At 57.5% G+C, this 458156-nt stretch overlaps 10 protein-coding genes and 4 long non-coding RNA genes across 42 annotated transcripts; 6 read left to right on the top strand and 8 right to left on the bottom strand.

Annotated features, from left to right (window-relative positions):
- Positions 1-6098: 6098 nt before the first annotated feature.
- LOC124082779 (uncharacterized) lies at positions 6099-12596 on the bottom strand. Its single transcript, XR_006848471.2, has 2 exons — positions 12550-12596; positions 6099-9214 (listed from the first exon to the last, which is right to left on the bottom strand). It is a non-coding gene; the product is annotated as an uncharacterized LOC124082779 (long non-coding RNA).
- Positions 12597-12734: 138 nt separating this feature from the next.
- Cerk (ceramide kinase) lies at positions 12735-54785 on the top strand. The gene is made up of 14 exons (XM_046429208.2): positions 12735-12882; positions 28156-28269; positions 28620-28742; positions 34878-35003; positions 36141-36204; positions 36965-37110; positions 42742-42816; positions 43787-43939; positions 46947-47052; positions 48243-48313; positions 49885-50090; positions 51021-51229; positions 52579-52677; positions 52771-54785. Exons 1-13 carry the CDS (start codon positions 12750-12752, stop codon positions 52649-52651), a joined length of 1599 nt encoding a protein of 532 aa, XP_046285164.1. The 5' UTR covers positions 12735-12749; the 3' UTR covers positions 52652-52677; positions 52771-54785.
- Positions 54786-55965: 1180 nt separating this feature from the next.
- Gramd4 (GRAM domain containing 4) lies at positions 55966-139776 on the bottom strand. The gene is made up of 19 exons (XM_046429469.2): positions 139646-139776; positions 104233-104443; positions 96895-97015; positions 76336-76456; positions 71885-71952; positions 69609-69741; positions 69053-69078; positions 68527-68618; positions 67273-67364; positions 66772-66820; positions 65769-65840; positions 65288-65331; positions 65104-65213; positions 62301-62455; positions 60786-60930; positions 60027-60120; positions 59230-59314; positions 58573-58641; positions 55966-58241 (listed from the first exon to the last, which is right to left on the bottom strand). Exons 1-19 carry the CDS (start codon positions 139672-139674, stop codon positions 58137-58139), a joined length of 1821 nt encoding a protein of 606 aa, XP_046285425.1. The 5' UTR covers positions 139675-139776; the 3' UTR covers positions 55966-58136.
- A 7497-nt stretch (positions 139777-147273) lies between these two features.
- Positions 147274-163734, top strand: LOC124082932 (uncharacterized). Of its 12 annotated transcripts, XM_046429470.2 has the most exons (5): positions 147284-147580; positions 158774-159028; positions 159554-159616; positions 159829-159977; positions 160513-163734. In XM_046429470.2, exons 2-5 carry the CDS (start codon positions 158802-158804, stop codon positions 160725-160727), a joined length of 654 nt encoding a protein of 217 aa, XP_046285426.1. In that variant the 5' UTR covers positions 147284-147580; positions 158774-158801; the 3' UTR covers positions 160728-163734. The 12 variants fall into 12 exon arrangements, 2 of the variants coding, with proteins under 2 accessions (XP_046285426.1, XP_046285427.1); XR_006848551.2 differs by adding an exon at positions 153259-153580 and having other exon boundaries at positions 147274-147580; positions 153789-159028; positions 159554-163734; XR_006848554.2 differs by adding an exon at positions 153516-153580 and having other exon boundaries at positions 147276-147580; positions 153789-159028; positions 159554-163734.
- A 3017-nt stretch (positions 163735-166751) lies between these two features.
- Positions 166752-168524, bottom strand: LOC124082930 (uncharacterized). Its single transcript, XR_006848549.2, has 2 exons — positions 167628-168524; positions 166752-167246 (listed from the first exon to the last, which is right to left on the bottom strand). It is a non-coding gene; the product is annotated as an uncharacterized LOC124082930 (long non-coding RNA).
- Positions 168525-168778: 254 nt separating this feature from the next.
- Celsr1 (cadherin EGF LAG seven-pass G-type receptor 1) lies at positions 168779-288455 on the top strand. Of its 4 annotated transcripts, none has more exons than XM_046429457.2 (35): positions 168779-172758; positions 213523-214161; positions 231199-231421; positions 233623-233738; positions 235320-235408; positions 250715-250872; positions 251792-251955; positions 252096-252221; positions 253384-253550; positions 257532-257717; positions 258922-259035; positions 259482-259656; positions 260003-260144; positions 262130-262250; positions 263542-263725; positions 263949-264050; positions 264652-264746; positions 265296-265505; positions 266444-266627; positions 267858-268001; positions 268733-268931; positions 269924-270091; positions 272296-272422; positions 274597-274797; positions 279612-279786; positions 282094-282206; positions 282578-282657; positions 283647-283773; positions 284256-284381; positions 284803-284897; positions 285163-285266; positions 285403-285552; positions 285913-286122; positions 286304-286565; positions 286755-288455. In XM_046429457.2, exons 1-35 carry the CDS (start codon positions 169161-169163, stop codon positions 286777-286779), a joined length of 9099 nt encoding a protein of 3032 aa, XP_046285413.1. In that variant the 5' UTR covers positions 168779-169160; the 3' UTR covers positions 286780-288455. The 4 variants fall into 4 exon arrangements, with proteins under 4 accessions (XP_046285413.1, XP_046285415.1, XP_046285414.1 ...); XM_046429459.2 differs by having other exon boundaries at positions 168780-172758; positions 268730-268931; positions 285940-286122; XM_046429458.2 differs by having other exon boundaries at positions 168780-172758; positions 268730-268931; positions 286788-288455.
- A 1241-nt stretch (positions 288456-289696) lies between these two features.
- Trmu (tRNA mitochondrial 2-thiouridylase) lies at positions 289697-307672 on the bottom strand. 5 transcript variants are annotated; one of them, XM_046429465.2, is made up of 11 exons: positions 307529-307672; positions 305032-305197; positions 302055-302161; positions 298154-298276; positions 294920-295092; positions 293462-293515; positions 293320-293386; positions 292036-292136; positions 290681-290825; positions 290336-290418; positions 289697-290129 (listed from the first exon to the last, which is right to left on the bottom strand). In XM_046429465.2, the coding sequence occupies exons 1-11, from the start codon at positions 307608-307610 to the stop codon at positions 289965-289967; spliced, it is 1266 nt and encodes a 421-aa protein (XP_046285421.1). In that variant the 5' UTR covers positions 307611-307672; the 3' UTR covers positions 289697-289964. The 5 variants fall into 5 exon arrangements, with proteins under 5 accessions (XP_046285421.1, XP_046285423.1, XP_046285422.1 ...); XM_046429467.2 differs by lacking the exon at positions 307529-307672 and adding an exon at positions 303685-303832 and having other exon boundaries at positions 294920-295033; positions 305032-305160; XM_046429466.2 differs by lacking the exon at positions 307529-307672 and having other exon boundaries at positions 294920-295033; positions 305032-305166.
- Positions 307673-307725: 53 nt separating this feature from the next.
- On the top strand, positions 307726-313042 carry LOC124082928 (uncharacterized). Of its 2 annotated transcripts, none has more exons than XR_009225404.1 (3): positions 307726-308070; positions 308154-311310; positions 312323-313042. It is a non-coding gene; the product is annotated as an uncharacterized LOC124082928 (long non-coding RNA). The 2 variants fall into 2 exon arrangements; XR_006848540.2 differs by having other exon boundaries at positions 307729-308217; positions 310394-311310.
- Positions 310112-336837, bottom strand: Gtse1 (G2 and S-phase expressed 1). Of its 4 annotated transcripts, none has more exons than XM_046429460.1 (11): positions 336628-336837; positions 329632-329686; positions 328894-329521; positions 326636-326806; positions 325609-325723; positions 324004-324375; positions 315252-315324; positions 312511-312750; positions 311486-311687; positions 310891-311118; positions 310112-310529 (listed from the first exon to the last, which is right to left on the bottom strand). In XM_046429460.1, the coding sequence occupies exons 1-11, from the start codon at positions 336647-336649 to the stop codon at positions 310446-310448; spliced, it is 2190 nt and encodes a 729-aa protein (XP_046285416.1). In that variant the 5' UTR covers positions 336650-336837; the 3' UTR covers positions 310112-310445. The 4 variants fall into 4 exon arrangements, with proteins under 4 accessions (XP_046285416.1, XP_046285417.1, XP_046285419.1 ...); XM_046429461.1 differs by having other exon boundaries at positions 324004-324372; XM_046429463.1 differs by having other exon boundaries at positions 325615-325723.
- A 1453-nt stretch (positions 336838-338290) lies between these two features.
- On the bottom strand, positions 338291-363072 carry Ttc38 (tetratricopeptide repeat domain 38). Of its 2 annotated transcripts, XM_046429454.2 has the most exons (14): positions 362955-363072; positions 361070-361147; positions 359334-359415; positions 357987-358158; positions 357024-357197; positions 353987-354062; positions 351283-351402; positions 348466-348525; positions 346892-346930; positions 345834-345915; positions 343746-343911; positions 342817-342976; positions 342504-342577; positions 338291-340592 (listed from the first exon to the last, which is right to left on the bottom strand). In XM_046429454.2, the coding sequence occupies exons 1-14, from the start codon at positions 362985-362987 to the stop codon at positions 340499-340501; spliced, it is 1410 nt and encodes a 469-aa protein (XP_046285410.1). In that variant the 5' UTR covers positions 362988-363072; the 3' UTR covers positions 338291-340498. The 2 variants fall into 2 exon arrangements, with proteins under 2 accessions (XP_046285410.1, XP_046285411.1); XM_046429455.2 differs by lacking the exon at positions 351283-351402.
- Positions 363073-368585: 5513 nt separating this feature from the next.
- Pkdrej (polycystin family receptor for egg jelly) lies at positions 368586-375227 on the top strand. Its single transcript, XM_046429611.1, has 2 exons — positions 368586-372915; positions 373030-375227. The coding sequence occupies exons 1-2, from the start codon at positions 368586-368588 to the stop codon at positions 375225-375227; spliced, it is 6528 nt and encodes a 2175-aa protein (XP_046285567.1).
- Positions 375228-379994: 4767 nt separating this feature from the next.
- Positions 379995-381803, bottom strand: LOC124082823 (uncharacterized). Its single transcript, XR_006848493.2, has 2 exons — positions 380814-381803; positions 379995-380230 (listed from the first exon to the last, which is right to left on the bottom strand). It is a non-coding gene; the product is annotated as an uncharacterized LOC124082823 (long non-coding RNA).
- Positions 381804-381973: 170 nt separating this feature from the next.
- On the top strand, positions 381974-390040 carry Cdpf1 (cysteine rich DPF motif domain containing 1). Its single transcript, XM_046429282.2, has 4 exons — positions 381974-385471; positions 386721-386833; positions 387736-387847; positions 389072-390040. The coding sequence occupies exons 1-4, from the start codon at positions 385469-385471 to the stop codon at positions 389207-389209; spliced, it is 366 nt and encodes a 121-aa protein (XP_046285238.1). The 5' UTR covers positions 381974-385468; the 3' UTR covers positions 389210-390040.
- A 329-nt stretch (positions 390041-390369) lies between these two features.
- Ppara (peroxisome proliferator activated receptor alpha) lies at positions 390370-450633 on the bottom strand. Of its 6 annotated transcripts, none has more exons than XM_046429276.2 (8): positions 450507-450633; positions 449302-449385; positions 418711-418954; positions 408571-408731; positions 407538-407676; positions 406611-406813; positions 399334-399781; positions 390370-397671 (listed from the first exon to the last, which is right to left on the bottom strand). In XM_046429276.2, exons 3-8 carry the CDS (start codon positions 418916-418918, stop codon positions 397424-397426), a joined length of 1407 nt encoding a protein of 468 aa, XP_046285232.1. In that variant the 5' UTR covers positions 418919-418954; positions 449302-449385; positions 450507-450633; the 3' UTR covers positions 390370-397423. The 6 variants fall into 6 exon arrangements, with proteins under 6 accessions (XP_046285232.1, XP_046285233.1, XP_046285231.1 ...); XM_046429277.2 differs by lacking the exon at positions 450507-450633 and adding an exon at positions 449903-450156; XM_046429275.2 differs by lacking the exons at positions 449302-449385; positions 450507-450633 and adding an exon at positions 443328-444038.
- Positions 450634-458156: the final 7523 nt, after the last annotated feature.

The raw sequence follows: 458156 nt of genomic DNA, 5'->3' as shown, positions 1-458156 counted from the left end.
CCAAGTCTTTAAATGTCAAGCGATGTGTGGGCAGTGTTGGTAAGCAGGGGCAGAAGCCAGGCCAGCTATGCAGGCGGGGGCGGGGGGCTCTGCAGGGTACAGTGACCCTGGCCCTCCCAACCAACAGGAATCTCAAGCTGCCTGCCACGCCCTCATTGCACTGCTCTGAGCCCACATCTTGCACGTGGCTGCAGCAAGCTCAGTCTGCAAGCCAGCTCTTCCTCACTGTCCCCATCGCTCTGGCCCCTGGGATTACCATCAGGTGACAACCTTTCCTCTGTACCTCATCGGGACACCTCCAGACCACTTGGTCAGTAGCAGCAGGTGGCCATTCAGGACATGTTCATCAAATGAACTGGATAGAACCGGGGCCCGCTGTCCCATAGGGTCATGGAGGGTTGAAGATCCTCAGCCCAAAGTCTAGAGTCTTTGCATACCTTCCTGGGCCTCACTCCAGCTCCACTGCAGAGCCCAGCCTGTGACCACAGCGACCTGCGAAGGGCTCAGGGTTCAGATGCCAGGTTTGTTATCAAAGAGAAGGGGCTTGGCTCCCCAGCAGGGCCGGCTGTTTACTCACGTGAATGGCAATTCCAGGAAAGTTGGCTCTACTTGGGAAGACCCAAGACCCAACCTCAGACTATTCCTGGTACAGAATGTGACTTTAGTGGGTACAGGAGAAAGGGAGGGAGAAAGTGGTGGTAGCACCTCTGAGCCCCTCTGTGGGCCTCATCTTTCCCATATGCAAAGTGGGGATGATAGCCATGCCCCTCCCTAACACAGGTCAAGGGAGAAGGGGGGAGCTGGAGGGAGGGCGGAGGAAGGGAAAGGGAGGAGGGTCACTGAAGGTCCTCTGTCATCTTAAGTGTCATTTGAGCAGCTGAAATGGGGCCACCCTCATGGGTTCTGGGTTTCAGGCTCATTCCCAGGGGCTATCAGAACTGAGCTGTGGCCCAGGTCCTAGCAGGGACAGTTCTCAGGCACTGGGCCAAGGCCAGGATTGCATGGTGGACAGAGCACTTATTGGGACTTGGCCCAGTGCACGCCACACCCCCTGCCCTGCCCATTTCCTTGTTTCCTCGTTCACTCCTGTCAACCACTGACCTCAGGTGCCTCTTCATGCCTGCCGGCCTCAGGCACACCTGGCTTTTCAACCGCCAGGTGTCCTGCCCACGGCACAGTGGGGGCTGTGCAAGAAGGAGGGGCCCCTGACTCCCACTGGCCTTCACCAGGGACCTTCCACCACCACTGATGACCACCCTGCTCCAGAAGTGCGTGGCCACCGCACGAGGCTCTACTTAAGAAACGGCAGTGAACCCGTATCTGTGGGAAAGTCTCCGTGCTCCAGCCACAGGCCACTCCAGGTTGGAGGGCTCCTCGGTACTCTCTGCCCCTCCACACACTCGGGGTGCCTCTTCATCTATGGCTGGTGTCCCCCACCTTTCACTTGCAGAGCTCACTGCATGCTGACAGACACCAACCCCCCAAGGCCTCCAGCCTCCCAATCCCAGGGCTTGCTCCCACAGTGCCCCTCCCACTGCCTGCCCCCCCCCCCTCCTGAGCAGGAGTCTGGTATCTTTGGAATCATGGCCTTTGCCCTCTCCTCCCAGGGAGTGTGCGGCTGATTCATCACACCCACTGAGGGCGATGGTGGGCACGGACAAGGGCTGGGAGCATTGGTGACAGAGGGCTGGGAACTTGTGAAAGGGAGACTGGCTGCTGTATTACCCAGCACAGGAAGATGTCTGAACCACAGTGCTTCATGCTGTCCACCCAGGAAGGTGGTGCCAGCCTCCTACAGCCTGCCCCGGGACCTTAGCACCACACCATGCTGGACTGGCTGGACGCCCGGGAAAGCCTTGACCATGCCCTGTGAGGTGCCCCACAGCCCCTCTGCTTTCATCTAGGGGCCCCCTTGAGTCACAGGCATTGGGTCACCTACAGTACACCAGGAAATGGCAGATGCAGACAGAGCTGGCCAGGGGTCAGGCAGCCCCCACTCCATGTGACCCAGGCATGCCGCAGCCCCGCTCTGGGCCGCCCTGTTCTGTCTGTACGATGGGTGGCAGCCACCAGCCTGCACACCGCACATGACCTTCTACAGATCAAATGAGGCAATAAATAGGAACCTGCTGATGGTGCCAGCATCGGGGGCTAGTCCTGGATTAGTGTGAAGTTGGGTGATTCCATGCCTGCCTCTGCTGACTCCTCCTCCAAGTCTCCCCCGAGCACAGAGCGGGTCCTCCACAAGCCCAGTCCCACGTGGCTGCAACCTGCAACAGGTGAGTTTCCCTCCAGCGACAACTTGCAGCTCCTGGAGAGAACTCCTGCCCTAGTGTCAGCTGATCCCACAGCCCCCCTGGAGGCCGCGGGCCAAGAGGACGGTGGCAGCCTGGCAGAGGAGGATCTTTCCTAAGTACCTTCCTATGGTTCTGAATTGACACCGTGAAGCTCGGCCATCCTCACTGCAGGCTGTTTCCTTATCAGGAGAGGAAGAGTGTAAATGAAAGGGTAGATTTCTTTCTCTTTTTCTTTTTTTTTTTTTTTCTGCAAAAGCTTAGGCCTGAGACAAAGGAAGCTCTGTGCACCTCGAGACTTGGCCCTTCCTACATGACGCTCCCAGGGAAGTCGCAAGATTAAAAATTAATAATAAAAACAGCAGACATCACCCAATGACTGGAGGCTGAGGAGGAGTCCAAGGAGCCTAGAGTCAGAGCAGGTGGGCACCTTAGATTCATCCTCCTGCACCCCCACTTTGCAGATGGGCAGGCTGAGGTCTAGAAACCAAGGTTACATATAAGGCAAGCAGCCTTAGGTCCCTGACTCCCAGGCAGAGTTATTCCTTTTAGGCCTCGACGTGTTGTTTTGTCTGTGATGCTGCGCATGGAACCCCGGGGCCTCTTGCATGCTACACATGTGCTGTGCTGTACCCAGGCCCACCCTTCCACTCTTGACAGTGAGCAGACCCCATGATGAGGAGGGACACAGGACAGAGACGGAGGAAAAGGCATGGCAGAGAGGGCAGCTGTCTCAGGGAGAGGGCAGGTGAAGGTACAAAGGAAGGAGGCCTCTCTTGGCTCCCCCTCTTACCCCTGGCTCCAGGGGGGTTTGCAGGAACTTTGCAGAGTCAGAGGGTCAGTTCCAAGACAGGTCAGTCCTCTTCCAGATCCTTCAATAGTTGCCTATGGGAGGAGCAGAGCAGCCTGGGCCCTGACCACAGAGAGCCAGGTCATGTGAGGGGCCTCCAAGAAGCACATTCCAGGCCCTACTGTCAGCAGGTCAGACCCTGAGAGACCATCTGGCTCCCTCAACCCTCAAGTTTGCTTTCAAGGGAAAGGGGACTGAACATGGGGAAGGAAACGGCCAAGCTCATCTGACTAGCCGGCAGAGCACAACCTGGACCACAGAGGTTCCTCAGCTCCCAGCCAGGGCTCTTCCCTTACTGCATCCGTCCCCCTGTGCCAGAGGCCAAAGTTTGGAATGGACAGGGGCAAAGGCTGGCTCACAGAGGCAGCAGTAGCAGCAGCCCTCCCAGATCCGCCAGGCTGTATCCAGGCACTGACCTCTCAGCTGCCCTCTGGGAGGTGGGGGTCATGAGCAAGCAAATGCCCAGGCCTGGGCCTTGGTGCAGAGCAGGTTCAGGGCGTTGTCCTTGGGTGGGACAGAGCAAGGCAAGCCTCTTATTGTGCCTGGCTCTGCAATCTGAGGACCCCCTGTGTCCAGGTCAGCTGGGGAGCACATGAAACATGCAGGTTCTTGTCCCAGCCTTGCCCCCAACCCAGTGAAAAAGCGTATGTCCCCATGGAGGGGGGCCATCCTCACCACTGCACTCACCAGGGAAAGAAGATTGCACGAAGAACTTTCCATGTCCCAGGATGTCAGCAGAGCGGCCATGGCCCATTCGCAGGCTCTGCTAATTGGCACCACTGTTCTGCTTCAGCTTAAGCCTGAAAGAGGTCACCCTCCTGGTGCCACCCACAGGAGTCCAATAAAGAAAGAGCTCCATGGCCCAGGGCCAGCCCGCCTGGCTCCAACCCGGGGAAGGCCCCGAGCCTGGATTCAGGACAACTAGGGTGACCAAGAGCCTGGAACAGAAAGGCTCCCTGAACGTGGGACTTGAAGCACTGAAAGCAGGAGGAGCTGGTCGCCCGAGACAGCCTGGGATACCTGGGTGTGCCTCCTCTGGGGGGGGCTCCTGGAAGTCATGGAAGCCCACCCCGCAGAGCCCCCAAACACTCAGAGCCAGAGCAGGGAGTCCCTGGAGTCGGGCGGGGACCTGCCCCTCAGCATCATCCATTGTTAGCGTGTGTCAGAGCTCTGTTCCTCTTGGTGGCCGGTGGGCGACAGGCCACATCTTGTTTGTCCACTCATCTGTTGATGGACACTCGACGGGTTCTGCCTTTGCCTACTGTGACTGGTGCCACTCTGAACAGTTCACAAGTTGGAGAGTCCCTGCTCGCACTCGATCACCTGCTCACGTGGTCTGCGTCCAGCTATTCAGGAGCCGCCCTGCTCCCCACGGTAGCTGCACGTTTTCCTTCCTTCCAGTGAAGCTCCACAGCTCCGGTCCTCCACATTCCTGCCAACACCTGTCACTTTCCAACTCTGGATACTTGGGCTGTTATTGATTAGACTCCCAAATCTCCACAGCCACCTCTGGTGGAATATCCTTCTGGGAGAACTAATGCACCCCACGTGGACCCCACACTGCCCATGCAGATTTCTAGTGCAGCACTTGAAGACCGAGGTCCATTCATGTCTTTTCTCATCTCTGTGAGATCATCCCTCAAGACAGAAACCTGTCCCATTGGCCATCCCCTGGGACCCAGTAGATGAATCTCTGAGTGCCACGGTGATTAGTGATGTCTACACTGCTGGGGTGACAGCACCACACACAGTGGGGGTCTAGAGAACCAGTGGTGGAGGCTGTGTTGGGTCAGAAAGCTCTACAGCAGTGCTTTTACAAAATAGCAGTAATCATGACAGGGCTGAGACCTGAAATAGGTACCACATAGAGAACCACGTGCATGATGGCAATGCCCACATTTTGCCAAAGAAGATGTATAAATGGCTGTCCAGCACATGGGGAGATGTTCCGTAGCATTAGTCAACAGAGAAAATAGAAATCAAGGCCATTGTGAGGGCTGGGGATGTAGCTCAGAGGTAGAGTGCTTGCCTTGCATGCATGAGGGCCTAGGTTAGATCCCTATTGTCACAAAAACAAACACCCACAGTGAGAAACGTTTCACCTTCAGTAGGCTACTGCCACATGAGGACAGCCAGTTGCACCCTCTGTGAGGTCCGGCACTTCACAAAGACACCCAACCTGCTGTTGCTTCCGTCAGGATTTCCTGGCCTCCAGAACCGTGAGCAATACATGTCTCTTCTCATAAACCCCCTGCCTCAGGTATTTTACCATGGCAGCAGGAATCGACTAAGGCACTGGGTGGAAGAAGCCAGATACAAAGGCCACGTGTTGGGACTGGGGGTGAGGCTCCATGATGTGGCTCACCAGCCTAGCCTGCACAACGCCCTGAGTGGGATGACTCCATTAATATAGAGTGTCTAGAACAGGCAGATCCATAGAGCAGAAAGCAGGTTAGTGTCTGCACAGGGCAGGTGGAGGGCAGAATGGGCACAGGCATCCTTCCCAGGGAGAAGAAAGTGTTCTGAAGTCACCTGTGCTGGTGGTGGCCTGACATCTGTGAATCCACTGATAGCCAAAGGGCTGTGACCTCATGTCTGGCATGTGTGCTACGTCCAACAAAGGTAGGCTGCAGGCTGGGCTCAGGTTTGTGGCCTGGCCACTACTGGCCAGTGACTTTCTCTAGATCCCGGTTACCCTGGCCCTTCCCTTGACCTGGCCTGTCCCCTACCCCACTGCAGCTGGGGCTACAGCTGCCATGTGCTGCCTGCTCCTGTCTCTGGGGTGAGCGCAGCACTCTGGGCTCTGTGCACTAGGGTGCCACCTCCCAGAGCGGCCTGCCGAGCCCACGCCCACCTAGTGTGTGTGTCTGACTTCCTCCTGTGTTTCTAACAGCCTTCCCCCGTGGTTTTGTTTCTTCACTGTTTGGGGCACACACATGCACACGACGCCAAGATGCATTCATCGGTCTCTATTACAAATAACGACCTTACAGTCCAGCTCAACTCTCTGAAGTTTTATGACAAGGCCACAAACGGAGGGCCTCTGAATTCCTCTGGCTTGCCTCTGGGCTTTGTCATCCCACCGTGTTATCCTGAGAAATATTCCCTATTTCAGAATCATATTAATTGCAAGATTTAAAAATCATAAGAGCTCACATAAAAATGCGGGCTTCTGGCTTCTCTTGACAGCTCTGAGACCGGGGACAAGGGTCCACGCTCCCACACGGCAGCCAACGCTGAAGCTGAGCAGCTCTGTCAACTGTGGCATGCAGGAGCTGCCTGGTCGGCCTCCCTCCCCACGGTGTCCTAACGTCTGTCCCCATCAGTGTTTCTGTAAACAACCCCGATTTAAACTCAATGTGGTCTCACAATTGCTTCACTGGAGCCCAGCACCATGGCAGCCACCTGTAGTCCAGTGGATCCGGAGTTCAAAGCCAGCCTCAGCAACTTAGTGAGGCCCTAAGCAACTTCGCAAGACCCCGTCTCAAAGTGAAAAATAAAATGGGCTGAGGATGCGGCTCAGTGGTTAAGCACCCCTGGGTTCAATCCCTGGTACCAAAAAACAAACAAACAAATGATAAACATAAAAAGGGCCGGGGCTGGAGCAGTAGTGTGGTACTCATAAGCACACACCAGGTCCGCGGCTCAACATCCAGGACTAAAGGGGGGAATCGCTCCCCTGGCTTCCTGTGCTTGTATTTTCTTCTACTATTCATTCAACAATCTTTTATTGTGTATCTACCATTCTCCAGGCTCTGAGTTGGCACCAGGGACCCAAAAATGAGAAAGACTAGGCCCCTGGCCCCTTGGGCCTTCTGGTTTGCAACCATCACCTTCCACCCTTCCGTACCTTGTCACAGGCCCACCGGCTGCATGCAGGCCGACCTGTCCCCATGCTTCCCCAGCACATGGCATGTAGCACTTGGAAGGACAAGGTCAGACTCCCAGAAGAGCAGGGACTTGGCACCCAAGGGTGGGGCAGGGGCCAGAGGACCAGAGCTGGGGAGGCCAACCCCAAGGTTGACCCACAGGAGCTGGGAAGGGTTGCAGTACAGAGTGCAGACAGCTCACCACTCACTCTCCCCCTGCTAGACTAAGACCGCCCACTGGGAAAGGCCAACGGGTGGACAGATAGGCACAGAGGCAGGAAGGGGACACCAGGAGGGTTTTCTAGGCCCAGTGACAACGGGGAAGGAAGCATCGAGGGAGATCAGGGAAGAGGTAAGGAGTCTGGTGCCCTGAGCTGCATCTTAGGCTGCAGAAGGTGGTGTGCAGAGCAAGGTCCCCTGGTTTCCAGGGTCAGCACTGTTCTCGGGAGGCTCCCTGTCTGAGGAGGGGAGCTCCCTGCTCCCTCATCTGGGCTCCTCAGGCTCCCCTCCCACTTCCTGGCAAACTGTGAGGTGGGGGTGGGGCACCGTTGGCCCTGGGGTTCTCGGAGCCTTGCACCATCCTTCTCTGCCACCATCACTGCAGGATCACTTTGAGTGTGTTTTTCTTGGGGCCAGGGCATTTTGTCTTCTTTGGTCTTCTTGGGAGCCCATTTCAATACATCTCTAAGATCACCCTGGGATCCATTTTTGAGGTGCTTTTTGCTTTTTTTCCTGATATTTATATATATATATATATTTTTTTTTTTGCTTTTTTGTTGTTTTATTATTTAATTTGTTGTTAGTTTTTGCTTTTATTTTTGGATCCAATACTTACCATTTGCAGTTTGTTGACTGCACACAGGTTGTTTTGTATGCTCTAAGACTGTCCTTCCTTTAGAGGGATTCATCTCCACGTTCCCGAGTTTGTTTGAAGCAGGTTTTCTCATTTCTACACAAGGTGTCTGCCAGTACTTTTGGTCTTTCTTCTCTTCTAACAATGCTGTGTACCATGGACCCATGAAGCTGTCCATCTTTCTTCTAGCTGCAAGGACAGGAAGGAGGTACTTCCCTCCTGCCCTGAGGGGCCCTGAGTTCACCAAGTAGGAACACGCCTCTTTCCTAGTGAGGGGCTGGTGCAGGGCAGACATCCTTCTCTGAGGACAGTAGATTGGTCCAATCCTAGGATGCTTCCCAGGGAGCCAACATGCTGGCAGGTGGTGAAGCAGGCAGGCTTTGAACCTGACAGTTCTGTTCCTTCCCAGTCCTATGCCTGGCCCAGTCACCTAACCTTTAGGGACTATTTCTTTACCTGGAAGTTAGTAAAACCTGAGGATTACATGAGCTAATACTTAGCAGAGTAGCAGGCATCCTGACTGTGCTCAACTGCAGAGGTCACAGAAGCAGATCTGGGGATCTCACAAACCTGAGCCACTGCTGGCCTTTGGAGCCCTGGGTATGGCATTACCCCAGCTCCCCAGGTGCATGAGAAGCCCGATTCCTGGCCCTACCTCACTGGCCCTTCCAGCTCAGATCTGCCCTCAGGCAACTGCCCCAGGAGGAACACCTGCGCTCCACCCTGGACCCAGGCTTTCCCAGATGCACAGGATAAGTCAGGGTGGGCAGAACTATTTCTGTGAAAGCAGCTCAGGTGGAACTGTCCTGCACACCATTGAGGGCTGAAGGGATGTCCCACAGAGTCCCCAGGCAGCAAGGCCTGCCTAGGGCACTGATGGACGGCTGTCACCTTCTGCCCTCTCATGTCAGATAGTCCTGTGGCAGTGTGACCCCTGCCACCTGGGGTAGAGAGCCTGCAGTGCTCACCCATCTAATTCCCTTTTTGTATAACTTGGGCAGGTCAATTCAGTTTTGAAGATCTCAGTTTTTCGGTCTGTAAAAAGGAAAAAAGCTACCCATTTCCAGCGAATTACTCTCCTCCCTTCACCTAACAGCATAGGGACGTGCATTCTGTAACCATCAACTCACTCTCCAAATGTGCGGGCCTCTCAGGGCCCAGGACATTCCTTGCAGGCAGTGGGCTTTGACGGAAGGTGCTTGAAGACTCCTTCTGGAGGCAGAGGCAGAGGGCAGCATGGCTGGCAGCCTTGGGCAGAGGTGAGTCAGGCCCCCACAGAAGTCTTCCAGTTTCTGATGTCCAATGGTCCTGCTGAAGGAGGCCTGGGAGCTCAGCAAGCAGTATCGTTCTAGGACACAAGGGCAGGGCACCAGGATGAGAGGGGAGAAGGAGGTCAGAGGCCACTGAAGGGACAGTGCTGGCTGCTGCTGCTGTTGGCCAGGGAGCCTCTAGTGTGGATGACCCAAAGGGTGGGACACTAGTGAATCTGAAGTGGTGATGTATATCCCTAGAGAGGACCTCAGGGTCCAGGAGGCCCACATGAGAGACCCTGGACACTAGGGACAGAGGGCGCTGGCCAAGGCTGGACACCCCAGTGTCCCCAGTCTCTAGACTGCTCAAGTGATGGAGGCTGGGCAGGGTCTGACTCATCAGGGCTGTGGGCTGCTGGGCTAAAGCCAGGCCACTGGTCTAGCTGCAGCTCAGGGTGCCTCTCACCCATGTAGGCCTAGGCTCCAGCTGCACCCACACCAGGGCAGCAGCAGGCTGGGACACTGGTTGTGCTGCAGGGACACAGGCAAAGGTGACGCCCTGCGGCAGCCGGGCAGAAGCACCCTGGAGCCCACTGCCAGGGGCCTCTGAAGCTGAAGGGGAGATGTGGCTAAGGAAGTGAGCAGGGTCTCCCAGGCAGACGTGTGGGAAGGGCATCATGGCCAGAGCCCAGCATGGGAGACAGACGCCCTCCAGGGAAGCGGTGAGCCAGGTGGCTGGAGGCTTCGGGGGAGCTGGGTGCAGCCTAACGCAGAGGCAGGCCTTCCAGGCATGACACTGTCCACTGGCTGGCTGTTGCTCTGCCGGTTGCCTTCACACCTGGTTCCTGTTGGCCCCAGGGGACCCAACACAGTGGAGGTCTGGCAGCTGCTCTGGGCAAAGCAGCCTCCTTCCCTCCATTCTGGTGCTGTGTTCAGTCATGGCTCACAGCATCTGACCCTGTCCAACACCAGGCCCCACAGAGGACCTGACCCTGTCCAACACCAACCATCTCAACTACGGGAAGTGCCTCCCCTGAAAATACATCCTTCATTAGCTCACCCTCTCCTCCTGAGCAGAAGCAGGGTGCTGCTCTGGAGGCCCCGCTCCACCCAGTCTCTGGATGATGGTGCCCAGGCTGAAAGGCCTCTGCCATCGCCAACTGGGTTCCACAGCACACCTTCAGCCTCAGTGGCTCAAAGGCCGGAGTTTTATGCCTCATGGTTCACAGAGGCTGGAGGTCCGAGACCGAGGAGCTGGCAGGGCTGGTGTCCTAAGGCTTGCAGATGGCCATTCTCTTGTTGCCTCTTAGAAGGATCTTCTTCTGGGTACACCTGTCCTGATGTCTCTGTGTGTGTTGAAATTTTCCCTTCTTATGAGGACACCAGATTGGGCAGGGCCCACTAATGATCTCCAGATGGTCATGCTCTGAGGCACTGGGACTTAAGGGGATGCAGTTTGGCCCAGAGCAGCCACTGAAAGACCCTGGGCCTGGCCAGCGGCTGAGTCCTCTGGGTGAAGAAGGGCAGGGTCTATCCTAGGACCATATCACACTAGGGTGCTGCTTAGAGCTCCACTAGTGTCTGGTGGCTGATGTGGCCATCTCCCTGGACGCAGTTCCTTGAGACCTGGGCTCTGGGCCTCCTGGGCTCTGGGCCTCCCGAGCCGGCTGCAAGACTTTGTGGCCAATGTAGGACACTGAATGAGTAAACGTGAAGAAGCTGAAAGTCCCTGGCCACAGGGAGGAGGAGGAAGAGGCTCCAGAAGGGAGGCTGGCATTCCCAAGCCCCTGCCCACTCTGCCTTGCCTGGAAACCCCTCCACACATAGCAGCCTTGGCACTTGCCCCAGTCAGTCTCACATTGGCATGAGGTTTCCAAAGAGGTTTCATATCCATATTTCCCAAGGCTCAGAGCAGTAGTGTGGGAGGGAGGAAGCAGGGCAGGCCTTGCTGCCATCCACCCACTGCCCTGGGAGATCAGGTCCAGCTTGCCCAAGGGTGTGGTTCAAACTCTGGGCCCATCCCAAGCTGCAGGACTGTCCTAGGGCCTTGGCTGCAACTGGCCTGAGTGGGAGCTGGGCTCCTAGGGAGCAATGATTCATAGCTGTTCCTGCTCTGTAGACAGGCCCAGGGAGCTGGCAGGATCAGACCTGTACATGTAGCCACCCAGTGCCAGGCACGGCATCCAGGCCCCAGCCCTGGCCTGCCCACCTCCATCCACAGCACCAGGGCTGGACACAAAGAGCTCAGGGGGAGGACAGGCTTTCCTGTCAGTCCTGGAGCAAGACTCTGAGGCAAGCCCTGGCTATGCCAAGCCAGAAACCTGGGCTCTTTTTCTCTCCATACTAAGGATTAAACCCAGGGGTGCTTTAGCACTGAACTACTCCTTTAGTGCCCCCAGCCTTTTGAGGCTGGTCTCAAACTTGTGATACTCCATACGCCTGCGTCGCTGAGATCACAGGCAACTGCCACTGTGCCAGCAAGAAACCCTGTACTTTCAGACAAGTTCCTGAATGTCTGAGCCGAAGACCCCTCATTGACAAGTCAGAAATAGATATACCCACTAAAGCAGTATTTGAGTGCTTACTATGTGCTGACCTTGGGGACAGAGATGGACATGAAAGGGGACAGACATGCTTACAGGGCAGGCGGGCGGCAGCGCCTGCCTATGTAGTGCTGGGGGTCCCTTTATCTGGGGTCAAGGACACCTCCCAGGGAAGAGGATGCTGCTCTGGCTGGATAATGAGACAGAAGACTCCAGGGCCCCTGGGGTGATGATTCCACAAAGCTCTCAGGCTCTGTGCTCTCGTCCTTTGGGCCTGCTCAGGAGGGGAGGGGTCAGCTGATGTTGGGTCCCCCTGCACTGTCTCCTTAGTGATGGCAGGCTCCAGAGCTGTCCTCAGGGCCTGCTCCCTCTGCCCCTGGGAAGGAGACCTCCTTCTCCAGCAAGCCTTCCCTGCCAAGCGCCAGGCCCCTCCCGGGCCCACAGGATACCAGGGATCCAAGAGGACCGACGCCCAAGGTCACGCCGCCGCGGGGGCCCCGCAGCCCGGCCGGCGGCCCCGGACGCCCGCGCACCGCTGCCAGCAGCATTTCTGCGCCGCCCCGACCCCGCCCGTCATTACCGCCCTCCGGGCAGACGCTGCTGAGCTCCGCCGGCGTCCAGCTGGGCTGGAGGGTCGCCTGCGCCGCTGCCCCGGCCGCTGCCCTCGCTGCTGCCAGCGCACCTGGCTGCGCTGCGACCCTGCCCAGGCCCACTCTGTCTCCAGGTCCCCTCCTCTGACACCCCGTCCCGCCCAGACCCCTTCCCCTGACCCCCGCCCACGTCCTCCTCCCGCCCCGCGTCCCGCCCCCTCCTGTCCCCCGTGTCCCGCCCCCTCCTGTCCCCCGCGCCCCCTCCCGGCGCGCCCACCCAGGCCGCTCCCCAGCCCGCACCTGGCCCGCGGCGTCCCCTCCCGGCGCCGTCCCGGGTCCCCGCCGCCCGCCGCCTGCGTACGGGGTGACGCAGCGCCGCCTCCCCTCCGCCTGCCCGCGCCGCCGCCCCGGCGACTGCAGGGGCCGCTAACGGTCCCGCGCCCCCCGGCGTCCGCGCGCCCCCCGCCTGGCGACCAGGCCGCGCCGGCCGCGCTGGGGCGATGGGGGCGGCGGAGCCGCTGCGCTCCGTGCTGTGGGTGAAGCGGCGGCGCTGCGCCGTGAGCCTGGAGCCCGCGCGGGCGCTGCTGCGCTGGTGGCCGAGCCCGGGGCCCGGGCCCGACGCGCCCGGCGCGGGTGAGTGTGGCCGCCCGGGGTCCGGCGGGATCCGGAGCCGCGTCCGCCCGGGGCCTGCGCCGCCCGAGCTCCGGCAGGGCCGGCCCTGAGGGTGGAGGCGGACGGCCCGGATGGGGGCACCGGATGGGGAGGGCAGAGGGACCAGGGTGGGGGGACCTGGATGGGGGGCGGGGAACGGGATGGAAAGGGCCAAGGGACTGGGGGTAGAGAGGACTGGGGACGGGGATGGGAAAGGGGATGCCTGGGTGCTTGGCGACAGCTGGCAGGGAACTGTCCCCAGGCAGAGGGCACATACACTCCAGGGACCAGGACTATGATGAGCCTCAAGGAGAGAAAGATGTCAGAGGAAGATGGGAAGGGAGAGCGCTGGTAGCCCCCCACCCTCCCCTGTGGTGGAGACCCCCGTTGGGGGCCCTCTAGCCAGTGGACAGCCGGGATCTGTCCCCTGGTCAGAGCTAAGAGATTGGTCATGGAGGGGTCCCCAGGGGCTGCCAGGCCCCTCCCCCATCTCGGTTAAACCTCAGGACGGATGCTCCTATTTAGCAGGGATCTCAAAAGGAGAGGCACCTCGCAGGGTGGGAACTTGCCCTAGTGAGAAGGGGGCTTTTGACCTGTTGGGATGTGCTCCCTGCTTGGGGGTGGGGTGGTTTGGGGGCAACAGGTTGCCCACCTTGAGGACCTGGGGATTTGGAGAAACCTAATTTAGCTAAACATGAAAAAACACCCCACCCTGGAGGGCCCTGGTGCAGTGGCTGGCGTGAAAGAGGACCCAGGCTGCCCTCCCTGGGACCTTGTGCAGTGTTGTCTGGTGGCCGACAGATTGGCAGAGGCTTATAAAGGAGAGGTCATTTGGCCCCAGGAGGAAGGGGGATTATAGAAGGTGGCCACTGGACAGGGAGAGCAGCGATGAGCAAAGCAGAGGAAACCAGGCCCGAGTGCCGGGTGGTGAGCTTCATCCATTCCCTCTTCTGCCAGTTTTTGTTTTTGTTTTCTTTCTGGTGCTAGGGATGGAACCCGGCCTGGGGCATGCAAAGTGCGGGCCTCACCACTGAGCCATGCGCTTGCCCCTGAGGTTTGCACTGGGTGCCTGTTGAGGATGGGCCAGGCCGGTCCTGTAGGACATGGGCCACTGCTACAGTGGGGCATTTTCCATTAGAGGAGAAACGGGGACAGAGACAGGTGTGTTTGATGGAGCTAGGCCCCCGGGGAGAAGAGCCCCACAGAGACAGCGTCCAGGTTGACCAGGCGGGGTGATTGCTTTCTGGCACAGGGTGGTCCAGTGGTCCTCAAATACATGTCTTCTTTGATGAGACCTGGAGAGATGGGCACTCTGTGTGACAGGGAGGGATCAGTGCAACGAAGCAGAACAACAAGTGGCAAGTGCAAAGGCCCTGAGACACCAAGAGGCCCATGTGACAAGAATGAGGGCCACGTATGTGTGTTGGTGGGGGGGATAAAATAGAGCAAGGTCCCCTGAGGTCTTATGGGCCAAGTGGGGACTGGCCTTTACTGTGAGTGGAATGGGAGTCCCTGGAAGGTTGTATTCAATTTAACTTTTCAAAGGATTCCTGTGGCTCTGCAAGGAGAACAGACAGGAGGGATGAGGCAGGTGACCTGGGAGGCCTTGGGCCCAGTTCAGGTGGAGGGACTGGCAGTCGAGACCTGGGGAGGGCCCTGCTGGCAGATGAGGGTTTTGTTTCTAATCATGGGGGTGACAGTGGTGGTCACGTGCTCTGCTGGCGCTCTGAGTGTGAGGTGCCTTTTTAAAATTCGTTTTGCAGCCCCGGGGTCCAAATCCAGGGCCTCGAGCGGCTAGGCCTGGAGCCGGTGCGCTGAGCTGCAGCCCAGCCCGGTGTCTGTGGTGGGCAGTCAGGGCCATGGGACTGGGAACCCAGGGGAACTGGGTGGGGTCAGTCAAGGGGCAGCCACAACCTGCGCCGATTTCCAGCAGCTGTGGGCTTGGAGAGCCTGTCTGTGGCCGAGTGGCTGAAACTGGTCTGGTTCCCATTCCTCATGTCCCCTCTGGGAGAAGGTGGTGCTCAGACGTCACTCCCGGCCTCCCAACACCACTTTCCAGGGCGCACTTCTCTGTTTTTTTGCCCGTGACACTGATGTCTGGCCTGGGGCCCAAGTGGGTTGCGCTTTCCTGAAAGCCTCTGGCTTCAGCGAGGGTAGGTTTCCCCGAGCGCCCACTGAGTGCACACCGCAGGGCCTCTGTCCTGTCATGCTGGACTCCGTGGCTGCTGTGGGGAGCCACTCCTAGTTTCAGCAGGGAAGAGACTGAGCTCAGGGGCCTGAAGAGTCCGCCCCGGCAGGGTGCCAGGCTCCCGGACCCAGTGCCAGCTACCGCGCTCCTCCCCACTGGCCATCTGGCCTCCCCTGGGCCTGAGCAGCCGTGTGGACGTGTACGGAGCCCCTCCAGGGGCATGTGTGGGTGGGAAGCAGCTGCTTGCTGTTCTGTGTGGCACACGTGGCCAGCCACTAGTGCAGTCTCCGGTCCCCAGATTCTGGATTTGGTGTGGTGGCAGTGTCTGCTTTTAGTCTGCTGGTTTGGTGGACAGTGCTTCCACCGCCAGCTGCCCTTCCTCTCTGCTGAAGAGGTCACTGCTTCATTCCTGCTGAGTATGCAGGGGCGTTTATGTAGGATCACCTGAGCCTCCTGGTGTGACAGCAGTGGCCCTTGCAGAGGGGCCTGGGCTGCCTCATGGGTCAGAAGTGCTGGATGCAGCCACCATCTCTCTTTCTCCCTGCTGATTTTGCAGGCCCGAGTTAGATTGTTCTCCATTTGAGGTCAGTAGGGTCAGTAGGGCAGACTGTGAGCCAACTCACAGGACATTCAATTAATGTTAGTGGGTGGTGCTCCTGGCCCTGCCCCTCCCAGGTGCAGACACACCTGGATTGACTGGGTCGGTGATGGGAGGGGGAGATTGTGCAAAACCAGGTTCCCAGAGGGTGTGAGAGGACATCCAGGGATGGGCTGGGGCACGGCACCAGGCGGGGAGGCTACCCAGGTCTTTCATCTGCTCTTTCATTTTCTCCTATTTCAGATTGAAAACCGGAAGCTAAGAGTCGCTTGCACTTGGTGTGCAGTGGGGAGCAGGCTCTGAACCCAGGCACACACTCTTCCCCAGGCCCCAGCTGGGAAAGTGACAGGGGCCCGCAGCAGAGATAAGGACTAGCAGCGCCGAGGGCGGGGCTCTGCCGGCGGAGGCCTCCATTGAGAAGGCTGAGCCGGCAGTGCTCCCCTGACCGGGCCTGGTCGGAAGTAGGGCAGACTGAAAACAGGAAACCGGGGTGGGGAGGTTCTCAAAGTGGGTGGCTAGTTGAACTTGAAGCCGACTGGCCCCAGCTGCGGCTCCCAAGGAGCTGAGGTGTGCACCATGGTGCCAGGCTAAAACATGATTTTAAAAGAACAACTTTATTGAGGTGTCTGTGCATGCAGTGGCGGGGGGGGGGGTGCCTCTCTGCCAGTGTCTCAGGAGTGCAGCGGTGCTGTCCCTGCTGGTGTCCTGAGTTCCCTCTGTGTCAGCGTCCATTGTTTGATGCTGGTTCCTGGCTCTCGGACCATCTCCACCTGGGGCTGTGCAGTAGGGGTGCCCTGTCCTCTGCTCCCCTTCCCTCCGGGGGTGCGTGGTCAGGTAGGAGGCGGGGCATTCCTAGTCGTGTTGTACAGCGTTTTACATGAACATAACAAACACCTTTTTTTTTTTAATTTGTTTATTTTATGTGGTGCTGAGGATCGAACCCAGTGCCCTACACACGTGGGGCAAGCGCTCTGCCACTGAGCCCCAGCCCCAGCCCCTACAAAGACCTTTTTTACTGTTTAAAGGTAGAAAGTTTCCGGATTCAGAATCAGATGGATTTAAGATTTGCATGTAAAAGTAAATCCTCACAAGAAAATAGAGGACAATTCATAGCCTTGGAATGGAGGGTGGCCTTCCTGACCAAGATGGGATCCAGAAAGGACAGAGAATATGCTGGCTTTTTAACCTGGGGACAGGCGTCTGTAAGTCGATGAGGGGTGGTGTCCACAACTGATGGGGGACGATGTCCTCGTGCAGGGACCCCTCCGTCTCTGGTCGTGCCCTTGGCTGATGCTGACGTGGCCACCCCGCCTCCTTTTGGTCAGTGTCTGCATGGTGTCCCTGTCCTCGTCCTTTACTTTCAACGGCTCTCACCCTGAGGTTCGCAGTGATTTCTCAGCATGAAATTCCGTCTGTCCTGATGGCCTCAGTCCTGTGGATGGGCTCATCCCTGACCAGCTGGGCTTTTCAGAACGTAGGCTGCGGATGCGAGGGGTCAAGCTGCCGTCTGGTTTGTTTTCTGTTTTCTTATTCGTCTCTTTCCTTTTCCCACTGCCCTGGGCACTTCTTAGGTGTTTGTAGAAGTTTATTTTGATCTATCTATGTGCCTTAAACATTTTATACGTGTAATCCATGTGGGAAGATGCCCATTCCTGTTTCCCAGCATCGCTGTGGGCTTTTTGGGTTGCTCGGGTGCCCCTCCTAGGGTCTCTGGGGGGCGAGGTACCTGGGAGTGAAGTGGGGACGGCCTTCAGTGGCTCTCCCTGTGGGACTCTGTGGGCTCCCTGCTTCCTCCGCCCACGTTTAGAGCCACGGGGTGTTGTGAGGCTCCAGCCCTGGCGCACAGCCAAGAGCGCTCCAGGCAGCAGGAAGTGTGGCACTGAGTCTGTCTCCCCTCTGTGCTCACCTTCTTGTCCTTGAGGACCTGTCATTGTCTGGGTGTCCTTCGGAAGGGTAGCTCCCTGTGGTCATCTTCCTGTTGGCTGATGCCGACCCTGCGTCGGCGGGGGGCGCTCCCCGCACTGTCTGTTTGCTCACTGTGTTTAGTTCTGAAATTCCACCAGGCTCTTCCCTGCAGCACCTCTCCCTGGTTGGACCTCCTCCTCTGCGAGGCTGCGCTCTCCTTGTGGGAGTGTGTGGTGGCTGTTCTCAGGTCCTGCCCTGTCGCTGTCTCAGCGATGTCACCTACTGGTCTGTGTTGTTGTTGTTGATGGACCTTTATTTATTTATTAACTTATATGTGGTGCTGAGGATCGAACCCAGTGCCTTACACGTGCTAGGCGAGCGCTCTACCACTGGGCCGCAGCCTCAGCCCTACTGGTCTGTTTTTATTCAGCTGATTTTTGTTTAAAACCCGGACATTTCCAAAGAGCTCCACCCCCGGAGTGCCCTCCTGCGTGGTTCTGCTCTGGCCATCAGGTGACCTGGCTGTTCACGGGCTTACTTTCCAGTCCTCACCGCCCCGCGGTGTCCTGTCTCTCGGGGGCTTCTTTCCGTTCCCTCCCGCATGTGCAAGTTTGCCTGCACAAAGAGAGCGTGGGGACCACAGCCACCTCCATTTATACCTGTGACTCCCACGCCGGTCCTTCAGGCTTGGCATCAGGTGACGGGCTCCCTGGGTGCCGGGCACTTCCTGGCTCTGGGAATGCTGATGAATTTGACTTGAGTCCCCGACACTGTGCTAAGACTCCGCCCTGTTGGAGGTCCTCCCCACTTCCAGCCGTGCCTGGTGGGCACAGACGGCAAGTCCCTCTCAGTGGGGTGGCCACGTCCCGCCAGCCCAGCCTTCCAGGCCTTGCCACTGCTTTTGTCATCAGGTGAGGCTGCACTTGGGTGGCGGGTGGCTAGTAGTGGGCTTCTCTGCGGGCTCTGCACATGGGCAGCCAGGTGAGCCGGGACTTTGTCCTGCCCCCGCTGGCCGAGGTCCCCCACCCTCTGTCCAGGGGCTTGTGCTTTCTGGTTTTCACCGAGTCACCCGCCCTGCTGCTCCACAGCACAGCTGCCCTTGGCCCCGAGCTGGGGCAGGAGAAGGACGCACCTGGAGCTTGTGCACACTGCTGCTGCTTCAGGGCCAGCCTCTCTGGCCGTCGCCTGCTGGACATGGACTTTTAGGGTCCTTGGTTAGTTGCCCTTTCTTCAGTCTTGTCCAGAGTATCCAGTGGTACTCCACGGGGGAGAGAGGACACTGGGCTTACTGCCTGGCGGCCAGACCTGGTCTTCGGTGACCGTTATGGAACCTTCTGGAAGGTGCCGAGTTTTCCAGCCAGAGCGGTGCTCTGCTAGAAGTTCTTGGTTAGGATTTTGGGTTTGGGGACTGAGTTCCTGGGCTCCTGTCCCGCCCACCCTCCCTGACAAGTCCCAGGGCCCTGGGTGGAGTGCACCCCCAGCCACTCCTCCCACTCTCCCTGCAGCTCTGCACCCCATGAGCATCTCCTGGGCCTGCAGGTGGAACCCTCGGGTCCAGATGGGCAGCCCCAGGCCTCTCTTGGAGGTGAAGTGTCCAGGCACTGGGCCTGGCATGACCAGAGGCAGAGCCGTCCTCACTCAGGGGCAGGGGGCTGGGGGCTCAGGTTGTGGTGGTTTAGCCCTCAGGGCTCCCTAGTTCCCCCAACAGGAGGAGCAGTCGGCTCAGGAGCCTCAAGCCTGTGCTTTCAGGCTCCCAACCCAGCTCAACCCCACTGCCTCCCGGCGCCTCAGGGCCTTTGTACTGGCTGTGCCCCTGGGTAAGGCTCCTTCGTTCGCCCCATCCAATCTGCCCTGGTCTCACTTCCTTGTGCAGGTCCCCTGCCCCCATACTGCCAGCCCTGCTTTCCATAGCATGGGCACCGTGGCTAAGCGGGTGGAGTGGTGGACTGGTTCGTATGGCTTGTGACTTCTGGTGACAGTGCTCACTGCCAGAGGGCAGGGTTTCCTGTTGGTGCCTCCTGTCTAGACGACCTCTGCTGCAGGGTAGAGGCTCAGCACACTCAGCCGTGAATGGAGGCTGGGGCCTGTGCTGAGGGCGGCTGTCTGGGCTTTAGGGGTCCCTCTTTGGTCACGGGATCCACTCATGTATCTGAGAGTGACTGCCCCCAGGAGGACAGCACAGCGGGGAACTTCAGGGCAGAGGGTCCAGGACTTGTGCCTGGAAGGATCTGGAAAAGTAGAGCAGGACTGCACGGCTGGCTGGACCTTAGCTGTGCCCAGCTGGCGCCCCCTCCACATGCCTTGCCCTCTGCCCTCCGGGTCCCTCTTTAGCTTAGTCCTGTCCCTGGTCCCCTTCCTGCCCCTTCCCAGGTGGCATTTGTTTCTTCAGAAGGTGAGTGACATGGTGTGAGTCAGTGTGCTGTCAGAGGAGTGGGCAGCAGTGACAGCTGCCACTCATCAGCCCTGACCAGGCCAGACGCCTTCTCAGCTTGCTCCCGGTGACGACCCATCGATGCTTTCGGACCCCCCTTTGCAGAGGAAGTGACAGAAGCACAGAGAAGTGAAGCAAGGGGCCCAGGGTGCACAGCTGGGCGGCACCGGAGCTGGGCTGGACCTCAGGGCCTGACCCCGACTTCATCCGTCCCCCTTAACAAGTAGCATCTTTGGGGCCAGAGACAGAGACGGCTGTGAACGTGACTTTGGTGAGGAAGAGGAGGGAGGTGGGGTGGGGTGGAGACCCACCTTCATCAGACTAGACTGGAGAAATGGCTCGGGGACTGGGTTTGCTGCCACCTCGGGCTCAGAGTACCAGGATCAGCCGCACCAGGGCTGTGCACGGGGCCCCCAGGCTCCAGGGGTAGTGGGTGTGTCTGCCTGGCGGGCTGAGTCTCCCTGTTCCCTTTAGACTTGTAGCCAACATTTTAAAATCAGAAGATTTCACATAAAAATCAAACGGGACACAGCTGGTGCCACTCCCCCCTCGCACAGCAAGCTGGACTGTGAGGGGACGGCCTCGACATCCCCTGGTGGAGGGTGCCTCCAGGCAGCAGGGGCAGTGAGTGCTGGACACCGAGTCCCTGGCAGCAGGGTTTGACTCCAGCAAGGTCCTGGCTTCGTGCTTAGGAGTGGAAAGTTACCTTAAGTGACATTCGCACTCAGGGAAACACGTGTGTGGGCAAGACTCACAATGCCCTTTGTTCTCAGCGGAAGTCGCGGTCTCTTGAGGCCACTTTGGTCTGCCCCGACGTGTGGCCTTCCTCCTGCTCTGAATTCACACTGCGGTTTTGGGTGCTGCCACTCACCTGGCCCTGGCAGGAGGTCCAGCAGCCGTCTGCCCCCGCTCATACCTAGAGCTGGGTCCCAGGGGGTGCTCAGGGTTGCTGGGGACAGCTGGGAGCACCCTCCCAGGTCCCTGGTCAGTCAGGAGCAGAGCTTACCCAGGTCCCCAGCAACGCCTGGCCTGCTGTCAGGAGGCCTTGCAGGGGCCTCCGCTTGCTCTTCTGCTGCCTTCGTGTCCTTCTCTGTCCTGCAGGGTTGCAATTGGGTCTATCCAAAGGGCCATGGAGGTTTGGGACTGGCAGGACCGTAGGTGACCACCTGTGTGTTCTGCCAACAGTCAGAGCAGTGAGCCCACGCTGTGCACTGGGGGGTACTGTGCACCACATGCCCTCCCTCCTGGAGCAGAGCTGTGACGTCCCCTCCATTGTCCCCTCCAGGACCTGTGCCCGTGCTCTGTGGACCCGTGCAAAGCTCCTGCAGTCCCGTCTGGGACTCTGTTTTTGTCTGTTCTGGAATCTGTGGCCATGTGGTGGCCTCTGTGGGTGACGGTGGATTAGACCCTGGGTGTGGAAGGCGCTTGAGGTCACTGTAGTGTCTTCTTGACACTCCTTTCCAAACACAGCAAGCCATCAGCACGCAAGCCCTAGCACGTCAGGGCATCTGCAGAGCTACCCCGGGCCTCAGGCTGACTCACCGGGGGCCAGTCTCAGCGTAAGGAGGATCCACCTGACCGGGACCTTTGGACAGGGCAGGGTTGTGTGACCACTTTTTCCGGGGATTAGGCCCAGGGCCTTGAGCCTGTGAGGCGTGTGCTCTACCCCTGAGCTGCGCACCCGGCCCCGCAGGTGAACCGCGACCTGCAGGTGTTTCTGGGTCCAGCTGCACTGGGCAGTGGCCTTCATAGGCAAATGCTCGTCTGTCATTTCAATGAGGTCAGGTGTTCACATAGCAGAAGCCGTGGTGTGCTGTTGCCAGGAAACGCGACTCTCAGCTGTCCTTCCCCAGGGGAGCCCTTGTTGCTGGTGCCCCTGCCTAGGCTGGTGTGCACAGGGCAAGGGGCCCCCTTCCTCACCTGCTCTCCCACAGCAGAGCTCCCAGCGTGCCCTTGTTCTGTCACGTGTCCCCATGAGAACTGAGGCCCCGGGGGGCCTCCCAGATAGCTGCCAGGAACCCCGCAGAGGAGCGCGTCCTGCCCCCCTGGCCCCCTTCTCCACATGGGTATCTGTGTGCACGTGCACCTGTGTCGCCACAGACCTTGCTGCCCTCGAGGTACCTAGGAAGCCCGCGGAATGCCGTGTGTCCAGGAACTCCTGACGTCAGAGCCAGAAACAGAGAATGGGATGGAAAACACAGATGATGGAACTCGGAGTCCCCTCGCTGGGCCCCGCCAGCGTGGCCAGGTGGCTGCCCGTGCTGCAGTGGACAGGGCAGCTGCAAACTCAACCACTGGCCAGAAGAGGGAGCCAGGCCCCTGGCTTTTCTGGAGTGCCCTGACCGCCCTGCACTGTAGGAGTGCGCACCGAGGCTCAGCCACGCTGGTCCTGAGGGCGCAGGGGAGTCATCTGTTGTCAGAGCTGCAAACTCTCACCAAGGTCTGGTTATGGGGAAGGCCTGCCGCAGGAGGACATTCTAATGCACTCTAGTTCTGGTATTTGAACCAGTACTAACTGCCCGGAGGCGGGTCCTCCCATTGTTGGAGGAAAGACCCGTTCAGAGGGTTCAGAGGTGAGAGAGGGTCAGGTGAGAGAGGGTCAGCTGAGCTTTGCTGTCTGGGCCCGAAAATCAGGGCCTGGCTGCGCTCGGCCAGCTGTTTACAGTGGGGCTTGTAAAATGGGTGCCCGGCTGGCCGCCTGCTCTGGCTGTCCCCCAGCCAGCTCCCGTGCTGCGAGGCGGCTGTTCTGGGGAAGCCTTGGCCAGTGTCCCGTGTGGTGGTGGGAAGGCTCTGGGACGAGGATTGGCCAGATGGGACTCTGCTGAAGGCGAGACCTGGGCAGGTGATCCGGGGCAGGACGCAGGCATCTGAGTAACGGGTCCCTGCGCTCCAGACTGTGAAGGAAAGAACTTCCTGGTAGATTTCCAAAGCTGCCCGTGGTGACTTGGGTGAGTCATCTGCCCTCGCGTTGGTTCCTGGTCTGTGGCACGAGGACCCTGGCATCTACCTTTGGGTGTTGTGGGGAATCTGCCTCTCATACGAATCACACTCAGGGTGGCCCTTGCTCTTGGGACAGGCCTCTGGTAAGCCAGCGGAGTCAGCTTGCTGCCAGCGAGGTCCCGGGCTGACTCGGTGTTGGGGAGGCCCCTGTGGACGCCCCCACAGCTCTTTGTGCAGCGGGCAAGGCCACTGGAACGCTGGCCTTACATGGGCAGCGTGGGCCCCGGGTCAGGGTGAAATGACCCTGGAGCTGTGCTGGGCTGGGGCCGGCCTCCTGCTCTCAGGGCTCCAACACTGAGGTCCTGAGGTCGGGGTGTGCTCCCTGTGTGTTTGGGGCAGGCTGGGCAGGACACAGCGATGCTGGGCGGGGACAGGCAGGGGCTGTGCAAAGGGGTCCAGCTACATCCTGAGGGGGTGGGAGAAGCCGCTGGCAGACCCAGGTACAGCAATGACATCTGTCAGAACTGTCTGGGTGCTCACTGGGCCACCTGAGGAGGAGGTTTCAGGGGCACAGTGGGTGGCTGTGCAGTGACAGGTTCCGTGGGAGCCTCTCGGGGCAGCAGGGTAGGATGTTGGAGGCAGACATGGTGATGGAGATGGAGGAGGAGCCCAGGGGCCCTGGCTTGTGGGCAGCCTGGTACCTGGGTGGCGCACTATTCCCCAGGCTCGGGGTGCCACAGGGACAGCGGTTTCTGGGAGGAGCAGAGGAGCAGCGTGGGTGGCCTTGGATTTAGAAGGTTGGGTCTGAGGCCCTCAGAGGCCACACAGGTGGTCTGCCTTGGCTCTGGATTGTCTGTGGCTCCAGAGTCTGTGGCTCTGGATTGTCTGTGGCTTGTGCCCAAGGCTGGCCTTAGGTCAGCTTGAGCAATGGGGGAAGAGTGTCAGAAGTTCCCCTGCTCCAGGATGCTGGACTGTTTTTGCTGCAGGGGGAACGGCAGTCTGTAACCACCCCGCAGGTGACCTGTGAGGTGCCGGGGAGCCAGCCGGGCAGCGGGAAGCGGTGGGTGTTGCAGATGCAGAGCGCCTGGCAGGGCTACTGCTCCTGAGAAGGAGGCCACTGCAGATGGGGTGGGTCAAGGCTGGGACCAATGAGCAGCAGCTGGGGTCCTGGCCTCCTGTCCCGCCTCCCGCCTCACCTGGTTCACCATGGCCCCTGGGTGACTGTTGTTCACGGAGTTCCCCACAGCGTGTGGCCACACGGCCTTGCCCCAGCTGGTTCGGGCTGGCCTGGGCAGTTCTTCTCCTCCAGGCAGATCCTGCCTCTGACCCCAGGGATGCTCCAACCACGTGCAGTGCAGAGGGCACAGACACAAGCATCGGGAGCCCTGACCCCCAGGCCCCTCACCCGCAACACCTTCCCCAGTGCAAGCCCTTATTTATGATGCTGCCGTTGCACTTGGTGTCGTTCAGCACTGGCTGCTCTCTCCTGTTTCCAGGGCCTTGGTGCCCGCTTCTCCGGCTGCCCCTATGACCCAGCCTCAGTGCACGGTGACTTACGGTGCTGTTAAGGTTTCCTGTGGGGCCAGAGGCAGCCCGGGTTGGGGTGTTGGCCCAGAGTGACCAGCACCGCTGCCCTCCCAGCACCGCAGCTAGCTCCCCCAGGGACTCGCCGTCTGTTATTTGCCTGCTCATCAGAAACGAGACGGTGGAGGAACCTGCCAGGACGGGCAGGTGCCCGGTGACCTGGGACCTAGCGAGCCTGCCACTGGCTTTCTGCTCTGTGGGGTACCGGTGCCAGGTGCAGAGTGGCCCTTGGTTAGCCCAGGGTGCAGGCCTGCGGGAGGCACAGCCCCTCGGCAGCCGCTTTTCTGTGACTTTTCTTTTGTGCTTGAAACTTCCTCATCCTGTATTTTGGGTCCCTGGGGCTGAATCTGATTCTGCCCTGTTCCTGGTGACGATTTGTGGCTCTGCTCCTGCCCACAGCGAGGGGTCCTTGACGGGGATGATGGGCCTTCGTGGCCACATCCCCGGGTCCACGCAGACCTGCTGCCGGGTTCCAGGCCTGGCTGCACCGCGGGGCCTCTGGGTCAGGGAGGGCAGCTCTGCGCCCCCTGACGCTCCCCCCAGGTGAGGGTGATTCTCACCCCTCCGCTGGGTTTCCTTCCCTCTTCGTGTTAGTGCACACGTCACGCGTCAAGGCGACACGCATGGATTCTGTTTTAATCCCACCAGGGGACAGCCACCAGCTGCCGTGGGCCTGGGTGCAGCCAGCAGCCCCTGTCCCTGCCGCTGTGCACCTTCTTCTTTTTTTTTTTAATTTTATTTTTAGTGCCACTGGCGATGGGATCCAGGGCCTCCCACGTGTTTGTCAAGCCCTCCACCACAGAGCACACCCGCGCCCCAGCCCACTTTCAGTGGTCCCTGCCACACCCAGGTCACCACACACCTCTGCTCAAAGCCAGCCCAGCTCCCGTCTCACTCCAGGGAGGCCACCGACTGCTCTGTGGCCTCGCCGGCCTCCCCCCTCTGCCTCTCCATCCCTCCCCTCGGCCCTCGCCGCCTCTGCTCCCCTCTCTGGCCCTGCCTCTTGGGCTCTCCCTCCTTCTGAACTATGTGGCCGACCAGAAGGCCTCCGCTCCACCCCAGGGGAAGACCGCCCTGCAGCCCTGCTTGTGTGTCTCTGTGGCCTCCTCTGTCTCTGTATTTTCTGCTCCTGTCGCAAGGGGCAAAAGGGGCCACATCTGCAGTTGAGGGGGGAGAGAAAGAATGTCCACGTGCTTTTTTTTTTTTAACTTTACTTTATTTATTTATTTATATGTGGTGCTAAGGATGGGACCCAGCACCTCGCACATGCTAGATGAGCGCTCTACCACTGAGCCCCAGCCCCAGCCCCTCTGTAGGTTCTTGATCAAGAAAACGACGATCCTTAATGCAAGGCGCTGCCATAGACATAATCAATTCACAGCACACAGTTCTAGATTAATTAATTCTAAGCACTGCAAACACCCTCAGTCATGACAGGCTCCTGACAGACATTCCTTCTACATGCTAAGTTCAGGTGCTGGGTGTAAAGTCTCAGGCCTTAGGCTCCAAGTCCACAGATGCCCACTCACTCAGATGCCGTGATCAGGTCAGGAACCAAGGCAGACTTCCCCTGGGGTGGAGCCGAGGGCCAGCTGAGGGGATCAGACACCTCCGGACGTCACCTCTGGAGTCTTGGAGAAGCCTGGCCTCGGGGTTTGGCCAGCGTGGCGTGTGACGCGTTTGAAATCTCGTACTTCCTTCTTTGATTTTTCAAGTCTATTGATCTAAATTGCAGGTCCAGGAATTATTCACTTGTGAGAGCTTTTATGTGGGTCATCCTGTGAGTCACTTGAGGCTTCAGTCATTTTGTGGCGTGGTACTGACTCTTGTCTAACTCTCTCCATTTGGATGTGGAGACACTCGCCTGGCTCCCACTCATGCCTCGCAGCCTGTGACCCTCCTGTCATCGTAGTTGTGATGATTACGGAGGAGCGGGAGATGCTGGGGTCACGGCAGACAGTTTGACCACGTCCATGTGTGGCTTACTCTATTCCTGCTCCTGACACCTGCCCCAGCCGGCCCCGAGCTTGCTGCTGAGACACACAGAGACCTCCTGTTAGCTCCTGGTCCCCTGGGAAACAGAAGAGGTCGGGGCAGTCGGGGGGACTGAGTGCAGGGTCATATTGAGGCTGGATTTGGAGGGGCCCCTGAGGACGAGGCCAGCCCTCCAAAAATAGGGACCTGTTGGGAAGGCAATCTCTGGGGATGAGGAGCCATGGTGGAGAGCTGTCTGGGGGTGGGAAACCTGTTGGGTGTGTGGGTGTGGGTTTCGGGACACCTGCCCGGGAGCCTGGGGGGTGGTCCTGTGTGCCACTTACTCACAGAGTGGAGAAGAACGCATAAGAAGCAGGCAGAAATTGCATTTTGGAGACAGTCGTGAGATCGGGACTTCCCGGGTGCCATGAGCAGGCTGCGCTCCCAGCTGGCCTCTGCCTCCTCCTCTCCCCCCCCCCCCCCCCCCCCGAGCCCAAGGGCCCAGCTGTCAGCCTCTCAGAGCTTCAGAGGAGCAGGAGCTCAGCTCAGACTGTCCCTCCCTGGGTCCTTGTGTTTGGCTACCACAGACAATGGCTTTAAAACAGATGCAAGTGACCACAGAGGCCATGTAACCTAGCTGGTGACCTGTCCTGGGCTCACAAAATCTGACTATTCCAATAACTCGAGAGAACGACAAAGCACACAAACACACAGAAGTACCTTTTCAAAATCTAGGACGGCTCTCCGACCTTAAGGGTCCGTGGAAAGAGAGAGAGCCACCAGAATTCTTTATTCTCATATAGGGGACACAGGGGGAGGTTCCAAGGAACATTCTATCCCAAATAGGGCAAAGGGGTAGGATTACAAGTCACAGGTGGGTGTAGTCAACCCCACGGGTAGCGCCTCCTCCTGGAGCCACGCCTTGTTCCAGCTGGGGTGACGCCCTTGTTACTGCCAAGGTGACAACTGTTCAGGACCTGGGGCATCAGGACTTAACACATAAGAGGGATTCATGAGGAAGCTTTGGACTCCAGCCTGCCTGTTCCCAGGGGCCCTGCTTGCCGCCCCATCCCCGTGACCTCCTGGGGGGTCTTTCACGACCTGCCATCCCCACAGCTGAGCTCCCAGCACTTCCTCTGATCTGTGGTTCTGTGACTGCAGCCTGCTGGGGACCTGAGGCGGGCGGGCGGCTTCTGGGCTGGTGTTAGAGAATGTCCCTGCCACGTCTCCCTTCCTCCCTGCTCCTAGGCACCCACAGCCTTTCCAGAGCCCCCAAGCTGGGTCCTGACTCTCACATTTGGTGGCCCTGGTGTCCCGCATCCTATGTGCCCCCTTCTGCCCTCGGGACAGACTGTGGCATTGGAACATGTCTCTTCATATTTCACGCAGCAGCTGGGCAGGGGGTCGGCATCGCGGCTTGAACTGTGGGCGAGTCATGTGAAGAGCAGCAGTGGCGTTTGATGGGTGCTTGGGCCACTGTCGTCTGGTGACCCCTGGTGCCCGCTCTTTCTTCTCCCTGAGCCATAACCCGCGTCCAGACTCCCTCCCAGTTCTCTAACCAGGGCGTCCAGGCAGGTGACCTCAGCATTTCGGAGCGAGCTGACTCCTGTGGCTGACGCACGTCCGTCTTTGCAGATGCCTTCTCGGTGCCCGTGTCTGAGATCATCACCGTGGAAGAAGCAGACACTCACAAGAAGTGCCACGCCAGTGGCCAATGGCAGAAGATGGGACAGCCTTGCGCATTCACAGGTGAGGGCACCTGGGTGTCACCTCCCGGTTCTCCAACCTTCGGCTCTGGGCAGGTGACGCATGGGGAGGGGGCTTTTCCCCAGGCCCACTAGTGCAGTGGTCTGGCTGCTCCTTGTTGACTCTTCATCTCCCCAAGGTCCACTTCTTGTCGTCGTCCACTGTCTGTTTTCTTATTCTCTTTGTTTTTAACGTGGCTTGAAGGACCTGAGAAGTGGCACGTTGTATCTGATTCACACTGTCACTGACTACTAGAGAGTGAGCCCCTGGCTTGCAATCAGGGCGAAGCTGTGGGTGGTGTGTCGCCCGCTGCCTGTCACCCACCCTGACCCGTGCATGCCCGTCTCTTGCAGTTCACTGTGTGAAGCGAGCTCGACATCACCGCTGGAAGTGGGCACAGGTGACTTTCTGGAGCACGGACGAGCAGCTGTGTCACCTGTGGCTGCAGACCCTCCGGGAGCTGCTGGAGAGACTGTGTATGTGTGTGTTCAGACTGGTGAAGGGCAGCTGCGGCAGGCGCAGGGCCAGGATTTGACTGCCCTGGGCACGACGGGTGGTTTCCTGATGCTAGGTGTATAGAGGACAGCCTGCAGTGGTGGAGGTGGGTGGGCTCTGCAGCAGGGCACTGGTGTGAGCCCCAGGTGACTTCGTGGCAGCCAGACCCGAGGCAGGTCACTCAGCCTCCCGGGCCTCAGCTTCTTTCTCCAGAGGTGAGGATGGAACAGGTCGTGGAAGAATCGCCCCTGGCCGGGCGCATCTACAGGGCAGCAGGGGCCCAGTGTGTTAGTGACTCTGTGCTAGTGGCAGGTCTTCCTGTCACCTTGAAAATGGCAGGTGCTGCTCCTGCTGAGCCCGCAGCGCCACCTCATGGTGTTGGTGCAGCCAGCTCACAGGTGCAGCCCAGGGCGGGAGCGGCATGTGCTGGTCAGCCTTGGCCTTTTGGACCACTCTGCATCTGTGTCCAACAGTGAGTCGTCGTGCCTCCGAGGAAGGCTCCCCCCGCCCACTTCACAGGAAGGCCTTCCTTGGGAAGCGTGACTTGTGACTCCCCTGGGGGGGCGGGGACTTGTGTCTCTGCATTGCTGTGCCCTGTGGCCCTCCAAGTCCGTCTGCTGGTCCTTCTCTGAGCGCTGCTCCTGTCCCTGTCCTCCTGTGCAGCTTCTCCTGCCTCCTCTGTCTGACTCCAGGCCCCCCTCTTGCCCCGACTTACCCCCCGCCCCCAGTCTGTTCTCAGGGGACTGCGAGCTGTGGAGTCGAGGCTGGAGGCCTGGGGAGTAGACTCCTCTGGAGTGACGTGGATTTTATTTCCATGGAGTTCTTAGGAAACCCCATATGATTGTGCATTTGGTATGGTCTCCTGGCACCTAAAAATAGCACATGGTCCTGTTATTCCACTATCTAGTTGAACTTCTCCTCTGTGGCTGCTCTAGTGTCTCATTGCAGTAAAACATAGACACACACCCACTGAGCGAGGGACTGGGTGAGCTCTCGCACTGACCCGCTCGCCACGCACCCAGGCCTGGAAGCACAGTGCCCCAGGCCTCAGCCCTATGGCCATTACTCCAGGGCCACTGCTAGCTGCCTTCTAAACAGCCAGATCCCTTGCGCACCCTACGCAGCTGGGTGGTGTGACCTGCACTCTTCTGTGTCTGCATGGGACTGAACTCATGAGTGTGACGTTTGCCACGTGGTGTGTGGTTGCAGGTGGTTCCTCCCCAGCTGTGTGGATTCCCTGAAGGGAATGCACACTGTGTCACCCAGTCATCTGGATGGCCCTCTGTGGGCCACTGTGCACGTCAGCGTCCCCCCATCTTGTGAAGCCTTTTTGTGCATGATCATGCGTATCTGGGGTGATACCCAGCAGTGGACCGGGCAGCCCCACAGTTCCCTGAGGTGGCGGTGGTGCTCGGTACCTTCTGTCTGGGGGTGCGTTCCTGCTGCTCCGGGTCCGACCGCACCTTTGCACCTTAGCCGGTGTGTAAGCTGCCCTGTATGCTGCTGCGCGATGTCCCCAATGGTCGAGAAGCCGGGCAGATGCACATCCTCATGGGGTTTCTGTCGGCCCTTTGCCCACTATCTGTTGGCTTGCTCCTTTCCTCGGTGGTCGGTGGGATCCTGACGTTCTGTGGACCTGACTTTCATCAGTCTGAGAATCACAGTTGGCTCCCCGCCTGTGTCTCGCCCGGGTCCCTTGTTGGTGCCTTCTGATGGACTGGCATTCCTGACCGCGTAGTCGGGTTGTCTGTTTCCTTTTAGCTTCATGGTCAGCCTGGCCACTGGACAGCCTCGCCCACCCTGGGGTCAGGAAGTGCTGTCTTCCCCGAGCCCCGCTGCCTCCTCACGCACGTGGCCCACAGTCCCTTTGGATGGAGGACGTGGCCGAGGCTCATCTTCTTTTTATACTTATGGTTATTTTTGCTGCACTGGGGAGTGAAGGCAGGGCTGCTCTCCACACCCCCAGCCATCTTTATTTTTTATTTTATTTTGCTTTTTTGAGACAGTGTCTCTCCGAGGTGCCCAGGCTGCCTGGGAGTTGCAGTGCTCCTGGGTCAGCTCCTGGGTTGCCGGGACCACAGGTGTGCTGCTGTGCCCGGCAGAGGTCTGCTGCCTCTGGACACACTCGGGGCCCCGCCACCGGGGGAGGACGGCCTTTGCCCTCTGGGCCATGGTGCTGCCACTTAGGCTTCTGCGCTTTGCAGCTGCTGTGGAGCCGTGTGACAGAGCTGTCCTGCCTTGCTTCTGAGACCCGGCCAGCTGGCTCGATACAGCTCAACACGGAGCTTTTGGCTTCCTGTCACGCACGGCGGTGTCCCCTGTGATTGGGGCAGTTCTGTCTCCTCGTTTTCCCTTCTCCTCCTTCTGCCAGGTTTGGGCCGACAGTGCTGGGGGCAACACCTGGGTCCTGACCTTGGGCAAGGTTTTCCACATTCACCCTCAAGACAGTTTCTTAGGATCTGAAGATATTTTAAAAATCAGATTAGGGAAATTCTCTTGCAGCCCCAGTTTTCCGAGAACTTTGGTTTTTAACTCATGCTTGGGAGTTGAGTAGATGCTATTTCTGCATGTTGACATGATGGAGGGCTTTGGAGCTAAGCTGTGGGACACAGAGACTCTACTGATGACCCTGTGCACTGGAGCCGAGCCCCTCGGCTGCTAGGAACACCTGCTGTGCCCATGCTGCGCTGCATCTCTGTATAGGTGACAACAGAACTGCCACTGTGGTGGCACCTGCCTGCTTGCTGTCTAGGTCACGAGCGTCCAGAGGTTTCTCCTGGATGGTGGCACCTGCCTGCTTGCTGTCTAGGTCACAGAGTGCCCGGAGGTTTCTCCTGGATGGTGGCACCTGCCTGCTTGCTGTCTAGGTCACAGAGTGCCCGGAGGTTTCTCCTGGATGGTGGCACCTGCCTGCTTGCTGTCTAGGTCACGAGCGTCCAGAGGTTTCTCCTGGATGGTGGCACCTGCTAGCTTGCTGTCTAGGTCACGAGCGTCCGGAGGTTTCTCCTGGATGGTGGCACCTGCCTGCTTGCTGTCTAGGTCACAGAGTGACGAGCGTCCAGAGGTTTCTCCTGGATGGTGGCACCTGCCTGCTTGCTGTCTAGGTCACGAGCGTCCAGAGGTTTCTCCTGGATGGTGGCACCTGCCTGCTTGCTGTCTAGGTCACAGGGTGTCCGGAGGTTTCTCCTGGATGGTGGCACCTGCCTGCTTGCTGTCTAGGTCACAGGGTGTCCGGAGGTTTCTCCTGGATGGTGGCACCTGCCTGCTTGCTGTCTAGGTCACAGGGTGTCCGGAGGTTTCTCCTGGATGGTGGCACCTGCCTGCTTGCTGTCTAGGTCACAGAGTGTCCGGAGGTTTCTCCTGGATGGTGGCACCTGCCAGCTTGCTGTCTAACAGGGTTGTTCCGGAGGTTTCTTTCCGGGATGGTGTGGGCCACCCTTGCCAAAGCTTGCTCTTGGGGGGTTCTAAGGGTCACCAGAGGGTTGGTCGGAGGTTTTCTCCCTGGATGGGTGGGGTGGCCCACCTTGCCCCAGCCTTTGGCGTCTGGTCACGGGTGGGGGGTTCGGAGGGTTTTCCTTCCTGGGGGATGGTGGCCCACCTGGGCCCTTGCTTTTTTCACCTGCCTGCTTGCTGTCTAGGTCACGAGCGTCGTAGGTTTCTCTTGGATGGTGGCACCTGCCTGCTTGCTGTCTAGGTCATGAGTGTCCGGAGGTTTCTCCTGGATAGTGGCACCTGCCTGCTTTCTGTCTAGGTCATGGGTGTCCGGAGGTTTCTGCTGCATGGTGGCACCTGCCTGCTTGCTTTCTAGGTCATGGGTGTCCGGAGGTTTCTCCTGGATGGTGGCACCTGCCTGCTTGCTGTCTAGGTCACAGAGTGTCCGGAGGTTTCTCCTGGATGGTGGCACCTGCCTGCTTTCTATCTAGGTCATGAGTGTCCGGAGGTTTCACCTGGATGGTGGCACCTGCCAGCTTGCTGTCTAGGTCACAGAGTGTCCGGAGGTTTCTCCTGGATGGTGGCACCTGCCTGCTTTCTATCTAGGTCATGAATGTCCGGAGGTTTCACCTGGATGGTGGCACCTGCTAGCTTGCTGTCTAGGTCATGAGTGTCCAGAGGTTTCTCCTGGATGGTGGCACCTGCCTTCTTGCTGTCTAGGTCATGAGTGTCCAGAGGTTTCTCCTGGGTGGTGGCACCTGCCAGCTTGCTGTCTAGGTCATGAGTGTCCAGAGGTTTCTCCTGGGTGGTGGCACCTGCCAGCTTGCTGTCTAGGTCATGGGTGTCCGGAGGTTTCTCCTGGATGGTGGCACCTGCCAGCTTGCTGTCTAGGTCACAGGGTGTCCGGAGGTTTCTCCTGGGTGGTGGCACCTGCCTGCTTGCTGTCTAGGTCATGGGTGTCGGAGGTCTCCTTATTCTGTGTTCTGGAAGAGTTCATATAACCTCAGACGGGTTGTTTTGAAGTACGTGGTGGAATCTGAAGTGGAAACGTCAAGGCCCGGGTTCCTGTGTGGAGGTTTTATAATGCTCCCCAGTCTTTCCTAGGCATGGGAGTATTCAGATTTAAGTATCTTCTGACATCTTTGGTAAATTGTGCTTTTTGTGGAGATGTGGGTCCACCTCACACACATCTAGAAGTTGCAGCGTGAGTTTCCAGCACCCTCTACTTCCTTTGCGCCATCTGCCTCCTGGAGTGATGTCCCCCCTGCCTCCTGGATGGGTCACTTGTGTTTTCTCCACTCTTCTCTTTTGGATTGATTAGAGATTTATCTCTCTTATGAGTCTTTTCAAGGAACCAGCTTTGGTCTTGGGGTTTTCAGGCATGGTGTCCCCTCGTTTTTTATTAGGAACACTGTGCACATGCGAGACCCCGGGGGACGGCTCTTCACACTTCTGGGTGCCCCACCACGACTGGGCTGTTCGGTAGTGTCCACCCCCGATGCATAGTCATGGTTTTGCTGCATTTCTAAGTAAGTGGCCGTTCAGCACGCTGGACCCTTGGACGCTTTGCAAGCCTGTCACAGTCGAGGCAGCGATGGTTGTAATTCTGGGGTGGAATCCATCGTACCTTGGCGACTTGAGACACACATTGTGTTCACTGGGTCTTGAATCAAGCACTCCTGTGCTCTGTGCTCCGACCTGTGAGATGTCCGTGCCAGCAGGCCCCTCTTCTCGGCTGGTGTGGGCTGGACTTGTCTTGTGCCCGTCCTGTATCGTGGACTGCTGGGTGCGAGCAGCTGTGGGGGTCTCTGCTTGGTCTTGGCGTGTTTCACGTTGGTGGTGTTCTATGGTTCTCTCCCTTTTGTGAGTGAAGAATGCTTTTCTTGTTTGTCCAGCCACCTCCCAGGGACCCGGGTACCCACACTGGCTATCGCGAGGCCTGCAGCAGTAGGCGTTTAGGTCCTGGTTTTGCTGTGGACTTACAAAGTCTTCAACCTTCTTGGGCGCGTTCCTCTTGTTCCTCTTGATTGTTAGTTACACTTGTTTTTCTGAGTTGCAGAGCTGACCAGTTCTTCTGGAACTGACCACAGCACACGCGGGGAAGTTGCCATAAGAAACCCACTGTCTGGGAAACCGGGGCCTCGGCGCTCTGCCGGTCTCCCGTGTGCTGCTCTGCCCTCCCTCTGTTCGTCTCAGCACCAACTTGGTGTCTGTCCGTCTCTCCGCGTGTTCCCTTCTGCACGTCTGTCTCATTCTTTTTATTCTCTGCTGACTTGCCCCCTGCAGCCTCCAGTGCCCAGACCACCTGGGATGGTCAGGGAGAGTCCCCTGGGCAGGATTCCCGAGTCCTGGGCCTTCATTCTGGAGTCCTGGCCCTTCCTTGCCCCCTGCAGAGGCACACGCCCCTCCCGGCTGGTGGACAGACTCTGGCTCGCCCCTTCCCGTAGCGGGAGATGTGTGCCCTTGTTCTTTACGACCTACAAGCTGTGTCCTCCTGCCCATTTGTGTACAAGGAGTTGAGATCATTCTGCTGTCACGTTTGACCCACCAGAACAAATAATTCTAAAAAAGAAAGAAAAAAAGGCCCACACGCACTTCTGTGTCAGACAACCTGAGGCAGAGTCCTGAGTCTGATCTGCGTGTTCCTTAGTCATTGATGGTGGCTCTCGTGTGTGGTTCTGCAGCATCTAGACCCAAGCACCTGCTGGTGTTCATCAACCCACTCGGAGGAAAGGGCCAAGGCAAGCAGATATACGAAAGGAAAGTGGCGCCGCTGTTCACGCTGGCCTCCATCACCACCGAGGTCATCGGTAAGGCCACGGCGGCGGGGAGGAAACTGCACGATTCAGACGTGGTCACTGGAAGAGAGTTTGTCCCATAAGAGCAGTGTACACAAAACAGGGTTCTGTTTGCACACCAGAATGGAAGAGCAGGGAATAAATCGTGTCGTCTCTTCTAGCCAAGTCTTAGCCAATCAGGTGCTCAGGAAGGACCTGAGCAGACAACAGACAAGGGTCACAGACAGGAAGTCCTTGAAGAAGAAGTACAAGGACCAAGGTGGACAATGCAGTCCCAGGTCGCATGCCCAGTTCTTGAGGGGTGCCGGGCGGCAGGACTTGGAGGGTTCTGGGTCACACTTGGCAGGCTGAGGATGAGGCCACGGCAGAGCCCTTGCCGGCAAGCTCAAGGCCCCGGGTTCTACCCCAGGCACTTGACACCACAGGCCCAGGGCCTGAAAAGGGAGGAATTTGGACCCAATAATCTGTCCCTGGAGTCTTTCCAAGGAATGCGATCAGCTATACCCTGAGTGGGGTGTCCAGGTGTCCTTGCCAGACAGCAGCCTGCTGCAAGCCACTTAGATGCCCCCAAACAGAGGACATGATGAGCAACTGTGGCAAGTCCAAGGGAGTATCGAGTAGTTTTTTAAAATAGTTTTATGGCCAGACTGCAGCCACACCTGTCACCTCAGGACCCAGGAGGCAGAGGCAGGAAGATCACAAGTCTGAGGCCAGCCTCAGCAAGTTAGCAAGATCCCGCCTCAAAATAAACTAAAAAGCAGCTCAGTGGCCGACCACCCTGGGTCCATCCCCGGGACTGGGAGGGAAAGGGCATTCACAAAGTAGTCCCAATGATGATAAAGTGATTGTGAGAAAGCAAACACACAAAAGTGTGCACAGACGTGGGTCAGAGACGGTGGACTGACGTTCGTCTCTACGCTTGCGTGTGCTTTGACATTGCACAAGTGGCCTGGACAGTAGGGGAGGCAGATGTGGCTGCTGTTAGGTTCCAAGAGAGTCAGACTGGCCTAGTAGGGGGCCTGCCCACCCAGGCCACCCAGTCCCTTCCTGGGGAATGCTGGGTGGCCCCGCAGGGTTCTGGCCACTGCCCTCGCCGTCCACGTGAGTCACAGCTCACAGGCATGGACATAACCAACCATGTCCCCACAGTGACCGAGCGTGCGAACCAGGCCAAGGAGACCCTGTGTGAGGTCAGCATGGACAAGTATGATGGGTGAGTGAGTGCTGCGCAGCAGCCCTGACCCTGAAGTGAGCTGCTCACAGAACGTCAGGGTGGGCAGGGGGCTGGCCCAGGCACCCCTCAGAGACCACCCTGGCCTGGTGGCTCTGTTTGCCTTTCAGTCTCCCAGAGCACTTCTCGCGTGGTCACGTAGGAGAGCGGTGACCTGGCCAAGGGCACTGTCACGTGGAGTTGAGGTGGTGTTGTTCTGGTTTGGGATCCTGCTTTTCTGTTACTGTTAGCCGTGAAACATTATCGTAATGCCCTCATCGTCTTCTATGGCATAGGTGTGCCGTAACTTAACTAGTCTCTCACTATTTGGGCTCTTTCCAATTTTTGCTCTTTAAGTAAGAGAACATTACTGAATACAAACCTCTCTGCATATTCTGGTTTTGGGGGGTTTTTTCAAGATGAATTTCTAGAAGTGGATATTTTCCTTGGGGTTGGGGGGTTGAACCCAGGGCCTTTTGCACCAGGTCACAAGCTGTACCTCTGGGCTACTTACCCAGCCTGAATTTAGGGTCTCGAGGGGAGCTGGCAGGGGCTGGTCCCGTAGCCACTCTCAGCCAGGCAACCTCTGAAGTCCCAGGCCCAGAGGGAAAGCCAGCCTTGGCCACAGTCCCATTGGACGGGCAGGGAGGCACGGCCTCCTCGTCAGGGACGTTTGGAGGGCCAAGTTCCCGACACCAGCGGAGGGCCTGACCTGCGAGCTGCCGTGGTGGTGCTGGGAGTGCTGACCACCTCTCCTCTGCAGCGTCGTCTGTGTCGGTGGCGACGGCATGTTCAGCGAGGTCCTGCACGGTCTGATCGAGAGGACGCAGAGGAGCGCCGGTGTGGACCAGAACCAGTTCTGCGCCAAGCTGGTGCCCAGCCCCCTCAGGATCGGCATCATCCCCGCAGGTACGGAGCCCGGGCGGCGCCCTGACGTCCCGCCATCTGACTGAACCCGACTCGCTCACACCTGTGTCCTGCCTCAGGCGCTCCCAGGGGAGAATCCTTCTGGGCTTCTCCTCTAGGTTCATTACTCAAACTGATTCTATCCCCAGACGATGACCGCAGTCCCTCTGGGTCTTGTTTGTCTGTTTGGCTTTTTTGGGGGGTGGACCCCAGGGCCTCCCATATGCCAGGCCAGGACTCTACCGCTGAGCCGCATCTCTCGCCCCCAGAGGCCTTCTTTTTTGAAAGATAGTGTGTGTCCAATAAAATGAACACTCAGGCGGGTCTGTAAGGGACCTTGTCTGCTCCCGAATGCCAGCCGTGTGCAGGACCCAGGAGCCAGCAGCAGGGGTCAGGCTCTGCTCCTCAAGAGCCAGGGGTCGGGGCTGAAGCCCTGGAGGGGGGGCGCCTGGTGCCCGGGGCAGGCGAGGCTGTAGAGGTGGTCTTCAGCAGGTGGCTTCTAGCTGACCTGGAGGGTTGTTGGGGTGGGTGGGCAGGAGGAAGGATGTGGGTAGGGAGGGAAAGGGCCAGCCAAGTGGCAGGGCCTCCTCACGGCCTGGCGGAGGGGCTCTGCTCCCGAGGTGTCCATCTGGCTTGGTGTATTCACCATCTTTCTAGGAAGCAGATTGTTCTTAGAAACATCTCAGCTAGACAGTGACCAGCTGGCCCGTGACAGGGCAGTGGGCACAGCTTCCTTCCTCCTCCCCCCCTTCCTGGGTCGGCACAGCCACCGCCCACGCCATGGGTAGCTTCACCCCGACGGCTCCTGAAGTCAGTCGGTGGACACAGGCAGGAGGCACGGGGGGGGGGTTGCCCACTCACCAGGTGGGCTCAGGGGTTGGGAGCTGAGAGTCCTCAGTTGGCATCCGGCCCCAGGAGGGACGCCTTGGTTACTGGGCCAGCCTCTGGCCCCTGAACCCTCTCAGGCAGAGACGTGACCCTTCCACTTAACCTATGATTCCCCATGCTGGGCCGAGGACGTCCCCGTGGGCCGTGGCCTGTGCCTGTTCTCAGGACAAAGCCTCCCTCTGGGCCACATTAGCAGCTCAGCCTGCAAGTCCAAGGTGGCGAGCAGCAGAGATGCTGGGGTTGTCATCTGAGATCCCGCCCATTTGGATGGAGTGGTGACTGACACCTGTGGCGTGATGCGCTTCCTGAGCCGCTCGCCAGACGGTTCTGTCTGATGGGAGCAGCGCAGCAGTGAGACCCCGGCCACCTGGTCTCCAGCTGAGGACAATGAGAGAAAGCCCTCCGGCCCCCATTCCCTATCGGGTCCCTGCAACTGACCTGGCCATCAGCAGACTGTCCTGAGGGATGGCTGCAGGGCCCCTGATGGACTTCCTGTCCCCAGGTCTTGTGGACTTCTCTGTGCATTCAAGGCCTTAGGAGCAGGTGGGAGGGGCAGCCAGGGGCCGCTGGCCAGGCGAGGGGCAGTCAGGAGGGCCCCATGTGGTGTCTGTCTGCCCCACGGTGGGGGGCTCCTCCCAGCACAGGAGGCCCTTGTGGAAGGCCGCGTCACAGCCTGTTTGTGAAGGGTTAGTCCCTGAGCTCGAAGCTGGTGCTTACTCACCCCAGGGTCTGCCCTGGGAGGCCAGAGGTGGCCACTTGTCTTGCTGTCTGGGGCTGTTCAAGGGCAGTTCTAATCCTGAGTGACCCAGACTCTCACCATAAGGCCAGATGCCCCTGAGGAGAGCCCGCCGTCTCTGCCCCTCGCCCGTCCTTCTCTCTGCCATGGCTGCTGCACTCACTAGGGCCCGGGTGCTGTGACAGGTGGCCCACGAGGCTCCAGGCGACGTGGTGGACATCACCTGATGCCTGTCTCCCCGGAGGCCTGTGTCTCCCCAGGCTGGGAGTGGCCGCGCAGTCCCTCGGGGGCTCGGTGGCGGCTGTCTGGTTGCCGTCCTTGTCTGCACTTGTCTCCTTTCCCAGGCCGACCCTGCACCTGTGCGTTCCCTCCCTGCGGCCCTCGTGGCAGGTTAGCAGCTCTGCCGCCGCGTGGCCTTAGGGCTGGAGCTGGGGCGCTGGGGCAGGGGCTCGCCCCTCCTTGTTCTGGGCCTTCCACCCTTGCTGAGGCCGGGCCCTGCTGGGCCTGGAGAGGAGGCAGCTTGAGAGCTGCAGGTGTGGCCAGGAGGGGGCCTGGAGGTGGCCCAAGGGACTTGCCAGTGACTGAGGGAGCCCCGGGGTGACCCGTAACTGGGAGTGGGGTGGAGGGGTCTGATGGGTCCCTGCAGCCCCCGCTTCGGGAAGGCGACGCTCCCCATGCACTGAGACCTGATCTGACGTTGTATGCAACCCAAGTCCTGGACTGGGTGTGGATCAGGGACGGAGCACTTGCCTGGCCAAGGGACGCCCTGGGGAAAGAAGAAAAAGAAAAATCCTTTAATTGTAAGTCTCCTTCCAATCACATGTTAACGTGGCTGTGTTACAGCCTCGGGAGGCTGCCATCCAGGGCACATCAAGCCCTCCCCCCTGCTGCACCTACTGTGTGCCATTGTAACTAAGGCTCAGGAAGAGGCTCGAGGAGGTGATGTGCATAGCAGGAGCCTGTCTGTCCTTCCTGTGCCAGCAGCAGTGTGTGGGCTGGGTTGGCGCATGGGCTGGGTTGGTGGGTGGGCAGGTGCAGGGCCCAAGGCCAGATGTGTGAGGGGTGTGAGGATGGCTGCAGCTGTTCCAGGGGCAAGGCAGGTAGCGTGAGCATCAATCATCCTCTTGAACTTGACCCTCAGGGTGCAGGGTGCAGACTGGCTAGTGGCCTTGGCCCCCCGTCTGAGCCAGTGAAGCAGCAGTGGAGAGGCTGAGGAGCCACATCTGGCCTCCTTCCACAGAGGACGGTCAGGCCAAACAGGGTGCAAACTACCTGTCCTCAGGTTAAAATTAGCAGCGATGGCTTTGTGTGATTTCTCCGGAACCTGCTGGTTCAAAAGTATGTCAGAATTTCTAGGTTGTAGCCAGGCGTGGTGGTGCGAGCCTTTAATTCCAGTGACTCTGGAGACGGAGGCAGGAGGATTGCAAGTTTGAGGCCAGCCTGGGCAATTTAGTGAGATCCTGTCCCGTAAAGGAGAGGCTGGGGTGCAGCTCGTGGTCAGGTGCCCTTGGGTTCCACCCCAGGACCAAAGAAACAAGTTTCTGGGTTGGGGTGTTTCTCTGTGGTGAGGTGCTGACCCTGTCCCGGCCAAACGGCAGCTTCCACGCCCAGTACAGGGGCCAGGCAGCACGAGGGGGGCACAGGCGAGGCTGCAGGGGCTCTGAGGACCGTGCCCTCAGCCTGGAGGCTGGGAGGCCTGCGCGGAGGTTGATGCTAGAGCCAAGTCAGGACCACCAGCACCTGGGAGGTGACTTCTGGTCCCTTGGAGCTCAGGAGTCCGCTCCAAGCTGTGCACAGGCACTGAATCGGGGCAGCGACTGGCCAGCTGTTTCCAAAGCAGAAGCACTGGAGGGCGAAGAAGCAGGTGTGAACTGGAGGAGCGGTCAGCCATCTTGGGGCTCAGGGTCAGACCAGGTCCAGGTTTCTGGGACACGGTGGAGCTGCTGGGAGACTAACGGTGACCTGGGCAGGGAGCCTTCTGTGCCTCGCAGACCTGGCACTTCAGCAGAATGATCTGCAGACCTTCAGGAAATCAGTCCACCATGGTCATGGCCCCTGGGACCAAGGCACGTAGAGCAGGTCCCGTGACGTCCTCTGGGCCCTCCGGAATCCAGGCTCCTTGGGTCCTGTGTGCCTGACACCTGTAGCTCCGTAGAGCCCATACACAGCTACCTCCTGTGAGGGGTGTTGGCACCCCAGACACTGAGCCACGTTCGTCCTGCACCCCTGGGGCTCCCGGGCCGGCCGGCACTGTGGGCCTCACCCCGCCACCTGCCCTCTGCCCAGCACGCTGCTGCGTGGCCTCCTCTAGCAGCACATCACAGGAGGGAGAGACAAGGCCCTTCTGTTAGGAGAGTCTGCCGTGGCCAGGTTGGAAATACTGGCTTCCCCCCAGCACAAGGCCCTCCACGAAGTTCCCTTTCGTTTGGTGACAGAGGGAGGCTCCAGAGGCCTCGGGTCTTGCTCTTCTTTCCGACTGAGAAGGTCGCTGGATTTCTGCCACTAGAAGGCTGTTGGGGACAGAAGCTGCCGCTGACGAAACCCTGGGCGGCTGCGGCTCCCAGGGGTGACCGGTGAGGAGAGCGGCCATGCACCTGGCAGCCTGGCCAGGGCTCGAAGGGGCATGCGAGGCCCCAGGTGCCACGCCCCACCTGGCCTGGCTGAGTCTGCCCACCCACCACCCCTCTGGAGTGTCTCTCAGGGACGTTGACACTTGTTACTCAGGCACCTTAAATTACGAAAATGAGGGGAGAGGGTCTGAAAGCACCTCGTTTTCCTTAGATACTGTTAATTACACTTGGAGAATCAGCCACTCCTGTGATCATAAGTGCTCATTAAGCACATTTTTATTTTTGAAGTAAGATGATACTCAAGTCCTTGAGAGACTCCAAAGAGAGGTACACACCCTTGAATCATGAGTGTGTGTGAGTGTGGGTCTCTGTGTGCGCGTGTGCACCTGTTGACATCAACCATCCGAGGCCTCAGGTGTCCTGGGGTCGCACCGAGGGCCCTGTGTTGCCATCTCCATGCCAACCAGGTCCCATCTTCTCTTTGGACCTGTGCACTCTCCGAAGAGATCAGGGTCACTTATGACAAGACCTGAGCACTGTGCTGGGCCCGGGCTGAGCATCCAGGGTCTTTGGCTCTGGTGGAGTTCTGTGCCTGTCACACTGGTGGCCTCCTAAGGAATGCTTGTGTGCCAGTGGCAAAGCTCTGTGGGCCTAGACACGGCCATGCGCCTTGTCCCAGGGAGACCTAGACTAGGGTGTCCCAGGCGCAGGGCACACCTGTTACATGTTCACGTGGCCCAACCCCACGTTGTGGAGGCTGTGCCCCCGCTAGAGGGAGGCCCGGGCCTAGCTGCTGTGGCATGGGGCCCCTTGCCGTCAGGGCTGCTTTCTGCAGTGGTGACTCCTGAGCAGATTCCCGCGCCCCGCACTCAGAGCCACACTGTGGTCACCCCCAGACAGAGGAGGGCGTGATCCCTGGCCACAGGCAGGCGTGTGCGTGGTCAGGGCCCAGAGCTGTGCAGCCAGGCCCTGTGGTGGGCCCACTGTTTCCCTGGAACTCAGCCCCGCTGCTGAGAGGTGCCTTGGTGTGGACGCTGCCTTCGCAGTGTTCCCGTGACCTTCACGGTTGGCCCTGCTTTCCACGCTCTCTCCCGCGGACGAGGCTCCGTGCAGTCTCTTGCTGCCATTGAGGTGTGGGTCACAAGGTGCCCCTGCCGGCCACGCGGAGGTGGGCGAGCACCAACCCCTCACAGTCTCGCAGAGGAGGGCCTCGCTGCTCCCTGGGGCCTCCGTGAGGCTGGGGCAGCCGCTGGGGCCGCAGGGACCGCAGGGGCAGGCACGGCCGCTGTGAAGAGCTGCTGGGTGCCACTGCAAGGTCCCCTCGCTCTTCCCGGCCTCCTCCGCCCTTCAGCCGAGCTCTGTGCGCCTCTTCTGCTGGCCACGGAGGAGAGGCAGGGCCTCCACCGGGTGCCCGCATCCCACCGTGCCCCTCCCTCTCAGGGTCGACCGACTGCGTGTGCTACTCCACCGTGGGCACCAACGACGCCGAGACGTCCGCCCTGCACATCGTGGTTGGTGAGCTGCCTCCCCGCCACCCCCAGGGCACAGGCCACCAGCGCTGCCATTTCTCAGTGGCCCTGCTTCCTTGTGCCCCGTGGCCTTGCCCACCACCGCAGGAGTCCAGCCTGGCATCCCTTCGCCCCAGCCACACTGCCTCGCCCGCCCCCCTGGGTCTGTCTCCCAGGCCCATCTGGGGCCTTTTGAAAACATGAACCCATCGTGCCAGACCCTTCTCAGCACCCAGGGGCGCAGGCCTGGTGACCGGCCAGGCGCCACCCCACAGCGCCCCTGCTCCGGTGCTTGTCCCTGCTGGGTCCTGGAGCTCCTGCCACGCTCTGCCTCGAGCTGCCACTGCCTCTGGCCTCCACTCAGCTCCGCGCCCACAGCCTTAGCAGCACCCCACGGCCGCCAGCCCCCTGTGCCTCACCTGCGGTTCCATCCCACTGCTTTCATGCATGCTCTCGGGACGCCCCTGGGTGCCCACTCTGCCTGGGGCAGGAGGTGGCCTGGCCTTCCTGGTGCTGTGGTCAGGGGTGGCTGTGGGTGTGGCCCCCTCCCATCTCTTTGCAAAGTATCTGCAAGGCTGCAGGTGATTCACTCCTTCAGGTGGCAGGTGCCCAGCGCCTGCCCAGCCCCTGGCAGGGAGAGGAGGGCCGTGGGACCTCTGAGCTCCCGGTCACAGCACCTGGCTGACCCGGACCCAAGAGACCTCGTGTTTTAAAAGAGCCACTTAGGACTTTGTATTTTTTGCTATCTGCCTTCCCTTCAGTCTCAGACCCTCCCCTTTCAGTTAGTGACATTGGTGAGCTTCATGGGTACAGGCTTATCCTGTCCCCAGGAACAGCTTCCCAGGAAATTTGAGACACGTGTCATTTGAATCAAAAACAGGGAATCAAAAGAGGGACCCTGTGCTGGTCACATTCTTTCTCCTCTGAGATCAGGGTGCTTTGGGAACTGCCCTGACCACACCTGTGCTCTCCTGCAGGGGACTCGCTGTCCATGGACGTGTCCTCGGTGCACCACAACAACATGCTGCTGCGGTACTCAGTGTCCCTGCTGGGCTACGGCTTCTATGGGGACTTGATTGAGGACAGTGAGAAGAAGCGGTGGATGGGGCCTGCCAGATACGACTTTTCAGGTAACTCAGAAGAGTGTGCTGAGCCGAGTGCCGACTGAGTCCAAGGGGTCTGATTTAATCACCAGCCCCCGAGCGAGGCCACCTGTGCAGACGGAGCTCACGGGCCTCAGCCTCCTGTAGCTGGAAGTGTGAGGCCTGGACTTGGCCCTGGATTGTGTGATCCTGTTCCTGGACCCAGCACAGGTGTCTGCACAGGGCGGCCAGCCCGCGGGGATGGCTCGAGTGAAAGTCCTAGGAGGAAAGAGTCCATTCCCATCACTGGAGCCGCAGTGGCAAGACCCGCACTGCGGGGTTTCTGTTCTCGCGACTAAAAGGCTCAGGGGTCACTCCAGTTAAACTGGGCTAACTGGGCTGCACGAAATAACCGCACAAGAGACACAAATACCTTTTTTCTTTGGGGTTGCTGTGACGGCTCCTCTGACCTTAAGGGTCCGCAGAAAGAGAGAGAGAGTGCGAGAGCACGCGCTGACCCCTTTTATTGAGGAGAAGGTATTCAAATGAGGCAAGGGGTCAGGTTTCAGGGGGCTGAGTCTATCTTCATGATGTCCACTGTCAGCAGGTTGACTGACACCTGGGTAGGCCACACCCAAGGGCACAGTAAGAGGAGGGGACACACACAAGGCACTTCCATGGATGATTCTATCCTAAACAGGGCAAGGGGTTAGATTACAAAGGAACAAGTGATGATCATAGCTTCACCCATGGGGCTGTAGCAAGACACACCCATTTCTGTGACTGAGCGCCTCAGCACCCAGCTGGGGAGTGTAACTCAGTCACCGGTAAGGTTGGCCTCCCACACCGCACCGTGGGGGGTTGGCCCTCCCCGCACAGGCGGCAGCCTGCCCTTCAGATCCCCAACAGATGCACTCTGTTGTCCAAGTTCTGGGGTAGGGGCCACATCACTCAGCACTCACTTGTGAGCACCTGCCCGGCCAGGCGGGCTCTCCTGCCCAGGACGCGCCCCTGAGCAGGACAGGTGAGAGCCTGCCTCCGTGAGGCTGCGTCTGCTCCCCAGGCCGGGCGCTCCGGCTCCCCCTGCGCAGGCCTGGCGCGCAGGGGCTTCACTGCCATGTCACAGCTGAGAAAACGGGCACCACAGCTGAGTGACCACCCTCCTGCAGGTCTCGGCTCTCAGACTGGGTGGCCATCAGTGTCCCCTGGCAGCTCGTTAGAACCCAGAGCTTGGGGCCACCCTGAGACCCCCAGGCAGGTGTGGGAACAGCAACTCCACCAGGCTCCCTGGGGACCTTGTCACCTGCTCTCACAGCTGGAATGAACAGGAAACAGAAGTTGGTGCTGCCAGCTTCTGGAGGTGGGTGCAGCCTTCAAATGCAGAAAAGAGGGACTTTGAAAAGATGTGGAATTTAAGGTTGGACTCCTCAAGCATCCGGCTGAGTTCCTTTGCTGTATGTAGTGACTGTCACTTATCTGGTCCCCACTGCATTCAGGTGGATGGGATATCCCAGACCCCAGGGCCTGGCCCTTCCCCCTGAGGGGAAGGAGAGTGACTTGGTGGTTTTGTGCAGCCTAGAGACTGTAGCATGGCGTGAAGGGCTAAAGCTACTCCTCACCCCACTTCCGTTAAGGAAAGGAGTCCTGAATCTCCATGAAGGGCCAACCTGTTCCTGGCTGCCCTTGTGGAGCAGGTGGCTGGCTCAGCAGGCCGCCCCTTCCCCAGCCCCTCAGCACAGTCCCTGCCCTAGTCTCATGTCCCACCCCTGTGGCCCGGCTTTAGCCCTGAGAGTCTGGAGCGAGTGGGTTTGCATTCAGCTGCTGAGAGGTTGAAGTCCTGTCGTCTGGCAGAGCCTGGGGGAGGTGGAGCTGAGTGGGCAGGTGCCATCCTACACCTGGAGGTTTAGTGGGGGCAGAAGTGGGGACACCCAGGCTCAATGAGGCTGCCACAGAGGTGGCTGGTGCCGTGAGGCGGCTGTCCCCAAAGCACCCTGCAGGAGTCTGGCTGCACCCTGTGCCTTAGTGAGGGACACACATGCCAGGCTGCTCACCATGAGGCCTTGGACACTGGACATCTCATGGGGCCTACAGCGGATCGGGGAGAGAAGCCAGGGCCACCATGCAGAATGGCATGAGCCCCTGCAGGGCCACCTGGGAAGCTGTTTCTCACGGAGCAGATGATCCTGGGCATGTTCCCCGAGCCCAGCCCCCGCCAGGTGCGAGCCAAACAGGACGAGCACAAAGGGTGGGTGGCAAGCCGTGGAGCTGCCCAGGCTGGCCCAGGGCTGTGGATGGAACCCTGCCCCAGGGGCCAGGTGCTGGGGTCTGTGGGTGAGGGCTTGTGGAGGTGGCCTGGGCACTGTGTGGAAGTTGGAGGTCAGTGTGTTGGGGATCAGGAGAGGTGGAGCCCCCAGTGGCTCCCGAGGCCAGCATCATACCACAGCAGGTGTGGGCTGGACACTGTGACCATGCAGGCCTGTACTGGGCTCAGCAGCAGAAAAGGAGGTGTGATGTCACCCTTGCAGGATACACCTGTCCCACGTGCCCGGCTCCCCCCAGGCCCTTCGCACCCACTGCCTCTCCCTGCTGGCCTGCTCCGGCTTCCCGGGCCCCTCCAGGGGCTTTGCCCAGTGCTGGAGAGCCAGGACCACAGGCAGCACCGTGGACAGCACCCACAGGACAGCTGCCCTGGCCCTTGCCCTGAGCCTTCCAGGCTGTCACACGTATGGTGGGTGCCTCTGGCAGGGGCCAAACCTGGAGGGGGACACTGCTGACCACTCTGAAGTGGGGAGACAAGGACCCAGGCCACTGGGACCTGCAGGCCACATCATGGAGGCCCTGCAGGGCAGTGACACAAAGACCCTGCCTTGCCAGCATGGAAGGGCCACAGCTCTGACCTCTGTTGTCCCTGCCCAGATGTGCAGGGCCGAGCCCCTGCGGTTCCCTCCGGTGGCCTCCGGGGGCTCCCTTTCCTCTCTGGCTGTCCACAGCTGTGTCGCAGTCGCAGCCAGGCAATGACCTGCGACGTTCTCTCTTGGCCACACTCTGTCCCCAGGTTTGAAGACCTTTCTCTCACATCACTGCTACGAAGGGACAGTGTCTTTCCTCCCAGCCCAGCACACCACGGGATCCCCACGGGATCCGAAGCCCTGCCGGTCAGGGTAAGCACACCTCCACGTCTTTCTGTTGCACCTGAGGTGAAACGGGGCCTGGGCTGGGGCTTGTTCCGTAGGAGCTGGACGCATAGGAAGACGCTGGTTTCTGTGGGCGCGAGCAGGGTGTGGAGGCCTGAGGCTCCGCGGGCCGGCTCCTGCCTCCCCTGGCCCCGTGCGCCTGGAGCACCTGGGATGAGCAGAGCAGGCGGGAAGGGACACGGGCAGCTGTCTCATCCACAGCTGGGCGTGTGCGCTCCGGCACAGGGAGGGACTGCTGGCAAGGCTGGTCTGATGGAACTGTCTCAGCAGCCCTTGTCCCCACCCCTGGCAAGGCCCTGCTCCACTCTGCCAGGCTCCACAATGGGAGCTCTCCCCTGATCAGGAGCCCTGGCCAGTCCCCCGGCCCCTCAGAAGGCAGGGAGCAGCCGGAGCAAGAGCCCAGGTGCCCACCAAGGGGCAGACCAGGAAGCTCTGGGGGAGAAGAGGCCAGGAGGGGGAAGGCCAGGAGCTCCAGCCTCCCTGTGGGCACAGAACCCCAGGAAACCTCGACTGAGCAGCCCCGGCTTATGGCCACCCCAGTGACAGCACAGCATGTGTCTGCGTGGCCACCTGTGCTGCCGGAGGCTAGGAGACGGTGACGCTCTGGAGGACACACAGTCCTTGAATGACCATCCCACGTCCTCACCTGTGAGCAAGGAGTTCGAGGCCATCGAGTCAGAGGGTCTAGCTGCTGCCTTGCCAATGCCACCAGTGTCCACAGCCTCTGGCTGCTGTGTAGCCCAGCAGCACCCAGTGCGCACCTGGGTGGCAACCGCATCTGGGTTGAGGGCTCAGAGCTGCCTGTCTGCTGCTCTTGGCTGGGATGAGTGCCCCTCAGGGATTGGCCTGAGCGCCCAGCTCCAGGCGAGTTCTCCGTGGGACCCCACCGCCGTGGGCGCGGGCGCTGCTGGAGCCGCCCAGCAAGGGAGCCACGGGCGCCGTGCCCCGCGCCCTGTGGGATGTGAGCGCGCCTTGGCGCAGGATGCTGGTGAACTTCAGAAGCAGTCTAACTTGGAGAATTCCAGTTGGCACACTAAAGGAATATGTTCAGTCGGCCTTGAACTGAACTGTGCGTCCCGGGAAGAGAACTGCGCCTGACCGTGGGCGCCAGGCTCTGCCCTCGGGAGAGGGTGACCGGTGACGGCTCTGTCTTTCAGATGCCTGGTGTGCAGGCAGAGCAGGCAGCAGCTGGAGCAGGAGCAAACCCTGCGCGGCCCGCCGGACTCCGGTCAGTCCCCCACCCCGTCCTCCCCGGGTGCCCGGCCCTCCTCTGCCCAGCTCTTCCTTTCCTGCTCCCCGTGCCTCTGTGTCTCTGGCTTTCCTGCAGCGGGCCTGAGGCCTGGGGGACCTCCTCTGTGGACGTCCTCTGTCTCAGCCACGCAGCTTGCCCCGAGCCAAGCTGCCTCACGCCACAGGCAGATACTGCGCTTGCTGCCGCCACGAAGCCTTGCTCACGGACACGGGGATTTCCCGTCGCAACATGTCATTATCCCTATTTTCTTTGTTAAAGAACACTGCCCGCCTACTTCGTCATGCTGGGCAAAGCAGGCCACAGCCGGCGAGCGCTTTCTCCTTGGCGGCTGGGGCTGAGCCCCGGCCCCCTGCACTGCGCACGCGCCCACCCCCAGCCACCTCCTCAGCTCCCCTTCTTTTCTTCGCTGCCGAGGACGCCCTGGCCCTCTCCAGGTTGGGCTTCACTGCCCGCGTTCCATCGCCCGGGCTGTCCTGTCATGAAATGTCCCCCGGAGTCCCTCGAGGACAGAGCCTGGGCCATGTCACTGCCTTGGTCACATCTCCACTTTTCCTCTTTTCTGGTCGATGGCACGTGCAGTCACTAGATGGCAGCAGCGGCGTCCCACAGTGGCCGTCTCTGCCACCTGGACTCCCCGCTTTCTGGGCTGCCCTGCACCCGGGGTGATCACTCTCTTTCATCACCTGCTTCTTAAGGTGCTGTGCTTCCTGCAGAGACAAGGAGGAAACACAAGTCCACTCCCCACTGTCCGTGTGTCCATCTTCCTCCCGCATTCCTAGTGCTCACCGTCCCCAGCTCCCATCTCCTCCTGGGCCTGTTCGGTGGCAGCTTCTGTCAAATCTCTTGCACCTGCTGATCAGACCAACCGTTTCCGTGGTTGAACAACTGGGGGGCCGTTTGGCAGAGACTCGAGCTGATGGAGGAGGGGCACTGCCAGCAATGCTCCTGGCCTGGCAGGAGCCTCTGTCCTTGACCAGGCCGTCATCAGCCTTGAGTCCCAGACAGAGGGGGGCGGACAGTGGCCTCGTCACAGCCAGTTAACCTGTAGCTGAGCTCTGGGTCTCTATTCCGTACCCCAACATGTGTTAGGGCTGGGCTGGTGGCTTGGTGGGAGCGGGCTGGTTTAGCACGGCAGGTCCTGCGTCCATCCCGGAAGGCCGCGGCTGCACGTGCGCTGGGCCGAACCAGCGCCCAGGACTCAGCAACGCCGCCCAGCTCTCCCATCAGGACCCCTGCTATCATCTTCTGCCACTCCTAGCTCCCAGGCCAAAGGCACATGGCCGGCTGGACTAGGTCCAGGTGGTGTTCACTGACCCATGCTCCAGATCACTGCCTACAAGTTGCTGGGGACCCTGGGGTTCAGCGTCAGTGCAGCTTCCTGGGGCAGGTGGCCCTTTCTAGGCGACGTTACTGGTTTGGATGGCAGTCGCATGAGAAACGTGCTGAGCGTCACCAGGGTGAAAGCTCAGGGCACCCAAAGCACAGGCTGTAGCTGCGGCCCTGAGCCCCACTGCACGGCGACATCGGCCCCGTTCTTTCTGCTTCAGAGAAGGTGGAGGAGTGGCATGTCATCTGCGGGAAGTTTCTGGCCATTAATGCCACGAACATGTCCTGTGCTTGTCCCCGGAGCCCTAGAGGCCTGTCCCCAGCCGCCCACCTGGGAGATGGGACTTTCGACCTCATCCTCATCCGGAAGTGCTCCAGGTTCAACTTCCTGAGATTCCTCCTCAGGCACACCAACCAGTACGACCAGGTCAGTGGACAGGTGGACGCGGCAGCGAGGACGAGGAGCTTCCCGAGGGTGGTCCTGGTCCCACATTGCAGGAGTGCGTTGTGTAGTTCCAAGGGAGGCAGCAAGGACAGGTCTTTTGGTTTGCTTTTCTCCAGTTTTAAACTGGGCAGTTGCTCCTTGTGAAGTCCATTTTGAAATGTCACTCTTGGAGCACAGAAACTCAGGGCTGCGGATTTCCCAACTTCTCCCTATGCTGCTCTTCCGGGTCCTCCTTGCAGGCCCTCCAAGTCCGGCTCCAGGAGTGGGCTGTGTTCAGACCCTGCCGCCCCCCCCCCCGCCCCCCGGCACTGGCAATCTGGGGAGGGGAGGCCTGGGTCAGTCGGGGGAGGCCTGGGTCAGTCGGGGGAGGCCTGGGTCAGTCGGGGGAGGCCTGGTCAGTCGGGGGAGGCCTGGGTCAGTCGGGGGAGGCCTGGTCAGTCAGAGGAGGCCTGGGTCAGTTGGGGGAGGCCTGGGTCAGTCGGGGGGCCTGGGTCAGTCGGGGGAGGCCTGGGATTTTTTTATCACAGCCTCTTAATTTTAGTGAAATTTTGGCTTTTTGCTTAAATTGTGTTTTAGATGCTTAGTCCAGTGGTATTTTTATACAGCTTTTGAGAGGACAGAAGAATCTACAAAGCACTGCTAGTTAACCACCAGAGCTGTTTAAGAAGTGGTGGTCCCTGCGAAGGGCTAAGAATTTCAAAGTCTTGGTGTGGCTTGACCAGGGCCCGGGGAGGGCAGTTCTGGGTGGCTGTCTCTAAGTGGTCAGACCAGCTGGAGAGGGTGGCTCAGAGTGGCTGCCTGACAGCTGGACCACGAGCTCGTAGGAACTGGAGGCCCGTGGGCCCGAGGGCAAGGAGCAGGCGTTGCCCACGGTGAGTGAGGACCCTGCTTCCCCTTCCCCCGCCCCGGTAGTTTGACTTCAGTTTTGTTGAAGTCTATCGCGTGAAGAAATTCCAGTTCACCTCCAAGTCCCTGGATGAAGAGGACCACACCCTCAAGGACAGGGGAAAGCAGGGGTTGGGGCAGATCTGCTGTGACAACCCCGCCTCCTGCTGCTCGGCCCCCCGGAGCTCCTGGAACTGCGACGGGGAGATTCTGCACAGCTCTGCCATCGAGGTCAGGTGAGCGGAGGCCCAGCTCCGGGTGTGCCCAGGCTGTGGGTGCCAAGGAGAGCTCCGGTTTGTTGCAGTCCTCCTTGGGTGGTCAGGTGCGGAGCGCAGGAGGGGGGGGGCAGCACTGGCAGAGCCTTCTCCAGGGCTCTGAAGCCCTCTCTTCTCTTCCTCTTCTCTGCGACACCTGACACCCAGCGGGCATGGTCTCTCCTGGGCATTCTTTCTTTTCTGATAAATCATTCAAAAACAAACGAATGAGCTGCCTTCACAGGCACTTCTCAAGTCCTGGGCCCCTGCATCCACGGGCAGTCATCGGGCCTTGCAGGGCCTGCTGAGGGGCCTCATGCTGGTGCACAAGGGGCGGCTGCCCTGGCAGAGGGCAGAGGGGCCTGGGAAGAGCACAAGGCTGGCAGAGAAAGTGGGGGAGGGCACAGAGGGGAATCTCAAGGTGTGAAGCAGCAGCCTCAGGGCTCCCCAGAGACCCTGGGCCCACGGGCTGCTGGGACCTCTGCTCCAGCACCAAGAGCTTCCACCATTCACATCTAAATAAGGCAAGTGGATAGGACGTCTTTAGATGTCCCCAAGCCCTGGGCCCAGGCTCCATTTCCTTCTGGTGCATGTGGCAGTTGGTGGTCAGCCAGCTCCTGCCTGAGCACAAGGGCTGACAAGGTCCCAGGAAGTCACCACAGCAGCCACTGTGCACCGAGGGATTGCTTTCTGCTAGCTTGCCTGACACGTCAGGGAGGTGGAATTAAAGAAATAGAAAGCTTGGGCTGGGGCTGAGCTCAGGGGCAGAGCATTGCCAAGCACCTGTGAGGCCCTGGGTTCAATCCTTAGCACACATAAAAATAGATAGATAAAGGTAAAAAAATTATAATGATCTCAAATTAGGAAGGTCTTCTTGACATATAGCCCATCTACCCTGCACCTTGGCACGTGCCACTTACTCTTGGGGTCTTAGTTGCTAGAATACATCTGTGGTTTTTCTAACAGTGGGGAATGGAGCCAACAGGGCTGTCCTGCATGGGACCCAGGACCTCCACGCTGCTGGTCAGGGGACCTCTAGGACCCCTGGATCTACTCCCCTCTGGGGGGCTCTTGCTGGGGAGAGGCTGTGCGGGAAGGGGAAGCCGCGGCACATGGAATAGAGGCACTTGGGATTGTCCCCCTACTGTGGAGGGGTGTGGGAATTAGACCCAGGTCTGCTGGTGCCCTGGATCTTCCAACTGGCGAAGAGCATCTCTACAGAGAGGCTCTGGAGTGCAGGACGGCCACGTGCCTGTGCCCTGGCAGTCAGCACCTGCCCCGTCCAGGTAGGGGACGCATAGGAGTCACAGTGTGGCCCTTTGTCTCCACAGGGTCCACTGCCAGCTCATTCAGCTCTTTGCAAGAGGAATCGAAGAGACGCCTCAGCAGGAGCCCTGCAGCTGAGGGCCCCACCCGCCCCATGCGCGGAGGTGTGAAGACTATTTGATGACCACAGACCAATTATGTTGATATTTACATTTACATCTAGAAATTTATTTTTGATAGTTGGATCTTGATTTTAGAACAAGATACGTTTTGTCAACAATTCTGCATACATATCTGGCATTTGAGTTCCCTGGGAGCTGAGTGGCGCTGCACACAACTGGTTTCTCAGCATCCAGTGCCGCGGGCGTGGGGCCTGGCCTCGGAGCTCAGCGACGCGGACAGCACAGATCTAAGGTCGGCCCCTAGCGGTTCCAGGGCAATGACTTTAGGGACACAGGAGTATTTTCCAGGAATCAGGCCCACCTTCTGGACGCAGGGGCCTGGGTCACCGATCTGCTTTATAAGATTCTTCTGGAATGGTCTGAGCAGGTTTTGGGAAACAGGTATTTCTTCATTTTACGTCCACCTTCCCTGTGGTCAGGGCGTTGCCATCTGGTGAGGCCTGAGGAGCCCCTGAGGGCAACGTTTGACCTTGCAAACCTCCTTTCCTGCTGCCCTCCCAGCTGTGTTCGTGAGACCGTCCACGGGCAGCTCCGCGGTGGCTATGCAGACGGCTGGAAACGTGCTGGTGAGGGCTCGTTCTCTTTAAAGGCAAAACATGGACATCGTATATGGACACAACGTGGGCTTTCTGGGGAGCAGAAAGCAGCGGGCATTCCACGGGGACATTCGCTTTGACAGGGTGGCCCTGACTCCAGCAGGCTGACCTGGCGCCGGCCTGCAGTCTCCTGTCGTCTCACGCTGACCTCTGTATCGACAGCATTGCCGTCCTCAGTGGGACCAGCACAGTGGTGTCTCCGCCGTCTCCCCAGCCCTGAGCGATGATGGCAGCTTCCTGCTGAGGTCCTGGAGCCAGGGACCGGCCCCCTGCAGGCTTCCCGCCACTGGGCTCCTGACTGCGCCTGTCCTCCTTGTTTTCAGACTGACGTGTGATGAGCCCTGTGGAGTGGCACGTGAGGCAGCCTGACCTCTGGCCTGGAAGAGAAGGCACCACCTGTTAGGAGACCGTGGTTCACTGCTGCCGCTGTGGGTGGCTCCTCCACAGACCCCCAGGTGGCTGCCGCATCCGACAGAGAGCATCTGTTTTGGGGATTCTTTGCGTTGATTTGTATTTTGAGGCAGACACAAAGCCTCCTGTCTTGTCATTCGGTCCCACCCGGGCTTTTCCCGTGGCTTCTGTATTAGTGGACCGGGTTGGCAACGGCAGCCGTGTGGCTGGATGGTTCAGTAAGCCCAGGCTGAGTCACCGGCTGGGTGACAGTGGGCAGACCGGGCCTCTGTATTCAGGTTTGCTCCTGGTTGGGAAGAAACCAGAGAGCCAGAGTGGCAGCTTTTGAGGGGGCAATGACCACTTGTGCTCAGCAGCCGACAGGCAGGGGGCAACCTCAGGCCAGGGTGCTCCTAGGAGGTCCCACCTGGGATGACACCCTGACTCCTGCTTCCCTTGGGCCATTCCAGAAGGGCTCAGGTGGAGGGTCCTGAGGAGGCTGTGGCTGCCCCTGAGAACTGGGCCATCTTACAAGCTTCCCCAAAGATTCGGAGTCCTGACCCTGTTAAATGCTTCCCCGGGCCTGGTCTGCCCAGAACCCCTGCCAACCTCGGAGGATGGCCCAGGCCGAAGACGCTGCGGTGGAACTTACCAGTGGCAGGCTTATTCTACAACCTGGGACTGCACAGGGGGCCGTGGCAGATGCCCCCAAAGCCCCCTGGGACTGCACGCAGGACGGAGGCAGCCTCTGCCATTCCAACGAATGGGCTCTGTCTGCCAGGAGGCCTCACAGCAACCCCAAGCCCTGGACTTGGGGACTTTAACAGAAGGACACCAGAAGTGATGGTAGACAGTGACAACTTGGGACCCCTGAGATGGGATGGTCTCTAAACTTCCTCTGTGGCTTTTTGGTGTGAAACAATCAGGCAGCAGTTCTGCCCCGTGACTGCGGTTCAAATCGAGAAGTGGGGGCGGGCAGTGCGGCTGGGAACGCCGTGGAGAGGGCTTAATTTTCTGCCTAATCTTGCTGGTTTCAAGATTAGTAAATAGTGTATTTGATCTGATATGTTTGAGAAGACAAAAATAAAGTTACTTTGGGCAGAATTTGGCATTTCCTCTTTGTTTTACAAATTTCTTTTCAAAGTAGAGTATTTTTCATGAAAATGAAAAATTTTCATATACAAAGAAGAAGAAATGAGTGAAGATGTGCGCGCTGCACCTGTGCCAGGACACCCAGTGGCACCAGAGCCTTGCCCGGGCGAGCCTCCCCGCCTCCCCACGCAGGGCATGAAGCTGAAACCGCCTGGTGTGACTCGCTGCTCCTCCAAGGCCGACCGTGAGCTGTGGGCCTCGCTGCTTACCTGGGGAACTGGGGGCTGGGCCCAAGCCGTGGCTTTTGCTGGGGCAGCTCATCCCCCACCAGCACGACTGAGCCACGCTGGACTGCACCCACCACTCGGGAGCCTCCAGAGACCCCTGCCTCCCTCAGGCCAGGGTGCTCCCAGGAGGTCCCACCTGGGATGACACCCCTGGCCCACCTGTGCCCTCCTGCTACACCTGCCTTTGGGGCCAGGTGAGGGGCTGTAGTGTCTGAGGGCAAGGTCCAGCTGTGCTGGCCGTGGCAGAGGCGTGCTCTCAGGAGGGGCTGTGGGTGCTGTAGATTGCCCCAGGGAACTTTGTCCCTTCTCTGCTGTCTCCCGGCACCCAGGACAGGCTGCAGTGGACGGGGGAGGGAGGGCAGGGGTGTGGGCATCTGACCCCTAGGGCCACACTCCCGAGGTTTCCACCGACTGACTCCCAGCGGCTCTAGGGGAGCCGGGCGGTCAGCTGGGAGGCCAGGCACTGTCAGTGTCCCACACAGGTCTCCGGTTTTAGAGGCCAGGTGGGTTCCTTGTCTTTCTGTGTCAACATCAGTGTCTCAATCAACCAAGTCACAATGACACCAGGGACCCTTCTGGCCAGGAACCCAGGACCTGGCAGCTGAGTGGGGCCACGGCCTGCACCCAACCCCAAGGCACTGCCTGGCCTTGGCCCTGCCCACCCAGAGCTGGCCTTTGGTGCCCTCCTGACAGCTGTCCCCTGCCATCTGGCCTCCATCTTCTGAGACCTGGGCCTGCCTCCTGATGCCCACAGCCCAGCAGGACTGGCTACCCACCCAGCCCTCCCTGAAGCCTTCCCTCACCCAGGTGCCCCTGCTGCCCAAACCCTGTGGCACAGGGGGCCCTGCAGCCGCTCCAGCAGCCTCCAGGCCGCGCCCCGCCAAGAGAGCTGCGGACCCCAGACCTTAGCACAAAGCATTTTAATTTATTTAAATAAAAATTATAATTTATACAAGACTTTTCTTTAAACAAGGTTTTCTTAAAAAATGTGACAGGGTGTTTTTCATCAGTTCTCCATACAGTACAATCCTTTTGTAGAACAAAAGTGACACCAGTGATGATTATTTACAGATCCAAAATAGACTCGAGCTCCGGACATACAAAAATCGAACATTCATCTAGTTCAGTGATTAGTCACAGAAATTAAACATCTGTCCAGATTCACGCACTTCAGCGAAAACCCTGTTGGTCTCTAACAGGGAGCCCAGACCCTAGCAGGCCCCTGGCCAGGCCCATGGGCTCCAAGGAACACGGCTGGACTGTGGACCCCTGTTCCCCAACAGGCCTCAGGCCTTCCCGGGTGCAGTGTGGTCAGTCTGCATCTCCCTTCCTGTGAAAGGGACTCGAACTAACCTACTCGCTCTGCCAAGAGGCCCCTCCTCTCAGGGACCCTCCCCGCTGTGTGTGGGGATAGCACCCCAGTGTGCCCACAAGGAGGACTTACTGACCCTGGTCCCCAGGACCCAGCCTGGGGCACTGCCAAGGCCCAGAGAGAGGTCTGACACCACCCAGGGGTGTCACCCCACAGCCATCCCTGGGGACACGTCACGGATACCCTGCCTCCCCTTGGGCACCCTGGGGTCCTGAGGCCCCCATCTCGCCCCATGCACTTGAGTGCACCATCCCTGCAGGGGCTGAAGCCCTGGCCCAGGGCGGGTTCTGCCTTCATCGACGGAGGCTGACGAGCAGGGCCATCCGGCAGCTGGCACCCATGGCGCCCGGGGCGGGCAGCCTCCACCCTCTGGGTGGGATGTGTGCTTGACCTGGCTGGTCGGGGTGCTCGGCCCACGCACCAGAGTGTGACCCGGCAGCCCCCACCAGGTCTCACACCCGAGCCAGCAAATGAGGATCAGAGCTAAGGTAAAAATGTCACCTGAAAAACGATACAAAAATAAGAGACAGCTTGCTCTCTGTAAAAATATAATCTCTGTTTCTTCAAAAAACAACTATCTCAGTGACACCCGAAGGACTCAGACAAGCCGGGGAGGTGCAGGGCCACCTGGAAAGCGTGCGGACAGGGAGACCGTCACTCCTTTGGAGGCCCGGCCCTGTCCCAGGACCCCACGTGGCTTCTCACTTCAGACAAAACACAGATGTCCCAGGATACTCTGAGCCTGCGAGACGCTCCCTCGGCCTCCCCCACGGGCCACCGTGTTCCTGGGTAGCACGCGTCTTTCATCCAAGCCAGCAAGGGCTGCGCTGGGGCGGCTGGGCACTGGGAGTGGTCTGGGCCCAGATGAGTGCTTGGTGGGCACACAGGAAGAGAAATACTGCCAGATGTCTGGGGCAGGCCTCGGCCCACGGAGCCTCCCAGCAGCTCACGGGCAGGGCACTGAAGCTTGGCCTCCACGGCCAGGGAGCTCTGGCTGCCCCGACTCCACCCCACTGACCCCCATGGTTGTGGCTGGAGGCCAAGCCTGGCCAGGCTGTGGCTGACCTTTACCTGACCAGCCAAGACTCAGAGCTGGGCAGTGTTCTCCTGGGCTTCTCCGGGGAGCACAGCGTCGAAGGGTGTGCCTTCACTCGCGCCCTGCACCCTCGAGGGTCGCCAGCCAAGGGGCCAAGATGGGCAGGTGGATGCGGCAGCTGGTGAGGGAAGCCCCTGCCCCCCAACCCCCTACTCTGAGGACCAGCATACTGGGGGTGGGGAGGGACCTCGGCACCCATCAGTGACACTTCCTAACCCCAGCAGGAGGGCCACAGACATGCTCAGCTATGGCTTTAGGGGGCGGCCTCTGGCTTTCCGAGACTGGGACTCGGGGGCTGCAGGAGCCCCTGGGGTGGCCGGGGCCAGGTCTCTACTGAGGCTAGGATGGTGGGGATGGCGAGGGTCCTGCATGTCATCCTCTAACAGGCCTTGAGGATCCTCCGCCCACCTGTGTCTACAGGTGTCCACCAAGGGGCCCCACGTGCCTGGCAGGGGCATCTGTGCCGTCCTCGTGAGCTGCAGCCCCTCAGTGAAGGGGTCTGTGGAGCACGGTCAATGCCACAGCGACCACAGGCCGAGGAGCAGCGTGGCAACTCCATCTGCCCCGTGTCGAGGGCCGTGAAGGTCCTGCGGTGGTGGGGGTCAGTACTAGCTGTCGCCACCAGAGGCTGCGGCCGAGGTGATCTTCACGTACTGGCTGAAGATGGTCTCGAAGGCCTCGTCCCTGTGCACCATGGCCCCGAACACCAGCGGCTGGCGGAAGAGGCACCCGGTGAGCAAGGCGCCAGGGATGAGCGCTGCCAGGCTGGGGCCAGGCTAAATCCGGCCAGGCAAGCAGCAGCCACGGGGTGGCAGACGGCCTCCAGCCTTCACAGAGCGGGGGGCAGGGCACCCCACAGGCTCAGGCCCCTCCCTGAATGCCCCGTCGGCGTCCTCTGGGCCACAGCAACAGGTTCCTGCTGTCAAGATGGGGCCCTCTGCCATCACTGAAGCCACAGCTGGTCTGTAGCTTGGAGTGTCCCCTGGGTCCCCAGAGCCAAGCCCCTGCCACACCTCGACCCCACAGCAGCTGCCTGACACTTACTTTCTGAGTCGACGGTGTTGACACGGCAATGCCCATGCCTGAGCCCGGGAGGACGGACAGGACCTTGTACTGAAAGGACAGCAGAGCGTCATTAGGGTTCTCTTGGGCTGGGGCCGCAGCTGGCCCTCCACAGGCCCAGGGAATTCACTAAGCACAGCCGTCCCAGCCACAGGAGGAGGGACCCAGGAGTGCCTTGTACCCTGCGACTGAGAAGCCAGACCTGCATGGCTCATCCGCTTCTCAGAGGGCAGATCCTAAGGACACTGCCTGTGGGGAGGAGCCCAGACCTGACTCCCAGGCCCTGAACCCAGAGGGGCCCCTGTCAGCACTGCCAACCCAGAGGCCAGGCCAAGAGGGCCCTGGCCTGACTGTGCCTCTGGTTACCCAACTGTACACCTTTCCTCTGGAGAGGGGGTGACCACAGCACCCACAGCCTGGGTGGGCCTGACATGCAACGGAGGGAAGGGAGCCCACCCAGCAGACTGCTGGGGTCCCCCCACAGCGGGTCTGTCCAGTTGGGCCTAGGAAGTCTCCAGAGAGCAAACGCCCCAATGTACACAGTAAAACCCACCAGCTTTGTGGCCCTTGAGGATTCTTGTCCCTAAAACTGAAAGGAGATGGTAGAAATGCAGCGGGGCGGGGCGGGGGCACACCCACCTTCTGGATATCTGTGATGTCCATCAGCTTGATGACTTTGTTCCTCTTTGAAGACCCAGATCTGGAGCTTTCAAAGCACAGATAACTAGAGGGGGAAAGCGAGAGGCACAGTCCACACCAGAGCCACGTGGGGCTCCTGCCAAGCGGGAGCTCCCCGGGCTGCTGCTTCACAGCCCAGCCGTACCCCCGCTGCAGCAAACAGCACCTACAGGAAAACCAGAGGCCTGGGCTCCACGCTAAACCGCGGCTTCCCTGCCCACGGGATTCCCCGCAAGGTGCGCTGGAGTCCAGGGGCCCGTTGAGGGCTCTGGGACCAGATCCTTCAGCGGAGCCTTGGCCGCTGCTGCAGGCTGGGGACAAGGTGACGTTGAGGCCCTGTACTCCCTCCTCCCACACCTGGGGCTGAGACAGTCTTGCCCGGCAGAGGAGAGATGAGGCCATCTCCGACTGCTGTGTCCAGACTGCAGCAAGCCTTGGGGCCCTGGCTCAGCGGGGCAGAGCACAGTGCCTTCCTGGGAGATTGTCCTGTGCCCCCTGAACAGCCTCACCCTGGCAAGAGCGTCCCGGTGAGACGGCACACGGGGCCTGGGAGCACACCGCTGCCCTGACGGCTGGGCGTGCAGGTGGTACCTGCCCCCGGGCGCCTGGCAGGGCAGTGCAGCCAGGCTGGCCCGTGGCCTTGGAGGAGACACTTGCTGGGCCAGCCCTGGGACCTGGTCACACTCCGAGGTCCCGCCAAGGCCCTGCAGAGGGACCTCACTAGGTCTAGGAAAAGGTGCAGCTGTGGCCCCACTCACTTTTCGGTCACATACAGAACCCCGTTCCGGATGTAGTCCGTGGGCATCTTCCGGTCTCGGTTTATCAGGCAGCAACGCCAGCCGTTCTCGCACACTAAGGGGGAGAAGAGCACCTGAGACTGCCTCCGCTGCCGCCCTCAGGAGCCATCACCCGGGGCACACGTCCGTGAGTGGCCACCGGAGGTTCAGCATGAGCTCGGGTGCAGCTCCCCGCCCAGCGTGAGAGGCCTGGGTTCCCCCAGCACCCGAGAAAGTCCACAGTGGGAGGAGGGTGCAGGGCCAGGAGGCGGCGGTGCCTGCAGGTCTGGGAGTCGCCCACTCCTCCCAGCGTGCGGCGCAGGCACCCAGGCTGACAGCACGTGAGACAGGAGCACTAGCCCACACTGCTGCTGACCAGCGCTGACCTGCCGGCCCGCAGAGGACAGCGCCAGAGAGACGGCCACACTCGAAGCTCTGTGACTGGGCTGTGTGGCTCAGGAGCTTTGCGGCTTGGCCCTGGCGAACCCCGTGCTGCCACGGGCTCTAGCAGCCAGTGGACAGAGCAAAGCCCCCTTCCTGGGACCTCCCCCCCTGTGGGGAGCGGGTGCCCTGGGAGTTCCCCTGCCAAGCAGACCTGCCCTCCAGGGCACGCCATCCCCGGCCGCCTGAGCCAGCCTGCTAGAGCCGGGCTCTGCACCGCCTCCTCCTGTCCCAGGAGAGGCCACCCCTCTGCTTGGGTTGGGCCTCTGTGCTGGCCTCCATCAGCACCTGTGCACATACCGGCCAGTGGACGCTCGTTTTCAGTCAGGTTGAAGATCTCGTGGAAGTTCCCCTTCTTGGTGCTGTGGCAGCGACCGGCGTCCTCGTCTCTGCCCAGGCCAGCTGGCGCACTGGAGACGCAGCTCCGCGATGAGGCCGTTTGTAGCTGCCAACAGCACACAGGGGCCTGCTCAGGCTCTGGGCAGAGGCAGCGGGCCCTGCTGGTGACTGAGGGGACACAGGGCTTTCCTTGCTCGCACCCAGCTGCAAACCGACCAGCTAAGAGGCTCTATGTGTTCCTGCAAGCTCAAGTCCAAATGTGGGCGCCACAGCCCCCACAGGCCCTGGGCTGCACAGATTCCACTCCTCAGTGGTGGGAGAACTTCTCCTTCCCCGGTGACACCCCACAACCTTCCCTAGCCCCGAGTGCTGGGGCAAAGCCTGGACACAAAGTCCAAGGACACAGGTGCCTGGCACGTGGTCTGTGTGGAGGCAGTTAAACCCCACATTTCAGAGATCAAGTCTGGCCACCAACAGCAACTTAAGAAAACTAGACACCGCAATGGCACAGCACTGGATCACAGAGGTCAGGGGACTTCCACACGGACACCTCACCTCGTCATGCCCTGACAACTGGCCAGAAAGGAGACATAAGCACGTGGAGCAGAGCTGGGCACGAAGGGCCACAGGACACGGGATCTGGCCTCCATCCTGGGAGGCCTCCACCCAGGTTCACTGATCTCTCCTGAGTGGCCAGTCTTGAGCCCAAGGAAGGCCCCGGTCCCAGCCACCCAGCAGCAAAGATGACCCCTCATCCTGTCCCAGGGGCCAGGATCCTGCATCTATGCTCCTCGAGCAACCTTCACCTACAGGACAGCCATCAGCCTGGGGGGGGCCTGTGGCAGGCTGGGCCCCCTGGGGCCGAGCTCAGGGTCCTGCTGAGCTTAGGGTCCCACCAAGCTTTGTTGTTCTGGAACCTGGGAGCACAACCCATGCCCACCCAAAGCCTCCCTCCCCCAGATAGAGCCATCAGTGGGTCACTGGAATAGCCTCCCCTCGAGACTGCTCCAGTGTGGCCTCCTCAGCAAGCCCTCTTGGACCTCGCTGGGAGTCCTGCTGGGCCTGGACCCTCCCCACTCTTCTGAGACCCCAAGGACAGCACCAAGGCTCACTCATCCTCCTGTCCCAGCTCAGGACCCCGTGCCCAACACCCATGAGGCTTGAACTACGGGCTCTGCCCAGGTGCTACTTGACCTTGATACCGAGTCTCACAGTCAGGGACAGTGGTCACTCCCCAAGGCCCTGGCCCCTGGCTGTAGCAGGCATGCCAGTCCTGGCTCCTAGAACATTTTGGAGGGAAAGTCCCCAAGGGCCTGCAGGTTGCTGGCCTCACAGAAGAGACGACAGGGACAGACGGGCCACAGAACAGGGCACAGAGGAAACCTCGAGATGCCCTCGGATGCTGTCCTGTGGGCACAGATTTGGCGAAGATCAGCTGCCCAGCGAACCGAGGCTGTCTGGAGTGGGGGGACTCACCCTCCGTGACATGGTGGCGCTGGCCCGCTCCTTGAGCTGGGGGTCCGTGGGGAGGCTCCGCCAGACGATGTAGGGCGTGTCGTACTTTGCTCGAAGCCTGGGGCAGCGCTTGAAGATGAAATCGATGAGGAAGAACTTGACACCGGCATAGAGCCCTGAGGGAGAGGAGGTCTGCGTTGCCCAGGGCCCTGCAGCCCTGCCTGCCTAATGGGGGACCGCTCAGCACCTGCTGGCTGGAGTCACCAGGTGCTCTGGGGGGCGCTGTGTGGCCAGGTAGGGCACCTGCTCCCAACCCACAGCAGGAGGGGACTGGTGGCCATAGGCTGTGAGGCCCTGGACTGCACAGCCATCACACTCAGTGCCTCTTGCTGCAGCCACCACCTGTCCATCGTGGACAGGGTCTGGTGCCAGGAGGGCCCTGATACCTGCAGTGGACCAGGGCTCGGGGTTTGCCTGGGGGAGGTGAGCTGAGTGGTCCAGGGGCCAGGTCCCTCAGCGCTCTCAGAACCATGATCTCAGGCTGGTGGTGGCCTTCCCACCTTCCCCATCTGAGCAAGGCCATCCCTCTTCCTTCCTGCTCTGTGGAGGTCCTGGGCTGGGGGTTCAACACATCTCCCACCTGGGAACGCAGGGACACCCTCCCTCCCCGCCAGACTCCCCCAAGGCCCTGCCGTCACCCACTGGAGCTGGGCTCTGGGGCTCTGAATGCCCCACACCCAGCACCCTCTACACACATTCCCTGCACAGCTTCCCAATGGCCTCAGTGTGGCTTCCCACGCTGGCCCTCTTCCCTGCAGGCCACCACCAGTGTTCCTCCTGCCTATTCCTACCCCTCCCGCCTATTCCTACCCCTCCCAGACCCAACCTGCTCCCTGAGCCCATCTTAGCTCAGCTCAGGCCAGCTCCCAGACCTGAGAGTCCACCCCCAGCTCAGTCTCAGCCCTCACTGGCCCCAGCCTCACTGTCCTGGAGACTCGTCCACTCTGTGATCAAAACCCCAGGTGGGGCTGTCCTGCATACTCTGACCTATGGCAAGATGGCCATACTCTGCATACCTTCCGACCCCAGGATCAAAGGGCTATTTTGCCCCCTTCCCCAGTGTGTTCTGTGGCAGTGGATGTGGGCACTGTCACCTACCCAACAGGAAAGAGAGTCCTCTGCTCCCAGACTTCCTCCCCAACCTCACCCATCTGCTTGCTAACCCCTGGCTCTGCCTTCCCAATGGGTACTAGTCAGGACCCACGGTCCACTGCCCACTGCCAGTACTAGGGCTACTCCTGCCCAGGCCAGCCCTCTCCCATGACAGGCCATGCCCTCCCACCATAGACCAGACCCGATCACAGCCACACCCTCAAACAGGCCACATTCTTCCACCATGGATCATGCTCCCACCATAGGACACACCCTCCACTACAGGCCACACCTCCCACCATAAGTCATACTCCACCCAGGCCACACCCTCTACCACAGGCCACACCCTCCACCACAAGCCACACCCTCCACAAGCCACACCTTCCATCCCAGGCCACACCCTCCCACCCAGGCCACACCTTCCACCACAAGCCATACCCTCTATCACAGGCCACACCCTCCCACCATAGGCCACACCCCTCACCATAGGCCACACCCTCCACCACAGGCCACACTTTCCAAACCAGGCCACACCTTCTACCACAAGGCACACCCTCCACCACAGGCCACATCCTCCCACCGTAGGCCACACCCCCACCATAGGCCACCCCCATAATAGGCCCTAACCCCCCCTTTTTTGTTTACATATTAAAACTGATTGTGCCCAGCCAGACTGCGGCACCCCCCACCACAGGCCACCTTCCTCCCACCACAGGCCATACCCACTCTTGCCCAGGCTGTAGTCTGGGGAGCTAGCAAATAAGTTAATCAAGTGTCCAAACCATCATAGGTCATGACCAATACTATGAAAGAAATAAGCAAAGTGACAGCATAAGAGCCAGCCACCGGAGGCAGACTATGTCCTACAGAGCTCCCAGGGAGCTACCCAGCTGTTCCTGGTAGGAGAACCAGACCTGCACCTCCATGACAGGCTGCCCTCCCGGTAACCATCCATATAGCAAAGGTCAGTTGTGTGTGAGCGCAGTACGGTCACCTGGCTACTTTTCTAAGTGGCTGCCTGGCTTGACAGCGCTTGGGTGACAACACACAACCTCCCAGCTCAGCGTGAAGCGGACCTCCTCCCACCCAACTCCCTGCTCGTGCCACCACCCAGTGCTGGCTGAGACCCCAGCTGCCCAGGCCCGTGGCTTTCTCCTAAGTGCCGGGGCCTGGCCACATCACACGCCAGTTACTGATAATGAGGGAGAGAAAGGAGGGTGCGAGTGGATCCAGAGGTCACTGCCACAGTGACACCCACCTCCCCGTACCACGGGTCACCCTCAGAACACCAGCATTCCAGGAAGATGTGGCCCCTGGCTTCACGCCATGACACTGATCCCATCAGCCACTATTGGCTCACTGCCCCTCAAACGGGCTCCGGGCCTCCCCCCCTGGTGCCAGGCTGCCAGCACAGCAGCCCCGCCACACAGTCCTCTGACGAGCAGAGGACGAGCCTGACCAAGAGCCACCGCCCTGCCTCGCTCGGGACTTCAGGCGCCTCGCTTCTCCCACATGAAAGCAGCTTCGAGAAGACGCAGAGGAAGGCCAGGACCTCAAGGCCAGCCTGGCTCGTGCAGGCAGGAGACACCCTGCAGAACTGGGATCTGGCGTCCCCCGTTACGCGACGTTCCCAGTAGCCCTGGCGCAGCAGGCCCGCGGCACCCCTCCTTACCCACGGCCAGCCCCACCAGGCGGTAGGGGAAGAAGCAGGAGGCCAGGAAGGCAGCCCACAGCGCAATGTACAGCTTCTGTGTGATCTCGGGCTGGACCCACATGAACAGGCTGGAAGGGAGACAGGGGTCAGGCAGGGCACGCCGGGGTGCCACTGTCACTGTCACCGAGGGGTGGCAACTTACTTCTTGATCTTTTCCAGGATGTCAGCCATCTTGCCAAAGAGATTCTGTGTGAAGAAGAAACAGTGATAACTACAGGCCCCTGTGCCCACCAGTCACACCGAGACGCCTACAGACCCCTGTGTCCACCAGTCACACCGAGACGCGGGGAGGGCCCCAAGACACAGGGTTCCTTGGGCACCAGCCCCCAGGTCCTGCCCAGCCATGCCCAAGTCTGGGGGATCTGGTCTAAGCAAAGGTGAGTGTGCCCGTGGTGGACGTCAGGCCAGCTGAGTCCTGCCTTCCGGGAGCACATGCCCAGCCACCAGGAGGGCTCCCTCCACATGAGGTCAGATCCCTGCGGAGATCGGGAAGAGCCACAGGAGATCGGGCAGGTCGGCGGCAGGTCGGCTGCAGGTCGGTTGCAGGTCGGTTGGCAGGCAGCAGACAAGACAGGCCTGGGTTGGGGTGCTGCCCGCAACACCAGCCCCGCCTGGCGACTCACCTGGGCCTTCTGGGCGACGTCCAGCACCAGCTGGAACTTCTCGGACACGGTCAGGTCTTCCTTCGGAGGTTCCTGCAGGCACAGGGAAAGGAATCTAACCGCTGAGGTCCAACAGTTCAGAACACTCTCACAAGACCCAGTGCCTGCAGGTCACTCTGCTGTGCCCGCATAGCCACAGGGGACGGGATGGGACATGGCTTGGGGCCCTAGCAAGAGGAGGACACCCTGCTGGCTGGCAGTGGCAGCTTCCTTCACACGGTGCAGAGGCCCAGAGTGCAGGGCTGAGCGGTCTCCCTTGCCTGGCTCACCTCAACAGTACCCGCCCGCCCCTGCGCGCTCTGACAGGCAGGACGCTGAGGCCCAGGCAAATGGGGGCCTGACCTCACCCCTGTCGATCTAAGCAAAGGTGAGTGCCCATGGTGACATCAGGCCTGTGGGCTCCTGGGGCCAGGCAGGTATAGGCACGTCGCCTCAAAGACACCTCTGTGACCTTGTGCTCCATGTGCACAGGAGGAGCTCAAATACTGGACAGGCCCCTGGAGATGCCCAGGGGTGTCGCCCAGGGCCCAAGCCTCCCTCTCCAGCAAACTTCTGAGAATGGCTTCTGCTCTCAGACCACACGGGCCTCACAGCTGCTGCACAGCTGGGCAAGAGCAGCCAGGTGTGAAGTGGGTGGGCGTGGCAGTGGACCGGGTGTGAGTTCCACAGCCCTGAGTGGGGACAGGTCTACTTACCTCACTTCCTGTCCACCTCCCCACCCACCACATCCCGGTCAGGAAGAGTCTGGTGGGGTCAGGCTGGGACACGGTGACCTGCTCTTCTGCAGCTAACTTTGCCCCAGCTGGGGTCAGAGTGCGTGGCTTCCCAGGGCTGGGTGCTGGCCGCCTCCACCCCGCCCCTCCTGCCAGGGCAGGACTCATCTGTGGCCCCCCACACAGCGCCTGCAGGTTCCGAGGCTGCCCCAGTGGGAGGGACGGGGGGCACTTTGCCCACCAGCACTCACCACGGCTTCAGACACTTCTGGCACAATGCTCCACTGTATTCTCCAGCCCCTGGCAAACAGAAGCCATCACAATCTAAAATAGTGTCACCTGCAAGTGGCGGGGTCAGGGGACAACCTTAAACTGTCAGCCCCAAGCTCCCAGCTGGGGGAAGGGGTCCTCACCCCTCAATGCTGGCCACCGTGACTGGCTGCCTGGGGGCGGATTTGACAGCAACCAGACTGCTGGGGGGAGCCCCACAACTTTGCCCACCCACCCTGGGGTTGGGGAGAAACTCCTGCAGGACGTGAGCCTGACGGGAGGGTGTGGGGCCCGTGGCGGCCGTGCAGGGAAAGAGCTCTGGAGTCTCCCAGCTCAGCACCCCAGGAGGAAGCTGTCCTGCCGGGGCCTGCAGCCTATCAGAGGACTACGCCCAAATGCCAGTGCCTCAGGTCACAGCTGTGAGGGAGGCACATGGCACATGCGATGGGGACACACAACAACCCCCCGCCCCCCGCACCTACCTGGCGATGAGGTAATTGAGGGACAGCCTCAAGATTGCTAGGAACAGGAACATGGGGATGGCCCAGCCATGCCACACGGCATTCATGTACACCTGCAGGTGGCAGAAGGCGGGAGGGAGGGGTGGGTCAGGTGGCCTTGCAGAGGGGTCAGGACAAGCTGCTTCCCTCTCTTCCTCTGACCAACCAGGTAGGCTCTAGCAGCTTCCAAACTCCTAGGGTCGAGGGCCCGCAGGACGGGCATCCTGGGGAATAGCGGCTTCCTGGTTAAGGGGAACCCACGCAGGCAGGGGTGGGACAGGGCTGCTCGGGCGGAGGCAGGTCCTGAGCCAGCCAGGTGGGGCTGCAAGGTGGGCCTGAATCGAAGGCACAGCTCTTAGTGACAGGATGCAGGTGGAACCAGGACTCCTGGACCCCAGGAGGGGGCCCTGCTGAGCGAGCATTTGTGAAGGTGGCAGGGGAAGGGGCCTCCGAGCACATGGGGGTCCTCCCCATGAGCTTCATCTTGAGAGTGCCAAGTGCTAGTCCCCCAGGGGGACAGTGAGTCCTCCCAGGGACCTGCTCAGAGATCCTACCTACCCAGAGTCACGGTGGCTCTCAGGACCCTTCCTGGCATAGGCCATCCCTGGTGACCGACCCCTCGACAGGACAATGCTACCTCTGAGTACTCTGGAAGGTGCCCTGAGGCCATGGTCCTCCTCAGGCCTAGAGGCAGGTGAGGGGCAGCCTGCACACTGGCCCCCTCTCCAGTCAAGGGCTCCAGTGGAGAACCAAGTGCCCACAGCAGGTGGCGGGTCTTCCTGTGTGTGCTGGGGCAGCCACTGCAGGCTAATTCCAGGCAGGGCACTGGGCCCATTTTCTCCAAAGCCCCCCCTATGTCCTGCCTCCTGGGACAGGTGGCTCAGACATCATCTGGTTCCCTAGGTCACCATGCATACGGCAGGAGCCTCCCTGGCCCCCAGCACCAGGTGCTCGGAGGAGGACAGGCTTCAGATCCCAAGCAGGGCGGATGCTTTGCAGCCACGGCCCCCCAATCAACAGGATCAGCCAAATGGTGAGCCCACCAAGAGGCCCTCTCCTGAGACCATCACGTGAGGGCTACCTCCCATCCAGGGCCCTGCCCCTCTACCCGACCTGGCCACTCTGTGGACCCACTGGGCAGACCAGAGACTGAGACGGAGCACCTACTGGGCCCCAGGAAGGCTGTGACCTGGAAGGCTGTGACCCCCACCCGCCCACCCTGCAGGGGCCACTCACGGTGAAGGCAATGGCAGAGGTGTAGACTGAGTACCAGTCGGATAAGGCAGAGAGATTCTTCACGAAGTTAGTGACAGGCTTGGCCCCGCGCTCTGGGGACGGAACAGATGGCACACGCTCAGGGTCAGGCCCATCTCCCAGCCCAAGTAGTACCCACTCCAAGGCCCAAACTGCCACAGGCTCCTAGGGGCCCAACACTGGCCAGTGGTTTCCTGGGGTCAGTGGTTCTTTGAGGAAACGCCATCTTCCCCAGGGAGGCTGGTGGGCAGAAGAGGCAGGGACAGAGCTGGGAGCACCCCCTTCCCCTCCCCAGGGCCTGGGGAGCACCAGAGGAATGCCACGGCTTCCACCCCGCGCTAGGCTGGCCAGAGCGGGCTCTGCCCTCCACAGGCCCCCAGACCCCTCCACCTGAGCCTCTCCCCAGAAGGCCTGGGAGGGGTCTCGTTCGCTTGCGCCCGTTTTTCTGGAGAGAAGTTCAGCTCCTCTCATGCCCAGAGCAGCGCCCACCCACGGCGCCCACACTTACTCAGCCGCCTCATGTTCTCCGTCAGCCTAGGAGAAGGGGAGAGAGACGGGCCAAGGTTAGTGCCTCGGCCAGCCCCACCCCGCCTGGCCACGCCCTGTTGGCACTCAGGGGTCAGGGGACGCGCGAGTGCCTGGCTGTGGGACACAGGGACTGTCACACGGCGGCAGCCTGGCACCCAGAGCTGCTCCCTAGGTAGGAAGGCAAGACCTCCAGCAGAGTGTCCCTGCATCTGGCTCATACCCCTGGAGAGCAGGGGACCTCTCACGGGTCCCAGGCCACCTGGCAAGGACAGCCAAGGTGCAGTGGCCAGGCTCACAGCCCAACAAGCCCACACTGTGTGAGGAGAGCCCTGGCAGGGGCATGGGACCCTGCCTACAGCGTCCCCACACGTGGTTGTCACAAACCCCAAGGGGACTGGCGTGGATGTGAGATAGCTCAACTCTTGGGCGGGCTCTGCAGGCCCCTGTCAGACACATCCCCCAGAACAAGGACCCAGAGGCCGCGGGGGCTCGCAGCAGCCATGTCGGGCAGTCCCGCAGGCTTGAACAGCGCCCACCTCCTGGCACTGAGGGGCTCCTCCGTCTCCACAGTGCTCTCCTCTGGCTGAAAGCGGAAGTCCTCCACATACTCCCCAAACCTCTCGTAGAACCACTTCTGCAGGCGGGAGGACAGTCCCTGGCCGCGTCGGTCTGAGGAAAGGGCAGAGGTGGTAAGAGGCACCACGGGTCTGGGCAGCCTGTTCTGGGGGTGTCTCCAGATCTCAGGCAGGGAGGGGGCTGCACAGCAGGGGCCAGATGAGTAGGGACCTCCCAGAACGGTAGGGACCTCCCCATGGAGCAGCGGGGGCTAGCAGAGGGGCCGCTGAAGGCTCCGCCATCTGAAGACACGGTGCTGCCCTGAAGTGTGGACCCGCACGGCTCCGGCTGCCAGCGCCACGGCACGGGGTCTGCCCCTCCCACAGGTGCCCAGCACACCTCCTCTCTGTCTCTGGTTTGTCTGGGAGGCGACCAAGTGGGCTCACTGCCTCAGACCCTGCCCCAGACCCGATGGACGCTCATGAATGCTGGCACGGGGGATGTGTCGGGGCCAGACAGCCAGGCAGCTGGCCGGGGCGAGTGCAAGGAGTTAGTGCAGATGGTTTCACTCTTGTCATCAAGAGCTAAGTCCTCAGAAAGCCACCCTGTGGCAGAACGGCAGGCATCCTGCATCCTGCTCAGCAGCAGAGTGGGGTGGACCATGGTCCCCTCAGAAAGTAGGCGTGGGGGTCGCCTGCAGGGAACAGCATGTCCTGCTGTCCTGCCATAAATAAGGAGTGGGAAAGGTGGGCAGGTGATCACTGGACACTTGTGCCATAAACTATGAATATAATATGTCAATTAAAAATTAAAGAAAACAAACCAGGTGTGCTGTAGGCTCAGGGCAGGTGGTCAGTGGTCAGAAACCCCAGGTGCCTCAGACTCAGTGGCTGGGGTTAGTGCCCCTGCGGATATCTGGGCAGGGGAGGAAGCCCAGTCCCCAGGAAGGACGAAGCAGTGGAGGCTCCTGGGGGCTTCCCTGTCCTGCGGGAGCAGGCAGGGCTCTTCGGGAGAGGGCAGGCAACCAGCCTGGGGTGGAGGTGGGTGGGGCTGTGGCCCGAGAGGTTCATGGCCAGGAGATTCCAGATTCGCGTAAGGTCTGCTGGTCAAGAAGCAGCCTTCCTTTGACTGATTCTCACACTTAAGTTCACAAAAGGCTTACAGAGGGGAAAAGCAGCTGGGGGCTGGGGGCAGGTGTATGGAGGCTGAGGCCCAGGCGAGGAGGCCTTCCTGGCCAGGCCCTCAGGACTGGCTCTGGGGAGGCTGAGCCCAGCAGCTTTCTGCCCCAGGCTTCCCACCTGCGCCAGCACCAGTGCTGCTCAGCTCTGGGGGCTCCCCTTCCCCAGCTGCGGTGCAGCAACCGAAGTGTCTGTCCCCCGCCCCTTGGAGGGTGACCACGGCCACCGTGGAGGACCAGTACCTCCTCTCTCCATGCCCACAAAGAGCCCACCCCCCTCGACATGAGCAGTCCAGACAGACCTCAGACAGACAGGAGGACAGGGGTCCCCAGCCCTGTGCAGGACCAGGGAGCTGGGCTTTCCCACCCGGTACCTCTCTGTCCTCTCTACCACCCAGCCCTGGGGGCCTGGGGTCTCTTATTCTGCCTCTGGCTTGATGACCAAGATGCACAGGTCAAGGACTTCAAGTCTTGACCGCTGGCCATGGAGCCAAGTGCCACAGGAGGCCACCACCCAAGGTACAGTAGCTAAGCCAAGACCAGGCTTCCCACCGTGGGTCCAGCCCTGGCAACCCTGAAAAGGGGTGGGCCGCTTCCCCCCGAGAAGCAAGCTAGCTAGCCCCATGCTGGGCTCACGGTGCAGGCAGGGAGGCCCTGTGCATGGGCAGCAGGTGGGACAGACGCCACTCCAGGGCACGGAGGCCAGGGCCCATGTAGCACAGAGCCCGGCTCCGAGGGACACTTAAGAAAGCTAGGGTGGGGCAGGAGAAAGAAAGGTGCTCAGGGCAGGAAGACAAGGGGAAGAGAAAGGGCGCTGACCCGACCAGGGGCTGGGGCACTCCCACCACCAGCCCCACGGCCTGCTTGTGCCCTTGTTTTGAGGACCAGCCTCAGGGAAAGGCCACCTTTAGCAGGGCCAGGCTCAGACAGCACACCACATTTCTATGCGAAAACGCGGCCTCGGTCTGGTCTCACGCCTGCAGTCTGCTGTGAAGACTGGCCAGGTCCCCAGGGAGAGGCACTGACCCAGAGCTGCTGGGAGGAGACCGCGGGATGCCCAGGGAACACTTGTGGGCTTACCTGCTCCGTGGTTGGCCTGGCTCTGCCCTCTGGGCGTCGGCTGAGCCTGCGCCGGCTGCTCCTCGGCTCTTAAAGAGAAGGAAGAAGAGGCCAAACAGCCGTCAGTGCGTTAGTGCAAACACGGTGCGGGGGAGGCGCCCACGCCCAGCATGTGGGCGGCATTGCTGGCTCCGTGGGAACCCCGAGTGCCCGTGGGCAGGTCCCACGGCACTAGGCAGCTGAGCTGCGTTCCTGAAGCGCAGGTGTTCTGCTTTGAAAAACCCAGTAAACGGGACCTTTGGGACCCTAGGTGCCAACTCTGCTCCCTGTTGGCGTTCCCACCCTGATGCTCAGTGTAGACAACTCTGCTCACAGAGGACACGGCCGGCACCACCTACTCACCCGCATGGCGGGGCCAGGCCCCAGCTTGACCACGTCAGCCACCTGCCCGTGCCTGGCTTCCTGTCCCCCAGCCCAGCCTCCTGACTACAGCTGGGCTCTGGTCACACACAGCCCCGCCTCCTGACCACAGCTGTACTCACAGCCCCTTGGGCTCTGTCCACTGTGGATCCCAACTTCCTCTGACCACAAGCTCCAAGGGAGCTGGGTCCTGGGCCGGTCCGTTGGGTGCTGTCTGTCCTGGCTCTCTGGCCTGCCGGGCCCTCTCTGAGCGGCCCTCCGCCCACCTCACCCTGCACTGGTCATGGCTGCAGGTGCACTGAAGCTGCTCCTGTGGCTCGGAGCTCCCAGGCCTTGCAGGAACCTGGGCAGGGGTGGGGGTGCGCAGGGTGTTGTCCCCTCTGGTCACCACTGGTAGAGGGAGGGGTGCTTTCTGCTCTATTCCCATCCCACAGCGACACTCCAACAGCACCATGAACCAGTGTCCCCAGGCTTGTGACGGCCACGGTGACTGTGATTGCCACGGGGATGAGGCAGGTCAGGTAGTGCTGGTGCTGGGTGAGGGCCTCAGGAGCAGCTGGGCAGGCACCAGAGTGGAGGGGGGTCCCCAGGTAGGAGCCACGGTCATGGAGGAGGGGCCAGGCCCACACTTCCCAGAGAGCAGAGGGACTGTCCCTGTCCAGAGGGGCTTCCAAAGGGGCATTCACCGGGAACAGAAGCTCAGCCCAGGGCACACGGTAACTCCAGAACCCCAGCTGGGTGTCCCTCTGGTCCTGGGCAGAGGGACCAGGACACGCCCTGAAGGAGCGAGGGATTCTGGAAGAGCAATTCTCCAGGCAGGTACCTGATCCAAGGCCAGGGGAACAGGGCCTCGCCTCAGCACTGGTGGCCCTGGGGGACTGGTGGCGTCTCTGAGAGGCCAGTGAGGCCTCCCCAGGGGCTGTGGCCAGTACTGTTTCACCTCTAATAACAATGCAGGCCACTGGCCGGGTGACCGTTCCCAACTCAATGACCTGCTAGAGAAAAAGAGGAATTTAGTCACAGACTGCCCTCGGGCCTGAGGCTGGGGTCCAGCAGCAGGGACTCTACCTGCTCCACAGGATGCCAGCCACAGGACCCACCAAGTGCCTGCCAGCAGCGCACACCACACGAGAGGTCAGGAGCAGACTGACCACACGCTGCCGGGCAGCGCCTCTTTTACAGCAGAAGGGAAGCCGGGGGCGGGGTGTGTCAGGGTATCCCAGCAGGCAGGGCCTCGCAGACTCTGAGACGTGGAGGGCACAGGCACTCTCAAAGCCAGCACCCACGGGCCCTGTTAGTGGGAAAGGACTGCTGGCTTGCTAACTGCGATGCTTCACCAGTGGCCTGCACTGACGCTGGATGCGAAACACAAGTCTGGGTGGAACACAACGGACTTCTAAGGCCTGGCTTCCTGAGCCTCCGCGACCTAAGCGAGTTCAAGGTGTGGGAGCCGGGCCTGGAGCTGCCCCACTCCTGCTGACCCAGCCCAGGTGGGCACCAGCTGGGTCACCAGGCCTCACTCCCTCCCTGTACACGCCTGCCCTCCTGCCTTCCGCCTGCCACAGTGAGCCGTCTGGCCCCCACCTTCCCGATTCTGGGCTGTCCAGGGGCAGGGGCCAAGGAGCGAGGGTCCTTCCTGGGGAGATCAGGGCAGGGCCCGGGTGGGCCAGACCACAGGCTAGCCAGAAGCTTCCAGGAGGCTCTGGACCCTGGACAGTCATTGCCTACTAACAAGTCGGCACAGAGGAAGGTGATTTCCTTAGCGACTAAACAGAGGTTTGTGTGAACGTCACTGCCGAGTTTCCACGGCGGCTTGCCTGAGCTGCCCTCCCCCGGATGGCCCAGTGCCACCCACTCCCCCAGAACCTGCTCTTCCCTCCACCCCCTACTTCAGGTTTCCAGAAGGATCTAAACTCTCACCCTCATGTAAAGCAGGGGAGGGGCCCCATAGTGCTTCCGGGACCCTCAATTTTACTTCCTGGGTCATGACCTGAGTGTTCCTGTTTGCCCACCCCAGCTGGCCCTTCGTGCCTCAGAAGCGACCCAGGCCGGGCACAAGCACCACCCAGGGGTGCTGGCAGGTGGGCAAGTGGAGGTGCTGGCGCTGCTATGGGAGCAGGGACACAGGTCAGCTGAGAGCCACCAGGGGGCGCTCGGCCCCCAGGCGAAGCTGGACGGGACGCTCGGCAGCAGGGGACGATGGCACCCTGGCTGGTGGGTGAGAACACAGTCCCATGCCCAGCAAGCGCCTGAGTCTCCGTCCGCCCCTGGGTCTCGCAGCCTGGGTCAGGCCCCTGCCACTCCCCTGCACAGGGCTCAATCCCAAGGACGCTCACTGGACACGGCTGGTGTCTGGTTTGGGGAGGGCGCTGACCTCGCAGCCACGGCAGGCAAGGTTGGGTCACTCCTCCCCAGACAGGCCCCAGTGACCTGTAGGAGGCCCCGGGGAGCCTGGGCTACGGGGGAGTGTGGCCTGATGGGCAGCACCCGGAAAGCACAAAGGTGTCTCCAGGAGTGTGGGGTGGGGAGGCAGCAGAACCAGGGACACTCCTCCCAATGCAGCTCCGCAGAGCTGACACCGCCTGGAGCCCAGAGGGGGAGCGGCATCTGGCACCGCAGATGACCCTTGGTGCTGCCACCCAGGGACAAAATTCTTCCCACAGGAAGCCAGGGTCTGGACAGTGTCCCCAAGGGAGAGGTGTGCCACCACCGCTGGGAGCAGGTCCCTCAGGTGGGGCAGGCTGTGGCAAGGGTGGGGTGGGCAGTGCTGAGGGTGCGGGTGCAGGAGGCGGGACCAGGGCGCCTGGCCTGGGTTCTCCAGCCTCATCCTTCCGGCATTTTGTTTTTTAAATATTTTTAGTTGGTGGATGCAAACCTTTATTTATTTATTTGTACGTGGTGCTGAGGAGCGAGCCCAGTGCCTCCCGGTGCCAGGCCAGCGCTCACCGCTGAGCGCAGCCCAGCCCTGCGGCACCCTGTAGGGAGGACGGGCTGGGGCTGTCGGGACAGGCGCAGGCTGGTTTTGTGACTTGCAGAGCTGCTCTGGGATGACCCGCTTCCTGCTGGCGCCCCGAGGCAGAGGCCATGCTCACGTAGGTGGGCAGAGGTGTGGTGAGCAAGGAGGCCATGAGCCCAGGGGCAGTGCAGTAGTGCCCGGGCCCATGTCCAAGGGCAAAGGTCACTGTGAGTAGCCCACCGGAGCCAGGGCACGGGGTGGGGTGGGGCCCAGCTAGGACACGGTGGACACGGCAGGCAGCTCTGAGGCTGCTGCACCCGGGGGGGCTGGGGAAGCCGAGGTGTCCAGGACCCATCTTGGGGCCACAGAGGCTGGAGAGCGTCGGAGTGGGCAGCAGGGCCTGGAAGGGGCAGCAAGCAGAGGAAACAGGTCCCGGGGGGTCCTGAGAGGCCTGGCCAGCCTCCTGGGGCCAGCCCCACAGGATGGCACGCCTGCTGGCCCAGGCTGGGACGGGGGTGCCGGCGTCCCTGCAGGCCCCACGCCAATGTCTCTTAGTCCTGCCGTGCGCGTCCCTGCCCGTCCCTGCCCGTCAGAGCCTCCTGGTGAAGGTTCTGTGTCCAGGCCTGGGTGGTGACAGACCTCCACTCACAGGGAGAGGGCCACCTCAAGGGTCTGAGCAGGGCTCAGCTCCCGGACCCTGCCCACTGAGGAGAGGCTGCCCACGAGAGTCTGGGTTGGTCTTTCCCACAAGCCCATGTGCTGGACGCTTGGTCCTGGGTAGGGGTGGGGGACAGGTGGGGCCTGGGGGTGCCTCAGGTCTCAGGGGCTGCTCTCAGAAGGGAGTAAGGTCGCTCTCGTGAGAGAGTTGCTACAAAAGAAGCCGGCCTTTCTGACTTCCTGTCTTGTGATGGGACCTCTTTCTGCCTGTACTCCCACCACACAGCGTCACCAAGAGTCCCTCACTGGAGCGAAGCCGATGCCAGCACCATACCCTTCACCTTCCAGAAGGGTGAGCCCGGGGAAGCCTCTTGTCTTTCTGAGTCCTCACCTCGGGTACTTCGCTACAGCAGCGGAAGCAGGCGGAGGCGGGCCTTACCTGGCCTTCAGCGCCTCCTGCAGTCTCTGCTCCACCTCAAGGCGCCGCTGCCGCTCCCGCTCCACCTCCTGCCGCAGCACTTCTGAGTTGGTCTCTTCGCGCAGCTTCCGCAGCTCCTCCTCTGGGGGGAGAGCAGCCAGTGACTGGCATTCACGCCCATGGCGTGTGTCCAGACCCCGTCTGCCCTCACCTGACGGGCCGCGGCCTCCCTCTGGGGTGCTCAAGGGGAAGGAGCCGTTCCCTGGACGCCCCCACTCAGTCCCAGGACTTCTCCACGGTGCCCGGCAGCACGCCCATCAGAACCACAGGTGCAGCCCCCGGGGCACTGCCACCCAGGGCACAGGGCAGGACCAGGGCCTTGGCCGCCCACCCACAGGCCGACACCTCCGTGCAGAGGGCCTGTGCAGCAGAGCAGCTCTGGGCCGCCTTGTGAGGAGAACCCTGACCCACGCGAGGCCACCAGGCGGGTGCTGGGAGGCCTTCCCAAGGGCCGGGACCTGGGCCAGCCCTCAGTGAGGCGGGAAGGGGAGAGAAGCGGGTGACAGACACGGGCACCAGAGAGGAGGCAGCGTCCTGCTGTCCCCAGCACAGAGGGAGGACACTTCACCATGACCCGCTGCGGCTCACGAAGACACAGAGGAGAAGCCCGTAGAACCCAGCACTAAGACAGGCCAGGAGATGGGCAGGGGTGTGGGGTGGGCAGGGGTGTGGGGTGGGCAGGGGTGTGGGGTGGGCAGGAGTGTAAGGTGGGCAGGGGTGTGGGGTAGGCAGGGGTGTGGGGTGGGCAGGGGTGTGGGGTGGGCAGGGGTGTGGGGTGGGCAGGGGTGTAAGGTGGGCAGGGGTGTGGGGTAGACAGGGGTGTGGGGTGGGCAGGGGTGTGGGGTGGGCAGGGGTGTGGGGTGGGCTGGGGTGTGGGGATGGGCAGGGGTGTGGGGTGGGCAGGGGTGTGGGGTAGACAGGGGTGTGGGATGGGCTGGGGTGTGGGGATGGGCAGGGGTGTGGGGTGGGCAGGGGTGTGGACAGGGGTGTGGGGTGGGCAGGGGTGTGGGGATGGGCAGGGGTGTGGGGTAGACAGGGGTGTGAGGTGGGCAGGGGTGTGGGGTAGACAGGGGTGTGGGATGGGCTGGGGTGTGGGGTGGGCAGGGGTGTGGGGTAGACAGGGGTGTGGGGATGGGCAGGGGTGTGGGGTGGGCAGGGGTGTGGACAGGGGTGTGGGGTGGGCAGGGGTGTGGACAGGGGTGTGGGGTAGACAGGGGTGTGGGGTGGGCAGGGGTGTGAGATGGGCAGGGGTGTGGGGTGGGCAGGGGTGTGGACAGGGGTGTGGGGTGGGCAGGGGTGTGGACAGGGGTGTGGGGTGGGCAGGGGTGTGGGCAGGGGTGTGAGGTGGGCAGGGGTGTGGGGTGGGCAGGGGTGTGGGGTGGGCAGGGGTGTGGGGTGGGCAGGGGTGTGGGGTAGACAGGGGTGTGGGGTGGGCAGGGGTGTGGGTGGGCAGGGTGTGGACAGGGGTGTGGGGTGGGCAGGGGTGTGGGGTGGGCAGGGGTGTGGGGTAGACAGGGGTGTGGGGTGGGCAGGGGTGTGGGGTAGACAGGGGTGTGGGATGGGCTGGGGTGTGGGGTGGGCAGGGGTGTGGGGTAGACAGGGGTGTGGGGATGGGCAGGGTGTGGGTGGGCAGGGTGTGGACAGGGTGTGGGTGGGCAGGGGTGTGGACAGGGGTGTGGGGTAGACAGGGGTGTGGGGTGGGCAGGGGTGTGAGATGGCAGGGTGTGGGTGGGCAGGGTGTGGACAGGGTGTGGGTGGGCAGGGTGTGGACAGGGGTGTGGGGTGGGCAGGGGTGTGGACAGGGGTGTGGGGTGGGCTGGGGTGGGCAGGGGTGTGAGGTGGGCAGGGGTGTGGGGTGGGCAGGGGTGTGGGGATGGGCAGGGGTGTGGGGTGGGCAGGGGTGTGGGGTAGACAGGGGTGTGGGGTGGGCAGGGGTGTGGGGTGGGCAGGGGTGTGGACAGGGGTGTGGGGATGGACAGGGGTGTGGGGTGGGCAGGGGTGTGGGGTGGGCAGGGTGTGGGTACAGGGGTGTGGGGGGCTGGGGTGTGGGGATGGGCAGGGGTGTGGAGGTGGGCAGGGGTGTGGGTGGCAGGGTGTGGGATGGGCAGGGGTGTGGGGTGGGCAGGGGTGGGGTGGCAGGGTGTGGGTGACAGGGTGTGGGTGGCAGGGGTGTGGGGATGGGCTTGGTTTGGGATGTGCAGGGGTGGAGATGGGTAGGGGCGTGGGTGACGGACAGAAGGAGGAGGGAGAACAGGTGGATGGATGATGGGGGATGGAGAGCCCCTCCCTCCAATACTGGCCACTGGGGGACGCCACAGACTGCTGAGGCTCAGCCAGGATCACAGCCTTGAGTGACAAGAACTTGTCCCCTACCTTGGGGAACCCCCAAATCCTGGCAGGAAGCAGAAGGAGCAGAAGCCTCCTCTACGAGAAGAGAGGCTGGGGCAGCAGAGGGCCTGAGCAGGACTGCCCGGGAGGGAAGGAGATGGGCAGGTTTCAGTCACAGGGCACCGGGCAGCTCTTAGTCCACCTGAGGGCCCTGGAGTCCGCCCACAGGCAGGGGGAGGGGCGGTCAGCAGCCTGGGCTCCCCGGTCCCACTTAGGCCCTTATAGGGAGAGGACAGGGCAGGAACTGCAGGCCAGGGTGGTGGACTGAGGGTCTCAGCCTAGGCATTCAGCGTGGGTGGCAGAAAAATGCTCGCAGATGGTACCCAGGACCCAGAGCTGGCAGCTGAGGAGCAGGGCGTGGGGTCTGGGGTCTGGCCACAGGTCCATGTGTCTGCTCAGGCTCCTCCCTCCACCTCAGGTCCCCCCCCTTCCTGCTGCCCACCTGCGCCAGGCAGGGACGGGAGACAGGCGTCTCCTCCTCCTCTGCGCCCCCCGCCTCCCCCTCCTGGCACCAAGGCTGCGTGCCCCCCTGCTGCCCTCCTGGCACTGGTGCAGGCGACACTCGAAACATAAGATGGAAGAGCTCAGGGAAGCAGAGATCCGCTGCCTGCAGACACGGGGTCCCTGTTACTTCTCCAAGGCACCTCTGCCCCCACCACAGGGCCAACGGGACGCTCCCTGCCCCCTGGGAGGTGCAGCCTGTGCTTTGGGGACAGGTCCTTTTCCCACACAGCTGTTCAGGTTTCACAGGGCTATTCGAGGAGCCTGCTCTCTCTGAACCCTCTAGCCTGCTGGTCCACATCGGGGTGCCCATGAGCCCCTGAGGTCCAGGAGCCCAGCTGCTGTCCCCTGCCCGGTGCAGGCTGTGTGGCGCACCGAGCACTGCCTGGCACGTGGCCACTGGGCTGGACGATGAGAGCAAGAGGAGCCACCAGCACGGCCAGCTGAGGACAGTGGGGCGGGGAGGAGCCAGGCGGGTGGGGCCCGTGCACAGCCCAAAGCCGAGGGCGTCTCTGAGGAGCGCCTCTGCCCAGCCCCACCGTGCTCTGGTGGGCACGGCGCTGTGCCAGGAGCCTGCGACACTCCTGCGTAGCCACCTAGTGAGCAGTGCCTGGGAACACCTGAGCTGCGCTCCAGGGGCCCCGGGGCAGCCCCAAAGACCAGGGGCGACTTTCTCAGCCAGCAGGGCCCTGGCCAGGGTGGCCGTCCATCCCAGCCCCAAGGCCCCTGCAGCCTCATGGAGCACAGACACCGACACCTCGGTGACCACATTCATCTTGCTGAGCTCACCCAGAGGCCTCGGCCCTGGGCCCTGCCCACGGCCACATTCCCCATACCGTGTGGCCCTGAGGATGGCACAAAGAAGCGCGTCAGCGCCCACTGCTGGCAGCAGAGCTGCGGAAGGACAGCCCTCAGCAGCAGCCACGGCGCTCGGCACACGGGCAGCCTGGCGACCTCCAGCACGGCTCCCTGGATGCCTGGTCCTGAGGCCTTTCCTGAATGACCCCACCCCCCTGAGTCTGGGGAACAGCTGGGGCTGCGCACCAGCCCCCCAGGGCTGTGGGGTACTGGGAGCAGAGACATAAAGAAGGGGGCGTCGGGACGGATGGCTTCAGAATGCCTCGGGCCTCCTTCCTTCTTACAGGACTGAAATAACTTGGTGACTGTCTCAGCTGCGCGGGAAACACAGGTGGCAGGCCCACACCACACTTATGGAGGTGACAGCACCAGAGCCAACAGCGGCCACTAGCAGCAGGCCCCCTGGGCAGAGGCTCCGACCTGGCGAGCTCGAGGACTCAGTGGGAAGAGGCCCAGGTGCAGAGAACACCCAGCCACTGGGGCTGGGGTACAAGGGAGTGGCATCCAGGCCAAAGGGACAGCCCCCTCAAGTCCCGCAGACCCAAGGAACACCATCACCCCTCACAAGGACAACGGCCAACCCAGGAGGAAGACAGTCCTTGAGGTTCCGACAGCACCTGGATTGCAGGGACCCCCCCACCATGCAGTGACGCCTCAGGCTCAGAGCCTGGAGCCACAGCAGAGGAGGGTCACAGGGGGAGAGGCCTCCAGGCAGGGCAGGGCAGGCAGCAGGTGAAGCCAGGACCCCGCCCACAGAAACACAGCGGCAGGCAGGCACCGAGACCCTGACGACACCAAGTGAGGTGGGGTGCCTGGGACAGCCCGAGAGCAGAACACCAGAGGGGGCATCTTCCTGGGGTGACCCGGCCGTCCCGTCTCCAGGGCGTCCTCCTGTGGAGGCCAGGACCAACCTGGTGTCCCAACAGAATCAGCAGGGGCAGGCGTGGGTCCAGGGGACTGGTTAGCCTCTGTTTTGATGGCACAGACCACCCCAGTCCCACCCAGGGACCCCCAGGGCTGAAAGACAAAGCCCTTCCAGAAGGGCAACCCACAGGGGACGGCAGTGGCCTGTGCTGCACAGGATACTCCTCAGACCAAAGCTCCGACCCATCACCTACTCTGTGAGTAGGAACAGAGGGCCCTACGGGGAGGCAGCCGCCCCCTGCTGGTGGTCAAGGTGAGACCCTCGCTAGCCTGGAACCCCTGGGTAGGACATGGAGGGGTTCATGGGAACCGAGCCACTCCCGCTCCTGACCACCTCACCAGAGCTAGAGACACAGCCTCAAGTGGAGACCCTGAAGCTCAGGCCAAGGTCAGCACAACGGCCCAGGCTGCCCTCCGGGAACAGCCGTCCAGGCCAAGCTTGGTCGCAGTGGACCAGGGGAGAGGCCAGAGCTCAGCAAACCTTCTGAAAACATTTAGGCTGGCTGAGTGCTGGCGTCCACTCCCGGGGTGGACATCTGGAGCCAGCAGAGCCCACCGGGCAGCTAGGCAAGCTTGGAGCAGACCCGCCCCAGGTGGCCCGGGGAGCTGGCCAATTCACAGGCAGCTCTGCCTGGCTCTCCTTGGCTGTGGCTCCCTAGGGACTGAGGACCGAGGCCCCCGACCCGCTGCCCTGGCCCCACGGGGCAGGCACACACTGCAGGTGAGGTGAGCCAGGCTGCTCAGGTGTTCACACGGGCCCCTAAGTGTCCGTGAGCCAGCACACGGGCAGGAAGCTGCTGCCACATCCCTGGACACACAGCTGGCACCAGGGTGGGCCTACAAAAGGGAGGCTGCAGCTCCTCCTCGGGGTGCGAGGGGGGATCCCCGAGGCAACCCAGGTCCACAGAGAAGGGGACAGCAAGCATGGGCTCCCGGTGGCATGCTGCGTTTCCCAGTCTGTGTCCACTTGAGCTGAGCCCAAGCCTGGCAGGTTCCTAGGGAGGACTTCTACCCTATCCCTGCTGGCTCTGGCCCTAGGACCCAGCCTGGTTCAAGAAGATGACAGAATGAGGGGAATGGCCAGAGGGCAGGGACAGCTCCACAAGTGCTCACACACACGCCAGAGACAGGGGCACAGGCTGACCCCAGGGACGCTGGGCTGGGCTGGTGCAGAGGACGTCGGTCGGGGTGGGGTCACAGGGGGAACTCGACAAGCTCTAGGCCTGACCATCTGCAGGGCCTCTGCCCTGGCACCTGGCCTGGCTTTAAACCAGAGTTCCTGGGGACACTGGCCCAGAGGGTTCAAGGGCACTCGAGAGTCCTGTGCATGATGTCCCCTGGCACTGTGTGACACCCACTGATGTGTATCTTCACTGGGAAACACTGTGCCCAGCTCTGTGCAGGGACACAGTCAGGGAAGGAGGGGACAACACAGTGCCAGGGCAGATGTCCAAGGGGGAGCTGGAGAACACCATCGGGGGGTGAGTGGCCCCTCTCAGTTAGATCTTACCAGGCCCGCCTGACCCGCCTGGTGGGCGGAGCCATGTCCCTGACAGGAAGGGACCCTGTCACCTTGAGGGCCCTTCCTCTGGGCAAGGCACACAGCAGATGACAGTGAAGAGGGCCTGGGCCTCCTTGCTGCCCACTGAGACAGGCATCCCCCAGGGCCCTCTAAGGCCACCTCCCAGGACCCTGTTCTCAGCCATCAGGCCCCTCCTGCAGTCCGGCATAAAGCAGGGGCTCAACTGAGGCTCACTCGAGCAGCAGGTGGACCAACCAACTGTCCCATCAGCCGCTGCAGAGATCCCTGGGTGGGCGCTTCTCCCAGAGGTGAGCAGGCACCTTGGACGTGGGCACTCAAGGCAGCTGCCTTCCACCGTCAGAGCCTGGCGCGGAGCTGCTCTGTCCCACAGCGCCTCCGCCCCCTCCACCCGGGCCAGAGGACAACACCTCATGGGGCGGGCCTGCTCTGGACAGGGCGGCTGGGCAGGGGAGGGCAGACGCTTCCCATCCCCACATCCCAACCCCAAAGCCCCCCCACCAAGGTCAAGGCCGCCAGACACCGTCTCTCCAGCATGTGCACAGGAGGAGATGATGGCTCCTCCCAGCGCGGGGGAACAGGAAACCACATGTTCCTTACGGGGCCGCCCCTGAGCGCCCCTTCCTGCTGTCACTAAATCATGAAAGGTCATCTCATGACTCACCACGTAATGGAACGTTAGCCAAGGACTGAGCCAGGGTGGCCACACCAGCCCCAGAGACAGAGGTGGACGGGTGTGGGCACGGTGGTGCCCTCCTGAGACGGACGGGATGCCCATGAGTGTGAAAGGGCGCACTGTACCCCAGGGAACTCAGAGAGGAGCCCAGGGTCCTTTCGCCTGCATCTCCCAGCAAATGGGCCTCAGCCCTCGCTGTCACTGAGTGCAGGAAGCTAGCGCCCACTGTCGAAGCTGCCCTCCTCCCACCTCGCCCGAGCCCTGCCCGGGCCAGCGGGCTGGCCAGCCTTGCAGACACGTCTCCTCCCACTGGGCCCGCAGAGCGGAGGCTTCCCACCTTTTCCTGGTGACACAAGAGACAGATAAATGAAGCCAGCCAGCTTTCTGACCACTCGTCTCTCGTGTATGTGGGCTAGCACTCACTCGCTCGCTTGCACGCAGGGGCGGGCGCGCGCTCTCTCTCTCTCTCTCTCCCACTGAGCAAATGGCCCCCTGCAGAGGCCCAGTATCTCCCTCCCAGACTCAAACAATGAGTCGACCCCAGGCCTGGCACTGAGGCCCGCCTGCTGCCACCAGTGACATATTTAGGTCAGATACAGTGCACAGCCCCACCATCCTGCCATAGGACAAAGGCGACACAAATGCTCATTCTTGGTTTTTCTTTTTCCTCTTGAGTAGGAAATAAGATTTCTTGCTAAGTGGAAAGGACTGGGCTGGTCCTGCTACAGGCCCGGGGCTCACCAGCCTCCCGGGACCAGCCCCCCAGGGTTCTATGCGCGGGACACCCCCCAACCATGAGCTGACGGTGGTGCTAATAGTGCCCTGCCCCCGTCTCCGGGAGCCTGGACCCAGGTCCTGCAGATCTGGGGCTGCTGCCGAGGCCCTGGGCTCTGCGGACATCCACAGCTTGGGGCTTCCACATGCCCTCAGCTGCTCATGGACACCAAGGACGCCAGCCAGCCCACCCCACAATGGGCAGCCCCCCACAGACTCAGGCTCCTGCTCCCTCAGTCAGGAGCGAGGTCCCCCAGAGCAGGGTGCAGGGGAGCGAGCCCTCCCTAACCTCCTGGGGCTGCTGTAAAAAATCACCACAAAGAGGCAAAATTGATATTGTCAAATGGCCAAAACTACCCAAATGTGATTCCAATTAAAATCCCTATGTCATTCCTTATAGAAACAGAAAAGGCCATCATGAAATTCATTTGGAAAAATAAGAGACCCAAAATAGCCAAAGCAATCCTTAGCAGAAGAGTGAAGCAAGAGGCATCACAACACCAGACCTTCAACGACACTACAGAGCAGTAGCGACAGAACCTGGCATGGTATTGGCACCAAAATAGGTATGTAGACCAATGGTACAGAACAGAGACTAACCCGCATACATACAGTCGTCTCATACCAGACAAAGATGCCAAAAACATGCACTGGAGAAAAGACAGCGTCTTCAACAAATGGTGCTTGGAAAACTGGAAAACGATATGCAGCAAAATGAAACCAAACCCTCTCTCTCCCCATGCCCAAAACTCAACTAAAAGTGGATCAAGGACTGAGGAATTAAACTAGAGACCTCTCACCTAAAGGAAGAAAAAGTAGGCCTAATTCTCCATCAGGTCAGATTAGGCCCCGACTTCCTTAACAAGACTCCTAAACCGCAAGAAATAAAACCAAGAATCAACAAATGGGATGGATTCAAACGTCAGACAGAGCACGAGTCTCCAGGACACACAAAGAACTCAAAAAACCAAACCACCCAATCAATAAATGGGCTAAGGAGCTGAACAGACACCTCTCAGAAAAAGATATACAACAGACCAACAAATATATGAAAAAAAATGTTCAAAATCTCTAGTAATTAGAGAAATGCAAATCTAACTGGTGTGAGTAGTTTAAAAAACTACTCACACCAGTTAGAATGGCAGTTATCAAGAATACAGACAACAATAAGTGTTGGCGAGGATGTGGGGAAAAGGCGCACTCATACATTGCTGGTGGGACTGCAAATTGGTGCAGCCAATATGGAAAGCAGTATGGAGAGCCCTTAAAACTTGGAATGGATCCACCATTTGACGCAGCTATCCCACTCCATTATCTACACCCAAAGGACTTAAAAACAGCATATTATAGTGACAGAGCCACATCAATGTTTATAGTGGCTCCATTCACAATAGCTAAACTGTGGAAGCAACCTAGATGCCCTTCAATAGATGAATGGGTAAAGAAACTGTGGTATATATACACAGTGGAATATTACTCAGCAATAAAAGATGATAAAATTATGGCATTGGCAGGTAAATGGATGGAGTTGGAAAATATCATGCTTAGCGAAGTAAGCCAATCCTAAAAAAACCAAATGCTGAATGTTCTCTCTGATAAGTGCATGCTGATCCATAATGGGGGGTGGGCATGGGGAAAATGGAGAACTATGACTGGGCAAAGGGGAGGGAAAGGAGGGGGCATGCGGACAGGAAAGATGGTGGAATGAGATGGACATCATTACCCTAGGTACATGTGTGACTGCACATATGGTGTGATGCTACATGGTGTACAACCAGAGAAATGAAGTTGTGCAGCAACTGCGTACAATGAATCAAAATGCATTCTGCTGCCATATATACCTCATTAGAATGAACGAACAAATAAATAAATACATACATAAAATCGCCACGGACTTCGTGGCTTAGACAACACCGCTCTTCCCTTACAGCTCCAGAGACCAGAGGCCCAAAAGGGGTCTGGCTGGGCTCGAGGCGAGTGTGGGGTTGCTCCGCTGCACGACCCCTTTCCTGGTGTTGCCCACTTTAGAGGCACCTACAGCTCAGGACCCTAGCAGCAATGACATCACTGACTTCTGACCCCATGGCTACCTCTCCTCCTCAAACCCTCCCGCCTCCGTTTGAGGACCCCTGGGACGACTGACCCAGGTCGTCTCTGGTGGACAATCCTGGGTCATCTCCCATCTCAGACCAGCATCGTCATCACATCAGCACGCCCCTCTGCTGGGGAGGTCCCATTCATGTTTCGGGCAGCAGCATGCAGACACTCACAGGTCGCTCTCTGCTCCACTCTCTCGAGACACAATGCAGGGTGGAAAGTCCCTGGTAGCCGGGGATGGGGCAGCCCTCTCGGCTCCCCCGGTCCACAGTGGACCTTCTGTCCTGCAGCCCCTGGCATTCTGGGGGTTACAAAGCAAGAAGCCTCCTTTACCAGGCTGACTGTCCCTCCTGGGGTGCACAGACCCCAGCTGTCCCTTTCTCCCCACTGCCAGCTGTGCCCCAGACGCACCTGAAGCAGGACTCACCAGGACCGCACCCGTGGCCCTGGAGAGAAACGCTCATGGTAACCTCTCTGGATCAGCGGGGGCAGAATGTCACCAAGGGGACGCTTGCAGGTGGGCCGTGTGTGACCTTGCAGTGTACTCAAAGACCATGGAGCAGAGACATACGGGAGCTCAGAGTCCAGGCTCCAGCTGCCTGACCCTACTCCCCACACAGGCCACGCTACGCCAGGAAGCTGCAGAGGTGGGCACTGCCCACGCTGGCCAGCAGCTAAGCCACAGGTAGGGACCACGGCCAAGGCCGCCACCCAGCACTTTGGGCTGCGGATGCTGTTATATCACAGGCCGTAGATCACGCGGGGCAGCTCCCAGCCCAGGGGCCTGCTCCTCTCCCAGGGCCTGGTGCTGGCCTTGGGCTCCGCGCACTCAGGTGACCTGGTTACAGACAGCTAAGGACAGTCAGGGAGCCTGCAGGAGGCCAGGGCAGCCAGAACCCCCAACGCCCAAGGATGTGCCCCAAAAAGAAGAGATTAGGCACAGCTCAAGTTGGGCTGCACCGACACCCACCCAGCAAACCAATCCACTCTCCAGGAAGGCAAGATCACCCAGGTGCATGGCCCCAGAGGGAAACCGGGACGGTCCCCAAGGGTACAAGGAGCACAGTCAGGGGACACAGAGTGACTGGTGAGAGGAGGAGGGAAGGAGGCCAAGGGCGGTCTGGGCCCCGAGGCACTCTTGTGTCCACAGGCCTTGCAGCAGTCGACAAGCCAATCAAGTTCTGGTGGCACCTCTGAGGGACACTGAGAAGGGGGACGTCCCAGCCCTGCACACAGGCTCCTGCCTCCAAAGGGTGGAGCAAATGAGGCTCAGAGACCCTGAAGTCGAGAGAGATGCCCAGCAACACTCTGCACACCAAGCTCACTCGCTGGAGGCTACAGGAAGCCCCGGGCAGCTGGCGGCCAGGCTGCCACCCGGCCCACGCTTCAGGCCTCACCCCAGGGTCTGGAGGGAGAAGGGCAGGTGACCCGCTGACTGGCACTCTGGAGCACCCTCCCCACCATATTCTGATCTTAGGGGAGGCAGAGGAGACGCCTTGGCCCATGCCCACCACGGGCCCGGGCAGCGCAATGGCGGCTCTACCCACCACCCTGGGCTCAGCGACACCCAGCCCACAGGGAAGCTGGTGGGAGGAAGGAAAGCAGCTTCGAGGCTATTTTTAAACCTGCAAAAGTAGAACTCTGAAGCAGGAGTCCTCCCGGCACACCACTCCACGGCCAGCCTCAGCCAGAAATAAAAATCAAGTGATAACCCTTAAATAAACTCCTTCCCACCCAGCCCGGAGCGCAAACCCCCAGAAACAGGAGGCTGCTCCCGGCCAGATGGCGCTGCGCACCCCACAGCCGGCTGGGCCCTGCGCCTCCCGGACTCACTGACTCTCCGGCCCCATACTCCTCCCAGCACCATCATGGACCTTTCTAGAAGACAAAGCCAGGCCCCCCCCCACAGGTACAAGGGGACTCCTGAGCTGAGCGCACACCTCCACCTTCAGCCCTGGGAAGAGGCAGCTCCCCTCCGCCGGTGGCCCGGTGATCCACTCTGCCTGAAGGAAAAGGTTCACCCTGGAACTACCTCCCTGCTCTGCCCACGTTCCCTCACATGGCCCCTTGTCCCCGGTCAACTCAGCAGAAGCACGAATAAGCCGTGGATGCTGCACAGACGCCACCAGGCAGCGCCTGGTCCTGGCGTGCACTCCCTGCCCTCCGGGCTGCCGCTCGCATGCCCCCAGTGAGCGCTGCACCGTAGGAAACCATCGTGGGGTTGCGGGGACCGTAGTGCACCGAGACCTTGCCATGTAAAGAACAAGAAATGGGATCCGGGCCGGTGCTTTCACCCACAAGGACGGATTACCAGGAATCGATAATGGCCTTTCAGCGCGAGATGGCGCAGGGCATCTAACACCGGGGCCGGATGCCGGGCTGGGCCCAGCACTGAGCAGGTGCTCCTCCCGCCCGGCTCCCCTCTGGCCAGGCACTCGGTCCCTAGCTGAGCCCTTTGGGCTGGTCCTGTCCCAAAGCAACAGGCTCTTTGCTGAACAGCCACCCACTGCTCAGTGTGGGCGGGGACAGGCAGGGACACCCTGGCTCCATTAGTGAGGTCAGGCACCAGGCTCCGAGTGGATGGGCCAGCAGGGAGCAAAGGGACACAGAGGACACATGTGCCTGGGACAGCATGGGAGCAGAGGGAGGAGTCGGGCCCTGGGAGGCCCCAGTGGGGCCATGAAGGTGTGCAGGGGGGGGTATGCCCCGTGGAGGGAACAGTCCTTCCACCCTCTGCCCACCCTCCTCTCATTGATTCATCCATCCAACCATTCGCACTCCCAACCCACCCCTGGCTCACATGCTCACTGATCCGTCCAGCCAGCCATCGATCCAGTGACCCCCTGCCCATCCTCCACCCCTGCACATGCACACACACACACCCAGATGTGCACCAAGCAGCAGGCGGCCAGGCTCTGTGCCCAAGCTGGCAGAACTCACAGGTAGGGTATCCACACTGCCCGTGAGTCCAGTCCATGGAGGAGACGAGTGGGGATGAACAAGGGTGCCCCCCCAGCTGGAACACTGGACATGCCGGGCCACCCTGGCACTCCCCATGGACACCCTCTCTGTCAGCGTGGCCTCCTCTGTGCAGACGACAGTTTCAACAAGGGACCCCAGGGAGACAGCAGAGGACAGAAGGCCACGGACCCAGGCAACTTCCTGGCCCCTGCCCACACCTCTGCGGTGCCATCTGGAAGCAAGCACCCGTCCCCAGCCCCTCACAGCTGGGAGCTCATGATGAGCTCCGTGGGACCTGACGATCACTCAGAGAAGTCCCAGAGATGGGCGGGGGCTCACCATTCAACTCTCCCCATGGAATTCAATTCTGTCATCAAAAGCACCTGTCCACTGCTGACCCCACCAGCATAAGCCAGCAGGAGAGCGCGGACAGGGCAGCTCCTGGCTCGGCCCCTCGGCGCAGCAGGGGAGCACAGCAGGGAGGCCGGAGCAGGAGGACCAGGCCGCAGGCTGTGGGGCAGGACCGTGGAAGCTCTGGCATGGGGTCACTGGCTCTGAGCACCTCCTGACCAGGGCCACCAGGAATCTCAGGGCTGATCATCCACAAAGAAGAACCGGAGCAGAGCTCACGGTCAGGAGAAGGAGCTGGGAGGGTGGAGGTTCTTCTCACGGGGTGCTGGGGGAGGAACCAGGGCTCACAAATGACAGGCAAGGGCCTCGCACTGAGCCGCGCCCCAGCCCCCGAAATAGGGAGCCCTGGCCCCAGTGGAGCAAGCTTTTAATTTTCTTGGGGCCAATTCCATCTTCCTCCTACACAATTCTGCAGGATCTGATGTCCAGTCCCGTTCTCAGTTGTCAGTCATCTGTGCATCCAGCCTGGTCCCACCTGGCCCTCTGCGTGTCTCCCTGGGGACAGAGCCAGACTTGCCAAGCCTCTGTCCCCGGAGGTTCACCTCTTCAGCTCAACACCACTGAATCGGCAGGAGGAAGAGATGACAGAGACCAAACCTCTGCAAGACATCTGCAGGCTGGGGGGATGGGTGGGTCCAGGTGCAGCTGGACAAGCCCAGCTCCATCAGGCCTCAGGGCTGCTGGCTCCCAAGACCCTTCTGTCTTCAGAACGGCAATGGTGAGGTCTTCCTCACCTCCAACCACCCAGGCTGGCCATGCCGAAACTCGCCCACCCCGCAGGGGCCCTCTCTGACTCTGTGCATCCAAAGGACGGCCCTTCATGTCTGTGGCCACCCACCTGCTCCCAGGTTCCTGGAGGAGTCCTCCTCAGGCTGCAGGGTGGGGGCGGCCACTCTGACCCTCAGAGCAGGGGGAAGCCTCCTCAGAGCAGCATGGGGGCTCAGGAGCAAAAGCACCTCTTTCCAAGTCAGGATCCACCCACTGTGTGGGTGCCAAGGGCCCAGAGACGGGCTCCCTAGAGGAGCCTCTGCCAGGCCACCCAGGGAGGTCCCTGCAGGCCCTCACGTCAATAGGAGGAAAAAACCTGGATCCCCGGGGTCCTCAGCAGAACAGTCCAGCAAGGGGAGCTCCATGCCATGCCACACCACACTGCTCCTGAGTAGGGCTGCGTGTGCACCTGTGAGACGGACAGCCTCCCTCTCCAGAGCCCGTGCCAGCAGGAGGTCAACAGACGCACACTCATGTACAGGCTCAAAAAGCAACCAGCAGCTGGGGTGAGCTTCGGGATGACTGGAAATGAATGATGCTTTTGGTTTATTTATGGACTTCCTTAACACACCCAGGCCTGGGCTAAACGCAGCTCGCCCTCGCCTCTTCAGCCTGGGCCCGGTCTACCAGGAACACTTGTCCTCTTCAATATTTAACCACCCAAGAAGGCCACGTGCAATCGGCCCTTTCCTCTCCTCCGTGAAGGGAGAGAAAGTGCCGCAGATAATTGAATGACCACGTGGAGCTTACGGACAGGGGCACTGCAGTCCTCTCAGGTGACTGTGTTCAACTGTCTGCTGACAAGTGGCAGAGACAAGAACCAGAAGCCAGAGTCCCAATGCCGCACTGAGGGGCAGGGACAGCCAAGCAGCCAGGACATCTTGGTGGACCCCAAGGTCACACACGGCCTGCTCCTGGGGATGGAGCTGGAAGCCAGACCCTGCAGGCTCCACTGTGATGACCTTCCTGCAGCCGACCTGTGCCCCCCACCCCCCGCACTGCTCCCAACCCAGGCACCATGCTCAGGGCAGGGAGATGAGTGCCACCTGTGTCATCAGGGTGCAGAACCTGGTAAGAACCACCTGCGAGCACTGCAGCAGCCCAAGGCCGCAGACCGCGGGACAGGCCACGGTTGGGGAACAGGCGGGCTGACCACACCAGGAACCGCCTCTAGGTGTAGGTGTGGGTGTGCCGATGTTTGCCTAAGGGATAAGATCAGATATCACCTGGCTTCCATTTACAAAGTCATTGGAAGAAATCGCTAAACAAATAACCTAATCAGTAAACAGGCAAAGAACCGGCAGGTACTTCTCAAGAAACAACAATACCTGGAAAGCACCCTCTCCAGCAATCAGGGAAACGCACCCAGAACTGGCTAGACTCTCGGCTCACTCCAGTCACCACAGCGATTCTCAAGAACATACATGATAAATGCCGGCGAGGACGTGGGGGAAAGGGGTGCTCGTCTCCTGTCCGTGGGACTGCCTTTAGTGCCACGCTGGAAAGCAGGGGGGAGACTCCCCCAAACTAGGAATGGATCCACCCATGACCCAGCCAGCCCACTCCTTGGGATTCATCCAAAAGAGCTAAAGTCAGCCTACCATAGTGACAGGGCCACCCCAGTGTCACAGCAGCAAGTTTACACAGCCAGGTCGTGGGGCCACCTGTCAACAGGCGAAGGGATGGAGAAAGTGTGGTATAAAGACAAATGGAGCTTTACTCGGCCACAAGAAGAGGGAGATCACGGCACTCGCTGGAGATGGCAGGTGCGGTGAGCCAGACCCAGGAAGTCAAGGGTCAGGTGTCCCCTCATACGGGGACTGGAGCAAACAGGGGAGGGAGGGAGGAGTGGGGAAGACCGGGCGGAAGGGAGACCAGGGGGCAGAGGGGCAGCGGTGGAGCAGCAGGGGAGGGGAGGGGAGTGGACCTCCAGGATCACGGTGCACGACACATGCGACCCCACAGGGAGCCCCACCTTCAGGAACTAGTGGAAGGACCCATCAAAGCGGATACAAGGAGGGGGAGAGGGGGCCGGGAGAGGGGGAAAGGGGGGGGGAGGCCGGCGGAGGAAAGGGAAGTCCACGCATGTGCAGCCTCGTGGGGACCCAGCTCTGCGTTCTATATGATGCTAAAAGAACAGGAGAAAGGAAAGAGATTCAGCGGAAGGTGCGGGGCCTGGGGGCTTGAGGGGCAAGACGGGGTCCTGAGTTCAAGATCAGCCTCTGCACTTCAACAGGCCCTCAGTGACTTAGCAAAACTCTGCCCTAAAATTAAAGGTAACAAGGGCTGGGAGTGCAGCTCGGGTAGAGTGCCCCTGGGTCAGTGGCATAAATAGAGAGACCACTGGCTATCCACAGGGGAGGGGCGGTGTAGGTGAGGGAGCAGGCAGAGGAACTCTAGCTCTCTGAACACACCCCGACTTGGGATCCATGTAAACAATTTGAAATTAATTCAGTCCTTTTTGAGATGGGCTCTCACTATGCTGCCCAGCTGGCCTTGAACTCCTGGGCTCCAGTGGTCCTCCTGCCTCAGCCTCCCGAGTAGCTGGGACCACAGGTGACACCACAGCAGACTGTTTCAGCAGCTGTAAGAGCTTCATTTTTGAAAAAGCTCTTGACACACATGAGATGGAAGGAGACGGCCTCAGGGGCCACACGTGGCTCGGGGACACTCTGGATGAGATGGCCCAGCCTGCGTCTGTCTCCCCACAAGGCAACAGCACACAAGCACAAACTGAGGACATTCTACAAGTAAGTAACCAGCACTCCTTGAAAACACCAAGTCAGGGAACAGACACAGGCTGACCACTGTCCAGGAGAAGGAGTCCAAAGAGGCAGCAGAAACGCACAGAGCCCACACGGAGCTCGTCCCTGGAGGGCAGTGAGTCTCCCTCCAGCAGCCTGATCCTCACTGCTCACTGACCTTGATGACTGCGGTTAGGTGGAGACTGACCATCACGTCTGCAACTGACCATCAAGCAGGTCACAGAAAGAAAATACACAGGAGAACTGCTAGATGGTGGGTGGGGAAAGGATGTATGGCAAGTGGTGGAGGAACCAACAGATGATGGATGGGTGGGCAAGTGGGTGGAGGGATGCCGGGAGGGAGGGATGCATGGGTGAATGGATGGATGGGGGATGGGCAGGTGGATGGATGGGGATGGATGGGTGGGTGGGTGGGTGGGTGGGTGGATGTGTAGTGAAGGAATAGATGGAAGACGGAGGGATGACGGTTCTCGAGTGGATGGTGGATGGATGGACACAGGCACACACACAGACCGAGGGATAGATGGGTGTGGGGTGGGTGGGCAGGTAAATGAGATAGATAGATGTGTAAAACGTGAATCTTGGATGAACAACTGGATGAAAAGCACAAGGGAATCATTTGTATTCTTTCTGTAACTTTCCTGTAAACCTGAAATCATGTCAGAATTAAAAGAAAACGAAGGCAACCTCTAAAACTCTAAAGTGTAACAATCTAAGGGAGCCAGGCTGCGCTGACTTGGTCCCTCGGCCAGGGTGAGTGACTTCAAACGGAGTGGTTTGCACCCCTCCAGGGGAGCAGCCCCTGGGAGCACAAGGACTAGGACTGGATACCAGCTGGTGGGCAGTCCTACGCCGGCGGGCAGCGCTGGCTTGGATTCTGAAGGGTGTGGATGTTGTCGAGCGACAAAACCAGCCAGCATGCGGTGTCGCCTTCTGAGAACCAGGATTTCTAGCAGAAAGACCCGATGAGAATCTGATGAGGCAAACGGGTCAGTTCCAGGACTGGCGGGCACTTCTCCTGCCACACCAGGAAGACCCACCAGCACTGACCAGGCTCCCACAGGCAGGCAGAGCTGCCTGGGCCCAACAGAGCCGCGACCTGAGGATGAGCCCTCCACCTGCTGGTCTCAGGGGAAGATGCAGCTCATTCTTTCAAATCTGGAAAATGAAGGGGGCGATTCATTTTACAAATGAAGGTTATAAAGCTCAGAATCGGTCGGCTCATGAGTGGAGCGGGAAGGGGCCCGTGCAGCCGGCGCAGGGGCCAGAAAATTACCAAGACCCCGGACATCTGCAGAACTCAAGGAGCAGCTCGTTCTGTCACAGCCTGGACTCAGGGCCTCTGTCTGGAGCACTCTGGGCCACCTACTGGTGACAGGTGGTGGAGGACGCCAGGAGGGCGGGAATCAGCTCCCCGGGAGGTGATGGTGGACGTGGACAAGAGAGCACGGGAAGTGATCTGTTCAGTTCTGGTGCACAATCAAAACCTCTCGTAATGGAGCCAGCCCACAGCTCAGGTGGAACTCTGACTGCCACTGTGAGAGCCACCTAGGAGTCCAACAATTGGCCTCTTAGGCAGCACTGAGGCCAGAACCTGAGTGCCGGAGGCAGCAACGACGTCTGGTAGTAGGCAGCCTTGTTTGCACTTTTCCTCACAGCCCCAATCTGTGTCACAGATCTGGACAGCCCCAAAGAAGCACGCCCATGGGTCTGGCTGTTCCATTCTCCAACTTCATCATGACCTGCCTTGAAGTGAATGTGAGTGCACAGTGTCCTGTGGACCCTCCCAGGACCGCTTCTCCTGGACACCTCTCTGCCCCACCAGGCCCCTGTGGATGCTCCACAGCCCGTCGCCTTTGCTGGGGGCCATGCACTCTGCACGTTCACCCAGCCCCATGAAACTGCCAACATTGGACAGCTCTGGCCCACAAAAAGGCAATGTCATAAGGCTCAGCCGGGAAGAGGCAGCCTCCTGCAGCTGCTGACCTGACCCCAGCTGAGGTCTCCAGCCAGCACAGGATGAGCTCCACATGCCCGTGCAAACCCAGCAGAGCTGGCCAAGGCCACAGGTGGCAGGTCCCCAGGACTGCAACCAGGAGGGCTTACTACCCACAGCTCTCTCCACCCAGGTGGGCTCAAAGGCAACCTCAGACTCAGGAAAACCAAGTCACTCCATAGCGCAGCCACAGAGCCACCAGAACCACTCACACTCTGTCCCTGGGGGCCAGGGCAGACACGCGCTATCACTGTGCACGCGCACACACGAGCACACATAGGCCCAGCCACCACACACGCTGACCACTGCTGGATATTCACGCACAGATACTACTGCCATGGTCAACCACCTGCACACCTACACTACCGCTGCCACGCACGTACGTACACACACACACACCTCCCTACTGCTCTCCAGCCAGGTGAACCCACAGAGCCGTGTGCGACACTGGTCCCTGACCACCAGGTGAGTGTGCAGATTCCCCTGAGCCAGGCCCCAGCCTGCAGGAGAGGCAGGTGGAAGCCACAGGACAGGGCACCCTGGTCATCTAGCCTCACAGCGGGAGCGTGACGCCCAGCACCACATGGCCCACTGGAGGGGAGCCAAGGCAATATCACAAGTGAAAGAACCTGGTCCCCTGGGACATCAGGCTTCGTATGTCTGCATCCTACTGAATCCACGGAGGGCTCCCAGCACAGGCCCTGGGCCGGGAAGAGGAGAGAAATCAGAGACAGAGACCCCGCGAGCAGCCTGCAGCCAGTCAGCACAGGACAGAGGGACAGAGACCAGTCAGGCACCAGCTGCCAGCCAGAGCCTTGAGGAGCCCTAGACGTGCAGGACCCCCAGAAGGGAGGGGCCTGCCTGTCAGCCCTCAGCCCTGCCCTTTGCCCAGGGCAGCTGGCCGAAGTGGGCCTCCCCTGGGCCTTGCTCTGCGCAGGTCACAGTGCCCAGCTCTGGGTGCGCAGGGCTGAAGCTGCCCCTTCCTTCACCTTCCTCCCAAGAGCAGCGCATCAGCCGTCGTACCAGCTGTGAACTTGCCCCACGGCAGGGTCACGGGCATGGGCTCCTGCGTGGGCTCAGGGCTGGTCTGTCTGCTCGAGGCCCTTCCTGGTCAGGGACTCCACCCAGCAGGAGGGCAACTCGAGCTCTCCCTGCCTCCTGCCCTCCCCGTAACACCCAGAGGACACGGAGGAGAGGAGAGAGGATCCAAAGTGAGCCGCCAGGGACTCTTCCCTGCCAGGCCCCCCAGGCCCCTCCAGAACAACCTCTAGTCTCAGAGGCCAGGCCCCAGCAAGTCGGGGCTGTGCGGGAGGCCAAGGACCGGGAACCCACTGCACCCCCTCCCTGACCCGTGACTAACGGAACACAAACCTTTTTTTAAAGAAGTATTTTTTTTTTGTTACAGATGAACATGATACCTCTATTTTATTCATCTATTTTTTAAGTGGTGCTGAGGACGGAACCCAGTGCCTCTCACTGAGCCACAACCCCAGCCCCAGAACACAAAACCCGATTCCTACAAAATACCAGACAAGCTCTGAGTGGTGGGAGACGCCCGTGCCAGACTGACTGGAAGGGTCCAGGTCCTCATGAAACATTCTGGTCCTTCCCCACAGGATCCTCTCTTACCCCTCACACTGAGCAAAGGTGATGAGGACCAGGCCCAGAGAAGCAGCCGGCAAAGACGCAGGCTCAGAGGCAAAGGGCCGTGCGGGGACTTCCAGGCCCCAAAAGCCATGTGGGCCGTGCCTGGCCCAGTCCCATGTCCACGGCAGAGCGCCTGGCCCGCAGCCGCAGGACCATGCCCCAGCTCGGCCCAGCCCAGAGCGGCCTGTGCCCTCCCGGGACGCCTGGTACTCACGGAGGAAGTGCTTTTCCAATAAGGCGATCTCCAGGTGGCCCTTGATCTCGTTCAGCCGGTCAGACTCTGTCCGGTTGCAGTCCTGGGCCCCTGAGGCCATGATGAGGGTCCCCGGACCAGCCTGGAAGAGAGACAGGCAGAGCTCAGAGGCCCTGGACAGAAGCCCTCGCCCCGCCAGTCCACTCCGTGGGCCCAAGGCCTCGGGAGAGCAGCGGCAGCTCTGCGAGGGACGTGAGCGCAGCTTCCTGGGCACAAGGTGGCACGGTGGCCCCTAGGGCCCCACAGCGCCCAGTCCATGAGGCCAGGAGACGGGCCCTGCACCATAAGGTGCTCACCAGCACGCCTCAGCATCCCACCACGCGGACACCCCGGAGCTCACAGGAGCTCAACCTTAAGACAAGACACCAGAATCTAAGCCAAGTGCCCAGTGTCCAGCGTTGCCCTCACAGTGGGCGCTGGGCCCAGGCCATGTCCATACCATGCAGAGCAAGCTGGAGAGAAGGGCTCTCAGGCAGGATCAGGCCTGTGGGGGACAAGGGAGAGCAAAGTCCACACCAGGGCCTCACCCTGCCAGCTCCGTGAGGACTGATGTGACCACTGTCCTGTCCCGGCAGCCGGGGGCAGGCTGCAGCCACGGCCACCGCTGCCCACGGCCACGAGCCCAGAGCCAGCAGCTGCTCTGCACCCTGTGCCTTTCCCAGGGAAAACAAGAGGCCCACCCACTAGCCAGGCCTGTCCACACGGGCACTCACACTGTCACTCCACAGATGCATCCTGCTGCTGACCCGAGTGCCTGGCCAAGGACAGCCGAGCTGCCTTCCCCTCCTGGTCCCCAGACCTCCTCCAGGGCTGGGCAATGGTTAACACAGCATGTGCTGGAAGAGCGTGGCCAGGAGAGCAGGTCCACCCTGCACACATCTGTCACCTGCTGGGAGGCCACAGGCAGGAAGAGGGGGCACACCCCGAAACACTGTCCACAGGACAGACGCTCTCAGGGACAGGGAAAGCCCTGCGCCCCACGACTGTGTGGCTCACCTCGGTCTGTCCCGGGCGGAGCCGCGGGACTCACAAGGCAGGGGTGAGGTCAGCCAGGTGTCCACTCAGAACCCTGGGACGCCCATCCCCAGGTGCTCCACACAGCTAGCCCCAGACAAATCGCAAAGCCTGGACCAGGCATGGAGACCCAGGTGGGCAGCAGCCAAGTGCAGCGCCCACTGTCCCAGGCGAGGATGCTGCCATGGCTGTGCTCGGCCCTCAGTGTTTAGACCAGCTCACCACGCCACAGAGACGGGCAGAGGACCAAATGCCTGGCATTCAATCCAGAATCATCCAGAGGGTGAGGGCAGGCAGTGACCAGGAGACCAGGACCACTGTGCATGAAGGGCACGTGGGGTTCACACACACTCCCCTTGGTTCAAGTGCGCTGGGCGTCTGAGACATTTTTTATTACCAAAAAACCCAAACAAACAAAAAACGCCCTTTTTAATCCCCAAAACAAACGCTGGGCCACATGCGACCTGCTCATCCCAAGGCACCCTGGGCAACTCCAGGCCACCTGACCTGACTCTGGCTGGTCCCCATCTCCCTTTCCCTGAACATCTATGCACCTCCTGGAAGGTCCCCCCCTTCTCTTGGAGTCACACTTCACCACCCTGCCCCTAGTAGGGCACGGCGAGGCCTGTCTCAAGGACAAGGTGGTGATAAATGTTGAACTGAAATGCGATCCAGCAAGCCAGGCTCTGCGGCCAGCCCCAGCCTGCCCAGCTCCCGCCCCGCGGCCTTCTGCTCTGACTGCCCCTCCCCTGGCCGCCCACGTTTTCAATGTTTCACTTGCTCTTTCTGTTGAAGAAACCTGCACGCCACAGGAGTGCGGGCACCCAGAAGGAGTGCGTGCCACGCGGGGCCTGGAAGGTCTGTTCGATGCTCCCCATTGTCTGGAGGCCCCGCAGCAGGTGACCTAGGCAAGCCGTGCCGCGGCTGTCCCAGGAACGGGCAGAGGCACAGAGGGCCCTTCCCGGAAGACTTGTAGATACCGGGGAGTGGTTGTGAACGATCCAGCACAGAGCACCAGATGGAGAACCAAGGACCCCGTGCAGCGATGCACTCAGGACAGGAAACAGCCCACCCACCAAGGGGATGGCTCCCCCGGCGTTTGCTCCAGCAACGCAGAGAAAGAAGGGTCCTTCCTTTTGTGACAAGGCAAGGCTGGAGTCCCAAGAAGCCGTGGCCTGGGCCTGCACCCCATGGGACCCCTGTCCACAGCAAGGATACCAAGCCTGGAGAGGCAGCGGGAGGCAGAGCCACGGGCCAACCTGCTCAAGCCCAGTGGCCCACATGCCCTGCCCATCCAGGGGAGAGGAAGGAGGTGAGGACAGTCAGTGGTAATCAGGGCCAAAGCCAGGATGTACATCCGTGTCCCCGAGTCTAGCCCCTGCCTTACGACTGGGGGCTCCCCAGGAAGGAAGGAGAACAAATCACGCTTGAAGTGACTGTTCCCCCAGAAAACGTCCCAGTCCCCGAATCAGTGCCCACCTGTGACTAGGAGACAGGTGACAGGCCTCAGAGGAAGAGGAGGGCGTGGTCAGAGGGTCTACCAGGCCCAGGAGGGGAGCATCAGAGCCCCCAGCCCCCAGGCCCCACTGAGCCCAGGACAGCCAGGCTCTGCTGTGACAACCACCAGCTTTCTTATCTTTCAAATGGGGGTGACAGCCCCAGAAAGGAGCCGCCCAGAGTGTGGAACGGCAACCCCGGCCCTGCCGACAGCCTGTGCACGAGCACCGTCGCTCCAGCCGCAAGGCCGACGGCAGGAAGACGGGAGGTGCGGCCCCCCTGGCTTCCGCAGGGCCACGGCTGAAGCCATGTTTTCAGGGCAGCTGAGCACACCAGGTTGTGACGCCACCCTGTTCTGAGCACGCCAGCCGGGCAGGGCCAGGCTCAAGTGACTGAGGGGCGAGAAGGAAGCTGGGAGGCGCCCCAAACCCCTGCCCACTTGCCCTGCCAAGCAACGTGCCTCGAAGGGCGTGGGGTGGCCACGTGCCAGGCACAGAGCAGAGGGTAGGCTGGTGTGGGGCAGCTCCACCCGGGGAGCAGGCGGGGCACCCAACCTACCTTTCCCAGCAGCCTCTGCCAAAGCCAGCAGTGTGCCCCGTGGCCGACCGGCAGCACACGAGCATGCCAGTCCACGTCCCTCGGTGGGTATCCCTGGCACCTGGGACCAGGAAGGCCTGCGCCTTGGGTGCTGCCCAGCCCTGTGGACTTTGGCAGCCTTGGTCCAGAAGGGGCAGCAGCTTGGCTGGGCATGAGGGGCACTGAGAAAGGTTTTGTGGGAAATGACCAGCAGGTCAGGGTCCCCAACTGGGTGACAAGACCCCAGGGTGCTACTCTGAAATGCTGGGGCCTGAACCCCTCTGAAAGGCCACCAGCTGCCCCCCTCTCAGACGTCAGAGGAGCAAGCCTGATTGCAGCCAGGAGCCTGGACGTGGCAGGGGACTGGGGCTCCTGGCACAGCCGGGGGTGGCCGCGTCTCCCTTCTTCTGGTTTCCTGGAGCCATTCTTTGAAGGGGAAGCTGCTGTGAGGTCCTGCTCAGAGCTCTCCAGCTGTGTGTGGAGGGAGCCTGGGACCTTGTGGGGACCCTCTTCAGTCTCCCACTGTCCAAGGCATCTGCCCCTGTGCCTCGCGGGCGGGGCCACCCCAGATCCCCCCCAGCTCTAAGGACTTTAGTGCCCACCTTCCCCGCAGGCCTGGCACTGCCACGTGCATGACCCGCCCCCCATCTCCACCCCACCTGGCCTCCCTTGGACAACACCCTGCCCGCTGCACCTTCCCGGCACACCCACCTCTTGGGCCTTCACGCAGGACCCCTGCCCAGCCCACCTCCCTCCCAGCAGGAACACACAGAACACGATGCCCCAGGCGGAAGCGAGGTGAGCCAACCTGCTACGACAGGGAGGGACCCTGGGGACTCCACAGGGGAAAAGTCCAGCACAGAAGGACAGTACTGTGGAGTCTTCATGGATGTCCCTGCCACAGAGAGAAAGGGCCTGGGGAGCCAGACTGGGCAGGGGCAGGAGGGAGTGAATGGGTGGAGTTTTCCACTTGGAGTGAGGAGAGGTTTGGGGACGGAGGCCACTGAACTGCGGACCCATCATTAAAGTGACAGATTTTACGTTACATGTGTTACCACATTTGCCATTTGATTTTATCAGTATAAAATAAGATGAACGGAGCCAAACTGCATGCCGAGATGGCCCACAGCCTCCTAACAGAAGCCACGCGAGGGGAACCCGCTTGGAGCCCCCACTTCTGTCCGGCGGTTAGCAGAGAGAGGCCTGAGGACACCAGTGCTGGGGAGGGCAGGTGGGCCCTGGTGGGCATGAGGACGATCCACACAGCCCACAGGAGGCAGCCCACAGCAGCCCTTGGGAGGAAACGCGGACACCCACGCCCAGCACTCACACTGAGGGCAGCCGGGCTCCAGCCCAGGCTGAAGCACCCAGAAGGCACCTGCGCGTCCATCACCTCCTGGGATGGGCAATGCGAGGTGGCCCCAGGCCTGGCTGAGCAACCACTGCTCGCCCCATGCCAGGCCCTAGGAGTTATGACCTCAGGAACAAGGCCTCCTCGCGGGAGCCCAGGACTGGCCGGTTCTGAATTAATATTTCATGGTCATGAAGAGTTACAACTAGCGCGGGCTGACAGCAGGCGGGTGCCGGCTGCCCGGCTCAGGCTTCTCCTCCCTGTGTTCTCCAAGGCAGACCCAGGCGGAATGCGGTGCTGCCCGGCTAAGATCAAGGGTGCTGCCGGGCCCGGCGCACACCGCAGTCCAGAGGCTGCGGCTGGAGGCTTACAGACCTGAGACGGGCCCGGGCAGCTTGGTGAGACCTATCTCAAATTTAAAAAAAAAGATTGGGGGTACAGCTCAGTGGCAGAGATCCCCTGGGTTCAACCCCCAATACCACAAAAGCCCTGAGGCACTGAGGCCAAACCACCGGCCCTGGTCCCCCTGGGGGCCCCTGGGCCTGCTTCTCCTTTAGGGTTGAATCTAGGGTAGGGATGTCCCTCCCGGCACCTTCTGCTCCAAGGAGGGGACACCAGGCCCACAGTCTGACCTTGCCCAAGCCTCTCCCTCAGCCATGCCCAGGGTGCCAAGCCCCCCCGCAACATGTCACCCAGGACACTTCCTGCCTCACAGACTGGCTGGCACATCGGAGCTGCCCTAGACCACAGCCTGCTTTCCTATGACCAGTCCACCCTCCAACCAGCCCCATGCCCCGGCAGGGTCCCTCTTGCTCTCTTTGCTGCCCCAGGAACCCACATTCTTCAAATAACCAACCTAGAGTGGCCAGTTCCAACACTGACCTTCCCCTGCTGGGACTCCCTGGTCCCAGAACCCCATGGTCCTGCATCCTACTCTCCAACCAGATCTGTACCCCTGGACCAGCCACCATCTGCTGACCCTCCAACCCACCCACCACCACACCCCACGGGGCCACAGCGCACCCCAGGGACAGGCCCTCTCCCTGTCATGGACTTGGCAGGTAACCCCACCTGAAGGCAGGACCTGGAGCCAAGGCCTCAGGGCTCCTGCTCATGAGCCCTCTGGCCTGCTCACTGGGAGTCCCGGAGCCAGACAGTCCAGGCCCCCAACCAGACGTTCCCCACTTGGCCACAGAGACCTGGCACAGCAGGGCACGGCAGTGGCTGGAGCAAGGTCCAGGGGCACCGTTCCCACGCCAGCGCCAGCCAGGCCAGAGCCCACCGTCACCAACACCAAAGCAGCACTGCTAGAGGCCCCCCGCCCTGCACGTGCCCCCAGGCTGGCCCCAACCTCAGAACCTCTGGCGGCACACTGGCCACAGGCACAGACCACCTCTGGAGAGGGCCCTGGGCTGGAGGAGCTGGGCAGACATCACGGGGGTGGCTGCACTGGTCAGGGCACCACGGTCTCCCACGACTGTGCCCGTGGTCTGTCTGCATGGTGCCAGGGGCACAGGTGGTGCCAGCCCACAGCCTCGAGCTGGCTGGTGGCTGAGGGTGGCTGGCCCCAGAGACCCCAGGCCACTGTCTCTTCTGACACACTGCCTCACACTCACCCCAATGGCAGGGCCGGAAGTCCTGGCCTCTGCCTAGGCCACACTTAGGGCAAGGCAGCTGTTGCGGCCCTGGCTGGACAGACAGATGGATGAACTGGCCTAGCTTAAGCCTCCGTGTGGGGTCCCCGACTCCTGCCCCACCAAGCTCAGAAGCACATACTGGGGCGACAGATTCTTGTTTCTGAGATGCTCAAAAGCTACCACTCCAGACTTAGGGCCACGGCCCCACACACCAGCCAGACAAGACTGCTCTGTGTCAGGACGTGCCCTACTGTTCCACATCCCCTGTGCCCGGGACGCACCAAGCCAGGGCCCAGTCCGTCCCCACCCAAAACCCAGAGGACCAATCACGGCCTCCGAAGGCTGGGGCAGAGTCACCCTCCCAGGATGGGCAGCATGAGCGGGCAGCCAGGCTCCCAGGAGATGGTGCCAATAAATTATTAACCCTCTGCAGAGCAAGGCGCCGGCACCACCCTATTATGAAGCATGAATAATACAGGGAGCCGGGAGCGAGGTGATCATGAGCACATCTGGAAGGAAACCCGGACTCAGGGCTGGGAGAAAACGCACCAGACCTGACACACACATGGGGGCGTCCACAGCCGGCAGGAGACGGCTCTGGGCTGACGGGAGGACTGCGGTCAACCTGAGCACCACAGGGACCCAGGAGACAAGGGGCCCGAGCGCTCACCCCGCCCCCATGAAACATAGGCTCCGCAGGGCAGACGACTCAGCACTGTTCCCGCCCAGGCCACAGGCCCAGCTGAGGCGCTCAGAGGCTACCTGCTGCCCGATGACGGGCTCCGCGTATGTGACTGGCAGCACACACGGGGAGGAGGGCCCAGCCAGCAGTGGGGGTTGGTGACACGCCCTGGCATGGCCAGGCAGTCCAGCCAGGCGCCAGCAGCTTCCAGAAGGCCCCTGCCTGGCCCATGTGGCTGCTCCCAGGGGCCAGGTGGAACCTGAGCATCCCCTCAGCACGAGGTGTGTGCCGACCACCCAGAGGAGCCCACAGGGAAGGCAGAGGAACGCAGCATGGGACAAACCTTGGTGACGAACAGAAAACCAGGACCGGGCCCTGCCAGTGCGCCCCGTGGGGGCGGGGGGGGGGCAGCAAGCCGAGATGAGAATCAGGCAGGGCAGGACAGGAATCTGCCTATATCCACCCTTGCTGGGCCACCTGAGGACAGGGACAACCCAGCCCGCACGGAGGAACCACAAGGACACATGGGGTGGTGTACTCACAGGGTCTCTGAGCTCCTCGCTGTCGCGGGGCGAGGTCCGCGGTATCTTCAGGGGGAGCTCGTCTCCACACTCGGTGTCCGAGGCATTTGGAGACTCTGCTAGGTCAAGGAAGTCCTCTCTCTTGTGACCTCTGAACCTGATTTTGTCCAGCCTCCTGAGCATGTTCAGCACCGAGCGCCTCTGTCTCACCTGGACATGACGGGCGGGCTCCCTGGAAGAGAGGGAGGTGCAGTCACACCTGCTCTCAAGAAGCCCCTGCCCTCAGAGTGGACAGTCCAGCCTGCAGACCCCTACCTCGCTCCCACCAGGAAGGGCCAACTGTCACCCACCCCGGCCAGCCCAGCTGGCAGCTGAGAACCTCTGGCCACCTCCACCACAGCAAGGACCCCTGGCCTGAGCAGGGCAGGAGGAAAGCCAGGGACCCTCGTGTCCAGATGAGCCAGGCTGGCCCACACAGCAGCCCCCGACTCAAGGGCAAGGCAAGGAATGGCCCTGAGAGCAGGAGGGCCAACTTCTCCAAGGTCCTAACCAACCATCAGGAAGCGGGTGGACCCCCGGCTGCAGACGCTGGCCCACGTCTCTCCTTGGCCTGAAACCTCCTCCCCTGGGCCTCACCTGCATGGAGACTCGGCGGGGGCCTCCTTAGAGAAGCCCTCCCAGTTTGGCACCTGCTGGGTCAGGCGCCACCTTCACCTCAGATGCTGGCCACCTTAGCTTCCTCCCTGTCCAGCCCGGGCAGCTGGCAGAAGCCCAGTGTGACAGCACATGGGCCTGGTGCCCCGCCACACCTTGTGCTCTGAGCTGCATGAAGGATGTGTGTAAATCCACACGTCTGTGCACAAAGGGATTCGTGTGCCCTGGGGTGCCCACCTGCCACACCTCTGGCCCAAAAGAACCAGGAAGCCACAGCAACTGCAAACTCCGGGGGACAGCAGGTGGCTATTCCCCACGTGCAGCCGGCCTCAGCCCCAGGCCTGCAGCAGGGCTGGCCTAGCAGGGAGGGCTCCCCAGCTCCAACCCCAGCGTCGGTCACAAGGCTGCAGGGCCAGTGTCGCGTCAGGGCCAGCAAACTACTCTGACCCAGTGGCAGCAGAGGCCCGGGTCCCCCTGGAGCGCGGGGCTCAGGTGCACCTGGGTTCCCAGCCTGTCTGCCGCTCGCGCCTCCCTGAGCAGAGGCCTTCCTTCTGGAACAGGAGCGGTCCTGCCAGGCGGAAGTATCCCAGAACTCAGGCCGTTTCCACGCAGGGAGAGCGCCGGGTGGGAGCAGGATGGTCTCCGCCGAGCGCCCAGGTGGGAACAGCTTCCTGTTTGGGCAGTAGCAGGAAGTCCTCACGGGACTGTCACCGTCTGCAGCCCTGACCAGCCCAAGCTCCTCCACGGCCCCTGGCATCATGGCCAGGCCAGGTGGGGACCTGGCATCATGGCCAGGCCAGGGTTAACACAGTGGGGACCCCTGACCCAGCCTGGAGGTACCAGAACCTGCTGAGCCACGGGGCTGTCGAGGCGCATGGTGTCAGGGCAGGGGCTGGGGGTGCTGCCAAGCAGACCAGTCCAGCTCACTGGGCACAACAGGCAGCTTGCCGCTAGCCCTGGTGTGGGACAAAGGAAATAAAATGTGCATGACCACTCCTGACGCCCAGTGTCCCCTGGGAGCCAGGGGAGCCCACCAGTGGGCAGTGCTGTGGGTGGGGCAGTGGCCACAGCTCGGAGGGTGGGGCTCATGCTGGCCACGTGGACAAATATCCCGTACAGGGACAGAGGATCCCAGAGGACCAAGGGACACTTAAGAAGGAGAGAACTCTCCTCAGCAAATCCTAGGGGAGAGACAATGGTCTATTTAAGGACCGAAAAATGAAGTCACAAAGTGGAAAAGTCTAGAGGACAACCTGTCAAATGTGAGAACCTACCTTTACTAAAAAACAACGAAAAAACGCACAGCGAGGGGAGGACGCGAGCCGCTGGCGGGGAGACAGGACGGCGGCCTTGGTGGGCTGCGGGACGACAGGACCTCAGCACCCACCACGGGGAGCCACCCCCGGGGCCGGGCGTCAGACCCCGACCGTGGTCCCCTCCAAGACAGAACCCTGGCCCCGGCCCCGGGTGCAGGGGGCATCTCAGGCGTGGCGATGCCCCTCGGGGACAGTGCGTATGGTAACACTGAGCGTCACCCTCACCACCGCCCAGCGCAACAAGCTGGTCACCAGGCGTGGAGGGGACCCGGGGCCAGGGCCTGCATGGGACGGCGTTCGGGGGGGTCCTCACAGCTCTCTAAGCACCTGCGCAGTTTCCTCCTGCAGAGCCGGGCCAGGCCAGCGCCCCCCACTGTGCCGCAGCCCCTGCGCTCTTCTAAACTGTCCATGACGGTAAACCACAGAACGTAAAGTCCACCAACTCAGCCACTTTGGGGGTTGATTGAGCCCAGGGACGTGGAGTGCATCCAGAACGTGCAGACACTTGGTCTTGAAAACCGAAACCTGAACGCTGCGTCCTGCCCAGGCCCAGGACCACAGACAGGGGTCAAGTGCGGCATCGCCGTTCTGGAAAGGCCGAGATCGCTCGGGCGGGGGCAGCAGCCAAGGGGGCGGAGGTTGCCGGGTGCCGGGGCTGCGCACGCCTGGGCAGAGCGAGAGGCACACCAGCCTCCTGCCTCAGCCTCCTGCTCCCCGAGGGCCCTGCCTGGGAATCTGGACTGGGCTGCCTGCCCCCCCAGTTTGGGCAAGCCAAGGAGGTGGCTGCAGTGGGAGAGGGGACAGAGGCAGCAAGGGGTCACAAGCAAGGTCAAGGGGACAAAGGCATCTGAATCCAACACACGCCTGGGACCCACTCAGCCTCACACCAGCCACCCCACGGGACTGGGCACGTGGGCCCGGGGAGGGCCACTGAAATGCAGCCCCCCAGAGCCAGGCTCCTCCCAGCCCAGACCCGCCCACTTCTCAGAAGGATGGACTCTTCACGCTCCGTCTAGGAGGCCAGAGTCCAGGCCACCAACCAGGCCAGCAGGACAGTCCAGGCTGTGCTTCCCCCCACACCTGGCCTACACATGGCCCCACGCCCCCCCGCCACATCAGCACCCCGTGCCAGGCTCCTCAGTGTCCCACCTGACACCAGCACACCGGTAATGACCCAGTTTCCAAGTGTGGTGCACCCACAGGCTGCAGGTGGCGTGAGTTTGGGAGGAGCTGCTCAAGCCAGAGCACCCAATGCTCAGGAGGAGAAACCCAGGTGGCTTCCTGGGTGCTGATGCTCCCGGGGCGGGATCTCGGATTCCACCTGTGACCCCAGAGCAGGGGCCCCCCCACAGGCCAAGTCCTGCCCGGCTTCAGCCACACCCCCGTGTCCTGCACGGGCCCCTTCCCTGCCCCGCTGCCCCGCCCGTGCCCTAGCGGCCCACCCAGCCTCCCCTCCTCCTGCCCACCACACTCCACTCGGTCACTGAGCCAAACTGCCACCAAGTGGAACCCGCTCCTTCCCCTGCTGGCTCCCCGAGTGCCACTGGGTTCTCAGGTGGCCCCGCCTCCCCCCTCAGAGGCCTCCCTGGGCTGCTCGGGATCTGACCTGGCTCCAGGAGACGCCCCCGGGGCCTGCTGCCCCCAGGGGACAGCAGCTTTCCTCTGAGCAGCCGAACCCACTCAGAGCGAGATGGCGGCCCCCAGCCCACCTCCGGGGCCTTCACCTGGAAGCAGACGTGCCTGGACCCCCTTAGGTGCGGCGACGAGGACCTGCTCCCAGTGACCACATGCCTGACATCCGCCTGAGACCACAGGCCCAGGGACGGGCGCCTGCTCCTGGGCCTCCGCAGCCTGCCCGGGCGGGGGGGGGGGGGACTCAGCTGCCAGGACACCCCAGCTCAGGCGGCAGCCCGCCAGGCTCCCACCCCATTCACAGGAGCACAACAGCATGCTGAGCGGCCGACTCACAAAGGAGGCAGTGTCTGGGTCCTGGGCCTGGAACCACAGGGCTTCGCTTCCCTTCCCGAGCCCAGGACTGAAAAAATAAATCCATCGCCCGTCCCCGGAACCTGCCTGAGCCCGGCCCCTCCACTGCACCGCCCCCCAAGGTGGGCCTGCTCTGGACTCGCAGCCCTGCAGCCACACAAGCCCACACCCGGGTGGCTCGCCCGCTGATCCCAGGGAACCACACCCACAGGCACCAACTCACGCTCCCACCCGTGCCCTCGAGGGCTCAAGATGCCAGCAAGACCCACCTGCCTAGGCTCTTCCAGGTCTCAGTCCTCTGGGGAAAGTGGCCCTAAACGTCAAGGCCTGGGACCCCCAGAAGGCCAGTCAAATGGGGCCGCCAGAGAGGGGGTGAGGACCAAGCAACCAGCAGGGTCTGTGGCCGTGCAAGGTGACCAGAGGACCAGGGAGCAGCAGGACGAGGGCCGGTCCTGCTCGACACCCGGGGTTCCAGCCCACACCTAGGTGCCCCAGCCGCCCAGGACCTGGCACCACGCACACAGCTCAGGCCGGCCAGTCCTGTCTCCCGGGCCGCCTGGCCCCTGCAGCGCTGGGACCTGTGGTATGGCCCTGAGCCCACCCCCAACAGCCCTGGTCACTGGTGGCCACCTCCCCTGCCACATTCGCCACTTGGTCCTGCAGGGAGACCTGGGTGTCATATGCTGTCCACTCTGCACCCTCCTGGCCTCCACCAGCTTCCCACTGCACATCAACATGGCCCATCACCTTCCAAGTCTGGACACCCTGCAAGAGGGATGTGAAGCCCTGATCCGCCCGTCTGCCCTGGCCGGCAGCCTTCACTGTGCGCCAAGCGCCCGCGGAGACCTGAGCAGCCAGGAGACGTGCCCCAGCAGACAGACTGGCGTGACACAGACGCGGGTGTCTCACACCCCGCTTGCTTTTGATCCCACCTAACGTTCACTCTGCCGACTCGGGTGCTCGGTGACGGCCAGCTCAGGAGCTCCTGAGCTCTGCACGCAGCCAGTCCCGGCCGTGGCGGCCACACGTGGAGTGGGACTGCGACGCGCCACCTACCTGACTTCCCGCGGCAGCTCGGGGAGGGCCAGAGGCAGAGCCAGGAGCGAGGTGCAAGGCTCCCAGTGGCCTGCAGGGGAGAGCAGCCCGGGGGGTGGAGGGGCACGACAAGGAACGCAGGGGCCACCCCTGCTCTCACTGCTCCTGTGACCAGGCCAGGTCCCCACGGGCGGTGCCAGGCCTCCCGGCCTTGGGGCGCTGCCTGGCCACTGCCCCGTCCAGGTCACGGTTTTCACCTGTGGTCCCCACCGCCTGCCACCTCAGCCCCACCACCCGGCTGGGGGGACCCACAGCCACCCCACATGTGGCCTCTGCTGTGCAGGGTGGGGGGCGCCTTACCCTGATCGTGCCCCACACCACGCCAGGTGGAGCGACGCCTGTGCCACGGCACTGAGGATCCTCCCCGGGGGGCTCCCGGTGGGGGGCTTCCCCTGTGGCCAGGCGGCCTTGGCTGCATGGCAGGACGGGAGCTTTCTCCACGCCAGGGTCCCCAGGCACAGGGGTAACTGGGCTGCTGAGGCAGGGCACCTGGCGAGAGCCGCCCCCAGAACAGTGACCAGCCTGACCGGCACCGTCACAGAACCACACTGGGCCCTGGGCCGGCACCACCCTGTGACAGCCACGCCCTCCGACCCTGTCCCCGCCAGCTGAGCGGGAGGTTTGCCTCCCTGAGCCGCGTGCCCTGGCTGTGCGCGGGGAGGGCGCCTGGCGCAGCTGAGCCTCTGGTGCCTGGACGCGCTGGGCACCCGGCCTGGGTCCGACCCCACAGCAGGGGTGTCCTGGGGACCCACCACTGTGCCTGCATGTCTCCAGCCTCTGTGCACCCCGGAGCCTCCTCAGGGCCAGACCACCTGCACCAGGGAGGAAGCCTTCTCCCCGCAACTCAGACACCACCTGCATCTCAGTCAGAGCACAGCAAGAAAACCAAGGTCACAATGACAAGGCCACCAGCACCCCACCCACAGGCAAAGCACAGGACCAAAGGGCAAGGGAGACAAACTCCTGCAACTGCCCATCTCCCTACTCCTGGCTCCCTCTGTCCTGGTCACAGTGCTGAGGGGGAAGGGCTGCTGTTAAACCAACTGACAGATGGGGAAACGGAGGCTGGGAGGCGGGGTGAGAGGAGCACGGCAAGGCAGGAAGAAGAAACAGCCTGGCTCTGAAGGCTCCAGGACTTCCCAGGCCAGCCATGCCCTCCTCAGCATATGCCTCTATTAACGCAACCATCACACTTTCTGACAGTCCCAGGCCCCTCTGCCCGTAGGACTGTGTGGCCAGGTGGCACAACTTTAACAAGGCAAAACCAGCAAGAAAACCTAAGTCTCAGGAGCGAAGAGCAGGCAAAAGCCTCTGCTGCATAAGCAAGTCAGCTAAGCCTCAGGAAACCCACAGACTCCCTCCCTGGCACGGGTGCTCTTCCCCGACTCTCCACGCTCCAGGCAACCAGACCCCAGCAGAGGCAGCCAATGAGAGCTGGAGGAGGCAGCTTCCGGACTCCCCGACGCGTCCTTCTCCCTGTGGCTGCCCTTGCCCGTGTTCCTGGGAGCAGGAAGCAGGGGTCAGCTTGCAGCCGCGTGGAGCAGGCCCTTCCCCAGGCCTCGGGGAGCCTGGGCGGCGCAGGCTGAAGGGCGGGAAGCAGCTCCGAGGGGCTCCAGCCTGTGCTGCTGAGGCAGGTGTGAATCCCCAGGGCCTGGGGCACAGCCACGTGCCAGAGACACAGCCACAGAAACAGCTGGCAGCAGGTGGGCCTGGGCCGAGGTCGTGTGACCACGTCCCAGCAATAAACGCCTCCAAGGAAGGAGCTCTGGCCCGGCCCGCGGGGCCCAGGGCCACGTGACCGCGGTTCAGCAGGCCAGGAGGCCCCCGCTCCTGCAGCCCTGGGTCCTGCTCAGCATGGGTCCTGCCACCTGGGGGTGCTCTCAAGGGATGGGCGGGCCAGGCGGGGGCCAGGCAAGGTCAGGACCCCAAGACAGAATAATCTCAGTGAGGGGTCCCCCCCAGGCCATGTGCTGGGCCTTCTCCTCCTGCCCATATGCCACCCGAGGCAGACAGCTAGCAAGGGAGGTGGGACCCCAGAGGACAGCCAGCTCTGGACAGCCACCAGCCCCAGGCACACCTAGTAGCAGCCAGGCGCCCCTCCAGGGTCAGGGAGGTGCCTCTCACTCTCCAACCCCCACCCCTGCCAGGAGCCCAGAGCAGCCAACCGGACCGGCACCAGGACCTCGTCAGGAGCTGGGTCGCACGGGGACCAAGAATGTCTCTGGGATCCACCTGGCGCCAGTGTGTGCTGGGCCCCAGGACAGGACACCCCTGATGGTCCGCCAGGCCCCGGGGCACTGGACCCATGCACCCAGGGGGTGAGCCTGGGGTGTGAAGGGATTCAGGAGGCCTTCGGGTGGCAGCTGGGTACCCCCCGGGCTCCCACTCATCTGGCATCGGCAGATTTCAGAGAAGTTCCCGGTCCTGGGCAGACCCAGCACCTAAGTGACCCTCGGGCTTAATCTGATTCCGGCAACGTCTAGTTTCCTGACTTGGCCCAGGGGCGGCCCAGAGGCTCCCACAGCTGCCAGGACTCTCACAGGCCAAGCCCCGGATACTCTCACGCCAACACAGGCCACCACAAAATGCTCTCAGGGTTTAGCACAGCACATGGCAAGACAAGGCTCCCACCTGGCAGAAGACCACACACAGCCCAGGGCCTGGCCGGCCACTCCACAGCCTGCGTTTATACCTGTGCAAACCGCGAGGTCCCACATACAATGAAAAGCAAGACAAAATCCCTCCAGGTCCACTCGGCACCCAGGCAGCGAAACCAGGTTCCGTGGGGCCGGAGAGCTCAGTCTCCCAACTGCCTGACGGGTGGGGCAGGGCCTGCGAGTGCTCGGACACCTGTCTCTGCCACCTGCTGGGGCTGTGGACTGCCCAGGCTGCACCCCATCCAGGCGGGAAGAGGGGAAAGAGTCGTGGAGCGTGGAGTCACACTCTGGCATGCCGGACGCCAAGAAAAATGACTGGGCCACCTAACAGGGGTTTAATGAGCACCTACTGCAGGCCAGGCACGACTGGGCTCTGGTACCAGGGTGCAGACGGGCGAGCTGATAAACCACAGAGCTTCCTTCTCCGCAGCAAGCGTGGCTCTGAGCGCCACAGCACCTGGGGGCCACGCGTGGAGACGGCCACCCCCAGGCTGACAGCATGAGGGGCCGGGACTGAGGGGACGGCAGCTCTTCTGCCCGAACAAGCCGAAAGCAAGTGGGGAGCAGGGGAAGCCTCACTGGGGAGCCCTGTCCTGCCCAGGTCAGCATGGGCCCCACCAACCCGCAACCTGGACAGGAGAGGGTGGGGCCAGGCTGAAGGTGTCGCCGGTGGGCATCTGGGATTCATCTGGAGGCACAGGACTTGGGGGGGGGGGAGGCAGGCCCCGCTGGCCGACCCTCCCCACCCTCCCCCGGGACTTTGGTAGGAGCGGCCTTCCCAGAGGAGAAGCCCGGCCCTGGCCCCTCCTCACATCTCCAGGCCTGGCTACGCGGAAAACACGGTCACCACAATAGTGTCACTGTGGTCCCCCTTTCTAAGCACATGGGGACACGGAGGCTCGGGGGTGGCAGATGAAGCCACCGCCAGGTGCAGAATGGTGTCCAGGGCTTTACTGCCCCTGTCACCTCCAAGGGCCATCCAGGGACCGAGCGAGGCCCAGCAGAGCTGTGGCGCGTGGCACAGCACTCCTCGGCAGGCTCTGGCCTGGTTCCAGCCCCCCTGGCTGGGGACAAGGTGGGGATAGGCCACAGCCACAAGGGACGGTATGGGGGCCTCAAAAACTCAAAACACAATTCCTCTTGCCTCTGGATCGACCCCTACAGAACCGACACAGGTGCCCCAACAGACACGTGCACCCCCATGTCCCCGGCTGCCCGTCACAGCAGCCCAAAGGGGCAGACGGCCCAGGCGTCCTCCTGCAGGTGAGGAACAGGCACAGTGGGGGGCAGATGGGCAATGAAGGGTCACGGGGCCAGAAAGAGGGGACTCGAGCCCTCTAGGACGCACAGACCAGGAGCACAGGGAGCCAGCAGAGTAGGCCAGCCACCAAGGGTCAGAGAAGGGCGGGAGCTGGCGTCTCACAGGGGCAGTTTCAGGTGGGGAAGATGAAGTTCTGGAAGGGACAGTGGTGACAGCTGAGGGCAATGTGCCTGACGCCTCCGAGTGGCACATTTATAAATGGGTAAGAGGCAAACTTGATGCTGTCTACCACGACTCAGTGGCGGGCCCTGGGTGCCCTCTGAGGCTGGTGGCTAATCTGAATAGTCAACTTGACTGGATTAAGAGAGGCCTAAGAGGCTTTGGTCTCCCTGGGGGCGCTGCAGGCATGACTGGCAGGTGGGACAGCGAACTGAAGGAGAGACCCTCCCCAGGTGTGGGTGGCACTGTCCAATAGGACGGGGGCCTGGACGGTGGCCCTTCGTTGCCCGTCTGGCCCCCGCTGCGCCTGTTCCTCACCAGTTACAGAACAAGGAGGCCCAGACGGCTCGGCTCCTCTGGGCGGGCTCCTGATGGCTGCCTTTCCTGAGGACGCAGACTCCAGCCCCTTCTCGCTTCCACAGCCGACTCTGACCAGCGACTCTCGGGGAGTGTCCGGCCTCCTGTGCTGGGCTGGCTGGCATCCCTGATCCCTCCTGTCCTGAGGCTGCAGCTGCTGGGGCCGCGCAGCCACTGGTTCCTCAGCTCTGCGGCCTGCGACGGTCACTGTGGGTGGACCAGCTGTCTGTCTGTCTATAGCTGCTACGGGTCTGTTCCTCTAGAACCCCCTAATACAAAGGCCATCTGTAAACCCACCACGAGACCCTGAATGAACCACAGGAAGGTTCTAGAGAAAGACAAATGGAAAAAAAATAGGGCAATCTGAAAGGTCAGATGCACAAGGGCTCAGGACAGAGAGCCCTGGGGGGGGCAGAGAGCCCTGGGGGGGGACACAGAGCCCTGGGGGGGGCAGAGAGCCCTGGGCGGGCAGAGAGCCCTGGGGGGGGACAGAGAGCCCTGGGGGGGGCAGAGAGCCCTGGGGGGGGCAGAGAGCCCTGGGGGGGGACAGAGAGCCCTGGGGGGGGGACAGAGAGCCCTGGGGGGGGGACAGAGAGCCCTGGGGGGACAGAGAGCCCTGGGGGGGGGACAGAGAGCCCTGGGGGGACAGAGAGCCCTGGGGGGACAGAGAGCCCTGGGGGGGACAGAGAGCCCTGGGGGGGGACAGAGAGCCCTGGGGGGGGCAGAGAGCCCTGGGGGGGACAGAGAGCCCTGGGGGGGGACAGAGAGCCCGGGGGGGGGGCAGAGAGCCCTGGGGGGACAGAGAGCCCTGGGGGGGGCAGAGAGCCCTGGGGGGGGGCAGAGAGCCCTGGGGGGGACAGAGAGCCCTGGGGGGGGACAGAGAGCCCTGGGGGGGGCAGAGAGCCCTGGGGCGGACAGAGAGCCCTGGGGGGACAGAGAGCCCTGGGGGGGACAGAGAGCCCTGGGGGGGACAGAGAGCCCTGGGGGGGGACAGAGAGCCCTGGGGGGGACAGAGAGCCCTGGGGGGGGCAGAGAGCCCTGGGGGGGGGCAGAGAGCCCTGGGGGGGACAGAGAGCCCGGGGGGGACAGAGAGCCCTGGGGCGGCAGAGAGCCCTGGGGGGGGCAGAGAGCCCTGGGGGGGACAGAGAGCCCTGGGGGGGGACAGAGAGCCCTGGGGGGGGGACAGAGAGCCCTGGGGGGGGGCAGAGAGCCCTGGGGGGGGGGACAGAGAGCCCTGGGGGGGGGACAGAGAGCCCGGGGGGGGGACAGAGAGCCCTGGGGGGGGGACAGAGAGCCCTGGGGGGGGGGACAGAGAGCCCTGGGGGGGGCAGAGAGCCCTGGGGGGGGACAGAGAGCCCTGGGGGGGGCAGAGAGCCCTGGGGGGGGACAGAGAGCCCTGGGGGGGGGGACAGAGAGCCCTGGGGGGGGCAGAGAGCCCTGGGGGGGGCAGAGAGCCCTGGGGGGGGACAGAGAGCCCTGGGGGGGACAGAGAGCCCTGGGGCGGCAGAGAGCCCTGGGGGGGGACAGAGAGCCCTGGGGGGGGCAGAGAGCCCTGGGGGGGACAGAGAGCCCTGGGGGGGGACAGAGAGCCCTGGGGGGGGGCAGAGAGCCCTGGGGGGACAGAGAGCCCTGGGGGGGGCAGAGAGCCCTGGGGGGACAGAGAGCCCTGGGGGGACAGAGAGCCCTGGGGGGGACAGAGAGCCCTGGGGGGGGACAGAGAGCCCTGGGGGGGGCAGAGAGCCCTGGGGGGGACAGAGAGCCCTGGGGGGGGACAGAGAGCCCTGGGGGGGGGCAGAGAGCCCTGGGGGGACAGAGAGCCCTGGGGGGGGCAGAGAGCCCTGGGGGGGGGCAGAGAGCCCGGGGGGGGACAGAGAGCCCTGGGGGGGGACAGAGAGCCCTGGGGGGGGCAGAGAGCCCTGGGGCGGACAGAGAGCCCTGGGGGGACAGAGAGCCCTGGGGGGGACAGAGAGCCCTGGGGGGGACAGAGAGCCCTGGGGGGGGACAGAGAGCCCCGGGGGGGGCAGAGAGCCCTGGGGGGGGCAGAGAGCCCTGGGGGGGGACAGAGAGCCCTGGGGGGGACAGAGAGCCCTGGGGGGACAGAGAGCCCTGGGGCGGCAGAGAGCCCTGGGGGGGGCAGAGAGCCCTGGGGGGGACAGAGAGCCCTGGGGGGGGACAGAGAGCCCTGGGGCGGGCAGAGAGCCCTGGGGGGGGGACAGAGAGCCCTGGGGGGGGGCAGAGAGCCCTGGGGGGGGGACAGAGAGCCCTGGGGGGGGGACAGAGAGCCCTGGGGGGGGGGACAGAGAGCCCTGGGGGGGGGGACAGAGAGCCCTGGGGGGGGGACAGAGAGCCCTGGGGGGGGCAGAGAGCCCTGGGGGGGGACAGAGAGCCCTGGGGGGGGCAGAGAGCCCTGGGGGGGGACAGAGAGCCCTGGGGGGGGGGACAGAGAGCCCTGGGGGGGGCAGAGAGCCCTGGGGGGGCAGAGAGCCCTGGGGGGGGACAGAGAGCCCTGGGGGGGACAGAGAGCCCTGGGGGGGGGGACAGAGAGCCCTGGGGTGGACAGAGAGCCCTGGGGGGGGCAGAGAGCCCTGGGGGGGGCAGAGAGCCCTGGGGGGGGACAGAGAGCCCTGGGGGGGGGGACAGAGAGCCCTGGGGCGGACAGAGAGCCCTGGGGGGGGGGACAGAGAGCCCTGGGGCGGACAGAGAGCCCTGGGGGGACAGAGAGCCCGGGGGGGGGGCAGAGAGCCCTGGGGGGGGGACAGAGAGCCCTGGGGGGGGGACAGAGAGCCCTGGGGCGGGCAGAGAGCCCTGGGGGGGGGGACAGAGAGCCCTGGGGGGGACAGAGAGCCCTGGGGGGACAGAGAGCCCTGGGGGGGGACAGAGAGCCCTGGGGGGGGGGACAGAGAGCCCTGGGGGGGGGGACAGAGAGCCCTGGGGCGGGCAGAGAGCCCTGGGGGGGGGACAGAGAGCCCTGGGGGGGACAGAGAGCCCTGGGGGGGACAGAGAGCCCTGGGGCGGCAGAGAGCCCTGGGGGGACAGAGAGCCCTGGGGGGGGGACAGAGAGCCCTGGGGGGGACAGAGAGCCCTGGGGGGGGGCAGAGAGCCCTGGGGGGGGACAGAGAGCCCTGGGGGGGGGACAGAGAGCCCTGGGGGGGGGGACAGAGAGCCCTGGGGGGGACAGAGAGCCCTGGGGGGGACAGAGAGCCCTGGGGGGGACAGAGAGCCCTGGGGCGGCAGAGAGCCCTGGGGGGGGGGACAGAGAGCCCTGGGGGGGACAGAGAGCCCTGGGGGGGGGCAGAGAGCCCTGGGGGGGACAGAGAGCCCGGGGGGGGGGGACAGAGAGCCCTGGGGGGGACAGAGAGCCCTGGGGGGGACAGAGAGCCCTGGGGGGGGACAGAGAGCCCTGGGGGGGACAGAGAGCCCTGGGGGGGACAGAGAGCCCTGGGGGGGGGGACAGAGAGCCCTGGGGGGGGACAGAGAGCCCTGGGGGGGGGGACAGAGAGCCCTGGGGGGGGGGACAGAGAGCCCTGGGGGGGGACAGAGAGCCCTGGGGGGGGGACAGAGAGCCCTGGGGGGGGACAGAGAGCCCTGGGGGGGGGGACAGAGAGCCCTGGGGGGGGGGACAGAGAGCCCTGGGGCGGGCAGAGAGCCCTGGGGGGGGGGACAGAGAGCCCTGGGGGGACAGAGAGCCCTGGGGGGGACAGAGAGCCCTGGGGGGGACAGAGAGCCCTGGGGGGGACAGAGAGCCCTGGGGCGGGACAGAGAGCCCTGGGGGGGACAGAGAGCCCTGGGGGGGGGACAGAGAGCCCTGGGGGGGGCAGAGAGCCCTGGGGGGGGACAGAGAGCCCTGGGGGGGGGGACAGAGAGCCCTGGGGGGGGGGACAGAGAGCCCTGGGGCGGGCAGAGAGCCCTGGGGGGGGGCAGAGAGCCCTGGGGCGGACAGAGAGCCCTGGGGGGACAGAGAGCCCTGGGGGGGGCAGAGAGCCCTGGGGGGGACAGAGAGCCCTGGGGCGGCAGAGAGCCCTGGGGGGGACAGAGAGCCCTGGGGGGGGGGACAGAGAGCCCTGGGGGGACAGAGAGCCCTGGGGGGGACAGAGAGCCCTGGGGGGGACAGAGAGCCCTGGGGGGGACAGAGAGCCCTGGGGGGACAGAGAGCCCTGGGGGGGGGGACAGAGAGCCCTGGGGGGGACAGAGAGCCCTGGGGGGGACAGAGAGCCCTGGGGGGACAGAGAGCCCTGGGGGGGACAGAGAGCCCTGGGGGGGGGGACAGAGAGCCCTGGGGGGGACAGAGAGCCCTGGGGGGGACAGAGAGCCCTGGGGGGGACAGAGAGCCCTGGGGGGGGGCAGAGAGCCCTGGGGGGGGGCAGAGAGCCCTGGGGCGGGCAGAGAGCCCTGGGGGGGGCAGAGAGCCCTGGGGGGGACAGAGAGCCCTGGGGGGACAGAGAGCCCTGGGGGGGACAGAGAGCCCTGGGGGGGCAGAGAGCCCTGGGGCGGCAGAGAGCCCTGGGGCGGGCAGCGCACACAGGCCAGGCCCAGGCCCAGCTGTGATCAGGACATCTTAAACCAGAAGGGAGGAGGTACATTGCTCGGCAAATGACATGGGGACACTCGAAGCCCTCTGGAAAAGGACAGCCGGCTCCGCACCTCTCACCTTCACAAGGTGAATTCAGATGAACCCAGGACGTGCATGGACAACAGTGGACGCTCCAGAGAGGCAGAGCAGGAGGGGCACGGGATGTGCTGTAACCCTGGGACAGCCCAGGGCTTTCCGGAGAAACAGACGGGGAACTCGGAGAGAGACAGCTCACATGGAAGACAATCTCCTGCCAGGCACAGTGGCCACACCTGCAATCCCAGCAACTGGGGGAGGCTGATGCAGGAGGATCACAAGTTCAAGGCCAGCCTCAACAACGTAGTGAGGTCCTGTCTCAAAATTTAAAAAAGGGCTGGGGATGTACCTTGGTGGTAAAGCACCCCTGGGTTCTAGGTTCAATTCCCAGAACCAAATAATTCAATAAATAAATTGAACTTCTAAATTAAATGTTTGAAAAAAAATAAGGATGTAAATAAAAAACAACACTTCCTCTCTCGCAGAGAGCCTCAGCTATGCGTAAGCCAGCAGTTCTCAAAGTGTGGCCCAGGGGGCACTTCCAGGGGACTCACAAAGTCAGGTCTACCCTAGTAATAACCTAGAATGCTGTTCCCCAGGCTGCCACGGCGTCCCTTGATGAGGGAGCAGACACCTGGAGACTCCGGCAGAACCGGAGCTGGGGACAGATACGGAACGCATGACCCCAGTCTCTCTGTTTCAACAGTAATTCTTTAAATGCTAAAAACAAGCTCCGTATGTTGACGTTCATTCTTCAATAGATGAACATTTTAGTTTCTTTAGTTTAAACTTCTAACATGGTGAATAGAAATGGACACATGCCCACAGGCAGCACTCGAGGGCTTCCAAGAGTCCAAGGCCAGTCCACAAGGCGGTTCCAAGGTCGAGATGGGGACAGGCTCGGAGGCCTGACCCTGGGTCACTCGATCCTCGGTTCACTCCTGGCCAGCCCACTAGTGACCTCTGACCACAACCCAGGCCTCTGGGCTGAAGCTGGGCTCTGGTGGGCAGCTGCGTCCAGGCACGCCCGAGACAGCACGTCAGGCTGGGGCAGGCTGGGGCAGGGCCGGAAGGCAAGGGGACAGCACCTGTGAGAGGCGGCCAGGGGCTCCCCTCCTCCAGACCGCAGTCCCTCATGGCCTGACCCGTCTCTCTGACTTGGGGGGGCGTGTCCACTGCGCCATGGCCTTCGCTCCCCAGGCAGCACCGAGCCGGCAACAGGTCACAGTCCAGGGCTCACAGGGGTGGGTCCACACAAGGCCCACGGCGCACCCTGGCTCACCCTCAGTGGATGTCACATGGAAGGAGGTCAAGTAGGGAGGGCTCAGGGCACCAACTGGGCTTGAGGGTCCACAACACCCACTCCAAGGGCTGAGCCTGGGAGGGACAGGGACCCAAGGGTCGAGGCACCAGCAAGGTGGGCACTGGCCTGAACCCGAATGGCTGTGGTCAATGGGGAAGACGGGGGCCAGGGAAAGGGGGCCAGTGCCAGGCCCCACCTGGCTGAGGACCACACCAGCCGGAGGCCATCGGTGCAAAGGCAGCTGAGGCTGGCAGGACACAGTGGGGTGCCAGGGGGCTCACACCTCTAGGAGGGGAGGTCACCATCACACCCAGCACAAGCAGGGGACAGGCACAGAGCAGCAGGACAGACGGTGAACCCACTCCTGACCAGCGCCCCAGGGACACGGTGCCCTACACAGTGTGCGACCTGAATCTCCACCCTCCTGGGACAGACGCACACCCTCCCTCCACCCACCTCGTCCTCTCACTCGGAGCAGAGGCAGAGCCCCAGAAAGGCCCCAGTGGCCGTCTCCTGGTCAGCATCAGGGTCATGCCATCTTCACACGGGGCAGGACACACCACGGCCCTCCAAGCCCTGCGCATCCCTTGGAAACCCTCAGCCTCCCAGATACACCCCTGGCCTGGAGCCAGCAGCCTCCCCTGCCTCCCCCAGGGCCCTCCTGATCCCTCCTCTCAGCCACCGCTCAGAGCACCTGGGGGTGCACACCTGTGCTCGCCTGGACGCACCGGCCACCGTGCTCTGCAGCCCTCCACAGCTGTCTGCGACCTGGCGCCCAGGGGGTGACCTGTCTGGGCCTCCACACCCAGCACCTCCCTCCTCTTTCAGTAATGACCAGCCCCGCTGCGAGGGCGGCACTGCCCACAGCTCTGCAGGTCAAACCACAGCCTTTGTGGAAAAGGGACCTTGTGACCCCAGAGCCAAGAGCTGCGGCCATCCTGGGGCCCAGCCTGCAGACACAGGAGAAGCAGAAGGGAAACGGGTGGGCAGGAGGCCACCAGAAGGAAGATGAGGGCGCAAGACCCTGGCCTGAGACCCCACACGGCTCCGCACCCAGGCCCAGGGCCAAGCCGGAAAACGTCCCCTCTGCTCAAACAGTGTGACCTCCATACTGGGGCTCTGGGGAGACCCTGGATGATGGCCCAGCATCCTGCCACCGAAAGAGGGTGGCAACTCCAGGTCAAGCTGCTGGTAGCCCCCTCTCAACCAAGGGCATGCGCCCCCAGCCTTGGGAGATCAAGACGAAACCGCTCTCCAACAGGCACCCGGGAGAGTTCTGTGGCCCAAGGGCTTCCCCCTCCACAGGACCCCTGGCCACCATTTGTGAAGAGCAAGCCTTCCTGGTGGCTTCAAGGTAAGGCAGACCTGCAGCCAGCCACCTCCCAGCCACTCAGCAGGAAGAAAGGCCACTGGGCGCCAGGCACAGGATGCTCAACTCAGTAGCAAGAGGCCCATGGGGAGAGGCCCCGATGGCCATCCCACAGAGGCAGCTAAACATCGAAGCACCCGCTGTGTCCAGCCGCAGCGAACGCAGCAGAGTCCATGGGAAGGAGGGGCTGCCGGACCGTGTGGGCTGGTCTTGGCCATGTCTTAACCTCCAGCTTCCACAGGGCACTGAGGGCCTCCCTCGGGGAAAATGCACTCACTGGTCAATGCCGGTCACTGGCTGATTTAGTTCTTCAAAGTGATGATAACACCCCCAAAGCGCCACTGAGAAAACGCTGCCCGAGGGTTGACATCAAGAGCCAGGTCCCACAGGATCAGTGCTGTGCGGCTGCACACCCAGCCTGGGCAGGCCCCGGCAGCTCGCTGTGGACCAGGTCCCGGGGTCACTGCGCTGTGCGAGGGATTCTGGCAAGGTCTACGACGTCCTGGTCTGCTGGCCCTGCAGCTCACGCTCTGCCGCCGTGCGGACACTTTCCCGGGACCCCCATCCTGCCCAGCACCCCGGCCTGCTCCAGAGGGCGGCCAAGCTCTGGTCAGTGACACCGCAGGATGAGGCAGTGGCTCCTGTCCCCAGCATTAACCCCCTGCCCACCCCAGGACATGACTCTCTGGCCCACAGCTCCTCTTCTTTCAGCCCTGCAGGTGACAGAGGCAGTGTCCCCACAAGGCCTCTCCATCCCCTGCCTGCCCCCCGCACGGGCGAGAGCACTTGGTTTCCAGTGGCAGCTCCTGTTCCCGTATCAGTGACCGCCCCCCAAGGAGCACATCCTGCTCAGCGACCCCCTCCCCAGCAGGTCCCCTGCTGCAGCCCTCAGTTGGTGCTGCTGCTGCCTTTACAAGGGGCTCCTGCCGTCAGACTCCCCCTGAGGAGCAATCAAACCAATGACAGGTGGTGAGCGTCTCCAAGAGGAGGAGAGAAAGCAACCCAGAGGCTCCCAGTCAGGACCGCCCTGGACGGGGTCCTCGGCTTCCCGTAACGGGGGTCCCCGGCCTATAAGCCCAGGCATAAGCTGACCACACGTCCCTCCCTCCCTCCAGCAGCCTGACCCCCGACTCCTCTGCAGAGCAGCAAGACCCCCACACGTCTCGCTGGAACTGTCATCGAGGTCTCACCCCAAACACCGCCAAGGTAATGGGTAGAAAAACAGCTCCCGAAGGAGGTGGAAACAAGACCCGGCTCCCGCCCACCCGCCCACCAGCCCGCGCTGCGTCTGTCCTAATTAAGACCATGCCGGGAAGTCACCTGCAAGGCCGCAGGGAGAGCCCTTGAAGCCCCGACTCACCACATCATCTCACTCCCTCGGCTCTCGGGCTCCAGACCTGTTTCTCTTAGGGAAACCCAGCCCCCGGAAGTCGGCCGCAGAACGCTCCTTCAGCACCTGCGCATGGCACCCCGCCAGGGTCTCCCCAGCCCAGCGCCACAGCACCCTGTGAGCTCCAAGCCCAGGCCAGAGCCTCTCCGCAGCCTCCCAGCCAAGGGGCCCGGAGCCCAGGGGCCTGGCGGAGGCCTCCCAGGAAGGCAGGGCTCAACAGGCAGGCGTGGGACCCGGCGTAACCAGATGAGCGGGTTGACAGGGCTGAGAAGGGCGGTGCCAGTGAGACCATCTGGGACATTAAAGTTCCGCCAAGATGGGGGCATCTCCTGACCAGTGGGAAAGCGCCCAGGGAGACACAGGAATTCTGCCCCGGGACATCCTCTCCGAATTCCAGGAGCAAACAAAGTCGGCTCCAGGTCAGAGGAAGACCCAAAGCCCTGGCCAGGTACACACTCCAGGGAGCCGGGAGGCACCAGCCTCCACCCACCAGGAGAGGAGGGGACGGGAGACGCCCAAGTCAGGCTCACGTAGTCCTCTGCCTCATGTCCCAACTGCAGGCAGGGCCAGTGACATCTGTCATCCTGGCCACACACACACCTGTGGAAACTGACAGCCTCATAAGTGCCACTGACCAGACAGGGCTCCAAGCCCTGGGTGGCACCAGCTGGTGGCCAGAGCCCCCTCCCAGAGAGCAGCAGCTGGGCCCGGCTAGTGTGGGTCCTGGTGCTCTGCCAGGAAGAAGCAGCGAAGTCACACCGCAGAGTCAGGTGGCCCTCTGACCTCCCCAGGGCACCAACCTGCAACAAGCAACCCCAACAACGTGGCCACAGAGTGCATTTCAGTAAAGAAAACCCAGTCCAATGTGCCGGGTCAACACTTCAGAGGACAGCCAGGGGCAGGCAGAGTGGGCCCCCCCAGCCAGTGGCTCTGTACACCTCCCTTGACCTAGGCCCCTCCCAGAAGCCCACCTCCTCCGTCTCCCTGGATGGGGGCAGGGCAATGTAGGGAAGGGGCTGGGTGGACAGCCAGGACCTGGAGGACCTGGTTGGCACCGCCACGAGGTCCTGGGCAAAGTGGGCCTCTCTTGCATCCAAGCCAGTGGCTGCCTGGTGGCGGGGCCAGGGTTGGAGATCTCTGCACATTCACCCTCCGGCCCCCAGCAGGTCGCAGGGCGCCCACGGTGGCAGACCTAACCCAAAAGCTGTTTTCCTGGTGGCTGGGAGGAGGGGTCAGGAGTGCCAGGGCAGAAAGAGAGGCCTCCCACGCTGCACCCAGGGCCTCCCCTCGCGACAGCTAAGCGCCTCCACGGGAGCCCGCGTTCCTCAGTCCTGAGTCCTCCCGCCCTGGAACCAGTGCCCTGATGACCGACCCCAAGGCCCAGAAGGCCACCCCACTTTCCGGATGCACAGCCTGCCCAAGGGCTACAAGATGGGGTCCTGTGGGCAGGGCCCGTCCTGGGAGACTGGTGATCCAGGAACCAAGGCAGGAAAAGGCCTCTACCTCCCCAAGCTGCCAAATTAAACACACCTCAATGGCCGGTCCTGCCACCTCCAATGGCCTGAGGCAAGGAGACCAGGGGGCGGGTTCTCGCAGGCCCTGCAGGACACGGGACAAGTCTCTCTGGTTAGTTTTGGAGCCTGCCCTGGTGTCGGAGGAAGTGCCCCTTGTTTATCTCCACGTGCCCAAGTGTCTCTGAGACAGTCTGGGCGCAGTCTGTGGCCGTGTGCTGGGCGGGTATGGAGCCCCGCCTCCCCCACGGCTCTGCCCCGTGGGTGGACCAGGTGGTCTGCCGGCAGTGGGCACAGGAGAGCCCACAGTGAGTTGGCGTTTCACTTGGAGCAGCTAAAGGAGCCTGAAGGTCCCAGGCCCTGGTGGCAGGCACCCAGCAGGTCACAGAGCAAGCCTGCTGCCCGGGAGGAGATGGCGGGCCCCTCCCAGCCAGTGCCCGCCCTGCCCCTCGCACCCCTGCATCTCCAGGCTCCGGACTTCCCCTTCACTGCGGTGACCTGCTGTCTCGCCAGGCCATGGCCAGCCACAGCCTCCACCTCCAGCCCAGACTCCTGTCCCCAGCCAGGGCAAGCACCTCGAGTCCGAGCTCTGCTTGTCCCCTGAGCACCCGCGCCTGACACTTCTCCAGTCACCTGCATACCCAGGGCACCCAGCACTCCCTGCCTACGGCCCTGATGCTCCTGCCTCTGCCCAGTTCTCCTGTGGCCACTGGCCTTCCCCCAGCGCCCTGGAACCCACCCAGCCCCCACCCGTGTGCTTCCATACCTGCCCTGGCCCAGGATGCGCATCGCATGCCACCCACCCACCCCGTCTGCTCAGACCACTGCTACCACAGCTCCGAGCAGGAGGAGGGCATGCGGGGCAGGCAGGGGGCTCCCCGGGCAAGCCTCAGGAGCTAGGACAGTGTAGCACTGGGCCAGAGAAAGGTGCGCCCGGGGAGACAGGGACGTGGGACATGGCAGGTGGGAGGGAGCCCTAGGTGCAGGAGGCGGGAGGACCTCTGGGCGGAGGGTGGGGACCACCAGGGCCGTGCTTATTCTGATGGCAAGCTCTGGGCTGCCCTTTCCCTTAAAATGACTCAATGAACAGACAAGACAGCCATGCTGCACCGACCACAGCAGCACACTGTGACCCAGGGTGCTGACATATCCTGCCCTACGCACCTGAGGCCCAGACCATGACAAGAGGAAGACAGGTCCACCCTGCAAGTCTCTCTTCTGAGAGCCACCCCACGGTCACAGTAGCTCGGGTCCAGCAGGTGCCAGGGAAATACCCACTAAGTGGACAAGAACCACAGTCCCCTTCACACCAAGATGGCCTGCAGCAAAGCACAGGCCAGGTGGGCAAGCCCCCACCCAGCCAGACGGGAGGCTCGAGGGAGAAAGCATGGCAGAAGAGAGCCCCAATTCACCCCGTGTCAGTAAGAGGTGCCCGTGCTGCCGGGAGAGGCCCTGCTGGCCCAGGAGCGTCAACAGGTCTCGGGCTACCTGAGCCGGCACGTTCCCCTCAGGCACCTGCAACAGGGCAGGTACGAGCAATTCCCCCTCCTGTTTTCGTTCAAATGCTTTCTTTTTGGAAACCCACATGGAGAGAGTTGTAATTTAGGTTACGTTGGTGAAGAAAAATGAGCGTGGAGTCTCTGTCTTCTAATTATACAGAATTTAGGACAAAATATTCACGTGATTCTGAAATACTTGATAAATAGGTCATAATAGGCTCGTTCTGTTGCCAAAATTCCTCACACGCAACACGACAGTGGACGCTCCGCGCAGAGCTGGCCACCAACAGGCAGCCCTGGAGTGTGGGACGCGGCGCCCGTCGAGACCTCTGCTCCAGGGCTTTCCAAGCCAACTGCAGGGCTGGTCCCCATCGACCTGGGCCACAGAATTCAAAGCCGTGGGACAGAATCTGGCTTCGGCAGGTGCGGAGGGACACGGTGCCACCTGGCCTGCCGCAGTCTGAATGGCAAGGACACCACAGAGGCTGAAGGAAGCCCGCCCAGCTGCGAAGGAGAGGTCCCCTGACAACACAGATGAGCCATCTCCCCACAGACCAGGGTGGGCAACTCGCCTGACTATCTCTAATCCTCAGTTAAGTCGTCAGTTATTAAAACACAACCGCCTAACCTAGAGGAACAACACTTATTTGTCAATTAAGTCGGCGGCTGGTGGCAGTGAGGCTGGCCCCCTCCCCTGGTGCGTGGGTTCCTGCAGAGGTGGCCCCACCTGGGGCACAGAGCCAGCCAAGCTCGGGAGGTTTGTGAGCCAGCCTGGGGCACAGCATGGGGACGAGTGGCTGGCATCAACAGGCTCTCCTCGGACACACCTTGGAGTCCTCAACATCTGTGCCTGGCCCTCAGCCAAGTGTGGGGACACGGACATGAGGAGGCCCCTGCCCCGTGGAGCCTGAAGCTGAGCGAGGGGGTGGCAGCCACTCCAGTCCTCAGGGTGAGGCAGGCCCAACGTCCCATCAGCGCCACCTGGGACTTTCTCATGGTCCCCAGCTGGCCGCAGGCTTTCCCAAGGGAGCCACCACCACGGTCCAGGCCTCCCTGCTCGGCCGCCATCTATTCAGGGTCTAAAGCAGGAAGCCCGAGTTCCTGACACAGCAGCAGTGATCAGTTTTTTAAGCCCCAATGAGACACTGCAAGATAAAGAGGGACCTCACGGTCCCACACTGGACCCCACTGCTGAGATGGGGGCATGGTGGGGAGGGAACTGGCTCCACCCGCCAGTCCGGGTTCTAGCCCTCTCCAGTTGGTTCTGGGACCCCTCACAGGGAACCCTCGCTGATGCCTGTCCTCACCTGGCCGCTCTCCCTGCACCCCCTTGGTCCCAGCCCTGCCGTTCTCCACTCCCCCCACCAAGCCACCAAAGTGAGTCGAACACCAGGAACCAGAAAACACAGGGCCAGGCACACACAGCAGTGACCCGGGCCTTGGTCACCCCCTCCTGAAGATGTTCTCCTGGTCCACCCAGCCTCAGGTCAGCAGAGGCCTCGCCCACCCTGCACCTTCTGGGCCCTCTGCACAAGACCAGGTCTCTGCTGTCTGGAAGACACAGGAGGCCAGCGTGGAAAGTCACCGTGAGTTCTCCCAATGGCCCAGCCAAAGCCCACCAGGAAGAATCAGGGTCCAGGACCCCTGTATGTGTCCCCAGGGAACACCCCCAGGAAACCCAGCAAGTAGTCATGGGCGTGAAGCACTCGCCCCCCGGGTCTCCAGCCTCCCTACCCAAGGCTGTGCTCAACGCCCACGGCTCAGCGACCCAGGGCAGCACAGGGCTTCGAACCGGCAGCCCCACAGCTCTCTGGCTATGTGGCCTCAGAGAAGGTCCTCATCTCTATGAACCAGCCTCACTAACATCCAGGATTCAAATGAGTTGATGGGGTCTCCCCCCTCAGTACACACCCTGTGTCACATACCGGGGAGTATCTTGGAAGGGTTCTGGGGAGGGAGCAACTTGCGGGATCAGGTGGGGAGTCAACAGCAGGACAGAGGGGTGCTGAATGGGGGTCTCCGAGAGGGCCGACGGAGGTGGGGGCACCCAGGCTCCTGGAGCCATGGTCCAGGAGCTGCGGTGGGACCCTCGGGGGTGCACATGGCACAGGGTGGTCACCAGAAACCTGAGCAGTGGGCCACAAGCAGAGTTGGGATCCACCCGAGGCCCCTGGGGGATAACTGAGAAGACAGCACTGGCCTTAGAAACACATACACCCAAGAGCCCAGGGAGAGGACGGAGCACGGCCCTGCAGAAAGCTGAAGGGGGACCTCAGACGCCCGCTTCCTCATCTGCAAAGTGGGGACAGGGCCCTGTGCCACCCTCTACATTCCTGTCCCTCTGCAGGTGTTCATGGGACACTCTGCTCACTCTCCTGGGGCCAACTTCAGGCAGCCCTCCCAGTGCCCCCTGCCAGCCCAGCCCCCACCACGCCACCTGCCCTTGGACCCCCTGGTGCCTTCAAGGAAGCTCCACGGCAGGCAGCTAGAGGGACAGGACATCTGGACAAGGTCTTCCAGCTCTGGAAGGCTCTCTGCCTGGAGCAACAGGGGTCCTGCTCCACCCAGCAGCCCCCGGGGCTGCCTCTGATCGTCACTGGCTGGGCAGCACCACAGACACAGCCCATGTGGCACAACAGCCCCAAGTGGTCACCATCAGGCTGCCACATCACACAACGACATCTGAGCACCTGTGAGCATGGACCTCGCTCTGCAGGGGAAGGGAGGAGGCTGGGAGAGGCTGGGTCACCAGCCCAGACCCCACAGTGACACGTGACTTGGAGGCAGGAAGGCTCTGGCTCTAGCCCAGCCAGGACCTCGTGGCTCTGCTAGCCCCGTCCAGCACCACGCTCATGTCCACATCCCCAAGCAGGGGCTGCTCCAAGTGAGGTGGGGCTCCAGGGAGCCGGGCTGTGGGACCCCAGGGGTGGGAGAAGGGAGCTACGAGGGGCCTGGGGCAGACTCGGGCAGGAGTCCAGAGGAGAGGGTCGGGCGGCCCGCAGTGGAGGACACCAGCCCCCCAGCCCATCTTAAGAGAGCCCATTCTCCAAATGCAGCCCCCGCCCAAGTGACCGCAGAAGACAGGGGCAGGGCCTTTTAAAAGCCTGGAAGAGGGGCTGGCCAGAGGCCATGTTCCCGTTCTCTTGTCTAACAGCCTGGCCAGCCCTGCCCGGCCCCAAAGACGTCAATAGAAAGAGGGCACTTGCCCCCAGCAGGCGTGTCCCTCACCAGCTGGCACACACTGACCGCCCAGAGGCCGGCATGCCTCTGCCCTCGCCCCCAGGGCCCAGCCCCCAAGCTTCCCCAGCCCCAAGGCTTCAAACCCCAGGCACAACAGATGGAGAAGGGGCAGACGGAGGAGCCGGTAGGGGATCTGAGTCCTGTCACCTGCTGACCTGAGGTTCCTCGGCGTCCAGGGCGGGTGGGGATGCTGGACGGCCACCAGGACTCCCAGGCCTGCCCCTCACTCCTCCCCACCCTGTCTGGCAGCAGGTGGGCTGTGACACAGTCCTAGATGTCCAGCGTAGAGGGGACGGACCAGGGGGAGCCCCACCCGCCTGCCCTGCCTCAGCCCGACTGGACACCACGCTCCTGTCCCACTCCTCCTGTGCCCCACGGCCTCTGCCCCATCCTGTGAGGAGAGTGAGGCTGTCACAGGGTGTGACCCTCAGGCCCTTGTCCCCACCCCCACCCTGCCACTGCCCAAGCTGCTGGCAGTTAGGGTTCACTTCCTCTCACTGCGTGTGTGCACACGTGTGCCCCCCGCCCCCAGGCAGGCCACCAGTAACGTCCTCCTTTGATTCTCCCGCCACCCCTGCACGGTGGCCACCCCCTGCCCTGGGCCATGCCTCCCATCTCTGCCCCCCGACAGCCACGCTCAGCTCAGGACAGGGTGGAACACTGTGAAGGGATCCCCCCTGCGTGCTTGAGCAGCAGCCGTTGAAGAAAACGTCACCTTTCTTCCTGACCCAGGCTGAGGAGCGCCCGCCTATGCTGCTCCAGGCCAGGACGTAGCCCCAGGGCAGGCCGCCGAGGACCTCGTTCCACCCATCTGCCTCAGCCCTGGCGGCCTGGCTGCCCAGTGCAGGGTGACCGTGGGCCTACTCCATTCTCCCTTGTCTGGCCCCTGACCTTGCCCTCAGGTCAAACAGGAGAGTTGATACAGAAGCCAGCCATGAGGCCAGCACAGGGCCTCAGCGGACACGTCCAGAGGGCTTTCAAGGGTGCACACAACACGGGCAGCTCCCAGCCCCAAGCAAGCATCCCTCTGGACACTGGGCTTCCCGCAAGGCCTCCCCACCTCTGCCCCAACACAGGAGCCTCAGCCCCACTTGCTAGATGGACCCGTGTCAACGACCCCACACCGGCTCTCTGCTCTGCCTCTGGCTCAGCTGAGAGGGCAGGCCCTGGCCAGAGCCCTGGCCACCCTGTCAGGGCTGCCCAGAACAGGAGAAACCGGCTCAAAAAGCAAACAGCTCACCGCCAGCAGCTGGTGGCCTTGGTGGCAGCTCCCAGGTGTCAGCTGTCCTTAAGGGGTCAGCTCTTCTAGAAAGGTCTGGGCTTTGTGACACTGAAGGTGTATGTCTTCCTTCAACCAATCAGGTCGCTTCAGAACTATAAATGCCACACTGCCTGCCCAGGGGCCATGGCTGGTTCCTGACCTGTGGATCCCAAGCACCCGTGAGCGGCGGCCTCAGTCCCCTCCCTGGCTGTAGGCAGGAGGATGGAGGCGGCAGGCCTCACCGTCCAGCCACACACACCTGGGCTGCCTTTCCAGGCAGCCATGCAGGAGTGCCCCACTCCACATGCCCTGGGCAGTTACTGGGCGGCAGGCAGCTAGAGGGACAGGACATCTGGACAAGGTCTTCCAGCTCTGGAAGGCTCTCTGCCTGGAGCAACAGGGGTCCTGCTCCACACAGCAGCCCCCGGGGCCGCCTCTGATCGTCACTGGCTGGGCAGCACCACAGACACAGCCCATGTGGCACAACAGCCACCAAGTGGTCACCATCGGGCTGGCACATCACACAACGACATCTCGCGCCTCTGTGAGCACAGACCTCGCTCTGCAGGGGAACGGAGGGTGTGACCCTCAGGCCCTTGCCCCCACTCAGGGAGCCCTCCCTGCCCCACTGAGTCAGAGCCTCCCCATCCCAGAGCCCAGGGCTCTCTCTACTTCCCACCTGACCAGGTCTTCCTGGGCTCTCTGAGGGCAGCAGGGACACAGAGCAGAACAGAGCAGTCCTCAGTAAACCCGAGGAGACCAGGGATCAGGATCGGGCAGCTGAAGAGCTGGGGGTGGACAGATGGAGCAAGGGTCCTCAGCCAAAGGAGCCCTCCCCTCCACAGTGGAGGTTCACCCGACAGCGGGTGAACATGGGCTCCTCTCAGATCCCAAGACCCTGAGGAGACAGCACCACCAACACGCCCACAGCAGGCGCAGGCCTCCCCACGCGGGAGGTCAGAGTGCACGCCCCCTGCACCCCCCACCTCGCTCCAGCCCATTAAGGGTTGGTGCCTCCCAAGGCGCTCAGAGATCTGCCCATGTCACACGGCCAACAGGTGCCCAGGTGCGGGACCGGCCTGCTGAGCCCTGCTGGCATCCCTCCACGGTGCTGCCTCACCTTCTCTGAACAGGGCTGCAGCCCAGAGAAGCCGCGCCATCAGCTGCTCTTCCAGCTGCTCAGGTGGCCACTCACGGAGGACCCCTCACAGCAGCCAGCCTGCCACCCACTGGGCCGCAGGGTCTCCCTGGGCCCAGCTCCACCACTCTGCCTGGTTCTGCTCCCAAACCCCCACACCCTCCCCAGGGCTCCAGCTGCCGGGGACCCCACAGCCTGGCCAGGGCGCATGCCACTGAGCCCCCATACAGGAACAGAAACGAGTCGCAGAGGGCAGCAGAGAAGGTGCTGGCCCAGCTCTCTTTCCCCACACAGCCTCCAAAATCATCCCAGGCACAAATGGCATTTCCTAGAAAAGCGTGCAGGTGAGCCACCATCCCCCAACGTTTCAAAGACTGCCCCCTGCTAAGGTGGCGAGTTCAGAGGCAGAAGGGAAACAGAGCCTGCCAGGGTCAGAGTCCTAGACACTCGGAGCTCTGAAGCACCCACTGCACCCAGGCTCCTCCCTGACCCAGCAGGCCGGACTGCCAGGAGGCTTCAAAGTCAGCCACTCACAGGGTTCAAAGGGATGCAGGGTCGGTGCCCATGCCACAGCCAGGCAGGCTGGGCACAGCGGGCAAGTCCTGCTTCTGTGGCCTCCCCCTGTTCCTCTTCCTCCACCCCAGCACCATCTCAGGGAGGTGGCAGTGCCTTCCCAGGCTCTGCAGGACCCTGTGGTCACATGTGCAGGAGCCTGACCCACACTGCCCGCTGCACCCTAGTTTCCCACTGCGTGGACACTGGCATTGACCGATTAATCGATAAATGGGTGGCTAGTGGAGGGAGACTGGCTCCCCACTGCTGGGAAGGAGAGGGACTGATCAGCAAGAGGAGGGGACAGGAATGATCCCGGGGTGACCAAATCTGAGTTCCACATCACATGAACTCACATGCCCTCACCACAGGTAGAGTCACATGAGGAAGTGGCCGTGGATACCAGCAGGCCTGTGGTGCCCAGTGTCCCCCGTGTTCCTTGCTCTGCCAGCTGGAGGTCTAGAACCACCAAACCCACACCCAGGTCTGGGTGTCTGATACTGTTCTCCACCAAAAGGAACCAGGGCTCCCTGGAGAAGTGGCTGGTCCCTGGGCAGCAGCTGGAGCGTCCTGTAGGGCCAGGGAGCATGGAAGTGCTCAAGCACCCACAGTGGGATGGGGTTTCCAAGGGACCCAGCGGCCAGAACAGAAGAATCAGCAACAAAATAAATAAAGCGCAATTACACTGTAACCTAAAGTGTCAACTAAGTAACAGTGAATCCACAGCAGAAGCCATCGGAGGCTGGATAAACGGGGTGAAGGGACAAGTCTCCCACAGGCAACATTTCAAAGAGTTCAGCTACTCAGCCCCAGGAGGCGAAGCAGAGCCCCACCCTCACCAGGCTGCAAGAGTAGGAACCGAGCCAGGTGCGGTGGCACACACCTGCAATCCCAGCAGCTCAGGAGGCTGAGGCAGGGGGACAGCAAGTTCAAACCTCAGCAACTTAGCAAGGCCCTAAGCAACTCAGCGAGACACTATTTTTTCTAGTATTTTTTTTTAGTTGTCAATGAACCTTTATTTTATTTATGTTTATGTGGTGCCGAGAACCGAACCCAGTGCCTCACACATGCTAGCCAAGCGCTCTACCACTGAGCCATAACCCCAGCCTGTGAGACGCTATTTCTAAATAAAAATATGAAAAAGGGCTAGGGATGTGGCTCAGTGGTGAAGCGCCCCAGGTTCAATCCCTGTTAACAACAACACCTAAAAAAGAAGAAATGGAGGAACGGGAGGGCTGCAGGGGGGACCCACGTGGCATCACAGCGATGAGTCATGGTGACCGCAGGTGCCCGCCTGGTGTGACAGAAAGGCCCTTCCCTCTGTGATCTCCCCGCAAACCAGCACCCCAGATCAACAGAGGAAGTCTAATGGCCCAGACAAACTCCAGCCGAGGGGGTCCTACGGTGTCAGGGTCCTCACAATTAAGAAAGGTCTGGCAGGTGCAGGGCCACATCTGCGAGGCCCAGGCAGGAGGATGGCAAGTTCGAGCCCAGCCTCAGCAACTTAGAGGCCCCATCTCAAAAGAAAACTAATAAAAAGGGCTGGGTGTGGCTCAGGGACGGGGCCTTGCCAGCACGTGGGAGCCTGGGTTCCAGCCCCAGCGCTGCAAGAAGATAAGAGCAAAAACAAGAAGTCTGAGAGGCTGTCCAGCCAAGAGCCAGCTAAGGACACGCGGAGACGATTGTCATGTGGACCTGGGTGGGATCGTGGGACAGAAAAGGACACTGGGGAACCAGAGGAAACCTGAGTGAAATCTGGATGTTGTTAATCGTAGATGGATACGGTCAAGGACACCAACATGAGGGGCTAATGGGACCCCAAAGGGTGGGGCGCGAGGGACCAGGAGCTCTCACATCAGCTCTGAAACCCCCTGTGAATCTCAGAGGCTCCTTCAGGAACTGCAGTCTATCCAAACAAGACCGGGGCGCCCAGGGCAGGGCGGGTAGACGGGCTCCGGCTCTAGGCCAGCTCTACCTGAGCATCCAGGCACCACAGCCTGCGCTGGACCTGCCCTGAGGCCCCAGATCTGTGCAATAAGGGAAGACATGAAGGGACAGAGAGGGTGGGCTGGAGGACACACTCTGGGGCAGTGGCGAGAGCCCTAAGGGACCCCTCCACAGGTCCCTCAGGTGCAGACACTGGGCCGTGTACACCTGTCAAATGCTGTCCCCAACAACTCCAGGCATCAGAAGTGAAGGAGGAGCGTGGGGCTGGGAGAGCCCGGAAGGCCTCCTGGAGGTGACACAAATGACAACAGGGAGGTGGCTGGCGAGGCTCCCAGTGCCTGCGTCTCAGGGAGCCCCACACAGCCACGCCGAGGGCAGGCACTCAGACCCCTGGTGCCAGGGAAAGTGGCCCAGGGCCACTGGGTGCACAGGAGCTGCCACCCTTCACCGGAGCACAACCTTGTCACCATTGTTGCAGCATCCACAAGAGGGACCTGGCACAAAAGGCCATAGGCAAAGTGACCTCAGTTATGCCCAACGTCCAGAACAGGCAGATCACAGACATGAGCTAGAAGGTGGCTGCCCCGTGCTGGGGGAAGAGGCAGGGGCGCAGGGTGCGCTCAAAAGTTTCCTTCTAGGATGATGGAAACCTCTAAAGCCAGACCGTGGCACTCGGTGTTCAAGACCTGAACTGGACACTCAAGTGAGCATGCTCGTTGCAGGTAGGCGACACCTGAGCAAAGCTGTTCAAAGAACACACTCGCTGGGCACGCTGGCCCCCACGCCTGCAATCCCAGAGGCCCAGGAGGGTGCAAGCTGCAGGCCAGCCCCAGCAAGTCACCAAGACCCTAGGAACTTAGTGAGACTCTGTCTCCAGTAAAAAGTGAAAAGCCAGAGCGCCAGGCCCCTCAGCCCACCGCCCAGCTCAGACTCAGGTGGGCTCCAGAGCCACGGTCCCGGGAACTGAGGCTGCTGGTCCCTGAAGCCAGGGCTGCAGCGACCCAGGGGGCAGAGCAAGGTGCCCACACAATGCCACTTCAGGTCACAGGGAAATGATGCTGAACAGGCAGGAGGGCCCCTGGCCTCTGAGAGCAGTCCCCCATAAGGCCGAGGCAGGAGGGGTGTGCAGGCGGGGGCTGGGACTGCCATGCCCAACCCCGAGGGAATACCACCCCAGAATGCCAGGCCCCACCCAAGGGACAGGCAGAAGCAGAGGCCCCGTCCACCCATATCAAGGAACCCACCAGGAAGGGCCAAGCGTCCCCAGAGCCCTCCTTCCACGGTGGCCCTGGACAGTCTCCAAGCACATTCAGTTTCTCCACCATTGGTGGCACAGGGAGCTGGGTGGGGCCTCCCTTCCTAGCCGCCCCCAAGAGACAGGAACAACCCAAGAGCACCGTGCTTCAGTCTCCTGGTGGCCCCGTGCTTGGCCCCCACTTCACAGAGGACATGGACACTGAGGGGGCCAGGTGTCATCCCAGAGCCCTGCGTCTCAGTGAGCCCCACACAGCCACGCCAAGGGCAAGGACACTGGGAAACCTGGGGAATCTGAGTGAACTTTGGATTCTGTTAATGATAGATGGACACGGTCCCTGTGGGCAGCCCACACTGCCCGGCTCAGCACCAGACGAGGCCACACACTGGGGACAGGCGGCTCCTCACCAGACCTCCTCCTCCAGTGGGGGCAATGCAAACCTGTCACCAAAGCCCAGGGGCCAGCCCCCAGGTTCCGGCTCCCAGTCTAGGCCAGGTCCTTTTTCACAGGTGACTGATCTGAGGCCTACAGAGGTTAAGCATGTTGGGGGGGAAAAAGAGCAGCAAGACGAAGACATTTCCCCTGACCACCCTGCTCAAGGGCCTGGGGCAGGAGCAGCGCCCACCGGGGCAGACTCGGCTCAACCTGGGCCTCAGGAAGTGACCCAATTCCACTCTGCTGGGGCATCCTTATCTGTCAAATGGAGCCCCCTACGGCACCCCTCCTGGTCATCATGAAGATAAATCATGCCAAGTGCCCGGCATGCCCTTGTGCCCTGTGCCCTGGGTGAGAGATGCTGTCACAGCTTGCTATCACTGCAGGCTGGAAGCAGAGGGCGCTCCAGCACGCCTGACCCCCAGCACGCAGCTGAACTTCCCCAGGGGATCACCAGCGAGACTGTCGGTCTGCAGTGGTGACCAGCACAGCCCTTGGGGCCAAAAGACCTAAGTTCAAACCCCACTCAGGCACTTGGGCGAGCTGCCCCACCCGCTGTGCCTCGGCTTCCTCACCTGGAGACCAGGGAGAAGTGTCTGTTGTGGGGACTTCCTGGGACAGTCGTGTAAAGCACTCAGCGCCTGCCTGGCTGCGGACCGAGTGAATGCCAGCACTCTGATTGCTTTTTAATAGGCCAACACTGCCTCTCTTCCTGTGCGACCGCAGGGGACTTTAATCACAGGGATTAAGCATAATAGAACCCTGGTAATAACTCCAATGCCAAAACTCCCCCAAAGGCCTCGGGATGGCGAATGCCATTAGTGGTGAATTACAGCCAGCAGTCCCCACCCAGCCTTCTGCACACCCCACGGACACAGAAGTGAAAAGAATACGGGGGCTGTCTCTACCCGGGGAAGGCCGTCTCCACCCGCGGAAGGCCGTCTCCACCCGGGAAAGGCCATCTCCACCAGGGAAAGGCCGTCTCCACCCGGGAAAGGCCGTCTCCACCCGCGGAAGGCCGTCTCCACCCGGGGAAGGCCGTCTCCACCCGGGGAGGGCCGTCTACACCCACGGAAGGCCGTCTACACCCACGGAAGGCCGTCTACACCCAGGGAAGGCTATGTACACCCAAGGAAACCTCTCTTTCTTCATGTCTGTCTGTAAGGGAAGTCCAAGCACCCTCTTTCCCATGTCAAGGAAACCCATAACATACTCCACCAGCAAGGTTCCCAGCAGAGGCCACTGCCCTGGGCCCACCCACCTGGGCCAGAGGCTCCCAGCAGGTGGGGAATCTGCCCTGCCCCCCCACCTCAGCTGCAGGCTCCCAGCAGGTGGGGCACGTGCCCTGGGCCCGGCCACCTGGGCCCTGAACGCTCCCTGGAGCACTGTCACCCTCAGGGACCCAGGCCTCCTCCCACAGAGGCCAGCAGGACTTGACTGTGCAAGACTTGAACTCCAACCCCTGTCACAAGCAGTGTCCTCTAGGTTCTGCCCAGAACAAAGACCCCAAAAGAGTGTCACTGCTCTGCCAATGAGAAGCCAAGGAAAAGCAGACCTGAGCCCACGGTGGTGCCCAAGAGCCCCCAAGCCAGCCTGCAGGGTGCCCAAACCAAAGGCCTTCTGCAGCCTCACGAGTGGCCACGGCAGACAGGGCAGCTCCGGGAGACACCCATCTCTGGGCCAGAGAAGGAGAAGCTGCCTCACAGCAGCGCTGGTGTCGTAGCCGCCTGTCACTGGTGCTGCAGGCCCACGTCTCACCTCCCTCGACTGGTTAGTGATCTCTTTCGGCACAGGGATGCTCTGCCACACACCCAGTGCCGTCAGCTGCTGCCACAGGACAGACATGTGCCCGGGCTTTCCAGAGCAGTGGCCCCCCAACTGCTAACAGGGCCTCCAGTGTCCTGCAGGGAAGGCAGCAGAAACTCAGAGAGGGGGTGACCTGGCCACATGCCGTCCCAGTGTCTCCCTTCCTGGTCAGCACACCCTCATGTCAGCAGTGCTCCCAAATGGCCACTAGTCAGAAGCCCCAACCAGACACAGATGGTCCAACACCAGAGACAAGAGGCCAGGGGACCATGGGAGGGAAAACCTGCCCAGCTCCTGGCGGGGGGCGGGGGGGACAGGCCCCAGAACTGAGCCTCTGGCCAGAGCCACAGGCTCCAGGACAGACACCCACTCCTGTGCACAGCCCAGCAGACAGGCCACTGCAGGAAACACCAAGCAGGAGTGTGGGGCGAGGGGCGGGGACTCAGGAAGGGGCTCCAGGGAAGGGGAGGGCACCTGCAGACACAACCCTGAGGGATGACACCAGGGAGCAACACGTTTCCTGGGGTCTGCCCGGAACAAGGCCCTGGGACTCCTGCGGATGGATTCCACGGGGTGCAGGGATTCCACTGCTCTAGAGCCCTTCCAGAGAGAATGAGGCCCAGCCTCGCTGGCCACGCTGTCTCAGAGTCTGACGACAGTGTCCACTGTGCCTGACCACTGCTCTGTTCTCTTCTACGGTGCAGCAAAAGCGGTGATTCAGGAGAAGGGGCCTGATGCTCTTCCCCGCTTTCTAGGTGGCAAAGGTGAGAAGCAGCGCAAGCGAGGACACTGGAGACGGTGCCAGCACTGGTGACCGAGCTGTCCCCTGGCGCCCACTCCATGCTGAACTCTACAGATAAGAGGACACTGAGGGGGTTGGAGAGAGGCCACCTGGCCCTTCCCCTCCGCCCACCTGCACGGCAGGGGTAGGATAAGCAGGAGCCCAGGGCGGAGTGGAAACTCTCAACTTTGAGACTCTCTGGTGCACTTCCAGGAAATGGCTCTCTGGCGTGCAAGCAGACAAGCATCATGGGGACAGCCACACTTCCCACCATCAGCCAGAGCACTGAGGAAAGACAGGCAGAGCAGGGGGATGGCCACCAAAGATGAGACCATAGGCACGGACCCCTGAGCCACCAGGACCAAACCCACATCGCCATGAGCTGAGCATATCCTGGCCGTGGGGGCTCAAAGCCCTGCCCTAGGGCCACAGAGCTCTGCTGAAGGTAAACAAGGGGTCTCCAGAGGGGTCTTCAGCAGGAAGAAGGGCAGATTTCTGAGACCTTGTGGAACATGGTTTCATCCCAACTACAGCGCAAGGACAACAACTAGAACACACTTGCCCGGCCAGTCCGACTGCATGTCTCCAAATGGGCCCACAACCCAGGGGCCAGTGGCAGGGATTCTCCGGTGAACTCCACAGGTCAGACTCAGCCAACTGGGGGCAAAGGCCACTACTGGCCTCAACAGCCTGTCCTGACCCCTGACCAGGGAGTGTCCAGCCGGCGGGCACTGAGGAATTGAGGCCCCAGAACTCACTGCCTTGCCCAAGGTCATGGTGTAGGTGGGGGAGGAAGCCACACATGTTTTCAACTGCTCTCTGCTTCTGACCCCGCTCCCCAGCCCAGCCCAGGGAGGGCCTTGTTTGGCATGTGGAAGACACAACTCTGGATTTCCTGCCCAGCCTGCACAGGAAGGCAAGAAGGGAACCCCATCCTGCATAAGGAAGTCCCCCAAACTCAATCTCTCCTGTCTCCAGAAATGGAGGGCTGGTGACAGCCTTTCCAAAGGTAGACTAGCCTGGGGTGGGGCGGTCACACTCAGGTCTCTGGACCTGGGGGCCTGCTGTTCCTCCTGCCACAGAGCCACCAGGCGAGACAGGTGCACCAATCCCAAGCCAGCCCACTCCGGCCTTCCTCTGATGGGGCAGGGGTGCTGTCCTGTTCTGCTCTAGACAAGTGGGCACCTTAGGGTGGCGGCTGCCACACACCCAGGGCCTTCACACTTAGGATCTCGCCAGGGTGCCAAGTGGCCCCAGAGAGCCCCAGAATAGTGTCCAAACAAAGGGAGGGGAGACAAGAGCAGAAAGGGGGGTGCTGAGAAGTGGGACATCTTCACAACTTTTGGTGGGGCCATTTCTGGGGTCGCAGGGGCCTGGGATGCCCTCCTCCTCTCCTGTCCCCCTGAGGAGTGGGTCAGTAGGACGACATTTGCCATGCCAGTGGTCCTTCCTGTCTGCCTCCAGCATCCTATTCCCCGTGACCCCAGCGCAATGACCCCCTCCCCAGCCTTGGCCCTGTGCCCGCGGGACGTCCTCCCCTCGTCCCTCAGGACCCCACCAGCCGACGCCGGCGCCTGCGGCGCGCGGGGAGCGGCCGTGACGAGCGCCCCGGCCCGTGCGGGACCCGGCGGCGTGTGTGCGGGGCGCGCCCGCGCGGGGCCCTGCACGGGGGTCTCCGTTCCTGGCCCGGCGGCGGCGGGAGCGCCACCGAGCGCGCCAGGTCGCGGCCCGCCAGCCCGGGACGAGCGCGGCGAGTGCGGCCGGGGAGCGAGTGGGTGTCCGCGCGCGCCGCTTACCCTGCGCGGAGATCGGGGCCAACTCTCATCCACCCGCCGCCGCGGCGCCCCCCTCGCCGGCCGCGCTGCACCTGCCGCCCGCCCCGGAGCCCAGCGGCGCGGGGGAGCCGGGAGGAGGCGGCCCCGCGGGTCCCGGCCACGAGCGCGGAGGCGGCGGCGCCAGGTCGCGCGCTCGCGTCCCGCTGCGCGGAGTCTGCGCGCCCCCGGGCCGGCCTGCGCAGCCGCCGCCCCGCCCCGCGCCTCGCGCCCCGCCCCGCCCACCGCGGGGGCGCGCCCGCCCCACCGTCTCCGCGCGCGCCCGCACGGTCACGCGGCGCCGCCTTTGTTTGGGTGGCCCACGTGGGTCCCGGCCGCCTGCACCCACGCGCACGCGCGGCCGCCCGCCAGTCGCGGCCACGGGCGCCACGGACACAGCCACGCACACGCACGCACGACACTGTCGCCCCCTGCGGGCCTGTGGGTTTGGAGGCGTCTCAGTGACTTCCCTGCCTGTTAACAACGACATCCCGGGCAGAGATACCTATCCCCTGACCGCCCCCAGAACCCAGCTCCTCCCCGAACAGGACCTGGAGCCCGCTCCTGGAGGGAAGGTGGGCACCGTCCCCCTCGGGACTCACCCGAAGTCCAGCTGAGAATGACTCCGTGTTTCCCGGGGGCGTTCCCTGTCCCCAGAAATCTGGGCCCCTTGCTCCGCCCCCCAGCTTTCTCTAATCCTCACCTTAGTCATTCAGGGTAACCCCAGGACCATTGCCCCCAGCCGTGCATCTCCCGCAGGATCCAAGCCACCTGTGCCTAGGAGCTGGGGTCCTTCCGTAGAAACCCACCCCCTCCACAGTAGCTTCAGGATTCTCCAGTTCCCCAGACCAGGTGGAGGGGAACACTTCTGGAATCCCAATCCTTTACCAGACGTGGAGACTTGGAGGAGCCCTGCCAGCTCCCTCCCCAGATCTGATCGGCTGGAGTTGGGGTGAAGGGTAGAAGGGACTGAAGGAAGAAAAGACAGCAGAAGGGTGGAGGCTCTGCTACCCTCCCCAGCTGGGTCCTGTCTGCTCTGCCCTTCCTGTCTGCCACTTGTGTGTCCCCAGTCCAGCCAGCAGCTCTGCTCCCCACCCACTAACCTGGGATCCTGCAGTCACCTCCAACCCAGTGGATCCAGAACTGGACCCCCCACCCCCCTGTCAAGCACCCCAGCTCAAGAGCCCCTAAAGCTCCCTGGGGTGAGATGTGGGTCCCTGTGATCCTCCTCCAGCATCTCCCACCTTCCCCACAGCCCTTTGGACCTGGGTCAGGGGTGGGCATTGGGGCCAGCTTCTAGAGGAGCCCAATGAGGAGCAAATGGTTTCCAGGAAAGAAGCTAGGTATGCACCCAAGTTGCCCAACCTGGGGTCTGTCATGTGGCCCTCAGCTGCAGCATGGGGTGTGACTGTGAGCTGTATGCAGGACTGTGTCTTCTGCAGGTTGAGCGTTCCTTTGGGCAGGAACCACATCTGAGTCACATCTGTGCCAGCCCTCACCCAGCACAAGGCCTAGCTGCCCAACCTCACTAGTTCCTCCTAACCAAGCCTTCCTTGCTTTGACTCCTTGTCCTCCAAGGAAACACGACTTGTTTTTCCCAAACACCAGCTCTCCTTTCCTGCTCAGCTCATTGCTCTGGCCATGTCCTCCTAGGGCCACCTTCCCTGCTCTGACTACCCAGACTGTACGGCCAGCCCCAAAGCCACCAGCTCCACGAAGCCCCCACTTGACCAACCTGGCCAGAAACAGTCTGAGCCTCCCTTGCAGCGAGAGCTCTCGGAAGCCCCATGGGTCACCTTGCCCATCGTACCCCCGACACGAGGACCAGTCTTAATGGTTTTTGTTGTTGAGGATTGGGTTCTTTTCTCCCTGTCAATCCAACTGGGCAGCTCCCACTAAAAAAAAAAAAAAGCCCAGAGCATTCACGTGTGCTTCCCACCCCCCTAGGGTTCAACTGTGCCCCAAAGTCCTCGAGTTGCAAACTTAACCCCCAAGGCAACAGTCTTGAAGGTGGGGCCTGCTGAGCCTCTGCCCAGAGGAGTGGATTAGTGCTGTTCTGGCAGGAGCTGGTTCTGCCAAGAGGTGAGGTGGTCCTCCTCCTGCATGTCTCACTCTGTTCTCTCTGGGCTTTCCCCATGGGATGAGGCAGCAAGAAGGCCCTCCCCAGCTGGGCCCTGGACCTTGTTCTCCTCGCCTCCAGGACATACATATATATATGTTGTAGTTGGACACAATGCCTTTATTTTATTTATTTTTATGTGGCGCTGAGGATAGAACCCAGAGCCTCGCATGTGCTAGGCGAGTGCTCTACCGCTGAGCCACGACCCCAGCCTCTCTTTTTTATTTTTTTAAGAATTTTTTTTTTAGTTGTAGATGAGCACAATACCTTTATTTTTCTTATTTGTATGTGGTGCTGAGGATCGAACCCAGTGCCTCACACATGGTAGGCAAGAGCTCTACCACCGAGCACAACCCCAGCCCTCAGGTATTCTCTTACAGCAACACAAAATAGACCAAGACACTCCCACTCCCCAGCATGAGGCCTTGGCCAGGCTCTGTGGAACCGTCAGGGCCCTTTGTTCACACAGGACAGAAACCTGCCTCGACCAAGCCCAGCTAACCCGTTTGCTCCTCAGGTTGGCGGTGCAGCGGGATGTCTCAGTCCTCCACCTCTGGGCCTCCCTGCATCTCCTCCTGGAGACGGACGCTGCCCCTTCAGCGAGTCCCAGGGAGAGACCTCCTTCCTGGCCACACCCCTGCAGCACGTGTCATGGAAGGGTTCTGCTTGACTCTGCATGGTCACATGCCAAGCCTGAGCCGTGGTGGCACCCGGGAGGACTAAGGGCATGTGACTGGCAGTGCCAGACGAACCTCCTGGCTGGCAGGTGGCACCCCAATAGAAAAAGGGCACAGCAGGTAAAAATGTCAGCTCTGCACCCAGCACCACACAGAGCAGGTGCCCAAGGAATATTCTTTACACGAATGGTCAGGATGGGGCGGGAGCAGGCAGGAGCCAGAGGGAGCCCATTCCCGGGGCCTCCAGGATCCCCAACCCTCATGTTCAGTCCACTTCATGAACATCCACCAGGTGCCCTCTCCAACCAGACACTGCTTGACAAGGTCCACAACTGATGGACAGCTGAGACCCAGCGCCTCCTGGAGGACAGATCTGGACCAGATACCCCCCCCACACCAAGTAGCAACTTGATATAACACAGCACCCACCACCCTGCTTAGAGGTCCTCACAGCCATCCTATTACCCCATTTGTCCAGCAGGGCTGATGTGGGCTGCACTGTGTTCCCCTAAATCCATATGCTGGAGCTCTGACCCCCCTGGACTTCAGAATGACGATTGTGGAGTCAGGGTCTTTACATGGGTCACTAAGTTGAATGAGGTTGTAGGGGGTTCCTAATCCAAAAGAGCTAGTGTCCTTATTGGAAGAAAAGATTAGGGCAAGGCACAGTGACACATGGCTATAATCCGGTGACTCTGGAGGCCAAGACAGGAGGATTGCGCGTTCAAGGCCACCCTGGGCAACTTAGTGAGACCCTATCTCAAAAGGACTGGAGGTGTAGCTTGGTGATGGAGTGCCCCTAGGTTAGATCCCTAGTAACACACACACACACACACACACACACACACACCATCAAAGGGCTGCTGGGGAGGTGACTCTGATAAAGCACCCCAGGTTCAATTCCCAACACCACAAAATAAACAAACAGAAGAAGGCCATTAGGACAGAGACCCACAGAGGGAAGCCACATGAAGACGGGAAGACAGCTCCTGCACCCCCAGAAGAGAGGCCTAGCAGCTCCAGCCCTGCCCACATGGTGACCGTGCCCACACCAGCCCCCCAGAGCTACGAGGGGTTAGTCTGTGGTGGCACCAGGCAAACTCATGGGAGGACACGGGGGCAGAACTGCCTGATGCTAAGGCCAAACAGCCAGGCAGTCGCTCCCCACCTCCCCTGCTAGGAGCCGAGCTAGACACAGGGGTGGCAGAGGACAGTGCACCAAGTGGGCACGGCCAAGCTCTGAGCCTGGAGGGTGGCTGGAGCCTGCCCACCTGGAGGGGGCACTGCTGGGCCCTCAAGCCCCTTGCCCTGCCCCCAGAGCCCCAAAAGGACACGATGACTGCACTCGAGATACACGGGTGACAGTGAAGCAGGGGTGTTGGTGGCCAAATGCAGGCGTGCAGAGAGGAGTCAGAAGTGGCCTGGACAGCCGAGGGTCCGCCCAGTGCAGGTGCAAGCCCCGGCTCCTCCCTCACTTTCTGAGACCCAACCTGGCAGCCAGGAAGCGACCCAGGAAGGTTCCTTAGACTGACCTCAGCACAGGGGCATCAGAGCTGTCCTTCCACATGCATGAGACCCCAGGCCGCCAGCCTTGCCAGGAAGCTGCCTGAGGCCACCACGGAGGTGGCGCAGGATCAGGGGCCTGCCAGCTCCAGACTGCTGCCCTCTTTCTACGTCACCTCGTCCCAGGAGATGGCAGCACCTGGCACCAATGGCCCCGGGAAGTGGCTGTGCCTTCTATTTTCATCCTGATTAGGGGAGGAGAGGCGGAGCTCGGGCAGGGAAGGTGCCCAGGCGTGGAGGACTGAAGACTGGAGGCGGCGGGAGTTTGAGGGAAGGACCCCAGGCCAGGAGTTGGGGTGCACTTCCCGTGGGAGCAGCGTGGGGCAGCTGTGAGGCCGCTCTGAGTTCTGGTGGAGATGGGGGGCCCGCCTAGCCCTCTCCTGGAGTCGCACGGCCCAGGGCTGGCCTTGCCATCCCTGTGCTAGCAATACCCTGGAGCCCCTCCCTGTCCAGCCCAGGAAGGGAGGAGGCACTTCCTCACCTTCCCTGAAGCGGACCCTGCTCCCCAGGAGCCAGGCTGTAGGGACCCAAGACACACTGAGGGGGCAGGAGGCAGGCCTGGACTCTGAGCAGCAGGTGATTCTGGTACATCTGAAGCCCAAGGACCCCCTGACTTCCACACCCCTGGACAGAGGTAAAGAGGAAGGGCCTGATGACCAGGACCAGCACCTTCCAGTGCTTCCAGCCGGAGGGGCTGCCAGGCCACAGCTTCCCTCTGTCTCCCAGGGGCAGGGCCACAGGCAGATCCCCTTCCCCTGAGACGCTACCCCAGGAGTGCCTGTCGTGGGAGTCCAGAGCTCGTGCGCTTCCTAGACTGGGCCACTGCCCATCAGGCAACAAGACGGCTCCTGTGCTTCTGGAAAGATCAGAGGCTGCCCTGGCCTCTCCCAGCCCCAGGGCACAGGTGGTGGCCCCTTCTGCTGTCACCATGCCCACACGGCTCAGGGCACCGAACCTGCCTAGAGGGCGAGCTCACGGTGCCCACTCAGGAGGCTGGATAGCCGAGAGGTAGAAAAGCGGTCAACACTCAGAAGCGCGCTGGTCCCACCGAGGCACGGCAGGGCCAGCGGGCAGCCCACCCTCACACCTCCCAGCTGCTCCTGCAGGTGGCTCTCTGTGGTCATGGGGGGAGGAAGGACTCGGGACCGCCCAGCTCAGCCAGAGGAGGAGCTGCGAGCACCCCATGGCAAGCCACCCAGTGCCTGGCCTGTGCTGGGGACGCGTGGGGAGGGCAGGGGACAGCGAGCGCCGTCCTGGTCCCCGAGGGCTCTTTGGTTCTTTTTCTCAGTACTGGGGGTTGAACCCAGGGGCGCTCTACCGCTGAGCCGGATCGCATCTGGGCAGGGGGACCCCCTGGAGCCAGCACCTGACCTGGGACCCAGCTTTGGGAAGATGCAGGGACAGGGAGGGAAGCCGGGGGCTGGCCCTGCTCAGGAAGGAGCGGGTGGGGCATCACTGTGCCATTCAGCAGATGGGAAAGCCGAGTCCCAGGATGTCATGTGCTTGAGAAGGCATCACGTGACCAGTCAGGCTGGATTAGGGCTGCCCAGGAGCCCAGGGCCGCTATGCACTGACCCTTCCTCAGCCAGAACAGACAGGGACAGGGACAAAGTCATGTGGCATATGGCAAAAAGATAACCCCAGGGGCTTTGCAGAGACCTAGGAGATCCACACACAGCCAGGGGTGCATGCTGAGAGCGCATGATGGTCCTTCCATTCTGAAGGACAGAGTGGACCACAGCAGCCTCCAGGGGAGCCAAGGGACACAGGTTAAGGCTGGTGGATGAGAAAGTCCAGCGGGACAGAGGGGCGCCCCCAGCCCAGGGGTAGGTGGATGTGGAGGGGTGGCCTGGCAGCGGTCACTGAGGAAGGGCGAGGTTCAGGGGCCAGTTCAGTGTCTGCCAACAGGGTGCACTGACCTCAGGGGTCAGGAGTCCGCACATACCAGGGGAGACAGGTTCAGACCAACCAAGCTGCCGCCCCAGACCCCACACAGCCCACTCCGGCCTTCCCTTCCCACCCTTCCCAGCCTCCTCTGGGTCTCTGTGCTCCTCCCAGAGCCCTGCTCCAACCATTCCTTCCCTTGCTCTGCTGGAGCTTCCTGGGAGCTCTCTCTGGGCAGCCGTTTGGTCCCCACGGCCCTTGCAAGGGGCCTGTGAGTGCAAGATGCCCGACCTCCAGGCCACTCTCCCTCCCTGCTCCCTAAAGTCTCCCAGCCTAGACCCCATCCACGTTCTGTGAGGCGCCCCTCCCACACCCACCTCCCTGGGGCCACGCCTGCTCCTCTGGCCACAGGGCCTCCTGCTTACGTCCTTACTGGGCCGCCACCAGGCACACGGCCTCGCTCCGTCCTGGGGCACACCTGGCACAATCCTGCTTCAAGGCCTTGTCCCTGCTCTGTCCCTGCTTTCCCTGCCATCCTGCCAATGTGTGCATGGCTCCGTCCACCTCTGCAGTCCCGCTCAAGTGCCACGTTCCTCTGAGGTCCACCCTGGCTCCTGTCTGGGAACCTCTCCTGTTCCCAGCTCTCCGGCCTTCTCGCCTGCTCTTCCCCCCCGGAACAGAGCATTCCAGGCAGAATCTTGGCCCCCAAGGCGTCGGCCACCTGTCCCTGGACCTGTGAATATGCCACCTTACCTGCAAAAGGGACCTTGCCCGTGTGATTAAACTAAAATCTTGAAATAGATTATTCCAGATTACCCAGTGGATCCCAGCGTGATGGCGAGAGGGAGGCAGAGCTGGAGGAGGAGGAGAAAGACAGACGGAAAGACAGACGGAGGGAGGGAGATTTGAAGATGCTGCACTTCTGGTCCTGAGACAGAGGAAGGGGCGCAGGCCAGAGGGCAGGCGCCTCGGAAGCTGGACAGCACAGGACGGTGCTCCTCCTGGAGCCTCCAGAAGGAGCGGGTCCTGCTGATACTCGACTCTAGCCCAGTGAGCCCAGTCCAGGCTTCTGACCTCCAGGGCAATAAGAGAAGACCTGTGTCCTCGAAGCCACCAAGTCTGTAATAGCTTGCATTAGCAGCTCTGCCCCGCCCTTGGGTGTTCCGCACACTGTGGGCAGGGCTCGCCGGCCACCTCTCCCTGCTGGTCCCAGCACTTACTGCCCCAGCTGCCCCCACTCCCATGTGCAGGTGCCCCAGGGCTGCTTCCAGCTGCTGCCTTTTGCCCAGCCTGAGGCCACAGCCTGGAGTGCCCTCCGGACCCCACTGCTCCAGGCCTGTCTCTGCCAGGCTCCCTTAGGGCCACTCTGCCCCTCCCTGGCTGCCTCAGAAGAGCCAGTCTGTCCACAGGTCCCTCCCAGCCAGAGTCCACTGCCACGGTGGCTTTCTCCCCCACCTGGCTCTGGCCAGAGCCACGCCACCCTGCCCTTTGGACGTGGACCCAATTCAAAGCTGCAGCCCTGTCCTTGAATCTCTCTCTTGGGGAACAGCTCTCTCCTGCCAGCTGCTGGTCCGGGCTGGTTTTTTTCATATTTATGTTTTAGTTACAGGTGGAACCGTGTCTTTATCTTACTTTATGAGGTGCTAAGGATCGAACCCAGGGCCTCACACATGCTAGGTGAGTGTTCTATCTCTGAGCCACAACCCCAGCCCCAGGCTGGTTTTTATCCCCCCCCCCCCAGTACCAGGAATTGAACCCAGGGGCGCTCTACCCCTGAGCTCTACCCCCAGGCCTTTAATCTTTTAATTTTATTTTGAGACTGGGTCTGGCGATGTTGCCCAGGCTGGCCTTGAACATTCAATCCCCTGCCTTAGCCTCAAGTAGCTGAGATGCAGGTGTACACCACTGGCGGTCCAAGCCGTGTGACCGCTGCACCAGCCCAGTGGACCAGGAGGGTGCTGCTGCTCGGTGAGGGTCAGGACCACCTTGCCTGCTGTTTGCCTTTGCAGCGGCAGGACTGGGCTGTGGTGGTGGCTGCAGGTCCTTGGGCACACCACTTAGCTGCCGGGGCCTCAGCTTCCCGTCTGTAAGGTGAGGGGGCATGGCCGAGGCTGTGTGAGGAGGCCAGCAGCCCACAGGGCAGGTGAGGCATGCAGCCTGCTCTGCCAGGAGGGTCTGACCGGTCGGAGGGGCCTGTGTTCCTGCAGATCAGCAAGTGCTGTGTGGCAGTGCCTGGAGGCTTGGCCACAGTGGGCAGTAAGCGTGGGACCAGTGAGTGGCCAGAAGACGTCCAGTCCAGAAAGCTCATTCGCACATTTGATAGACTTAGAAACGCCATGGGGGGTGGGTAACTCCTCCTCCCCCCACCCCCCTCCGGCTTCACTGCTTTTCAGGAAAACCTGAAGCAGCCCGGGAGGTCCACCCCTACCCTGGGTTACAGTGGCATCACAGAAATGTCCAGGTGGGCCCGCGTGGACACTGGGAGACAAAGGCTCTGCCACGTGCACCCTCAGGGACAGTGCCCCGCAGGTCACAGGTCACAAGCCCTGTCGGAACGAAGGGCTTCTTCAAGCCCCAGGGAGAGGCCAGGGGTGGGAGAGGCCACGTCAACTCGACCCTATGAGTGTGCCACCTCGTGGCCGCAGGCGAGGATGCAGCATAGGGCCCACAGCTGCGCCCAGGGCAGCCCCGCCCGCCTCCTTGCAACAGTGGCAAGTGGCGGGTGCCACCTGAGACCACAGGGCCTACTTTGTCCCCTTTGGGACAGACTGCTGGCCTGGGTTCTAGTCTAAGCTCTGGGTCTTACCTGCTGTGTGACCATGGCAAGTCCCTGCACCTCTCTGAGCCTCAGTTTCCCTTCTCTGGTGGTCAGCTGCGTCCTTCCTCCTGCCCTCGCCTGCTCCATAGTTGCGCACGGAGGGCCACCTCCTTCTCATTACTCAGCCTGTGGTTCCAGTTTTAACAACAGAAAATGGACCAAGACAACTGCCCAACCAGTGCCCGAAGGATGGGACAGCAGGCAGGGACAGCGTGAGGGACAGAATGGGGTGGGTGGCAGAGCAAGCAACTGGTTGGCCAGCCCTGAGGTCCTGGATGTCCTGGGCACCATGCACTGGTCCTCCTGGAAAGCTCCTGTTCCTTCTGAGAGCAGCAAAGACTGTGGGGACCTTGGGGCCTCCAAACTGGAATGGTGCAAGGGGGCCACAGATCTGGCAGGACAGTTGGTCTGGGGGCCTGGGCCTGGAGGACTCTAAAACAAGGCACCTTCCTGATTACACACCCCTGCTCTGAGGATAAACCCTCGGCACAGAGCCCACCTCGAGTGGACAGGGACACTGGGTCAAAGGAAGGGGGCTGGGTGGGGGAGCGCAAGGAAGGACGGTCCCACGTCTGAGGCCAGCCTGGGCAGTTCATCAAGAACCTGCCTGAAGACAAAGAATTGAAAGGGCTCGGGTGAGGCCGTTCAATAGTCAAGTGCTTCCTCAGACGAGTGAGGCCCTGGGTCAATCCCCAGCTCTGGATGAAAGGATCCAGAGATGTGATAAGACTAAAGGCAGCACAGGTGTAAACACAGTGGGTCAACCTGAGAGAACAGAAGGCAGAAGGAGCAGGCCTCCTTCATCACCAAGAAACGAGAAAGACCCGAAAGGGATGGGAGAGAGTGGGAGAAGTGCAAGACAGACCCGAAGGCCTAAGGCACACCTGACCAGAGAAGTCCCTGGAGAAGAAGACAGATCCGTGTCCACAGGCAAACCACCACGCAGGAGAAGCTCCCGGAGGGTAAAACCAGCGACCTAGAGACCAGGACAGCCACTGGGAGCCGAGCTGATGCACCAGGAGCTGTCAGGCTGCACAGAGAAGAGAAGCCCTCAGACAACCAAGCAAGAGGTCGGGACACCAAAGAGAGGTCGAAGGTTGAGACAGGGTCGCTAGGCTGCATTTCCCTGCACCAGCCCATGCTGGGAGAGAGAGCATGAGACCCAGAACACAAGACCCAGAGTATCAGACCCAGAACTCCAGACCCAGAACATCAGACCCAGAACTCCAGACCCAGAACATCAGACCCAGAACATCAGACCCAGAACTCCAGACCCAGAACATCAGACCCAGAACTCCAGACCCAGAACATCAGACCCAGAACATCAGACCCAGAACTCCAGACCCAGAACATCAGACCCAGAACTCCAGACCCAGAACATCAGACCCAGAACTCCAGACCCAGAACATCAGACCCAGAACTCCAGACCCAGAACATCAGACCCAGAACTCCAGACCCAGAACATCAGACCCAGAACTCCAGACCCAGAACATCAGACCCAGAACTCCAGACCCAGAACATCAGACCCAGAACTCCAGACCCAGAACATCAGACCCAGAACTCCAGACCCAGAACATCAGACCCAGAACTCCAGACCCAGAACATCAGACCCAGAACTCCAGACCCAGAACATCAGACCCAGAACTCCAGACCCAGAACTCCAGACCCAGAACTCCAGACCCAGAAAGTAGACATATCACACCCAGAGCATGAGACACAGAACATTGGACCAGCATATTAGACCAGAATATTGGGCCTTGAACTTTCAATGCAGAGTGCTTGACCCAGCGTGTCGGCAACATTCGGCACAGAGACTCGCGGAGAACACAGACCAGAATCCTAGGCCCAGCCGTCCATGTTAAGGCTGCAGATGCTGCCAGGACGTGGAAAATCTCTTTCTGGAGCTTTTGCTGTGGGAATCTGCAAACCACAACCAGGGCCAGGCACAGGTTGAAACCCATGAGGTCAAGACGCTGCGGGAAAGATCACAGTCACAGGAGGAACGCAGCTTGTCATAAAGTGAGGAGATCAGGCATTTCTCCCCCTTTCCTAGGTGGCTGGAACTCAGGGCGACAAAGAGTCAAGGAGGGGAAGTCTCTCCTAATCGCGTTCAGCTGATGAGTGAAGAGGGGACCCTGGAACTTGGATATCTCCAGTGTGCACCTCCTTGTGGCTTAGGGGACCGCGGCCATGACCATCCGTTTATCCTAACCCTGCAGCACGTGGCCACTCCAGCGGAAGGCCCACCACACCCAGGAGGCGTCCAGGCAATTGGCACTGAACCTGAATCTGACAAGACTGGAAAGGGCCCTGCCCAGCACGGCAGCCACTGTCCCCCCAGCTACTCACATGTAAGACCCATCAGAACAAGACGCATCCTCATCACCAGGCCACATTCCACCTGTGCCATTGCCACCATGGCTGGTGCCCAGGGCTGGACAGTAAGGAGGATTCTCACAGGAAGATCCATGGGACAGGACCACCTTAGTGCTGATGGCCACTCAGCAGCAAAGGGGAACAGAGTGACGTGGTGTCCCTTGGGTCCACAGCGGGCACACAGCCAACACTCACAGCGCAGTCTCTTAAAAACAAGCAAAGGTTAGAGCAAGAAGCTGGAGAGGACACGTGGTCAAGGGAGGCCTCAGAGACCCGCGGAGGCCCATGGGGAATGGAGCCCGTTGGTGGCGCTGTGTGTGAAGGGACGGCCTCGTGGCAGGGCGGGTCATCTTGGGTGGGAGCATCGCTGTGCTGTCTCCACAGGGCAGCCCTGTCTCTGGCCTGCACACTGAACCTTCGCGGATTCACCGCCACCTGGATCCGCTCCATGCTGCAGGTGTTGGGGCCACATGCAATAAACCCACCACAACTCGGAAACGTTGTCTGGGGAAGACGCCCTGAGCACCCCCAGACCCCGACCCGCTGAGCGCCCGGCTCAGCCACGCCACTCGCTGGGGAGCATCCCGGCTTCCCCTGGGATGGCAGGGCTGACCGCGAGCCGCCCTCACCAGGTTGCCCGGCGCAGAATTGCTAGCCCAGGAAAGGACCGAGGTCAGGACACAAAGCACAGTTTCTGCTGAGTGTGTGTTGCTTTCCCACCGTCATGAAGTCGAAAAGTTGTCCCTCAGCCAAGCTGGGGTCCACCTGTAATCCAGGGGTCAGTGTGGGCTTGACTCAGGGAAGCAAGGGGGCTTGGCGGGGCGGTCTGTGTCCTTGGGTTCCCTCTGCTGACCTCTCTGCCCGTTAGGGGCTCCCATGATCACAGGGTGCAGGGCTCACAGGGACAGCTGTGCTCTCTGGCCTCAGGAGCACCCACCACCGACCCCAGCGGGGCCCTCAAAGGTCAGGGCAGGAAAATCACTCTGTCCCCACTTGGCCCGCAGAGGGCAGGCTGGGTGGAGGGACCCGGGGGGACTGCCTGGGAAGGCCTGCTCCGACAGAGGCCACGGCCTCCCAGAGATGGTGGGGTGAGGGGTCCGGTTGGCAGCCACTCCCAGGAAGTGTCCCCTACGCCCCCGGGGACTGCCACAGCTTGCTCACACAGCCCCACTGCAGCACCCGCCTCCTCCCTCCTGGGTGCGGGCACCGTGCCAGCCCCCGTGAACCAGGAGAGAAGCCACTGCAGCCCAGGGGCCAAGCCCTGGAGGGAGTGAGCAAGGGGCACCTCCTGTGGGGAAGGCCTCTGGGGCCAGCCACTGTTGTCTGTCTCGTGGACTCTTTACTTTGTGCCCTTATGCCCACGCCTAGTTCCCCTGTGTCTCCGTCAGCTGACCCACTGCTGTGACCAAAAGACTGACAAGAGCAAGTGGAGGAGGAGAGGTTAACTTGGGGCTCATGGTCCCAGCGTCTCAGTCCTTAGGCGGCCAGCTCCGTTGCTCTGGCCCAAGGTGAGGCAGAACATCATGGTGGAGTGTGGTGGGGACAGTGGCTCCGGACTCGGCTACCAGGAAGCAGAGAGAGCCTGCGACCAAGGAGCAAGGCCCCAGGGACCCACCTGCTCCAGCCACACCCAGCTGCCTGCTCCGCCCAGGCTGTCCCTGTCCGGGGTCAGTGCCCTGGCAGGGCACGGCTCCCGTCATCAGCCACTTCACCTCTGACCCTCCTTCCCTTGGCACCCATGAGCTCTGTTCTTTCTCTACACCTTTATTTGACTCATTTATGTCTCTGTGGTGCTGAGGATGGAACCCAGGGCCTTCCACGTCTGGGCGAGTGCTCTACCGCTGACCCCAGCCCCGGCCCCCCCACGTGAGCCGTTGGGACACCTCACATCTCACCACGGTGCCCTGTAGCCCCCTCCATCGCTGTGGCCCATTTGTTACAGGCGGTGACCCCCTCTTCACTCACCCTCCTCGGTCTCTACCCCGCACGCTCTGCTGTCCCGGGGTCCCACGGGCCATCCAGTCGTCACAGCTCCCTGGACTCCTCCTGGCTGGGACACTGTCTCAGACTCTGTTCTGATTTTGATGATCCTGAAAGTTTTGAGGAGTGACAGGATTTTATAAATGTCCCTCCGTTGCCATCTGTGCCCTGTTTTCCTCAGGGCCAGACTGAGGCCGTGGGCTCTAGGAGGAGGCTACGGAGCCCTTCTGACCGCATCCTGTCCAGGTCACCTGCCATCCGTACGACTGGCCGCTGTGGGTGACTGACCACGCCCACCGGGACTCCGCTCTGGGACTGTCCCTTCCTTTCCCAGGCCCTGGGAAGGAGGTCAGGATGGTGGCTTCTCTCCATTTAGGGAAAAAAAAAATCACATATATATAAAAGCACCATGAGAAGTTGACTCCACTGTTCCCACAGCGCAGACCTCTTTGGATCTTGGTGATGTACACGCAGCGTGAACTTGGCCGTCTTAGCCACTGAAGGTAACGTGAAGCCCACTAGGACCCAGTGTCCACCCAGAACGCTTTATTTTAATAGTTAGCTATGTTTTAGCTGTAGTTGGACACATGCCTGGGTTTCATTTATTTCTATGTGGTGCTGAGGATCGAACCCGGGGCCTCGCACGTGCCGGGCTCTACCGCTGGGCCCCAGCCCAGCCCAGCCCCACCCGGAACGCTTTGCACCTTGCAGAACGGAAGCCCCCGGAAGCCCGCACCCAGGAAACACTGCCTTCTCCGGCCGGCCCCTGGCGACCCCGTCGGCTTCCTGTCTCCGTGAGCTGGACGGCGGCCCAGGACAGGGACGGTGCCCCGCTCACCTTTCCGCCCAGCCGCTCGCGCGGTTCAGTATTTCCTTCCCTTCGTGGCTGGGCGGTCCCCTGGATGGAAGGACCACATCTTGTCCATCTGTCCGTCTGTCAGTGAACGTCTGCTGCTCCCACCCTTTGGTTGCTGGGCACATGCAGCCGTGAGGTTGATTCCTCAGGGTCCACTCTAGGAGCGAAGCTGCTGGCCACGTGGTCACGCTCCATTTAGCGTTCTGAGGAGATGTTGGGCAGCTTTCCGCCGTGGGTGGGGGTCTTAGGTCCCGCCAACAGTGCAGGAGGACTGACCCCTCGTGTCCTCGGCAGTGGGAGGTGACGTTGTGTTCCGGGTGAGTCGGTGCGCCTTTTTAATGTTCTTACAATTCTATTTATTTTGGGGGGAGGTGTCCAGGATGACATGCTGCGTCCGCCCCCATCTCTAGGTGGCAGCCCTAGCTGAGGACGTGGTGGCATTGGAGATGGGGACTGGGAGGCGACTGGGTGCGATGGTTGCGAGGGTCATGGCCTGTGGCAAGAGGAAGCCGGAGGGCTCATCCCCTCCTGCGGGCACACACAGGGACAGCTAGAAGGGACGTCACAGCTGGAGTCTCCCGTCTCCCCCAGGGAGGGTCCTTGCCAAGAGCCACAGTGGCCAGCACTGGAACTTCAGCCTCCAGAGCCGTGACACATCAATGCTGTTGCTTAGGCCACTGGCCCCTGGGATCCCACCCTGAGCTGAGCAGGCGGGTGGTTCAAAGCTCACAAGGCACAAAACACATCAGTGAAACCTCCCTCCGGCCCACCCACACAGGTCCCTCGGGGAGGGGACATTTGTACTGAGACCCACCACAAGACAACTGGTCTCACGAGAGGGTGTTCCAAGCAGCAGGAAAAGCACGTGCGAAGGCCCAGCCGTGGGCTAGAGGCTCAGGAGCTGGGAGGCTTCAGGGTGGCCGGGGAGGAATGGCCACCGAGAGCCTGGGCCTGGCGATGGGGGGCAGCAGCCCCCCGGGGCCTCCCAGGGGCCTTGGAGGCCGCACGCGGTGGTGATCGACGCAAGAGCACGGATCCAGACCGCAGTGTGCATCCGGCTCCATCCTCCCTCGGGGCAGGACACCCCTCCCCCTGGCGGGTTTCCAGAGCCCGTGAGGAAAGCCCCACCCCTGACTCGGGTCTCTGTGACACCCCCAGAGCCATGCCTGGCGCATGAGGCCGCTCCCGGCCTCATCATCCCAGGGCAGATGCGCCCGGCACTTCACACTCTGGGGGGCAGTGTCCAGTGGGAGAGGAGAGCCGCTGCTCCAGCGTCTGCTTCACCTGGGCCCCCAGCAGACCTGCCCTGTGTCTCGCTGGCCAGACGCTTTGCCACTCTCCAGCTCTTGAACCTCAGAGGCCAGAGAAATGGGTCAAGAAGGCCAGAGGCCCAGAGGGCCCAGTGTCAGCCAGGCAGCGCCCCAGAGCTGACCTGTGGTCAGGGGGCCCCCTCAGAGGTGTCCAAGGTGCTACTGCTGCATGGGCCTGCTCTAGGGGGACAGAGCAGCCTGTGACTGGACGGCCTGTGCAGCCCCAGCACCTCCGCAGGAGTCTGAAGGTCCGTGGCACTAAGTCAGCAGGGACCCAGGGCTCGGCTGAGAGTGGACCTGAGCCCAGGGGCTGGGTGACCTGTGCAAGCACCTGCCAGGTATGGCTTCCCAGGGGTCCACGGCCAGGCAGGGCTAGGGAGGGAGCAGCCTGGTCCTCGTGACCCCCAACACGTGAATCCTGGGGTTGGGGTCCTGACACCAACGTGACCTCCAAGGCAAGTCCCTCAGGGTCTGGCCTGCGTCTCCACATAATGCTCCTCAGATGTCACCCTCCAGGTCTCCAGCCTCCACCAAGGCCCGAGGCCATCAGAAGCTGCTTTGAGAGGTGCCCTGGGAGCTCGGGCCTGCCTGGGCAGAGATGTGCCCAGCCAGCAGGCCGCGCCAGCTCCCGGGAAGACAGCCCGCCCCTCAGCAGCCTGCTCGGGACACCGGTCTCCCTGGCTGGCCGTGGAACCGTCCCAAGACCCCACCCAGCCATCTCCTTCTCCAGCAAGCCTCCCCAGCCCTGGGCGGTGAGGTCCTGTAGAATCTCCAGCCTGGGGAACAGAGTGAGGAGTTACATCTGACTCAAAAGCCACTTCAGACTAGCCAAGCAGAAAAGGAAGTGTATTAATTCTTACAGCTGCCAAGTCCAGGGTATCCTTCAGGCGTGGCTGGATCCAGACAGGACCAAGGGGCAGCATCTCTTTGCTTTAGTTCTACCTCATGGCAGGTCTGGGCCAACATCCCCCCTGTTAGCAACCGTGGCAGAGCCTGAGGTTCTCTGTACAACAGTTTTAACCAGAGTTTCACAATTGGGTCTCCCTGGCTGTGGGTGAGCTGGTTCAGGTCACATGTCTATCCCCAAAACATGAAGGACTGAGTTTAGCTCTGCTGGGCTACATGGCATGAGGATGGGATGACGGGGCAGTCATCGCTGGCCACACAGCTGGCCATGGCATCCTTGCTGGCTCCTCAGGAGATGACTGCTTCACGGGCAGGGACGGCGCCCCCTAGTGTTGCCTGCAAAGGCCAGCACACAGCAAGGGTCACAGTAGACACACTTTGGTTTTCTCAGGGCATTGGCACGTGCTGTTCACCCTGCTAGGAACAGCCCACCCAGCCGGCCCTCCTCCCCACCTCCTAGGACTGCCTTGCTATGTGGGACTGGGATCTTAGTAATCCTGTTTAGACACACACTAGACTGTCATTCTATCCTCCCTGCCTCTCTCCTCTTCTCTTTCTATGCTCCGCCCTAGGGAAATTCTTCAAATCTCTTCTCCAATTCACTGATTCTCTCTTCAGCTGTTTAATCCATGGAGTTTATAGTTTCAACATTTAATTTTGATTTGTAAAGTCTCTGTGGTTCTTATTCAAATATGATCTTTCTTTAGCAGACTCTTCTTTTTGATCTTTTTTCTTTCTTTTTCTTTTTTGAACTGGGAATTGAACCCAAAGTTTCTTCACCACTGAGCCACATCCCCAGCCCTTTTTATTTTATTTATTTTTTTGGGGTACCAGGGATTGAACTCAGAGGCACTCTGATGAGACCAATAAGCCTCATCTCCAGTTCTATTTATTTTTATTTTTATTTTTTTATTTAGAGACAGGGTCTCACTGAGTTTCTTAATGCCTCGTTTTTGCTGAGGCTGGCTTTGAACTCACGATCCTCCTGCCTCAGCCTCCCAAGCCACTGGGATCACAGGTTGATCTTCTTTCTAATTCTGTCTTTTACTTTTCTATTTCAAATATCCAAACATCTGAATTCTCAGGGGTCCACACCTGTTCGCCATGTCTGTTGACTCTCATGGGCCGTGTTTCTTTGAGTCTGGTCTTTTCCTTTTTATGGCAAGTTCATTTTTGGTTGCACTTCACCAGTGAGAATCCTGAAGGCCTCAGTGGGTCACTGACCTCCAGAAGGGACCCTCCATTTCCTTCTGCTGGTTTCCAGCTGGTGTGGACCCTCAGGGCCTGCTCTTGATCTGGGACCGTTTGAGGTAGGATGGGGTCTCACTGTCTAACTTCACGCTGGGAGAGGGAACAGCGTCTCAGGGAAGTCACCCTTTTACTGCTCCCACCCAGAGCTCTGAGGCAGACTCCTGGGGCTCCCCGGGGGCTCCCTATGGGGACAGGCAGGTTGGGGGACGTTTTTGGTCCTGTCCCTTCCCCTCTGCTGGGCACTTTGTTGCCCAGGGAAATGCAGGCGGCCGGTGTCCCTGGTTCCGCTGTCTTTGGGTAGTTGAGTGTGTTCTGGAAGGGGGGGCCTCTGAGCTGGGCAATGGGGTGGTGTCCACGTGTGGACTCTGCCCACGGTCAGGTAGCCGATGCGTTTCAGGGCGTCTGCTCACCATGCTGCCAGCAGGGTCAGCTTGTCACTGGCTCGGGCGTGGGGTCCTTGTGCTGACGTGCTCGGCTCGGGCAGGACTCAGAGAGGAGGCTCCTTTCTGCGGCCAGCGCTGGGGACAGCTCTCAGGCTGAGGCACGCCTCTGCCAGCTTTGGGCCCTGCAGCAGCACCCCTTGCTGTGATCCCCCCGGCACTTCTGAGGACCCGGGGGAGGCCAGGGACTGGCCTGCTGCAGAGCGGGCAGAATGGTGGGCACCGGGTGGACGTGCGGGCGCCCTGCAGGTGGTGGCGTGTAGGGGACAGGCCATCTGTGCTCCTGAGGTCTGCAGCCCTCCCGCCCTCCCCTCCCATCTCGGGCACACAGCCCCACTCTGTCCACACCCAGCCGGCCCCGGCCAGCCTTGCTTGGACCTGAATGTCTGTGCCCATGGCAGCTGCCTCCTCCCCGAAGACGGCCTGACCTGATCATCCCAGGAGCGTCCACTGCTCTCTCCTCTGGGCTGACCTCTGCTCAGGGCCACATGGTGCGGGGAGCTGGTGTGGACCCTCAAGGGCTATTGTGAGGACAGATGGACGTGGGCAGTGGGAACACCTACCCTGCCCTGAGTGTGCAGTGTCTTTCCTGAGGCTGGAACGCCCAGCTCCGGGCCCATCCCTTAAGCCCCCGCCCGCCATTTGGACTGACCCAACTGCCCTGCCCAACGTGGACCTGACCACACTGGAGACCCGTGTGGCGGTGGGATGTGAGGTGTCCCCCAAAAGCTCACGTGCGGGATGATGTGCGAGGGCTCGAAGGGGAAATGATAGGTTGAGAGGGCCTTGACCCGTCAGTGAGCTGACCCCCCGATAACCGAGGGGTCGCTGGAGGCAGGTGTGTGCTGGAGGAGGGTCCCCGAGGACGTGCCTTGGGGGTGTGCATTGTATCTGGAAAGTGGAGTCTCTGCTTCCTGATCCCCACGTGGGCAGCTTCCCTGGGCCACACCTTCCCTCCGTGATGTCCGGCCTCACCTGGAGCCTGAGCAGTGGAGCCCGCTGTCCCTGGACTGAGACCTCTGGAACCGGGAGCCCCCAGAACTCTCCCTCCTCTACACTGTGCTGGTCACAGCGACTCAACACCCGGAGAGTTCAGCAAGTGTCCCCGAGACAGAGGTTGGTCGGGACCCCCGAGGACCTCCTGGGCTGGACGGGGCTGCTGGGCTACATCCTGCCCCATCCTGCCAGGTACTCAGCCTGGGATCCTGTCCCCACCACTGCTCCTGGTCACTGCCCTGGGGATATCCCAGGGTCACTGCTGGGCTGCTTCTCAGGCTCTAGGTGGGCGCCCTGGATTCCATGGGGATCCTGACCTGGGCCCAGTACGTGAGTGGAACTGTCCCAGGGACACCCCCCTTCTCTCACTGGAGGCAGAGTTCCAGGCCCTCTGGTCTCAGCCCTACTGCCCCTTGAGCCCAGCTGCCCAGCTGCCCTGGTGCCCGGCCTGGTTCCATGCGGCTCCCACAGGTCCTGATGGGCCAGCCTCGCTGGTCCCCCAGCCTTGGCCTCGCTGCCCAGAGGAGAGCCACACAGCCCTCTGGGCTCAGCCAGAGTCCGCACAGGCTGTGGTGGCCGCAGGTCCCGTGGGGGAGGTGGTCAGCTCTGCCCTGCTCATCCTTGCTCTGCGCACAGATGGACACACCATAGGCTCTAGTGGGGTGGGATGGGGGCTTGAAGCCGCTGTGCTCACCAGAAGATTCCCCACCTTGACAGGAAACCATTCGAGACTCCTGACCAGAGGGACACAAAGGGTGGCCAAGATGGAGCCTGGCACAGGTAGGAATGACGAGGGGTGGGCTTGGGCAGCAGAAGCCACCAGTGGGGGCATTTGCAAAGTTCTCTGGGGTGAGTGGCCAGGGAAAGAGGCTTGAGTCAGTTCCTGCTGTGTGACCCTCAGCAAGCCACTCAGCCTCTCTGAGCTCTGCACCTGGTGGTATCGCCATGATAAGAGGCTTCCATCCAGGTCAGTGCCCTCCTCGTCCACACAGGTGGGAACAGAGACAGTCTCCTGTGCTCCTCAGGGACACAGCTGCAGTGGCAGAGCTGGAACTCAGAGACAGGAAGCTTCTGCCGAGGGCAGCTGCCCACGGCGGCTCCTCACTGCCCAGCCCCCCTGGGGCCAGGGAGCAAGACCAAGGTGGGGGTCGGATGCCTGTGAGACAGCGGGTCTTCAGGACCACGGTCCCCAGTAGGACCCCCACGGGATCTGCTGGATGAGCCTCTGAGAGGTCCACCTGACCCGCCCACTCTGAGCCCCACATCTTCTGGGGAGAACACCTCCTGGGCCCGTGCTCTGGGCACCACCCATGGTGGGCGTTTGTGTCCATGGTCAGTGGGTCCCGGCCCACACTGGCTCTCCTCTCGTCCCCCTGCCCTGACTGCACAGCTGACCGGCCAGAGCCCTCTACAGCCTGGCACCCAGCAGAGGCGGGCTCCGCCTGCAGCCCCTGCCTCCCGGCGGCATCCCCAGGCCCTGTTCGCCCATTTCCCTCAGCAATACCCCTCCCCACCCGCTCCCCCCTGCCTGCCTACAAGCCCAGTCACCCTGGAAAGCTTTATCAGCTGTCCCCCTCCTCATCAGGGAGACCTCACTTTCCCTCCAGGCCACCCTAGGCCTTGGTTTTACCCCACCAGATTTTCACTAGTGTCTGTGTGTGTCTGCCTCCCCCCAGAAACAGAACTCAGAAACAGGAGGCCAGCACGGGGCGTGGCCTCGACGGAACAAGGCAGCCTCTCCCCACTGGCCTCCAGGGAGCGTCACTCAGGAACCCTGGTGGAGGTCTGGGGGTCCCAGTGGAACCCTGCAGAAAGCCAGTCTTGGCAACGTTCCCAGCCTCCACTCTGGAACAAAGGCCCCGTTTCCTCCAAAAAAGATGGGCCAGGGTGACGAGGATGAACCCGGGCACCTGCCTCCCATGACAGCACAGCCGCCTGCTCTGGCCGAGGCGTGTGCACTGGCTTCTCAGCAGAACCAGCTCCCACACAGTGGGGGACCCAGCGCCCCCAGAAGGGGAAAAGACAAGGGTCCCCGGGAACCTCCAGGAAGGAACGTGGCCCTGCCAAGACTGACTTCAGCCTCTGCAGCAAGCCCACGAGGCTGACCGCCCACCTAGGACCACGGTGGCCATCTCTAAGGGGTCAGCTACTGAGCTCGTGGGGTTTGTTACATCGGAGCAGCAACAAGTGCACCGCGCCTCCCGGGGGACACGGGCTCCCAGAGAGGAGAAGGATCTGCCCAGCCTACCGCCAGGCCTCCTGACCACTGCCCAGGGTCCCCGCCCGGCCCACCCTCCTTGGAGGACAGGACAGAGGCACCAGCAGACAGGCAGTGCCGGCCCTGAGAGGCCAGAAGCTGCGGAGCCCGTCGCTGTGCGGCCTCAGGGAGCTGGGGGCCGGGGCGGGGGGCTGTGTGCGGAAGCCAGGGAGCAACTGTGGCAGAAGTTGGAACTTGTAGGGAGCCAGTGCCCTGCCAAGAGCCCCCTGGGGTCCCCACGTCCCTGCAAAGCAGGTGGTGGCAGGCGCCCACATCAGCCTGGGTCCAGAGAGCACCCAACACACGCCCTCGTCCCCGGAGGCCAGCCAGGGCTCTGCCTATTTATAGAACCCTCATCCATCTTCCTGCCTTTGATCAGGGAGGGGCTGGGCTCCTAGGAGGCTGCAGATCTTGGCAGGCCCTGCCTCTGCGGCAGGGCGGCCGGGCTCCCCTCAGCTGGGGTGGGGCCAGCGCTGGGGCTGGGGAGCACCTGCACAGCGGCAGATGGCCTCAGGCCACCTCAGGCTGACCGGCAAGGGAGGCTCCTGGTGGAAGGGCTTCCGTGGGCCCTTCTCCCCCGCAACTCTGGCAACCAGCCATCTTGGCGTCTGTGGCTCTGAGGCTGCTCTCCTGGGAAGCCACTCAGGTCTCGGGTCCTGGGTGCCCTCCCTCCCCCCACCTGCCATCGAAAGTCCAAGGTTCCCACGCTCCCTGGAGTTTGGGCTCCCTCCTTCAGAAGAGCCCCGCGCCCAGGCCCTGGGGTGGGCACAGAGGCGGCCAGCGCCTTCACTCCCAGGGTCAGGCCCCTCCTGCTGGACGGTGTTCCATGCCCACCCCCACTCCCTCCGGGTGACCAGAGCCAGGAGGCCTGTGTTCTGTCCCCGACACGTCCCCGACACGTCCCCGACACGTCCTCGAAGGGCAGCTGGACCCTGGGGGAGTGTGAGTGTCAGGGGCTGGGACTCCTGGGCTTCCTCAGCAGCTGCTCCCTGGACTCGAACCCTTCAAGGCATTCGCCTCCCTGCTCCATGCCTTGTCCCCTGGGGCTGGACACCAGGGCTCTGGGAGGGGACTCTTGGAAAGGGGGAGGCGGAGCATCAGGACTGGCTGGCCGACTGTGACCGGGCGCTGCGCGGTTTTCTTTCTTCTTTCTAATTATTTGAAGAGACCCTAGATTTGGGAAAGGTCTTCGCCTGGCCTGAGTCTCGGGGTCTCCCTTGACCGCTGTAGAGCCCCTGGGATAATCCTCCTTGCCCTCGAGCACCTGTCCCTGCCCCCACACCCAGGAAGGGTCTGAACATGGAGTAAGAAGTCAGCCAGGAGCGGGCACAGCCCTCCAGAAGAGGGGCGCACAGATGGGACTGCTGGGGGGACTCTGGGGCCTTTCCATCTCCGCCTCCCCCACGGCCCCCCCTGGGCTGCCGCACACAGTAGGTCTCCTAACTGGGTCCCCAGGTGGGTCCTGATCTGAATCCCTCAGTTCCAAGGGGAGGCTTCCTGCGGAAGCACTGGAGGTGGAGGAAGGGACGGGACTCGCCATGCCGCCAGGCCTCCTGCGAGGCTGCCAGACAGGGTGACCCTTGCTGTCTGTTTCTTTCTCCCCCTCAGGTCCCGCGGGCTTGCTCCCAAACTCCAGCCCCAAGCAGCCATTCCTCCACCCTTCATGGCTCGTCAGCCCCAGGAGGCAGCACGAGCATGGCTCCCTGGCCTCTCCGCCACTTCCAGGAGCCAGGGTGCTGGTCTGGAGGCGCGGGCCTCAGTGCTACCCTCTGTCCTCAGCCCTCCCATCACGTCCTTGGGGGCCTCACACAGCACTCTGCACGCACCCCGGTTCCAAACTCCTCCTGCCCCAGGGCCTTTGCAAGGACTGTGCTTCCTCAGCTGTCTCCCTCAGGCTCTCCCCTCCATGGTCTGGCCAGAGGCCTTCTCAGAGCACCACCCCACAGTCCTGCCACTCTCTCTGTGCTCTTCTGCATGGTACCATTGAACCCAGGGACACTTTACCACCGAGCCTCTTCTGCAGCCCTTTTTATCTAGTTTGCCAAGTTGCTGAGGCTGGCCTGGATCCTCCTGCCTCAGCCTCCCGAAGCCCTGGTGTTCCAGGGGAGCACCCCATGCCAGGCTCTCCCTGGGCTCTTCCTTGTCTTCTCTGTGGTGTGTCCCCTCACCCGTGTCTGTTCTCCCCCAGGACAGTAACCCTGGAGGACTTGGTGCTGCCCGTGTGCACCTTGGTCCTGAATGAGTATCCAGTGAATGAGGGAAGGCCAGTGTGTGGTGGTGGAAGCCAGGCTGAGGGGCTGTGGCCAGTTTGCCACCAGGGCTCCCTGAGCCGCCCAGCGAAGGCAGGATACGGCCCTGGCCAGGGGGGAGCCTGCTGCTGGGGTGTGGCTTGGCACGTGGCTGTGGGGCGGCCGTCCTCCTGTCCAGAAGACTCGGGATGTGCCTGGAGCAGCCTGAAAGCAAGGCCCCTGGCCTCTCTGCCTCACTTGGTCATCCCGACTCAGGACAACCTTAGCGTCCCTCCCCGTGCCCAGTGAGGTCCGAGGAAAGTCCCCAGGGAAAGTCCCCTGCAAGCCATTGATGACAGCACGGTTGTAGCTACAATGCTAAAATATGAAAGTAAAGAAAAATTTCAAAAAGTTTTCCGTGTGCAAGTTTGTCTCGCCTTTTCCCCTACCCAAAAGGAAGGGAGGTTTTCAAAATAATCAAAAAGGGGGAATCAAGCCAAAAACCCATTGACTGGAGGCTGGATAAACCAACCAGGGTGTATCCACAGCACAGAACATTACTGAGCCCGGAAAAGGAGGGATGCATAATTTCATGCCCACTAGCGGCGGCCTGGGAGTAGGGCACTGCTAGAAAGCAGTCAGGCACGGAGGACGAGCCAGCGATTCTGAAACTCCTGGAAGAGGTGCAGCCACAGAGGCAGAGGGGGACCAGTGGTTTCTGGAGGCCGAGGGGGCGGGCTGAGGAGGTGGGGATGACTCTGGGTTTCTTTTTGGGTGATGAAAACGTTCTGGAATCTGATGGTGATCGTTGCACAACTTCGTGTATCTACCTGACAACCCTGAGCTGGGCCTTTAGGAAGGGTAGAGTTCATGGTTTATATAAAAAGGGAAGAGGATGAGTGTTGGGAGGGTGATCGGTCAGCAGTGCCCTACACTGACTGCATGATAGTGTAAGGGGTCGTGCAATACCAGCGGGAACAAGGACCGTGTTGGGCACGGTGGCCTTGGGGAGCCTGGGTGTTTCCACTTGGCTCTGTGGCCACCCAGCTGCGGCCCAAGTGCGGCAGCCAAGCCCTCGGGTGTTTGTGTTGGATTTGGTTCTCCTGGGGAGGGCTGGGAGCGCACTGCCCCCGTGAACTCCGTGCCCTCCTGGTCTTGGTTGGCTGCCAGGTCCCCAGTGGAACCGGGCACCCTCACCCTACAGACAGCCAGGGGCTGAGCACATGGGCAGGAACACGGGCAGTGTGTTCAGGAGGCGTGTGGCTGGCACTGCCCAGGGCAGCGGGTGAGCTCAGAGTCCACACTGACAGGGTGTGCTGCTCTCAGTGCCAGGGCTGCGGGTGGGTCTCTGCCACCAGCCAGGGGTGGGTAGGTACTTTGGGGCAATCTTGCAGGGGTACACATGGCGTTTGGCCACTAGGGGTCAGTGTAGCCCCAACATGGGCCCCTTGCGCACTGGGTGCTTGGTGCTGGTGGGGGCGAGGGGCGCAAGGTGGGTGCTGTGCAGGTGAGGGGCACCTGTCTTCCCTCCCCACCCAGGCCGCCCACAGAGGCACGAGGGCAGTTCTGAACATGAGATCGGCACCTATCACCTGCCTTCACCCCGTTTCGGGTGGGCCTAGGGTTGAAGGGGCAGCTCCTGTGCATGCCAGCAGGGGTCCTGGAGCTTTCCAGAAGCCTCCTGGAGCTTAGACTTCCCCAGTGATGGGCACAGGTGGGTTGGGTGCTGGCATCTCAGAGTCACCTGAGGGAGCTGAGCCCCAGGGAGGGACTTCTCCAGGGCCCAGGGTGGCCACACTCTGCACAGGGGCAGGAATTGCGGCATTATTTGTTTCTGGATGGATTCTGGCACCTTTCAAGCAGAAGAATACTGTCCTTTCTTGTCATGGTGCTCTCCTGGTATCTCAGGGAGGTGCTGATGCAGGAGACGGACTCGATGAGGCTCCAAATCCCCCGGCCCCTCGCTTGGATCAACATCCTAATTAATTCAAGCCTCTGCTTTATTCCATGATTTAACTTCATGATTTTCCATGAGCCAGGCCCACCAAAGGTGGGGGCCTGGGAGGGGCCGCCACCTCTATTCCCTGGGGATCTTCCGAAAAGGGGCAGAGTGGAGCCCCGCCTGGACTTGCCCTGCCGGGTGGTTTCTTAGGGCTCCTCACTGTTTAAAGCCTGGCCCTGGAATGTGCTGTGTACCCAACAATTCTAGGACTCACTGGGGTTCTGGTTTGAGCCCCTGAGGAAAAGCACTCTAAGTTCTCTTAGCTCACATAAGACACTAATAACCTAGAGTTTCTGCATTATTAAAATGAATTCTATTTTTTTTGGGGGGGCAGTATAGGGGATTGAACTCAGGGGCACTCAACCACTGAGCCACACCCCCAGCCCTATTTTGTATTTTATTTAGAGACAGGGTCTCACTGAGTTGCTTAGCGCCTTGCTGTTGCTGAGGTTGACTTTGGACTCTTGATCCTCCTGCCTCAGCCTCCTGAGCTGCTGGGATTACAGGCCTGTGCCACCATCCAGCTTCTGTTTCTATTTTAAAAAACACTCGAGTTCATGTGAAACACTTCAGGCGGGTTGCAAAATAGAAATATCAGACCCAGTTCCCTGAGCTCCTGGGAATGGTGACAGCAGTGATTCCAGGCATATCAAACACCATGGCACAGGGGTGGTGGCACACACTTCTAATCCCAGTGACTTGGGAGGCTGAGGCAGGAGGATCTCAAGTTCAAGGCCAGCCTCAGCAACTAAGCAAGGCCCTAAGCAATGTAGTGAGGTCCTAAGCAACTTAGAGCGACCCTATCAAAAAATAAAAAGGCTGGGGATGTGGCTCAGTGGTAAAGCAACCCTGAGTTCAATCCCTAGGACAAAAAAGTCCCTTCAACCTAGTGTGGGTCCCTAAGTGAGAGTCAGTGAGTCAGTGGGCGGGCCCTGGTCCTTAGAGATGGTGGGCATGTCCTGCTTGGAGCCACCCCACGGCTCATCTAAGGAGAATGGTGGCCTGTGCTGGATGGGGCCACTCCGCATGCCATGTCCCTCCATGGAACCCCATGTTTCCCCTCCCCTCTGTGGGCCTCAGCTCCACTTTGTGTACACATGCTGGTTGGACTGGACCCGTGCCCAGCACAGACCACTTGGGCCACTGGATAAACGCTACAGCTCCTGCTGCTCGCTCCCCGAGGAGAGCAAACGACTGAGCTGTTTACTTGGAATTCGCTGCTGTGCTGGGTAACAGCCGCAGAGAGATGGCGGGAGGGGAGAGGCTAGGGTCCACACAAGCCAGGCCTGCGCCAACCCCTTCATGCAGGGCCTCTCCCATCCTTTGCCAACACTGGGAACCCAGCACCACGGTCACGTTCAGGCAGAATGAGAGGGCAGGTAGGCCTGCGCCAAGCTCACGCTAGTCCAAACGATGCCAACCACTTCAGATTTGTAATTTTACTTTATTTTTTGTACTGGGGATCAACATCAGGGACTTGCTGGGCACACTGGTGCACGCCTGTAATCCCAGCAATTTGGGAGGCTAAGGCAGGAGGATCAAAGTTTGCAAGTAGTAAAACACCCCTGAGTTCAAGCTCCAGTTGTACACCCACACAAAGGAAAGAGAGAAACCAGGGCCTTGCACACACGAGGCACTCTGTCACTGAGCTTTCTGTCCTGTGGATGCCACCGGTCACCTTGCAGCCCCACCAAGCACGGCAGCCCATCTTTCTATAGCACCCCCTCCTCCCTTTAAAACTGTGGACTTAACATGGTGGACCCCACGCTTGCCTGCACCTGGGTGTGAATGGGATCCTCTTCTGTCTCTACCCTTTGCAGATCTCCTGTAAGTGAGGTTTGGCCATGTGTTCCTGTTTGGCCCCTAGGACCAGGAAACGGTGTCTGGGCTGTCCCTGTGGTTACCTTGCAGTCTGCAGGTGTCCTGTTCCAAAGAAAGCATGCCCACACCCGAACCCACTTGCTGTATTTGAATTCTGTTTATTTAAACCCACCCCACCCTATTTGAAACCCTATTACAAAATATGCACTCCTGCGGGTTCTCCCACTTTCCGCTCTCTCCACCCCCTTCAACCCAGCCCAAGTGTTCCTCCCTGGCCTCCAGGCCAGGGGTCCACACTGCCTCCTCAACCTGAACCCCGAGCTCCCCCCATGGGAGTCCAAGTCCAGGCCCTGGGCAGTCTGGGGGGGTCCTGGACCTGTCACATTAGGGGGTGGCCTTTCTCCCTCCCTCCACGCACACATTTCCGGGAAGGACTTGCCAGTGGAAACTCCCTGAATTAAAAAGGTTCCCAAGTAACCGTACCTTAGGTCGCCACCGTTTCCAACGACGAGTAAAACTCGCGGAGCGGAGGAGACACACATGTAGAAACCCGGCCCAGGCTCTAAGGGACCCTGTCTTGGACGCTGAGCTTGGGGCTGTGGCCCAGGAACTGGTCCAGGCGGGAGGTCTCCCCCCTCCTCCACGTCCTACAGGCCCGCCCCTGAGGGGTGCCAAGCCCTAAAGCCTACACCTCTCATCCGGCCGCCCCCAGGGAGTCGCAGATCTAAGGCTCCCTCCCCGTCGTTCCCTGCGGGAGTGGGACGGTGTGTCTCACGCTGTCACAGGCTCTGCTCCGCAGGGACTGCCAGGGGGTGGTCGCTGTTCCACCTGCCCACCCCGCCAGGAAGTGGCCCGCCGCCAGTGGCCTCCAGGGCCCTCATTCCCCAGCACTGCGCTTCAGGAGTAGCTGGTGGCCTGGGGACCGGACGACGAGTGCGCGAATGCGACAAGCTCGCCTCCGCTGTCCCCTCCAAATCCCCACCGGCAACCCAGGTTAATTTTCTTTTCTTTTCAATGTTGCACTTGAATCAAGTGGACTGAATCTGGTTAGCCGCGCTCTGGGTTTCAAAGTGCAGAGAACTTTGTGTGGGGGTCAAGCATGTCAGGCTCGGTTCGCGCCCGGTAGTAAATGTGTAACTGACCCCCCTCCCCCGCAGTCGCAGCTCTTAATGGGGGCTCCCGGCACCTGCGTCACTGTCCGCCCCGGGCCGAACCCGCGCGGCACTGGGGGCCACGGTCTCCGTGGATCGGCCCTACCAGGGTGGGGTGCGAGGCTTTGGACCGCTCCCGCGCGCCCGAAGAGCAGAGCCAGGCCGGGGGTCCCGGCTCCGCCTCTCTGCGCGCGGCTTCCTCGGCCCCGCCCCCGGGGAGGTCCGGTGGGGAGGCCGCCGGGGAGTGGGCCAGGTCCCCCGCCCAACCGGGCCGCGCCCCCGCGTCTCCATAGCGATCATCCCGGCTCGCACCTCGGGGCCGGCTCCCCCCGGGGTAGAACAATAAGCGGCTGGGCGGGGGGCGGGGCGGGGCCGGTCCAGGGGCGGGGAGAGCGCCGGCGGAGGGGCGCGGGCACAGCGCACCGCCCAGGCAGCAGCCGGCCGCCAGGGTCTGCGAGGCGCGCTGCGGCGCGGCCCAGACCGCTCCAGAGCTCAGCCCCCGCCCAGCCTGGGCCCGCCCCGCTTCCCACGCCCGCCGGGCCGAGCCCGCGCCGGGGCCACCTGGAGCCGCCTGGAGCCGCTGCTGCCGCAGGTTGATGCGCGGCGCCCTCCCGGGACGGCGGAGGAGCCATCTTGAAACCAACTTCGCAAACTTTCGCAAAGTGCTTTCGAAGTGGAAGCTGCGGGGAAGGCCGGGCGCGTGGCCTCCGGTGTCACCGTCTGGGCCCCCGGGGAGGCAGGGTGCGGGTCGCTCCGAGGGCCCGGCACCGGGCGCGCGGGAGCCGCCCCCCGGCCACGCCGGGTGGATGCGGAGGTGCGCCGGGTGCATGGATTGTGCTCGGGCGCCCGGCTCGGGCTCCGGGCTATGGCGCCGTCGCCACCGCCCGTGCTGCCCGCGCTGGTGCTCCTGGCCGCCGCCGCCGCCGCCCTGCCGGCTCTGGGGCTACCAGCGGCTGCTTGGGAGCCGCGCGTGCCCGGCAGGGCCCGCGCCTTCGCGCTCGGGCACGGCTGGACCTACGCATTGGATGCTGCGCGCACGCCCCGGGCATTGCGGGAACTGCTGGACGTGAGCCGCGATGGGCTGCTGACCGGACGGCGGCGCGGGCTGGACGCGGGGCTCCGGGGATGCGCGCGATTGTTGGGGCGGCCGCTGCCGCTGCAGGTCCGTCTGGCCTTGCCCGGCGCCCAGACGGCTCAGAGCCCGCTGCTGCTGGCGAGCACCCCCGGCCCCGGCTGCGGCTCCCGGCTGCGGCGCCCATCGGTTCCCGGTGCGGAGCTGCGAGCGTGGACACTGCGCTCGGTTCCTGGGCTCAGCAGGGCTATCTGCTTCCCGGATCCTGGCGGCAGCGCGGCTCCATTTCACTCTGTGCTCACAGTCCTTACCACCTTCCCCGCCTGCAGCTGCCCACCGCGACCTGGGTCCCGTTGCCCGCGCCGCCTCCTTTGCCTGCCGCAGGGCGACTCGGCCAGCCTGCGCTTCCTGTGCGCCCTGCAGCGTGCGGCCGGCGCCGTCCAGGTTGAGCAGGGTTTGGAGATGACCGCGGGGACGCCCTCAGCGTCGTCGCCGCCGCCGTCTCCAATCCGGCCCCAGGCCAGGGCGGGAGCGGCGCGGCGGGCCCGGCGGGGCGCCGGCAGCAGCACGAGTCCGCAGTTCCCGCTGCCCAGCTACCAGGTGTCGGTGCCCGAGAATGAGCCAGCGGGTACATTGGTCATCGAACTGCGTGCGCTGGACCCCGACGAAGGTGAGGCGGGGCGCCTGACCTACCAGATGGAGGCGCTATTCGACGAGCGCTCCAATGGCTACTTCCTCATCGACTCTGCCACGGGCGCGGTGAGCACGGCCCGCGCGCTGGACCGTGAGACCAAGGACACTCATGTGCTCAAGGTTAGTGCCGTGGACCACGGCTCGCCACGGCGCTCGGCCGCCACCTACCTCACCGTTACAGTTAGCGACACCAACGACCACAGCCCGGTCTTCGAGCAGTCTGAGTACCGCGAGCGTGTGCGTGAGAACCTCGAAGTGGGCTACGAGGTGCTGACCATTCGTGCCACCGATGGTGACGCGCCCTCCAATGCCAATATGCGATACCGCCTGTTGCAGGGTGCGGGTGGCGTCTTTGAAATTGATGCACGCTCGGGAGTAGTGCGCACCCGGGCAGTGGTGGACCGGGAGGAGGCGGCCGAGTACCAATTGCTGGTGGAGGCCAACGACCAGGGACGCAACCCAGGCCCGCTCAGCGCGACGGCCACGGTGCACATCTTAGTGGAGGATGAAAACGACAACTACCCTCAGTTCAGTGAGAAGCGTTATGTGGTTCAGGTGCCCGAAGACGTGGCGGTGAACACGGCTGTGCTGCGTGTGCAGGCCACTGATAGGGACCAGGGTCAGAACGCTGCCATCCACTACAGCATCATCAGTGGGAACCTGAAGGGGCAGTTCTACCTGCATTCTCTGAGCGGGAGCCTGGATGTGATCAACCCGCTGGATTTCGAGGCCATCCGGGAGTATACACTTAGAATCAAGGCCCAGGATGGGGGCCGGCCTCCCCTCATTAATTCCTCGGGGCTGGTCTCTGTGCAGGTGCTGGACGTTAATGACAACGCGCCCATCTTTGTGAGCAGCCCCTTCCAGGCTGCTGTGCTGGAGAACGTGCCTCTGGGCCATTCGGTGCTGCACATTCAGGCGGTTGATGCAGATTCCGGTGAGAATGCCCGTCTGCGCTATCGCCTGGTGGACACAGCCTCTGCTGCCCTGGGGGGCAGCAGTGCTGGCTCTGAGGACCCCACCTCCACCCAGGACTTCCCTTTCCAGATCCACAATAGCTCGGGTTGGATCACTGTGTGCGCAGAGCTGGACCGGGAGGAGGTGGAGCATTACAGCTTTGGGGTGGAGGCAGTGGACCATGGCTCGCCGCCCATGAGCTCTTCTGCCAGCGTGTCCATCACGGTACTGGATGTAAATGACAACGACCCAGTGTTCACCCAGCCCACGTACGAGCTGCGATTGAATGAGGATGCAGCTGTCGGGAGCAGCGTGCTGACCCTGCAGGCCCGCGATCGCGACGCCAACAGCGTGATCACCTACCAGCTCACAGGTGGAAACACGCGGAACCGCTTTGCGCTCAGCAGTCAGAGCGGCGGCGGCCTCATCACCCTGGCGCTGCCGCTGGACTATAAGCAGGAGCGGCAGTACGTGCTGGCGGTGACCGCGTCCGACGGCACGCGTTCGCATACCGCGCAGGTCTTCATCAACGTCACTGACGCCAACACGCACCGGCCGGTCTTCCAGAGCTCCCACTACACCGTGAGTGTTAGTGAAGACCGGCCGGTGGGCACCTCCATTGCCACCATCAGTGCCACCGACGAAGACACGGGGGAGAATGCCCGCATCACCTACGTGCTGGAGGACCCTGTGCCACAGTTCCGCATTGACCCTGACACTGGTACCATCTACACCATGACGGAGCTGGACTATGAGGACCAGGCTGCCTACACACTGGCCATCACTGCTCAGGACAACGGCATCCCTCAGAAGTCAGACACCACCTCCCTGGAGATCCTCATCTTGGATGCCAATGACAACGTACCCAGGTTTCTGCGAGATTTCTACCAGGGTTCTGTCTTTGAGGATGCTCCCCCATCTACCAGCGTCCTCCAGGTCTCTGCTACTGACCGGGACTCGGGCCCCAATGGCCGCCTGTTGTACACCTTCCAGGGCGGGGATGATGGTGATGGGGACTTCTACATTGAGCCAACCTCAGGTGTGATCCGTACCCAGCGCCGACTGGACCGCGAGAATGTGGCCGTGTACAACCTCCGGGCTCTGGCTGTGGATCGAGGCAGCCCTGCTCCCCTAAGTGCCTCTGTGGACATCCAGGTGTCTGTCTTGGACATTAATGACAACCCCCCTGTGTTCGAGAGGGACGAACTGGAGATGTTTGTAGAAGAGAACAGCCCAGTGGGGTCGGTGGTGGCGAGGATACGGGCCAGCGATCCCGACGAAGGCCCCAATGCCCAGATCATGTATCAGATCGTGGAGGGCAATGTGCCAGAGGTCTTCCAGCTGGACCTGCTGAGTGGGGACCTGCGAGCCCTGGTCGAGCTGGATTTTGAGGTCCAGAGAGACTATGTGCTGGTGGTGCAGGCCACATCGGCCCCGCTGGTGAGCCGGGCCACAGTGCGTGTCCACCTCCTGGACCAGAATGACAATCCACCCGAGCTGCCGGACTTTCAGATCCTCTTCAACAACTATGTCACCAACAAGTCCAACAGCTTCCCCACTGGTGTGATTGGCCGCATCCCAGCCCACGACCCCGACCTGTCGGACAGCCTCAACTACACCTTCCTGCAGGGCAATGAGCTGACCCTGCTGCTGCTGGACCCGGCCACGGGTGAGCTGCAGCTCAGTCGGGACCTGGACAACAACCGGCCGCTGGAGGCACTCATGGAAGTGTCTGTGTCGGGTGAGTGGCCGGGGGAGGAGGAGGGCCTTCCTGTGGGCTGCCTGGGGAGCTGCGGGGACCCGCCAAGGGCCCCGCTGGGCCTGCTAGGGCCCATTCAGGCAGGGCCTGGGCAATTCTTGGGGCCTGTGCTGCCTCTAGTTGCAGGTTGGGGGCATGCTGCCCGCCAGGCCAAGCAAGGGGGGGGAGGCAGCACTGCGCTTTCCTCAGCAGTTTTGCCAGGAGCAGGCCTGGGCTTCTTCAAGTTCAAGTGCAGGCTTTCTCAGGGCTTTTTCCAGTTGTGCTATTAAAACCTGGCCTCAGGGTTATCTGGGTCGTCTGGTGTGCTGAGTGATGTCCTTGAGTCAGCCGCTGCAGGCAGGGTTGTCTGAGGGATCAAAGGTCACTGCCTGCCCCATGTGCCAATTAGTCCCCGGGTGGGACCGTTGGAAATTGCTGATGTTCCCTGAGTCACCCTGTAATACGGCTGGAGTTCCCTTGGTCTGCTTTTCTGTCTCCTCCAGATAATAACAGCTCGGCTCACGTGTGTGTTCCCGCCTCTGTGTAGCTCTTTGAAACGTGTAACTCCGTTTGATCTTGGCTCCGGCTCTGGACGCGGGCTTGTAATTTGGGAGTTATTTCAGAGGCCGCCCATCTTAGTGGTGGATCCGGTATGAGAACCTTGCTTGCCTGCTCTGGGCTGGGGGGCAGAAGGGAGAAGCGTCTCAGCTCAGCTACCAGTGGCTTCCGCAGGCCCTGCATGCTGCTGACCCTGCACTTGCAGGGGGCCAGCCTGTGGTACCAAGGACAGGAGGACCATAGAGGGTGTGGGAATTGGGAGTCGTGGGGAGACAGGATTGGGCAGGGGATAGGGGACAAGGAAGGGTCCTCCGGTGGCTCTATGAGGTGGCCTGTCTGCCTACCCACCTGTGGATGTAGTCAGCTGGGCAGGCAGGTGGCCTTATTTATGAGACCAAGATACTGCCCAGAAGGATCCTGTGGCCTTTAGGTCCCTGTTTAAATGATCACTGTGATACAATGTTGCTGTGGACGTCCTGTGCGAAATGAAAATTCACTTTGCAGAGTTTCCGCCGCTGGCTGTTTGTCCGTAGAGAGTTGGCATGGGACAGATGGTTCCTCATAGGATCTGGTCTCACAGGGTTGATTTTTAAGTCATGTGACACCTCAGCCTAGGTTCTGGCCACGAAGTCACCCTGTTGGTGACCACTTCAGGTTTTGTGATGCCGTGAAAGTGTATAAAGAATACGGAACAGGCTCCGGGGGACAGACTGTCAACCAGACTGTGGGTACTCCTCGTGTACCCTGCACCCCCACGCCTCTTCATCTGATGGAGTGGAAAATTTGGCCTGTGTAGAAACAACTTGGCAAGATAGTAGGGTTGGGTGTATTTTTCAGGGGACACGGTGCGTTAGTGGGAGCAGGTGCGTGCTGAGACAGGGTGTTGTGTGGTGTCCACGGTGCGGGCCCCTGTGTGAGTACAGAGCAGGGTTCAGGTGGATGCGGATTACTGAGGGCTCCCAGCAGGTGGGTACACAACCCAGGTCACCGCTGAGGGGAGGTGGAGGTTCCACGCTGCGTCTCAACGGTCATTTCTGGCTGTGGGTCCTTGGCCAACTGGCCCTCAAGGAAATCTGGGGCTTGGTGCACTGACACCCCCACATGACAGTTACCTTAGGCTGGTCTCTGGCTGTAAGGAGCTTTCCAGACTCTCACAGTCACATTGTCATTTGTTCCTGGGTGACACTGAGGTAGGTGCACAGGTGCTGAGTGACCTTCTCAGGGCTGTGCAGCCAGTGATGGGGCACCAGGATGGTAATGAAGCCAGCCGCCCCTCACGCCCCCCTCTCCTACCTTGGGAACAATTCTGAGGAATCCAAAGCTGGATGACTCCAGGCCAGGTCAGAAGCTGTGTGAGGTAGTCATGTTGGTGTGCTGTGTGACCCTCAGGCCATGGACACTATTTACTGCCCCCAAGAAGCTACTCACAGGAGATTGAGACCCGCAGGTCCTAATGGCAGAGTCCTGTGGGATCCAACCAATCCCAGTAGCCTCCAGACTCTGGCTTTGTAAGGAACCCTGCGGGAGGCTGTTGATTCAAGCTGAAACCACTTTCAATGAGGTGCAATTGTCAGCGCAGGCTTTACAGCCTACCCTAAAGTCTTTGATGCATTATTACTGCCCTGGAGGCTCTGTGCAGGAAGGCCAGCCTGGGTAGTTCTGGGCCAGGGCCCCGGGCATGCGCTAGAGGGGGGCAGCTCCCTGCAGCCTGGCCTGGGGATCATCTTCATTCTCCAGGGATAGCAATGATGGTGTTGGGTTGCCCCCAAGGACAAAACACTTTTTGGGAAAAAATGTAATTTTTTCCCCTGGTCCTAGGGATGGAACCCAGGGCCTTGCACATGCTAGGGGAGTGTTCTACTGCTGATTGATACCCCAGCCCCCACCTTGAAAATTTTTGAAGTCTGAATATAGTGAAATTCAGATAGCTGCCATCTTTTAAATATCATTAGCTATTAAGATGTTCATTTCATAGGTGACACTTTTGAATGAGGTTTTCGATTTCTGTGGCTGGGATTTTTTTCTCATGAACGTTTATAAAAGCTGCGTGTGTTTTTCAAAGTCGTGTGCCTGGGAACCCGATGCAAAACTCCAGCATGGCCCCTTGCAGACGTTGGTCTTTTAGTGACGCTGACATTTTTAATGCACCTGGAACATGTGGGTGCCTGTGGGTGGGTTCTTAAGCTGTGTGCATCACAGAACTTGGCAGCCGTGGAAGGTAACGTCCCCACGTCTCCCACGGTGCAGGTGTGTGGCAGTGTCACGGGGCAAAACTGGTTGGTCGGTGAATCATTCACATGTGTCAGAAAATGTTGAAACTCAGAGAAATAATACGATTGGGAATCTGTGTGCCGTTTGCTCTGGTGGGGAGTGGACGGTCCTGCAGGTGGGTAAAGTTTTAAAGGTATTTGCCTAGTTAAATGCATGATATCACAGGGACTTTTAAACAGAAGGTTACGAACAAGGAAGTCGGGCTGCCTGCTGTGCCAGGCGCGGCCTGGATGGGAGGTAGTACATTTCCCCGAAACTCGCAGTTGGCAGAGGTTGGTGGTCTTGAATCACCTCAGTGGTCGAGCTGGATTCTCTGAGGGACAGAAACCATGGGCCACTTTTGGCGACTGGTTAGCCATTTAAAGGCTCTGACGGCTTTGGAGAACAGCCACTTGCTCATACGTTTTAGAAGCAGGAGTGACTTTTAACTTACCGAGCATCCATTGTGCACAAGGCCCAAGAGCCCTTTTGAGGCCCCAGAGAGCCAGTGTGGCCCTGGCCATACACAGATTGCTGACTTCAGTGGCAGGGGTGGGGGGTGGGAATTTGTGCCAACTTTGGGGTGTGAGGTGAGCGGCTTGCAGGGAGACCAGAGGTGGAGGGATCCCTTGAGCCAGGAGCGATCTATCATGTTCTGTAGGACCTGCTGGGAGGCTGGGGACAGTGTTGTGGTTGCTGACGGACTGGTCTCTGGGCTGAGAGAACAGAAAGCAGGGCCAGGTGCTTGGCCCCTGGTGGGGTTCCCGTGAAGCATGGGTGAACAGGGAAGCACTTGCCAGCCTAGACGGTCAGATTCGGTGGCAGTGGCGGGGTCATGGCGTGACTGGGGACTGTCCTCCCGGGCCACATTCGATTCTTGGCTGCCACCTCCTGATGTGGATGGACCTGGCATTACTCCCATCTGAAATGGGCACACCAAGGAAGCACTGGGGACACCTGCGTATGGTGGCAACTGTGCTCCCATTCATAGGACCAAAGGGTCTGTGGGAGGCCAGAACAGGACTGACCACATGGGGAAGAGCCCGAGGGGGGGCTCCTGAAGGAGGCCCCTTCCTGAAGGAGGTCCTTGGGGTTGGGGAGCCTGAGGACAGGTGCTGGCGCCTTGTGAGAGGCGGGGAGGGGAGCTGGGAGCTCCGTGGGCTCCAGCATCCTGGCCCGCCCTGCGACACCACTGCTCCTGCAGGTGCCTCCTAATTGGGTACCAGCAGCCTCTGGGCCTCTTTGGAGTTGGGGTGGGCATTGTTCCAGGGTCTCTCAGGCCTGCTGTGGCCAAGCCCTGTGTAGCTGGGGGGGCTGCTGGTAGCTGCTTCTCTGAGTCTTTGGGCCTGGAGGGGGCGGGGAGCAGAGGCCGTGGGAGCAGGGCCCTGGGAGGCAGGAAGGGGTGCAGGTCCACGGGGGCCTGACGTGCCATGGCCGGGCGCCCAGCAGCACCATGTGAGGTGAGGGGCAGGAGGGGGCTGCTGAAGTCACCTGGATGGTGGCTGGTGTTCTTGGTGGCTCTGGAGCTCTGTGGAGGACCTGTGTCACCGTCGAAGAGTCTGCTTGGTTTGAGCTGACGTGTAGGCCTACCCGATGGCAGACACCGGTTGAGGAGCGGGATAGGTGGAAGGTGGGGCCCCTGGCAGCAGCGTCTGGGCCTGGGGCGTGTGTATGGCCGGGTGCCACAGGCCTCTGTCCCTGCCAGCGCTGAGATCCAAACAGAGGTAGATGTTATCTTGTGGGGCAGAGCATGTGGAAAGTATGCACAAGTTTGGCCAGGTGTTCGCTGTTCACAGCCCGCGGGAAATAGTTTTCTGTGGTTTTCCTTAGTGTCCTCTAACCCGAAAACAGGTTCATGTCAGTGTCCAGAATCAGGTCCCTGAGTACCGGGAGGCGTCCCTTTAGATCAAGGGGCCCTTTAGGTCACACTCCCTGGTCTTCCTGGTACTTTCCGGTGTTCTTTTTGGAAGGGTGCTGGGTCCACCCCAGGAAACACGGGGGGTTGGGTTCTAGGCTGTGAGGGTCCCAGGGACAAACTCATGCCAGTGGCTGCTCCTTCCTGCAGGGTGACCCCCACCCCCACCCCCACGCCGGCTGCCTCTGCTCCCCGCGGGCCAGGGGCCTGGCTCTCGGGAACACTTGGCAAATATTTGTTGTAGGTTATTTCTGGAATGAGCTGGGTGGGGTCACCCAGAGGCATGGGGCCCTGCCAGGGGATCCAGAGACACCCCCAAGAGCCATCTTCAGTCTCTCCCTCCGTGTTGGGGGACATGCCTTGGGGCAGGGGATGGGCCTTTTTCAGGAAACTCCACAGTTGGATTCTCACACTCTTGCTTCAGGTGAGAACCTGTGCGTACCTGTGATCCGTCCAGTTTTCGAGATGTGGCATTCCACAGCTGGGAGAAGCCCCACTTGGCCAGGTGTTGCTGCTGTCACTCTAGTGTCTGTCTCTTGGGGTCCTGGATGGAGGCCAGGGTTTCTGTCACTTGACACGCACCCCTGCTTTCAGGCAGATCATGCAGGAAAGCACCTCCCTCCAGCCACCCCCAATGCACTGTTTTAACCCCGTCTGGGGACGCGAGGAAGTGTGCTGGGGACCTTGAGAGTTGGGGGCCTTTTGGGGGCTGAGAGTGTATCCTGAACTGTGGCCCTCCTGGAAGCAGGGAGGGCTGCTGGCCCTGGGTTCACAGGGCTGTCCTGCAGAGGTCAAGATGTCAGACGTATGCACCCTCTGTGGAGAGTCACAACCGGGAGCTGTTGGAACAGGTGGTTTGTCACTGCGGGGGGAGTGCAGAGGGCTTTGCAGCTGCTTTTCCTGGGACACTGTGGACAAAGGTGAACTTTGGACGAGCAGGTGACCCTAGGTTCCTGGGCTTTGCCATCCAGGTGGAAGCACCCCCATTTTCCAGACCAGGAAGTGGGGCTCCAAGGGAGCCAGCGGTGCCCAGGTCAGCGGTGCGCACAGCAAGCGTTAGCAGCTGCGCCTGGCCGCCATCCTGCCCTTGCATCTGGATCCTCAGTCCTGCTTCTCTGTAGCCCAGGAACCGCTCTGTGGAGTGTTTGGGCAGTTCCTGGGCCCCACCAGGCAGGCTGTTCTGGCCAGGCGTCGTGGGTGCTATTGCTGCCTGCCTGGGTTGTGGTCTGCCCACTATCTGGGCACCTGCTCGGGGTCTGCCTGCATCATCCCACAGAAACCCATTGTCAGGCACAGAAACTGAGGTTGGAAGGCAGAACCAGGCCCAGACCTGTGCGTCTAGTGCTCTAACCACAGTGTCCACTGCTCACTGATGGCTAGGCCACAGAGGGGCTACTGTGACAGCCCAAGGCCTTGGGCACAGGCTCAGGGATTCTGGGCATGGAGCCCAGTGTGAGCCACCACCAAACAGGAAGCAGGAGGGCGGAGAGTCCTGTGCACGTGGTGCCTGTGCTGCTGGCTGCCCCGGGGTGTGTCTGCAATGCTGGGCGGGGGTAACAGGGGGTTGGGGGATCTCGGGGAGTTGTCTCTGTCCCTGTGGGTATCTGTGTGGAGCTGTTGTGGATGCTGGTGTGTGCAGGGCAGGTGGGCACCAGGTGCGGGAAGGTGAGCCCCTGCCCTGTGTGGGGCGGCCCTTAGGAGTCAGCAGGGCTGCTTCTGGGGTCCGGGGAGGCAGATACCAGGTGAGGCGTCCAGGCTGAGCAGGGGCGGAGCCGGGCTCTGAGGGCCTTCCAGATGCAGAGCCCAGCCGCCACTGACAGGGAGCTGCCTCCCGCCCCGCCTCGCACCCTCCCTTCGGCCATCTATATATCCGTCAGAAATTTTCCTTCTTTATCATAGTCTATTTCCACTCCCAGTTCTGTATTTGTTTTTACAGTTTCAGAGCTTTTTCATATCTAATCTAAATGACACTCAGTTAAGGTAAACTAACAGCGACTAATTCAAATAAAATCCTGCTCTGTGTTAGCATTGGGAGATAAGAACTCCCTTGCAGGGCAGTAACCGCTGATCAGCCGGCTGATTGCGCACAGTCAGCGTGAGGCTGGCCAGCTGCTGTGCAGCTCTACCGCCGGACACTGCTGGGCACGGCCATGGTCCAGCAGCCGTTCTTACATGTGCTGTGACGCTGACATGGATGACCGCTAGCTCTCTGAGAGAGCATGAGGTTTCACCGGGGCTTGGCCTGGGTTGGGCCCTCCCAGCTGCCCACTGCTGATTGCCTGACTCCAGGTAAGTCCAGCCCCCTCTGGGCCTGATGGGGAAGGACCAGAATCTCCCAGGACCTCTCTTTACTTTCCCAAGGTTTGAATTTTTTTAGGTACAGGATTGGAAACGCAGATGTCCAGCCAGGAGGTGGCTGTGGTTTTTACTCTCTTCCTCTTGCCTATGTACCTTACAGGTGCTGAGAAATCATCTCATTTAAAAACCGTCATGAAGCTGAGTGTGTGGCACTTGCCTGTGATCCCAGCCACCTGGGAGGCTGAGGCAGGAGGCTTGCACGTTTGCAGCTATCCTGGGCAACTTAGACCCTGCCTCAAAATAAAAAATAAAAAGGAAAAAAAGTAAATAAATAAAAAGGGCTGGGGATGTAACTCAGTGGAAGAGTGCCCCTGGGTTTGGTTCCTGGAGCTGAAACATTTGTAAATTGTGCGTCTGTTAAGGGATTAATATCCAGAGTATATAAAGAACTCCCACAATTCAATAAGAAAACAACCTGAGATTCAAAAATGGGTAAATGGCTCCAATAGACATGTCCCTAAGAAATACAAATGGCCAAGAAGCACATGTGAAGATGCTCAGCATGGCTCCTCCTTAGGGAAATGCAAATCAAAACCACAGGGAGGTGCCACCACTGGGGCACCAGAAATCAGCAAGTGTGGTGGAGCCACGGAGAGACCGGGAGCCTTGTGTGTTGTTGTGGGAACGTAAAGCCGCCGTTCGCTGCAGAAGAAAACAGCATGGCGCGCCGCGGAGAAGGAACAGCAGGCTTCCAGATCAGCGGACTTCCCTTGGGATCTGGTAGCCTGCTTCTGAGCACGTTCCCCAGAGAATGAGGAGCAGGTTTTGAAGAGGTAGTTGTGCACCGTGTTCAAGGCAGCATTGTTCGTGATGGTCAAAGGTGGGAGCAGGGCTGGGCTGGGGCTCATCGGTGGAGCGCTTGCCTGGCATGCGTGAGGCCCTAGGTTCGATTCTGTGCACCACAGGTAAATAACTAAATAAAGGTCCATTGGCAACTAAAAAAAATTAAACCAAGGTGGAAGCAACCCAGCATCCATCACAGGGCGGGGTGAACCAATGTGGTCCACCCACTCAGCGCCTTCAGAAGCAGGTGTGTAGTTAGCTTTTTGTCTCTGTGACCAAAATACCTCAACAGAAAAAAACTTAGAGGAGGAGAGGTTTCTTTGGGGCTCATGTTTTTAGATGTTCCATCCATGGTCCATGGTTGGCTGACTCTGTGGCTCTGGATCTGAGGTAAGGTAGAACGTCATGGTGGAAGGCAACTTCTCACTCATGGCAGCTGGTAAAGAGAGAGGGGGTGGGGGAGAGAGAGAGGGAGAGAGAGAGGGAGAGAGAGAGAGGAGCCAGGGACAAGATATAGTCCAAGGCCACACCCACAATGACCTGCTCCCTCAGCTGTGCCCCGCCTGCCTGCAGTCACCACCTAATAGTCCTTCAGATCATCAGTCCACCGTATGATCAATCCACTGGCTCTCCTAATCATTTTGCTGCTGAACTTTCTGCATTGCCTAACTCATGAGCTTTTGGGGGAACACCTCCCTTCCAAGCCGTAACAGGCAGAACACTCATACCTGGTGTGACGTGGTGAGCCTCAAGGACATTCTGCTCAGGTGAAATGAGTCAGACAAGAGAAGGACCTGGGAGCCCATTTCTGCAACGTGAGTGGAGGAGAGTCACAGCGACAGAGAGCCCCAGGTAGTTCGGGGTCTGGGGGATCAAACTGTCGTACACCTCAGGTGACGGAGGCGTGGGGGTGGGTCCTCTGCTGTGGGGTTTCAGGTACGGTTTTGACCAGAGCATGAGTGGCCGAGCAGCCCCATCATCCTGAGTCCCGAGGCCAGTGCCCGCCTCTGGGGTTCTCCTCCCGGGCTGAGGTCTCTTCATTCTGCACATTCTTGCAAACTCTTGACCCACTTCCTGTCATCCTAAACAGCCAAGGGGACACACTCTTCAACATAAGTTCTTTTGTGCCTGGTATGTGGATAAGGTCTCTGGTTGTTTAGCTGCATGGAGAGAGCTCACAGAGAAGCATGTTCCTTGGGAGCCTGGGAGAGAGCAGGGACTGTGTAGAGGCACCCATGTGGATGAGGGGCTCCTCAGCTTGCTGCTGTGTCTGGGACCTCCAGCTTAGGGACAGGTGTTCCTGGATCTTTGGTGTCCCAAGTCTCTCAGCCCAGCCCAGGAAGGGAGACGAGTTGGGGATTGAGGCCTGGTGCTGGGTACCTCTCCTGAATCTACCACCTGGGGGGAGAGGAAGTGAGAGGAGGTGGCGGGTGAGCCTGCAGCTGCTGTGTTCCAGGGCTGACCCAGCTCCTTCCCCTTCCCCCAGGACTGAGTCTTGGGTTCCAAACCGCTGCGTGGGTGCTGGCTTGGGTGCATTTTTCTTTGGCATTTGCTACCTTTAGGCAGTTTGGCCTGACGTCTCTTAGCGGGTGGAGGGGGAGGTCCTGGGGTATAGGAAGAGGAGCAGGCGCCGAGATCAGATGCCCAGTTCTTCTTTGAGCACCCGAAACACAGCACCGTCTCCCTGGTTACAAAGCCACGTGGTGCACAGGGACCCTGCTCCTTTGTCCTCTGAACAGATCGAGTGTTGCTCAGGATGAGGCCCCTGTTGGCTGTGTCCTGTGGGCTCCCCACTCCCTAAATAACTATCAAATGATCGAGGTGTGGGTGTGGGCTGTGGGAGGCGCCTTGCGGGGCTGGTAAACAGCGGTGTGTGAGCTTTGGGCATTTTTAGGACATTGGTACACCCCCCCCCACACACTGTGGCTTGAAGCCAAGCTTCCCAGTCGCGGGGGTGGGGGTGGGGGCGCCTCTCCAACTCGGTGATCTCTTACGCATGGAAAATTCTAGCACGTCATTGAAAGTGCCCATATTTTCAAAGAAGAGAGAATGGAAAATATCAAGGTTTATTGTTCTGAGAGGCTTCCTGTCCGTCCAGCACGTGGCCATCAGAGGTCAGGGGTGCCCGTGTGTGTGCAGGACAGGAAGTCCAGGCCATGGGCTGTGGCGTGTTGCACGGGCACCTGGCTGTGAGCGCGCTGCGAGGCAGGGGAGCTGGGGCGTGCACGCCCGAGACTGTGTTCTGAGTCCTGGACGCGGCCTTGTGCTGGAAGGAGAGTGAGGAGGGCCTGGTGGGGTCTTCTCTGGGGGAGACCAAGCCCCAAGGCAGGCAGCTAGTGGCTTTAGGGTTGGGACAGCCTGGTTTGGCTGGAAGTCCCTGGGCCTTCAGCAGGGTTCCGTTTCCCTCCTGTGTTTTTCTCTGCCATGGGTCTGACATGTCTTGAGCTAGAAGGGAACATGGGGTGGTTTAAAAGTGGGCCAGCTGTTCAGGGGCAAGATCTCTTTTTTTTAATACCAGGGACTGAACCCAGGGGCACTTAACCACTGACCAAATCCCCAGCCCTTTTATTTTATTTTGAGACAGGGCCTCACTAAGTTGCTGAGGCTGGCCTCGAACTTGAGATCCTCCTGCCTCAGCCTCTGGAGCCACAGGGATGACAGGCCGGTGCCACCACGCCCAGCTTTAGGGCCGGCTTTGTATCTGGGGGACTGAGGCGGGGGGCTAGGGAGGGCCTTTTGTCCCTCTGTGCGGTGGCTCCTGGGGAGAAAGCCTGCCTTTTGGGTGCCAGGGGACTCTCGGTTTTCCTTCACTCCTCCAGTGCCTCTGCCTCTGGTTTCTGATGGGACGAGCGCAGCCTCCTGGGCCTGTCTTTCCCTGTAACCTGCTTAGAAAACAGAGGGGCATCTCACGGTTAGCCAGCTCTGGCACAGGGCTCAAGTAGCACTTGTGGGTGGGCCCTGTGGGTGGGCGGGCCTGTGGCACGGGCTGCAGGGGGTCTGGGGCGCGGGGTGGGAGCCATGCAGGGTCAGCCCGGGCAGGTCGCCTGCCGTTGCCTGCTGGCCCCACCCGCATGGCCGCTGTGAGCCGCCTGCGCTCCCTGCCCTGCCTCAGGGAGGTGCCCAGGGCCTGAGGGTGGCTTAAGGAGCCCACTGTGAGGTGGGCAAGCGGACTCTGCTCTGGTTGGCTGAGCGGCAAAATGAAGTGCCCCCGGGGGGTGTCCAGGTGGCAGCGATGAGAGTTGAAAAGTGAGCCTTTCCCAGTGGTCCCTGGGTTGGGTGGTCACGTCCTTATAGGGGCTCAGGTGGCACTGCCAGCTCACGAGGACTGGCCATTTCAGCACGTCCAGCCTGGTGGCGCTCAGTGCAGTGGCAGCATCGTGCCCTGTCACCACTGTCCGGTTTCACAACATTTTTTGACACCCTTAGATGGTATATTTTTAAGTTTTTTTTTTTTTTTTTTAAAAGTCAGTTGGCAGTTTTCAAGCTGAATATCACTTTTGGATTGTTCTGATGACTTGGAAGGGTATTGTCAAGTCATGAGACGCACTGACCTCTCCAACCAGGGTTGCTGGTTTTGGTGGCATGGGGGTGGCCGGCTGGAAGGCAGTAGGACTGCACGGTGCTTGAGGGGCAGGGTGGCTGCCTGTCACAGGTGAGGCCCAGGCTGCCTGGGGAGCACTCCCTCCCTCCTCTGGGCCTTGCTGGAGTCCCCCGCTTGCCCAGGGTGAGGGATTTAAGGACCTGGGCTTTCTGTGCTGAAATGGAAAACCGTGGACAAACCAGCCCCGTTGGTCACCCTTGCTGTGGTCCATGAAGCCTCCTGCATGGTCGCCCGGGGCTCCCCTGGCTTTGTGACCCTTGCTTGGGCCTGTGGTGGGAGCCCAAGGCCCTCCTGACCACCTGGCCGCAGACCTGAGCCCCGGCAGCACTGCCCGTACTCCCTCACCTGTGTCTGGGAGCGCAGCTGTGCCTGCTGTCCACTGGGCTGGACCCGCGCTGCCCTCTCCGCCCGCCCCCACCTGCACGCAGCAGGCATTTCTGGGCCTCGGCCTTCCTTCAGCCTGACTCCCTGCTCCGGCTGGAATCCTCTCCCCTCCCAGAGCCTCAGCTCTGAGGGCACCTGCTGTGGGGGCCGGCCCCACCCAGTCCTGAGCCCCAGCACTGCAGGTCCATGGACCAGAGCCGTGGGTCACCCAGGACCAGAGCCGTGTCCTCACCAGAGGACAAAGCCCATGTTGTAGAAGTGAGCTCTGAGCCAGAGTCACGTCCTGCCGCTCCTTGGTGTCCCGTGGAGGTCCTGCTGCGGGTCTGGCCCCCATCCGCCTCCTTCCCAGCAGCCCACCTGAGGATGCGTCCTTCCTGGGGCTCCTGGCACTGTGACCTCCCTAGACCTGGGCTCCCACACCTGCTGGCCTGGCTCCAGGAAGCCCGGGCTCTGGCCAGGTGGGCGAGCGTGCCCAGGAAAGCGGAGGGCCTGACGCTTCACACGGGAAGGGCCAGGCACCAGGGTCCTCCACTCCTGCTTTTGAAAGAGCTGATCTTACTGACCAGAGGAACCTGTCAGAGTCCACCGGGGAAGACAGACCCGCTGGGTGATCCGAGCAGGAAGGGGTCTCACAGAGGGAATGGGAGCAGGGCCAAAGGGGGTCTGCTCCCCACTGCCTCTCCCCACGCAGGGGCCTGCTCAGGACCACCCTGCCCTGTCCCAGCAGCCCTGGGCCCCACCTCCTGGCAGGTGACCCACCTCCCAGGTGTGACCCACCTAGAAGCCTGCTCCCACCGCTGTCCTGCAGCCTCTGAGCAGTGAGCGCAGGGCTCTCCCACTGGCAGGACCCACAGGCCAGTGGGGAGGCCTGGGAGAGGCAGCGGCCAGGCCTCCAGCCTCCCCTGTGTGGAGAGGAGCACCGAGACACATGGCTTCAGTCTGGCCCCGTCCTGACTTGTCCACAGTCACCGTGGGAGGTGGGAAGAGAACCTGCAGCCTCCCCAGGAGTAATAATCAGCGGGAGGCGGTCCAGCAGCTATCCCTCTGCGTTCATGACGGTGTTTTCCAAAAGCACCACTTGGACAGAGCGTGTCGTGACTTCTCTGCGAGCTGTCGTGAGCATGTCCGTGTCAGCCTCTCTGGTGGCTGAGAGTGTGCCTCCGCAGCCGCCAGGATTCTTTGACCTTTGCTGGGACCCAGGTCCTCCATGACCGTCTCCTGTTTTGAAGGCTTTCCATTCCTGCTGTTGTGGATGGTGGTCTGTGCTGGGGACCCGCAGAACGGGCTGCATGGTCTAGCTGACCCTGTGGCAGGAGCTGACCACCCCACACTGGCTGTCAGGAGCCTGACGGTCCTGCAGATAGGTACCTGCCAATCAGGAGAGGACTTGCAGAGCTGGTCACGGTCTGTCCTGTGCTGAGGAGTGCCTGTAGGGAGGCCTGTCCGTTGAGTCCCCAGTGGGCACCTCCTGCAGCCCTGAGCCACCGTCCTGGGCTCAGGCTCGGCCCTCCCAGTGCTGCCCTTCCATGGAGGCAGGCCGCCGTGCGTCCTTGTTTCCTGTCCGCAGCCTTAAAGGAGCCTGTGGTTAGGCCCCCACTTTCTATTTAGCTTATGAAACACCTGGGAGCCGTCCTGCCTGGGCCACGTGGCTCGGGAGTGTCTGCTCACAGCTCTCTGTTGGGGGGGGGTCCCAGCTCTTCTGTTCCCCCCAGGAGGGCCCAGGTGGGGGTCTTGGGCCCCTTGCCTGGTCGGGGCTGGCAGTGCGTGGGCAGGGTCCTGGCCCACAGTCTGCCTACAGGACTGCCTGGCCAAGTGGCTTGACACCTGGGCTGTGCCCGGGTGTGTCCTGCTGGTGCCTGGGGGGTGGGGGTCAGCTCCTTCTCTCAGCACAGGCTGTGGCCGAGGTGTGCCGTCTGGGAGGGGCTGGCCAGAGTTAGGCTGCTGCCCACACCTGAGAGGGGCTGAGGTGGAGGACGCAGCCACCGTGGGTGACTGTGAGTTTGGAGTGGACCCCGGCGGTGCAGGTGGGTCTGGGGTGCTCCCCTAGGCCCGGGGCTGGGCTGATAGGTGCCGGCAAGCCTGCTGGGCTGAGCGGGAGCCCCAGGCCTCTTCTTGCAGGGGCTTGTGTGGGGATGAGTCAGCAGGGCGGGGCAGGCGGGTGGCTGCTTCCATGAACCCCAGGTTTGGCTGATCTGGACGGGGGTGGGGTGGGGGGGGAGGGAGGGGGACCGAGGAGTCAGTCTGGTCTGGGGAGGGGTGAGCTGGGCCTTGCCTCGTCCTCATTCCAGGGGGATCTCCAGAGGATGCACAGATGCTGTGGGGGTGACCTTGGGCCACATCTTTGTCCCTCCAGGCCCCCTCTTCAGAACTGGGTTGGAGTGACCGTGGGTAGCCAGAGCTGGGGGCAGGGTGGCCTGAGCAGAGGGCCTGTCTGTGTCGTGCTGGGACCCAGGGTTGAGCACCCAGCCCAGGGGCGGGGAGGCTGAGCCACGCCGGTGAGGAGCCCCGGCTCACCACCGCGGCCTCACTGCCTGCCAGGCCCTCGACACCTCATCCTGAGGCCTCGTGCCCCGACCCCGGGGATGCCCCTGCTCCTGCCGTGAGTCCAGCCCTGGAGCCTGGGGGGTGGACTCTGCAGACCCCTCTCCCAGCGCCCTCTCCGAGCTGGGCCAGTAGGAGGAAGGCCTCAAGGGCCTTCCCCCAGGGGGCCTGGAGCGGAGGGCAGTGTGCACCTAGTAAGGAGCTGTCCCACGTTAGGTCAGGTCATTAGGTCAGGTCCTTGTGCAGTCTGTGTGATCCTAGGAGTGCATCCCCACTTCCCTGCGCTGTTAGGTCTCAGACCTTAGCTCCCAGCACTTCCTGGGGGCCCCCTGGGGTGGCAGCTGCACACTGCCATGTCCCCTGCCCGTGCAGCTGAAGGCTCCAAGTTCACCTTTGCCTTTCCCTGAGGTTTGACGGCAGAGGACTGGGTCTGGAAGCCGCAGCTGCCGCCCAGGCCTGCTGGCGTCCCCGGCCCCCGTGCAGACCTCCCCACGTCCCCGTGTCCCCTGTGCCTGGCTGCGGACAGGGATGCAGGTTGGACTGAGCATCCTGTGGGGGGTCGAGCCTCGCAGATTGCAGAGTCCTGCCCTCAGCCATGCCAGACGCTCTTCCCTGCCGCTGTGGGCTGTCCAAGGTGGCATCGCCACTGCTTGGTGTCCCCCTGTGTGTCCCCCTGTGTGTCTGGCTCCCCGCTGCAGCCTTGGTCTGCAGCCTCACGCGGGCCCAGGTGGTGGGATCTTGGGAGGCCGCTGTGGAGATGCAGCTCAGGGACGTCACTCCCCGTCTCAGTGGCCTGGCCATCCGCTGGTCACTGGGACGCTGGACAGGTGAGGCACTGCTGTTCACGGTCGTCCCACTCGGAGCCCTGGCAGCAGGGCCCTGGTCAGGGTGAGGCAAGGCTCCTGAGACCCAGCACCCAGTGACGTCCCAACGACTTGCCGGCTGCCCTGGAGGCAGCGGGGAGAAGGCTCCCGGTGGAATTGAAAGAGCTGGAGCTGGGGGAAGTAAAAGATGAGCCTCCTCAGGGTCATGCAGCCCAGCAGCGGACGCTCCTATAGTGTGCACAGAGCAGTGAGCACAGAGCGGTCAGTGTGTCTGACCACTCTTGGTGCTGATGTCACACGTCAGCTGTAAAGGCCACTCATCCTGGTGGAGGGGCCCCCTCACCAATCCTGACCCTCCTGCCCTCAGCACAGCCCCTGGGAGACCCCACCATACCTGTAGCCCCGAAGGGCGCGGGGCACTGTGAGGAGTCCCTCATTCCTGGGATCGTGGGTGCCTGTGCTGCAGGAGCCTGGCCCAAGGTCAAGGGGCCCCCAGTGATGTTGACTGAATGAAGGCAGCATGCCCGCAACGGTCAGCCTGACTGACAGCGTGCTAGCACAGGCGGGGGACGTGCTGCATGCTGTGCTGCTGGGAGAGCCAGGCTGCCCGGACAAACCGCTGGTCCCCGCTGGCGTCTCACGGCCTTGGGAGAGTGCGTGTGGCAGGAGCCCTGGGCCACCAAGCAGCTGGCTAGACCTGCCGTGAGTCTGCCAGCCGTGAGTCTGCCAGCCTCACACTGCAGGGCTGGTCCAGCGTGCTGGAGTTGCCCTTGGCCCGGGGAGCGTCCAGCTGGCTCTGGCTGCGCTATGTACATCCAAGTACGAACAGAGCTGGAAGCGCCAGCTGAAGAAGCGCAGCGCGAGGTGTTGACCCGTTAGAGCTTTATGTTGTGTGCGTGAAGTTGCTTCTCAGAATAAAGATAGTCTGTCTGTTCTGTTCCCAACGGTAAATATGCTCACTCTAGAATATTCTAAGACCAAAATACAGACAGCAAGGCGTCCCCATGCCCAGAGACGGTCCCTACTGGCCATTGGTCTGTGGAGGCAGCCTCTCCATCCTCTGGGGCAGTCACTGTGGGGCCGACGGGTCTTGGCAGCACCTGGGCTGTTCCCGAGCCTGCTGCCCTCCAGGCCCCGGTGGGCACAGGGGTTGTCATGGCAACGAGCCACCCTGAGCTCATTGGAGGCACCTCTGGGGCCCTCCGCTGAAGAGCTGGCCCTTTGTCTAAGGACAATGGGGCCCTCAAGGACTGCTTGTGGGACTGGCTCTCTTTAATCACCCCCGGGGGAAGCCCTGGCCACAGTGCTCTGGCCTCTGGCAAGGAGCTCAGTTTGGAGCCCTTCTTTAACGTCGTGGATATCACACGGGAAGACCCTCACTCGTACGACTTCACCTAATGGCCAGAGATGGACTCCGAGGGAGCCCCGTGGGCTGCGCTTGCCTGCTGGACACAGAGGATTCAGAGCTAGCCCAGCTCACTAGTTTTAGAGCCAGTGTCCTGTGCCTCTCTCATTTTCTGTCCCCACTGGCCTTGGAAAGAGGTAGCCCCCACCCCTGCACTCTCTCCAGCCCCCTGGTGGGAGCGCCCTCCTCCCCACCCTGTGCCCTCAGCCCTGAGGTGCCCTCTGTGCCTGAGGAGGCGTGAGGCCCAGTTCTGCCAGTGGGCATCAGGCTGCGTGGAGGGGGGAGGGTGCTCTGGGTCCCTGGTTCCTCGCCAGATGGGCCTGTCAGTAAAGGACCTACTGTGTGCCCTCCGTCTCGAGCAGGGTGCCCCTTAGCACTGTGCATGCTGGGTGGATCTCTGTGGCGGGCCTTCCTGGGCACTGCAGGATGCCGACCAGCGTTCCTGCCCTCATCGACCGTAGAGGCCGGTAGCACCTGCCACCTAGCAGGGACAACCCAGAATCTCTCCGGATGTCACCCATGCCCCTGGGACTTCTTTCCACGGTTACAGCTACCCCAGAGCTGGACCGTATGTTGAGGGAAGCCCCTTCCTGGGCCTGGCACAGTCCCCAGCACCCAGGAGGCCTTGAGGAAATCTCTGAGGGTCCCAGTACAGATGACAGGTGGAGTTGGCCCAGGGCACTATGAAGCACAGAGTGATCATGGCCAGAGCGACCTGTAGCCCGTGGGTTCCTGGAAGGCAGGAGGCTGGCTTGGCCAAACCCCACTTGGCTGTGTGGCTTGGGGTGTGCCCCCTGCGGCCAGCCCCCTCTCCTCATCTGTGGAAGGAGGCTACGGGGCCACCATGGCAGGTGCCATGGGTCAATCAGTGCCCACCTGAAGGCTGCATCTCCACCCCTTCCTATGGCGTCTGTGACCCTGGCTGGATGGGGTCCCCTCTAGGACTTGGTCACGGGGACAGCAGGGTGTCTGCATCCCCCCAGCTGTTCACCCGGAGCAGGTGGGGGTGCTGCTGACGGGCCGACAGGGCACCAGGTAGAGGACAGGCCTTGGTGTTAGAGCAGGGCACAGCTGAGCACCGTCCTGCCTGGGCGCTGTGGTGGGCGCCTGCACACAGGGCAGGGGCTGTGGAAGCCTCGCAGCTGGAGCTGCACAGCTGGCTCCTCCGTCCCGGGATCTCAGGCACGGAAAACTCTGTGTTTAAAAATAGCCTCACCCGCAGGTGCCTCTGTGCTTCCCGTCACCGTCACCGAGGGGACATGTGTTGACAAACCCCCGGACGGCTCATTCTTAGAAATCTGGCATTTCTAAATTCCCTCCAAATGGGGATCCTGCAGAGCCTTGGAAGTCAGAGGAGCCGTGAGGGGCTTGTGGAGTCGGGGTGGCCACGGAGAGCCCCCTGGGGGTGGCCATGGCGGGGGCAGCCTCGGAGGGATGCCCAGGCGCAGGGGAGAGAGGAGCCTGGGAGGCCACTTTGAAGGGGCCTGTGGGACAGTGGAATCTGGCAACTGAGCGAGGTCCTCCGGTGGGGAGGGGCCGAGGTCCTTCGGCGGGGAGGGGCCAGGCTTGTGAGAAATGCCAGACAATGGAGGGCTCTCAGGGAGGGCCAGGAGGGCAGGCAGGCCGAGGGGCGGGCAGGACGCAGATGACAGGAGAGGGAAAGCAGAGCCAGCTAGCCTGGCCCCTCCCCGCCCTGCCCCCTGCTCCTCCGGCCAGACCCTGGGAGCACCTGCTCCCTGCGGACTCAGGCGTCCTCAAAAGCAGAGCTGGCCTGCTTGCCAGAAACTTCTGCCCAGCTGGACGGTCAGCGCCCAGTTCAGCTTGCCACGGAGGCCAGAGCTATGGAGCCCGCAGGATGCTATGGCGGCCACAGCCCTAGTGTGCCTGGGGCTGCCCGGGAACTTGGCAGAGCCTTCCAGACGCCGGTGCTCCCCAGTGAGACCTGATTTATTTATTTATTTACTTTTTTGAGAGGAGCAAGACTGGGTGGATTAGATGTGTTTAAAAAAGTCCTTAAGATTCTCATTAGTCAAAACCCTAAAGCAATCTCACAAACTTCCCAACCCAGAAGTGCATAAAGCAGAACCCACCCGTCAGGGTCCCCTCCCGCGTTCCCGAGGGTGTCCTTGGTGTCCCATCTACCGCAGGCGTGACTGGCTGGGACCCTGTAACACTGTGCACTCCCGTCCTGGCCTAGACAACCTGCCTCTCCTGCTCTGTCACCGGCCCACTGTCCCTGGTGTGGATGTGACACTACGTGCTGTCAGGACCCCTGTTTGTTCCCCATTTCTTTGGTGTGGAGCGTTGTGAAGCCGAGTGGCTTCCAGGCTGTTCTGAGTAACAGGCTCCCGGAGGCTGGGGGACTGCCACCACAGCTTGCACACCTTCTGCTGATGACCTGGCCGGGGCCAAGGACAGTTTGTGGTAATTTATTCTGGAACCAGCAGCGTGTGAAGGCCCCTCCCTGATATTTTCTCCATTGTTGGAGAGAGAAATCTTTCTCGTGTTTTCTAATCATCGACCTTTAAGTAGATGTCTTCCTTTTTTGTTCTGCATGCCTCTCTTTAGGGACAGTGCACAGTTTTTTTGACTTTTTTATTGGGCCATCTCTCTCTCTCTCTCTCTGTGACTTGCTGATCCACTTGTTCAGTCAGCTTGCTTAGCTCCTGTACATGTATGTTTCTCCCAGTTGGCATGTTTATTTAACTTGTTGTGACCTTTTTTGTACCTCACCGTGTCAGTCTTAGATATTTCTAGTGGTGGGAAGATGGTCTTTTTTGTCCTTGCTTCTGTGTGACCTTGCAGAGCTGAATCCTCTGTTCTTAAACACAGGGACTGTGACCAGCCCTCTCAGGCCACTGGAGGACCACAGGGAAGAGGGAGGAGTAGTGACGAGCACCTGCCCAGCCTCTGTTCTGTTGGACCCACAGTTAATTTTGTCCCTCTGGCAGGTCTCAGAGGCATCCAGTCGTCCCAGGGGCGGGATATCTGTCGGGTCCTCCCCACGTCCTGCGCGCCTTGAGGGACAAAGGGGACAGGAGCCTCAGGCTAACTGCCCACCCAGGCAGACTGTCCTTAGGAGGACACACGGCTGCGTCCTGGCTCCCATTCTGTGGCCCTGGTAACATCTGGGCGGAGAGGGTGGCAGGGAGGGCCCCCTGCTCCCCGGGCACAAGGTCAGCTGTCCCCTGGCTGGATAGCAGCAGAGCATCAGCTTATGAGCTCACTGGCCGTTGGAGTCCTGAGCGCCACTGTTCCTGGGTGCAGGCCCTGAGCCTGCGGGGTCGTAGGCCCTGTCTCTTGACCCTCTTGGTTTTGCTGAGCTGAGACTCTCCCATCTGAGGCCACTTGTGTTACTGGAGAGAGGGACAGAGATGGGGGCCTGCCCTGGCAGGGACCTGGGGTGGGCCCTTCGCATAGAGCCTTTCAGATGCCGGTCAAGTGTCCTGGGGTGCAGTCAGTTATCCCCCTTACCCAGAATGCTTGGGGTCAGTGTTCCAGATTTTGGAGTTTTTCAAATTTTCAAATATTTCCCAAATCTGAAGCTTCTTGAGGGCCAACGTGACACTTTAGTAGTTTTCAGCAAGTCAGAGTTTGGATGTCCCCCTCAGGGACGCCTGCACTGCCCCTTACGGAGCACGTGTTCTTTAAAAATGTCTTGCTCCTGATTTGGTCTGGTCTGTTTGATATTAAAAGACAAAGGCAGAGAGACAGGAGGTCGTGGTGATGTGATTCTGAGTTTGGGAGTCACTTGCCTGGTGACCTGGAGCTTGTCACTCAGCCTCTGGGAACTTGGTTCCCTCATGTGACAGCCGGGCGGTGGGACCTGTTCTACAGGTATCTGCAGAGCAGGGCGCAGGGCCTGGAGAGCTGCCCTTGGTGGCTGTGGTCTCATTGCCCGTTTACAGTGAAACGTGGTTTTCTGTGGGATGGCTGCCAAGCCAGCGGTGGAGAGGGGACAGTGGAGAGGGGACGGTGGGAGGGGACGGTTCCTCCTGCTCCTTCGGTCAGGAGGGCCCCACCTGGCCCCCACCGCAGGCCTCCCCCGCCACTTCCTGATTTTTCTTCATTTTCTCGTCAAGCCCAGGGGGCTCATGGCCACGGATCCAGAACACTTGGCCGTTCCTGTGGGGGAGCCACTCTCCCAGTTCACTGGAGGACTGTCTGGTCATTTCTCATCTGAGGGGTGCACATGTCAAAGGGGTCGTGTGGGATCTTTGAAAAATCTACATCTTAGTTGCGCGGGGAAGGGGGCCTGGAGCCAGGGATCTGGGTGCGTGGCACCTGCAGGCCATCTCCAGCTCTGCTGGGAGCCCGCCCAGGTGTGCCCTCAGGACAGGTGCCCTCAGGACAGGTGTGCCCCTAGGACAGCTCAGCCTCCTCCGAAAGCCAGGGCTGGGGACCCCCTGTGAATTTCCTTTTGAGACCAGAGTTGAAGGCCCAGTTATGGACCCGAGAGTTGTTATAAAGTACTTTTTAAAAAAGTGACATGGGACAGAAGCCCTGTTGTAAAAGCCCCAGGAGATCAAAAGCCCAGGTGTGGGCCGGTGCCGCCCCTGTTCTTTTGTGAGAGTTATGGGTGTCATTTACACCCCTTTGGAAGCTTCTGGAGCCTGCGTCATTTTGCCAGTGGCCTTTGTGCTGGGCTCCCATTCAGCCCGCCCCCCTCATCTGAATAAGCACAGAGGCCCTGTCATTGTCCCCCTGGTTACCCATCAACCCTCCGCAGCCTGTGTTGGGCTGCCAGTCTCCATGGTTACCGCCACCTCTGTAAATGTAATCTCGGGCCTTGGGGGAAGGGGACTGAGCGGCTACACAGAAAAGGTCATTTGCAGCAGGCAGTTCAAGCCGGAGCACCAGGTTCCTTGCAGTGAGCCCAGGGATCCTGCTGAGTTGACCAGGAAGACAGGGGCCTCTGTGCCTGGGCTGGTGGGAGAGGCCACTGCAGAGCCAGGAGAGGGGTGGAGGTGGATGTTCAGGGTGGTGGACGGGGCGGCTGAGGTGTCCATGGTCACCTTTGGGACCTGGTGCGTTTGGAGGAACTGAGGAGGCAGGGCTTTGGGTTTGGGGAGGGGGTTTGCAGGCAGTGAAGGGACATCAAGTCCTATGTGTCCAGGAGGAGGCTGCGCCAGCACCTGGCAGGGTCATGGCACCTGGCCCTGGGATTCTCAGATGTGGAAAGAGAGATGCTGGGAATGGCCAGGAGCGCAGCCTGGCTGCCTGGGTACCCGGTCACAGCCCCTGCCAGCTCCCGTGGACTGGGAGGGAGGAGGCCCTGTCCTCTTTCTTTCTGTCGTAAGAAGTGGTGGCTATCAGCAGGACAGATGACTTGGTGTATGCATGCTGAGGGGTCTTGAAAGCAGGTTTGTAGAGGTGGGCTTGCTGCCTCGATGATACGTCATGTTGAACTGTGGGTCGAATCACCAAATTGCCTTCGGAGACTGTTTTCCTAGTGGACATCTTGCCACTAGGACATAAGCTCGTTAATCTGCTTTTTCCCCAACTTTGATGATATCTTTGTCTGAACTTTGCCAATCTGATGGGCAGAGCAAGCCAGGTCTTAGTTTTCCACCCGTCTCTGGTTCCTTTGGGTGGGCTTTTTTTATTGGCTGTTCTATTTCCTCTGGGGCCTGACAGCTCCCCCCGCCTGAATCTTCCTTCTTGGTTTCAGGTATGGGGATTAGCATTTCCAAACCCCAGAGGGTCAGACTCTTTCTTGTCTTAATTTAATGTGTTCTGAGTTAATTTGGGGTAGGGGCATGGGTGGGGGTTTAGTTTCCCTGCTTGTTTCAGTATCTTTTATCCCCCCCATGCCACCGTCATCACAAGCCCCAGAAGGGGAGCGCCTCTTGCCATGTTGCAGTGTCCTACCGCACACACTGCTCTACCTACTTTACTGTTGTTTTCTAGCATATTCCAAAAGGCGGTGGTGTTCGATTCCTCTGGATGTTCTTTTCAGTTTTCTTGCGTTATTCTTATGGCTACTCTTTTCGGTGTGAGTTTAATAAGTACATTATAAATGTCTATTTAGTGCAAGAAGAAAATCCTGTAGGAGTTTTGGTGAGAATGACATTGAGCTTACGAATGACTTTGGGTAGTGGGTTGAATAGTGGCCCTCCAAGGTATGTCCACCCAGAACCTGTAAATCCGACCTCATTTGGAAAAAGGATCTTTGCAGGTTTATGTAAGCCGAGGGCTTGGAGATGACAGTATCCTGGACTGGGGTGGGCTGTAAATCCAATGGCAAGTCCTTTTAAGAGACAGAAGTCCAAGAAACATGGAGAGAGGAGGAGGAGGTGTGAAGATGGGGGTGAGATGGGGATGGGTGGGGCACCCCAAGCCAAGGAGCACCAAGGGTTGCTAACACCAGAATCTGGGAGAGGGGCTCGGGACAGGTTCTCCCTCAGCAGCTCTGGAAAGATCCAGTTCTGCAATACCACTGAAGCACGTCCCCACATTCAGATCGTACTTTAGGTTCCTTTCTAGGAACTTTATGGGTTTCACTGCTGTCATCAAAGGTCTCTCCTCGTCACATTTTTCACCTGACTCTTGCTGAGTGTTGAAAAGTATTGGATGTTTTATCTGATGATTTTGCACCCAACACCCTATCAGAACCTGGAAGTTAATTTCCCAGTTCATTCTTCAGGAGAGCTGCCGTACTGATTCTAAATAATGTAGGTTTTATTGCTTCCTTTCAATTATTTTCTCTTTCCCCTGTTTTCTTCTCCTCTTTGTAGCCACGTGATTTCTCTCCCAGATCTCAGGTCTTGAGTAGCCCCTGCTTCATTTGCTTACAAGCAGGATTAGGATCTTCTTCCGTGAAATCCAAGAACTAAATCTTGCCCAGAGACTTGTGGTGACCAACTTGCTGTGGGTGATGAGTCAGCTCACTTCTGGCACATCAGTGTGAGCATTTAAGTCATTCATTTGCAGTACTCCTTTAGTGTCTTGTATTTGCCAGACTTTGTATTAAATCCCAGGTATGTAACATTGTTTTGAAATCTTAGCCAATGAGGTAAGACAAGAAAAAAAGTTATAAACATTGAAACACTGCTACGATTCACAGATGATATGGTTACATACAATGGAAATCCAAAGGAATAAGTAAATGAGTGATGCAGATGGTAAGTGTGCTCAGCAAGATTGCTGGATACTTACTCCATAAAACCCAAGGCAATCTTGTTTTATTGGCACAGTAAATGGAAAATGAAATGAAATATTTTATTTGTAATAGTTACAAACATATCAAATAATGGGAATTAAGGAGCAAAGCTAGTAAAAGGTTTGCAAAAAAAAAAAAAGCTATAAAACATAACTGAGAGAAATTCAAGAAGACCTAAATAAATGATGGAGGACTTAGCCATATTCATGGATTAGAGACTCAGTCATGTAAAGATGTCATTTCTCCCCAGATTGGTGTATATGTTCAGTGCATTATTAATCAAAACCTAAGGGATTTTTAGGGAAAGTTGAAAAAATTAATAAGCTGACTTTAACATTGATATGTGACTAAAATCAGCCGAGACCAGCGAAGGCAGCCTTGAAGAGTGACGGGAGATCCTGGTTGGCTGGGTGCCCAGGCTTACCACGGGGCTGTGTGATTAAGAGAATAGCCATGGACGGTTAGGCAGGTGGACAGAACAGGGAGTCCCGAGGACAGGCTCGGCGTGTCTGGAAATACAGTCAGTCGAGTGGTAATGCAACTGAGGGACTCACAGGCTGGGTGAACGCAGTGAGAGGCGATGCTGTGTGTACCCCTTTTTCTTACTTTGCTTGGTCTGAAGCTTCTCTTTTGACTTTTTTTCCAGTTTATTTTCTTAGCAGCTGAGTCAACTCTATTCTTCAGCTCATCTGTCGAGTTTTTAATTGTGTTTTCGGTTCTAGAATTTCCTTTGGTTACTTTTCTGATCTGCCGTGTTCTTTTCTGTGGTCCCTGGTCTTATGAAGTCGTCAGTCCTCTCAGCTCTTGGAACACTGTGGGGACAACGGTGCCCATGTCTGTGTCTTCTAGCTCCCGTGGTCTGTTTCTGGCCGTCTCTGTGTCTGTCGAGTGTGCTCAGGTCTTGTCTCCTTGTGTGCCTGGTGGTTTTTATGTGCCAGACGTTGCATTTTCATAATTTTAGGACTAGCATGAGGCCTAGGATGCTGTTGTCTTCCTCCAGGGAGGTCCTTGTTGGCTTCTGGCAGGTGCAGAGGTGCTAGCCATTCGGGGTCACCATTCTCTCTGGGGACTGACCACTGTTTCAGTACTGGCTAACAGCTGTCAGCTCAAGCATGGCTTTTCAGTGCTGGCCCTTGGTGTGCATCCTTCCTGTGGGTGATCAGGGTCATGTAAGTTCTCCACAGACTGCTCACAAGAAAACATGCTACAGCTTAGCGGTGCATGTAACGTCGTTGACCATGCGGTTTCCATGGGAACCGTGGTCTGAGCTACAGAATTTTACAACCTGTTTGGACGGGGCTTCCTGCGTGCATGTTCAGGGGAGGCAAATGCAGCGTATTTGGAAGCTGCTCACACTGACCCCTGTGAGCCGGTCAGAGAGCCACAGCCTAAGGCTTTTTCCAGCCCTAACACAGGAGGGATTTGCTCGAGTGACAGAGCCCCTGTCACTGTGCAGGCTCAGTTTTAACAGCTAAGAATTTAGGATGTTAGGATCTAAAGGACCAGTGCCCCAGCAGTCGTCTATGGTCTTGGAGCCATGCTGAGGCCAGCAGGTACCCGCTTCTCTCCCTGGGCACTGGCTGTTGGGCACAGCATACCACTCGAGGCTGCGGCTGCTCCTTCTCTGGGCCTGGCATGCTGTCTGCCCAGCATGCCCGTCAGGGCCTCGTGACTCCCGTGGTCGCTGCTCACGCACACTCCACGGGGTGGAGCTCGTCTTTCCCAGCTAGTTCCCAGGCATCATCTTGGAGAATGGATCAACGGATCACCATCATCCCTGAGTACCCTGAAGGGTCTCCACTCAGACCTCCTCACTCATGGCCCGAGCCGCGGTCTCCCTGAAGAGGCAGCTGTGAGCTAGAGATGGCGGCTGCTCCCCATGACTGCCTCTCCGACCTCGTGTTCCCCACACGCTTGAAGATGTAAGAGTCACCCCCGAGCTTAGCTCAGAAGAAGAGCACGAGGCCTTGGTGGGCCTGTGGCCACACGGCCTGGGCTCCCTATGGTGGGAGAGTGGAACCTCCCGAGCAGCAGAGCTCTGGCCCCCACCTGACAGGGCCTTGGCCCATGGCCGGGTCTCCAGTGGTGGTCACTATTGGTTTTTGTAGGCACCGGGGTAGCCAGATGTCAGGAGATGGACCCAAAGCCCCCACCCAGCTTGTCACTCTGGAACTCAGCAGGCCAGAGAAGCCACCGGTGCCTCCGCTTCCTGCAGTGAGCAAGGACACACAGAGGGCCGAGGGCCGAGGGGCGCGGGGCGCAGGGCGCGGGGAGCCTGCCGCTGCACAGAACAGGGCCACTTCAGCGTCTCCTCCTGCCGGCTTTCCTACCCCCAGAGAAATTTTAAACGTTTCCATGTCTTTTCAGCTACTTTTTAATCCTCTGTCCTCTGACCAAACGCCTGTTTCTAACCTCAAAGAAAATACGTCCAGGTCGGACAACTCCAGCTACGGGCTCTTAAAACGAGTGGGTGGTTCTTATGGAAAAGAGGAATCAAGAGTCAATCTGGGGCCTGGCTGGAGTGGGGCCAGGAGGACTGGTGCTGGAGGGAAGGGGACTTGCTGGTGGGGCTTGCAGAGCTCCCTGTGCAGTTCATGGAAAGCCCAAGGCTGGGGCCACGCTCGGCTGACTCCATGAAGGAATTTCCTAGTGAGGAGCGGAGCTTCTGTTTGGGCCGGGTGGAGGGTGAGAGGGAAATCGGCCTCATTCCTGGGCGGGTGCAGAGCCCCGGGGCCACTTGCACCTTGGGGAGCCCCTGAGGGCCAGCTTGGCCATGGCGGGTCGGGTCGCAGCATGCTGACCGTGCCTTCTCTTCCCTTCCACTCCCCACGTGTCCAGCCACTGCCAGGATAGCGGTCCCTGGGAGCGTTTCAACCTGGGCTTCCCCTGCCCCTTGCAGGGCGCCTGCCAGGTGCTGCACGTCCTCTGTTTGCTTGTCTGCAAATACTGAAGGGACAGTCCTTTTCCGTTTTGCTGTGTATAAGAAAAACTTAAGAAATTACTTTCTGGCAGGATTTCTTTAGCATAGTGGTTCTCAAACTGGGGCTACGTTGCCCCTGGAGACTTTGGCAGTACCCGGAGACATTGAGGTCATCACATCATGAGGAAGGGGTGCTGCTGGCCCCTGGTGGGCAGAGGCATGGGATGCTGCTCAGGGTCCTACCACGCCCAGGCTCTGCCCTGCAAGTGTGGTCCAACCCCAAAGGCCCCTGTGCACCAGAGGCCGTGGGGCTGGGGCCAGTGCACAGGGCCCAGAGCTCCTGGGTGGACGTGGGTTTGCAGCCAGGTGGCCGTGGGCACAACACGTCACCTGACCCTCCAAACCCGGTCTGTGAAGCCAGAAGTCAGCAGAGTGAAACCTGCAGCCGGACCTTGTGGAGGACCAGCGTGCAACACCCGGAGCAGGTCTGGGCTGCTGGAGAGCAGTGACGGCACCGGAAACCCACCCTGTGCTCAAGGGTGGGCCGACACAGGCGCAGGAGGCGGGTCTGCGGGTCCGTCCTTAGGGCCCACCACCTCCCTGTGTCTGCAGGCTGTGGCTCGCGGTGCAGAGGAGAGGAGGCCCCGCGAGGGTGGTGTGGATCAGTGCGTCTCCCAGCTCGTGTTTAAAAGTGCTTCTTGGAGAACAATAACTGCAGCCCCAGAACGCGCTGGTGTGTTTCTGTTCCCATCGACACTGAGAACAGGAGGCAGCAGGGGGGCTTCCAGGAGCCCCGGTTTCTCCCCAGCCCTGCTGATACCTCTCCAGGTGACCTGGAGAACCCCTTTCTCTGCTCTGTTGCTTCAGGTGTAAAGTAGGGTGCGGGACCTGTGAGTCCGAGGGTGTCCTCTGGCTGCAGGAGGCTGGGTCCCGGGAGCACAGCGGGTGGATGTGCCGTGGCTCCCGAAGCCTTTGCACTTAGAAAGCTGCTCACTGGGGCTGAGGCTCGTGTGGCAGGAGTGGAGGCCCTCACTGCAGGGAGGGAGCAGCCGGAGAGCCTCAGCCCGGGGCTCCGTGTTCTAGGAACCTGGAGCCCCCAGAGAAGAGAGGATTTTCCCACAGAGGCTGGGCTAGCCCCACCCATCTCAGGTCAGTCTGTGGCCCCATCAGCAGTGCCCACCCTGCAGGGGGGAGGGGCACCTGGCAGAGGCCCAGGCCTCCTCCCGGGCTTTAGCAAGTGTGCGTGGTGCTGACAAGTTACAGTGCTGTCCCCTGGAGCAGAGGGTCAGTGGGCAGATTGAGGTGACAGGTACAAGCAACCTGCTCATAAAGCAGGGTGCCCAGGCCACGGGCCAGGAAGAGTGGCCCCAAGGTAAGTACCAATCAGCATTTTGGGCTGTGAATTGGGGACATCAACTATTTGTTGGTTTAAGATCCCAAGTGTCCCCAAGACTGGTCACAGACTGAGCATAAATGTCACTTTGGAAGTTACTGGCAGTTACTCGTGAGGTCACTGTGTACCCGGCAGGGAGGGCCCAGCCTGGTCAAGGCAAGTGAGTGCTCTGGGACCTGCGACCTACCCAGTGGCCGCACAGGAGCACGGCACTGCCGTTCTGCAGGAGGAGGCGGTTCTGGGAAGTGTCCACCTGGAGCAGGGAGCACTCCCCGGTCCCTCATCCAGGCTCAGGTGGGGCTGCTCAGGTGGGGCTGCCCGGCCGCCCTCCCCCATCCTGCGCTGAGTCCTGACCCCGGTGCAGTGATTCGAGCCACGGGCCCCAGCTCACTCTCTCTCACACGAGTTCGCCTGAGGACCTGCCCTGTGTGCACACAGGCTTCGTGGGTGGTACCTCCCCCGCCTGAGACCGGGGCTCTGGGGCAGGGAGGCCTTGGCTGCCTCTCACCCTACACCTCTCCCATGTCCGCCGGCTTCCCACGGAGCACTGGCTCTGGGTGCCATCTGGGGGACCCCCATAGTTCCCAGCGTCACACAGTTCCAAGGGAGGAACAGACTTCTAGTTCCTGCAGGTGCGGGCCACAGTAGGTCCCGTCTGCACCCGGTGTCCCACCCTGGTGCCCCTCCCCCACCCGGGACGCCCCTCCCCCACGGCACCCCCACACACTGACCTCATGGTGCTGGCCCACCAGGAGGGACACCTTGAGGGCAAGACTGGTTTTCCCCGTGGTATCCTGGACGCTCCGCCTGGCACACACAGGGTGCACATATTTGTTGAATTAATGAGTGACGACACTTTCAATTAGTGTTCCTTTGAGTTTAGGTTGCAGATTAGGATCTTCAGAAGAACTTTCTGGGCTGGGTTGTGCTCAGTGGAGAGCGCTTGCCTGGCCTGTGGAGGCACTGGGTGCTATTCTCAGCACCTCACAAAAACAAGTAGATAAATAAAACAAGGCTTAAAAAAGGACTTTGCACCAAATAATTTTTGATCATGAGTGACTTGAGGGTACAGGGAGCGCAGTGTTGGGGAGAGAGCCGTCTGTTCTTCTCAGACCCTGGGGAGCTCGGAGGGGCCATTTGCTGCTGTGAGGTCGTCCCCAGCACCTCCGCTCAGGGTCAGGTGACCTCCTCAGTCTGTTCAGACCCCGGCTCCAGCCCGGGGGGCTCTGGAGCTTGTCTCTCCTTGGGACCTTGGGAGTGCAGGGTGGGGGCGTGTGTGTGGAGGAGGGGCAGGGTGGCCAGGCCACCCTCAGTGCACAGTGCACACTTGGTGTCAGTAAACACAGGTGCTCAGGTGTGCAGTGGAGAGGCCTGCAGCTGGGCAGTGGCAGGGCAGGACACGGGAAGGCAGGCCTTCGAGACCCAGCACTCCTGGGCAGAGAGCTGGGGGGGGGACTGTCAGCCCCAGCTCCCGTGTTCTCCTGGACCCCCCTTCCAGCTGCCCCCCCACCCCCGCCTGGCGGCCCCTCCCTGTGCGCAGCGGGCCAGTCTGCTGGCTGTCAGTATCAGGGGAAGGAGCGGGTGGACAAAGGCCTGGGCTGGGAGCCCGGGAACCACAGAGCGCAGTGGGCAGTGGGGCCAAGACCACGCGAGGTGGGAGAGGGTTTTGTTCACGCCTTGAGTTCTGGGACCTGTTCCGCCATCTGGAGTGGAGAGAAGGTGGCCTGGGAGAAGTGAGTGGGGGCCACACAAAGCCCTGGCCGCCCTCTGAGGACCAGCAGGGATGCCCCAGCTCAGGGACACCCCAGTCCCTGGAGAGGTGGGGGTGGGGTGGTCTCATTTTCTCTCATTTCCTCCACAAGTGTCCCTGGTTAATAACCCAAACTCCTCGAATGTCATGCTAAGTCGGTCTCTTGAAATTTAGGGCTGGAATTTTCTTAGCAAATATGTAACTAAAGAGCAACCCCCGCGTTTCTGGGTCCAGGAGTCAGAGCGGAGGCCCAGGTCGCGGAGGATGGGCCATGTTTGATCTGCACCCCAGAAGGAAAGGAGCCCCTGCAGTAACGAGGATGATCTGCGTGCCCTGGGGGTGGCCGTCCCCTGCTGATGGAGGGGCTGGGCCTCCCCTGCGCCCGGTGGGAATCAGCCACTGCAGTGTCTCCTACCGGCCTCTGGGGCAGAACCCTGCACCTGCCACCAGGGTGCTGCAGTGAGGGGCCCTGTGGTGGCCCTGCCCCGGGAGCCTAGTGTGTCCCCGCTCCTGAGACCCCAGGCTCTGGTCCACCAAGGGTCAGTGGCCTCCTACAGCTGCCCAGTGGAATTTGCATTTCAAAAGAGTCTCAGATTATTCTGGAAGCAACTTGAAGGCCCCCTGGGGGAGACAGGGTCCAGGAGGGGCAGCTCCTCCATAGCCAGAGAGGGTTGGGCCTGTGGCAGTGGCTGTGGTCAGGCTGGGAGGGAGGGAATCGTCCTGGGGGGCCTTGCTGGGCCCAGCAGCCAGAGCTGGTGGGATGGTGGCTGCCACCCCACCCGTGCCAGTCCCCACCTCAGCCCTGTCCCCACCTTCACAGCTGGTCTCCTGGCAGCTCCCTCCCCTGGCCACTGGCCCCAGACCCTGGGCCTTCCTCTATCAGTGAGTCTGAGAGCGGAGGCAGATCTGGGGACAGCTCCCTGGGGACGGGACTGGCTGCGGTGCTGGTGGCCTTCGATGTCACACTTGCTCTTCCAGCCGTGCTGACGGTTGGCTTCAGGAGGCTGCATGGCCGCCTGTCCTTCCTAGGCCTGTGCAGTTAGGGTCATCCTCTCCCCAAGGAATGTGTGAGGAACAGCCCCGTAGGCACGGGGAAGCCGCCGTGGCGAGGATCAAGTCTGTATCCCAGTTGCTGTGTGTCCTGGGCACAGTCCCTGAGCCTCTCTGGGGCCCAGATCCCTCATCACTGTGGTAGCAGTGTCGGCTCCATCCTGCTCTCTGGGTGGGAGGAGTGACAATGACGCCAGACATCAAGAGTGACGCCTCGCCGGCCCCAGGAGGCAGGAGACCAGTCACCTCGGCTTTACTGATGGGGAAACTGAGGCCCAGAGTGGCGTAGAAGCCTGCCCCAGGTCATGGAGGAAGCAGGTGGGCTGCCCCCGTTGGGGAAGGCACGTGATGACCTGAGATCCAGGGCAGCTGTCCGTCCTGCCTCCCTGGAGTCTGGCTGACCCGCCCTCCTCCCTGCCTTCCTGTCTCAGGCTCTCCTCGTTCCTGTCCCCTCTCCTGGGCAGCTCCTCATGGCCCCACGAGGCTGCGGCCTCCCTGCCCTCTGTGCCCAGGCTCCTGGGTTCAGACCTCGCAGCCCCTCCGGCTGTCTCCCTCTTCCTGGTGTCCTGCCCACTGCCACAGCCCTGGGTACCTGACTGGACTGCTCTGCCTGGTCAGGCTCTGGGCACCGGCCTGACACCCCAGAGCCATCTCCACCAGGACCCCGGAGGGCGCCTGTCTGGTCACCTCCTGCTGGTGAGTCTCCCTGCGCCACGGCTGCCCGTCACCTGGCCTGAAGCACCTGCGTCCGTTCTGCCTGGGTTTTCTGTCAGGGACAGGAGGGACACCTTGCTTCTGCTGCACGGCATTTGGGGACTTCTCTGGGGATGAAGTGAATGGCAGCAGGCTAGAATGGCCAGGGCGGAGTGGTCTGGACAGGGGTTGGACGCTGGCCTGTTCCCTACATGTTCTATCATGACCCAGCTACGCCTGTCCAGGGGCTTGTCCAGGACGGCTGTTTGCATGGCCACACACTTTTCTGCTTGGTCCTTTATAGGAATATGCCCCCTCCCCAACCCCCGTCTAGAGTCCCCCTGGAGCAGGCCTGGAGCTTGGTGGGGACGTGAGCCTGGCTGGCCAACAGTTCCTGGGGACCTTGGCTTCTTGCAGCGTGGCCGCTGGCTCCTGAGAGGGAGCGTCAGGAGCCAGTGTTGGGGAGCCCGGTGGAACCGACCAGCCTTCTCTGTCCCAGCTTTGGGGTCACACCCAGCCTTCCTCTGGTGATGGCCTCCCCAGGCCCACCCAGATGCAGGGGAAGGGGACGCAGTCTCATCTGCAGGTGGGAGGACGTCGTAGCACTTGTGGTCGTTTTTTTTTTTAAAGCCACCGTGTCCTTTAGAGTACTCATGCCCACCCCAGATGAGTGCCGCCCCGCCGCCCCCTGGAACAGTGTCCCTGTTCAGGCCAGAGCCCGCCCCTCGTCATCCTCTGGTCCACCGCCCATTTCACCTAAGGAATTTTTATTGTTGTTTTGAATAATTCAAACACGTGCGCTCCTGAGCCCGACGTCGGGCGCAGAGCACAGCAGAGACGTGCGCCCCAGCAGACGCCCTGTGCCTCCCGGGCCACCTCTCCTGCCACCCAGGGAATTTCCCTTTATTTTCCTTTGCTTTTCGTCTTGGCTCCTGGATTGTTCCGAAGAGACGCTGGTCTGCAGCCCTTATCTGCTACTCCGAATCCAAATGCCCTGAAAACCAAAGGGGGTTTTGAAAAACTCCATTTGACAGCAAAACATGACCCACATCGGCCAGCCACAGTGGCTCGGGAGACTGAGGCAGGAGGACTGCACATTAAAAGCCAGCCTCAACAAGTCAGCGAGGCTGTAAGCTACCTAGTGGACCCTGTCTCTAAATTACACAATTAAAAAAAAAAAAGGCTGACCATGTGGCTCAGTGGTTAAGCGCCTCTGGGCTTAACCCCTGGAACCAAAAGTTGACCCCCCCACACCAGGTGTCCCGGCGACCGTGTTCCCATCCTTTGCAGGCATGCACCCATCTGCTGCAGGAAGGTCAGCATTTCAGTGCCTGGGTCCTGCGCGATGTCGGGGGTCGCGCCTGTCCTGTCCCGGCTTCGAGAACTCTCAGTTCCACGGCCTCCTGCTCACAGGGTTTTGGGTGGAGGATTCTGCACCTGTCTGGGGCTGGATCAGAGACACAGCCCTTTCCAGCTGGGCTCTAAGCTGCAGTGAATGGAGACTCGCCGACCCCCAGGGCCCGGAGCGCTAGCGGCTGGGTGGGGGGCTGGTTGGCGGCTTGTTAGCCCCCGTCTTTCCTTCATCCCCTTCCTTGTTGGGCTGACAGCAGCTCCGCGACTTGTCTGGGTGGAGAGCATATGGGCTGTCCCTTGGCAGGTGCTCAGGGGCCACATTGTCCTGCCGGATGGCGTCACTGGGCTCAGAACCAGGCGCTCACTGTTCTCTGAAGCCCACATTGTTGCTTAATCTCCGCCTGGGGGGACTTGGCCCGTCCGCCTGGGAGGGGGCAGAAAGGTGGGCTCTCTGGCTCTGGCAGGAAGAGGGGGCTGGACAGGCGCCCTGCTGGCCCAGCCAGCGGCACATTTGGGGCCCGGCTGGCAAAGGGAAGCCCCAGACAGCACTGCTGGCAGGTGTGGAGGCCCTGGGTGGCCTGGAGCTGCTGGGGTGCTAAACTAGGGGCCCCAGGCATCTCAAGCTAGGAGAGCCCGAGTCTGTGTTTTCCCAAGGGCAGGTTGTCAGCTGGGCACAGTTCTGACCCAGCTGCCATGGGACAGCGTTGGGAAAAGGACAGAATGTGCTGCTCTCGTCTCCTAGGTAGAGGTCGGGGGGCAGCCTCTGCAGGGGTGCCCACCCCAGCCAACTGCCCTAGAAGCCAGGGCTCTGTCGGCAGCTGCCACCCCTAGGGTCGTGAGGCGGCCTGCTGCTGGCCTGGCGTCCGAGCAGAGCGTGGTGCAGTCAGATCTCCAGATTCCTGCCCCGCGGTGAATGTCTACTGATGGCCAAAGCTTCCTGGGGCTCTGTGTGACCCCAGCCTGTTCCCTGCGGGCACAGGATCCTGCCGGTTTCTCCCTCAGAGTCTGGTTCACAACACAAACACACTGTGGGGGCTTTGGCGTCCACACTTGAGCAGGAACCAGGTCTTCACAGCCAGCAAGGGGTACCGCCCAGGTTAGGTGGCGGCTTTGCCTCCTGCCCCAACCTCTGACCTCCTCCGACTTCCTTGGCCAGCCAGACTTTGAGGAAGTCATTCTGAAATGCCTTTCAGCATGGCTCTCGCCTTTTGAGTAATCTCACGCAAAACACAAGGCATTCTTATTAAGAGCAGCAGCGCCCCTTTTTAAAAAAGGAGAGGAAATTCACTTAAGATAAACTAGCCATCAAGGGGAACACTCAACAGCACTTGGGACATCCCTCCCCAGTGTCACGCAGCCGCCCCTGGACCACCCGCAGGCTGCACGCCCTCCACCCTTCTTCTCTTTGCTTCTGGCCTCTGTGGAGTCCCCTCTTCTGGCCATCCTGTGGACGTGGCCCTTTGTGGCTGGCTCCTTCCATTCAGAGTGCCCGTGTCTCCTCAGCTCTAGAGGATGTGTGAGCACTTCTATAGGCATCCCCCGCTGCCCCGTGTGGACCAGATGGCCAGCCCTGCGTCTGCCGATGGACATTTCCCTCTCGACTTCCTGGCCATCTGAAGGTGCTGCTCTGAGCATTCCTGATGAGTTTCTGGGTCCACGAGTCTTTATTCTTTTTTAAGTTGCACGTAGGGATGGAATTCTGGGCCATACATCAACTCTACGTTGAGCTTTTTGAGGAACCACCCTGACTCTTAGCTGGAAGTTCTGTCTCTTGGCAAGAGAGGAGTCTCGGCCAGCCAGACTTTCCGGAAGTCATTCTGAAATGTAGCTCCTGTAGCTGGGGTTGTACTGGCCACGGTGGGGTAGGGGCCCTGTTATGATCTCAGGCTTCTAGAAGGTTCCGTCAAGTACAGGCAAGACCAGCTGTATTTTTTATGGAGTTAATTAATGGGGTCAATTCCAAACTCGATGTTGACTCCACCATGAGACCAGCTTTACTCACACACAAACCAGGAGAGACCATTTCTGAGCTGATGTCATCAGTGACGGCGTGATTTTATTGAAGTGATGTGGTGGTGTGTGTCAGTCAGCTTTCCCCGACTGTCACCAAAACACCTGAGAAGAACCGCTGAAGCGGGAAGGATGTATTTTGGCCTGTGGTTTGGAGCTCCAGTCCGAGGCTGGCCGCAGGGCAGAGCGCGTCAGGGCGGAGGGTGCAGTGGGGGAGAGCAGCTCTGCTCCCGGCAGCGGCAGCGGGAAGCAGAGGAGCCAGGAAGAGGCTGGGGACACGCGCCAGCGACCTGCTCCCTCCAGCTAGGACCCTCCTCCCAGGAGTCCCTGCAGCCACCAAGGGGTTCATCCCTGATGAGGTCAGAGCCTTGGTCCACTCACTCCTGAGGCCCACCTCTGGGCCATGCCACGTTGGGTGCCAGGCTTTTAACATGAGCTTTCAGGGACATTCCAGATCAAACGGTAAGAGTGACATCGAGAACCAGGCCTTAGGGATCTTCATCGTCAACTTTTCCCTGCATTTATTTACTTCTACTGGTGGCAGGCTTTATGTGACATGGAACGTGCCGCTTCAACAGGGACAGACAGTGGCATTAATCATTCACATTGTGGCGCCGCCGTCATACCAGCCACCTTCAGGACGTTCACCGTCACCTCCTAAGACGGGGACTGCCCTGGGGCACCTGCCCTGCCCGGGGTGCGGCCTCCTCCTCTGGACCTGACTCCATGGGCGCCTCGCACGACAGGCCTCACCTGGGATCTGCCTTCTTTCTTGGGCTCATGTCACCGAGCACGGGGTCCTCTGGTCGCTTCCCTCCTGTGTGTTCCTGTTTCTTGTCTGCCTGGAGGCGGGTCCTCTCTAGAACACGCGGTGTCCCCCGACTCCTCCTGTGCTGGCCGTCTGGGGACAGCGTCCGCCCTGGGTCTTGTGAGAGAGCAATTCCTGGCACCTCCAGGACCTCACGGTTCAGAGGGGAGGAGGGGCTCGGAGGTGAGTGTCTTGGGGGCAGAGGATGCCGAGGGGCATTGGGGTCTGCCGCCCGGACCCGGTGCCGGCCAGGGCTGGGGGTTCATGCCGGCTGCCTGGGCTCTGGTGCTTGGTGTGCCCCAAGATCCAGTGGGATCAGCAGGGGAGGGCCATGGAGACCCCCTCTAGCAGTCTGAGGGCAGCAGAGGGGCAGTTACAAGGTGAGGACCTGGGTTCCAAATGAGAGACGCGTGTGGGCTGCTGGGGTTCAGCGGGGACCCTCCCTTCACCAGAGAGAGCTGGGGCCAAGCGGGTGGGCTGCACTGGGACCACACGGTGCCCAGTGTGCTGGTCACCCCCAAGCTGGCCCACGCTCCTCCCAGGGTCCGTGGGGTGCTCTTCCTCCCTGTGGCCGGGGCAGGAGAAGCTGCTTCGCCCACAGGAGCGCCCGCCCGGCCTGTCCCTGGGAGGAGAGTCTGGGTCCAGGAGACGCAGGTTGGAGATGTGGACTCTGTTTCCCTGAAAGGAGGGACCAGGTGCCCTGGGGAGCAGGAGCCGAACGTCACCCCTGCCATCTGGCCTCACAGAGAGGAGCGCCGTGGAGAGGGAAGCAGGAAGCCACCTGAATCCACCTGCTGTGAGGGGGACCTCCAGACCCTCCTGCCCATTAGGAAGACTTGGGAGGGGACAGGAGCAGGGGACAGAGCAAGGGATGGGAGCACAGTGCCCTGTGGAGGGGCGGGGTCTGGCTGTGGGAGGGCTGTGAACAGGGACCTCAGCAGAGACCGTCAGCGCAGAGATGCCACCCCAGGCCGAGGTGCATGGGGTGGGGTCACAGGGACCCGTGAGCAAGTGCCTCTGGCTGTCCTCAGCAGGCAGGTCGGGGTCCTCTCAGGCCAACTGCCCCATCCACCTGACCATCTCTGGTGGGGCCCAGGGCCAGGTTGAGTCTGGGTCCTGCTGCCCACAGCCCGAGTGTCCTCACTGGACAGAGCCCCTCTTGCCCTGTGTCCTCTTCTGTAGAGTGGCCAGCACGGACCCTCGTGGTGCCCAGGTCCCACCCACAGCCATGAGGACCCCTCTCCTGTGGCCACTTCCCCCAGGGCCTTACCTCATGGGCCCAGCAGCAGTCAGGAGGCCTCAACCTGCTTGTGGCCTTGTCCCTCCCTCCTCCACGTCCCCACTTGTCCCTGGCTGAATGGTGTCCCCGAGTCTGAGTCCACCTGGAACTGCAGCACGGGTGTGGTTTGGAGAGAGGTTCTTGCAGGTGTCACCAAGGTGACGCTGGATGTGGCCCTCGTCCAGGGACGGCGTCCTTTAGGAGAAATCAGACACAGAGGGAAGGGGGCCTCCTGAGGCCAGGGCGGGGGTGGGAGAGGCGTGTCCTCAGGCCAAGGGACTCCAGGGTTGTGGTGACACCAGAGGCTGGGGTCCTGGAGCAGGTGGTGCTGTGGGGCCTGTCTGGGACCAGCCCCGACACCTAGACAGTGGGCTGTGGTCCCCAGGACCAGGAGGGAGGGCGTCTGCTGTTGTCGGGTCCTGGGTCGTGACACTGCGCAGGAGGTGGCTGCTGTCTGCCTGGCTTGCCACTGTCCTACGTGTGACGTGCAGAGGCCCTTCCTATCTGTTTCCGAGGCAGGCCCTCCTGGGGGACACACCTCCCCGGTACCTTCTGGGGTCACCCAGCCCTGGCCGCTGTGCCTGTCACTTGCAGCGAGGTCACCTGCCACCTGGCCTCAAGATTGTGGTTTGGTCCTTGTCCCCCCACCCTGGGGGCCGTCAGTTCCTTGGAAGCCGTGTTGTGACAACTCCCCTCAGTCCCCAGGGGTGGGCCCACCACTTGGGCTACAGCTAGACCCCCACCCTCCTCCAGCCACTGTCACATCCATATGAGAGGGTCATATGGGCCCCACCCCGGGCCCTGGAAAGTCCCTGCCAACCTTGTTTGGGTGACGCAGGAAGCACCACCAGGCGGCCCTGCAGCCTCAGGCCTGCCGTCTGCCCATGTCCTCTGCCCTCTCAGGGACAGTGCGGTGACTCGTCCTTCCCAGGGTGGGCACAGAAGGTGCACTGGACTGCCTTTGGGGTGTGTGGAGCTGGCGGGACGCTGATCCTCCAGCTGTGGAGCAAGCGCCTGGACGCAGGCTGGGCGCTGGAGCCCACTGTCCTAGCAGCATGGACCTCTGCACCAGCCGTCCACACTCCTGGGGAGAGGGACGTCCTGGGGAGAGGGACGACCCGAGGGCAGAGTGCGGGCCACCTCTGCCTCTGCCCCACCTTCTCCACGCAGCATGAGCAGCAGCCCTCGGGCTGCCGGGTCAGACCCAGAGGAGCAAGGGGACGTGGTGTGGTGGCTGAGTGTCACGTGGGGTCCTGGGGCGGGAGGGACAGTAGGTAAAGACCTGGAGACCTGAAGACAGCGGGCTGTGGGCAGGCGGGGCGAGGCCGCCGTGTGGACAGGGAGCCTGGGCGCGGCCCCGGGTGAGTGTGAAGCTGTTGGAACGTGAAGGTGACTCAGAACAGAACCTGTGCCCAGCCGGGCCGCTGCTGAGAGGATCCGCACTGGCAGCTGCTACTCCGTTGGCTCAGCCTGGTGCTCCATCACGGGGGTGGCCGCTACGTCACTCGGTGGCCCCTGGCTGATGGGCACTTGGTTTGTGTCCTGGAGGCTTGTTTAAAGCAGGTGGCTCAGAAGCCCACCCTGGAGGCCGCAGAGTGCAGGTCCATTGTCCCTGTACCTGGGTGTCCATGGTCGTGAGTGACGCTGACGTTGGGTGGTGGGTGACGCCTGTCGTGTTCCCAGCTCAGCATCGTGCGCTGACGTTTAATGCCGTTTCCTGGGCCCCAGCGAGCACGAGTCCCTGGAAGTGGGTCTTTGCTGCAGGTTTCCGCTATGCTGTGCCCTCTGGGTGCCCACGGGCGGGTGGCCGAGTCCTGCAGCCCGCAGCCCTGGGGACAGGAGAGCCCAGTGCAGCCAAGGAGGTCTAGGCTTTGAGTTTCCTGTGGCCTCTGCGGCCAGGGCCAGAGCAAACAGACCCACGGTGGCTTCAGGAGAGAGGAGTCTGGTGAGTGGTCACCAGGAGGCCAGCCATGTCCTGCCTGCTGTGTTGTCACGGCGTTGGCCAAGGAAACCCGGCAGCTTCCAACAAGTAAAAACAGCTTGGGTGGACAAACGGAGCCTCCCGTGCGGTCTGCGTGGTGGTGCAGGTGGAAGAGCTGCGTGGGAGCCTCCTCCCGCCCAGGTGTTCACCCAGCAGCTTCTCAGAGGGGAATGTTCTAGATGTGGCAGGAGCAAGACCTGCAGGTCTCAGCCCTCAGACTCCCCGGGGAGAAACAGGTGTAAACAGATAAGGGTGAAGTCGGGCAGCGGCAGCTCCTGTGCAGGAATGAAGTGGGAACGCGAGGTGGACGGGGGTGCCCTACCGGAGGGCTCCCGTGGGGGGCAGGTAGCTGGGACCCAGTTGGCCCTGCTCCAGGTGGAAGACAAGATGCGCAAAGGCCCTGGGGCAGGAAGAGGACCTTAGGTTGGCAGGGCGGCATCACTGTGATGATGGGGAGGGTGAGGGACATACCATGAAGGACCATAAGACAGGGCAAGGGCTGTGTGTTTTATTCTAGGTGTCATAAGGGGCCACAAGGCAATGGGTGATGGTGCCACCCCTGGGGACTGTGACCGCAGCATGAGGGTGATGGTGGAGGGAAGCTGGGGCTGATAGGCCCAAGCCGAGCTCACAGGGTTCAACCAGGCTTCATTTTTCCTTTGAAAATTGAATGGCAGCGTCGGGTGTGGTGGCGCACGCCTGTGATCCCAGTGGCTTGGGTGGCTGAGGCAGGAGGATTGCGAGTTCAGAGCCAGCCCCAGCCACAGCATCTCCGTTTCCCACCTGTTCTTCTTTTTGTTTCTTTGGTGCCAGGGACTGAGCCTGGGGTGCTGAGGCCGGCCTGGAACTTGTTATCCTCCTGCCTCGGGCTCCTGAGTCCCTGGGATTGCAGGCATGGCCACGGCACCCAGCTCAGGGGGGATGCGGTGGCTCCTGTTGGGGTCTCCTGGGACCTCAGGTTTCCCGTGACAAGGCTCCTGCCTGCAGTCGTGACTGCGGGTGCTGACGCTCTTCACTGTGTGGACAGGTCACGTGACTTGGATCCTTGTGGCCCAGAGACAGCCGGGGCTGCAGGCGCCCAGGGAGAGCGGCCCGGGATGTGGAGGCTCTCTCTTCCCTCTGCTGTTTGGGGGCTTCTTGCACATCTGTCTGCACATCTGTCTCCTCTGGTTCTGGGCTTGGAACTGGGTGGTACGACTCTGTGACCAGCGTTGTCCTCCCTTTGGGTCTGAGTGCCCAGTACTGTCTCTTGGTTTGTCCACTGTGCCGGCCGGGACGCAGTGCGGCCCCGCGTGCCTTCCTTGGCATCCCTGCCTGTAAAGTGGGTACGACGGCGTGTCTGGGTGGGGCGATCTCGCGGCACCAGTGCAGGCTGGCAGAGCTCCCGGGGCTGCAGCTGGGCTGGGGACGAAGGGCGGAATGTGGGCAGAGGGCAGGTGGCGTGGGGTGCAAGGGCCTGGTGGCCGGGTCTGTGATTGGAGTGAGGTGGTGAACCCCCGGGAGCCCTGAATCATGGTGGTCACTGGGGTGCTCCCCTTCATGGTTGGGGGCCACTGAGGGCCTCTGAGCAGGGGAAGGACATGGTGGGCCGTGGTCTGGAGGCTGGTGGGCGTCAGTGGCAGAGGGAGGAGGGGGCCGGGAAGCAGGAGGTCGAGGTGGGGAATGGGCCTCTTTGCCAAGTGCGTCTTGGGCTGTTCCCTGACCCCCAAAGGCATCCGTTGACCCCACTCGCTCTCCTTGTGTCCCCAGATGGCATCCACAGTGTCACGGCCCTCTGCACTCTGCGTGTCACCATCATCACGGACGACATGCTGACCAACAGCATCACTGTCCGCCTGGAGAACATGTCTCAGGAGAAGTTCCTCTCCCCGCTGCTGTCCCTCTTTGTGGAAGGGGTGGCCACAGTGTTGTCCACCACCAAGGACGATGTCTTTGTCTTCAACATCCAGAATGACACGGACGTCAGCTCCAACATCCTCAACGTCACCTTCTCAGCGCTGCTGCCGGGCGGCGTGCGGGGCAGGTTCTTCCCGTCCGAGGACCTGCAGGAGCAGATCTACCTGAACCGCACGCTGCTGACCACCATCTCGGCCCAGCGCGTGCTGCCCTTCGACGACAACATCTGCCTGCGGGAGCCCTGCGAGAACTACATGAAGTGCGTGTCCGTGCTCCGCTTCGACAGCTCGGCCCCCTTCATCAGCTCCAGCACCGTGCTCTTCCGGCCCATCCACCCCGTCAACGGCCTGCGCTGCCGCTGCCCGCCCGGCTTCACCGGGGACTACTGTGAGACGGAGATCGACCTCTGCTACTCCAGCCCGTGCGGGGCCAACGGCCGCTGCCGGAGCCGCGAGGGCGGCTACACCTGCGAGTGCTTCGAGGACTTCACGGGTAGGTGTCCAGGCCTGGGCTGTGGCCCCGGGGCTCGTCTGCACTGGCACCCGGGTGCCCGGGTCACACGTGGGAGGGGTTCTGTGGCTCCTCGGTCTGCTTCCCTCTTGGCGACGTGGTCACAGGACAGGTGCTGGGCCCAGGTGCGGGCTCCGTGTGCCTCGAAGGGTCTCTGGAGTGGCACTGGGCTCGGCCTGCTGCGTGGGAGGAGGCCCTTCCTCCCTGACTCTGAGGTCTCATTCACACCTGGGAGCCTGAGGCCGTCCCTTCAGGAGGACTGCAGGATCAGGCCGCAGTGTGAGGTCCCCCCGAGGTACCCAGGTACACGAGGCCACGCATCGCCTCTGAGTGTTCCAAATGCTTCATTCCAGATTTCCAGCGCAGTTGGTTAGTGCAAAGTGGAACTGGGTGGGAGTCCTGGGCCGCCGTCCCATGGGTCCTGAAGGACGTTACCTACAGTTTTCCCGCCTCATTGTCACTGTGGAAAATGGCTCACCTTCTCCACCCTGAAACGCACTACCACAACGCGTCCTGACTCATGCCAAAGCGAATCGCTCCACAGGCAGCCAGCGGTGGCTGTTGAAAAGAGAGGCCGCCCCACAGCACAGGAAACACGTGCTCCCTGTGTGCTCTGGGCCCTCGGCTGTACGTAGGATCATGGCCCCTTTGAGAAACGAGTTTGTGGTGTTCCTGTCGTTGGAGGTTCTCTCTTTGGAAAGCCCCTGGGGATTATGCAGGACTTGATCTGCACCTGAGATAACTTCCAGCCCCTTCCATCCGTGAGCCGTATCCACGATTAACCGGCCTGGTGTAAACACTGGGAAAATCAGAACCCGCTGCTGGTGGGGGAGGCTTCTCCGGCACAGAGCGGGAGTTTATGGGCTTAGACAGGAGCTGGAGGTATCAACAGGTACTTAGGGAGCAGGAAGAGAGCGCAAGGGAGGACAAAGGGAGAGGAAGTGTGGGCGCCGAGGTCTGTGCGCTGAACGGGAGGGAGACAGCTCTGGAGCCTGGCATGACGGCTGCTGCGCTGGCTGCGTCTGCACCGCGTTGGTTGTGGTCTGGCGACGTGGGGAGTGGGGAGGGAGTTTCTTTCTCTTGCCATCTGTGTTCTGTGTACCCCTGCCTGGCTGGGGGGGGCTGGCTGCCAGCAGGACCCAGACGTCTCTTGCCAGTCCTGCTGAGTGCTAACCCTCAATTCCCAGCTTGCAGGGAGCAGGAAGGCAGGACAGGTTCCCTGCCACTTTCAGGATGGGGGCGGGGGGGGCGTGTCCTGCCCAGCCTCCCCCACCCGTAGACTCGCATGGTGTGGACTGCATCTCTTCCAGAGCGGCCAGTGGGACACTCGAGCCAGCTTGTGTGGATGGCCTCCTCCTGCTGGGAAGCCCCTGGGGGCTGGTGCCCCTGCACCCCTTCCCTTCTGCCCTGGGACCCAGAGGGGCCCTTCACTGACTGTCCTGTGTCAGATGGAGAAGCTGGGGCCACTGTGCCTGAGAAAGGGCTGGGGCCTCCAGTGGGGTCAGCCAATATGTGGTCTTCATTTGTGCCACAAATATTTACTGGGTGCCTGATGTATGCACCCCACCTCACCCCACCCATCAGAGAGGGTGACCCCAGTTGATCTATGCTTTCTGCCCTTGTATTGGCTGAGGGGCCCCCATCTGTGGGGTGGCGCCGCTCACTGTGTTAAGGCCAGGTGTTGGCCCTGTGCAGCTGCGTGGCTGGCCTGCTGGAGACGCATGGGCCACGCTGGGGCAGGGCGAGTGAGACCACCAGGGATCGGGGCCCTGGGTCCCCTCTGAAGACAGGTTGACCCGCCGGGTGGAGCCGATTGACTTAGACATTCTCGAGTTTCCTTTTCATCAAGGGAGTCATTTTTGGAAGAATAATGATGGGAATGGCCAAGGCTGTCATCGCTGGTAAGACCGTGACGCACAGTGATTGGCAGGAGACTCGTCTGACTCCCATTGGGTACTGAAAGCACCCTCCGTGTCCCCCCCGAGATAAGACTAATGAAGCCTGATTATCTTCCTCGTCCTCTTCCTCCTGCCCCCTCTCTCCCTTTGAAGCACTGGTTTTCTGAGCCGAGGTAATTGCGCTCCTCCGTGCGCGATGAAAACCGCGCTGTCGTCGCGGGCTCCCATTACCCGCTGCCGGGGAAGCCAACTTGGGCCTCGCAGCGGCCTGTTGGAATCAGCCCAAGGGGCCCTGGAAGCCCTCTGCTTCCTGTGAGCCGCAGAAGGAAGGCATCAATTAATCCCAGGAAAACCTCCGCAGGTTTGACGCTGAGAAGTTATCCTGACAGCCCTCCTGAGTGTCTGCTCCATCTTGGCCCCAGACCCCCGGGTCCTGGATCCCCTGGGCCCCGCAGGGGAAGAGGGCTGCAGGCTGCTTCGCGGGGTCTCAGCTCTGCGCTGGGGTGGCCGTTAGGACCAGCAAGTGTCCCACTCTTTGAAAGGGGTAGGACAGGAAGACTTAAGTGTGGACAGTTTGGACGCTTTCCCACTTTGTCAGTCTGCTGATGTCCCAAACAACCCGGTGGCAAACGCAGGCTGTTCCCGTCGTCCTCTGCGCAGTCTTGGTTTCGTAAACGCTGTAGTTTTGGTTTCTGGGTCCCTCAGGCCTTGGTCCAGATATGGATGTGTTGCCCCGTCTCCTGGCTTCCTATGTGCCCTCCGTCTTCCTGAGGTCTTCCTTCCCCTTCAGCCATCACGTGACACCTCGGGGCCGTCCCTGCTCTGGAAGGTTCTGGAGGGTCTCTCCACCCCCTGGCCTCCTGAGTGCCACCTTTGCTCCTGGGGGATTTGCTGGTCAGTGTCTCAGGACAGTGTGACTTGTAGCCGTGTTTCTTGAGTGCTTGGTGGTGCTCTCAGTGTTCTAGACGATTCTACGGGTGTTTTCTCACAGCAGAGCCCTGTGCCCATTTCAGAAATGGAGAGCCTGAGGTGCAGAACATGAATGCATTTTGCCCACAGGCCCCTGGCTGGGGAGATTTTGCCCCCTGGGGACATGGACAATGAAGACAGTGGGTTGTCAGACCTCGGTGCCCTTGGGAGGGGCCAGGGTTGCTGCTCAGCACTCCACAGTGCCCAGGACAGCCCAGCCCAGCGTCCACATGGCCAGGCCCCGCCCAACTGCCCACATGCTAATTGAGGACAGTTGGCCCCGTGTGCTCCTTGAGGACGAGTGGCGGGGTCTTCCCATCACCTCCTTCTCTCGCTTCCCTTGTTTAACAGCACTCCATGGAGACGCGTGCTCTGTGCTGGGCACCAGGGCGCACAGGGGAAGCGCCGTGGTCAGCAAGTAGCCAGGGGTCATAAGGAAATGGCTCCTGCCTCCAGGCACTCACCCATGTCCAGGCCAGCCTTGGGGCTTGGGTTGAGATCTGGCTCTGCTCTGGACACGCTGTCCCCAGCCACACAACTGTGGTCACTCCCTCTAAGGTGGAAGACTCTGGTGGTCACTGAGGTGGTCTCTGTTGATTCCACGTGTCTGTGACAGCCCTTGGAGGGGCCACTGTCATCCAGTTTTACCCACGTTAGGCTGTGGAGCTGGGTCTGATCTGGGGTCTCTCCTCCCTCCGCCTGACGGTCAGCTTCATGTGCCACTCAGGCGAGGCTGGCCTCCCCTGGCTCCAACCTCCTGTGTCCGCCTCTCCTGGGTGTCCAGCGGTGACTCCAGCACCAAGTCTGTGTGTACCCCGTTGTGACCCTAAGGCTTCTCCTCCAGCCCCCGGGTCGGCTCACCTGTGCTGACCCTGCACTCGGTCTGCCATCTGGTCCTGGTGACTGCCTGTCATCATCCCCTCCTGTCTACACATTTGCCTTGTCACCTCCTGACTGGTCTCCTGCTGCCCCTGTGGTCCATCTTCACAGCCCAGTGTGTCCCCTTACACGTGCACAAGGCTTCCCGGAGCCGCTCTGGCCTGAAGTCCAGTCAGCCCTCTGGGGCCTGCGGCACTGGGGTCCACCCCACCCGATGCGGCTGCCCCAGGCTCTCCCCGTAGCTCATGCTGACCTCCGGCAGGACGCTGCACTCCCAGGGCGCTCTCCCCCAGGGCCCCCTGGGTCCCCTCCAGTCCCTGTCCCTCCGGCTGGCGAGGGCTGCCTCGGTCTCCTCTGTACTGGACGCTTCCTGAGGACAGATGCTGGTCTTCTGCTGCCGGTACCCTACACGGTTGGCATGTGCAGCCCTTCAGCGGCACCGTGTCCCTGGGAACTGCCCTGTCCCCTGCAGGTCAAGGACTCATCCTCCTCCTCAGGTCCATCTGCATTTTGTGCTGTGTTCAGTGACGCCTTTGCTGCTTTTGGTCCTGAGCTGGAAGGGGAGCCCCTGTTGGTCTGCTGGGTTCCTTCCTGGGACACTGGGCCCTCTGATGCACTGCAGGTGTGGGGCTGGCCAGGCCAGGCTGTGAGCTCCTGAGGAGCCCCTTCCCATGTCCCTCTCTCTACCTGAGGCTGAGTGGCAGGTGATGGTCACCTCAGATTCACGTCCCCTGTGGGGTGCGTTCCTGAGCCCCAGCTCTGATACCACTGAGGAGGTGGGTTTCCTGCAAACTCAGCCCAGCTGGGGTTCAGATCTGGGCGGGGAGGGGCGGCCAGGGAGAGACCGGGAGCCACCTGCCCACCCGCCTACCCCCCATCCTTGGGGAAGTCCTTGTCCTTGGCCCTGAGTCTGGGGGACGGTGGCCCGGGTGCTCCTCCTGGGGGCTTTCATGGGCCGGGTCTTCTCAGTTAGGGTCGAGTTTATTCTTCAGCCCTGCTTATGGGACCTGGCTGCTTATCTGCCTTCAGAGCGAGTTTCAACAAACCCTGGAGCAGAGCCCGCGGCTGGCTGACCCTGGGCTTGCTCGTCCACGTTGCCTGGACTTGGCAGTGGGACTTAGCCGCTGTCGGTCAGTGCCTGGGAGGCCCTCAGTGGGGCTGGGCTTGGGCTTCACACCGACTGCCCCAGGGCAGGACCCCAAGTTGTGCCTGTAAAGGCCTCCACAGGGCCCCGGGGCCCCAACGGTCCAGCACGAAGTCACCCCACACTAAACCCACACCTTCGTGCTGGATTGAAAATGCCGCGGTCACTCTGGGCTGTGCCATGTCCCATGAAGTGATGGCCTTGAGCACGGGGTCCCTGCCTGGGGGCCTGGCGTCCTTGCTGCAAGCAGAGCCAAACTCAGTCCTTAAACCCAGAGCCGGTCATCACTAGGGGCAGTCCGCCCGCCTGCGCCCACCTCAGGTGCAGCCAGAGCAGAGCCCTGTCTTAGGAAAACGCACTTTTCAGGCATCTGGTCGCTTCAGGCTCCCCTCGGTGAAGTCATGTGCTTTACTTCACGTTCTTTCTGGAGTCCGCCCGCGGGTCCCCCACTCCGTGTGCTGCATTCCTGGGCAGCGTGGCTTTTGGCTGTCGTGGACTGAGCGATGGGGGTGGACGGGCGGGCAAGTGGCTCCCGTTCTCTCCCAGGACTTATCTCCCAAGGCTGAGCTTGGCATCAACAGTGAGACCCTGGCAGGGTGCGGCACAGCCAGCCAGCTCCCGGCTGGGAAGGTCACCCTGACCCGCCTCCTCCTCAGGCTCTTGTTAGCTTGCCTGGCCGCTGTGACCAACCACGTCCAGGTGAAACATCCCGATCCAAACTCCAGAACCTCTTGTGCACTGACGTGATGCCACAGTGGGCAGTTGTGCGCCTGACCTCACGTGACCCGTCATAGGTATGACCCAGTGGCGCTAACACTGTGTGTGACATAAATGAATTTTGTGTTGAGACTTGGGTGCTGTCCCCAAGATGTCATATCACGTATATGAAAATATTTCAAAATCCAAAAAATCTGAAATAGAGACGTTTCTGGTCCCAAATATTTTGAATAAGGCTATTTGGCCAGTGCTGCTCCCTACGGGGCTCAGACAACTGGGGGGTGGCCTCGTGCAGTCTGGAGGCCAGAAGTACAAGGTCAAGTCGTCCCTCTCAGGTCCCGGGGAGGACGCCTCCTACCACTCCTCCACTTGGCCCTCGGTCCCTGCCCTGATCTCCTGGGGCTTCTCCCTGACTGTCCTGTTCCCCTCTTAAGAGGCCACCAGCCGCTGGAGTAGAGCCCACCCGAGTCCAGTGTGGCCGTGTCTCAACTTGATTTTACCTGCAAGAGCCCTTTTCCACACAAGGTCCATTCCCAGGTGTAGGGAGCAGGTTAAGACTTGCCTCTGTCCCTTGGGGGACGCCATCCACCCCCCCCCCCAGGGCTCCTGGTGCTCCCCACCATCATCAGCTGGGAGGCACTTCCTGAGCTTTGCTCTCTTATGAGATCTACACCTAGGGCAGGAGGGTCCCCAGGGCCACCACGCCAGCCTGCAGGAGGGTGTGGGAGGACTCGGTAAGGACTGGTCCTGCAGCAGCGTGTGGGATTGTGCTAATGGGGCCAGAGCCCAGGGCAGGGGCAGTGAAGCCTGGCCGGGGGGGCCACGTGGGCCCCAGTGTTCACCATGGCACCACGGTGGGGGGAGGCGGCTGCCCAGGGGTCCTGGCCGGGCCTGCCTGGCCGCAGGTGGTGGGTGTCTGAGGGTGTCTGGAGAGCCACTGATCAGCTGCCAAGTGGCCTGTGTCCACCCGCTACTGCCCCATGGCTGCCGGAACAGGTTTCCACAGGTGGGTGGCTTAAAACAGCACAGGTGATGCCCTCAGGCCCCAGGGGCACGTCCTGGAGTCCAGGGGCCCGCCGGGCTGCTTCTTCAGAGCCTCTGGGGCACGCGTGTTTCCTTTCTTCCAGAGACCACTGAGGTCCTGTGCCCCTTCCTCAGGTCACGCCAGCCTCTGTCCTTGTGTCTCTGACCCCCTCCCTCCTGCTAACCTGAGCCCACCCCGTCACCCAGGGTGGCCTCTGCTTCTCAGGCCCCGTGACCTGTTCCCATCTGTAGGGCGTGTACTCAGGCCACCAGGATCAGGGCGGGACGTCTTCCTGGGTCCACGGTCTGCTGATCCACTGACTCCCACCGGACCCAGCGTCCCCTCAGCACTCAGTGGATATTTGCTGATGGGCCGAGAACGTCCACAGGCCTCTTCCCAGGGCAGTGCAGGGGCCCGGTGTCCTGGCTGTTGACCCCCAGAAGACCTCAGGGGACAGAGCTCGCTTTTGGCCAGTTACCCCTCCTGGGCCCTCTCCTGGTGTGGGCAAGCCCTCTGTCCTGCCCCGTTTCCAACAGGTCCACTGGGCACAGCTGGTAAGACCATCTGGGCGAGCACCCCTCATGTGACAAGGGTGGGTGGCTGCTCTCTGGCTCCTAAAGACAACTAGGAGCTGACCCTGCCTTTGCTGCCGGCCACCTGTCTAAGGGCTGGCTCCTTCCTGCACCCGGTGGGCGGGGTGCGGGGTGCTGAGCTGCTGTTCTGGGTCTGGACACCCTCATAGCGGCTGGTCAGCCCGTCCAGGCCCCCAGGCTACTGCCTGGCTTGCTCCCCAGCGTGGGCTTGCTTCCCTCCGTGGACTGCAGCGTCACCTCCTGACCTGCCCCGTGCGCCGGACTCTCCAGCCAGACGTGGCCGCAGACATTCCTGTCTCTGACTCTCTCTGTTCCTCTCTTTCTTTCTCTCCCTCACTCTATCTCTCCCTCTCTGCCTCTGTCTCTCTCTTTGTCTCTGTTTCTATCTTTGTCTCTCCTCCTCTGTCCCTATTTTATCTCTGTCTCTCCCTCTCTATCTCTGTGTCTCTTTATCTCTGTCTCTCCCTCTCTATCTCTGTGTCTCTTTATCTCTGTCTCTCCCTCTCTGCCTCTGTCTCTCTCGTTCTAAAAAATTGTTTATTTCTTGGTTGTACTTGGACACAGTACTTTTATTTATTTCTCTGTGGTGCTGAGGATGGACCCAGGCCCCGCCCCCCTGCTCTACCGCTGAGCCCCGCCCTAGACCCTGCCTCTGTCTCTCTTTGTTTCTGTCTCTACCTCTGTCTCTCCCTCTCCGTCCCTATTTTCATCTCTGTCTCTCTCTCTGTCTCTGTGTCTGTCTCTCCCTCTCTGCCTCTGTCTCTCTTATTTCTGTGTCTCTGTCTCTCTGTCTCTGTCCACTGCTTTCCACTGGTCTTTTTCTGGTGGCCCCTGACTGACAGCTGTCATTCAAATCTGAAGAAGTCCCCTGTGCCTTCACAGAGGCCCCTGGTGACGCAGTTTCTCATGGCCCTAATTGAATCCTGTCTTTTGGCCTTAAGGTGCGGACCCAGACTCCAGGGTTAGGCCGTGGCAGTGTCCTTGGGCCACCTTGGCTGTTGCCACCTCACAGTGGCATCAGAGGAGGGAGGTTGGGAACAGTGTCCCTTCCTGGGAGGTGGTGTCCCGTGGGATACCAGGTTGGGAATAGCTGGGAGGGTTGTTCTGGAACCTTCTGCTTGAGCACCGGGGAGTTAAAATCCCGAGTCCTGAGGCCCAGCAGGCCCCGCCTCGCCACAGGTGTCCCCTGTGAGTCAGTGGGCGGAAGCGGACTGTGCTCTGGAATGCAGTCTTAATTTATATTCTTAAAAATGGGTGTGTCTGAAGTTCTGGGAATTTGCTTCAAAGAGGAAGATGAAGTTGGGGGACGAGGCCCTCCTGGCCACGCACAGCCTCATCTTCCAGGGGCGTGCGGTGGGGGTGGGCAATGCTGGGCCCTCACCTGGCCTCTCCTGGCCTCCCTGCTGGGTGGGGAGGGCCGGTCGGCAGAGGGTGCTTCAGGGAGGAGCCAAGGGAGCCTCAGGCTCCAGGTGAGAGAGTCCCACACAGCTGGGGACTCCCGGGGGCAGCAAGGGGGAGGACCAGGCAGAGGGCAGCCTCTGACCTCTGGGGCCTGCGCCCCTTCACCACAGTGGCCTGCAGCTGAGAGGGCCAGGGCCCCGCCTTCAGGGCTGATGTCCAGACACTGGCCGGAGCCTGTTGAGGATGCCTGTGTCCCTGCAGTGGGGCTCCAGGGTTTGGAGGAGGGGAGTTGAGGCCCTGTGACCTGCCACCTGTGTCCCCTGGCTCCTGTGTGGGGCCTGGTGTGGGTGCTGAGGCAGGGCTGGGCACCGTGCACCCCGCGCCATGTGCTGTGTGGCCTCTGACCTCTTGGAGGCTGTGTTCCTGCATCTCTGCCCCCAGAGGGTGAGGCCTGCCCCACAAGGAGGTTCCCTGGGGTGACACTGACCAGCCGGAGCTGAGGCTGCCACCTGAGCGGCCTCAGCCCTTCTCAGCTCCAGTGCAGTCCCGGTGGCAGCCAGCGGCAGGGGCATCCGTGTGAATGGCGGGCTCCTGCGGGCACGTGGCCCTGCCCGTCCTGCCTGCCTGCCTGCCGTCCTGCGTAGCCCGCCTGTGGCGCAGGCGGCACCGCTCCTCTTCTGTGGCCCACTTGCTGGACCAAGCGCCCAGTAGCTGAGGGACTGTGCTGGTCTGGCCTCTGTCCGGGCTGCAGGCCGCCGGGCCGTGACTGCTCTGTGTAACCTGGCCACAGCCCTCGTAGGGGGCAGGCCTCGCAGGTGTGCGCTGTGGTGTGGCAGGGCAGCAGGGGCCAGCCTCGGCCTGCCGTGCAGCGGGAACTGCTGCCCGCGTGTGCACGCAGGAGCGTGTGAGTGTGTTCCTGTCGGGGGACTGGAGGTGCTTTCCCAGCCGGTTGGGATCTGCTGGGGGCGGCAGGAGCCCAGGCCCGTATCCTGCCTCAGCTGTGCTTGAGGGGCCTCTGATATTGATGGGCCTGACGGGTCCCTGAGCCCTGCAGCCCCACTGTCCTGACTGTCCCCTCCCCTCTCCTCAGTGCCCACGCCCCGTCCCCATTCCCCTCTGCTTTTCCCATCTGCTAGAAGACCCTTAGCCCATATGTTCAGTTTTCCTGAAAATCTGACGTTTGTAACTCATATGGGAGCTCAGCAGGGCCGAGATCTGTTCATGGTCTCTCGTAGCACAGTGCCCGCCCTGGACAGTCCAGCAGGTAGGGGGTCGGGGGACGGAGGAGGAAATGAAGAAGTGGTTAGGTGGGTAGATGGGTGGACCGGTGGGTGAGGGGACGGTGGATGGATGACAGATGCATGGGTGAGGGGTGGGTGGACAGGTGGGTGGGTGGGTGGAGGGATGAGTATGGTGCTGCCTGGAGCATGGGTGGACAACGTGGGCAGTGTCAGTCAAGCTGATGGACACTTCACAAGCCCTGTCCTCTCTGCTTCCTGTGGCAGTGGGGCTCCTGCCTCCAGTGCCCCGCCATGTCCTGGGTTAACACAGGAGGACCCTGGGGCTCTACTGTCTCCAGGTTGGAGTGTCTGTTTGGTGACCTGGTCCCGCGTCGTCTGTTGGCGCTGAGCTCTTTGCTCCTTCCTTTCTGAGCCATGATTCTGCCCCGACCTCGGGCCCCGGGTCCTCTCCACCTGTGCCCAGTCTTTACTCCCGCTGCCGTTGGAAATTCTGGTTTTTCTAGTTCAAAGCCTTCAGCTCTTTCCTGGACTGGAAGGAATTGTCTTTTTATTTACTTAAAAACTTGAGTTGGCACACCTTTACCTGCCTCCCTCCTGGGTGTGTCCAGCCCTGCTCACAGTCCTGAGGGCCAGGGCGGCCGGGCTCCCTGCACCCCTCTCTGCCCGCTCCTGGGGGCCCTGAGTGGTTCTCTCAGGCTCACATCAGCACCTCCTAGTCCAGGCCCTCCCGGTCCTCTCCCTGCCCTGGCTCCCCTGCCCCCTGCTCCAGAACGAGGCCGAGGCCATCAGTCGCCCCTCACCACAGATCTGACCTCTGTTGCAGGCACCACCTGCTCGAGCCCTGGGGAGCTGGGGCGTGACCAGGCCCCGGCTTTCCTTAGGTGGAAGGTCAGGGCTCTGGCGCTGCCAGCCAGGGTCGCGAGGCAGGCAGAAGGGTGTCCCCTCCCTCACCACTCACCCCAGACCTGGAGTGAAACAGGTGCCCGTGACGGTGCCCAGGCCCTGGGGCTGGGTCCCTGGCCCCTGAGCCGAGGCGACTGCCCTTGGGAATAGTTTCCGCCAGGCCCTTCCCAGCTTCTCTCTGGGGCTTTGCTTTGGCACCAGAACCCAGGGCCGAGGCCTGCATCACTCCCGCACGCGGGGTTTGTGGCCCGCTGGGGCACTGAGCTCGGTCGTCAGGTGCCCAGGTGAGCCTGGTCCGAGGTGGGGGCCAAGGGGCGCAGCAGTAATGGGGGGTGCAGGTGGTGGGAGGGGGCGTCGCGAATGACTCGGCCACGTTGGACTCCACCAGAAGGCCAGGGCGGGGGACGCCAGGTCTCATTTTGAATGAGAAGTGCTAAAATAGGAAAGTGGCATCTCACCCACAAGCAAAGGCTGAGAAGCCTCGTCCATCACCATGGTTTCCGTACGGGGGTGACCGGCTGCCGTCACGACACCTCTCTCCTCAGCTCCGCACCCAGCGCCATCAGGTTGGCAGTTTGAAGGTGGCCATGGGGGGCTCGCATGTGCTGTGGATCAGGGTCCCCAAGGCCCGGAGTGAAGTGCTCTGCTGCTCGGGGCGGTGTGTGCGCAGGGAGAAGTGTTGGCAGGTGACTGCACGGGTGACACAGGCCAGCTGTGGTGGCTGCTGTTGGAGTGTCCTTGTACATGGACACTGGAGTGGACACTGGAGCAGACCCCACCAAGGGTCCCCGGGGACCTGCATTGTGCCAGAGATGAGGCTGGCCCGGCTCATCTCAAGCCTACACTCGGGGAGCTGCCTGTCGTGAGGCCGGCCTGTGGGTGCCGCCAGTCCCTCTGCACGCCAGCCTACTTCCTGTGTGGTTGGGTTCCAGCACCTGAGTCACGTGGCTTCCTGATTCTGTGGCTTATGAGCAAGCGTCAGTCATCCATGCCTTGAACTGCGGAGGGGCTGGTGTCTCATGACCTCATCCCACAAGCACTCCCCGGGGCTGTGGATCCGGCTCCCCTCAGCCACTGCCTCCCTGCGGGCACCTGTCCAGCACCCTGCACACACAAGGTGCCCACTGTGTGCTCGACTGAACAGACACTGCAGCTGCCTCCTCAGAGCCAGGGGCAGAGAAGGAGCAGCCTGGGCTCTGTGTCCTGGCACCAGCACCTGCTCACCAAGGGGACAGGCCCCAGATGAAGACAGGGGTGGGGAGGGGACACAGGGTGGCCTCCAGTCCCTGGGAAGCCACATGCGGAACCAGGGGAGAGGACTGCAGGTGGGCCCTGTTGGGTTCCCATCACTGATAATGAGGGACAGCTCCGGGGGCTGCTGGCCGCCTGTGCTAACTGGTGGATCCCCTGGGCCTGGCGGAGGGAGGCAGGGAGGCTGGTGTGGGGAGGCTGGTGCAGAGTGGCTGGGCCTGTTCTTGATGGCCAGCCCACGGGGTGGGTGGTTCTAAGCCACTGGGACCAACACACAGAGCCCGGCAGCTTGAGAGGTTGTCTCCCGTGTCCTGTGCAGAGCAGGGCCTGTGAGGGGGGCGCCGTGGGCAAGGGCGCTGTGGGCAAGGGGTGCAGGTTGAAGGGTGTGGAGTTGGCAGGTGAGCATTGTGGGGGACCAGGGGCAGGGCTCAGGCGGGTGGCTGTGACTCAGAGCCTCACCCCAGATGGGGCCCCGAGGAGAACCAGGGGAGGGAAGGTCTGGGCTTGGGGTGCCTGGGGACCCAAGGAGAGAGGGAGTTGGGGTGATCAGGGCTGCTGGCTGGGGAGCCCAGGGCTCTGCCTCTTCCTGGCTGGTGGAGAAAAGAGCCAGGCGGTCGTCCCCAAGGAGAGGAACCACAGCCTGGGACCCAGCCTCACGTAGTAGACCTCGGGGAAGGACCCAGCAGTGTCTCAGGCCACCGTGTTGGCCGCTGTTGGAATTCTAGGACCAACACAGAAGGCCCCGAGACCCATGTCCACTCTCATTTGGAACGTGGCCTCTTTTGGAAGGAGCATCTTTCCAGACGGGAGGAGCTTAGACCTGAGATGAGGTCATCAGAGCTTAGTCTGGACCCCAAATCTAATGGCCAGTGTCTTTGTCAGATGAAGGGGAGGGGACTCCACCAGGGAAGGTGGCCGTGCTCTTGGAGCAGAAACTGGAGTGATGCGGCCACAAGCCAAGGAACCCAGGAGCCCCACCCTGAGGCTGGGAGAGCCAGAAGTATCCTCCCTGGAGCCTCCTGCAAGGCCCGGCCCCGTCCACAGCTGGGCCCGGATTCCCGCTCCAGAACATGACAGTGGTGACTGTGGTGTTGGGTTTGTGGCCGTGTGTCACACAGCCCGGTGGCAATGATGACGCTCTCTATAAAGCCAAAGAAACAAACGCTGGATCCTGGAACCAGGCCACCCTCCTCGTGGGACTGGGAATTGTCGGCCACGTATTTGAGATGGCATGGCCACCTACCTGGGGACAGGAGTGCTCCCTCTGGGGCTCACTGTGGCCTTTCTGTTGGACACCAGAGGGTTTAAGGCATCTGGGGCTCAAGTGTCCCTGAACGTGACCCCACAAGGACAGCCTAAGGGCTTGTGGCCCCGTTGCTGCGGAGACACAGCCTAGAAGCAGCAAGTCCCAGCCAGTCCTTACAGCGTGAGGGTCAGCTGTGTCCCCTGGTTGCCTTCCTTCCCCCTGTGGGCTTCGGTGGGGAGGTCCTGGGCTTCGGTGGGGAGGTCCCTGCGCTAGGATCAGAGATTGGGCAGGGCTGGGAGGACGAGGGTGTGGGCATGGAGGCCAGGGCCTTCTTCAGGGTGACTTGAAGGTTCCCGCGGCCTGGGTCCTGAGGGCTCTGGACCTGGCCGGCGAGCGCTGTGGGCAGCGTGTCCTCAGGGCTTGGCGAGCACTGGGTCTGCCTGTCCTCCTGGGGCCGTTTGTTTTGGAGAAAGTGCCTCCCGGAATGCTGCAAAGCGAACCCTCCCAGACGCCCGCGTTCCTAAGTGGCCGAGGGAGGGGTTCAGCTGAAGGCCGGGAGAAGGCAGAGTGTGCCTGTGTGTGCGCGGGTGTGCATGGGCGAGTGCCTGTGTGACAGTGTCGGGGTGTGTGGCTGTGTGTGGTGGGCATGCATGTGGGTGTGCGTGTGTGTGGCAGGGTGAGTGTGTGATTGTGCATGTGAGGGTGACACCACACATGAGACGGTGGATGTGCAGGTGTGTCAGTGTGTGTGTGTGTGTGTGTGGGAGCAGGTGCATGACTGGGTGAGAGGGTAGAGTCTGAGTGTGTGTGAGGGCTGGGCCCGGCCCGGCCTGCTGCTGGGGAGAAAGCACCCACTGGCCTGGGCCTGACCTGGAGCCCGCAGCCCCTGGGGCTCTCGCGGTGACCCCTGCTTGGTAGGGTGGGCGTTCAGCAGGTCAGCAGCCCCCCCCCCCAGGAGGCTGGTGTTTTTCTGGGCGGGGGCTAGAACCCGGGTGCCCCACCGTGGAGCCCATCCCACCCTTTTGTTTTTGAGACGGGGTCTCCCTGAGTTGCCCAGAGCCCCCCTCAGCCTCCCAGGCCCCGGGATCACAGGTGGGTGCCCCGCCGGGGGCCTCCTTGGTGTTACGAGGGTTCAGAGCGGCTGTGCGCGTCGGGGTCCCCCCTGCTCATGGAGGGGGCATGGGAGCAGAGGGGAAGAGAGCTGTGGGGAGGTGGCTCGTCCCTGTGACTGTCACCGTCTCAGATTGGCTCCTTCCGCTCTTCACACCCCGGAGGCCTTCCCTGGGGTGGGGGAGACTCCTGACTCCGTGGTTGGGACGCATCAGGCTGAGCGTGGCCTCCTGGGACCCGAGGTGGCAGGTGGGTGCTGGAACCTTCTTGGGTGAGGGGCAGGCTGCGCTGAGCGGAGCAGAGGTCGGCTGCCCGGGTCGGCCCTTCAGTGACGGCCTGCACTGGGCCTGCGGCCCCTGTGTGTGTGCCCTGAGCAGCTGCTGGGAGGGGTTGTCCCGGTGGCACTGTCCCCTTGGGTGGGGTGGCGTTGAGGGCTGAGGACGTCTGAGTGCAGGTCCCCTGAGAGCTGTTGGCACAGCCCGGCCTTGGCCTTGGGGGTGTGGCAGTCCCACAGGACTCTCCCTCACAGCTTCTGGGTCTGTTCACAGAACTGAGGGTGAGTTCCCTGCCCTCCTCCACCAGCTCGCAGTGTCTGCTGAGGGGTGAATGGGCCTTCCCACCCAGCTCCCCGAGTCCTGGCTCTGCTTGTGAGGATTAATTAGGGGTTAAGTGGGGTCACGAGGATGGGTTCAAGACAGAGTCAGTGTCTGTGTCAGAAGAGACAGAGCTAGGGTGCACCCTCTCTCCCTCCTTCCCTCTCTGCCATGTGAGGACAAGCCAGGCAGAGAGCCCCACCAACAACCCAGCTGGCCAGCACCTTGATCTTGGACTTCAGCCTTCAGACTGAGAAGTAAGGTCTGAGACATCTGACTTAGTTCATTTTGTATTGCTGTAACAAATTACCGGAGACTGGGTACTTTAAAAAGGAAACAGGTTTATTTAGCACAGTTCTGGGGCCTGAAAGTCCAAGGTTGGGTGGCCCCATATGTTTGGCTTCGGGTGAAAATCTGGCCATGTCATAATATGGCAGATGATGTCACGTGGACCAGGTGTGAGCAGCCACACAGTAAGAGAGTAGCTGGGGAATCCACGCTGGCTTGATAGCCACCCACTCCCAAGTACCAGTGACCTGATCACCTCTCACAAGGCCCCCTTCTTGTGGGTGGGCATGTGAGCTCATGTAGAGGGCAGTTTGGAAATGTCTCCCAAAATGTCATCGAGCTACCCTGTGACTCAGCACAGCCGGGGGTTTTCTCTAGAGACTCGGAACACGAAGGTTTATGTACAAGGAGGTTGGAAAGGAAAAGATTTCTGCCACTGAGGAAACCACAGGCTGGGGCTGGGGCTCAGTGGTAGAGCACTTGACTCGTGCGTGAGGCCCCGGGTTCAACCCTCAGCATCACCTAAACAGTAAAATAAAAGTGTTGTGCCGTCCACAGCTAACCGTAAACCGCCTGCATGGCCATTGGTGGGAACAGGTGGCTTGAGTTCTGATGCCACCAGTACCAGGCAGCCCTTGAGGGTCAGCTCCAGCCGCCTGGCTGGGGCGGGGGCTCTGGCTTTTCCCTGGCAGAATGCGTTAGAAGCTGCTGGCCACGCCGCGTGCCCGGCTCCTGTGCCCTGATCTTTAGTAGATGAACGGGACACTATTTTTAAAAAATGCATTCACTTTAAAATCAACGACCCGGGAAGAGGCTGCTGGGTGGTTCTCCTGTTATGTGAAGGGTCTCTGGTCAACGTCCCTCCCTGCAGAGGTGAAGGAGGCAGGTGCACTGGGGTCATCACCCCCACGGGGGAGGGAGCACCACCCAGGCCGCTGGCCCACACGGCTGTTGGTCCGGACACCAGCTGTGCTGAGGGTTAGCGAGCCCGGGGCCCTCCTGGCTGGGGCCTTCAGGAGATAGGTGGTCGGCTGTAGGCACCCCCAGGCTCTCTGGAAAAGCTTCTGGAACCATCCTGAAGCAGGGGCCTTAGGCTGTGGGGTGCTGCCCACCCGCAGGGAGGCCATGAGCTGGTGGGAGAGACAGATGTCATCGCCAGGTCGGAACCTGGTGTTGGCTGGTCTGGGCGAGGGGTCTGAGGGCCAGCAGGGAGGACGGGCATCCGGAAGCCCCTGAGGAGGGGCCCTGGGCCCGGAGCTTGTGGCACGTCCCTGAGTCCTGGGCAAGGCACAGATGTGGTCAGCACTGCCCAGGTGCAGGGGTGGGGAGGGCTGGGAGCCCCTGTATGTCTGCACAGTGGGGCGTTGAGCTCAGCCCACAAGTGCCTGGGGTCCCGCGCTGCCTGTCCACCACCCCGCGCTCCCCAGGGCCCAGCAGGCCTCCTTCCTGACCCCTCAGTGAAGACCTCCCAGGTGCACATTTAGAAAACCCCATGCTCCCCACCCTGTCCTCAGCCACCTGGGAGCTGGGGGCTGCCGATGGACCAGGAGACCACTGAGCAGGACCCAAGCCCCTGGCAGCAGCTGCTTCACGGCCTGGGCGCTGGGCACTGGGCGCTGGGCACTGGGCACTGGGCGCTTGCCCCGGGGGCCCTCCTCTGCTCCTGCTGGTCTTTCCCTGATTTGCTGCACTGTGGGCCCTCTGAGGCCCGTTGCTGTCCCTCGGCCTCCCGTAACCTCTCGCCTCTGCCTCTCGTCCCCAGGGGACCACTGCCAGGTGAACGCCCGCTCCGGCCGCTGTGCCAATGGCGTGTGCAAAAATGGAGGCACCTGCGTGAACCTGCTCATCGGCGGCTTCCACTGCGTGTGCCCCCCGGGCGAGTACCAGCGGCCCTACTGCGAGGTCAGCGCCAGGAGCTTCCCGCCGCGGTCCTTCGTCACCTTCCGCGGCCTGCGCCAGCGTTTCCACTTCACCATCGCCCTCGCGTGAGTGCCCTGCGCGCCCGGGCTCCCCGCCTTCCTAGAGCAGGTGTCCCGGGGTCCCACCTGGAGGGGGGCGTGCCGTGCAGCCAGAGCTGCCTGACTGACGACGGCCCCCTGTGTGCCTCCTCTGTGCCTGGCAAGGTGGGCTCACGAGGCGCTGCCTGGGGCCTGGTGTGCGGCCCTGCCTCTGCCCAGTCCCTGCCCTCTGCCCAGAAGGCCGTCCCCACAGCACAGCCTCCAAATGAGGGCCCCACCACTCTGCGGGGTCCCCTGTGCGGGTGATTCAAGCAGGGCTCCCGCGAGCTCCCCCACGTCAGAGGAGCCCCGTGTCTCTGGAAAGTGCTGTGGACTGTGACTTGAGTGAGTTTGGGGCATGTGTGTGGACCCATAGTCGGGGCCACCTGCCACCTGGGTGTGACCAGCAGCCCTCATGACGACTGGCACACTGAGCTGCAGGAGGGCACCCCCACTGGAGGCCGACCTCAGAGGTGACCGGGCCTGGTTCCAGAGGGTGGCCGTGGGGGCCAGGGAGGTGCTGGAGGCTGACACAGGAAGTCTTTTGGCTCCTGACACAGAGCAGGTGAAAAGCAGCAGTGTTTAGCTGAGTGTCCCCCAGGCAGGGTGACGTCCCCAGGCAGGGTGACGTCCAGTAGCCGTCACGCTTAGCTTTTCTAGACTGTTACGGAGGATCATTCATGGACCCTTGGCCTGAGTGACTTCAGCCGTGAAGCACGAAAGCCCCCCAGGCCCGTCCCAGGCCCGTCCCGCGGGGACTGTGGTCCTGGGGCTGGCGCCGGGGCCCCTCTTGTACCCAGCCAGGCCCCACTGAGCAGGCAGGTGCGGCCTTGGTTTCAGGTGGCCTCTGTGCGAGTGCCGGGCCCCGCGGCCGCTCCCAGCAGCCTCTCCCCGACTCTGTCCTGTCCTCTTGGGGCCCCTGCGGCCTCGGGGTCTGTTTCCCGGCGTTTCTGCTTCTGCCCGCATTGTCCCCCCGCCCCCACCCCGGGCCCGGGCCCCTTCTGCCCGTGTCCAGTGTGGCAGGGCCCTTTGCCGGCCGTGTGCCAGCCCCAGGCCAGCACAGTGAAGCCTGCGGAGAACCAGGTGCACCCACAGCCGCCACGCCACGCGGCACCCGCTCACTCCCAGGCCCAGTGTCCAGCGTGCTGTGGGCCTTGCCCCTGTTGTGCCAGTCCTCGTTCTGGCAGCTGCCCTGAGCCCATGTGGACGGGGCTGTGTCCACTCAGGGAGAGACCGAAGCGAGTGTGCGAGGCTGGCGCAGGCTCCCACGCAGGACGGACGGCACAACCCGGGGCTGAGGGAGGGCTCGGGGGCCAGGTCTGGTGGGCGGCTACCCCAGCACCCCAGGCAGGAGGGGCTTCTGAGGGGACGGCCCTGCTCGGGTGACAGGTCTGCCGTGTCCCCGCGTCCCTTGGTCCAGTCCCACCTTGGCCATTCGAGGATTCAGTGTGTTCTCCATAGCACAGTGTGGACCAGAGGGCACCAGGATGTGACAGAGAGGAGAATCACAGTCCCTCCTCTGCAGGACGGATGGCACACCCTGCAAGATCACAGGGTCTTGCTTTCTTATCAACAAGCAAATAAATAAATAGGGTGATTTCAGAAATGAACAAAAGAAAGTGATAGACTGTTAGAGCAGAGGCGAGATTGAGCTAAAGTTGGTGAGGGAAGGTGCGATTGATCAACCCCTGAGCCACCTGCAAAGCCAGGGAGGATTGTAATGGGCAGAGGGAGCAGCAGGTGCAAGGGCCCTGGGGTCCTCTTAACCTGTAACCTATATTCAGGAGCAGAAAGACATGGGAGAGGTGATGGGGGCTCAGAGGAGGCCTGAGGTGTTCCTTCAGCTCCAGTGTCCCTGTGTGCGCAGGGGCTTGGGGACTTGGGGATCTCTCTCCAGTTGCAGAAGACACGTTGTGTGGTGTGTTCTCTGTCCAAAACGTGTATGGCTGGCGTCTTGGCCACATGTCACCCTTCTAGCCCACGGGGGGACTGTGACGGGCTCACGTTCAGCAGACTGTCCTCACCAGGGTCCCCCACGTTCCAGTTGACCAATCAGGCCATCAGCTGCGGCACCAGGGTCCTCCCTGAGCTGTGGCCCTGGGCTTGCCCTCCTGGGCCAGCCCTGCCCCTCCCCAGTGGCCCGATGGCCCCGGGACCTTTGTCATGTGACGTGGCCTGCTGCCCCGCAGGTTTGCCACCCAGGACAGGGACGCCCTGCTGCTCTACAACGGCCGCTTCAACGAGAGGCACGACTTCATCGCCCTGGAGATCGTGGATGGGCAGGTGCAGCTCACCTTCTCAGCAGGTAGGCCCCTCGTCCCGCGGCGCCCCCAGGCTGCTCACCCCATGGACCTGAATCTGTGTCCAGGGACCCACCTTACGGAAGAAATCCCGAGGGCACAGCTGCTGGTCACAGTGTCACTCGCGGTGCCGGCAGTAGGGGGGCCGCTCCCGCTTCCCAGATGGGGGTCATTCGGAGGCGTGGGCTGCGTCTGCAGCTGAGTGTGGTGGTGCGCGGTGCAGGGGCTGAGCCCAGGTGCCAGGCAAGACTTCACCACCGAGCTGACCCAGCCCTGCAGACCAAAAGTTGACAAAGACATCAAAGGAGTGTCCTGCTGGTAGAGTCTAGAGGCCCCTGGCCATTCTGGTCTGTTTTTCTGGCACAGATGATGAGATAGCCTGCTTTCCATCGCTGTGACACAGACCTGAGATAAATAGCTGATGAAGAGGAGAGGTTCCTAGTTGGTTGGACCCATTGCTTCTGGGCCTGTGGTGGTTCCATACTTCATGGTAGGGGCACCTGGCAGGAGAGACCCTCATCTCCTGGCAGACAGGAAGCAAAGGGCAGGGGACACGCAAAGGCACGCCCCAGTGTCCCAGCCTCCACCCACGAGGCCCCCTCTGGAAGGTGCCACCACCTCCTAGTATCGCAGTGACGGGACCAAGCATCCATACGTGGCCTTGGGGGAGAGTGAGGTCCTGAACTCAGCAGGTGATTTTAGGGTGCGCTGTGTCCCTGGCAGCCCCCCAGGACAGCCCAGAGGTGCTGCGCTTTGGAGCCCTGGTCCCGACTCCCACGTGTAGAGTTGGAGGCCAGGACCTGATTTCATGTGGATAACAAGTAGGGACACCCATGACACCAGCCGGCTGTCAGGGACGTGGCCACCTCTGCAGGCTCGAGGGGGAAGTCGCTGCTCCCCAGACCCTGCCCCTCTCTCCAGAATGTCCTGTGGTCCCCTGGGGAAGGCAGTCCCTGCTGGGGGCCTGACATGGCCCTCCTTGCCCTTTGTGCAAGTGATGTCCCTTCCTCCAGCTGCCCGTAGCCAGCACCTCACCGGGACTCTCCACGGGTTCCAAAGGTGCAGTTGCCCGGCACCACCTCCTGAGGCCGGTCTCCTGGGAGAGTGATGGCCTCAGTGCCCCAGGACCCAGGTGTGAAGGGGACATACTCAGGACCTCAGGATGTGTCCTGTGGCTGGGAAGGCGCTGGCAGTTGTCACTAAGTGACAGAGGAGGAGACAGCCGTGTGTCCTCGGTGCTGGCCACTGCCGTGGCACAACTCTCAGAGGAGGGCAAGGCCCTGTGCCGACCGCGGGGCACGCCGTGGTGCTGGGGCCTCCGCGTGGACTGCGTGCGCTTTCCCTGAACCAAGAGATGAAGGAGGGTGCTTCTGTGATCAGAAAAGAAACACGGGAGCAGGCCACTGGGGAAGTGGGCCTGGGAGGGCCATCTCCTGGGGTCCCCCCCCCCCGTGCCCTTCGAGGTTGGGGTGGAGCCCCCTTGGCGAGGGGAGGGAGCACGTGCGTCTGTCCAGCAGCCTGGAAGCCGCCGAGGTCCCCGCGAGGCCCTGCTCACCTGCCTTCTCTCCGGTCGTCCCCTGGTGCAGGTGAGACCACCACCACAGTGGCGCCGCAGGTCCCTGGAGGCGTGAGTGACGGGCGGTGGCACTCGGTGCAGGTGAAGTACTACAACAAGGTAGGACCCGCAGCCTCCGCGGCTGGGCTGCCACTGGGCCGGGTGACGTTCCTGTCTAGGACAGTCGTTCTCTGAAATCTAAAAGCAGGTGGTGTCGGGAAGCGACGCCCCTCCCTGTGCTGGTCGGCAGGAGGCGGGACAGGGACCCGGAAGCACATGACGCCAGGGCGGGAACAGAGCCGCAGCTGCGGTCCCTGCTGTTGAAACTCCCAGCCGCGGGGACGCAGCCCCGGCCTGGGCCGATTCCTGGGCACTGTGGAGGGGGTGTCCGGTCGGAGGCCCTCCCTCCTGAGAGGCCACAGAGGGAGGGGGTGATTTTTGATTTCTCCTCCCTGGGTGGTGTCACCTCCCGCTGTGGCCTGAGGGCACTGTGCCCACCTTGCCCCTGCCTCTCGCTCTTTCCTCCCCTGATGGTCATTGCTGTCCCTCTGCCTCCCAGGGCTGCCCCCCGGACATCCCATCATGTTCCAGTGACCCCAGACAGGTTCCAAGAGGTGGTCCTGCATGGTGGCCACAGGTCTCCTACTGTCCCTGGCTGTGGTGGTGCAGTGCAGGCTCTGCAGCCTCCTCCGTGACGAGGAGGGCCCAGGGGACAGGCTGCTGGCACCTGGGCTGCTGTGTGCCGGGGACATGGAGGAGGGCAGGTGGCAGTGTCTGTGGTCTGGCTGCTGCAGGCCCCGGAGCTCCTGCTGCCCTCCCCCCACTGGGGCCACGGTGCCTGGCAGGCCACGGTCACCTGAGGAGGAGCCGGGCGGGCTGGGCAGGGGAGGCGGGTGCCTCTGCCTGTGGCGTCCATCTGGCCTCGGTGTCCTGTGTCAGGGGCTGGAATCTTGTCATGACTGGGACAGTCACAACTGTGTACCGGGTGCCTGCCTGCATGCAGGGGTCGTGTGGCCTTGGGGAGGCAGGGATGGCGTCGCCCTGTGCCCTCCCCAGCCCCTTCCCCAGGGCTGGGGTGGAAAACCTGGTCTGGGCTCTTCTTCGATGCATCTTCACCCACGATGCGCCTTCCCCAGTGGCCATCCCAAGGTTCTCCTTCCCGTCTCAGCTGCTCTGAAGAGCAAGCTCCTACCTTTCTGCAGGGTCCCCAGGACCCCCGCGGGAACGGGTGGGTCCTGCTCCCCCCACCCAGGAGAAGGTCCGTCCTGTGGCCCTTTTCTCTCCATGTGGGGCCTAAAGGACAGCCACCCCCTGGGCACACAGGTGAGAGACGGCTCCCTGTCGCAGGACACTGGAACCCCCTGGAGGAGGGGTGGGTCCCCACGTCCCCACTGAGTGTCCCCTGAGCTCAGCGACTGTTCTGCCTGACGCCAGGCCTGGGTCTGCTCCGGCAGGGAGCCCAGACAGACCAGGCGCTCCTGCTTCCTGTCCAGGTCATCTAGACGGCTTTCCTAGGTGCAGCAGACCAGGGAGCCCAGGAGCAGGTGCAGAGCCCCACGGGGCAGGCACACCTGGCCGGGGCGAAGACCAGGGTGCCACAGCCCGGCTGGCTGGGCAAACTAACAGGGGGGTGACGAGCAACTTGTGTAGACTGATACAGCAGGAGTGGGAGCCGTTTATTGTAGGACAGGAGGGGTATATGTACATTCCACACAGCTTATCTAATTAACATAAACTAGATACAGCAGCCAACCAATAAGGAATCTCCACACTTAATGGCTCGCTGGCGTTACTTCACAAACCACTCCCTCTGGCAAAATGCCAGGCGCCATCCTGACTTGTTTACAGACCCTAACACCGGGGGTCTGTGGTTTTCCCACCCACATATGACCTGGCTTTTGTCCTGGTTTTGCACACGCCCCTTGCTGGCCCCTGGCCCCAGGGCTGACACATTTCAAGAGTATCTGCTGGGCCACCTGGATGTGCCCCTGGAGCCCTGGTCTTCCCGTGGGCACAGGCTCGTCGGGGGGGCAGAAGGCATGGTGGGCCCCGGGCTGCACACATCAGGACCACAGCAGTCGCCACCCACGGGCGCTTTCCCTCCTGCCTGTTCCAGAATCATCCAGGCCTCAGGCTGTCTGCGGGTGGGGTGAGTGGGGGAGGCCGAGTCAGCCTCGGTTCCCCCGGGCACTGACGGACACACCTGATAATGACCACAGCAGTGTCGTGTCCAGCGGTTGAGTAGGCCTGGGCCCTCTGCCCAGGCGCTAGTTCACCTCTTGGCCTGTTCTAACACCAGGCGCGTCAGCCAGGCCCCCGCCTGCCCCCGCCTGCCCTCCCAGGCAGCTCTTCAGAGTGAGCACACCTCGCAGAGGCCCCCGGAGTCCCTGGGGAAGAGGCCCCGGAGTCCCTGGGGAAGAGGGACCTCGTCAGGCAGGAAGGTCAGCGGGGGGCTGGGTTCCCTGGCCACACCTCCCTGTGCAGGGCTGGTCCGTCAGCTGGTCAGCGGCTCCCAGCACAGCCCTGGCCCGGCTGTCCCTCTCTTGCCTGAGGCTGCTTTGGGGAGGACACCTAACAGCCTCACATTGCTGTTAGGCTCCAGCGTGTGGCTCCAGTGGGCCCCACAGTGGGAAGCTCACGGGGACCGGGAGCCACCGTCGTGGGGGGCCATGCGTTCCTACGTGGCTTCTCTCAGAGCTGTGGCTCTTACCTGTCCAGGTGCAGAGATGTCCTTGGAGTGCCCGGGGCCGGGCAGGACTGTCAGGCTGTGGCAGTTCCCAGGGAAGGAGGGAGGGCTGCCGGCCCCACGTCAGGATGTGCTAGGGACACTGGGCAGAGGGACCTGAAGAGGTGGCTTTCCCTGCTGGCTTCACGCTGTCATCAGTGCCAGGGCTCCTGTCCCCTGGTCACTGGCTCAGGACAAAGCCCAGGGTCCCCAGAGTCTGACTGCGTGGGCTTTCAGCAGAGGGCAGCCCCTGCAGCCCCTTCCCCACGCGCTGGCCATGCCGAGGGGCCGCGGGCTGCCCAGGCGCCCTCCTTCCTGAGAGCCTCGGCCCGTGCTGTCGCTGCAGCTGGGTTCCTTCTGGGTTGTGAAGAAACTGTGTTTAGGAGGGTGGGCCTCCAGCCCTCCAGTGGGAGGAACGCTGGGCATGGGCCGTCCAGTGCCCTCCCTGCCCTCGCGCTGACCGCCCTCCCAGCACACTTCCGCCTGACTCACGTCTGCTGTGGTGGGCTCCGTCCTGGACGTGCTGGGTGCAGGAGCTCCCTCCTGCTCCGAGGCCACCCACCTCCTGCCTGGGCAGCTTCAGGGACCCTCCCTGTGTGGGCTGGTGGGGGGCCTCGGAGCCTCCAGGCTGGCTTACTGGTCAGGGTTCCCTTGGGAACCGATGGAACATGCGGACGGGATGACCCCAGCAGGGTTTATTTACAAAGGGACGGGCAGGCTGTGGGTATCAGCCAGGGGCGGTGTGGACCCAGGGCTGGTGGCAGGGGCAGCAGAGGTGTGACGACCCTCAGTTCTGGAGGTACAAGCACAGTGGGCAGGTGGACTGGAAGGAGAGGGTGGTGACCTGAAGCCAATCCAGAAGGCTGTGACCCTCATCAGTGAGGGATGCAGCGGGGGGACCTCTGGCGCCCTCCATCCGTCTGTCCTCCTCCGGGGCTCCCATTGGCTGAGGCCCTCCAGAAGCCAGAGGCCAGGGAACCCTCCCTCCCTCCCCAGGTGGGAGCTGGCAAAGTCGGGATCTTTTTCTTTCTGCTTGATGACATTGTAAACGAGAAGACCTGTCCATCTCATTCACCTTCCACCAAGCCCGAGTGTTGGGGGCGGACCTTGTTCCGGGAGACCTCTGCCTGCCTGTTGAGCTCTGCCCACCTGCTCCCGTGGCCACCAGGGAGGTGATCTGGAGTCTCTGTGGCCATCGCCTTTTGGCCCACAAACATTCTCCCTGGGTCTTTTGTGAAAGACGGTTGAGAATTTCAGCCACCTGTAAACATTGGCTGAAAAGCATTTGAAATTATTTCTTCACACTGAGACTCAAGTCTGCCGTCTGGCTTCTTCTCAGTGCTGCTCTAGCATCACCCCTCAGCCACACACACCTGGGTGTGTGTTCTGGGAGCAGAGGTTGCCCCGTGCAAACAGCTCTGGGCGGGCGTCTCTTCCCCTCCTGGACTGGACGGCCCCTTCCAACCATCACTGGGCAGTTGTTCCTCACTGAGGACCTCTGGTGGCCGTCTGTGGAATTACGTCAATACCCCTTGCCTGGCTGCAGCGTGGGGCTGGGGCACAAGCTATCCATAGGCTCCTGGGGAAAGGACAGCCCCTGCCCGCCTTGGCCAGGCACCATGGAGTGTCCTCCAGGGCCAGACGTGCCTGCCTGGGTTTCCCAGGACCGCTCCTGGCTGATGAGAAGCGTGGACAAGCTGAGGAGGGATGTAGGCCTGGCTCGGACACTTGGGCAGGCGGCCCCGGGGGCCTGGGGTGTGGTGGGCGGGTGTGGGCAGTGAGTGGGCTGTAAGGCAGGGCCAGGTCTGTGGGGGCTTGCATGAAGAAGGGATTCAGGAGGAGGGGCACGGGCACCTCGCACTACTGGTATTTGGGGTTGGATGATTCTTCTTCTGGAAGGGCCTGCATTGGGTGGTATCCCTGGCCACTAGCTGAGAGCCACCAGTTATAGTGGAAACCAGAATGTCCCCAGTCAATGTCAAATATCCTCCGAGGGACATTTGCTCTGCTGGAGAAGCACTGGGCTGGAGGGGTGAATCAGCAGTGGGAGGCTCAGATGACGGGGACGGGATGGTCGAGGCTTGAAGGCAGCCTGGACGTTCTGGTGCAGGTTGTCTTCAAGGGCCAGAGGCATTCAGAGGCCCTGCCTGGGGGCCATCACTGTAGTGGCCGTGGTTCCCCTGGTGGTCACGTGAGCTAGGGAGGCCTGCTGTCTGTAGGGTGCGTGGCCTCCTTGCCCAGCCTGGCCTCTCTGGGCCCAGGCAATTCCAAGATGGCATGGGGCGGTCTTTGGTGCAGTCTGAGTGTGTTCATGGGGACACGGTGGCCACGGATGGGATGTGCTGCTCCCCTCTGCACTGGGATCTCGGCTTCTGAGGGAGCAAAGGATCCCCGGGCTCCAGGTTTTCGTGACTGCGGGGTGACCTCTAGATGTGGTGTCCTTAGGAGTTGCTCACCCTGGCTGGAGTGTGCACCCTTTGCTTATCTGCCTTGTTTTTCCTGCATGTGAAACCCCAAGGTTCCCAGGACTGCCACTCTGACCCCGGCCCCTGGCGCCTGGAGCCGTCTTCCCGGGGGCCCTGTAGATGCGCCACCTGGTGGCCTAAGAGCCGTGTGGCCTCCCTGGTGACCCCCTGCACCTGTTCCCTCCCCTCCACTTCCGTCTTCCTGGCTTCATCAGACATTCATGGAGGGCCTGCCACATGCCAGGCAGTAAAATCTCTTCTGGCAGTAAAATCCTGTTACCTGCTGGGTGCGGTGGTGCACGTCTGTGATCCCAGCAGCTCAGGGGGCGGACGCAGGAGGATGGCAAGTTCAAGGGCAGCCTCAGCAACTCAGTGAGACCCAACTCAAAATAAAAAATAAAAAGGGCTGGGGAGGGGCTGGGGCTGGGGCTCAGCGGTGGAGCGCTCGCCTAGCACGTGTGAGGTCCTGGGTTCCATCCTTAGCACCACATACAAATAAATAGAGTAAAGGTATCGTGAAAAAAATTCTTAAAAAAGGAGGGTCTGGGATATGGCTCAGAGTAGCCCTGGTTTCAATTCCTGGTACCAAAAACCTCTCCAGACCAATGTCCCTCCCGACATCGACTCCTGTTCACGTAGATGCCCCTGCATGTGTGTTTAAAGGGTCTGGATTCATAAGGGCTCCAACTGGGGACAGGTGGCCTCAAGTGGCTGAATGGCTAAACAGCAGGTTGGTCCACACTGGGGTCGTGGAACACTACTGAGCAGTGGGAAGGAGTGCACAGCTGAGCGCCAGACGTGGGCACATCTCCAGAGACTCAGGCGCATGAGAAAGGCCCATCGCATAGGTGCCACCCTCGGGCTTCATTAGTGTCCTTAGAGTGACGCGGTGATAAGGATGGAGCACGGGTACCTTTCTCAGGGGGGCAGGGGATGCTGCAGGAGGGGACGTCCTTGACATCAGCGTGTCGTCTGGGCTTGGCCCCACCCTGTGGTGGGATCAGGTGGAGGGAAGGGAACTGTTAGTTTGACAGTTGTGTGTGCGAAAGTGAGCTCACATCACTGAACAGAGAAATTTAAAGGGTACAGGAACACACGCTGGTGTGTGCGTATTATTCTTCTGAAGGTGTCCCTGTCCTCTCCAAAAACATGAGCCTGTTCAGAGCATCCATCAAGATGGCCTCTGCTGGGCCACAGTCCACCCCACGGTGTGGCGTCTTAACCTCTGATAGTTATCCATCCACTGGATGGAGTAGCGTGGCCCCTGGTTCTTCCTGTCTGTGTAGTTCAGCGGGCCCTTCTAGAACAGCCTCGCTCCTGTGCCCAGGGTGTTAGAGGTGGCTGTCGGGGTCTGTCCTCTGGCAGGCTGTCCAGGCTGTCCACGAGGCTGCCAAGGTGGACTGGTGCTTGCCGGGGCTCCTGCGTGTCACCCCTGCTCGGGTTAGAGTCTGATCATGTGGCTGGCCTCTAGGTCTGAGTGATGGGCTTGTTGGCAGGAGCCCGAGTCCCAAGGCTGTGGTGGGCAGAGACGTGCCCCTGAGTTGCGAACAGGCAGGAGACATCGGGTCAGGCGTGTGAGAGCCATTTCAGCCTCAAGTTTTCTGTTTCTTTAGGCCATCAGGTTAAAACTGTGCGAGGTACAAAGAACTAAACGTCTGTGAAGTTAATTGAGCGTTGTGAGACCCTCCCGGGTGCGGGCTTATCGTCTCACCCACCCTGCCCGGGCCAACAGAGGGGGCGCGAGGTGTTTCATGGGAGCGTGTGGGATGCACCCCGGGTTCAGCGACCATAGCGGTGGGCTTCCTACTTGTGCAAGCCCCTCTCCCGGGCCAGGCGGGGATTCCATAAAGATCGGGTATCGACATTTCCGTCAGGTGACATTCCACCAGTCCTGGGGGATCACGGGGTGGTTCTGAAAGGGCTTATCCTTCATCTCAGGCTCGGAATGTTAAATGCCTCCCTTGAAGCCGAGCACAGCAGGTAATCAAAGCCCGCGGAGGGGCCCCGAGTGGCTGGCAGCAGTGAGAGGAGAGCGTGGTGCCCAGCTCTGCACAAACAAGACCTCATCAGATGGAGACAGCCACCTGCCATGGAGAAGTGCAGCCCCACCCTGGGGCCTTCGTGTCCCAAACCCTGTTGTGGAAAGTCACCGGGGCTGGGCGGCTCTTCGTGGGGTGCTTCCTGTCTGGCTGGTGGCCACTCTTCCCTCCAGTCTGTCTCACCGTCCCAGCCCACCCCCTCCACGCGCACCCAGGGCCTTGGTGTGCAGGGTCCTCCCAGGACCCCTGGCACTGAGCAGTGTGCCCTGACGGACGCCCACCCGGTGCCCACTGGGAGGAGGAGGCCCAGGCCGTCTTCACCCGCTGCGTGTCCGGGGCTCTCATGGAGTTGCCCAGGGCCGTGACGTGCCCCCACCCGTCCCTCCCCGACTTCCTCCCCCCTCTTTGCTCTTCTGCCCACAGCACTTGCTCCCCGCCCCCCACCCACCACCAAGCAGCGTCTCGGTGGCCTGCAGACAGGGAGGAAGGGGCGGCCCAGAGAGATGGCCCAGGCGACAGGAGGCCCGGGGTCGCTGCCCGGACTGGGGACAGAGAGGGCCTGAGGCCCTGGCAGCAGCCCAGGGCTGTGTCAGCGTGTGCGTGTACAAGTGTGCAAGCTTCTGTGTGTGTACAGAGTGTCTTCCGGTGAGCGTGCATATACTTGTGTGAGTGCAAAGGTGTGCATGTGCACACACCTGGGTAGGGGTGTGAGTGTGCATGTGCAGCGAGCATGAAGGAGCACATGTGTGCAGTGAGTGTGACAGGGCGTGTGCGCACTTCTGAGCTGGGCGGTGGCTCCTTAGAAGCTGACCTGCTGGGCGTCCTCTTCCCCAAGCGCCACCTTTCTTCCTGGGACACGGGCGGCCTGACTGTGCTGGCCAGTGCCCGATGGTGCCCCCTCTGCTTTGTTCCTCTGGCTGGGACTTTGGTGTCTCCCACGTGTGGTACCTGAGGTCCGCCGTGTGGACGAGGAGGACCAGGTTGCCTCCCTTGGCTTCCCAGGACGGTGCTGTGTCTCGCCTAAGACCCGACGCGGCCTTCGGTTGTGCGGAGCGAGGCTCCCACCTCGGGGAGGGCCTGCTGGGCGGCAGGGCCGGCCCCTCCGTGGGCCCCGGGGCTCCTGCTGGGACCTGGGTCGGGCTCGTGGGCCGAGCACTGGGCCTGTTGGGCCTTTTCCAGAGCAGGTCGTGGGGTGGCGACCCCGAGCCCCCCGGGGCACGGGCCTGCTCAGGACCTCCTGTGCCTGCTCAAGCTGCCCCATCTCTGAGCTCTCTGCCCCGGGAGGGGACAGGTACCGTTTCTGTCTTTGGCAAAATTAGTGAAAGCCCAGGCGGCCTCCTGGCCCGGGGGGTGGAAGGTGTGGTGGTCTGGAGGCCTTCTAAGGTGACGTTCTGGCCCCCTGGGTCCTAGTGAGCACCAAGCAGCTGTCGTCCCATCGCCCTGGGCGACCAGCGGCAAGGGAGAGGGAGAGCCGTGCCCTGGGGAGGCTTCAGTAGCGTGGACCCGGGTGTGCAATCACACCCCCTACCCCTGCCTCTTTTTTCTTTAAAGATGCAAAAAAAAAACCAAACACCCTTTATAGTTCAGAGCAGGAGCTTTCCGACAGCCGACAGCCGAGGGCTGGGGAGAAGGGCCGCTGCCCATGCCGGCCGCCCCGAGCCCACCGCGCTCTGTCTCCTGTGAGAAAACAGTGCTGCAGACCCGCGGCCCCTGCCCCGTTCTCCACGCGCTCACTCCCCCCAGGAGGGCTGCTCTGGTTCCCACAGGGTCCTGGCGCCCAGGGAAGCACGTGTCTTTCCACGGGGTCAGGAAGTGGACCCCTGGCTTTCAGGAGGGGGAGCTCCTGCGCCCCACTGACCGTAGGCCCTTGCTGCTGACCCTCACTGGCAGTGGGGTGAGGTGGCACGGCCAGCCCCGCCAGACACTCTGCGGGGTCTCAGATCCTGTGTCATCGTGTTCCCAGGAGTCCTCAGGGGCTGGGCACTTGCCCACGATCTGGAACTGTCCACTGGGCTCAGGGCCCGTGTCACCTGCCCATGTCAATAGCAGGTGGTGGAGTCGGAGCACCGGGCCCCTCTGAGCCAGGGCTGTGTGGGGTCACTGGACCTGCTACTCAGCCTGGCGGCAGGCCAGCAGCCTGATGGCCCGTGGGACCTAGGTGGGACGAAGATGAAAGGGATAAAACGAGGGTAGCCATGGTGCCAGGCTCCAGACCCGAATCCCACCTCCACACACTGAGCATGAACACTCCCAAGTAGCCCCCTGCCTCACCGCAGGTCCACGCATGGCCCCTCCTGACCCAGGGCAGAGAAAAGGACCCAGGAAGACTGTGGTCAACAAGGAGATGTCCCTGTAATTCACGATTTCAGGGTCTGACGACTGGGCCCCTGTGCTCCTCCTGACAGAGCCCTCTGCGGTCCTCAGAGGCTTCAATCCACAGAGCAGAAGAGTGGAACCCACGGGGAAAGCACTCGGTTTTTTTCACCCAAAACCCAGAAGTCCCCAGCAGAGAGTGAGCAACACGTCGGGCGACCTGCCCAAGGAGGACTCGAGCCGCCTCCGGTCCCATCCAGCCATGGCATCTGCCTCTGTGGACAAACCAGCCGCGGGGGAGCCTGCAGCCCCCAGGCCTGACTCTGCTGGCCCTGCGGACCTCTCCCCTAGCTTCTCCCGAGTGAGACCAGGCCGGGCTCACGTAGTCCCGTCCTTAAAGTGCCTTCTACGAGGAGGAGGTCGAGGAACCTCCTGTTGGGTACACTCCTCTTGGGGACCTCCTCAGCCTCCATTCCACAGTAGCCTCCACACGGGGCTGCCCCCGCCCTGGGGAGCCGCGACACCTTCCCAGGGTGCGGCTCTCCGTGTCCCGTGGGAAGGCTCCGGGGAGCCGGGCTTCTCATTTTGCCTTTGATGTTAAACTCAAGAGAAGTGTTTATAACCCAGGTTGTGGGAACGTACTGGGAGAACACTCTACACGGAGCTGTACCTTCTGTACCCCTTTATTTTGTGCTCATGTGTAACTTAATTTTTGAGGCCCCCCCAAGTGTGTGCTGGTGACCTAGTTGACCGGAGGAGGCAGACTGAGGTGGTCAGAGCTCTTGCATGTCCAGCCTGAGGGTGGCAGGTGCAGCCTGGGTGGACGTGGGGTCTGGTCCACCCACCTCCAGGTCCCGGGCCAGCCCAGTGCTAGGCAGAGGTCTTCTGTCCTGGTGCAGAAACCCAGCCTTGCCCTGAAGACCTCTGGACCATCTGTCCCCCTCGAGAGGCTGGCCTGGTTGTGCGGTTCTTCAGTCCCCCGGACACTTGCCAAGGCCTGCAGTGTGTCACACCGAGGGCTGGTGCCTGTTTATCCCACCCTGGCTCTGCCAGCCCAGCCCATCCCTGGGAATTCTGTGATGGGAGCAGGTGACGTCCCTACTGTGGGGTCTTGTATTCTGGTGGGGAGACCAGGAGAGACCAGGAATATCAAGGAAGTGCCTCTAGAAGAACCAGGAGCACCGTGTTGGGGCACGGGACACCATGTCAGATACACCTGGGTGTCTGGCCCTCCCTCTCCTCTGCCCCTGTCACGTGGGGTCTGGGGTGGGCCTCACTGCCTGGCGAGGACACTGACCCAGCGTGGGTCCCTGGCCAGGCCTCCTGGCCCTGTGTCTGTGTCCCAGCGAAGGCCGGCTGGGGCGGGGGGTGGGTCCTGCAGGCCTCAGGAAGGCTTTCTCCTTGGGCCAGCTGACCAGCTCCCATCGCCCCAGCTGCCTCTGGAGCCTGGTCCCCTGGTCCAGGGCTGGCACGGGCTCCTGCCCCTTTCTGGGGTGTGGTCTGCAGCCGGTCCACCCTCTGCGTCAGGGAATGACGGCCCAGTAGGTGCAGCGCCAGGCTTCGCTCCCCGCGGCCGTGCCTCACGTCCCCAGCTGCGCGTCCTGTGACGGGAGCGCCAGCCCGTCACCCCGACGGCGAGCCAGCATCCACTCACTCCCGGGCTCGCCGCCCCGCGTCCGCTTTCCCGGGCACCCAAGCCCCTCCCCGCACTGAAACCGTGCCCGCCCCCACCTCCTGACGCGGGATCCGCTGCAGCGGGTTGGAGGCTGCGGAAACGCGAGCCCTTGGAGAGGATACAAAAGCTCCCCGCGGCTGCCTGGGGCGCCTGCGTGGGCGCCAACGGGAGGCCCACACGGGGAAGGTGACAGGCGGCCCCAGGGACGCACCCGCACCAGGAGTCCTGCTGCAGCCTGGCCCTCGGGGACCTGCCCAAGTGCACAGCGGCCCTCGGCCTTTTCGGGGAGGGGGGAGTGGCGTGGTGGTCAGCGCTCGCTGGCCTGTTCCCACTGGCCCTGTGAGGCGGGCTCGGGGTGTCCTGTGCCAGGCAGGGCAGCGGGCCAAGGGGCCTGGGTGCCAGGGGCGCGCTGCTCCAGGTGCCCCTCCTCGGCTGCCCCCACCTCTGCTGTGTGTTGCTCCTGCTTTGTCCAGCCCTGAGCCTCGACAGGGCCTCCGGGTGTCTGTCCCCTGTGTGAGGCCCGGGGCTCCCTGCAGGGTGGCTGGTGCCTGTGCCCGCCCTGCGCCAGCCCGGCGCCCTCCCACTCCAGAACTGGGAAAGGGAAGGGTCGCCCTTGGGCCCTGGCGTGGCTCGCCCCGTCCTCCCGTCTTGGGAGAGCTGCAAAGCACTGCTTCTTGGCTTGCTCTGTCCCCGTCCTGGGCAGGGGCCCGTGGGTCCGTGCGCCACCCAGCGCGCTCTGGCTGGACTGCTGGGGGACCGTGGGCCGGTGTCCCTCCAGCGGCTGGCCAGCGGCCACTCTCCTCGGCTCGCCTTTGTTGTTAAGAACATGCCAGACGAGTGCTGTGCCACCGAGCCGCGTTCCTTAGACAGAGGCGGCCGCCCCGTGCCTCTGTCTCTGTCCCTGCGAGCCGCCTGCACGTCGTCCACACACTACGACCCTCACGGGGGACGTCCCCCCTCACAGTGAGCAGCCTAGACAGGGAGGCCACTTGACGTGCTTTATCATATGTCACAGGAAAACATGGGGACAGATCTTTCCCAGGTCATCCAGGTCCAGTGACCAGGGGGCTGTGAGGGCAGGAGGCCCGCCCAGGAGCCTCTCTTTCCTGTTGAGTTGAGGCCCATCACAAAGGATCTGCTTTTAGGTGGCTCTGGGAGCATGGTACGGCAGCTCCTCTCCTGAGGTCCAGAATAGGCCCTCCACCCTGGCAGGACACGCTGGCCCCGAGGCCCTGCCCCACTCCGCTGGCCTTGACCTCTGGACGTGTCCCCTCGGGGCGTTTCGGGGAGGTGGAGTCTTGGGCCTGTGGCCTGTGTGGTGGCCCCTTTCACCCAGCACCATCTCGAGGGTGGTCCATGCCGTACCGTGTGCTGGTGCTCGGTTCCGCTGCTGACTGAGTGACTCCTGTGTGGCTGGGCACCTGCTGTGGGGCATGCGGGTTCTGTGCTGCTGAGGACAGTGTGGGCCTGGTTCTCTTTCCAGCTCCCTGGTGTGTGACCTGGGATTGACCATGGTCCAGGTCAGCCGTGGGCAGCCCCGTGTGGTCCCGGGTCATCCATCCCATGGCTTCCTGCCACCCTTGCCCTCCGTGCTCACTGACCACATGTTGTTGGACAGAGTTGCCGAAATGGGGCATTTGGATTGCTGTCCCCAGCTGCTGTCCTGGGGCAGCATGAGGAGGGCTGGGCAGTGGACACCAGCTTGCCGCTCTGTGGAGCCGGGGCCAGGCCCCAGACCCCAAAGGATCCCTCTGCCCTCAGCCCACGGTGGCCCTTGTGCTGGGCCTTCCTGCTCTTGACCGCTGGTGCCCAGTTCTTTGACCACAAGCCTCATCCCTTCGGCCTGGGGGGCACCAAGCCGTGCGGGCGGGCGGCGGCTCTCAGGCCGCCTCCTCTAGCCGCGAGCCCTCTGCTGCGCAGACCGCAGACGCTGAAGTCTGGTGTCAGCAGTGGGGTGCCCACGTCAGCAGGGGCTGTTCTGATGCGGACGTGTAATTTTATTGGTCTTCTGCCCCAATTTTCTTTTCCCTCGCGGCCTGTGCGAGCCCGGGGTGCTGATTACGGGCCGCCGTCTGCCGCAGCTGCAGTTTGGTAAACAGCAGCTTCGTCTCATTAGGGCCTTCCGAGCGTAAGTGCTGTTTATGTCCTGCCTCCAAACGTCTCGCACCCGGCCCCAGAAACTCAAATGATACGCCGCGGAGATGACGCCGGGCCCGCCCAGCTCGGACGGCTCTCCCTCCCCGACGGCACCTACCACTTACACAGCCCTGATGGGCACTTGCTGGTGTCTGCCAGGGCAGCCCTGGGTTACCCAGCGAGGGCAGATTCTCCCAGGAAATGGGTTAGCAGACCTGGCGAGTCCATCAACTGGTGTAAAGGGTTTCCCATGAACCAGGACGGTTGGCATCAAGAGCCTCTCCTGGATTTACCCAAGACGTTCATGTGTCTTCTGTTGACATCGCCCTCAAAGTCCCTGTAACACAAAGAGGGCCAGTATTCTGATATTAAGTCCTTATCCTGTCCACAGAGAGACCCAGGTACAACAGTGGGCCTTACTCACCTCAGATGATTGGATGAGCTGGAGAGGAAGGCTCAGCCGGGGAGGCCAAGTACGGCCACGTAGGCTGTGCACTGCACAACTCCAGGGGATGCTGCCAGGGTGAACAAAGCCCCCGCAGCCAGACCCCACACCTGCCTGGGCTCCTGGTACCAGCAACTGTCTTGCAGCTCAGCATCCTCAGTCAAAGGGATGCTTTGTTCCTATGGGAAAAAATTGAAGTTTATTTTGGAAGGAACTATGCTGTTGTACCCTTATTAAAAAGGCATTCAGGATGGTTTAATCACATCGTTTCTGTCACTGTTCACAACAAAACTAGGAAGAAGCACAAGATCAGACCCTGTTAGAGGCTCATCCCGATCCCAGGGATGTTAAGGCCTTTCTCTTTTTTTGAATTTTTCACTTTTGAGAAGGGGTCTCCCTGTGCTGCCCGACTGGCCTCAGACCCCTGGGCTCCAGCCCATCTCCCACCTCAACCTCTCGAGTGCTGGACTCCAGGCGCGTGTCCCCCGGCTGAGGGCACATCACTCTGTGGGTGGGGAAGGATGTTGTGGACTTCCTCCCGGGAGGACGGAGCTGTGGGCGCCCACGCTGACCTCCTCTCCAGGGTCGGGTGGCCGTCCAGGAGGCCTTGGTGTACCTCGCAGGATGCGGGTCTTGGCATCCGGGTGGCAGGTGTGGCCTCCGCCGCCTCCTGCCCCCGCGTTTCTAGGACACTGAGACCCGCATGACCCTGTGGTGCTCTGTGTCTCCTGTGGAAGGACCCCTGGGCCGCCTGGGTGGACACTAGATGTCCTGAGAGGGGCCACCGTGAGTGGACAGCTGACAGGGCTGCTGCCCTGTGGATGGAAGAGGATGCCCTGCCCTGTGTCCAGGCACAGCCCTGGACAAGGGCACAGCCTCACCCACCCACGGGCAGGACCTCAGGGAGGCCACGGGAGACCAGGGCTTGCTCTGGGGCACGGGGGTCGACTCCTGGCCTTGAAGGGGGCATGAAAAGCACGGGTTCTGGTGTGGACAGGGCTCCATGCTGTGTGGGGACACAGGCCATCTCAGGCAGGCAGCGGCTCCTGGGATCTGTACCCTGTAAGGTGGGTGGGGTGGGCAGGGCCTGCGGGGGGCCCAGTGCCAAGAAGGTCCCCAGAAGAGCAGAGGCAGGGGTTAGGAGGGTCCCCAGGCTTTGCGGAGGCTGCGACCTGGGCCCACAGTTGACCCTCCCTCACTGGGGAGTTGAAGGCAGATGGCTGGGGACAGGGCTGTGTCCCTGGAGCCTCCACGGGCCATCCCTTCTCTTCAGCCGTTGGGGAGGCCGTCAGGCCGTGTCATGCCCTGGCCACAGCCAGTCCCTGCAGCCTGTGCCTCCGTTGCCCCGGCGACCCCTGCAGACACCAGCTGTCTTGCTGTGTCCTGCCGCAGGCTCATCTCAGGGCAGCAGCCCTGCTCGCAAGGCCTCACCCCCAGGCTCTGGGGAGGGTGTGGACTCCGGGGCCCCCACACCTGTGCAGCAGGTTCAGGGAACTCACCCCAAACCAGGCTCTGGTCCTGGTGCCTTGGTGCCCACGGGGCTCTCCAGCCTCCTCCCTCCCGGGTGGTGCCGAGCAGGGACCCGCTGGGTGGTGGCACTGATGCAGTCTGCCCTTCTCTTCCTACAGCCCAACATCGGCCACCTGGGCCTGCCCCACGGGCCATCTGGAGAGAAGGTGGCCGTGGTGACCGTGGACAGCTGTGACACCGCGGTGGCTGTGCACTTCGGGAGCTACGTTGGGAACTACAGCTGCGCTGCCCAGGGCACTCAGAGTGGCTCCAAGAAGTGAGTCCTGGGGGCACCGGGCGGCTGTGCCCCGGCCACTGCTGCCAACACTGGATCACCCGGGCCCAATCCAGCCTGGCCTTAGGTTGCCCCCTGGTCAGGGCACCGAGTGCCCTCAGTGGTGTCTGTCAAGAGAGTGTCCAGGGCAATCCAGGACTTACCCAGAGGCCCCCCTGCCCCGTCTCCAGGGATCCCTGGCTTTGTCCTGGCCGCACTGGGGCCTGGACACCAAGCTGCCGTTAGCGGGAAGTGGCCGGATCTCCTGTGGGTCCTGGAGGCGGCTTGGGTCTCCCTCCAACTCAGGACGGGATTGCCCTCAGGCGAGCAGGGCCCTGCTGGGCCTGTTGCTCACCATGTGCAGGTGGACCTTGGGACCTTCTGGAGGTCACATTTAGTTGAACTTGGTGTGGCCTGAGGTTCTGAATGATGCGGGCCCAGGATGACCATCTGTCCCCCAGGCCCCACCCCGCTGTCCCTGGAGGTCCGAGCCCTGGCCCGAGGGCACACAGTTGCCATGGGGGGCTGGGTTCCGTTTTTCTTTTGTCCTTCTCCTGGAGGGTCTTGGGGCAGGGGACCTAAAGCCCCCTTGGCCTCACTGGTCCACCTTCCACTGGAGGAGAGGACCTGCCCAGGCACATGGACTTGGTGGTTGGTCATGATGAGCCTGGGACGGCCAGTTTTCCAGGGTGACATTGAGGGGGAAGAGGCCCAGAGAGTCCGTGAAGAGCCAGGGTGGCCCCAGAAGCAGAGTCCTCCTTCCATTCTCGCCTTGGTCCCCTCCTGGACTCCTACCTGCTCTGTCCACCATGGAAGATTTCTGGAGGCAGAGATGGCAGTGAGAGGTCTCTGAGCAGAGCCGGGGCTGTGGCCACCTCTCACTTCCCGACGTCACAGAGGACGGATGGCTCTCCCTCCCCAGGTCCCTGGACCTGACGGGCCCCCTGCTGCTGGGGGGCGTCCCCAACCTGCCCGAGGCCTTCCCTGTGCACAACCGGCAGTTCGTGGGCTGCATGCAGAACCTGTCCATCGATGGCAGCAGTGTGGACATGGCTGGGTTCATTGCCAACAACGGCACCAGGGCAGGTACGTGGCTGGACATGGGCTGAGCTCTCCACGGCCAGCGGTCCTGGCCTGGCCTGGCTCAGTCGGGGACCAGCTGGCCCCTCGGGTGAGGCTCTGCTCCTGTGCCTGCTGAGGCCAGGCCGTGTGCTCCACGTCGACAGGCTGTGCTGCTCAGAGGGACTTCTGTGACGGGATCTGGTGCCAGAACGGGGGCACCTGTGTCAACAGGTGGAGCACCTACCTGTGCAAGTGTCCGCTCCGCTATGGCGGGAAGAACTGTGAGCAAGGTGAGGTCTGGCTCTGCCCGCATCCCCTGCCAGGGCCAGCCCGGGAAGCCGAGCGGGTGAGGCTAGAACCCGGGGGCTGGGCCCAGCCTGCGGGGTGCCCTGCCTGCTCCGACCAGGGCCACGTGAGGGCAGGAGGTTTGCGGTGCCCTTCCCTGGGGACACCCTCCAACCTGCTGCTGGCTGATGGCCCCGCCCCTCCCCTGCCTCCATGAGCAGATGCTGGCGGATTTTAAGCAGTTAGCTTGTTCTGCAGCGGGACCTTTTAAGTGGGTACCCTCACTTTAAAAATCACTTCCGCTCTTCAAGAAGGTGAACCAAAAGGGTGGTATGACCCTGCTGCCCCCCACTCAGATCCTCAGTGCTCCCCAGCAGGTAGAAGGTTCGGAGATGCCCCGCGCTACCGCCACCCACGGCTCCCAACCCCACAGTGCGAGGTGGCACCCGCTCCTGTCCTGCCCACATCCATCAGGGCTGGGCATGGAGGTCAGTGCTCCTGAGCTGGCCTGTGCCCCACAGGCCCACTGCAGAAAACAGGCGCTCAGTGCGGGTGGCCCCATCTGCCTGGCCGAGGGTTTTTCAAGACGAGGCTGTTTGTCCCCATCTTGAAGCACCGAATGGGTCCTCACATGCTAGGGTCCTGGGAGAGCCGGAGCTCTTCCATCTCTGCCCCTCCCCGGGAGCAGAGGACAGCAGCCTGGGGGCCTGGGGGCCACAAACCCACCGCCACGTCAGGCCACTGCAGGTGGGGGGTGTTCAGACGCTCACGCTGCGTTGCACAGCGTCCTGTTGGTAGGTTCTGACACCCCAGAACCCTGTCCTGTCCCTGCACCCCAGCCCCACAGGTGTGGGGCCCCGGGACACAGGAGTCCCAAACCACCTCAGCCCCGTGCCTCTTGTCCAGCCTGGATGCTCCCACCCATGGCCGAGGTGTGGCCAGCCCGGGCCTCCTCCAGTGGAGGCTGTGTCCCCGGGGTGTCTGAGGACCTGCTGCTGGACTCGGGGCCAGATCTGGCACAAATGCTAACCTGAGCCTGGTCTGGGTTAGAATGAAAGGCCCAGGGACGCCACCCCTGCCCAGGCTTGTCCTCTACCCCACAGCTGAAGGGGGTGCTCCTGTCCTCCTGATGGGGGAGGCACCTGAGGTCCCCGTCTGTGCCCACAGTCATGCCCCATCCCCAGCGCTTCACTGGAGAAAGCATTGTGTCCTGGAGCGACCTGGACATCACCATCTCGGTTCCCTGGTACCTGGGGCTCATGTTCCGGACCCGCAAGGAGGACGGCGTGCTGATGGAGGCCACGGCAGGCGTGTCCTCCAGGTTCCTTCTCCAGGTGAGCAGGCCACCTCCCACTCGGCACCTGCAGGGTCGCCGGTGCCTGAGAGAGGGACCTTGGGGCCGGAGCCTCCCAGGCACCTTGGAAAGGCACCTGAGGACCTGCCTGGCCGACTTGCACAGTGTTCCCTGCATCGTTTTGGTCTTTCATGATGTCCCCAAACATTTCTAAGGTTCACTCCCCTGCACCCCACTCCTGGGGCAACACTCCTGTCTCCCAAGCGCAGGTTCATTCAGAGAGTTGCAGGTAGCCTCCGTGTGGGAGGCCAGGGCCCAGGCCCCCGTCAGGCTGCCCTTTGACCTCGGCCTCTCTGCTGGAGGCTGAGGGGGGAGGAATCCCCACCTGGCCCTCACCCTGGGTTCTGAGGTGTCCCAGGTGTGGCCCAGGTCCAGGATTTGCTGCTCTACTCCCATCCTGTGCGGGGCCCAGGCAGGATGCTGACCTGCTCCTCCTGTCCTCACGTCTGCAGTGGGACAGGTACCAGTGTTCTCACATGAACCTCAGGACCTGTCTGACCAGGGTCAGGCTCCCAGGTGCCCAGGCTCTCCTCGGAAGCCGGCTTTGTGACTCTTCCTAGACCTAAGTTGCCCTGACTGGGGAGCAGCCCGAGGGGGGACTCCTGCCTGAGCGTGGCCCCTGGTGACCTGCAGTGTGTCTTTCTATCTTCTAGGCTCTTCCTCCAAGTATGGACATGTGCGTGCACGCATGCGCCTCCTCGTGCTGTGTCAGCCTGTCTGCGTGGTCTGTGTGCACGTCTGCATGCCTGCGTTGCTGTGCGTGGGTGCGTGTGCACGTGTGCACGTCTCTGCATCCTGTCTGCAGTCTGTGTGCTCGTGTGCATGTCTGTGTGCATGTGTGAGCATCTGTGTGTGGGTGCGCGTCTGTGTGCCCTGTCCCTGTGCGAATGCGTGTGGCGGGGCTGGGGGCACGCTGGCTCTCTTCCTACAGGAGGCCAGGGGTCTGCACCATGTGAGCCCGAGCCCCTTCAGCATGGCGGCTGTCTGGCTTAGCCTTTTCTGTGGCTTTAACCTGGCCACACTGGGACACATGGCACTGCCATCCCAGGATAATGGGCGCCAGGTGCAGCGGCCCTGAGGCTGGGAAGTACCTCTGGAGCTGGCACTGGTGTCCTGCACTGTCCCAGCGTGTCCTCACAGAGCTGGGGCTTGTCTCTTGGGAAGCACTGGTGCCACGTTCCCATCTACACTGGGCAAACCAGGGCCCAGGCTGTGGTGTAGGCCTGGGTTCACTCCCACCTGGGGCCCTGGGATGGCCCAGGACCCCTCCCATGGCCCTGCAGGCCACCCATCTGGGACCCCTCCCTCCCCCAGCCTCCCTGTCAGAGGTCAGCAGGGCAGGACCCCTCGACGGATCAGTTTGTGGGTGGTGGAGGTGGCCAGGGCCCAGAGCCAGACAGCCGGCCTCCGTGGTTCTCCTGCCCACGTGCACCCCGCTGATTCCTGGCACGGCCACTTGGACCAGGTGGAGGTGCCGCACGTGCGTCAGGGATCTTGCTCCGTCATCGCGTTTCCCTCGTTAGCTGCGGCTCCTCGTCTGCCTGGCTGCTCCGCAGCCCTCTCTGGGCCAAACCCAGCAAGCGCGGTTTGCCTGGGGATGGCATTTTTTCTGTGGTTGTTTCTCTGTTGGAACAAATTAAATTGGCTGTTTTTAGTCCAGGTGATGAATTGGAGCTTGCGAGTTGTCACTTGGCAGCGGAGTCTCTGTAGGAAAAATGTACGTGCTCTGTACAGCGCTGACAGCCCGAGGCCCCGCGTGCACGGAGCAGTTACGCTATTTTAGATCATCCACAAATTGAGGGGTTTTGCCTGGGACTGCCGCCAACCTCCCTGTGGACCTTGTGGGTGGCAGGGATGGTGGCCCTGTGGGGATCCTGCAGGGATCCTGCAGGCCCTGGGGAGCACCAGGCTGCTCCAGGATGCTCCAAGGCCAGTCTGCGGCATCGCAGGCCTGCCCTGGTGGTTTCTGGGTGGCACCTGGCTGTGGGCTTCCTCAGGCCCTGTGAGCTCTGTGTACACAGCAGTTTGGGTGCCTGAGAGTCCCTGCCCCTCCCCAGGGCAGACCAGACACAGTGTCACCATCCGGCAGCCACACCATCTGGGCGATTGCTCAGGTGCCCAGCTGTCCTGCATTGTGAAGTAGGATTACCTGGCGATTGTTGAAGGCTGCTCTCAAATCCAGAGACGCCTAGCACGGGAGCAGCTGTCCAGGGCTGGCTCTGCAGACAGCACCGTCGTTGGCCGACACAGAGTCATTTTGATGGCTGCTGACTCCAAGCTTTGCTAGCAAGGACGGGGAAGGAGAGACTTCTCCAGAACAGAAGTGAACAGAGTATTCTATTGTTGAAACTGGCCCTCGGTGGAGAGCAGAGTGTGTTGTCAGTTATATCACTTTTGTGCTCGGTGAACCACCTTCTCGCTGCTCTCCCAGGTTCATTGGAGGCCTGTGGGGGCTCCTGGGCTGGCAAGCGCGAGGCGTCTCCCCCACACCATTTGGGGTGTCTGCAGCCTGTTTTCCAGCAGAGACCTGAGGCCGTGTGATTTCAGACCTTTGAAAGACGTTGAGGCTGGTTTCTCAGACCACATCTATCAGGTGTGCTTGGGAAAGAACTTGCCCTCCGTGGCTCTTAGGCACAGGGTTCTGCATGTGTCAAGGTGAGGTTTGCCGACTGGGGTTCAAATGGTCTACATCATTATGATTTTTTTCTCTGTTTCCTCAATTTTATAGATTTTCAGGTGATGTTATCAGGTGCATTCAAGTTTAGGATTGTTTTTCCTTCCTGGAAGATTGACTCTGTTATCACATGACAGTCCGTTTTTTATCTCAGTCAGACAGCAGGTTTTTTATCTGCTGTCTGTTTAATGCAGACACGGCTGCTTTCTTTCGGTTGGTGTTTATATCTCTTTTTCTGTCTTTGACTTTCAGCATTCTCTGATCCTTATATTTCAGGGGTGTCTCTTTAAAGCCCGGTGTTAAAGGTTGGTTGGTTTTAAAATCTAGGCCGCCTGTGACTGGAGATGATCTTTATGAGTATCTTTGGTGAGTTTTCTGGATTTTCCTTACGAGTGTTTAAACACGGTAGCTTGGCTTTTCATGAGAAGGGACACAGCCAGTCATGCAGGCCTGGCGGTCATCGAGTCTCTCTGGCAGAGTTCTGCGGTTGTCGTGGACTGTCCCCAGCAGGGTCTCACCATCTGTTGTCTGGACCTGTTTGTGTGCCTCTCTCGGATTCCAGGCTCGCTCTTATCTCCTCACGTATTTGGTCATTTTTCATTGAGTGCTGGACATTGTGCTGCAAAGATAGGGAGACGGGGTGCGGTGGGTGTCGTAGCCCACGGGATGGTTTCTGACCCTGGCATCCAGAGGGCGTGGTGACCGCAGCCTGGGCGGGGTTGGAGCTGGCGTCGCTGCGCGGGGTCTGCTCTGTTTCCGGCTTACTCGTCGTGGACGTCCTTTGGGGTCCCGGCCTGAACTGAGACCGAAGGTGCCTGCCCACTTTCCTTGGCAGGCCCTGAACTCCAGTTTGACCCCTGCCCCCAGGGAGCCTGCTCAGCTTTTCAGCTCAGCCACGTCTCCCAGAGCCAGCTGGGGACCTGGAGGAGAGGCCCGAGCTCTCCCGGGCGGCTCTTCCTCCGGGTCCTGTTCACGTGCCCCTCTGTGCCTCTGGTCTCTCTGATGCCTCAGAGTCCTCCCCTACTTGTCCCTCTGTCCTGCGTACTCGGGAGGAGGTTGGTCCCCATTACCTGTGCTTCATTCGGGCAAGCGAGCCCCAGCCCAGTCGCTGTGAGGTGCTGTCCCGGCCAGCGGTGCAGGTCACTACGCATGGTGGACGGCGCTCCATGAACAGAGACCGCCTGGTTGCCAGTGCCCTTCTGCCCCGGCCTCGTTCCTCGAGCCCCGCAGAGCGTGCTATGGGTGCCGCCTTGCACCCACCGTGGGCATGGCTCCCCTGCCCCACAGATCCTGAGCGACTACGTCCAGCTCGAGGTGTCCCACAGCCCCTCCGACGTGGCGTCCATGCAGCTGTCCAGGTTCCGCGTGACCGATGGGGAGTGGCACCACCTGTTGATAGAGCTGAGGAGCGCCAAGGAGGGCAAGGACATCAAGTACCTGGTGGCCCTGACCTTGGACTACGGGATGGACCAGGTGAGGGGCACCAGAGCCCTCTGTGGCACAGATCCCTTCCTCAGGCTCCCTGAGGGTGCAGGGGGGCTTGGGGGTGCTCTCTGGGCCCCAGGCTTGGTTCCCACATCCACATCACGTGGCGGTCACCGGCCTCGCTGCACCTTGGCAGGCCACTCCTGCTTGAGGACCAGGAGGTCTTCCGCCTGCTCCCAGCTCCTTTAGCAACGCTGGCCGGAGCCTCAGCGGGAGCCCTGCAGCCTGAGCGTGGGCCCAGGTCCTGGAGGGGCCGTGGGACACGGGGAGGTACTGTCCCAGGCGGGCACCTGCCCGAGGCTGGTTCCACAGTCCCCGCTGGTAGCATAGGACATGTCACAGGACACCCACACTTGTGGGGAGCGGCTGGTGACTCCCAGGGCCTCTGGATCTCGGTCGTCCTGTTCCACATCTGAGAATTCAAGCTGCTGTGTCCCTGGTACTCACCGTCTTGGGACCGAGGACCGGCTGGGACTCCCCGGACCCCACGGCTCTGACCATGTTCCTGCTCTACCAGCCTCATTTCTGCCCCGGGGCTTGCTCAGTGCAGCCCCCGTTACAGGGGTGGGAGGGATGCCCGCGGCCCCTGCTCGCCACCTTCGCGCGCCCTGTAGTCTGCCATGCTTTCCCCAGGAAGGCAGATGGTGAGCCGCCCTCTCTTAGGAGGCCCAGGTGTCCTCAGGCTCTGGGGTTTGTTGAAATGTAGCCCAGCAGGAAGGTGTACCCAGATCAGTGGACGTGACCTCCACAGCCCCTGCACAGGGCCCGGTGCAGGACAGAGGACGTAGCCCCCAGCACGCCCATGCAGAGGGCTCAGTACAGGGTGGAGGATGTAGCCCCCAACACCCCCATAAAGAGGGTTCAGTGCAGGGTGGAGGATGTGGCTCCCAGCACCCCCATACAGGGGGCCCAGTGCAGGGTGGAGGACGCAGCCCCCAGCACTCCACAAACACAGCACTGTGTAGGGTGGAGGACATAGCCCCCAGCACCCCCATACAGGGGGCCCAGGGCAGGGTGGAGGACACAGCCCCCTGAACTCCCTCCCAGGGCAGGGTGTAGGATGGAGGACGTGGCCCTCAACACACAGGGCACCATACAGGATGGAGGACATAGCTCCCAGCACCCCTGCACACAGGGCCCAGTGCAGGGTGGCGGGCACAGCTCCCAGAGCCCCTCCTTCCTCTCTGCGCAGAACATGGTGCAGATCGGGAACCAGCTTCCTGGGTTGAAGATGAGGAACGTTGTCGTCGGGGGTGTGTCTGAGGACAAAGTCTCGGTGCGCCGCGGTTTCCGGGGCTGTATGCAGGTACGGGGTGCCGGAGCCCACCCTTCCCCGTGGCTCAGGGCAGCCTGCGCAGCAGCTGGTTAGTTTTCAGCGACCAGGGACTTGTCCAGTAGGCGTCCAGCCTGGGAACTCCTTCTCCCGCTAGGCCCACCCTGCCCCACGTCCCCTCAGTGCTGGCCCTGCAGGCCCTGGCCCCAGGCCGACCAGGCCTGCTGCTGCACCTTCGGCCCCTTACCTCTGCCCCCGCCTGGCTTTCCTGACCTGGGTGGCTGCAGCCACTGGTAGCTGCTCCTAGGTGGCTGGCGCCCGCCCGCAGCAAAACCCAACCTCTCCTTCCTTAGCTGCTGCCCAGGGGATCCGCCCCGCTGGTCTCTGAGCGCCTGGTCCCCTCAGGACGGGCAGAAGCTGGGCTTCCCTCAGCTGCCCTTGCCTTCGATGCTCCTCCAGTGACCCCTTTATGAACACAGGGAGTGAGGATGGGGGAGACGGCCACCAACGTCGCCACCCTGAACATGAAAGACGCCCTCAAGGTCAGGGTGAAGGACGGCTGCGACGTGGAGAACCCCTGCGCCTCGAGCCCCTGCCCTGTGCACAGCCACTGCCACGACACCTGGGACGGCTACTCCTGCGTCTGTGACAGAGGTGGGCACCCTCGTTCCAGAGCCCGCCGGTGGGGACCGGGGCACCTGGGCTGGTTACATCGAGTGACCCTGCAGGTGTGGGCGCCCTGGCTGGCGGCGTGGCCCGCCTTCTTAGGCTGAGCCCCGAGCCTCTCTCGTCAGGTGTGGGGAAGGCGCCTCCTGGGTCCCGTGGCAGGGGTGAGAGTCAGGAAGGAATTAGTAGAAGTGCAGGTCTTCCTCCGAGTTCAGGGGCACCCACTTGTCCTCTCAGCTGCACCTGTCACCCTGGGTGGTGGGAGCTGGAGGCAGGAAGCGTCACTGGAGGCCCCGGGGGCTGTCTTCACTGGAGGGCATCCCCCCCCCCGCAGGGTACTTTGGAAGGAAGTGTGTGGACGTCTGCCACCTGAACCCCTGCGAGCACCTGGCGGCCTGCGTGCACTCCCCCAGCTCCCCACGGGGCTACGCGTGCGAGTGTGGGCCCGGCCACTACGGGCAGTACTGCGAGAACAAGTAAGGAGGGCACACCTGGGCCTCGTCCCCTCCAGGGTCCCCCGCCCCTCCCCTCTCATCCTCCTCTCTCGGGGTAACAGGACGCCGTCTTTCCCCAAACTTCACGTGAAATAAGTGAGCGTAGCTTGGGCGCCCGGCATGAACCCGTTTGAGCGTGTTCCCCCTGGAGGCAGGTGGCACAGGTCACAGCCGTGGAAGCCCTGCCACGCGCACGGGATAGTGTCCTGAGAGGTGAAGGGAGATGGATGTGACCGGACGGCTCTCTGTGGGAAGTTGCCTTCGATGTGTGTGGAAGTCCTGGGGTGGAGGTTACCCAGGGTGGGAGCTGCACCCGCCCTGGACTTCTAAGGTGCCATGTGCACAGGGTGTGGCTGGCAGAGCACAGGTGTGCGGTCACACAGGTCGACACCTTCCCAGCTGGAGCCGCGTGGTTCTTCACGCACCAGGACTCTGGCCCCCTGGCTCACGCCCTCTGCAGACGGCCTCGGGTGAGGAGCCACGTGGGTGCAGTCCAGCTGAGTACTGGGCACACTTGCCCTGCTCATGATGTGCCCAAACCCCGCACGTGCTGTGGTCCCTGGCTGGGAACCTGTGCCCTTGGGCTTGTGACCTCATGGGAAGACGCGCCCCGCAGCGCACTGCGTGTCATGGCACCTCATCAAGGAAGGCTCACAGGAGAGGCCCTGAGCGCAGGGAAGGGCGAGCAGGGGGGCTGAAGGTAGAGTCCCTCGGAAGGCTGCCGAGAGGACTGGTGGGAGGAGGCTGGCCTGAGGAGCCCAGCGGGTCGGTCCTGGGCAGATCCGGGCATGTGCTGTCCTGAGCGGGGGGCAGAGACACAGGGAGGAAGTCCTGCCCTGCGAGGCAGGAACAGAAGGCGACTGTGGAGCCCCTGCAGGGATGGCAGGGCCAGGGTGGGGTGGAAAGTGTCCTGGCTGCCCCCAGGGATGCAGTCTGGGCGGGGGAACTGGGGCAGGGGAGCCCCCGGCGGCCAGCACTGGGGCCTGGCGTTGCAGACACACCAGGCTGCAGAGGGGTACAGGGACGGAGGTCCACCAGGGCTCTGGGCTCTGTACCCTGCAAGTGCAGTCCACCAGACAGGTCCCCTGGGGCTCAGGGGCGCTGGCCGGTCATGTTCCTGCCTCAGGTAGGTGTGTAGTCGGCACTTAGCACTGGTTGCCGGGTGCGCCAGGGGGCACAGCAGGTCGCTGGTCGGCTGGAGGAGCGTGAAGGGCGCTCTTGGGGCAGGCGTCTGTAGGCAGGTGGGTCTGCAGGAGATGCTAGGTGTGGTCCACCTTGGGAACAGGTAGGGTGGGCAGAGCACAGGTGGCAGTGACTCAGGCCTGGCCTTGGCACTGAGACGTTGCTCACCCCCAGTCCTCCTCAGGGAGGCAGGAGCAGTGCCCCCCAACCCCAAGTGCCCTAAACCCGGCACGTGGCTGCTCACTGCTGACGTGAGGGCCACGTCACATGGGGCAAGGCTGCCCAGAGCATCGTGGGCACAGTGGCCAGTGTCAACACGGGGGCCTGGGGGACAAAAGATGCTGCAGAATCTGTTGTGCTGGCGGACACTGCGGTTCCTGGGCGAAGGTTGCCAGAGCAGCTGGGCTCAGTGTGCTGAGGGGGCTGCAGCCACGCAGAGCCAGAGGCAGCGGGCTGCTGTCACAGAGCCCAGAGTGGGCAGACAGGTGTGCCCGCCATGCTGGTGTGGCTGAGTCCTGGTGGCCGGTGTGTCTTCAGGTGGAGAAGGGTGAGGAGGGAAGTTATCTTAAGATAACGTCTCACAGTGGAACCTTCCTGGGTGGACCCTGACGCCCGGGAGTAGGGCACAGGGTTCCAGGGGTCTGGAGGGCAGGGCTGAGCCCACGGAGGGGAAAGTGAGGCCACGTGGAGGGGGGGGAGGTGACGGGGAGGGTCACCACCATCTCCTCACTGCCAGGAGGCTCCTCTCGGTGACCCTTCCGTCTGCCGCCGTCTTTTCCTAACAGAATTGACCTCCCGTGCCCCAGAGGCTGGTGGGGGAACCCCGTCTGTGGGCCCTGCCACTGTGCTGTCAGCCAGGGCTTCGACCCCGACTGCAACAAGACCAACGGCCAGTGCCAGTGCAAGGTGAGGCCCACGGGCTGCCCTCTCCTCCTGGGCCTGAGCCCTGCACTCGTACCTCCACGCACTCTCACGTCTGTCCGCACGCGCCTGCCTGCCCATCCCCCGTGCCTCTTCTCACGTGCTCCTATGTCAGTGCTTAGGTGCCTGCTGTGGCCCCGACCTGGGACTACCTGGGCTGCTCCTCACAGGGACCCTGCCCTGGGCACCGGGGCCCTGGCCAGCTCTGCAGCCCCTCACTTGGTTGGCGCAGCAGCCCACCTTCTTGTGAAGGCTGGTTCGCCTGCAGCACCACCGGGCCTCCTAGGTGGCCACGTCCTCCACCGAGCCCGTGCTCGCGGCTCGCGGATGGCGAAGCTCTGAACGTATCAAGGGCTGGGCTGCGGCTCGGTGGCGGAGTGTCCCTGGGGTGTGGCTCAGTGGCAGAGTGTCCCTGGGGTGTGGCTTAGTGGCAAGCGCGTCCCTGGGGTGTGGATCAGTGGCAGAGTGTCCCTGGGGTGTGGCTCAGTGGCAGAGCATCCCTGGGGTGTGGCTCAGTGGCGGAGTCCTTACCTGGTGTATGCGAGGCCCTGGGTTCGATTCTCAGCACCACATGTAAATAAATAAATAAAGGTCCATCAACAACCAAAAACTATTCAAAAACAAAAATAGTACGTGCAAGAAAGAGTTCAACGGGTCGTGGTTGCCCCCCTGCCCCAGGCCTGCCCTGTGTGACCAGCGCCCTGCCGTCCTGCTCACAGCTTCCCAGGTGTTGGAATTCCTCCGTCAGGACGGCTGCATCCCCCCGAACGTGGCTCAAGTCCACAGCCCACCCCATTTTCCAGAGGGGAGCCCAGGTGGCCAGCCCAGGGCAGAGTGGCCAATAGACAGCAGAGCTGGACGTGATCCCAGGCCTGTGAGCTCAAGACACGCTCTTGACCATCCCTGGCCTGCCCCACAGTGTGCATATGGATGGCTCCGAATGTGTCACAATCATCTAAAAATAGAACTGAGTGCCGTCCTCTCACGATGATCTCCGCTGAGTCTCTGATTCTTTTCAGAGCAAGTGGAAGATGCCCGTGGCACGGATCAGAAGGGGAGAGCGGGAGGTGCTTCTGGGAGAACGCCCCTGGGCCTGGCACTGAGGGCCCCAGGGAGCCGCCCTGGGCATGGGCGGAGGCAGTGAGAGGAGCCCAGAAGTTGGTGGCCACAGCTCGTGCCCAGCGAGGTGGACCTTGGCGGTGCTCAGGAAACATCCTCCCGGAGGCTGGCCTCTCGCCAGCCTCTGAGGTCCCCCGTGCTGCTTCGGCTTTTGCAGGAGAATTACTACAAGCCCCCAGCCCAGGAGGCCTGCCTGCCCTGCGACTGCTTCCCCCACGGCTCCCACAGCCGCGCGTGCGACATGGACACAGGGCAGTGTGCCTGCAAGCCCGGCGTCATCGGCCGCCAGTGCAACCGCTGTGACAACCCTTTCGCTGAGGTCACATCGCTTGGCTGCGAAGGTCCGATTGCCCCCTGACCCTCTTCTGGTCACACACAGGGACAGGCTACAGGGTGGCCTGCACGCCCCTGGACTTAGGGGCCCCTGACACTACTGACCTTCTAGAAACCTGACCTTCAGAAGGGGCAAGGGTCAGGGCCACAGGGCGGGAAGGTGTGAGGGGTGTGGCTCTGGGAGAGTGTGTCCTGGTCCTGCCGCTGAGGACTTCTTTCTCTGCACCCCAGTCATCTACAATGGATGTCCCAGAGCGTTTGAGGCTGGCATCTGGTGGCCGCAGACCAAGTTTGGGCAGCCGGCTGCCGTACCGTGCCCCAAGGGATCTGTGGGTAAGTCCTGTGGCCCGTGGCATCCACAGGGTGGGAGATTAGACAGAGATAGGCCTTTTTTGGGGGAAATTGACCCACGCATCAGAATTCACGGAATGTTCCACGTTTAAAAATGTCTCAAGACAAAGCGTTTGGGAGAAACAGTGACGTTTCCCTCCAGGGTGAGCCACGTGCCACGACACGTGTTGGGCCTGGTGAAACTGCAGGTGACACACTGCGTGACACCCGTCTGCCCAGCCTGGATGCCCTCATGGCTCTGCCACACTCACAGTTCACGTGGTGGCTTCTCTTTGAGCAGTGGGGTAATGGGGGTGTCCACACCTCAGGGCACCCGGGAATTCGGCGAGGTGTGTGTGGTGACCGCTGGCCCTGGCATGTGGCTTTCCTGGCTTCCCGTGGATGTGCTGTGCAGCCAAAGGGCCTGGTGTCAGCCCAAGAGGTCATGCACGGGGCCCAGACTGAAGGAAGGGACTGTGTGTTGGCTCATGGCCGTGGAGCTGCCTGGCCTGGGCTGCCCTGGGACCCTTCGCCGTATTCCAGTATGGGCATCAAATGGGCATCGACGGGCAGGAGGTGCACACGGCATGTTCCCATTGCCTAGGAAACGCGGTTCGACACTGCAGCGGGGAGAAGGGCTGGCTGCCCCCCGAGCTCTTCAACTGCACCACGGGCTCCTTCGTGGACCTCAAAGTCACGGTAGGCCCGAGCCTCAGGGCACATGTGTGCACCGTGTGCGTGTGTGTGCACCATGTGCGTGTGTATGCGCCTGTGCGTGTGCGTGTGCGTGTGTGTGTGTGTGTGTGTGGCGAGCCCCAGGTGGGGCGAGGGCACAGAGGCCCCTGGATCGCTGGGGCTGGTGCTGCAGGCCAGGGGCCAGATGCCAAGCAGCCTCCCTGGCATAGCGTGTCGGGTGGCTGGCGAGCTGGGCACAGGCAAGCCCTTCTCTTGGGCCTTCAGTGCCCAGCTCAGCGTCCTGGGTTCTGGAGCGCGAGTCCCCGCCCGCTGTGTGCTCGGATCTTTCTGTTCCTTGCTGTGCTTTGTTGCTCTGCTCCGTCTTGGGGCGTCCCTTCCGAGCCCTGCAGACACCTCGTTCCCACGCCACGGCCCTCAGTCAGACGACTTTCCTGGCTATGGGCTGTGGGCTCCTTTCTGACCAGGAAGCTTCCATGGAAGGTGGTGGACGCCCGAATAGCAGGAAGGGCCTGGCAGGTGTCGGTTGAGGTGTCCTGGTCTCTGTCCTTCCAGAACGAGAAGCTCAGCCACAACGAGTCGCGGCTGGACGGCACGGGGTCCCTGCGGCTGATGAAGGCGCTGCGCAACGCCACGCGGCTCGGAGGCCCGCTCTTTGGCAACGACGTGCGCACGGCCTATCAGCTGCTGGCCCGCGTCCTGCAGCACGAGAGCCAGCAGCAGGGCTTCGAGCTGGCGGCCACGCGAGAGGCCGACTTCCATGAGGTAGAGGAGGCGCTCCTGGAGCCCAGCTGGGGTGGGCCGTGGTGTGGGGCGGCGCAGGGCAACCGGAAGCCCCAGGCGCTCCAGGCAGCACTCGGCTTCCCAGGCGTGAGGGGGGCGCGGGGGCTGGCCGAGCTGACGCCCTGCTGGCAGCAGGTGGGCAGCGCAGGGCAGGCCCAGCCCCGGTGGTGACAGCCCCTGCCGCTGGCAGTCGGGGGGCACCTAGGGCACCAGCCTTCCACAGGCTGGTGCAGCTGACCCCACCTTCCTCCCCCACGGCCGAACACGCGGCTCGTCGCCCACCCACTCGCCAGGTTAGGGAATGAGGCACAGAGAGCTGGGGCTGGCCCAGGGGTGCGGCTGGCAGGCGGCGGGCCCCAGCGAGGGGCTCGGGCACCTCCTGCAGAGCCCCTCCCACCCCGCGTCTGCTGGGGTGACCGGGGAGGTGCCCCTCTGTCTCCGTGCTTGTGAGCCACTCTGGAGTGTTCCAAGCTGCCCCTGGCTCCTCTCCAGGCCCCATCCTGTGCCCCCAGGGACCCGTCTACCCCACCCCCAGCCATGCACAGCACTGGGGGCCCTGCGAGGCCCCTCGTGGTGATTGGAGCCTGGCCTGGGGACTTGGGCCAGAGGAGCTTTTCTTCGTATTTTATTCCTTCCTGGTTCCTGTCTCGGGCTGAGCCCTGGCCACACATTTGAGGGCCCATCACGCTCCTGCTCAGCCGAGCCTGGGGGTCCTGCTGCCTGCCCTCCCTGGGGGTCCAGGGGTCCCAGCACATCTCCCCCGTCAGCGTCTCAGGGCACATGGTGGAGCCCTGGCAGGGCGCGTCCTGATGGCCTCTGGCCTCCAAGGCCACCTCCCCGACACTGGCCTGGTGCCAATGGCCTTCTAGCCGCACGGCCGGACTCCATAGCGAGACTGAGCATGGCGTCTGTGTGGCCAGGATGTTGTGCACACGGGCAGTGCCCTCCTGGCCCCGGCCACCAGGGCTGCGTGGGAGCAGATCCAGCGGGCAGAGGGTGGCGCCGCGCGGCTGCTGCAGCACTTCGAAGCCTACTTCAGCAACGTGGCCCGCAATCTGAGGAGGACCTACCTGCGGCCCTTTGTCATCGTCACCGCCAACATGAGTAAGGGCTGCAGGGCAGCACCCCCGAGGGTGGGGCCCCAGGACGCCCAGGTGTCCTCGGAGCCGAGTCCTGGGGCAAGGCCGTGGGTCACCGCCCAGCCTGACCTCTCTAGAAGAGAGAGCCAGTGACCCTGGCCTCCGTCTCCCAGTGGTCAGTGGGAGAAGTTGCCCGTGGTCAAGGGCCTTTGGACGATCTGCAGAAACACACGGTGCTCCAGAGGCTGGGCCAGCACGGGGGTCGACGGGTGGAGGTGCTGCCCTGTGGTCTTTGGGTCCAGGTGTGAGCCTGCAGGAAGGCGTGGGTGCCGGGGCTCCCTGCAGTGCACCCTGCCTGGGCAGCAGAGCCCTCTAGACTTGGCACAGATGGGCAGTCTCAGGGCAGAGGCAGGGGCACAGGCTGTCCTGGCCAGAGCCAAGCGGTCTCAGGACCAGCACCTCGTGGCCTCAGCACCCTGAGCATGGGGACACGTGACCTGGGGCTGGAGTTTCACAGGGTGGTTTTCAGGCAGAGAGAGCTGCAGGGTGGAACAGCCGGTCCCCACCCCGGACAGCGCAGGCCCACCCTGTGTAGGCCGGCAGCACGTCTGACCCCGCAGAGCCCTGCCAGCCACAGGCTGTCCCCTGGGCATGTTCTGGGCTCTCCCCTCCCGAGGCCCAGTGTGCCCGCCCAGCCTGGCCCTCGCTCCTGCAGGTAGCCAGAGGGACACTGCCCTCGTGGGGAGTGTTGGCTTGGATGGGATCACTTGGCAGGCCCATGCGTGCAGAGCGGTGTCACCGGCCCAGCAGAGGGACAGTCGGACGGCCTCGAGCTCACCAGGGCCCTGCAGGCCGTCTTCAGGCAGAGAGGCTCGGGCGATGCCAGCCCAGGCTCCCTCGGGGTCAGGGTTCCAGTTCCGTCTCTGTCCTGTGGCCTGTCTGCCACCCGGAGGGCTGCAGGGAGTGGCAGGATCTGCATGTGGGGCTGGGGGCTGCACTGCTTGGCCAGCACGGCCGGCTTGCCCACCCAGAGGTGTGTGAGACGGTGCTGGGTGCCACCTCGAGTGCCATCGTCTCCCCCTTCTCATGTCACCTCAGGTGCTCTGCTGCCAGCTCAGCAGGCTGAACGGAGGCAGGGAGGTACAACTGGGCTCTTCTGAAGGCGCCGGTCACCGTGGGCAGGACGGTCGTGGGCACGATGAAGGCAGGCTCAGGAAGGCCTGGCATTGTGTGTGAGTGAGGAAACTGTCCCCAGTTCTTGCAGTTGACGTCTTCGACAAGTTCAACTTCACGGGTGCCCGGGTGCCGCGGTTCGAAGACATTCAGGATGAGTTCCCCAGGGAGCTGGAGTCCTCGGTGTCCTTCCCAGCCGACGTCTTCAAACCTCCCGAGAGAAAAGGTGAAACTGCAGCCTGGGCATTCCTACTGTCCCCACTGACCATCCAGGGCGGCGGCCACTCGCTGCCATCAGCCCCAAGGGCAGCTGTGCTCCCTTCTCACAGGACCTAGGTAACATGCAGGGGCGAGGTAGCCGTGCTCTGCCAAGCTTGGTGCCCTCGTCCCCTGCTGGAGGCAAGACGTCGCCTGCTACCCAATGCAGCTGGCATGTGGCCTCTCGCATGCCCGCCTCACGTGCAGCTGGACGCCCACACAGGCCTGAGATAAAGCCTGGGGCGGAACCCACACAGCCACATGTCCATGTCCTCCCAAGGCTCCCTAGGGTGGCCCTGGGTGGGGACAAGGAGCAGGTGGGGGACGGACCATCCCACGACTTCTGTTGCCCTTTGGCCTCTGCGGTGCAGCGTACCTGACGTGGAAGTCGTCGTCTTCACCAGGGCTTTGGAGGGACTCTGAGGGGGGAACCCAGGGGCGCTCTGCCGCTGAGCCACGCCCCAGACCTTCTTATTTCCCTCCTGAGACAGGGTCTCGCTAAGTTGCCAGGCTGGCCTCGGGCTGGCCATGCTCCCCTCTCGGCCTCCGGAGTCACTGAGGTCACCCTGTGTTTGCTTTCCGAGGAGCACCGTGCTCTCTCCCGGGACGGCTGTCAGTGTGCAGAAGCACTTGCAGAGGTGGAAGGACATGGTGGGGACACAGGTGCATGGCCTCAGCTTCATGCTCACGTTGCAGAAGGCCCCGTCGTGAGGCCAGCCTGGAGGGCCACGCTGCCAACGATGCCACCGGGGCCTGGGACTGAGAGGGAGGGCCACGTCAGCAGGCGCCGGAGACACCCGGAGGATCCCAGCCAGTTTGCTGTCGCCCTGGTCATCATCTACCGGACCTTGGGCCAGCTCCTGCCTGAGCACTACGACCCTGACCGCCGCAGCCTCCGGTGAGGCCAGGGATTGGGGCTGGGGCGGGCTCTTCCCCCAGGGTCCCGGGCTTGGGGAGGGCCTGCTTCTGCAGGGTCCTGGGCCTGGGGCGGGCCTGCTTCTGCGGGGTCCCGGGCTTGGAGAGGGCCTGCTCCCCCGGGGTCCTGGGCTTGGGGCGGGCCTGCTCCCCCGGGGTCCCGGGCCTGGGGAGGGCCTGCTTCTGCGGGGTCCCGGGCCTGGGGCGGGCCTGCTCCCCCGGGGTCCACAAGTCCGAATCCTGATCACCTTTGTCATCGTAACAGTCTTACACCATGACCTCGCCAAAGACCGGGACCTTGCCCCGTGCTGTCCTGGCCCAGAGGTCTGGGCCAACCAGATGGGCACTGCATGCTGGGACATTATGACCTTCACCTTGGCTTGTCCTGGCCCTTGTGCCCAGATGTGCCTCAGAGTGTACCCCACTTTGTGCCTCCGTGGGTCTGCCCTACCCCACCCCTCACCTGGGGCTGTGGCGTCGGAGCCTCGGCTCACTGCCCCCTGCCATCAGCACCAAGGGTCACTTGGCCAGTACTAGCCTCACAATGTGTCTTCCACCTCAGGGGCCTCAAGTCTGACTAAGGGTGTCCACCAAGGTCATACTTTCCAACCCCAAGGTCATTTCCCAGATACCCCCTGGTTCTGTGGACCTCATAGTCACATCCCCTGGTGACTGGATGAGGAGGTGCCGTGGGCTTAGTCACTTGACCAGGGCCCGCCCTGGGCTCCTGGCCCTCCCTTGCTCCAGCTGGGCCGTTGACATCTTTCTACATGAATTTTCTGTTCGTTTGTCAATTTCTGAAGCCCCCGTGTGGCCCGGAGGTGACGCGTCTCCTGTGCCTGAGAACAGGGCCACTGTGTGTGCCCAGGGACCATGACTCCTTGCTCGTCTGACCCGTGTCCCCTGGCATTCATACTCTTTTAAAGGGATGTGGCCTCCTCACTGTTGTCCCCTGGTCTCGCTCCTCTGCCACAGGCTGCCAAACCGGCCGGTCATCAACACGCCGGTGGTGAGCGTCATGCTTCACAGTGAGGGGGCCCCACTGTCCCGCCCCCTGGAGAGGCCAGTCCTGGTGCAGTTCGCCCTGTTGGAGACGGAGGAGCGAACCAAGCCCGTCTGTGTGTTCTGGAACCACTCTCTGGAGTAAGTGCCACTCTAGGGCCGGGGACAGCCACCTCCTGCTGCAGACACCCTGAGGCCCAGCCAAGGCAGGACTCCTGGACCGTCTTCTGGCCTTGGTGGCCAGGAGCTCCTCCCCCCGTGCTGCCTGCGGGGGTGTTGGAGCCTCCTCACACAGACACACGCAGACACACTCAGACACACATGGAGACACACACGCAGACACACACGCAGATACACACACAAACACGCAGACACACATGCAGACACACATGCAGACACGTGCAGACACACACGCAGACACACACAGACACATGGAGACACACAGACACACACAGACACACATGCAGACACACGCAGACACACAGAGACACACATGCAGACTCACATAGAGACACATGCAGAGTCACACGTAAACACACGCAGACACACACAGAGACTCACATGCAGACATGCGTAGACACACACGCAGACACACCAGGAGACTCACATGCAGACATACGGAGACACACATGAAGACGCACACGCAGACACACATGCAGACATACCAGGAGACTCACATGCAGACACACCAGGAGACTCAGATGCAGACTCACAGCCAGGCACGCAGGGTCCCCCCAGGGGCCTGAGGCAGAGGCGGGCTGCCCGCTGTGGGACTTCAGAGGTGCCGACCGACACCAGTGCCCAGGCCTGTGCGGCTGAGCCTAGAGGGCGAGTTCTGAGCACACAGGGCGATGGGTCTCGGGCCAGGCCCAGGCGCCCCAGCTGTGGCACCTTCCCCAGGGGTCCCTGGCCTTTGGCCAGCTCGGCGCCCCACCCCCGCAGCAGGTTTAGGAGGCTGTCAGGCACCCTGTGTGCATGAGCACCCACAGGAGCCAGGAGAAGCCCCCGCGTGCTGGGGAGACGTGGGGCTGCGCCTTTGCCCCTGCTCACACGAGACTGGCTCTGAGGCCCGTCTTCCTCCCCTGGCCTTGAGGTTTTGAGCTCTGTCGGGGAGGCTGGCTTTTTCTCCCCTAGTTCCTGCTCAGTGGTGCTGTCTTGGAGTGGGGGGACACTGGTGGGACCGGTGTGCGCAGGAACGCTCCCCTCACCAGGTTCAGTGCCATCTGCACCGTGATGGTGGTCGCCTCTCCACCGGGAGAGCTGGGGGCTGCCAGAGAGCCAAGCCCCAGGCCCGCCCTCATGCGGGAAGCGAGGCCCCAGCTGCGCACCTAGGAGCTCCTCCGTGACAGGGCCACCTCCCGTGGTGTGGGTCCTCTGGATTGAGTGGGCGGCCACCACGGGGCCGTGCCAGGTGTAGGCCCTGCTGAGCAAGCGGGCTCCTGTGGGGCACACGTCCGGCTTGGCAGCGAGAGCTCATGCGCCTGCACTTTCCACACACTCGCCAAGCCGCCCCCGGCCTGTCTGGCTCTCAGAGGAGACGGCGGAGGGGCCTGCGCCCAGTGGGAGGCGATGGCATCTGGCCTTGGCCCGCGGCTGCTGGGCATGGCGTCTGGCCTTGGTCCCTCGTTTGGATCCTGGCAATTAGCTCTGGCTCTAGTGATCTGCCCCTGCTTTATGTGGCTCCTTTATCCCCAGATCTGAGTGCCCTTGGCAAGCGCACCGACGGTCACGGCCCATTTCACAGATGAGTAAATTTGGGATCAGAGAGGTTACGTGACTTTCCCAGCATCGGGGGCAGGGCCCAGAACAGCTTGTTATCTGGGGCTCCCCGTCCTGAAACGGGAGGAGTAACAGGGCCCTGACTTCCAGGCAGCCCCGTAAAACACGGTGCAACCTGCCGAGGAAAGTGCGGCCAACGTAGGAGTGAGTTCTGAGATGGCCAGGACTCGGGCCTGCAGGGGGCAAGTGGCCATGGTGCCACGGAGGCGCTTCTGGCGTCAGGCGCACAGCGGACGCGAGGCTCCTTGGGGTTTCTCTGCTGTGACGTGGACCATTCCATCTGGAGAGGTGCTAGTGAGAGGCGGCGGCCACCAGGGGACGAGTGCTCCGTGGTGTCAGGGGCAGCACAGCTGTTGTCCTAGCCACAGGCCGTGCAGTCAGGGGGCAGGGGACACGGCAGAGGCCACCGGTGAGGTCATGGGACACAGCACGCAGGGCTGCTCTGCGCGGCCCACTCCCACCGGCAGGGTCCAGCTGGCCTGGGCCAGGGCCAGGGAAGGCTGCTGCGCCTTGGCCGTGTCACGGTTTCGGGGACCGTCTCACCCCTTGGTCCCCTTTCTCTGCAGCATCGGTGGGACTGGAGGCTGGTCGGCCAAGGGCTGCGAGCTCCTGTCCAGGAACCGGACCCACGTGGTGTGCCAGTGCAGCCGGGCCGCGAGCTGCGCGGTGCTCATGGACATCTCCAGGCGCGAGGTGGGCATCCCACAGCCACCGCCCCACCAGCAAGTGCGCCCCACGGGCCCCAGGAAGTGGCTGAGCCCCCAGACCACGCTTCCTCCTCAGCGCTGTGAGCAAGCCCTGCGGCCCATGAGCCTGAATCTGGGGTGCCCCACCCCCCACCTAAAGGGTTCTGAAGAGCCCAGGTTGAACACCTGACCTGAAGCAGTGGACCCTAAGCTCAGACTCAGAGGTCCCCAGAATGTCACCTCCCTTCAGAGCAGGTCCCAGCCTTCTGTTAGACAGTGTTTCTGCCTCTACTTTGAAAGACGGGCAAGACAGCGAGGCTGGCATGTCCCACGCGGGTGTCACTGCGGGCCACATACACCGGCCCCAAGGACCAAGGGGTCAGGTCCTCAGTGACAGGCGGATAATCTTTGGCCTCCGACGTCTTAAGCACCCTGAGAATGTGAGCCACACATCGTGGGGCGGTGGTAGGGCAGAGGGGCCCTGGGCAGGGCAGGCTGGGAGGACCTGTCCTGGCCTCCTTTCCAAGGCAGGGAGGTGGCCCGAGGCCAGCCTGGGCAGCGTGGGACACTGGCATCCAAGAACCCGAGGCAGAGGCCGGGGTGGCCTCACCTGTCACCTGCTCAGGGCCAGGATGTGGCCCAGGAGCCAGCCCGTTGTCCCTGCCAAGGCCATTCTGGTGTCCTGGGGCTCAGGCTTCTGCACCTTCGTGGAGGTGTGAGCCAGGTGGCAGGTGCCCAGGAGAGTGGCTTTCATGTGCTGTGCAGGCGAAGCTGCGGCCCGGCCCCCAGGGCGTCTGCGCCCTCTCCCGGCACCCACCTCCGTGGCAGGCAGCACTTCCAAGCAGGTGCACCAGGGCCAGCCGGAGGCTGATCACCGAGGTCTTGAAATAGGGGTGAGGCTCCTGTGGCCAGGAGGCTGGGCAGCACTCAGATGAAGCTGAGGTAGAAGAATGCGATGGGAGTGGTCAGGGGCTCCTGTGCCCAGGGTGCCGCAGAGCCACAGATCTCTGAAGACCCCTGGCCCCCAGGGGAGTCGGGTGCTGTAGGCTCCAGGACTCCAGGCACTCGGAGCCTCGAAGGAGCATCTCTGGGCCCAGTCCCCTGAGCTCTTGTCCTCCTGGCCTGCCCGTGCTGGCTTCCCAGAACCCTGCCAGACAGCCTGCTCATGTCCAGGAGGTGCTGGACACTGGGAGGCTAAGGCAACCCGGAACCTGTGTCCTGGGCAGGAGTCACACTGTGCAGATGCCCAGGAAGCGCACAGTGGGAAATGGCTAGGTGGTAAACCCCTGCTGTGTGTATTTTCCACATTTTTTACAAAAGACACATTCATTGACCACAAGAGATGAGTGGTAAGCCATCTGGAGGTGACGCGGGTCAGTCTGACACAAGCCACTGTGGAGACATCTGCGTGGCATAGACCGGGGGTCCCTTCACTCCTACCTCACAGAAGGCTTCACACTGAGGGGCAGGTAGGGTCCCAGGAAGGAAGGCCGTGCCCGTGTGACTGGAGCTCTTGTTGGCCCAAGTCCCTGGCACCTGGAGTCCCACCCGGCCAGCTGAGTGGCCTCTCGACACTAGTTTTCCCGTCTGTTGGGATGAGGACGGTGCTGGCCGTGCCTCGTGGGCTGGATCTAGGCCTGGTGTGGAATAGGGCACGTGGCAGGTTTGTGAGCGTCCCTCCCACACAACGGACCCCAGGAAAGCCACGGGTCCTTCACGTGTTGTTCCAACTCCTCCAGCTTCTTGTGAAGAGGGAGTGACGTTTGAGCAGAGGAGTGAATTTGTGACAGTGTAAAATAAAACAGAGCACAGGAAGCCATGGAGCGCCCACCGCCCGACCGCGTGTCCTCGGGCACCGTGTCCCTCCAGAAGGCCTCTGTGGCTCCGGATTCGGGTGGGCAGGCCGAGCGTCTCCATCATGTGACCATTGAAGGGTGCAGTCCGAGGCGCGGTGTGTGCCCGTGGCTGTGTGGCCGTCTCCACTGCCCTCCACAGTTGGTCCTCATTCCAGATTAATCACTGGGTTTTGTTCCACCTGTGCCACCCGAGAGCCAGGTCATAGCCACATGGTTCCTGCCAGTCTCTGCTAATTTGGTGACGGATCACGTTGTTGGCCTCTGTCACGCAAAACTCAGTGAGAGCCAACCTCACCATCTCCTGCTTTAACCAACCCACCCGCAGCACGGGGAGGTCCTGCCCCTGAAGATCATCACCTATGCCGCCGTGTCCTTGTCCCTGGCAGCCCTGCTGGTGGCCTTCATCCTGCTCACCCTGGTCCGGACACTGCGCTCCAACCTGCACAGCATCCACAAGAACCTCATCGGGGCCATCTTCTGCTCCCAGCTGGTCTTCGTGGTCGGGATCAACCAGACCGAGAACCCGGTGAGAACCCGAGCCACGTGGGCCATCACGTCCTGGAGGCAAGCCTCCCAGCCTCCCGGGGAGAGGCCCACACAGGGAGGAGGGGCTGGGGTGCTCCTGCTCTTTCAGTGCGGCTGGGAGTCCTGGGGGCAGTTGGGACTATCGGGTTGAGCCAGGTGGACTCATCGCTTTGCCCCTGGGTGGGACCGTCCCCAGAAGGGTGCCCCAAGGAGCCCCATCAGAAGGGCCTAGGACTCTGCACACATTCATTCTGACCCTGTGGCTGTTCATACTAGTGGCCTCATAGGAAATGACGGTCATTTGCCAAGTCCCAGAGTCCCATGCTGTGCAGGCAGAGCACCCCACAGCCTGAAGACTCAGGGTGCAGCTACTGATGAGAACCTGAGACCAGGGACAGCAGCGCATGCTGAGATCCAGCCCTTGCTCAGAGGCTGAGGCAGGAGGATTGCAATTCTGGCCATTCTTGGCAACTTAGTGAGACCCTCAGCAACTTGGCGAGACCCTGTCTCAAAATAAAAACTTGGGATGAGGCTCAGTGGTAGAGCACCCCGGGTGCAGTCCCCTGCACCAAAGGAGGAAAAAGAGTGTCCAGGACACACAGTGTGTCCAGCCCCTCACGCCTCCTGTTTGCAGTGAAAGCCACAGGCTTCCCCAAAGTGAGCAAGACACCTACAGCAGGACTGGGGGGAGGGAGGTCCGGGGATACAGAGGACCAAAGCAGAAGGAACTTTCCAGAAGAGCAAATGGGGGAGGAGAGGAGGCGGAGACGCTGGTGAGATCCACACCAGGTGTTGTGGGGTTCCCGGGGGCTCCGTGGGCCTGGGCCTGTGTGGACTCAGGAGTCGGGGAAGTTCATGGTGTCGTGGCAGCTTGTGGGGGGGCACCTGGCCACATGAGCAAAGCCAGTGAGTTTTTGCTGGACGCAGGGATGATACCAGGCCACCTTCTCCAAGACCCTGATTCCCTCTTTAAGCCTCTGAGCCCCTGACTTGGGGAGGGCCGGTTCCCTGGGGATGACCACGTAGACGTGAGCTGCTGAAGCAGGTGGGGGCCAGCACCTGCCTGCACCTCGGGTTTTCACCCTTGAGGAAAACTGGTCTTTTCAGGGTGAACCGGACTCCCTTGATTTGTGGCCCCAACGATAATGCCAGCACAGGGTGCTGGGCCACCGAGGCGCACTGCACAGCCAGCCTGAGGGCACCGACCCTGGAGGATGCCCAAGGGAGGCCGCTGAGAGGCAGGGGAGTGGGGTCCCAGCTCACCTTTCCAGCAGGAAGTGGCTCTTTGTGAAGACCTGGGAGGAGCACACTCACCCCAGGGGGCAGAGTAGCCCCGTCCCCCACCCTCCCGCTGTCCTCCTGGAGCTGGGCCCCCACAGCTGGGAGTCCCCAGGGAGATGCTCCTATACTCTGGGGACCACGAGGGGGAGAGCTGGAGGGACATCCCCAGGCAGCCATCTGGAGTTGCAGGGGGAGGGGTGCTGAGATGGAAGCATCCGGGCTGGCCAGAGGTGGGCCAGGGCTTTCCCACTCCGCCCGTGGCCACGTCCGAGGCCAGCAAGGCCTCTTTGCAGCCAGGTCTGATGGCCTCTGACAAAGGCAAGCAGTTGACTTAGAGTGACTTAGAATTGTCTGGTTGGATTCAGAGACGCCCATGGGACTCTTGGGAGATGTGTAGATGGGGAGCCGTGAAGGAGGACGTGCCTGTGAGTGCCAGCCAGAGTAGCCTGAGGGTCCGCGTGGCCAGGTCTACGTGCCTGAGAGTAGACAGCAGCAGCGGTGAAGAACGGGTCACTATCTGGTGACAAAAAGGCCGCTTCACCAGGAGGGCAGAGACCCTCTAGATTTTTATGTGCCTGGCAAAATGAGTCAAAAATCCACCTACAGGAAGCCAGACTTGATGCTTTGGATCCAAGGGAAGTTGATGAGACTCCCAAGGTTCTGCCTCCCACGAGGCGGAACCGTGACTCGTGAGAACTGAGAGGAAAATCCAGCTGCCCCAGCGTTTCCTGTCGCTGGACACAAGTCCTGCACAGGCAGCTTGTGCTGTACACCGCCAACACGGTCGCAGCATGACCTGCCACCCACTCTTGGTGTCGGGTGAAGAGCTGCATCTGTTCAGGGCGGGGCTGAGGGGGACCACCGGTTGCCACCCATGAAAAGGGGTTCAGGGTAAGCTGGGGACTGGGTCATCCTGAGGTCTGCATCCAAGAATGCACACAGCCTGCCCTGGGGAGCCCTTGGGCAGCCTGAGGGTGGGAGGTTGACCAGCCCAGACGGCCAGGGGAATTGAATCTGGAGCAGAGGCCGGGGAGTAGGCACAGAGAGGAGCCGGAGGGAACAGGAACAGGACTCAGTGACTCTAAACTCTCCAGAGGATGCCCTTGCCAGGCAGCGGTCCTTCTGCGTCTAAGAGGGGGAGGGCTTGGGTGGGAAGCCATGTGGATACTTTGGAGCCCTTCCAGTGTGCTTTAGTGGAGGGAAAGGGGCGGCCACTCGTGCCACCAGACACCAGGTGTTAAATGCTGAGGGGCTCCTTCCTGGCTCCTCCGCCCCCTGGAAGGAGACCTTTTTGGTGGCAGCGGCGCATCTGTGAGCACGAAGATGCGGAGGAAGCGGGGGCAGGGTCGGGGCTTGGCCTCGGGTGACTGTTACAGGTCTTCTGTAAAGTCACAGTCCCTTCTCTGGGCAAGGCCCTTCGACTCCCAGGTCTGGCCGGCTGGAGTGATTTACTGGACATGAGGCCATCTTTGTTCAGCTCCCAGGGAAAGTGGCGCCCACGGTGCCTGTGCGCGTACCTCTCCCCAAACCCCGGAGGGTGGCCCAGCCTGTCCTCCATGCGCCTTGCTGCCTGAGCCCGCCCTCTTCGCCCTCATCCTCCTCCTAAGCCAGGCCAGCCGCGCTTCCACTCGGGAAACTGGGCTGTGAGCGGGGTGGGATGGCTTGGTTTGTGCCACCCAGGCAGCCGCTTCCTGACGCCCGCAGTGGGCATGTCCCCAGCCAGGACCCCGGGTCCTGTCTCCTCAGCCGGGTTCTGCCGTGCACTGCTTGGCAGAAGGGAATGGGAAAGGGTTCCTCCCACACCTCGGGCTTTGATTTCTGAAGAGCACCTGGCCAAGGAGGCTGGCCTGGCAACAGGTGGCCCGGGCCATGGGCTCTCTGGCCTATTCTCTGTGGACCTGTCCTGGTGTGGTGCCTGAGCACAGCCACATCATTGTCAGGATGAGGTGCTGGCTGCTCCCTGTGCCGGCTGAGGGGTCTCTTTGGGGAAGACGCTGGCCCCCAGGTGGTTGGGAGGTTGCATGTGCACGGGCTCAGCTGTGGGCGTGGCCAGGGAAGAACCCAGCTGTGGGGGGGCAGCTCTGCTATGCATATGGCTGGGGGGGCTAGGTGGGCCACCTGGAGTGGGGCTCAGTTGTGGGTGTGTCCTGGGAGGAGTCCATCTGGGGTGGGCCCAGCTGTGGGTGTGGCCAGGGGTGGGCCCAGCTATGGGTATGGCCCCGGGGTGGAGCCCAGCTGTGGGTGTGGTGTGGTGGGCCCAGCCTTGGGTGTGGCCAGGGTAGGACTAAGCCTTGGGTGTGGCTAGGGCAGGGTTCAGCTGCAGGGTGGGGTCAGAGTCCCACTCAGTTTCCTCTTCCGCTGACTGGCCCGGCTTCCTGGCACCTGGAGGGGGACCTGCAGCCAGCTCCTAGGTGGCTGGCCTCGAGAGCCCCGGCTGGGCAGGTTCTCCCAGAAGGCCCATGTGAAGGTGCTCTGGGCCACATTTCCAGTCCTGTCCTAGAACAAGTGGGAAGGCATTTGTGCTGGTGTCTGTGGCCCAGTATCCTCAGATACCATCCTGCTTCTTCCTGGGCTCCCACTGCCTGTGTCCAGGCCAGGGGCTGGACCCCACTGCCCACTGCCCCAGGGGAGGCATGCTGTCTGTTAGCCCCCTTGTGGACACTATTTTCTTCTCCCTGCACTTGCCCCTTGGCCAGACACAGCACTGCCCAGCTAGGACACATACTCTCATCCTGTTCTTATTTCAACAGAAAATATAAGGACCTTGTTTGTTGGTTCTAGGGGTTGAACCCTGGGTGACTACCACTGAGCCACACCCCCAGGGCTTTTTACTTTCTGAGACAGGGCCTCACTAAGTTGCTGAGACTGGCTTGAACTTGCCTCCTCAGCAGCTGGGACTACTGGGGTGTGCTGTGTACGTATGACCTTGTTCTTTTTGGATGTGAGGTCACTGCATAGATTCTGCCATGGAAGCTCATGTAGGGTCAGCAGAGGTGGGTACAGGCCAAGATCCCAGTCTGGGACCCTCAGCCTGAGCAGGCTCAGCTCCACAGTGTTTTTTAAAATCTAAATACCAATATTTAAAATTCGGGGACCATCACATAAAATATGTATTTCTAGCTTCTCTTTAAATTAAACCTGAGTGCTCTGCAACCTTCATCCCTGAGCCATGGCCAGTGGACCCCGGCAGTGGTCCACGCCCAGGAGGGTCCCTTGAGCGGGGGCCCTAGATGCCTCCCTCTGTCCCAATTCCATCTCGGGGCCTGAGGCCCTGGGGCCGTTGGCGTGCCTGGTGAGTCTCAGCAGGGCCACAGAGACAGCTCCATTTCCCTTTGCAGACGCAACAGAGCCCTACATTTGCAGAGTGGCCTTTTGGTCCCCCCCCCCACGCCTATTGGGCCTTGGCTTCTGTGGGTGCCCTGAGTCGGGTACCTCTCCTGGCAATCTCTGTGCCCTGTGGGGCTGTCCCTGAATCGGACACCTCTGCAGCATGCCCGCTGGGGTGCCCATTGAGCCCGTGCCTTCTCTGCACAGTTCCTCTGCACAGTGGTCGCCATCCTCCTGCACTACGTCTACATGAGCACCTTCGCCTGGACGCTGGTGGAGAGCCTGCATGTCTACCGCATGCTGACGGAGGTGCGCAACATCGACGCGGGGCCCATGAGGTTCTACTATGTGGTGGGCTGGGGCATCCCGGCCATCGTCACAGGTGAGCATGCCCAGAGCAGCCCTGCCAGGGCGGCCTGCGTGGGAGTGCGGTTTCCAACCCACCACGGCCAGCGGCCCTGCGAGCAGGAAGGGCCTCCGTCTCTGCTGGCCTCCCAGGCAGTCTGCACACCTAGGGGAGGCTGCCTGGCACCAACAGGAAATTCCATGCCTGCCACTGGGTGCGTGGGGACGGGTGGGGGATGGGGGGATGGGTCAGTAGGTGGTGGGGGGGCCGCTAGATGGAAGTGGGTGGACGGAGGAGGGCGATGGTCAGTGGCTAGCAGCTGGATGAGGGGATGCTCGTGGAGCAGCGGCACCTCCTCGCGGTCAGGAGGTGGGTGTTTCCTGGTGCACGGCCCTCCCCTGTTCACAGTGGGAAGTGCTGGCCCCGGGTGGCAGGACCCCAGGGCTCTGTGCAGGTGTCTGCACCTGAGGCACCTTCCGGCCGCTGCTCCTACAGGACCGCCAGGGCCTGCAGCTCCTGATGTGACTCCCCCGGCTCTGTCCAGGGTGCCCCCTGGGACGAGGCCCCTTCATCCAGAGCTGTGGAGGCCGGGCAGGGTGAGCCCAGAGGCCACCTAACTCGGCAGAGTGGGCTTTCATCCTAAGAGCGCTGAGCTGCAAAACGGGATCTGGCGAGTGATCTTTCCAGAGCCTGCTGTCTTGGAAGCCACCTCCCCCACAGCTCTGTCGGGTTGTGCCTGTGAGAGCTCCCGCCCCAGGACCTGGTCCAGATGCCAAGCGCACGTTCTCACTGACTTTAAAACACGTTCTGACGCTCACGTCTCCTCGGAAAGACCCTAGATTCCCCGGGAGCCTCAGGCAGACGAGGCCTTGGCTGACGGCAGCGCCCGCCAGGCCCAGGATGTCCAGGTCTGCGCGGTGGCAGACGTCCCTGAGGGGCGGGCCTGCGTCCCTTTCCTTGCCCTTGGCAGAGAGCTCCTTCCAGGCCAGACACCGGCAAGGGAGGAGGCAAATGGGAGTCCTCGCTCAGAGCGGAGGTGACGAGTGGCAGCCTGAGGTTCCGCCCTGGGCAGACCCTGTGCTGAAGGGGCTCAGAGCCGGGTGGGGTGTTCCTAGGACCTGCTCTTGCCTGGAGCCAGGCAGGGGGCATCCTGGAGCAAGTGCCACTTGTACTGGAGGGTGGGGAATGTGAGGGCGGGGGGCGGGGTCGGACCCCAGCAGGGAGTGTGGCTGGCAGGCCCCACACTTGCCTGGCAGGCCACCGAAGCACCAGGTCTGTCTCCTGAGCGCAGTGGGAGGTCCCAGGGTGGGGGTTGAGCAGCAGGGGACATGGTCTTTAAGATCTGTGTGTGGAGAGCATCGGGAGGGTGTGGACCAAGCCAGCTGGAGTGAGGGTGACACAGGCACCCTGTTCTTCTGTCCCATCTGAGGTCTGTGTTGAGGGGCTCCCAGACTCATCTTGATGGGCCTCATGGACAGGCTGTCCTTGCCCAGCTTGTCACCAGTGGTTAGAAAGACACTACATAGGTGATGTGGGAATGCCATGTGTACAGCAGTCGCCAGTGAGGGGTTGTGTGCCTATGCAGTGTGGTGTGTGTGTGTGTGCCGTGTTGAGTGTGGCGTGTGTGTGTGTGCCGTGTTGAGTGTGGCGTGTGTGTGTGTGCCGTGTTGAGTGTGGCATGTTGTGTATGACATGTGTGCGTGCACCTGTGTGTGGTATGTTGTGTGTGTGGCATGTGTGACATGTTGTGTGTGATGTGTGTGGCGTGTTGTGTGGCATGTGTGATATGTGTGTGGTGTGTTGTGTGTGGCATGTGTGTGTTCACCTGTGTGTGGTGTGGTGTGTGTGTGGTGTGTTGTGTGTGAAATGTGTGTGTGGCGTGTGTGACATGTGTGTGGCGTGTTGTGTGACGTGTTGTGTGTGGCGTGCTGTGTGACGTGTTGTGCGTGGCGTGCTGTGTGTGTGCACTTGTGTGTGGTGTGATATGTGGCGTGTCTGTGATCTGCTCACCCACCCGCTCACTGCACGTGGTGACCCTGCCACCAGGGCCTTCCCCAGGCACTGCCAGCCTTTGGGGCTCTCGGAAGCCGCCCACCTGTCTTGGGCCCGTTGGCCTTGGCCAGCCTGTGGTGTCTGGACAAGTCTTGCTCAGAGGGCCTGGGCAGGCTCCCTGCTGCAGCCGGGGTCTCCGTGCTCCTTGCCCCTCCTCCCAGGAGGCCAGTGCAGGGACCCTTGAGTGGCCCTTCTCTGGAAACCCTCGGAGTCCCCGGCCACAGCTCCAGGGTGTAGGCAGCTATCTGGATGTGTGGCCCTCACTCTCCCCTGCCCTCCTGCTGTGTCCAGGACTGGCCGTTGGCCTGGACCCCCAGGGCTACGGAAACCCTGACTTCTGCTGGCTCTCCCTCCACGACAGTCTGATCTGGAGCTTTGCGGGGCCCATCGGAGCTGTTATCATTGTGAGTGACAGGGCCTTGCAGAAGACACCTTCCTTAGGATGCTGGGCCCCGGGGCACCCTGGCTGGAGGGGGTGTTGGGGCTGGCCAGCTGGGCAGGAAGGGCTGGTCTCTGGGCCCAGTCCTCAGCCCACTGGTTTCAGGTTACCTTTCATGTACACCAGGAGGCCACGGTGTCCAGCCAGCAGGAGAGTCCCCACTCAGGCTGGCAGAAGCCTGGCCCCAGGGTAGCCTCCTCAGGCTGGGGCTGAGGCCTCTAACGCAGCCACAGCTTCCCAAGATGTGGTGGAGAGCCCCAGGAGCGGCGGCTGTGGGGGTCGCTCGGTCGAGACGAAGAGCCGGCCCCGAACTTTGTTTCCTTTATTTCTTCCCAGATCAATGCCGTCGTCTTTGCCCTGTCCGCAAAGGTTTCCTGCCAAAGAAAGCACCATTATTATGAGAGGAAAGGGGTCGTGTAAGTGGGGCTGACCCTGACCAGTGGGCTGGGACCTGATGCTGAGCTGGCCCTTCCCAGCCTGGGTCAGCTGGGCCCTGAGGCCCCTGAATGTCCAGTTTATGTGCTGGACAGAGCCCTGTGAGAGTGCATCACCCAGCGGCCAGGCCCTCCTGCCACTGGCTGCCTGGCCTGGGAGTCGTGGCCAAGTGTGCTCCTGGGGTGGGTCCGCAGCCCTGGCGGTAGATCGGCCGAGTGGGGGAGGGTTAGCAGTGTCCAGGCCTGGGACAGCAGGGCTGTGGAGATGGGAGGAGAGAGCTCCACCCTCAGGGTCAGACGTCATCAGTGTGGAAGCACCAGGTCAAGGCAGGGTGGAGGGGACCTGGAACTCCACTGTGACACAGAAACATCAGGCCTCGAGTGGAGGAACTGCCTAGGGCGGGTGCAGCCTAGGAGCTGGGGACAGTAAGGGGGAGCCCCCAGGGGCTTAGGGTCGAGGGTGGAGGAGCAGGAGGGGTGGTGGGAGAAGGCGGCAGTGTGTCCGGGAGCTGCAGGGGTCAAGAGGCGTGATGGGGTGTCTGTGGGAGGCCAGGGTCCTGCTGACCTGTTTGATAAGAGAGGAGGCCAACTGGGGGTGGGGTAAAGGGGTGGTGCCCAGGAGGGGCCTTGGGCAGCAGGAGCCATGCCAGCTCCCGCCCTGAAGAAGGAAAGTCTGATAGGCCAGGTGGTGGAGGCTACGGCCTCAAACTGAGCCCGCCCTTCCTCCCTCGTCGCCCTGTCCATCCCTGACACCGCTTCACGAGGACACACTAAATCCCCCCCCATGGCAGCTCACTGTTGACTGTCATCCATTTGTGCCAGTGGGAGGCCACGACAGGTGGGAGCATGCCTCCCTTGTCCCTGGCTCCTGAAGATGCTTGGGGAGGGCTAGGGAGGAAGGGAGGCAGACAGAGGGGGTATGGCTGGCGGATGGACAGAAGGACGAGTGGACTCCTGCCGCCCGCCCCCAGCTCGCTGCTCAGGACGGCCTTCCTCCTGCTGCTGCTCATCAGCGCCACCTGGCTGCTGGGTCTGCTGGCTGTGAACGGCGACTCGCTGGCCTTTCACTACCTCTTCGCGGCCTTCAGCAGCCTGCAGGTAGGTGTCCACAGAGCCCCAGGGGCTCTGCCTGAGCCAACCTGGGGCACCCCAGTGCTGCACCAGAGGAGGCCACGGCCCCCAGCCTGCCTGTCCCCAGCCTTCCTGGTCCCCGCCCACAGTCACGCTGGCCAGGACAGGGTCACTCCTCCCACCGTCATCACTGCCAAGCTGGCCCAAATCCCACTGTGTCCCCGGGAGGAGTGGCTGTTTGTGGCTTACACCAAGGGCTGCCTGGAAAGTGTATTTGTGACACAATGTCGGGGACCCCAGGAGACGACTATGGCCTGGGGAGGGCGGGCCCCTCATTGTCCCAACATGCCTGCTGCCCTGTGCTGTTGCCTAAGAAAGCGGGGGCCCTGGGCCGGGCACCTCTGGGCCACATGGCAGGGTGCTTTGTGCTCTCGGCCCCACGCCCTGGGGGCACCTACTCCTGCGGGGCAGCAGAGTGCACCAGGGCCACCTGAGCCTCCTCCCTCCAGGGCCCCCTTGTGCTCCTGCTCCACTGCCTGCTCAACAGGGAGGTCCGGAAGCACCTGAGGGCAGTGCTTGCTGGGAAGAAGCCGCACCTGGATGACTCAGCCACCACGAGGGCCACTCTGCTGACGGTGGGGGTCACCGGGCACCCCGTGGGGCTGGGAGTTGGGCAGCACTCATTGTGGGGCTGGGAGCTATAAGGACCAAATACCAAATGGGGCTCAGTGGCTTTGGTGTCCCAGAGCTGTCCCTGGACACGTGGCCATGGCTCCTAATGACTCTTGGGAGAAGGAAAATAGCTAGGTGGGGTCTCTTTCACGGCTTCCGGAAGACGGGGGCCAGGGCAGGTGAGGCCCCTGGCCCAGAAGCAGTGGCTGTGGGCAGGAGGTGTGTCCTGGGGCCAGGCAGTGCTCTCCCCTTAGCTGCCACGAGGCTCCCTGCGATGCTGCCCTCCTGTCACCAGGCAGGGGCACAGCCAAGGTGCTGGCGAGGGAGCCTCTAGGGGACAGTGTCCTCCACAGTGGTCTCTGACAGCCCGCCCTCCCTCCCCAGCGCTCCCTCAACTGCAACAACACCTACAGCGAGGGGCCCGACATGCTCCGCACAGCCCTGGGCGAGTCCACCGCTTCACTGGACAGCACCAGCAGGTCAGGCTGCTGCCCGTTGTCATCTTGGGGTGCAGTGGGGCCAACTCTGTGGCCTGGCCTGCAGGGAAGGTCCCAGCCACGCGCCCTGATGTGGAGACTCTTCATTTGTCTGTGTTGTTACCATTGATCAAAATGTAGCTGGGGCAGTTTGGGGGAATCTTCCAGAACCCCAAGTGGCCATGATGTGCAGGCAGAAAGTGCTCGGTCACATCAGGGCCTGTCATCTATTCCACTGAGCAAGTGCTGAGCCTGCGCTTCTCTCTAGGGATGAAGGGGTCCAGAAGCTCAGCGTGTCCTCCGGGCCTGCACGTGGTGGCCATGGGGAATTGGATTCCTCCTTCAACCCCAGGAGCTCTAAGAAACCTCATGGTATGGCTTCCCCTGATGGCTGCAGGGGCCCAGGCCGCTCTCATGTGTCCACATCCCCATAGCCAGTGGAGGACATGCCTTGGAGGAAGCACAGGTGGCCTGCTTACCTGAGCCTCGATGCCCGCCCACCCCACAGGCCCCGACTCGGACTCGGACAGTGAGCTATCGCTGGACGAGCAGAGCAGCTCCTATGCCTCCTCACGCTCGTCAGACAGCGAGGATGATGGCGGGGAGGCCGAGGACACATGGGCCCCGGCGCAGGGCCCTGTCCACAGCACCCCCAAAGGTGAGTGGTGAGGGCATGGCCGGCCAGGCAGGCCTCGGTGGCTGTGTGCCCAGCAGAGCTGCAGCTGTGCACGGCACGTGGCAACTGGCCCTCGGAGGCCCCATCTTCTGGCCGGCCACACCCTGCAATCCTAGGGCTCTGCAGATGGTCAGCGCGGCCAGGTGGGGCCTCCAGAGTAGCCACTGCGTGGCTAGGTGTCCGGGCAGTGGGGAGCATGGCCAGGGCCCTCACATCAGGACTTTCCTTTGGGCCTGTTCCCCTCTTTGGGAGGCAGCCCTGCCAGGCCTGTGGGTGGAGGGTCAGGGCCACCCTGGGGGCTTGCCAGGCTTGGGATGCCCAGTGCCGTGTCACCCGTCTCAGCGGATGCCCTGGCCAACCACGTCCCAGCTGGCTGGCCTGATGCGAGCCCCGCAGGCAGCGACAGTGAGGAGGTGGGCACTGAGCCCCACCTGAAGGTGGAGACCAAGGTCAGCGTGGAGCTGCACCGGCAGGAGCAGGGCGACCGCTGCAGCACCCAGCCTCCAGACCGGCCATCCGTGCCCAGCAGCCAGCCCCCAGAACAGAGGAAAGGTGCCCAGGAGGGAGGCCTACCACGGGACTTGTCCCTTGCCAGCTGGTGGGGACAGGGCAGGGGCCTTATGTAGCAAGGTGGTGGGATCTTGTGGGGCATGGGCGGGGCGTAGGCAGATCAGAGAGGACTCTGAACTAGAGGAGGCACAGGTGTGACCCTGTCGGGCCTCCCTCCTCCCAGGCATCTTGAAAAACAAAGTCGCCTACCCACCACCACTGCCGGGACCCCCACTGAAGTGCCGGCTGCGGGAAAAGCTGGCCGACTGTGAGCAGAGCCCCGCATCCTCGCGTACGTCCTCCCTGGGCTCTGGCGATGGGGTCCGTGCCCCCGACTGTGTAATCACCATCAAGACCCCCGGGAGGGAGCCAGGCCGCGAGCATCTGAATGGGGTGGCCATGAACGTGCGTGTGGGGAGTGCCCAGGCTGAAGGCTCCGACTCTGAGTGAGTAGTATTGGCCTCCAGGGCTGGGGTCAGGGTGGGGGCCGCCAGCTCTCCCCTCGTCCAGGACCCATGCAGGCCCCAGGTGTCTATTCCTGAACTGGAGAAGTTCTGCCCCCACTGACTTTTGATCCCACCCAGCTGCCACCCTCACTGACCCACCACCCGCCTGATGGCTTCTTCCACACGCAGAGGCAGTAATGAAACTTCAATTTGAACCATCAGGAAACCATGAGGCAAGCCTGTCACCCCATACAGGCCACCACCATCCTGCCTTGGAGCCCGAAGGGCTGCTGCCTCCAGAATGAAGTGGGCCCTGGGTATGAGGGTCCCTGCAGAAGCAGCTCCACATCGGACGGTCCAAACACGAAGCCCTTGGCTCTCCCATGGACTCAGGGCCTGTCAGACCCAGTGACAAGTGCCAAAGCCACTGGCATGTTTCAAGGGAGATGTTGACCCTGGGCCAACACAGCTGGGTCCTCAGCCTGCACAGAGTCAAAATCATGCTTCTGGCCTGTGCGGGAGGCCCAGCTGGCCTGTGGGCTCAGCAGGGTTTGCAGGTACTGAGCAGACTGAGGGCTACATGGGCATGGCTTGCAGTCTCAGCAGCCTCGGGCAAAGGCACCTGTCTCCAAGCAGATTGCTTTGCTCTGTTGAAAAGGAGGAAATACTGTTGTATATTTGACCTGAACTTGAAGACAAAAAAACCTGTGTATAATTTGCATTTGGGCTGGTTGTTACTGGGAAGTCTGTGGAAGGATCTCTTACCATTTTCGTACGAGGAGGACTTCACAGTTGGACTTGAATCTGGAGCTGCTGCCACAGCTGGCATCCCCACATCAGAGGTGATGTGTTCCTGCGGGGGCTACAGTCTTCCAAGTTCCTGCACCTGCTTTCAGCCAGTGAGCAAGGAGGCCTGGGACTACTGCTGGTCTCCAGAATCCACAGCATGTGCTGTCTCAGTTCCTCACCCCACACATGCGGCCCCACAGGGCCATCTGGGACCCGCCACTCAAGGGGCCTTTTGTGGTCAGTGTGGACTGTGGCTGCCACACTGATCTCACACCCCCACCACACCCCCATGCCTGGCCCCCTCCAGGCCCAGGGGGCCCGGAGCCTGGTACTGCAGGCAGGGAATTCCTTTGTTCCTGACTCTTGCTCCCGGTGTGATCTTGAAGCATTCACACAACCCAATTCAAAGGAGCTGCAGGGTCTCCAGGACATCATGTCCTCCTGCCAACATCCTGGCTCCTTTAGATTCTGGGCAGGCTGGGGTGCCATCCCCAGAGTCTGGCCAGTTACATCATTTTGCTTCAAGTGGTCAATGGTGCAGAGGGACAAAGCTGCAGCACTCTTTCCAATGACCACCAAGCTGTTTTTGGAAACTCACGCGAAGCCCTGTGATTGTCCCTGAGAGCCAGGGCACAGCACGGCCCGAGGGGCTGTGGAGCAGGCCCAGAGTCCTTCAGATGCATCTTATTTCAGCATGGCCTCTGATCTAAAATCAGGTGCCCAAGCAGGTGGTCGGCACAGCTGCTTCCAGGTGTGACAAGCCACTGGTCAGTGAGAGGCGGATTCTGTGCGGGCAGTGCACGTCCTCAACCTACACACCCAGCGGGGCATGGGGACCTCGTGCAGGCCTCTGGGGGAGGGAAGGGGCGTTGTGTCCCTGCTGCCCCAGCTGCCTGTCGCCCCTGGAGGTGTAGTTTTTAATTTGATCAAAATTGTTACCAAAAAAAAAAAAAAAAAAAAAGTCATTTTAACAAGACAGGAAAAATGTAAACCTATTTTCATGAGTAAGACTCTGAGAGATCAGACACTGGAGGTTTTAACACGTGTATTTATTAATGTCAAACACTGGAATGACAACGCAAATGAGAAGAGTCTACAGTACATTCAGATGTCTGAGTCTGTTCCTCAGCTGTGCGGGGCTGCCCTGCTGCCCTTCCCAAGGTGGTGTGAAGGGCACCTCAGGCTCCCTCCTGGGAAGCGGGTGGCAGGTCTCACTGGGTTTCTTGAGAGTCGGTCTGTGCCACCAAAGCTGAGAAGTCTGAGTTGTTCCTGCCCCATCTCCCCTCCTCTCCTGGTGCCCGGCCTCCGGTGCACCCGTCCCTCAGGCCTCCTTCACGGCTCACGTTCCTCTCCCGTTCTGGAGTTGATCGTCCTGGTCCTTCCGCCTCATCACTGAGCGTGTCCTTTTGTCTTTACTTCAACACTGTCGCCTGCAGTTCTTCACGTTCCTGGTTCCTGTCCACACTTGGCCTTCTCTCCACTGGGCCCTGCGGTTGCCAGCACTTGCCTTTTCCTCCTGGGGCACCTCAGGAGCACTGCTCCACCTTGCTAGTGTGAGCTCTGTCACCTTAAGGCTGTAATCTGTCCCCTGTCTTTCACTGGTGTCCCCGAGCCTGTGGCTCAGTGATTTCAGGGGAACCCTGCATCAGCACTGGGTCATGCTGGGCTCTGGGCCGGCTGGAGGCCTGAAGCAGCCTGGTCAGGTTCCTGCCAGTCCCACCTGCCCTGAGGGGTTGGTGCCAGCTCCAGAGCCAGGGCCTTGGGTCTGCTGGTGTCCAGCCGGGGGCCCTGGGGCCTGTGCTGGGCTGCTTCTCCAGTCCTCACCCCGCTGGGACCCACCTCACTCCTCTTTGCCCAAAAAGACGGGTTTCTCCCCGAGTCTCAGCCACCTGCACTGTCTCACAATCTGCCCCCTCGGCCCCCAGGCCTCTCCCAGGTCCTGGCCCAGGGCCCAGAGCCCAGAGAGGAAAGTGACCCATAAGAGCGCCACACCAAAGGCTGCCCAAGTGCTGCCTCCCCGACGCCCTGTGCGTGGACTTCTAAAGCCCCGCAGCCCAAAGCCATGCTCACCAGGAAAGCACCGGGTTCTGCTGGAAGTGGGCCCTGCAGGGCAAGGGGCTCTGTGTGCTTCCCCTGTGGACTTCTGGGCTTCAGCAGACCTAAGGTGGACGGCTCTCTGCCTTCCCAAGGCATAGAGCTCAGGCCCCAGAGGGAGGCCAGGCCATCTCTCGGGCCCTTCCCTTGCTGTCCATCTGCCTTCCATTCCATCAGCTGCCAGTGATGAGCCCCTGGACAGCCCACCCAGGCCCCCCAGCCCCTGGACACAGTGGTCAGACTCCTCATCCCAGTTGGACTTTTTATTCAATGCCGTCCCTGCAGTGTTCTTCCAGGGCAACTGTCCCAGGGGGTGAGCATGAAGGAGACTGAACAGGGCCTCGGGGCTGACCCACTGGCCATCGGATGCTTCTGTTGCTGGTTTCAGCACCTTCCTGGGGCTGCCCCTGGTCCAGGCAGCACTGAGTCCATCACTGCCCTGCCCTGCCCTGCCCCAGCTACGCTGCTCAGCCCCAGGCTCTGCTGTCACAGGGTCCTCCTGTGGCTCGGCTTCTGTCAGGGTGTGGGGCACGGGCCTGGATCTTTGCTGGGTCCCTCACTGGAACCCTCAGGAGCCACTCTGGCTCTGCTCCTGCCCTTCTGGAGTGTGTAGGCCGACGGCCCCAAGCGCAGGATCTTCCCACTGCCCAGGCACTCATCCCCCTTGTAGAACACGGCAAACTGCAAAAGAGAAGCCTCAATGTGGGAGTGCGACTCGGACCTGTGGGGCTGAAGGGCGGGAGCCCAGGGAGGGCTGCCAGGTCAGTGCTTCAGCTCTCCAGAGCAGAGCCACAGGCACGTGACCACAGTGGATAGCAATGACGAGTGCCTGTCCAGCCGTCCTGCTGGGTGTCCCTGTAGTCCCCCCGCCCCTGCACCCGACTCACCTGCCCCAGGGCGAGGGCCCGCACAGCCTTCACAGCAGTCACCCACACGGTGCCGTCCTGATTGAGGGTCAGCACACAGGGCACTGGGTGGAGAGAGGGGCCTTGAAACCCCTCTGCCAGGGCAGGGTAGGACAGCAGTCTTCAGACATGGCAGGGCATGACAACATACCATCTGCGCAGCCCCCCTCACCCCAGGCCCCTCTATGGCAAACACAGGTCAAGGGAGTTTTGAAAGATCACATCGTCTCAACATGAGGGACTTTCCTGCCCAAGGGGCTCTGGCCCAAGTCTGACCCCAGGGACCTCAGCTCCAAGAAGCCTCCCTAGCCCCTCCCACCTAATCACCTAGCGCCATCTGGTGGCGGAATCGGAAGTGGCACTCCATCATCTTATCCCGGACCAGGGGGGCAGGTGGCTCCTCTGCAATCCAGTGCACACGGCTGGTCCTCAGCAGGTCCCGGTATAGGGCTGGGTGGTCTGTCCGGGGGGCCTGCGGAGGAGTGAAAGCTGTGACGCCTTCTAGCCCTCAGAAGACAGCCCGGAAGCCCGAAGCCCACCTCACTGGCACCTAACAGCGAAGGAGCACAGACTGGTGACAGGCAGCGGCCTGGTCCCTGGTGTCTCACTGAATCATCCATTGTGTAGTTGGGGAAGCTAAGGCACAGGAGGGAAGGGAACCTGCCATGTGGCAGGTGACAAGAGGCGGGGGCGAGACCTGAGCCCAGGTCCAGGCACTCTCCTCCCTGAAGCCCAGGCCCTGCCCTCCACCTCTATGAGGACTGGTTTTCTGTTTCCAGGGACATCGGCCAGTCACACCACTGGCCTTTCAAGGAAAGCAGGGCCTGGAGCAAGCCCAGGGCTGTGTTCACACCAGGGTCCGGCCCTGAGGCTCTCCGAGGAGTAGGCCATGCCCACACCTAGGGCAGGACCAGGAGCACCAGGTCCAGGGGCTTGGGTCCTCTGCAGGTACTGAGGCCACACAGGCCTCCACAGCAGACTCCCAGGGAATGTTCACTGCCGCCCCCACCTGCCAGGCTCCCCACACACAGCTCTTCCTGGAGGGGGGTGTCTTGGCTGGCAGGTGAGGTCTCCTGGCCTCTTGAGCTGCCACCAAGAGAAGGCCCCCAGCATTCACGACAGCAAGAGCAAGTTTTCTATTAGGCAAGGGGGATGTCCTGTGCTCCTCAGGCTATTCAGCAATGTCCATGGCCTTATCCACTGGATGCCAGCAGACTTGGCCCCCACACTGAAACTGTGACAACCCAAAGCATCTCCAGACTTTGCCAATGGCCCCCATGGGGGTGGGGGATGCATGCCCCTTGAGAAACTCTGCTCTGCAGCCGGGGCAGCAAGCCAAGGCCGGGACGGCTCAAGGCCCAGCATGGCAGATAGCCTGGCTTGTCCTGGCTCAGCCACTGGTTTCTGCCCCACGAGGACCTCCGGGCTCCTACCACCGCAGCACCGTGGCTTCCTCCTCCTCTCCACGTGACCTTCACCAGTCACTTATCTGTGTGTCCTCCTTGTTCATAAAATCAGATGAGCCGCTAAGCAGCATGCAGTGACTTGAAGAGTGACCCGCACACAGCAGGAGCCTAGTACCCACCAGGCCAGGACCCTCTGTCCGGGGCAGCCCCAGGAGGCTGCGGAGTGTAGGCGAGGCCTGTGCCCAAGGCGAGCCCTACTCCTGGCCCCCCACTCACCACGAGCACGTCACCCTTGGCAGCGTCCTTCTCCACCACGTACCAGGGCTCCCTCAGGCCGCTGATCTTAGCTCTCTGGCCCAGGGTGTACAGGAACCAACCTACAGACAGGTTCTCGTGAGGTCCGGGGAGGAGGTCCTGGTGGAGGCAGCAGGTGGCTCCAGGGCGACCCCAGACATGGCTGCAGTGACCAGGGTCCACTCAAAAGCCGTGATCCTCCAGCCTCCAGAGCCAGCCCTGGGCTGGACACAAGGACTATGACCGTGGCAGAGACCACACCTCTCACCTGGCATGAGGAGCAGGGCCAGCTCCTGTGAGATGTCTGAGGTGTGGCCCTGCCTGTTAAGCCCTGGTGCGCCTGCAGCTTTTACAGGTAGGTCCAGCGTGGCCTGTGAGCGCACCACCTGCTTCAGGGCTGACCAGCTCTCTCCACATCCCACTCCACCCATCACAGGGTCCCCAGCTCTCCTGTGCCTCCTCTGGAATGCATGCATGCAGTCAGAGGTGACCTGACGAGACCTGCCACCACACACCAGGCGCAGATTTAAGACACGAGCCTCCAGCTGCCTGCTACGGGAGATGGCAGCTCTGTCCCTGGCAATGTCATTTCTCGGGCTCCCTGCTCAGCTGTGCCTCTCCCTCCACAGGAAGTGGGGGTTCTCCAAAGCACAATTCAGAGACCCCCCCACATCAGAGCATGGCCCAATCCTCCCAGCCAGGGCAGGACTGTGCTGGGCCAAGACTCACCTCGGTGTCCTGCCCTAGGGGCCACATCCCCATCAGCCCACACTGTCCATCCCTGCACCAGGACCGTGAGCACCTGTGCCCCTATGCCCAGCCCAGTGCAGGTCACAGTGGCCCTGCGCCATGAATGTCAGCAAATGTGGGCAGCACCCCTGCCAGAGGACACCTTACCCTGTCCACACATCCAGCTATGATGACCAAACTCCTTCAGCAGAGTGGAGTTTCTACAGTTTCACATTTTCCTTGTTCAGTGAGAAACATACTCTACCTACAGGGACTTGATTCACAGCGGAGACTGAAGCCCCCATTAGGTGGCAGCTTTTTGTCAAATCCAAAGCTCAGGAGGAGACACCATGATAACGTGCACACAGCCCCAGACAGACTGCCCTGGGCCACCACACTTACCCAAACCTGCCCCCAGGCCTTCTGGGACTCCTTGGAAAGGTGGAAGGGACCAAGCCACCTTGTTCCCACTTCCCAGAGCCAGCACGCACCCATGGCTGGAGGAGCTTTAGGGAAGGGGCCAGGACTACAACTCACCTTTATGTGTTCCCAGAACTGAATTGTCCTCAATAGAAATAAATTTCCCAGGTCGAGGCTGCAAATACTGGAAGACAAACATCTCATTACTAATGGAGATCCAGGGCTGGAGCAGCCGCACAACCTATCAAAGAACACTCACCTGAAGAATGAAATGCTCAAAGTTTCTTTTACCGACGAAACAGATCCCCATGCTCTGAAACGAGAGGAGGGTGGCAGATGAGGAGTTGGCAGGAGATGAGCAGATGGCAGGAGGTCTCCTGTGCTAGGAGGCCTGGGCCAGGGAGAGGGAGAAACCAGGGCTGCCCCGGCCTCCCACCAAATACACTTCTGGGCCAGGGCCTGAGGGCCTCCTCCAGCGCCCTCAGACACCAGGCACACCCTGCAAGCAGAGCTTCAGGGCTTCACGGATGTCTGTCTCAGGCCGCTGAGTCCAGGTCCCCTAGATGCAGACACTGCATGTGCCCAGGGCCTACCCAGTGCTACACAACATCTTGAGCTGCCCCAGGAAAGAGAACTAAGTCCAGCCCTCAGGAGACACTGGAGCAGGGCTGGAGCTAGAGCGAGGCTAGGGCCCAAGCAGAGGGAACAGGGAGGCCAGGGAAGACTCGTCAGGGGCCGGCTGTTCCCTGCACAGGAGGCCAGGCGGGAGGAGGCTACTTCCCTTGGCAAGTGGAGTCAGCATTGATGCTTTGGCTCATGTCCCTCCAGAACATGGGCCCAGGAAGGTACGGCCTGCCTCACGAGTCTCAGCAACGCCCTCCGCTCCCACCATGGAGCAATTACTGGAAACTGAACAACAGAGGAGCGAAGGCCAGAGGGAAGGGGTGTCCTCTGGGGAGGATGCCTGCTACCCATTCCTGAGAATCAGGCATGAGTGGTGGCTACAGCTGAAGCGCCTCTGACCTCTGAAGAGGGCAGGCTCAGCAGTCAGGAGGTCTGTGGGCTCGGAAGGCTGACCCTGCAGCAACCTCGCCTCACCACTGAGCCCCTGGCATATGACTTCACCCCATTCATGCCATCACGCCGGCCCCCTTACCCAGGGCCTTTGCACAAGTTCTTCCCTCCACGTGGATTTTCTCACTAATCTCACCTGTGCTTTGCCCTGAAGTTACATGTGATTTCCCCAGGGTCCTTTCTTGGCACCTCTGCCCCTAGCTAACCGGCACCCCAGAGGTCCTCGCAGGATCTCAGCCCTTCCGCCACAGATGCCCGCTAGGTTTACAACAACACATCTCACATCTCTCTCTCCCTTTCTCAACTGTAAACTTGGGCAAGGCAGAAATGGAGCTGTTTGCCCGTCACCATCTCCTCAGGCTTTAGCAGCACAGGGCCTGGCACAAAAGCAGCATGAGATGTGCCAGGGTGAAAGGGCAGCTTCGTGTACAGACGGCAGCAGGGCTCCTGCCAAATCGGAGGGCCCAGGGAGGGAGGGGAGCCGGTGCAGCCTCTGCCGCACACCACAGTGCTCAGGCCTGCTCCCAGGGGCTCCGCCTGATGCTGGAGGCCAGGTTAGGGAACCCACAGCTACCACGTCACCCTGTGCTGCGGCCAGAGTGGATGCGGTGTGCCTGAGTCAGAGGCCAACTGTCACACCTACCTCTTTCTTCTGGAGCACATGATGGAGTCTATTCTCAGCAGCTATTTTCTTTACAAAATCCTTCGTTAATCCCCCTAGAGGGAAGATGGTTCTTCTCAGGGCATCCTGGGAAACCTGGCTGAGAAAGAAGGTCTGGTCTTTAAAGCTGTCAGCTGCTTGGAGAAGTTTTACCGCTGCCAAGAGTAAAGAACAAAAGATATTGCAGGAATGAAAATGATGATACTTTGCCTTTAGCCCTATCTTTTTGCTCACTTGTCCCTGGACGGTGGGAGCAGAAGCCGACCCCACAGCAGACCACTGGGGGAGCTGCCAGCGGGGCCCATGTGGGGAGGACTCTCGCCTCTTATTTATCTACCGTAAGAAAACACAGGGCAGGCAGATTTTATATTATGGGACATTTATTCCAGTTCACAATTTAGACTGTAGAGTTCCAAAGATAAAACAGCTTGTGAAAACCACGAAGTGAAAAGGGGAAAACACAAGCCCCAAATAAGTTCAGCCACAAACAGGCATCTGGGCAGGAGAACAGCAGGTTGGCTTCCCACCCTGGTGCCTGGTGGGACAGCAAAGGGCGCTCCTGGGCCACACCCGCTTCCTGCTCAAGGGCCCTGTCTGGAGGCCACACTGACCTCACAGCTGCTGTGTTGTTTCCCAAACATGCTCCATTTCACCGTAAGGAACAGCGCTAGCACTTCAGCAGCTGTGCAAAGGCATGAGTGACCCTGGCCCTCCAGCAAGGGAGCTACCGACTGCCCATCCCACCCAGGGACCCAACCCATGGAACTCATCAGAACAATGACCTCACTCTCCTTTCACCCTCTCACCTCTGGGGCTCAGCAACACCCCAGGTTACAGGCAGAGCTTGCCATGCACACGATAGGCTTCAGCAACACTGTGGGCTTTATTTATTTATTTGTTTGTTCGTTTATTTATTTATTTATTGGGGGGGGGGTACTGGGGATTGACCCCAGGGGCACTTAACCACTGAGCCACATCCCCAGCCCTTTTTATTTTTTATTTTAAGACAGGGTCTTGCTAAGTTGCTAAGGCTTTGGTAAGTTGCAGAGGCTGGCTTTGAACTCGCATCCTCCTGCCTCAGCCTCCCAAGCAGCTGGGATGACAGATACACACCTCCCAAACCATGCAGGCTTTATGTCAGCACAGCGGTGTGGGCAGTGTGGTATCTGTGTGGCTCACATTTCCACCCGCCAATCACACATTAGCCTGCGGTAGAATCGTCCCCATTTAACAGTTAAGCAAACCAATGTTCAGAAAACTGAAGCTTCTGCTTCTATCCCAGAGTGACACAGCAGAGAAGGCAGAGCCAGAAACAGCCCGTCTCCTGACCTCTGTCCCCACTGTGAGCACCAAATACCACAACCAGCCCAAACAAAACCTGCCCCACTGACAGACGGGAGCAGATTCATGTCTCAATTTCTTACTGTTTCAAAACAAAATTCTGTCAAATATTTTGAGTGCAAAGGCCTCCAATTACTGGGAGGAATTAAGATTTTCTTAGTTCTGAGTTACTTTAAACTAAACTAAACACCTGTGCTTTTACAGGAAGGAAGCTGGCAACCCCATGGATCCTGCAGAGGAGCAGGATGGGAGCAGCTGGGCTCGCGCTGCGTGCACAGGAGGAACAGGCCAGCCCAGCGCTGTGGCCAAGGCTCTCACCTGCCTCCATCTGCCACTCCCTAGGACCGGGGCCAGGCCAGGACCACTAAATAAGAGAACTAAAGTCTTGGCAAGCCTCACACACAATGAAACAGACTTGGCAGCATTACTGAGCAGACCCAATAGTGTACCGATGCTCTTGGCAGAGCCCTAAAGTGAGCCCGGTCTGGACGAGGGCCAGCAACTCTCTAGGGGACATGCAGGCCTATGTGTTCAGCTCGGGAAATGACCCAGCTGTGGGTCCCAGGAATCCACAGATGGCGAGTCCCACTGGGAGCTCCCAGTCAGCAGGCTGTGCCTCCGTCACACGCTCCGGGGTTGGGGCTTTCGAGGTGAGCGTGCCCAGGAGTGAGAATCCAGTAGGTAAGAACCAGGGTGCCAAGGGGACAGAGGCCCCACAGGTGGACACAGCTGCTGAGGTAACACAGAGGCCTCCCATTCGTCCCAACAAAGGCCCAGGCTTTCCCATCGGGGCAGGGGTAGCAAGGCTGCCGAGTACCTCTGCTTCGAGAAAGGAAGGAAAACAAACAGGTCGGACAGCCCCTGCAGCAGGCTCTGGCGCCCAAGACACAGCGCACGGGACTGCTGCTGGTCACTGCTGCTGTCAAAACAGGCTCCATGGCTGGCACAGCAGATGGGACAGGGATGAGTGAGCAGGCTCTGCACCTGGCCGTGCCCGGTCAATGACTTGACCACGCCTCAGATTCCTCATAAGGGAAAAGAGGTGTACCTCATCAGACTGCAAGGAGGCACAAAGTAGAAAGTGTTCCCTCTTCCAGAGGTCCCCAATCCCCATGCAGGGGGTGGTGGGAACCAAAGCTGAACTAAGAGACAGCCAGGTGCCTGGGAGTAGGCTGCTGGCTGCCGGACATGGAGAAATGCTGACCTCCAACCACTGCCTGCAGCCCAAAGTCCTTGTGGAAGCGAGCCCAAGCCCCGTGTTTTACTTGACAGTGAGACGAACTCCCCTTTTCTAACATAAATGAACAAACGGCACCACAAGCCAGAGGCTTCCTGCTCAGTCTCGCTCCTGACTTTCCCCAAAAGTGAAACTTTTTTTCCCTGACATTTATAAACCACTCTGAACACACACTGTGCACAGGCTCAAGATGGCTCCAGACCTGCCCAAGGTGCCTGCTCCCTGAACTTGGGTCACACCCAGTCTTGAGTTGCAAACCCTGATACAAAGAAAGCTTCGGTTTTGGGTTTTGGTTGGTTAAAACGTGGTACCTCATGACTAAAGTCAAAAGTTTTCCCCGCTGAGCTCTAGAATATGCAAATGACCCACATACAATGTCTAGAATTGGATGCTAAGTTTCTAATTTAATTCCCCCAGGCCTTGCTCTGCCACCTGTTTGGGATATCTCTTACTGGCCCCCAGGGAAGTGACTCTGTTGGCAACTGCACCTTTTCAAATATGAACCCAAAACCAACCAGTTAATTTAGAGCGCAGAGAGAGCCAGATGGCGGCATACTCAGACCCAACTCCTGACATTCTTCAAAATATTTTGCTTTTTTCACAAAGAATTAAGTTCTGGCCTGGGCACATGAACTTACGATTTCTAACTTCAAATCGATTTCTGAAAAGCCCTTCTGGCCTCTTAATATGCTTCTGTTGAAAGACTTCTTCATCCTCCAGTGAAGTTCTTGCGTAGTGGCCTGTGGCAACAGCATCTGCTCCTGGGAAGTTTTAAAAACACAAGGAAGTGGGCTGGGGCTCAGTGGTGGAGCGCTCACCTAGCATGTGGGAGGCACTGGGTTCCATCCTCAGCACCACATAAAAATTAATACAGTAAAATAACTGTATTAAAAAAAAAATAAAACCACAAGGATGTGTTTTCAAACACATGTGAGACTCAATGTGAGACTCCAATTCACTGGCCTCGGTCAACATGAGCCAAGGTGATGAAAGAAGCCCGCAGACGCGCAGTCCTATGCGGCGGCCTGTGGGGACTGGGCCAAGTGGGCTGCTGATCCAACCTTGCCACACATGATAATATGTCTTCAAGAGCCTCTCAAAAGTGTCAAGCCATTCATTCTAGTTTAAGGAAATAATCCCACATACACAGATTTAAACTCAAAAAGTTCATTTCAGCCGCATAGTGACACACCTGTGACCCCAGCTACTCAGGAAGCTGTGAAAGGACTGCAAGTTCAAGGCCAGTCTCAGTAACTTAGTGACCCTGTCTCAATTAAAAATCTAAAACAGGGCTGGGGGTGTAGCTCATAGTAAAGTGCATCAGTTTCGATCTGCAGCACCTCAAAAACAATCCCCCCGAAAATAACACCTCATTTCAATTCCTTAAAAAGTGTTCAGCACCAGGAGGATGATGCCTCAGCTGTAGTGCAGTGGCACTTACAGATCGAGACAAAGAGAATGCCCATGACACTGTGAAACAGAAGGGTATATGATACTACAACCTGCAATTTCTGAAGAACAGAAAAAGATGAAGCACCACAGGTTTGCTCCCTTCACTGTGGGAGTGAAGTCTGGATAGCACTTCCCCTCTTTCTTCAGTCATCTTAAATTTTCTTTAATAAACATAAGTAATTATTGTCACTGTGATGGACCGTACAACATATTCAATTTCTTCTGTCTACATAATGCAAAAAAAGTCAACAGAAACTACCAAAGTAGACTTTAGTGTTGACCCTTTCACTGTGTGGAAATTCTAACTCTTCAGTATCGCGAGGCTTCATGCCAGGGGGTGCAGTGAACCTGATTCCACCCTGAGTAGCCAGAACACTCCGTGCAAAGCTCAAGGTGACTCAGGAGGCTGAGAGCTGCCTGATGCACATGAACTACTGGGAAAGGACCTTTAGGAACACACATTACATCTTGACTTCATTTTCCAACAGAGGAAAAACCCACTTGGTAAAATAAATAAATAGATAGATAGATAGATTAATTAATTAAATTTAAATAATTCAAACATTAAAAAATAAATAAAAATTTAAAAAAAATAAAAAATTTTTTTAAAAAATTAAATTAAAAAATAAATAAAAATAAATAAATAAATGAAAATAAAAAAATAAAAATCCACTTGGAATCTTGCATCCTTCAAGAACAACCACTTATGCAGCCAAGACCCGCAGGGTTCCTCTGGGAGAAGCCCTAACATGTCAGAAGGCTTCTCGTGTTTCTTCCCCGTTATGCTGTCTGTGCAGTTAATTCAGACATGGAAGTGGGCACTGAAGGAGCTCCTTCCAAAGTAAGCCAAGCAACACACACAGGGCTCTAGAGCACTCTGCCCAGGGAGCTCGCATCCCAGAGGCCAGCACTCCTGTCTGGCTCGCCGTCACACCTGCTCCCAGAGAAACCTCTCTCTGTGAATACCAGCCCTGCTCTCTGAATGCCACACAGGAATACAATCCTCAATCCTCGTGAGCATCCACTTGACCACTGCTGTGGTGACCCGAGTGATCTCAAGAGTTCATCAGAGGACATTTTCACACACACAGGGAATGAAAATCAGCCCACACTCTATCAGCATGTCATTTTTTCTGGATAGCAGGTGGGACCTGACCAGGGCAGACTGTGGAGGCCTCTTCTCCCTGCCCCACCAGCTCAGTCTACACTGGCTTGGACAACAGACTCTGTTGTATTCGTCAACTGGAAGCAACTAAGACCTAGGATCTTCTGCATGTGAGTGGTGACCAAGCCAGCTCTTCCCAGCCTGGTGCCAGGACAGCATGCGAGTGGTGACCAATCCAGCTCTTCCCCGCCTGGTGCCAGGACTGCTCGCTGAGCCTTGTCAGCAAACTGCACCCACATCCACCGCGTGCCAGGCTTTTGGTGAGTCCGGCCTTGAGATTTAGGACTTCTTGGTTTCTCTCTTTGTTGCCTTTTCTTTTAACTCCTAATGCGGCAAGTCAACTTTTCATCACCATCGACTCAGCCTTAGGTCACTGACACCTTGCGTCTGAGTGCTACTTGATCCTCATCCATGTCACTGCTAAAAGTGCTGATGCTACTGAACAGGGGCACACGATTACACCTGCCCTGTTTCGAGGCCATGCAGGCAGGCAGGCAAGCATCAGTGAGGCAGAGCAGACTGAGAACTGCAGAAGATCATGATGGTAACCCTAAGGAAGAGGACAGGAACAGCTAGCTACCAAAAGGACTTCTAAGTGATTCAGCACCAGGAAGTCCCAACAATTGGGACGGGTGTCAAATACACAGACAGAATCAAGAAGGGGAGATTCAGGAACAGAGAAAAATCTGCAGATTCAATGCGCAGGGTAGTCATCAGCTGGCAGCAGGAGTGGGCTTCCAGCATAGATTGGTAAGATGGCTTCAAACCCATAGAAGAACAGGGGCCGAGGACCAGAGTCAGGCAGAACACGGGCCCATCCTCAGGAAAAAGCACAGCCTCCCTTTTGGAAGCAAGAGCAAAGGTCTCAGTAGGACTATGGAGAGGGATGACTAAACCCAAGTTTCCTGAGCCATGAATTTGGGCTCCAGAAGCTCCCCCTAAGTACACTCGCATCTAGAACCAGAGCTGCCTTGAGCAGAACTGAGCTTCAGGTGGGGTTCATGGCCCTAGGAAGGAGGAGACACTGCAACAGGGAGCCATGTAGGATCAGGGCCTGTAAGTTCTGCAGGCCACCTAGTCACAGCTCAGCTGGACCTAGAGACAACTTTATTGGAAAGGCTGGGTATCCTCTATGGGTGGCACTCTCTGCACTGCTTTGGATCCTGGTTTAAAGAGTCTTCCCTGTGCCAGCATGGTGCAATGGCACACAGGTCCCCGGGCACCAGGCCTGGTGCTTTCTTGTGCTCTTCTTTCTGGGCCAAGCTTTTTTTTTAATAGCTTTGTCATCTTCGGCATCTTTCCAAGGTTCAAAGCCTCTGGACACATGTACAGGTTCACCTACTGGCGTTTTTCACAGCCTTTTCTTTCTGATGATACCTCATCAAGGTGGCTGATGATCCACTATCATCAATTATGACTTACAAGAATCTCCTCCTCCCCTGAGGCACTGTCACCTTCCAGCCCTTTGGCCAGGAACCCAATACATCTTTCCTTGGGATGTCAGCAGCCTGTCCTCATGTGTGAGTGGCCCATGGGGAAATACCCTGTCCTCCCATCATGTGCACCTCACCAGAAACCTCCTTCTCACGCAGTGAGATACAGCACAACTCCAGTTTCCCTGCTTCTTTTCCTCCTAGAAAATGAAACTGCTCATAAAGTTTTGGCTTCTGTCTCAGCTCTGAAAAATCTTTCTTTTTTTAAACCAGGGATTGAATCCAGGGGCCTTCAACCACTGAGCCACATCCCCAGCCCTTTTTCATATTTTATTTAGAGACAGGGCCTCGCTAAATTGCTGAGGCTGGCTTTGAACTCACAAACCTCCTGTCTCAGCCTCCCGAGCTGCTGGATTACAGGCATGTACCACTGTGCCTGGCTTAGCTAAGAAAATCTTATAACATATGGAAAAATCCCATATTTCTTACCAAGATTACCCACAGCATAACGGAAAAAGCAGCTGAACTTGATATGCTTGTTGCAGACTATGTCGGGATTAGGAGTCCTTCCTCTTTCATACTCATTCAAAAAATCACTGGAATAAAAGAAAAGCACTTCAGCTCTAAGAGCAAAATAATTCTTAAAAACAAAACAAAACAAAAAACAGCAGACTCAGTAATTTAGTGTGGACTTTGTCCTTGCCCTACCCACACAGGAACTTTCTTCAACAGGGAGCTTTGGTACCAAAACACTTCCTGTGTTTTCATCCAACGTTTTGTTCAGAGCCCCTGCACTTGCCATCTGATGCTGCGACGACTGACAAGCCTAGATGAAGAACAGGTGTGTCCCTGCTGCTGTGGCTCAGGTGCCACCTGCCTCCTGCACAGCCAGGGATGGGGAGACAAGGCGCTGCACTCCTGCTCCCCAGGACTCCTCCAACATAGGACATGTGAGTCACAGCAGGAATGAGATCTTGAGAGTTACAGAACTCGATGCTCGATTCTGCAATCCCAGGCTGGGGACCCAAGTCACTGGACAAATATGCCACGGAAACCTTTCAGAGGACTAGGAAACTCCTGGGTGCTGAAGCGCATCCAGTTGTCCTAATCTGGTGAATTTCCATCTTAACAGACTGCCCAGGCATCACCCACAAGACATGGAAAGAATGCCAGTCTCAGAAGTCACTCCATGCCTATTTCAGAAGTTTATAATAGGGTATATTTTTAGTATGTGTGATAATTTCCCCATTTAACCTAATAGGTTTAAAAAATGATACTTACCAAAAAGGATGCATTATGAAGACAGAGTGACCTACATGGGATCACAGGTCACCTGTGCATCACCAACAGCAGCAGGCAAAGTCTAACTTTTCTACCTGCCCCCTCGGTGTTATAAAACTGATCTGGTTTCAGATTTGTGATAATACTTGATATTATTACACTCTTTCTACTGTTTCTAATCGTTGAAAGTTGTGAAGAAGTTCATTAAATTGTAAATTACCCAGATGCACGTCTCTCTGTATGTTCACAAACCCAATAAACTTCCTATTTCACAGACACTGTTGAAAAAGTTTAACATTTGACCATTTCCTGACAGAGGAGGGAGGCACATCAGGGGCACTAACAAAAGCAATGGAGGGAGGCAGCTCTTCCATGGGAAAGAGACCTCACCCCTGTGCGGACAGGAGGAGAAGGGGATTAAAGAATGATTTACTTAGACCCTCCCAGGCCAAGTGGGTCTTTGAACCAAAGAAATCAGAAGAAATTACTAAGCTTGAGAGTGTTTTCAGAACAAAGCTCAATGAGCACAGTTTTGGCTACCCCAGAGCAGCGAGGCAGAGGGCAGCCTGGCCACTGCTGGAGGGGAGCTCAGAGGTGGGTGCACAGATACTCTCATGGGGCCATGTCAGTCCCTAGTGAGCAGCACCCTAGGGTCAGTGAGGCACCTGGAGATACAGAGGTGCACACTGGCCTGGATAGTGGGGCTTCAATCCCAGCTCTGCTCTCAATCTGCTGCAGTACCCACTACGCCTGTCTGGCCTGTTAGAGGTCAGCTAGCCTGCAAAACCACATGTAGATGCTGTGAAATGCAGCACTGCAGGAAGAAGTTCAGACTCACCTGGGCTTCTTGCCATCACCTGAGACCCCAAGGACTCAGGAACTCCAGTCAGTGTCCAGCCCATGTGGACTTGATCTGAACCCAGCACTGGCTCCTCCTCTCTCTGGCCTCCTCCAGGTGCCATTCATCACACTGCTTCCCAAAGACCCTAAGAACCCCTGGATCAGAACTTACCCAGGTTCCAGTTGTGTTTAGCAAGTGCCCAGTGCTGTGCTGGCCTGCATCTGCTGTCCAATAGACTTGTCCTCTGGGCTCTGAGCAGCCAGCCTTCACTTTCCTCTCCCACATCATGTGTGGGAGATTTTAGGGGCAGTAATTCCTTAGCTGCTCTGCCTCTGGTCTTCCATAATTTATCCTAGACTTGGCTGTGTACTCGCCGAACAATAAAAACGTACTGTGCTAGAACTTTGTATATAATCTCACTTAATACCCCTTGGAGGTATTAGCATTGTCCTTATTTTAACATGAGAAAACTGAGGCTTAGAACAATCAAGTAAATTGCCCAAAGTTGCCCAAGCAGCAGAATCAAGACTGAAGCCCACTGAGGCAAGGGCAACCCACACTGTCCATGTGGCCTGTCTCGGATGCCACTGATGGCTACCTGGCACTGAGCATCATCAGACTTCACCACAGACTAGCCGCAAGGAGGAGCCAAACGTGCAATGCTCCTGAGCCAAGCTGGGCCCCCTCTGTCCCTTCACTGCTGCTTTGGTGCCCACATGGTGTCTTCTCTACTTGGTTGTTTTCAAGCCTCCTCCACGATGCCTTCCTGACCCACTCCACACAGCACACTTCCCTTCTCCCAACCTGGGCACTTTCCGACATGCCACTCCTCACTAAGGACAACATCTCCCAACTGGATTGCAAAGTCCCATACAACAAGGCCTGGTATACAACGTTCCCAGAGGTAGCACAGTCCTGAGTATGCAGTAAGCAATCACCGCTGGGACTGTATTAGATTTTATAAAGCTTCTGTCTTTTCTTTCCTGTTTCCAAAAGGCACAGGGCAGTCTGTCACATGACTCTTCTCTGAGCCTCCCAACTACTGGGCTGTCAGGACACATGACAGCACCTTCCAGGACGAGCTCAGCCTTCCCCTCATCCCAACTCAGCAGCAGAAACATGCCAAGGTTCACACAGGCTTTAAAGAGACTTCTGGCAGGTGGCAAAATAACAAGAACAAGAGCAGCAGGGGTACAGAGGTCCCCAAGGCCAACTGAGGGCTCCCACAGTCTGCAGCATCATGGCTAATGTGGGTCCTGCACTGCACACCCTTGTGTCTGGCCGACAGTGGCAGAGGATCCACAGGGAGTGGGAAGACTCCTGTGTGCTACACGCTGAACTCACCTGAACACTTCATTCCAATACTCCTTCACATAGGACACCTGGTGGAAAGGGATGTCTAAGACCTGGCAGACCCTGTAAGCATCCTCGCAGTCCCGGTCAGCAGCGCACACGCCATGTTCATCCAGTGAGTCCCAGTTTTTCATGAACACCCCTGTCACCTGGTAACCTGGGCGAGGGAAGAAGGTCACTTGGAGAATGTACAGATCAACCTTGGATAAAAAAGCTCCCAGCACAATGTGGCCCGAGCTGTCTGGGCTTCCCATGAGGACTTGGGTTTACTCCAACGCTCACTCACTTTGTAAAAGCCCCTCATCACAACACATTAGGGACTAAGACTGGCTGCCCGAGTGCTCAGGTGCTCAAGATGGGATTTTCTCTTTATCTTTGTCTCCACCCATGTAGAGGCATGGCACCTAGCTCATAGGAGGGACTTAGCAAATTTGTGCTCAAGGATCCAAAGGTCATGTAGCACTCAAATTTTTCACTCCAAATATAAACTGCCATTCAGTTATTGGAAAACTAAGCTCATTTCAAAAGTTATTTCCAGCTGCTAAGTAAGGCTTAAATTCTAAGTTACCAGATAAGTACAAGTAAAATTTTGGATATTTTATGTATCCAAAATATATGCCTTTATATAAGGCATAGCTTAATGATAGAACTCATGCTTAGCATGCATGAGGCCTGAATTCAATCCCCAGCACCAAAAACTAAACTAAACTAAATAAATAACCTGGGCATTTTATTATAAGGGTTTTACTACCTATATACCTTATGCCAAATATCAGAAAGGTTGACATTAGCCTCACACCATCTTAGTAACTATCCAGCTGCCTACCCTGTATTGAGCAATGTTTCTTTTGAAAGGCTGAATATAAGGAAAGACAGGGTATTTGTGTTAAAAAAGGCTTAAGATAGTATCCCTGTTTTAGCTTTTTCTTTGCTGTAACCAAAAGACTTAACAAGAACAATTGATGGAGGAAAACTTTAATTGGGGGCTCATGGTTTCAGAGGTCTCAGTCCATAGATAGTTGACTCCATTGCTCTGGGCTAAAGGTGAGGCGGAATATCATGGCAGAGGGGACATGGCCACCAAGAAGCAGAGAGGCTCTCCTCACCATGGACAAAATATAAACCCCAAAGGCATGCGCCCAATGACCACCTCCTCCAGCCACACCCCACCTGCCTGCTATAAGAGCTTAATGCACTGATTAGGTTAAGGCTCTCATAACCCAATCACTTCATCTCTAATCTTCTTTCCATTGTTTCACACGTGAGCTTTTGGGGACACTCCTATCTAAAATCTAACCTCCCAAACCAGGGGTCTGTTGACACATCCTTGCCAAAGTGAAAATGCACGCCCACAAGGCCCTCACTCTGCATCCAGAAGCATGATGCAACTTCCATCACAGAATTTGCCACCCTGGGCCCAGCTGTTAGTTCTCTTGCCACTCACCAAAACAGGGAGCTCAAGGAAGAGACTGCCTAGTTCAAGCCTGTGTCCCCGGCTCTAGTACAATGCCTGGCACATAATGGGAGCTGAAAAGGATAAATAAACTACACGGAGCTTTAAACTCCACTCCACCTGTGGCCTCATCTGCCTGCTCGACCCACTCACACTGGAGGATGGGCCCCCCTGACTTTCCAGGGCACACACAACAGGATAAACACTGAAAATCCTCAATACCAAAATGAGAGGACCATTGTTTTTCTCAACATCCACCAGCCCCCTCCACGCAGGAAAATCCAAGGCTAGAAGGTGCAGATGCCCGGTCTAGACACAGAGGGTTCATCTTTTTGAAGTAGTTGGATCTGGGCAATCACCCCAGTTTTCCACATCCGCTCAAACACCTAGTCCTGCTCCTCCTTGGAAACCCTCAAGAACTCTGAATTGCCTCCTCAGCTTGGCCTAACGTCCCCAGTAAGTGTAACAACTTCCATGATCTTCCAAGATCAGGGCTCAACGCTCCCGCCCTCCTCTGGCCAGACCAAGCCAGCACTTTGCCCATCTGTGCTTCTGCGGGGCAGCTAAGTGCCCAGGCCTGCAGTTCTCTGCGGAGTGAAAAGCCACTCCTCTTCCCTCTCAGTTCAGTGGTCCACCTGTAAGGCGCCTGCCTTGGTTCCCGTGAAGGGCAAGCCTTCCTTCCCTGCAGCGCGACTGCTGACCTCCAGGACCTCGCATGTGCTGGGCTGTCCCAGTCCCCGGGTTCCACCGTCCAGGAGCTTCGCACGCACCTCCGCATTCCCAGTGCCGACGCCGGAGGGGCTCGCAGCGAGCCGCGCCAGCGCGTCCGAGCAAGGCCCCGCCGAGGACCCCCAGCACCTGCCCGGCTCGCGCGGAGGCCGGGAGAGGACGCAGGCGCGTCCGGCCGGGTGGACGCCGCACCAGGCCTCCAGAGCGGCCGCCGTCCGCCGCCGACCCGCGCGGGCTTGCTGACCCGAGGCGACCCCGTCCCGCTGCCCCGGGCGTCCCCGGCCGCAGGGCGCACGGCCACCTCACCTCTCCGCCTCAGCAGCAGCGCGGCCACCGCGCTGTCCACGCCGCCGGACAGGGCGCACACGACGTGCCGCGCCGCCAGCATCAGCCCGTCACCCAACTGCCGCCCGCAGCCCGGGCAGCCGCCGCGCCGGAAGCCGCCCCAGGCCACTGCGTTGGCGTTGGCGTTCGCGGCCCGGTCGGAAACGCGCGCTCGGCGCCTGGCGTTCCGCCCTTCCGCGGCTCCGCGCCCGGCGTCTTGGTGCGCCGCACGGACCCTGAGGACCTGGAGTTCTGTACGCACGGCTCGTTGCGAGCGGCGCGGTCCTCGGGATGCGCTCGCGCTGCCTCGTGGGCGCCCGCCGGCCAGGAAGGAGGCCATGGACAGGACCAGGCGAGCTAGTGAGGCCTTGCAGATGGAGGGAACCTGCAGTCCTTGCCCGTGGAACCGCGCAGGTGAAAGGGTGGACCGTCCTCTGCAGTTGCAGCCGCCTGCGGGGGCACGCGGTGCTGGGGCTTCCAGGAGCTGCCCCGCGGAGCTCAAATGCCCGTGGCACGGCGCTCAGGTGGGATCTGGTTTGACGTCAGAGGCTACTCCTGCAGATGCAGAGTACTGGCGTTCTTGACACCAGCGACTCGGCTTTTCCAGCCTGAGTCCACATTGACACTTCACGGAGGCCAAGAACACACAGATACTACGCGGACAACTAAGGGTAAGGAAGGCTTCTCAGAATGCCTTAGAATGTCAGGTACTGTGATTTTATTTTCTAAGAATTGCTAGTGTAAACCGGTCGCGGTGGCGCATGCCTCTAATTCCAGCAGCTCGAGAAGCTGAGGCAGGAGGATTGCGAGTTAAAAGCCAGCCTCTGCAAAAGCGAGGCGCTAAACAACTCAGTGCTTACCAAAAAAAAAAAAAAAAAAAAGGACTAGGGAAGTGGCTCAGTGGTCGAGTGCCCTTGAGTTCAATCCTGGCACCCTGGTACCCGCGGCCCCCAAGAAAAGAATTGCTTGTGTAAGCCACTAAATTGATTTGTATAGGATTTGAACCGTGGTTACGCAAATGCAGGGGAGATAATGCACGTAGGTCTTTGTTTTGGGTTTTTGTTTTCTTTTCTGTTTTGTGTTGGTGCTGGGGATTAAACTCAGGGGTGCTCAACAGCCCCAGCCCTTTTTCTTCTTTTTTGAGATAGTCGTTGATAAGTCTGGCATGGAGTTTCTGATCCTCCTGCCTCAGCTTCCCCAGTTGCTAGATTATAGATGTGAGCCACTGTGCCCAGCAACGCCAGTCGTGTTACATCTGATCAATAACAAACATACCAAAAGTTGGCAATGAAATTCTGTTTTTCTTAAAAGCCCAATAAAGGACACAAATGCTTAAATGTGGCTTCTTACTAACTAGAGTTGATAGCTTTCCTGAGAGAATAGTTTTAGGGATGAGGGTAGGTGAGGGAGGTTCTGAAAACCCATTCCCAAGAAGAGTCTGAAGAGTCATAGCACTGGTGCCAGGAGGTGCCAGGAGATGCAGGGTGAGCACAAGACAGGAGGGAAAACAAAAACCTGGGTCACATGGGCAGCAGTTTGATCCTGCACTTCCCAGGGATGCGGAAAGCCATTATCTGACCCTGACCTTGGGCAGACTGAGGGGCACAGAGTGAGGCCGTGGTCGTGCTGGCATCATTAGTTTGGTCTCTGTCTAGAGGACCAGGATACCCCTTATTGGGGAGTGGCAGCTTGGTAAGTTAATGGTAGGCAACTCCCAGTTTTTCTGCCTAAGCCAAAAGGGCTTTCAGCTTCAGCATGCTGCTGAAACGTGGTGCCCTTGAGACTCTGCCGTCACACACTGTATATTCACTACTTTGTACTGTAGCAGTACCCCACGTGCTACCTGGGGACAGCAGTGTGTGGTATGTGGATTTCAGAGATGGAAATGAGACCTGTGTTCCACAAAATTAGTGAAATAAAGATCTCAGGAGTTGGACCTCCTGAAGCTGAAGCCCTTGGCACCTCCCTGAGTGCCTAGTGCTTAGTCTTCAACTGATGTCGAGTGCCTTCTCTGGGGCGGAGGCTGAGGCTGACCAGGGGACACTGGGGTGGCCCCAGTTACTCACTTTCTGTCAGCTGTGCAGCCACTAGGCAAAATCTTCATGGAACTAGATGTGCACAAATCAGTGACTTCAGCTAGTCATCAGAACAGGAGAGCCAGTGAGGCCATCAGGTGGAGGGAACCTGCAGTCCTTGCCCGTGGAACCGCGCAGGTAAAGGGTGGGCCGTCAGCAGCAGCAGCCCGAGGGGCACACGGTGCTGGGGCTTCCGGGAGCTGCAGTGCGGGCTCAGGTGCCCTGGTGCCCTTGGTAAGAGCAGGCTGGGGGTCCGCCCCAGCACCCGGCCTGGAGGCCTCAGCCAGCAGGGTCCACTGCCTTCACATTCAGGTGCCCACTACAGCGCGGGTTCCCAGTCTGTCCAGACCAGGCACCTGTGAAGACGAGGCTGGCTCTGCATTTATACCAATTTTTATTCATGATAAATTTTGTAGATTTCTTTTATAAAAGCATTAAAGTCTGGACAATCCAGATTTTACAGTGACTGGAGTAATGAAATAGCTACACATTTGAAAATCAAGGTAACCTTTAATACATATAATTTTTCATACAAACTTTTGACTTTTAAAATAGTGGCTTGCTATTTTACAAAAAAAGTTCAATAAAAATCCTTAATTTAGATGTTATACCATAGTCTAGTGGGAACAGGGAGGAGGGAGCTGTGGAAGAGACCCAGGCCACACTCCACAGCCCTGGTCCCTTACCCTGCCCGCTGCAGTGAGTGTACTTTGGGTTTTTAAAAAAATTGTCTTAAGTCAAATGCAATTTCTTCTAAAACTTGTTTCAAAAGCCACTTCACGACTGTTCTTTCAACAAAGACTAAAGGCAAGGACCTTGCTGTATCAGAACTTGAGAAGCGGTGAGTCCACATTCTCCTTGTCAGCCTCAGGGCTCAGCTGGACCAGAGGGGAGCCCAGGTCGATCAGCTGGAAGGGCAGAGACAACAAGGTGAGCGGAGCTGCCCTGGGCAGGCCAACAACTCAGCCCCCTGGATCACCCGGTTCAGGTCCACTTAAAGGAAACCTCGACCATCACATCTAAGCCCACACACACTGACCCCAGGCCCTCACATACTCATGCTTCTTCCCAGCTCCGCACACCAGGGGGGTGTGGAGTTGGGAACATGACCCCTGCCCCCAAGGCCTGGCAGGAGTTCACCACTCAGCATCAGAGGGTGAACTTCAAGAAGCTCAGGCCAAGCAAGAAGCCTCAGGGCCACCATGCCATGCCCTGGGGCGAGGAACCAAACCAGGCTGAAGCCAGCAGGAATCACCTGCCACTTCTCACCTGTCCCTCGGCCTGCAAAGGTTTTGACACACTGTTTTTTGACACGCTGTTTCTGTTCACATCTGGAGTGTTCGTGGTGAGGTCGATCAGGGGTCTGCTTGCAGATCCCAAAGCCACATCTGCTTCAGGAGGGCTGCAGAAGTCGATGAGGGGGAGATCTGCCGGGGGCCTGCTTCCCACTTGAGGAGTGATGGTGAGCTGACCCAGCCCGATGTCTATGAGAAGAGCCTAGGCAGGACAGACGGAAGGTGGTCCAGCACTGTTCTGCCCTGCTCATGTCCCGAGGGTCCACAGCTGGAGCCAAAGAAAGAGGCTGGGCCTGCCGCAGCAGGGTGCACCAGTCCACCCACCTCGCACACAGGACTGCCCTGCTCCCACTTCCTGTCCTTTGGCTCTGATCAGCTCCGCGGCCAAACACAGGTGAGAGGTGTTGCTTTTCTCCCCTTTACAGCCCCGAGGTTCTGACCACCCCTCTTGGGCCCACTGGAACCCGAGGCCAGGTGGCAGGATGAACTGCAGGACTCTGTCCTTGGGGTGAGTGGCCTCCAGAGTGGCCCTGTGACCCTCCGAGTCAACCACCCCTGCATCTGCGTACCTCCCCAGGGCAGGTGTCTTCCCCCGGCTTGGCCTCAACCTGTGCTGCTCCTGTGAAGTCTCCTGAGAAAGGAGACTCATTCTTCTCCGGAGAAAAATGAAGTGCCTGAGGCACAGAGGGTGGAGGAGAAGGGCTGCCACTGGGTGACAGGCTGGCCAGCCTGCCACCAGCCCTGCCGCTGCTCGCTCCCCTCGCCTCAGTCCTGTGGGAGCAGAGGAAAACAGGCTGGATCTCTCTAGAATGCTCACTCACCTGGCTAGATCTGGAGGCAGACCGCTTCTGGAGGAGTGTCCTGTGTTGGGGAGCGGCTGGCCCTGGTGCCAGCTTGTCAGAGAAAGCCACCTACCGCGGGGACAGCTGCCCCTTCAGACCCCGTTTCCTGTGTAGAAGACTGGGGATTTCCAAGGTTCCTTTCAGCTGGAACATTCTACTTGTGGATTTCACCTGGTGCCTAGTCTGTCCCTCTCAGAAGTGAAGGCTGCATGCAGGGGTTCTGCCCGTCCCCATGAGGCAGCCAAGGTGACCTCCCTGTTCCTAGACCCAGTCCCTCAGGCTCGGGAGGGCTGCTGCCTGCTCCACTGGCGCAGATACCCGCTTGCACTGCGTTCCCCAGCTGGGTCCCAGCCAGGCACAGGCCTGGCACTGGGCTTCCACCCTGTAACAGGCCCCGCCACTGGGCACGTCTCTTTGTGCCTCCACTAGACAGTGGCCTCAGCACCAGGCTGGGTGCACTGGGCCAGCAGCCCCCATACCTGATTCAAATCTGAAGCTGAATGGTCTGGGGGAACTGAGGAAAGCAGATGTCCACAAATGAGCACAGTGTGTCTTCTTTCATAGGCAAAGGCTCAGGACACTCCGAGGACAAGTTTCCTATACTCTGCAGTCACTTTACCACTGGGCCCTCCTCTCTTTGGGGCAGCCCATCTTCTTCCAGACTGCTTCCTGAGTGACCACACCCTCCCTGGCAAGGGGACAGTCTTGAGGTCTGGGCCACTAGAGACGACCTTGCTTGTCACCTGTCTCACCTCACAGCAGATCTCCTCTGAGGCTCAGAAGAGAGTCTCCGAGCAGGTGCACAGAGCGGGGAAGCCAGAGCTCGGGGCAAGGTTTTGGGAGTCATCAGAGGAAGGCCAGAGAGGCGCCAGCCGCCAGGTGTGGGCAGTGCTGACACCCGTCGCGCACTCGTGGGCGTCCCTCTGCTGCTCAACAGGCTTTGTGAAGTTGGCCCTGATGAACGTCTTGCAGGAGTGCTGTGAGCAATGGCCCTGGTGAAGACAAAGAAGAGCCCTGAGCAGAGACGGCCTCGACAGACTGGAATCCAATGAGCCAGCGTGCTGACGCAGAGCAAGTCCACGGTTTCAACAGGCGCCAGACCCCAAGCTGCTGCCAGGCCACCACGAGACCTCTGGTGGGTAGAGCTCCCCCCACCCACAGGCAAGGAAGAGAGAATCTCGTCAGATGTGGCTGTACTTCACAGGGGTAGGAAAACACATGGAAGTCAAAAGAATCTCAGCGGTCACTTTTTTAAATATATTTTTTAGTTGTGGATGGATACAATACCTTGTTTTCTTTATTTATTTATATGTGGTGCTGAGGATCAAAGCCAGTGCCTCAGGCATGCTAGGGGAGCGCTGTCCCACTGAGCCACAGCCCCAGTCCCTCAGCAGTCACTTTTGACAGCTTGGATCATCTCCACAGGAAGTTCAGACTCACTGGAGCCTGGCCACACAGGTGAACGCACAGGCAGGTCTCACTGCGTGCCACAGTCAAAGGGGCACATGGGGAGTAGAATCAGAGAACTGGTGCTTGGTTCTATGCCAGTCTCTGCACTCTGATAACCCACTAACTATTGGTTGGTCCTCTCGCTGAGTCGATTGTTACTGGCTGTGGTCTGAAGGTATGTGCCTACCACAAATTCCTATGTTGAAACCCTAGCTCAAGTGGCAGCACTAGCAGATGAGCCTTGGGGAGTGACGGGCCAGTGGGAGCAGCCCTTGTGAGCGGAATCAATGTTCCCATGAAGGAGGCCACCCTCCCACAAGCAGACCTGGCGGGGGGGAGTGCCACAGCCAAGCAAGCTCTCACCAGACCCCACGTCTGCTGGGGCCTTGACTTAGAGTTTCCAGCCTCCAGAACAGTGAACAATAACTTCCTATTGTTAAAGTCCCTCAGACTGTGGTATTTTTGTTATAGGAGCCCCCAAAGTGCAAGACATTATTTCAAAATAACGCCAGGACATACTAGAAATGTCCCTGGAGTGTGGGGAGACTTCATCTATTGGTTCTATCATCCTTTAAAGACAATGTTTATACTCTTCAAAGAGTCTAAAGCCAGGCATAGTGGCTCATGCCTGTAATCCCAGTGATTCCAAAGGCTGAGGAAGGAGGAACACAAGTTCAAGGCCAGCCTGGGCAACTTAGCAAGGACTTGTCTCAAAACAAAAATTAAAAAGAGCTGGGGATGGGGCTGGGATTGTGGCTCAGCGGTAGAGTGCTCGCCTAGCACAGGCGGGACCTGGGTTCAATCCTCAGTACCACATAAAAATAAAGGCATTGTGTTGTGTCCATCTACACCTAGGAAATAAATATTTAAAAAAAAAGCTGGGGATGTAGGTAGGTGGCTGCCTAGCAGTGCAAGGCCTTGGGCTCCATCCCTGTAACACACACAGTCTAGAAGCAGACACATTCGGCAGGTCAGGGTGGCTCTCAAGCCAAGCTCCTGCCCTCTGCCAGGTTCTGGAACAGCCCCCAGCCCTCCACTGCTGCCATTGCCAGCTCTACCAGGGACTCCTGAGGACAGGAACAAGTGCCAACAGACGCATCCTGGAGGCAAGCCCAGGAGGCAGGGCTCTCCTCCCACCCCAGAGTGGCTGCTGGCCTCTGCGCTTGCTCTTGCACTCTGCGGGTGGGAGGGCCCAGCACAGCCTCTGTTACAGGGAAATCCTCTGTCTACCCCGCAGAGTGCAGATCATCAAGGGATTTGCGGACAGCCAGGCTGGTCCATGGCAGAGCCAGAAGTGCCCTTCTTGTGTATCCCAGCCCAGGGCCTACTCTGCCCAGCCCAGCCTTCGAAGTCCAGAGCAGTGTCCCCGCCCTGGCCACAGGCAGACGCCAGCATCATGTTCCCGGGGGCACAAACCCAGTGGGCTGCAGCCTTGTGGTGCCCCCACCCCCGTCCAGGGAGAGATGGTGAGCTGTAGGCAGGGCTGAGAAGCTTGGGTGTGGGGTCTCCACTCCACCAGAGCACTCAGGAGTCGTGCCAGCACCCAACCTCAGCGAGTGACAGCAACGGGAGCAACAGAAGGCAGCTGGGGTGGGGCTGTGTTTGCAACTCCTGAGGGCCTGGTGTCCTGCTCTCCGTGTGCCTAGTCTGCAGGCTGGCTGGGTTGGCTGGACCGTCCTCCAGCCAGTGAGAAAGTGCGGTCAGGAACATTCAGTGGCTTGCACCAGGTTCCAAACCCTGAGCCTTGAATAGCTGTACCATGCTGGTGGCCTTTAACTGTGGCACAAAGGAGTCACCTGGGAGCCTTTACAACACCCAGCCCCACCAAATCAGAAGGGGATCCTGTTGTTCAGCACAACAACCCCTTCAGCCCAGAGCTGGGAACCGCCAAATCACACTGCACAGAAGCAGTCCTATCCAGCGGGAGCTTAGCGGGTCAGCCTGCACTCCACGTCTGCTGTGACGCTGACATGGCCGTGGGGCAGCCGCACTGTGAGCCTCAGCCACACATATGTAAGAAAAGAAAGCAGAGCGAGGCCAGTACCTGCCAGTGGAGATGCATGACTGCAGCCGCTGTGCCTGGGAGGACCTCGGCGTCCTGCTGTCTGGGGAGCCTCCTACGACCAGAGAAGAGTGCACGAGAGTCAGAATGACCAGCTGGGAAGCCACCACACGAGGGTCCTTGCCAACAGGCAGTTCTCCTCCACCTAGCTCTAATTTCTCAACCTGTAGCACAGGTGGCCCTAGGATGGTGGACCGAGGGTCAGATGAGTCACACAGGGAAACTGCCAGCAGTGAGGTCACGTGAGGGCACTTTCCTCTACACCAACCTCAGCCAATGCCAGGGCCTTCACCTGCCAACGGTGCAGAGGAGAACCAGCCTCCTCGGGCTTCACCCTCTACCAGATAGGAACAGGACTCTGAGGGCGGCTCAGCCCACCGCCTCTGCCAGGCCACGACTCCCTGCACTGGTAGAAACGTGGGTGGAGGCCAGGCAAACCCAGCAAGGCCCTACATACCTTAATTTTCCTGAGCTGTGGCATCGCTGGGATAATTACATGTCACATCATCTATGTGCTGTTGCACAGTTGCGGGAAACAGCGGGTCAAAGGAAAAGGGTTCCTGCCACTGTGGCCTCATCTCAGGCAGGTGATGGTAGCCTCTGCTATTGCCTGGGCCCCTGCCCTTGCCCAGGGGGGATCTTCTGGAAGTCAGCTTAATCCCTGCCTAAACCCCTCTGCACTGAGACTGAACCCTGGGGTCACAAACTCTTCCTGAGTTAGCCTGAGCGACCTCTCTGCTTGGTCTCTTTCATTTGTCCCCTGTGCATCAACCTGAGGGAGGTTGCTGGCTGCTGTTCAATAAGCACTCTCCTCCTCACATTCAGAAATTTTAGCTGGGCACACAATGAAAACATGGACTCTTCACATCCTTTGCAGGAAGTGTGGTCATGTGACTAAGTCCTGATCAATGGGACATAAATGGAAATGACAGACAACCTGCAGTAAGTACTGTATCCTTGAAAGATAGGGAGGGGTATGTTCTTCACCTAGGATATCTTCCCACTAGCAGGTGTGAGGGCTGGAGCTCGTACAGCCATACTGGACCATGAGGAGGAGAAGCTAATCATGGCAAAACAAGATGGAAGAGGCCTGAGTCCCTCAACAGAACAGCTCATTCTCATACACAGGCTCAAAATGAGGTGTCGGGAGTTGAGGGCACCTGTACTGACTAGCAGTGCCAGTAACTTCAAAGTATCTGTGAAAGCTGGCAGGATCAAAATGGGGTCGCTTGTGCAACCCTAACAAAAAACAATCAAGTCCAGTCCCTGAGGCTGCCAAGGAAGGGCTCACATGTACCTGAGAGCACGACCACAGGACCCTGCAGGCCGCCAGACCAGGGGCCACGCAACCTCCCACCAAGAGCTCAGCTGCAAGGACACTGCAGGCTCCTCCACCCTTGGGACTGAGGACCACTGCTTCAAAAGGCCCGCTGGGTGCTCCTAAATAGAACAAAGGGGGCCTGGCCTCCTTGATGTGCCCGTAGCCCAGCAGGGCATGCGTGTCCCACTGCAGTGCCTGTCACTCCCAGATCACCCTCATGCTCTGGGGAGCCTCTCACTGTCCGGTAGGGGGACAGTTCTGGTGTCCAGAAGGGGACCTGAAGCTGACACACTTTTAGAGGGGACTGGGGAGCCCGGCAGGCAGCCCCCTGCCCTCCTGCCTGCTAAACCCTCTCTCAGCAGGCCCTCGTCCTGGTGGCAGCTCCCTGTGGACTTCACTCGGGATCAGGATTGGAGCAGCTGCTTACACACAGGACTCGCGCCCTCTGCGGGCTCCAGCAGGCGGTCTCTTCTCGAGAGCCCTCCCTGCGGAACACTGTCGTGTGAGCACATTTCCACAGACCTCTCACTGCGAGGACTTCACATTTCTTCTGTTAATTCTCTCTGTGATGCACACCAAGTACACTGTTTTCTTTATCTGCAGGCCTAGTTTGAAATTTCCTGTGAGCACCTATATTCTGGCTTACCTGGGCCTGGCCTTGTGTGTCTCTAAATAACGTGACTCTACTCTTTTCCCATTTCTGAAAAAAACTTTTTTTAATGTACGCATGTATTTACTCATTTATTTTTAAGTGGTGCTGAGGATTGAACCCAGGGCTTCGATGTGCTAGGCGAGCGCTCTACCGCTGAGCCACTGAAAACTTTCTGGGAGCAAAAACAACAATTTAAATGGAGGGCCCAGGACTGCCACTTAAAAGCCACAAGGATGGCTGTCACCATCTTCATCCAAGACAAAGAAAGTCTCCTGCAGGAAGTCTGTCACAGACAGCCCTGATGGCCACCAGAGTGCCTGCCAGTCTCCGTGACCAGGGCAGAGCAGCCTCAGGTCCAGGCACTCTGCCTTGTGAGTTAAACAAGAGCCCCGCCCTGACGTGGGCGGCCTGTACCTGGCCTTCTTTGACCCAGCTCCCGGGGTTTCCTCTGTTCTTGGAGACTGGTAGGAAACAAAAGGAGACTAAGGTGCAAAGACGGTTCCCCAGCCAGCTGCATTAGGACACATTCTCAGCATGGGGTTTGTTCTATCCATTGCTGAGCTGCAGATGCAAGCTCCACACCTTGGGAGGCTTCTGACCTCTAGATCTTAGCTTTGCCTATTCTGAATCTGCTGACTTTTTCACTGATATCACAATAAAGACAAACTGAAATGAAGCCAGGACAAAGCCTGCTTAGCAGTTTTCTTAAAATATTTCAGCTGAGCTAGCAAGACAAAACTAAAACAAAACAGAACAAATCTTCAAATCAATGGTTTTGTCATTTGTGGCAGCTCTGTGGCAACCCACACACTAAGAACCATTCCTTTTTGAAATGAAAATGTGGCTGATGATGGTTTAGGAAAAGTTCTGCCCTTTTTAAACCAACCTAATGACTTGGTCAACACTTTGAGCTGTGTCCAGCATAAAAATTGTTCTGTCTCCCACACCAGCCAGGAAAAAAACAAAAGTTACAAATAATCTTCAAAGAACAATTTTTTGAAATTCTTCTCACTGGCTTCCAGCAGTCCAGCAGAGCAGACTGGCAAGCAAGAGGAGGTGTCCCTCCATTTAAGGCTGCCTGGAGGTTGTTACTGCAGCCACCCCAGGCCAAGTGTCAGCACCCGAGTGTCCCCCTCTAAACAAAAGCTGACCAGAGAAAAGGGAGGACCTTTCCAAAACCATGCTGCCTGGGGACTCCATTACCAAGATCTGGCCTGCGCCTTCCTGGACTGCCCTTCCTGGCCAACAGAAACTCCTTTAGCCATTGAGCAGGTGACCTTCACTTGTCCCAATTTGTTAGAAATATAATCGATTCAAATGTCTTTTCACAAAGTGGTGAGTTTACTATATTTTTATATTTTCCACTTACATATTTATAATACTTTATACTTATATATTTACTGTATTTTCCTGTCATGACTCAAATTCTAAACCGGGAGGAACAAGCTCTTGCTCCTCTATGCTCTTGCTCCACACGTGTGCTCGCGGCCCGTGGTTTCTGCATGGTGAAATCCTGGAGGAATTCCACGCCAGGTGGCTCACGTGAATTCAGACTGCTGGAGGAATGAACCCGATGTCTTCTGCTCCACAGGACCACAGTCAACCTTTCAAATACGAGTTGGTTTAAAGTTCGCTGGTAAATAAAAATGAGGGTATGCTCAGAACCACGGGCTTGCTCCTGTCTGGCTGCTGGCAGGCAGGGTCTGCTGATCCGTCAGATGCTCAGGGTCCTTGAAGTCCACGTCTGACTGACAGCCAACATGCAGAGGGAAGTGCCAGGCAGAGCCCACGCCTCCTGTCTGTCGGGGGGGGGGGGGGGGGGGACTTGACCGCTAGGCTTGTCTTTTGTTTTTGTTATTGTTTTAACAAGGAAATAATGACTGTGTTTGTCTAATAACTTAGGTTTTATGAGTAATCTAGGTATGATTATTAAAAAATCAATTAGGTGAATATAATTGGTTTAATGTTTATAAATGAAATTTCATGTAAGTCTTAATATTAAATTGAGTAACATATGTACAAAACATCTGAGTCATTTCTAAGTAAGCTAAAATATAGAAACATCAACTGCTAAATGTAAATTCAACTTTGGTTTCTTAAATTCCATATAAAAATAATTTATGCATTTGTATCTATTAATAAGAAGGTCCTATTCCACATTTAAAAAATTTTTTTTTTCCTAGGACAAAGCCCGTGTTTCCAGAAATGATAAAGCATGTTCTCATAAGCTATTCACCTATGGCGGGCAATTCAAGACAGCTGTCCTCCTGAGATTCTCTAGAGATTAAGGTCACTAGGACTTGAAAATTCTAATTAATATACGGAATTCTATATGCAAAGAACATGAGGAAATTAAGATGTTTTCAATAAAACTACAAAAAATATACATTTTTATAAGGAGTAATTTTTTATCTAAATCTGGAGATTTTTTAAAGGATTGTTCCAAAATATAAATTTTAGAAAGGAAATAAGAACAAGGTAGAAAGAACTAGGAAGTAGAAGAAAGATGAGAACTTATGAGGAAAAAGGTGAGGAAGGTGAAAAGAAATGGAATGTTAGGTGTACGAGGAAGAATCTGTGAGACAGGATAAGATTTTTGTCCCTAAAGTAGCATTGGATTGTTCCAGAAGGAAGGGAGTACAAAGACAGGACAGGATACATTGAAGCAGTTCATAAAGGCAGAAGGTCTGTGAAGAGCCAATCTTAGGGGAATCTCTGTGGGACCAAGTTGGCTAGAATTCAAAGAAAGCCATGTGTAAGTTTTTCCAAAAACTGAGCATAAACACACTGATGTAAGACCTGAATCTAACAATTCTGCATCTCTAAAGCAGCACGTTTTTCTTGAAATAGTCATCTGCTCGCAGTCAGAACTTACAGCTTTTGATTCTGGCCCTGTGGCCTGCCCGGCAGCTTGTCCTCCTTGGCTCCGTGTAACTGGGGCCCTCCGAGGACTCCAATCAGCCCCGCAAGATGCCTGCCAATTCCGACCCTGCTCTGTGGCCTGACCTAAAATGCTTGTCTAGGCCCAGAACAATGGGATTTTCCACTCAAGGCTCTTCTTGATGTATCTGAAGTGCTCCATGAAAACAGAAAATCTCAGGTGCTGCTTCTGTTCCCCAGAGGCTGCTGTCCCTGCACACAGCTCCTTCAGCATGAGGCCTGCCTCTGCCCCTGGACGCCTCTGCACGGCTAATCACACTGACTGGGCCCGTCAGCTGGATTCCTCCTTGTGTGATCGGCCTCCCATCAGGAGCAACCGCCACACAGGGCTTTTCTTGACCCTTTGGAAGCTGGCCCAGGAAGCAAAGACTTGCTGTGTCCAGGTGATTTCTTATGCCTTAGGTTTTGGTTACTTAGGGAAAGAGTCATTAACAGGATAAATTTTTTTTGTTTTTCTTTTTAACCTCTCTTTCCTTTTAAGTTCTTTGATCACTTTGTTTATAATGTGATCACTTTATAACTAGCTAAATCATCCTGGTTAAATGTTCTGTAATCTTATTTTGACATTTTTGGCATATTTCCTGGGATCAAAGTCCTAAATTAAATCTTTTTGACTTTGGTTTTCCAGCTGGGCCCCTTGAGATCCTCAATCGTTCTCTCTGATTTTGCAGATGTAATGAACTAGCTGGGGGCTCCTGGTATGTAGGATTGTATGGGAAGCACCATCAAATAATCAAGCGATAGTGAGCCTTCTTTACTTGGATTGATAAGGCTGTGTAACTGGTGTGGACGTCCTGATGGTCCTGGAGTGACAGCGCCACTGTTCTAGAATGCTGGTGCTTCAGTAACTGAATCTCCCATCGAATGCCAAACTCTCCTCAGAGGCGTGTCTTGTGTCAGCCACAGTTTTGATTCTTCTCTAAAAGCATTTGCCATCACATCCATGGAACAGTGACAAGTTCTCTTGAAAAGAGGTTTTTGGTAACTGTAAGGTCAACAGACTACACAGAAATTCCCAGAACCCTAAAAAAGGGAGTGATAGTTCATGAAACTGCTCAGGAGGACGAGACAGAATAAGAGCTAACTGCTTAAGTCGGCACAAACTGAGTCTCCAGCTTTACCTGTCGTTTACTTGACATCTTGTTGGATTTTTACCTAAATGTTTTTATTTTCTAGATTTAAAGAAACAACTTCTCAAGCTATCTAGTTTTGATAAAATAGACGTTTGTTAACAAAGTTGGGATGATTATGTACTTTTTTTCTCCCTACTCGATTCCTCCCAAATTCAAACACTATTCATATCTTAAGGCAAATGGTTATTTGCACAAGTTCAGGAAGGATTTGCTCCGTCACAGGACATACTGGGGGATGCTGGCACATGTGAAAACACTCATGGTATGCCTGGAGTCAGGGTCTGCAACCTTGCATGAGCGAGGGTGAACTGTCACTTCCTGGCAGGCTCTGGAGTCTCAGGACACAAGAGGAGGGACGGTGTGACACAGGTGAAGATCTAGTGTCTGCCTTGGTTTGCCTTCTAGGCTCAAGAAATCTCTAACTCTGAGATTACTGTATAGTAAATCACTCTTCTGGCCACAGGAAACAGCCGAGCCAGAACTAAACTCCTTTTGTAAAGAAATTGTTTTTTTCTGTTATCTTTAGTTTAAAAAAAAAAAAAAAAAAAAAAAAGTATTTCTCTAGAGAGAAAAATTATGTTTCTAAAGAAAAACTACAGCACGCCTGTTATGGAACAGGCTCTGCTCATGTCCTCAGGCTTCTGTCTACCTGGAGACCAGACTGGGTCCTGAATTCTTCTAGGTTCCTCTGATCCAGTTTTCTCCCAGAGTCACTAAGAACGGGACTGCACTTTCCCACAGCCCCATGAGCAGAAGCTGGACAACCTGCTGTGAATTCTAAGGACGAGCCCAGGCCTGATGTGCGGGCAGCTCAGAAAGTGCCAAACTGCTGGGGCTACAACCAGAGACATTCAGACCATACTCTGGGCAAGAAACTGATGTCACAGTTCAAATCATATCAAAATTAGACAAAATAAGATGCTTGCCCTTGTTATTTGTTATTTATGCTCAGCTCTTTCTCACTTGTCAGGACAACGATGTAGTTAAAATCTCATATTCAATAGCCACTGCTGGCAACTTGACAGGACCTACTCGAGGAGCCCTCTGACAGTATCCTCTGCACGACTTTTTGTTGCACCCGCAGTCCACTTTACAACATTCTCTCAGTTCAGCCCCATCCTAGTTGAATCTCTGTTATTTATGGGCTAAATAAGAAAACGTCTGTTACAGTTAATGCTTTGTGCTGGATCTGGAAACTGAGGCCTGACCACAGACGGCAAGACAGTCAGTTCCCTGATCCGGGAGGGCTGGCCTGGTCGCCTCCGTTCTGGTTCAAGCCGCTGTGCAGACTGGACTTGCTGTGCTCTTGTTACCATTTTCCTTCTGGACTCTGTGCCTTTAGCAACTGCTAAAGGCTCAACTCCTGGCAAAACGATGCTGCTAGTGCCTGGAGCCAGCCAGCACCCCCGGGCAGAACAGAGAGGTCCATTCACCAGCCCTGCTGGAGGCACCTGGTGGACAGGACCCAGACGACAGGGTAGCCTTGCTGTTGGAGGAACAGTGACTGGAGCTCTTGGGAGGGCTAAGGTGCTGGGATTTGAGGGGCAAAGGGCTGGAGAGGAGGGAGCTACAGAGAACTCTAGAGTCACAGGGCAGGGCAGGCACCCCACTGGGAGCCGGGGGTGGAGCCAGCAGAGCATGGTCCATCAGCAGAGGCCATGGCAAGGCCACTGGCAGCACAGCTGGACCACTGCAGGCACCAGCGCCTTTCTAGACCCCCCCCAGAAGGGCCTCAAAGGAAGCCTGGGAAGGATCAGGTTAGTGTGCACATTCACTGCTGCCAAGCCGAGGCTCAGCTCCTCAAAGACATACAACTGATAACATGAGCCATGAAAAATGAGCCCATCACCAGGAGAAAGGTCTGTGGGACAGACTCCCAAACGATAGGGAAGATGGGATAAGAAGAAAGATTTCAAAACAACCATTTTAAATACATTCAAGGAGTTAAAGGAAAACGTAAGGGCTGGGGATGTGGCTTAAGCAGTAGCGCGCTCGCCTGGCATGCGTGCGGCCCGCGTTCGATCCTCAGCACCACATACAAATATGTTGTGTCCACCGAAAACTAAAAAATAAAAATATTAAAAAATAATTCTCAAAAAAAAAAAAAAAGGGCTGGGGATGTAGCTCAAGCGGTAGCGCGCTCGCCTGGCATGCGTGCAGCCCGGGTTCCATCCTCAGCACCACATACCAACAAAGATGTTGTGTCCGCCAAAAACTAAAAAATAAATATTAAATAAATAAATAAATAAATTGACCCTGGGTTCCATCCCCAGCAAAAAGAGAAAAAAAGTGTTTAAAAAAAAAAAAAGAAAGAAAAAGAAAACGTAAGTATCACAAGAACCGGGGAAACAAAAACAATCAAGACTGAAGCAATAGAAAACAAGGTTGGAAAAACCAAGAGCCCCAGAGATCTAAGCAACACCGTCACACATCAGAGAAGGAGCTCAGACATCCACGCAGGCGGCAGAGGATGCCATGAGGAGGAGCTGTGGGAGCAGCGTGTCCCCCACGAGAACCAAGGCTGGAGAACCCCAAGCCAGGTCACTGAGCCAACGCGAGTGGCAGATGGCGGAGCCCTCCCTGAGGGCTACAGAGCAAGAAAGCAAGAGCGCCACCATCCAGAATAATGTTTCAAAACTTAGGAGTTCTACAGCATTTTAAAACCATTAAAATTTATCTCTTACTTACCAGTAGAAAACTTAGGCATTTCAGACGGATTTGAAGGGGTGGGTATGACCTTCGTCTTGGAATTTAGACAAGAAGCTTGCCTTCTTATACTTCCAATTTTATTTGGTTGGGAAGAGGATGACATGGAGTTAGAGTGCAGCCTTGGGCCTCCACTTCTTGGGGTCTGCGGCAGGGCGAGAGGTGCTGTGCTGGGAGCCCGGGGTTGCCCGTCCATGGACTCAGCAGTGTTGGCCCTCCTTGCTGGCCTGCAGGATGCCCCTGTGGGGGCTGTTGGCAAAGATGGGCACGGCATGGCTGGTGCCATTCTGGCTGGCTTGCCAGTGCTTGGCAGAGGCCGGGAGCTGCTGCCAGGATCACCTGCAAGTTCACCTGCTTCAGGTGCAAGAGGAGACCCAGGAACATCACATTGTTTAATAAGCACAATAAATGTACCCAAAGCCCATTCCTGGAAGGCCAACTGCACTTTTTAAAGTGTAGCCCTCACACCTCTGTATGAGGAACGCGGGGGGGAACTGGCTGAAATGTAGATTTGGGGGCCGTAACTCACACCCCGAGATGGCTGCTGTTGGTCCAACTTTTGACCTTTCACTATGTCTCAACAGAATAGTGGTGCTGGTGAGGGAAACAGTGGAGCAAGATACAGCTCAAAACACCTTGCATAGTGGCCAAGGGCTTCTGTTTTCAGAAAGTGTACATGTGCCACAGAAGAGCCAGGCACCTAGCAGGGTACTTCCCAGTCACCTTGGTGGTAAAAGTCAGGACACGGACTTCTCCGTCTCTGCTCACTTTGTTTGGACAGTGCTGGGGACTGAATCCAGAACCTCACATAAGTACTCCACACTCAGCTACACCCCCAGCCCTTTTAATTTTTTGAGACAAGGTCTTGCTAATTTTCTGAGGCTGGCCTCAAATTTTCGATCCTTCTGTCTCAACCTCCTGATTAGCTGGGATTACAGGTGTGCCCATGTGTTTGTCAATTTTCTTGTAATCACCGAATGGCAGGGTCCAGATTCTAAACACGATTGGTCTGACTCAAGAGATCATACTTTTCATGTCTCATGAAAAAAAACCCTCAGTGGACTCTGGCCAGATTCTACACTGCATATATAACATGAAAAGGATTTAGTTCTCAAGAGCAGAAAAAGATGCTTTTCCTGCCGCCTACAAGTAATTCTGCCCTTTACCACTAGATGGTAGCCTTGGCTCAGCAAGATAAACATGGAGCCTGAATGTGAACAGTGTGACAGGAGGGATTCAAATACATGAAGAAATCACAGGGGACACCTGCCCCAAATTGACGGGACAGTTGTGTCTTAACATGGGTGTCTGACTACTTGAACACGAGGCTGGAACAAGCACCCTTCTGCATCTCAGCATTGAAACGTGCACGTTTCAAAAGCCACCCATCTCCTTACTGGAGGGAAGCATCCCAGGGCAGGGATGGAGTTATCTTCCCCACCAGCCTAGCCACAGCCCAGAGAAGCCCTCCACAACCTCCTGCTGAGCCAGGACACAAAAATAGTCTCAGCCTAATGAACAGGGGTTGGCTGGCTGTCCACGCCTCATCTGGTTAGTGGGTCTGAGCATGAGCCGCTGGCTGCTCACCTTTACCTGCTGCTGGAGATGCACACACACTGGATGTCCTGCTGGAAACAGACCCTGAAGAAGAGGACTTCCTTGTAAGACTGCCAGTATAGCCAGGTAGCTTTAATAGTGTCTTCTTTAGCCCCCACAGAGACAAAATGTTAAAGAACAGAATCAGCAAAGATTTCATTATCCATCCATACTTACTTCTGCCAAAGTAGGCTTTTAAAATAATTTGTAATACTTTAATGATTATCATCTTTAATTTGGTAATGGTATCCATGGAGGATTATCCCCAGGACCCTGCAAATACCGAAACCCACAGATGTTCAAGTTCCTTATATAAAGTAGCATAGTATTTGCACATAACCTACACATGTCCCCCTACCTTTAAGCCACCTCCAGATGACTTACAGTGCCTAATGTGAAGTAAACAATGGTGACACTGCATTGTTTAGGGGATCATGACAAGAGGAAAAGCCAGTACGTGTCCAGCACAGATGCAGCTTTTGTCCTGAGTGTGCTCACTGTGCAGCTAGTGCACGCACACGAGTGGGGACTAAGGACATGGAGGCCGCTGTGCTTCTCCAACTGCAGTCTTCAAACCTTCGCTTGAGGAACAGATGAGGAAACTAATTGAAATGTAGATTTGTGGGCTCCAACTCATACCCCAAATTGGCTGTTGTCGGCCCAATTTGTGGCACTTTAAGAGGGAACACCAGTGATCTTTACACATGGATGGCCGTCTGATCAATACCAGAAAATAAATGGCAAAAGGTGGGAGTCTCCATGCCTTTGGAGAGCTGCAGCTCAAAACATCTCATCACGTCCTCTGCAGGGGCCTCGCAAGGTAGACAGGGGACATCCCACCATTCTGAAATGGACCTTCCCCCGCACACAAGACTTTTTCACCAAGCTGCCTCTAGTGGACAATGTTTTCAACTTTCCTAATTTGACTTTAATCAAAAATCACACCCCTAATAAACAAAGTTGCTACCCTGTTCCCATGTATGGCAAGTTACAGCCCCTGTGGCCCTGGCCGACTCACCTTGCTAGGAATGGGGAGTGATCGCTTGCCTTGGCCCAGGTGGCTTCCATGAGCTGGAAGGCTGACAGCATCCAGAGCCAAGCTGGGCTTGTCCAGGAGCACATCCGCGTGAGGCTGCTTTTCATTTAGGAGTTTCACCCCGGAAGGACTAGTTGGTCCCTCTGTCTTGGGCTGAAATTTTTAATTTGAAATAGGAGAACTAGGTAGTCCTTAACAAGATCCAGAGATGCTGAGGCTTCTCAAGTGACCCCAGACCCTGCCTCTCCTCCCCAGATCTATCATGCTCCTCAATTCATCAGCTGGCGCAAAGGAGTGAGGTTCACGTCCTCCACCAAATGACTCTGCGCACACTGATGATGACATGGCCTCCTTGTCAAAAACAGCATGAAGTAACCCCAGAGAGAGATCTGCCAGAGCCATTCCTCAGTTGGGTCCTCACTTAAGGACAATAAACTGGCTCCAGCTATGCAGATTCTGAAATGCTGCACAACAAAGCTTATGATGAAGTTCACCTCTACCAGAGAAGCCACCCAACTGCAATAAATCTCATTCTAGTGCAGGAAGCCACTTCCTCGGACCAGATATCAACAAAAAATAAATTCCCAACATACTTAGGGACAAGGGCATTCGACTGCTCCAAGCTCACATAAACAGCAAGGAGGTTAATAAGCCAGGAGCGGCAGATGCTCACAGTCACGAGGGTGCAGCAGCAACCCCTCCCTTGCAGCATCTAAACACCCAAGTTACACTTTACATTACAAAACCACCATTTTAAAGTCTACACTCGGTAGGTTTTCATATGTTTGAAATTCTCTACAACCATCAACGTAAGCTTGTTTTAGAACATATTCCCCTAAAAGAAACCCATATATATTAGCAGCCCCTATCCAGTCTCTCAGCCTCGCCAGTCCTGGGCAACCACCACCCACTGGCTTCTGCTATAATGTGCTCCTAATGGTCATTTCATCAAATGGTCAAACAATATATGACCTTTTGCATCTGGCTTCTTTCAGTAATCATGTATTCAAAAGTCATCTGTATAAAGGCATGTATAGTACTGCAACTTTTTTTTTTTGGTACTGAGGATTAAACCCAGCATGCTTCACCACTGAGCCACATCCCCAGCCCCTTTTATTTTTTTTATTTTCAGAGAGTTCTCACTAAATTGCTTGGGGCCTGGCTAAATTGCTGAGCCTGGCTTTGAATTTGCAATCCTCCTGCCTCAGCCTCCCAGGACAGGCATGTGCCACTGTGCCCAGCAGTACACCTTTTTATTGCCAAAAGAATTCCACTGTCTGAATATACATCATTTATCCACTGTCAGTTGATGGACTTGGGGTTGGCTCAGTTTTTTGGCCATTATAATTATGCTGCTGTGAATCTCTGCTCTGAGTACACATGTCTAAACCCGCAAATCCTGCCCTATATCCATCTGTGCTATACTCACAAACCCCTAAGGTCAGGTCTCTGATCATGGTCAGGAAGTCAGAGGATGGGTTTAAGAATGGGAAAGGGCATTTCTAGGCAGGTCCTCACAGTGGGTTCTGCACTCACCTAACCCTAAAGCAGCCCACAGTGTCATTCCCTATCACTGCTGCCCACAGCAGGGCAGCGCTGGGAAGGGCAGCAGGCCCTCAATAACCTGCCTTGCCAAGTCTCTCAGACCTCTCCTCCACAGGAGGAGCAAGAGGTGGATCAGATAGGCCGGAAAGCAGGCTGTGGTCTCCATCTGGCATACCCTTCTCCTGGCCATCCCTCTACAAGCCTCCCAGACCCTCAGTTCCCCAGAGTTAGCTGAACGTACCCCAGTGGCATACCTGTCAACTACCATTTCCCAGGACAGCTCTTCCCCACTCAGTGCCCAAGTGGAAAACAGCGTAAAGCTAAGTCACAGCCAAGGAGCATGTGGCTACTAAGTCACAGCCAAGCAGCATACCCAGTGGCCACTAAGTCACAGCCAAGGAGCATGCCCAGTGGACACCCGAGGAGGGAACTTCTGGAAGAGGGTATCTGTTAAGACACATGCATCCCGGTGGTGGGACACCCAGTGCTGTGACAGAAGCCAGTGTGAAAGGCGCTCTGAGGGCGCATTCCCAAGCTGTCGCTTCCATGCCCCACTACTACTATCTTCCCATCCCACACTCTGGACCTCAGAGATCTTGCGCCTCCAGGTCTCCATGGCAGGGTGTGGGTGGGAGGCTGAGAAGCAAGGAGTGCCTGGGTCCCCAGGGAAAGCCGTGCCGTGTGGTTTTGTCTACCTTCTCTAATGCGGAGGGAAGGGGCCGTCCTCTCACAAATGAAGCCCGAGGCAGCTGCAGCTTGCTGGCAACCCTCTTTGGAGGCACTCCCTGATCCGGGGGGCGGACAGCACCTGGTTCCCCTGGCAGAGGACGAGAGGAGGAGGGCAGTCCCTGTGTCAGGACAGGGCCCACACGGGCAGGGGTGCTGGGCAGGGCCAGGGAGGAGGCTGGGAGCAGGGGCTCCCCCGAGGGTGGCGGCCCCTGAAAGGGGCTATCTGACAGGTAGTATGTCTCTCTTTTAAGTGACTTGGGGCTCTTCTCTATTTCCTCTTCTTTCTCAAAGAGTTTCATTTTTAGTTTTGATTCCTGGATGAACCTCTCCACACCCTGGCTCCAGGAGCTCCCGGCCCCTGCAGCTGGGACCCCCTCTTCTCGGCTGTGGCTCTCCAGCTGCAGAGCCAGCAGACGAGCCTCTCTGTACACTTCCACGAACTTCTCGGCCGAGAGGGGGCTCAAGGTGCAGGGACCATCAGACGCTGGCAAGGGAGGCTGTTGGGCAATCTGATGATTTAATTCCAAGCTGGCAGCGATACATCTTTCTCTATGCCCAACAGGCCCAAAAAAGACTTCATCATCTTCATTTGCACTATTTTTAAAGAAAAGGATTATTAATCATTCGTAACACTGGCACTCAAATCAAAGACTTTACTCAATGTGGTTGGGTCCCCAGCTAGGGAAGAAAACTCATTTGTTTACCTTAAAGAAGACAATGAGAGGTCGAAGTCAAATTTTTCATCGGCCAAAAGAATACCTGGGGGAACAATGTTGAATAATTTTAGGATTGAGGTGAAACAGGAAAATATTACCAATCTCTATAGCTATGAGGGCCATGAGGAAATTTCACCCCCCAAGTATAACCTACTGCTATTTTAATTTAGTGGTATTTTCATAGGGAGCTTATTTTTTCCATTTTCTTTTTTAAATTGCACCAGCAATTCTGGGTTTGCTAAACCACCCCAAAAGCACAAAGCCTTGTTTTTGTGATATAATCTAAAAATGCATTCACCAAATCATTCAGCTGGCTTTTCAAGATGAGCTAAGTCATTTTCAGGTATAGAACCACCAGTCTCAGCTCCCTTAGAATTAAATTCCCCCCTCCCTTTTTTTTTTTTTTTTAGTACCAGGGATTCAACCCAGGGGTGCTTAACCACTGAGCTACATTCCCAGTCCTTTTTATTATTATTACCGGTTATTTGTTTTGAGACAGTGTCTCACTAAGTTGCTTAGGGCTTCACTAAGTTTCTGAGACTGGTTTTGAACTTGCAATCCTCCTGCCTCAGTCTCCTGAGTTGCTGGATTAAAGGTGGCTAAATTCACCTCTTATAAACCACAAAATACCCATTCTGTAATACCTCTATAAGAGCATTCACCTTTCAACAATGAATTCAAATACAATTGAAATGCAGAGTAGAGACTCAAAAAGTACCTGTTGACACCATCACTCCTAGGAGTCCTTCCAGATCCCCTCGCCCATACTTCCATCACAGCCTCCGCTGGCTCTGTCCTTCACCCAGCTCCCTCTAACAGACCCCAGGCTCTGGTCAGTGGGTCCCTCAGCTGGGGCAACTGCTCCCCACCTCCAGCCCCCATGCCACAGCTCCCATAGCCTTTGCACCTGACCCCCCCCCCCCTCTGGCTGCACTAGCCTGGGCATTTGGGCTCTCTCTGGCCCCAGCAGGGCTCAAAGTTCCTCCAAGACAACAAATGTCTTATGTGCTCAAATTCCCCAATGTCCAGCTAAGGGCCTGGATGTTTAGCAAACAGTTACTGAAATGCACTGAACTGCTACTTCAGCAATTAAATATGCAGCATTTTCACAGACGTCTTATTTAATCTTAATAAACAATGAAGCATATTTAATAAAAACCCCGAGAATCTGAAAATACACTGGCATCCTACTTAAATCTTAGTTAAACAGTCCTAATTATCTAATCAAGGAAAAATATAGACAGGTTGGGGGTGTAGGCCAGTGGTAGAGCAAAATCTTAGCTCCTATGAGGCCCGGGATTCAATCTCCAGCACCAAAGCATAAAAGAACTTAGACAGCAATGGCCACCAGAGAGAAGTGAAAAGGTTCATAGGCTAGTTTGCTCAGCTTCTGGCACTATGCCTATGAACATGGCTGAAGCGGATCATTTTCCAGGAAAATATTTGGTTTTCTACTATACTTATCCAAGATGATTTATAAACTGAGTCCAGAAGAAAGAAAGTAAATCCTAGTAGTTCAATTATCATAAAATAACTGGAGAAATATATTACAGGCCTATCCTAAGGAAAAAAAAAAAAAAAAAAAACAACCCCAGCTGGTTTCACAGGATAATTCTATCAAAGCTCTGTAAGAGCATCTAATTCCAACACTATTTACATTGCTCCAGAAGACAATGAAATAAACCTGGTAACCTGCTTCTATAAAGCAAGCACAGTGATACCAAAAACCTGTGAAGGGGGCTGGGGTGTGACTCAGGGGCAGAGCACTTGCCTAGCACATGAGGCACTGGGCTCGATCCTCAGCACCACATAAAATAAATAAATAAGAGTGTTTGTCCATCCATAATTAAAAATACTAAAACAAAAACACAACAACAAAAACTGTGAAGTTTGCTCAATAAAGGTAGCTGGAGACCAGTCTTACTGTGTCAACAAAAATGTCCTCAACAGGAACAATAGCAGGAGAATCCAGCAGCACGTTAAAGACTAATAATGCTTTACTTGACCAAACTCATTTCATTTCAGGAGTGTAACATGGTTTAATTCAACACAATGTTGCAATATAACCGTTATATTACTAGAACTAAAGAGTAAGCATATACTTTGAAGAGGCATATGCTAAAATGCAACATATACTCTTGATTTTAAAGGGTCTTAATAAAAAGTAATAGATGTATTTAATCATACAAGGAAATTGTCATCTCAACCCAAAAGCTAAAATTAGGTTCAATGGGATAAAATCAAAAGTATTCCTTCTGGACTGGGGTTGTGGCTCAGTGGTAGAGCGCTTGCCTAGCAAATGTAAGGTACTGGGTTCGATTCTCAGCACCACATATAAATAAATAAAGGCCATCAACAATGAAAAAAAATATTAAAAAAAAAAGTATTCCTTCTAAGGCAATAGCAAATGTACTGGAATAGGTTAACTGCTGATATAACAAAGAATCCCCAAGCTCAACTGGCTGAAACAATAAAGACAAATTTCTCACTCAGACTATGTCTGCTAAGGGTAGGATGGACCCTGCTCCATGGCCTCCCCACTTCAGACCCTGGGCTGACTGAACCTCCAACATCAGGACCACAGTTGGTTCCCATGACAGGGAGAAGAGAAAAGAACAAATTCCAAGCTGGTTCTTAAGGACATTTACCCAGAAGGGACACACAACACCACACTCCCATTTCACTGGCCAAGCAAGTCACCTAAACCAAATCTAAACTTCAAGTGGGTAAAAGGTATTATTTCATCACATACCCCCCCCCAAAAAATCCACAGAAATATTAACGAACAGTACCAGTGGCTACCATCTACATGTAAATCAGCACACAAGCCAGCATTAGGCTTAAAAGAAAGCCACAGAAACAAGCCCATTAAAGCCAGGCACCAGGCAGTGTTGCCAGACCCCACAGTTCTTAATGTTCTGGACACACTGACCAATATAAACAGATAAAGGAAAGAACATGGAGACAAAGTTTGAGGGTGCACCAATGCTACAGTTATAGACTCAGAAAATCAACTGAAAGCTATTATGAATAGTAAAAGGATAAAAGAACACTCCCAAGGACAAAATTCTTACATGGCAATCAAATCATTCACATACACAATGAACAGTTAGGAGACATAATGGGCAGAAAGTTTGATCCATATATCATAACATATCAGGACAAATTCCAAATAAATCAAAAACCAATTGAAAATAAAAAAGAAGCCTTAAAGGAGCAAGAGGAAATTGCTTTTTAATCTTGGAGTACCAAGGCCTAACTATGATACCAAACCATAAGCCTTAACATAAAAAAATTGATTTTCAAATATATAAAAATTTGTAAAATCTCAAAGTGGCAAAAATCACCATGAGCAAAGTTAAAAGGAACAAGAAGCAGGAACGAAGCTATTTGCAACTTATCTCACAAAGGGCTAATTTATAAGAATACCTACAAATTGCTAAGAATACAACTAACAACCTAATGGAAAAATGGAAACAAATTTCACAGAAAATGAATAAAAATGTTCTTAAATACAACAAAAAGTTCAGTCTCACTCAAAAGAAACTGGAAAAGAAACCTTCCCTAAGGCTTGACTTTTCACCTGTTAGACTGGCAAAAAGCAAAAAGTTTGATGGACTGTAGGCAAAACTGCACGGAAAGAGACAATTCCTAGACGCTTTGTGCAAGGCAAAGTTCGCCGCAGCTTTGTGGAGGGCCACCTGGCAGAAATGTCACAGTAAAACTGCAAGGCCCTCGGACCCAGCAAGCCCACTTCTGTGAATGTACTCATTTGTAACAGCAAGACAATAAGCATAGACTCAGTGTTCACCTAGCAGATGAATCAAATTGCAATTCATTCCTGCATAGGTACAAAAAAATAACAGCATGCCTTTTATACTGACACACAACAATCATCAAGATAAATTAAGGGTGAAAAACAAGATGCAGGACAGGGTTCTATGTGCTCCACGAGAATATACTGGCACTGTCTACATATAGGCTGGCATTTGCACAAAGTGTCTCTAGCAGGGGATACAAGACATTGATGACATCAATGACTTTTGGAAGAGGCAAGGAGGTGAACAAGGGACAAAGATGAAAGGGCTCTATTTCACTTTTTACCATCTCAACTTAGGAAATCGATTTTATAGGTCACTTCCAGAAACTCTCTACTGTCTACTGTGGAAAAAAGTATGGTGGGCTAGAAGCCAGCCTCTTCCAGCCTGGGCTGCCTGACTCAATTACTCTGCAGACTCAGGAGCTCTGACAAGCCACGTCATCCACCAGGTGCCAGGCAGATTCAGGACACACGGAGTCGGCCCTCCAGCATGCACCAGGCAGCACAGTGAGAAGATAACACACAGAGGGGACACTCTGAGGAAATTAAATAAAGTGTTTGAGGAACTGGTCAGAGGTCAGTGGCTGCAGCAATGCTGAAGAGGTAGAAGGTAAGCAGGTCAGATCTCAGGGGGCCTGCAGCCAGGCACGGGGCCTTCGTTTTATTCAAGTGCAACGTAAGGCTATGAAGGGCTTTCAGAGAGTGTTATAATCTAACTTGTGTTTTAAAGCATAAGGTTCCCTGGCTGTGTGTACAGTGTGTCAGAAACAAAGCTGCAGTTACAAATGCACAAACTAGCTGTTATGGTTTAGACGAGCTCTCCCCAAAAAGTTCATGTGAGACAACGCAAGAATTTTCAGAAGTGAAATGATTGGGTCCTGAGAGCTGTAACCTAGTCCACAGATTAAGCCACCGTTAAGGATTAGCTGGGTGTTAGCTGTAGGTAGGCGGGTGTAGCTGGAGGAGGTGGGTCACTGGGGGTGTGACGGCGGGGGGCTGTATTTCTGCCCTGGTCAGTGGAGCCCTCTACTTCCTTGTTGTCCTCTGCTCCTTTTTTCAGCCTCACCTCAGGACCAGAGCTGGAGTCACCTGACTGTGGGCTGAACCTCTGAAACTGTGAGCCAAAACAAACTTTTCCTTCTCTAAGTGGTTCTTGTCTGGTGTTTTGGTCACAGCAGAGAAAAAGCTGATTAAAACACTGAACAAACAGGCGCAGGCGAGATGAGGTGGTTGAGAACAGGGTAGTGGCTTCTGAATGGAGGTGGAAAGAGAATGGATCAAAAATACATTCTTGGGGGGCTGGGGATGTGGCTCGAGCGGTAGCGCGCTCGCCTGGCATGCGTGCGGCCCGGGTTCAATCCTCGGCACCACATACAAACAAAGATGTTGTGTCCGCCGAAAACTAATAAATAAATAAATATTAAAATTCTCTCTCTCTCTTTTAAAAAAGAAATACATTCTTGGGCTGGGGCTGTAGCTCAGTAGTAGAGCACTTGCCTCATATGTGTGAGGCACTGGGTTCGATCCTCAGCACCACATAAAAATACAAATAAAGATATTGTGTTCATCTACAGCTAAAAAAAATAAAAATAAATACATTCTTAAGGTGGAAACCACAGTGATTGGTGATGAATGTGTGTGGAAGGTTCTCAGCCTACACAGCTGGGTAAACAGAGGGGCGGTTTACTTTGCTGGGAAAGACAAACAAGAACCAGTGAAGACTGGGGTGTGGTGAGGGAGCGCATTAGGACCGAGCTGCCAAAAATTCATGTGAAGCTGCCAAACAGGTGACTACCCAAGACCAGAGCCCAGAAGAGAGCTAAAATTGAGCATGTCCACAAAGCAGACAGGGCAGAAACCCATGGGATGACCACCCGGCAGAAAGTACAAAGAGGTCCCAGGCCAGGTCCAGGGGGATCAGCTTGTAAAGATGGCAGAGGAAGAGCAACCTGCCGAGAGATGCCAATTCACCAGGTCAGGGAGGAGAGGAAAAACAAGAGAGTCTTGGAAGTTTCCAGAAGGAAAGGAGGTGGGATGTTATTAGAAAGTTGGTTAATTAAATGTGGACAGAAAAATGGCAAAAGAATTGGCAATGTGGAATTTTAGTAACTGATAATAGCAACTTGACTGGAGGGGTGTGGGCAGAAGCTGGAATGGAAGGAGAAGGAACTTGGCTCTGAACAAGGAACAGCAGTGGAGAGGTAAGGGAGAAGATGCGAAGACAAGGGAACATATTTGCCTGTGGATAATGTGCGTGATCTAATGGACAGGCAAAAACATGGAGGTGAAGAAGGGCAAAGGAAGGGGTGAAGCCCTTGGGGAGCAGTGGGGTTCAGTATGTCGTCAGAGGGTCTGATTTGAAGGGAGGACACAAAAGGAAGGGGCGAGTGCAGAGGAAACAGCCTTCCAGACAAGATGAAGAAGCAATGATGACTGGTAGGTAGTCTCTAGGATTCCGCACAACAGTGATGCTGAGGGCACTGTCGTACCTAGTGCCCCTGCCTCACCTGAGTGTCCTGAGGAACAAAAGACAAAAGGATGTCAAAATGCTTTAAGAGGAAAAGAGGGTATAACCTTTACAGCTGGCCCACCGCCTGAATCCCCTGGCTTCCACATCTGTGGACACAGCCAACCTTGGATTGGAAATACTTGAATCCAACTGAGCCGGTCCTGAACCTGAAGACTTCTTTTTCTCGTCATTATTTCCTAATTCAGACTGATAACTACGGACACCGGTGGCATTTATGCTGTAGTGGGCATGTTAAGTGGTCTAGAAATGACTGGGGGCACTGGGAGGACACGCCTCCGTTATATGCAAATACCATGTCATTTTACGGGAGCCTGGGCCTCCGGGGGTTTCCCCGAGGGCTGCTGAGGGGCAGCTGACCTTCCGTGGATGTCCTGCTGTCTCCTCTGATAACCACCAGGGCACAAGGACGCAGAGCAGCGGCCAGGCTCCCCGGCTAACACGGTCCCCGCGGTCCTAACCAGTCTTAGGAAACAGACGGCCAGCGACCAACGAGAAAACGTGCAGGTCACCGCGCACACCTCTGCGCAGCGGGCCCGGCGGGGTCCTAGGCGGGCGAGGCCGCTGCTTCACCGGCAGCTGCCGGGGCGCGACCCGCCGGCCCCCCCAGCTCCCGGAACCGCCGCGCTGAGCTCACCTTTCTCCCCGGCCGCGTCCATCTCGGCTTCCCGGGAGGAGCCTGCGGAGGAAGGGCGGCGGTGAACAGGGTCACGGGCCCACGGACTCTCGCCCTCGCCTGGCCCTCGCTTCACCCTCGCCGGCCGCGGAAAACGAAGCCGCCCCGCCGAGGGTTTAAATGCAGCGCCGGGCGGCTCAGGCCGCCGATTGGTCGGTTTGAACAGGCTCGCCGCCCGGTGCACCCTGGGAGTTGAAGTCCGAGCACCGGAAGTGAGCCTAGCGCGCACGCGCACTGCTCCGCGCGTCGGCTTGGCTGCGCGCGGCGCAGACACTCCTGCCCGGAAGTCTGCGGACCTCCAGTTGCCGCCCCCGATTTCGCTTAAGCTACGGGGCGCTTGGGAAGGGCTAGGGAGATAAGGCTCGGGAAGGCGGGGTGGTCTGCAGCGTGGGAGGAGGGTGGCCTCCCAATGCACTCCCCTTTTGCGTGTCCTGGCATCCCCGACGCCTCTGCATCCTGAGGCTCCCGCATCATCCTGGGGCATCGATGTGCTGGGACCCTTTTACCTTTACTTTCCCGCCCTGAACCTCTGACCTTGCGCCCTCTTCCTAGTAGCATTCCTTGTGTTTCTCAGGATCTCATCTACCTGGAAAACAGTGTTGATGACAGATCCACCCAGGTGCACACCCTTTGGGTGGCAAATGACCCTAAACCAGTTTCAGGCCGGTTTTAGAAAGGAGGATTTCCTGGTTCCCAGAACAGGGAAGTCTGGGGGTGGCCTGCATAGAGGAAGGCTCAAAGGAGAGTGGCTTGGACCTCCCATCCACCACTTCTTGGTTTTGCTCACGCGCCCCCACCGCTCTGGCCTTGTTGGGCCCACCAGCTACCTTCTCTTGGGTGGTGGCCAGTTAGTTTCACCTGCAGTAAATCTGGGATCGCAAGGGCTGGGCTTACTTGACTCACAAACAAAAGGGAAGACTATGGCAGGAGCTCCATGGTCCATACATCTTTGGCTCCACTCCTGCCTTGCCCTCTGCAGGTTAGATCCTTGCAGCCCTAAGGATGTCTGCTGGGGGGAGGGGCGGTCCCTAACACCCACTCTAATGCACCTCTACTTATATCCTATCAGCACCCAGAAGGATCTCAGTAAACAGCACTGATGGTGAATAACTTGTTGCCAGCGTGACCTGTATCTTCCCTCCATTACTCCATTCCTCTCTGGCTTCCTCTTTCATCATTGGCCTGCCCGCTGTAGGCTCACTTCTTCCTTCCCCAAGTCTCGTTCTACTTCATTTATTTATGTATTCTTTCATTCATTCATTCACCAACTTTCACTGACAGCTTCTCAGTGCAGGTCGTGTGCCAGTGATGCTAGGGACACAGATGCTGTCCCTGACCTGATGTTGCAGCAGGAGAGAAAGGTGCAATAGCAAGGTCAGGTGGCAATGGCTGTGGGACACAAAGGAGGCACCCTCACCAGCCTGTAGTTGGAGTGGACAGCTTCCTGGAGAAGGGACTAGGGTTCCCACTTCCTTGGCCAAGTTGTGTCTGGCTTCCAACCAGAAAAGGGAAGGAGGCTCCCCCTTGAATGTGTCCTCAACTTCTGGGTAGAGACAGCATGTCTCAAGGGGGCAAAATTGTGACGTATGCAGTCGAGGGAGAAAAATAAAGAATGTCCACGTGCTTCTGCCCTTTTCAATGCTTTATTCACTCAAATCACTCAATACAATTTCACTCTATAGGTTCTTAATCAAGAAAACGGCAATCCTTACTGCTAGGCATTGCAGTAGACATAATCAATTCACAGAAAACGATCTGAGATTAATTCTAAGCACAGCAAAACACACTTAATCATGACAGGTTAATGACAGACATTCCCTCTGCGTGCTAAGTTCAGAAGTCTCAAGTCTTAGGCTTGATGTCCAGCAGATGCACACTCACTCAAACCTCGGTGATCAGGTCTGGAACCAAGGCAGGCTTCTCCTAGTGTGGAGTGGACCACCAGTTGAGAAGGTCATAGGGAGAAGTTTGGCTCTTACCAAGGTCCAGATGAGGCCGTAGAGTTTGAGAGCGGTGAGGATCATGCAGAGGATCAGGAAAATAATGACAAATGACGGGATGTCAGTCCAGGTCCTCATTAGGCCCTCTAGTACATCCTTGTTTTGGCTGGCTGAATCCCTGTTCATTAGCTCTATTATTTATAATAAATTTTGGGGCTTTTGACCCCCCTTTCAATCCTCATCAGCTACCACCGGATATCTCCTTGACGCCATTTATCCTGGGGTCAGAAACATCTGGCCTGGTGGTCTTTACCCTGATCTTCTCACCTAATAAGTGAGGATAGCCTGCCAGAGGCTTCACTCTATCAGGGTGAGGGGAAGTGACTTGTTTATGTCTGAGGGCCACACTGGAGGGCTATGTTAGCTGTGCCAGCCAAGACGGCAGGTTTCAAACTGGAGTTGCTTAGGCTCAGGCCTAAGGCCATCCTCCCAGTATGTCTCTTTTTTTCCCTGATACTGGAGATTGAACCCAAGGGCATTCTACCATTGAGCTACATCTCTGGTCATTTATTTTTTATTTTGAGTCAGGATCTCTATAAATTGCTGAGGCTGGCCTGGAACTTGTCATCCTCCTGCTTTGGCCTCCTGGGTCACTGGGATTACAGGCATGCCCCACCAGGTCTGGCAAGACACAGCACCTCTCTTGAGATCAATATGTTATTAACTATTTTCTTGAGTTGCTTCCCACCCACCCAAGTTCAAGGAGAAGCTAGTTTTTGCAGAATCCAGCCCAAGTATTGGAACATTCAAAGGTGCCCATAAGAATTAGGGAAAAAAAAAAAAAAAACAATTAACTCATTTTAATCCTGGGAATTTGCCCAGGCTTGAGCAAACTGCAGGGGCATAGTGGGTCTGAAGGCCTCCTCTCCCCTTCAGGAGACCTGCCCACTTCCTGCTCCAGTGAGTCCCCAGTGAACTTTAGTGGGAACTGAAGGGACTTGAAAAACATCTTTGCACTTGAACCTCCCCGTATCAAGGCTGCCAGCAGCACAGCTGCCAGGGGGAAGCAGGAGACAGGCAGCATTCACAGGACAGCTCCAATCCTGTTCCAGCCACACACCAGTGCTTTGGTTTTTGCACAACAGAGCACCCCGGAGCATAATTCACACCCCAGTAATGCATGTGCACCCAGGGGATAGAATCAGAGTGCACTCAAGGCCTCATTCCCAGGTACAGTTCAGAAAGAAATGAGCCCAGATGGACACCACCAAAGCCCCCAGGGAGGGTGGCTCAAGAACGTCCCTCCAGAGACGAAGCAGGAGTGGCTCTGTGTGCTTGTGATCTAGGAGGAGGGCAGTTGGGGCAGCACTGGGGGCTGAGGCCAAAGACATCGAGGTGAAGACCCTCCCAGGGAGGTCAGGTGGCTTCACTGGCTATGACCCTGGGGGGCACACTCCCCCACTCATCACACCCTCCCCTGAAAAATGGGACAGGAGGACTTGTCTAGAATACAAGGACATGAAAGAATTTCCTTCAAGGGCAGCTAGGTGTGGGCAGGGCTGCCTCAGCTGGCCAGCCCCACCTTCCAACCCCACCTTCCAACCCATGAACACCGGGAGCTGGTGTTCAGTGTGCCCATGGGCAAGTCTGACCTACAAGGCGACTAGAGACAGCAGCACCATGAAAATTGCACCCTCACCCTTCCCAAGAAAATGCCGAATCACACTTTGATTTGTGTTCTCTTTCTAAAGAACCGCTGGCTCAGGGGGCTTTTGCTAAGGCCGAATCTTGCCCTCTAACAACCAGCTGTTTCCTAATCCTAACCCCAGGGGAGCCCAACTAAAGCTAGGAGGCCACCACTGAGCTTCTGCAGGCCATGGGCCAGGCCTGGCTCACTCCAGGAGGTGGACGCTGGCGGCCTTGCGGAGGAGCCTCTCGGTCAGAGGTGAGTTGGGCTTCAGGGCATCGCGCTCCATCAGCAGGCTCCTGCGAGACAGACGTGAGGTTCTGTTGTAGGACACCTTCCAAAAGAAGGTGGAGGCCTGTTGTCCCTTGGGCCCAAGGCAGGGACCCAGCAGCCCTGGACAGCCCAGAGGCCTGGCCTCAGCTGGGGAAAGGGTGGGGGGAGGAAGCACTGTGCGCTGCTGGCAGGAGCAGACTGGGACACCTGATTCCGCCTCAGAGATAAAAACTAGATACCCAAGACACCAAGGGCAAGGGTTCTGGGTGGGGTCATCACTGTGACCTTGTTAGCCTCTGGGAAAGCCAAGGCTCAAAAGTTCACAGCTCATCATCATCCATCAGCCCAATGCTGGGGACAGAGGGACAGCAGATGTGGCATGGGCAGGAAGCACACGGCACTGTCCAAGACATCGAGCTACAGAACAGAGGTGGGGGTTGGGAGCAAGGGTGAAGAAAGCAAGTATAGGTGTGGTTTGAGGTAGAGACCCTGCTATGAGCTGGGCATGGTGTTCACGCCTGTACTCCCAGCTACTAATGAGGCCGAGGCAGGAGGATTGGCAAGTTAAAGGGTAGCCTCTGCAACTTAGTGAGAACCTATCTCAAAAAATAAAAAGGGGTGAGGATGCAGCTCCGTGGCAGAGTGCTTGCCTAGCATGCATGCAGCCCTGGGGTTCCATCCCCAGGATTCAAAAAAAAAAAAGATCCCGCTGTGGACGGAAATCAGTGTCCTTCCCGCAGCCCTGGTCCACATGTCGAAGCCCTCGCCCCAGCATGATGGCATTAGGAGGTGACTAGGGCATAAGAGTGGCCCTCGTGATGGGGTTGGGGCACCTGTAAGAAGGATGAGAGATTCACTCTGGCATTCAGAGGAAGTAAGATGCAGCAAGAAGGCGGCCATCTGCAAGCCAGGAAGAGCAGCCTCACCAGAGCCCAAACCCTGATGGACCTCCATCTCAGACATTCCAGCCTCCAGGACTGAAAGGCAATAAAAGTATATTGTGTAAGCTGCAGTGTTGTGTTGTGTTGTGTTTTATGGGAGCCCAAGAGAATAAGGCAGACCTCAACAACTGACAACAAGGGTTCTGTGGTGGATGAGTGATGTGAAGGGACTGAGGCTTGGTCCTTCGGGTGGAGACACTATGGCTAGGGACCAAGGGTGTATTAGTCTGTTATCTGTTGCTGTAACAAAATACCAGAAGCTGGTACTTAGTTGAGAGGTTTTATTTAGCTTAAGAGATTTGGAGACTGAAAGTCCAAGATTGGGCAGCTCCATCTGTTTGGTCTCTGGTGATGATGCCCTTGGATGGGTCACAACACAGAGAAGCAGAAAGAAAAACAGCTGCATGCCAAAGTGGCCAAGTGCATGGGGTGGCCTTGCGTTACAACAGCAGGCTACGGAAAGAACTAATGGAGTCCTTCCAGAACTACATTCTCTCTTCTGAGTGACCTAGCCAGCTGCCACTAGGCCCCAGTGACCTAGCTATCTCCCAAAAGCTCCACCAGCTTGTCACCATCCCCACACTGGGGACCAAGCTCCCAGCACACACTGGGCCACACTCTGACCTATGCTTTGGTCTCCTGCCTTTGATGGGATGGCCTGTGCCTGGTGGACACCTGGAGGGAGCACCATGCCCCGGGTGGCCAGGTCATGCAGTGGCTCCCCTGGCTCCCTCACCCTGCCCCAGGAGACCCAGGCTGCTCTGCACTGCCCGGGCACCTGCACCAGTTCAGCCCTCAGCCCTCCTCGACCCACACAGGAGGAAGGAAGACGTACATGGGGAGGCAGTGTCGGCCGGTTCTCTGGGCACACTGAGCAGGCTGACCCAGAACGTGATCCCAGGTAGCCTTGTGCCTTCCCAACCTCAGAAATCGGAACCTCCAGGCATAGGGAGACCCACATGAGGTGAGCGTGCCGGGGAAGGGTGGGGAGCTCACCGCGCCACGTTCTTATGCACTCTGGAGGTGCAGTTCAAGGCTGCGTGAATCAGTAACTGATTGAAGACGTCTCTCTGCAAGGTAATTAGCAAGTCAGGTGCCTGTAACATGGATGAGAGATGGACCCCAGCCCCACCACGCAGCACAGCCTGCAGCCCTCGATGCCACACTTACAGGCAGTGTGAGGGACAAGGACACTCCCACCTCAAGGACACTGATACCACAGGAGAGATGGTGGGCCGCAGGTGCCCGGGCTCCCTGGCCCAGGCCCTCCTGCTCTGGCCAGTAGTTTCACTGGGGGCAGCCAGCTCACCTGGGCATTGCTGCCCCCTATCTGGACGATGCGGTAGCGAATGGGTAGGAGCAGTTCCAAGACGCGGTCAGGGTTCCCATCCTCGGCTGCCACCAGGGCCTGGCACAGAGGCAGTCCCACATCTCGGGCCAGCAGGTGCTGGCAGTTTTCTCCTGGAGATCTGCCATCAACAAGACTCTCAGCAGCTGTCCGGCACAGCGTGACGTCCTGCCTCCATGAGTGTTCTAAGCGAGGACCCTTTCACAGCCACAGGGCAGGTGCTCTGACAGGGTGAGGCCACAGAAGCAGCCCAACCACGGGAAAGGAGAGCGCTCTGAACTCTGGTCTGGGCTGGACACGGCCTATTGTCAGCTACCTGGCCCTGGACGGGTGCCCCGACTTCTGGCCTCAGTTTCCTTACCCATAAAGTGGGTATAACAGTGGCGACCTTACAGAGAGGTTCAGACTGCCCAAAGGCACTGAAAGTCAGGGCGACCACAGGAGGGTATGTCTGTGGCACCTGTGCCTCCCAGGCAACCTGTCAGCCCTGGGCAGTCACTAGCCCCAATTTGCAGATGAGGAAGCTAAGGCTCAGAGCAGAGATGCACCTGGCCTAGGATCTCAGGTGTCTCTGGTCACAGGGCCCCCCTGTGTCCCCCATGGGAGGCTGTTCATGACACTGAGGCTCGAACACCCACCCTGAGGATGGAAAGAGCAGTGAGCTGGGGTACCAGGTGCACCTCTAGACATCATGTGCCGGCAGGGCACACTCCTGAGAATGGCCCTCCGCAGGCGTCCCCAGAGCCGACTCCCTGCATGGCCTCCACCCCAGCCTCCCCAGCAGGCAGCAGCAACCTTGAATAGGCCTTCACACGGCCCCTGCTCCCCGACCCTCGCAGCAGCAGGGGCCAGCCCCACCCTGGATGCTGCTCCATGGCCCCTCTGCATACTCGCTGGCATCCTGCAGGGTGGTCAGCAGCTCCTGTGTGGTCTGGGGGTCCCGGGCGCCCAGGGAGGCCATCAGGAAGTGTGCATCATTGAACAGCAGGATGTGGTCCCGGCTGTGCCTCTGGGTCACAGGCAGAATGTCCTGCCACCTCTGGCCCACAGATACCCCTAGAGACACAGGACTTGGCATGAGACTGGGAACAGGACGTGCCCTGCACTCTGGCCTCCCATGTCCAGGCACCCCTCAGGAAGCCCACACAGTCCTGCTCCAGGGAAGCAGCCAGGTAAACGGGGCTGAGGAGGCCTGTGGACCCTGCTTTAGGTTGACTTTGTTTAACTGTAAGGACATTAAATGTATAGGTGAAGCCAATTTTAAGAATTGTCAAGTGTTATTAAACACAGCCTTTGACCCCTCTGACAAATCCCCAAAGCACTTGAAATGCTTCAGTTGTTAACACAAGTACAGTGTCTGATACATAGTGGGCGCTCAATTAAAAATCTATGGAATTAACAACACCCTTCTGCCTGTACGTCTGTCCTCCTCAACTCCAGACGGCCCTGCCTCTGCCCTCCCTCTGCGGCCCCTCCTGGTCCTCGAGCCCTGGGTTCTCCTTCTCCCAGGCACCTGCCTCTCCACCAACGTTGCTCCTGATCTCTTTTTCATCCTATCAGACTGGACAATGGTTCTGGAGTCTCCACTTTGTGCTGCAAGGACAGCAAGGGCCTTTCTCATCCCCTGCCTGCCCCCTCGCTCGGCCACCTCCTCTCAGGCTGGAGTCTGGGCTCTCCCAGCCCTTCCCTAACCTCTCTCTGCATGGAGGCAGCCCAGATCGAAGCTCCCCAGAGAGTTCCAAGTGCCTTTGAAGGTCTCTTCCTCCAAAGAGGAACGTGCAGGATGCCAGGGTCTCAGGGTCCAGGGGGCCCTCCCCTTGCTGCCCAGTTCTAGGCCAAGTTTGGCCAGTTTCAGCTTTTTTACTTCCTTGACTACAGGAATGACCACAGAGCTAAGCCTGGAAAGTGTGGCAGCAGCCTCCTTGGGGACCCTGGCCTCCTCAGGGATCCCCTGGCCTCCTTGGGGATCCCCTGGCCTCCTTGGGGACCCTGGCCTCCTTGGGGATCCCCTGGCCTTCTTGGGGATCCCCTGGCATCTGTGAGGATCCTCTGGCCTCCTCGGGGACCCTGGCCCCCTTGCTGTTCTCGGGTCTCCAGCTGAGCTGCGCGGTCTTTCTGGAAGGCAGAGCCAAGCCCTGTCCAGCACTGCTCTGGCAGGCTCCCTCCCACTCCAGATAAAAGCCAAACTGCTTGCTCTGACCATCCTCTTGCCCCATCTGACCATGACCTCTCAAGCCTGCCCTCCCACATTGTCCCTCGCAGGCCACTGGCTGCTCCCTCTGTCAAGACCCTTCCCCGTCTCTTGCCACCATCAACTTCCATGGTTCACATTTTACCTCTGCTAGGAATCCTTCCTGGAACCTTCCAGAAACAGTTCACACTGCCCCCCCTCGGGTCCCTGTGGTGCTTGCCCAGGGCCTCCATCCCCACGTGGTCCAGTGCCCTAGGGCCTAGCGCGGGCAGTGCAGATTTGGTCCTGCTGAGTCTGGAGGAGTGGGGGCCACCTGGCTCTGTAGCAGTTGGCGGGAAGCCATCTACAGCCCTGAGCCGCGGCCAGCCCTCTCCGGGTCACCTGCAGAGCATCGGATAACGGGGCTGAGAGACCACTTTGTGATCCCAGGGTTGAGAAATGCTTGCCTTCCGTGCTACAGGAGAGGACTGAGGTAAGTAGCCAGGTGTCATCAGGCCCACAGGCCTGAGGGACAGGCTGTGGGAACAGCAGCTGCCACCCTGGGTACAAGCCTGAGGCTCCCATGCTCAGGCGAGATGGGGACTGGAAGAAGAGCAGTAGGTGGTGGCTGTGGCCAGTGGCCTCAGGCAGGCTGGAAAAGAGCCGTGCAGCTGGCACCTGGGGGGCAGGTGGCAGGTGGCCACTTGCCTCAAGGCCTGTGGCTAAGGAGCTCTTGCCCAGCCTAAAGCTCACCCTCATTGTGTTGGGAGAGGGGGGCAAGGGGCCCAGGGAGGGCAGGACACACTACCTTCCATCTGCAGGCGATAGAGCATTGAACAGCTGTCCACCACGTCCAGCATTGCACCGCTGGACCGCAGGCTGGGGAGGATCTAGAAGACAAGAGCCACTTAAGGCTGGACTCAGATGGCCAGCTGAGGGTGGGGGAGGGCAGGTGGGGGCACAGGGGTGACCAGAGTCAACGGACCTGGGCTGTGAGTGCGGCCCGCACAAAGCAAGGCCTCAGCTAACAGGACCCACCACCCCAATCATCCAGACCGTCACCCTGTCATGGCCCACACGGATACATGTACAAGAGTGGGCACAGGGCAGACATGAAGGAGCCCGCCACACTGAGGACCCAGGGGCATATGCCAGGCCCTGGCACCTGTCACCCCCCAGCTCTGAGCATCAGGAGACTCGGCTTGCGGCTTGCATTTCTAGATTCAGCTTTGCCCAGCAGGTGACCTGGTCTGCACCTCCCGGCACACAGTGCACACCACCTTCATGACTCTCAGAAGTCCTGACAACGAGGAACGATCACTTCAAGGATCCGTTCAGAGGGTTTTTCTCTAGTGTTCAGACTCCCAAATCATGGGAACTTCTGTGGCCACAGGTCTTAGTACTGAGCCCTCACTGGGTCATTTTTCAAAAGAACACCAGGGGCTGGGGAGGAGGGTGGGCATAGAGCTTCAGCATAGGAAGACAATAAGTTCTGGAGATGGAGGTGGGGACAGATGCTCAGTGTGGCCCACGTACTCAAGCCACTTAATTTTACATTTTGCATAAAAAAATTCCAGGGGCAGATCAATTATCTTACCAAAGAAGAGCAACCTAGGAATTAGCGATTACAGAGATGGTCACCTTGGACATGAGCATCTACCACACCTGCAGGGTGGACAGCGTCAATGGAATGCCCATTGCACACTGAGCTACAACACGGCTCTTGGCCACACTCAACCCTCTGAGATCACACACAAGGACGGGTCTCTGCTCCTACTGCTCTTTGGCTGGGACAGTGCTGGTGGCACAGAGGTCTATCAAAGATGAGAAGGCAAGTACTACGTGGACAGAACCCGGAACACTTACATGCTGGTCGTAAATGGTCAGTGCAGCCTCGTATTCACCCTGAGGACGTAAAGTCACCATGGTTAGCAGCTGGAGGGGCAAACTGTAAAGCCGAGAAAGGCACTGAACACAGCCAGCCAAAGGCCCCACGGGACCTCCACCTTATGAAGGGGGATGGGAGGGCTCAGGCCTGCGTCCTAGGAAGGGAAGAGGCCAAGCCTGCTGCCCCCACTTGGTTCTTGGCTCCAAGAATTGAGATAATGACAGGACCCGAAACTGCTGTGGAGGGAGCAGTTTCTGTGGAAGCACCATTTTTCCTACCAGGAAAGTTCACTCAGGCTGAGCAGCCCTACACCGAAAACCCCAAACCTGAAATCCAGAACCTCTGAGCACTGACATGACACCCCAAGTGGAAAATCCCACACCAGACCTCAGGTGACGGGTGCAGTGAGAACACAGGCACAAGCTGCGCGTGGCACACACCCATGATCCCAGCCACTCCGAGGCTGAGGCAGGAGGATGGCAAGTGTGAGGCCCATCTGGGTAAGACCTCATCTCAAATTTTAAAAATAGAAATAAAAAGGACTAGGGGTGCAGCTCAGTGGTGGAGCACTTGCCCAGTGTGTAGGAAGTCCTGGGTTCCATCCCAGGACGAAAACCAAACACAAAGGCACATGCCAAGCACAGCACCAAGTCACCCCCAGACTACGTGTACGTGCATGTGAGTCATCAGTGACTTTCGTGTTCAGACATGGGTACCAGCCCCAGGATATCTCATTATGAATGCACAAATATTCCTGAACCTGAGAAAATTCTAAATCGGCAACACTTCTGTGTCAAGCACTCTGCACAAGAGATGCTCAGCCTGGGGGCGCACGGCTCCCATCACCTGTTAGGAGCTTCTTCTAGTCTTTTCTTGCTATTTTCCCTCCTGTATATTCAAGTGGTTCTCCGCTTGCTTTTTTTTTTTTTCCAAGTCACCACACCTTACCTTGCTCACCCCTCTCTCCCTGGACCTCCAGGGAGCCTCCTGTCTCTATGATGACAGCATAAAAGAAGCACCCCCATAAGCTCATGGAACCCCTGGGGCCAGGGACTCCCAAGCCCCCACTCCTTCTGGGAGTTCCCATCTGTGACCAGCAGAGATACTGGTCACAAACTACCCACAATCCACATGACTCCCACTTATCAAGAGTGAAAGATGGCCGGGCACAGTGGCACACACCTGAATCCCAGTGGCTCGGCAGACTGAGGTAGGAGAATGGTGAGTTCAAAGCCAGCCTCATCAATAGTGAGGTGCAAGCAACTCAGTAAGACCCAGTCTCTCAATAAAATACAAAATAGGTCTGGGGATGTGGCTCAGTGGTCAAGTACCCTTGAGTTCAATCCCTGGTACCAAAAAAAAAAAAAAAAAAAAAAAGTGAAAAATGCTTTTTAGCAGCTCCGGCTTGAAAACACGCAGCTGTCTGGCTCCAAGGCCAGCTCGGGTGTAAACACAGCACGGGGCTCGGTGGCAGAGGCAGACAACAAACCCTAGACAGCACTTCTTCCTCCAAGTCTTCACAATGAGGCTGCCCACAGGGTGGCCATCTTACCTTTTCAATCAAGTATAAAGCCCAGTGCCAATAATTATGACAAGCAAGCATATCCGAGTCCTGTGGAAAGAAGAAGAGAGTCAAAGAAGCAGCTGGCAGCCCCAGGAGAAACCAGTACCATCCTGTGCTGCACAGAACCGGCCACCTCCGAGGGCAGCCTGGCAGCCCTGCAGCCCTGCCAGGCACCGGCTCCCAGGCCGCCCTGTGCTGGGCATCTGTACACTACCTTACGGCCTTCAGGGCTGAGGGGCAGCAACCATCACTCCTGCTTTTACAGAGGGGAAGCTGGGGCTGGGGCAGGTGGATGCATTGTCAGTCCCCAGCTAGGAGCAGCAGTCCCCGGGTCCCTGCAGGGAGCCTCTCAGTAGCTCCAGGTCCAGCCCCCCTCAGGTGAGGAGCAGGGAAGGAATGTTAGACCCCACCGTGCACCCCAAGGGCTCACGGCATTTGGATAAAACCGTGAGGATCCCCAGCTCAATCGTGAGGGGCTAAGTGTGGGTGTGCTCCAGCAGGGCTGGGGAAGCCCACGCAGGGCGGGCTGACACTCCAGTGGTGCTGCTGTTGGCTAGAGCCCAGCTCTCAATGGAGGCAGGCTCTGCTCAGAGCTGGGCCCACGGGGGCATCCCAGGCTTGAGGGACTGGGCTCATGACCCCTGCCAGGGGCAGTGTGCAATCCCTGGAAACCTAAAACAAGATGGCTGTGAGGAGGGACCCAACTTCTCCTCCCTGCCCTCCACAGAGCTGAACCCCAAGGTCTTCCTCACCCTGAAGGAACATGGGTATTCAATAAAAGCTGAGTGAATGGTCTGAGGTCTCCATCCACTGCCCCAAGTCCTTCCCAGCCCTGTCTGTCCAGAGGCACCACACAGTGATGCTTGCCCTTCCTTCTCTGAGACCCCTGCAGTGGCTCCTCCTCTCCCCAGACCCCACCTCACCCCTCCAGGAGAGGCCCCTCCTACACAGCCTATGTCCACCTAAGTTGCCACCAACCGCCCGGCTCCCCTCTCAGGCTCTCATAGGCCTTGGCCTTTGCTCCAGCAGCTGCTGGGTTAGAATACCCTCCACTTTCACCTCCTCCATCTGCCAAACACCTATCATCCTTCAGTACTCAGCTCAGAAGCTGCCCCGTCTAGGAAGCCTTCCATGACCACTGCCCCCCAAGCCCAGTGGGGTCTGACACCTCCTCTGGGTTCCACATCCCCAACAGTATCGGTCATGGGGTAGCACCTGCACTCATCTAAGCTACTCATTCCAGGTCACCAGGCCCTGTGAGGACAGAGAAGTCTGCACTGGACCCTCAAGGATTCCCCAGGGAAGGACAAAGGCCTGGGGTAGAGACTGGAGTCTCACTGAGATCTGGGTCTGCAGATGCAGAAGGCAGGTGCCGAAGAAGGAAAGGGAGCCCCAGGCCATGCCACCCACACCCAGAGCTATCCAGTCAGGCCAGAGGCTGCCAAGAGCCACCAGGACAGATAGGACACCAAAGGATAATCATCCATTCTGAGATGACCACTGGCTGTGTCGGAACCCAAACTGATGGGGGACTCATCTGGGGCCAAGGCTTCACATAGTACAGATGAGGAAAACTGGGCTCAGAGGGACCAAGGTCATGACCCAGGGTAGAGCTGGGCCTCTATGGCCTCTGTCAGGCATGGTAAAACCAGAGTGCTGAGGAAGGACTGTGAGCAGGATGGGAAGGAGGCCCAGCCTCGCTGCCCCCGGTGCTGCCTGGGCCAGCCTCCTGCCCCTCAGCTGGGAGGACTGGGATAATCTAGTGTTCCTCACCCCAGACAGCTGCCCACCTGCCTACAAGAACACACAGTACCTGCCTGGGGAGCCAGAGGTGGCAGGTTCCAGGTTCCCCAGGGCTGGTTCCACTGCCCCTGGGGCCTTACAGTGCCCAAAGTTTGGGGATCCATAGAAAGATCTGCACGTGGGCCTCACAGATCAGGGTTCTCAAATATAGCTACCTCTTAGCATGCTGTGCCCAGGAACACTCCTGGAGATGCCGGAACCTTCTTGTAAGCCACACCCCACTGGGAATGTCATGGGCCAGGAGGCGGCTCAGAGGGACATTGGGTCCTTTTTCTCACATCACTGAGCACCGGCCACCTGGTACCAGGCTCTGGGGAAGACTTGCTGCCCCGGTAGACGGTGCCCTGGGGAGCCCACCATGGTACACAGAAGGACAGGACAGCAAGGACACCTGGTCAGGTGGCTAGGCCAGGTGCCAGAGCACGCCTGGGGCAAGAGGCACACAGAGAGGAGGAAGGGCCACCTTGGCTTGCAGGGAGGGAGGAAAAGATCCCAAGAAGGCAGCCAGTCAACATCGGGGCTGAGTGAAGTCAGGAGCCGGGAGTGGGCACAGTGAGGCCGGAGTGGTTGGGCCACTGGAAAGGGCCTGGCAGGGTGCCACGACTCTAGAGGCCCCAATACCTGCCCCCCATATGCCAGTCCTGCAGACACCACGGCCCTCGCCCCCACAGGCCTCCTGGCCTCCTTCCCAGCTGCATCAAACACTTGCCGAGGCTACTCAGCGATTTCAGGAGGAGCCCCTGGCCAATGCCAGCCAACTCAGAGTCCCACCCACACCAGGCTTTAATCTCCCTAGTGACCTTTTGATCCAGTTCTTTTGCAACCAAATGCCTCAGGCCCAGAGCAATTCTAGAGTAACCTGCAACGTTGGCAGCTGTGGCTCCCAGGGAACCCTGCTGCCTGGCCCAGGTACTTGGAGCTGATCACACTCTGGAGAGCTAAGCCACCTGGGACTCCCATGCAGAAAGCCTCGGGGCAGATGAGGTGGCCACAGAAGCACACCTTCCAATGGGCTTCCGAGTGCTGCATGAAGTCCATCCCGGCCCGCACCTCGGCTCTCATCTCATGGATGTGGGCAATGGTGTGCACCGACCACGCATCCGTGGGCTCCGCAGATAATGCCTAGGTAGGGCGGGTGGAAGAGCATGGGTCAGTCAGCTGGCCTGGGCCGGGGCAGCACCTTTCTAAGGGGCACAGGGTCTGACCTGGACAGGGCAGAGCAAGTGTGAAGACTGAGTTCTGACTCAGCAGAGCCACAACCAACAACCAGCTCCACGGCCCCTGTGCCTGGGGCACACCCAGCTGGTGGTGCCAACCCCGGGATGTGCTGAGGGGGTATCCCCGCCCGTTCCACACATGAGGACACTGAGGCTCAGGGGGGCTGAGTGACTCGCCCAGGTTTCCGAAATCCAGAGCTCAGCCGCTGACCTCACAGCCTCCTTTGTACTGCTGAGCCGTCTGGTGGCTCTGGGCCTGGTTCCCCCTGGTGGAGGGGTCACTGATGCCACCTTCCTGTCACAAGCCGCAGTGGCTTGTGGCTGCCCCCTCCCACTGACATTCATGTGATGACCACCCGGGTGGCCTTCTGAGTCCCCTGGTGAGGCCCATGCCAAGCCGCGAGTCCTGCAGCCCCACTGCCTCCACCTTCCCACACCTTCCACAGCAGCACGGAAGGGCCGAGCACCTCTGTCCCAGCCGGGCACCCACGCAGGGTTTGGCAACAGGTGGTCCCCAGCAAGCCCTCCTTCCTGTTCCAGCCTTGGCTTTCTCAGGCTCTGCCCACTACACATGGGCCTGCGGGAGGAAGAGAGTGGGTCCCAGGTCCCGGGAGGCCCAGGTGCCAGGCACCTGGGGACATTGCTGTGCTCACGCAGGGCAGAGGAAGGGGGCTGTGGCTCAGAGCAGAGCCCTGCCCCCGCTGGCTCTCGCTGGCTCTGGCGGGGGCCACAGCCTCTTCCCTTGCATGGAGCCCTCTGGAGGACCCTGGGAGCGTTCAGGCTTCCTTCTCAGGCTCCCCTGGCCAGCCAGCCACTGCCTCTCTGGCCCCTCGCTAGGCTGGGGCGGGCCTAGGGGCCCTGCTGCTGCCCTAGGAGGCCTGTGCAGGGCAGTGGAGCTGCTGCCACCATCCTCGCTGTCCTAGGAGTCTGGTGGACACATGGAGCTGGCCTTCATGCTCAGTGATTGTCTATGGGGGTCAGGACAAGGGTCAGAGTGTGCGGCCTGGGAATAACAGGAGCCAGGGGCGCGAGGGAGCAGGGCAGGAGCAGGGCCTACCTCACTGCCTCTTGCTCCTGTGAGGCGCACCCAAGCCTCCACCTTTTGCCATCCCCTGGGTGAATCTGCCATGTTAGTTCCCACAGCCTCCCTGCCCCCGACCTTTCTCAACTCTCCTGCTGTCCCTCAGGTGCCCACTGAACGTCATCCAACCAGAGAGCCATCTGTGATGGCTCCTAAGAGATCTTCCTGTGGCTGGCCCCTGGACAATGGTGCCTGGTCACCAGGGAGCCAGGATGGCCAAGAAGCTACCCAGTCCTCCCAGATCTGACTCAGAGCTAAGGCAAAGAACCTCCATCCTGAGCCTCAAACCTGGGCTCCGATTCTGTAACCAGGCAGTCTTCAGACACGCCTAGCAGTGGTCTCGTGGGAAAGGGTACTTCAGGGCCACACCTGGGGGAAGCCTCCTGGCTAGGATGCCGGGAAGCAGGGGTCTAGACAGGCAGCTTGAAGCCTTCCAGTTTGGAGGCCCATGTGAGAATCTGACCACCTCCAGCAGTGAACAGTGTGGCCTGGGGCAGGCTCTGGCCCTGGCCTCTCCGAGCCTCTGCCTGTCTTGTCTGGGCAACAAGGAATTTAGGGTCACAGGTACAGAGTGTGGACAAGAGCTGGCATACATGACATGCCAGTCCACTGCTGGATCAGGAGCAGCTGTCACCCTTTGTGCAGGACAGTCCCTCCCTGAGCCTCAGTTTCCACTCTGCAGGGACAGAAGTGGCAGAGAGGGACTCCTCCAGAGCTTGAGTTGCCATACATGTAGGCCTGCTGCCTGGCCTGAGATCTGGGCTGGTGGAGCATCCACCAAGCTCTGTGCCAGGCAGCAGGCACCAGGTGGCATGGAGTTGGGGCCTGGGAAGGCAGACATCACCTAGCAGGCTCCGCACTGGCCCTTCCCACAGGTATGTACACTGAGCAATAGGCCTGGCCAACAGGAGGACTTGTAGGCAAGAAGACCTCATCACTTGAGGAGGACGAAGAGCCTGTGGCAGCCTTTATTTATCATTACTGACTCCCAGAGCTTTGGTGCCATTAGCAATGCTTACCAAGGTCAGTTCAAGCAAGAAGAACAAGTTTGCTTCTGCCTCATCACCTGTGAGATCCTGTCTCAGCCAGGCACTTATGGCTCTGGAGACAAACAGGGCTGATGGGAGCCCAGAGCCACCATACTGTGCAATCCCACGTGAGTGAGGGGCCCCCGCCTCCCTGTCCTAATCTGTAGACGTGGATGTGGCTCTGGACACCTCAAAAGGCACAGATGAGTGACAGACAGGAGGAAGCCCTGCCTTGGCAGATGACTGCACCAATGTGAGCCTCTTCCAAATCTCTGAGGATGCTCAGAGTGGGTCACAAATGAGGGGTGGCCCTCAAAAGCTCTGCCCTACCTGATGGCCCCTCTCTGAAGGGTCATGCATGCTGGTAAAAGCTCACTTACCTCTTTAGCAAGTTTTTCTGCCCGATCATAGAAGTTGGTTTCCATTAATCCAAACGAATAGATGCCTTTCACATAGCTGGGAACAGAGAAAATGTCACAATATAAAAAGATGGACCTGTAGTAGGTGGAACTGTATCCCACAAGGCGTGGTAACATTATCACTCTCAGGACCTGTGAATGTGACTGCACTTGGAAACAGGGTTTTGCAGATGTAATCAAGTCAAGCTGAGGTGGGAGTAATCCAAAGGCTGTGGTCCCTACAGGAGGCCACGGGAAGTCAGAGAGAGGCACAGCAGAGGGCCCATGAAGACGGAGGCAGAAATTAAAGGGACACCAGAGAGTCTGGCCACCACCAGAAGCTGGTGGCGGGAAGGAGGGACCCCCAGACCCTTCGGAGAAAACAGGTCTGGCCCAAACCTTGCTGCAGACCTCTGGCCTCTGAACCAAAAGTGAATGCATGTATGCTGCTTTCAGCCATGCGGCTGGCGGAACTCGGTTACTGTGAAGCCAGATTTAAAGTTAGGTAGTCAGTGTAGTTAGATAAATCGGGTCTAATGCCGAGTGAAATCTAAAATGGAGACCATGCGGAGAATGACTCAGGGAAAACACAGGACAACTCATGGAAGTCCCGAAAAGGCCCTAGGCCAAAGTCCACCTCAAAGAAATGTTAATGAACAGCCCCCAGCAAAAAGGTGCTGACTCAGAAGTCCTTCCTGACCAGATTACTTCTTTGGCCCACCTGTGTCCCACCCCTCGGGCCTTCCCACCTACATTCCATCACTGAAAGAACTATAAAAAGGGGAGACAACATCCCTTCCACGGATTCCACCTCTTGGGTCCCCTTCTTCCTCTGGGAGAAGTCTTTTCTGCTGTCCCTTAATAAACTTCTAATTTCTACTCTGACCTTGCCTCGGCGTGCTTCTTTGGTGTTATTCTTCAACATTGGGGAAGCAAGAACTCGTCACCGGTCAACAGCGGTAACAACGGCAGCCCAGAGAGACTGGCCTGCTCCAGCCCGTGCCAAGCCCTGAGCTGCTCAACCATCTGAGGCTTCTGGTTGGTGAGGAGCAAAGTGGCCTTCATCATCCACGTACTGTCCCCAAGCCCAGCGCCATCCACATAGCAGTGGCCTCAGTGTCCACCTCCTCAGACATCAGCAGTCTCCAATGAGGACCGCTGGTCCTCCTGGCCCTGCTGAAATCCACCCAGGGGCACGGCTCCAGGCACCTTCCCAGGAAGCCTCTGTGGCCCGTGGGCTGTCGGCGGCTCCTCCTTTGCTCCTGCAGCACTGTGCACAGGCCCACTGCCCGACTGGACGCACCCACTGGACAGCCTGGCCACTCCCAGGCCCAGAGCGCCGGGACCTGTTTGTCTAATGCACTGTCAGCCCTGGCCCTGCCCAGGCTGGACTCAAGACGCTGCTGAACAGACACACACCCGCAGTTCTCATCCGGGCCCCAGAGCCCCAGGGTGGCCTACACGAGAGGCGTTCTCCCTTGTGTGTTTGGGGGGTTAAGTGAGAACAAGATAGAGGGATGCTGGTTCTGCTCGAGGCCCAGGTGTTGTCCTCACTAATCTTTACCACCATGGACAGAGACGATTCTAACTTTCGTTATTCACCAAAGCGAAGTTCTAAAGCAGTAGCTCCAGGTGTAGCTTTAAAGACAAAAACAAAAAAATTACTAAGTGCTCACTGCACTTCAGGTATTAACAGGATGTCAGGATAATTTCATGTGTCAGCTGGGCGAGGCCACAGTACCCAGTTGTTAGATGAAAACCAGGGTAGCTGATGCTGTGGATATTTTTCTTTTTAGATGTGATTTTTAACACTTAAATCAGTAAAATTTGAATCAAACAGATTACCTTCCATAATGGGGGTAGGCCTCCTCCAATCAGTTGAAGGTGTTAGGAGTAAAGACTAAGGTCCCCAAAAGAAGGAGCTTCGCCTCCAGAGTGCCTTCAGATACTCGACTATAATGCTAGCCCCTGCACGAACTTCTAGCCTGCTGCCTTGCCCTACAGATTTCAAACTTGCCAGACCTGACAATCACATGAGCCAATTTAAAACAATTCTTTCTCTCTTTCTCCTTCTTTTTGGAGAACAAAATCTAAGGGATGCTTGTTATTGTAGCAAAAATGATCAAGAGAGAGATACGGACTGAGAACAAGCCCAAGTTCCTACTGTTTGGGGCTTTTGTGGGGGTTTTTCGGACAGCCATGACCAATACAGCTCTTTATTCTATTAACCTGTTTGATGCTCACAACAATCCCAGGACTAAATTGCAATGAAGCCTACCATGGGTGGTGGTCAACAGGCTATTGTCAGACACACCTGGCCTTCCTCTCTTCCCAAACATGGGACAACTGTACTTTCTGCTCTCCCCTAAGGGGATCAGGTCATGTGTTCAGTTCTGGTCCATGATGTGGGAGAGGCAGGGTATCCCTTTCATTCTGAGCACTGAATTGCCACTATGAACCCTTAAGAAGAGTTCTTTTTTTCTCCGGTAGCAACTGTGTCCAGAGGGCAGCTACGTCACTAGCTGGGACCCTAGTGGGAGACAAGGACACTGTCACAGAACCCTTGGCCTTCTTTAGATGGACATGGAGTATACGTGAGAAATTTGCTATAATAAAGTTTGGAGAATAAGATCTAGGGAATGCTTGTTTTGTTTTAATTGTTTTTTCAGATGTAGTTGGACACAATATCTTTATTTTATTTTTTTGTTTTTATGTGGTGCTGAGGATTGAACCCAGTGGCTCACACATGGGAGGCAAGCACTCTACCACTGAGCTACAACCCCAGCCCTAGGGAATACTTGTTATAGCAGCAAACAATCCCATCCTGACCAGTACATAATATTACTACCATTTTCACAGGATGCCAAGATCACATGAAGAAGAGGAAACCTTTTAACTTTGAAGAACTAGAATAGCAACAGCGGTCTCATTACTTTTAGGGCAGGTCCATAAGGGTGGTTATATTTTTAGGGATGAAGAAAGCAATTAAGATATAAAAATGATGTGATTTCCACCATACCTGCTAAGTGGGATGTCAGGTGTCCAAAAGGGGTAAACTCGAGCAACAGAATCTCGCATCTGTTCCTGATAGCCCAGGTAAAAATAGGCATCATGGGAAAATTTCAGGGCCAACATGTCTGTTGGGTGGTCTCGGAGAATCTGTTCCCATAGATCACAGGCTTTGGGGAAGTTCCTGGAAACCAAGAGAGATCTCTCAGCTCCGCTGAACACAAAGCCCACGTACGTGGGAAACGTAAGATACCTGGTGTGGGAGTCTGCACTGAATTGTTTTTTGCTTGTTTGTTTGTTGTACTGGGGATTGAACCTAGAGGTGCTTTACTACAACTAAGTCATAATCCCAGCCCTTTTTATTTTTTTATTTTGAAACAAGGTCTTACTAAGTTACTTAGAGCTTCACTAAGTTGCTGAGGCTGGCTTTGAACTTGCGATCCTCCTGCCTCAGCCTCCAGAGTCACTGGGATAACAGAGTATGACACTGTGATCGGCTCACTGAATTGGTTTTTAAAAATTATAGTAGGGGCTGGGAGTGTAACTCAGTGGTGGAGGACTTGCCTAGCCTATGGGAGTCCCTGGGTCCCCTTGTAAATTGATCATTTCAGTAGCTTTGTCAGGGTCGGAGAGCAAATGGACAGTAGTCTGGGTGGTAAGCAGTATGTGGGTGAATATGTCCTCTTCTCTTCTCTCTTCTGGATATGTCTGTAATGCCTTCCCATCCGTTTTTTTTTGTTAAAATAATAAGCCATTTAGTTAGGAATCAAGTCGCCCTGAACACTGATTGGGATCCCACACAACAGGTACCTCCTTGCCTGGCATACAGCAGCCAGCAGGACGCTCTCTGCAGCCAGCGGCCCCCCAGGTGGGGATTCCTCTGAAGCTGCCCCTTCCCAAGGGCACTGGGACGGCCTGCACACCACCCCGCATGGCCTCGCAGCGCCAGGCCCTGGCCCAGGGGGCCCCTCACCCCTTGGCAAATGCCTCCACCGCAGACACGTGCAGCTGTTCCCGCGGTGTCAGCAGCTGGGTGTGTGAGGTCTCCACCATTGTCTTCACGGCCAGGTCCAGCTCTCTGTCTAGCCTCACGGAGCTTCCCGTGCCGATGAGCACGAGGCCGTTAGAGATAACCTGGCCCATGGCTGGCGGAGGATTGGAAAACAGCTCTGGATTTAGACGGCCCAGCTGAGCCCTGACCAGCCCCGTGTGGGAAATGGCCAGCTCACGTCCCAGAAGTGTGAGCCAGACTACGCATGCTCGATGGCTTGTGCCAAAGTGCACGGTCGAGCAGGAAAGCCCTGGAAGCAGCCACACATAGTTTCTTAACAGGGTACTCTGGCGAGTGCCCATGTCCCAAGCACCTGCCCTTTCACCTGAGGAGCGGGGGAGGGGTCTGCCTGTGGGTTCATGGGCTGGTACTGTCACTACGACCAGCGCTCTGTCCCCTGGAGATGCTCAGTGGACACCATTCAGGTTGGTCCCACGAGGTCCCAGAGCAGAGGTGCACAACCCTGCCCCACAGCTCTCACTTGCTGACAGTGGGGGTCAGGGTGCCTTGGGGCAGCAGCTTGTCAAACCCTTCCTTGGCTTCCCAGCTCCCACCTTGAGAGAGGCAGGGTGTCCACTGGCCTGGGACCTAGAAACTACCACAGTGCTAGGCCCGTCCACGCGGCCCCTGTTTCTGAACTGGGATTGAGGTCTTCTCAAAGAACCTGAGCCCACCCTGACCACTGGCTGCCCCTGCAAGCTGGGGTCAGCTTCCCCTTTCCTCCCCAGTTCCATCCCTGTCTGCCCTTGCCAGGGCAGCACGAGGCCTCTGCCTTTATCTGGACCAGGGTACAGCAGGTGGGGAAGGGTCCCTGCTGCCAGTCCTCTCCTCTCCTCCCAGGCCCAGAGCCTCAACCCACACTGGGATGCCCACCTAGGGTCTGGGATGCACTGTGCTGACGCCCTGCCCACCACCCACAAGGCTTGCCTGTGTGCCAGCCTGTCCCGCCGGGTCCTGTCCTGCCCCCACCCTGGCGGCTCTGACAGAGTCTGTAGTCACCACCTCCTGAGTTCAGAGCTTGGGATTCAGACAACTTTGGGAATGTGTCTTATTCTCACTGAAACTCAGTTTCCTCATCACAGAAGGTGGATCAGTGTCTTCGTGAAGAATTGATGGTAATCAGGAAAAAAATCTGGAAAGAGCCTCCTACAGAAGCAGCTGGACCCAGACATGACTGCAGCCGAGGCCCTCCCTCCCGTGGCTGCCCTCAGCAGCCCTCCCCACCAGCCGAGCCCACACCGTCTCCTCACTGGGGAGATCATCACTCACCAAAGGTCGGATCTGCTGCTCTGAGCTTTGACAGACAGCCCTCAATGCCACCAAGATTCTTGTCGTTGGTCCATTTTACATACTAGAATTAAAAAGGTAAAACAAAGTTGTCCTCAGGGACCCCTTGAATCTTATTAATGAAGGCAGAGTCTAAACCTGGATTTTTTTTTTTCTTTTCAGAGCTGCGGTCTCACGCAGGCTAAGCACATGCTCTACTGCGGAGCCACACCCCAGCGCCAGATTCCTTTTCTCTCTAGGACAGTGGGTATGTTTGGGACTCTGGCATAACTTTTGAACTCTTAGAAAGCATAAATTGTGGTTTCCTGGGAAGAGATTAAACGCAGATGACTCAAGATGCTTTTTGGCCTGGTGATGCCATTTCCCAAACCCAACGCTGGTCCTCCTGACAGGTAGCCTGCCACACATCAGCTTCTCTGCCTGCAATTCCTGCTTCTAATTCACTCCTCTTAAAAATAACTAAAATAGGGCTGGGGATACAGCAGTGTTGGAGGCGGAGACATTTTGAGGTGACCAGGTCGTTAAGAGGAAGTGAAGTCCTTCTCCTAAGGCCATATTAGTTCTCTCTGAGCAGGTTATAAATCAGGCCGCCCCTTGGTCCCTATCCCATTCTACTTCCTGCCATGAGGCCCTCACCAGAAGCTGAGTAGATGCTGGTACCATGCTCTTGAACTTCTAGAACTGCAATCTAAATAAACCTCTTTTCTTTAGGAATTATCCAGTCTCGGGCACTCTGATCCAACAACAGAAAATGGATTAAGACAGATACTTATTTTTTTTAAATCCTAAAGTCATTAATAATGCATTGGATTTTAAAATCTGTCCTTTTGCTTCTTCATAAGGCACAGAGTAGCTGGCACAGAGCTTCATGAACCCCTGCTGAGGCAGGAAGGCACAGAGACACCGGTATACAGGGCGGAATGTGCACAGGCAAGAGGGTGAGCTGCTGCCAAATGAGGAATGTGGAGTGGAAGGGCTCAAGTACTCCCCAGGGGCCAAGAAGGCACAGCAGGGACAAGGGGGGCCCTGATAAGCACAAAGCAGACAGCTCCAAAGCACAGCACAGAGTCGCTTGGCAAGGACAGGCTGAGCACAGAAACACCCACAGGTGGCAAGGGCACTTCAGCAGTGAACTTGTGCAGTTCAGATGCTCCTAAGAGCTCCCTGGTCCTCCCGTGGTGTGGACTGAGTCGGTCCAGTCGGCTTCCCTCAGCATGCTTGGGAAGATACATCCTGGCTTTGCCTTTAACTCCCCGGACCACCTTCTACTCTAGTCAGCTCAACCCTTGGGGCCTCTGTTTCCCAACCTGTCCAACAAACTGGTTGGTCTTTACTCCTCGGTCCAAGACCACAGGATCCCTTGCTGGTGGAGAAATCTGCAGTGTCAGGTCCTGGCCTAGCCACACGCAGGCAAATTCGCAGACCAGCCCAGCGCAGGAACCCATTCCCTACAGGTCAGAGCCCACATCAAAGCCTCAGCAGTCCACAGGTGGGGGCTCAGCTGAGTCCACTGTTGTCTGCCTGCCCCGGGGGACTTCAGGAGAAGAGTGAGTACAGAGGGCTTCTCAGCCACACTGTGGCCAACAGAGACACTTCCCACATGCTCCAAAGGGCCGGATTTCCCCGCAGCCCAGTGCAACTTAAAAAGCTTCCAATTAGGTGCAGAACGCTCTCCACAGAGCCGTGCAGGAGGGGCCCCGGCTGCTCTGCAGGCATACCTGGGTCAGGGTGGCGTCAAACAGCTTGCAGGCTTCATTGCTTGGCGTGGAGAGTGGGAGCCCGGCATCCCTCCATGCCTACACACAGGAAGAAGGAACACCAGGGCCAGGTTCCATGAAGTGCCTTGAACTTGAGCCCCACCCCGCACATTGCCCATCTGCCCATGCCCAGCACTCAGGCTTCTGTAAGATGTGGCCTTGCCTGGCTCTCGTGGGCTTTGAGACTTCATGCAGTGCAGAGCACAGCGAGAGGTAAGCCTGTCTGGGACAGAGTCCCATCCAATCCCTGAAAGCTGTGTGTCCTCAGCAGGACCCTCCCCCTCAGACTCTGTAAAACGGGAACAGGAGGATCCAGGAGGGTGACCTAAAGTGTCTGGAGGAGGCACACACTCAGCACAGGAGGGGAGGTCCAACCTTACAGGTGAGGAGTCTAGCACATAAGAGCAACCTGGAGGAGGGTGGGCTTTCCACCTGGTTGGCAAAGTGTATAGCACCTGCTGTCACAGGGCACAGACCTGCTACGAAATGATGGCAGCTGTGGAGACCCTGCTCTTCAAACTCCAGTTCTTAGCTGGGTGTGGTAGTGCACGCCTATAATCCCTGCAACTCAGGAGGCTGAGGCAGGAGGATCACAAGTTTGAGGCCAGCCTGAGCAACTTAGGAAGGCCCTACGCAACTTAGTGGGAACCTGTCTCAAAATAAAAAATAAAAAAAGGGATGGGGATGTGGCTCAGTTGTTAAATGCCCCTGGGTTCAAACCCCAGTACCAACCAACAAAAATCCACTAGAAAGATTCCAGACATGTTGTTCAGAGTAACAGGCATGAGTTTATTAGAAGGGATTAGAAAAGAGCAAAGGAGACACTCTAAAGGAAAAGTGTGGATTCTCTCAGAGAGGAGAGGGACAGTGCATCCCTCCTGCCCTCCAGTTTTATGGGGGGGGGGGGGAGTCCCAGGGCAGTTTCCAAAGAGGCTTGCCCAGCTCTAGTCTTGATTTTTAACGACAGCATAAGAACTGCGTGGACCACAGAAAGAGAGGGTGGTGTAAGTCTCTGCTGGAGATTTTTAGGAAGTGGAGTCCCCCTGTTTCAGCCTCAATTTCCTGTCCCCTTCATCCATTTGACTAGCCCTCAGCAAGCTGTCCTTGTGAGGGTCTTAATGTTTCAGTTGCCAGGGTGAAGGGGGGTTGTGCCAGTCCTGGTGGTCAGGGAGGGTCCAGGCCACCTCCTGGGGTGTGACATGATCTTTCTGGAGGATGTCTTAACATACCCAGCCCCAACCTTCCAGGTGCTGTCGGGCAAGGCTCCCTATGGCTTTCAGCAGCCCTTCAAGGTCCTTTCCCGTCACACCCATTTGTGACTATCTACCTAACACTGTCAACCACCAAACCACACCTCCCACCTTCCACTCTATAGGAGGACTCAGACCCTCAAGTCCCCCAGAGAAAACAACTCAAGATGGTCAGATTCGTTCACTGTCACAGCCACCCTTGGTGTCAGGCCAGAGGCCAAAGACCCGCTGATTTCCCCGAATGGAGGAAATAACCCTGGCCAGCAGAGGGCCGTCCCCCTGGGCGATTTGAAGAAACCTCCTTCCATTTGGTGTCCCTGTGGTACCAGTCATGTCGGCTGAGCAAAATTTTTAGGAGGTTCCTGGGGTCTCCCCGACTCCGAGGGGCTTTCCTAGGTGGGGACGCCACAGGAGGATCGTGTAGCCTCTCCGTGCGCGGACACCGAGGCGCCCGGGCGCCCAGGACCGACTCCTGCGCCAGGTTCACGGCCAGTCCTCCTCGGCAGCGCCCCCTCGCCTGACCCAGGTCGTCCGCAGGCCGGTCCCGCCCTGCCCGGCGATGGGCCACCCCGTGGGCCGAGGGGGACCCAGCGTACCTGACAGTCGCGCAGCTGCGCCAACGCGGCCATAGTCGGTGGAACTCGGGTCTGGGTCTGGGATCGGGGCTGCGCGCGCTGCTGCCGCCTCCCGGGACGGCTCCGGGCTGAGCGCGGCCGGGCGGGGCCGAGCTCTTCCGCCCGTTCATTGGTCGGTCAGCCCCGCCCGGCCCGCCCCGGCCCGCCCTCGAGGGCCAGCCGGACTCCTGAGCGCCGAAGCGGGCCTCTGGGGCTGTGCTCCAGGGCTCGTCCCTGCTGCTAGGCAGGGCACGAGGGGAACCTGCTTTGGTGTTAACCTCGGTGTCTGCGCTCGCCTTAGCCATCAGATAGGAGCCTGGGGCGGGAAGGCCAGAGCACCGGGGTCCTGAGCCGGCTGGCCTCCCAACCCCCTCGCCCCGCCAGAGCCTCCTGTCTGCTGGGGACCCTCTTGGGGAAGCGACTGCAGCCAGAGTCCCTTGAGAGGAAGGAGTGCCTGGGACAAGGATCACTTCCGAGTTCTAAATAGTCCCCCTTAGGTGTGGGAGGGAAAGGGAGGAGGCAGGGGATTAGCAAGGATGGTGGAATGCGATGGACTTAATTATCCAAAGTACATGTAAGAAGACATAAATTGGGTGTCAACCTACTTTATATACAGAGATATGAAAAATTGTGCTCTATATGTGTAATAAGAGTTGTAATGCATTCCACTGTTGTGTATTTAAAAAAAAATAAAACCAATTAAATAAATAGTCCCCCTAAGAAAGCCACGCGTGGGTACAGCCACATATTCACGAAGTCACTTTTGGTTAGCATCTCAGGGAGTGACAACTGCAGTCGCCTGCCTGCCCTGGCTCCACACCGAAGACCCGCGGCAGGGCTCTGCTATCAATATGCTCCCAAGCAGGCGGCTCTCTCCTGGGCTTTTTTTTTTTAATATTTATTTTTAAGTTTTAGGTGGACACAATATCTTTATTTTACATTTATGTGGTGATGAGGATGGAACCCAGTGCCTCATGCATGCTAGGCAAGCACTCTACCTCTGAGCCGCAACCCAGCCCCATCTCCTGGGCTTTAATCTAACCCCTCCCCACCTTCCTCCACGCTGCTGGAGTTAGGTGAGTGATGCAAGATCTTGTCTGTATTTAAAATGTTGATTTTTGTTTATCATGGCTTTTTGCATTACTTTTGATTTTCAGAAAATTTGTATTAATTACTGTTTATGTAAGAACTGAAACGATGAAATTATTAGAAAACATAGGCAAGATCTTCATGACCTTGGATTTGGCAATGGATTCTTACCTATAACACAAAAGAACCACTACCCAGAACAAAATAAATTGGACTTCATCAAATTAAAAACTTTTTTGCTCAAAGGACACTATTGAGAAAGAAAAAGGACAAACTACAGAATGGGAGAAGATATTTACAAATCATATATTGGATAAGTCTAGTATCCAGAATATACTAAGAATTCTTACAACCCAATAGCAAAATAACAAATAGCCCAATTAGAACAGGCAAAGGATATTTTTAAAATGTTTTTTTTTAGTTGTTGATATACTTTTATTTATTTATATGTGGTGCTGAGAATCGAACCCAGTGCCTCACACATGCCAGGCAAGTGCGCTACCGCTGAGCCCAGCCTCAGCCTTGGGTAAATGGACGTTCTCCAAAGAAGATGCAGACTTTGCAAGCTTGACAATTCAAAAGCACCCTTCATGCAGTTGCTAGCTGAAAGAAGCCAGGTACAAAAGGTCATAGACTAAGTGGTTGCAAGTGCACAACAGGCAATCCTCAGAGACAGATGTAGATTGTTGGTGGCCAGGGGCTTGGGGAGGTGGTCTGCTAATGGTCATGGAGTTTTCTTTGGGGGTGATGAAAATGTTTGGGAACTAGATAGAGATGATGGTTGAAAACATTGCAAATATACTTAATATCACTGAATTCTACACTTTGGAATGGTTAATTTTATGGGCACATTTCTTCAATGAAATATTATCTTAATTATGTTTTGGTTGTCCTTGCCCCTTAAATTTTGCACTTGAGTTGATGCTTGGGGCTCCTCACCATTCCTTCCTCCCAGCTCACTGTAAATCGTTTATCACTTTGGAGAAGAGTATGCTGCATTTGGGTGGTACAAATGAAGGTGCTCAGACCCCCAGATCTTCAGTATTCCACTCTGAATGACCAGGAGCCCCCCAAAAGGCCAAAAGCAAAACTCTGGGGTGGCCAGAGATGAGCTGGATCACCCTTGCAGGTACCATGTCCAGGGTGCCAAGGGCAGAGGCTGAAGAGGCAGCGGGGAGGGTATCTTTGGAGACCTCTGAAGGTGCCAGGTACCATATACATTTTCCCTCTCCTTCCCCTCATCCCTGCCCAGTGGTAGGACCTTCCTGAGACCCCTCAACCTGCCTCCCTGGAGAGCCTGGGGCCCAGAAGCTGGTGTCCACTGGTAACAGTGGCTTTGAGGGACAAGCAGAAGCAGGGGCTGTGGGACTGGAGTGGGGAGGAGGCTACAATCCCAGGAAATTCTGGTAGAGCGAAGGGTGCTGGTATTTCCTTGGGCCTTAGCATGGGCCTACAGGGAAAGCAGGTCTTGACCCAAGAGGGTCATCTGGAGGGGTGGTAGGCTTGTACAGGGTGACCCAAAAATCTGCACACCCAGGATCAAAGGATATTAGGAGAGGCCCTGCCTAATGGAGGGACCATTGGTAAGAGACCTTCACAAGAGCTCACTGAATCCTCCAAGGAAAAGTCAACTTTGATGCCATCAGTCACACAGGTACCACCAACTAGGCCCTTTTTCTGCTTGCGCTCTCTCTCTCTCTCTCTCTCTCTCGCTCTCTCTCTCTCTCTTAACCCTTTCAATTCTACTTAGGGGTGAGAGATGACCTGGGGAGAAGACAAAGACCAGAGCTTGGACTGGGAGAAGTTAATGTAGAATGAAGTCAGGTCTATTACATGGGCCTGGATAGGTTAATTACAGAAAAGTAACTTTTCATTGAAGCTAATGGTGAACAGAACACTTTTTATCCAAGGTGTGGGAAAGAACTGGCCTCCTACAGTGAGACTGAATGAGCTGGGGGTAGGGAGAGGAGATATAAATTCTTTTTCTTAAAATTGGAGTTCTGCTTAGCCAACATGCTAGTTACATTTGAGAGGGAACATGTTTGGGGTTGGATAGCTATATTACTGGTCATAGAAAATAACATAGAAACCAATTTTGACTACCATCAGTAGAAAACTACAAGTTTGTGAAAATGAATAACTAAAGCTACCTGAATCAACATGAATGATTCTCACAAATACAGTTTGTAGAAGAACATGTACAGTAGGGTGGCATTACAGGATTACATTAGTAGCCTGCAATTGACAGATTGCTAAGTGATCTGTCCCTGTGTAATAAAACAATAAGGAAACGTGTGAGTGAGAAGTACTAGGCCTGGATTGATCATTACCTAGTGGGGGTGGGATTTTCTTGCAGATGAAATAATTCTTCAAGAGGTTTTTAGCTGTATTGGCATTGTTTCTTTGGCTGGGATATGGGCACTTGGGTGGTATTTAGTTGATCTTTTTGTACATAGTAGTTTATAAACAGTTAAAATGACCTTTGTGTTGGGTGTGTTGGCCACACCTGTAATCCCAAAGCTTCTGGAGGCTGACGCAGGAGGGTCACAAATTCAAAGATAGCCTCAGAACTTATGGAGGCCCTAGGTAACTTCGTGAGATCCTGACTCAAAATAAAAAGGGCTGAGATTATAGCCCAGTGGTACAGTGCATCCTGAGTTCCATCCCCATTATAAAAAAAAAAAAAAAAAAAAAGTCCTTCACCTCTCCTACTCCCCCCAGGTACTGCCCCACACCTTGGCTCCACAAGGTCTCTGCACTAACCCAAAGAGTTGTATGTGGTTGCCTCCACTTCCTTGTTCCCTCCGGTTCCCCCTTCAGCCCACCTCACTCAAACTTTTGTCCCCACACCACCAAGCACCACAGACACAGCTCTTGTCCGGGGCACCACAGACTGTTCCTAAGTCCAACAGCAGCCTCACCCACGTCCTCTCTGGTGACTCAGCACATCTGGCATAGCCAGCTGCTCCCTGCCTGGAAGCCCTCTCCCCTCATTCCTGTGCACCCCAAGCCCCCATCCAGCCCTGCTCCTCTCCAGCTATGCTTTGGCTTGACCTGTAAATTCTGAAGGACTCCATGGCCTGTGGTCTTCTCCACTGGGACCTCTTCCCGACATGGTCTCTGATAACCCCAACCGGAGACCCTGAGCCTTGACATTTCCCCTAATCTTGGGCTGTCACAACAGAATGTCACTCGCTGGGTGGCTTAAATGCTTATTTCTCATCTTCTGGAGAGAAATTCAAGATCGGGGTGATGGTGTGATCAAATTCTTGGTAGCCCCCTTCCTAGTGTATGGATGGCACCCTTCCCGTCTTCACACAATCTTTCCTTGGTGTGTGCACATGGAAACGAGGAGAAGTAGGGAAAGTGTACCCGAAGTCAGATCTCCCCGGGGCCTTAGGAGCTCACAGTGCCTCTTGACTTCCAACATGGGGGAACTGGTCTTCCCAAGGAGTGAGATTTTTGCTAAGGAGCCTTCTTGGTGGGTCAGGATAAGGTAGGATAGCAGGAATAAGAAATAGGTACAAAGGAGACATAAAGGAAGGACAAGGAAATAAGATATCAATACAGAAGTCCCCTACTGCCTTTCTCCCAGGCCATCATCCCAAACTCCTGGGAAATCTGTAAATCCACCTGTGCACTCTTGACCCCTAATAAATACAATATTTTGAAAAATCTCTAATTTAGGAGACTTTCCAGGGCCCATCTATTGATCAGATCATGAAGACCTCATTGGCCTGAGCATCCTCAGATTGGCCGGGTCACCAGAACCTCTCTTCAAGTCACTGGTCTCACTCCCACACACCAGCCCATACCCACCCCTCACCAAGGTTCCTCTAAAAGAAGGGCCGAACTTCAAAAAGGCTGCTTCTCCTTCTTGAGATGGCCCCATCCTCCCCTGAATGTGTATCGCCTGTCCTCTGTACCTCTCTATACCTCCTCTATACCTCTGATGTGTGCTCAAATTATTTTCCATCAAGGAAGACAACCCTGTGAGCCCTGAGCCCGTTCCCTTCTCCCCTTGACTCTTTGGCCCCTTCCTCAGACACCCTTCCTCTCCCCTCATAGTCACACCCACTGGAATCAACCTCACTTAGCAACCCTGGGCCCTGGGGCCTGCACACCAGTGCCAACAGAGGTGGCACAAGGGTTTCGCCACCTCCTGTTCCTGAGACCCCAGTGAGCCCTTACCATCTCCCTTGCCCCTGCTGTTCTGGAGTCCCCACCAGATCCACTCTGAGACTCCACTTACCTTGGGACCTCCAGTGTTCCAGCTGCTCTGTGTACCTCCCTGATTCTGAGACCCAGCTGCCCCTGTGACCTCACATGTCCCAGTTTCTCTAAGAACCTTCCTAATCCTAAGCCTCGCTGTGTCCCTGAGACACCCTCAAGGACCTTCCCCGTGACCTCTGTTGCCCGAGCTCTGCTGTCCCAGTTGCTCTCGCGGCTGCTGCGGCTCCCGCGCCCACTGGCCGTTGGGCCAGTCGGCGCCGGGCGGCTCTCGCAGCTTCCCCGGCGGGCGCCATGCGGCCTGGGCCCGCGCTCCTGCTCCTGGGCCTGGGCCTGGGCCTGGGCCACCTCCCGCCGCCCGCGGGCCGCCGCGGGACGTTGGCCTGGCCGTCGGGCGCCCTCAGGAGCGCCCCTGGCTCCGGGCAGCGCGGCAGCCTCGCCCGCCTTCGCCCACAGCCCCGCGCGGCCCGGGAGGGCGGCGTCCCCCGGAGCGGCGCCCCAGCCCCAAGGCGCGCGGACCCGGCCCTCCAGCCCCACCGCCGCGTGCGCGCCCTGCCCCGCGCCCGCCGCCCGTCCTGGAGTCCAGCCTGGACCTCCAGCCCGCGGGTGCCAGGACCCGGCAGAGCCCGCCCCACGCCCCGCTCGGTGCAGCCCCCCGACGGCCGCCGGAGCAGGTGTCGGGCGAGCGCGCCAGCGCGCGAAGGCTTGAAGGCGGCCAACTCGTCGGGCAGCAGGAGCACAGCGCCCTCCGAGTCCTGCCAGTTGGCCGATTGCGTCATCCACCGCGTGCAGATCCGCAGGGACCAAGACCCCGTGCCCTTCATCTGGATGAAAGATAGCTCCGTCAACGCGTCCGTCCAGCACGACTGCCGCATGAACGTGTACATTGTCTACAAGTGGCAGATCTTTCCCGTCCGCTCCGTAAACCACGTGCCCGACTGGACCCGTCCTCTGCGTGTTCAGCTGCAGGCGAATCTGCCCCTCTTACGCATCCCCAAGTTCACTCTGCAGCAGGGAGTGTATGTGTTTAATTTCAGCATGACCATCAACAAGCCGGATGGAAAAGTCTTATCCGCGACAGACGCCGTGTACGTCCAGGTTAGCGGACACCCGCTGAAGGCAGTCCTTCTTGGAGGCGCTGATGTCACAGTGAATTTCACAGATGAGCTGATTCTGGATGGAAGCAAGTCTTCTGACCCAGATGCAGACAGGCCCTTAGAGGGGCTCGTTTTTTCTTGGTACTGTACTACAAATCTAAGCAACTACCATTTAGATCAAATTACAGTGTTTAGTAAGGAAGTCTGTCACCCAGAGCAGACTAATCTGAATTGGCTGCAGGCTTCCAGCCCCAAACTGACACTGGCCCCAGAAACACTTAAAGGGGACAGAGTGTATTATTTCAGAATGATGGTGAAGAAGGGTTCCAAGTCAGCATTTTCTGATAAAAGGGTGCGTGTGCTCCCGGGACCACTGCCTACAGCACACGTCTCCTGCACCGAAAACTGCGGCCAGAGTTTAGTCGTATCGGATCGATTCTCTTTGTTCCTCAACTGCAAAGACTGTGTCAGCAGGGACTTCTACAACTGGTCGATTTTGTCCTCAGCAGGTGATGAGGTGTCATTTGACTGGACGCGGCAAACTGTAACGGGGAGGAATAGTGCTTATTTGTTGGTAAAAGCTTTTGCCTTTTCACATTTCTCTGAAGCTCGGTTTTGGGTTTCTCTCTCTCTGACAAGTTGGAAGGGCATGACCATGGTGTTTAGATATGGCTTCATCATCAACCAGGGGCCTCAAGTTGGGAAATGCCAAGTTAATCCAGCTAGAGGATTTGCAGTCGTTACTAAATTTGTTGTCCAGTGTAGTAATTTCAAGGATAAAGACATTCCCCTTACATATAAAGTCATTGTTTCCGATGTGGAGAGTGTTGGAGAAATCAGTTCAGTGGAGGAGAACACCATGGGGACCACCCTGTATCTGGGGACAGGGTCCACGGCACCTCCTTCCTTTCTCCCTGCTGGTGTGCCAGCGAATCATTATGCCTTGAAGTTTTACGCTCAGGTTTATGACTCCCTAGGGGCTTTTTCTCAGGTGACCTTTTATGCCACCGTACAGGCTCCTACTGACAAAAACCCTTCAAAGGCTGTGTTGGATCAGTTAGTCCATCTCACCACAGGACCCACTTCATTGCTGTCCACTTTGCTTCAAAAGCAGGACATGTTACCTGCAGGTTACTTGATATATGTAGTGGCTTCTGTCTTGAATAGCATGAAAACTGAACCAACACTCCAAGGTGACAAAGTCAATCTCCAGGAAGAACTTGTCAAACAGTCTTTCAAGCTTCCTGTAAACACTTTGGATGAAATTGGCCAGGTAGTGATGATCATCACCAAATTAACTCAGAAAGGCTCCGAATTCACTGAACTTGCTCAGCAGAAAGCCCTAGAGAAGCTATGGCAAGCAAACCAGGCCCTGCAGGAGTATCAACGAAAAGACAAGAACTTTCGCTCTGAGCAGACAGACATCATGAGCACTGGAATCCTGATGAGCTTATCCAATATCCTCCACCTGATCGTTCAAAAGGGCCGAGTGGTCGAAGACCCTTTCAAAGTAGTAGAATCTCTGTCAGACACAATACTGGCTGACAAAGTGCCGAGCAATGAGACCACTATTCTGAGGACTCCCAAGCTGAACATGTATGTGGAGAGAGTTGAAAAGTGGGACGTTTCCCAGGCTTTCAGAAATGAGGAATGCTGCCGAAATTGCTTCCATGCTACACTGAATGCAAGCAGGGTTCCTGGTCTCCCTGCAAAAGCTCCAGTTTCTATGATGTTTTATGAGTTCACAGATTACCCCTTTCCTTGGTTAAATGCTGCAGAAAACACTTCTGCAGGGGTGATTGGGTTCAGAATGACAGGGGCCACAGAAAAGGGAAAAGTGATAGAGATCACACCTGATGTAGTAGATGTGTACCTCGTCAGAAAAAACTTGACCTCTGCGAACTTTAATCTCACGGTGGGACCCAGCAAGGAGCGTGAGGGGTCCTTGAAGAAAACAACAGGGGGGTTTGAATTCGAAGTGGACATCAGAAGAGTCAGGGAGGTGCTGATCCATTTTGTTACAGAAGTAACTGTGTTGTTCAAGGTGTTTGTGTACGCAGGCAGTCAGGGTGCCCCCGCTGATGTGGTCGCTGTCTACATCATGGCTCACGACGTCCCTCCAGTTGTAGACCACAGTTGGAGTGACCTGTCTGACGTAGCCTGTGCCGTTAGGGAGGCCCGCGTGGTTTGCCTGCCACCATCCGTGCTGCAAATCATAGCTCAGCGCAGCCACTCACCCAAGTGTACCATATCCATGGTTCTGCAGGCACCTCATTTTGTCCTGGAGCCCAGTGACAAGCTAGTGAGAATCTCTCTCTTCAGTGTGCACTGCATGGACATGTATGGGATCCAGAGTGACTGGAAGGAGGACACCTGTATGCTGGGTGAGAAGACCACTTGGGATACAGTGCACTGTGTCTGCAAGAGCGCGGTGAGGACCAGGCGGCAGCTGGGTGCACTCAATCTGGCCTACCATCGCCTGCACACCCACTTTGTGACGGCCAGAGTGATCGTGATTCCAAATACTGTGGATCTACGGCTCACAGTCATCAGGAATGTCAGCCAAAACCCTGTAACCCTTTTCACTGTGCTGTTCATCATACTCCTCTACACAGTGCTGGCCTTCTGGGCCTTGCACAGGGATGAGATGGACCAGTTTCTTCGGGACCATGTGATAATTCTGCCCGATAATGATCCTTATGACAGCATGTGCTACCTGATCACTGTTTTTACAGGGAGTCGTTGGGGGGCTGGGACCAGGGCCAATGTCTTTGTCCAACTTAGTGGAACAAAGAGTAAGAGTGATGTGCATTGTTTAAGCCATCCACATTTTAAGACTCTCTACCGTGGGAGCATCAACAGTTTCCTCCTTACAACAAAAAGTGACTTGGGGGACATCCATTCCATCCGTGTGTGGCACAACAATGAGGGAAGAGCTCCAAGCTGGTATTTAAGTAGAATCAAAGTGGAAAATCTGTTTAACAGACAAATTTGGCTATTCATATGCCGGAAGTGGCTTTCTGTTGACACCACTTTGGAAGAAACATTTCCTGTTACCCTCCCAGATGAGCCTCTGAAAAGAAAGGACTACTTCCTGATAGATATGACCAGGAGGCTAGGGAAGAACCACTTGTGGTTCTCTGTTTTTACTAATATTGTTACGAAGTCGTTCAACAGGCTCCAAAGACTGTCCTGCTGCTTAGCCATGTTGCTCAGCTCCCTCGTTTGCAACATCATGTTCTTTAATCTAAACGTAGAAGAACAGACAAAAGAGGGACGCTACATCAGATCAATGATGATAGGAATTGAAAGTGTCATAATTACAATCCCTGTTCATCTATTAATAACATTTTTCTTTACTTACTCCCAGAAGAGGCCTCAAGTGAGTCCGGATGAGGTGGCTCCTCAAAAGCATCCCCTTCTGTCAGAAGAAAGTGGGTACTGGAAAGAGGGCCTGGACAAGTGGCATGCTTACGAAACTTCCAAGGGGTACACCCCAGAAAAGGCAAGCACCAAGAGGACAGCGAGTGCCAGGCAAACCCCAGTCGCCAGGGGAGCCCCAACCATCAAGAAACCGACAAGCCGAATCTCAAGGGTCAAGCCTGGGCCTTCTAAGTCTTTTCTTCGGGTCACTTTTAAAGAGGAGCAGCAAAGTGTGAGTGAAGAGACCAACACCTCAAACATCCACAGGACCAACACAAATGCCAGTAACAGAAATAGAGAAGACGATCAAGATGTTCCTTCTCAGCAAGAGAGTCCTCAGCACCTTAACAAGAAGCCCCAGGTTATCTTGCCTTCGTGGTGTGTCTATGTGGCATGGTTCCTGGTGTTTTCCACCTGTAGCATATCATCATTCTTCATCATATTTTATGGGCTGACTTACGGCTATGAAAAGTCAGTGGAATGGCTCTTTGCATCTGTGTGCTCATTCTGTCAGTCAGTCTTTCTGGTGCAGCCCTGTAAGATTATACTGTTGTCGGCTGCCAAAACAAGTAAGCCGAAGTACTGCAAGAACCTTTCCTGGTCAACCAAGCATGGTTACATTGAGATCAGGCTGCGGGAGCTGATAGTACCTCCGAAGGAGATGCAGACCTTCCACAAGCACATCCTCAACCTCCAAGGCTCGAGGATGTACCAGCCTCTCACCGAGGATGAAATCAGAATATTCAGAAGGAAGAAGAGGATCAGGAGAAGGGCCATCCTGTTCCTGAGCTATCTTCTGACCCACTTCATCTTCCTGGCCCTTCTGCTGCTCCTTATTGCCCTGCTGCGTCACACTGATAGCTTCTACTATAATCAGTTCATCCGGGATCAGTTCTCTGTGGATCTTGCTGCTGTGACAAAGCTGCAAGACATCTACAGATGGCTTGATGGTGTACTCTTGCCTTTGTTCCACAATGACCTGAACCCAACGTTTCTTATTGATAGCTCTTCTAAAATCCTTGGCCTTCCCCTCCTGAGGCAAGTGAGAGCAAAAGCTGGGGAACGAGTGTGCCTGCCTTCTGAGAACTTCGTGGAGAACAGCATGTCAAAAGAGATCCATTGTCGTCCCAAGTACGGCACTGACCCAGAAGACACAAAAAACTATTCTAGCTTTTGGAATGCAGTTAGCAAGCGTGAGACAGACAATGCCGCCAATGGGTTTACTTATAAGCCTCGAGAAAAAAAATGGGTGTATTATTCCTATGGACTGCTAAATACCTATGGATCTGGAGGGTATGCATTCTATTTTTTTCCAGAACAGCAGCAGTTTAATTCCACATTGAGGCTCAAAGAACTCCAAGGAGGCAAATGGCTTGATGAGAAGACATGGGCTGTGATTCTGGAACTAACGACTTTTAATCCAGACGTCAACCTGTTCTGTAGCATTTCAGTCCTATTTGAGGTCTCACAGCTGGGGGTAGTCAACTCCAGCATATCCACACACTCCTTCCCACTTGCTGACTTCAACAGGAAAACATCAGCAGAGATCTACTTGTATGTGGCCATTCTCATTTTTTTTCTAGCCTATATTGTGGATGAGGGTTACGTAATTTTGCAAGAAGGAGCCTCCTACATGAAAAGTGTTTATAATCTGCTCAACTTTGCTTTAAAATGCATATTTACCCTGCTGATCATGCTCTTTGTCAGTAAGCACTTCTTGGCCACTGGTGTGATTCAGTTCTACTTGTCCAGCCCCGAAGACTTCATTCCCTTCCACGCGGTTTCTCAAATAGATCACACCATGAGGATTATTCTGGCTTTCCTGTTATTTCTGACCATTCTGAAGACCCTCAGGTATTCCAGATTCTTCTATGATGTGCGCCTGGCTCAAAGGGCCATCCAGGCCGCCCTGCCTGGCATCTGCCACATGGCCTTTGTGGTATCTGTGTATTTCTTTGTGTACATGGCTTTTGGTTACCTGGTCTTTGGTCAGCATGAATGGCACTACAGTAACATGATTCATGCCACTCAGACGATATTTTCCTACTGCGTCTCGGCTTTTCAGGACACTGAATTTTCAAGTAACAGAGTTCTTGGGGTTCTGTTCCTGTCATCATTCATGCTGGTGATGATCTGTATCTTGATCAATTTATTTCAGGCTGTGATCCTCTCTGCTTATGAGGAGATGAAGCAGCCTGTGTATGAGGAGCCATCGGATGAGGTGGAAGCCATGACCTACCTGTGTCGCAAACTAAGAGCTGCATTTACATTTCTGACCCCTCAGTCTAAGCACAAGGATGAGTCGGAGTTCCTCGCCACCATGCTGTATGGGCAGCCAGAGAAGAACAGCCACCGGTACCTGGGGCTGAAGACCAGAAACATCAATGGGAAGAAAATGGTCTACCTCGTTGTTTGATCAGTAACAGGTCAAGAGATAGAAGTGCTTTCCAAATGCAGTCTGTGGGATTAAGGAAGGTTTAGTGACTCAGCCATGTTTTCTACCCAGATCCTTCACAAAGTACAGCCCTACATTTGGAAGTATCCCCACTCTGGGCCCTGCTGTCAGGACCGTGAAAAGTAGGAGCAGACTGTTCAAGGAGAGAAGAGGCACACAATGTGGAATGCCTGATTGATTTCCCTCTAGATGGGTTCGGTGACTCCTGGTCCAGGTGAAGCCCCCATTTCTTGGGAGCTCACAGTAGTTTGGGGTAGTTATACCCACTGGTTTTGAGGACCAGATTTGAAGAAAAAAGCATGAGGCCCCACTCTGGAACTGGCCAGGGCGGGGCAGCCTCCAGCTGCAAGATCCACAGCTGCTGCCCACACAAAGCCCCAGATGGCTTGGCCTCCCCGGGAGTCCCTTTGCAGACCAGGGATATGGAGCCTCCTCGTCCCTACTCCTGATGGCTAGAGTTCCAGGTGCCTTGTGGGGAGTTCTAGGACTTCCCCTTGAGTTAGGGAAGGGATGGGAGCCCTTCAAGTCTGAAATTTTCCATTTACTCCTTCATGTTACTGCAGTTCAAGTCAACTTTTTATATTCTGACTAAGGAGCGTGGCTTTTGTTAAAAAGGTACATATGGGCTCATGGTGAAATACAGCACAGTCTATATATATATATATATATATATATATATATAATATAGCAGCATGTCCATTCATGGCTCGGGCACTTGATTATTTATGGCATATGCATTATATAGGAATAAGCAATGGTGGTTTATTGTTTAAAAGAAACAAGGGCTAATATATGTTATATTTTTACTTAGAAACACGTTTGTTTATGTAGATGTCACTTTAAGTTTTATCAGAATTAAATGCATGGTTTCTTCTGAGACTTGCAGTGATTTCTACCTGAGGGGCAGATACACCTGTGGTGCCAGGAGCAGTGCTGCATACCTGAGATCCCAGCCACTCAGGAGGCTGAGGCAGGAGGATCTCAAGTTGCAGGCCAGGTTTGGCAATTTAACAAGACCCTGTCTCAAAATAAACATTGAAGGGCTGGGGTTGTAGCCCAGTGGTAGAGCGTCCCTGGTTCAATCTCACTACTAAAGGAAACACACACACACACACACACACACACACAGTGCCTGTCCTCAATCAAGGGCCAGAGAAGAGGGAAAGAGGGACACCACTTTGGCATCTGGTCACCCTGACCTGTGCAGGAATGGCAGTGGCAGGCCCCCGTCCCCAGGTGCACATTTTCCATATCTTCCAGAGAACTAGGCAGGCTTAGGCTTCTCTGGCAGGTGAGAAAATGAAGCCTAGCAACTTGCTCAAGGCTACTCACACAGTAAGCATAAGGGCAGATATAGATGTTCTAACTCCATTGGTGGGGAGGTCATGGGCATGGCTGGCCCCCACAGGCCACTCCCTCCTGGAGCACACCTTCATATTAGATCACCTGACTACTGGACAAACTGTTAAAGAGTCCACATGGGGCTGAATGACTGCTTTTTACTGACGGAAGCTGGCTGCAGTGTGGTCAAACGCACCCCCCATGCACTAACTAGTCTGTGGGGTGTTAGCCCTATGGCAGGCAATGCTGCCTTCAGAGGTGACAACCAATGGGAGCAGGCAAGACTCATATGACTCCATGGATGGGTACAACCAGGCATGCTCTGCAAATTCAGCAACCAGCTAAAGGGTCTGCTTCCTCCAGGGGCTGAGCTGTCTCAGGGTTACTCTGGCTGCCTCCCAAGAAGGGAGCACCAGGGATGGGAGCAAGTGTTTCCCAGGACCAGTGCCAGCTAACAACTCTTGACCCAGTGCTGTGGCAAGAGAATGAGTTACTGATGAGCCTGAAGGGTCGTGGTCATAAACACATGGCTTGAGAGGGCAGCACAACCTGAGAGGCCTCAGAGAAGCACTGGGGGCCTGGTTACAGCAGAGTCCAGGAAGGAGGGCTCAGGAGCAAAGGCTGGAGGAGGCTTGGCTGAGGACCAGGATGGCAGATGCTGGTCCTGCCATATGAAACCAGAGTCTCAGCTTCTTGGTGAGAAATACAGCAGTCACAGGACAACCTCAGGCATGTTGGGGAAGGGGAGAAAACAGGGGTTTCCTCTTAACAGGAAAACCAAAGACAAGAAACAAAGAAACACAGACACACTAATTTTAACTATCAGGGAGATAAGAGTATCAAGCATGACAAACCAAAATTAAGTTTCTTTTGAAGGCCATTTTCACAGAACTTGGCAATAATTTCTGGAAGAATCTTTTGAGACTACCTTGTTCTCACTGTATTTTCAGCAACAGGGTAGGCATATTCTGGGACAACTGGGAGCAGTCAGGAACACCCTCCTGGCTCTCTGTATTGCACTGAAAAGACAGATGTTCTGGGGCTTTGTTCTCAATTTTTCCCCTCACTAATTCAGAATGGCTAAAGAAACTTCAAATGCTGAGAGATCTTCCTCTAGCTACAGGAGAGTGGGGTATGTCCTTCATCTATTTCAAACTCTTTTGTTTACTGTGAAGACTTGAATTTTCAAGGTCTGCTTCTAGGATTTCACTAGTTAGCACTAAAAGCAAAATGTAGGCCTTTAGACCTTTTTGTTATTTGTAGAATGGTGAGGATGAAAAGGATTGTACTTAACAGCAAAATGGGATGCCATCAGGAATTAACTTTTCCTAGTCCTCCCCTGCTGCAGTTTGGATCATGAATGCCCCCCAAAGGCCCATATGTTAATGGCTTGGTCCCCAGCCTGGTGCTATTTGGAGATGATGGGCCCTTTAAGAGGGGAAGCCCAGTGGAAGGAAGTTCGGTCACTGGGGGAGTGCTCCTGAGTGGGATCCTGGGACCTCACCTAGTCCCTTTCTGGGCCCCCCTTTTGCTTCCCAGCCATGAGGCAAGAGGTGCTGCTCTGCCACACACTCCCCTCATGACTACTGCCTGGCCTAGAGCAGCAGGACCAACTGATCATGGACTGAATCTTTATAATTATGAGCCCAAACTAACTTTGTCTCAAGTGTTTGTTACAGTTAACAGAAAGATGACTATTAGTCATACATTAGCTTTAGGTTTTAATCTGCATTTGGTCACTTTTGATGTTCAGATTTCCTTTCAGTCTTCTCCGAAATACGATGTACAATATTTGTTCAGTATTGTGACACATTTTAAGACCACATTTATCAATAATTTATAAGTATTACTGTCGTGACACACGACTAAACCGATCAGGGTCACTCCAAGTGAATTTTGGCTGACTAAATAAACACACAGACATGGTAAGTACCTTTCCAGGTTCAGGACCACTCTTCAGCCACAGCTTCCACAAGGGGGGTAGGGCAGGCAAGAAAGAGAGGGAGCACACCTCAAACCTGGGTTTTATTGGGGGGATGCCATTCAAATGAGGCAAGGGGCCAGGTTGAGTTTAACTTCAGGGGGTTGAGTCTAGCTTTGTGATGTCTTCCTGTCAGCAGGTTGACTGACATCTTGGAAGGCCATGCCCATCTCATACGCTGTGTAGGGATCACAGGCAGAGTGAGCGAAAGGGACACATATGTGCACAGCCCAGACAGAGCAGCATCCTCAGTCCAGTCCACTTTGTGCGCTCAAAATGCTCATAGCTCACACATACAGCCCATGGCTGGCTCGCCACATATTACCATAACATTTATGCAACTATTTTCCCCACCAAGCCCATTCCTAAAATCTGTGGGGCGCAGGGCCAGAATATAAATCTCCTTATGTACAAATATTTGAAAGCTATAAGATATGCAAACTGTTACATACGATGTTATATCCACTTACCTTGATAAATATACCTTTATAAGAACAAAACAAAAATTATGTGTGGAACTCTGACTCCTACATAACTAAAAATTGGCAAGAAATCAAAGATAACTGAATTGAATTGTCATTATGCATTTTTGGGCTGCTAATGACTAGATGAGTAATAAAAATATGTAATCCACACATTATTTATTCCACAAATTTTATTTTTCTTGTCTTCTTCAGAAAAATCATTGTGTTAATGTAATAAATATTTCCACATAATGGTGTTCTTGACAACAGTGCCAAATAAAAACAATTGTGTATTCACTGTAATTATGAATAGGACTCCTTAAGTTTTAGATTCAGAATTAAATCATGAATATTAATATCATGTTTAAATATTACTAGGAAGGTACATATGAAAAATTATGACAGAAAACATTACATTTGAAACATTACATTACATATGAAAAATTATGACAGAAAACATTACATTTCTCTATCATTATCTAGTGTTACTGTTATTTCCCAATTAGTACTTTTTCTTGGAACAACAGGATTTCTTTAAGTTCTTCTTCTTTTACATTTTTCAATGCCAGCATTTTAAAAACCTAAAAATTAAAGTGGATCTCTTGTCATTTTGCTCAAATCTTTCTTCAATAGAAGCTATATCTTGAGCTATAGTGACCAGAAAATAGTCTCTACAAAAATTAGTTTCAGGATTATGCATAAATATTTCCTGGTTCTAATTTCCCTACATTGTACCTGAATGTCATTTTAATGATTATTTCATATGCAGTCTATTTTCTGAAACCACTTTTGTCTAAAACTTTATGGAATACTTTCAATGATTTTGGATTTTTGGTAAGCTTTTTCTAATAACTGAACAACTTTTTAAAATTAACTCTTGGTTGTGCTAAAGACCACAATTTGCTCTTAGCATTTCACTTAACTCTTACACTGCATGCAAACTTATTTTTTTTTTTTTAATATTTATTTTTTAGTTCTCGGCGGACACAACATCTTTGTATGTGGTGCTGAGGATCGAACCCAGGCCGCACGCATGCCAGGCGAGCGCGCTACCACTTGAGCCACATCCCCAGCCCAGCAAACTTGTTTAAAATAAGTCTGCTGTAGCATTCATGGGATTACCACAGTGTACCTCATAGGTTAAATCTGACATGCTTCATCAAGTTCATTGGGCAGATCTGGAAAACAAAAACAAAAACAATCTATGAATCTAGTATATTATCTTTAAAGGGATTGGAAGAATATCATTGTTGTAAGCAAAGCTGATGTCTACTAGTGAGGAAATAAAATGCTTGCTAACTCTTGCCCAGGTCCGAGTGGTTCTAGTCCCAGGTATTATTGCTAAAATCCTCCTATTGATACTGCCAGTTACCTGCTTCTTCACGTGTTGAAGCATAATATTAGAGAAGCACGCTGTGGCAAGCATGTAAAACAGGGTTTGTATACAAAAGGGGTAACATAGACTTCTCCCCAGAGGAAGAAGGGGGCCATAGCTGGTATCCTGGTATCCCAAGAAGTGAGGGTGTTCTGCCTTTTTGTATAGCCTAGGCTTCTTTTGTTCTCCTGCTCTTTCCCCTTATCTCTCTTCTTTCTTGTGCATGACTAGGTCCAGGAGATGCTCTTGGGATGGCCAAAAGGTGGGAGACAGGCCAGCTGGAGGAGTCAGGGAAGAGTGTTCTGGGCAGGAAGGGGGCCCAGGGTGAATTAATTAGCAACTTTTACAACTCCCTGTAGGGAGGGACAATTCCTGGGGCAGCTTACCTTAGCAACAGGTGGGAGCAGGGGCAGGTTCTTGATAAAGGTGGAGGAAGGGCTCTGAAGGAATTAACATTTCAATCCCTCCATTCTCTGGATTTGACCCTTGCCTATCTGCCTAATTCTGGCTTCACTATAATTCTCAATTCCCCAAAGGAATGAGTCCCAGACACCAGTCCCATTTAAATGCAACTTTAAATGTGGAATTGACAGATGTAGGGTAAATTCTGGTCTACGAGATACAGTTGCAGCCCCATAGGCAATGAGTGAATATGTCTCACAGAGCCTGGGGAATTGGTCCAGAGATCCCACTAACTATGCAGGATGTCGAAGAAGACTGTGGCCTGGTGAAACAGAACAGTGAGACCTGCCGCTGCAGCAGGTCATCTCTCCCACAGAACAAAACCCCTAAACCACCGGGGAAGAGGCGTAGCGAATCCTGTTCTCCCCCAAAGCTCACGTGAAGACCCACTGCGTTTAGGGAGAGGCCAGGAGTGGAGTCCACAAGCCAAGTTCAGCCTGCTGCCTTCAGAATCCGTGCCTGTAACTCCGCAGACTTATTAGTGCTTCCCATTAACGGGGTCCAGGAGTGGGGCGGGCATTTCAGGGCCAAATAACAGCGGGCTGAAAAGGGCGCGAGGCGCAGACCACCAGGGGCGTCGCCGGCCACTGGGAGGCTTCGAAGGCGCAGCGTCGGGTCCGAGGCCACACACGCCGGGGCTCCTGCTGACCCAGCCCGTCGGCCCGGGGGTGGGCAAAGCCCCCTCCCGCGTGCGGGACGACAGGACGCAGCGAGCTAACAAGGTCCGGCGACTCCGACCTGCGACAGCCCCGGGGGCCGGGCGCCTCGGGGAGGTGCGAACGGCAGGCAGAGCCCGCGAGTTCGGCCGGGGAGCAGCCGGGTCACAGGTTCCACGACGGAACCGGAAGGACGCGACGGAAGCGGAAGCGGAGCCGGGCCGCGCAGGCGCCGTGGAGCCAGGGTCGCGGCGGCGGGCAGCGGTGAGTTCCTGTGCGGCGGCCAGCGTGCGGTGGCCGGCCTGGCGCTCTCTGGGCGCCTCCAGCTCGCGGGCTCCTGCCTTGGCCGGTCCCGGCTGTCTTCCGGCTGTGAGCGGAGGTGGGCGGCACGGCCGTCGGGCACCGGGACGGGGATGGGGGGCGCTGAAGGGCCGCGCGCGCCTATGGCGGGGCCGGCGGTGCGGAGCCCTGCTGATCCCGAGAGCTGGCTGGGAGGCGGCCGGTGTGGACTCGGAGTGACTGGGCTGAGGCCACGCCGTCCCGGGACTGTCACCTGCCGGTTACCTGCTACAAGGGCACCGCGCCCAGCAGCCTCGGTGGGGGTCTAGGTCGCACCAGTTAAGATGCAAAGTGGAATTAGGTTCGCTCGCATCCAGGATTTTCACAAAAGTCACCCGAGGTCTGCATCGGGGCTGGCCAACAACAAAGCTCCTACTGCTGGGCGCACTGCACCTCCCTGGAGTCGTTGGGGTGAGGGGGTCACAGCAGGGAGCCAAGGGGCTGACTCCTAAGGTTGTGCAAGAACTTTGAAAGACAAATAGAAATTCTTTAAGCAAAATGATCAGATAAAGCTGAATGATCTACCAGTCATAAGTTTTCTTGAACCCATCAGACAGCAGGCATCACAGAGGGATCTCTTATCCTATCTTGAATGACCTAGCTTCCTAGGCCCAACAGACCATGGGAGGCCTTGCCATCCAAGCTGGTAAGTAGTCAGCTAAGTTTTAATGAAATGCTGAATACCAGCTGTTTTAGTCAGCTCTTTCACTGTTCTGACCAGAAGACATGACAAGAACAATTAGAGGAGGATAAGCTTACTTGGGGCTCACAGTATCAGAGTTCTCAGTCCACAGACAGCCAGCTCCATCCATCATGGCAGAAGGCTGTGGCTGGGGATCAGGACACGACAATCAGGAAGTAGACTTCCCTCACCAGGGACAAAATATATACCCCAAAGACATGCCTTCCTCCTCCAGCCACACCCCACCCATCTACATTACCAACCAGTTTATCAGTTTTAATGCACCAATTAGGTTAAGGCTCTCTTAATCAGTCATTTCACCTTTAAACTTTTTTTTTTTTGGGGGGGGGCAGCTTCTGGAGATTGAATTCAGGGGTACTCAACCACTGAGCCACATCCCCAACCCTATTTTGTATTTTTTATTTACAGACAGGGTCTCACTGAGTTGCTTAGCACCTTGATTTTGCTGAGGCTGGCTTTGAATTCTCAATTCTCCTGTCTCAGCCTCCCAAGCCACTGGGATTACAGGCATGTGCCATTGCTACCAGCTAAACTTGCTTGCATGCGCTTTTGAGAGACACCTCATATCCAAGCCATAACACCAGCTATACCAAGTGTGGACTAGGGTTGGTGTATAGAGCCCCTGGGAGCCACAGAAACAAGGAGAGTTTGCAGTCACTCCGGACTCTTCACCAGCATGCACTGTGCTGTGGAAAAGATCCAAGGCAGGGGCAAAAATGCTTCCTTGGTGGTGCAGACTTGGAGGAAGAGGTGGCTGCTGCTCCAGCTGTACCCTATCATTTGAGGTCTCATATACTTGGGGAAGGGGCGGGATTCATGACACATCCACACATCCAGGGTCACAAGGCCTAGGCCTGACGGTAAAGGAAAGATAGAACTACTACTGTGCAGATGACAGTGAGTAGCATGCAGTTGTACCTGCAGCCTCAAGTGATGGTGCAGCAGATGTTGAGAACATTCTGGACAAATAGATCTCACACCCGAGCAAGGTATTGCTGGGGAAATATAAAGCCTGGCATACTCTAAGGATAACAGTAGCAACTACAAAACCCAGACCTATGTCAGCTGCTAACTAGAATGATTCAATACCCAGTACTACAGGCTCAGCAGAAACAGGCTTGTTTTCAGGCGTAAGTACTGCTTACCTCCATTCCAAACAGTGTCAAGTTTTCAACCAGAATAGCAAAACAAAAGGCCCCATTGCCAAGGATCAAACAATCAGTAGAACCAGAAGCAGATATGGCTCAGATGTTAGAACTGTCAAGATGGAGTTTAAGCATGATTAATATATTAAGAGCTTTAGTGAAAAAGGTAGACAGTATGCATATACAGATGGGCGTTTCAGCAGAGAAGGGAGCAGAAAGAGTTGATGGAAATGCTAGCAAGAAACAGCAGAGGCACAGAATGCCTTCAAAGGGCACAGCAGTTGACTTGCTATAGGTAAGGGGGAAAATCAATGAACTTGAAGATAGGTCAATAGAGATCGCCCAAACTGAAATACAAGGAGAAGAGAATGGAAAACCCAAAGTAGAGCATCCAAGAACTGGGGGCCAGTATCAACTGGCATTAACATTTGCAGTAGCAATTTCAGCAGAAAAGAGAAATGGAGCAGAAGAAATATTTGTATTTTTCAGAACTAATGAAAGATACCATCCACAGATTGAAGAATTTGCTTACAGCAGCATCATCAGGATAAGTAACTTCAAAACAAAAGAACAATCCTGGAAATTGCTGAAAGCCAAAGATCAAATCTTCAGAGTAGCCAGAAAGAAATTCTGTAGAGATGAGGGGAAAGTCTTGCAGGTAGAAGGAACAGTAGGAGTGAAGGTGAGGAAGTGAGTTTTTGCTGGATAGGTAATTAGCCCCTAGAACTAGCTGCCTGTGGAAAAAGGTCATATCCAACTAAACAGCCTTATATGCCTAAGAAGGGAGCTCACTCCAGCCAGTTGGGAGCCACTTAGGGCTTCCTCTCCCAGCACAATGTGTAGCTTTGGGTTTTTAATAATCCTCTTGAATTTTATCATGATTTTCCTGTATCTATTGATATGACCATATGATTTTCTTCCCTCTGTTAGTGACATGAATTGTACACATTGGTTTTTGAATGTCAAACCAACCTTGCATTCCTGGGACAAATCTGCTGTCACAATCCATTAGACCTTTGAATTCAACCTGCTAATATTTTGTTTACTTGTGTTGATGTCCATGAGGATGTCGGTCTGTAGTTATGTGATAAAAGCTTTGTCTAGTGTGCGGTGTCATGGTAACACTGGCAGTTTGGTGTCTACAAAATATTGATATCACAAAACCCCAGGAAGTGTTCCTTCTGCCTGCAGTGCTAGAAGAGTTCACATAGGATTAATGCTACTTCTTCACATGCTTGACGGAATTAGACAGTAAAGCCAGCTAGGCATGACATTTTGAAAAATGTATTTTTGTTTGTTTCATTTTTGGAGAAATTTTTAATTATAAATTTCATTTTCTTAGTAAAAATAGGGCTTGTAGGTTTCCAGTATCTTCTGAGTCACTTTTGATAATTGGTGTATTTACTGTTTTATTTTTTAATTTATTTATGTTGGTCCTGGAGATTGAACCCAGGGATTTTTCCCTTTTAATATTTTTAAATATTTATTTTTTGGTTGTAGTTGGACACAATAGCTTTATTTTATGTGGTGCTGAGGATCGAACCCAGGGCCTCACATGTGCTAGGCGAGCGCTCTATTGCTGAGCCACAACCCCAGCCCTGCCCTTTTTATTTTTGAGACAGGATCTCACTATATTACCCACGCAGGCCTTGAACTTGCATCCTCCTGCCTTCAGCCTCCTGAGTCCTCGGATTACAGATGTGCATCACTGTGACTGGCTGATGATTGGCTGATAAATGGTAAAAATTTTTGGTTAAAAGTAATACACGATGTTCCTTTATTATCTGCAAAGTGTTTCTAGTCTTAATGATGCTGCCTCTTTCATTCCTGAGAGTAATAATTTATGTCTTCTTCAACTTTTCTTGATCAATCGAATTAGAGGCTATCGATTTTATTTAACTTTTGGAATACGCAGTTTGGCTTTATTGAGTCTTTTTCTGTTGGCCTTTACCCCATTTCTTTGACTTCTGTTTCTTTTTTTATTATTATTTTCTTCTTTTCTACATGTGTTGGGTGTTATTTGCTTTCTCCTCCTAGCTTCTTAAGAAATCATCACTATAGGATTGAGTCTAAATATTCTTTTCTAGTGTAAACATGCAAAGTCATGAAATTCCTTCCTAAAAACCATGTAAGCTGCATTCTGCACATTTTGGTGTGTTGTATTTTAGTTTTCATATAGTTAAAAATATTTTCTAATTTGTCTTGTGATTTCTCCTTTGGACTATGGCTTTTTAAGAAGTATATTGCTGAATTTCTAAGTATTTAGGGAATTTCCAGGTACCTTTCTGTGATTGATTTCTAATGTAGTTGTTTCATAGTTGGCGTACATACGTGACAATTCTCATCTTTCAGAGCTTGAGGCTGGTGTCACAGCCCAGCAGTCCATCTCGAGCACACTCAAACATCACATGCGATTGTGAGCAGGTCTTGGGCTTGCTCTGAGCTCGGGATTTCTTGTCTGTAAGGGAGGCTTGCATTTTGTGGGTAAAAAATATGCACCAGACCATCGAGTGTCTGAGATGGGGGTTTGTGGTTCTGAAGGTGTGTTAGTCAGCTTTCTTGCTGCTGTGACTAAAGGACCTGACCAGCACAATTGTAGAGGTGAAAAGGTTAATTTGAGGGCTCACAGTTTCAGAGGTCTTAGTCCATAGAAGGCAGGCTCCAATCTTGGGGCTCAAGATGAGGCTGAACGTCACGGCAGAAGAGTGTGGCAGAGGAAAGCAGCTCACATCATGAGGAAGCAGAGAGAGAGACTCCACTCACTAGATACAAAAGTACACCCCAAAGCCACGCCCCAGTTCCCACTCCTCCAGCCACACCCACCACTTCAGTTAATGCCATCAGGGATTAATTGACTGATGAGGTTAAGGCTATGCCCCAATCATTTCTCCTCCAAGCCTTCTTGCATTGTCTCACACATGAGCTTTCCGGGGAAAACATATCCAAACTATAATAGAAAGTGACATGCCCTGTCTTTTCATCTTGCAGATGGCATCTGAGGCAGAGTGCTGTCCTCTGGGTGTGTTCAAGTGCCAGCTCTGTTCTGTGACAGCTCCATACAGCTATGTGGGGCAGAAGCCCCCCAACACCCAGGCTGTTGTGTGAGTACATGTTTTGGGAGCCAGTGCCCGGGGTGGTTTGGCGGATGCTGGGCCAGAGTCTGACACCTGGCTTGGGTGTTGTGCCTCAGGCCTGTTCCTGCCCAGGCTTTGGGTGTTTCAGGTGTGACCGGTAGAGGCCCAGGCAGGACTTGAGGGCTTCTCGGATGTCCAGCTCCCAGGCTTTTCCTCCTAGCACAGCCCAGGGTTCAAGGACTGTTCCAGCACGGGGTAGAATCTGTGGCCACGCTGAAACATCCCAGCAGTGGGCAACAGAAGCCATGGTGGCCTCATCATTTGGGGCTATGCCCTATTGTCTGGTGCTACTTCCTGGGAGGGACACCGTCTTCCTTGCTGTCCCGGTAGACGTGAGTGTTGAGGACCACCTCATGTGGGTCTGCCCACAGCAACCAAGAGTGGACCTGGTCTAGCACTTGCTTCTTGACCTTTCCATGTCAAATCAGAGGCCACATGGGGGAAAGCCGACCATGGCCCACTGGCAGGGGCACCAGGCTCCTTTCTTCTAGCTGTGGTTCTTCTGCTGACCAGGAATTGTGTCACCATGTAACCCTGCTGGTGTGAGAGCTGGCAGCTTGGGGGAGCCTTGTGTCCACACCCAGTGGTGAGACTGGGGTTGGGACACACTGGGACAGCCCTTCTTGTTATTAAAAAGGACTTCTCTCTACACAGATGGCTGGTGTAGACCAAGACTGGTTCAGGTCTCAGTTCTCTCCTGGCCTGCAGTGGCTTGGCCATTCTGTCACTACCCTGTGGCAGAGGTGGACAGTCCCTCCTCTGCTGAGCCTAGGCAGGGGTGCAGGTCCCAGCAGGTCCCCTATTGCACAGCCAGTGCCGTGGCTCGCAGCCAGGTGTCCACTGGCTTAGGTTGGGCTTGTCTCCTGCAGCCTGCTGGAAGAGAGCTACGTCATGAAGGACCCCTTCACTTCAGGCACAGACAGATTCCTGGTCCTTGGGTCCCGGTGCAGCTTGTGCAGCAGGCTGGTGTGTGTGGGTCCGGTGGGTAAGCCGCAGGGCCAGGACTGCCTGTCCTCACTGTGGGGATCTGGGGGCCCGCCCGGCACAGGTGGAGCCAGGGAAGCCTTTGTCGGAGGGCAGGTGAGGGTCAGGTGGAGTGTCTTGGCCTGGACAAGGAGTAGAACTAGATCCTTGCACTGTGGTACTGGCATGTGGCCAGTGTGACCAGAGAAGTCCTGGAGGCTGAGAAGTCCATGAGCATCTGCCACAGAGCAAAGCACACAAGAGGGAACAGACACAGACAGCACCAGCCCACCAGCCCACCCCTCAAGGTCGGCTGATGAGGGCGTGGCCGAGCCTTGCACAAGCAGGGGTCAGGAGAGGTGGTGGAGGGTGAGGCACAGGAGAGCAGGTGAGCAGAAGGGAGGTGGCCCACACGGGTATCTCCATGGCAAAGGACTGCTTCCAAGAACTCAGGCAATTTGGTTAGTAGTTGAGGCATATTCCATGGTGCTAAGGGGTTGGAGAGAGACCCCCAAAATAGGGTGGTCCAAACAAGAGATACAGTTATTTACTCATTTTCTTATATATGAGTCTATGACAGGCAGTCCTTGCTGGGTGGACTGTGCTGCTATCATCAACATACAACATCCACTTGGGTCCACTATGGCTCTTGTAGCTTCTACCATCACATGTATATCCCAGCTAGCAAGAATGGACAAGGGAACATATGTCCCTTCCTTTGGAGGGCATGATCAGGAGGTAGCATACTCATGATGACACCCCTGACCATACTCGCCACATGGCCATACCCAGTTGCAAAGCGGGCTGGGAAGTGTCCTGACCTGGGTGCAAGGGGGAATCTCAGCAGTTCTAGTATTGAGGGTCATGAAGGAGAGTGGACGTGGCTGGGAAGGTCTGGCCTCCTGCCCAGACCAGTCACTGATTGGTGGCCTCTCAGGTCTGTGGGGCTGTCCCTCTCATCCCCTGCTACTCCTGGCTCAGGCACTTGCCAAGGCCCTGTGCTGCTGAGATAACCAAGCAAGGACTCAGGACTCCAGCCTGAAGTGGGCTTTACTCCTGATGGAGCAGGGCAGGCCCGGCATCTGTCCCCCCGTACCCCCTGCCTCCTGGATGCCTTGCCAGACCCTTAGCTCTTGCTGCTCTGGCTGTGGCCCCCGCCCTCCCTGTGCCTGTGGGGGGCCGCTGGCAGCTCTGGAGGAGCAGCAGTGTCCAGGCCGCTCACTGCCCCCTCCCCTGCCCCAGGAGTGCAGCTTGTTCTACAGCAGGAGGTTCTGCCTCCCTTGTGTCCAGGACAACATCAGTGCCTTCCCTCGGGAAATCCAGCAAGACGTGGAGAAAAGGAAAGGTCCTAAGCGGCCCTCCAGCCAGCCCTGTCCTTGAACGTGAGTGCAGTCTGTGCCAAGTGGGCAGCAGTCTCCTGTGCAGAGCTCCTGGCCTGGTAGGGAGCAGCATCTGCAGCCCAAGGGAGTGGAGGAGCCGTGCCAGGAGGTGGAGCAGACAGCCTGTGGGTCCAGCCTGGTGCTGCGGAGCTGCCCCTAGGGCTGAGGATTCTGAGTGAGAGGGAGACTCCCTTCAGTGGGCAGCTCGGGTAGCCTGGAAGGCGCACACATGAGGCCTGGAACATGGTGGAGGGCCACACTGCCATCTGTGCACAAGGAAGTCACTCTCCGAGGCTGCCTTCATGCACAGCAGTAGGTCTGGGGGACAGGATTTTTTCTTTACACCCTTATGTAAGCTTGGAAATGTCCTGCATCTTGACCACTCACTGCCCATTACCGACATGACTGAGAACCTGAAGAGCCCACCAATGCTTTGAAAAGAAATTCTTCCACAAGACACTTGGAGACTGGATGTCCCCATAGGCACTCTGGGATGGCAGTGTGAAGATGTTTTTTGTGGACACTTTGGGCAAGACATCATGCACAGGCAGTGGAGGGGTGCTGGGAAGGCAAGTGTCGGCTTTCCAGCTGCTCAGGCTGGCTCCAGCCCGGGCCCCGCTGCACGCTCTGCCCTGCACTCTCAGGTCAGGAACACTGGCTTCCTTCCCTTATGCCACCCCTCGCCACCCTGCACTCAGCCCTCTAGTCCCACAGCCTCCCAGGGGTCCCCGTGTCTGCTTAGAGTCTCAGAGGCAGGAACTGCTGCCTTACTCTGTGACCACGGCAAGGCCGACCAGCAAGTTGGGTGAGATATAAAGATCTTTGATGTGTACACTGGATTTTATTTAAGAGCTTCCTAGGGGCCGGAATTGTGGCTCGAGTGAGAGCGCTCGCCTTGCACTTGTAAGGCACTGGGTTCGATCCTCGGCACCACATAAAAATAAAGGTATTAAAAAAAAAAAAGCTTCCTGTTTCGTGTACTTCAGATTCATGGATATCATGTTCTGGGGCCACATTGTCCTAGATCCATTCTGTCCTGCAGGGCAGAAGGTGACCCTGTGGTGACTGCGAGCTCCAGCAAGGGCAGTCCCAGAGCAGACCCAGCTGGGCTCAGTCTGTACAGAGCAGCTCTTCTCACAGCATCATTCAGGACTCACCGGGTAATCTTAAAAAATAGTTTATTTTTTAAAACCATTAAGGCAAAACTGTGCCCTGAAATTAACCTTTTACATTCACCAGTCTTACAGTAGGACATTCCAAACCTAAGTTCTCATGAATTCAGGAAACAGATCAACGAGTGTGGTCAGTTCACTCTCCTAAGAGGAAAGTGAAGACCCAAGATCTAAAAGAATTAAGGCCATGCTATAGCCATTTCCACATCACCTGGAACCAGTTACCATGACTAGAAAAATGACACCTGCTTTCCTGTGCACACCCTGGATTCCTGAGGTCCTGGATGTCCCCATACCTGGGGAGGACCCTGGAGCCAGCTTGATGATTCCAACTTGAAACTACTGCATTTACTAGAGCGAGGAGAGGGCTCTGAGCCCGAGCACTGAGGGCGAGAGGCACATAGGAGCAGTAACCATGACTGGCAAACGCTCTCCCCAGGGTTTTAGCATAACAGCACGGTGGATCCCTGTGGGTGTCAAAAATATACACCACAAAGAAATTTGGCCAAGAAACTGAAAAGGACGTGTGGGAGGCTCCTAGGCTCTGTGCTTCTGGTTGGGCCATCGAAGGCCACCATAGAACCTGCAGGTGCAAACAATAGTGTTCCAGATGGCTAGAGCTCTTTGGTAGTAACCCATAGGTGGTGCCCTGAAGAGCAGGAGCTGTTTACCAAGCAGGAATACACAATGGTCCAATCAGAACACTAGTATGAAGTGACCTGCAACCTGGGGTCTGCAGAGGCTTTGCTGGTAGAAATGCATAAAGACAGACTTGCACTTCTGCATGTAGGGGATGCTGAAGGGGGATCTACACACTGAGATAAAGCCTGCATGGCTCAGAAGAGAAAAACTGGTGTGCGTGTGTGCGCGTGCAATTGCATTTCAGTTGTTTTGTCTCAGCTTCATTTTCAGTAGGTTCACAAGTCAGCCTTTTAAGCATGTACATCACAAACGCTGATTTAAGAAAACAAATGTTTGCTGTTAGATGTATGATTGCAAGTTAGCTGTTTGTATTTTTTTTTTTTTTTTTTTTGGTACTGTAATTGAACCCAGGGGTGCTTAACCACTGAGCCTCATCCCCAGCCTTTTTTTTTTTTATACTTTATTTGGAGACAGGGTCTTGCTGAGTTGCTTGGGGCCTCGCTAAGTTGCGAAAGCTGGCTTTGAACTTGTGATCCTCCAGCCTCAGCCTCCCAAGCCTCTGGGATTATAGGCGTGTGCCATCACGCTGGTTATATTGGGATTTTTTTTTGAAAACTCAAGTCACAGTATTTAAGATACAGTTATTGACGTGATTCTTTTTACCATACAGTGTTGATAAGGTAGTGGCATTCAACATGAGTAATACTGTAACCTTACCAAGAAGGGCATTACGTGGTGTTCACTTATTGTGAGGTATATTTCATTTTAGGCCTGGAAAAGGAACTGACTGTGTCTTTAAAGAATGAAGTTTCCAAAAGTGATGGACTCTCCAGAAGGCCAGCCACTGGGCGATCTCCAGGGCCAGAGCCCATCCTCCCTGACTAAAGGCAGAGGTGAGGCCCCAGGGGTTCGGGGAAGGTGGAGAGAGGGTCCCTTGCAGTTTGGGACACGGCAGCTCACACACCCCTGCCGCTGGCCTCACCGCTTGTCCTAGGCAGCACCACGGTGGTGCCAGGGCTGGCTTGTGCCTGGCATCCATGGTGCCATGTCAGTTCATCAGATTCAGGGACTTGTGATGGCGGGGAAGACAGTGAGAGCAGGAGGCTGGTCTCTCTTCTCAAGAAAAAACCTTGGAGGTTTTCACTGTTTAGCCGACTGGCAAACTTTAAAACAAAACAGAACATCACAGGTCTCACTGCGCTGTCTGTGAAGTAAAAATGGACGTTCCTTGTTTCTCTTTGCCATCAACAGCTGCAGGGCCATTAAGTGCTGGTCGTGGTCAGGTGCCCTGATCCCACTGCGGTGTGGATGGACACCACTGGGTCGTACTCGCTGGCTGAGAACTCGGAGAGGATCTGGCAACATGTATCTCAGCGGGACCACGGGAGTGGGGGGTGGGGGAGTAGCCCGGCTTCCCTCCCAGGAGGGGCTCTCTAGGGAGAAAGGAACCCATTAGGTTTCTCATGTCTCAGACTGAGACTCTGAGAAGCAAGTGGGCGGCTAACGGGACTCCAGCTCTGAGAGGCCTCAGGGGTCCTGGGGCTACTCACAAGGGGACAGCAGCCTCTCCCTGCCCTCTCAGGAGGGGCCACACACCACCTTTTTCTGATGAGCCTGCAGCTCTGCTGAAGTAAAGTTTGAGAACTCGCTGCAGCCCACTGAGGTGCCCCAGGGACAGCACTGTGTGTCATTAAGCCAGAGCATGCATAAGGGTCCTTATCTGTTTTCAAACAAAATTTCCAATTTCACATTTCAGTGTGACTTTAAAGAAATAAAATGGCCTCCTACATTCATAGCCAGACCAAATCTATTGCTCTAATTCCTACCCTAGTCTGCTTAACAGGCGGGGTGTGGGGGGGCGGCAATGAATTTTCCTCAATTCTATTAAAATGGCACCTAATTATGTGTGTGTGTGTGTGTGTGTGTCCCAGAAAAAACCTAGACACCAACCTTTGAGCTCTCTGATATTTCTAGATAGAAGGTCTTGGAGGAGTACATGACTTGGAGAAAGGCCAGGTGATGAGTCAGTGATGTAGAAGATCCCTTGGTAAGAGGTCCCCGGCTGTCACCAGCACAGCGGAGGCAGATGGAGACCTATCTGTCACCACCCTTTGTTTGCTGCTCAAAGCTGAGCTGCCTTAGAGCTTTCTCTGTAATATCTGTGGACGTGATGTCTGAAGATGGGCTAGACTGTCAGCTCTCACTGTCCCTGTCCCTGGGAAGGTATGCAAGTCCCCTGTGATGACGACTCATTGGTCAGAAGTGTGCCTGTGCAGCTGCCCAGATCTTAGTGCTACTTATAAAGTGACAAATAAAGACAACCCCCCCCCCCATGGCAGTGCCAGCATCACACTGAAACAAGCGTCCTGGGACACCTTTTCATAATCAGCTCAGTGGCATCAAGTTGACTTGCAACTTCTAGAAAGTATGATGCCCTTGCCTACCTTGAGTCTACACCACATCCTTAACTTAGAGGAAGACTCATGAGGTAACTCCTCAGGGCACTGCCTCAAGTCCCCAGGCCACCGCAGTCGGCAGCTTCAGCCGCAGGAACGTGGGCTGAGCAAAGGGCGACCTCCCAGGTCCTGGAGACTCAGGGGACTCCAGCTAGCTTGTTGTCCCTGGTAGGATGGAGGAGGCGGGGAAGGTGGACAGGCACCACACCCTTCCTCCCCAGTCTGGATGTTTCCATTTAAAATGGAGGCAGATTCTGCATCTGTCCCCTCCAGGGGCTGCAGAGGGAGGAGGCCACGGGAGCCCGCCCTGCAGGCTCGGTGTTGAGCATGTTGAGAGGACATGGGTTGAAGAAGTCCTTCGAAGGGGCCAGAGGTCCTCTGACAAGATGCCACTCTCAGCTGGAAGCATAGACTTTCCTTCTTTAAACCAGATTCAACACAGACACCTGTGGCCACTGGGCCAGGACAAAAATTCCCCTCCATTAGGCATCGGCTGCTAAGTAGCAAATATGCCCCGTGTCACAGTAGGTTGAGAAGGGGCTTACAATGGGAACCGCTTGGAGTCGGACAGAGGAATGCAGAGGCAAGTGACAGCAGAGGGAGGCGTCTGTCAGGGTCTCTCCTACAGAAGGGCCTGGATTATTGTGGTCAGCAGGAGGGAGGGCTCCTGCAGCAGGGCCGTCAAGTCTTGCTCAGTCTTAGCTTCTCTAGGTGCGGGCAGTAACTGTTACACATGGACCTCTGTAAGACTTCCGTTAAACAACAAAACTGCCTTTAGAAAGTCACACGGTCTGCCATCTCCTTGTGTGCGACAGTCAGAGGTGTGTGAGCCATCAAGGAACCCTGACAGCACCGACTGGTATAGAGATGCCAGAAAGGCCAAGGGTTCTGCCCGCCTTAGCTCCAGCAGTGGGGCTGGGCACGCCTATTGAGGTAGCTGCTCCATGAACAGGAGGCGTTTGCCAACTGAGTCGTTCACTTGTCTCTTCTGTCAAACATTTTCCTAGTGCCTTGGGGTTCTAGGCCTCTCTGGGGATGCTGCATTGTCCCTGGACCCTCCACATGATACCAGAGGTGATCCATTCCTTCAGGGTCTTAAATGGCCCAGTGTTAAGAAGGGCCTCAGCACCAGCAGAAAGGTACCTTCATAGCTCTTAAGAAGAGGGACAGCTCTGGTGGCATTCTTGAGTGTGCCAAGTCCTGGGTTTCTTTCTCAACCACTTCACGTTGAATTTCATTTGTGTGGGCACACACTCTTTAGGAAGATGCTTTAAACTTATCAATGAACTGTGTGGAGGTCATGGGGAACAGGCAGCAAGGTGGGAAGAAAGGACCAGCTTAGCTTGCTGGCTGGCGCTCTGAGGACGGCACTGCTGTGAGTCCTGCTGGCATAACTGGAGGCCTCTAATTAAGACGATCTGCACTCACCCCGTTGGCCTGGTGCCCACAGGCGCTCAGGTTTCCCAAGGATGGTAGGTACAACATTCAGTGTGCCAGAAGCTCTGCTGGAACACCAGGAGGCAGGAGAACAGGGACTCACTGAGCAGAGAGGGTCCCATCTGGCTGTGAGCCCTACAATCTCAGCTGCACCCCTGCTTGTGCCTTATTCTACTCAGCATCTGGGGCACAAGGGTTATGTGCAGTCTGGGAGTCTGGCACTTGTTACTGTTCAAAGGCGAGAAAGTGAAGAACTGGGAAAGTTGGAGATTTTCTGTTTGCTGCCTGAGGAAGTGGGTGCCACCCATGTGGTCTAGAGGTTCCTGACCTGTCACACACGTCTCTGCTGTACTGTTTGCTGATGCCCAGTGACACCTAGCAAATAGTGAGTGCACTCTTGGTTGCTCCTATTCAAGTGCTGCCATCTGGTGCATGATCATCCAGACTGGATTATTGATACCCTGAGAAATCTTTGATTAAGTGATCCAAGACATTCAGCATTGCGTGGCCATTAGGGACTGATACTGAGATGGGACATGTGATTTTCCTTCCTATTAGCAGAGGTGAACAATGTCAAGTGACTTCTGGGCAGAGGTCTGTGGTCTCCAGCTCCACTGGGGATATCACTGGTCACCTTGCTGGGCCTAAGAGAACCAAGGAAATGAATTGCAGCCTTGGCATCTCAGAGTGGGCGTTCTCCGCATAGGCAACAACACTGATGCGCCGTGCCCTGCAACCTGAAGGCTGGCTTCCCTCGCAGTGAGGCCAACCCCCGAGTGGGACCAGACACGGAAATACTTTTCTCTGGACTTCTGATTCCTAGGACACTTGGGCAGACTGCTTGCTGGTGGTCAACAGATCCTTTGGATCATATTTAATTTATTTATTTATTTGTTTTTGTACTGGGAGTTGAACCCAGGGCCTCGAACATGATAGGCCAGTGCTCTACCACTGAGCCACATCCCCAGCTGGATCATATTTTTTAAAAAAGAAAAAAGATAGGGATAAATGTAATTTTTAAAAAGGATGTTTGAACCAAAATTTTCACTTGTTTTCTAGCTGAAATCCCCAGTCCTTTTTATTGGTGCCTTTTCCCAGTGCTGATCCCAGGAACTTTATCAGGACCAATCCTACTCATTCTTGAACAACAAATACCATTAACCTCAGAAAAACCAAATTTCCTAAAGATGGGGGTGGTACACAGGATCCAGCCAGGGCTTAGATGTGCACAACCCCGAGGAGAGGAGGCAGTGATATAGCAGGCTCAGCCCACCTCTGGCTGGAGCAACTGCCGGATGTTCTCCATGTGCGTCACCTGCCTGGTGGACAGAGGGAAAGGCCTCCAGGACTGTAGTTTCTAGACAAATAATGGGCAAAACCAATGTTTTAGACATTGAGAACACTGCCTCACACAGGTAGTAGGAACAGAAGCCTTGCCTATCTCGGTCTTTAGTAAAACCAAACAAAACTCAACCATGGTGAAATCTGAGAGCAGGCAGGACTGTCCCATGCAGGACACCACACCTTGCCCTGTTCTCCAGGACCACCCTGCCCAGGTGACAAAGGCACATTTGCCTCATCTTCACTCCAGGGAGCTTCTCCAATTAAAAAAAAAATTAACCATCATATTTTAAAAGGCAATGCAAGAAATGACAAAGGGACTGCCGAACGGGCCAGAGGGACACAACACTCGTCAGTTTGTCCCTAAAACTGATCTCACACCCGCAAACAGCCTGACTGAATGCAGGTTGACAGGAGTGGGGGGTGGGGGAGAACACTCCCCGAGGGCCCCTCCTGCTCACCAGACACCAGCCTCAGCCCACCGCGGGTCTTGGGAGGTCTTGGGATCATCCACACCCACCCAGAAATGGGCTTTTCAACGTATGATTTGTGACCATGAAAACGGTGAGCCAAAAGGACACAATGGCCAGATCTCCATAGCTCATCAAATCCTTCTTGAAAACTCTCAATCCTATGATTAAAAACCAGCCCACTGTCTTTCTTGCAATTCAGGAAATGGAACTGAAGTCTTCCAAATAAATATTTCACTGCTTTTTAAATATGTAACCTTTGGCTATATCTAGATTTATAGGATTATAAATGTTAAAAAGTGCTGATTAGTTTTCCAAATTATAAAGGAGTACAACAGTCAAAAGGGTGGGAAGAAGGGAAAGACCAGGTATTTTGAGGTTACTCATTAATCAAATGGCAAATTACTAATGTGATATAAAGATATGTGCACCGATTAACACTGGGCTGGTGAAAATCAGACCCTGTACCATCACTCCCCTTAATCTCCAAGTGCGGACTGTTCACCCTGTCGCCAGCGCCTGAGTACTAGGCACATTCTTAGATGTACTGCTGGAGAAGGGGAAGACGTGGAGAGGAGCATTACCGTCACCCAGCCCTCAGGCTTCCCAGTGTCTGAGACTAAAAGGCTGGAAATCTGTGCAAATCCATGCTGCTCCCATTTCTCCTTGAAAAGTGGTTGCCGTGCATTCACAGAGATCAGTACATGTCCCTGTAGATCTCCTGCAGCAAAGGGTGCAGAGCTGCATCCGACTCTGTCTTTTTGATGGTCTGCACGAGCTGTGCGTGTTCTGTGACCAGCTGCCGGAGGTCCACCATTTTTTGAAGGAGCTTTGGGAAGAGAAAGGCGTCGTCCGGATGGTTGCTCTGCAGGTGGAGTTTGAGCACGTGCACAATGCCCTCCTGCATTTTCTCAATGTGTCCTATGTTGAGAAGGCCAGGACGGTCTGTTCTCGAAGGAAGAGAGAGATGTTCAAGTAAATAATCATCTCATAACTGCTTATCAGCCTGGGGACCAGACACTCCCACCTCACACGGCCTTCAGATGTCAGCCTGACCAGGACCCAATAAGGACGACAGGAATGAGTCATTCCTCAGTAGTCACACAACCAGGACACAGTCCCTCCTTACGTCCCCCTTGCAGGGGACCCCCTTTTGGATCTGCCTGACTAACACCTGTCAGGGAAAAGAACTAAAAGCCTCGGGAGCAGTGGCACATCGTAGTGGCAGGTGACCACTCTCGTACCACGGGAATATGCAGTCCTTCTCTCCCAGCCTCAAGCTCCCCCAGAGATGAAGCAGTGACTGTGTGGGACTTAGGCTGCTGGGTTAAGGACAGCACTGTCACAGGCACCTTCTGACATGACTCAGGTGAAAGAGGAGAGCAAGAGATGAATGAGGCTGGGGTGGACAGGATGCTGAGGAGACCTGGAGTGTGGAGGACTTCCCCTGAACAGTCTCAGCCCGAGTCCTGATCTTGGTCCAGAAAACACTGCCCCATTCACACCCAGCAGGCGGGGGTTGAAGGCCCACTCATTACTGTGCTCTTCAAGCGTGGATAATGAAGGGAAATTTTATCTTCATTTTTTTTTTTACTTGTAAAGTAAATATAAGTATTAAGTTTTAAACAGAGAAATCATTTAAAAGACAGACCACCTCTCTTGTAATTTTAACCCCACCTAATAGATTTAACCTATCTCACTGGACATGGCTAGATACACAGGATTAGTACAGTACTATATCATCCTTTCTACTACGTCTTGATCAAACAAAGGACAGTTATCAATTGTGCATGCCTCTTGCCCTTGCATCATTGCTGCTGGGCCATAGCAGCAATTCCTTCCATCTGACCAGTGCCCAGACAGATGCCAGCAGGTAGAGTGAGGAGATCATGGTGGACAGCACAGCTGTGGCAGTGGGTGACTGCCCGCCCCCCCCCCCCCCACTGGTCTCTGCCTAGGCTGGGCAAGGTCAGCTGAGTTTACAGTAGGTGGATGACTTTCCTAGACTTGAGACATGGCTATTTAAAGAAACATGACACTGAGCCAAAAATCTGGCGTTGCAGAGCAGCTCCACAGAGAGGCCCGATTTCCCTGCCTGGGATCTGTTTCCTCTGGCAGAGCAACACTCGGGATTGCTGCCTGCGAACAACCCCAGTATTTTTCATTGTGAAGTAGCATAAGTGTTACCAAGAGTGACAGCTGTCATACCAACATCTGTATGGCACTGTATAGAACATTAGCTATAGCATGGATAGAGCAACAACAGCTGTGTTGAATATTAATTAGTACTATAGAATGCCATCCTATAGTACCAATGAAATCTGATATGCTTGTAATGCTAGATATAATCACATTACTGTGGAGCATATAAAATCATCATCAATGTTTATATAATATACAACGGTGTACACCATAATATCACACAACACTGCCAGGGCTCCCCCATAACTCCGCTCGGTGGCAGCTCCGGCTTAGGCACCTTCCCCCCTTGCAGTGCCCATTTTGACATAATGGAGCTCAAGCTGGCACTGGGATGACAGTTACCAAGTCCCTCAAGAGAGGAGCCCATAAGTGACTGGACACCAGTGGATTAAGTCGAGTACTTACCTCCACAGCAAATTATAGCAGCCACAAAAAGGGAGATGTCACTGTCGTCCAGCTCCAGTGCATTGAACTTCATGGCGAAGTCAAACTTGGGTTCCATGATGTCACAGAAAGGTTTTCTCAGATTTTTCAGGAATTCCCGTGTTATGAAGCCATTGCCATATGCCACCAGCATCCCATCTTTGTTCATCATGGAGGAAAGCATTGTGAATATGGCCTCATAAACGCCATATTTGAGCAAAGTGACTTGGTCATTCAAGTCCAAGTTTGCAAAGCCTGGAATGGCCTTGGCGAACTCCGTGAGCTCTGTGACGGTCTCCACCGACATGCACTGGCAGCAGTGGAAGAAGCGGACCTCGGCCTCCTTGTTCTGGATGCCATTGGCCACCATCTTGGCTACAAGAGTCTTTTCAGCCATGCACAACGTTTCCATGTCATGGATGACAAAAGGCTGAAAAGAAAGACCCTTACATCAGGCAGGCAGGTCATGATGAGCTATCTGAGTCCTGATATAACTAGGTGCTCTTAGTTATGGTAAACCAGTGAGGAGCTACCAAGTCCAGGTCACAGCCCCATAACTGTGTACACTTTTTAAAAGATGTTAAAACCAAGTTCTGGCGATGGAAGCAGAGACGGTTAGCCACGTTATCAGCATGGGGTGATGTGTCTGGTGAGGCTGAGAACAGGCATGAACCAGCTGCTGGCCAGAATTAACATCCCTGTGCCAAGCAGGAGGAATGACAGCATCTGGGGGATCTGACTTACGGCCTGTCCCACAGCACACATGTGTGCTCACACACACACACACACACACACACACACACTCACCACATCAGTAAGGAAGTGCGGCCAGAAGCATTTCGGGGCCCACCTGGCACACTGAAGCACAGAGCAGCAGCAGCTCAGTGGTTTTGAGAATAGTCTGCCAGAGGCCAGACACACCACTGAACACACCCGGCCCTGCGGCCTGAGTGCTCCCTATTTCTGGGCTGCTGAGCATCGCCAGGAGCTGCAGTGTTGAACCTCAGTGAGGGCTGCTGGGTGGGCCTGCAGCACACGTGGATAGGCTGGGGACAAGCAGGCTGCCTGCGAGATGTTTAAGAACTGGAACTTATAGATAGCACAGAAGTAGACAAAAACCTGACTCCACCTGAGGAAAGGCGACACTACCTGTACTTGTGAGTGAGAGCACATTCTCAGCACAAAATTCAAAGCAGCCAGGCGCTGTGGTACACGCCTTTAATTCCAGCTACTCAGGAGGCTGAGGCAGGAGGACCACGAGTTTAAGACCAGCCTGGGCAACTTCGCAAGGCCCTGTCTCAAAAAACAAACAACAACAAAACTGAAAGCCAACTTTCTAAATAGCTCAAATCTGAATAAGGAAGACAAAACAGTCTCTTTCCAACTTTAACCACAAGCCAGATGGGTGGGCACCATGGTGCACACCTGTAATCCCAGCGACCCAGGAGGCTGAGGCAGGAGGATCACAAATTTGGAGCCAGCTGAGCAACCTAATGAAATCCTATCTCCAAAAAAAAAAAAAAAGAAGAAGAAAAGGGCTGGGGATATGGTTCAGTGGTAAGTGCCCCTAGGTTCAATCCCTAGTATTGGGGGGAAAACATCAGGCCAGATAACCATTGTTTTGAAAAAAATTGGAGCATAGTTATGCTTCACAAAAAAATGAAGCACAGATTTAAAGAATTGATATTCACAGGGTGGACCAGAAAGACACACACAGTGACCTCTGCATCTGTGGGTTCTGCATTCTGCATCCGCAGAGTCCAAAAAAAAAAATTGGATCAAAAATATTTTTTAAAAAAATTGTGTCTGTACTTGAGCTGGGTGCGGTGGCGCACACCTGTAGTCCCAGTGGCTTTGGAGGCTGAGGAGGAGGATCGCAAGTTCAAACCAGCCTCAGCAAAAGTGAAGCAAAAGTGAAGCACTAAGCAACTCAATGAGACCCTGTCTCTAAATAAAATACAAAACAGGGCTGGGGGTGTGGCTCCGTGGTTGAGTGCCCCTGAATTCAATCCCCGGTACCAAAAAAATAAAAATAAAAAATTTGTGTCTGTACTGAGTCTGTACAAGCTTCTCCCTGCCCACCACCCCCAGCAGTGTTGGGGATGAAACCCAGGGCTTTGCCCACGCTAGGCAAGGGCTTTGCTATTGAGCTACACCCCCAATCCCCAGACATTTATTTTCTTGTCATTATTCCCTAAACGCAGCATAACAACTACTTCCATAGTATTTATATTGTATCAAGCATTAGAAATCCTCTAGAGATGACCTTCAGTATATGGGATGATGTGCATAAGTTCTCAGCAAATTCTACCCTATTTTAAATAAGGGTCTTGAGCACCCTGGATTTTAGCATCCATTGGCTTACTGGACTCAGTCCCCCACAAATACAGAGGGAAGACTGTATTTTTGAAGGATAAATGGGAATATTCTCTCAATTACAGGAAAACATACTAGTAGACCACTTTACCTTTATTCAAATAACTGTCATATTTTCTTTCATTTTTCTTTGGTGTCACTGGGGCTCAAACCCTGGGTCTCACTCTACCAAGCAGCTGCGTCCCTGGCCCATAATTGTTTTCTAAAGTACATAAATGAAGGTGTTGAATAAGTAAAGTGGTTCTATGGTTTAAAAAAAAAATTAGAGCAGTTCTGAGTTAAATCTTGGGACCTCCCAGAATCTTCACCATGGCAAATGTGTACTGCAACTCTTCCAGAATGAGGCTAGGTGAGTGGAGGCTAGAGTACAAGTGGAGGAGGGGGAGGAGCAGGGGGAGGAGGGGGAAGGGGGGAGAGGGAGGAGGGGGGAGGGGATGGGGGAGGAGGGGGGAGACTTTTTTGGGGGTGGGGATAGAGCATCTCACAGGACCAGAGTCAGCCCAGCTACATAATTTTTGTGATTTAAAGTAGCAAAATGAAAACGTGGGCCCTCTTTGAGAAGGGATTAAGACTTCCAAGACGCGCTGGGGTTCAATTCCTAGTACTACATAAAAATAAATTAATAAAATAAACCTATAAAATGAAAGAATCATATATATAAGTAAAACTACTTCCAAGTCGGCCTCAGTCAGCCCTGGAGAGTGAAGCTGGCGGGTGAGGCTGGCACAGGACAGCACTGTGTGGAAGAGATGCTCAGGAACAGGCAGAGAATGGAGATGTGAGCTAATGCTGTCTCGATTCGTCTTTATAAAACCATCACTTGGATTCTAGAAAGCAGGCCTCATCTAACAGGCAAAATTGGAAACCATTTGATTGGAAAAATGGTTGCTAACATCGAGAACCTAAAGCTTGGTAAGAGAAACTCTGTTGAAACTCCCTCGAAAGTTTGCCACACTGTATTGATGAACATTTTGTAAGGCGATCTTTTTTTTTTTTTTTTTTTTGTGGTGCTAGGGATTGAACCCGGGGCTTTGTGCATGCAAGGCAAGCTCTCTACCAACTGAGCTATATTCAGCCCCTTGTAAGGTGATCTTTAAAACCCATGCATCTTGTGCTTAATTCTGAAATGAGTTTTTTTTTTTTTTTTGTACTAGGGATTGAACCCAGGGGTGCTTAACCACTGAGTCATATCCCCAGCTCCCTAAGTACCTTTTTCTTTTCTTTTTGTGAGATAGGGTCTAAGTCCTTAAGGCCTCTCGGAGTTGCTGAGATGGCTTTGAACTTGCTATTCTCCTGCCTCAGCCTCCTGAGCAGCTGGGATTACAGATGTGTGCCACCACTCCTGGCTGTAATGTGCTTTTTATAATGATAGATCTGACATCACAGCCTGCCATTTCAATAAAGCATGCTGCAGATTTTGGACAGTGGGAGACAAAAAGTGCCAATTTCCCCAAAACCACTCTGAGGTAAGACCAGAGAGTGCCCCTACTTGACCCAGCACTGTCCCTGCTCACACATTGCTGGGTTCTACGGTGCCCAAAGACATCACTCACGAGAATCAGTCTCTAAAATGTACTTCGACATTGAAAAGTCAGGCCACTGGTCTGTCTGGAAAAAATTAAATGTGAATCCTTGGTAGAACTGCTTTGGGTAAAACTAGCAGGCTCTGGTTATGCTTGCCTATAAATTCCTATACACAGTATTAAACTCCGTGTTCTTCAATATGAAAATGCCGTAAGGGGCAGGTATAATATTTGACCTTAATACAGCAGCAAGCCCACAATATGGTAAGCGGTGACATCCATCAGGAGAAGCAGTTCTGCCCCGACACGCTACTTGGGGACACCTTTACTCCACAGACTCTGAAATGTTGAGGACACGTCTTTCAGAATGACTTTCAGAACCTGACATGAGTGCGATGCCCCCGTCATTACTGTATTCATGGGACTGAATGAGGCTCTGGTTCGTGGGGCTGACATGCAACAGTACTGGGCATCCAGCCGTGTGAGGGCCTGCGTTCAGGCCCCTGCACTGGACACTATGTGATCATGACCTTACACTTTGAATTTCTACAGTCTAAATATTTAGTGCCAAGGGTTTGTTTGGTTGGTTTCACCACTTTTCAGAAGGTACAGCCAGCTCTCCAAACTAAGAGCAGCTGCCTGAGCAAGTGTGTGCATGCCTGAGTGTGCCTGAGTGTGGAGCAGGTGCACAAGCGTGTGCGAGCATGCCCGTGGAGGGAAGCAAACATCCCAGGACAGCTGCTGGCCCTTGAGAGCTCCCGACCCACCTAGGATCGCTCTAAGAAGCTGTTGAAACACCTCTGTGGAAGCCATGCCCAGAGGAGACCCCTGTTCCCTCTTGCCCCTCCACCCTGCTTCCACTGGGTCACCCTCAAGTCAAGGGGCAGCAAGTTTCCCTCCACTCTGGCCCCATCACTAAGGGCCCTGACCATTTTCTGGTACAAGGACCTGAAACCTCAGGGGCCGAGACCAGTCCCAGGTCCAGACAGAAGCAGAAGTTCTCACGTGTCTCCTCAGCTGAAACCCACCTTTCATCAAAGCAGTGTGGCCTCCCTGCAGCTGCCTCCCCTCCCAGCAGTGTCCAGGGACTTTGCTGCAGGTGACTGGTCTGCATAGAGCAAAGGAACGGTCTTCCACAGGCCGTGCTCAGTCCCCTATTTCTAGAAAACCACAGGAGCCTTTGACATGCCACCTGTCCAGCACCTACTTGTCCCCATTAAGGTAGGGAATGGTTTAGGGCCAAGTGCTGGTCAGAGCTTAGGAGGGGGCTGGTGGCTACTCGCACCCGCCCAGCAGATCTGCAAGGAGCAGGAGGAGGACTGCACTGAGGGCCGAAGGGCCACCTTTCCCCAGCACACTGGTCAGATTTGTCCTGGTTGTGCAATTCATGCTCCTCCTGAAGCAGAAGCAGAAATGAAGTCAGCTGCAGGCTTCAGGCCTGAGGCTGGCGGCCTCTCTACAGCTCTGCTGGAGGCTGGAGGCGGCCGAACCTGATGAAGCAGTCACTGAGTATTGGGCTACTGGGCAGGGACAGAGTGAATGCCTGGTCTCCCTAGCAGAGTTCTCACCAACAGATGGGACTGCTTTCTAAATCAGCAAGCTAGAGACTGGGGCCTTCCCCGGCCCCTGGCAGAGACAAAACCAGAACTCTGTGAAGAGTTCTCGGGCAGTGTGTCCTGGTGGAGGGCACCCTGCCAGTCAGGCCTCTCCCAGGCTGGGTGCAGATGGAGGAGCAGAGAGGAGGCCTGTGGTGAAGGCCAGGTGCTCTGTAAGCCTGCCAGCAGATGGGCAGGACCCATGGTGGGACATGACCTGGCCTGGAGCTGACAGTGTGGTCAAATGCAACGAGTGACCTGCAGCTGGAAATTGCAGGGTGCCTGGCACAGAGATGTGTGGGCAAGAGCAGGCATCTGGCTCTTTGCCAAGTGAACCCCAACCTAGATGGTAACCTAGTGCATTTCTCCTGTGTCAGTGTCCTCAAGAGTCTGACTGCCCCAGCTCTGGCCAAGGCTGGGGGAATTCCTCATGGAGCTTGTGGATCTCGGTGGAGAGAAGCAGAGGAAACTGTGGGGACCAAATCAGCATCAAAGATCAGTATTTTATTAAGTGTAAAAGTGACTTTTAAGTGTGCTTCAAATTCTTTAAATTCAAGGGAGAAATGTAAGATCTCAAACGGAAGTTTTGGTTCTCCTAATTTGGGGTTCTCTTAGCCATCTCCGGGACAGAAATGTAAAGTTAAAGGCTACTCCCTCCACTTCACCCTACAATCCAGAAAGGGGCCACCTGGTGTGGTGCTTGCTGGAGACTTTTAAAATCTCTCATCCTATTTGACTGGAGAATGCATGGAAGAATTCAAAGGCTCAGTAAAAGAGAGGTTTGGTTTGGTCATGAAATTAAGCAGCTCATGAAATCCTTTATTTTACTGTGACTAAAAATTCTAGCTTATAATTCCCAATAAGGAATGTTTCGGTATTCATTAACACAGATTAAACCTGTCATACCATGCTCAAAGGGGAAGGCAGAATGACGTGTGACCACCCTAGGACCAAGCCCTGTGAAAGCTGATGGGACACCACTCCTGACATGGAGACAGGTGCATAAGCCTGCAGGGGGTGGGGAGAGGGTACATCTTAGCTGTCCCTAAAAAGGTCCAGAACTATCCACAAAGTCAGCCGAGTTTCTAGAAACAAAGGAGCCTTTCTAGGGCTTCCTCACTGCAGGGAGGGAAGGCAGGAGGTGTTGGGGACTGGAGGGAAGGTGGAAGCCAGTGGGCCAGTTTTAGGGGAAAGGATATGAGGGCATATTTTGAATAAAAAGTGAACACATTAATTTTCTGGCCTCAAATAAAGATTTTTTTTAATGCACCTAAGAAACGATGCTGGCTAGGCATGGTGGTGCATACCTACAATCCCTGCAACTTAGGAGGCTGAGGAAGGAGGATTGCAAGTCTGAGGCCAGCCTGGGCAACTTAGCAAGACCCTCAGCAAATTCGTGAGATCCTGTCTCAAAATAAAAAATGAAAAGGCCTGGGAAAGTGGCCCAGTGATTCAGAGCTCCTGGTTCACTCCCCTGGGGTCCCTGGCAGCACATGAACCAGACCTCTCTCAGTGTCAGCTACACAGCCTTGATGAGCACTTGCTTGCTAGGCGTTCCAAGGTGCACTCAAGCAAGAAGCATTGCTCTAAAGCTACATGTTAGTCTGGGAATGAACCGTCTGCATTCCCACTGCCTTTCATTTGCCTTTGGGATGAACACCATCTTTTCCACACTGAGGTTTCCTGGGTCCCTCTCTACAGCACTGATTGAGGCGTTGCCAGGGGAATACTTGAGACCCTACCAAAGGGCAGCAAAGCCACCTACTGGATTGTGGCCCGTCTTTCCCGCGAGGATGACTCGGGCTTTGACCTTGTTCATTTGAAAGTTCTTCAAGTAGGCCTCGTAAATTCTCTTGGCAAGAGACTTGAGATCTGCAGTTTCAGAATCTTCTACATCATGTTCACAGGTAAGAATTTCTGCTTTCAATTTTGCTTTCTCAGATCTTGGCATTCGTCCAAAACGAATTGCTGAGGTGGGGGTGGGGACAACGGGAAACAAACATAAATAAGCAACGTGGGGAGAAGATCAGGCAAATGTCAGCAGGTTGAGGAGGGCCGGCCAGCAGCTCCTGGTGTCACACTGCGCGAAGGGGCCTTACGGGGGTCCAGCCCACTCCTACTGCCACGCGACCTTCTACCAAGGAGAGAGAAAACAGCCCAGCCTCCAGAAAGCTAGGTTTTTAAAAGAAGCTAGGTTTTTAAAAGCTAGGTTTTTAAAATAAAAGCTAACGCCATCCCTCGCGTCATCAGCAGGACAGCTGACTGTCCTTGGGTGGAGTGGCCTTCATGGTGGGGGTTGAAACGAGTGAGCAGAGACGAGCCTGCGGGAGCCCCTCCTTTACACAACCTGCGCGCGGAAGCCAGCCATTCTAAGATCGCATCTGGCTGAAGCAGAGTGTGACGAACCCCGAGCATGGCACATGCCAAAGCTGGCCCGCACCTCACAGGGAGTGGCCCTCCTGCCACCCTGGTGAGAGCACTGCCCACCATGTGAGGCTTCCAAGACAACTCCGCACAGGTGCTCTGCCCAGCCACTGCTGTGTCCTCCCCACATCTGTGTCCTCAGGCTTCTCTGGATACAGGAAGACTCAGGCCTGGCATGTTCCCAGCATCTCATGCAAAACCTGGTCCATTCTGAGGACTGGGAAGTGGACTGCGGCACGGACAGCGCTGTGCGGGCAGCCTTACCTACCGTTGTGTGACATCCCAACGGACAGGCACTTGTGGAAGCGACAGTACTGGCACTTATTCCGATTCTTTTTCTGGATCTTGCAGTTGCGGTCACATTTGTCATATACCAGCTTTAGCCGGATGGTTCTCCGAAAGAAACCCTGCAAGAAGAATGTGTGGCTCATTAAGAACAGGCATGGCTGGGACACCTTGAGATCTTCACTCACCTGTTCTGTTCATTTGTTGTCTCTTTTTAAATGACCTGTGTTTAGAGAGACAATCTTCTTAAAAGTCTCACATAACTGGGACAGATAGAAAACTTTAGCTTTTCATTGCACTTAAAATGAACAACAATAAATGAGGCAGATTCAAAGTAATTTCAAAATGTCCCATTGTGAACATGCCTAGATCTCTCAAACGCCATATGTACAGAGTACCAAACCTGAGAATGTGTGTGCAGAGCCATCACAAAAGGGCGTGATACTTCAGCAGACCTGCAGGATGTGACAGGTCAGGGTCCTTCTGTAAGGACTGGTCTAGGAGCAGCTGCTGGACCACAGAGCCTGCCTTGTGTACTCCTGGTCCTGATCATGTCTGTCTGGCTAAGATATGCATGGGGTGTGGGTGGCTCCAATGGAGAGGTCCCCTGAATACAGGGATGAAGTGCCAGAGGCTCAGAAATGGTGGCAGAGGAGCTGAGCCCAGGTGCTGCCCTCCTGGACCAGGCACTGTGGGGCCTGAGCAGAAGTCTGGACTCCTGGCGTCGCCAGATCCTCACCTGCTACATGGGAGCAAGAGCCTTACCTGGCCCAATCAGAGGGTCAACAGATAAGTGGGTAGACACGCTCCACATTAAAGCTGGTTTTCTGTCCAAGGACACCCTTATCTCAGTTATGTACAAGCTGAAGTAGAGCAACCTGCCGGACTCTGCGATGGGAGGAGTCAGCCCGTCCCGGGGATCAGTACCCCTCTGCGCCTTCTTCAGGTCTCTCAGCAACAGACATCTGTGTCGGAGACAGCAGTAGGCCCCCCCACCCTCACCCGTGCCACTGTACCTTGCAGCCTTCACATGCGTGGACCCCATAGTGGTAGCCCGAGGCCTTGTCCCCACAGATCCTACACTCGATGTTCAGTGTGCCACTGGGAGGCTCATCCACGCTGCCAGGAAGCACAGGGTAACTAACTGAAGAGGGACTCGAAGCTGGAGAGAGGGTGTCTACAGAAAGAAGAGGAACGTGTATGAACATTCCCGGTGTCACGCCCTGTGGAAGCCAGGCCATTCTGCCGCGGAGGCACATCGTGTGTGGTGTAAGCTGGGCAGCTGCCCATCCTGCGCTGGCCCTGTCCCTGGGCCATCCTCTCTCTGCTCCCTGAGGACCATAGTGCTGGGCTCGGGAGCTGCTGTGCTCTAGTTGGCACCTGCTGAACTGTGTCCTGGGCTGCACAGTGTCACGGTGGCCTTTGACGGGCCTCCGCCTGTGGGCTCCACGTGCCTCTGCAGAACTCCTTCCTTCCAGCAGTTCTTCTGCAACAGTCAACACAGGAAACGGGGGCAGAACACAGGACTAAAACCTCCACGGGCAACCCTGCGAGCATAATCCAGGGGAGAGAAGTGAACTAAGCTGGGACTTGGGGAAGTTAAGAACTTCTGTTAAGAAAATGAAAAGCAAACCACAGACTGGGAGAAAGTGTTCGCAAATCCCATCTGAGACTTATATCCAAAATCCACAGAGGAGCCGTGAACTCAGAAATAAGAAACAAGCAACTCGATTAAAATGGGAGAAAGATCTGAAGAGACACTTCTCCAAAGAAGCAAGACAGACGGCTAGAGAGTCCACGAAGGGAGGCTTCACAGCACCTGTCCCCAGGGAACTGTGAGCCCAAGCAGCGGTGGCACATCACTACGCGCCCATTAGGCTGTTGAGAACTTCTAAACACCTAACAATGGCTGACCCTGGTGAGGACCTGGAGCAGCGGGTGCTTCTGGCTGCTGGTGGGATGCGGCCTGGAGGACCCTGGAGGACTGTGGGGCAGTTTTTGGCAAAGCCAAACAGTCTTATAATGGGAACTGCAGTTCTAGGTACTTGCCCAACTGATTTGGAAACTGTATCCATACAGAGAACCACACATGAATGTTTATAGCAGCTTTTTTATTTTATTTCATTTTTTCACTATTGGAGATTGGACCCAGGGCCTTACATGTGCTAGGCAAACGCTCTGCCACTATATTCCCAGTCCCTTTTACTTTGAGACAGGGTCTCCCTGAGTTGCCCAGGCTGGCCTGGAACTTGAGATCTTCCTGCCTCAGCCCCCCAAGTACATAGGATTTAGGCATGTGCTACCATGCCTGGCTAGTTTTATTCTTAATTTCCAAAATAGGAAGCAACCAAGATGTCCCTCAATAGGTGAAGAGATAGATTGTGGTACATCCATACAACGGAACATTATTCAGTGTAAAAAGACATGAGCTCTGAAGTTGTGGGAGACATGGATGCTCCCTGTCAAGTGAAAGGGGCAATCTGAAGAGCCCTCGTGAGTCCAGGCACACGGTGTTCTCAAAGAGGCTGCACTCTGGTGATGGTCAAAAGGTCAGCTGCTGGCTTGGGGCTGGGGAGGCAGGGCCGAACAGGTGGAGAGCAGGTGCTCTTGAGTGGAGAATGTAGGGGGCAATACATGGCACTGTGCTTGCCAAATCCCACAGAGTTTGACACTTGAGAGCAAACGTTAAGGCAGGAGGAGTCTGGATCCCAGGGTGGAGTGCAGAATGGGAGGAAGCCATCCCACTGAACTGTGTGTGTAAGAAACCCCTCACTAAAGGAGGCGGGGGAACAGGAAACCATAGCCCGTCAGACTGAAGGCACCGGGTCTGCCCAACCCAGTTGACAGAGTGGTCTTCCTAGGAGCACGGGTCAACCATCCAAGGCCACTGTGCAGGCAAGCTGGAAATGAGCTATTAAGTAAGTGGGTGGATGACGGGAGCCAGGTTTCTCTCTGCAGGAGGGTGAGGTTACAGGTAGGCAAGAGGAGGGGTTCAGATGATCCATGTGGTGTGGATTAACGTCACGGGCCGCAGTGTGAACTCATGTTTAGTTTAACATAGATACTGATGGGTGGTGGGGAAGACTGACAGATATGTGTGCGCACATGTGCATTATTTACACAGAGATGGGTGCATGTGGAAAGATGTGCAGATTCGTGTGTATATGCGTGTGCTCATGTATACATATACACATGTCTTTGCTCTTTCAGCTGAGAAAGGTCAGGGTCCTTCTGACACCCTTATCTCAGTTATGACCTTAGAAAAAAAGGTCACCTTTAGAAAAAAAAGACACTTCATCACAACCTGACATGCCCAGAGCCAAAAGTACGTGGGGCACAGAGGGGTTGGGTACAGTCCCCCTCCCACAGTAGACAGTCCCAGAATTTGTGGAGCATCTTCAGGTGCAGCCTCCACTCAGAGGGTCTTGCCTCAGCAGTGAGGGGAGATCAGCTCCCAAACAAGGACTGCCATGGTCCTCTCCAACAACGCTCAACAGCTCGGCCTGAAAGGATCGAATGTTTCCAAGTAACTCAACTGCACCCCAGAAAGCAGCTTAGGAATATAAAAGTACCCACCACCCAACAAAGTTCACCACATGTGGAATCCAACCAAAAACATGACAAGACATACAAGTCAGAAAAATGTGGCCCAGGATGAGAAAAATCAATGAACTGGAAGAAGAACTACATAGGCTAGAATTCCTAGCCAAGAACTGAGCATATTCCGAATGTTCCAAAAAAGCTGGATCAAAGCCCGGCTGCGGGGCCGAGAGAAGGAGGAGGACAGAACCACGACGTCTGTGTGGAGGGCACACGAGAAGCTCTGACACCCAGAAGAAAAGACCAGAAAACCTGAAGACACAGCAGCACTGACTTCCAACAACAAGGTCGTATGAAGACTTTCAGACTCAGGAGCTGGGCCTCCCGACCAGCAGACCCCATGACAAGGAGCACCACAGGAAACCCCCCAGAAGGGAGCCAGGCCAGGTGGGAATGTGGCACACAAGGGCATCAAGAGCACCAGGAAAGGTGCTTCTGTGGTACATTAAGTGACTCTCCTTCTGTTTAAGTGTCCTAGAAAGATAACTGGCCATTCAAGGTAAGCAACAGCAACACGCCGCTACGTTCTTAACGCAGTGGAGATAAAACAATGCCACAAATGCACGAAAGGAGGCGTGGAAGCCTGTGTCTGCAAGGTTCCCACAGCAATGTCAAGCAGGGTGGTGTCACCTGAAGGCAAACTGAGAAGATAAAGATGTGTGCCACAAGCCCTGGGGCAACCACCAGAATAACAGATTTATTTTGTTTTTTGGTGCTAGGGATCAAACCCAGGCTCTTGTGCATGCAAGGCAAGCACTCTACCAACTGAGCTGTCTCCCCAAGCCCCAAAATAATAGTTTTGAATCCAACCCACCACATAAGTTAAAAGAAAAACAATGGGAAAACATACACCAAGTTAAAACATAGGCCATGTTAACAATGGTCAGGAGAAAGTTGCAGTGGCTACATTACTATCAAAGTCGTGATCAGAAGAAAGAGATTTACCAGGGATAAAGCAGATCAGAGATATCATGAAGACACAATAATGCTAAAGGGTTACACATCTAAGAACAGAGCCCCTAAAGCTGTGAAGCAAAGCCCGTAGGACTGACAGGAGAAACACTGTCCCAACCGGAGTGGGAGGGGCCGGCGACCTCGCTCAATTACTGATCACATAAGCAGGGGGACACGGAAGATAATACTACTGGCCAAGTCCATCTGCCTGGTGTCCATGGGACACCCCCCCAGCAACTGCAGAGCACACGCCCTTCTCCAGGGCACATGGGACGTTTACTAAGCCAGCCACACTCTGGACATAAGACGGCTCTTAATAAATTCAAAAGGATTTAAGGCATCCGAAGTATGTCCTCTGGCCACTATGGAACTAAATTAGACATCAATAACAGAAATGGATCTGGAAAATCCTCGAATATTTAGAAATTCAAAAATAATCACTAATTAACCTACAGAGTCTCAAGTCAACCACAACTTCAGGGGCTGGAAAGGAGAGAGGAAGACCCAACATCAGGAGAAGGAAGGAAACAACAGAGACTACAGTGGGAATCCAAGGACAGAAATGCAAAACAGCAAAAAATGATGAAACCTACAGCCAGGGTTTTGAGAGAGCAATGAATTCACAAGCATCTAGCTAGATGAATGAGGAGAGGGAGAAGACACAATTTTGAATATCAGATATTATACCAAAATATTAAATTATCTATCTATCTATCTATATATATATATATATAAATCAGAGAGGCAATATCTCATAGATTCTATACACACCAAAGATCATAAGGGAACAGCATGAAAAACTTCATGCCAATAAGTTCAACAATCTGGATGAAGTGGACACACTCCTGGAAAAACACAAATTGCCAACCCTCATTCAAGAAGGGGGAGAGCAACTGAACGGCCCTCTAAACGCTGAAGACACTGACTAGGTAGGTAGACAAGCCATCCCACAGAGAACTCCAGACCAGGTGGATTTGTCTGTGACATCTCCATGCATGTAAGGGACAACAAACAGTTCTGCAGATGCCCTTCCATAGAACCCAAGAGGATTCCTCATTCCACTAAGCAAGGATTCATCAAGACCAGAAAAACATATTGCAAGAAAAGAAAACTAGGACCAATATCCTGCAGAAACATGGGAATGCAAGGTTGGCTTGATATTTCAAAAAGATAACTCACCATATTGACAACTAAAAAAGAAACACCTTTTGGTCACCTTACCAAATGCACAAAAAGTCTTTCCCAAATCCAACATCGATTCCTGATAAACGCTCATAGCATACTAGGTATGGAAGGGAATGTCCTCACCCTGAGAAAGGGTGTTTGAGAAAAACTAGCTAACATCACATCCAGTGGTGAAGACTGATGCGTTCCCCCTAAATAGGGAACAAGGAGAGGATGTTTACCACTTCTACTTAACTTTGTGTGCTAGAATTCTAACCCGTGTGATAATGTAAGAAAAATGAGCAGAAGACATCCAGCTGGAGGAGGAGGCAGAGAGTGTAACTATCTATGTAAAAATCCTGAAGAATCTATAAAAAAGCTACTAGAACTAACTAGTGACTTAGCAAGGGTACAGGATACTAGGTCAATGTCTAAATAACAGCTGCATTTCTATGTATATGTATGGAAACAAACTAATACAAATTAAAATGTAGCTCAGTGATAGAGTGCTTGCCCCGTACATGTGAGGCCCTGGGTTTGATCCTCAGCACCACATAAAAAAATAAGTAAATAAAAATAAAGATATTGTGTCCATCTACAACTAGTATTTTTAAAAAATTAAAATGTAAAAATAAATGCTGTTTACAATGGCACCAACAATATGAAATAGAGATAAATCTGACCAAACAAGTGAAAAGTGTATACTAGAAACTAAAAAATGTGCTGAGAGAAACTGAAGAAGACCTACATAAGTAAGGAATAATCATGTGTGTGGATCTGAAGGCCCAAGGAAGATGTCAGTTCTCCCCCACAGACTACAGATTCAGGACCTTAATAGGCTTTTTGGGTCAGAAATGACAACTGATTCTAAAACGTGCCTGGAGGGCTGGGCTCTAGCTCAGTGTCAAGGCGCTCACCTAGCACGTGTGAGGCAGGGGTTGGCCCTTAACACCATGTAGATATAAACAGTACAGGCATGCTGTCCATCTACGACTAAAAAATAAATAAAAAGGTACATGGAAATGAAAAGAATATGGGCTGAACAAAAAATATTTGGATAAGAAGAATAAACTTATTTCTGGCGACTTCAGGGTTTCTTATAAAGCTACAGTCACATGAGGACATTGTAGGATCAGTGTCCAAAGAAACAAACAAACCAGGGAGTTGCATAAAGAGCTCAGAAATATCTGATCAACAATATATAATAAACTGCTCTTCACAAAAGTACAAGGAAATTTAATGGGGACAGTAGACTTTCTAATAAACGGCACCGAACAACTGCAAATGAGAAAGCAAGCAAAGAAGGAAGAAAGGAAGGAGGGAGGGAGGGAAGGAAGGAGGGAGGGAAGGAGGGAGGGAGGAAGGAAGGAGGGAGGGAAGGAAGGAAGGAGGGAAGGAAGGAAGGAGGGAAGGAAGGAGGGAGGGAGGGAGGGAGGAAGGAAGGAGGGAGGAAGGAAGGAAGGAAGGAGGGAGGGAAGGAAGGAAGGAGGGAAGGAAGGAAGGAGGGAAGGAAGGAGGGAGGGAGGGAGGGAGGGAGGAAGGAAGGAGGGAGGGAAGGAAGGAAGGAGGAAGGAGGGAAGGGAGGAAGGAGGGAAGGAAGGAAGGAGGGAGGGAGGGAGGGAGGGAGGAAGGAAGGAGGAAGGAGGGAAGGAAGGAGGGAGGAAGGAAGGAGGGAAGGAAGGAAGGAAGGAGGGAGGGAGGGAGGGAGGAAGGAGGGAAGGAAGGAAGGAGGGAAGGAAGGAAGGAGGGAAGGAAGGAGGAAGGAAGGAAGGAGGGAAGGAAGGAAGGAGGGAAGGAAGGAAGGAAGGAAGGAGGGAGGGAAGGAGGGAAGGAAGGAGGAAGGAAGGAAGGAGGGAAGGAAGGAAGGAAGGAGGGAAGGAAGGAAGGAGGGAAGAAGGGAAGGAAGGAAGGAAGGAAGGAGGGAAGGAAGGAAGGAAGGAAGGAAGGAAGGAGGGAAGGAAGGAGGAAGGAAGGAAGGAAGGAAGGAGGGAGGGAAGGAGGGAAGGAAGGAGGAAGGAAGGAGGGAAGGAAGGAAGGAAGGAAGGAGGGAGGGAAGGAAGGAGGAAGGAAGGAAGGAGGGAAGGAAGGAAGGAGGGAAGGAAGGAAGGAGGGAAGAAGGGAAGGAAGGAAGGAAGGAAGGAAGGAGGGAGGGAAGGAGGGAAGGAAGGAGGAAGGAAGGAAGGAGGGAAGGAAGGAAGGAGGGAAGGAAGGAAGGAGGGAAGGAAGGAAGGAGGGAAGAAGGGAAGGAAGGAAGGAAGGAAGGAAGGAAGGAAGGAAGGAGGGAGGGAAGGAGGGAAGGAAGGAGGAAGGAAGGAGGGAAGGAAGGAAGGAGGGAAGGAAGGAAGGAGGGAAGAAGGGAAGGAAGGAAGGAGGGAAGAAGGGAAGGAAGGAAGGAAGGAAGGAGGGAAGGAAGGAGGGAAGGAAGGAAGGAAGGAGGGAAGAAGGGAAGGAAGGAAGGAAGGAAGGAGGGAAGGAAGGAGGGAAGGAAGGAAGGAAGGAGGGAAGAAGGGAAGGAAGGAAGGAGGGAAGAAGGGAAGGAAGGAAGGAGGAAGGAAGGAAAGAGGGAAGGAGGGAAGGAAGGAAGGAAGGAAAGAGGAAGGAAGGAGGGAAGGAGGGAAGGAAGGAAGGAAGGAGGGAAGGAAGGAGGAAGTAGGAAGGAGGGAAGGAAGTAGGAAGGAGGGAAGGAAGGAGGAAGGAAGGAAGGAAGGAGGAGGGAAGGAGGGAGGGAAGGAGGGAAGGAAGGAGGGAGGAAGGAAGGAAGGAGGAGGGAAGGAGGGAGGGAAGGAGGGAAGGAAGGAGGAAGGAAGGAAGGAAGGAGGGAAGGAAGGAGGGAAGGAGGGAGGGAGGGAGGAAGGAAAGATAGTTTGATCCACATGCAAAAATTAAGTCAATGGATCTCAGCCTTAAGATGTGACCTTGGGTCAGGCATATTTCTTAGCTGTGACACAAAAAACACGACCCATGAAAGAAAATACTGGAAATAAAATCGGAAAGAAAATAAATTGGACTTCAACAGAAATCAGCACTGATTTTTTTTCTTTAAGGTACTGGGGATTAACCTCAGGGACACTTGACCACTGAGCCACATGCCCAGCCCTATTTTGTATTTTATTTAGAGATGGGGTCTCACTGAGTAGCTTAGTACCTCGCTTTTTCTGAAGCTTTGAACTCGCAATCCTCCTGCCTCAGCCTCCTAGGATTACAGGCATGTGCCACTGCGCCTGGCTCAGTACTGCCTTTTGAAAGGTCCAGCTAACAGAAAGAAAAGACACACCACAAACTGGGGGACATTTGTAAATCCCATATCTGATAAAGCAAATAAACTCCCAATAGTCAATAGTGAGAAAAGAAACAACCAACTAAAAAATGGGGAAAATATTTGAACAGGAACTTCACCAAATAAAACAGAGAACAAAGAAGCACAGGAAAAGATGTTAGTATCATTTGTCATCTGAGAAATGCACACTGAAAGTACCACAATGAGATGCCATTTCACAGCTCTCAGGGTGGCTCAAATTTAAAAGGCTGAGTCCATCTACCGTCCATGAGGTGTGGAGGAAAGGCAGAGCACTTCAGAAAATGTCTTGGCAGTTTCTTAAAAAGTTACACAAACACAAGTCACAGCCATTCTGTTCCTAGGTATTTACCAAAGAGAAACGAAAGCAGATGTCCACACAGAGCCTCGTGTGTTCACAGCAGCTCCACCTGCAATGGCCGCAGACTGGACATGACCCAACCTTCACCAGCAGGTGCTTGGACTAATAAGTTGTGGTCGATCCATGCAACAGGTAAAAAAGAACGAAGTTCTGACACGTGCACAGTGCAGACGGATCTCAAAGGAATTCTGCTAAGCCAGAGAAGTCCAACTGCAAAGTAAGATCCCATTTATATAAAATTCCAGAAAAGACAGACTAACCGCGAGTGAGGGATCCGTGGTTGCTCAGCACAGGAGGGAGGCAGGGAGTGGGGGAAGAGGAGCTACGAAGGAGGGCCAGTAAACTTTGGGGTGACGGACAATGTCACTACTTTGATTGCGATGATGATTTCACAGGGGTGTGTGTGTGTGTGTGTGTGTGTGTGCACGCACACAACAAATTTTATACTTTAAATGTATGCAGTTTGTCATAGTCAATTATATGTCAGTAAAGCTGGGGAGAAGAAGGAGGAAAAAGATACCGGCTGAGTGAGCCAGCTCCCCACCTGGTCTTTTAAGTAAAGTATGAAGTGAATATATTTTACATACAGTCAGTCCTTCTACATGAGCAGCTTACATAACTGCAGAAATACTGTCCAAAGGATCAGGTCAGATACAAAGATGAAAAATCTAATTCACGAATAAGAAATCATCTTTAAGAACTGTTGGGGAGGGAGATAGAGTGGGTCTCACGCAGCCACTGCCCTAAAGGCCAGTCCAGAAACCAAGGGCCTGTGTCCAGCACTCCAGTGATCATTATTTCTAAGTTCCTTTTCTTAATTTTTTAAAAAAATATTTATTTTCTAGTTGTAGCTGGACACAATACCTTTATTTCACTTATGTATTTTTATGTGGTGCTGAGGATCGAACCCAGGGTCTCACACATGCGAGGCGAGCGCTCTACCACTGAGCCACAACCCCCCCCCCCCAAGTCCAGTACTCTCTGTCTCGCCCCACTGAAGACCCTCCAGGAGCCAGAGAAATGAGAGAAGATGGGGAAACACTCGGATCCAGGAGCCAACACCAGGGGTCCCCGAAGGTGAAAGAGCAGAGACCAAAGGCTGCCAGGGAGGACCTCTCTGTGTTCCCTGGGGACCCGACATCTCACACTCAGGGTGGAAGCCCACACCCTGTTTACCCCCACGAGCTGCTCCAACTAGTCCAAAGCCACTCCCCTTCATCCCCAGCAGCTGTGTGCGGTCAGTTCCACCCCTGATGGAGCTTTCCTCCAACTGAGGATGCGGGTGGCCTCACTGGCCTGGGGTGGCGCAGACGCTGCCTGTCGAGACTAATGGCCCCATGGTTTCTCCCTTCCCAGTGATGCTGCAGGTTACCTGAGCAGACTCCCTTCTTACTCCCATAGACCTGTGTCGCCTGATACCTGTTGTGGTTCTCAATGTGACATAGAAAGTAGAGATATGGTTAATACTGATTTCCATATTTAAAAAAAGGAGTCACCTTTATTACAATAGGAATCTCTGCTTTAAAGAAATACACATGGAACTTTAAAGGTGCCGCCGACTGTCTTCACTGAATTCCCAGCCTTGCTAGATCTGTGCACAGCATTTACAAGAAGGCATATATGACAAGCAAGACGTGCCCCAAATCTTCCTGGTCCCCATGGCTGTGATGCGTTATCACACCAAGGTTTCTTTTCAAAAAGGCGTGACTTCCCGTGAAAGAGAACAGCTTTCTCTACAGAAATGATTTCTAGATCAAGCTTTCCAGGACGCAGCACACTTACCTGTGATGACAGATCCATCTGACCCAGGACCGCTTCCTAAATACTGGTATTCTGTGAAACTGAAGCTTCCAGAACTGTCCTCCCCGATGGACTGAGATATGTCTTGAATGTTTCCCATCTCTTGTAGGAATTCTTCAGATAACGGGCTTTCCAGGCCATCAGCCTCGAGCGGAGAGAGGGGGCAGATGGGGCTCTCCATGTCCACCATGTTGACTAGCTGGAGCTGGTCACCCTCAGCTCTGACCTGTAGGAGGAAGGAAGTCATCAGCGAAACTAACAGAAGAGATCTGGGTTTTGTTTTCAGGTGAAAACATTGTTCATCGCTGAGGACGAACCTGAAGTCAGAATCCGAACAGTAACTCTGTTGGCATCTTTGAGAAGCACATTGAGACAGGATCTTCAAACAACCAAGGTACGAGGGGTCCACCTGTGCAGCCAGAGCCAGTCACCGCTTCCCACCCACACACCACAGTGAGCCACGGCTGGGGACACAGGTGGACAGAGACACAGTCCCCGCTCCTGGAGCATCCCTTCTTGGGGACACAGATGGGAGGCAAATCAATGTGAGGTGGGCTTCCTAGTGGACAACAGGAGAGAGTGGACGAGGGGTGGACACAGGGGAGGCAGGAAAGCCAGGCTGACCAGGGCACGGTGGGGACTGGGGCGAAGGAGCCAGCTGTGCAGGCCTCTTGGGAGAGAATGTTCCAGCAAAAAGAACACCAAGTGCTGGGGCGTGCTGGCATATTCCAGGGAGAACAAGGAGGCCACGGGCTCCGGCAGAGGGACGGGGAGGGCCGAGCACTCAGTCCCTGAGTGGCACATCACATTTGCTCCTGAATGTTCTCCACGTCCCCACAAAGGTCACTCATGCAGGGAGTCCTGAAAAATGATGGCAGGGGAACGCATACCTTGGGGAGGCGTCAAAATCTAAGTGGGCAGCCCCAGACAGTGCCAGAAAACTGCGCGTGTGCACGCACGACAGAACGGTGGTCCTCCTGTGCCAGTCTGCACCGGCTCTCACCCCGGCTTCTTAGCCCACTTCCTGGCGCCTCCAGACCCAGGCCCAGTCCTGGGCACCCATTCCAGCTGTGGAAGTTGTCCCTGCTGATTCTGCACTGGGCCCCCACCCTCTGCCCTTGTGGGGGGTCACTGGCCATCACTATCACCCCACCACTCCCACCTTTGCTTTCTGTCCACCTCCCTGAGCCCAGCCGGCTCACCAACCATCCACCTTGGCTGACTGGGAGACGTTTAGCTTCTGGAACAGTTTTCCATCTGCAAACGGTCACAGGAAGCCCACCGCTCGCCTCACAGAAAAGGTACCAGGAGCTGTGAACTGCCATGGGCCGTGGCTCAACGCAAGGCAATGTGTCACCTATGACCACAGTGTGCCCGGGTCTTCTCACCGAGTGACGAGCACTTTGCAGAGCTAGCGCAGGCCCAGGAGTGCACCTGGGAGCCGCACTTCCGCACTGCAGGTTTGCTCACACAAACAACGACTTTAAGTGCAAAGATGCTGGGAAGCTGTGGCTCCCTCGGGACAAGTCACACATTTTTGTTAAATTCACCTCTCGTGCTTGGAATTCTGACAAATCATCCTAGGTGATAGTAACACAAGGGGAAAAATAACAGGGAATCATTAGTGTTTTTGCAGGATTTAGAAAGCTTCCTTATTGACCACAAAAACCATGCTGAGGATCTGCACCTGTTTTCTATCATCATTTGGGAGGTGGTGCGGGGTCAGGCCCAGGGCCCAGCATGTGACGCACTCCCTCACACCGAGCTGCACCTCGACTCTTCCGGGATATTTGGTTGTGCTTGGATCTGATGGAAGACTCCTTCAGGCAGTAGGCAAGATAATGGGTAACAAGCACTACGTGGCCTCTTTTCACCATGAACAGAAAAAGTTCAAAAGCCACAGTCATTGACTCAATATATGGGCCATAAAGTTCATCCTTCATGAACTTCAGCTGGCGGAGTCTGTTGGCATGGCTCGGGGCGCCCCTGATTCCACCCTACCAGAGGCTCTCCTCCGCAGCTGCAGATGCTCACTGAGTTGCTGTCCCTCCCCCAGAACATTCCTCGTCCTGGCAGGGACATTCCAGCAACACAGGCTGCTTCCTCTGTCTGCCTCTGGGGAGTCGGGAGGTTCTGAATCTTACGATCTGACCTCTCAGTGCTTTTAAAACATAGCGGGTCTACTCAGGGAAACGCTGGTGCCGCTGTCAATGAGCTGGACAGACAAGGGGCGGAGGACTTGGCCTGAGCTGTGGCAGGAGGGCCGGGCAGTCGCACAGGTCACTGAACACAGTGGCCCTTCTTCCTCCAACCAGAGCAGATGAGAGTGCTTTTCCTCTGAACGAGTCCCTCAGATAGCAGAGGTCCCGAGGCACACCCCAACCTGCATGCCCTGCGGCTCCAGCACACCCTGGCTTATTCCAGGGGACAGTCCCCTGCACTTCCATCAGTGCCCACAGAATGCTGCCATGGCCTGGTCCCTTGAGAACAGCAAACGAGGCCAGCCAGTGACGGTGCCCCATGCCTCCAGAAGTGCTCTGGGGGACAGATGATAAGATTCAGTCATGGAACATTCCTTTGGGAACCGTGGAGCAGAGGATGAGCAAACCACAAGACGACCGAAGCGCAAGAGCAACAGACGCAGGTGCAGGTAGAGGCCGGGGGTCTAAGGTCCTTGACAGCCTTTAACACCAGGAGCTGTGCACACGGCCAGGGCTCAGGTGCATGAAGAATGGGCTAAAATGAGCTGTTGACGGTGTGGCGAGCACTTGGGTGAAGCCACGGCTCAGCCCCTTCTCCTCTGAGGACCCCAGGCCTGGGGCCTATGCTGGTGCAGCCCTAGGTGTATGTGGAGGTGTCCCCTCTTGTGCCTGTCCCTTCCAGGGGACTGTGAAAAGCCCACGGGCCTGGTGAAAGCAAGAAAAACATCCATCTCCTCTTTACATATGTACTTCCAGCTGGGCCCCAACTGTGTGGCAGGCGACTGGAAGCTATTCACACCACCTAGCACAGAACAAGCACTCGTGAACGGTTGCTCCATTAGCAGCCCCGTGAGGGTCTGTGGGTGCTCACCTGGGGTCTGTATGGCTGCCACGGCCTGAGACCCCCAGACAGCAAAAATACAGGGACATTTAGAACAAAGTCAAAGGGATTCCCTGTTGGAAAAGTGATCCATGATTTGCAGAATGGATCAGCCCTGAAATCGTCACAGGGGCTGAAAAAAGCCCACAGAGGGGAAAAAAATCAGTATAACCCCGAAGAGCAGGTCCCATGCCAGTGGTCAGACCCTTGAAGAGCAAGGGGGAGAGCAGAGTGCTCTGGGTTAGCCCTCTGTGCTGAGGGTTTGACAGGCTGGCTTACCAGGGACCTGGGCTTTGCATGGGAACTAGCACATAGTACATGCTCAATAAAGTGCACAGCAAAGGAGAGGAGCGAATTATTCATCTGACTCCCTTAGAAACTATGACCTGTAGTCCCAGCTATGTAGGAGGCTGAGACAGAAGGATCATGAGTTCAAGTCCAGCCTGGGCAACTTAGTGAGACCCCATCTCAAAAAGAGAGAAATTTCATCACTTGGGTGGAATAAAAAAAGACTAAGTGGGGCTGGGGTTGTGGCTCAGAGATGGAGCACTTGCCTTGCATGTGTGAGGCCCTGAGTTTGATCCTCAACATAAAAATAAATAAATGAACAAAATAAAGGTATTGTGTCCATCTACAACTAAACAAACAAACAAACAAACAAATAAATAAAAGACTAAGGGGAGCTGAGGCTATGGCTCAGTGGTACAGCACCTGCCTGGCACCTGTGAGGCACTGGGTTGGATACTCAGCCCCACACAGATAAAAGTTATCGTGTCCACTGAAAACAACAATACTTTTTTAAAAAAGACTAAGGAGAAGTCACTTCCCCTTGGCTCCCTCAGGGCACCCACCGTGTCCAACCCATCCTCACTCCACCTTATAAAATGGACTTTTCCTGGACCTAGAAGCACTTGGTACATATTTTCAACAATTACATATTAAGGGGCTGGGGTTGTGGCTCAGCGGTAGAGCGCTTGCCTTGCACACGATGGCGCCGGCTTCGATCCTCAGCACCACATAAAAATAAGTGAGGATACTGTGTCCATCTACAACTAAAAAAACGTTTTAAAAATTATATATGAAGTAGCAGGGGCTTGATGCTGCCCGACTGTGAAAACAGTTCTACATGCTGTAGGATCAGATCCCTCAGGGAAAGAACAGCTGGGAAGGTCTGGAGCTCTCCACCCAGAACTCACTTGCCATGACACATTCGGGTGAACAGCTGCGTTGGTAGGTCCTTCCCCTGGTCCTCCTGCCACTCACCCTCCCTCGGGGCACTGCAGGAGTCCCTCTGCTCGCTCTGCTCTGTGTCATTACACCACCCTACAGGAGCCTCTCTGGGACCCCTTGGCTAGAGGGAGTCTCCTGCGCCTTTGGAGAGCAGTTTAATGACAGAAGGTGGAAGTCTCGTCAAAGGAGCAGCGATGGACGGCCACCAGACACAGGTCTTTCCCTTTTCCACCCGATTCCCTGCCTCGCCAGAGTCTGTAGGCATTTTAGATTTTCATTTCGTATTTAGAAGTTCTTTGGCTCAATTTGTGGGCCACGTGCCCAAATAACATTTCAGAAAAGACAAACAAACAAAAAGCTGCAGTGCCCCCTGAACCTTCACCTAGTACCCAGGGTTCTGGAAATAGATTAATCATTAGCATCTGCACAATGATTAACATGCCAACCGTCAGTGCAGAGAATGCCGGGCAACACCCTTCCAACAGGGAGCCAGGGACAAGGCGTTTGAACACATCCAATCTAACGTGTTACACACAGCTTGCGCATCACCTAGCTGGAGCTACAGGCATCTAGATCTTTCCCGACGATGCTGAAGGCGCTGAACTAGAAATTCTGTTGGCATGTGGAAAAGCCCGTGGTGGCGTGAGAGAGCAGCTCCGGGGCTCAGGCCTCAAGAACTTCAGGAGGCAAAGGCACCTTCCCATCCACTTCCAAGACACCCACCCTGTGATGGCGTTGTCACTGCCGTTTCAGTCCCAGCCCTGCCCCCCAGCTTGCTGAAAGCTGCGGGCTCTTGTTTGTCGATGTCATCTCACCCTGTGGATGGTGGGGTCAAAACAACCAGAGAAAAGTGGCACGTCTGGGCACGTCTGTGCCTGTGCGATGGAGGTTGGGTGAGCCGTGAGCCTGTCCCAGGACGGGAAGTGACTGCAGGGACATCTGCACTGCCACTCTGAGGCTCCACCCTGCACAGACACAAGTGCAGTGACAGAGGGGAGGCTGCGGCAGTTGGCAGCCAAGGATCGGTGGCCTCCCGGGACACACCTGAATGTGCTGAGCCAGTTCACGATGACACTGCAGATCAAGGAAGGTCCCCTGGCGTCTGACAGAAACATCTCAGGTACCCAGCAGGGGACCGTCATGAGACTGAGCCCTTCCTTTTCAAAATTAAACTGATGGTCCCCTTTGGGAGGGGAGACCATGCTTCATGAACTCCGTGGACCATGTGTGTGCACACCGCAGCCTTTGGCTGTGCTTGTCACTGGAGGCCAAAGACAGGCAGTCTCAGCCCTGAGAGGGCTGTGGCCCCAGGGCCTGGGGCAGGAGGCGTGTGGCAACAGAGCAGGAAGCAGGGACGTGGAGAAAAGCAGAGTGTTCTGAGCATGCCCTCAATAAAGTTGCATGTATTTTTCTTTAATTTTCCTGATACGGGAGCTGGGTGGGTGGGTATTTTGGTCCCGTTATCAGGAGAAAGAGACAGAGGTTCAGAGAGGCAAGAAACATGCCCAACTAATAAGAAAGAGACACAAGTCAGCAAATATTTGCAAATACGGTGTGGCACGTGGGGAGTCCTGGAGGGTGGTGGAGTGTCCAGAGAAGGGATGCCCAAGGTGGAGCCGACAAGGCGGAGGTTCAGCAGGAAAACCCAACGGGAACAGGGCAAAGGCACTGTTCCCTGGAGGAGGGAACAGCTGAGCTGCACATGTGGCCTAGGATGTCTTGAGGAAGCAGCTGGCAGTGAGGAGCTGGCCGCACCAGGGACTGGGGATGGGGCCTGGACGGCGGGCTCTGGCTTGGGTAACTGAGGTGACCTCCAGAATACAAAGAGCACAGCACCGTCTGCTGTGGGTGGGGATGAACGAGCTCAGCTTGAAACTATTGTCTAAGGCACCCAAGGAACGCATGCCTGGCCTGGTGGCCTCTCTGCTGAGGAGTAAGTGGCCAGATGGCCTTCGTCCCCAAGGTTCTCAGCAGCAGCTACTGAGGAGGCAAGCCCACCTCAAGGAAGGCACGCTAGGACCTGGAAGCTCAGCGCCACCCCTGTGGATCGGGGTGCAAGGCCTGCCCCTGCCTCCCTCCTCACGGGCCCACCCCCACACCTCCGTCCTTTAACCCTGCTCTACCCCTGCCCAGACTGCCACTGCACAGGCAGAGCCAGGCCTTACTGCTGTGCCGTACACAGCTTCCAACGCAAGTTCACCGACGGCATCAGCCTGCGAGCCCAAGACCACCGTCAATCCTCCCCGGCCGGCTTCTCAGGCAGCCCCCTGGAAGCTCAGATTTCCTCAGGACCAAGAGGAGCCAACCACACGGAAAGGCCATGACTTCGGCGGCAGTCCTACACTCTAAAGGGAGCTCTGGATTCGTGGTTTCCAGAAGTTGACAGGGATGGTCCACCTTAAAACCTTCCTCCTTCGGTTCTGAGATCAAGCCGGTGGGATCGTCTTTTGCCAGGACAGATGAGTTCTGAACGTGCAGCACTGAAAGATCAGAACCACAAAGTTCCACAACAAGGGGACCCCCGGCAGACCACTGCTCACTGTTCATAAAGTCACAGGAAGTGGCAAGCACCAGCGAGCGTGCTCCCGACAGGAGCAGGGCAGAGACGCCGCCTCAGGACCAAAGAGCGCACGCTGCGAAGGGATTGAGAAGGAAGGCCTCTCCTGGACAAAAAAACACGATCACAAACCTAACGCGGGGGGATCGCGTCCACAACCTCCCTGAAAGTAATAAAAAGACAGATGGAAAATGCAAGAAGTGAGAGGACCAGGCCACTGAGAGGAAGCAGCCACAGGCAGGAGCTGCAGAGAGCCGAGCGGAGAAGGCAGAGCACAGGACAGTGTGACCAGGGAACGAGGGCGCCAGGGATCTCCAGGTGCCAGCGTCTGACACAGACACAAGCAAGTCCAGTCACTGGGGAGTTTAGGATGCACGGGGGCCAAAGTGCAGTCTTCAAGGTTTCAGAGGGGAAAACACCATGTGGAAAGGACTAGCACCAGAAAGCATTCGGGGTCTCAGGAGCAACACGCCGAGCCCAAACCAACCAGCCGCGGCCTCCAAATGTTCAGGACAGAGACTGTCCTCACCGGGTAGCCTGAGGCCCTGTGCGCAGTGCTGCAGCTGCGTTTCGCCCAGCTCTGGGACCCTCTGGGATGCCTGGCACTTACCTCCCTTGGGGGAATGCTGGTGAAGGGGGTTTACAGGGCCAGGTGACTCACGGTGCCTCTTCTGGACACTGTATTGAGTGGGGCTCAAAGCTGCCTGCGTCTCCTGTGCCTGCGTCTTTACAGTGTTCCAGGTGCCGCAGCCCAACTCCAGCCACCTTTCAGACACCATGCCATACACATGCTGAAGACACACACTGATGATGGTGGTGGTGGCCGACACCTGCTGTCCACGGTGGCAAGCACCGATGTCCACTAACTCATCCCCGCGCGGCCACACGGGAGGCACAGTTTCCCTGTTTACTTTACAGATAAGGGAACCAAAGTACAGAGAGGTCACAATAACATGCCCAGGAGCTCCGAACTGCAGGGCATGGTGAACCCGGGCCTCCACCTCTGATTTTTAATGCCTTTCTTGCTTCAGGCGTTAACATGCGGGGTGAATTTGGATCTGATGGACCTTTTAGGATATCAAATAAAGGTCCCAACTCTCCTGTTGGTATGCCTAGATAAGACCTTATCCAATTTATGTCTCCTAATAACTTTTGAAAGTCGTTAAGTGATTTGAGTTGATCTACTCGTATTTGAATTTTTGGTGGATGGACCATGGTTGAGGATAATAGAACTCCTAAATAATTAATTGGAAAATCTAATTGTACTTTATCTATTGCTATCTCTAGATTATAATTTTTTAATAAGTTTGTAAGTGTGGCATAACATTCTAGCAATGTGTTTTTATCTTTGTGTGCTAACAATACATCATCCACATAGTGAAATATTTGTAGTTCAGGATTTTGATTTCTAAGTGGCTGGATTGCTTTGTTAACATAAATTTGACACATAGTTGGGCTGTTAGCCATCCCTTGAGGGAGTACTTTCCATTCATATCTCTGATCAGGACCTTCATGATTCAGTGCAGGGATAGTAAAAGCAAAACGTGGACTATCCTCAGGATGAATTGGAATTGAAAAAAAACAATCTTTAATATCTATAGCTAAAACATACCAGGTTTTTGGCAAAGCAGATAATTGGGGAATCCCCAATTGAGCAGGTCCCATAATAACCGTCTCATTATTAGTGGCTCTTAAATCTTGCAATAATCTCCATTTACCAGATTTCTTTTTGATGACAAAAATGGGAGTATTATGGGGAGATATGGAAGGTTGTATATGTCCCTCCGCTAATTGTTGTTTGACCAGGTCATGGGCTGCTTGTATCTTTTCTTTAGTCAGGGGCCACTGAGGAACCCATACTGGTCTTTCTGATTTCCAAGTAATTTTTATTGTCTCAGTGACCCCTTCTGAAAACCCAATCCATGTCTATTTATTCCTTGATCTATTTGTATTGGTGCTGCTATACCTTGTTCTTGTTCTCCTAATCTTTTTCCTTCCCTAAAACCTTGTCTAGCCCTAGTAGTGGGTGCATTAGGATTGATGTTATTTGTTAACGTCAAACCTAATTGATCTAGGACATCTTGTCCCCATAAATTTATAGGAAGATACATATGGCTGTATAGTTCCTTCACATCCTTTAGGATCCTTCCAATCTAATACCATCGCACTTCTATGGGGATTAGTTGCCACTCCTAGGCCTCGAAGCGTTTGAGTGGCTTGTTGTAACGGCCAATGTTTCGGCCATTCTTGACGAGAGATGATGCTAAGGTCTGCACCTGTATCCAGTAGCCCATTAAGTTCATGTCCTTGAATATTTAGTTTTAGCATTGGGCGAGAGTCTAAATTTAAAGACAGCATAGCCCAATCTACACCTGTGGAGCCTAATCCCCTGGAACCTCTTTATATAGTACAGCTGGAAAATTTATCATGCAGGCTGGTATTATTAGTAACTGTGCTATTCTATCTCCTGGTGAAATTACTGATATACCCTTTGGAGAACTGGCTATAATTTTTATTTCACCTTCATAATCGGGATCAATTACCCCAGGACTTATCATAAGTCCTTTTAGAGTAGAAGAACTGCATCCTAACAATAAGCCTACTGTTCCTGGGGAAGAGGTCCTTTTACTCCTGTGGGAATGACTTGAACTCCCATCTCTGGAGTTAGTACTGCTCTGGCGGAGGCGCAGATGTCCAACCCTGCGCTCCCTCTGGTTTGTCTGATGAGGGATCTAATGGATAATGTGTCCTGGGCACTACCCTAATGGTGTTGCTGGGTTCCTCCAGTGCCCCGTATATTTGTGGTCGTGGGCCCCGGAGCATTGGGCCCCCCAGTCCATTTTTTGGCAATGGAGCCCGATGCCTTTCTCCATGATATCGTGGGTAAACACCTGGTCCTTGTCCGTTTTTTGATAACGGAGTACCCTCTATGGTGGTTTGAGAACGGCATTCATTAGCCCAATGTCTCCATCTATGGCATTGTGGGCAAATACCCGGTATTCTATCCCTTTGATACCTAGTTTTGTTACACCCTCCTCCTATGGGGCCTCCTATGGGGCAACTCCTTTTAAAATGTCCTGTTTGTTCACAATTATAGCATGTTTTTGGCCTGGCATCTATAGCCTGTTGTACTGCAGCTGCCAAGACTTGCCCTTGTTCATTAATGTCTCTACATAATTTAATATATGTGTTTAAATCTTCATGTTTCCATGGTCTAATGACCTCCTTGCACCAATGATTTGCTTGTTCAAAGGCTAGCTGTTTAATTAATGGCATTGCTTGCTCTGTATCCCCAAAAACTCTGGTAGCTTTTGAATAAGCCTATCTACAAATTCAGCGTAAGGTTCATTAGCTCCTTGTATTACCTTAGATAATTGACCTTGTAAATCTCCATGTCCTTGTAAAGTCTTCCATGCCCTAACTACATCTGCAGCAATTTGTGAGTATATAGCAGGATCATATGCAATTTGTTGCTGCTGATCCTCATAAGGTCCCTTTCCTAACAACATATCTAGATTTCTCTGAGGATAACCAGCTGCTGCATTTCGCCTAGCTGTCTCTGTGCAAAATTCCTCATTGGCAACCTTCCATAACAGGTATTGTCCTCCATTTAGCACAGCTTTACACATACTAGTCCAATCTGCTGGCGTCATATTCAAGTTGGAAATGGATTCGACCAAGCTTACAGTGAAGGGTGCTTGAGGACTATAGGTTGTTACAGCCTCTTTTAGCTGCTTCACTGTTTTGAAATCTAAACCATGGTGATTTCACTGCCGTCCTGCCACCTCAAATACGGGACATGCTAATCTTTGAGGTCCTGTCTCAGGATCCCATCTATCAACTACAGGGGTTGAGGGCCACTCAGCATATGTTGTCTCCATAGGTGGAGCTGTTGGTTGGACACTTACACCCTCTGGTGATAGAAAGGTGTTAGTAGCAACCTCCCGTTGTAACTTCTCTCTGGATAGCCCCTCCTTCTCTAAACTTTTTTTCCCTGTCTGACTAACTCGAGAGGCTTCCTCTTTTACTTCATTTAAAATGTCTTCTCCTAGACTAGGCAAACAAGATTGTACCAATGTCCATAATGGTAACGTGCCAACTGACAGAGTTCCTGGGCTTTCCTTTTCTATCTTTTTAAAATCTTCACCATGATGGTTCCATTGTGATATATTTAACCACCCCTCTTTAATGAACCATGGGCTACACCTTTGTATCGTCTTAATGTATGCCCTAACTGTTCTTGATTTTACTGAGATGCCTCCTTCCTCTAGCACTTTACTTAACGCCCTTTCGGTTTGGTTCTTATTAATTTTTAATTCCATATTTCCGTTACAAAGATACCCCTCACTAAGATAATGCAAAACAAAACCGAGACAAAATGAAACAAAAATAGAACAAAAATTCATTCTATCAGCCTTTCTATCCTCCTGAAATGTCCATCCGTCCTTTCTCCCTATCTGTTCCTCAGACGCAAATAGTTTTTCCTCAGATGTGAGCGGTTTTTCTTCCGTCCCACCCATCTCCAGGGACTGGCAACTTACAACAAAAGCGAAACAAAAGGAAAGAAGAATCTTTAAATGGTTACCCAGCCTCTCGCCCTGCCCTCAGGAGCGAGCAGTTTACCTTATCACTTACCCTCAGGCGTTCCCCCACATGGGCCACCAAATGCCGCAGTCTGGCTGGGCACAAATCAGGAGCCACTCAAGCAGGAACAAACTTTCTTTCCGAACTCCCGTGAACACCACCCACGTGGCTCTTCCAGGAACACCACACAACAAAGTAGCTGGCGCCTGAGGCGGACAGAAGGGGTCTAATATACAATTGAATACACAGCTTAACATAACCATCATCATCTCAATGGCTCGCTGGCATCACCTCTCAACCATTCCCTTCTGGCAAAAATGCCATGCGTCATTCCAAAGACTTGGCTGTGGCTCTCAGCACTCTGGGCCTCGGGATGATTCCCTGCTGATGGCCTCTTAGCTTGCACACCCCATGTCCAGTGGTCCAGACCTGATGGGCCAGCTTCTCCATCCAGAGGATGTGCTTCCTTCCCCCATCTGCACTCAGAGCAGATGCTTCACTGTGTCAATGACTGTCGTTTAGAGCCTACAGTAAAATTTAGAGATGAGAAAAACCTACAGTATCATTCTAATTTGCTGTAAAGCAAAGGCTGGAAGTTTGAGCTAAGGAGGAAATGAAGGTGAAGACCCCTGAGCTCTTGGTAGTGGAGATCTGCTGACTCACTCAGCTGATTGTGTCATCACGCAGGGCCACCGGTGTCTGGATCCTCAGATGAAGCCCTCAGGGCCAAGGCCAGTGTTCCGGTGTCTGCCAGGAGTCAATCATTTTTTAATTTTAAAAAAAATCAATCAATTTTAATTAATTTTTGATTGATTTAAGAAATGATTCAGTCAGGTACAGTGCTGCATGCCTGTAATCCCAGCTACTCAGGAAGCTGAGGCAGGAGGATCACAAGTTCAAGGCCAATGTCATCAACTTAACTAAGTCCTGTCTCAAAGTAAGATTTTAAAAAATTAAAAGGGCTAAACATGCAGCTCAGTGGTAGACAGCTTGCCTAGCATGTGTGAGATCCTAGATTCAACCCCCAGTTCCTGCCACTCCCTCATTAATTGGCATATAACTGGCATATAAAGTTTGTGCATATTTAAAAGAGTACAAATTGGTAAGTTTTGACATAAGTTTACATCCAGAAACCACCATCGCAATCAAGAACGGTCCCCTCTTGTCCCTCCATGTCCACCCCTCTGGTCTGTTGTCACTACAGATTAGTTTGCCTTTTAGATAAGCCAGCTTTAAACTCTTTCCATTTACATAAGCAAGCTTTCATTAACATAATACTATCTACTTTTATCGGTATAAGCAAGCTTTTAAAATTGCACTGCTCTGAGGAGAGTCAGGCTGGGAATTCTGTCTCCTCTGGTGACAGATCTGTTCAAATCTTTGGCCAGTTTTTAAAGCCGGGTCATTTATTTTCTTTCAGATGAGTTTGATAGTTCTTTCTGTATTCTGGTTATAATTCCTTTATCGAGTACATATTCCATGGACTTAGTCCCAATCTGTTACTTTTTATTTTCCTAAAATTATCTTTTGAAGAGCAAATTTTCCTTTTAATAAAGTCCAACTTACTATTTTTGTCTTTTATGAGTGGGGTTATTGCTGCCATATCTGTGACGTCTTTGCTAACCCTGGGTCACGAAGATTTTCTCCTATTTTCTTCTAGAAGTTCTATACTTTTAGATTTTACATTTAGATCTATGATCTATTTGTAGTTAATATTTGTTATCTGGTGTGAGGTAGGGATTGAGTTCATTTTGGGGATATAGGTAACACATCACTTTCTAAATTTATTGAGACCTATTTTACAACTCAGATTATGGTCTATATTGATAAATTTTCTGTATGCAATGAAAAAATAATGTATATCCTGCTATTGTTGTCAATGAGATCAAGTTGGTTGATAATGTTATTTTATAGGCTGATCTGTGTTTTTCTATGAATCTGAGTATACTTGTGTGTTGGCCCAGTTCTCCTTGCAGTTCTAGCTCTGCTAGTTAAAGCTCTGCTATTAGATGCATAGACTCTGATGACTGTTAAATCTTTCTAATGAGTTGACCCCACTATTTCTTCCAAGTTTTTTTGTATCACTCTTCTTTTTTCCCCCGGGGTCTTCAATTATACATATATTAAGTTGCTTAAAGCTATTCCACAGTTAACTGATAATGTTCTCTTTTTTAAAAATTATTTTTTCTCTCTGCAGTTCATTTTAAATAGTTCTTATTCCTATGCCTCAAGTTCACTGTTTTTCTTCTGCAATGCCTAATCTGCCATTAGTCCTCTGCAGTGTATTTTGATCTTGGACACTGCAGTTTTCATTTCATTGTGGATTCTGATTTGCATTTTCTGTTATATCTTCCATGTCTCCACTTAGCCTTGGGAGCCTGTGAGATGCAATCATAGCTACTGTGATGTACTTGTCTGCTAAACCTAACACTTCATTCTGGGTCATTTCAATTCACGGACTTTCTTTCTCATGATGGATCCTCCGTTCCTGCTCCTTTATATGTCTAGCGATCTTTGATTGACACCAGGTATTCTCATTTTACCTTGTTCAGAGCTGGATAGCTTTGTATTCCTATAAATATTCTTGAGCTTGGTTAAGAGATGCAGTGAAATTGCTTGGAAAACTTCTGATCCTCTTGTGCCTTACTTTTGAGATGCATTAGGCAGGACCATGGTTGTGTGTTCCAGTGTGATCATCCCCCTGCCGGGGCAGGATCTTCTCAGGGCTCTGATTCCCGCTGAAGTGCAAGGGCTTCGGGGCTGGTGGGTGGAACTGTGTGAGCACCAGGCACTGTTCCTGGCCCAGAGCGAGGGCTGGGCACCGTTCCCTCTGACCCTCTCAGATGGTTCTTTTCCTGGCCTCAAGCACTTCTGTTCACATGCATCCAAAAGTCCCCTGGCAGCTCTTTGGATCCCTTGCTGCACAGCTTTCTCCTCTTGAACTTTGACAGGGACACTCTAGACAAGTTGGTCCCTTCTGGCTCCCAGCTTTATCTCCTCAAAAGGGACTCTGCCAAGCTTTGCCTGGGTGGCTCCTCCCTGCGCTGCAGCCGGGACCCTCTACTCTCTCCCAGCTGTTGGTGCCCTCACTGCTGATGCCCAGCATCCTGGAAGGGACTGCTCCCTGATTGTCTGGAGTCTTGATTCTTGGTTTCTTCCACCTTGAATGAAGGAGCCAGTTTCCCCCGCCCTCAGTGCCAGGGATTGAATGGAGGGTGCCACACATGCCAGCCAAGTGCTCCAGCACATCCCCAGCCCATTTTTATCTTGAGACAGAGAGTTACTCAGCTGCCCAGGCTGGTCTTGAGCTTTGTGATCCTCCTGCCTCAGCCTCCCGAGGAGCTGGGGTTGAGGCGTGCACCACCACGTCTGGCAGAACCCAACATCCTCACACATAGAGGAGAGGCAGCTTACCAGGTCACAACCAGGATCTCTCAATCTCTAAACATCCATGTTCCCTTGTGTTAAACAGGAGTATCTTATAATCTCCTTTAATATGGTTCAGATTTGCAAGGCAAATTAGCTATTAATTTATATTTTAATAATTTATTCACTCCTTAAAGATCCTAATAAACCTTCTTGGGCATACACCTGAGTTTGGGGCATTCTGGGTATTGAACTGAGGGCCACTAGCCACTGAACTACACCTCTAGCCCTTTAGATTTCTTTTGAGACAGGGTCATGCTAAATCACTGAGGCTGGCCTCCGCCTTGCCATCCTCTTGCCTCAACCTCCCCAGGTGATGGATTATAGGCATGTGCCAACACACCTGGCTTGAGATTCTCAAACAGCTCTTTGGGCATGTACCTGAGAGCCTGACACAAGTCCTCGTATATAGACCCAAGGGTGTGATGGACCCTGTTCTCCTCACAAATACTCAAATCCCTCTTTTAACTCAGCCTTGGGATTCATCCCAAACCTGTTCATTTTGAATCTTGGAGGATCTCATACTATCAAGTCTTCACGTAAAATCGTTTTTATAGTTCTGACATTAATGTTAGAATCACTGAAAGACCAACAAAATAGGAAGGAAGAACACCAGCAGGCTATTGAAGAGATTATTCTCTAAAGTACAGAACTCAAGGGACTAGCCAATATAAGTGGACCGTACAGCAGGCGAACCTGATGACCCTAACTGGGCCCTGACAGTTCCCTCTGACATCTAACGGTCACCCGGCAGTAAGTCAGCAAGCCTGCAGAAGGTCTAAGAGACAGTACAGCGCAGGGCTAAGTGACGTCAGAACCTTCCACCTGCTCATCTGAGTGCTGGCAGGAAGGAACGTGGAACAGGACAGACCCTGCGGACGCCAGTGAGGCAGCCTCTCAGAAAACGGACAGGGCAGTCGGCTGGCCACTGCACTCCCAGGCAGTCACCCCAGTGAAACGGACACTCACTTCAGTGAGGACCTACATGCCAGCCAAGAGCTGAACGAGAGAGGAAAACACAGCTCGGACATCAGCAAGACCCTGCCTCTAAAAAAGATGTTTATTTTTAAAAGGCTGGGGATGTGGCTCAATGGTAAAGCACCAGTGGGTTCAATCCCTGGTGCCAACAACAAGAACAAATAAAACAAGGGTCAGTGAAGGGGTGCGGGTCAGGCCCCGCACACGGCCCATGTGAGTGAAAGAGCAGCCTCTTGGAAGACGATTTGGAGGTGATCAAACAAACACAGTTATCCCAGCAGTTCCATTCCAGGAGAAGTGTAGACATACATCCACACAGACCCGTGTGCCTGTGCCACAGCAATGGTGTTCACGACAGGCCAAAGGTCAGAGCCAAACGTCCACCAGCTGACAAATGGTTGACAGACTGGAAGACCTCTTCAATAAACAATGAACCACGGAGGCCATGCCCAAAGACTCGGCTCTCGGTGGAGGAAGGCCCTCACCGACCTCCTGCCTGACTGCATTTACACCAAGTGTCCCCAGGAGGCAGAGGACATGGGAAGCGGATCCGAGCTTGCCTGGGGCTGGCAGCAGGGGGCGCTGGAGACACTGGATAGGATTACAAATGGCTCAGGGTTTCCTTCAGGGCTGACAAAAATCTTCTGAAACTAGACTGTGTGACATCAACACAGCACTGCGCGTCCCCTGAGACACACGGAACAGCACGTTTTAAATCTGTGCTGTGTAGTCATGTAGGGTACATCTCATCAGAGCCACTGAAACAGAACCCTGGGGCACGAATTGATCATAATAGCCCCAAAGCAGAAGCCACCTAGGTGTGCCGCCCTGGCCAGCGACTTCATAGTAAAGGGAAGGAGCTGTGGATACTCCCAACAGCATGGCCGTCCAACCCCAGGGTCCCAGCCACAGTGCAGGACACTGCAGACCCCGCCTGGCTCTGACCTCACCATTTCACCATCTGCTCCCACAGTGGACCTGAGAACACGGGGTCTGCGGGTGAGCGGTGGTCCCACCCTGCACAGGAGCTGTGGGTTGCCAACTCCAGCTTACACACCAGAGCACGCACAGATTTCAGTCCCCTCAGGGAGACTCCGACCTCAAATCTAGGATTCAAATTCACGTCTGGCAAGTGAACCCAACAGCATCCCCAAGGGTGTTTTTCCCCCGGTTTGGAGTCCAGCTGGGGGCCAGGTGCATTTGCTGCCATTTCCCCTCCCTCCGGCCCATTCCCATGGCTTCTCTTTGTCTTCTGGGATGATGGCATTTTTAGGACGCCGTCTCCAGCTCTCTGCCTGTTTAATGGAGGAGGCAGAAGCTGCTTTAATGCCGACCAGTAGGAGCCCCTCACGGTGGCAGGTGGGTATGAGAATCCACATCCGGGGAACCTGTCGCCGGAGGCACCTTGTGTCCCATGTGGCAAATACAAGAAACCCACAGTGTGACTGTTCTGGCCATCTCCAACTGAGAGGGCAGAAAGAAGGTGGCGTCCCCCTGATGACATCGCTGGAAGCTGTTCGATGTCACCCGAACATTTAGCAAATGCCAGTCACTGGGGCCTCCTTCCACAGCTGAGTGCAGGACCAGCCCTTTCCTAAGGAAACTGGGACAGTCCAATTCAGGGAACACCAAGGGGACAGAAGCAAGCTACTCTTAAAAATGGAACTTTCTGCTATTAATCAAAGTTCTGCATAAAAATAAGAGAAACAGGGAACCTGCTAAGGGTCTATTCTCCAGGCACAGTGATCTTTCTAGGGTCACTGATTATGGCCAAATACCAGAGCATGCTGGGAAACTGTGGAAGTGGGGGCTTCCTGCAGCCACCCTGCGCCCCTCCCTGCCGGCAAGCGGGAATGTCCAGACCGCACGGCTGCCCGCAGACTGGGCCCCACACGCCCTGCTGCAAGCTTGGTCTTCTATGTCTTCACAGAGCTGCCGTTTACGGTCACTTGCGATCGGGTTTTCTTGTTTGCTATTTGTTCTGAGTGATTATTTCCCTTTTCAATGACCAGCATCCGTCCCTCAGGGGCACCTTGGCTCAGGGGTCACCTGCTCCCACCCAGCTCCAGCCACAGCCTCTCCCCACTCTCTATCTCCCTCAGGGTGCAGGGCCCCGTTCCTGCTGGGTTCATGGTCCTGAGGGAGAGCCCTGACTTGTCCCCACCCCTGCTGAGGGACTCACTGAGCGGCCTCCTCCCAAGTCCTGGGTTTGCAGGTAGGGAAAGAGACCAGGGGCAGGTACCACTCAAGGCCACATGGTCACATTTTTTTAAAGGGGCCACACTCCCTTTTCAAAATAGAATGTAGAAACTGCTTTAATGGTACTGGCAGTAACTCAGGTCTAAGGTCAAGTTCTCCCTGCCCCCGTGGCGGAGCACCTTCTCATAACAAGCCCCTGGCTGCTGGGCTGACTCTCCAGGCTTTGTCAGCTCCTTTAGCCTTGTAAGTGACCTACAGCTCTGCCCTTGGCCCTGACCCGCCAGAGGGAGCCTCTTACCAGCTAAATTGGAGCTGTCCCAGCCCCACTCAGAAGCCCTGGTCTGCTCATACACAGAGCGCAAAGCAGGCTTCCAGGGACCTGATGCCACCTTCTCTTGGGACCTCATGTCCTCCCACCCCGGACATTCCTCCAGTCACACTTCCTTGCTGCTCCTCACTGGCCCAGCAGCACCTGCTCCCGAGTCCTTCCTCCTCCCTGAGGTCCACCTGCCCAGCCCCGGGATCCTCACCCCACCCATATCTGCTCTGTGCTTGCCCTTCCCGCTGCACCTGGCAGCTTCTAACACATCAAGTCACAAACTCAGCCACCATGCAGACGATCTGGCTTCCTCTATGAGAACAGAGATTTTGTGCATGGGGCTCACTGATGTATCCCTAGTGCTTAAGAGTGGAGCCTGGCACAGGGAAGGAGCTCTCTAAACATTTGATGACGTTTGATCCCAAGTGAGCACATCTTCTCTTTATTTCCCTCTGCAAACCCTGTACTCTGACCAAAATAAACTACTCAGCATTTTCCAGACTCACCTCACGTTCCCCAGCCTCCATCCTCCGTCCCGTTCTTTCCGCCTGAAATACCCCACCCCACACTCACACATTTGAGCACAGCTCAAGTATCTCTTCTTTGAGAGCCTCCTGGACCCCTGGGGAGAAGGACCACATCCACCTCTACATCGCCACAACTCAGGTCGTAGGCACTGGGCTGTACCTTGAGCAGAGCTCTCCTCTGTCCCCTCGTCCCCTACACAGGTAGGTGTTCACTAAAAACTTAATGAGCTAGTGGAACACTGGTGCTATATTCTGGACAGGAGCTTACCCAGGGGATACAGCCAGTGTTTGGGGAACAGAGTTGATCGTAGGACAAACTCTTTTCTAAAGAAATAAGGATAAGTACAACTTAAAAGTGTTAAGAACACCAAGCCAACAGAAGCCAGCTATTTACAAACCATGTGGGATTCTCTACTATGAAGTTCCTAAAGTGCATCCTGAAACCACCTAAAAGGAGAGCACATGGGGGCTCCTAGTCACTGAAAATGTCTATAATGTCTGTAACAAGCTCTGTAGAGTCTACATTGTCCCATTAAACACAGTCAGGACACGTTTGCATGCTTGGTGTCAGATGTCAGTATCCTTACATAGCAAACAAGGCTCTTCTTAACAGTTAACTGACTCCTTTCCAATACTGAGTGTCCCTTCCATGAACATGGTACATCCTTCTGTTTACTGGAGCTATATTTAACTTCTCCCAATAATATAATCAGAATTCTGAGTAGAAGTCTTGCATCTATTTTAAAATTTATTTCTAGGTATCTGATATACATATTTAATTTAGTTTTAATTAGTAGACTGTTATTATATAGTAGTTTAAGCTTTAGAGAGAAATTAAGAAGCAAGTGCAGAGAGTTTCACCCCCTCCATAGTTTCCCTATTGTCAACATCTTGCATGGGTGAGGTACATTTGTTACCACTGGTGAGCCAATGCTGATATACTATTAGCTAAAGTCCATAATTCTCATTACTGTTCATTCTTTGTGGGTGTACATTCCACAGGTTTTGGCAAATGTATAGAACAGCAGTTATCACCATTATAGTATATACAGAGTCGTCCCACTGCCCTAAAAATGCCCTGCGCTCCACCTACTCAATTTCCCCCCCTAACCCTGAGCCCCTGGCAACTACTGATCTTTTTACAGGCTCCACAATTTTGCCTTTTCTATAATGTCATACAGTTGTGAGATCGTAAGGATGGAGTTTTTCAGGTATAGACATGCTCGATGATAAGGTAACTGGTATTGTCTGCCGACATGTTTCCCAAAGTGGCTGCTGCGTTCCCATCAGCAGCATATGCGAGTCCTGTTCCATGTCCTCACCCACATGTGGTCAGTATGCTGAGCTTCAGCTGCTGCAGGGAGCTACAGTGATATCTTTATTAACAGTGATATCTACTACTATTAATTTACATTTCACTAATGTCCTTTTTTATCTGCTTACTTGCCATCCATTTAAATGTGCCCTTTATTGATGAGCTACTTCAAAGATTTTCTCCATTTTTAATTGGGTTGTTTGTTGTCTTCTTACTGGATTGTAAGAGCTCTCTGTATATTCCAGATCCGTCTTTCTTTAGATATACATTTTGTAAATATTTTCTTTGAGCCTGTGGCTTGACTCTTTATTTCCTTACATATCTTTTGATAAGAAAAAGTTTATAATTTTATAATAAATTTTTTTTTCTTTTATGGTTCATGCTTTTTGAATCATATTTAAAAAAAATCTTTGGCAAACCCCAAATCTCTATGACTTTTCCCTATGCTTTCTTCTGGAATTTCTATGGTTTTAAATCTTAAAATTATGTCTATGACCCATTTCAATAACACAATAATATATGATAATATTATGTTATATTAACAATAAATACTATTTGGCATGTGGTATGAGGTGAGGGTTGAGGTTCCTTCTTTTGCATATGGTCATCTAATTGTTGCAGCGCTGTTTGCAGAAAGATGGCCTTTTCCCCACAGAAAAGACTTGGCACCTGACCTGACATCGATTGTCCACATATGCATGGGTCCATTTCTGGACTTCTTATTCTGTTCCATCCATCTGACTTTTTTCTTATCAATGGTGCCATACTGTCTTGATTCCTGTGGCTCTATAATAATTCTTGAAATCAGGTGGTCTGCATGTCCAGCTATGTTGTTCCTTTTCAAAGTTGTCTTAGTCACCACAGGCCCTTTGTATTTCTGTAGAGTTCAGAACTAGCTTGTCAAATTCCACAACTGGGCATTTTTCAATCTGCTTTTGACTGTCCTGAGTCTGTAGGGCATCCTGGGAAGGACTTCCGAGTCTTCTGATTTAAGAGGATTGTTATAACTCACTCTTTATTAAGGTCTTTTAAAATTTCTCTCAACAGCATTTTGTAGATTTCAGTGAACATGATTCACACATTTTATCCTGAAGCATTTTGTAATTTCAATGCTGGATTACCTATTCCTGGAGTAAACCCAACTTGCAGCACACAGAAGATTCTTTTCATGGTCTTGTCAGTCAACTCTCACTGTGATGAAAATATCTGAGAAATCAACTTATTTTGGCTCGTGGTTTCAGAGGTTTCAGTCCGTGCTTGACTGGCCGCAGTGCTCTGCGTTGGAAACGAGGCAGAGCCATGGCGGGAAGTGGTTGGTAGAAAAGAGCTGCTCCCTTATGGCAGCCGGGGAGCAAAAGGACAAAGGGGGCTAGGGGACAAGGCACCCTTCAGAAGCACAGCCCGTGACTCACCCCTTCCAACGAGGCCTAGCTCCTACAGCTTCCACCACCTTCCGATACTGCAGCAAGGGGACACCCGTCCTTCAACACACGAGCCTTTGGGGGACGGTCCAGATCCAACCATCAGAGCTGTGCTGGAGCCTTCACTGTCTGGTTCAGGGGTTAGCTCCGATGCTCCTTCTTTGAAGGTAATGCCTTTGCTTTTTCCTCTTCTTTTAAGATAACATTTTGTCTTTATTTCTTCAGGAGTTTTACTGTGGTGTAAACATATATATGTAAATCCTGCTTGGGGTTCTCTAGGCTTCTTGGACTTGCGACGTCTTTCCTCATCTCTAGGTGAACTTCAGCCACCATTCACCCCCCACCAGGGTCAGTTACACTCACTACATCCTTTGTATTTCCAGTCCTTCATCTCTTAGTGCTTCACTTTGGCTACTTTTTTCTGATCTATCTTATCATTCACCAATTCTTTATTCGGTGGTGTCTATTCTGCTGTTATAGCTATCTATAGAGTATGTAATTTCACTTTGTGTATCTTTTAGGTTTGCAACTAAAAATGGTTACTTTCAAATCAATGTCCTTTTGGGGAACGTAATTTCTAATGCACTATCAAAATGATCAATTTTATCTTCCACCTTCTTGAACATAGGAAGAAGGTCAAAGTTTATGTCTTATATCTAATGCTAAGAGTCACGGGAGTCTGTTTCTATCATTAGTTGTTTCTACTGATTCATGAGGCTTCTCTCACCTGCTTGGTCAGTTTTGTGCTGTTGCCGTTACTAGAAAGCCTTGACGCACGTGGTAGTGTAAGACCACAGAAGGGTCATGCAAGCTGAAATGGTGCAAAGCAATTTTAATAACCCATAAGAACAATCACACTTGTCCTGTGACTGTTAAATTTTTTGTCAGCATATGAAAACCATCTCTGGCTATGAGTTGTAAACACACAGGGAAACTTTTTTAAAGACAGTAAAACTAGTGTTTGTTTAGCACTGTAATGTAACAGGTAAGAAACCACAGTGAGAACTACCATGCCTACTTTTCTGTAAGAACCTTCCGGAGGCAGCGTGAGTGCACTTGTCTGCTTTGTGGCACTGTGTATGGAGCCTGGGAGGCTGACACAGGCAGCCCCGAGAGGGGACACTAGTCTAGATTCTTGGGGTGGGCCCAGTAGACTCCCCTGAGCTCTTAGCAGCTGACAACCTTTGCTGGCAGAAGGGGTGGCGGGAGTGACCAGGCAAAGGGGGGTAGGGCGAAGGAAGCCAGGGCACTTGCGCGCCACTGACTCTGACCGAGGAGGGAGCCACAGCTGGGGAACATGCTGGCCCCTAGAAGCTGAGCACAACCCTTGGTTAACAGGCAGCACGGGGCCGGGGCCAGATGGGCTTTTCAAATCTCATGAAATTGTGTACTAAGAGGAAGGACTTGACTGTATGCAAATTGCATCTCAATAAATCAAATATAAGAACAAAGCCAAACACCTCCCCTCTGCTGCCTGGTTTCCAGGGGGTCTCATACAAAGTGAGAGCTTGCTATGGAAGGCCCCCCACACCACACACCTCAGAGCAGGTGACCGGGCTGTGTGTCCAGGACATCAGGAGGCCAGCTTGCTCCCACCTGACATGACAGGGTTTGTGGCCCCGGGGTCTCCTCCACCCTGGCAGGCAAAGCGAGAGGCAGCCTGCACGAGAAGGCCTCCGTGCCAGGCTTCCTGCTGGCCTCTGCAGGGAGTCCTCGCCTCATTCACGCCTTTCACACTGAGGGGTGCCAGGCCCAGGCCCGCAGCCTGCCCTGCCCCGACCGGGTGGAAGCCAGCCCTCGGCTCTCGGGAGCTGCAGACACACAGCACGAGGGCCGCATGGGCTTGCTGGCTTTTCACGCTGGACCTGTGGGCGACCCAGCGAGGCAGATGCTGTGACTAAGTGACGTTGTTTCCTGAATGCAGGCCCTCAGGGTCATGTGAGGGTTAATGGTGACCAGAGATTAGATCCTGCTGACCGATGTGGGTCAAGAGGGGTTTAACCGGGACATTTAATGCCTTTAAGATCATAATCAGAAGAATTAAAATGGGTTCTGAAGATTCTTGGAGAATTTTATGTCTTTCTTCTCCCTCAACTTAATTCCTTTAGTGAGAGGCAATTCCAAATGTTGAGGACAAACAGTTACTGAGCTGCGCTGGATCCCTGTAAATCCTGCGCGCCTCCCTGGCCACTCACACGACCCTTGGTCCAGCTCTTCACGTGCTGCAGGTCATGCGCTTCCCCACTGCCCCCACCCCCGGCAGCCCCGCTCCACTCACTGTGTCCAGCAGAGCTTTAGACCAGCAGGGACGTGCCTGCTCCTGTCCCTTGCTCCCCCAGCACCTAGGACAGCGCTGGCCACTGCTGATGTCCAGAAAGCACCCACAAAGCAATGAATGAACTTGGGAATAAATGACGGGCAAGCTTCACAAACAGCCGTGGAGCGAAGGCACCAAGTGTCAAAGCAGACAGATGCAGAGCGCCACAGGGCACGTGCCCCACGGGATTCCTGGATGTAGCGTGGGAAGACCCAGGAAGGCACTGGACCTAGCCCATGTGAGGCGAGGACACCAAGCGCAGGCCACCTGAGAACGCTACCTGAGTCTGAGAGTCCCGAAGGTGGCAAGGATCCTGTCCCTGTGCTGCCCCGGAGGCCCCCACTCCAGCCCAGCTGGGGCCAGTTACTGAGCCAGGGACGGGACACCAGAGGTAGGGCAGCTCAGACAGACCCAAGGAGTTGGAGTGTCCTGGGGAAGGTGGAGGCGACGCCTGAAGGCAGAGGGTGATGGACTTGGAGCCCAGCAGAGCAGTAGCCAAGGGCAGGGGTCTCGTGGGAGGCAGAGGGGCAGCCAGGCCGGGGCAGCGAAGACACAGCAGTATGCAGGAAGGGGGACGCCCTCCGGCCTGTCTTCCTGAGGAGGCACACGTGCAGAATCAGGAAGTACACGTCTGCAGCAACTCACCTCCGGGTGGCAGTGGGACACGGGGTGGCCCTCAGGGTAACTGGAGGGTGGACATGTTACACCGAGGGCGGCAGCAGCTTCGTATTTCCGACTCCTTCTCTGAGTCTGAGATTTTACTCCCCTCCTGTCTTTCAGAGGTTTCATTCTTGTAGAGTAGGTACCAAACCCAACCGTGATGGGGGTGATTTTCTGAAATACCTTTTACAAAGTGCCTTCTCCTGCTAAGAAAGCCCACATTTAAACTCATCCATTCCCCAGGGGGTAACCTCTCACTCCCTAGCTTCTGTGCTCTTCTTAGTAGTCAGGGAAGCTCTGGCGGGATTCTTTTTCTGAAGTCCTAGTTCCCTAAGTCTGTGCCTCTGTTATTATTCAGATTATCAGCTGCCCTTGAGGGTGGTTAAATATTCACCTTCACTTAGACTTCTGCCCCAGACACCAAAAGATAACCTGGCTGGATTCACCAAGAGAACAGAGCAGGTGAAGCTCCCGAGAGGAAGAAAGGCACACTGTTTCTCTCTTCTTACGTTGGCCTCCGCTGACAGGCCTCACTCTGTCCACACTCAAAGCCAGGGACTTTGGAAGAGCTGCCACCACTCTTGATGGAGAGCTGTCCATGCAAAGCTTTCTCCCGACTCCAGCTGCCATTCCCTTGGCCAGGAACTGGGACCCCTGGGGTTCCCACGCCAGCTCAGACCTCACTCACATCCTTCCCTGGCCATTCCAAGCAGGGCTTCCTCCACCACCGTGATGGATCCACCCCCCACCCCTGGACTCCTGAGTGGGCACGCCACTGTACCCCACGTCTACAATTCTTTCTGCTTCCCTCCCCACCTTCCTGTCATCTCTGGTCACAGAGGTCTCCTAACTCCACCAGTCAACCTCCCTCTCCGGGGCAGGGGCTTTGGCTGCGTTTAGAAGCCCCAACCACTTTCTCTGGCGGTGCCTCTCCCTGTCCGAAGCCCTCCTCAGGACACCGGGCTCCAGCGCAGGTGGGCTGCGCATCTGTGCATTGGCTTTTCCAACTGCTGGCCTCTTTCAGGACTTGTCACCAAGTATCCTCACAGAGAAGGTTGACTTTATGTCTCAAAAATGGCAGCAACAGAATGTCTTCCTTTCTGGAAAACGCTCTCGACAAGACAAGCGAGGTTTTCAAAGGACAGGAGAACAAGGGTCACGTTTTGAACTTTTGGACAGCCAGTCAGGGAAGGTGAGCCAAAGTTCCCTTGCCTCTATCTGGTGACAGGTTTTGTAACATTTTTCAAAGTGGGGGAAAGGCGATATAGTACTTAGGCAAAATACTCTCCCTCATAAACTGCAGCCAGGTGCAGTGGCCACACCTGTAAGCCCAGCAACTCAGGAGGCTGAGGCAGGAGGATGGCAAGTTCAAGACTTGAAAAAATAAAAAGGGCTGGGAGTGTGGTAAAGCACCCCTGGGTTCTGTCCCCAGTAGCACAAAAATCAAGCAAATAAATAGACGGATTTTAAAGTCCAAAGATATTGTAGCCACATCAAATACTGCCCTGTTTGTTTTTATTGTAAATAGCTTTCACATACTGAGAGATGAGTCCATCTGAACCAAATTTCAAAGTCCTCTGACCATTTTTTTTTTCTACAAACATCATTGATGTTAATCCCATCCCAACACACAAACACACAGAAAGTGAGCAGGGAATCACCCCGACACCGACTCAGTCACCAAGCTGTCCCGTGGAATGAGCTAAAATCAAACTGCAGGAAAGAAGTTATCACATTTGCTCATAATTCTAGACAAAGGCTACTACGGGGCTTGTGTTATTTTGTCCAGTAAAGAAAATTGCCAGAAAATGCATTTAAAAATTCTTCCAGGAAGCCGTCTCATACTTCACATACAGGTGATAGAGAAAACTTCAGATCATTTTCAGATCACAGAGACCAGCCTGGCCAGGGAGCAGTCCTGCCTGTTACAAGCCAGAGTGCTTCACGGTAAATGTGCCTTTCAGTGCGCCTCGGGCTGGCCACTGATTGGCGTGGTTCAGGAAGTCAAGCGGCCACGGGTCGACCGCTCTCCTGCTGATGCCTGGTGACTTGTCACCACCGTGTGGTTATCACAAAAGGACAGACTTGTTCAGTTACAGGGGCTGTAAGAGCGCCTGGGGCCCCCTCACTCTTGACCCTAACTTCAACTCGAATCACTCATAACCGGCTTCACAACCTTTGTGACAGTTCTGCATTCTATTCCTGACTCTTACAGTTCCAATTACGCTCTTTCAAAGATTTGCTTCTGGCCCCTAAAGTGTCAAGCACATGGATCAGATCAGACATTTTTATTGCTCTCTATTTGCAAATTTCTTAAAATAGAGCAAAATAAAAAACAGAGGCAGGTTGCACCTGAAACATCTGATCACTGTTTTCTCAAATCTGTCCCAGGAATCTCTCTCTACCGACAGTATTCCCACACTGTTAAGTGTAAGCACTTCCCAACTCACCAAGGTACCCCTTTCCTACTGCGTTGGTTGTTGGGCATTTGAATCCATGATCTTACAGGATAAAAAAATAGCATTTTATTTAAACAGATCCTCAAGCCACTTCAGAAGTCTATTTAATGTACAATACCTCCCAAACTTAGTGACCACTACAAACCGAATCACTTCAGCTGCAACTCTCCTAGCCCTGCTGCAATGGCAACTACATGAGGGAAGCTGGGAAATGCCAAGGCGTATCCTGCTGTGGAGGGATGGGATGAGCGGTCATCTGCAGCCTTGGAGCTGTGAGCACTACAGCTTAGGCGCCCCCCAGCCAGCTTCCATGCACAGCTGACTACTGTGCTGATCACAGAGACCCACCATAAGTTTTTGGGATTTAAATTCTATTAACCATTCACATATTCAATAAGCATTTACAAGCACAGGACTAGCAGAGCAGAAACAAACAGGACACACTCTGCCCTCAGGGAGTCTGACCAGGTGGACAAGGAGCCTCGATGCTGAGCAGCAGCTGGCTGTGCATCCAGGGAGACTGCATGGAGACTGCCTTTCAGCAGGGCCCTGCAGGACGAGGCACAATCTGTGGCACAATCTAGACACACTGCAAGATACATTATTACCAAAACCTGGGGTCACATCCAAACTCAAAGCCAACAGGAACCACTCAATGCTGATTTGGTTCTTACCAGTGGAGAATGTCCCTTTACCTCTACAAAATTGAAAACAAAAGTGTTTTTGGTATTTATGGGGCAGGGGAAGTGTTTCTTTCCAGTAGTCTTTGAAAGATAACAAATTAATGGGAGCAAACCCAACTCAGGCAGCAGATCTGCTGGGTGAGAATGCATGCAGTGTCCTTCCTCCTCGGGACCTCCTGGGATGGGCACAGTTTGGAGCCAGAGCTCATGAGCTTTGCAACACTCCAGAGGGGCCTGGAGGAGAATCCATCTTCTGCTGAGAGGAGGTGGACAGAGGCCTTCACACCTGCAGGCAGAAGCTAATGGGCCAGAACCCAGGACTAACCTTTCTCACCCTCAACCTGTCTCCCTGGTGCCAACCAAAATGTACAGCTGGGCACGGTGGCACACGCCTGTAGTCCCAGAGGCTTGGAAGGCGAAGGCAGGATGGTCGTGAGTTCAAAGCCAGCCTTAGAAATTTAGCCAGGCACAGAACAACTCAGTGAGACCCTATCTCTAATAAATTACAAAACAGGTCTGGGGATGTGGCTCAGGGGTTGAGACCCCTGAGTTCAATCCCTTGTACCCAAAAACAAAAATTTTAAAAAAAGTCCAAATACTTTTCTTTCCACCCTATATGGGTCTTAAGACAACTTGGGCGGGACTGGGGAGATAGCTCCTTGCATGCACAAGGCCCTGGGTTCAATCCCCAGACAACCAAAATAAATAATAATAATAATAATAATAATACCACCACCACCACCCAAGAAAACAACTTGGTCTAAACAGTCATCACACAGGCTGAGCTGGTGAGGGTAAGGGCAGCCTGTGATGGGCACTCTCTTTAGGCCCTCCAGGGTATCACTGCCAGGAGGTACAGAGTCATTAAGTGCTACAGAAGCAAAGAACACACCCCTTCAAACAAGAGCAAACCAGACTGGGTTCCTTCAGTCACCTCTAGAATAGGCTGCAAACATAGCCCACGCACGCAGGGCACTCCTCTCCAGAAGCAGCCCACGCATGCTAGCCCCCGAACAATGCAGAGAAGAAGCAAGTTCCTTCACGCGCAGCCCACTGGACGCTAGGGCTTCTCCAGCGGAGTCTTACCTTAAACTATCTGGGTGCTGGGGATGTAGCTCAGAGCTGGACTGTGTGTTTAGCGCGTGAGAGGTCCTGGGTTCCATCCCCAGTACCCCCCACCAAAAAAAACTTAAATAAAACAAAGTCCACCAAAATCCCCCCAACAAAAAAAAAGAAACCCACAAATCTCTTACCACCAAGTTATAAATTTAAATTCTGTTCTTAATTTCCCTAACCACATAGTCTAAAAGGTGATCTAGCTTGTTCTATGTATTTATAAGGCTGAAATAACAGCAAAAGTCTGTTCCACATAAGCGATGATGCCATTTTATACAATGTCTACAAAACATTTGAAAAATGGACTTTATATCAAGCACCAAAACCAGGTATAAAAGTGGAGAACCTCAATTCCAGAAAAGGACAACTCAACGGGCCGTGTCTTCTGTGTGTGGCGCAACACAATCAGGGTGGGCATGAAACAGTGATGCTGGTCACCCGAGACACTCATCCCATGCCACCAAGAGCGCACCCACTCACACACCCGGACCGTAGGAGAGCAAGGAGGGGAGGGAAGTTTGGCAAGTCTAAAATGCATCTACAGTAAGTAGAAACATTTTAGTGAACATTTTAGAAAATGACTTAATATTTATTATAAAAACACTAATGCTCATAGCATGCAAGAAAAAGAGCACATGGAGCAAGATGTCACTAAGAGCAAGATATCGCGGCCAATGGTGCTCCCCTCTCTGCACTCCAGTTTCTTCATCTTTTATATGATGAGAATTATCATTAGGTTTCTTTTCTATATTCCAGAGTGAAAATCAGCTTCATAAGCAGATGGGCAGTTACGCTGTTCATGACTGGGTGCAGTGACCCCCAGCTGCTACTCAGTGAATGGGCATAGAGGGGACGAACTATGTGTGTGTCTGTGGACTGACTAAAGGTTGCTCTATCTAAACACAAAGGAATATTACATGGATATTTAAAAGGATAAAGCAGAAATACATTTTCTTTTTCACACAGAACTGTTTCTCTTAACCTAGTATTCAATAAAGCAAGTTACAAAATTATATAGGAAAAAAACCTTTTCTTTTCTCTGATTCTCTCACACATACATAAAACTTTTAACACTGTTTACAGGCTTGACAGATGTAAGCTAGTTAAAAAGAGCTGTTGTGGGATTGTGGCATGTCTTATATGTTTAAGATGTGGGGGGGGAAGGAAACATTTTTTTTCTGCTATCAATTAATTTACTTCTGCTTCCAAGCTGCACAAGATTTGCCAAGCCCATTGCCTCTTGTCTTTCATGGAGGGTGACCACCTAGATGTTCATCATCTGGTGTGTCCTGGGGTCATCCCTGCTGGGGCTGCTGGCAGTTCTGGCACCGACCCACCCGATTGACAAGCATCTGCTTAATGTTCAAAATGATAACTGCTAGTAGACAGCACGCTGGTCTTAACTGGTTGGTGTCAATAAACTCAAGTGATTGGTAAGTTATAACATTTCTCAAAGTTTCATTATCATTTTAAACTACACAAAACCAGTCTGTCACAAAGAAATGATGTTCCCAGTGCAATGACACAGTCATTCAGTGCCGAAAGGGAATCCGTGCACATTCCTCTTACTTTCCAAGCACTGAAAATGCATTTAACATTACATCAGAAAGTGCTGATTAACTCCCAAACTGCCAGTCTGTCGTGCAAGGGAAACAAACACAAGATATTTCAGTCTGGAAGTAGTAAATTAAACCTTTTTACCTGTGTGGTGACAGGTTCTTGGTTCTCAGCGTGTCTTGCCACACACTGTCACTTCACGGATCAGGTAGGGCCTTTAACTTCAACCTTGGCAGTGGGAAGACGGAGGAGGAAATGGTTACTGTGTTTTCTGGATGCCCCCCAACTCTCCACCACCTTAGGAAAGTCACGGTGACCCTGCTTCTTGAAACGACAACGGGGTCATGGGGCCGTGTCCGGGAAAGCTCTGTGCCCTCCTCCCATAGCCAGTCCCTGGTTTCTTTGGGGGGTGAGGGTAGTGGCAGAGGTTGAGGTGGATATCAAGCCATAGGGTTCCAGAGTGCCCCTCGGCGCCCAAAACATTACACAACCATGGAAGGAATCTAGACACGTGGGGCACACCTCCCTCCTTTATGTTTAAGAAGAAAACAAATAAGCCGGCCGTGGGGAGGTGGGCGTGGGCAAAGAGCTCTCGCGGCTCCCATCCCGGGCATCAATCTGTGAAGCTTCACTGGAACCACGAGGGCCGCTCCGCCCAGGGCGCGGAGGAAACCCGGGTGTGCGGTTTCACAGAGTCGCCACCCTACCCCACAGAGCCTGCCCTAGGCTGCCCTGGGTTGCTCACTGCGTTCGGGAGCAAAGTGAGAACTGTTCGTCAAACGTGGTCCGCAGCTGGTGACACTAATCGCGTGTGTGTCTCGTCGGGCAGCGGCCGCAGGGTGCACTAGCCCCAGGGTCGATCTATCTGGGCCTAGGGTTACCTTGCCTTGGGGATCCCTGGGGGGAGGGTCCCGGGAAACGCCCCCCCCCTAAGCTGGTGACGACCAAGCTCCACCACGCAGGGGGGAGGACAGGGCACGTCGGGATATCCCCGCCCGTGGGCCTTCCCTCCCAGGGTACAACCAGAGGACCCGTCGTCGCTGCGGTCCCCCGAACTCCGCGAAGCCCCCAGCCCCGACAGCTGCGGATGCGGGAGTTCAGAACAGGCCCCCGGCGCTCCGAGAGAGACTGAGCCTGGGACAGCCTCGTGGGCCCTGCGCGCCCCGCAAAGTTCTCTGCGTGTGCCCTCGCCCCGCGCCCCGCGCCCCAGGGTCTCTAGACCCGCGCCCCCAAGGTACGCGCATGCGCCGTCCAGCCCCTCCTTTGCCCTGTCCACCGCCCTCTTCGTCCTGGGGCAAGGGACACCAGGGCCTCGACCCCCGCCCGCCCGCCCGCCTGCCCCTGGGTACCTGGGGCCGCGGTCCGCCGCCTGCCGGTCCTCGGGGCTAGCGCACCGAGGGAGGCGGCGCCAGGCAGGGCGCAAGCGGCCGCCTCCACCCCGCCGCCCGCTGCCCCCGCCGTGGGGCCGCTGCGTCCCCGGCCCCTGCCCGGCGCCGCCTCCGCGCGACGGTGCCAGCCGCACCCCCGCGACACGCACCGCCCCTCGGCCGTCCCCCCCCGGGTCCGGCCGCTGGGTGACCGCCCCGGAAGCCCCGCCCCGGGGCCCGAGCCTGGGCCCTGGGCGGGACACACCCCCGGACGGCGGCTCCTGATTGGCTGTTGCAGGGGAGGGGGCGGGCCGCTTTCGGCCATGCCTCCTTCGGGTAGGGAGGCGGTGGCACCAAGGGGGAAACTGAGGCTGGAGAGGCAAAGGGACTGCCCAAGGTCACCCGGCGAGGGAGAAGAGCGCTGCGATGGGTCGCTGCGTGCTCCTGGGCATCCGCGACCCCTCAGGCCCGCGCACCGGGAGGGGCTGAAGTTTAAGTGTGGCACAGGCGCCAGCCCGCGGGACGGGTGGAGGTTCCCGCCGGGCGCCCGTGCCACGCTGGCCAGGCCCGCCTCCCTGACGAGCTGGTCTAGACGAGGAGCGGGTCTCGAACCTTGTTGGGCTGGGAGCCGGCGGGGAGGGAACCTTGTCCCGGAACCCCAGGATGCAAAATAGAGAGAACGCGAGCGCCAGCCGGGAGCACGCGCCAACAGGTGGTGGGGGTGCCAGGGCGGGTGTGGCGGGCGGGGAAGAGAAGGTGAAGGGCAACGCGGACGGGCGTGGGGAGGCGCCGCCGGCTCCGACCCTCTGCCCCCGCCCCGCCCCTGGCTGTCGGCGAGCCTTGCCGCCCCTCTCCGTGCGCTGGGGTGAGGGGCTGATATGGTGCCCAGCCGAAGCGCTGGGGCTCTGCCAGCGCAGGGGGAGGTCGCGGCCCAGCAGCCAATTGCGAAGAGAAGGGGAGAGCGTTGCAAAGCCGCTTTGTTGGGACCGCGCGGTCGGAACTCCCGGACGGAATGCACAAGCGTCAACGTGCCAGCGCAGGGTGCCCCTCCTTTGGGAACGAAATGTGTGCTATGCCAGGCCTCCTCTCTGCCCTCATCCTGCATCCGCCACTATGTTATTTGTGGCGACAAGTGCACAGGAGAACCTAAAGGGAAGAAAACTTCAAACACAAGCCTCCATTACTCTGGAGGAACTGGAGATCAGGCCCTGCTTGGCCCTTTTACAAAGTTCCTCAACTCACCCTTGCTGATTAGTCCCATACCTGGGGTGAACTTTGCCCCACCCTCCAGACACCCACATAACCTTCGAGCTTGCCCCCTGGCAAGCCCAACTTTTATTGCATATGCTAGCTAGTGATAGCTAATGTTTGTGTATCAGAGTTTGCAAAGTGACCTGCACATGTTATATCCTGGATATCATAGGTGGGCAGGCAGCAGCATTGTCTATTTACCCAGCAAGTGGTAGTGTTGTACCTGTATTCCTGGCTGTAGCAGTCAGGGAGGCCCCTGTGGAGCCCATGAGCTGCATCCTCATGAGGACCTCTGGGCACAAAGATGGCATCTTACATCCCCCAGGTCCCCAGGCGCCAAGGAGAGAGAGTCTATGTGCCGGTGTGTTGGCTCTTTTTCTCAGATGGTCAACTAGGCAGTTGGAAAGAACTAGCAAACATGTATGGACAAGGACCAAGGGTGTACAGAGCTCATCAGAATGGTCATGTACACTCACCAGTCACAGATCATTTATATTCTTGGGTTCTTGGGGCTCCCAAGGTTTTAGGGAGGAAACATTTGGTTGTCACGTGCTCTCAGACAGCCTTCCTGGGTTTCCTAAAGGAAGAGGGAAGCTCAGGGCTTCTTTCATGGAGTAGCCCGGCCAGAACCAGCTCCATATCTGCTGTCTCTGGGGAACAGTGAGTTTCTTTAGAGAAAGCACTTTCAGAGTATAGAGGTAAGACACCTGTCACATGCAGAATGGGAGAAGCTGTCACAGAGGGCACAAGCCCTGCTTGAGGATGCCTCCTCAACCCTTCTTTCAGTGTTGATGGGCATGGGCACCAGAGGTTCTGCCTGCACAGAGGCCAAGTAGAACTCTAGTTCTGGGACTTATAGGTGCACTGGAAATGTCTCTGGGCTCAACTGAGAATCCTCCTCCCTTGGAGCACATGTAGCTTGCTGTCCTGGCTTGTGTGCTGCCTCAGCCCCTTTTCACGTTTTTTAACCTTTAAGATGTTCCAAGAGGTCATCATGCCCACATTACAGTAAGAAAAACGAGGTACCAAGAGTCCCCTGTGGCACCAGGTCATGCAGGACGGTTGAAAGGCCCAAGAGAAGGTAGGTCTGTAAAGCCACACCTGCTGTGTGCACCCACCTGCCAACCACCAGGGCAGCAGGAGAATCTGGAAGCTGGAACATCCAGAAGAGGAGAGGAAATACCCAGAGGGGGCCACTGCAGGGCCATGGGTGTGCCACTCTGAGTAGGCAGCAGGTTAGACCCCAGACCTGGGAAGTGGGTGTCACAGGTCATCTGTGTCCAGACAGCGTGTGAGACTACTGCCTGCCCCTGCCCCAGTGAAGCTTGTCCCAAGAGTCTGGGGTTCAGGCTGTCTGTTTACCCTGCAGCTTAGGTAAGCCCTTTCCAGGAACCACCCAAGGCCTCTGAGGGTCACTGGCTTGCCCTCTGCTGATCTGCAGCCTCCTGTCGGGTTGGCTTTGTGTGGCCAGGGTGTTTAACCGGGGCAGTGGTCTCTGATCTCCTGGTAGCATGCCCTCAGATCAGGTGGTGGAAGTCTGTCAGGGCAGGGCAAATAGGGAGCCCCGGTAGGTTGAGGCTGGACCTTGGTGAGGGCCAACTGTGGGCATGCTTAGCCGCCACCCTAGGACTGACATTCCAGGTAACAAAGTATTGTCCCGCTAACGTACAAAATTCACAATAGCCCCCAAAGACAGCTGGGTGCACCCCCATTTACAGATGAGGAAACCAAGGGCCAGGAATGACAGCACTTGGCCAAAGTCCCTAAGAGGAGCGGGAGACCTCTCAGTTCAAATCCACTCCGCCAGCAGCATCAGCACCTGCCCCGGGTGCCCTGGACTCGGCTGTCTGGTGCTGAAGCCACCTACCCCCTGACATCTCAGCTGCTGGCAGACAATGGAAGCCTGGTGTTCAGAATCAGTCTGACCCCAGCTGCCCCAGGGGGTGGCAGCAGCATGTTTGGAAGCCCTGGCAGGAAAGAGGGCTGTGCTGAAGGGGAGAGAGGGTGGGAATAGTATAAGATAAGCAGAGGTGGGCAGGACCCTGGCCAGGCAGGGCCTTGTACTTGGGTGGGGAGTGAAGCTTTTTGTTCTGAGGGTTGTGGGAAGCCTATCATGGAGGGTTGTAAGGAGGGGCATGACCTCATCAGGTTAGTAATAAATGATAACAGGTGCTTGTTAACCACTGGTCTTTTACCCAGGTGGTGGGTGAAGCTGCAGGCTCACTCTAGGTCTTCAGGCCCAGAAACTGCTACTACTGTGGGCACTGTACCCCTTTGACAATTAACCTGACTCTGATCAAGGGTAACAGACTGGCCTGCTCACCTATAGGCCTTGGGAAGGCCAGCCCATCCCAGCCACAGCATCGCTGCCTCCCCAGAGACAGGTGCCTCCACAGCCAGGCACAAGCTCTGCCCCCAGGTGGCTTAGGCAGCAGTGGCTGCTCCGTCTAGTCCAGAGGTTGGACCCGAAGCTTGGATCAGTGTGACCTCTAGTACCACGGGAGTCTCACTGCAAGGCATGGAGTGTAGGTGGATTCATTCTAATCTGTGAGCCAGTAGGAGCTGCAGCACTCTGACCCAGGCAGGGGCCGACCCTGAGCTGCCCTGCCATGGGCAGGCAGGGGTGAGGGGAGGCAGAGACCGGCTTGGTGTGATGGCCACAGGTGCAAAGTACAGAGCTCCCCTTCCTCCCAGGCCGCGCTCACCAAGGTTTTAGTTAGATGCGGTCTGAAAATGTAAGTGGAAAATTCCAGAGATAAGCAATTCCTATATTTCAAACAACTTACTTATATATTGTCATAATTGTTCTATCCTGTTGTTAGTCTCTTACTGTGCCTAACTCATAAGCATGCCCGAATAGGATAACTATCTATGTGGTCTGGCACTATTGAGGATCCAGGCATCCCTGGGGTCTTGGGACAGATCCGTCACAGATGGTGGGGGACTACTGGACCTGCAGGTATATATGCCTCTGCCTGGACACCCCCTTCCAGGTCCTCTAGGGAAATCAATAGGCCAAGCGTGGAGCTGGGCTCCAACAGACTAGACTCAAATCCTTGCTGTACCTTTTAGTTCCTCTCCCACCTCAAGCATTGGACTTGACTCCAGTCTGAGCCTCCTCATCCTCCAAGCAGGGCAGGGACGCCTACTGGGAGGGTCCTGGTGGGAGGCTGAGGAGGGAGCTCACGGAGTGCAGGGACAGGGCCTGATGGTGCTCCAGCATGGTAAGCGCTGGTCCAAGGGCTCTGCCCAGGGCTGCCTCCCCAGGGAAGCCTGCTGGGCAAACACCTTGCTGCAAAGCCGTCTCCTGTCTGTGTCCCCCCCCCCCCGCCTCCTGCACCCTGGCCATTCCCCACCATCTTCAGAGCCCATCTCCCTGGCCTGTCTCACCGCCCAGAGCCACTAAGACCCCAGCTGGGTGCCTGCTCCTTGCCCCCTCACATGACCTTCCCTTCCCCTAAGCTGCCTGCTCTTTGGTGTCAGCAGGCCCAGGCCATCTGAACTTGAGCCCAGGAGAGCCTGCAGGCCCCTCTGAGCCTCCCTGTGAATGTGGCTGAGCAAATGGGGGAATGTTCTGCTGGCATAGCTAGGTCTTGGTTTTCACTAAAATGAGGAACTAGACCATGCTGTCAGGGCCCTGGAAGAGAAAGGCTGTCTTTGACAAAGTTTTCCTGATCAGCAGCAAGGTATAAACCATGACATTACAGACAGTTTTCTAGAAAGCTCCATCTGGTTGTTTTAAAGAAATATCCTTATTCTTCCTGAGATCACGTCCTTTATGTGCTTTTGTTGTTGTTGAAAATGCCTTTTCTTAGTGAAAACTTCTGAGATGAAGTGCTAGCAATAGCTGGTAGGGATTGGTTTGTTTTGACTTGGCCCAACAAAGACATTGGCACCCCATGTCAGTGTCTGTTCAAAACCATATTGGCGGAAAGCCCGAGGCCCCACGAACACCCCACCCCTGTCCAGACAGCGCTGCTCACTGATAAGCTAAGGAGTGTTGCGAAGGCTTCGTGACAGTGTTCCAATCTTTCCGTGCCCAGCTCTCTCCTCTGGTTTTATTTGTGATAGTTATTCTCAAGTCAACACGTTGGCTTGTGTTGAGACTTGTAGCATGGCATAGAAAAGTCTGTGAGCGCCTGATTTTGATCTTTAAGGAGGCCCAGGCGCGGGGTGTGGGCGGTGAAGCCTGCAGGAGTCACACCCATGGGAGTCCTGGCTCACACGCCACTGGGCACCCTCCCAGGGGCTCAGCCTGGGGAAGCACATGCCCTCTACCTAGAGCCTGGGCTTCTGGGGCACGGGGGTGACTGGAGGCAGGAAGGAAGCTTAAGGAAGTTTGATTGCTCATGGTTTGTGAAGGCAGTCTGTGTTTCTCTGGGGGCTATGACAGGGGGCAGTGAAGGACAGGGGCCTCGAAATGCAGGGGCCAACACCCTGGCAGGCAGGGCTGTTGGGTAACTGGTAGGAGAACAGTCTGGGAGACCGTGACCCCATCACTTTACCTCTCCAGGTGAAAGCATCATGGCAGGTATTAGTGCTGAGCTTGATATTAAAACCAACCAAAAAACTGGTGAGTGCTCAGTAGGAGCGAGGACTGGCACTTTCCAAGCAGGAGTCCTGTTTTCCTGCCGAGCAAGACCCCAGTGCTGAGTTCCTCTGGGCAAGCAAACAAGGTGGGCTCTGGCGCTTGTGGGCAGGTAGACGTTTCCTCTTCAATCCCGTGTTCCTGGCCTCTTGAGGCCTTGGGGTATGTTGGGAGCTGTGCTGACCATCCACCCTTCCTGGCCTGTCTAAACTGCTGTCCCCTTGACACCTCCAGCTCCCCCCAACCCCTGCTGGGAGTCGTCCTCACTGACCCCTGGATCACCGGCTAGCCTCCACCTCCTGCCTACCTCCTTCTTCTTCCTGCGACATTTCCTTGCCTGCCTCCCTCGCCAGACTTGGAGGGCCTCAGCCTTCCCTACATGTGGCCTCCAGGGATGTCAACGGACCTGCTGCAAAACCGCACCAGCTCTATTGTCACGTGTGTGCACGTACGAACATGCAACAGCAAAGTCCACCCTTACGTACTACTAAACACACCAATAAAAAATGTGGGGAGAAAATTTAAAAAAGAATGGCACCAGCCTCATGTTGTCCACCTGGGAGCCCAGGCATCCAGGGCTGTGGCTGCACAAGAATTTGGACCCTGCACATGGGAGGCCTTGAAATGCAGGCAACAGAGCTGGGACCTTGCTCTGGAGACAGCAGGGAGCTAAAGAAGATGTTCAAGCAGAGCAGTTACAGATTCAGAGGCAGAGCACTTACCCACCTGCTTGTCCTCATGTGCCCGGGTCCTAGAGGAAGGAGCAGGACACAGTGTCCTGGACGTTGTTCCACAAGGCCCAGTGGAACTCGGCCCCCAGGGTGGCAGGAAGTGGTCTTGCCCTGTGGGGCACTGTGTGATGAGCACACGCAGGCAAGTCCCACGACAGATGTAAAACTCAGAAACTGCTGTTCATGGGGGCAGATGTCACGGCTGAGTGCTTCGGCAATCTCTCCAAGGGCAGTGGGATTAGGACGGTGCAGGCAAAACCAGAGGACACCACCTGGGAAGGGCCGGTGCATTTTAGAAGGCAGTTTGCGTCCACCTGTGGGAAGGGGCAGGGGGGAGATCTTCTTATGTGTACCCTTTTTATCAAGAGCAAGTCCTTGGGCTGGGGATGTGGCTCAAGCGGTAGCGCGCTCGCCTGGCATGCGTGCGGCCCAGGTTCAATCCTCAGCACCACATACAAACAAAGATGTTGTGTCTGCCGAGAACTAAAAAAAAAATAAATATTTTTTTTAAAAAAAAGAGCAAGTCCTTGACTCCTTCCCTCACACACAGAGGTTACACAGTATCAAAGGCAGGGAACACCTCGCCCCGCTCTGCCCAACAGTCACTGCCAGGCCACCCAGCCATTGTGTGCCCGCGCCTCCCTCCTGGCTCGGGGAAGTCCAGGATGAGCCCGCCTGGGCCTGTGGCCTCTTCTGTGGAATTCTTGGGGGAATGAGAGCCGCACCCTGTGCTCAGCCCACGGCTTGTGCACCTCCACGGTTGCTGTTTGGAATGGAGTCTCTCCAGTCTGCTCAGGAGGAGGCGCTCTGAGGCTGGTTCTCACTCACGGTGCCTTGGCTCCTTTCATCCCGGTATCACTGGTGAGTCTCAGGACCCTAGAAAGAGTATTTGTGGGCTTCCCTGAGGTCAAGGGTAGAGGGTCCTTCTAACAAGGGTCCATATCTGCTGCTCTTGTCCAGAGCATCTGAAACCCAGTGCGCAGCCGGAAGCTCAGTGATGACGATCAGGTTCCAGCTTTGCAGGGCCAGTCCTTACGCTCAAGTCGAATTTCTTTCCCTTTT

The sequence above is a fragment of the Marmota monax genome, unplaced genomic scaffold (assembly GCF_021218885.2).
Source record: "Marmota monax isolate L192 unplaced genomic scaffold, Marmota_monax_Labrador192_F-V1.1 WCK01_AAM20220418_F8-fsc00051, whole genome shotgun sequence".
Lineage (NCBI taxonomy): Eukaryota > Metazoa > Chordata > Mammalia > Rodentia > Sciuridae > Marmota > Marmota monax.
Note: the sequence above shows the minus strand (reverse complement) of the source record. Positions and strands in the feature narration are given on the sequence as shown.

What these genes read in the sequence shown, in the direction of transcription:
- Cerk (XM_046429208.2), top strand. Translation starts at nt 12,750, where the DNA reads ATGGGGGCGGCGGAGCCGCTGCGCTCCGTGCTGTGGGTGAAGCGGCGG. An exon ending in GATCGGCATCATCCCCGCAG is followed by an intron (nt 37,111 to 42,741) that starts GTACGGAGCCCG and finishes CCTCCCTCTCAG; the next exon opens with GGTCGACCGACTGCGTGTGC. An exon ending in ACACCAACCAGTACGACCAG is followed by an intron (nt 50,091 to 51,020) that starts GTCAGTGGACAG and finishes CCGCCCCGGTAG; the next exon opens with TTTGACTTCAGTTTTGTTGA.
- Ppara (XM_046429275.2), bottom strand. Translation starts at nt 443,471, where the DNA reads ATGAAACCTCTGAAAGACAGGAGGGGAGTAAAATCTCAGACTCAGAGA. An exon ending in TGTCCCACTGCCACCCGGAG is followed by an intron (nt 418,955 to 443,327) that starts GTGAGTTGCTGC and finishes TTCCTCCTACAG; the next exon opens with GTCAGAGCTGAGGGTGACCA. An exon ending in TGCTATAATTTGCTGTGGAG is followed by an intron (nt 397,672 to 399,333) that starts GTAAGTACTCGA and finishes CTTCGAGAACAG; the next exon opens with ACCGTCCTGGCCTTCTCAAC.
- Trmu (XM_046429465.2), bottom strand. Translation starts at nt 307,610, where the DNA reads ATGCTGGCGGCGCGGCACGTCGTGTGCGCCCTGTCCGGCGGCGTGGAC. An exon ending in TCGATTTGAAGTTAGAAATC is followed by an intron (nt 295,093 to 298,153) that starts GTAAGTTCATGT and finishes TACTCTTGGCAG; the next exon opens with CGGTAAAACTTCTCCAAGCA. An exon ending in ATGTGCTCCAGAAGAAAGAG is followed by an intron (nt 293,516 to 294,919) that starts GTAGGTGTGACA and finishes CTCTCGTTTCAG; the next exon opens with AGCATGGGGATCTGTTTCGT.
- Cdpf1 (XM_046429282.2), top strand. An exon ending in CCCAACACCCAGGCTGTTGT is followed by an intron (nt 386,834 to 387,735) that starts GTGAGTACATGT and finishes TGTCTCCTGCAG; the next exon opens with CCTGCTGGAAGAGAGCTACG. An exon ending in GGCTGGTGTGTGTGGGTCCG is followed by an intron (nt 387,848 to 389,071) that starts GTGGGTAAGCCG and finishes CCCCTGCCCCAG; the next exon opens with GAGTGCAGCTTGTTCTACAG.
- Ttc38 (XM_046429454.2), bottom strand. Translation starts at nt 362,987, where the DNA reads ATGGCCGCGTTGGCGCAGCTGCGCGACTGTCAG. An exon ending in AGCAGCAGATCCGACCTTTG is followed by an intron (nt 358,159 to 359,333) that starts GTGAGTGATGAT and finishes ATCCTCCGCCAG; the next exon opens with CCATGGGCCAGGTTATCTCT. An exon ending in TAGGGGGCAGCAATGCCCAG is followed by an intron (nt 342,578 to 342,816) that starts GTGAGCTGGCTG and finishes ATTACCTTGCAG; the next exon opens with AGAGACGTCTTCAATCAGTT.
- Pkdrej (XM_046429611.1), top strand. Translation starts at nt 368,586, where the DNA reads ATGCGGCCTGGGCCCGCGCTCCTGCTCCTGGGCCTGGGCCTGGGCCTG. An exon ending in AAGCACCAAGAGGACAGCGA is followed by an intron (nt 372,916 to 373,029) that starts GTGCCAGGCAAA and finishes TCACTTTTAAAG; the next exon opens with AGGAGCAGCAAAGTGTGAGT.
- Gtse1 (XM_046429460.1), bottom strand. Translation starts at nt 336,649, where the DNA reads ATGGACGCGGCCGGGGAGAAAG. An exon ending in CTCTCATTGTCTTCTTTAAG is followed by an intron (nt 329,522 to 329,631) that starts GTAAACAAATGA and finishes CTTTAAAAATAG; the next exon opens with TGCAAATGAAGATGATGAAG. An exon ending in TTCCCTCCGCATTAGAGAAG is followed by an intron (nt 326,807 to 328,893) that starts GTAGACAAAACC and finishes TAAAAATTTCAG; the next exon opens with CCCAAGACAGAGGGACCAAC.
- Gramd4 (XM_046429469.2), bottom strand. Translation starts at nt 139,674, where the DNA reads ATGAGAGTTGGCCCCGATCTCCGCGCAGG. An exon ending in GGAGAACATGAGGCGGCTGA is followed by an intron (nt 68,619 to 69,052) that starts GTAAGTGTGGGC and finishes TTCCGTCCCCAG; the next exon opens with AGCGCGGGGCCAAGCCTGTC. An exon ending in AAACGAGCGTCCACTGGCCG is followed by an intron (nt 60,121 to 60,785) that starts GTATGTGCACAG and finishes TCTCCCCCTTAG; the next exon opens with TGTGCGAGAACGGCTGGCGT.
- LOC124082932 (XM_046429470.2), top strand. Translation starts at nt 158,802, where the DNA reads ATGTCCGGCCTCACCTGGAGCCTGAGCAGTGGAGCCCGCTGTCCCTGG. An exon ending in ATCCTGCCCCATCCTGCCAG is followed by an intron (nt 159,029 to 159,553) that starts GTACTCAGCCTG and finishes CCACCTTGACAG; the next exon opens with GAAACCATTCGAGACTCCTG. An exon ending in GGCCAGGGAGCAAGACCAAG is followed by an intron (nt 159,978 to 160,512) that starts GTGGGGGTCGGA and finishes GCCTCCCCCCAG; the next exon opens with AAACAGAACTCAGAAACAGG.
- Celsr1 (XM_046429456.2), top strand. Translation starts at nt 169,161, where the DNA reads ATGGCGCCGTCGCCACCGCCCGTGCTGCCCGCGCTGGTGCTCCTGGCC. An exon ending in CACTTCACCATCGCCCTCGC is followed by an intron (nt 231,422 to 233,622) that starts GTGAGTGCCCTG and finishes GCTGCCCCGCAG; the next exon opens with GTTTGCCACCCAGGACAGGG. An exon ending in TATGAGAGGAAAGGGGTCGT is followed by an intron (nt 282,658 to 283,646) that starts GTAAGTGGGGCT and finishes GCCCGCCCCCAG; the next exon opens with CTCGCTGCTCAGGACGGCCT.